Source organism: Doryrhamphus excisus, chromosome 12, assembly GCF_030265055.1.
Source record: "Doryrhamphus excisus isolate RoL2022-K1 chromosome 12, RoL_Dexc_1.0, whole genome shotgun sequence".
Taxonomy (NCBI): domain Eukaryota; kingdom Metazoa; phylum Chordata; class Actinopteri; order Syngnathiformes; family Syngnathidae; genus Doryrhamphus; species Doryrhamphus excisus.
In genome coordinates this window covers 15987462-16450091 of record NC_080477.1, presented here as the reverse complement: position 1 = coordinate 16450091, position 462630 = coordinate 15987462, and the positions used below count along the sequence as shown (strand labels likewise).

The following is a 462630-nucleotide window of genomic DNA, read 5'->3' as shown; positions in this document are numbered from 1 at the left end:
TAGATAGCTAATATATAATGCCAACGTCATAGTGCATATATTGTGTCCCTCCTTGGATACAGTTAAGTGTGAGTCATCATGCTCATATAAACATTATGTAAACAGGCATTATTATATATCACTATTATCAAATTATTTATAGCAACATTTCCTGTACAGAGTCATTGTGCTCTTGATGCACACTCACACAATATCTAGTATTTATTGTACATCCTCGAGGAGGACTGTGCACAGTTTGAATTATTGTCAGGCACGCCCACAAAGTACAATCAAGCCTCTATTCAAAGAGCTTGCCATTCAGCGTGGACATTTAGATAAAAAGCACCTTAATCTAATGCAGTCGAGTTAAAGCCTCCTACCAAGAAAATGACATTGACTCTAATGTGGCTTATCATGTCTTTATGGAATATTCTTGGAGACATTTGAACTGAGGGAAATGGAGCTGCATTAGTGTGATTGCAGTTATTGATAAGCAGACCCTAAACAATGTATACAATTTACCATTGACAAGACGTAATCTATTCCGGAATGTCTGTCGCCGTGCTGCCGCCTGTCTACTGTTTGTTGCAATGTACTGCGGGTCGAGCCCCCAGTGCCGACCTGCAATCAATTACTCACCTGGCTCAAAGACGCATTTGGTGCCAGATTGTAGCTCAGACTTCACCTGCTCTCCAAACATAGCCTGTTTCGTGTTGTAACTTGTTTTGTGAAGTAACTTTCTGGTCACCTGCATTAACTGTATAGTGAGAAATTCTTTCCAGCAGGGCACATATAGACAAACAACCATTCACACTCACATTCATACCTATGGACAATTTGGAGTCGCCAATTAACCTAGCATGTTTTTGGAATGTGGGAGGAAACCGGAGTACCCGGAGAAAACCCACACATGCAAACTCCACACAGAGATGGCTGAAGGTGGAATTGAACCCTGGTCTTCCAGCTGTGAGGTCTGCGCACTAACCACTCGACCGCCGTGCAGCCCCACATTTTCTGACAATTAAAATTTAAAAAGGATACAGGGGACCGCAATTATGACTACCTAATGACTAAATACACCTCTGGTGAAGACTAAATACATCTTACTGTGTGGCATGTATTCCATTATTGATTTATTGTCACCATGCCACTAGGCATATTGTACTGAGCAGCCAGGACAGAGATTTCTCTACAACTTACATTCACTTTTATGGTTATCGTCACACTTTTTAACTATTTTCCGTCACAAAAACAGTCAAAAACAGCGTGTAAAAATCAAGTATATAAGCCTCTTTTGATTTCCAGTACATGGACAATTTCTATTGATATTATGCTATATTTAGCTTATGTTCATAGTGTCTCTTATCAATAAAAATATCCCTCTTCCTCACAAAACTGTCTGAGCATGATGAAGTCGGTAGCAACACAATCCATCATGGTTTATATTTGTGCGGAAGTAACTAAGAGCCATCACTAGAACAATACAGCAAAACACTCGATATTTGATTTTATTTAGGGCCGCCATCACAGCCACACAGACTGTAATGTGATATGAGGAGCTTAGTTAAGGCTTTTTCTCTGGCACCAAGGTCTGTAATTGATGTTCCATCAGTGTAATTCAATAAGTGTATATCAGCACCTACAGTGGCTCCATCCCACACAGAAGCAGATAAATGGACAGGAGTGATGCACTTGAGACGGTAAATAACTCCATTGAACGTGTGTGAAGAGTTGACGGTAAATGAAACATCCTATTTGAAGAGCTGAGTAGCCATGGACCGAGATGGTTGGAGCTAACATCAGGATGACACCTTGATAATGAACTGCTCGGGCTGCTCTGACTGAAGAAAGTGATAATTTGAAGTATTCCCTTCATGTCCTTGAATGCATCACTAGCCATCCATTCATCCATTATCCGCATTGCTTGTCTTCATTAGGTTTGCCAGTAAGTTGGAGTTTATCCCAACTGACTTCAGGTGAGAGGCGTTGTACACCAATCACAGAGCTCATATAGACAAACAAACCATTCACATTCATATTCACACCTACGGACAATTACCCAAACATGAACGTTTTAGGGATGTGGGAGGAATCCGGAGCATCCACACACAGGGAGACTATGCAAACTCCACACAGATTTCCCAATTGAAGCCAACATGCTAACTAGTAGGCCACTGCATCACTATCACACATCAATATTTTCACTATTTTCAGTTTTTGCACGGAGAACGAGTGGTTAGGCCACACAGCTAGGAGACCCGGGTTTGATTCCCCACTCAGGAATCTCTGTGTGGCATTTCCATGTTCTCCCCGTGCATGCATGGGTTTTCTCCACAAAACATGCTAGGTTAATTGGCGACTCCAAATTGTCCATAGGTATGAATGTGAGTGCCCAAAGACAGCTGGGATAGGCTCCAGCATATAGAAAATGTATGCATGATGTCAGCAGTGCTTTCAGCTTGCTTCTCTACTGCAGCAATTTATGTATATTTTTTTTCCCATTGGTGAACTTCACGATGATGACACATGAGGTGTTGTTTATTCCTGCAATGCTTGTATCAATGTTGTTGACATCCACATCCACCCACTTTGATTGCAGAACGTTGGCCACCTGTTGCTCTGTTGAAGCAACATCGTCTTAATGTCCTCCTGTTGTCAGCTGCACTGGCACTGTATTTTTCCACTTGCTTGGCATTGCATCTTTTACCTTATTGCACCCTATAACTATGGGGTCACACATATATATGTGTATATATACATATATATATATATATACAGAAGTCAGGTTTGACTCCCTGTCAGATTCATTCATTCATTTTCTACCACTTATCCTCACGAGGGTCATGGGGGTGCTGGAGCCTATCCCAGCTGTCTTCGGGCGAGAGGCGGGGTACAACCTGGACTGGTCGCCAGCCAATCACAGGGCACATATACGTAGACAAACAACCATTCACACTCACATTCATACCTATGGACAATTTGGAGTCGCCAATTAACCTAGCATGTTTTTGGAATGTGGGAGGAAACGGTGAAAACCCACTCAAGCACGGGGAGATCATGCAAACGGGATGGTGGGATTGAACTCCGGTCTCCTGGCTGTGAGGCCTGCATGCTAACCACTCGTCCGCCGTGCAGCTAAAATATCAATACAGGACCTGTCATTACGTCGGTGTTGGGCTGTTTGACAAAGCTACAGAAGTCAAAAGTACAGTCAATTATGAATTGTTTTCATCAAGTTATTAATATGTGAAATATGTGTATTGATCTAACAGGGAATATTTATTACCCTATATAAGTATACAAATGTGTATCCGTGTGTAAGAAAAACATGTTCTTGCTGTCGATGAGTACACCAGCTGGTCCACCTCTCCACCCGCCAAACACACACACACATTTTAAGTTATACATACACACATGTCCAAGAAAGGGTCATTTTTCACCGGGTAATTGGCGGCGAGGCACATCGCCCTTGGGATTCGATAATTCATAACCCACTCCCTTCCGATATCGGATAGTGGGTAGAAATGGGCTTAGACAACGGGGTGAGGAAGAGAAGGAAGGGAGGGGGCGGGGGGTGGCTGCATCATTAGAGAGAAGAGGTAATGGCTCTTATTGATCTCCATCCCTTTCCTTCTTTCCATCACCATTTCATGTTTAAAACAACACTGATCCTCATTACCTCCACAGCCGCTGACATCCCGATAAGCAAGAGAGGGAAAAGGAGGAGCGTGAAGCAGGAGGAATAGATAGAAAGCATCAAAAAGAAGAGAGAAATACATTTTTGTTGTCTTAATGACTTGGACTTTAGTCATTACTGTCATGGTGTAATGTGTGTTTTTGGATAAAAAATGTGTCCCTCCATAAAGTCACAAACAATTTTAAATCGGTCCTATAATTTTTGGTGCAGTTATCTTCCTTTTGTGGTTGACTTATTTTTGTGCACAGGACAAATCTTTTTGCTTTTTGAGTGTTTATTAAAAGGCGATAACGTGCCAGCTTGGATTGCTCTGCACTCTGCTGAGAAAATATGCGATTGTTGGTGTTCTAGTGCTAAATTGTTTATAAGGATGAGCCTTTATTATGTGCACGACTGTAGCCAAATGCTTTTTGGCAGGGTACTCATTTCGGCTGCTTCACTTTTCTTAAAAATGTTTGAATCAAATGACATCGTTTAACACTCCAACCCTGTTGCCGCACTGTCAGCAAGGACGCTGTCAAACGTCATCTCCTCACTTTGCTTAAGTGCAACAAGTGAGTCATGTGATACTTTTGAGCGTCGGTTCACATCACATCAGTGGAATTCAAAGTGATGTATTTGAGGCCTGTCTGTCTGGACCGCTGGTTTTCTCTTTACCGCTTTTATAAAAATTAAATTAAATTAAATTAAATTAAATTAAATTAAATTAAATTAAATTAAATTAAATTAAATTAAATTAAATTAAATTAATAAAACCATTTCTGATTCTGATTATAGTTTCGACTTCATTGGTGAGTTCAAGTTCAGTTGTTCATTAGTTATTGACATTTTTGGGGATTTCCAACCAAGAATATTTTTTATTAATGTGATTTTATGCAGGTTGCACGGTGACCTAGTGTAGGCATGTTGGCCTCACAGTCAAGAAATTGAAGGGATATCTTCATGAACCGGAATACAATGGTGACAATAACAAGGTGCTAATGGCCGCCACAAATTAGCACTGGAACAGCAGAACTCTTCAAAACATCTCATCCTCGGCTTTCGGCGTGTTGGAACGTAATCTGCTTTACCTTAAAGCTGCTTCAACGTAGCCGCCTTTGGTTCCCACATTACAGCCAATGGCATTTCATTCTCGTAGGCAAATATTTACATAACTGTCCTCAGCAACTAGCTGGAACTACTTTCCGCAGCACCAAATCTGACCAGAACTCGGCTCAGTCAAGTCTCGCTGTCGACGGACTTGACCGCTTATGAGGGCGTCATGTCAAAAAAATCCAAACTATCCCTTTAACCTCACACTTGCCGCCTCTGATGCCCCCTTTTTTTCCCTGTCTAAGCAGGCGCGATAAAGCCATCGGAGGGGGGGGGAAGTGTCCACACAGCTGGGATATGCCCACAGGAAATCATCAGCGGAGAAGAAATGTCAGTCCTCGTCTTCTGACCCCGTAGATAGCAAAAAAAAAAAAAAAAAACGGGCTTTCGCAACTCAGTTATGGCCCAAGAATCTATCATACCCCCCATTTATGAGGCTCCTACATCAAAAGCTATGTGTGAATCTCAGTCATTAATTATTTATGATTTGCCACAAAGACTGTCTCGAGGTCTCTGCGTTCCTCTTAGAAGTACAGCCCACATGACTCCCGATGTGTGTGTGTGTGTGTTCATGCACATGCCCATGCATGTGTGCTGTTTGTAGCGGAGACACACTTTGCTCTACTGATGGTAGTTGTGTCAATGGTAGCCTTCCTAACACACACATAAGAAACTAAGATACTGGTCCAAAGTAGGTTGGAAATGCCTCTTGTGTATCTTCATGAGAGGTATTGTCATATTTTCCATCCAGGGTGGCATGGCTGGTTGTCTCTGGTTCCATCCTCTGTCTTGCCATGACCATCCTGAAGTATCCATGGGAAAGATGCTCCTGTTGCGGTGTTATTTAAATCCACATTTCCTTTTGCATATCCTATATCCTATGAAAACATATGCATTTCTACTGTGTTATCATACAGTATTTATATAGTACTCTATTAAGATTTTACCAAAATATCGTATTTTCCGGACTATAAGTCACACTTTTATTCATAGGTTGGCTGTTCCTGCGACTTATACTCCAGAGCGACTTATAGAAAATATATGAAAACACATATTTTTATTGTTATTGTTATGTTTATTTTTAGTGTAGCTGAATAACCATTGCGTTAGCATATCTTACGCCTATTCAGCCTGTTCTCTATTCTTTTATTCATGTTAGAACTTCGAAGAGGACGTAATGTATGCTTTGGTCAAGTAGTTTGGAAAATAAATTACCCACAAAAAATGTGACTTATGTATGTTTTTTTTCTACCTAAATATGCATTTTTGGCCTTGTAGGACTTATAGTCCGGAGCGACTTATAGTCCAGAAAATACGGTACATTAATTCATAAATTTTTAATATTAAATATAAATGCAAATGTTACAAATGTTTTGCCTGAATTAAGCATTTCCAAGCATAAAAATAGCAAAAATTAACTAAAATACAAATACAAGGCTTTAAAAAGACAAATTCAAAAATGTTGATGAAATGTCGTATTCTAAACTGGTCACTAGGTGTCAGTAATGTTACTGTAATGTTCGGTAAGAACATCTAAAAAATTAGACTTCATTGCCGGAACAACATGCTTTTAATGTAGATTGGAATTATCTCACTATCATCACTAATTGAAAAGCCCTAATAAAACCACAGGATACTGTTGCTGAAACTGCACTCTAAACTCCCAACATCACTTCCTGTCCACCTCTCTTCCAGGTCCACATTTACAGTGACACACGTGAGCTTGAGTCTTATTTATGTCTTAAATTACTAATTTAGTGTTATTATGTCTACTATACTGTATAATACAAGTGTAAAGGTGACTATAGGGGTGTTATCTCATGTCTAGAGGGCTCTAGTAACTATGATGACAAATGTGAATTTCACTTGGATGTCACTGAACAGCGACTGAGTGGTTAGCGCGCAGGCCTCACAGCTAAGAGACCCGAGTTCGATCCCACCGTCTGCGATCTCTGTGTGGAGTTTGCATGTTTTCCCCGTTCATGCGTGGGTTTTCTCCGGGTACTCCGGTTTCCTCCCACATTCCAAAAACATGCTAGGTTAATTGGTGACTCCAAATTGTCCATAAGTATGAATGTGAGTGTGAATGGTTGTTTGTCTATATGTGCCCTGTGATTGGCTGGCGAGCAGTCTAGGGTGTACCCCGCTTCTCGCCGGAAGACAGCTGGGATAGGCTCCAGCACCCCCGCCACCCCTGTGAGGATAAGCGGTAGAAAATGAATGATTATTGACTATTAATGATTAATGACTATTATGTTGACATCTAAAAAACACATTTAGAAAGGTTTTCTAAATGGTTTTCTATGGTGTAACTATGAAAATATTCCATTTATAAATAAAAAAAATCTTACTTTGTACCCCAAATATGATGATAAAGTTCAAACATATCTTTCACACAAAACTTAAATAAGAGTATAACCCCCCTAAACAAGCAAAGTAGGTCCCCTTTGAGTATTTTTATTTGCTTTGTGGCTTTTCTCTGCTTAGTTTATTAGTGTAGACACGAAGGCCATGGTTTTACTTGTGCGGCGAGGAAAAAAAAATCAATCTCTTCTAATAACACAGGATGAAAAAGTGTTATTTGTACAGAAATTCGATCGAGCATACCAAATAAAGAGAATACCTGGTTAGACAGGGGAAGGATGCATCCCATCTAAAAGAACCCAGGGGATTGCAGCTAGCACGTGCTAATTGAGTGTTACATTACACAGGGTCTGATGAAAGCGTCCATGGAAACGGCCATGAGACAGTGATGACAATTGACTCGGCGTCTTCATTTCCAATAGCAATCTCAGCACCAACATCTCTGAGGCCAATTAAGACTTTAGTGAAGACGAGATGAATCCAGCGGGAGAGCGAGTAGCTTTGAATAACTTGTTGTGCTCTTTAATAGACTATTTCTCCAAAATAATGCAGAGATGCAGTTCTTCGAAATTCCTTCCTTGTCGAAGTGTTGTCGAGTTTTTCACCACACTCAGTGTTCAATTGAGATATCGCTATGGTTTGCTATTGTCAATTTGGCTTCACAGAGAGATGTAGTGTATTTTGTTAGAGAATCTGATTCATATGTCCTTCTATTTCCCCAAACAAGAAATCCAATACACACTGGATCACCAGTCGAACAGTGGCTGGTACTTATAGGTTATGATCTTATTATCACATACTATTTAATCATGACCTTATTACCACGTACTATTTAATCAAAAGACCATTTTGTTTCCAGAAAATGTTCAGTTTATTACATGTATTATATCTAAACAGTGTAAACACAGTATTTGCAAAAAATATTTCAACAATAATATTTTATCAACAGTCTTATCTTATCAATGTCTGACAATTAAAGTTCCATTAACGTGCCAGAGAGTTGAATTTTGATTTGAGAGAATCAGAATCGTATTCGTCCCCATTTTCTTTTCTGATTGATAAAATAAACATTGACACGTATATGTCTAACTCAGGCGGGGGAACACTTTCTACCAGTCTTCGTTCGTTCTTGCAGTTGAGCCATTCAGAAAAAAGCTTGAGGTCGCCCTTGGTTTTTCCGACTTGTATTTGCATTTTTAGTTTTTTCCATCATTTCAAGAGTGTCCTCCTCATTAATGGTGATAAAACGTTCCATTTCTAATATTCTGTTTGCTATTTTCCCTATTTGTCTTTCACCGGGAGTGTCAACCGCTGACATGTTGACAGAGCACAGACTACGGGGGCTGATACTGGACATGGTTAAACTCTATATTTTATCAGCATCACTGCCCTGGGCTTTGACACAGTATCATTTCGGCCTTTTCCCGTATCATTCGTGGGCGGTTTCTAGGGTACAGGGCCAATTAATACTGTAGTATGTGATAATAACAGTCTTGTATAAAAAGCTACATATCTTCACCCATATCATGAAATACACTTGTCTCAACTCATCTTATCATGGTTAGAATCTATACCGGTTCATACAAAATATCATCCAACCCTAACATATATATATATATATATTGGATTGTTTGAAACCTAACCTCAGTCCGGATAGACGTCTCAATTATGTCCACAGAAATTCTAGAAGCATGCACAAATCATTAACCATGGCTGTCTGTAATATATCAAGAATTAGCAATTAAACACTATGCGGTAGCTCTACATTGAATTTATGGTTCGCATCTTGTGCAGAGGTGATGGTGCCGGGTGTCATGGAGGAGATTTTATCATTGCCCGGGTAATAGAATCCTGGCGTGAGGTGGGCGGGGCAGCTGAGATTGTGTTGTCAGTACTTCCTGACAGATGAGCAGCACAGCTTTTCCGTCAATCTGATCCTTCCAGTCGTTATGCTGATCAATTAAATGGGCTTTATTGCAGTGGAAGTTCCCAAACAATAATGCAAAGGCTATTATTTGATGCCTGAATGTGATCACAGTGGCTCAATATCTAAGGACTTGGTGAGGTCGTAGATTTCACTACAGAGCAATATACAATTATTGCACTTATTTGATTAGTGGTCCTTGCGGCATCTGATTATAACATCGTCAGAAGATGTTTCATATAAATTAATGTGTCTTTGTGCTCATTACACAGAATAATTATTTCCTCACGATTTACATTAGGGCTTTCTGTGAACGTGCAGGAACGTTTACATTAATTCTGTATATAAAGAGATGTTTACATTTTGTGTGTATATGGACAGACAAATATTTACAGCATGTATATGTGAATGGACAGCAAGATGTTTAAATTTTAATTTACGTATGTATGTATGTGTGTATGTGTGTGTGTGTGCGTGCGTGCGTGCGTGCGTGCGTGCGTGCGTGCGTGCGTGCGTGCGTGCGTGCGTGCGTGCGTGCGTGCGTGCGTGCGTACGTACGTACGTACGTACGTATGTATGTATGTATGTATGTGAATGGACAGATATGAACAGAGATAGAAGTAAAATAGTGCCTATGTGAGTGGATTGACTGATGACATTTACATTTACATTGTTTACATTAGATCTGTTTATATTCTGTGTATGTTTGTGTTTGTATGTGTGAATGAACAGATGTTGTTTTTGGGGTTTTTTGTGTACAGTGGAACCTTGGTTAGCATCATACATTTCTTGCAGAAGGTCTGACTTTAACTGAAAAAGACTCAAACCGAGGCAATATTGCAACATAAATATTTGACTGAAAAAAACGAAGTTCCACTGTACAGGTAAATGTACTGATAGATGTTTGAATTAGGTGTATATGTGAATAGACTGACTGATGTTTAAATTGTGAAATGACAGAAAAATGTTATACTTATATTTAAAATATTAAAATATTTACACTGTGTGTATACTGTATGTGAATAGACAGATATTTATGTCCCTATGTGAATGGAGAGACAAAGATGGACTCTCAGATGTATTGATTAAGTGTGTATGTGAATGGACAGACAGATGTTGAAATTATGTTAGTGTGTGAATGGACAAACATGTTCAAAATTTGAGTGTATGTGAATAATGTGACAAATATTTGCATCATGTGTGTGTCAATAAACAGATGTTGAAATTATGTGTGAATGTTATTTGCATTAACATTTTTTTGTACTTTATGTGAATGGATATACAGCAGAGACGTGACAAACAACAGCTACATAAAAAGTAGGTTTAGCAAGTATGATACAGTACATGTAAGTCACTTTAACTACAATAACTTCAATAATAAAGATGTTGGTGAAGGGATATCAGTCAATATGAATCAAAAGTGAGCATTGTGTTTGTTAGAACATTATTGTGTATCACCCTGCAATGCGTGTAACACAAACCCCATACTGAATCCATCCACAGATCTTCATTGCGGCCTGTTCACTGCTTTATCTTGATCCCTTCAAGTAAATCATCCAGAAGCTGAAGCAAGACCTGTTATCTTCTTTTTCTTCCGTCTTAAAGGTCAGATGAAACAAACGTGCTCAGTTGACAGTAATGGCTGCTATGCTGGGATTTGATCTTCCAAAGTGCTAATTTTCTCTTCAACATGACCAATTGTCACCAGTGGGCCTGATATAAAGTGGTTTGTGGTGGGTAGAATGGTAATGAATGTATCGTAGCTGTGTGATGGGGGATATGGATATTTAAGAATTATTCATACTGATATGTGCGGGATTGAGAAAGAGTATGCATGCTAAGAAGGTTCCATGATTATGAAGACGATGTATGAGCATCTGGAATGTGCTGATTCCATATTTCATGCACGCTCATAGTTTACTGGAACTATTATGAAACACCATAATTTGCATTCAAAATAAATAATTAATTCAAAACCAAAAAGGGTTTTATTGCTTTGATTCCTGAGTGGTCGAAAGTTGTGGCTAGTAACAACTTGGGATATTACCTTTTACAAGCATCAGGAGACATTACGGTACGTTATTATCTATGTGGTCTCATGTTTCCCGAATCAAAGTGCAGGGAACACAATCTGAGGCTAAGTGGTTGTAATGCGTCAGCTATCACACACACATACACACATATGTGCTGAAAAAGTGATGATTACACAGGCAACACAACATAACACCCGCTCTTACTGGAAAATAGCCTAGTATATGACTGTTACAAACTGACTTACAATGTAAGCCTTTTATGTTGTTTGCAAAAAAAAAAAATATGGCAGCCGAAGCATCTTACAATCAGTCTTCTAGAAAGATTTTCTACACATTTTTGGAGTGTGTCTATGGGAGAATTTTGCCCATGTTTTGGGTCTCCAGGCTCACAATGTGACCTTGACAAGGATCTACATGTTTAACAGCTGAGGATGATGTACCATAGACTCCAACATCTTGTCCACATGTTGCCTCCAGTGAGCCAAAGCGCCTCCAGCCATGTGTCACACGCCTTGTTGCCATCCAATAAGCGGTGATGTGTTTCATCCACAGCATCAAGATGTGATCAAGACAACACAACAACACAACAGAGTGGAAACACCAATAGCAAAGAAGCCTAAGGGCCACCAGACTCATACACAAACATATAGTAGTATGATGTCAGAACATAAGAGAGCAAGGAAATCCCAAAATTGAATGTGAACTTAAGTATATACCATCCATGCCAATCATGAGCTAAAAAAAAAAAAGTTCACAACAAGCTTGTCATTGGAATTTGCAGGCGGTCATTAGTCAACATAACAGTGTGACTCATGGTGTCTCATCTTACAAAGGACACTAAACTCATCACACAGACACCTAACACTCAAAAGGTATACCAGCTATATACAAACACGTACCAATATGACTTTAAAAGGAAAAAAAATATTCAAAAGGTTTCCCAATATGCATTTAATCTGAACTAAGCATAGAAAATGGATACTGTCTTTGTTCACCGGGGAGAGCCACAGGAGCCCAGAGGCCTGAGAGAGGCTGATGTCATTGCAGCACCGTGTCAGGCACCAATTAATGCGTTGCATGATGGGAAAACATTAAAAAAGTTATTTTACTTTTAAACTTGTATTGGTACATGTTTTTCAGTGTTAATTTGCAGTGTGTTCTTTGTATGATGAGATTATTATACTGTTATATATAATACCAATGGCTATAATTACCAGAGTCTGTATTCACTTCTGTTTTCATTTTGTACTTTCAATGCGATGTTGCTGGAAGCTGCTTTTCTGAGACTTTTGTTCAGTGTGAGATGCAAAATGTATTGTGCAGCCCTGAAGGCTTGTGAAGGCTTGAAGTGTGTTGGTCGTCGTCCTCCTTCCACAGCAACAGTGGTTATCTTAATAAGATCCTTGCTTATGTACAGCATTGTGCTTTTCTTTTTTTCTTTTATGAAACACATAGAGAAATCGCAATAAAATTCATTTAGACCTTCCGCAAAAAAAATAAAAATTCTCAAAGATCCACTACATGACAAGACCAATCAAAAATGTTGGTAAAAAAATCCACTACAGTATGACAGAAGCACACTGCTGTTTTCAAGTATCTGACACAAAAAACACTTGTCAAAGATCCTTTATATGACAGGAGCTGTTTTTAAACCGATCTACAGTATGTACAGTCATCAGAGGTCCTCCATATAAAAGAACCACTCTGCTGGTTTTAGAACCAGGTGAAGAAATGTTAGCCGCTCAAGTTCCAATCTGAAGTGAGGGCTACCAGTTGAATAGCACGGGTCTACTGCAAGGTCAGAGTGAAGACGCATAAAAGGAATAAAGTCTAAAAAAAAACAACTTTAGATTTAAACTGTCATGACAGAGAGCAAACATCCAACTTGCCAACTTCCTGCAGTTGCACCCCAGTTTGTGTAAAAAAGGAGCAGGATTTGTGATTTACACTGGTACTGGGAGTCCTCCAAGTCGTCTTTTGATCAGGTCCATGTTTTCCCCCGTTCCTTTTTTTTTTTTTTCTCTCCCACCGCCACATGAGTTAATGTGGCCCAACCCACCCAAGACTCATTGCTGCTGTCAGAAGACTCTTTAGTTTAAATTCTCCATTAGCAAACACAGGCACAGGCACATAGAAACATATTGGTTAAGTAGATGTTAGCGCCTTTATAGCTGCTCCCTCTGCGAGCAGTAAACACATGCTGACATCACCGTAATGAATTGGCCAGGATGCAACAGACAGCACACAGCCACACACACATGCAGAGAAGTGCCTTTTAAAAAGTGATGTTATTAGTATAAAGTATAAAATTATCTCTAACATTGCACTGCAAAATGATACAAAACTATGTATCTCAATACGAATTCTCCAATTGTTCAATTCAAAAAAATGTTTTCCCACCCATAGCTAATTAAGAGAAACGTCAGTAATACGCTTTTCTATGTTTTGTATATGTACAAAAAGTCTAAGAGGCAGCAATGGATCAGGCATTAAAAATGACTCCAAGAGAAACTGTCTAATCTTGTTTTATTCTCAGTAAAAGAAAATCAGGATGAAAGAAAACCATGGTAACATCCAAAAAAATAACAATTTGTATGTGTTCTTTATCCCTCGATAATAAGTACTGTATAACGTATTACAACAGAATTACACAGCTCTACACTTAAGTGTAAGTCAATCTGAAAAGGCAAAAAAGAAAAAAGGTTAAATAAATGATTTCTTTACAATTAAACTCTTGTTCGATTCTCTACAATTAACATTTGGAAATTGTTCCTCTTTTTTTTACTTTCCACTCAGGAGGATTTATTTAGTCACTGCTCACTTCATCTTAGAGAGGAGAGGGACCAAAGAGGGTGACTAACTGAAAATTAGCAATCAATTAGAACAGAACGTGTGTGTCGTCATGATTAGCAAACATTGGCAAATGTCAAGGATCGGTTAAGTACCTGGAGGAGGAAAGGAAACCCAAGATTTACCTTTAAAAAGATGGATTACAAAAACCGAGGTCACAACCCAACGTACATTTTTTTGGCCGTGCGATTTTTGGCATTCCCAAATCTTTTTTTTTGAGAACTTACCATATTTTCCGTACTATAAGTCTCACTTTTTTTCATAGGTTGGCTGTTCCTGCGACTTATACTCCAGAGCAACTTCTAAATGAAAAAAAGTGTTTATATTACATAAATACTGGACACATATTCTGTTCATGTTTATTTTTTGTGGAGCTGAATAACCATTGTGTTAGCATATCTTACACCTATTCAGCCTGTTCTCTATTTTTTTTTGTTAGAACTTGCCTTCCAAGAAGACTTAATGTCTGTTTTGGTCAAGTAGTTTGTAAAATAAATTACCCGCAAAAAATGTGACTTATACTCCAGTGTGACTTATGTATGTTTTTTCCACCGAATTATGCATTTTTGGCCTTGTGCAACTTATACTCCAGAGCGACTTATAGTCCAGAAAATACGGTAGCTGTGGTGCCCATGATGGAGTAAGATCGCGACGCACATGGAGTAGCACCCGTAGAGTTGATTTGACAAGACAAAGAACCTCTGTGGCCAGTCTACGACTCAAAAATCAGCACGTCACATGTGCACTCTCTGTGCATTTCTTGTGTTTTATTTGCACACCGTAGGAGCCTGTACGAACGGTTATGACCTAGGCTTAGCTTAAAAAAAAAAAAGAAAATCCAAACAACCCTCAACCCACCACCAGCCGCTGAATGGAAAAATCTCAACTTTAGTCCATGTAGCGGCAATGTGTATTTACAAAAGTATCAATATGTTATGTGATGAGTACAATGCAAACTGTCATGAAACAAAAATATATATATAATCTACCTATGATGAAAAAGGGTGACGGGGAAAATGCAAAAATGAAGATTTCTCGTCACTATCCAATGAAAAATATACATTTCCTCATGTTTTTGTTTTGAATTCAAACAGAAAACAAAAAAATGTATACAGTGGTTCAACGCATGTTCATTCACATTCCCGCAATCTAGCGAAAATATTTTCTCACCCACCCAAACGTGCTCTTTCTGTCCGAAAATAGGTGTTTTGTTCACAGAAAACACATCCCATTCATCCTATGCCGGTAATAATTTGTGCAAATGATACTATATAGTCAACTTTACACTTGGAATTAAGACATCAATAAGACTCGTGCTTGTGTATGTTGTGACATTGGGGGTTCAGAGTTGAATTTTAGCTTATAATTTTAATGCAGCAAGTCTCTATCAAAGTGCCAATTATAGACATTTTTTATAATTTGTAATTATTTGCAATTCGCAGGTGGTGTCAGAAGGCAACTCCGACAAACAGCGAGGATCTACTGTAATGCTTTTCATTGGACAGAGACGATAACCTTAAGGAAAAACATGTATCGTCTTATATTTAGTCTTTTTGCACAAACAAAAAAAAAACTCACAAAAATTGGTGATAGATCTTTTGTATGAAACAACGACGTTGATGTTGAGTGTTTGTCAGTCAAAATCCCCAAGGTTGACTCTCTCAATTTTTTTCTTTATCCTCAGCGGGAAAATTCCTGGATGGAAAAACAGAGGGCCAGATAGGGCTTCCTTATCCTGAGGTGGATGATGAACTAGTTGGTGAATATTATTAGAGGATAAGACACTGAGTTTGCTTGTCTCGCTTCCGGCTGTGGATGGTTATTTCTTGAGGTAACGAGGCTTAAAACGGTGACACCACCCTCCTCCTCTTCATCATATTGTCTTTTTTTTTTTTTTTTTTACTTGAGGTATCATCTGAAACTGGCTTCCTGGAGGAACATTTGTATAAAGCTTGTGTGCCCTCCCAATCCATCTGCTCATCTGTTAGTCCACTCACATGTAAAGTCTTGGGGGGGTGGGAAGGAAGTCACAGTGTCCTTCTTGCTCTCTCCGGAGCTCTTGTTTGTGGATTGGGGTTTTCCAAAAGCATGTCAGCAGCAGGGATACAATCAAGCCAACAGTAGCACAATGCGTCTGGGACAAATAGGATTTAAAAAGAGCAAGCAGGCATCCTTTTGAATGAAAACCTGTACAAAAGAAAGAAAAAAAAATCCCTGCGAGGGTTTATGAGTGGAGGTTTAGATGAGAGGCAGGGGGTACTCAGGAGCATTCTTCTCCAATGCGCTGGCAGGAGCGGCCCACCTTGCGGTCCAGCTTGACCATTTTGAGGACGGCCTCCTGGCGGCCACGGCCCAGGTGATCAAACAGACAGTCGTGTTGCTCCGGGAGTCGATGAAGCATACAAAAGACATAACCTGGACATGGCGGGGTAAGGGATGGGGGGGGGGTTGGGGTTGTGCATAAGAGGAAAATGTTTACAACGTTTACTTAATTTACTATCCAAAAAGTATTGTGTCCATCAGAGTAACCATTATAAAAGTATGTACATCCCTCACATCTTTACAAGGGACAATACTATAGAAATTAAATTTGAGCATACCATAAATTCTGGGTAATTCCTTAAACTTTGAATCGTGCAGCTCTTACAGCAATGCAGTTAATTTATGGCTGAATTCTAATCTTGTGATATCTCCTTTACTTCAGAACTACGACTAACTGTAGTAAATACTGTGCCACTCGGGAGTTAGTGAGGAAACAATAGTTCTGACTATTATAACACAAACAGCCTGACTCACTTTACTAACAGCGCTAAATTCATCACACAGCAACATTTAAAAAGGCGTACCTCACTAATATACAAACATGTCCCAATATGACTTCAAAACGAGAAAAAACTCTCTTCATTGAGACAGTGAAGAATTCCTAATGTTATGGAATCATACTGGCTGGAGCACCTTCAACAAATGCCCCCCTGCCATCACTGCAAGTAGCATGCTTTCTACAAGAAATCTCATTGGCTGTCATCATCTTATAGTCATTCATTAATACATATAACTACTGCTGGGATTCAATGAGCTGTGATTAAAAATCCCAGTTTGACAGCTGTTTGATATGCAAATAGGACGCACAGCCACATCAAGGGAGTGGAGGGGAGAGTTGTACAATATAATTTAGAGCGACTCAGACTCTAATGGGAATGATTGTTAAATATTTCCCTCAAAACTGAAGAGCAGCAAAATGTATTAACTACATGTGTGTAGTACATAAGCGTAAGATCGAACATGGACAGTGTTTTAACGCCACACCTTATTTTACAATGTGAAGTCAAAACCTCATCTTGTCAGAGACAAGGTTAACATATCTTAGTGCACCGCTGCAAATGCAAAAAAGAAAAATGCACTGATTTAGATGACCACAATGTATCCCACAAGGCATAATTCAATTATTTATGATACTCCATGAGGGAAAAACGCTATAACTTCCCACTTGGTGTTTTCAACCCTTACTTGTCTGGTTGACATGCTCACTGCTAAGGCATACGCATTTGAGTGAGCCTCCCCCGGTGTGCTTGTGAGCTAAGGCAATGCTACATGTTTTGTATTCAGTATGTGTGTTCATGCAGTTGTGTCAGCGTACCACAGCGACAGGATCCCAGCTCTTGTTGCACCAGCTCCAGTTTGGTTTGGCAGCGATGGCAACGTTTGCGGTTCCGTTGTTTGGAGCTACTACGAGACAACGATGCCAAGGATGATGATGATGAGGACGCAGAACAAGTTGATGACGATGACGACAATGACGACGACTCCTCAGCCCCCGGCACTTCACCCACTCTTGCTCGCTTCTCAGGGGAACTGTCACTTTCTGACTCTGAGGCTGCGGACACACACATCACACGCACATTACAATAAAATACTGGCAAATTGAATTGAATGTCATCCATAGTGGAAAACAATGTTTCAACACTGGCATGTTAATTTGGTTAGACATGAAATTATGAATTATGTCAAGGGAGCATTGCCTGATTAACTCATCAACCTAAAGCCTAAAAGGAACAATCGTTAATAAATTGAATTAAATAAGCTGAGCTTCCTCCTACTCCTCTTCAGACAAGTTGAATTGTGCAAATGTAAACATGTGATGTTTTGTACTGGAGTGGCAGTGGGCAAAATGTTCTTATTTTCAAAAGCAGATGTAAACAGGCAGTTTAAAAACTGTCACTGAATGCAACACGACGCATCGTGGAGAATAAGCTGCTATACATTTCCACACCGACCATAAAAGTAATTAGGAATTGAAAAAAAGACAATGACGAAAGAAACAAAGAAATGTATAGATACCTGATACTGTAGTTGAGTAAATAAACGCCCTTGGGCAAATACATGTGATACAGTAAAAATCCTTTCTTAGCACATTAATGTCCCGTTCTGGCCTCAAGTTTTATTAGCAGCACACAGGAAGAGCATATACTGTAACTGTGGTCAGTTTAACCGGTCAACTTGACTTTTCTCATCCATCCTGTAGACTTTTTCCTCTAGCTCGGCCGAATGCAGATCAGCGCTCAATAAATCTCTGGGAACTAGGCCAAGCTGAGCCGCCAGATTCTGCCGCTCCCTACCATCAATCCCAATATGACTGTGAGGACACTGGTGAGGATGTGTGTGTGTGTGTGTGTGTGTGTGTTTTGTTGTGAGTGCATGACCACTCTCCCACTTCCCACCTTTCATCTATCCTGGCAAAGCTCAGTGGCTGATTTAAAGCAATTGTAAGTTACCTGAAGGCAACAAAGGATAAACTATTAGTTTGATTATTTGTTTCTTTTTTTCTCCTATCAACAGATTAAACCTGCTAATACAGTTTATGGGCTTTACATGTGCATATATGTGCTGTGTGCAACCAACTACAATATGCCTAAGATTATTAAAAAGGTGAAAGCAAAATAAACTTAATGTTTTAGTTTGCTACTTATACCAAAACATATGGCAATTTGAGACTATTTTATGTGTTAGCTTTCATAGTTTACAGCCAACTGACAGTCAGTCTTGTGCAGCCTGTTGCATGCATCCTAATCTGTGTCAAGATCAGATCAATTATCCACTCAATACAAATCCATTGTAGTCAATGCAAGCACACAATGAGTACTGTGAAATGCTGTGGGAATGAACTTTTCAGATGAGACCTACCTGATTCAAAGGAGCGTTTTGTTGGAGTGGAGCGCGAGGATAAGGCTGTGTCTGTGCTGCATACTTCTGCAAAACAACGGCAGTTAAATGCATTTGTGGGAAAGAGGTGCATCATGCTGCTTGGTTCTGTTAACCCTGACTGACTTCAATAGAGTAGAAAATGTTCTTGAAAAACTCTGCCACATGCATTGTAAGCTGACTTTTATTCACATTACACATTAACATATGTACATAGTATAGTTTGGAATGTGGGAGAAAACCCACGCACGCACAGGAAGAACATGCAAACTCCACAAAGAGATGCCCATATCTTCCCAATTTCCTGACTGTGTGGCCAAAATGCTAACGACTCATCCACCATGCGGCTGTTTCTAGATCAAAATAAGGGAAACATTTTGATGAATTAACTTCTGCAATGCAATTTTAGCTTTAAATCTCTCTCTGAATGTTCTGAGCTACTGTTTCCATTCCAGATGTCTTCTTGGATGTAGCTCAATTTATAATGTAGCTCAACATTATAAGTAAACTTGGACAAAACTAACCAGAAATCATTTACGGAGTGTTTTCAATAATAAAACAATAATCATGTGGCTTGAGTAAATGACTACAAAATAATTAACAAGGAAGTAGGGTAGAGTGGAAATATTTGCTGTTTGAAATATCCTTTTTGTCATCCCGTCCTGCTCAGGCCTCGGCATTGACCTTGCCTCTGTACAGTGGTGACGGATGCCTTGGCAATTGCAGGTGTCCTCTTTAAGCCCTCAGAGTGAATAGATACCCTGTGCTGTGCTTTCATCACCACTATCTGTGCCAAGGAGGACAAATTTAGCCTGGACAGCTGTGCCCTTAGTAGTCTTCAGCAAAAACATGCATTGGACAAAATATGCAGTATATTTGAAGTAATTGTGTGCATGTTGTACCACATACAGTACCTCCTTTATGAACTACGTCACACAGTTCAGAGGGAGACAATTGGAACCAACAAATATGTTATTCAGTATACAGTATGTCGTGTCTTACCGTCCTGAGCAGGTAGAGAGGTCACTGCTGTGTCTCCCGGCATAGGAGCTTCTGAACTGTCTGACATCGATATGATGTTTGGATTTGTTTCACTGCAGAAGACGTCTGCTTGGCTGCTACTACTGCTGCTGCTGCTGCTGTTGCTACTACTGCTGGAGCTTGAAGAGGTTTTTGAGGCACCATCTGGCTGTTTCTTCTGGATATCTTTTGGAAAGAAAACGTCAGAGGATGAAGCAGTTTCACAAAGCATCAGCTCCAGAAGGTAGGTAGTTAGGGATATTATATAGGAATAGGGATATACCGCCAATGAACCAATGTTTCCTGGATATACAGTTATAGAAAACTTGGCCAGTAAATGAATAACATGCCACTGGTGGTACAAAATTAGTCATTCAGTTGTCCACTCTTGGGGCCTGATCTACTAAAGGTTTGCGTGTGTAAAAATATGAGCAGAGCTCACAGGGTGCACCGAGAATTACATCTGTCAATTGAGTAACATAGCCCTGGCAATCCATTCTGTGTTCATGAATATGCTGAATATATATATACGTACGCAGATTATCATCACTTGCAAAATATTGCAAAGAGCAGATGCAACCGTAATCATTTACTACAAAATTGATCGATCAAATCTGAAAACTGTTTGAAGTCAGTAAAGATTATTTTAATAACCGATTAATCGGTTACTTATTTTTTCAATTAATTTAATGTGATTTTTTAAATTTAAAACTCGGTTTTAATTTACGCCTCATAGCAGCAATCCCATACGGCCATACTTTGCATTGAGATGTTCTTACACACACATCTCTGCAGTCGTTTGCCGTGTAGGATATCAGAAAGAGGAAAAAATGTTGATTGCTGTTTTTCCAAAGTCAAAACTGATGTGACTGTCTTGTTTTGCCTAAAACGCAAAGGTAATAGGTCTGCTTTCGTGGATTACTAAGGATTTTTTTTTTTAATAGTAGAGCCATACCATCTATCCAGCAATACCATTTTTGAGCTACTGGAATGACCTAAGGGCTGATTTGGAGCCATTCACAAAAAAGATCCATATATGATACAATGTCTCTGCTGGAGTTCAGTGTGTTTATTGCATCCTCCACCAAGACCTCCTACCTAATGGCTTCAAATCTAATTTTTCCTTTTATAAAACGATTTTATAAAGTACATAGAAGATCATAGAAACTTGAGCACCCCTGTAAGTAAGGTAAGTAATACCACAACTTTGAATAGGTGCTGGTATAAGCAAAACAGTGAGCTATTTTAAAAGTGCCAGAGGATTTCTAGCTAAAGGGTGATTGTGTGGAAAATAAATGTCTTCAAGTAAAAGTAAGAGAAGTTCAGTGGCTGAAGTTTTCCAGAACTATTGATTTAGAAACTCTTGCCATGTTGGTACAAAGAGGTAGCAAAAACAATATCTGCTGAACGGTAGACAGGCACAATAACAAGCATGACAAATTGTGGTGGGAAAAGGGTGAAGTATGCACCCCTAAATTGAGCTGCTTTCCTTAAAACTATTTAATGACTGACTTTACAGGAAACACAGTTTGGGGTGACTGTAAAACTTTCTTTCACAAACATCTTTTCACGTACAGACAAACTCCAAATGGTAGACAAAGGGTCAGTCACTCAGCTGAACACTTACCTGCAAAACATTTGGAGCACAAATTCATAGTTTTGCTCGACCTGGGGAAAACAGCAGAAGAGAACTAAGAATTAGTCACAAGTCACATTGCATGTTGAGTATTACTCATTTGGGATTCTTGCTGCACAAGAACAAACATCAAGTCACTGGTTTATCTCGGTTTTCAGTGGGGAAAGGTCCCATTGTTATCTTAACACCGTTACCGTCTACATTGTCTACTTTAAGCAAAAGGGATGGATGGATCACTGAAGCTCTAGTGATTTCAGCAACACAACTCAAGTCACAGCATAGGTCTCTACTTCTCCTCTGAGGTACAAGTCATTTCCTCCACTGCCTCCCCCTTTGCTGTTTGCGCACTGAGCATGACGGTCACTACTATCAGTCACATTCGATTTATTTGAGGCATTCGGAGCAAACCTTTGTCCCCCTCTCCTAATTGTAAGGTTAAATATGGTCTACCTGATGCCTGTCCTTCACTGAGAAAGGAAGTACTGGTGGAAGATGAAACTCATCATGGGACACAAGAGAAAATTGTAAGCAGAGATAACTGGAAAAAATCTTACAGGTGTTGCACAGGTCTTCAGTTCAATGATTAATTAACATATGTTTGGCTTTTTCTTTGGCTTTTACCAAGCAAGAAGATAGTGGCATCTGATTTTCACTAACCAGACACATCATCAGAGAATTCAACGTGTTAGTGTTTTTCATTTCACTATTAGCAGTGGTTAACTTCCCTAACTATTAAGAAAGTTAAAATGTTACTGAATACATTGCTTGTGAAGTTCCTTCAGGTTGTATGATGGGGACAACTATTTGGACCAGTGTCCTGGAATGGATTGTGAATTGTCCTTGAGTCTTATCAGTCTTAAGGGCAATTAAATTGAATTTCAATTATGAATCAATTCCTACATTGTCTTTTTGAAAAAAGACTGCTGGGATTGAATGAGTTAATTTTAACCAAATCCACATACAACTTTTTGATTATGTCTGTTAAGCCTAGGTCACAATCGGTTATACGGCTGCTGCAGATGGTCTACGTGCAAAAAAAAACATGCAAAAGACGGTAATCAAATCAGATTAATCTCACAGACTTGGAAACATAAGCAGGAAAGAAATGGCTACATGCTTATTAAGACAAAGGAAGTTGGAGCACAACATACTCAATCAGTCTCATGAAAATAAGTGGAACAGACAGCAAGAGGAGTTCTGTCACCTCAACGATTATGTTTGACAAGGATGTTAAGGAGCAAAGCTGAGGGTGGTTTGGGCTTATTACAATGAAGCTGGTGTTTAATGAACACTAAAAGTCTTTCTGAGACAATAAATGTGGCAAAATTACAACAGGCTTAGGAACATTTCAAAATACTGATGAAGCATCAATGGTTGAATGCTTAGTGATTTGAAGGAAGCTACTGAAAAGATGTAAAAAAAAAAAAAACTACCCAGACTGCTGCCCACGTTAACTGTACAGTTACTTTAAAGTAATGTTTTAATATTTTAAATAAAAGGCATAAAAGTCCAAAAAATACTTAATGGTTAATGTAAAAACCTGCATTGCAAAAAGTTAGTGACGTTGAGAAATTATATAGTCACAGTAAACGATCAAAAACAAAAAAAAAATACTATTAAGGTATTATATTATTATTATTGTATAAATGAATGCGAACAAATGAATTAATATTAGGCTAGGTTAGATTGGGTATGCTATGCTACTTGTAAAACACCACGTCTGCGGTGCATTCATAAACAAAATGTCAGAATTTTTGCCCTTCATAGTACAGTAAAACAAAATAAGTCAATAAATGACGCCGGGGAGGGAGAAGTGATACATGAAGGACTTTATAACAATGATGGTCATAGTAGTTTGTGCCAACACTTTACTTTACTACACCGCGCTATTAGTGCTCTCTTACACATTAACTAGATTATCCGCTTTCGCCAGGGGGACGTGAAGGGGTTTGCTAACAGCTAAGCTACAAAACAATGATGAGGGAAAGAGGAGGGGGGGCTCATAACAAGCTCATCCCAGCTTGAGCTGCTATCGCTAACAGCTAAGCGGCTAAGCTAGCCGTCGACAGGGTTGCTTAAAAAAAGCCAAAAATAAAGCATTTTTTAAGTCTTTCGCTCTTACCCCCAGAAGCCACAGGGACAACGCGGGGGTACGACGTTCACGTTACTCGAAGGTTTGCTACCCTCGCTCCCCGTGTCCCCCATGACGGTCTTCCGTGTTGAGGCTGTCGGTGTAGCAGCAGGTGAATGCGGGGATGGAAGATAGGGCCTTTAATTCGCCTCTAAATCCCCGCGTTTGGACAAGACGCAAAGAGCCCGTTTAGATCATCCAAAATACACCAGACGAGGAGCAGTTTGCCGACACGGGCGGCCACAAAGTCCATTGGATTAAAACAGCCTAAAGGGAGAGTGTAACATCGGAGCCGTCAAAGCCGATGACGGACGGAACCACCGGGGATTCCTGGGCCGATCAGCTGGAGAGAGGACTGAACCAAAGCAACAGAAGGGGAGGTACTGGGGGAAATCAGGCTGCCAAATCGCATACGGGTTATATTCATCCTATTTATACGTGAATTTTAAAATACATATCAGTTATAACGTATTGAAAATGATATCCACGTAAACGCCGTAGGATGAGTATTTGATATTTTAGTCACTATGGTATGATCCATGTAAAACCCCTAAGGAGGAAGCCCATCGCTTAAGTCTGTAACAGCTCACTTTACCATAGTGTAAAACAGGGCAAAAGTTGTAGCGCTGACTTAAAAATTGGAGTGAATACATTCACATTACTTATTTTTCAGTGTGAAAATAAAAACAATATAATAGTGTTTTCAAAATACATTTTTTTCTATAAAAGCAATCAAAATTGTGTAAAAGACAGTTGACCTCTGAGCTCAAGATGTGCTACTGATCTAACAAAGCAAATGAGAAACTGCTTTACAACTGTGTTGGACTTAAAACATACGACTGGTAAAAGCAACACACCAACAAACAAACAAAATTAGCAGAAGTAACAAGGAAGCGATACCCACTTCCTTTCCTTGCCTACACTGGCCTACTCACACTGCTCAAAGGCAGCTATGGACTCAAGATGTTCTGCTGAGCTGATAAAACAAACAAACATTCCAAATTAACAGAGCAAATGAAGAGATGCACAATTGGAAGGATGCAGACGAAGCGAGACTTCCTGTAAAATCATATATTCTTCTCAGATTCATAACTTTTAAATTCCTTTCTCAGGTTCTGCTTATGTACTGCATATGTTGTTTAGAATAACAAAATGGTCGCAGTCAGTCAGTACAGCATACCGGGACAGTTAGTTCTAGTTGCAGGCATCAGTTCGAGCCTCCCCGTGTAGAAGTGCTTACTGCGTTTCCCTCCTCACTGCCTGAGTCCAGCCTCGGGCTCCGTGGTCCTCCAGAGACTTTCGCAACCCCACTTCAAAGAGGCAACCCCCTCCCTGTATACGCCACTCTTTCTCTCTCTCTCTCTCTCTCTCTCTCTCTCGCTCTCTACTATCCCATGCAGCAATAAACACTCAACGTTTAGGAATTAATGAGATGTTGGATCAATTACAGGTTAGACATCCTGCTTCTTCAAGATGCTCAGAAATGTAAGTAAAAATCACATTGTAATTTCATTCTGTGTATGGATTAAAAATCCAGGGGCATACATCTTTATCAATGATTCAGTTGGTGATGGAATACTTCATTGTAATTCTCCACCTCAGCAGACATTTTTTAGAGAATTCCCAGCTTTGTGGGAACAATGAGGTGAACACTATTTGATGGAGTTGGTGTGGAAGAACCTGAGAACCTTGACCTTAGGTATCTATGGCATAATCAAAAATCGCAATTTTGAGTACGATCGGGAAATCCAGTCTAAGTTAGGTGGGTTTATAAATAGGTTGAGTTTCCATTGGACATTCAAACTGGGGGGTGGCATGGCGGTCTAGTGGTTAGCGCGCAGACCTCACAGCTAGGAGACCACGGTTCAATTCCACCCTCGGCCATCTCTGTGTGGAGTCTGACACAGCAACCTTTTGTTCTTTTCCTACAAGGGCATCCTCCACATTTCTTTAGCTTGGATCCTATCAAAGTCCTTGCATGTTCTCCCCGTGCATGCGTGGGTTTTCTCCGGGTACTCCGGTTTCCTCCCACATTCCAAAAACATGCTAGGTTAATTGGCGACTCCAAATTGTCCATAGGTATGAATGTGAGTGTGAATGGTTGTTTGTCTATATGTGCCCTGTGATTGGCTGATTGGCCAGTCCAGGGTGTACCCCGCCTTTCGCCCAAAGACAGCTGGGATAGGCTCCAGACCCCCCCCCCCGCGACCTTCGTGAGGAAAAGCGGTAGAAAATGAATGAATAATCATTCAAACTGGCACCATCTTGGCTGTGATGTCATGACCAGAATATATTCTTAAATGCTAAAAAACAGGTCTGGAAAAATCTATTTTGGGGTCAATAGTGTTCCAAATTCTTTGGACACAGATTGTGATGAAGGCTTGGTATCCTACCTTGGCACCTCTATCATCACATGGTCAAACATGCTGTATTTTGTGCTCTTCTCCTCACTTTAAGGACACGTGTTTAATTTTGCTTTCCCCTGACACAGCAACCTTTTGTTCTTTTCCTACAAGGGCATCCTCCACATTTCTTTAGCTTGGATCCTATCAAAGTCCTGATCAAGTACGCTATCTCGAAATCCTCTTCATGTTATATGTGAAAAGGAGAAAGAGCAAGAGTAGCTGTGTGCAGCGCATCCAATGTGGTCCTGTCGATATCCGATGTGTTTACTCACAGTGCAGCCACTGTGGAATGTGTATTTTGTACAGTACAGTACGTCTCAGCCCCGTCGAGTAAATACTGATTACCCGGTGACACATGGATTAGTTCATGTGTCGATACAAAGTGTTGATTCACAGTTTCTAATGTGAGAGGGAGCCACCCCGGAAACATGCTCCAAATGTATTCTATCGGAAATCTATGTCAGCACATATGTCCATAAATGAGTCTTTCTTATCTTTTAATGCCATCTGCTGATAGGCTGCCTGTTTGTTATTGACTGGAGGACAAGCCACATGTCACTGTTTGGATATTCGCTCTGAGAGCGTTTATCAGAAAAAAACGGGATTACCTTGATGTCTGATAACTGGGGGAAAACTGCAGTGTGGGTTTAAACGAGCACAGTGTATGGGCGTCGGGTGCTTACTATGGATATAAAGATTTGTTGCTAAAAGGGGATTCGTATGTCTTTTTAAATTAAAAAAACAGGATTTAGGGGTTTAAATTGACCTCTATGCGGTAGTGAATACAAATAAAATAGTAGTGATAGTAGTAGTATTATATTTTATTGTTGACCTTTCTACATTATAAACACCAGCAGCCACAAGAGTGTATTTTGTTTAATAATGTATTATTCCTTAAATAATAATACAACATTATGTATTTGTAATTATTAAGAAGGCTGCACGGTGGTCACGTGGTTGGCACGCAGGCCTCACAGCTAGTAAACCAGGGTTCAATCCCATCCTCGGCCATGTCTGTGTGGAGTTTGCATGTTCTCCCCGTGCACGCGTGGGTTTTCTCCGGGTACTCCGGTTTCCTCCCACATTCCAAAAACATGCTAGGTTAATTGGTGACTCCAAATTGTCCATAGGTATGAATGTGAATGTGAATGGTTGTTTGTCTATATGTGCCCTGTGATTGGCTGGCGACCAGAAAATGAATGAATGAATTATTAAGAATTAGACGAGAGATATTTTAACATTACTTTTGAAGAAACTACAATTGAACTCTTCTTTTGCCCACTTGCAATCACTATGATTTAAGCCTGCATATTAATTTGATATCAAACTGAGAGGGATAATTTAACACAGAGTACAAAAATACATACAAACAGCAATAAAGCCTTATTTTCAGGGGATCCTCACTCTCTTACTCTGACACACATTGACAGGTTTTCACAGTGCGGTGATCGGAACAGCAATATGAATTAAATGTTCAAGATTAAACACTCTTAATGCACAATATAATCTTTCAACTTATTTATGTAACTCATACACAATGAATGAGCAATGAAGAACTTCATGCTGTCTCTTCTTTCTTCTTCATGCTTTGACTGTGCACTCTGTGCAGTGAGGCATTCAGGCGCACTCGTAATTGTGAATGCTAGACGCTAAATGGTTTTCATTTTCATTCATGTGCCCCCATGACGACTGGCGTACCCCACTTTGGGAACCTAGGCACTAAAAGAACAACGGTTCCCATAATGCTTAGGGTGAATATCACATGGTTGATATACTGTAAGTCTTGTGCAGTGATTGTGTTTTGATGTGATAAATCTTAAGTAACTTTAACTACATTTCTTTTGGCGGTCGAGTGGTTAGCGCGCAGACCTCACAGCTAGGAGGACCAGGGTTCGACTCCACCCTCGGGCATCTCTGTGTGGAGTTTGCAAGTTCTCCCCGTGCATGCGTGGGTTTTCTCCGGGTACTCCGGTTTCCTCCCACATTCCAAAAACATGCTAGGTTAAATGGTGACTCCAAACTGTCCATAAGTATGAATGTGAGTGTGAATGGTTGTTTGTCTATATGTGCCCTGTGATTGGCTGGCGACCAGTCCAGGGTGTACCCCGCCTCTCGCCCGAAGACAGCTGGGATAGGCTCCAGCACCCCCCGTGACCCTTGTGAGGAAAAGCGGTAGAAAATGAATGAATGAATGACATTTACGTATTTTGCTTGGACATTAACATAGCAGCAGCTGTTCAACTCTGATGGAAAAAAAATGCAGGGAGCCAGTGACACTAGGAACACTGATGTAAGTTGAATTGCAAGGTTTATAGCGCACATAAAGCTCTTTATGTGAGTTTATGTGAGTCCAATCCTGGCTTGGCGACTTCCACTTCTATATTATGTGTATTATATTTCATAGTAGCAATGCCACCCCTCATTATTATAATTATTGTTTTCTTCATACCACTTTTTTTCCAAGTGCAGTGAAACTCCCAAGTAAAGTATCCCGAAAGTGCAAATAGAAAAACGGTCCTGCCTTCCTGAGGATATTGTAGTACCCATTTGTACACGGAACGTTATAATTTGTTGTTAAGTATTACTTTAAATGTAAAAACATTGCCTGTACAGTGGTGTCTGGAACAGATTTATCCGAGTTTCCATCGTTTTCTATGTACTGTACATCTACGTTGCGAGTTGAGCATTCATCTGTAATGTTATCTGGGTCTTTTCCTCATGCTCCATTCTTGATGAATGAAAAGCAAATTATTGCTTTTAACATGCGCCGATTGAACTCAGCCAAACGGTGCTTTGCTGACTTCTCATCAGTATGGAGTTGTGCTGTTTGACAGATGAAGAGAAATGTCTGACAATGAGCTGCGAGAGCATAACCAGCCTGTGAAGCGCTGTAGGCTCGAGGCGATGTTTAGAAGTGCGCACAGATGGGATAAACATCAGAGAGAATGCTGCCAGACACACACTAAAAGCTGTTTGCACTGCTCCATTCAAGACAAAATACCCCCCAAAACAACATCATCATCTTTTTGTTCCTTCATTCTTATCTCATTCTTTCCATGTCTTTTTTTTTATGTATCTGTGCACCACCTCTTTTGCACACAAGGCTGGCACAATACTGCAATGTGCACGGTGTAGTGGAATGTAGTGAAAGACAACATGCATCAAGCAATATCTCACCATTTCCTGATCAAAGAGCAACTAAACACACACAAAGTACAGCAGCGGGGGCACGAGCCAAGCAGGCGCAGCAGCACAATTAGCCAGCAACACTTATGGATGCCACGAATTCCACCCCCCATTTTTTATTCATACTTGAAAATGCACACATACTGTGCATACAGATTTGCTAAGCACATAAAAAACGCAGTTTTGTTGCGTGTGTGTAGCTTTAACAGGATATGTGAACGTGCAGTAATAGGTAGCAAAACAGTAGTGTGATATGTGAATTAAGATAAGCATAATTTATCAGATTTTGTTGCGGTTTTATGGTAAAACTTTGTGTGTTCAACACCTGTCAGCTTGTTGTCATCTTATCCATACCTGCAGCCAACAGTACTGCATTTTTAAGATTAGCGAGTGTGTGTGTGTGTGTGCCAGAGTGAGGAGGAAAGAAAATGAAAGCAACAGCATTGCCAAAAAGCCTTCCTGTAAGTAAGTGCCTTTGAGTAGAAGGGCTCTCCATTGTGTTCTCAATGGAGTTTAGTAGGAAATGGTTCCAAAATGTGATCAAGGCATAATAATGCTACATTTTTGCCACAAATGCATAACATGCCGTATGTTTAGGTAAGGCAAGGCAAAGCAAGTTTGTTTACAGAGCATCATTTGTTCATTCATTCATTCATTTTCTACCGTTTTTCCTCACGAGGGTCGCGGGGGTGCAGGAGCCTATCCCAGCTGTCTTCGGGCGAGAGGCGGGGTACACCCTGGACTGGTCGTCAGCCAATCACAGGGCACATATAGACAAACAACCATTCACACTCACATTCATACCTATGGACAATTTGGAGTCGCTAATTAACCTAGCATGTTTTTGGAATGTGGGAGGAAACTGGAGAAAATCCACGCATGCATGGGGAGTAAATGTCAATTTATCTTCAATTACCATAGGGGGTATGTGAATAAAAATTAAAAACAATTAGCGCCTAACACTCAAAATTACGAGCGAGGCTGAATGACTCACAGTGCCAAGGGACCTCAGTTAACAATTATGAACTAACAAATAAGAAAGTTTGAATGATTAGTTCGTGCATTAAGAGTGTTTCATCTTGAAGATTTTGTTTATATTGGTGTTCCAATTAATCCTCGCAGCAGTGAAAACCTGGCACAACCTGGAGAGTCAAAAATTAGGCTTTATTGGACACCATGGACAGATTCCAGTCAGATTACAGACACTGCATACTCAACATGCATGATCAAAACTAGCAAACTGCTCCAGCTTTTTCTGGCATTCAGGGGCATTCAGGTACATCACGCTAGTCATGGGACACAAGTTGCTGCCGCATTCAGGGACACTTGTAAATCACAGCAAACACATCCACAGATGCACAGGCAGCCCAAAGTCGGTGATATTTTAAAAAGCGACCGTGTGTTGCTCATACAACAATATGACAATGTTACAAAACGTTCTACTTATAACAGACATGAATGTCAATCAAAAACAAACCTTTGGACAGATACTGTTTTATCACGATTGTTAAACATTTTCCTTCAATTTGCTACAAAATGAATATGCAGACTTAAAGTGTCCATTCTAATGAAATCGAGGGAATCGGGGGAATCAAGGGATGGTACACGAACGGCGACAACAATTTTGCGTACATTTTCTACGCTAATTGAGGTTCCACTGTATTTGCGTTTTTTTACGTGTTGTATTGCATATTATATACTGTATTTAAAGCATATACTGTATATAAAGTGCATCTGTAACATTGGTTCATGTGAGAGTCCTTTTATTTTGAGGTTTTTGGAAAGGTCGCGGAACTGATTGCAAGGTTCTAATCCAAAATGATAATTCAGCGTCTGATTGGCAAATCTCAGTAATGTGATATGGGGAAAAGTCCTCATCACAGCTATCCATTGTAGCCATTAATGAGAACGTCTATGAGTGTCTTTTGTGCCTGCGTGTGTGTTGGGAGTGCTGTGCGGTTTCATCAGCATAGTTAGCATATTCCCTCTCAATCAGTCTACATTGATTAGGACGCTCTCTGGTCTAGTCAATAACTAATAGAAGCAACTGCACTTGATTACAGTGATCACAGCAGGGGTCTCTTCTTTTAGGAATCATTTCCATCTAACACCTTTTATTTGAAGTATTATTGCCAAAATTCCATTACAGAACACCACAACCAAATGTTTGTCAGACAGTCTAGTCCAGTGGTTCTCAACTGGTTTGGCTGTGGGACCCACCATCACCATGCTTTGGAGGACTTCCGGTGTTGCCGCTAGCTGCCGAACCAAATTTCATAGGAGTTGATAATAAATGTCAATTTCATTCATTCATTTTCTACCGCTTTTCCTCACAAGGGTCGCGGGGGTGCTGGAGCCTATCCCAGCTGTCTTCGGGCGTGAGGTGGTGTACACCCTGGACTGGTCGCCAGCCAATCACAGGACACATATAGACAAACAACCATTCACACTCACATTCATACCTATGGACAATTTGGAGTCGCTAATTAACCTAGCATGTTTTTGGAATGTGGGAGGAAACCGGAGTACCCGGAGAAAGCCCATGCATGCACGGGGAGTAAATGTCAATTTATCTTTTTAAAATTTTGCTTTTGCTTCAGCCTACTCCTTTTGGACTTGTGATCAGATAGTTGAATACAAATGTAAATAATGGAAAGTTATATTTTGATTGATGTAAGAAATGCACTCTAATGTTTCATATATTTGCCCAAATAAAATAAAAAAAAAAATGTCTGCTGTTAATATACAGACATATGTGTTGGATCCCGAATTTGAGACTGGAAGTAGAGACTGGACAGTCCGAAGTTCTCAAGAAAAGAGGTTACTTCTGTGTACTGACCACATTACATGTATTTTGAGTGACTACCAGTGTTTAAAAAAACTCGGGTAGACTCACTGATTATGGTGGGAAATGGCTGTTATCAACTCCAGACTCGCTGAGCTTGTAATTTGCACCCCAATCCCTGTGGGTTCACTCTATACTGCTACAACCGAAAAGACGACCGCTTTTGTTCCATAACTGACACAAAATAAACACAATGAGGACACTGATAAATTGTTAATTAATTACCAAGTAACGTTGGAAAGGCATTGGGCTTAACAAAACAAATGTAGCTTCGGCTAAACAAATGTAGCTTTCCCTTACACCCGAAGAAACACTTCCTGGGAGATATTGCTAACACCGTGAACAGAGAAGCAGAGCTTGGGGGAAGGCAGAGAGCATATCTGGCCTACCGAAACACCCATATAAGGAAGCCTGCCTATCTGTGACATCACAAATCGCCAGTGTTAGAACGCCCTCTAAATCAGAGCTTTCAGAGCCATCCCAAACTGAAACTTTGTCATTATTAAATACAAAAATACAACATTATATCTACATTTATATGTCGTAAATGTGGAAATAAGTCCCATTTAATAAACAAAAGGTGAAGAACGTCAAAATATTTCTCTATATGCAGCCCTCAGTGTAAAATGATGGACATAATAGATCTAATAGAATTTACTTCCTTGTGGTTTTTACCTCATTTATTAAATATCTACACTTGACTTCCTGCAGCACAGTAACCTTCATTTTTTTTCCAATCTTGGATCCACGGGTGATGAAACAAAATGTAACTGTGTATTTTCACCCTAAAATGTAAAATGTGACCATCAAAAAGCATCAAGTTAATCAGTATATTTAGTTAAAATAATTCTTGCGTTCTTGCTCCACATCTGAAGTAGCCCATCTTTGACCCAGCCTCTGACAGGGAACCTCTCAACATTGTCAACATTTGCAAAGTCTTTATGTGGGCTTTGTGTACGACACGAGCACGCAAGTTTGACAATACAATACGGTTCACGGCCAAACACAACAGCTTGGAGCGCTTCTTTTTGACAGTTCCGCCACAATTTGGCAGCACACTGGAGGGGCAGCGTCTCTACAATCATCCAGCACAGCCAATGCAGATTTACAGTACTGACAGTTTGGAAAGAGACGAGCACAATGAGAACGTAATGCAACAAGAGAGGATATCCAAAACAAAAAAATGCATTCTTTTGCTATGACTTATGAAAATGACACTTTTCCCACAAATCATTCAAATTGGCCTATACACAAAACAAATAAATTCCACATTAACACAAGGTTAATAGGGCACTATGCCTTATATGGACCAATGTGCTACTGACATCTAGTGGGAATTTCTTTAAACTGCTTGCTCCATCACCTTTTCACCAGTTATTTTCAATTGTTTACACACAATTGTGAAAATAGGGCTGTTTATTCATTCATTTGCAAAACACCTAGGTTGTTTAATAAATGACACACTTCAGTCAAAACATATCCCCATACAGTATTTTAAAAACATCCATCCACTTTCTATGCCGCTTATCCACACCAGGGTCACGGGTATGCTGGAGCCTATCACAGCTGTCCCCGGGTAAGAGGCGCGGTACACCTCAGACCGGTCGCCAGCCAGTCGCAGGGCACATATAGACAAACAACCATTCACACTCACATTCATACGTATGGACAATTTGGAGACGCCAATTAACCTAAAACATATTCATATTTTTCATCTTACCAACAGTCGTCAAATGATCAGACACAATTGCAGCCAGTTAGAGACATAGTTATAGGGATAATTTAGATCACAAAAATATATTGACAGACCCACAATTCAAATCAAGATTAATTTGAGGTATACAGAAACAGTAATACACAAATTGCCATTTGCGGCAGGAATCTTGTTTTTTTATTGAACCGTGGAACATTGTAGGATTTATGAAAAATTTAGCAAAAATGACAATGCAATGAGAAGAAGCTCAATGAAGAATGTTCTGTGAAACTCTACGCTGCATTGGCGCCATCTTCTGGTGAGTGTGATCATCCACCAATGGCTTCAGCATGAATCCCACTCAAATTCAACACAAGTACACAAGCTTGTGTACTTGTAACAGAAAAAGGTCAATGAGTACAAAAACAGAGAAGGAGAAAGAAGAAGGAGAGAGCATTTAGACAGAGACATGGAGATTGTCTGAGAGGGAAGAACTAAATTTGAAACACTTATATGCTAGGACTACGTTAAAAAGCCATAGCATTTCAGTATGTGGAATCAAACTATGGAATGGATTGAGTAAGACCCTCAAACAATGCACAACGATGGGCCAATTCAAGAAACAATACAAGCAGTTGATGTTTGCTAAATACAAGGATGAAGAGTCTTGAACCAGTCATGATGTGCTATACATATCACTATATTGACAGTTACTATGGTACCCATTATGTCATTGTATGGTCATATCACCTCGTACTTTGGTACGTGACAAAAAAAATAATAATAAAAAAAACTTAAACTATATTAGGAAAGCAGGAAGTGAACAAATGTAGTAACAGTTACTGATTGTAAAAGTACCAGATGGAGGGGTAGGATTTAATAAGCTTTGCTTCTTCCTACTCCTTTTGGACATGTGGAACTGTGAATTGATTATGGGATGCACTCAATTGTAATCTGATGCATGTTCAAATGAAATAAAACCATTACCATTACCAAAATGAAGACCTTCTGACATGACAAAGTGTGCCGACATTACAAGCGCATTCGAATTGTTGTCATTCAGCCACATTGGAGGGTTTTCCAACATGAAGCACCTTTTTAAGGTCATGCCACAGCATCTCCATAGGATTCAGGTCAGGTCAGGGATTAGGTCACTCCAAAGTCTTCATTTTGTTTTTCTCCAGCCATTCAGAAGTGGACTTGCTGGTGTGTTTTGCATCATTGTCCAGTTGGTTTCAGCTTGAGGTCAGAAACAAATGGCCGGACATTCTCCTTCAGGACATTTTGTAGACAGCAGTTCCATTTATCACAGATCCTGAAAACAGCTCCAGACCATTACACCACCACCACCATATTTTACCATTGAGATAATGTTATTTTTTTCCTTACTTTTACGCCAAATCTTATGGGACACACATCTTCCAAAAGGTTCAAGTATTTTCCCAAAGGTTTTCGGGATCACCAAGATGTCTTCTGGCAAAATGGAGACAAATCTTAATGTTGTTGTTTTTTGTCATGGAACTCTGCCATGCAGGCTCTTTTTGATCAGCGTCATGTCAGAATCACAAACACTGACCTTAAGTGAGGCCTGCAGTTCTTCGAATGTTGTTGTAGGATCTTTTGTGACCTCTTGGATGAGTCGTCCCTGTGCTCTTGGGGTCATTTTGGTTAGCCGGACACTCCCGGGAAGGTTCACCACTGTTCCATGTTTTCACCATTTGTGGTTAATGGCTGTCACTCTGGTTCACCCCTGCTATAAACGTACCGAGCACTGTACAACATTGATGCTGCTGGCCCAAAATATTTATTTCTCAGTTACAGCAACATAATCAATCAACAATGAAAATCACAATAATAAAAATGTTTATCCAATTGGTTAATTAGTGTAGTCATTGGCAAGCCAGCGTTTTGTGATGAGAAGGAGATATAACCTAACAATCCATATCGATGTCCAAGGTGTGAAAATTCATGTGCAATGTTTTGCAAAAACTGTCAAGCTAAATCTGTGCTTGTTGTGGAACTCTGGACATTTGTTTTGCTTCTTGAGTGTAAAGAGCTGTTAATTGTGTAAACAACTGTAAAAAAAAAATAAAAAAAATTCTGGTACACCAAATTGACGTTAGCCTGGTTCTGCCTTTTCTCACTCGCATTTCTCAGGAGGAACGACTTCCAACAGGAGTTGGAGATGCATGGTGATGGGCCCTATAAGGGGCCAGAGCATCAATACATAAGAATAATAACACAGAGAAAAGTTATTGTTCATTCAATCATTCATTATTGACAACTAATGTTGGCCGTCACGGTTAAAGCTGGAGCCTATCCCAAGTGACTTCACACGAGAGGCGGGGTGCACCCTGGATTGGTCAACAGTCACACTCACATTCACAGCTATGGACAATTTAGATGCATGTTCTTGGACTGTGGGAGGAGGAAACTCTTTACTTACTCATGAGTCTGCGGGACCACTTGACCTTCAGGTGAACAAAGGGGTAGTAAAGCAGGAGCCCGCCAAGAATGAAGAGAGTACAATACAGATACACCATGGTGGGACTGTCAATGATGGGGGCCAGAACCAAGTAGCAGGACACCAGGACCATTAGGACTGCTATTATTATGGGAACCTTTGGATGGATATTGACAGGAATATAAGACTAGAATTTTTCTCTAGAAAAGAAGAAGTGTGAAAAAGATGAGTTATACTGAGTTATATCCTTATACAGTATTCTTGGTCTAGAGCAGTGATTCCCAAAATGTGGGCCGCGGTCTCCTGGTGGGCCGTAGTGGTACTGTAGGTGGGCCATGAGAGGTCATTAAAAATATGGTTCCGTTTTCCAAATATTATTTTTAAAATTATTTTACTGTAAAATATTTATTGCATGATTAAAAACAAATATTTATAGGCCTAATTAATAACCTATTGGGTGTTATTGACCTGTCACAATATTTTAGGAAACATATACAGTGTATGATTGGAACGTAGCTCTCTGGTCATCATGCCAGTCTTGGATGCGTATGAGAATTATGAGAATTAATTAGATTAAAATTTTGGGCTTCCTTAATCCCCCTTCTTTCATTTCAATCCTGAATCTTTATAATAATAATAATAATAATAATAATAATAATTATTATTATTATTATTATTATTATTATTATTATTATTAGTAGTAGTAGTAGTAGTAGTAGTAGTAGTAGTAGTAGTAGTAGTAGTAGTAGTAGTAGTGGTGGTGGTGGTAGTAGTAGTAGTAGTAGTAGTAGTAGTAGTAGTAGTAGTATTATTGTGATAATAATAATAATTATTATTATTATAAAAATGGTAATAATAATAATAATCATTATTATATTACTGATAACAATAATAATAATAATAATAGTGTTATTATTATTATTACAATATATTTTTCATATTACTATTATTGTGATAATAATAATTATTATTATGATTATTATATGTTAAGTGCTTTGAGAATGCAGCATTTCGTCTATGTACTGTTTATAGGACAAAGGTGACATTTTTTAGATTTTCAAGTGGGCCCTGAGTTGGTAAAGTTTTGGAACCTCTGGTCTAGAGATTTATTCCAAAAGCTGCTCCAAAAAATTGTCTTGAAATTAAGTAATTTATATTTGGAGTCGTTTTATATTTGAGTCATCAAACAAACTTAAATATGACATCATTTTTATTGCTACCAATTGATATTTCACTGATATTGAATCAGGGCCGTCTTATGCTGCACAGCACAGAAAGTTTGCTACATGATAGCACATCATCATCAACAGCATACACCATGAACACCTCACCTTCACTGGTCTTTTCAGCTCCTTCCTGGTGAAACGCATGATGATAAGAGCCAAAAACGTCAGGCCGTAGAAAAACCACTGAGCAAAGCTGAAGTAGTTAATGAGGGAGTTGATATCAGCTGGGATCATATATAAAATAGACAAAAAGCCCTGAAAAAGAAAGATTATCTTTATAACAGGAAACACTACTTTACGGTGATCAAGAAGACACTCACGTCCAACATGATAGCCGGGGATGGGGTGAAGCGCCTGAGATTGATAAAAGACAAAATTTCTACCATGTGACCTTCTCGGCCACACACATAGGACAGTCTGAGGACCAAAACAAAACATGAAGAACATGTGGAGTGTTTTGTTACCACTTTACAAAAATGTCAGCCACTCCATTACCTGCCGGCAGTGAAGCAGCTTCCATTGGCTGAGCCAAATGTCGAGAAGACAACAAAAAGTGGAACGATCCAAGACATGGGGTAAAGAACTTTGTTTCCAAAAGTCTAAAAAATAAATGCAAGCAAGAAACATAGTCATGTCAGATGTCATAGTGTTGCTAGTACTTGTACATGTACAAGTACTTGCTGCTCTGTATGATATAGAAAGAACTTAAATGAACATTAATTCGTTCAAGAATATGAGACTCTAACTGATACAGATGTTAACCGAATCCATTTTTCACATGAGAAATAATGTAAATTAAATTAAAAGGTTACTTTGACCTTCATTGAAGATGTCCCCAAAGTCACAATATGGCAGCAAGATCAACCACCACCACATTCATGTTTTGAGTTTGAATTCAATCGTGTTTCTCACCTCAATATGAATAACACAGTCAAAGAAAGTTGCTAGTGCCAGCATTTTGATAAAGAATTTGAGTAAGGAGATCCGAGTTCGAGTCCACCTTTGGCCAAATTTGTGCGGAGTTTGCATGTTCTCCCCGTGCATGCGTGGGTTTTCTCCGGGTACTCCGGTTTCCTCCCACATTCCAAAAACATGCTAGGTTAATTGGCGACTCCAAATTGTCCATAGGTATGAATGTGAGTGTGAATGGTTGTTTGTCTATATGTGCCCTGTGATTGGCTGGCGACCAGTTCAGAGACAGCTGGGATAGGCTCCAGCACCACCACCACCCTTGTGAGGATAAGTGGTAGAAAATGAATGAGTGAATTTGAGAAAAGAAATCAAGAAATGACTCATGACAAAACAGGAAGATCGTGTCCATCGTGTCTTGCTGCCACACATGTGTCTTTGGTAACAGTAGTCTTCAGTAAAGTTAAAAGTAACCTTAAATATTCATTTAGCTCTTTTATTCATCATTCCCGGTGAAAGTGGAGGAGGTAGAAGGGGACCGGGAATCTGGGTTTCCCTACTGAAACCGCTGCCCCTACAACCCAGACCCAGATAAGCGAAAGAAAATGTATAGATGACTGTTAGCACTGTAGCTCTAGCAGCTATGCTAGCGTTGCTAATGTTTGTTTACTGTCCGATGTTACTCTGTTCTATTGAATATATGGCATCTATTACATGTAGAGTTAGAGTGTGTGTTTTGTAAAAAGTGGATACATTGTATAATAGCGCTTTTTAGAGCTCCGCACCGTTTATTAGCATTAAAGCTACAGACACACGAAACAGCGTGTTCCCAGTAAGGCTTTAAAACCATGTATATGTCAACATCAAGGCTAAAGCATTATTGTGGGACCTCTGAGATTGTATTTACCACGGCTACAGCTGGAGACCACAGTATTTCATTGGTGGTCAAGACAGTGAAATAAGAAATGTTGACCATCACATAGCAGATGGACACCAAAGGGATCCCAATGATGATGGCTAAGGGCAGGTTTCTGCAGCAAAATGAAAGACAGTTTCATATAAGACAAGTTTTATAAGACAAGTTTTCATATAAAATCCCACTAGAGGGCATCAAACACCAACAACAATAGATTGTATTTTTTTAAATTGAATATAAATTACATAAAGTTATATGACTTGATCATTTTCCCGCTTACCTGAATGGGTTTTTCAGCTCTTCTGTGATGAAATTAAGTTGAGTCCTGAGAATTTAATGTATTGTAAACAAATAATGCAATCACACTTTATGAAGGCGTTGTCATATGATGGGTGTCATATTTGTTTACTAAATAACAATTTAATGGATTATTGCTTATTGTGAAAAGATGCTTACCATCCATCAAAGGCCCAGAGTCCATTATAAAAGGCAAGTCCGATTGCTCCAATGGATGTTGGCTTGCTGTCAAATGCGTTGGACAAGGTCTCTGTTTTTCCTGCATGTGAAGATATGAACATCAATACATAAAGCAAGCTCATATTCGTGTTATTATCAAAAAGGCATCGTCTAAAAATCTATGACCACTGACCTTGTGCCAACAGAACGATACCAGCTACCACTATGATGACGATGATGAGCAATTTGGCTGCGGTGAAGATTTTCTGCACATTGCTCGCCACTTTGACACTCATACAGTTGATGGTGACAATGAAAACTGACAAAAGAAATGGGAATGTCCTTGCGGGAAGCACAAATCCAAGACAATGTGTTTCTTTCAGCTCATGCCTCATATTAACTCACTAGCAAGATCTCAGTGTATAGACTGGTCATATATCTCATCTGGTTTCATATTATCTAACATATCTTAATCTTAATCTCAATCTTAATATCAATATTATATATTTTTATTAATATTAATATTTATTATTATATATGTATTATTATATATTTATATTAATATTAAGATTAATATAAATATATAATAATAAATACATAATATTAAGATTAAGATTTCAGCTGTAGCAACTCCAAAATCAGGAAAAATATTATCTTTAATAATATTTAATATTAATATTAATATATATAACTTTTAATGTTCACTCTTAATATTCTTAATATTAATACACATATTAATATTAATATTCATGTTCATAAAAATGTTATTAAAGATAATATCTTTCCTGATTTTGGAGTTGCAACAGCTGAAATAGGTGCAGATTCTGGACGATCTAGAAAGTTTTGTGTGTAGCTGCTACCTGTACCTACTACATGTCCAGTAAAGTTGGACACCAGCAGATGAAAATTGCTAAACGTAAGTGTGTTTTTTTGCTTGACTTGTTTGACATTGTTCTGTCCTTGACCTTTGATTCAGGCCTCCATGCTTTTACGGTACATGCTCTCAACTCCGGAAACCAAGGCATCAACATGATGAATCTCAAGATAAGAAAGGACAAACTGATAAAGCAGCAGTTACCTGTGACGGCAACAGAGAGACACTTGGTGACAACGATAGGAGGGCTGCAGTCCCCGTAGAAAGGAGCTGAGGCATACTCGGCAAAGCTCAGTGCAATGATAGCAAAGGAAGAAGGCTTCAACACCATCATCATAGTCCATGCGTAAAGGTAGGCCACCGGGGATCCGTAGGCCTCCTTTAGATAAGAATACTCTCCCCCGGATTTGGGGATCATGGTGCCCAGCTCAGCATAGCACAGCGCTCCTGTCCAGCACAACACAAGCAAGATAAGACATAATTAAACAGGACGTTTTTGATAATAATAGCAAGCTATATCATATATTTTTTATCAATATTAATATAAACAGTACATGCATTCATCCATTTTCTTCCACTTATCTGGGTCTACACCCTGGACAGGTCGCCAGCCAATCACAGGGCACATACATAGACAAACAACCATTCACACTCACATTCATACCTATGGACAATTTGGAGTCGCCAATTAACCTAGCATGTTTTTGGAATGGGGCTGCACAGCGGACGTGTGGTTAGCGCGCATACCTCACAGCTAGGAGACCGGGGTTCAATTCCACCCTCGGCCATCTCTGTGTGGAGTTTGCATGTTCTCCCCGTGCATGCGTGGGTTTTCTCCGGGTACTCCGGTTTCCTCCCACATTCCAAAAACATGCTAGGTTAATTGGCCACTCCAAATTGTCCATAGGTATGAATGTGAGTGTGAATGGTTGTTTGTCTATATGTGCCCTGTGATTGGCTAGCGACCAGTCCAGGGTGTATGTACCCCGTCTCTCGCCCGAAGACAGCTGGGATAGGCTCCAGCACCTCCATGACCCTCGTGAGGATAAGCGGTAGAAAATGAATGAATGAATGTTTTTGGAATGTGGGAGGAAAACGGAGTATACCCGCACGCATGGGGAGAACATGCCAACCCAGGTCTTCCCTATGGCCAACGTGCAAACCACTCATGCACTGCGTGGCCATATTGATAAAAATATTACAAATTGTATATATTTTAATAACAAATAATTAAATTAATAAATACATGTTTTTTTTCCAATGCCACAATGGTGTGAAATATAAAACTAAAAAGCCACTTTGTTGTTAAATCCTTTATTATCCACTCATTATTATTAATGTTTTTAGGGTTATATTATAAAAACAGTCAATAAAACTTTATTTACTGATTCACATTTATTTTAAAGGGCCAAAGTTTCAGATAATTAGGTTTGCACATTTGGAAGTGAGCCCTGAAAGAAGTTTGGGATGGCTCAAAACACTCAGTTTCAGAAGGCGTGGTAAAACTGCCCCTTTGTGATGTCACAGAGGAGCGGACTTCATTATATGGGCGTGGCTGTAAGCCAGATAAGCTCTCTGCCCTCCTCTCAAGCTCTCCTTCTCTGTTTACGTTGCTAGAAGGGACTCTAGCTGGCTCGTAAGGGAAAGCCACATTTGTTTACAATTCCAAAAGAACTAGAAAGATGGTTATCATGTGTAGCTGTGTTGGTATTTCACCCACCCATAATGGCACATATTCCACAGGCAGTCCAGATGAGGAGGCAGGGGCCCACACCTCCCGAGTACAAGAGGACTGCTTTGGGAGAGATGAAGATGCCTGAGCCGATTATTGTGCCCACAATAAAAGAGATGGCACTCAGCAGGCCCAACTGTATGAGCAGAAGAGAAGATGGAGTTGTGGGAATTTGTCTGTAGGTTGGAGGTCACTCATGGTGTCATCTTACAAAGAAAAATATAGAAATTTATTAAAATTAAAATAAAAAATTTAATAAATTTGATAATTCTAATAAATTTAATACTTTTAATAATTTTAATATGTTTAATACCTTTAATATTTTAATAATTTTAATAATTTTAATAATTTTAATAATTTTAATAATTTTAATAATTTTAATAATTTTAATAATTTTAATAATTTTAATAATTTTAATAATTTTAATAATAATTATAATAATTATAATAAATAATAATACATAATATAGACTATGAGACAAACACCAAATATGAGTTTAAATAACAAACAAAATCCATTTTAACTTCACAATGCATTTGTCCTGCATTTGTGCAAATTTTACTTTGTAATGATCCTACTTAAGTACCGTAAATGTTACAGAAGTATTTTACTTTAATTAACGTACATAACTAAAAATATATACAATATATGTACAATATATACATATAGAATATATATAATGTACTGCTTACTACTCAGTATGCATATTCATATTACAAAGACTTTATTTAATAAATATATTACCTACGGTTTTCTCACATAGTTTACATGTGTAAGTTCATGTATAACTAAAGTAGCATTTACTGTGACAAAAAAATCAGTGTGTATTGCCATAATCATGCCAATTTAAGCTGTCAATTGTCTATTCGAGTCTCCAATAGTCACTGTAAAGCAAATACCCGACAGGAGCCCCTAGTTAGCGCCAGGTCAAAAACATTTGTATTACTAGCCGTGGCTGTAGGCAACCTCCTGATGTAAGATTTTATTATTTTCCGCATCTTACATGGATTACAGCCAGAACAGTAGCCCATGTTTTTATTAGAGATTATCGCGTCTGTTATGAAAAAAAATACATAACATTTGCTTAAATCTGCATATGTTTTGACTAACAATAGGCTGTATTCAAACACAAAACAGCAAGATTTATTCATTAATATATTTCTCACAAACCGTGATATGAGTGAAGCCAAGAATTCAGAGCACCAAGTAGCAAGGGACGACTGTATTAGTTTTAAAATTTTTGAAATAACAGCCTCTCTTTAATTATTATTTGGTTCTGTCCTCTGTATGGGTTGGGTAAACAGTGTGAAGTATGAAGTCTCTTTACCTTTTATTCTTTACATTACATAAAATATATATTTTTTTGATATATTTCCATATATCTTGATCCGAATAGATTGTGATAATGACGCTCACCTCCTTGTGAAGCACAGTTGCCTTCACCTGTCGCTTGTCCATGTCAAGCCCGGACTCCTTTCTCTTACTTGAACTGCATCCTTCCATGTTAATCTGCTAAGCGCGTTTAGGAAACACACACTATGCACGTCTCAGGGCCACAAATAAAGTTACAGTTTAACTTCGGAAGACAAAGATCATTGCAAGAACATTATATTGCATAGTTAAGTTTATAAGCAAAACATGTGTGGAGGTATCTGATGATCTTGATAAGGTGGAACACTGCCAATGTAACCAAGTTGTTAATGGTGTTCGGGTCCATATTCATGTTCATATGGCTACATGAAGCTACTTTGTGTGTGTTTTATATTGCTTTCTTCTATAAAAGTGTCCCCGTGTTCTGATCATGTTATGTACGGTATATTATGGGACACTTATTGGAATACGTAATAAATACATCGATTTTCTATTCCGCTTATTAGGGTCACAAGGGTACAAACACATATACACATTTTTTTCATATTTGCAAGAGAATTTACATTTTATTTAATTTCTATTCAATAAATGATCTGTATTTAATGAAATGTGTGTGCTCACATTTAAATTTATTGTCATGAGTATAAAAATATTCAATTAATTAGTATATTCAAAGATAATGTATATATAAAACATCAATATTAAATTTCAGTGAAAATGTTCATTCATTCATTCATTTTCTACCGCTTTTCCTCACGAGGGTCATGGGCGGTGCTGGAGCCTATCCCAGCTGTCTTCGGGCGAGAGGCGGGGTACACCCTGGACTGGTCGCCAGCCAATCACAGGGAACATATAGACAAACAACCATTCACACTCACATTCATACCTATGGACAATTTGGAGTCGCCACTAAATTTAAATGTATTTAGTTATAAAATATACCTTGCTACAGTATAGTTGTGTTTATGTGTTATGTTTAAAACTCAACTGTAGTTCAGTCTTCCAGTTTCTAGGTGGCAGTATTGAGTCATCCAGTCCTGTAATGTGTCCGAAGGAGCGCCGAGTACTTCCGGTTCCCGCTACCAAAACAACTTTGATAGTGACTTTCAGGTTATTTGTGTACGCTTTAACAAAAGACAGTTTAATGTTTTAACATGAACAGCGGATTGAAGCACTGGAAAGAGGCGGCCACTCTCATTTTAGCAGCGGGTCGTGCGGACCGTTTATCGTCACCGCACCGCTTTGACTACAATGTTTTATTGCTTAAACGAAGCCCGAAAAGCGGATTCATGCCCAATGCTTATGTGTTCCCTGGAGGTATGGCGGATTCTTCCGACTTCTCTAGTGAATGGCTGGACATTTTTAAAGCCTTTAGCAGCTCTCCTAACTTCGGTTTAAGGAATGTCCAGCAACCCCCCGAGACAAGACCGCCAATATTTGCCACCGACAGACTGAAATTAGGCTCTCCTATCCCGGGAGAGGTCGCCTTCCGGATCTGCGCCTTAAGGGAGACATTCGAGGAGTCAGGAGTGTTGCTGTTTGTGTCCAAAGATGAAGAGATGAGTTTGCTGAAGAGCCTGGAGGACAGGCGTACTACAGATGAAGTTAAACATTATAAAATGAACCAAGTGTGCAGCAGTGAGCTGAGCAAGTGGAGGACTCTAGTCAACCAGAACCCGTCTAACTTCATCACAATGTGCAGGGAGCTGGAGTTGCTGCCCAACATCTGGGCTTTACACGAGTGGGCTAACTGGCTGACCCCCGTTGGTCAATACGGCGTGACGAGGTTCGATACGGCTTTCTTCATGTGCTGCCTAGAGGAGACTCCACACGCCCTGCAGGACCACAAGGAAATTGAATGCTCGCAGGTGAAGAACTGTGGTAACTAAACTGGCTCAGCAATAGCGCTCTCTGCTGGTTGCAGCCGCACAGTGCATAATCTTTTGTGAATTTTACCATAGGACTCCTTAGAGCAGGGGTCTCAATTTACTTGGGGGCCACTGGAGCTAGGGTCTGGGCGAGACTGGGCCGCATCAGGTTTTCCAAAAAAAAAAACAAAAAAAAACCGCATTTATTAAAAACAGAAAAATGAATAGAAAAGAAACCACATATAGTTGGTGGGTAGACAAATCATTTTTTTCAGATTAAAATGAACAAAGCATTATTAGAGCCCTGTAGACATGACAAAACACGACTATAGTCACATTTATACTCTTTATTTACAACATATTGCGCAACTGCAGGGTCTTGAGACACATGCTAACTTGCAAACTAAGAGAGCTAGCGACCTAAACGGTAGCCTTCAAGTTATTTCCTTTAAATTTAAATAGCCAAAAACTTACCACTTCCACATGGATAGGGAGGATAACTATTAACAGTTATTTAACCTTTAACATGAACATTAATCAAACATAATTTTTTCTGGGTACATGATACCATACAGCATCCATATCAAACTTGCACGGGCCGCACTAACATTAAACTTTCTCAAACTAGTGTGTTTGAGACCCCTGCCTTAGAGACTAGTAATTTCTGCTAAAACTACTGAAACTTGGACATGTGTATTCAAACGTTTAGAGAGTTCACCTTTAAAGGATGTTGTGTATATTAGGTTCATCCTGAATTTTCACCCAAAAGCCAAATACTCGTTTTTGTGAGTAATGCATATATCATAGGAAAAAAATTCAAAGTACATCACCAAATTGCTTTATACCAAATTGCTTTATGCTTATAATTGCTTTATGAATGGCAATGTTTTTCTTGTATTTCTGGCCTAGTAGCATAGCATTCAGTTGTTCTGTGTGGCCCAGAGAACATAATTCAGTTGGGGCCTCCCTCACCCCTTGTGGGAATGTGGGAACTAAACCAAATCACTTCTGTCAACCGCATCTGTCCATGTGATACCCAGTGGTCAACGCCTTCTGACATCTTGCGAAGCTACCAGGCACGGGAACTGTGGATGGCCCCCCCTCAGTTCTACGAACTGAGTCGCATGTGCCGCTTCCCTTCGCTGAGCGACCTCCAGAGTTTTGCCAGGCGGCGCTCCACAGACGGCTGTGAGCAGTGGCTGCCTGTCGTCATCTTACAGGAAGATGGCTACATATTAGTGCTGCCAGGTGCTCGGCTCCGTCACCGTTAAGTATCTTTTTCCAGACTGTTGCAGTGATCATAACAAATGTCTTTTACTGTACTCTGTAGGAGATCAACTGTACCCATCAAACTCTTCTGAAGCAACAACAGTGGACATGACCGTGGGTAGAGACGGCTCAGAGACTGCACTGCATCGTTTCCTGATCTCGGACCGCTATAGTAACCGCCTGCAGGTCAACATCACACCCAAGTACAACCACCTTGTGCCTCTTGTTGGCCCCTTTGACTCTGACACTAAAAATCACAATGCCACTATAATAACTAAATAAAATAGTAAGTATTGGTAAGATAAATTGTAAACAAATGAAAAACTACAGTAACTGTAAACACAAATTGAACGAAACAAAAAGAAAATGTGTAAAATGCATGGTTATTTGGTTGAAATACATTTTTTAATTAAAAAAGGAAATAAGTTATACAGTGCAATAGAATCTGATGCTTGAAAACTACAAATATCTCAGAAAATATTTTATATTTTTAAAATAATAATAATTAAATAATAAATTATTTTCTATTTATTATATATTTGTATATATTCATTCATTCATTTTCTACCGCTTTTCCTCATGAGGGTCGCGGGGGTGCTGGAGCCTATCCCAGCTGTCTGGTCGCCAGTCAATCACAGGGCACATATAGACAAACAACCATTCACACTCACATTCATACCTATGGACAATTTGGAGTCGCCAATTAACCTAGCATGTTTTTGGAATGTGGGAGGAAACCGGAGTACCCGGAGAAAACCCACACACAGAGATGGCCGAGGGTGGAATTGAACCCTGGTCTCCTAGCTGTGAGGTCTGTGCGCTAACCACTTGACCACCGTGCCACCCATTTGTATATTCATTCATTCATTCATTTTCTACCGCTTTTCCTCACGAGGGTCGCGGGGGGTGCTGGAGCCTATCCCAGCTGTCTTCGGGCGAGAGGCGGGGTACACCCTGGACTGGTCGCCAGCCAATCACAGGGCACATATAGACAAACAACCATTCACACTCACATTCATACCTATGGACAATTTGGAGTGGCCAATTAACCTAGCATGTTTTTGGAATGTGGGAGGAAACCGGAGTACCCGGAGAAAACCCACACATGCACGGGGAGAACATGCAAACTCCACACAGAGATGGCCGAGGGTGGGAATTGAACCCTGGTCTCCTAGCTGTGAGGTCTGCGCACTAACCACCAGACCGCCGTGCGCCCCCCATTTGTATATATTATTTAATAATAATAAAAACAATGTAATGACCATAAAAACATAAAAAAAAATAATGCCTGTAAAAAGCCTTAAGGAAAGCAGTGATACTGGTAGGTTACATTTTATAAACATTATATAGTAATAATATATAATAAACAATATATAATATAAAAGCTAATTAACCTGAGATTTTAAGCAGAACCGTCAGATATGGTGTATGTGAGCAAATTTTAATTTATTGTATTTAAATCTTGTGAGTGGTGCCATATAGAGTCAGTATTTTCTTTTATCTGAATTTTCACCTATTAAAATGTTGGACTGCAAAAGTGTACATGAGTCAAGTTGCACAATAAATTAACAATTTATGGAATGAGGTCTCGTATTTGAAGCGTCCTCTGAAAGAAACGCAAGAAAAATGACCAAATGAGATCGCACCAACACAAATAAACACAACTTTGGCTAATGGCATGCATGTAATGGACGTAATGTGTGATGATGGCCCTCCCCATGTTCTATGTGTGTCTGTGATTGTGTGAGAGGGACCAAGTTGAAATAACAGCGCTCAACCTTCGTGCTGTTTGCCTTGGAGAGTCAATTGAGGGTTACCATGGCAACTCCACAGCCTTGGAAACCTGCTATCTTTGTCCAAATGAAGTGATGATGCAGTGTTGTGTGTTCTCGCGTCAAAGACTCACCTTTAATGGTGGTCATCTTCTATATGTTAAATGTAGTTTTTCCTGAGGAACTGCTTGAATATCACAGCTTTGTAAAAAAAATATATATATATTATATATATTAGGGATGTCCGCGAATTATCGGTACCCATAATTATGGGTACAGTTTGGTTTGGAAAAACCCTTGCCTGATATCAGCATATAATGCTTCAGTGACAGCGATGAAGTCCTCTCAACCACGTCCTTTTTTTGCCATATTTAATTATTCATCTTGTGCACAACTCAGTTTTGATGTTTGTGTCCAACAATTTCCATTCATGATTTATGTTGTTAGCATGCGCTATACATTCAGTGACAGCTTACGTGAGTCACTAAACCTGGCCAAATTGCTATTATTAGCCGACAACAACAATAACTAATGTGCACGCGTGCGTTATGCAGTGCATACTTTACATACTCAAAGCAGGAAGTAGGTCTTCCCAAAGCAGGAAGAGGGCATGATATGTTTGCCGAACATTCAAATGTTGGCATAATCACATACAAGGTAGGTTAACTGATGTTTTGATTGATTTTATAGTGAATAATGCTGTTTGAAATGTAAAAAAAATTGGCATAGAATCACAATAGGTGATTTTTACCATGCATGTGCACACTAAAAGTACACCTAAAGTATTTTGCTACCGCTTGGACCTGGCGTTATTGCTTGTACAGAAGCATCCATCCATTTTCTATGCTGATTATCCTCACTGCAGACTATCCCAGCTGTTTTAGAGCGAGAGGCAGGGTACATCCTGGAGTTGTCATCAGCCAATCACAGGGCACATATAGACAAACAACCATTCACACTCACATTCATACCTATGGACAATTTGGAGTCGCCAATTAACCTAGCATGTTTTTGGAATGTGGGAGGAAACCATAGTACCCCACGCCCTTGGAGAATCAGCGTCCTAAAATTAATCCTATAATTAATATTTTCTGCTCCTCCTCCTGACAGCATTCAGTACAACTGCCACCTTGCATACCACAAACAAAAAGAGAAAGACTTGAAATAATGTACAATGTCTAAGAGTCCTTGCCCACATGCATGAGCACCGTAATGTCCTGTATAATCAGTGTGATTGGTCCGCCTTGTAGTTATCATTGATAGCCACCACCTTTTAAGTCAACTGAAAGACACAATTCATCCACAATGTCAGCGCACACAGACACGCTTCCTCCCCAACATAGACATGGATTTTTCCTTGCGGCAGTTATTAAATGGGACCCATTATGGTTGTCCACTTTTCCACTGACCTATTAATGTAGTTAGAATGTTGTATTCTTGTGTTAAAGGATGTCAAACCTTCAGATAATGAGGTTTGCATTTGGAAGTGAGCCCTGACTTCCTTATATGGGTGTGGGACCAATCACAGTGAAGTGGGTGTGCCCGGAGGCGGGGCATGGGTGGAATAAATTGAAAATTAAGACGATTTTGGAAATCCAAGGAAATACATTGGAATAGGTGCAGATTCTGGAAGATCAACAAAGATGTCTATGCGGGTTATCATGTGTAGCTGCTCTATAGGAGTCTACAACTCAATACACAAGCCATAAATGAGCATAATAGGTCCCTTTATATGATAACTGCCACCTTTGCGAAACAAAAATAAACAGAATTGAAACCAAAATGTGAACACTTAAGAACAGCTATCAATGATCACCGCCACCTCGTGTAACAGAAGTAAACGGACAAGTCTCGAAATACAGTATAGTAGTAGGCAATCATGTCATAAGATAATTGGGACCAACCAGTTATTAAATACCGTAATTATAGTTATAATGAATAACATAAACAACCACGGCGGTCAAGTGGTTAGCGCGCAGACCTCACAGCTAGGAGACCAGGGGTTCAATTCCACCCTCGGCCATCTCTGTGTGGAGTTTGCATGTTCTCCCCGTGCATGCGTGGGTTTTCTCCGGGTTCCTCCCACATTACAAAAACATGCTAGGTTAATTGGCGACTACAAATTGTCCATAGGTATGAATGTGAGTGTGAATGGTTGTTTGTCTATATGTGCCCTGTGATTGGCTGGCGACCAGTCCAGGGTGTACCCCGCCTCTCGCCCAAAAGACAGCTGGGATAGGCTCCAGCACCCCCGCGACCCTCGTGAGAAAAAAGCGGTAGAAAATGAATGAATGAATGAATAAACAACCATCTTGCACAACAGAAATACACACAAAGACTCCAAAAAAACCACCAAGTCACGCAAATTGCAGTAACACATTATGAGAATTATGAGGCGATAATGCCAGAATGGGTTCAAAACAGGGTGTGTGCGGGGCAGCGGAGGGAGGGATGACGTGCTGACGCACAGTACGATAAAACCGGTCTTGTGTGAGTGTGTCCTTAATTCACTCTTGCAAGGTTAGCATTTCTAAAAGGCCAAGAGAAACCACTTGTTATTCCGCTTCTAAGAAACATCTTGTCTCCGGCCTTGTATTAATTCTTTAGTGTGCCAGTGAACTACTTCATTGGTGTTGGCACCCCCCCCCCCCCCCTCCAGCCCCCCCTTTCCCTTTCGGGGAAGCCTCAGAGGCTTTATCTGTCAGCCTTAACATCTCCTGCGCTATTCCAGGAATACTCAAATACTCTTAGAAGTAAAACCATTAGCCAGGCAGGCTGACAGATAAAGAGCCTCCAATTGAAAATTGAACACCATTTAAACTTAAGGTGGTTACGTCCAAGTTAATAATCGTCATATGCTTAAAATACCTACGAGAAGCCACCAGCTTTGCAGTGATTACAAAGTTAAGGCTTGACTTTTGGCACTTTTAAAACCAGAAAGATTATTTTGAAAAAAAACCTCTGAATCCATGTATCTCCAAACAGCTCTTTGTGCATTTCATTGTTTTATTATAATAAATATACTTGATTGTATGTACATTATCTGACACAAGAAGACTGTCTGTACAAAACATCTATTCATACATTTTGCAATGTATACATTCAACACTGTTTTTACAAGAAAACCCTGATATTGGAGCAAAGCATTCAGTGAACTTACAGCTCTTAGAATCACATTGTGATTTGATGCACTGGAATCTACAAATATCTGATTTTATTGTGGATTACGTAACGTGTTATGGCGAGAATGTGCGGAATAGTGCAGATTCAAAAACAAAGAACTTTATCAGATGGCCGCATTTGCTATTTGTTCATGTAAGGAATCTTTTAGCCTGTCAATGGGAATACTTAACAGTAGGCTATGTTTCTGCATGAGCTCCCCTGCTAATCCACTTGGATTACGTGTTGTTTGCATAAATCCTGATGGCCACACACTGCCTTGTAGTTTTTTTTTTCTTTGCTTTCTGCCCCTGTTTCCAAAAATAAACAAACCCCTAAACCCTAGAAGCAGGCCTGCTTTATCTCACAACGTACCTGATGCCCGTTATCTCCACCTTCTAAATGTTTTAAATCTAGTGCAAATGTTTTCACAAATCATCATATTTACTCCACAGTTTTTGTCCTCTGATACATTAGGGCAGAGAACAGCAGATTTCTTTTTAGTAATGATTCACTTGCGAAATAAAGTAAAATAAAACTGTTATCATTACTATGCTGATGTTTATGTAGTAGTTTTGTTAGTAGGCATGGCTGGTATGTGCCAGTTTTAACAAAAAGTTCTGCCTAGCAACATGTTGGTCCATAAACAGGAAAACGAATCAGAGCAATTTTGGTGACATTGCGTCAAAAGAGTGTAAGGAAAACAAAATATTACGAAAACAAAGTGACAACCATGAAAATGTAAATATCCCAAAAAATACGAGAATGACATTGTAATGTTATGCGGGTGGAAGTCCACATTTTCTATGAATAACGCTGCAATAGAATCGCAACATCTTTACTTAAAAAGTTGTCATTTTACAAGCATAATGTCAATATTATTAGCATGAACGTGCAGATTTAGTATAAATAGAAGAAACTACAACACGGTAGTTTTGGCACAACCTGAGAACTACAACCTTATTCTCGTGACATTACGACTTTAGTACGGTAACACTAGGCCTTTACGACATGAGTCTCGTAGCGTTATGACTTTAATGTGCCTATCCCTTTAAGAATATTACTTATAACAATGCAACTTTATTCTCGGAAATGTCACCGTTTTCTTATTGTAATAGCAAAAACTTGGAAGAGTACGATGTTAGTCTTGTCACACAGTGACTTGCATGATATTGACACTTTATTCTCGTAAAATTACAACTTTTTTGAGTGATAGTAGACTTTTCGGGGGTTTAGTCCTAATAACATAATTAATAACAAGTTTGGCATCTTCACGTAATGTTATTAAATCATTATGATTTTTTTTTGTAATATATGACTATATGCTTTACTCTCATAATGTTATGACTTACCCGCTGATAACTGTAGAAATTTATTCTCGTAATGTTACCATGTTTTCGTATAATACTTGATTTGTGTCGTAAATATCCTACTTGTTTTTTTTTTCAGGGTGACGGAAATTGTTGTTTGTGCACTTTTGCAAGGGAAATATAAATATGAAAATAGGACACCACTCAGTGTGCTGACATTGTAACCTACCCACCACGTTTTTTGTCATTTGTGGGTAGGCCTACTGACGTTCAGGACATGTTGATAACCAGATAGCCTAGAACCACAGCCACAGTGACGATGACAAAGAAGACCACCACGGCGCAGATGGACGCAAAGCCGGCGTCCCCGCCGCCTCCTCCTCCTCCCTCCTCATCCTTGGGTTCCTCCTCGCAGATAGAGATGACGCCCACGGAGGAATTTCCTACGCTCATGTTGGACTTGAGCTCGGCGCCCGCCTCCTGTTTGGCTTCCACGGCCCACGGCGCCACCTGCACCTTCATCTCCATCTCCTCCATCATCTGGCTCACCTGGCAGATCTCGGCTTGCAGGTCCCGCAGGTCGGCGGTGTCGATGTTGCTGTCGGCCTCGTACTTCATGTTCTGCACGCTCATGGCGCGGGCTGCCACGGTGCTGGTGCTTCCCGTCATGCCCGTCTGAATGAAATGCCTAGTAGGCACCTTGAGCGGGAAGTCCTGGCCTATCTCCAGCGACCGCTTCATGTCCACCTCCAGGAGGTCCATGCTGCTGGAGAAGAGCACCCATAGACGCTCGTACTCGGCGCGGTCCTCCTTGCTGATGCTCTTGTCTTTGAGCAGGGACGTGAGTTTAGTCCGGTTGGCCACGGCCAGCTCCTGCGCCTTCTTGCGGGTCCTTTTCAGCTCCTCGCGTAAGTTCTGCGAGTCCGAGGTGCTGCCCAGAGCGATGACCAGGTGTCTGTAGCAGGCCGTCACTTTATTCAGAGCGTCCAGCATAGTTTTACACTCCTCTTTGCCCATGGCTGCTCACCGACGCTCTCCTCCTCTTCCTCTTCTTCCTCCGCAGGAATATGACAAACGAGAGAGAAATGGCGAGCTCCCGGGATGGACCACTTGTCTCCTAGGTGAGTGCAAATTCCTTTCTATCCATGCTGCTCTACCGGCAGCCTTGAATGGATTTAACCTTTCCCCTCTCCTTTTACGCACGGATGCGCAATAATCCAACAGTGTGTTTTTGCAAAGTAATATCCACACTCAGCTACAGGTGGAGAAGCAAAACAATTACAATAACAAGTCCATATATTCAAAGATAATGCACTGAAAAAAACGAGTGGCGTCATGCAATGTTAGAAAGAGAAAAAAGGTCTCCCCCCTCGACATGGAGATCCATTCGCCTTTTTCGTGTTGCCTGCGTCCACTTCGGTCCAGTGGATGATGTTTAAATGCCCCCAAAGCGCCTTCACGGCTCGTGTGTGCGCGTAAAAGTGATGTGCCCTGTGACAGGCTGCAATGGAGAGGGGGTGGACGGATCGGGGGCGGGTCCAACATCGCTGATTGGCTCTCGCAGATGCTCATCGTGATCAAATCCCAAAGCCTTAAAGGGGAACTGCACTTTTTGGGGAATGTTGCCCGTCATTCACAATCCTTATATGAAACATGAACACTTATTTATTTCCCTTTTCTGTGCATTCTAGCCGAGTTAATATTAGCTAGCTAACAATGAACATCACTGGAAATACGTATTTTGAGGCAATTTATCAGATGCTCATTGTGATCAAATCCCAAAGCCTTAAAGGGGAACTGCACTTTTGGGGAATGTTGCCCGTCATTCACAACCCTTATATGAAACATGAACACTTATTGATTTCCCTTTTCTGTGAATTCTAGCGTGAGAAGACGAGTTAATATGAGCTAGCTAACAATGAACATCACAGGAAATACATATTTTGAGGCAATTTATCAGATGCTCATCGTGATCAAATCCCAAAGCCTTAAAGGGGAACTGCACTTTTGGGGAATGTTGCCTGTCATTCACAATCCTTATATGAAACATGAACACTTATTTATTTCCCTTTTCTGTGCATTCTAGCGTGAGAAGACAAGTTAATATGACCTAGCTAACAATGAACATCACCGGAAATACGTATTTTGAGGAAATTTATTCAAAATACAACAAAAATTAAAAACATGGCATACTCAAATTTCAAAGTTTTCATTCATCATTTTGATACACAGTGTTGTTATAGTCTATATTAGAAAAGTGCCTACAGCATAGCCAAACAGCAAGTAAAGGCAATACACTTTGTTGCCCATCACAGACACACATTGCATTGCTGGGATAAATACATTGTTTGCCTGTGCGGCTATACCTGCTGTGTTGAGAGGTGGCAGGCTGTGCAGCTTCTGCAGCATTGCTTTGCTCTTTTTGCATTATTGAAGCGGATGGTGCCTAATGATCCGGTGACAGCAGTGAAACTCTAATGGACTTAAGCACACAGAGGAAGTGAGAAAGCCTGAGGAAGTGATGGAACGGGGAGCTTAGGGTCTATGTCATGTGTAGTATTTTGTTTTGGATGCATGTTAAAAACTAAGCATCGGCGTATGTAGAGTCGTATTAGATGATGCAGGTGTCCAAGATGACTTTGCTCGTGAGTAATAGTACCTGAGTCAGATTTTTTTGGTTCATTTTGGCTCTTGGAAACAGATTTCCTTTTGAAGTTGTCTCCATGGCAACTTGTAACTTCTTGCTGATGTGGCTCCAGTTATGTTTCCTTCGGGATTCAACACAGTGTAGTAGATTAATACTGTATCTACTTAAGGACAGATTTGACACAATACTGATTATAATATAATATATTATGTCCACCAGTCCAGGGTATACACCACCTCTCATCCAAAGTCAACTGGGGTAGGCTCCAGCATGCTCCCGCAACTCTAGTGAGGACAATTTGTATAGAAAATGGATGGATATTATTATGTTTAGTCATGTGTCCCAGCCATTCATTCATTTTCTACCGCTTTTTCCTCACAAGGATTGCGGGGGTGCTGATGCCTATCCCAGCTGTCTTCGGGCGAGAGGCGGGGTACACCCTGGACTGGTCGCCATCCAATCACAGGGCACATATAGACAAACAACCATGTCCCAGACAACTGAAGGCAATTATTAGTGTCAATAAGATGAGCTAGCGTGTTAGATTGAAGTGCAGACAATGACTCAGATGCCCCGTAGGTCGATTGCTCTCAGACTGATCGCATCGGCGTGATTTCCCGTGCAGAGCCTCGTTATGGTTTGCTCTTACATGGACAGGAAGTGCAGGATGTTGTGCAATGCTGTTGTTATTGTTGACTCTTGGGATGTAAAAGGGCAAATGCGGTTGGAACAAGGTGGCCATATGTCCCATTCACTTGGACAGCCATGAAATAGAAGATGACAGGTGTAGGTACATTACATGCCAATGTCATGGCAATGCTTGATGTGGCGTGAAGTTTGAGGCGGGCCTCATCATGTCTTCAGGGGAAGAGCAACAGCTTGAGAAAAATAAAGAAAAAAAATATTTTTTTGAACCTTTTAAGCCATGGGTCTTAAACACGCGGCCCACGGGCCAAATGTGGCCCGCAGGACACTAGTTTGAGGCCCCCGCCTTGGTATGAAAGTTTAATGTTAGTGCGGCCCGCACAAGTTTGATATGGATGCTGTATGGTATCATGTACCCAGAAAAAATTATTACGTTTGATTAATGTTCATGTTAAAGGTTAAATAACTGTTAATAGTTATCCTCCCCATCCATGTGGAAGTGGTAAGTTTTTGGCTGTTTAAGTTTAAAGGAAATAACTTGAAGGCTACCGTTTAGGTCGCTAGCTCTCTAGTTTGCGAGTTAGCATGTGTCTCAAGACCCTGCAGTTGCGCAATATGTTGTAAATAAAAAGAGTATAAATGTGACTATAGTCGTGTTTTGTCATGTCTGCAGGGCTCTAATAATGCTTTGTTCATTTTAATCTGAAAAAAATAATTAGTCTACCCACCAACTATATGTGGTTTCTTAAGTTTTTATTATTTGCCGTTTTATTATTATTATTATATTTATTTATTTGTTGCTGATTGATTGATTTTCTTTATTATTGATTTGTTTATTTATTTTTTAGCTTATTTTGTGTAGAAAAATAAAAAGTAAGATATTTGAGAACAGTGGAATGTTTTATCAGAGCTTTTCTTGTAGAAAATTGGAACCAAAGTCAAGTTTTTTTAATTTTTTTGTTTTTAATAAATGCGTTTTTTTTTTTTTTTAAACCTGATGCGGCCCAGTCTCACCCAGACCCGAGCTCCAATGGCCCCCAAGTAAATTGAGTTTGAGACCCCTGTTTTAAGCCAACATAAGCTATGCCAAAGGCAAAATTAATTAAGTTTAGTTCCTGCAGTGAGTGACTACACAGAAAATTGTCAGAGGGGAGGCTCATCGTGCGTCTGTGAAAAAGCTTTTTCAGCTATTTTTGGCAAACAAGTAAAAAGCATTGCGTGTGTGTGTGTGCGTGTGTGTGTGTGTGCGTGTGTGTGTGCACCTGCATGTGTATGTGAGACTCATGAGAAGCTGCTGTGATGGAGAGTTTCAGTGGGGGTTCATATGTGATTGATCCTTCTAGTAACCCCAGAGGCTCCCATGTTATCAGCCCCCATTAGTGACATATGCAGATGACCTTCCAATCATGGAGCTCCTGATGGGATCCATGCTGTTACTTACTCTGTAGAGGGCCTTGGAATCTGATTTGTCAACAATGACATTAAGTGCACCTGCACCATCCAATGAAAATCTGTCTTTTGCTTTGCTTTCTTGGTGCTTTTTTGTGATATCACCACAGGACAGTAGGGATACTGGTGATGATAAACATAGAACAGGAAATGGAATGTATGACGACATATGTATGTGTTATTGACGTCTCTGTCATGGCTAAAGCAACACTTTGCTGTGTGACATGTGTCTACTACACACTTTTAAAGCAGCCCATTTTGTGTGCGAACTTTAAAAATGTCACCAGATTTGTTAAAAAAAAAAAAAAAAAACTTCCATGCACGCACTGCATTTTAAAGCTGATTAGGATGTCAGTTCAGTGCATGTTTGTTTGTTTGTTTACATCCTGAGCTCATCTTGAAACCTGTTTTGTGGAATATTTAGATGGTTCATATGACATAGTTGTATGTCTGAATCAAATGACGTAAACGAAACAAAATCCTGTCCAACACCACCAAAAACTGAAGAGGTCAAGATAAAAACTGAAGCAAAAGACGTATAAAAAGAACTTGCCGATGCTGTAAATGATCAGTCAACCGTAATCCAGATTAGCAGGGCGGGTAAAGATCCTGGGATTAGCAATATAATGCCCGCTAATGCATCTTTTGATGGAAGCCGTCGTCTCTCGCTCTCTTCCTTATCGTATGGAATCGGTGCTTTAAGCAGGAAATGGTGCCCGCTCCATTTATAGTTCACTTTATGTGAGACGTGCTGGTCAGAAGAGGACAAAATATAAACGCATGTTCAAGAAGCATGTTAATAAATTCTCAAACACGCTTCTCGTAATCCTTGTTGGAACTGACATGCAACTAACACTTCATGTTTAATTCAGAGTAATGCAGTCATCAGAGAATCTTAGGATTTTTTAAGAATCAGAATCAGCTTTATTTGCCATGTTTAGACTCTTAGATCATACATATTTACATCACGATAATTCTAATTACAGTATTTACAGTGTTACCGGTTATAAATGCACTGTTCCAGATCAGTATGTAGTGCAAATTGTTGACGCACATTGCTCTGTATCGCCTATCAGAGGGGAGGAATTGGAACAGTTTGTAGAGGGGGTGTGAGAGGTCCACAGAGTACTTGCTTGCCCTCTTCTTGGCTCTCGAACGGTAAGTTGCTCTATGGAAGGCAGGCTGGTCCCAATTGTCCAGTTCGGCCAAACAGTGATGGCGTGCAAAGAACAGACTGTATTAGTGCATTGTCGAAAATGTTGTTGGCAGTTCCTTAGGCAGTCTGAAGAAGTACATCCTCAGGTACACCTTTTTCCGAATTGTGTCTGTATGGGAGGACCACTGTAAGTCCCGGGAGATGGTGGAGCCCAGGAACTTGAAGGATGAGGCCAATGACAGTGGTGTCATCTGCAAATTTTAGCAGTTTCACTACTGGGTCACCTAAAATGCCGTCATTTGCCTCCTGTCAGTCATGAAGCTGTTTATTCACTGGGTCAGATTTCGGATGAGGATGTCAGGGTCTATCGTGTTAAAGCCAGCACTGAAGTCCACCACCTGGCATATGTCTCTGCAGAGTCGGGGTGTTTCAGGATGTAGTGTATCCCCATGTTTGCATGTTCGATCCAGCAGTGGGCCTGTAATGAACCATCACCAATCCCTCGTAAGATTTCATGACCAGAGACGTGAGGTCCACCGGTTTGTAGTCATTCAGAGTCCTGTAATGGAGGGTTTTTTGGGGGACCGGGACAATGGTGGACAGTTTCAGGCAAGAAGGGACTTTGCACAGCTCTAGTGATTTGTTGAAGATCTGAGTGAAGATGGGTATCAGCTGTTCATTGTGAGATTTTTCCACTATGGAAGCCCTTTTTAAAAAACATGGCATCCAGAATGGTGTTTCTGTGTGGATGACAGGCTGACATGATAAAAAAAAAACTTTGCAGTTTTGACTTGAATACATTTTAATGTAGACAAAGCTATCCACAAAAGACTAGCGACCCACTGAAAACAGCTCCGTAACCCAAAAGTGGGTCTCCACCATGTCATTTTTGAAGTAGGTACTGTCTTTATGTCTCTCTCTTCCCCAGCAGATAGCTGTGTTTGTGTATCGGGCCTCCGGTAAATAGCGTAAAAAAGCATCTGAGAAGGTGTTATGGAAGGAGCGTAGCAGCGGCGGTTATGGAGAAAGAGCAAGTCTGTCTTTGTTGAAATATTGATAGAGCTCTTCCTCTGTGTGGTCTCTTACATGGCGCAGCATGAAACAGCCGCTTGAACTGTGAGTTCACCCCCAAGAAGGATTTCACACACAGACACACACACGCACACACAGCCCTCAGCTCTAAAGCCATGCTATACTGACCTTAAAAGCCCTCATACGTATGCTGCTAACTTCCTGTTGATTGCTGCAAATGGCGAAGCCATCATACGATGTATGCAGCCACAAATGGACAGAAATAGTTGGATGCCAGATTGTGAAACAAGCAGGAAGTGAAGATGGGAGAATATTATTTTGTGTGATTGGATACCCGGCCCAAACCAAGGTTGTTACTGTCCTTGTTTCATTCAGTACCACAAAATTCCCTGTTTGGAATTTGCATGAGAGAACCAAACATGGGACATTGAGAGGTGGAAGTAAGTTAACTTTTTTTAATTGACGGCCACATTTCGTTTGGCAAAATAGCCATAGCCAAGGTAGAACATTTTAAGAAAAAAACACAGTCGGCATGCAAAAGGGCACTCTTGCATCCTTTCCATGCTCCAGTACTGAAGGATCTGTGGCATCTGCTGGTTCAAGACTTAGCATTAATCCTTTCTCCTTGAGGTAAACTCGAGGAAAGCGTCTGGAGCAGGGGTCTCAAACACGCGGCCTGCGGGCCAAATGTGGCCTGCAGGACACTAGTTTTTAGGCCCCCTGCCTTGATATGTTAGTGCGGCCCGCGCAAGTTTGATATGGATGCTGTATGGTATCATGTACCCAGAAAAAAATATTACGTTTGATTAATGTTCATGTTAAAGGTTAAATAACTGTTAATAGTTATCCTCCCTATCCATGTGGAAGTGGTACGTTTTTGGCTTTTTAAGTTTAAAGGAAATGACTTGGAGGCTACCATTTAGGTCGCTAGCTCTCTAGTTTGCGAGTTAGCATGTGTCTCAAGAACCTGCAGTTGCGCAATATGTTGTAAATAAAAAGAGTATAAATGTGACTATAGTCGTGTTTTGTCATGTCTACAGGGCTCTAATAATGCTTTGTTCATTTTAATCTGAAAAAAAAATGTGTCTACCCACCAACTATATGTGGTTTATTATTTGCCGTTTTATTATTATTTATTATTATATTTATTTATTTATTACTGATTAATTTTCTTTATTCTTGATTTGTTTATTTATTTTTCATCTTATTTTGTGTAGAAAAATAAAAAGTAAGATATTTGAGAACAGTGGAATGTTTTATCAGAGCTTTTATTGTAGAAAATCGAAACCAAAGCAAGGTTTATTAATTTTTCTGTTTTTAATAAATGCGTTTTTTTTTTTTTTTTTTTGAAAACCTGATGCGGCCCAGTCTCACCCAGACCCTAGCTCCAGTGGCCCCCAAGTAAATTGAGTTTGAGACCCCTGGTCTGGAGTGAAAGGGGATATGGTCCGGCGTGTTTCTGATCTTTTTTGGTCACATCTCCTCCCAGTAATCCTGCAGCTCTGCGCCTATTGTGTCTTATCGTATCTCCTATGTGTGCTTTTACTGTAAAACCTTAATGTCGTCCATTCTTGCTTTTCATTTCCGCAGGAAACATAAAGCAGGGCAGTGAAAGTGGTAAACAACGAATGCATTAAGTCCTTCAACAGGCTGTCAAAGCACATTTGCTTCACTACTGGAGCCGTGTGGCTCTTTTTCTTTTTCTTCTAAGCTTATTGTGCATCAGCCAAGAGTGTTGCGTCTAAACATGCGTGGCGGCAGGAGATGATGGTGATGGTCTGGAGGGCTGAAAGGTCTTTGGCCTCCGACGCTGTTTGCCTCCCGCACTTTTAGCAAAGCAAGCAGATTGAGTCAGAAAATCCTCTCTAAAAGGCTTCTAGCTTTGGATTTGTGCGGGCCAGGCAAAGGTGGAAGCAGCTCAGATAAGCCTGTGGCAGGTCAGAGGTCGCTCCATCATGGTGTGGGGCTGTGTCGTCGTCCATCCTGTCACTTCCTGTGTGCAAGAGAAGGAAAATAGTCACAATTGTGCTCATCTCATGGGAAGGAGTTACAGGATTAGATGGATGTCACAGCAGTGCTACTGGTTATATTGTGTCAAATATCATTCAATATTGATCATTTAGATTTTTTAAAAATATATAATAAAATTGTTGTCTCTTTTAAAATGCATATCTCCATTTAATCATTTTTTTCATTTTATTTGTGTAATAAAGAAAACAATTATCATGAAAAGAAAGCTGCAGAATCTCAAATAGCAAATTTTCCATCCATCTTTTTCCTCTCATCCAAGGTCACTTCATGGGGGCAGCAGCCTAAGCAGGGAATCCCAGACTTCATTCTCCCCTAGCTCTTCCCGGCAGATCCCATGGCGTTCCCAGGCCAGTTGAGAGACACAGTCTCTCCATTGTCTTCCCCGAGGTTTTCTACTAATCGGACGTGCCCTGAACATCCCTCAGGGAGGCATACCCCAGCCCCCATCATCTTGGTCCTTTCAATGCGGAGAAGCAGTGGTTCTCCTCAGTGTTGCTCTTTGCGAAGAGTCAAAAAACTGGATCCACATCTTGTTTAAACATGTGGAGAACTTGGAGCAGCATATCTTGGTGTCCCCATAGGAGCTTTCCTGCAGTGCAAGTAGTGAGCATCCTGCTTGTCTTTCATGTAGGACAAGATCAGGTTGCCAAAGAAAGGATTTTATTTGAACCGCTCCATCGGCATTATGGCTGAAACTCAATTCAGCCTCTTGTACAATTTTTGTATACTTTTGATCACTACCCAAAGCTAGGAATGTAGATCAGCTGATTCTCATCCATCCATGAGCGTTTAAGATCATGGCCCAATGAAGCCAGCAGGAACACATCATCTGCAAAAAGCAGAGACCCAATCCTGCAGCCACCAAAACCATATCCCCTCAATGCCCTGGCTGCGCCTAGGAATTCTGTCCATAAGACTAATGAACAGACTCGGTGACAAAGGCAGCCCTGGTGGAGTCCAACCCTCAATGGATATGAATGACTTGTTACCTGCAATGCGGTCCAAGCTCTGACACCGTTCATCCCGGTCATTAAAGATCACATAATGGGTAAATATGAACATGGTACAGTATCTACAGTATGTAATACCGTATTTTTGTATTGTGATGTAGCAGTAATGGGCTGCACGGTGTACGAGTGGTTAGCACACAGGCCTCACAGCAAGGAGACGCAAGTTCAATTCCACCCTCGGCTATGCTGGTGTGGAGTTTGCATGTTCTCCCCGGTTTCCTCCCACATTTCAAAAACATGCTAAGTTAATTGGTGACTCCAAATTGTCCATAGGTATGAATGTGAGTGTGAATGGTTGTTTGTCTATATGTGCCCTGTGATTGGCTGGCAACCAGTTCAGGGTGTACCCTGCCTCTTGCCCGAAGACAGCTGGGATAGGCTCCAGCACACACACTCCTCCCCCGCAACCCTTGTAATGACAAGTGGTAGGAAATTAATGAATGAATGAATGTAGCAGTAATAATACTGTCCCATGTGTTTTTACGTATACAGGTATATGAATTGTCCTGGTTAACAACAGATGTGTTTGTGTCCTAATGCACTCCAAGCACCCCCCCCCCCCCCCCCCCCCCCCCCAGTTATTTCTGTGTTACCACACCAAAAATGATGCCGGGTTTAAAAATCTGCAGGCAGCTATGACTCTTTAAAAATAAATGAAGACCACTCCGCTTTCCCTTGTTTATTTTTTAACGAGACATTCCCCTCGAGTTGCACGCCTCGGCACAGGCTTTTGGAAATGCAATGTGGGTGCTGTGGTTATGTTTGTGTGTATCATAGAAAAGGGCTTGTAAGGCGAGGTTGAACATGTACTTAAACTTGAATGTTATTGTTTGTTTCCAAACATTTAAGAATGCTTTATTTTCTGTCTTTTAAAATGCCGTAACTAATTATCTGTTAGAAGTACGCAGAAACCATCTTTGCCTACACGCTTGCTCATTCCCGAAATGACCCTTTGCCTCTTCCTCGTCCTCTCTTGCTTTCTGATGATGTAACTCCACTTTTTGTTTTTTTTTCGCAGTAGCACACCAATGTGAGGTGAGCCCGTCACGCCACTCCACTCCATTCCACTCCCCTTTGCTTTCACTTCATTACACTCCATAAGCCAGAATGTCAACAAAAGGTCCGCCAAAATAGTCATGCATGCATGCACCGGTCCCGTGGGTGCATGGGCCATTTTTATTTGTTGCGGGAGCACTTAGCATTTATTATTTAATCACATTCAAAGCTACTGATTGCAGCAAGACTTCATGTCCAAATACAATGCTTTCCACTGACTCTAATGAACACTCTGCGATACAGCTCTTGTATTGGACCTTATTAGCATGGAGGAGGATTAGCGTATGCACCACTCATGCAGTTTCACAAGAAGAACGTCGTTGAATTCCAAGAATTCATTTTCTGCCGCTTATCCTCACAAGGGTCGCGGGCGTGCTGGAGCCTATCCCAGCTGTCTTCGGGCGAGAGGCGGGGTACACCCTGGACTGGTCGCCAGCCAATCACAGGGCACATATAGACAAACAACCATTCACACTCACATTCATACCTATGGACAATTTGGAGTCGCCAATTAACCTAGCATGTTTTTGGAATGTGGGAGGAAACCGGAGTACCCGGAGAAAACCCACACATGCACGGGGAGAACATGCAAACTCCATACAGAGATGGCCGAGGTTGGAATTTAACTTGAGTCTCCTAGCTGTGAGGCCTGCGTGATAACCACTCAGTCGCTGTGCAGCCCAATTAAGAAGTTATTCATTCATTCATTTTCTACCGCTTTTCCTCACGAGGGTCCTGTCTTCGGGCGAGAGGCGGGGTACACCCTGGACTGGTCGCCATCCAATCACAGGGCACATATAGACAAACAACCATTCACACTCACATTCATACCTATGGACAATTTGGAGTCACCAATTAACCTAGCATGTTTTGGAAATGTGGGAGGAAACCGGAGTACCTGGAGAAAACCCACGCACGCAAGGGGAGAACATGCAAACCCAAGCGGAACATTCAAACCCAGGTCTTCCTGATCTCCTGACTGTGTGGCTTGAACAGGAACCGAAAGAAGGAACTCTCAGTGTTAACGTGAGTGCATATCATGTCTTATATGTCTTCAGTTTTGGGCAATACGATTGTAAAGATGACTATAGGGGTGTTATTTCATGTCTTGAGGGCTCTAATCATGTTAAAAACCATATATAAACAGGTTTTCTATGCACTACTGTGAAAATATTATAAATAGTCCTACTCTGCATAAATTCACTTCCACCACGGTGTTTGTGTGTGTTTAATTATTTATGTTGTTTTATATGAACAACAACACCACCGATATTATCACACTATTATCACCATCACACAATTATCCACATTTGGATTGATTCATGCACCTAAATAGTGTAAGATGGTGTAAAGTTGGCAATGTGGTGATAGTAGCCTGTGATGCCCGGTCACATCTTCATTTAGCCATAATGGAAAGAGAGCGAAGCAGTCCTGGAAATGGAAAGCGCTTCAGTCCCCTGATTCAGCCTTTAATCTGCTTTAGAGGATTGCTGGGGTATTTTTCTCTCCCTCATTCTAAAACAAGACAGCTGATGTTGGCTGTGGAAGAGGCTGCGTAGACTGCGCAGCTGCAGACAAGCCTGGGAGGGGACAAGCTGCTATGCCCTTGCTTTGTCGTAATCCACTGCTGGGAGACACGTAACAGCTAGGGACGCCTGCAGTCAGGAATGTCCTGCTGCTCCCTACTGGGGAGGAGCAGCTGCACCACATCTGTCCCCTAAATGCATGACCATGAATTCATGCACAGCCGGGGTCAAGTCATTCACAGTGGGCCATCACTTACTGGACCACTGGAACTGTTGGGAATGCTACGCTGACTTTTAATACTTCCTCATTGACGCAAAGCTCAAATCAGCAGTTGCTTTTAAAATAAATATTTTTAAAATAAATCCTAAAATGCATGGGCAGCCAGTACCTAAAATAAAATATGCCTTTAATTATTTATTAAAAATAATTTCTCTACCAACTGTATGTGGTTTCTTACGTTTTTCTTATTTGCTGTTTTATTATTATTTTACTTATTTATTACTGATTATTGATTTATTGTCTTTATTCTTACTTTGTTTATTTTTTTTTTTATCTTTTTTTGTGTATAGAAATATAAAAATTAAGATATTTGAGAACAGTGGAATGTTTTATCAGATATTTTGGTGTGGAAAATCGGAACCAAAGTACTGAAAAAGTGTAAAGTATTTAATAAATGCGTTTTGGTTTTTGTTTTTTTGAAAACCTGATGCCCGGCTTCACCCAGAACCTAGCTCCGGTGGCCCCCAGGTAAATTGAGTTTGAGACCCCAGTTATAGAGTCTTAACACCTGCACCTTCACACATTGTGGATGTATCATCCCGTCACTAATGGAGCCCCTTCGTGCAGTGAGTGTGTTTTGGAGGGGATGGGAGTCATTGCCCATCATGGAGAACAGCTTGGCTTTCATCCTCTTCTTCCCCACCCCCTCCACCAGTTCCAGAGGACATCTTAGGACAGAGCAGACCATCTTGATAGGTTTGTGCAACCTTTGTCAACTGCTGTGATGCTACCCCCCCCCCCCCCCCCCCAACAGGCCATGCCATAGAACATAGCAAAGGCCACAGCAGAGTAATAGAAGGTCTTCACGTGTGCCCCCTGCATGCCAAAGATGAAGCTAAAAAGAGGGAAGTGTGCTCATATATGTACAGGTGCCAGATAAAAGACACGCAGTAGCGTTTTGCACCAACTGAAGACACCCAATGGACAGCTCACTAACTCCCAGGTAAAGTGCATTACAGTAATCCATCCGAAAGGTGACAAAAGCGGGGATTACGCTGTCAAAGTACTTGTGCAAAATAATTGGCTTCATTTGGGCCAGCTGCCTCAATTGGAAGAAGCTTGATTTTACAGCAGCCCTAATCTGGCTGTCCAACTTCAAATCTGACTCCATTTGAACTCCCAGATTTGTGATGATTGGCTTTATATACGGGGCTAAAGGCAGTGGTGCCACTACAAACCATCACTTCGGTCTATTTTAGTTAAACATTAAAAAGGATCTGAATCACTCCACTGCTATAGCTCTGATTCTACTTGTGTTTCACATAACATTACGGCCTTATTCATATAATAATGCATCTTTATTCTAATATTAGCTGTGACTACTTCTCATTAATCTTGCAATTGTTGAACTTGTTTTTCTCCTAACATTGCAACATTACTTCGGTAATCTTGCAACATTATTCTGATAAAATTGTGACTTTTTATTTGTAATGTTGCAACTTTATTTTTGCAATATTTTACCTTTTTTCTTTGAATGATGCTAATTTATCGTTGTAATATTACAATTTTTTTCTGATGTATTGTGACTATAACTTCATTCGTGCAAGTCTACTGCTTTATTAGGTTTTTTGGTAGTAGTTTAGTAGTATTTAGTAATAATGAGTTGTAATATTGCGAGAAGAAAAACATAATTTACAGTATGAATAAATGTACTTATATGAGATAAGAGGTTATTTTTCCCAAAAGAAAAAGTAATAATTTTGTGCGTTGGAATATTGTAATAAAAAGTCATGATACTATGAGTAAAAACTAAAAAATATTATTATTATTATTACAATTATGTTGTAATTTTATGAAAGTGCCAGAACGTTGCAAGAAAGCGCGTTGGGTGTATCACATTGTTATTAGCCAATGGCGCTCTCTGGCGGGGGCTGATTTACTGAAATGCTCTCACATCCCTTGGGGTGGCGCTGTTGAGCCAAACATCCTCCGCCCTCTCAGACACTCACGAAGAGGAACTCAATCCCGGAAGCAGTGACAATAATGCTAGATGGGATGTGTCGCTACCTCTTTTGTGGTCTCAGAGTTGGAGCTTACCTTTTGTAAAACACTCAAAATGAATTTAGAAGACGTCCCTAAGCGGCTATATGGGGAATATTGAGGTAGGTTGATTGCCTGTCATCAGAAAATCTCTCGTACATTTTCCTCGGAGGCGTACAATAGTGTTATGCTGGCTACCGAGCCTGTTAGCAAGCAGCCGGGTAGCATTATGCACATGCGAATATACGGTCTTTTGGTGGATTGATTTGGTGTGGTGTTGTTGACGACCTGAACACTTGAACACATCTTGACATGTAAATAATCCCAGCATGGCGGGAGAGTCAACACCTGCTTCTTCTTCTTTTAGATGGTCAGTTACACTGATGACAAATGAGAAGGTCGATGAATGGACGCTCTCCAATCTCAGTTTTGCTTTGCTATTTAATGTGTGGTGGAGGTGTTTTAATTTGCGCTGTTGTCGTCGAAAAATCAACATAAATATGCAAGTTGGAAGTATAACCATTTTTTAACAAAATTACACTTCATTCACTAAGCATACTGCTAAAAAAAAATAAGTTGGGAGATTAAATGTTGTAGTGAATGTTATATATCCCAAATATGTCGCAGATATTGAAATTCAACAATTCGTCAAATTTATTGTCAAACTGTGAAAATCATTTTTTATTTTAAGACAAAGTATCTGTATGCACACACAAACTTTAAGCTTCTATGTGTTGCCGTATCAATTTAATCTGCCAGGGCCTTCAGAATCAGGAGTGCTGGCCCCTGTCACATACAGACTATTGCCAATGGGGCTGTTTTACGTTGTTCCTTTTTTAAGCAAATCATACGTCTGATTGGTTGATTCGAGCATAACTCTTCAATAAGCTCATTTACGCTCACAATGGCTGACAGAGGAGGAAAGTTGACATCTCTGGTGAATGTTTTATTTAAATGTTATGGGGTTTTGCTGTTTTATTAGATAAATATTGATTGTGAGCTGTGCCATATGGAGGGCAGATGTTTGGCATTGTCTTTAACTCTGTCACCAAAGTGATTTATTGATGCTTGTTAGATTTGGCTGACCAGCAACTTTACAAGAAAATGAGTTATTAATGCTCCAACTTCATAGCAGAAGTGAAAGTCATATTTATCGATGTCTTGCTTTGTTAATTATGGTACTATGGCATCAGACACAGCGTGTAGACAATTCAGAGAGAATAGAGAGTGTAGACAATTTAACAACAACGTTGCTGTATTTAGCAAGTAGGGTTGCACATTCAAAGTAAAACACAGGATGTGATTCTTGCATTGTCCATTTATTGGGTAATTAATACAAGTAATCAATAAAGGCGACGTATCCGCTATGCAGGCGAGCAAGATGTACCGCTGTGCAATGCCGCTCTGAACGGTGTAAAAACCTCTACTATGGAATCCGACCCCTGATCAGCTAGACAAGAATACAGAATTTGGACATGCTCCTCCATCGCCTAGCAACACATCGCTTTTTTGAATGAAACAGACATGGGTGTCCAAAGTGTGGATTGTGGTAGAACTTGCACATATTAACTAAGTTTGTTTTCTAAATGGCTGATTGGCGTTATGGGTAACAACATCAGCACTTGGCACAGTGATATGTGTTATGAATTAATGGCAATATATAAAATTATCATATTTATTAACAATACTGGCCCTTTTCTTGCTCGTCAAGTCGCCACTGAAGGCCCAGGTACCAAATACACTGCCCACCACTGACGTCATTGTTGTGTTTTAGTGCAGCACTGCAACAATTAATCAAAGGCTAATTGATTACCCAATTAAAACAACACGGCCACATTTCTTAAGAAAAGAATGAGTGATAATGAGGTCTGCATGTAACGTCTGTGATATTGTGATGGTGATGTCTACTGTAAAATAATGAAAAGAATTCAATTTATGTATGAAATCAAACCTTTTTTTCATTTCAGATGCTTTTTCCGCCTTCATGTCTATCTACATATCTATCTACTACCAAATGCTGGTGCTGAAGTTCCACATCACAGAATGTTCTTGTGAAGAGGGAACATATTAGGTAGGTACAGTATCTATTTCATTTCTATCACTTAGTTGTCAGCTTTTTTTCACCTTTTTAAAAGCTGGAAGAGCAGCATTCCTACCTTGACAAAGGGGAGGAGCCCCATAATCACAAAAAAACAAATGAGCGTTTCCTGAAGCTTGTATTTATTTTTTCAGTTTTTTCTACTTACTCTAGACTACATGTGTCAATAGAGGGCTGAAGTGGCAGGTTTTCTTTCCAACCAGCTTCTCCAGCGTGGGATTGAATTGACGAGCTCCTTCACTCAAACCGAAGAGGGCTAATCACCTGCTTTGTAAAAAAAACCTGTAGTGTCTCGGCCCTCCGTGGCATGAGTTTGACACCCATACACCGGGCCTACTTAGTTAGCGGGCCGCTGGCCACATGCGGCCCAATGACATTTAACATGTCATTGAACACAATAACAGATTAGCCTTTGTTCTTATTGGACCTTTCAATTTGAGGTTCCAAAAAGACAAAGAAAACAGGATTGAGTGTCGACGCCCCTGACTGTTCATTGGTCCATTAACTAAGTCTTGCGTTGTGCCTTCTGACTGGGAACAGTGAACAGTTGGAGGAGCTGCTGCTGCTGCTGTTACTCTAATGGACCACCTCCTTTTATTGAGCACAGGAAGAATCAATACAGCATGAAGTGACCGGGGAGTGTATTCGGTCTGTATTCCGTATTCTTGTCTATCTTTAATGGGGTGCCCTGAATTTTTTTTTTTTTTTTTTTAAACCACACGGATATTGCAGCCTTGAATACTGGCCGATACTGATATTGATCAAGACCCCCAAGAGTTGAATAAAAAATGTTGCCTTTACAAAAGTATGATTAGTAGTATTAGTTTTAAAATGGAGTTTGGAGTTTAAAGCGGTAGAGTTGTTGTGCATCTTACCGAGACACTGTTTTAGTTTCTGTTAGAGTGTTACATAGCATAATTGCAGCAGGTATAAAATGTTATTGCCACCTCTCAAAGCACTAAGTCGTTTAGTTCATCCCTAAATACACTGGCTAATGGCATTGATACATGAAATGTAGACAGAATCCAAAATTGAGCAAGTCATGTTTTGTAATGATGAAATAAATCGTAAAATCCCACTTCTTACGTTTGTTGTGCATTTGACTGTGCACCAGACTCCCAGACACTGAACAGCAAATACAATAACATTTCCAAAGCACATAATAAGTGTCTGAAATGGTATCATGTTGTATCGATATATGCTCCTCTGCTGCGGGATCAGTTTCCAAGAGACACATTGATTGATCCTGAAGCTGCCAACATAGTCTGTATGCACTTAGACCAGAATGTTCTCTTGTAACCTTGACATTATTGGAGGAGAAGGAAAAAGAAACCTTCCAGTGCCTTTTGGGGCTTTGAAGAATTGAGATGTGAGGTTGTGACGGATTGTTGTGCAACTCTTGTAGTTTGGGTGGGGGCAATGCTTGGTTATTTATCCACATTTTAGCAAAGACATCTGTCTTAGCCCACACTTGAGTGATGGATTGCGTATTGTTTGTCATCCATCATCGCACCTGAGAACGACAATGTGTGGAGACTTTCTTGCCAAGGCCTGTACACACACTCACACGCGTCTGTGTCACACTCTGTTTTGATTTCAAATTCATCACAGTCATAAGTTTGGCTCCCTCTCACTCACCTTCCCTCCCAGTGGTACCTCACAGGCAGACAAGCAAACAGGACACGACAAGAGCATTAATGGGTTTGTTTTGAAAACCATAGGGACGTTCCAAGACTGCTGTTGAAAGTATGTGATCAGAGAAAATGAGGCTTGCTTGTATTTTCTTTGACAAGGTAAAGACAGGTTTGACCATTTTGATTCTCTTGATGGATAAGGTTGAACTTGTATGCTGTGTATTTTAACATTGATCACCATTAGCATAAATTTAGCACCAGAACGTCATCTGTGTTGTGGCTAACTTGACTCACTTGACTTTTGCAATGGGTCTCTACTCAGGTCTTGCATAATGTTCTTTGTAGTCCCAATCAACCAATCATACTTGCTTTGTTTGGGCCTTGTCATACATACACAATGTACCAGGAAGTGTTTTTTTGTACAGTAATTGATGAAACACAATCATGACTTTTCCCCTTTGATCTCACCCCAGTCCTGTATTGGTGTTCCATTGAGATACTTCCTTGCGCGACAGAGGAATTTGGTTCTTATTGTGCTGTCATCCGTTGAGGTATTTCTATGTTCCTTTTCATGTCATTATCTCATCCGCTATAGGGTAGGATGCACTCTTCAAACCACCGACTGCGTGAAATGGAGCAGCACCATCCCCTGCTGTCGGCAGGTGGCGACGTCGAGTCGGGTAGTCTGGCAGCAGGAGTGATGGTTGGTGGCGGCCACGCAGACCATTCCGCCGGGAACCGTACTGTGTGGTTTATCCAGGACAGCTGTGGTATGGTGTGCGCTGGCATGACCTGGTTCCTGGTGCTCTACGCCCAGTTTGTTGTGAACTTTGTCATGCTGATGCCCGCCAAGAGCTTCTGGTATTCTCTGCTGAACGGAGCCACCTTCAACTCCCTAGCTGTGCTGGCCCTGGCTTCACATCTCCGCACCATGTTGTCAGATCCGGTAAGCGTGTCATGCGGGTCACAGTGTACCAGAAGCCAGTTCATGATTTTATTGATAAAAATTGCAATAATTGATTACATTTTGAATCTTCAGGGGGCGGTTCCCAAAGGAAATGCAACCAAGGAATACATGGAGAGGTTGCAGCTGAAACCTGGTGAGGTTATCTACAAGTGCCCAAAGTGCTGCAGCATCAAGCCTGAGAGAGCACACCACTGCAGGTCGGTGCGGTGAACAAACTGAACTGGATAGTGACACTAAACTGGAATATCACACATACATATTTTCTCTGTCTGGCATGCAGTATTTGTAAACGGTGCATCCGGAAGATGGATCACCACTGTCCCTGGGTCAATAACTGCGTGGGAGAAAAGAACCAGAGATTTTTTGTCCTTTTCACTGTAAGTACACTGTTATTTTACTATTATTTTTAGTTAGTTACTTTATTATCTTAAAGCTTAAAATGATGTTTTCCACAAATTAATCCACTACTATGATCAGTGATATTCATATGAAGGTTTGTCTCTCCTCAGATGTACATAGCATTAATATCTGCTCATGCACTGGGCCTGAGTGGCATGCACTTCTTCACGTGTATTAAAGTACAGTGGAACGGTAAGTTCCCACCCCCTCACTGTCATTCAATTAGAAAAAACATTCAGCCCAGATGATATAGGAAAGATAACGCTGCCATATCTATGATATTATATTATACGGTATATAATGGTCATAATACCGAAGTCTATTTTAGGACCAGATCTGGTCTTTGTCTGTTGTAGAACACAATAATAATCGTTTTAAGGCTTACATTATTTGTCAGTGACTTTGCAGCCAATCTATTTTTTAAAGCCTTGAGGACTCCTTATTAGCAGCATAAAAACCTTGAATTTCTGTCTCATTTTTTTGGTGGGGCCAGAGTGCAGTGACTTCTCTCCCGGTGTATCCGTGCTACTGCTGATCTTCCTCTGTCTCGAAGCCATCCTATTCCTCACTTTCACGGCTGTCATGTTTGGTACGCAGATACACTCCATCTGCAATGACGAGACGGTCAGTATCCAACGTACTTCTCATGAACCTGTGTGTGTCTCTGTAATGCTAAAGCCTCGTGTCTGTACTGACTCAGTTCAGAGTTACCTAATACCCGGATCAATATGATATATTATTTATTTAAAGGGAAGCAGGAGTCTCTGAATGTTCTGAACTCCATGTCGCTCAACTTCCGAGAGCTATGGGTCATGCTGTTCTTTTTTAACCAACTTTTCAAGAAGTGTTTGATTTACAACCTGAGTGAACGTCTTACAGGAGATCGAACGTCTGAAAAACGAGAAGCCCACCTGGGAGCGTCGCACCCGATGGGATGGAATGAAAGCCGTATTTGGCGGCCCGCCCTCCCTGCTGTGGTGTAACCCATTCACGGGGCTGCGTCTGCACCGCCTCACGTTCTTAAACCAATCTCGCCGTCCTGGGTCTGAGTTTTCCATCTGAGAGCCACCTCTAATGAGACTCTTGAGGAAGGTGATGGGATGGACATCGGCTCACATGGTACTGGCCTTCCTGTGTGGGTTACAGGGTGCTCCGGTGGGGCTGCACAACTTCAGCAACCTCCACTCAATGTCCATCCTTTCTCACAGGGTTTCAAACATAAGGCGTTTTTTGGTTTGTATGGTGGTGACGCATGCAGTGTATAACTCAAGCGAATCATTTACCTCCCCTTCTCCTGTCGCAATTGGCTTCTCTCATTTTTTTTTTTAATCATTACTTTTTTGCCATGCTGATGAGATTCAAAGTAAATATTTGACATGGAGGATGAGAGGGGCCAAGCAGCATTATTTCAGATGACCCAGACAAAGGACGCACACTACTTCTGCAACACTTGAGTCTAGCACAGCAGACAGAGGACATGTGCTGCTTTGATTTGCATGTGTAACACTGCAATCAGTCGGCCGCGCCAGGCTGATGAGACTGTGAACAACAAGCTTCTTTCTTCTGTGCAGCGCTGAGTGGCTTTTGCAATGTTTTCATCTCCTGCATTATCAATATTACCCTATTCCTGGCTTCACTCTTTTTCAGCCAGTACAAAACATGTTCTTTTTTATGAATAGCTGTTGCAGCAAGCAATCTACCTATGACTCCATCCATCCATTTTCTATGCCGCTTTTTCTCATTAGGCTGGAGCCTATCCCAGCTGACTTTGGGCGGGCCAATCGCAGGGCACAATCATTCGCACACACATTCATACTTATACAATTTGGAGTCGGCAACCTGCGGGAGGAAACCGGAGTACCCACACACGCACGGGCAGAACATGCGAACTAACCGAGAATCGAACCCAGGTCTTCCCGATCTCTTGACTGTGTGGCCAACTTGCTAACCACTCCCCACCGTACGGCCTACCCATGACTCATTGTAGATAAATGAATCTCTTGAGTATCCTTGCCTGCTTTGGTGGCTCAGTCTTGGAGGTTACTTTTGTAGACCATTTGGGCTTGACAAGCTGCCTGCAGTAAGTTTTTAGACCCTGCAGTGGCTTTGCATGCTGCTTGGCTATCATGACACAAGCACAACATCCTTTTGTGCTTGAACTTTATGCTCATTCTAAGCTGGTGAATTACAGATTTTGCATTGGACTTTGGTGGTGGCTTTTTCTACCACTTAAGCCTGTAACAAGCAGACCTTCACAATGTTTTGAGAACACATAATGCCTTTTATCAACATCCAGTCAATCCATCCATTAGCCATCATTTCCACATGGTGTCATGTTGTGATTAGCTAATAGGGCTTTTTTTTTTTACACTGGATGAATGTGGCATTAATAGATATATAGACCCGGAGTTCAGATTTAATGATCAAGCATTGTCACTTTTCCCTCTATGCGTTGGATGGTGTACTGGTTTTTGTTCTCATCTGTGGTTGTCAGGGAAGGGACTATTTCTTCCTCAGTGTTTACACGATGAAAGGTTGGTATACAGGTATACTAATGTGATGAATGTAAAACAAGTTGACACTGTTTCTAAACAGTTTCCAGGAGAGTTTTATTAATGCAGTCCTTGTGGTTTTTTTCCTCTTCTTACTCTGTCGGGCAGGCAAAAATTTGCAGCCCCTCTTGTTGCTGATTAATGAAATCTTAACATCCTCATTCAGGAAATTCATTCAAACAAGACCAGTGTATTGATGAAGAGTGTGGCAAGACGGGTGATGTGAATAGGAACAGAAGTGGAGTTTACTGCTAGGATGTGCTTTATTCCATATCTTCTATCTATAGAGAGACGATTCATTAAAGGTCAAGAAGAGAGTTCATAATCAACAAATGGCTGTAAAGAATAGGACATTGCTGTAAACTAATAAAATCATGATTCCTGGGTTTCAGGAAACGGGGTTAACAGCTATGAGGCATGTTTTGTATATCTGATTGTATTTTAAATCCCTGCATTACATCATGATATCAACGGGTTGTGTGGTGATGCTGTCAACCGCACCGAGAAGAGTTTTCTCTTTCTGAGAGACTGTCCCGTGTGATCAAGTCTTGCAGCTTTTATTACAGAGTATAAAGGTTATTATGATCATTGTATAAATGGAACCGTTTGTTTTGTTTCATGTTTTTTAAATACTATACGTGTCATGTTGTCATTTTAAATAATAAACCTAATTAAATTAAAACTACCTCCAATGAGCTGTGAGTTTCTTTTCCAGGTTTTATGTGATATTTATCAGGAAAATGTCGCTGTAGTTTCACAGATGAAGGACTAAATGGATAATGTTTTGCTGGCTTCCTCCCACAGTTCAAACACATTCTGGTTCACTGGAGACTGAAATTGTCGTGGGTGTAAATTAAATCCAAGTGTTTACTTTTATTCTCATTGAACACGTTCATTATTATACTTACGTTATTATGAAGGAAGCAGTGAGCTTGGCTCTCCAGGTCAGTGGGGGCGCTCCACAGTTAGCCACATTCCCACTGTCGATGCAACCCTGACTTTTGTCTTTAAGGCATCCCGTAGTACTGACAGTGTTTGCAACTTTACCTGAATCCCGACAATTGTATGGAACTTGAATACACCAATGTATTTAAGAATATATGTTGACGAATAATCCTACTCTTTGTTGTAATATTGCGGTTTAAACCACTTTAGTATGACCTAAGAAATCGTCGTCTGGGGATACAAAGGCAAAAAAGCTTTTCCCGCTCCGGCTATGAAACGACACATAACAATATGGCGGATGAGAACGTCGGCGTCAACCACAGTACAGACACCGAATCCATCGTTAACCGTTGGACTTTCGACTATTACTTTTCTTTGGCGTTTGAGCTATTTAAAACAGACCAATACGAGGGCTTTTGTGAAATTAGAGATGTTCTTGAAAGTAAGTAACCGACGTCCTCAATGAGTATGTCAGCCAAACCACAATTTGATGAGCTCGCCAGCCTGGGGTCTGACTTGTTTGTTGTAAACTGTGACACACATTTAGCATGCCGTTGCTTATTTACTTATTATTATTTATTTACTTGTCCGCTGTTTTAAGAGAAAACGTATACAAAACGTACACGTCAAGTGTGTCCTGGTGGGTGTGTTGCTAAAGTTGAGACTTGGTTTTGTGTCTAATTTAATGGCACGACTTCAAACAAAAAAGCATAGTGACTCATTTTTCAAATATGTTTATTTTTCGCAAATGCTGTTACAGTATTGTTACCACAATACTCTTCCCATCTGATTCCGGGTGGTGTTCATTTAGAACGCCTGTGTGTTAAGACTATTACTGTCGCTCAATCGGCTTCCTGTTACATTTTTCAGTTGAACATTCATGATTCTTTTTCTAACACTGTGCAGGTATTTTGCGCCGTCCTCTGTCATCCAACGATGTCATTCATGCAAAAATTCTCGTATTACAGTTACTCTCCCGGATTAATGAGGGCGAAAACCTTGGTGAGGTTGCCATCTGTTCTTTTAAATTGGAAGCACCGCCATGAATCTGTACTACAGCATTTTTGTGTCTGTCTTTTTCAGATCTGGTGTTTGAAACCGATAGCTCAATGACGCCACTGGAGTCAGCCCTGAGCCTGCTTGGAAATATGAGCGAGAGGAGTGATGTCCCACCAGAGGACTTGGAAAGCGTTTGCGCGTCAGTTAAGGAGATGGTAGGTGCCTTTCCTATAGGATGCACGGTTTGGAACATATGTTATGTGCACTTGACAAAAGCACAGATCATGCAGGCAGTGCAGTGGAGTGTTTAACTCCTGCCATGAACATCCGAGATACTGTAGGTTTTTTACTAGTTCTTCCTGCAGGTGATTTAATTGAGGAGCTCCATCCCTCAAGAAAGAAAACCTGCAGTGTCCCGGCCCTCCATGGCACAAGTTTGACACTTTGACAGAGGTTGGATGAAATGTGTTTTAATGCTGATTGGCAATGATACATAGCAGTCCATAAACTATGGAGAAGAAAGACTTTTCACAATATTTAACAGATTTTCCCAGCATCACAGGAGTTGACACTTCTAGCTAGTAGCTACCTGGTTGCCCTCACAAGGAGTTAAAATACTACATAAGTAGGGGGCACATATTCGCATAAAAGCAGTCTCAGAAAGGTGATTAACAAGTCATGTTGCAGCCATGGGCTATACATTCAATGATTAGCTAATTGCCATCATTAGTTGATAACATACCCGCACGTGTTACGTCGGTGTACTCACACCGGCGAGATATGTTACCCTGTAGGCAGCTGGGGAACTGGCGACATACAATCCCTTTTAACACCCCTTGAGGTTGAGAATGGTGCTTTATAAAGCTAAAAGTATGCAAAGATGATCAAAGTTATAATGGTTATTTTTTTCTCTCTGTCTGCAGATGGTGAAGGTTTTCATTAAGAACAGACAGTTTGGCAAAGCAAAGGAGGTGCTTAACAAACATTTTAGCAAATCAGCGGATGCAAAGGTCAGTTCTGAGTTCTCCCAACTGAAAACTTGAAAATTCACTTGAATTTAAATTTTGCCACTAGGTTTTTAAGTATATTCTGTACACGTACATGTACATATATTTACCCTGCACCTGTTTTAATAGAGAAGACAAAGCCACGTACTAGCATGTGTTCTTACAATTGGGAAGTTCTGAAAAACATTCGCATTGAACTTTGTTTTTGTCACATAGAAAACTTTATTCATGGATCTCATCAGTCGGAGAAGCAACAAGCATAAAGTCATTGAAGAAATGGACCTGAGAGAATTAAAGAATGAAGTGTTGACTTTTTCCCTGAATCTCTTCACATTCACTGTTCCTTTTTTTCACAAGGTAGGTGTAGTAAGCAGCAGTGATCCTTTTTGTCCTCTATGAGTCTATCAGTTAAAAGGAACCCTCGCTGTTCAGATACTTTTGCATTGTATGAGAGAAAACACAAAATAACTTCTGTCTAATAACTAAGCACTCACTTGTCGTCTTGATTTTTTGGCATTTGTTTTTGTCCTTACAAAATACCAGGCTGCAAAGCGGCTTATCGAAGAGCGTGAAAGGCAGGGTGATGACAGTATGGCGATAGATGAACCGGACGTTTCGCCTACTACAACTCAGCCAAATAAAAGCAACTTGCTCAGGTGATAATCACCTACGTTTTTTTTCTTTTTTTAAATCTACATTGTATTTATTTGCTTTTCCTGTTCCATCTAGTGACCATTCCCTTATCCAGAAGAGCAGATTGGCGTTGGCCTACCAGACTTTGGCTAAATGTGGACTTGCAATTGCTTTTTCTCAACTGGAGGATATAGTGGAAAACGAGATGTCTGAAACAAAGTGTCTGGCTTCTGACAAGGTGGATACAAGTAAAGACTCTGAGCACGACGAGCTGTTTCAGAGACATTCTGGCAGCCCCGTGGAGGCTGCCCTGGCGGGCCCACATACTCAGACTGATGCCCCTCCTCAGTCAAAGACAGGTTCACCACAAGTCACCACCACAAGGAAGAAACGGCAGCTTTACACTGTGTCAAAATTTGTGATTGAGCCGGACAGTCAACCAACCCTGTTGCTCACAGCTTCTGAGGAGCAAGAGGTTCCAGTCACAGTGGAAGAGCCAAGAGAGTCAGAGACTGGGCACAAAGCAGATGAGGACGTTGTCACCACAAAGCGACACAGACGAGCCACAAATACTTTTAAAAAGAGGTAAGGTGCACACATCGTGTTATGGTCTTGTTACCTACATGAAGTAAAGGGAGTTTGGTTGATTGTGTAGAACTGTTGGCCGTGTTGAGGTCTAGTTTGCTGTCTGAAGAAGTATGACTATACATTATGGCATAATAGAGAACATAGCACTAACTGACAGTGATCATCAGTGTATACTCAACAGTAACATTTTACCTTGCAGATTTTCTGCCAGTATGGCTGCAGAGTCTGCACAAAGTGAGGAACAATCTAATGCCGCAGCAAACAAGCAAGTACCTCAAGAAAATCATCACCACCAAACTTCACCTAACAAGTAAGTGTAAATTATTTTAGAGCAAACTTTTTTCTTTCTTTTCTCTCAACGTTCCATTTCTGATTTAATCTACTTTTTTTTTTTTAAATCTCCTGCATTGAAGACAACTTGGAAGTCTGATATATCTCACTTGGAGCTTACTTACTGGGTCTCTAACCTTATAGCATTTCAGAATGTTGACAAAAACTCCCAACACAAGCCAAAACCTAAGAAATAATAGACGAAATAATAAGAAATAATAGACAAGTAGAAATGTGTGCAAGTTACTAACTGTAGGTTTGTTCCTGTTGGTCATATTTTCAGAAATGTGTTCTCCTCCTTTAATGAGTCACACTCCTACTCCTAACCTATACCCCAAATGCATAAAATAAGAGTGGAAAAAAGACCACGGTCATCTTGCCTTGTTAAATTAATTTCTCACTTGCCTTAATTCTACTGTATTTCTGCAGAAGGTCCACGCCAAGTGACTCAGATGAATTGTCACTAAACAGTGAAGATGTGGTGCAGGACTCTCCAGTTAACTACAACACAACTACTCCCAAAAAACCTGCCCATCATCTTCAGAAACACGTGCAAAGAAATACAGGAACAAGAAATACGGATGAAGTCTTGATCACAGACACGCTAGACAGTTCACCCCCTGCCAGTGACAGCCCTCAGCAAAGTTCTACTCCTAACAACAGGGAGGCCAAGGACACCGGGTCTTCTTACTCAAAATGGTTGGTGGTGATGACCAAGTCGCCTTTAGCAAATAACATTTTATGTATGCTTATGCAGCTTCCCACACGGAGAGTGTCATTCGGAGGGAGTAACAGCAAACCTCTTTTCTCTGCAGGAACAACTTGTATAGCAAAGCCAAGGAGAGTAAGGTCGTGTGGACTTATGAAGATGACCTTAGCAACGGTATTTTTACTTGACCGTTTGACTTTACGTGTTTGTGAAAGTGTTTTGTCAATTTTGTGTTTTGTTTTTCTTTACTCCTAGAATCACCCGACAAAAGCTCATCTTTGGGACAAAAGAAGAGGGTAAGCAAAGCTTATTTAATCCTACCCCACATCCTATGTCCGTTTCACAGCTATTGCAGTACATTAAAAAAATAAAAACATTCCCTTATTGTTGTAGAAATGGACGGAAGAGGAAACACAGAAACTGAAGGAAGGAGTAAAGAAGTTTGGAGAAGGCAACTGGAGCAAGATAAAGTCTTATTACTCATTCAGTGACAGGACAAACGTTCACCTTAAGGACCGCTGGAGAACAATGAAGAAGTTAAACATGGTGTGAGTGCTTTTTAAAATATTTGGATTCCAGTGTACCACCTCCCAACAGCTCATTAACTTTGTGCTCATTTACTGTATGTATCACGCATTGAATTTGTTTTGCTTATTTTATTTGACCCTCTTTTCTTGGAGGAATCAGTGTTTGCTCTTGTCGGCGCGCACAATGAACTGCTCATTTTCAATGTTTTCTTTTTATTTTACGTTTTGAAACATTCAACTTTTTTTTTAACTTAATCTTTGCTTCTGCAGAGGCTAGATGTGTTTACAGTACAGTCCTGTCATGATATAAACAATATTATTGTCATTATATTGAGACCATTTTGTCATCAATGTAATGATTATATGTGGCATAATAATGCAAGTAAACCATATCAAAAGCACTGAACTATTTTGTTAAGTGTATTTAACATTGTAATTAGGATGTCTAAGAGCTATTGAAACATACCGTAAACTAACCAAGACAAGGCCTGCCAATGAAAATTGTATCTTTTAGCAAAAATAAAGGTAACAATATTTTTTATTCATTTTATTAATCTGTGTCACTTTTGTTGTCTGAATAGCTACAAAAAAAACACCCAGACATAATCATTGTGTGTCAATGTAGACATCCTAGCTAAACTTTTAGCAACACTGTGTGGAGTATACAGTTTGAGGTGTAACGTTAGTTGGACTTTGGTCAAAATACTTGTTTGAGATGCAGCAAAATGTGTTGTGGTGTTACACTTTGGGAATCACAGCAGCTGAAACTTAAGTTCTGTTTATTCGCCTTTGTCACAAACCTTTACATCAGTGTGCAAATGGGCATTGACATAATTTTTTTATCCACATTTAGTAAGAATTTCGGTTTCCCCTGTTTATTGAATGTTACAGTATATTTTCACATGACTATGGCTTCAAATCACTGTAGTAGGCACATCATGACCCTTGAAGTACCTGCACTGTTGCTGGGATTTGCATTTCCTTGTTACGGCTTACTACAGTCTGTGTGTGCACTTGCTAGCGCCCCACCTCCCCTCACTGGGCCAAAGACTGAATGACTGACAGGAGGGTTCACTCACTGTTCATTTCGCTATAGCGCCAATGCACCCAGGAGTTGAGACAGAGTGAACACTCTTGTCATCCAGCCTGTTTAGTAGAGTGGAAGAAAACATGCATGACATGAGTCAATACACAAAGGATGGCAAAATTGTTGAATTTGTTTGTATTTAGATTTATTGTGACAGAAATGCCTAATACAGTATTTATACTGTACCTCAAATGTTCAGGGTTAATTTTGTAAGCTTGTTTTAAAAATCAAATATATGAACACAATGGTTTATTACAAAGAATGTCAGGTATGGAAAACAAAAAAATCCTGCCTTTGAACAGGGCAATGTAGCAACCATCAAAACAGCAGCTGCACTGAGTGAAGCGAAGATCCAGTGATTTGAATTAATCTGGATTTAAGTTAAAGTGTCTTCATTCCGAATGAACTCTCCCACATCAGCCTGGTGGAACACAACAATCGACATGGGGTCCACTCGTCTACACTCCTGCGTAGTCTTGGCTGCCACCCCAAAACCCTGAAAATAAAACATCACAATAACTCCCAATTGATGTCCGCATACACATTACATAATGCACATGGCAACACGACTGCTCATGCCAACCTACCAGAGGCACATCCGCCATGGAGTAGACCACCACGCCCTGGTACTGCATTGTGTTCTCTGTGATCCTCCCCAAGCCGGATTTCAGGATGTGGTTCCCGTAGAGGAAAGACTGCTCTGCTCCGGGTTTCACCCACACCTTGAACTTCACAAAGATGTGAACAAATAAATAAGCATCGGGAAATAGTATTGTATATTATGGCTATTCAATTGGTGGTCTGGCCTGTGAATGACACCACATCAGTCTGCAAGTTCACTTCAAAACTTTGGAGCAACTAGTGTTTTTGTAGTAGGCCCTTGCAAATGGCAGGGGGCTCCTGTGGTACAGCGTTCCCGCTTTTGGGTCATGAGCCACTAATAGAGAATCACTAATAGACAGGTACAGTAATCCCTCCTTTAAGATTTTCATTAAAAACAATACAGCTGTCATATAGAGGATCTTTGAATAGGATTTTTACCTATCATATGCAACATCTTTGACAAGGATTAACATACAGATTATATTCTAATTCATGACTTATGACTGCAGAGGCTTACATTGATATGACTGTAAACACTCACTGCCCACATTACTCCTACACAAACTAATATATTTTCCAATGATAAACAGAATCAAGTAAACATAACAATAGCAGTGGATGCACAAAGTCACCTTTGCATAAGGTGCCAGAAAATCCAAAGCGGTGATGTGTAGCCGAAACTTCTTTGCTTTTGTAAACTTCCCAAAACAAGTTCCTACTGACACCAGTTTTGCCCGGGAAATATTTGTGGATAGTTTAAGGATCCTCTCGCTGCAGACACAAGACAGGGAATCATGTTAAAAAAAATCATGGACAAAATAAAACGTCAATGTGTTGGTAATAAAATACCTCATGTAATATACGCGATCATTATGAAGCCTGAAGCAGAATGTGCCGTCCGGTCTGTCCACAAGGAGCTTAATGTTTTCACCAATGCTGTTGTCAAGAGAAATACACGTTGAGAGATCACATGCATTTGCTAGCATAGCATGCTAACAACAAGTACAACATGCGTCAGTATGTCCTCCCAACTTGACTTACTATTTGGACAACTTCTCAAATAATGTTTTCGTCTCTTCCTCAGTTAGTGGTCGCATCTTTAGGCTTAATTTAAACCACAATATTGGATTAACTATATCCCCCCCCAAGAAAAAAACGCGTGAGCGTGGGGTCGAGAACACCAGAAGTGGTCACGCTTTAAAACGGAAGTTTGGTTAATTTCCCAAGATCGTACTTCCTGGTGTGTTTTTTTTTCTGTTTCCCTTTCAATCGCTTGTACGGTTTGGGCAAACAAGGCAACCTCTGGTAAGCTTCTTTTTTTTTTAATCATAACATATTTGAAACGAACAGCTTCCAATTCATATAAACTACCAACAACGTATGGGACTATAGTTTTAAATCATGTTTTGGCTGCTAGTTTTGGAAATGGACTAAGTTAGCATGTTAGCTATCTAGCCAGCTGTCAGTGGGGAAAGACTGCAAGCGAGGGAACGGCAGCTAACAAGCTAACCCTGTTAGCACCTGCTGGTGTTAACACAGGTTCACACAGAAATCGTGAAATACAATATAATAATAAAACATACTACACAATTGATTAATCACGTCTTTTTTTAATATATATGTTGGGAGTCTACGCGTTAAGGTTTTTTTTTAAGTGATCCGCAACCGTGATGCGGGGTTACATAACGCTAATTTGTTTGTAAATACGAATTACGATCTTGTGCGGTAATCCAAGATCACAGGCGCAGTAAATAATCCCCGCGTTAGAGCTGCAATAAATTGATTTATCGACTTGTCAATCGTTAGCAAATAAACCGGGCGGTCTGTTTTCAATGTCATTTAGTGTGGAGGTATTGGCCTGTGGACTTTCTGATGAGACCCACTGTCACTTTTCATTGATGGTGCCGTTATTGGAATTAAATACGACGCGAAACAACTTGATAACGTACTGAAAAACCCATCCTGTTGAGATTGTGCTGTGTTGTATGCACAGAAAGTTTATAGTCAACATTACAAATCAGTTTTGTATGAGGTTGATCCAGTATTCACCTCCTGTGTGGCTACAAAATGTCCCCTTTGCTGCCAACTAAGTGTTGAAATAATTCGGCTATTGTTTTAAGACATGACACATCCCTCGGGACGGCTTTAAATTCAATTTATTTGCCTCCAAACATAGCCTGCCCTTCACATTCCTCATTAGTCTTTTGTCCCAGCCACATTCCCATGGATAAAGAGGGAATGACTCAATGTCACATTAATGTGTAAAATAAAATATACATCTAATGAAGTATTGTCTCATTCTGATATTAATCCCCAAAGAAAATGTAGCTGATTGACTTCTTGTCTATAGTAGGTCACTGCACAGGCGCATCCGCTTTGGATACTGACCCAATTTCTATTTTATGGCCTCCTGCTATTGCAAGCACGTCTGTGCTCCTTCATATGACACATTTTTTTCTGTCATGGTTACTCGCCACAGGCGCTAAGGCAGAAAAACAGATCATTCCAAACACGTGAATGTGTTGTACAAGTCTTTGAACTTCTAGAGGTGTAGCTTTGACCTCATTATTTGCCTATGATCTACAATGGTACTTTATATTTTAACATTATAGGGGTGTTCTTTACATCGGTCCAACACTTCTTTCCCTTTGGAGAGGCCGCCGTCCCGTTTTCGCTGTGAGTCTGCGGCTTTGCTGACATCAGACAGGAAGACACACAGTCTAGTTACGGCTGAACAGAGACAGGAAACTGCTGCGGCTTCGTCACCGGCCTGAGGATGACTGAATTCTGGGTTTGTTTCAGCTGCTGCATCGCTGAGCAGCCACAGCCTGTGAGTATCACACCATTACCGCACAACACGGTCAGTTTTGTTCCTATCGTAAAATAATAAATGCGGGCATATGGAAGGTCCTCATCAGCCACACACACGAACTACTTCAACCGTGCATGTTGCCTCATACGATGTTTATTTAACAAAATGTCTCCATTAATGTTTTTTTGTGTGAAATCTAGCTACAAGTTCTTTCATATGTTTGCGCTTTGCATCTACCAAGTGATAAAAGTAGTCACAAGTGTCGACTTTTGTCTCAGTTTTAGCTGCAAAGCATGTACAATGACATGTACAATGACATGTACAACGACGTCTGTTCATATTTCACATAAGGATTGTTGATGATGGGCATTTTTTTTGTTTTTAAGGCTGTGATTGGTTGACTTGTGCACTTTTTTCCTGTCGTTCAGATGGCAGACAGCCCATCTCCTCTAACGCATTCTCCTCCAGTTTCGTATTTAATGACCGTTTTCATCCATTATTTCCAGTCCAGCTGCAATATTTTCCAAAACATACAAGTCCCACTCCAGGTGCTAAAAAATGTCCATCCATTGTTTAAAACAATCAGTCTACATAAAATGCATTCATTTTGGCCAATCAGAAGCCTGAAAGTCAACCACAGCTGACTATGGGTCTGCATTTTACGCATCTGTTCATCAATACAGTGAGATGTTAATGTATACATAATTTCTTCTAGGTTGGCAGGTCTGTCAATGCCATAGCAACACTAGATCGCCTACTTTATTGATGTCTAATAATGGAGAACCGACCAAGACACCTCTTGGTGTGTTATTGTCTACATAATGCCATAATACAGATGATTGCTATTTGTGTTGGCAGTATATTTTTCATAGTTTCTGATAATGTTTTTGTTGCATATTTATGATTGCCACAGTGACCAGAAAGTACATTAAAGTCATCAGAAAGTCTTTAAAGCTTCCCTCATTTTCAGAAACGGCGGCGACGAATCGACCGATCCATGATTGGCGAACCAACAAACTTTGTTCACACCACACACGTCGGCTCGGGCGACATGGGCCTGGGATTGGCCTCGGTGGGTTTTTGGATCTCTTTCCCCTCAGATAAAGCTACGCTATTATAGTTTTACTGACTGATCAGTGTCTACTGAATGCTTCCAGGTGGACCTGGTTCAGGCCCAGATGAAGTCCAAAGGTGGCTACGCACACGGCGGCTCTGAAGGGTCACAATTATAACAAGGTGAGAGATTAGATCTTCCTCTGTGGTACCTCGACAACCATTTCCAATCACAGGGTATAGTGGAAGCTCTGAAATATGGATTAACGAAAAAAGAAATAATAATTTTCAGGGTAAAAATGTCACCATCATAAAACCTTCCAAGTGTCCAGGTATTTTTGTAACATTTTAACATTCTTTATAAGCAAAGAAGTGTCAATCTATTGCACTCAAATCAGGAAAACAGCCCTGGCGTTAAAACGTAGTGATGAAATGAAGATTCACACATTTTTGGCATAAATTAAGCACATAGGAGGAAATCAAATTACTTACAACATACGTATATGCTAACTGAACCCTTCTGTAGGATTGACGGGAGTGTTCAGCATCCAAAGACTGGCGTATCAAACTCCAGCAGTAGCCTGCTATCATAGTGACATTCCATCTTCCCTTGATATCTTTTTTCCATCACCAAGACTGCCAAGAGAAGTGAAGCTCAGCAAGATAGTATTCCACTCCTGCTTCGAGTGAAATGAGCCAGTGAACCAATTCAAATTGAGCAGTTTCAGCAAGAATCTGTCTTACCGAGCTGCAAATCTATCCTACGGAAGGCAGATTAGAAATTGGTTTGTATGGGGAGTGAGCATAATATAATAAAAGAAGGTGGGTACAAAAAAAAACTGACATCAGTGGCCCAAAATTAGCAAATGATCTTGGTTTCAAACATTGTGTAGAAGAGTGTAAATGTATTTGTATCGCATAATTTTTCTCTCGGTGCCAACTGACAGAAGTCATTAAAATTTGTACATGTCAGCTCCCATTAAGTATACATGTGAAATAATACACTCCCCATTAGTCATGTTGACACTGCTAGTCTAATCACCTTGTTCTGTTATGATTCATTCATGATGAAATGACAACAAGCGCGTTATTTCCTATTTCTGCACACTGGCACAAAAGGAACTTGTCACCCAGCACAGCATCTGCTTTAATTTCAGCAAACATGACTATGACAACTATGACGGGGAAAGGCTTCTTTTATGCTCACGCGCCTCTCATTTGCCTTGTGACTGTGACTCAGCTAAATAATGTGATGGATTGTATATGTCAGTTAACAATTCTAACCACAGTGGTTTCATGAGTGACCGTCACCTTCTTCCAGCACTAATATAGATGAGATTCGCTGGACACTTCAATAGGTATACCTGGAAAAAGTCCAATGTAAGAGCTTTATTACAACTTGCGGTATTAATGCTCACTTTTGGTTGCCACTGTCGGAGGTATTAATTGTTTGGGATGAATATATGTTTGCGTTGTCCTGTGCTAACATACACATTGTTATTTAGCAGTTTGAACATAGTGTCCTCTCTCTAGTGTGTTTTTTCACAAAGTAAATTTATGATTGCTGTTTTGTGGCGTACTACTAGTATTTTAAAAATGGCCAAATTACTTCAAATATAAATACAAGGCAGAAGAAGCATTCTAATTGTAGTATTCTCCATTGGCCACCAGATGTCGGTTTTCATTCATTCATTCATTTTCTATGCTTATCATCACGAGGGTCGCAGGGGGGTGCTGGAGCCTATCCCAGCTGTCTTCAGGCGAAAGGCGGGGTACACGCCAGTCAATCACAGGGCACATATAGACAAACAACCATTCACACTCACATTCATACCTGTGGACAATTTGGATTCGCCAATGAACCTAGCATGTTTTCTGTGAACTCGTTTCTGATGCTCATGCTAACACGTGACTTCTCCCCCCTCACAGCCCTTCATTGTGGTGGAAACTACTGTTTATATGAGGAAGCAGTTGAGTCCTTCATGGACACAGGACCAAAAGATAAAACTACTGCTTTTTCCCATAATGTTGTATATAGAATTTTTATTTTTCATTCCTTTTTTTTTTTATGAAAGCACTGCTATCCATTTGCTGCCATGCTGTTGCACTGTAAAGAGTACCAGTTAATAGAGAGGAGGAAGAGGAGGCTTTAGTACGCTCATCATCTCAGTAAGTCAGATGTATGCTTGTGTGTATGCATGAGGATCGACTATTTTTGCTCTCGTAGCCGTCTCGACGTTGGATGCCTGTATTTATTATCGCATTTGCAAACGGACCTCATGGTGGCTGGGCCACGCTGCAGAGTATGAACCTTTCTGATTCCGTCTTTTATTCTCGGGAGGTTTAACAAAGGACAGGTGGAGGGGGGTGGGCAAGATGAGTTTATTTTTTGTTTTCATTCAGAGAAATCTCACGATCCTCTGAGTTGCCTTCAGGGTCTAATATTGCTGTTTTCTAATAATAAACTTGAATTGAGTAGAGTACACTGGACCATACGATCGATGTACGCTCACGCCTGCTTAGGAGTTACGCTTTTTTTTATATTCATTTAGATTAAGTCATGTAGAATTTTAATAAACTCTCCACTTCCTTATCTGTCCTTGTCATATTTTTTTTTGGCCAATGATGGAGCTTATTAGAGTCATATTTTCAAATGCTTGCTTTTATTTTGAAGGCAACATGCCAGCCAGGAACTAAAACACAGTAACATGGATGCCAGTGTTCTCCCCCTTTATGGACCTAGTGAATGTCCACCTTCACATGCTTGTTTTTGTTTATTTTCTTATCAGCAGGCTTACACCAAAATGTCTTTGGGGGGTGGGGCGGGGATTGGGTATGAGTTTAATATAGAATTCAAGCACATACAGGAGGAGGGTGGACCATTCGGTGCTCATCCTAATTAGGATTGTTTGGCCTTGACCAATGTATGCTCTCTACTGCGTGCCAGGATACCGTATCTCCCTCAAATAGTATATTTACTCCCATATGCCGTATCCGCCATGCGTGGAACCACACAGGCTAACCCCTTTACCGCTTTAAGAAGAAATTCAGCCAACTTTCGGCGACATTTATCGCCATTTCTACCTGTTTGGGTTGGGAGGGGATTGTTCAATATTTATTATGATTTGTCGAGTAAATACTTCCACACACAAGCCTATCCTCCATTCAAGCAAAGGCCACTATTTGGGTGAAATACGGTAATTTAGCATGCCAGGCCTCTAATTTGTTTTTATTTTTTAAGCAGTTGGATTCATTTCGTTCTTAATTTTGCCATTGGACCTCAAATCACATCCAGCTCCATGTTGATTGTTGTAACATTGCTTCAGGAATTGCTTCTAAGTTAGAAAAGAAAGGCCTTAAAGAGAGCAAAATATAGTATGAATGTTAACTATTACACTCAGTTGGGAGGGAAGCGGTGTGCACATTCTGTCCTCCATTGCTCAAAGCAGGATGTTTCAATGGTAATAGTCTTTGAATTCAATGCATGCGATGTGTGTTTCTCTCATGTGCATCCTGTGGTGTGTACAACAGAATGTAACTGTATCATAAAGCCAGCAAACATGTTGTCAATTATCGTGTTAAGTGTCTGTACCAGGCAAGATATATAAAAGAAAAAAAAAGAATATACAAGCCAGAGTCTTTGTATTTAAAGAAACCGGTTTGTTCTAAGAGCACCTCAGAAAAATCCTGGTGACAAGTATTTCCCATATTTTCCCATTTTTTAGTAATGTAGGTTATTTTCCTGTTCAATGTTTTTCTTGTATGGAAAGTGGTTCCTATTTTTGTCGCAATACAACATGTGAACAACAGGTTGTGCTAGAGGACTAGTTTAATGTGACTTTTAAGAGAATAAAAGTCACATTTATTGTTTCATGATGTAAACCAACAATTAAAAAAAGTAATGATCCATATTTTTTTATATATTTTCAGGTCAATGTGTGTTTTTAGTTAATGTATGCATTACAAAGTTAAGGCAGCAGGGTTTTTTCTCTCTCTAAACACTGCATGATATGTTGCTTATTAAGAAAGTCCCATCTTTTTTGTGCAATGGGGAAATAAATGTCATGTGTTGTTTTACCAACTGTGTCGTTTCTCTTTAAACATTTACTACTTTTCTGAAACGCAAAAAATGTAAATCTCAACATGTTTTAATGTATGTTTATGCAGGTACATGTTTATCATTAAGCATCTGTTATGCAACATAACATATAAAGTGTTAAGTCTTAATTACAGCATTGAGATTGTGAATATTGTAACTGTCCAGTTTAAGCCATGTATCTCAAATTTGTGGTATTTTAATTTCAATCTTTCTGGAATAAAACAGCCTCCAAGTAGTAGATGATGAATATTATTTAATAAAAAAAAATGCACCAATTTTCTTGAATGTTAATCTTCTGCTGAATAGTAATCTATTAAAAACATGGACAAAGAAGGTGTTCAGGTCTTGAAAACGTGAATAGTGAATAATAATAACGTGAATAATAATGTAGCTGTCCAGTGAAAACAAGCCTTTCTGCAGTAGACAACAAATGAATATTATTTAAAAGAAAAAACAAAATGCAGTCGTCCGTCGCCACTGCGGTTCAAATTTTGCAGCTTCACTCCATCACGGTTTCACCTAATTATATTCAATAATAAATCTTTTTTTAAAAAATAATAAATCCTATTGTTCAGTGGTTGAGTGAAAATATGAACTTTGAAGCAAATTTAATGTGTTTTTTGAGTCAGCATTTTCATGCATGAAAATGGCTACATGAACTAAAATGCAAATGTACGTAAAAGACTCATTCAAAGATGCTGGTCCAAAACTGAACTGAATATAACTGTCCATGCAATTTATACTTATAACCGAACTCTCAATGGTAGTAAATGATTTATAATTGTAAAAATAAATTTTCACAAATGCCTTTCTCAACATGAACTTGAACCTAGCAGGTGTTAATGCAATATATTGTACTGTCTTTGCAGTCATGCTGAAGTCAATCTTTTTCTATGGTGCTGCAAGCTACGAGTCATTTAAGTAAGTGTGACGCAAAATGAGCTAATGCTTGGCTTGGAACAAGATCATGTCCTGTCTTCTATTTCAGCAGCACTTAAGAGTGGCAAAAAATCAGGTATGTGACATACACACACACACACACGCAGTGTTGTTTTATTGAGCTTTGTGCCATTAGAGCGTTAATGTCTGCTGATGTATGGACCAGTCTGACACCTCTTTACTGCAGTTTGGAGACCAAAGGTCACTGTAGGTGTCTGCGTGCAGAGAGAAGAGGTTATCTTCACCTGGACCTGAAAAGACACATAGAATGTCTTCACACTCGCTTTCCCACTTATGGACAATTCATACGCTCACCATAACAACACAGCTTTGTGTACATAGTGTGTGCCTACACTGCCAGTGGTCCCACAGCGGCTGTGACCTCCATCCTCTTTGAGTCCATGTCTGGCTGCTGTTTGGATCAGTGCTACTAAAGTGCTCCATTAACTGCAGAAAAAAACAATATTAATGTTAATTTTACTGCTTTAAAATGCTGCCATTATTACAGTACCTCGCATCCAGCCTGTTCCGGCTCCTGCAAGTCCTCCCACGTGTCTGCACAAGATGATAAACCTCATCATCAATCATCAATACAAAAACTATACGCACTAGAGAAGTAAAATAACCTCTAACCTTGTGTAGGAATACTCGAAGAAGCATCATCTGTGGATGAAGTGGTGCTCGGAGGTGGCCACTGTTGCTGCTGCACGGTGCTGCTATCTGCCTGCTGACACACAAGCCCTGACAGGACAGCACAGGCCACATGGGGCAGAAGGTCAGGCACCGCCATTATTGCCAACATTTATTGGAAGGATTATTCATTCATTCATTTTCTACCGCTTTTCCTCACGAGGGTCGCGGGGGGTTGCTGGAGCCTATCCCAGCTGTCTTCGGGCGAGAGGCGGGGTACACCCTGGACTGGTTGCCAGCCAATCACAGGGCACATATAGACAAACAACCATTCACACTCATACCTATGGACAATTTGGAGTCGCCAATTAACCTAGCATGTTTTTGGAATGTGGGAGGAAACCGGAGTACCTACGCATGCACGGGGAGAACATGCAAACTCCACACAGAGATGACCGAGGGTGGAGTCAAACCCTGGTCCTCCTAGCTGTGAGGTCTGCGCGCTAACCACTAGACCGCCGTGCCACCCGGAAGTATTATTATTAAGATGATTTGGAGGTGTGTGGAACGAACAATACATCAGTGGCGTTTACGGCCTTGGCGGAGGTTTTAGGTCCGCTTTGCATAGTCACCTCTTTTGCGTGCGTGCGTTCTGGGAAGCATCTTATAGACTCGGTAGGCGTCTCTGCCGCTCTTCCTGCTGTGCTCACGCAGCTCACACACGTCAGGCAGAGAGTTCAAAGCACAGCGGAAGTTGGCCTTCCACGTCTTTGGATCGGCTTGCTGTTTGTCTGGATGGTATCGCCCTGCAGTTAAATGATACCAATCAAAAGTCAGCATTATCTGACGTGTAAAGGCAACATTTTTAATGGTGCCGCTCCAGTAGAAGGGCAGTGAAATATGACTTCTTGCATTTATAGCGACCAAAGCTTTGCCATTAGCAAAGCGTGACCAGTGGGATCGTTTTCCTTACTGCTCACAACATGCATGCAGTCGTTATGTTATACAAGGATGCATTTTCCAGTACCCCCCCCCCCCCCCCCCCCCAAAAAAAAGAGAGGATTTTACATTACAATATATGACCATTTCTAATGTTTTATTTTATGTGACTAAATCAGCCCATTAAGTGATTTGGACAAAATGTTGAATAAAAGCAGTACTAGTGTGCTAGAAATAGTGAATGCACACAAAAATGTGCAACATTCTAGCAATAAACTCCTAAAATTAAGTTGAAGTCCAACGAAAGTGTCAATTCCTAGAATATTGAAACATTGCTGCACACGTGATCATACACAGTCAAAAGTATTGGGACAGTGTGAAGTGAAGGTGAATATTGAGTTGAGGTCATCACAGCATACCTGCAGCTGAGATGCGAGTGACACAGTTTTCTTTCTCATTGCTTCTCTCTAATATACACCGCCCTCAAATGTAGTGTGGAAGTGGTATCAGTGTCATAAATCTTGGAATCAGATAGATATGACTACCCATGACTAGTCGGAGGTCACTGATGTTGGAGAAAGGGTCTACTGCAGGGGTGGGCAAATATATTGACTCGGGGGGGCAGAACATCTATTTAACACACACACACACTATTTTATGCTTATATTTTTCCTTGAATTATTTGCCTATTATTATTTGTCACTTTTATCTGTAAAAGTGTTATACTACCTTTTTTCAGGAGCACTTAAAACATCAGACCACATCATTCGTTTATTTTATTTTTTTTACTGAATAAGATATCTGGCTTGCAAGTCATGTTGCCAGTTTGTATGTTAAAAGTTGAAATACTTAGAAAGCAACTGGCGGGCTGGATTCAAACGCTTGCTGGGCCGCATGTGTCCCCCGGACCGTAGTTTGCCGACCCCTGGTCTACTGGCTGACCATCTCTGTTCTAGTTCATCCCAAAGCTCTTCCACACCAAACTCATCCAAACTATGGACCTTGCTTAGTGCATTCCCCAAACTGTGGCAACAGTATAGAATTGTCCACTTAAATGGTTTCTCCATGCTTATTCACGCAGTGTAGTTATGCTCAGTGTTTACTTTACATTACTGTCATAAAAACAGTCAATATCATGAAAAACATCATTACCTGTGTGCATGGCCCAGCTCCTGAAGAGAGTGGCGTCTCGGTCGATACTCCAGCCGTGACGAGCTGCGTGTTTCCATGGGATTTGGAAAACTTTCTCTGACTGGAGACGGAAATGACCAAATTATTATTATTATTATTATACTGTATAAAACAATTTCTCAGTGTCTTTACCACAGCAGAACTAAAAAAATATAGGCGGGTGGTACAAATCCAAATAAAAGTGCGGATACAGTAAGTATGTTTACAAAGTAATAATGAAGCTCATTGATTGACACAGCCATTCATTTATGCTGCATGACAGGTCACAGCTGTCAGTAAGATGCAGTTGCAACAATTGTGACCATTATTATGCTTGTCTTCGATACAGCTTCTGTACCGGATTCAACTGTTCAGCTACTCCTATTCATGTTATGATCCGTGAACGTCTACCTTGTCAAGCCAGCAGACTCCTGGATACTTCCCAGACTCGATCTGTTCCTCCAGCCACGTCTTCAGCCTGAGGCGGCCTGCTGGTCGCATGCTTCAGTCCAAGTCTTCAGGTGTGTTGTGTGTCCGTGTGTGCATCGAGGTGTCAGCAATGGTGTCAATTTTTAAGATTAAAAAGAAAGCTTTGCTCCTCCTCTAATCAGACAGACATAGAGAGGCCTTTGCCGCCTCTTGCAAGCATCCTCACCACTTCACTGTCTCCTCTAGTTACAGGAAGTCATACATGAACAACCTTTTAAACAAACTTGTGATTCATCTCTTGTATCGGATGTCCAATGAATGTTTATTGTCACTTAAATTCATGACATCATGAATAGAAACACAGGACTGATTAATTAGTTTGAATTACACCTGTCTCTGTTATGAATACATGGATTTATATTGACATGTTTCATAGAAGTAGCGAGTGAGGAAGTACATTGCACAATGGCGACCTGTTGCTGACTCTTTACTTGGTTGTGACGTGAAAGGAGTCTTTCAGGAGTCACACTTCCCGGGCTGAAGCCGAGGATTCATTTTCAAGCTACTGTACTTAGTAAGCAGTGTTGGGTTACACAATAACAACGGCACTGATTTCCATAAAATGAGTGGATAAATCAGGGGTGAGCAAACTTTTTGACTCACGACCAAATATTTGGCAGAGGGGCAGTCGATTAATATATGTGGCATCAAACAGAACGACATACTTGTTGATGGTGAAAACGAAAAGAAAACACAAAACAAGTTCAAGCAGCACATATAAATCAACAACTATGGGCGAAATATAACACTAAACTTAAAACTCTTAGTTCCACTTGCCCACAAGGCATGCTGGGTAGTCCAGCTGCAACAACAATATGAACTATGAACAATAAGACATTGGCTATCAAGAGCATGTTAACTCCTCTTTGTTTACTTCTGTGACGACCTCCTCAAGATATTTTGCAATCTAGCAAAAATCCCGCAGGCTGCAGTTTTCCCACCACTGAGTGAGATACTACATTACGGTACATAACATATTTGTGCTAGTAGGAATAAAAATGTTTTTCTGTGGCCATCTATTGTCCTAAATGTCACTGTAAGGCCTACATATGTAATTGAAAGGATCACATAAAGTACTTCAAGTAGTTACAAACAAACATAATCACAATGTACTCAAAGCAGCTCACACTACACAATTTTGTATCCCGGAATGGCTTGGTAGTGGATATTTACTGGAAGACTGTGACCCTTGTCACCTTTATTGGCATATTCTAATTGTTTTTCTGAAGACTTCTCCCAGTTTTCTACTTTCTTGCTACTTTTGGGGTCAGCAAATGTAATATCAGAGTGCCTCCTTAAACTTTGAAATGTGTGGTAGTTGCAACTGACCAGAAGACTGCCATCATCAGCACCCACAAATATCTCCTTGTAGCTCCCCGGAGTCTCCCCAGAGTCTCGTGGGCCCTGCTGGTGAGATGTGTCAGTCAAAATGTAAGACGTGACCACGGTTGGTAAGACTGGCTTGGTACTCTGAAAGGCTTGATAGCGGGGATCCACTGGAAGGCTGTCTAGTGAACTTGCAAGCATGAAGCTTCCAAGACCCTCATCACCTTTACTTGCATTTTCTAATCTTTTGTCAAGAATCTTATTTAAATGATCTGTTTTCTCAACACAATTCTGGTCCGCAACCTTAATACCAGGCAGATTCACTGGACTCAGAAATGGTCTATAGGCGCCATCCACTGGAAGACTGTCTTGTGGTCTTGGGAGCATGAACCTGTGAACCTCATCACCTTTACTTGTATTTTCTAATCTTTTGTCAAGAATCTTATTTAAATCCTCTGTTTTCTCAACACAATTCTGGTCTGCAACGTTAATACCAGGCAGCTTCACTGGACTCGGAAATGGTCTGTAGGCATCATCCACTGGAAGACTGTCTTGTGGTCTTGGAAGCATGAAGCCTTGAGCTTCAACTTTCCTTGCATCATCTATTGGTTTTTCTCCAAAATTCTTCAAGTTATCGTCTTTTTCATGACTTTTCCAGTCAGCAAACGCAATGTCAGAGTGCCTCCTTAAACTCTGAAACGTTTGGTAGTTGCAACTGACTGGAAGACTGCCATCATCAGAACCAACAAACATCTCCTTACAGTTCTCCTGTCCTTCTCCCGTTCTGGATTCAACATCTCCATTCAGGCTTGTTTTGCTGCAGCTGAGGGACGCGTCATAGTTTGAAAATCTCCCAGAGTCTCGGCTGCCCTGTTGGTGAGATGTGTCAGTCAACATGTAAGACGAGACCACGGTCGGTAACACGGTGTCTTCGCAAGCTGATGCCTGCCTGTCGGGGCAGGCAGACGCACTGCCTGTTTCTTTGTAGTCAGAATGGCACAGAATTCCAGACTGGGACTGTTCGGTCTTTATCTGTGTGGGGTCGCTGGGCCTGATGAAGGAGTACTTTGTTTTATTTTCACACCTGCATGTTCCTGAAAATTGCTCGCCACAACAGGGACCGAGGCGAGTGGACGGTAGACTACTGGTTAGGGGCCGGTCGGTTGATGGTGACATGGGGTTGATAGTCACCAGGGCTTTTCTGAGCGCCTCCTGGACACTCAAGATGATGTCAGCAGTCTCCGTGTGAGTGTAACTGAGAGAAGAGGGGCTGTTGCCGATTCCACTGCTTTGATGAAGGCTCTCGATGCTGCTGTTAAGTAGGGATCCTTTTGACCTGCAAGAAAAACGAGGGTCTTCAGGGTTCTGGTTTCTAGTCAGGGAATTAAGTGGGATTTTTTTTCCTTTGGTCACTATACTAACCATGATTTAGTGTCATCTGGGGTGGGGGGCTCAACATAGATAGATGAGATGATAGGCGGCGTAGGCTTTAAAACCTACAACAACAACAAATCTGCATCAACCTTTTACCCATTCAAGTACTCAAAGAGTCAAATCAACCTTAAGGTCGTAAGGTCAACAACAATTAATTTCTCACCTCATGCTCACTCGGATTTAAATCGAGTAGTTTGGACTTTTGATGATCGATGACCGAGTCCCAGTACTTGGCTCTACACCTAAAATACGACACATAAGGAGACACATACACTCTAAAAAGTAATTCAGAGTATCTATTAACACCACTTGAATTAATACAATGTAAATGCAATGTAAAAAATGTAATTAATTGATTTAGATAAACTTTCTAAGTTGCTAACTTTATTATTTAAGTTATGTCCAAATAATAATGTTGGCTATGGACTCAAATTTTATTGTTGGTAAGCTTAAAACAAAATTCAAGTTGCCATGACTTAATAAAATTAGCTTGGTAACATAATATACACATACACACACACACACATATATATATATAGTATATATATATATATATATATATATTAAGTTACTGCTACTTAAAAAGCTATGTGCATTGTTAAGTATAATTAAGTAGACAACAAATGAAACTACTTTGAATAAAATGATTAAGTCAGTTGACTTAACATATTTTTTTGAGTCACGAACATAAAAACTTGTCCCTATGACAACAATTATTCAGTAAGCATTACTTAAAATAAGCTTTGAGTGAAGAGGAAACGCTAATTTGTGCAATGCAATATTGTTTGTTGGTTCAAAGCCATTTCAAATTAAGTTGTCATAACTAAGAAAGACTAATGGAAACTGTTGCGTTGATTTTTTTTTGTTGAGGCTAAACATTTATTTTTTGAGTGTATGAACACACACACACAAGCTCTGCAGAACCTATTAAGAAAGAGGAGGGAATACTTACTTTACGTAACAGCCGTAAGCCCCACTGGTGGCAATGACCGCCACCAGACTGAGGCTAACAATGACTGCCACAAGTAGGCGCTCACGTGCTGGCGCTGTGGAGTTAGTATATAATAAGTTTCAAGCATGTAGTCGTGATGTTGAAACATTATAATTAAGTCAGCTTAGCAGGTTTGAAAAAGAGGGTTTTCTTTATGTTACTCAAAGCGCCTGACATTTTGAAAACTTGCTGGTCTTTCAGTGACATTTTTCATGCGGATGAAGACTCACAGGTCGTAAATTCGAACTCCTTGCTGAGGTCACTGTGCGGGCTGCCCCACGTCAGGATGTTCTGCGCGGTGAACACGTACGTTGTGCTCGGCTCCAAGTGTTCACTAAGTATTTCAAGATAACTCAGCCCATCTGCAGTTACTACAGACTTCTCCGACACCTGGTAAGAGGAAGGAAAATACAATTCATCTTTTGAAGCTGAATGTAAAGTGATGCAGGCATTCGTTTTACCTCTTTTGTGTATCCTTTTTTGCGATATGTCACAATTGTCCTCATTTGTTCTCTTATGTGAGCTTTTTCAATGTTTGGCCTCCACGCCACCCGAAGATTCCCATTTGATTCCTTCACCGAGACAATGGTTGGGGCGTTGGGTTTTACTGGAACATGACAAGACTTCTACGTCACTTGAGTGTTTATGGGCAAATGAGTGAGTGTGATGTGTTGTGAACTCACAGCTGAATTTAATGCTGATGTTTTTGGACTCCACATATTTATCTCCTCTACGTACAGATGCCGTGTGAGTCTCGTATAATATCAGATACATATTAATGGAGCAGCAACATTTTCCACTTGTACACTGCACAGGAAGACAGTACTTCTCACTGCGGAGCACAAAACAGAATCAGTCATCATAATCTCATTACTAGCACTGACGGATGCTTCCAGTTGTTAATGAGATACTGAGTCTGTTTTAAAGGCATCCATGAAAGTTATTGTGCATTGCATGTTGCATGGCTGCCACAATCAATTCATAAATGGAAATAAACTGGCTTTGCAAACTCACCCATAACCGTCAAGGCTCCGCAGAGTCACGTTGTAGTCGGTGCAATTTGGAGCGTCAAAGTGACAAGACATCAAACGGTCATAGTTGTTGGTGCAATCAAGATTCACTCCTGTTAAGGTAGATTCATGTTACTGCATGCTGCAATCATGCTAGAATCTACTGTACACACGTCACACTACATTAACTTTCTTTCAAAGTACCAGTACCAGTGTTGAGAGTAAAAAATAGACATAAGGTGAGAAACACTGGCTCAGGCATCTGGTCTGGATGCTTCCCGGAAGCCTCCTTTGGGACGCGTTCATGGCATGTCCGACCTGTACGAGGCCTCTGGGAAGACGCAGACGCACGTTGGAGAGACTATGTCTCTAAACTGGCCTGTGAAAGCCTCAGAATCCACCAGGAGGCGCTGGACGATGTAGCCAGAGTTAGGGAAGTGTAGGCTTCCCTGCTTAGGCCGCTGCACCCCCCCCCCCCCCCCCTCGACCCGATGTTAGATTTGATAAAGTAACTAGCAATGTCACCCTGCATTGTATAAAAATGTCAGTATATTACAGTATATGTTAAATTCTATCAACATGTATAAGAGTAAACATTACAAGAATCTAACCTACATGTTTTAATGTATGTAACACAATACAGTCTACAATCTACATGTCAATTTTAGTGTTACAGTATATCAACATGTTATAGTACATGTTAAACTTCATCTGTATGTTACTTTAAATCAGGGGTCTCAAACACACGGCCCGCGGGCCAAATGTGGCCCGCATGACACTAGTTTGAGGCCCCCGCCTTGATATGAAAGTTTAATGTTAGTGCGGCCCACGCAAGTTTGATATGGATGCTGTATGGTATCATGTGCCCAGAAAAAATTATTACGTTTGATTAATGTTCATGTTAAAGGTTAAATAACTGTTAATAGTTATCCTCCCTATCCGTGTGGAAGTGGTAAGTTTTTGGCTATTTAAGTTTAAAGGAAATAACTTGAAGGCTACCGTTTAGGTTGCTAGCTCTCTAGTTTGCGAGTTAGCATGTGTCTCAAGACCCTGCAGTTGCGCAATATGTTGTAAATAAAAAAAGTATAAATGTGACTATAGTCGTGTTTTGTCATGTCTGCAGGGCTCTAATAATGCTATGTTCATTTTAATCTGAAAAAAATAATTTGTCTACCCACCAACTATATGTGGTTTCTTAACCCTTGTATTATGTTACGGGTCAATTTGACCCGTTTCAGTTTTTGAGTTGACCAAAGTACTGGTTATCCTTTCTTTTTCTTCATGAAATTTTGTGACTTTTCCTCATCTAGGGTCATGAACTGGTGTGTAAAATTTGGACACTCTGAGGTGTCGTGGTATGTCTGTGCTGAGTTTGTATACAAAGATGATGTTGCGGGTCATTTTGACCCGGACACTTTTATGTGGGTATATAGCTGTTCAGATCCAGAAAAAAACATGTCTCTTTGATGTAGTTTATTTTGACTGCCCAATTATTTGTATTTTGATTGCCTTTGAAGAGCCATTCAGACCCAGGTGTGTGTAGAGGAGGAACTTTCTCTCCCTTGTCCTTGTCACTGTTCTCATGTCATCTCTTTGAGATGCACACCAAAAATGAGCTCCAGAAGGTTTACAGCTGAAGAAACTTTATCACAGATATTGAACTGTGATAGTGATGCAGAGGAAGAAATTTCAGAGACAGAGGATCTTCCAGAGACTGAGGACAATGTTATTGATGATCCAGATTGTACAAAATCTAGCTATGCATGGAATATGCAAGTATACGCAGGAAAGCTACCTGGAAGAGCATCTGAGAAGAATCAGAAGATGCATGTGGTGCTGGAGATGAGTGAAGGGCTGCAAGGTCATAACATCACATGTGACAACTTCTTTACATCCTACCACCTCGAAGATGAACTTCTAAAGAGAAAGCTGACTATGTTGGGAACAGTCGGAAGAAATAAGCCAGAACTTCCCAGTGAAATTCTGAAGATGCAGGGCAGACCTCTGCATTCCTCAATATTTGCTTTCCCTGAGAAAGCAACAGTTGTTTCATACTGCCCAAAGAGAAACAAGAATGTTCTTGTCATGAGCACGATGCACACAGATGCATCTCTGAGCACAAGAGAAGACATGAAGCCACAAATGATCCTGGACTACAACTCCACCAAAGGAGGAGTTGACAATCTGGACAAAGTCACAGCAACATACAGTTGCCAGTGCAAGACTGCTTGTTGGCCCTTGGTGATTTTCTACAACATTGTGGACGTGTCTGCTTACAATGCCTATGTCCTGTGGACTGAAATCAACCAGCAGTGGAATGCCGGCAAATTGTACCCACGTCGACTTTTGCTGGAAGAACTCGGCAAAGCACTCGTCACTCCCAAGATCCAGAGGTGAGCCAGGCCACCTCAATCCCCAGCAGCTGTAGCTGTCGTTGAAAAGGTCAGGATCAAGTGGATACAGGTGTAAAGAAACGGAAAAGATGCCAGGTCTGTCCCTTCCGAGAGGACAGTAAAACAGTACCTTTTGTGTGAAATGCAAGAATTACATCTGCAGTATAGTTACATTCTGTCCATCATGTGGAGAACACTGAAACTGTTGAACATTGAAAATCTGAGAAAATGGGGCAAGTTAAATGGAAAAAAGTGTTTGTGAAGAGGGAAAAACTTCTACTAAAAACTTCAACTAAATAGTTCTTAAACATAGTGTTGGTATTAAAAATGTATTGTATGTCTCTTTTCTAAATGCTTATATGATCTAAAATAACGTTGTTATTGGTTCACCTGATTTTTTGACTGTTTTGAGTGGATTTACACAGTATGGGTCAAAATGACCCGCAACATAATCAATGTAATTTTTTTTCAACATAATACAAGGGTTAAGTTTTTATTATTTGCCGTTTTATTGTTATTATTATATTTATTTATTTATTCATCCATGTCAACATCTGAAAACACGTGACATTTTCCCGGTTACTTAAATGTTATGGCTACACTTTACAATCCGTGTACAGTACGTTATATTTATATATCTGTTTACATTGCAGTACGTATTCCGACTTACCGGAGAGAGCTGCTGAGGTTGCTATATTTCCAACATGAAGGAAAAGAAGGGCAAACATCCTGAATAAATCAACAGTGTCTTTTTCCTCTCTTTTAATCCGAGCAGACGCTTGAGTACAGTTGAGCTCCAACTCGGATATGCGTTGCACTGTGAGCACACTTCCTCATTTGGGAAAGTCTTACTGCAATTGTGAGCAACGATTCCAGAGAAGCGTCACTCCCATTTTCTCTGAACTTGGTTGAGTATTCACACAAAGCAAGGATAAAGGATGTACTCTGATAATGCATTGCATTTTCAAATAAATAGAGAAATCAGTGTCATCAAGAAATATGTTTGTTATTGTGGTTTTAGTATTTAAAGTATCTGGTTAAAAGTATTTAAAGTAAGTATTTCCATCAAATTATAAATACAACCTGTGTAAATATTGTACATTTTGGGGTAATTAATATGCTTTCAAGATGTAAGTTTAACGAATTAACCAAACTGGACGGAAAAAGGCGGAACTACGTGATGACGTCTTACGCAAAAATGATGTCATCACGTAGCGACCGTACATCGTGCGTACGTAAACATTTGTCTGTCAGATCGCGCGGGTTTATATAAACGTGGCTGTCATGGCGTCCAGGTTGGAGCGGTTTGTAAGCCCGGGCAAAGGTAACGGCCTGCGGTCGACTACAGGCATTAAAGGTGGCCAGTTGATCTTCTCCTGCGAACCCCTGGCAAGCTGCGTGTCCAACAAAGTGGCCAAAAATGTCTGTCATCGCTGTTTTGCACGGTAAGAGACGCTCCTTGCTTGTCTTCTGCGTTAGCAATCTGCCCATTCTAAGCACTACAAAAGTTAGCTACTGTGGTTGTGTGGTAGCCAGCGTGGTTTTGTATAGTAGAAGACTTCCTGTTTATGTGCTTTATGGACAGTAGATGGCGGCATTTGCGCACTCACGAGAAGGCTGCTGGGTTTCTATACAGAATCCACTATGTGTCAAATGCAAAAAATTCCAGATGTTTAAAACGTCCTGTGGAGACGACAACCCAATCTATCCATTGATAGCATGTTTTTTAAATTTATTCAGCTATTCTGTTTTTTTTAAAAGCTACACACTGTTGTGTTGACAATGTAAATCTTTCCATGTGCCCTGTGATTGGCTGGCGACCAGTCCAGGGTGTACCCCGCCTCTCGCCGAAGACAGCTGGGATAGGCTCCAGCACCCCCGCGACCCTTGAGAGGAAAAAGCGGTAGAAAATGAATGAATGAATGTAAATCTTTCCATTTTCCTCTGTGGTACATAACATTCTACTGTTTCCTACATAAAATGATGCAAATGGTTGAGATAGATAGATATTTTGTTGACTTCACATAATGCATTAAGAGGAAATGTAGAAACGTGAAGAAAATGTGTGTGTAACCAAAAAGAAAAACTGACCCTTACAGTAACATAGCATGAAACTTACAAAAAATGTCAAAATCAAGAAAATTTCAAGCAATGCTTTTAAACACTTTCATTCATTCATTCAATTCTTCCGCTTTTCGTCACAATGGTGGGGGGTGGGGGGGCTGGAGCCTATCCCAGCTGTCTTCGGGCGAGAAGCGGGGTACACCCTGGACTGGTCGCCAGCCAATCACAGGGCACATATAGACAAACAACCATTCACACTCACATTCATACATATGGACAATTTGGAGTCGCCAATTAACCTAGCATGTTTTTGGAATGTGGTAGGAAACCGGAGTACCTGGAGAAAACCCACGCATGCATGGGGAGAACATGCAAACCCCACACAGAGATGGCTGAGGGTGGAATTGAATCCTGGTCTGCGCGCTAACCACTCGATCGCTGTGCCGCCCGCTTTTTCAAAAATATAAATATTGCAATTTTTATTTTTCTGACTTGTGGCAATATTTCATAAATACATTTGCTTAATCATCATTGGATTATTGTTTTTATTATTTTATTATTGTTTTAAGTCAGTCACTGCAGTAGTAGTAGTAGTTTACACAACAACAACAACAACAACAACAAACAAGCACATATAAATGTTTTTCTCCGCCGCCCCCATTCACGCTGTTAGAAGCAATATATAGATGCAGAAGAAGAGACACATTGTAGCATTTAACACCTTCAGGTTAGCTGTTGTGGCTAACACGTAAAATACATTTAAATACCACGCTAACACACACACTGCAGACTACAAGCCTTAACATTAGATCTTGGCGTTTAATCAATACATTAAATAACAAAGTCCCCCTCCTCACACTTGAAGATGGAGTAAAAACAAGAAAAATCAATAATAGTTTGTACCTTTGCTGAATTCCATTATACGTGCATGTGTGTGTGTTGGTCAGGAGACATGTTAATGTTGTGCTCATGTTATTGAGATACTGAATAAGCACATCTGCCATACTGTACACACCTGTCAACTCTGAGTCTTTCATTGATTTAATATTAGTGAGAGATGTGTAAAGTTGAACTGGTGTCATCAAACAGCTGTAGAACACACACACACACACACACACACACACACAGAGCCTGAGAGATGTGAGGTTTTTCACTAAACCCTGTTTGTCTCACAGCATGATGGCTTGATGTGAGTGCGTATTTGTGTTGTGTAACTGTGGTCCTGTCTACAAAGGAACACTCTTGAGATTTTTGTTCTTTGTTTTGACAAGTTTATAACCTGCAAAATGTTTTGCGGCTCCAGACTTTTTTTTTTTTTTTTACTGGAAGAGGAGGCAAAATGGCTCTTTTCATGCTAAAGGCTCCTGACCCCTGGCTTAGATGGAAGTAATGACTGATATACTGAGAAAGTACACACAAACACACACACTACCAGCATTGAAAGAGTCTGCGGTCAACAAATAGCAATGAAATGTAAGAACAGGTAAGCGAGGAGGGATCATCACGGATATAAAGACAGAATTAAATGCAGGAAAATGTCTGATCGTAAATGATCGTAATTGCAAAGTTCATTCATTCATTCATTTTCTACCCGCTTTTCCTCACGAGGGTCGCGGGGGGTGCTGGAGCCTATCCCAGCTGTCTTCGGGCGAGAGGCGGGGTACACCCTGGACTGGTCGCCAGCCAATCACAGGGCACATATAGACAAACAACCATTCACACTCACATTCATACCTATGGACAATTTGGAGTCGCCAATTAACCTAGCATGTTTTTGGAATGTGGGAGGAAACCGTGCAAACATGCAAACTCCACACAGAGATGGCCAAGGGTGGAATTGAACCCTAGTCTCCCAGCTGTGAGGTCTGCGCGCTAACCACTCGACCGCCGTGCCGCCTCTAATTGCAGCATTTGAACATTAATGAACTGACTGATTTACAGCCTTTATTTGGAACCTTTTGAAGTTGAACAAAATCCATTCAGGAATGCTAATTTTTGTCTCCCAGGAAGTGTTTCTTCGGGTGTAAGGGAAAGCTACATTTGTTCACAATTCCTAACGACACATCAGACACAATAGTGTGAGTTCCTGATTGCCTACCAGCCAAATAAAAACATTTAAATCTGCGCTTGGGAGTGTGAGCAACAGTGGAGTGGGCGAAAGAAATACAGCTGGAATAGGTGCAGATTCTGGAAGATCCGGTTATTGTGTGTAGATGTGTGTAGGAGTCCACAACTCAAACAAAGGGCTGAAAGATTAGCATAATAGGTCCCCTTTAAGAAGTCAATCCAGTCACTGCCAGCCTTTAAGGTGAGAAAAACATCCACATATTTGCATTTCAACCATACACTTTTGCATTGTGTTTACCAAAACAAAGACATTAATGCAGTATGCCACCTTCTTTCTTGCACCCCGCAGTGATAAGAATGTGTATGTGGTGCTATATGAAGCATACAGATTGCTACTTTAGATGCACATACTGTAGACTCGCATACAGGAAAAGATAAGAGGGAAATCACCTCGCGTCCCTTGTTGCTTCGTCTCAATTTATGCTCCCATCTGCTTCTTCTAGCTCCTCTCACGCCTTATCTGTTTTTTTTTCTCCTCATTCCTCCTACTCATCTGCCCATCATTCACACGGATAGCACTTTTTTTTTTATTTCACACACTGCTAGTTGTTGATGTAGTCTGTCGTCTTTCTGCTCGCTCTGCCCGACTTTTCTGGACTCCTACGGATGTGCGTTTCCATGCATGTCCTCACGTCATCATGATAAAACACAACCTCATGCGCATCCCCTCAGGTGTTAGTGAATCATGCTCCAAACAACCATTAAGAACTCAGCAAGGGTTCTGAGATGGCTCTCAATGCTACACAGCTGGCATCTTTTTCTTCACCACACACACACACACACAATCTCTCACACACACACCCAGCACACCTCCAACACTAGATGGCATTTGGGCTGGGTAATTGTCTCAGTGGTCTGTTTGTCATCTGACGTCTGAAGTCTATAAATGACTGAGCTTTTTCAATGAGTTCCATCCTGCCAAGCTGTTTTTGGGTCTACTGCTTCTGGTCTACTGCTCGGTCAAGTCCAGAACTCAGGACAGAATGCACATATCAATGTCCCTCTTTCATTCACAGACAATTACAGTGGAATCTGCAATTTCGAACACTCTAAAGTTTGTACAATTTGTTCAAAGTACAGCAAGTGACAGCTGGGCAATAAACAAAGTGGAAAGAAGTGATCAAACACTCTGGCATCAATTGGCGTAGCCTGTAGCAACTTCAATACCAGATGCGTCATTTTTTGGCAGCCCTACGTGACACAACAGACATGTAGGATTTACCGCCCCATTGCGGATCGGTTCTCATGATCGGTTTTAAAAGACGTTTATTGGCAGACGCCGACCATGTTTTTGTTTTACAGGAATTGTGTGATATTTCTCGGCAGTTGATTGAAAAACGAATATCCCGAATTGGTAGAGCAGCAAGCAGCATAAGATGCACTCTCACTTTTTTTTAAAATTGAAGGTCATACAGTTTGGAAATTGAACCTATTCTGGTAAAATGTGCCTCACCCTACAGCTTTGAAAGTATATCTTGTGAGATTTTAGTTCTTTTTTGCACTGTAAAGAATGGAAATATTGGCTGATCCGTCTTGGCATAAAACTGAGATATCGCTGTGCCGATAATAATATTGACAATACGGCAAAAAGCTTGCATGCTCACTATGTCCGTGTCTGGAATTATTTCCAAGCTTTGCATTTGGATTGTAAATCTGCAATTTCCAAAGACTGCAATGCTGCGTTGAGTAAGGTTTCTATCACACCTTGGGGAAAAAAAGTCTCGGTTAGCATGCCGGCAGCAAAATAAGAAATAACAGGTGCTGAAGGATCGAAGTTTCGAATTTCACTGTGCAAAGTTTCATCCTTTGCAATTTACTTTGTTCTTTAGCTTTTGGAATTGTATCAATTGTATCACTTCATTGGAGTCTTATTTGTTGATAGTAGGAGAACACCTAATTTGACTTGATCATGATTTTTTTTTCACTTTTGTTGAGGCAAAATGTTTACAATGTTTTCTATAGTGTACATTGTATCTTGCGGTATTTGTCTTATTTTACAAAAACAGTGTTTACTTGTGAAATGCATCACATTAGACAAAGCATAATGTGTTAATTCGCCAATATTAGTTTGAGGGAAAAGCCGCTGCCAATATCGGTAACGGTAATGAAGGCGAATATCAAGCATCTCTACCTAGAACCAATTAAATGTCTACAAAAGGAAACATGATGGGTTTATAGTGGGTCTGCCTCTTTTAAAGGATGTGGAAATCCAACAATTGATGGATGTTTGTTTCTAATTTACATGCATTATATTGCTATGATGTGAGGGGGAAAGCTGTAGCACGGGGTGTTAGCCACTCAACCTGCAGATAAAAAAATCCACTCAGGCATGACCGGACTGTGCAACAGAAAACAAGACCTCACAAAATGAATAATATAAAACACAACCAGGCATAGAAGTAACTTTTGATCTAACAGCACGGTAGTAGTCTTTACTCTCGGGAAATTAATTACTGTGCAAGACACACACACACACACATGCACAGACATGCTGAGGTAGGCCTAATTAGGCGTTTGATAGGAGGGGCTTTAAAAAAGTACTCTCATTAAGTGCATGCTTTCAGGCACTTGCATATTCAAGTTGAAACTCTGTGTCCATCACATTTGGTATTCTTGTGATTCCATTCAATTATTTTTCGTCTTTCTAATACACCCCCCCCCACCCCACACACACACAAATTTTACATTTTGCAGAGTTACATTTTGCATGAAATGGCTGCATGGTGACCAAGTGGTTTGCGCACAGGCCTCACAGCTAGAAGAACAGAGTTCAATACCACCCTCGGCCATCTCTGTGTGGAGTTTGCATGTTCTCCCCGTGCATGCGTGGGTTTTCTCCGGGTACTCCGGTTTCCTCCCACATTCCAAAAACATGCTAGGTTAATTGGCGACTCCAAATTGTCCATAGGTATGAATGTGAGTGTGAATGGTTGTTTGTCTATATGTGCCCTGTGATTGGCTGGCGACCAGTCCAGGGTGTACCCCGCCTCTCGCCCGAAGACAACTGGGATAGGCTCCAGCGGTAGAAAATGAATGAATGAATTTTGTATGAAATACACAGAGATTGAATGTATTGTTAAGAGGAAGACAACACAATAGTGTCATAATTTACCAAGTCTACCTGTTCCTAATGAAAACCATGTAATGATATTCATGAGTTTTCATAGCGTGCCTGCGTTCCAACACCGGACCTGTCATTCTTGAGACGTCACTTTACAAAGCATCCGAAAGGGCAACTTCAGCGGGGTGAGTGGAAGGTTGGGAAAGAAGGGAAAGAAGATTAAAAGAGAAGATGATGAGAGGGAATTACTGCATTGGAAAGATGATATTAGTCTCTGGATAAAAATGTGAAGTCACTTTTCTGTGCCCATTGTCAAGCTTAAGTACTCAGCCCGTTCGATACAGGGGTCATGGTGCGGTACGCATGTGTATCGAAGAATATGTGCACTTCCAGTTGCCAACTTATCACATACCGCTGGTATGATCATCGAACTGTTTGCTCGAGCTACAGCGATTGAAACTACTGCACAGATTCCATTGCTGTTTGTTTTAGTAACCATACACTCAACGCTGAGTCAAACTTTTGTTTAAAAACAAATATACTGTCGATTGGCACCATTCGCAAGGCTGCACAAAAAGCATGTTTTCATTATGAATTGACAAAATACCATAAAACAAAGCCTTGATTCTGGCTTAGTTGCTTTCTATCTCTCTTTAATCATGTTTAACACCGGAGAGTAATTGATTTTCCTCCTCATTAAATATCTGTCGTGACACCTCCTTGGCTTTGGTTCCCACTGGCGTGTCGATTCTTGCTGATATTGCACTTTTACCTCAGTGCAACATGGCTGTCATTTGGGTCAGACTATTCTCAAAGGGAGGGAGAGGTGGCTTTCGTGTAGTTTTCAATCCATTATTCCGTAAGTGTGTTGCTGGTGTCAGCAGAACTCCTCAAGTGGTTAATGACCTTGAGAGGCAACATTGCCTAATTTAGAAGAACTCAAAGTAGGGTTGTGGTCAGTATCAGTCTTCCTGTTTGAGTTGACTTCACAGCTGGCGGCGTGTGATGGGACCAAAGTATCTGACTGAAGCTCACCCAGCGGTTCTGCTAAATCTGAGCAGAGCCCGGCTGTGTTTGGGTCTGGCTCGGTACTATCTGTTGTTATTGCCCTGTGTCTCACCGTGGGTGGCTTTTCACGTTCCTGTTCCTTCTCTGCATGACAGGAATAGCTATGTTTTCACAAACCTTTACCCCAGCGTAGGACTATAAATTTAAAATTGGAAAGGGAGGACAAGAGGAGATGGATGTAGGAGATGTTGATAAATTACACTCAAAGGGGGCGGAAAAATATGGCTATTTTGAATCTTTGGGGGGGCCTTGAGCCAAATACAGCAAGTTGTGTCCCACACTGATATGCCCACATCGGAAATGCTAAAGTTGTGTGGATAATGTTGATATCCAAGTATGTTTTCATTTTATAGCACCTCTGCTTCTTATAACATTGTATGACCCATATGGTCTATAAGCTAATTACTTACATTTATCATAAAACCTTTTAATTATACAGAAAATCCTTTTAACATTCTTAACTTCCATACAATTTATGTAACTGTAATTTATACCTGTATTATTAATCAAATGTGTTTTGTGTTAACATTTTTGACATCATAAATAGATGACTTCCAGCGCCATTTTGTAAGCTAGCTAAAATGCTAACAAGGACATTTTGTAATAAAAATACATTAAAAATACAGATAGAGTCACGCAGTGTATCAATGACAAAATAAGACGCATGCCATATTGTACGCTAACCGTAAAATGCACACAAACCAAGGCAAAATTGTGGCGTAAATGTAACAAAATATCATGCTAACTGTGGCAGACGCTAACCGAGGTTTCACTGTAATATATGATTCATGCTGATATCGGATTGACATCGGGACCGTCAAATTCAAGGCTGTATTATTAGTGTCGAATTGGAAGCAAAAAGGTTCGGAACACCCTTACTAGTCACGGTTGAACAGTTTATCATTTAAAAAGGTTATTATGCTAGGTTAGCCTATTCACTAAAGAAAATGAATGAATAAAACCACAGCTCCCATGTCTGTCACTGGCTTATAGATCATAGCGATAGAGATCCAGGCATTATTTTAAGATGTGCAGTGAAGCCTTTTTTTTTTTAAATAAAGGAGTATGTATGCCCATGGAAGTCTTTCATGAGTACTGGTACTCATGACATCAAAAGCGATCAAAAGCCTTCAAAAGAGACCATTTCAGCCCCTTCTCTCAAAAGTGGATAAAACTAGACACGGCCATATTTAGTGCTCATAAGCAGCCTCAAGGGACACATATAGCTCACATTAAAAATTCAGTTTTGCATTAGAGGAGATTTTTATGTAGCCATATTGTACTGAGCAGCCCGGACAAAGGTGTGTTTCCCAAAAAAAAAAACAGTCCAGTGGATAATACAACAAATACACCAAGACTTGGAATTGAACGGAATTATCGGACTGTAATTTTCACTGTAACATATTTTATAAGCATTATGCTGTATGAGTTTGTCCAGAACACACACACGCCAAACTACACATACGAGTAAAAACTATCCCTCAGAATTAATGTGACTGTGTGTGTTCTAGTGCTGCTGTTCTTAGTGCCTGTAATTGGCCCCAGGGAGGACACACACACACACACACACACATATACTGCAATACTCGGGCTTGTTATCATACTGACAAGCACTGAGGAAAGGGCAGCAACACACCTCGAAGGCAGGCAATAACCATCAACATAAACTGAGTGATGGGGGAAGGAATATCTCACGGGTCATTCTTGTAGATGACAATATGGATAAGGATCGGTTAATTTGACATGGGTACTTTTTGACAAATCGTACATAAGGTTTGTGTATATAAAAACAAAGATCCCTGGCATACAACTTGTATCGAAAGTCGTTATTTTGCGGTAGTGTTAAGGAGTTTTTTGTGTCCGAATGGTAAACGATGGGTTTTATAGTTTGTTTTGTTTTGTGTGTTTTATACCCGGGATCTCCATCGGGCCTAATAGAGTATCCCCATTTTCATGAATGCAATTCACTACTACTAACTACCAGTAAGGGGTTGTGCTTTTAACCACTTACCTGTATACATTGATTGCATGCAATCCAGGTGCCTTGAGGGGTACAGGTCATTGTGGTTATACATTTGTATTTTTTTTCATAGATTTAATAAAAACATTTTTCCCACAAATATCGGTCCATTTATTTTTATACAAAATTCCTATGCAAATTCTAGAGGCAAACTATTTGTTGTGGTTTTAGTAATTTCCAATTGTTTATGTTGACTATTTTATACTCTCATTTCAATTTATTTAATGAACTGGCCTTTTTAGTTATGCCATTTTTTGTTGTCTGTGTTTGTTTCTTCTGTCCAGGCATGAGACTTTGCTGAGGTGCTCTCAGTGCAAGATGGCGCGATATTGCAACATCACTTGCCAGGTATAATATAATGAGTAATGCATTGTATGTGTTCTTTATGTTTTGTATGTGTTTGTTAATATGCCTTTCCCTGGCAGAAACAAGCATGGTCTGACCATAAAAGGGAGTGCAAATCTCTGCAACATCTCCTTCCCAGAATTCCCACCGACTCTGTCCGATTGGCCGCAAGGGTCATTTTCGCCCTGGTAATGTTCATCATATACTGAAACTGGATTTTGGTGGCCATTTTAACTGACTTTGAATCAAACAGATGGACAACACCCATTTTATTTGTTTGCTTGTGCATCTCAGCTGTGTTGAAAGCTTTTTATCAGTCATGTTTGCACATCAACAGAAGATGGAAATGCTCCATCTGTTTAAATAAGCCTCTTGGGTGCATGAAAGATTGGGATATTTTGATGCTGCAAAATAAAGCAGTTTATTTTAACCATACCTCTTATATCGTACAGTTAACTCCAGTAAAGAGCAGCAATGAGGAGTTCTACACTTTAGATGAACACGAATCACGTAAGTCTCTGTTGAAAACCTCGCAAAAATCCGAGCCAGCATGTTACGGCCATGAGACACTGATTTGTTTTCTTCTACTCAGATCTGACCTCCATGTCTGAGCAGAAGAAACAAGGCTTATCTCAGCTTGCATCCATGCTGGAGTTGTACCTGCAACAGGAAGTGCCTGACCTTGCACAGGAAATGACATCGACCCTACCGCAGTCCTGCCGACAACCTCTGGACTTGATTGCAAAGGTGAGCTGATGTCACTCAAACACAATGATTTGTTTTACTCCCTGGTGTACATGTGATGGCACGACTCCAATCAGACCCACACAAGCAACTGTTTATTGTGTTTAGCAACCCCCGCTGTGCTTGGCTTATACCCAGACATATGTCCAAGATTGTCTCAGCATCTGTGTTAGTTTGCGTGCGTGTGTGTGTGTGTTAATTCCGAGCACAACCTGGGGTCTGTCTTCACTAGAACTCAAACCACATTTTGTCTGGATTTCATCTTTACCAGTCATCTACGAGCATGCCTGGCTCCTCTGAGATTTTAGGACTGCAAGTCATTGTAATCACAACAAGGCCTTGTGTGTTTTACCGGGTCCCACACAATAGTTGCATGCATGCATCATGATTGAAAGCAGCCAGCTGAATTAACGCCATTAAACATGAAAGTGGTAAAATAGACAACAGGCTGCCGCAAGCTACATGATGCTGCAGCACTGCACCTGAAACAATAAGCCATCTATTTTAGCTCATCTAATTGTTGCATTACGTTACTCACGCATGTGTAATTATTTGTTAATAACTTTAATGTGGTGCAAACTTAAGCTCACAGAGCATGCTGACAGCAGATTCTCACCATGTTGAGATGAATTGTCTTAACATAATGTTGCAGCGCTGATTTTTTTTTCCCACGTCTTTACATAATTGATTAAATATCATGGAGCCTGAGAGCAAACTCATCCTTGATGAGATTTGGAAAGTAAATGTGAGTGTGGTTGGGGGGTGGGAGTGGACTTGGTTGTGACGATGGGAAAAGCTGCTGATTAAATACCCTTCTTCAAGATTCCGATGGGAACTGCGGCACGTTTGGAGGGGGGGGGCTGAACGAAACTGTTTAGATTAAAGAGAGAGGTTGGAAAAATGTGAACAGAGATCAGAAAGAGGCGCAATTAGGAGAGCAGCAAACCACATGTCACAACACAAATCTTAAATGGAATATATAAATTAAAAAGTTTGAAGTTAAATATGTGTAGTTGATATGTATGTGGATTTTTTTTTACAAAATAAAGGCATTAGTAAGGGAGCTTGTCTCAAAGAAAGATTTCCTGGGAGCCATAGCTAACGACTGTAAACAAAGCGAAGCAGAGCTGTGGGGAGGGCAGTCCTACAGGGCATGCCCATATATGGAAGCCCGACTACCTATGACATCACAAGGTGCCAGTGTTGGGGAAAAAGCATTCAGAACTTCCGAATGCGCAACCTCATTATCTGAAAATTTAGCATTGTTTAACAGGAGAATACAACATTTATTGGTCAGAAAAGTGTAAATAGCATAATAGGTTCCTTTTTACAAATGGTAGACTTTCATCCCTTCCTATATGTTCTTTAAGTGCACACTAACAGTTTTATAGGCTTTTCAGATAGATGAAGGAAATCCACTTCACTTCATCCAGGTTGGACTGCCAATGACAAGGTCAACAATCAATAAATCAACAAATGCCTTCATGAATAAGATTTTCCTATTAGGTGCAAACACTCAATGATAGGAAGGCCGGAATGGAAGAAAATCAGTTCAAACAAAAACAAAAAGAACCTCTTGAGAGATAAAACAGATATAAGCTTGAATACAGACATCGTTGTGTCTAACTCTACATGTGCACACTGAAGTGGACCACCGCAACTGGGAAAAGTGGGACAATTTACAGTGAACACAATCAATGCATACAGTATCAAACTGAAAAGAACTGCTTAGCGTGGGAGGTTTCAAATTGTGGCCGATTGAGCCTCCTATCAGAGAATAATTCAGTTTAAAATATTTAGTAGAGTATTCTGCTCACCACACTTTTTTTCCCCAGTCAACTAAACAGTACAAAAATTACTCAGAAAGTGCTTCCTGTTGCAAATTGACGAAAATCCAATTAGCATGCATCCGGAAAGATTCACATGCAGTGTAACAGAATATTCCTAATTGTCTGAGTCAGTCATCGAAGGCTGAATGTTCCAAAAAGGACATTTGTTTGTTGTGCAGCTTCTAGAAATGTGCTTCATGAATGAATGTGTATGCTGGGAGGAAAAGCACATAAATTGTGTGTACATATTTATGTGTACCCTTAAGCACAACTATTCCTGCGTGGAAAAACCACCACCCACTGATGTTTGCTGGTCAGCCGTACATACCCCACCAACCCACATACAGTAGCCCCATTGGAGTGTTTATCTCTGAGAGCCTCCACACCGTATAATCCTATTACTGTAGCTGTGACGGTTTTGCTGGTGCTGTAACTTCTGTAAGGCATTCATGACTGTGGTTGCATGTGCACGTCATGGCCATTGTATTTTAAGGCTATTAATAAGATATTTGAAAGCTATTAATTTTGTTGCCCTGACTCTTGTTTTTCATTTCGGTTGCTGAGATAGTATACACTATTGTTATTGTCGGTAACCACACAAATATCATGTAGTATAACCATTTGTTCTGGTCATTTTTATGCCTTTATAGATTCTTGCAATGATAAGAAAATGACTTGCACAGGTATAAATGATAAACGTAAACAAGCCGAGTTGAAGACTGGACGCTGCAGCGGATAGAGAAGATGAATGAAATGCTGTCATTGTGAGGAGAAAATAAACAAAATAATTATAAACACTGAACAATCCCGACCCAAACAGTTTGATAAACGATAAATGCCAGCGAAGGTTCGGCTAAATCTCCTCTTACAGAGAGTGCATGGAAGTTAGTAGGGGTTAGCTTAGTTTTTAACCGGCTTTTGTGGTTTTGTGTGCCAGTTGGGCTCGATGAGTATATTTTCACCACTTTGTGTTTTATGGCTTTAGTGTAAGGAACGTTTTACAATGTCCAATGATGCCGTGCAGGTTGCGAGTGGGGTGAAAAAAATCAGAGGCACGTTTATTAGCCGTAAATACACTTTCTCACAACACACTTCTCTGACCATCCTTCAAAATAAGAGCGCGGGTTGCTTTTTTCTGCGTAAACAAAACAAGAGTGTCATTAAAAAATATCTTGTATATGCAGTTGTAATTGCATGGGTGACTACATCTTCCTTAATGACAAGCACAGGCATTACAGATTGTTGAAGACTTAGTAGCAATGAGTGACAGGAAAGTTAGCCAGTCACCAACAAAATAAATGTGCATTTTATTATATGCGTTAAGGCTTGTAGCTTTTCATAGAAGACTCGCATATCCATATTCCCCAACCCCACCGCTCCCTGACATGTTTTTTATTTTTTTTGCTGTGTCTGACTCACAACAGTACATGTCCCCCATCAATTATAGATGGAAGTGTGTATTTTTCAGCAGTGCACAATGTGCAGCCGTTTTTTCCTGAAGGTTTTCCAAATAGTTAACTGCAGTGGCTTACATACAACACAGCCTTGAGTCGTTAAGTGATGCACACACGCACTCCACTGCAGCTATGAGCTTAATATGCTTCTACACAGGTAGTTTGAAAGAGAATTGCTGTGGGTGTCAAGGATAGGATACATTGTCTGCTTGTATGCGGTTTCCACAGCAACCGGCAGCTAATAGACAATAAGCTCAGGGGCGGTTGCACAAGCTCTTTGCATTGCTTCCAATATAGTCTTTAGTTTCTAGTTGTGCACGTTGGGTTAAAAGGAAGATCAGTAATTCTAAGCGGTGTTTAGCCACCAATAGGGGGCACTGTGATTGCATGCATCTACTGTGTCTGGCCATTGGCGAAAAGGAGTCAAGTCTCTCTTGCTTGAACCTCTGTTTCTGCAGATTGTTGATTTTTGCTCCTCTATGCAGGCATCCTTGTAGTATCCGTAACCACTCTCTCCTCCTTAGTCCTCACGACACGCGCCCCTCTCGCCTCTGCCTTGTAACAAATGAGGAGTTTAACACTGTATACTTGAACTGTTCACTGTGCTTAACCATGCAGGATGTTACTGTGACTAATGTGTGACTGGCAGCGTTTTTGTGCTATAAAATCATTCTTTGTGCTAATGGCTGCTGCCACCACCACGTGCTTACAGTGCAGGCTGCAAACACACTCTGACACATGGAATGAAGTGCATCATTACAGCTCTTTGTAATCCCAGAGGAGTAATAAGGAGGCAGAGAACCATTCCGAGTGTCCATATACACTACATGTACTCTATACCACAGTGTGTGGGTGCTTTGTTTCCATGTGCTCAGATGGGCATATACACATACAGTATGTGCACCAGATTCTGGTTGTGTGATTGCAGCAGGGTTGTGTGTGTGTGTGTGTGTGTGTGTTTGGCCAGACTACAATGGTGCAATAAGAAGTGACAGATGAGATCTGGCTGACGAGCCTTTTATTGCTTCCCTAAAGCAACTTTCCCTTGTGTGCGTATGTACAGTACATACAAAAGCCACTACAGTATGTTTCTGTTCAGCTACATCTGATTTTGTGTATGTATACCTCTGTATCTGTGTTAAAAGTCCAACAATGTGTGTGTTTGTGTGCATGTGTGTGAACGTATTGCTATGCTGCATCAGCCCGTTGCTGCATTGAGAGCGATTCCTCACACGGCTCCCATGGCCCGACATGTCGCCACATAAAATCAGCACACACAAAACAACACCATGTGCTCCAAAGCAGCTCCTCTGTGTCTTGTTCTTTTTTTGCCGCCGCCTGACTATCATTTTTCTAACGTCACCGACATTCTCTCAGCGGGGCCAAGTGTCTTAAACTGCCGCCAGAACACTTTGGTCACGTCTATGACAAAGACCGATAGAGGCGTCACACTAAATCTATTATTAAAAGACCACTCACAGTCTTGCAGTTGTTGTAGGCACCTTTTGTGTACGTTTGTGGTTCACTTATCCATACCACATTCCACCCAATATGTATCATTTTATTCTAGTATAGTAGAATCACCTCTTTTTGTGGGATTTACATTCTGAGCACACCAGCAAATGGCGAAAATTCGTTATACTCGATAAATTGAAATTTGAAAAAGGCTTAATATGTCTAAATATGCCTCACAAATGCATTTAAAATGATTAAATGTAGTAGGTATTCACCACTAATGGATTATAAAGCACCACTAATGGATGATAATCTGTGTTGATGAAGATCTGTGTTGACCCTCAAAGTAGCTCGCCACTCATAGCAGGGGCCAAAGGGGTGATTTGGGGGGCAGCTGAAAGCGGGGACCTTGATGGTGTCCGATCCTCGGCTGCTACGTGGAATGTCACCTCTAATGGGACTGCAGACAGAACCATCGATTTGATTAAAATTTTCATTTTAAACTTGATATACTTTGCATGTTATTAAAATGCTGTCAACATTTTGGTGATTAATAGTCCAAGATGATTTTCTTTGTCTCAAAAAGGACATTGAAGACAGTGTTGTAGCTTTCCCATAACCCCGTGCAAGTGTGAGACTGACCAAAAGCCATCCATCTTGTAATTGTTAGCAGGCAGAAGATTTAAAGATTTCAAAAAGTCATTTAATTACTGAAAACCATTAAATCTTTGAAATGTATTAAACAGAAAATTGAGATCACCGCCTCTTCAGAGGGAGATTCTGCTGACTCACAGACAATCTAACACCATTTTGATATGCTCTGAATACCTTTTAGTATGCATGTCTTTCAGTTTTGAAGGAGCGCCATGTGTCCACCCCCACCAAGACTTCCTGTGGCGGAAATTTAAAAATAGAAGATATCAAATCAGTTTACGCAATGCGACTCTTGAGAAATGTCAGACATTGTTTGCTCTTTTCTTCGTACTTCTAGTGGTTGAGATGTTTATCGTTGATCTTATCACCCAGGACATCCTAATTGGACAAAACACATTCATGGCAGTTTTCTTTAAATGCCAACACAAGCAAAGATAGTGAAACTGCATGCACAGCATAGGTAAGTCATGGTTCACATTTACATGCTGTCATTTTCTCTTGGCTATCTATGCATTAATGTACTCGATCCATTTTAGAAGCTCAGCTAATTCTAAAATGGCATTTAGCTCATGCGTAGTTGTTGATCAAGTGTAGGAGTAATTTATTCTCAAGGCGTTTTTTTTTTAGAATGACTTGCCATCTGTTGAGCTATTAAGTAGAAGGCAGATAAAAACTTGATTACCTTCACAAATGAAAATGGTATCACTCTCCTAGTATGATGCACTCAAGAAATTATATCGTTTGCTGACTTTCCGATCAATTCTAGAAAATCGATTCTTTTTTGAAAGGAATCCACCAATTAAATAACCTGATGGTTGTTGGATGGCCGTGAGAAACAGTTTGCAAAATGGTTGTACAGATGCACTTTTTCCAGTACATGGTACAGAGCAGTGACGTGCCGCTGAGTCTGTGGATGGTGAGACTCTGTTACAGATTGCTCATGTAGGGGATAACAAGAAATTATAAATTATATATCTTTTCATCTTCTGAAGCACTGCAAGTACCTCCCACATGACATGTCTTATGTATTTTATTATCCGATTAAGCAAGAATAATGAGGTCACACTTACATTAAAAACATTACATGGGCTGCAGATGGTCATGGTGTATAGTAAATATTTCTGCAACATTGTATTATTGCCGACATGCTGACAAACAGAAACTGGCAGGCGCAATGATCCAACTCACGCAGACATTAGGCAGTGCACTAAGCCGAGAAGAGACGTCAACCGCAGCTTTGTCTCAGGTTTCTGTCCTGTAATGTGCAAATTTACTGATTATTACTTAAGAAAATGTTTTAAATGATTGCACTAATAAATAATAATAATAATAATACATTTTATTTAAAAGCGCCTTTCAGGACACCCAAGGTCGCTGTACAGAAGATAAAAAAAACATTCCACAGTCAACTGTCACCTTTAATGTAAGAAAGTTGAAGGGTTTGGGAACAACAGCAACTCAGCCACAAAGTGGTACTAGGCCATGCAAACTGATGGAAAGGGGTCCGCGGATGCTGAGGCGTGTAGTGCACAGAGGTCGCCGACTTGCTGCACAGTCAATTGCTACAGAGCTCCAAACCTTCAGATTAGCCCAAGTACAGTACACAGAGAGCTTCATGGAATGGGTTTCCATGGCCGAGCAGCTGCATCCAAGCCATACATCACCAAGTGCAATGCAAAGCAAAGCGCCGGGTGCAGTGGTGTAAAGCACGCCGCCACTGGACTATAGAGCAATGGAGACTCTGGAGTGATGAATCACGCCTTTCCATCTTGCAATCTGATGAGTCTGGGTTTGGAGGTTGCCAGGAGAACAGTACATTTCGGACTGCATTGTGCCGAGTGTGAAATTTGGTGGGGGAGGAATTATGGTGCAGGGTTGTTTTTCAAAAGTTGGGCTTGGCCCCTTAGTCCCAGTAAAAGGAACTTTGAATGCTTCAGGATACCACAACATTTTGGACAATTCCACGCTCCCAACCTTGTGGGAACAGCTTGGAGCAACCGCTTCCTTCTCCAACTATGCACCAGGGCACAATGCAAGGTCCATAAAGACATGGATGACAGAATCTGGTTTGGATGAACTTCACCGGCCTGCACCTGATAGAACACCTTTAGGATGAATTACAGCGGAGACTGAGAGCCAGGCCTTCTCCACCAACATCAGTGTATGACCTCACCAATGTGCTTTTGGAAGAATGGTCAAAAATTCCTATATACACTCCTCAACCTTGTGGACAGCCTTCCCAGAAGAGCTGAAGCCATGCTAGCTGCAAAAGGTGGACATCATATTGTGAACCCTATGGGGTCCGAATGGGATGGCACTTAAATTCACATGTGAGTCACAGCAGGGGAGCAAATACTTTTGGTCATTTTGGTGTATGTCCCAGTGTCTATATGCTTATCTGTGTTGTGTCGACGTCATTACAGTAATCCTTGTGTGAATGTTTCAGTATGTTTGTCCTTATCTGGCTAACATTTCCCATGCTCTGCCCTGTGTAGCTGGCAGTGGCATGGGCCTAATTAGCTTTGGCATTACGTAGTCAAACACACTCACAGCCACACATACAGCTTAGTGTAAGTACATCATAAATGAAAGGAAAGAGAATTAAAAATAATTTGCTTAATTGAGTCTTTATTATGCTACAGCATCACGGCTCCTACTCCCCCTACAAACCCTCCAACTGAGCTTGACGCGCACCAAGCAAAAAGTCTAACCTTTGTGTCAGAGCTGTGATTGGTTTAATTTTCGGTTTCTCCCTCTTGTGAAACCGTCAAAGTCTATTGACTCCTACTCCACAGGAAACTAAAAAGCTAGTCAACAAGAGTTGAGATTTCTCATTCTCGGGAAGACACTTTTCCTAGCATTTTGGCCCGCGAAATGCTATAACAGGATCAAGACAGCCTCATAAGGGCCGGCGCAGTACTAGTGACCATTCTGTAATACTTTGAGACTTCAGGCTAGTTGTGTGTAATGGTAATGGTAATGGTTTTATTTCATTTGAACATACATCAGATAACAATTGAGTGCATCACATAATCAGTTCACAGTTCCACATGTCCAAAAGGAGTAGGAAGAAGCAAAGCTTATTAAATCCTACCCCTCCATCTGGTACTTTTACAATCAGTAACTGTTACATTTGTTCACTTCCTGCTTTCCATAATACAGTTAAAGGTTTTTTTTGTTTTTTTTTTAATAATGCACCTCGTATCGAAGTACGAGGTGGTATGACCATACAATGACATAATGGGTACCATAGTAAGTGTCAATATAGTGATGTGTATAACACATCATGACCGGTTCAAGACTCTTCATCCTTGTATTTAGCAAACATCAACTGCTTGTATTGTTTCTTGAATTGGCTCATCGTTGTGCATTGTTTGAGTTCCTTACTCAATCCATTCCACAGTTTGATTCCACATACTGAAATGCTATGGCTTTTTAACGTAGTCCTAGCATATAAGTGTTTCAAATGTAGTTCTTCCCTGAGATCATATTTCTCCTTTCTTGTAGAGAAGTATTGGATGACATTTTTAGGTAATTGGTTGTTTTTTAGCCTTATGCATTATTTTAGCTGTTTGGAAATTAACTATATCAGCAAGTTTAAGTATTTGTGATTTTAGAAATAAGGAGTTAGTATGTTCTCTGTAGGCGGCATTGTGAATTATCCTTACTGACCTTTTTTGCAGTACATTTAGCGAGTGAAGATTGCTTTTATAGTTATTACCCCATATTTCCACACAAAAAGTAAGATATAGTAGAACCAGAGAGCAATAAAGAGTGTGGAGTGATTTCTGATTGAGAACAAGTTTTGCTTTGTGTGTGGCTCACGTATGGTGGTGAGGAGGAGCGAAGGATGAGGAATGTTTCAAAAGTCTGAGTGTCAGGAAGGGTGACTTTGGGAAGATGGGTAACACTAAATTAGAATTCTACATGCAAATCTGGATGTCGTTTCTAATTCCACAACGTCATTTTCATCAGCAATATGCTGGGCATGATTATGCTGCAGTGTTTGTTTATGTGTGTGTTTTTGGGGGCGGGGATTACTTAAATGACAGCTTTTGGCTCCAGCTGCGACAGCCACTATCTCGCTCGTCTCTTTTATCTTCCCTTATGCTTTCTCCGCACTCCCTTCTGCCGCTGCAACATTTACAGTAATTACTGTTCTGCCGTGTTTTAGACGGATGGAAACAGGGACGGAGCCTGATCCAATACCAGAGTGTGCATGTTTGTTATTATGTCTAATTTCCTGAATGTCCTCCAGAGGGTTGTGCCAGAAAAAGCGATTCCTAAGACAGTATGTTTTAATAGCTATTCCCCATTCCTATTAACTAGAGAAACAAAATAATGAAAGGCACAGTTTAAGAATGAAGAAACACTATAGCCTGCTGGGTGTTACGACGTATACAGTGGTTCCTTGTTTGCCGTTGTATTCCGTTCCAGAAGGTCCGACTCAGGAGTCATCCATGTCGAGGGTCCATTGACTGTACATTGATTGTCCATTGACCAATTTGTTGTCTTACATGTATGTGCCTTACAGGCTGCCGTCGTAGCGTGAAATAAGTAAAGCAAGATTTCGTCTTGGTCTGTGAGCCAAGGTGGGTGCGTAAATAAACACAAATACAACAGTTTGTTACGCGTGCCATATTGTATGGTAACCAAGCGGACAAACACAAACCAAGGCAAAATATTAGCACACTAACTGGGGCAGACATTAACCGAGGCACCACTGTATGTAGTTCATAAATGTATTTCAAGTTTACGTTTTTTGTTAATATTTTTGTGTAACTTCTCAAAATAAGAGCTACAATCTGGCATCATTGTTTGGCCTTTCTGATGTTTGTTTTGACCCGTGTTTCCCATTACCCAAGTTGCCAGGCAACCATCAGTCATCATAGTGCTAGTGCTAACTTAATCATGGTAACCTTTTTTTTAATCTAAGAATTTAACCTGATCACCAGTGTTGATGTGAATACAATAGCGTCTAATTTTCTGTTAATGGGCAAAGACATTCTTCTTAACGCATGCATCATATCCAAGGTCTTTCATTTTCAATTTTTATGGTTTAAAATACATTTGGAATTGCCATGGACACCTCAGAGCTGATGAACCACACTCATTCAATCAAATAGCATGAGGGCATTTTTTTATATTTTCATAACTGAGTGACCCAGAGTGGGGGAAAAACACTCCAGATGGCTTGCTGTTTTTTTTTTTTTTTTGCTTCTTTACTTCTTCTTTTGGTAATGGAGTCGATTAGCTTTTTTTTTGAGAATTCATACAGGTGAGGGTGAACACTGCAAGCCATCTTATCTATATGGTGTAGCCTTATATATATTCATATATCTACTTCTCTTTGAGATAATATATGTAAAAATAGAGATTTGTCAAGCAGTTGGTGGCATGGGCTGTGTCAGCATACTTCAAGCACCCGGCATATTCTAAGGCAGGGTCCTTATGAGAGTCCTCCAGGCTCGGCTACAACGATGGTTGTGTCACGCATTCTCAAATGCACGCTTCTTGCAATATGCCATCAAGTCCGCAAAGTCGAGAAAAAAAAGATGGACAGACTCAATAAAATATGAAATAATGGAGCCAAAGCTTTATTTAGGGATTATGTGTTGCTGGAAAGAGAATAGCAGCCATCTGTCAGCAGATTTATCTCAAGTTCAGAAAGAAACTTGTATTTGTAAACATAATAATATTACTTTATTACTTCTACCTAGTTAGCCCATTTGCACAGCACTTTGGTCAACTGTTTTTTTATTTTTAAATGACCTTTTTATATATACATTTTAGCATTATAGGTTGTTTGGATATCAAGTTATGTTTTTTTTTAATACATCATTATTATAGTTTTCATTTACATCTTGTACTTGTACACAAGTCATCATGGTCCTTGTTGGAGTCCATGCATTAAGACCACATACTCCTATTCAGATAATGCATACCTTTTTTTAAAAAAAATACTGTACATTGTAATCTGTAAATATTTGTTTTCTATAAATGGAGAAAAAATAAATGTGTAATGTGAAATCAATGCACATAGCAAATATGTTTCATCTTGTTACAGCAAGAAATATTACATTTTATCATCAATGTGCTCATCATTGCATGATCACAGCATGGATAGCAAATGATAAAACATTGTTAGAGTGTTTTTTTGAGGTCTTCATAGTGGAAGTAGGTGTGTCCCAATGATGTGCATTGTTAGCTAGCTCATATTAACTAATTTTCTGCCATTTATAATGCACAAAAAAAGGAAATAAATATGTGTACATGTTTCACATGAAGATTGTGAATGATGGGCAAAATTCCCTAAAAAGTGTCTCCTCTACTGGGAACAGGATCTCATCCCCGACACAGAGATTGCACTCCACGAGAACCATGAACTCGGACTTGGAGGTGCTGATTCCCATCTAAGCCGCTTCATACTCGGCTATAAAAAAAAAAGACTCCTCTTTTTCAGCAATTTTTAACATTATTCATCCAACTGTTTAATTTTTAACACCAAAAAAATATTTTATTTTGTTCAGTAGGTCTTAGGCTGCCCAGCTGCTGTTGGTTAGTCTTGCTACTGTTATTGAAAGGTGCTCACCCATCCGCTATCATCTAATTTATCCCTGCTGGTGGTTAGAGTTGGCGAAAAACATCAATGATTGCTTTCTTGTTCAACAAAGACTCGTAAGGCTTGGAAAGTATCCAGTCGTAGAACGCTCTAGCCGTCTCTTCTTTTTATTTCCCTCTTGCATATAAATCAGATTCCGCAGGGTTCGTTCCTTCTCATCTCTCATCTCTTTTAGCTTGCAAAACCACACTGAAGCATTAATCCGTCTACTACAACGACACTATTCAGGGACATCATTTTGAGAATCCCACTTAAATCCTACTGTGTTCCCTCTACCGCATTTAAAATTCTTCTCTGGTGTGTCATTGTGGTTTTGTGCAATGAATTTATTTCCCACCTGTGGTGGGTAAAGACATTTGAGCTCAGTTACAGTTTGTGCTTTGTCTTTTCTCCATTCGGTATTCAAGCTGTGTTCTGTCTTGTTAAAAATCAGCAGCTCATCACAAACGCAAGTAAGTCTTTGTGTGTGAGCAGGCACCCCCAAGCATCCATCCTTCCAATCCACAGAAGCATTGATTACTTTTTCTGACCAAGTCACATATTTTACTAAACAATGTTTCCAATAACTGTTTGAATTTGCATATTCAAAATTGTAACACCTTGTCTGTAACTATTTGAATATTCATTCCTGTTGACATATTCCTGCTAATATTGGCGGTATTTAGCAACTGCCAGGCTCTGTCCAACTGGAACAGCTCTGGATCATGCCAGAATTGATATGATTTGTGTGATCAGTATCAGAATGAAAATCAAAGCATGTAAACAGCAAGCTCTGGTTGTATGTGGGCGTTATTTGGCATTTTTTTATTTTGGCAGATTGCCTAGCAACCACGGTGTGATGACAAAGACGTTTTGCGACCAATTTATTACACGCTCATATGCATGCTTTTAGATGTGCTGCTAATTGGCTTTATTTTAATGTGAGGTTAGCGCCAGACCAGCTGTCTCCATGTTCTTGCTCTATATAGCAGCTCTATACGGAGCTCTGCACTGAAAGTGTGATATTGTCCTTGAATCAGACTTGGTAGAACCCATTCATTCTATAAAATACAAACCGCAAAGACGTTGTAGTGTAGAACCTGCAGATTACCTACTTTCTGTAATGCCAAACTATTAATCATCCTAATGGTACATACTGTATCCCAGTCTCATGACCAGCTCTGGAATAGTTCTGAAGTGCAAAGTCAGCCATTGGGAATTCGCTAATTTAGCATTGAATCAGAAAAGAAATCACTGGTAGATGAGAGCATATGCATGAGTGACTGCAAAATGACTGCTCTGAAGCACATGAGATGTTGCGAGACCAGAATGCGACCAAAAAATTGGCTGCATCACCGTATAAACCGCAGGGTTCAAACCGTGAGGAACAAAAGTAGCTGCTTACTCACATTGTGTGTGTGTGTGTGTGTGTGTGTGTGTGTGTGTGGAAGACCCTGTCTTGCCTCTATTGATCCAATCTTGTGGACCAGCTTTGGTGCAGTCAGCAGTTTTTCTTCCAACCCAATGCCAGCAGGACAAGATAAAGCAGGAGATGAATGGAGTATTGCACAGATGGATGGAGAGGAACATATGAGCCTGTGTGTGTGTGTGTGTTTTTGTGTGTGTGTTACAGTCTCACACACACACAAAAAAATTACTTGGAAGTTTTTCCCTCTCTACCATTTTTGCAGCAATGTTCCCTTCCCATTTGCAAAGATCCCAGTACTGCAGCAATCTGTGTTCCACTTCTTCAGTTCGAGAGACCACAAGGTAGATTAAAGGCTAATGAACCCCTCCCTGAATGCTCCCTCAGGTGGAGATGAAGGTAGACTAAACTCATAGGTGGGGAGGATGACAGGAGGAAGGACAAACACACTAACACCGGTGTCCCTGTTGGCCAGCATATCTAACATAGTGTAATTACAACGGGGAGCTCTTCTAATTGACTCCTACCGTGAAGCCCCTGAGTCTGCACTGTTTGTGTGAGAGAGCGAGATAATCCCTCTTGAGATGCTTTAATAAACAACTGCTGGTTCAGTAAAAATCTGTTTTGTGAAGCCACATTAATGCATCTCCGTTAAAATGTGATCTGTTTTTTAATGGGGATGAATGTTGCATGCCAATGGATGTATGCATGGCCCATCAGTCTTAATACACTTTGGGTCAGTGAGTACTTTCTTTTGGATTATTCGACTTGATCCACCCTTCCCTTGCGCAAAGGTTAATCAATTCTTTGATGTATTCATTTGGTATTATAGCCAGTCTGTCTTGCTTTCACATTGGAAACGAATGACCTCCACTAAGTGCAACAGCTCAAAGCCGAGAGGTATTCGTCTTGTTTGATTCTGTTTGTTAGTGAGGAAAAACTGCATAGTCGATTTCCACAAAACTATGAGGAGGGTACGACCTTGTCCTGATTACGAACCTGTCATGTTTCATTGCATTTGAATACAAGTGAGGAATTTTCCATGAACAAAGAAGTTAATGACAGCCTAACAATCAGAGGAGAAAAACACAAATACGGCACTCCACAATTGTTACTGTTGTTAGAGAACGTTTTTTTTTCCTTCTTTTGCTGTCACAATGAAGCCATTCCCCCTTACAACAATAAAAAAAAATGGTACAGTTCCATCTGACCATTCAGAGAAGAGTACCTCTTATGGGTGATTTCTATTGTATTCTTACATTATCCAACATTAGATTAAATTAGATTAGATTCAACTTTATTGTTATTGCTCATGTCACTGGTACAGGGCAACAAAATGCAGTTAGCATCCAACCAGAAGTGCAATTTTATAAGTACCTTAGTAGTAAGTAAATGTAGAAAAATGGACAGATCTATGTACAAACTATAACAGGCTCTGACTATAATACAGTGAGGATATGTACAAGGATATAAATGACGATAATATGGCTATTGCAGATTATACAGATTATAAACAGTACGCACAGTATGGATGTGACAATATATAATAACAGTGATATGTACAGTATTGCAATGACGTGACTATGATACAGTGATAATACATTTTCTTAGGGATTTATCCCATGAAGAAGGTTGTTTGTTCGAAGGGTACTTAGTTTATGGATGATGAATATATTCTTGTAGTGTTTTGGTGAAGTTCCCATGCAACATTTCTGCATGGATATGCTGCTTCTCAGTCTCCGGATAAGATGATCAATTGTCAGCCCCCCCCCATTGCCTCCCAGCCAGCGTGTTGGTGTGTATGAGCCGGTCGTGACTATTCAAGTGCATCATCTGTGGTGTAAATGTCATCAGCCGTAGGCTAGTGGAAAACCAGTTTTCAACTTCATCATAATGGCGATTAGACAGAGACAGAGATTGACAGACTGCACGTGAGTGGCATGACAGATGGAGAGACAGGTGCTGCTACGCTATGTGTGTCATGTACTAGTTTTTCATGGCATGTACATTAATACACAGTGGAGGGCTGTCCTTGGGAGTCAAGGGCAGGGAGGAACGTGCTATTTCTGCCAGAGACCGCTTGGAGAAAGGTGACTGGAAGGAGGAGAACCAGCAGAGAGGAGACGTACCATCAAATTTGAATGACCAGTAATTCAATAATATTACATTACCGCTATAAGACAATCCAATGGTCTGTAATAATAGCTTGTTCATGGTAATCAGACACCACATACTTTAAAACACAATAATAATGATTTTGTTAAGTTAATGCTTCTCTGACAGTATGAGTCAAAATATAATTCTTAGGTATATATTTTTTCAGTTCTGTTATTGGATCAAATAGAATTGCACTGATGTACCAACTGTAATGGCGTGGCCACTCAGTATCGATGATAAAATATTACTGGTCAATCAAGGTCATTTGTGATGACAGACAATGATGAATCATCATCAAATGGAATATAAAAAACTGAACCCAACTCAACCTCATTAAAGCTTTTTTTTTTTTTTTAAACCAGGTCTATAAATTAAAAGCCCTCTATCCATGTCGGCGTGGGTGGTTCCCCCACTCAGCCGGTTAGCTGATATCTCACAAGATCACTTTGTGTGTGATCGTTTATTCCACATCACAATCTGTGCTCACCATGCCCACCCACCCCCAAGCTCCCCTGGTTCCAGCCCGCCTCCTCATCCTTTCATCATGTCATAGTTAGACCATGGCAGGGTGCTTATTGAAGGCCTCCACCTCTCTAACGGAATCTACAATGAACTGATGAAGAGAACAGGAAGGGGGAAGAGAGAGAGAGAGAGAGGTGAGGTAGAGTAGATGAAAGTGCAGTTAAGCTCTATTCGCTTATTGATGCTTTTCCATTGGAAAAAATAGCTACAACCGGTACTATTTTTGAGCATGCTTGTGTGCCAACCCAATATTATATGGGTGACATAACATGCTCACATGTGTGCTTTAGTTCTGGACACTGCAGTATCATACACCACACTCTCCACTTGAATGCAAATGTTGGTATCTTGGTGCCCTCAATCTCCATTTCAGTAAAAGTTGTCCTATTGCTGTCCACATGAGACGTAAACACACATAGCCTTCATTCAACCGTGCCGTGTGGCATCGTTTTCAGTTTGCCTTGGTAATATTTTGAAGTAGACAAATTGATGAGCCAAATCCTCTTCAATGGAACAGACATAGACTTAGACATAGACTTTCTTTATTGTCATTGCACAATAACACAGAAGTGAAATTGCCAACAAAATGTCGTTGCCTGGCTCCCGTGTAATAATAAATAATAATGTGGAGAATAAATTGATGACATCAAATATGAACAATGTACAGCATAAACGGTAATTTGTACAAATAATTTAAATAATTTAGAATAAATAACAATAATTGGTATAGAACAGCTATACTATACTAATACTATATAATACTATATATATATATATATATATATATATATATATATATATATATAATACTATACTAATAGCAGCAATCTGATGTGTCAACCAGTTTGCGGTCGAAAGAAGAAGAACATTATCGATTTCATTTCTAATATCGTACCTTTTCCCCGTAATCCGTGGGTCTCAAAACTATTTCCATATATGGCTGCATACAAAGACATACAAGGATGCGGGGGTCACTTCTTATACTTTATTATTCACCTTTTGTACTTACTGACATGCTAAAACAAATGTCATGTACTGTTAAGAAAAGAAAGGACAACCATTTCCCTGATCAAACACATTATTATTATTAATTATTATACAGGAGCCAGGCAACGACATTTCATTGGCAATTTCACTGCTGTGTTATTGTGCAATGACAATAAAGGAAGTCTATCTATCTGAACAAGGAAATGCCCATATACCATATATGTCTTTTTACTCTCTTTCACCTGACTTTTCATTTTTTTCCTGAAAATGCTCAACCCTGGCCCATTTCTCTGTTGAGGTCACCATTAAAATTCTTTTCCTTAAGGGGATCTATGAATCAATAACTCAGTAAGGACACACATCCACACACATGCACAAACACACAGTTTCTGTTCAGTGTCAAGCTACACTTCAAAAAGGACTTTGATATTTTTCCTCTTAACTCATCGTGTTCCTTCTTCTTGCTTTCAATAAGGTTCCATCCTCATTCTTGCTTCATCTAGTCAGTTCCTCGGGCAACTTAAAAAAAAAAAAAGTGAATTACAATCCATCCAGGCAAACTGGAGCATGTACAGATATTGTCGAAACGTTCATGGCCACTTACCCGACATTCCCAGTGATGACGGGATTAACCTGCCTGTACAGCTGGTGAGTGTGAGTGTGTTTGTGTGCGAGCTCCAGTGAGCAGGAAAGAAAAGGATCTTCTCGGATGAGGTCCAACTTGTGTGTGTGTGTGCACACTCCTGCACACACATACATATACATACACACCGGTTGCACCGATGTGGCCTCATGTTTTATTTCTAAGAGCTCTGCATTGGGGGGCTCTAAGGTTTGACAGGCAATGGAATTATGTTGAGAAAGACACGAGATGTTGCGGGAGAAACAGAGGTTTCTTTATTTTCCAGTGGAGGATTGAGAACTGAGGCTGTGAGACTGAGGGATTATTCTTTTCACCACTATGAGCGAAAGGTATAAGCCCTCCCTGCAGGTGTGTGTGTGTTTGTGCGTCATACATCCAGTGCTGGTAGCCTGAAGCAAACTTTTTGTCATGTACTTTGTTTTGTTTTTCCATATTGTTTTATCCTTGCTTTGATTTGTTCCCTTTGTAATAAATATCCCCAGGAGCCTGATGTCCGAAATCAGTCTTTGTGGAGACTATTGATGCAGGAGCAGTGGGGGGGTGAAGTCGAGTATCTTTGCCTTAGAATAACATACATACGTACATACAAGAACTATTTGTTCCGGGGGACACATTTTCAGAGAGCTAATGTCCGGGGGACCAGACTGCATCACCAACAAAGGAAGTTGCTTTTAATTTTAGCAGACAATATTCCGGCGAAATGGGCGGCACGGCGGTCGAGTGGTTAGCGCGCAGACCTCACAGCTAGGAGACCAGGGTTCAATTCCACCCTCGGCCATCTCTGTGTGGAGTTTGCATGTTCTCCCCGTGCATGCGTGGGTTTTCTCCGGGTACTCCGGTTTCCTCCCACATTCCAAAAACATGCTAGGTTAATTAGCGACTCCAAATTGTCCATAGGTATGAATGTGAGTGTGAATGGTTGTTTGTCTATATGTGCCCTGTGAAAGGGGGATAACTACATGAAGATAAGAGATGAGCACTACACAATAACCTTAACACCAACAGATAAATCGATACACACACGCAGCAACTACCAATACTACATGGAATGACAAACAAGCAGTAACATTAAACATATCATATCAGTCCAGCAAAGCATGCTGGAAAGCAGAACATGCTCCCAGTGATGCTACACAGCATCCACCTAGCAGGTTAGCTATCTTTAGCAACTTCAGTGTTCACGACAAAGTCCTGCTAGTGGTGTGAATGTCGCTGCTGCCATCAAAGCTCCTTTACTGGCCTCCTGGCCAGCTCAGGTGCTGTCCGACTGTCAGGACTCCAGCTCTCCAGACAGCCTAGCGCCCACTCAAGGTGCCCCAGTGGCAGGAATCCCGCAGAATGTCAGGCGAATGTCAAACGGTTGTGAGGCGGCGCCAGTGGCAGCAATCGCTGTCAAATTTCCTCATTCTGACAGGAATGCTCTGCTCATTTTGCAAAGATGTGCTGCAAAAACGTTAGACAAAAATCCTCAATAGCTGGGATAGGCTCCAGCATGCTCCAGACCCTTGTGAGGATAAACGGTATAGAAAATGGATGGATGGATGTCTGTGTTTTAGGAAAACAGCTGTCGCTCCCAAGATTTGAACTGAACTTGTGGGCTTTTCCGATATCATTCATGGACTTAATTGTGGCAAATAGCACTTACTATTTAAAATAATTTCCAATACTCAGACATGACGAATTGAATATTACCACAAGCTGTACATTGACAAAAGAAAAAGCATGCAGGAGATGTGCTGCTAATGTTCATTACAGGTCAAAAAAGAAGAGAGTGAATTTATTTCCCAAGTTTAACTACAGTTTATTCATTTCTTTGTCCTTTCCTATATGCATCTCTCATTCTTGATCCAGCTCTTGTTCATCCTGGCCTGCATCTGTTTTCTCTCTCTAGCCAATCTCCTCTCTGCCCACGGGGCTCACCGTTTGTTCCTGTGACAAAAATATCAGCCGTGACTTTCCACTAATTAACTGCTGTGTGTGTGTGTGTCCCAGGGTAACAATCACTGAGAGCTTAGTTCTATTTGTTGCATTTGTTCTGCAGAGTTTAATATGCCAAATTTGAATAGATAAATGAATTATTGAGTATCATGAATTTTGAATGCGATAGCTTCAGTGCAGACCAAACTAAAGGAGTGATGAATAATGCACCGTTGCTTATTTACTTAGTTATGCAATAGAAAATGCCTTTGAAGTCAAATAAAATAAAAGCACAGATAATTCTATTGACCTTGAAGTCATTGGTTCATTGCTTTTGTAGTGTAAATATAGTGTTACAGTTGTCCTCTTATCCTTCATCATTGGCTCCTATTGTTCACACAAGGAGATGGATGACAGTAATTTCCATTGTGTTGGCCTCTATTTTATCACTGTAGTGTACGCACACATATTGTTCATACCACACATTGCCCAAAGCAATCCTTGTTTTCATGATAAAAAGCTATGCCAGAACCATATTACTTTATTGGTCTGTCTTGTCCATGTCATACTTCCAGTGATCGAGTACACATGAATTGACATCACAAATAGTGGCAAATCATATGCACACAGTCACTACAGTTGTGAGGCCCCATTGAGAGGTTTTGTCAGGCCGGTGGACTGAACTTTGAAATGTAATATTGGGCATATTTTTAGTCATATTAGTCACAGTTAAGCTTATTCCCTGATTGCATGTATCCATGCTAATGAGTGCAATTGCAGTTCAATTGGGAGTCACTCTTGTGCGAAGGGCACTTTGTGGAGTGTTGTTTTATGAGGGCATGGCAGGCAGAGAGCAAATTTAAGATGCATGCATAGATGGGACGCGATGAATACAATTGACACCGATAGGAACAGGAAATTGGAGAATTATTATAGGAAATACAGCTGGAATAGGTGCAGATTCTGGAAGATCTAAAACGTTTTCTGTGCGTGTTATTGTGTGTAGCTGCTCTATAGGAGTCTGCAACGAAAAATAAGCATATTTAGGTCCCCTTTAACTGTTAACCGACATTTCCGTCTTTGCAGGAGCACGGGTGTCCAACAAATTGGCCATAAGTGCTCAATTAGACAATTTGTCTAATGATTATGAAACTTTGAGAATATTTGGATTACATGTATGCTACCATGTCTTTCAGAGTATTTTGAACGCTACCCATCGTGTTACCTGTAGATAATTGTAATTTAATTTTACGAGACAGTTCACGAAATGATACACATGATTCGAGACTGTTTGTATTTTTTCTAAACAGCCTTCCAGAAAAGTCATCCATCGCTGTCCTCATCCTTCTCCTGGGAACAAAAACCTCAAAAGTTGTCTTCTTCACTCTCAGAACCAAACAGCTCCACAATTCCCTTGCCACATACCCTGCTAGTATCTCTCTTTTGTTGTCGTTCCCATTGCCACCCCCGAGCCTGTGCTGTCGTTCCCAGTACACAGCCCCTCGAAACCCACCGGTGACAGTGGACCTCATAACACTGCTCCACGCTTAAAGCCGCTAGATCGATCGCCTTCAACCTGAAATCCACATCACATACACCTCTCCACGCATTCTCCATGATGAAGGTGCATGCACAGAGCGTAAAATGACTGCTTTGAAGCACACGAGATGTCACAAGACCAGAACGCGACCACGCAATTTGCCACATCGTTGTATAAGCAGTAGAATCCAAAGCGTAAGAAAAACATAGTGGCTTATTTTCAGGCTACACCTGAAATGATGGTAATAAATTCAGTTCCTCATTCCACAAAGTCATTACACTATAACACAAATCCACATGATGAGCAGTGGGGAAAAGTATCTGTGGCGTAAAAAACACCATTATTGCCAAGGAACATTATTGCCCTTTAGAACATGCAGGAACACGCACATCGCATATAAATTTGGAAGCCCTCGTTTGTGTTGTTGTAATGTCTAAGCATTTAAACATGCACCAACACACCCCTAATGGGTATACAACAAATAATTAGATTAATCTTTTGACCTATAACCTAATGGTCATCCTGTAATGGGAGATAATTGTCATTTTACAACCTCAGGGATGAGGGGTGTGTGTGTGTGTGTGTGAGGTAAGCACACAAATCTCAGCTCTGCAAAAGGTGTGTTGTATGTAGTAAGGTTAATTATGTCATATTTGTCTAATGATAATGTATCTACAGGTGGGATCAGACATAAATTTTGATTGTCATAAAACATTTGACAGAATAAAGTCTACATGTAATCAGTCTGAAGTACATTGTTGGTGTACTGTTGCAGAAGCCAGGTCATGTAGGGACTACCAAGCAAGGAGCTGCAGCAATATGTTGATGAAGTATCATTTGTATAAAATCCAATATAAAGTAAAGCGTCAGCTATGCTGTGTTCTTAAAAGCTGAATATTCTCAAACATGGCTTGAGGGGGAGCTTAGCATTTTCTGATAGATCCTGGTTCTTTGTAAAGCCTCCTTATTAAAATTAGGAAAAGAGATCCAATCCAATCCAATCGCACACTGGAGCTTAAGATGTTCTGGATGAGTAGTAGCAATACGATTGTGTTGGTTCTCACTCCAGGTGATAACTGTGTGTGACATGCAAGTTATGACTGAGTTACTGAAAGAGCTTTGCATTCAGACGACTTCAGTGCAGTCATGAAGAACACTCATATTATAGGTGGTCCTTGGTCTCGGTCTGAGTTCCATTCCTATAGGATGGTGTTGTAAGTGGGGTTTTAATGTAAGATGGAACTTATACCAACATTTTAGATCAATTAACACAGTGAGTGTTATTCACACTGTACACGGAACACATAAAATACATTAATAAAAAGATGAAACACAATAATTGAATGAAATTGTAATTCAGGGGTTTTGCAAGGGAGGGAGAGACAGACTAAGTCTCAATAATGAGACCACACACTGCTTAGTTATGACTCTCCGTTTTATAGGAGCTGATCCTCCCACATGGTCACAGATACCATCTCTATCCTTGATGATGGTCATGTGACATCCTTCCTCACACACACACACACGTAACCAGTCATTTTTTTTCTTTATGCACAGTATAAGAACACTTGCTTTAGAAAAAATAACCTGGTCACTTTATTGTCAGTGGTTTTAATCTTCCCTCAGATTGTGTGATTGTGTGTGTGACTCAGGCTGTGCATACAAACTCCAGAATTCTCAAACATATTTTCTTCACACTAAATATGTCTCTTGATACCAGCTGGCCTTGTTAGCAGGCATATAAAGCAACAGTAGCCATTACAATCTATAAAGACATTTTACCCAGTCAGAAAGAGGCGATACCGTACATGGTTTTCACAAGACACTGACAACATACAGAGTTGACATCATTTTTAAACCAATTATCTTGAAAACTGCTGCGTCTAGCTCAATGAAACTGAACAGTTAAGGCTTTGAACATCTTGAGTTTATGATGGGACCAATTTCATACGTGTTCAATATGTGCACCGCCTATGTAGTATACATACTGGGGCAGAAACGCGGTTCCTAATGGACATGATTGTGAGTGATGCATAGCTTGTAGGATGTGTAAAAAATACATCATCTTTCTTTTCTTCTTTTTTTTCCAGAGATGATTGGGTATGAGTAGGGACATGAGTCATTTAAAAGCAAGGCAAGGAATTTTTGCATCCGATTGTACACACCCTGAGGCAAGTGATGATGAGTGATATGTTTCACGACGCCATTCATGCATGCAAACTGTTTGCTTATATAAAACCCATGTTTAGTCATTCATATACTGTATGTCGTGTTCAATGAACTGTACAGGTTGGCATTGAATCACATTTAGTAACAAGATTTGCAGATGTGCTCAAATATTCTGGGTTAGGATTGTTGTGTTACGCACATATAAAAAGAAGTTAACCACTGTGAAATGTAAAAAAAAAAATACAATTTGTCAAGAAGTGACTTGTATGGTCACACTGGTATTGTAAATATTGGGAATATTGCATTTTTCATATTTCTGATTCATATGTGTCTTGGTTGCTCTCATAACAGTTTGTTGAAGCTGGTCCTGTCACGGAAAAACAGTTTTTTAAATATAGCATTTTTAAATTGTATCGTAACCCATTTAGTATCTAGACGCATATTCTTATCACAAAGCGATTTACACCCCTTGTACCTAACAAACTGCTGAGTGTAATTATTGTACCATGACCATCGCTCTAATTTGTAGCCTTGACTATGGTCTATTTCAGTATTACGTTGACATATAAACAAGTGCCACTATTTCAAGAACAAACACAGCTCTGAAATATTTATAGAGACAGGAACAAAGACTGTACTTTGAACATGGGTTTATTTTGGAAGCCGCGGCCCAATTAGAGTGACAGGAAAATAAAGACAACTGATAGCGGACACAGAAAAAGACATTAAAGATAATTAAAACTTAAAGCTTTGTTGTGGTGTAGACACACATGCAACAGTGTAGAAGATGACTGGAAGATGGTTCTCACTTTGCTGTTTTTGGGAATGTTTGTCCTTTGAGGGATGAGAAAGCAATGATTAAATCATTAATACTTTATCAAAGTAATAATAGAGCACTCTATCTCTCTCTTTCTCACACACACACACACACACACACACACAACCTTTAAATGTATCTAATGGCCTTTGTAGTATTTGCCAGACTGACAGGAAGTATTTTTGCTTCTCAGTTCTAGCCCCATTAAAGACATAAACCATGCACTCACAACTTCTTTGAAATGACATGACAGAAACGACAAAGCAGCCCATTATGAGATGTCTCTCATATTGCTTTACACCGCCACAGCCCCCCCCCCCCCCCACATCCAGCTACTCACACGCGTAAAAAATAATTCTCTAATCTATGAATACTTAATGCAACCCTCACATTCACAGTGTATCTAATTGGAGCAAACAGGCTAATGTCTTGTCTTAGCTTACATTAACTTATTGTCGAAAATATTTTTGTCATATATTTATGTTATAGACAATTTTTTTTCTGCATAATACAAATAATGGAAATCTTAACTTCTTAATTATAACATTATCAACATATTCTTCACAAGCATTGTGGTCAAATTCAGATTTGCATGACTTCAGGAGTTTAGACATTTCACCATCGTATAATTCTATGCCCCAGTAAAATATAAAAGATATGCCAGTGCTGCTTCCAAAACGGTTGACTGTTTTCACGACCTGCTGACTGAGGTAAAAATGTATCAAAGGCGTTTAATATCTTCTATCCCCTCTGTGCTTGACATTTTGGAGGCAGGCTGTTTTTTTTTCTCCATTTTCCACATCATAGTCATGCTCACCACACCCTTCAGTCAGTACGTCAGTCCCTTCTATCTCACATTTATCTTCAGGTTTCATTTTAATAATACAAAGAACAGATACATACTAGTGTGTACTGTGGGAATGGGTGTCAGACTCAACTATAAATGGGGAAAAGCAATGAGCTGATGTGAGATTTAAAGCACCCCCCCCCGAGACAAAATGATGGTGTAGGGACTGGGTAATGGTATCTTTTGTGAAGAGAAGCTCAAATTCTATCATGGCAGTAATGCGCAATAAAAATCTGCTGCGATGAACGTGTGCTTTATTGTTTACTGCGGGATCCTCTTATTTCATTGTGTTAAATTAGAATTCATTGACTCAAGATGGATCGAAATAAGCCTGCCAGATGCTTCCTTTTCCCTCCACCACTTTACCAACATGTCTACGATGTAACACTCACAGCTGGCGTATGTCCTTTATTAGACTGGCATTATAAATAAAGCGGTCAGCAGCGGCAGGTGCGTCGTAGACTCGCTGTAAGAAAATATAAATTGTCACCTGGCATTTGAAAATAGACAACTTGACATTTGAAAATACAGATGACCAGAAGGCTCGTTTTTGATTAACTGTAATAATTGTTAAAATGTTTTTATTGTGGTCTAGAATTGAACTTTTTAGGTTATTATTACAAAATATTAACATTACAGATGCAGTATAACATAATTAAGGTAACCACCATACCTCCGGTATGAGCCACTTGACAGTTGTAATTGCCTTTGATGATACACACCAGGCGGGCGGCACGGCGGTCGTGTGGTTAGCGCGCAGACCTCACAGCTAGGAGACCGGGGTTCAATTCCACCCTCGGAGTTTAGTTTGCATGCGTGGGTTTTCTCCGGGTACTCCGGTTTCCTCCCAGATTCCAAAAACATGCTAGGTTAATTGTTGACTCCAAATTGTCCATAGGTATGAATGTGAGTGTGAATGGTTGTTTGTCTATATGTGCCCTGTGATTGGCTGGCGACCAGTCCAGGGTGTACCCTGCCTCTCGCCCAAAGATGGCTGGGATAGGCCCCAGCACCCCCGGCGACCCTCGTGAGGAAAAAGCGGTAGAAAATGAATGATACACACCAGGCATGGCATCTGTAAAGCTGAGGATTTTGGTGGAGTTCAGAGAGACAGTGCTGCTGTATGTATGCATGAAATATAGAAATGTATACTAAATATTTCAAAACATTCTAAAATTGACAGTGTAGTGGATGGTTGGTACTCTCTGCAGTTGAGTATATAAAAGGCTCACTGTATATAAGGAAATGTTTTGTAAATTTTCCTGTTAAAACAAATCCCACCTAGTTTTCCTTGCCTTTTAGATTAAACTAATCCTAATTTATGGCCATTGTTAGTTGATTAATCAGCCACCTCCTTTATTTTGATTCTGAATAAAGCATTTTTTTCACTATTGGTTTAAAGGTTTTATGTCTGTGCAATCAATACGTGAATAAAATGTGGTACTGTTATATTATCATATGTATACTACAGTTGCTTGGAATGAAAATCATGCTAACTAAGTCACACTGTCAAAGTCCTTTGCATACATTTCCTAGATATACTGTCGGACGATATTAGATATCTAGCAAAGCCAATTTGAAAATGACTGATAAAGTATTGTTGCTTCTCTGAAACAATTTCGCTCTTGTTTTGTCCCTATAGCTCATGTCTGTACTTTTCAACCTTTCTTTGTCCTTCAGCTGACGTGTAATTGTTTCACCATCAGTGACGGAGAGCTGCAAGAGATTGGAGTTGGTCTGTATCCGAGGTAACACACACACATGTATACACCAGCACACATAAAGCGTCTTATGTGTAGAATACACTTGCAAATAGCATCACTTCCAATCTAGCCCCTATTTTTGTGATATGCTAATTCGAATCAAATTCAAAATTTAAATGTAATGCACAGTCTACCAAATCACTGCAAATCACCCCAGCCTGTACGTTACCCACTCGCTCGCAGACAACCCCTCGCCTCAACTGTCGCTGTTTGACAGTTCTTTGAAGTACACACAAATGAAGAGAGGATTTTTTTTCTTTCTTTTATTTTTGAGAAGGAAAGTTGCCAACTCATATAAACAGATTATGTGAGATGTTTGGGAGGTGGAGAACTCCTGGAGGAAACCTAATGTATGACTATCTCCAAGGCACAGCACATACAGGATTCCTTGTATCAAACACATCACCCCCCCCCCCCCAACACACACATACTCGCACTCCAGGTACCCCGGCCAGCTTATCTGACCCGTGTTGAGATGTCAGATGGTCACAGTTTTTTTACAACATCTCAGCCAAACCATGTGTGTCAGTGTGTGTGTGTGTGTCAGTGTGTGTGTGTGTGCTGCCCATTAAAGATTGGCCTGTTCGCAGGGCGGTCCCTTGCCTATCCGTATTTTGGGTTGCCTAGCAACCCTGGTTTTGCCGCCAAAAAGAGGGGGATTACATGGTTGAGACTTTTTCTCTCCCTACAGTATGCCAAAAAAACTCACCAAAACTCCATCAATTTTTTTCCAAGTCATATTGAACCCCTGTATAGTGCCTTTTGCCCTTTAAATGGGACCTATTATGCTCATTTTCAGCCCTTGAGTTGTGGACTCCTATAGAGCAGGTTCACACGATAACTGGCTCAGAAAGCGTTCTTGATCTTCCAGAATCTCCACCTATTCCAGTTGTGTTTCCTTGAATTTCCTGCTTCCCGACAAAACGGTCTGTTTTAATTTATTCCAACCCCAGCCCACCTCCAGGCACCTCCCATTCCAATGTGATTGGTCACACTCCGAAGGGCTCCCAAGAACTTCCGGACAGTTGCCAAACCCCATTTCCTAAATTTGTTGGTATAGGAGTTGATCAGAAATGTGGTCATTACACGTTTTCTGTTTGACTACCTGTGTTTAAACTCTTTCATTGCTCACTTCCAAATGCACAGACTGAAACTTTTTAGCATCATGACGATGATCAACATGAGAATACAAAAATGTAACAACATTTATAGATCAGAAAACTGGAAAAAGTATAATAGGTCCCCTTTAAGGTACTCAACGCGCTATGCCGCCCCCAAATTACATAAAGCATTACAGAATAATGTCTTCAATGACTCTCTGGGTGCTCAATATTTTTTTATTAGTCTTAAATTTCAAATTTCAAATTTCCCCACTGAGGGACGAATAAAGGCATATCTTAATCTTAATCTTAAAATAAGTATGTGAAATACCTGTGTAGTCCTGGTAGAATAAGTGTTCTGTCAAAGTTGGCTTATTTGAGAATATATTGTTAAAATAATAAGCATCACATGACTGTACATGACCGTACGTATGTTCATTAAAGAGCCACAATTCTTATGACGATTATGTACAGTTGTGATGCTCATTTGTAACAATATATTCTGAAATAAAACTGACAATCCTGGCAGATCAGTTCATTGGCCGACTGCTGCCATGGATGTATATTTTTCCTAGCTACTTTTTGAGTGTTAGGTTGCTGTGTGATGAACTTCCCGTCAGACTGTTATATTGAGTAATGACCTCTTACAATTTGCAACCGGTGAACAAACTCGTCGTGAGTTCACTTATGGCTTGTGATTGGCTTCTGCCAAAGAAAGAGCTACTTACCATCACATACATGGAGGATATTGTTCTGACATGAAGGTTGTCGATGCAGAAATTTTATGAGATATCAGTGTGTTTCTAGTTGTTTAATGTCTACATGCCCCATAGCCATGTAAAATCACATTGAAGGTTACTGCATGTCGAAAAAGAGTCACCACATTTAACTTCTGGAATCTTTAACCTTTAAATATCAGGCAAACCCTCTGGTAAACACCCAGTGACATTTAACATGCTGTTGTGTACTGCATGCTACGGTAAAGTACTTATTTAAAAAGACTATTCAGGAAGCTCATGTGGTGTTTAGCTCTCTAACCTGCATGTTAAGCAACAGTTAGCCTCACTGAGTGCCAGCACATATCAGTTGCAGTTTAGTTCATTCATCTAATTAATATGCTAATGGGATGCCTCTCCATCAGATAAAAGCATTGTTTGGAGGACTTGATTTCTAGTTGATATTCAACCTGCAACTTCTGCACTATAGAACAAAGCCAGGGGGCTGCAGATGGCTTTACAAAGACATATTCACAGATAGCCTTCATCTTGCCTAGCCTTTGTTTTGCTTATTGAATATAATAATAAGAGCTGTAATGGAAGGGATCATGCACACAAGGAAAGGTCTTCAATTTTTTTTCGGCCATGTGTTATAAGTTACATTAAATATATTTTCATTAAAGCAGTTGGAACTTAAAATATTAGCTTTTGTTTTTATTTTATTTTTTTACATAATATCCTAACTACGATCTCTTTCCAAAAGGGGTTGTTGCTGACTGAAAAATCAAAGCAAGTGTGTGGCCATTTTAATGTTACATTTTGTAAAACGGGCTAAAACCAATCCAATATGCTAAGACGTTATTATGTATTTACCAAAAAAGGATCATGCACCCTCATGCATGTTACCTTTGTGTTGTTGCTATCAACATTTCATCTGATTCTATTCATTTTTATACACCCCTGCTGTAGTCTATTTTACATTTTATATCCACCATACAGAGAGCACTTTTGTCTTTCGACTTTTTCTTTTTACACATCACCACAGTGATGCAATCCATGATTTGAGTTTGCTTTACTTCTTTTTTTTTAATACTGGTTGTTACCTTTGTTGCTACATCTGGTGTAGGACCAGTGCTGGACATCTCCAATGGCTGGGTATTTGCTCTATAGCTGGGAATCGAATCCACATTGTTTTGACAAAATTGTTGTCAGCATCTAATAAAGTAAATATATACTCTAAGTGAATAAAATATATGCTTGAATAGTATTCCATTCCCTGTTTTAATAACATGAATAAATAATCAGCCGCCTAAAATCTCTGAACAATGTCAATCAAGTATATTTTTTGTTGACACTGTTTTTGAATGTACATTTGGGAAATGAGCCTTTGTTTTGACAGAAGGAGTACATCGTCTCCTGACTTGGTTGTTTCTGCAATCATGTGATAGACAGACCACAAATAAAAAGTGACATTTGTTACGGTAAAAGCGCAGCACTCATCTTGTCCCATTGCGTCCGGAAACCTCTATTTGTGTGCTTTGCACCAACTTGTTTATTGACTTTTCGGCTAATTTCAGCATTCAGCATTCTATCATCAATTAGAATTATAGACCAAGAAGTGCATATAACCAACACATAAATGCCTGAAAACATGAAATATGGTTATTTTCTTGTTGAAAACAATTAAAACAGGATGAGAATTACCATAACTCAGTTAACATTGCCTAGATGACTTGCAGCCCGACTTTTTATTACTTCAAAGTCTCCTCCGGTACAGTAAATTTAGCAGAAATATGGCTCCATTCAGAGGGACATGGCTAATAAAACAGGAATAGCTTCTCACAGAAGTGGAAATAGATAGCTTACATTAAAGGTCAGTCCACTTTTATTGAGACTGACCCTTAAACCGGACATTTATCCTCTCAATAAAAACACTAAACTATACACTGCAACTATGTACAGTACCTTTGTAGATGCACACCGTCCTGCTTTTTTTTAATGTGTTTGACAAACATGCATAACACAGAGTACCATCCTTGTAACAGTGCAAGGTTATAGTGGTACTGGAGTCCATTGTTCCTCTAAGCTACGGCTCTATAAAATTAATTTACTGACTTTTCTTTCTCCTCCTTTCCTCATTCCCTCATGGCTTATCATCTCTTACCTTCCCTCTGAAACACTCCTCTTTCTCACTCTGTGTCCCCCACTCACAACCCGGGGCACTTCCCTCATCGTGTCATCCCAGTTTATCGCTCCTGAACCACGACTGCAGGCCAAACTGTGTGATGGTGTTTGAAGGAGCAAAGCTTCACCTCAGAGCCGTTCAGGATATCAAACCTGGAGAAGAGGTTTGTGCAAGCCCACAGAAACACTCACACTTATATACTGTATCGCACCTTGAATTAAACATATCCTGTCTGTGTTTAGCTAACTATCAGCTATATAGGGACGTTGTCATTGACTGAAGAACGTCAGAAACAGATGGAGGACCAGTACCATTTCACGTGCCACTGCCAGAAATGTGACTCTCGAGACACGGTAAGACATAAAAACACACACAGTCCATAATCATCTCCCAATGTGTCGACAAACGGTGGGACAAAACATCGATATTGTTATCTAGCACAGTGCAGAGTCGATACACCAGCTTTAAATATCGATGTTGTAACTGTCACTTGTGACAACCAAGGGAACACACTCTCAAGCGTAGTGAAGATGTAGATTTTATATGATGATATGGACCTTGGTATTATGTATTATCCTGTACGTGAATATACTTCAGACTAGCCAGTGTACAGTTTTATGCAGCAAAATTGAAAATGACTCCATACACAGCCATTATTGTCAAAATAACATACTGTAAGTGAATACCAAGATAATTGTCATCAAGCTGCATGAGTGTTACAGCCACAGGGGGACCTCCGGTTCAATGAGAGAAAACACAAGTGCCAATATGTACTGTAATATTGTGAAGCAGAGCATGATAAAACCCTCCCCATGACAGTTTTCCAACATGATGAGCCAGAGCACACCTCCAAGATGACAGAGTGCTGGAACTCCTTGAGGATTCCATGCTTCCATCTTTGCAGGAACCTTTTGGGGAAAGGCCTTTTTCTGTTCCAATGCACAAAGCAAGGTCCATAAAGACATGCTTGGATAGTTTTGTTGTGGATGAAAACACACATGCTGTTTTACCGTTATCTGAGTGTATCAGAGCATAACATGTCCACCCTCTCATTCTATCTTGTCTCCTCCTCACTTGCTCTCTGTCACTCTTTACTCACCACCTTCCTCCTCTTCTGAGTGACCACCCCCTGAAAAATGAGGATATTGGTCTTTTCTTTAGTGGAAACCTGTATTTCTTTTCCATCCATCTCAATCCACTCCATTGTCATGATGCACTTTTTTTGTGTCTACAAGTTTCCCGTGTTGGCCACTTGTGCTATTATGTATGTAAAAGTATATTTCAAATGCCTGCTTGTGATGACAAAGTAAAATAGCACCCCCAGCTTTAATTTTATTCAGTCCTCCTTTGTTCTGCCTGCACTCGCCAAGCTTTTTGTCGTTCCGCCGCTGTCTTTAATCTTCCCCGTGATGATGGCAGGCTGCTTGGTCATGACCCAGAGTTGACATCAAACCTTGTGTTTATACGTTCTTGGTGCTTTCTGTTTGTGCATGTGTGCACATAAAATACAGTAAGCCACAGGGCTTGTAAAATAGCTTTTTGCAGTTTTACGATATTACTGCAGGCTTTCAGTGTTTCCATTGAGTGGAACCTCGATTTTCCTGAACCTCCACCCACAGATCAATATTGGTGTTTTTAAAAATAAATTGGAGTAATATACGTATGTGAATGATGATGCATATTATCATTGTCTTGTATATTTTGTTGCGATATCGAACACTTTGTCATTATACTGTATTGCTAATACACAGTAGTGTTCATTCCCCATGCATTTTGTTCTCAATTGTGGGATTAGTTTTACCTATCTCTCACGTCTTTTGGCTTGAAGTACATTAACTGTCGTTTTATTGAATTTGCTTATACACAGACCCTCTCTTTACATGAGCCTCTTCTATTTTCCAGGACTGCCTCATGTTGGCAGGTGAGAAGGAAAGATGGCACCAGTTGAAAGAGGCATTACCTAAACTGGAAGAACTAAAGACAGTCTCAGGTATCTCTTACCTCAGAAATGGAATGTATTCCTTACAAATACATTTCAGGCTCAGACTATTGGATATTTAAATTCATTAAGGATTTTAATGACACTACACTGAGTATCACTGTGTGTGTGAGTGACCAGAAGAAAAGCTCTGACTTGTTTGGAATATCAAGATATTTAAATATAAGTTTTTTTCATAGTTTTTACAAGGGATTTTTTTCTTATTTTTGGGGCAATACATTAAATGTATTGTCATTTGTGCTTGTTGGACTTTTTAAAGTTTTTTTTCTCCCCCTCAAATAAACCTCCCTCACAGATTGGCAAACCCTCCTAGACAGTTGTACACATTTGTTATCAACTGTTGGTGCTGATGTGCCTGATGAAAACGTCTACAAACTCCAGTTGACCGACATGGCCCTAGATTCCTCCATTCACCTCGGCCACTGGGAGGTGGCTGTTAGATACGGGGAGAGGACACTTCCAATTTACAGGTGAGTGGTCTCGCTTTGGGTGATTTTTTTTTCTTTATTACTAACAAAATTGCTTCCCCTCATAAAGTGTCATACATCTACATTTGTAAGTTGTTTAGTGTGTTGAACTGTTGAAATTATACATACAGTGAAGAAAATAAGTATTTGAACACCCTGCTATTTTGCTATTTCTCCCACTTAGAAATCATGGAGGGGTCTGAAATTTTCATCGTAGGTGCATGTCCACTGTGAGAGAGATAAACTAAAAAGAAAAATCCAGAAATCACAATGCATGATTTTTTAACAATTTATTTGTGTGATACAGCTGCTAATAAGTATTTGAACACCTGAGAAAATGAATGTTAATATTTGGTACAGTAGCCTTTGTTTGCTATTACAGAGGTCAAACGTTTCCTGTAGTTTTTCACCAGGTTTGCACACACTGCAGGAGGGATCTTGGCCCACTCCTCCACACAGATCTTCTCTAGATCAGTCAGGTTTCTGGGCTGTCGCTGAGAAACACGGAGTTTGAGCTCCCTCCAAAGATTTTCGATTGGGTTCAGGTCTGGAGACTGGCTGGGCCATGCTAGAACCTTGATATGCTTCTTACGGAGCCACTCCTTGGTTTTCCTGGCTGTGTGCTTCGGGTCGTTGTCGTGTTGGAAGACCCAGCCACGACCCATCTTCAATGCTCTGACAGAGGGAAGGAGGTTGTTCCCCAAAATCTCACAATACACGGCCCCAGTCATCCTCTCTTTAATGCAGTGCACTCGTCCTGTCCCATGTGCAGAAAAACACCCCCAAAGCATGATGCTACCACCCCCATGCTTCACAGTAGGGATGGTGTTCTTCGGATTGTACTCTTCATTCTTCTTCCTCCAAACACGCTTATTGGAATTATGACCAAAAAGTTCTATTTTGGTCTCATCTGACCATAAAACTTTCTCCCATGACTCCTCTGTATCATCCAAATGGTCATATGCAAACTTAAGACGGGCCTTGACATGTGCTGGTTTAAGCAGGGGAACCTTTCGTGCCATGCATGATTTCACATCATGACGTCTTAGTGTATTACCTACAGTAACCTTGGAAACGGTGGTCCCAGCTCTTTTCAGGTCATTGACCAAGTCCTGTCGTGTAGTTCTGGGCTGATTCCTCACCTTTCTTAGAATCATTGAGACCCCACGAGGTGATATCTTGCATGGGGCTCCACTCCGATTGAGATTGACCGTCATGTTTAGCTTCTTCCATTTTCTAATGATAGCTCCAACAGTGGACCTTTTTTCACCAAGCTGCTTGGTAATTGCTCCGTAGCCCTTTCCAGCCTTGTGGAGGTGTACAATTTTGTCTCTGGTGTCTTTGGACAGCTCTTTGGTCTTCGCCATGTTACAAGTTAAAGTCTTACTGATTGTATGGGGTGGACAGGTGTCTTTATGCAGCTAACGACCTCAAACAGGTGCATCTGATTCAGGATGATACATGGAGTGCAGGTGGACTTCTAATGGGCAGACTAACAGGTCTTTCAGGGTCAGAATTCTAGATGATACACAGGTGTTCAAATACTTATTTGCAGCTGTATCACACAAATAAATTGTTAAAAAATCATGCATTGTGATTTCTGGATTTTTCTTTTTAGTTTATCTTTCTCACAGTGGACATGCACCTACGATGAAAATTTCAGACCCCTCCATGATTTCTAAGTGGGAGAAATAGCAAAATAGCAGGGTGTTCAAATACTTATTTTCTTCACTGTACGTACATACTACATACCTATGGGCATGTTGGCATTACACACACATCTCATATAAGGAATCAATGAATGGTATAATTTAAAGTATAATTTGCATACATGGGGTGATGGAGGGAAGTGATACAAAGGGTGTGGTGAGGATCATTACTATTCGCGCCATTTGCTGTTCAGATGGCTGCAGGAGTTCAGCATCTTTTTCCATCTTCCATCCGTCCTTCATTCTCTATTCCTGGCGTCTTTCACTTTGCATTTTTCTCCCATTTCAGTTTAGCTTGTATTGCTGAGCACAAGCATTTCCTGAATATCTCTACACTGCTAAAGTGGGTATAGCCATAGAAAAAAAAATCATAAATGCTTGCTGGCTTTTATTCATATTTTACATGCATCGAGTCATTTATCGGTGCATCCAGATTATGAGATATATATTCTTGAAATTCAACATTTGTGCAAATAGGCATTGCAACTGAGAGACGTGATTGTCATGCAAATGTATTCCATGTAATGTACTTAAGTTTCACATTTAAATTAAAACCACAGTCATTATAGCTTTGGCCAGAATACAAAATACAATTAGGGAGACTATAACTAATCTTTCCTCCGTGTTTGCATTCAGTAAGATAATCCTTGCTTTCCCCTCGCAAACAGCAAGCTGTGAATTTCTTTTTACAAACAAGAGACGCTTTCTTTCCGCTGGATTTCCCTGGAAATCCGAGCCTCTTTCCACAAGTGTTAACGTCTCCTCTGTGCCCTCTCGCTCTCGTAGCCCAGAGCTGTGGCTCTCTAACAAGCCGCCTTCGATGAGACCATATTTGTTCTTGGCGGAGGAAACAATTTATGAGGAGAGCATGTTAATGAAATTATTTTAATCACTGCAAACGTGTGCATGCAAAGATGGAACATAATTGGAGTTTCTTCCTGCGTTTATTTGCCCGACGTGGCCGTATGCCTCTCCAGCGCTAATTAAATCAATATTGTAACTTGTTATTATTCATTCAATGCCAACACCGATTTAGTCTTTCAGCTCACTATTTAATGATGAAATTCCTAACAAGAACAGGAGCACCTATTTAATTGCTTGGCAGCTACAAATTGCAGTTTGTTAGCCTTGAAGGCAAAAACAATGGGCCGGTTAGTGAAAATTGCTGATTTGTTTTCAAATTAGGATTTGTATTCAATTACATTAAATGCAACTGATTCAGATGAAAGTTATCAAACAAATCACACATTCAGTGTGTTGATTTGTTGTCTTCAAGCGATGGACACCAAAATGGACCTTTTATATAAAGTTGTCTTTATGCAAATTTGTGTTTACAGGAGAAATTGTCAAATGGAAATATTCATTCATTCATTCATTTTCTACCGCTTATCTTCACGAGGGTCGCGGGGGTATGCTGGAGCCTATCCCAGCTGTCTTCGGGCGAGAATCGGGGTACACCCTGGACTGGTCATTCATTCCTATGGACAATGTGGAGTCGCCAATTGAATGTGGGAGGAAACTGGAGTTCCCGGAGAAAACCCACGCATGAACGGGGAGAACATGCAAACTCCATACAGAGATGGCCAAGGGTGGAATTGAACTCCGGTCTCCTAGCTGTGTGACTGCGTGCTAACCACTTGGCCTGCCGTAAGCCCCTCAAATGGAAATATATACCCCAAAAGTTAACATTGTTGTTTAAGTACAGACAACATTGAAATTTCCTTGCATAGACAATCATGTAATGTTGCAAATGTCCAATTCAGATTCTTGTAAATTCCCTTGGATTCATATTATTTCCCAAACATTACCTTAAAACTTTTAAAAATTGACTTTTGGAAGCCTGGTGTGAATAAGATGTAAGGTTTTGTTTTTGTCCCCCATTGTTACATATGTTACTTTAAGCCAAACCATATTACTGAATTTGGAAACTGCCGTTAAGAGAATATTTAATTGGCACATTATTAATTAATAAGACTTGACAACACATGTTGGAATGAACCGCAGCTTACCCGTGCCAGCAACGCTACTACCGCCATGCTTGGCACAGTTGCGTATCTTGCTACTACTTAGATTGTTTATTATTTTTTACTATAACTGGTTCTGGCTCTTTGCTGCTGTGCAATGTAAATGTCCCCACTGAGGGATATCTAATCTAATATAATCTAATCTACTCACGTGTGTGAGAATAATGGCTCTGTTAGCTCATTTTCAGTTTATAGCCACTGGACATAACACATGAAGTATGTGTCTAATGGACGCTGTGTAGCTATTTTGATTGACATACCTCAGGTGATATACACGGCTCTTGAGGAATTATGTGGAATTATCTTTATTGCCATATTGAATTATTGAAGGGCCGCATGGTGGCCGGGGTGCTTAGCGTGTAGGCCACACAGTCAGGAGATCGGGAAGACCTTGGGCATCTCTGTGTGGAATTTGCATGTTCTCTCCGTGCATGCGTGGGTTTTCCCCGGGTACTCCAGTTTCCTCCCACATTCCAAAAACATGCATTTAAAAGTAGCTCACAGGCTGAAAAAGTGTGAGAACCCCTGGTACTGCATTCATCCAGTATACGCATAAACATCAGGAAGTAATATGTATAAAGTGATTCTGTTTATTAGTGCTCACTCTCACATTAGGTCACCAACCTCCTCAACCATGTCCATGACCTGACCTATTATTGTCCAGGGGCTTCTCTGGACCCCTCAGAAATCTCTTCACACCCACTTTATTGTGGCCGCAATGTTTTGTTCAGCCTAATGATCTCTTGGGTTAGCTCACTCACATGAAATCACTCCAATTTAGGCTTGCACCAGCAGAAGCAGAGACTGATCCAACCCTGGAGAGGGGTTTTAGTCTCACTCCGCTTCATCTGGAGCATTTTGTTGCGGCTTTACCGAGGTTGCATCAAATCATTTTGCATTCATAATGAAGACTGTCTAGGGTGTGGGGGAGAGAGGAGGAAACAGAAAGGGAAGACTTAAGAGGGAGGACTGAAGGAAGAATGGAGAGCATCTCCCACTTTAATCCCCGCAACTAGCGAGCCAAAGAGTACAGATATAAACAAGAAAGAGTGAGACCATGATAATAGGAGAAGAAAAAAATGGAAGCGATTAGACAGGATGGGTTGACTCTGGTAAATGAGTGTTTCAAGAACCGAGCTGTTTACCTCCCTCCAAAAAAATAAAAACCCTAGTGTGTGTTTATCACAATTGCTTGCTTTTAAAGACCTATATTTTTTTTTCTACGATGTAGTGCACCCTGTACGCTATAGGCTCTGTTTATGACAGCATAAAACATTCATATTCATTTGCAGGCAAGCTGTAAATATAACAATGTTTGCAAAAACACTGCAATGTCTATGTACGTGTGCTTTCACGTTTGCAAATGAATACTAATGACATGTACAGTTGCAGTAAGTTCATGAATAAATCCACTTGAGCATTGTGTACACTGTGTACACAGGAGCACCTGGAATGTGAGTTTGTACAGTGAATTCTTTCTACTTTAATGGGTTGATATTTGTTTGTGTATGTGTATAGACAGTGCTGGATATATTTTGAACTTAGACACCGCCTCTCCTTTTTGTGCATGAGGAAAAACAGTATTCCTATGCAAAGTATCTTACAGGGTAATAACTATAAAAGCAATCTTCACTCGCTAAATGTACTGCAAAAAAGGTCAGTGAGGATAATTCATAATGCCGCCTACAGAAAACATACTAACTCTTTATTTCTAAATACTTAAACTTGCTGATATAGTTAATCTTCACACAGCTAAAATAATGCACAAGGCTAAAAACAACCAATTACCTAAAAATGTCATCCAATACTTCTCTACAAGAGAGGAATATGATCTTAGGGAAGAACTAAATTTGAAACAATTATATGCTAGGACTACATTAAAAAGTCATAGCATTTCAGTATGTGGAATCAAACTATGGAATGGATTGAGTAAGACCCTCAAACAATGCACAACGATGAGCCAATTCAAGAAACAATACAAGCAGTTGATGTTTGCTAAATACAAGGATGAAGAGTCTTGAACCAGTCATGATGTGCTATACATATCACTATATTGACACTTACTATGGTACCCATTATGTCATTGTATGTCATATCACATTGTACTTTGGTACGGGACAAAAAATTACAAAATTAAAAAAAAAACTGTACTACGGAAAGCAGGAAGTGAACAAATGTAACAGTTACTGATTGTAAAAGTACCAGATGGAGGGGAAGGATTTAATAAGCTTTGCTTCTTCCTATTCCTTTTGCACATGTGGAACTGTGAACTGATTATGGGATGCACTTAATTGTAATCTGATGCATGTTCAAATGAAATAAAACCATTACCATTACAAGAGTGAATGTTTACATAGCAAACGTATATCGTTACACATTCTGACTGCCATTCATTCATTAAACATTTCCTACCATGTTCTTTACAGGATGTGTGGATGCAAAACTAATTAACTGGTCGTGTCTTTTGCCCATGTTGTGTCATGTTTACTTCATCTCTTCTAAAGACAATACTACACTGATCCCCATCCTGTACACGGAGTCCAGCTGATGAGAGTAGCAAAGCTGCAACATTATTTGGAGCGCATTAAGGATGCTTTGGAAACATTCAAACAGGTGTGTATGAGAACTGTATGTACATTTGTGCAAATATGGATTACATTTTGTTTACGTTTTAGTTTGTATTTGCTTTGCTGATCACACGTCTCATTGCGTGTTGACTCTCGTTGTGTAGTTTTTTTTTTTCCCAGATGGCAAATCTGGGTTGGGTGGATATGTTTGAGGGTGGCAAGTTTGTTTTGTTGCCACCACTTTCAAACTAATTTGGCATACTGGCTCATGCGTGTTGAAGGGCTCTGAGCTCATTTCCAAGCTGTGGAATTTGGCTTTGCAATCAATTATTTCCCTCTTAATTTATACTTTAAATAAAAACGAATTTCAGTGCCTTACATTGCTCCTTAAGCGGTCCACTCTTTTGCTATGGGCATGCAGCATGCTAGCTAGACAAAGTGACAATATGACTGACCAATGAAGTCCATTTTGAAAACAATATATAACAATATATGGAAGCCGGGAAAATTATCCAGTTCATATTCATTTGTGAATTATTTTATTGTCATGAGACGTTTGTTTTTTTTTAACTAGAAATCTCATGTTTTGATCTGAAGATGTTGACACCCCTACTGTTATACTATAATTTGTGTAACAAGTATCGGAAAACTAGAAAAGCAGGTAACAATGTGTATTTGTTGGCAGTACATTTTGCTATGTTTGCTTTTAACATGTCAATCATATTAAAGCTTGTCTATTTGTCCACCAGGCCTTTGCAATCCTACAGATCACCCACGGTATTGATCACCCTTTGGTGGCTGACTTGTTGGTCAAGATGGAAGAATGTCGCTTTGAGATGGATCGGTAACGTTGATGCGACAACAGAGACAATAAAATTCCAACATAACGTGAAAAGTGGTGATTTAAAGCAGGGTTTTCCAAATGGTGGGAACGTGGGATCCACATTTTCAAAGGACCCACTTTTATTTCACTCAAATTAAGCAAATGCAAGTGTTTTAAATAAATTCACTATTTCATCTTATTAGACATAACTGCATACATACAAATATTAAAAGATATTTCACTTATGAATGTGCAAAGAGTACTGTATGTATATGTATATGGAAGTGGTAGATGACTTCAATATTGCTCTTTTACTTTAAAAAAAAAACAATCTAGATAGAACTCAGTTGTATGTATAAAATGACTTAGTGATAAAATGAAGAATTACTTTTAATGTACCATCATTTTTTTTACCCACACAGAATGGATCTGCAACCCACTTGTGGGTCCCGAATTGAGAATCACGGATTTAAAGCACCTATTTTGGTGTGATATCATACGGACAATACACTTCCTTCTGTGTGTGTGTGTTTTAAGGATCATGTCTGCTTTAGATACCATTGCGGTGAATGTATCCAGTGTGTGTGTGTGTGTTTGTTTGTGTTGCAAATCTTCCATCTCTCACACACACACACTTCCCATGTTAATCCCTGTTTTTGTGGCTTCTTCTGTCAGTGTGTGTTAAGCCTGTAGATTGTCTGTGATGGAGTGCGGTAATACTTCTGTCACACACACACACACACACACACACACTTGGACACCTCTTTGTAAGAAAGGGATGACAACATTTCCTCTGGGAGGGAAAATTGTGTGTTTATAGGTTATGTGAGGATTACGCTGACATCATGTTTGTTTTAACATTACAAATAAAAGGTTTTGCTTGTCTGGCACTTCCTCACTACACATGTTCTCTACATGTAAAGAAAAAAAATCAGATGTGAATACATGTTACTTCAACATGGTTATTTGTCTTGTGTACCAGTGTTCCCCAACCTTTTATGTCTTGTGTACCCACATAATGTTTTTGTGATACGACAGTACCCCCTCATTGTTGATAATGCAAAGGGGATTGGATTGCAACTGTTATGATTTTGGCACAGCTCTGCCACAGGTTATTATCTCCCTGGGAAAGCCAGTTGTAGCACACACATTACATTTAATTGTCTGGCATAATTTGAAAAGATTTAATTTTGAAAAAAATTAAAAAGAACATTATACCTGGTTTGGGTATCACTGTTGTATAGTACCGTAAATGCTGTATTTATAACCGGCACCTTTACCCAGTGGCAGAGCTACGGGGTGGCCACGCCACCTTTGGTCAATCTCCAGCCACCCCAGTGGCCACCACCACGGCTGTGGAGCAATTTTGACAAACGCAGCTCTGTGGTGCAGAACATGAGTTCAGTCTAACCACCGTTTCTGCTTGGATGCATTACACTGCAGCACACAACAGAAGAGAACTGCCTATTTAGTGGTGGAACTGTCAATAAAACCTAATTTTGCATGAACTGCAAGCGGGAGGTAAGTTTTCCATGATTACTTTGGTCAATTCTGAAGTTTTCTCACGATGTTGACTTTGACTTAAATTCTGAAGCATGATTCAAAACGTAAATCTGTTAATATTGGAAGCTCTTTGTTGCAGCACAAGTGGGCATATAAACCAAGGAGTCTATAGTTGAAACAGGAGCGGCGATCGGCATATACTAAATGCCCTGCGTGGGTTTGCCCCCCATGATGATCCAATAGACGGTCCAAAAGCATTGGCTAAGCAACAGGGTGGCCATCCCCTTGTCACTTTCCGGCCACCCAATTCAGGTATCAACTTATTGCCATGTTGTATGTTTCGCATTCAGTGTGTTATACTTTTCCACTTTTTTAACATTATTATAAAATGTACAGAACTTTCAGTATTTTTATAAAATGCATGACAAACTGTTTATGATTGTGGTTGTAGTTTTCAGTGTATCCAGTATATGTAGTTGTGGTATATTCCTGCTCAAGCTGTATTATACATACAATAACTAACAGTTTTTGAATGTATGAAATGCATAGTGAAACTGAAAGCAAAGCTGGAATAGATACATCACAGTACAACTGCCTCTCACGCCATGCCTCTTTTCAGTGTTTTTTCCTCTTTCTATTTAGTATGGCAGTCTTTCTCCCATCACCTCATACAGACCATTAACTATGATTTACTGCCATCGCTCTCGTTTTCTCTCGCCGCCTGTCACCTTCTGTCTCTCACTTGCCAGAATACTTCAAATTAGATTCAAGACCTCTCTTTTTTTCCCCCATCATTTTCGATAGAATTCCAGGCTCCATCAAAAAATGGGCACAGAATGATTTAAACCCGTTATACCATCAGAAAGGATGTCGTTTGTACAAGAGAGAGGCACCTCAGCACCATGGCTCGAGTGGTACGGTGGCAAGATCACAGGTTTGAGTCCCTGTTCTTCCGTGCATTGCGTCATTGTGTGCGTTATTATGCAAACATGACTTTGTCATAATGTTCAAACAGCAGTGTTGTGCAGTCGGGTGAGGCAGAGCTTTGCCAGTCATGATGAGAAATGTACAAATGAGTACTGATAACAAAAGTAATATTTGTCCTAAGAACTCTATGTATATAATGGATTTTTTGTATCCAATCGTTTTTAACATTTTCAAGTGACGCTGGGGCGGCACTTCGGTCGAGTGGTTGGCGCGCACAGCTAGGATACCAGGGTTCAATTCCACCCCCGGCCATCTCTGTGCGGAGTTTGCATGTTCTCCCCGTGCATGTGTGGGTTTTCTCCGGGTACTCCGGTTTCCTCCCACATTCCAAAAACATGCTAGGTTAATTGGCGACTCCAAATTGTCCATAGGTATGAATGTGAGTGTGAATGGTTGTTTGTCTATATGTGCCCTGTGATTGGCTGGCCACCAGTCCAGGGACCCCGCCTCTCGCCCAAAGACAGCTGGGATAGGCTCCAACATTTTGACAACACATATACAATATGCTGTTGTGGGACCTTTTGTGACTTAACCTGACTGCAACAATGGTATTGTGAGTACTGTTTGTAAAGAAAGCACATGTCAAATAAGTTGAATACATTCCTTTATTTACACCGCACCCCCCCCCCCCCCCCCACGCTCCTCCAGCAACACGCTGTGTCAAAGACGTTCCAGCCTTGAATCATGCACAGAGAATATCACACATCACATACTTGTTTTTCCACACTGAGCGAGCGCAGATCTCCACTCATTCTTTCCGCAGAACAGATTGGCACTTACAACTGACAAACTTTAAAAAAAACAAACAAACAAAAAAAAAATGGACTACTAGAAATGATCACAAGTCAATTACTTTTTTTGTGTCATTTGGGAAAATGTGGTCATTATTCAGGGATGACCTTGCATTTCTCTACCCACACTTAAGATGCTGTGTGTCAGCTTTACATACAACACATAAATACCTTGTGATGAATCACTTTTTATATAAAGCATCATTCCTGAAAGTTGACATCAGAGAGTTGAAAAGGTATTGCCGACTCGTGAAATAAATCTCACACATAGCATCTTCACACTGGAAATGTGCATGCTCCACTAACCCACCTGGCTAATAATCAATAATGTTAAATACTGTATAAAAAAAGCAACATTAGTCACTAAGTAAACCAAAGGGAGTAAAATACTTTATATAAATGATATGTGTTCAGTATATATTGTACAGTTGAGCCCCAAAATATTTATTCCCTTTGCCAAATTTTGGGTAAAAGTGAATATTTATTTGACTCTTTTGGTTGGAAATGACACGAGAGACTGACAAGTTGATGAAACACGTCTGTGAATATTCTCATCCATTTAGGCCAGGGGTGGGCAAATAATTTGGCTTGTGGGCCGCATTCAGTTAAAATTCCGGGGGTCCAGAACATATATTTAACACACACACACACTTGTTTATGCTTATAATTTTCCTTGAATTATTTGTCTAATTTTATCTGTAAAAGTGTTATACTATCAGCTGTATAAGGAGCACTTTAAACATCAGACCACCTCAAACTATTTCATTTTACTGTTTTGTTGTTTTTGGGTTTTTTTATGAAATAAGACATCCGACGAGCAAGTCATGTTGCCATTTTGTATGTTAATAATTGAAATACTTAAAAAGCAACTGGCGGGCCGGATTCAAACACTTGGTGGGCCACATGTGGCCCCCGGGCCGTAGTTTGCCCACCCCTGATCTAGTCCATTGCATTGGTCTCATTCGTACCTATCATCTTGGAGCATGGACTTGTGACTCTGATGAGAGGCCCAACTCTTTCTAAGACATATTCACAAACATATTCACCATTTTCATTGTTTTCTACATATTGAAAAATGTTGGATTTTTTTTCACACAAAAAAAATGTCAGTAAACACCACCTTTTGCACCTTTCTGAAGGATAACTTCATGCATAATATGCATAAAGGGATTCTCAAGACACAAAAGTAGGTTGCAGAATTATGCAGAACGGAAAAAAATGATAAACAGCTCGCGTGTGAGTGGTTTACTTTATTTTTAAATAAAACTATTTGAAAAGGCATCTTCCTCTTTGGTATCTGGTGACTAATATAATATGTCATTTTGTCGTCTTTTCTTCATTCCCTATTTCGTATGTATTTATGTGCATCCTCATTTCCTTAATAATGTACCGTGAAATGCACTTTGCACGTGTAATTATGTGTCATTTTTGCTTAAAAATATGACATGGGACAAAATGTCAGCCCCAGGTTAAGAACCCCTTATTTTACAACATTCTAATTAACTTTATATTGAAATGCATGTATTGAGAGGAGGAATAAAGAGTCATTTTCCTCATTCTGGTGTCATTTCCAGTTAAAGGCTAAAATAAGACTATAATACACCAGCTAAAAAAATGGCCAGGGTATGAATAATGTTGGTCTTAACTGTACTTAGTATATGCAATGGGCTCTGCAACATATATATACATATTCATTTCAATGCATAGTAACTTTTTAAATGATATTTAAATAAATACACCTGTCCTGCTGAGCTGAAATAAATAGACTCTTATCCACTGAGAGATAAAATAGGAAACATTGAGCTGTTGCACCTTCTCTTTATAAACACACATGACAGAGCCAGGTTATCAAACATACGTGTAGTTTTGACGCAAGATGACTTTGCCATGCCATAAATGACTTTCACTTAGCCAGCCGGCCATGAAAAGGTCCAAACCATACTTGACCTCCAATCTGGAATACATTAAACACCTAAAGGAACAACTATGATGATGGCCATGTAGAAGAAGCAATTTAAAGGTTATTTCTCCTGTTTTTAAACTTTCACTCATTCAAATATTTACATTTGTACAAACATTTAGAGCATAAACATCTCAAGCACCAAGAAGGATAATATAAAATGGTCTTAAAAAGACATGGAACACCACAGAAATCACTGCTTCTTAATTTAGCTGTTATTTTTTCTTTTGTTTACGTATATATTAATATATATGTCTTTTTTTTTCCTAAACACAATATCTCCATTTGTGGTTTGCATAATTTGACCTTCTGCAAACTATTGCCTTTTGCCGAAATTTCCAGACTCATTTTGCAACTTTGTCCCGGTAATACAAGCAAAGTAAGTAAACCAAAAGGAGTAAAATACTTTATATAAATGATATGTGTTCAGTATATATTGTACAGTTGAGACCCAAAATATTTATTCCCTTTGCCAAATTTTGGGTTAAAGTGAATATTTATTTGACTCTTTTGGTTGGAAATGACCAATGTCTTAAAAAGACATGGAACACCACAGAAATCACTGCTTCTTAATTTAGCTGTTATTTTTCTTTTGTTTACGTATATATTAATATATATGTCTTTTTTTCTAAACACAATATCTCAATTTGTGGTTTGCATAATTTGACCTTCTGCAAACTATTGCCTTTTGCCGAAATTTCCAGACTCAATTTGCAACTTTGTCCCGCTAATACAAGCAATATATACGTAAGCAATCATTGTTAAGAAATCTTTAAATAACTGACGTCTACTTTCATGTATCATTTTTAGAGCCTTCTAAGGCATACTCCATTGTGAAAATGTACGGAATAAAAGGCGACTTCATTTGCTGATGTTTTGCAGAGCCACAACCTCACATCGGTGGGGGGGTGTAATGTCAGCAACTTTGCCAAGAAACAGCTCATCTCCACGGAATGTGGCCCAAGAAGAGGTAATAACACAGCTATAATCCTGACAAACACGGTTTCATCTGCTTTCAACTCAGACAGGAAGGAAACCCTAATATAAAATACACACAAATCAAATCATGCCCTTTCTTTTCAAATCGAGCACAACAACACAGATACAAATACTGTACCAGACAAGCATCCATCCACGGATGTATTAACACTGCAAAGATTGTAAACATGGTAAAAGACATCACGTTTGTTTGAGGGGCTTGGTATAAGGATGTATAAGGTATATATACGTACAGTACACTATATCTATATATACTGTATAGTGTATATATAAGTGAGCCCTGCAGGATTTTGGTCCAAATGTGCTGTTTTTAGACTTAAAAAAAACAACATCAACACTGCAATAAACAAGATTAAGGCTGTGCTCACACTTGTCACATTCACTTTGGTCCCAGACCGACTCAAACGTGAACGCTGCACAGACCAATGGTAAAATGACAAATGCATCAAAAGCGCTGTCTCTCTGTTGCTTCTAAAAATCTATTTTAGAAGCTTTGCATGACAGCTCACCTGGTACAAAAATAGCAGAAGTGCGCTTTTGGTTGTATTGACTCCAATGTATTACAGCCCCGAGAAGAAAGTCTAAAAAGACACATTGTCTTTTATACAGGGGGGGGCAAGAGATTTATATGTGCGAAACAGCAGATGGCGCCATAAGACTTTTCCAAGCTTTTCTTCCTGTCACTCACACCAGTGACCTGGAGAGATGCAGTCGTGACAAAAAAGACACGCTGGAAAAAAAGTGTTTCAAAGTTTGTTAGTAACAGAAGAGGATGCTAACTGTTTAGCAGCTAAGATACTTGACGTGGGTGTCCAAAGTGCAGCCTGGGGGCCATTTGTGGCCTGTGGTTGTTTTTTTAATTGGCTAGAAATGAAATGAAGCACAAAAAATAGAGCAAAAAGGCACAATATAAAAAGACAAAGATTGAATGTTGATACTAATAATAACACAGCTTTGTCTTTGACTAAATGGAATAAATACAGTATTACAGTACATTAGTGTGTAAAAGGTATGGACACCCTAAAGTCCTTTTTTAAATTACCTGTTATTTAAATTTGTCTTTTTGAAGATTTAAAAACAAAATAAAAACCAATACATGCGCACCATGTATTTTAGTGTTTTTTAAATTACAGTATTATTTTGTTATGGACCAGCAGTGTATTGACCGACAAGCATGAACACAGCCTAACTTGTACATGTACCTGTTCAAACACTGTGCTGTAGTTTCTCCATAGTAAAACTTCAAAAACAGATTTTTGGTCCCTTTCTAAGTTTTGTAAAAAATAATAAAAAAAAAATGTTCACACTCTGGAAAATTCAAACTGTTGGCCTTTTTTTTTTAGCCTCACGGCCGATGTCCTGCACTTATACTGTATAAGTACGTTTTACCATTCAGTATATGGAAACAGTAATACATGACATTAAGAAATGGCAATGAATTCAAAGACACTACTGTAATCTTTTGGCTATTTCACTATGCTAGCACCATACTATACAGTATGTAGATAACGGTATTGTTGAAATGTTAACAAGGCACTTTTTTTTTTATCATCGCGTGTATTTGTCTTTTTAATAACTGCACAATATCAGACTCTTATTTTGTCCATTTTAAAAAGTGCTCAGTCACACTTAAAAAAGATGGCAGTATGGTGGTACATACATTCCTCATGTAAAGTTGGTTATTTGAAGGCTTCCTCTGCTTTACAGCCCAGTTAGATATGTCGAATAGTCATACTTCCCTTCCTCCATGGGTGTGTCCTGCTTCCTTACAAGGTGAATTCATCATTCAAAGTCATCCCCACCTGGCAGTTCCTCCATCCATCCGTCCATCCATCCATCTACCGATGTCTGGATGACACATCAAAGCACGTGATCATCATGAGATGAGCTTTGCAGAAGTTCACTCTGGTCTCCAGTTTGTCCGTTACTGTTTCCAGAGCTTCCAGATACTCCAGAGAGTCCACATCGTAGACCTGCTGCAGCTCAACTGGACCACCAGAGAAGAAAGGAAGAGCACGTACGTAAGAATTGAAAGAATGAACCCTTTCTACATGATGATGTGACGTGCAGAGGAGTGCAGCTCAAAATGTCACAGAGGTGTTTAATTATCTCGACATCTGATGAGTGTCAGATCAGTCACATGTTTTTTTTCCCTTTGTGATCAAAGCAACCAGTGAGCCTCCATGAATGTTTGATCACATGACTGTGCGGCATTGATTTACAATGACTCCAGTCAGTGCTTATGTTTTTTTCTCTAGCACTTTGTCTTCGTAATGAGACTTTAACCCTTCTGTAATGTCTCTCTTTATGGGACCGTGCTGACAATGTTCTCTGGGAGTCACATCACGTCCTACAGTCTCGTCTGTCCTTATTCATTGGAGGAAAAGTGGCGCATCAAGCACATCCTCATTTTGACCCCTGTCGTTGTTGCCCCCAGAGTGAACCCTCCAACTAAGTCACACAGACATGTTCCTGCTATGACTAAATATTTGCCACAATCTGACCCACAAGTGTATGAAAAATTAAGACAATTTTCTTTATAATCTATATTATTTCTACTTGAACAAAGGAGTGCGAAGAATTGAGTAGACTCCAGACTCAGCTGAAAGGATTAAGATTAATTGGTTCCATAGGTATGAATGTGAGTGTGAATGGTTGTTTGTCTATATGTGCCCTGTGATTGGCTGGCGACCAGTCCAGGGTGTACCCCGCCTCTCGCCCAAAGACAGCTGGGATAGGCTCCAGCACCCCCGCGACCCTTGTGAGGATAAGCGGTGGAAAATGAATGAATGAATGAATGAATGAATAGTTCCAGACTACTGTGATAAGTGAATTAGGATTCCTTATTTATACATTTAATATTTTCATAGTTAGAGCATACATAACCAGTTTATGACCTTTTAAATATGTTAAACATTATTAGAGCATTCTTACCATGGAATAACATCCCTATAGTCACATTTACACTCATATTACCCAATATAGCAGACATGATAAGGGTAAATAAGGCATTTAAGACATAAATAAGACTTGTGAGTTGCTATAAATGTGTTCCCTAGGGGAGAAGAGTGAGTGGCGGACAGGATGTGACATAGGCGGTTAAGAGCTGAGTTCTCGTTTTGTAGTCTGTTATAGTCGCAAAAGTAGCCCATTTTTTTATTAGGGCTTTTTATGAAGAATTATGCCTATGGTTGTCAATGTAACCTTGTAACTGCATACTGTATGTGGATGTGGATACTGTACTCCATTGTTGTGTAAACAAACAGTAAAAACAACACAGTTTTCATCCAGTTTAAGTTAAAAGCTAGAGTTTACACCTACATTCTGTAGTCCATGTGTGCGGCTCCAGCATCAGGTACTGTTTGGTTTGTTCCAGCTCTTTCTTCAACCACTGGTACTTTGCTCGGACTTCGCTGATACGCTGCTGACGGTTCTCCAACAGGCGGAGTTTACCGACGTACACCATCTCCTAATACACACAGACATACAAAGTGAGTAGACATTAATCCACCAACGATTGGACAAAGAGTAGAATAAATGACATACACATTCACAGATTGCCTCCAATTATTTTTTACTTTGGTGTTATTGTCCTCACCTTAGCCCCGCCTTTGTCCCTCCTCTTCTGCAGGCGTTCAACATCGTCAATCTCGTACACCTTGATCTCAAAGGTCTCCGTTGTGGCCGCTGTACCTCGGAGGTTTGTGGAAGCAGGTGGCCCCAGAGGGCCATCTACCCAGCATGCACCTGGGCTCGAGGAGGAGGAAGACGAGGACGTCATGGCCTGTTTGGTGGTGCGATGAGGAGACGTGGAGGAAGAGGATGAGGAGTCCAAGGTCAGTGCCGGGATAAGCCGACGACGCTGAAGACCTGAAAGTATCATAATTGTGAAACATATAGCATGAACATGGCTCTAGTTTGTCATGGGATGGGAACATACTTATTTAACTTAGCGCTTTTGTATTTTATCCCCTTTAGAACTATTTTATGCAGAGAAATTCGAGGCTAGATTCCAGCAACACAGGAGTTATTTTAATCATCTTTCTATTCTCGGCGCGGCACTGAAAGGTCAAGCAGTCATTTGTATTTCATTATGTCGTAAGAAGCAGCCACACAGCGACAATTACACTCTGCAGGTGGAAACGGTACATGTAGAAAGGAAGCAGGGAGGTAATGTGCAGGACGAGACTGGAATTAAAAATGAACAGGACCAGTCAATCCAATTGAAACTAAATGACAGAAAGGTGATGAACGTTTGCCACCACATCTTCTTGTCCATCTTTTGACTAAACATTAGTGACATTGCAAACACTTATTGACAATGATAAAAGCAGTTGTCATAAAGTTCAAGAAAAATGAGAGTAAAACTTTGCAAACGTGAACCCCCAAAAAGGTTAGTCTAATAGAAATCAATAATGAGAGGCTGAGCTGCTTTTTTATGCACATATCCATTGTCATGCTGAAGCAGTGGAGCATGATTTGGCAGGCACATTCAGGCTCCTGTGTAATGTTCTGGTGAATGTAGATTCATTATAGCCAACAGCGGCGGTGCCCTGCTACCATTTCACACATGGATGGACGAGGTCACCTTTCCTATACCTGCAAACACAGCTTTCTCACTGCACAGCAGACTGTCTTTTTATTTCTACTTTCTCCTAAAGACACTTTGTCACAATGTGGACTTTTACAGCTTACAATCGATCATCTGTTCAGTGGGGCGGAAGCTGTTGGAAATGCTGAGTGAGCGTGTTTGAAAAAAAAAAGTGCAAAAACCTCAGTCACGTTGAAAATAACCAAAAAAAAATCACAATTGTGAGAAAAAGGCAGAATTTTATGGGAATATTTTTTTTCGAATAAATGTGTGTAATGTGGGCTGCACGGCGCTGGAGTGATTAGCATGCAGGCCACACAGCTAGGAGACCTGAGTTCAATTCCACCCTTGGCAATCTGTGTTTGCGGAGTTTGCATGTTGTCCGGGTACTCCGGTTTCCTCCCACATTCCAAAAACATGCTAGGTTAATTAGCGACTTCAAATTGTCCATAGGTATGAATGTGAGTGTGAATGGTTGTTTGTCTATATGTGCCCTGTGATTGGCTGGCGACCAGTCCAGGGTGTACCCTGCCTCTGGCCAGAAGACAGCTGGGATAGGCTCCAGCATCTCTGCAACCCTCGTGAGCATAAGCGGTAGAAAATGAATGAATGAACGAGGGTCCGCCGGAGTTTGTGCCCATCGTTCCTGCCTTGCTGCGATTTAAAACATCAGAGGTACGCAGAGGGTGCCTTTGCATTCGGTAAAAACACAAATAATATTTTTTTGAGTTGTAAATTAAAAATAAACCGTAGGGCGATAAACCTCAGACGAGCTCAACACTGCATTCTTACCTCCCACGTGTCCAGCGTTGCCCCTGCTCTTCTTGCTGCTCTTGGAGCTGCGTCTGGAGGAGGTGGTGGCTGAGCTGTGCTCACTGACGGAATCTTGGGCCGAGGAAGTACTTCCTGTGTTCTCGCTGCTGTCTCTCAGCATGCTTTCGTAGCCGCTACTGCCTCCACTGTGGTAGAACAAAGCCGTCTTCCCCATGGCCGGGGGCAGCTCGCCACTCAGGACGCTACTGTTAGGCGTGAAAAATAAGAATTCAATGAAGTTGGCCACACTGTTGGATCCAAGGCAACCGAGAAGATGTCCAGGAGAATCAACTGTCCAAATACCTGTTGTCGCTGGCATGGCCACTGCTGCAACGATGTGGTTTTCGTGGAGCGGTGATCTTACTGTAAGGAGAAGGAAGGGTTTGGACAGCTGCAGCCCTGTCCTCCCCCAGACCGCCTCCAGCAAGACCTCCTGTAATAGCGACCCCTCCACTGAGAGCAAACAGTAAGTGTCAACAATGAAAAAACTTTGAGAGGTAAAACTTGAGAGGAGCTCACCCTGCTCCTCCAATCCCTTTCTCCTCTCCTGGATCTGCGCCTCCTCCCTGGGAGTGATTCCTTGAACGTGAGCCTGCGCTTCCTTGGAGAAGCTCTGAGATACGACCATTGACAGCCCGCAGTGGCAGCTTAGCAGCCAAGCTGCCTCCTCGATTGCGGCTCAGAGACTGTGTAGACCAAGATGCAGGAGATGGTCCCTGCTGTTGCACCGGACCCTGGATGGTGGTCTGGGGCGGAGGAAGAAGACGGCAAGCTCAGGTTTGGAAGTTTATTGTTATGGCCTGGATGCAAATGAAGCGTTACCTTTCCATTCGGAGGCAGACTTGAGCTTCGACTCGAGGCCTGGTTCAGAGACTTGGTAGAAAAGCTCAGCGTCTTTGTGCTCGATGCAGACAGACTCCTGGTTTTAGGACTGCTGGTCATTAAGAGCTTACTGACAGCAGAGATTTTTGACTGGCCGCTGGATTTTGCCGGCGACTGCGGAGCGCTGCTCGGACAAGGACTGGCTCCGAAGCTGTTTCCAGAAGGAGAAGACACCGATCCCGCACGGGTGAGGCTGCGTCCTGTACGAGGCACGCTGCTGTCAACTTTGGATCCACTCCCTCTGAGGCTATCTCCTCTTTCTAAGGAGAAGCAGTCATAGTGGTGGGAACCACTGTGGGCTCGACCCAGAGAGTTAGTTCTGCAAGCAAGTTGCTCCAACTTGGCACTGAAGAGTCTACTGCTGTCTGTGCTGCAGCCTCGTTGTCTGCTGCCACATCCAGACCCCACCACGTCATCTGAAGAGCTTCCCAGCATGGGGCCCCCATGAAGAGGTTGTTGAAGTGGACTGGCTGCCCTGTTCCGCAGCTCGAGGCTGGACTTGCGTACAGGAGGCAAAGGTGGGATGCCTCCCTTCTTGTGGGAGAAAAAGCCCTGTTTTCCAGTTGATCCCCGTCGGTCAAGTGTGGCGCGAGGACTACAAGGAGTTGAACAAGTGGCACTGATATTCTTCTTGTAGTCCGCTGTGTTCTCTAAGCTGTCGTGGCGGTTCAGACGATGCCAGCCACGAGGAAGACTGGCAGTTCGATGGATTTCTGGGTTGTAGTTATCAGTCAAAGTCTCTCCTTGGGCTAATATGCTAGCGACCGTCTCACAACCATCCACCACTCTCTTGAAGGAATCTGGGGATGATGCCACCTCCCCGCCTGAACTAGAGCCTCCATGATCTTCAATTGCTGATAACAGAATGGACAATCAGGTTGGAAGATCTTAATCAACATCCAAAGGACAATGCAGATACATTATTGAAGACACATTAGCATGCAGTCAACCAAGAACTAGTGAAGAAACATGTATGGGCCACCCCTCTACAAAGGAATGTAGTTTCAGCCTACTTTCTTACCATCTCTGCAGAAATTCTGAAGGTTCCCACTCCCAGGTCCTTCAGTTGTCTCTCCCGAATGGCTCTTCGAATGTCTCTCCTCCAAACCCCGCTTCAGCCAGGGGTCCTCAAAGTTCATTTCACTAGAAATAGAAGCTAATGGTAGTGTGTTTATCACGGAGGAGCTTATACTAGCTACACAGGGGTGAGCACTGATCAGGGTTTTGAAGGTAGAGAGGTTCCCAAGTGCCGTCAAAGACTGGATGGTGGTTTTAGCCATGGATGGAGGCAGTTTTCTCAGCCTATCCTTGGTTGGAGTTTCCCTCTCTTTCTCTGACAGATCTCCTTCAAGACTCCCTCTGCTTAAACTGCTTTCATTATTGCCTGAAGCCTCCAGTCTACAAGAAGGGTTCACTTCAGCCAAGGCCTCCCCTTGCTGACTTTGGGACTGGCTGAAGCTATGGAGGGACTGATCAGCCTCACTGCACATGCTCAGATCACTCATCCAGGAGGAGATGGGAGACATGGTGGACGCTAAAGCCTCCCCGTCCATGCGCAGCCTGGCCATTGCCACCTGTAGGGGATTAAAAATGAAAATGGATTCCATCGATTATTATGCTAATAAGTTCATTTTGTCCTCGACAGTTTAATCAGCATAATTTGGACTGAAGGCATCTTTGGATGAGAGTCCCACAATAACACTCTTGTTATCTTCCCAGAAGAGTGGAAGCTGTTTTAGCTGTAACTGTGACTTATCCACACCAAAGCACAAATAAAACGTTGTGTGTTTCAGTCACACTAACCTCGGCCTTGGCAACCACCTCGGTAACCCCACAGCTAGTTGCAGTCACATGATAGCTGTCTCCATCCTTAACAGAGCCCCCAAGAAGTGCAGAGGCCTGTGAGTCTGAAGCAAGGGCGTCCACGGAGCAGCCGTCGCTGTTGAAGCTGATGATGCTCGTCGGACGACAGGCCAGACCCTGTGTCGCCATGAGAGCTTCTATATGGACGTCCTCTTCTCCACTTAGAGTCCCTGTGTAAACTAGTACATCCTCACACAGCAGGTGAGGTCCAACTGCCATGGACGCTACTGTGGACAGGACAGGTCTTTATATTGACTTTATTTGTAACAGTTAAGTTCAATTCCGTATCAGAAAAGTACTCACCATCCTTGTGGGTGTCCAAGGGTATAGGGGGCACATCATCGTCACAGAGTGTTTCAGCTGAGCCCAAGCTGGCAGACAGGGACGGAATCAGATCTTTGACTTGGGGGCTCATACCCACAGGAGAAGTTCTAGACAGTGGGGACTCAGTGGAGGAGCGGCCACTGTCTGCAGCCAAACTGTCTGTATTGTCGGAAACATATTTGATGAATACAAATGGCAACTAAAGGATATTGCTATCAACTGAAAGGAAACCATTACTGTCAGAGGTCAAAGCGTCTGTGGTTTGTCCATCCTGAGCCAAAGTCTGTGAAGGTAGAGGAGGTGTCGCTGGCATCACACACTTCTGGGTGTACACTTTACACCGCTGTGACGGTGACAACGGAGGCCTGCGGACAATGCAGATATTTATATTGGGATGTTTGATGAAATAAATGCAAAATAAATATCCCTAATCAACATTATTGATGAACTTATACCTATATTCTGAGGTTTTAGTCAGACTGGCGATGCCGAGGCGCGGTGATCCAATTGGACGTGTCTTTGCTTCAGTGTTGCCTCCCATGGTCAGACTCTCATGACTGTCCAGACAAGGATACATTTTTAATTATCCATCCATTTTCTATGCTGCTTATACTCACGAGGGTTGCAAGTATGCTGGAGCCTATCCCAGCTGTCATGGGCGAGAGGTGGGGTACACCCTGGTCTGGTCGCCAGCCAATCACAGGGCACATATAGACAAACAACCATTCACACTCACATTCATACCTATGGACAATTTGGAGTCGCCAATTAACCTAGCATGTTTTTGGAATGGAATGTGTGCCAACATGCTAACCACTTGAGTTAAATTATTTTATTTTAAATTATTTTAATGAGAAAGTACGCTCATAAATGTCATTTTTTTCAGTACCGTAATTGCCGTATACATTGGTGTAAACTGTTTCTAGTTTGTTTTTGTCTCACCTGTCATGCAGGTGCGAGGCCTTAGTCCTGTGCAGAGGATGAGAGGCGATGCTTCCTGTGACATTCCTGTCCCCGGTAATGAGGGCCGTAGTACTGGAACTCTGAGCCAGACTGTGGATCATAGTATGGGCCAGCTCAGCCTCCTCCACCACCTCCTTGATGTTCTGCAGCTGCTGGTCATTGGTCTTCCTCCTTGATGTGGTGGCTGAGGGGGAAGACTGCTGGAGTGCACTTCCAGGATTAGGTGGAGACCCTATGGGAAGTACAGCTTGTTAAAATGGAAACAACTTTGAGTTGACCCTGATATACAAAACATATATGAATTTGGTTAAGTGAGTGTTAGGGGTATCTGAGATAGGAATCTACCTGTTTTGGCTTCTGTATCAAATGGAGCAGCAGCGTTAGGCTCAGCAGGAGCAGCCGAGCCCGGAGAAGGGAAGCATGGCTCTTTGGATCCTTGTTTGCTGGCTGGAACTTCCTCAAAGGGAAACTTGGTCACCTTAACAGAATGGATGACAAAGAATATTTAACAGTTGATGAGGAAACAATGCAACATACTTATGAACACACTGATTAATTAATCTGGCATAACCAAGCATTCTAACCTTGCAGGAACAGTTTGGGGAAGGACCCTTTCTGTTCAATGTAAAGTCAAACTAATGTGTGTGTGTGGTGTTTAAAGCAAACCAATGCCTTTGAAATTCACTAAAACACATTTAGTGATCTCACAAGGTTGTCTTTAGAAAATATTTAAAAAAGAGTGGAAGCAGTTCTAGTTTCTTCCCAGGAGTCTTAATACTTGGGTGAATACGCCAGTGCTCTGTACCTCTTCACTGCCATCTATGCAGTCCAGTCTCTCCTGCAGCTCAGCAAAGGTGTTGCACTTCAGGCACTCGGCCCCCTCCTCAGGCACAGGGGCTAATGGCTGCCCGAGTAGCGATTGAGCAGGCTGGATCTGAGATGGACCTTCATGCTGCTCTTGGCTCTCTGGCTCGGGCTGCACCTGCCGGAGCAGAATTATTTGTTGTTTATTCATTCTTTTTCTGCCGCTTTTCCTCACGAAGGTCGCGGGGGGTGCTGGAGCCTATCCCAGCTGTCTTCGGATGTGAGGCGGGGTACACCCTGGACTGGTCACCAGACAATCACAGGGCACATATAGACAAACAACCATTCACACTCACATTCATACCGATGGACAATTTGGAGTCACCAATTAACCTAGCATGTTTTTGGAATGTGGGAGGAAACCGGAGTACCCGGAGAAAACCCACCCATGCACAGGGAGAACATGCAAACTCCACACAGAGATGGCCGAGGGTGGAATTGAACCCTGGTCTCCTAGCTACGTGCTAACCACTCGACCGCCGTGCCGCCTGATGTCTTTTATGTGGTCATCTATATCTTTGGAGATCACCTGATTCTGATACTGTACCTCTGATGTTTTAGATCGCAGCAAGGCAGGAACGATGGGCACAAACTCCGGCGGACCCTCGTTGTCTGTCAGCTCCCTATCTGATACAGCGGCACCGTTGGGACCCACGTAGATGACCGTGTCACATGACTGCTCGCTGCTGGAGTACTCGTCCGGGTCGCTGGACAGGCGCAGCAGCGGGACATCCGAACCGGGGTCACCGCGATGGTGAAAAGCTCGCAGATGGGTGGGGCGGCGCATGCGACCTTCTTCACAGGAGCTCTCTCCTCCAGAGGAGCTGGAGGTGTACTGCTGGGGACGAATGACGGTGACAGAAAATACTTTTTATACAAGACAACATGGAGAACATGTTGGTGACAAAAAAAATCCTATTAACAGTATTAGACTAAAACATATGTGATTATTGTAGATTATTGTGCTCAATTGTAGCATTTGCATGGCAACCTGTTGCTAGGCAGAATTAATGCACTCGCTGACCTGACATCATTTTTACTCCCATGTGCAATAAGAAGTAAAATTGGCATTGGAGCCATGCCATTTCCTTGGCAACCAGGTAAAAACAGAGGACAAGGAAACACAGTATAACTCTAAAAACAGTGCTAACAATTATAGATACATTCATACCACAATGAATTCACTATCCTAGTGTGCTGTAGTAATAAGCTTTTTTTCCCCACAGTGCCACATGCTGTCCACTGTGGGATAAAGGTATCTACCACAGGCTATGAATCAAATCAATGTACTAAAACTCACCACGGTGACTTTAGTTTTTTTCTTTTTCATCCGGAGGACGCGAGATGCGAGCTGAATGGTGGAGAGACTTTCCGAGAAGTCTCCAGGAGAGGCCGAGATGTGAGCGATCATGGTGGTGCGGCAGTTGATGTTGCCTAGCGACTCCCTTAGCAACATGGTCAGCTTGCTATCCCTTGAGAGCACAAAGACGAGACAAATCAGATGTGACGTGAGTGTTATGGAAAAAAAAAACCCTCCAAATGTATTCAGATAGTTTCAAAGATGAACAAGAGAGAAACAAACAGATTAGAGAGGCAAATGGAACACTAATCATATACCTAGGTTACCAACCTGGGTTAGCATCATTAATTCATTCCAGAAGATCCGACTCAAACCGAAACGTTCACTAAATGAATAATTTTTTCCCTTAATGAGACACCATACAGACACCACCTTCCTGTTTTGCCATGAGTTATTTCTTCAATTTAATTGTGGTTTTCTGCTGTGGCGACTCCGTAATCAGGAAAAACCGAAAGAAACAAACCTCAATAACCTAAACTGGATCCACCAAAAATTTCAAGTGGCGGAATATGGTGTCATATGGTGTCAATATCGCTGCCACATAATGTCTTTGGGAACGCCCACATTAAGGTAAACATCACCTATGTTAATTTATTCCCTTCTTTTATAGTGTATTTGTATTTAGAATAGTTTTATACATGAAAAACTATGAAAACGTGTTTTTTGTGAACATTTTTAAGTGTCAACCACTGATCGATGATGTCTGGTTCCGGTTGCCATTTGCTTCTTTCTTAGAAACTAAGAATGTTTTGTGACTAAAAAAAAAAACAACATACGTATATTAAAAACACAGTTGGAATCACGCAGTGTAGTAATAACACAAGACATGCATCGTATATTTTGTACATTAACTGAAAAACATGCTAACCGGGACGGACGCTAAGCAAGGTTTCACGGTATTATGTGTATGGATGGATGTAAAAAGAGGCCTTCCACAGACTTTAATTTTACAACATGGAAGATCGTTTTCCCAAAGCAGACTACAGACTAAAAGTACCCTGTAGAGTCTACTCATTCATGTTTAGGTGCATGTGTGTACGTTCTGAGTCCTGTGCCCACAGATCTCATGCTGCTGTCCCCTTTATTTAAAAAAAAAAAAAAAAACACATAGCCTCTGGGCATATCTCTTGAAACACACACTTCTTCAGTCTTGACCTCCTCTTTTTACTCGATATGTTACTCTCTCTATTGTCCTCACTGTTTGCTGCCGCAGGCTTCAACAAAACCTCGCCCATATCTCTTCATACACTCCCTGAGAATAACGTGGCTAAATGAGACTCCCAATGTACTCATTAACATGAACTTAGCATACATACTAATTTATGTTAGTTTGTGCTTAATAGATGCTATGTACAGTATACCAAAAAACACCCCGCAGGGACATGTATTTGTTTGTGTAAGTGTGTTTGTGTAACTCTTCTACTGCACACAGCACACAGCACACAAAAGGGTGAAAATTTGGGAAAACATGCACCCTCCTGTGTTGCTTATGGTATGCCGTGCTCTGCTACTGCGCTATTATTAAAACCCAAGGACTGATGCATGTGTGGGTTTTCTCCGGGTACTCCGGATTCCTCCCACATTCCAAAAACATGCTAGGTTAATTGGCGCCTCCAAATTGTCCATAGGTATGAATGTGAGTGTGAATGGTTGTTTGTCTATATGTGCCCTGTGATTGGCTGGCGACCAGTCCAGGGTGTACCGCCTCTCGCTCAAAGTCAGCTGGGATAGGCTCCAGCATACCCCCTCAACCCTAATGAGGATAAGCATAATAGAGAATGTATGGATGGATGCTTAAAGGACTTAAATTTGAGCAAGATGGTTGAAAAACATGGCCGCCATTTAAAACCCTCATAATCAGCATTGGTGAGCTTGTTTTCCTCATGTAAATGCAAGCACTGGTGATTTAATGAACCCAGTGTGGTGCACACGGTCATGTAGCCCTAAGAAGAAGAACATTTACATATTGTTCACTGCATGTACATGCATACTGAAGATTTTTCCGTTTTGTCCTTTGCCTTTTGTCTGCCTCTCTCTTACTCTGCTTGTCTTTCCAGCTCCTTTTAGCACTCATCACCAAAGTACAGAAATGAATGTGATGAATATGCAACAGCAGGTGTTGTTTATGACATTGAGTCCCTAAAACCTAGAGGGGGGAAAAAAAACAACTCTCGGTTTCTTTATTCTACTGCAGCTTTCAAACTCCATTCTCCATTTAACCCTTTGTAAGGCACTCTTTGAAATACTACAATTATTGGAGACTTGAGTACATAAAGAAATAATAGCGACCTCCGCATTTCTTCCATCAAATGGTGGAACTAGGTACTATTTATTTTTTATTAAAGCACCTTCCTATCCTCATACACAGACTGGAGCTTACTTGTATGGGATGTGTTTGCTCCCGTTGACCAGGGCCAGGATGACGTTGCCAAGGGCTGACAGAGAAAGACACAAAGGCGCGGAGCCGGGTGAAGAGTTTTCTCTGCCTTTGCCACTCGTTCCGCCTGTGAGTACGCCGACGTCACAGCTGCCAAGGTCCAGCAGATGGAGCCGACTGCGACCTCCTGACACTGACAAGGTAGGAACGATGAGGAAGGACAAAGTAAAACAGTCTGCATGAGACTGAGGGGCTGTCCACACGGAATCATTTTCAGTATTTTATCATTTCAGCCTCTCATCCACATTCTGGCGTTCTGTGGGGCCTGAAACAGGATGTGGGAAAATCTGAAAACGGCAGCTTTGACAAGCCAATATTTGAATATTTCGAGTACAGTACCTCAACCATAATTACATCATAATGAACACCTATCTGATTAGAATTTTTGACAACTGTCTTAGGGTACAGTTAGATTGGGTTGTTGTAGTAATGCTATAAGGACAGTATATCCCTCAAAAGAAGTACCTTTATCCTTATCCTCACCAAAATTGAATTGGTTCTTTCATCGTTTTGTCTGCTAAATGTATTTGCCCTACTTTTTATAATGTGAACACTATCATTAAAATAACAGGCCTCGTGCTGGTACAGACCTTTTCATAGTACGACTGTAGTATACTGTATGTTGTGGTTGAACGACATGGTCTATTTATACATTTTATAACATAAGAAGCACTCACTTCCACCCTTGCCTGCCTTCTCCATGCGGTACTGGTAAATGTGTAATGTAAACAGCATGTGGGAGTTCCTGTGGTCTTCTTCTGTGGCGTTGCTGGGACGTTGGCTGCTGTTGCGAGCCGCGATCGCCGCATCCAGGAACCAGGCTGCTTTCTCCGGTGTGGGAGCACGGAGTTCCGACTGGTTTTGGAGCTGCAGGAAAGACGGATGATTAGCCAGAAGGACAAAGCCACAAGAGGAAGAGGTTAGTGTGTTGATGTACGTAGCTTTGCACAGCTCCCAGCATGCATGCAGGGGAATGATTGGCATATTCAATTAACACGTATTCAATATGCCTGCTGGTGTGAAAGGATGCGGTGTGTGTGTGTCTGCCCATACGTGTTTTAATGCTGGGGGTATCATTCCTGATGAGATTATGTAAGATTAGTGAGGGATTACACAGATGTGCTTGTATCACACCCCCTAATCCTATAACCACAGTAAATGCAGACACACACATTTGTAGTCTGAATGATCAGGATAATCACGATAAAGCACACACACTCATGATTTATTCAATTATGTGATATTTCCTGTATATGTTGTATGTTCATGTATGTACCTGCATGCCGCAGATGGGGTCCTCACACAGGTAGACTCCAGGTGACTGTCCATCCTGCAGGCTTCCTGTGGCCACCTCTGACAGTAAGTCGTTAAGGTTCTCCTCTTTGCCCCAAACCTTCACAAGGACAGGAATGACATGACTTAAAACTGTCGTCTTGCAATGTCCAGCCATTGGGGCAAATAGTGTTGTTGATATAGGTGTCATTATATGCTAAACAGATTTTTAATTATTTTTATAATATGGCACAGGCCAACAAAGATGGAGCTGTGGGCCGCAAAGTTGAACATGTATGTCCTATTCTGTGTTTTCCTTCAATAGACTTGCAGCAATCTTAGCAGCATTTACCTCAACTGCAGACACACGAACAGAGAAGCGCGCCCCTGTCTTCTCCCTCCTCTCATTGATGAGCTTAAAGAGCCAGGAGATGGCACAGGGGATTATACCCAGTGTCTGAAGGGAGTCATGGCGGCCGATCATGGTGTAGGATTTGCCTGGTTTACACACACACACACACACACACAGACAGACAGGAAGGAAACGTCTTCAAAAACAACAGAAAAAAACCTGCAGGCGAAGTGTACAGATTCTCCCTTGGGCCACAAAGTCACCACACACACAGAGAGAGCTATTCACACACCTGCTGTGGCTGTCAAGAAGGTAGGGATCAGACTACACAAAAACATGTACAGCCTGTGATATGAAACGTGTCTGATTTGTTCGTAGTCACAATGGAGGAGTGCTTGTCAGTGTTCTCCCTCCCACCCGTCATTTCTTAAGAGTGTCTAGACTTACTGTCACTGCATAAATAATAATAATAACCATAATAAGTATGAGATTATATGTCGGGTAATACATGGTTTATTATGAGCAAAGTATCTTCAAGGGGCCTATTTTTCCACTTTTCTGACCTATAAATATAGGTAGAATGTTGTATTCTCATATAAAAACGATGCCAAAGTTTCAGATAATTAGGTTTGCACATTTAGAAGTGAGCCCGTAAAGAAGTTTGGGATGGCTCAAAACACTTGGTTTCAAAAGGCGTGGTAAAAAGTACCCCTTTGTGATGTCACAGAGGGGTGGACTTCCTTATATGGTTCATAGTTAGGAAGTATGTGACTAATTACAGCGGAGTGGCAGGAAGCACAAATCAAAGGAAATACAGCTGGAATAGGTGCAGATCTAAAAAAGTTTTTTGTGTTGGTTATTGTGTGTAGCTGCTCTATAGGAGACCACAACTCAATACAAAGGGCGGAAAAATGAGCATAATAGGTTTACTTTTAAAAGGATAATGATTAAATGATTCAAAAAGGAATTTTCCTGAAGGTCCTCCACATGTAATAATTAGTCTGTGGTCTTTGAAAGTACTGTTTTGATTCCTTGTAAGAGCGTACCAATGATAGCATACTGTGTCTGTGAGTCAGTGTGTGTCTACAGCCAACAGCTACAGAACCCAAGATAAATGCTCAGTGCGTCACTTTCCTTATTTTAATTAGCAACAAAAAGGTAATAGGCCCTTCTAATGTGGCCTCATTACCATCCATGGCCAAAGGGGGGCTATATCACTGGGAATAATCTCATAAGTGGAACTAGTGAGGGTGGCACAGAGCAATAAGAGTCGGAATATTGATTGAAAGAGCAAAGCCTACTGCTGTTTGATGGATTCCTCCATGATGGGAAAAGTCTCTGTTTCCATTTATTAAGTACAATTGAGTACTGACAAGCACAAGTCTGAACCAAGGTTGTCCCAACATGCGTGTTTATAGCTCGGCTTTGCTTGGTGCACATGCATGGGTTCAGTGGGGGGTCCGGAACCTTTTTAAAGACAGCCACTCAAAAAAAAAAAAAAAAACAGCTTAGGAAGACAGGAACGGATTAGGGAGACAGAAACATCGCAGGCAGAGAACGACGCACTAATCCATGAAGGCCAGCTGAGTCACACACACACACACACATACTAACTCTTAATGTGTGTGTGTGTCTTACCTAGCTTGGGGTGTCCAAAGCAGAAGACACATCCATCTGCTCCATTCACCACCGACTGAATCACCTCAGCAACCGTCCCTGCACACACTTCCGCCTAGCAACAGGTAAGATAAGAACAGATATTGACATTGATATTACCCTCCTTTTAACCTTGCATTGGGCTAGCATTAAAATACTTCCATATAAAAATGCATAATGGTAATAAGCTATGTACTGCAGGTACTACAACTAGCTAAGAAGTTAGACAGTTGTTGACGTTGTCTACCTGCGATGCATCAGGAGGGAAGGCGGCATCGAAGGTAAACATCTTCGGAGGCACCTGACTGGTCCCTGCTTTTTTCTGGGGGGTGGTGCCAGGCATCTGATTGGCCGACGGGTCCATGATGATTATTTGTTTCTTCCTGGGGTCCACTTTGAGGAAAGAACTGGACGCCGTAGCGTCCGACTGAGACACCGGACACACACGAACCATCACTTTCACCTGAGGGAGACAAAGAGAAACCATTTGATGTAAGTAATAGTAAAGGTTGCATTGCTAACAACCATTCACACTCACATTCATACCTATGGACAATTTGGAGTCGCCAATTAACATAGCATGTTTTTGGAATGTGGGAGGAAACCGGAGTACCTGGGAGTACCGGAGTACCGGGATCATAATTGGAAAAATCTATTTATTGGTATATAAAAAATATCGCCCAACCCTAAATCGGTGATTCTTCCTCATCCTTTCCCATTTACCTCTTCATCTCCCTCGCATCACAAGCCTCCTTTAGCTACTTTACCGTTCCTCCCACCCCTGTCAAAAATTCTTATCCGCCTCAATTTATTTATATGACAGCTGCTGCTTTGCTTGTTGTTGAGGGCTGAACATGCAGCATCATCACATCCGAGTCCTCCGGAACATGAAAACATAAAACACACACTAACCAAATGTCTTTATGATAGCTGACAGGAGACACTTTTTTTCTTGCTGAATCCTCACAATTATTTAGACATGTCAAAAAAAATAATACAGTAATAATGCTGTATGGGTTTTCTTCTTCTTCTTCTTGGTTTTGTCAGGAAATTATAAATATGCATGTGATGTGATTACAGAATCTGTAATTTATTTCTTAACATTTTATGTCCAACCAATTTCCCAATATGATTAAAGCGGTAAATCATGAAGTTTGGTTGAATCTAATATCCTCTCTAGTGTCTATTAATACAAAATGTATGTCACTAATGGGAAAATTATTGTTCTATTCATTTTAGATGACAAAAACCAATGAAGAAAATGTGTCAAATTCCGCGTTATAAACTAATAGATTAAATCAGTAATAGTGCCCCCGCTGGTTGCAGCCATGTATTGCACTCCATTTTGCTACAAGCTACAAATAAAGTATTAAAATTCCACACAATTAACAGAATTCTTAACGATGAATTGATTATTTCACCCACTCTTACTTTGGAGTAATTAATATTTTCGAACAAATGACCTAGGAGCAAAAATGAGAAGGTCACACTGCACTGAATAAACTCATCTTAACTGACTAGTACTTTATGAAGTATAAAAGCCACTCTGGTGCTTGGTAAGTAATATAATGTTGTAATATGTATGACGACAAGGAGATATAAAATCCAAAGAGCTCTTAACACACGTGCACGCGCGCGCTCAACGTTGCTGTTTATGTGCACATTTATCTTTGGTTCACTCACTCACATCTAATAACATATTAACAGGCTTGCCTTTGGTTGCATCATTAAATGACCATGGGCCATTTAAGAGAGTTGCTTCAATAAACTGTGTCTGTCTATATGTGTGTATGTGTGTGTGTGTGTGTGTGTGTGTGTGTGTGTGTTCATGGGATTGTTTTTCCCCACATGAAGATAATGTTCAATTTTAAACATGATGCCTGTCAACAATAAATATGCAACCTTAGTGACCCCAAGTGCAGCTTGGTGCCAGGTCAACACTTTGCATGTCTCACACACACACATTCACACACTGCCTTGGATTCCACATGATGCCCTCTGGTGACCCCAATAAAGGAGCCCATCACATCAGTAGGAGCCTGAGGGAAGGATTTTACTGTTGCACGCTTTACAGGGCGTAACTCATAAAATCTTCCTCTCCTCTTGAGAGCCTTTTTCCTCTTCTTGTCCATAGAGTGAGTGAGTAAGTGGTGTATAGTGTACCGTACTACATGAGGCCAGAACACTGTTGTCAATTAGTTTTCCCTCGCCACATCGCGGTTCGAACTTCACGGCTTTACACTATCACATTTTTTTTAATAAGGCGGTGTGTGGTTAAATATGGCGTATGAACGCACAATAATACCTAATAAAAATTCATTCATTCATTGCTGGAGCCTATCCCAGCTGTCTTCAGGCGAGAGGCAGGGTACACCCTGGACTGGTCGCCAGCCAATCACAGGGCACATATAGACAAACAACCATTCACACTCACATTCATACCTATGGATAATTTGGAGTCGCCAATTAACCTAGCATGTTTTTGGAATGTGGGAGGAAACCGGAGTACCTGGAGAAAACCTACGCATGCACGGGGAGAACATGCAAACTCCACACAGAAATGGCCGATGGTGGAATTGAACTCGGGTCTCCTAGCTGTGAGGTCTACGCACTACCACTCGCCCGCTGTGCAGCCTCCCTAATAAAAATCTGGAATAAAAACCCATGCCAAGCAAAAAGTCAACTCTGAACCCCCAGGGAAAACATTTATAGCAACACACACGAGCACAAGTCTTTTTTTATGTCATAAATGTTTTAGTTTCTCTTATCATGTCTGCTATATTGGGTAATACCAGTGTAAAGGTGACTATAGGGGTGTTATTTAATGACTAGAGGGCTCTAATAATGTTTAAAAAAACATATTTAGAATGTCATAAACAGGTTTTCTAAACTCTGTAACTATAAAAAACTTCTCAAGCAAGTCAGAGCTTTTCTTCATGTCGCTCACACTCGCACGTTGTGAGACAGAGTCCCCCCAAGGTTGTTAGCAAGTTAGAAAACAACGTGAGTAGCAACATAACCGTGTCTTGCCTCCAGTCGAGCATGGTGGAATGGTGGTTATCTGGGATGCAATTGGATTGTGTGTGTTTAAAAGGCTATATTGCAATGGGAATGAATGAACCCAAATTGATTAAAAAACTATATAGATAAATGGAAGAGCTCATAAGTTTAAACCTGGTCCTTTTTTCTCATTTGTGTGCTTTCAAACCTACAGTATTCTCGGAGGGTCCTTGGCCTACTTCCACAGTGCACCGGATCGATAAGCGAGGCCAAGCGCCACCTCCACTTTCAGGCAGACACACTTTGTTGATGAGAATGCAGCAAGCTAATGGACTCTTTGTTGTGGTTGGTGAAAAGAAGAAGAAACATGGTGACACACCACTAATATCTCCCTATCTGCCTGCTACTCATCTCTTCATCCTTCATATGCTTTTTTTTTTCCTGTACACTTTCTTAAAGTGTTTTTTTTTTTCCCTCACATCCACTTGGGCCTTGTCCTCCATTCGACCCTTGTGTCTTCTCCCTTCCATTTACTGTGGCTTGAACGTATGCTAAGACAAATGCACCAATGCAATTTGCTGTGGCGCCTAGTGTCCCCAATAAGGTGCCTAGTGGCATGCAGTGGCTCAAACTGCCTCCCAACTGGCTTGTAGTGGCCCGTAATGGCGCCAAAAATTGAGTTTGGTGGCAAGAAAATTTCACTTGCATTTCGTCACTTGCATCAAGCAATTGGCACAAAGTGTCCACCAAGTGGAACCAAATGTCACAAACCATCCGCCTATTTGAATCCACTGGAATGTAATGGCACGAGCCAATGCCAGTTCGTACCAAAGATTATGTGATTGGCAAGTAGTGACTCGCAGTGGCGCCGAATAACGGCAACATGGCAACATGCCGAGCAAACATTAATTTGGTGCCACAGCAAGCCACTACGCGCCAATCAAATAATCTTTGGCACCAACTGGCATCGGCCCAGTGGACTCCTAGCATTAGACCCTTATCCATTTTATATATTTATCTTATACCTAGAAATGACTAAACTATCAGAACACTGACCTACATTTTCAGTAATTGTTCAGTGTATCTATAATCAATTCATCTCACAGAGCCAGCTAGCAGGCCCACAATAAGGTCAGCATTTTTCTGTTCTGTTTGATTACAAACTTGTGTGTGACAAAATATGTCATTTTATGACGTGGACATATGCGGGTTTTCGTCCGTTGCTGCTTATATATGCACAAATCTGTTTTTCCACTGTTTATACACCAGAATTTACGATACTAGCAAAAATCTGAGTGAAACATACTGGTGACGATGTATTAGAAGATGAAGGCTAATTGTAGACTCTAACTTGTCCATAGGAGTGAATGTGAATGGTGGTTGGTCTTATGTGCCCTGTGATTGGATGGCCCCCCAGGCCAGACTCCCTCTTTCCAACTTCCCCATGCGCATACATTCTTTGTGGTGTCTTTCAGCTACTTGAGGCAAACAACCTCAGCTGAACACAACAAACAACCCTTAGCAGAAAAATCAAACAGTTGTCTGACAGCTCTTCACCACCGTGTGCTACTATTATTGGCTAGAAAATCAATAGAAGGACTGACACTGTGTCCTAATTGGCTCCCAGGTACTGCAGTAATACACATTCACAGTATGACACTGCACAGATGGACACAAACATCATTTTAAGCTCATATTTAGGCAATTCATTCCGGTTCCGGTTAAGATCGATTCTTTATTTTGTATTTTGTCATTTTTATAAATGATGTAATTTTGGCTGCCACATGACCATCGCCTCAAAGGTCTTACTTAATCATACATCTGATAATACATTTAAACAGGAAGTCATTCGTAGTGAAAATAGATCCCTACAAATGCAGCCGAGAATGAAAATAGAAAAATATATTTTTTTAAAAACACAAAATTCATACACACACATACTTTGACAGACATAATACAGTAGGGAGGTGTGTGTGTGTGTGTGTGTGTGTGTGTGTGTGTGTGTGTGTGTGTGTGTGTGTGTGTGTGTGTCAATAACGTGCACTAGCCAACACTGAGTACATGAATATTTCATCTACGAGGTGCAACACAGTAGTCTCATAACACACTCACACATTCATTTAGATGCACCACATACACACACATCCATAGGAAAATACACACACACTTACACACAGTTTGTGGCCAGAGAGGGATCACCACCGTTATTAAAAATTGATTAGCTGTCATGGTATCATCTTCCCCCCCAAGGTCAAGTCGCTAGCTGTGTGTGTATGTGTATGTGTGTGTGTGTGTGTGTGTGTATGCAAAAAGATGAGTGCATAGATAAGAGAGTCGTCCAGTCATTCAGAAGAATGTGAAAGTAATGGAGATGAGATGAAAGAATAGAGATGAAGCTCATACAGTAGATATGAGATACACAGCAACTTTAACCGTTGAACGTCCTCCTGTACAACTAATAATTCTGGTAATGGTAATGCTAATGGTAATGGTTTTATTTCATATGAACATGCATCAGATTACAATTGAGTGCATCCCATAATCAGTTCACAGTTCCACATGTCCAAAAGTAGGAAGAAGCAAAGCTTATTAAATCCTACCCCTCCATCTGGTACTTTTACAATCAGTAACTGTTACATTTGTTCACTTCCTGCTTTCCTAATATAGTTTAAGTTTATTTATTTTATTTTATTTTTTAATTTTTTGTCACGCTCTGAAGTACCAGGTTATATGACCATGCAATGACATAATGGGTACCATAGTAACTGTCAATATAGTGATATGTATAGCACATCATGACTGGTTCAAGACTCTTCATCCTTGTATTTAGCAAACATCAACTGCTTGTATTGTTTCTTGAATTGGCTCATCGTTGTGCATTGTTTGAGGGTCTTACTCAATCCATTCCATAGTTTGATTCCACATACTGAAATGCTCTCTCTATAGTGCTACTACCTTGCTATGCGAGAGACGACAGACGAGGAAAACACACATATACACATGGCAATATACTGAGGCCGGCAAAATGAACGAGTTAATTTTCATTGATTGTGTCATTATTCATTCATTCATTTTCTACCGCTTATCCTCACGAGGGGCGCTGGAGCCTATCCCAGCTGTCTTCAGGCGAGAGGCGGGGTACACCCTGGACTGGTCGCCAGCCAATCACAGGGCACATATAGACAAACAACCATTCACACTCACATTCATACCTATGGACAATTTGGAGTCGCAAAAATTAACCTAGCATGTTTTTGGAAAACATTAGAAAACCCATGCATGCACGGGGAGAACATGCAAAATCCACATGGAGATGGAAGAGGGTGGAATTGAACTCGGGTCTCCTAGCTGTGAGGCCTGCGTTCTAACCACTCACACACCGTGCAGCCTATTGTGTGATTAATTAATTAATTATTATTGCCTCAGTACCCACGATGTAATATGAGTTTTCTTTCACTCCTACCTTTATCATAAGACTCTACTGTGCTAAGGGGTTAGCATACATGGTTCTTTCTGGTCGGATTACTAAATTATGTATTCAATAACTACAGTCGTGGTATTTCTCCATAACGTGACAGTTACTTTACCTTTATCATAAGACTCTACTGTGCTAAGGGGTTAGCATACATGGTTCTTTGCCTATGGGGGTTGTTGTGTCTGGTCGGATTACTAAATTATGTATTCAATAACTGCAGTAGTGGTATTTCTCCCTAACATGACAGTTACTTTGCTGATACTTGACTGATACTGTACACGCATGCTCCCAAACGCCGACTCTCAGCTGTTTGATTGAATTAGCATAAAGTGAGCCGCCACCTCCAACTTATTGGAGAGCATGGAGAATAATGATACCACAGGGGGAGGGGGAGATACACACGCCACTCAGGAAATATCCTCACAGGGATACAGTTTTAATTTGACATCCCTGGACAGAACCCGTCTGGAGCTCCTCCCACACACACACACACACACACACATACACGACCTGTGCAGGTTGATTTCCCCAGGCTTTAACTGTGACGTCTCAATCTGTTTTCTGCCGTATTAACATCAGGGCTGAAAACTAGCCGCCAACCAGGCCGTGTTGTGCAGGATGTATCTCATACTCGTCCACCGGGGGGATTTGCTGCTCATTTGACATCTTTCATTGTACAATGTAATCCTATAAAATGTGGCCCTGCAAGGTGGAGGGCCGGGCGGGGGGCAGTGCATGCGTGCATGTGTGCAAATGTCATTGCGGCAGGAGGACGCCGACCCCCACTGCTAGTGACATTTTTACTGGAGAAATGTCACCCCTATGTGCATGTGTGTATTTGATGAGGTCGTGCTGAGATCTGATAGATCTTTATAACAGAAGCTTGTTATGTTGGAAATACAACAACGTAGAATATCGCTCTTCATCTCGCTCTTTTGCCAATTTCCTCTCCATATCCCAGCGGTAGGGCCTTATCACCATGACACTGCTTATACGGGAAATTTGAGAATTAGCACGAGAAAACCAACATTGACTCTAAATGTGATTGTGCTGCACTTTATGTCTTATCAGGAACAAGGAGGGCTGACCACAACAGCAACTAAGGATGCACTTCGCCAACAGCAATCTGGTAAATGTAATGGTTTAGTAGATTTTGAACAAAGTACTTCACATCACTTTCACAATATAACATGCCCAAGAACAAGTAGGAAGAAGGAGAGACTTTTTAATTCTATACCTTTCACTTCCATAGTTCAGTATGTGCCAGTGAGGGGGTGAAGGTGTTCTATGGTGTTAGGAACAGGAACATGGTAGGACGGATGGTGGTAGATTTCATATGAAGTGGAAATGGTCGTGACTATGACGTGACTATCACGAAAATGGATATATCGATAATTATGAGCCCTCGATAAATTGACATAAGCGTATGCACATCTGCTCCATCTTTCTGTGATACACTGGTTGGATGGGAAGAGGGTTCACTCTGCTTCATTCATTTATTATCTACCGCTTATTCCTCACAAGGGTCGCGGGGGTGCTGGAGCCTATCCGAGCTTTCTGCGGGCGAGAGGCGGGATACACCCTGGACTGGTCGCCAGCCAATCACAGGGCACATATAGACAAACAACCATTCACACTCACATTCATACCTATGGACAATTTGGAGTCGCCAATTAACCTAGCATGTTTTTGGAATGTGGGAGGAAACCGGAGTACCCGGAGAAAACCCACGCATGCACGGGGAGAACACGCAAACTGGTCTCCGAGCTGTGAGGTCTGCGCGCTAACCACTCGACCGCCGTGCCGCCCATGGCTATTCCAATCATTAATAATAGAAGGCAAATAAGTAATGCTTGTTTCAGAGGTGATGTCTCACTCCTCTAGGTCTCCGTCCCACATAAGACAACTGTTGTTTGATTTCTTCCTCTATACCCATTCGCTTTCCTACACAGACACGCTCCGACGCACAGTCAGTCAGCCTGACAATGTGCAGGAGGGGGTGCCACTAAAAACTCATTACATGGACAATCGATATTGCACACACTTTAGAAGCATGAAGCCCCCCCCCCCCACCTCATACACATCTACACACATTTCATCAACCACGGGCACGGGTGACAGATGACTTTTGTCAGGCTGAGATGTGTTACCATGGTAACCATTAGGCATATTTTCGGTATGGCGGGACAAGGGTTACACACACATCAGAGAAAATCATCCAGTGATGGTCAACATTTTGAAATATTTGTGATACAGTGACTTGAACTCAAAATCGCTTAAGTTTCTTATAAATCACAATGAAAGCAAATACATTTGTGGATCAAACTTCGTCCATACAACAAAAAAGTGTACTGTATAAGGGCAATGAATGTCGCCCAAAGACGGCATCAAGCATCGATGGGAACCGTTTCGGACATTATGATTCTCACGGAATATGGTGGCCAATTCATATATCCAGCTAACGTAATGCTGTGTACCTGACGTTAATGCTAGCTTTAGCTACAATTAACAAGACTAGACTATCTGCACGGTGGGAGTGGTTAGCGCACAGTCCTTACAGCTAAGCGACGCGAGTTCAATTCCACCCTCTGTGTGGAGTTTGCATGTTCTCCCTGTGCATGGGTGGGTTTTGACTTATTTCTCAAAATAAAATACAATATATATGATATTTCACTTACCTTTCCGAGACCAGGTGTGTCTTTGATCTTATTGGCTGCACGGAGAAGGCAGGGCGGAGCTGGGGGTGGGGCGATCAAAAGGGCGGAGCTAAAATTAGTTGGGAAAAGATGGGAGTCGCACGTTGGTGAGGATGTTGTCACAGGCACCGGCACTGTGGCGGCCTTCAGCTTCTTCTTCTTAGATGTTAAATTCAGTTTTTGTGCGGCTCTGACAGAAAAGCAGAAGAGAGGAAGAAAGTTATTAATTATACCAAAACATAATAATTGATAGAAAACAAAATGTATATATATTTGTGCTGTATCTATTGCTAATTCAGATGCTCTTTCTTTGTTCCATTCATTCATTCATTTTCTACCGCTTAGTGGTGGGGGTGCTGGAGCCTATTCCAGCTGTCAACCCGGAGAAAACCCATGCATGCATGGGGAGAACATGCAAACTCCACACAGAGATGGAAGAGTGTGGAATCAAACTCTGGTATCCTAGCTGTGAGGCCTGCACACTAACCACTCATTCACCGTGCAGCCATCTTTGTTCCATTGTTTTAAATATTTTAATGGACACTGAACACACAGGCAGAGTAAAACATTGCAATAATTAGTAAATGAAATTACATGAACATTATTGTAGAAAAATGAAGCGCTTACGTCGTCTAAATCCTGCAGTTGTCCATGTTCAGATATATTAGAGCGAGACAGAAGACCCGCTGCCCTCATGAACACTCGGTCAAAGAGCTATATTCTCACACCATTGGCTTTCAATTAAGTGCAGCAGGTTACAGAGATGAAAGCGAGGTAGGGGGTCGGGGGGGTTGGCTCGAGTGAGAGACTGTGGAGATGGCGAGGCTGGAGTGCAAAAAGGAAGAGTCATGTGGACTGGAATCATAATGGTGCAGAATTATAGAATAGAATCACGATCTATTTTAGCAACCTATCATACTGGTGGACCAGCCAGGAATTCCCAGTCTGTGTCAAGATGTGTGCTAATGTTGCTTCTTAAACTTCACATTAATTACTGATAAGTGCAAGATGAATTTCAGACGCCCGAAAGAGACCAAAAGGTGAAGTACTGGGCAGATTTATAGATGCAGTCACAGAAAAACACAACTAATTGGCAGGGTTTCATGACAAGTGTCATGGGATTTGGATGAGTGGATTTTTCCCCGCCCCAATCTTAGTCTAAAGTGAGGGGCACTTGTTTTCTATCCATCATCACCTCCTCTGTCACCCTCCATCCATATATGTCCTCCATTGTCTTTGTTCATTCCTCCACTCATCTCCAGCCTTGACGTGTTCTGCCGTCACGTTCCGGCTTCAGTCCGTGGCATAATCAGCCCACCAGATCTTCCCCTGCATTTTAAATCCTTTCTCCTCAATTATTTTTTATCCTCTTGCACCGCTCTTCCTTTCACCTCCCCATGCTGCCTTTCTCACCCAACCAGTCCACACAATATATTCAACTACATTCCCAATTTGGATTTATAATAACATTCAGTCAATAACCAAAAAAAACAATTAACAAGACTAGACTGATACATCACAGCGTATCATATCAATCCACCTGTCATTTTGAAGGTGTGTTTGGGTTTGCTAAGGAAGATGATGCTCTGCTTCACAATGTCACAGCACATGTTGGAATCCATATTTCCACTCAATGACCCGTAGTTCCGCGGTGTCAGCAGCACTCATGCAGTCCATGATGCGTGATACTACCACCACCATGTTTGATGCCCGTATAGGTAAGATAGAATTATCTTGCTCCTCATTTGTGTTGCCGGCTACGTAGACAATAAAGGCTATGTGTTTTCAGTGGATAGTAAATGTATAGTCCAGGGGTCTCAAACTCAATTTACTTGGGGGCCACTGGAGCTAGGGTCTGTGTGAGACAAAACACGACTATAGTCACATTTATACTCTTTTTATTTACAACATATTGCGCAACTGCAGGGTCTTGAGACACATGCTAAATCGCAAACTAGAGATCTAGCGACCTAAACGGTAGCCTTCAAGTTATTTCCTTTAAACTTAAAAAAGCCAAAAACTTACCACTTCCACATGGATAGGGAGGATAACTATTAACAGTTATTTAACCTTTAACATGAACATTAATCAAACGTAATAATTTTTTCTGGGTACATGATACCATACCATCCATATCAAACTTGCGCGGGCCGCACTAACATTAAACTTTGATATCAAGGCGGGGGCCTCAAACTAGTCTCCTGCGGGCCACATTTGGCCCACGGGCCGCGTGTTTGAGACCCCTGGTATAGTCCTATACAAGCTGTACATTGACTACTCCAAAGTAGAATTTCTATAGTCTTGCCCCTTGAAGAGATGCACAAGACACTGGTTAGCTGTTATTTGGGTAACTAATTCCTTATTTTACATACTGGGTGTTGTCACGGTAACAGTAATGACATGCAGTTAGGGAACAAATGTCACTCTCTGGTAAAACGGTAGGATAAAAAAGAGCCTCCCACGTAACTAATAGCCGTCCTCTATCCAAAATAACACCACTTTTCCAATTCTGCAATTCACTTGGGACCAATTCATTTACTCTGGTACTCACACATACACACACACACATACACACACACACACACATACACACACATACACACCACATATCACAAATCCCCAAAGATCCAATCGGCAGAGCATGCCAAACGAAAAAAATCCTGCACTGATAGAAACTCCCTTCCCCCTTGTGTAGGAGAACACACACACACCTAGCAAATACAGCTTGTCTCCATCCTTTAGCCCGCCGTCCCTAGAGAGCCACTGCAGGACGACAAGTGGGGGGGTGCACCACCGTATGAGAGTGACATATTCACAGAGCAATTGTCACTAATGAAAGATATTAGTCATACACACATTAGCAAGAACAGGAAGGTCAGTGTGGAGCCAGGAGGATTGGAGGCAGGAGTTTCAGGATGGCTCGGAAAAAAGAGAAATGAAAGAAGTAGGGGCATAGGCATTGAACGGGGGGAAATGGACACAGGGATTTTAGCGCATGTGAGTGTGTGTCTAATAGGAGTGTCTGCATGCAATCCACGTGTGAGAGTAAATAGCATGGCAGCCGTGGGATTTAGCGGTCGGGCATGGCTGCATCCAACATAAACCTATACATACAGTCAGCAAAGTGGACAATAGTTTTGTCTTGGCAATTAGTCTCATCTCACACACACACACACACACACACACACACACACACACACACACAGGTGTCGGATGTGTGAAGGTCACATTTGGAACAAAGGGATCATTTTGTCCCTTTAGATGTCTTTAAGAGGACACGTCACAAGCTATCCAATCCAATTACCCAAAAAGAAAGATAGGAGTGACACCTGCAGCACTAACAATATGTTCTTTCACTTTTGGGGGCTTGAGAAGCAGTCCAAAGACAGCTGGAATGTCAGCCAAATCCGTGTTTGTTGGTGTAAAATGGCCTTGCCGCCTCACTGGTCAAAGGTCACAGAAGAAAAAACCTCCCAAAACAGCATGATCACACGTGTTTGTGTGAGTTAGACGAGAGTAGACCTAGTTGATGTTTGCTAAATACAAGGATGAAGAGTCTTGAACCAGTCATGATGTGCTATACATATCACTATATTGACACTTACTATGGTACCCATTATGTCATTGGATGGTCATATCACCTCATACTTTGGTACGTGACAAACATTAAAAAACTTCAAATTTGAGCAAACTTTACAGGAAAACCAGTACAGTGGCACCACAGTATTTCGGTTTACATTGAAAATGTACGCAAAAAAAGTCTTGAACCAGTCATGATGTGCTATATATATCACTATATTGACACTTACTATGGTACCCATTATGTCATTGTATGGTCATATCACCTCGTACTTTGGTACGTGACAAAAAAAAACAAAAAAAAAAACTTAAACTATATTAGGAAAGCAGGAAGTGAACAAATGTAAGAGTTACTGATTGTAAAAGTACCAGATGGAGTGGTAGGATTTAATAAGCTTTGCTTCTTCCTACTCCTTTTAGACAAGTGGAACTGTGAACTGATTATGGGATGCACTCAATTGTAATCTGATGCATGTTCAAATGAAATAAAACCATTACCATTACTTTTACTATACAGGCTGGCCATGCATTAACATTGCAATGCACACACATCGAGCATCGTCATTGGAATTTAAGAATTAGCAAGGAAAGAGGAGGGATTTGAAACAAGAAAGAGTGACCTTTGAATCCATGTTTTGAAGTATAAAACTGTTAGTACTGCTATGTGAATTTCAACAGCGCCTCAGCTACTTTTGACACAAAGATAGCCTTTGATAGCATCAATTATTTATGGTTCATTTTCAGCTTCCCATCCATAGTCATCAATAATTTATCCACAACGGCCATGTCATTTTGGCCTCGTGTCTGTAGATGTGGTAGCTACATCTTTACAAGGGTAGGCTTAAATAAGCTCTGCTTCTTCCTACTTCTTTTTGGGGAAGACATGCCAAACCACCGAACAATTCAATTTAGATCCACTTCAGTTGGTGTGTTCAGTCCAGGTAGATGTCAACAGTAGGCGCGTCAAGATCGTGCGGGATTAAAATGTGATATAATGACTTGTAGACACTAGGCCTGGGATGATAATTAATTAATTAACTGCAGACTCCAAATTGTCCATAGGTATGAATGTGAGTGTGAATGGTTGTTTGTCTATATGTGCCCTGTGATGTACACAGGGTGTACACCGCCTCTCACCCGAAGACAGCTGGGATAGGCTCCAGCACCCCCGCAACCCTCGTGAGGATATGCGGTAGAAAATTAATTAATTAGTTAATTAATTACTTACACAATAAATGAAAATTAACTTGATCATTTTGCCGGCTTCAATAGATTGCCATGTGCATATGTTTCTGTTTACCTAGAAAATGAATACAGCATTTTACTCTGACAATCAGTAACCCAATAAAAATTAACCTCGCACCCATTTTGGGTTCCAAGTGTAAGTCTAACCCTTGTTTTTTGACAAAACTCCAGATATTCAAGCACATGTTCAACGGTGACCAAGTACATCTTACCTGGCAAAGAAAGAGGCAGCAGTGGAGCTGGTGGTCTGTGCCGTGGTGGTGGTGGTGGTGGTGGTCGCCAGACTGTGTGAAGGTGAGTTTGTGTGTGAAGGTGAGTTTGTGTTGTAGCGGTTCAGGGCAGCCTCGCTCAAACCTTCCCTGGACGCCTCCGTGACCATCTGAGATATCTGATCAAAAGACAGAAAGAGAAGGAAGCTATTAAGAATGATCCATGATGAGTTTTATTGACTTGTGTTTTGATGTTTGGATGGAAAACTGGATGTGACACCAACCACAACAGTACTAGAGAAACTGCACTGAAAACAACAAAGACTCCATGTGAGGGGTTCCAATTAGTATACTACTCTTCTTATCCCCTTCCACTATACATTTAAGATTCCCTGTAAAGTAGGATGAACAGTTCAGTTTGGTTCATATCAGTGAAAGTCTCTTTCAGTGTATTTACAAAAGGAATAACTACATCAATGTACTCATTTCCTTCACTTTTAGGCCCTTCTTGGCTCCACTTACAGTACGCTATTGATCTAGGCCCCAAAGAACGGGAAACTCTGGTCTGTAGGACTTTTAGTAAAACTTCACAACTGAAATAAATTTACTCCTGCAAAGCCATTTACCTAAATTGTCCATAGGTATGAATGTGATTATGAATGGTTGTTTGTCTATATGTGCCCTGTGATTGGCTGGTGACCAGTCCAGGGTGTACCCCGCCTCTCGCCTGAAGTGAGCTGGGATAGGCTCCAGCATACCCCTGCGGCAATTGTGAGGATAAGCTGCTAAAGTGAACCATTCTCGTTTTTAAATACATATAGAAAAAGTCAAATATAATCTTTTCATAACAAACCTTTAGCTATGCTAAAATCCCCGGCTAATAACAAAAGAACAAAATATGAAGGAGTGCCTGGTTTAAGAGGACATTTTAAAATGTCAGCAACTCCAAAATACTTTAAATTAAACATGGAGATACAGTGCAAATCAAGTCGATATCGATATCAACGATATGGTTGGTATTGAGATTGTAATTATTGATATTTTACAAGTATCAATATATATCACCCAGCTCTAATGTTTATTCTGATGTTTCCTTGACAACTCGGTGCTAAAGAGGCGAAGTCATCCGCTGCGTCACACAGCAGACAAAGGACAAGGAGAGATGGCAAAGACACAATAAATCTCTACAGATTATAATTCAATAGCTTCCAAATCATGAGTTTATCAACAACTGCTGAAGGAAGATAGAATAAGTATGTGTACGTATGAGAAGAGAAAGAGGGTAGTGAGCCATTACTGAGACACATATGGATTATTGATTATAGTTCTTTATGTTCTTCCACTGCTCCAATAAAAGACCTAATAGCTTACCTTAAAGTAATTCTGCAAGCACGCGCACGTATGTATGTAAGTATGCTTTTGTGTAGCTTTGCGGCTGTGTATTGTAGTCCGCGGCTGTGTGTGTGCGTGTGTGCATATTTACTGCTAAAGGGTTCACAGGGTCCACCCATGCAGCAGCCTGCTGCCTTGATAAATCACCGATACTAAATGAGATGCCTGTATAGTTTATACCACACTCCTCTTTGCAATGACGCCCATTTCCCAGATCCTAACTGAGCTCTCCAGTGCTGCATTATTAAAGCTGTGGTGACCGCTTACAACACAGGTCCACTAGGCTATTTGGAAAGCCTGCGCATTGTGCACATTGCGTATTCTTTTCATCAAAGATCATTATACCATATAACCATATATCCTCTAATAATGCACTGTCTGCTCTAGATGGAATTAGTCACTAAGTGCATTCTGGCAATTGCAACTTTCTTTGCATCCATTATGGGTTATTGTGTAGCTGTGATCAATCAGAAAAGTAGCGATTGGGGGTAACTGTTAGTTAGCAAATAACTACATGGTCAACTGGTGATGATGTCATAGATGGGCGACAGAGCTGAGCTGGGGGGGCAATCATTTCTAGTTTCGGCGTTCATTTTGAGTATGCTAACATTTTGCACAACCGCAAGTGGATAATAACACAACTAACCGGGACATGTACTTGAACCGAGGCAACATTTTTGGTAATGGTTTTATTTCAGTTGAACATGCATCAGATTACAATTGAGTGCATCCCATAATCAGTTCACAGTTCTACATGTCCAAAAGGAGTAGGAAGAAGCAAAGCTTATTAAATCCTACCCCTCCATCTGGTACTTTGACAATCAGTAACTGTTACATTTGTTCACTTCCTGCTTTCCTAATATAGTTGAAGTTTTTTTTTGTTTGTTTGTTGTTTTTGTCACGTACCGAAGTACGAGGTGATATGACCATACAATGACAGAATGGGCACCATAGTAACTGTCAATATAGTACATATATATATAGTATAGTATATAGCACATCATGACTGGTTCAAGACTCTTTTTTTTGCGTACATTTTCAATGTAAACCGAAATACTGTGGTGCCACTGTACTGGTTTTCCTGTAAAGTTTGCTCAGATTTGAAATGGTTCGTATGACCGTTTTCCAAGTGGTCCAACGTTTAGCATCGGCAATACCAATGTGCAATTGAAAACCACCTAAATGATAAACAGAAAACAAAACATGCCGTAATCAAGACAGCGGTCTTGCTCTACTCTCTTGTAAAAAAAAAAAAAAAAAAAAAACCTAAAAGTTTTCTAATCCGTTTTATTACGATCCAAAGTCTATTTCCCAAACGTTCACCTCCCTCATCTGTCTCTCTTAGATGTATTATATTCTTCCATCTGTTTCCAACCACAGGCCACACTAGTGTCAAACAACAGATTGTGGTCTGAAGTTTTGTACCGGTATAAGGATGAAGAGCAATAGTGTGTGTGTGTGTGTGTGTGTGTGTGTGTGTGTGTGTGTGTGTGTGTGTGTGTGTGTGTATGTGTGTGGTCTGGTTTGCTTTTATCAGGGGGAAAACACATGCAATCTATTAAACAATCTAACGTCTTTACTGCAGTGGAGTAGAAGCAGAGAGACAGTACGGAGGAAGGTGCATTGAAAAATAAGTGGGATAACCAAACGGGATGTTTGTTGTACATTGGAGGTGTACCAGAAATTTTAATAGTTCCGGAGGTGAATTACTACCTGTAGGAACCCCCGAGCACTACAAGGTCTTCCCAAAAAAGGCAACAGTGAGATTAGTCATACTTTATTGTACTATTACTATACACTGACCATATTTTTTTTTATTAATCTTCTCCCAAAAATCAGTGAAAGTCCTCATCATCTGCAATTTCGCCATCAAACATGCTGGGTTCCCTCTCACCATTGTCAGGTGGCCGTTCAGCAATGATGCTGGCTTTCGCCAAAGCTTGGATAACAGTTAAAGTTAGCGGCCTCCGTGTTCACAACATATGTGCTGTACGTATTGCATAATGTCCTCTTAAAAGCGGACATTTGAAAAAAGATAAATCGCCGTTTATTATCATTATATTATTATATATACACATTATATTCCTATAAAGTTGAATTGGCAGCTAGCAACAAGTCTTCCTAAGCACTTGGGAGTGTGACCAACCACAGCGGACAGGGTGTGCTTGCAGGCGGCCATGGGTGGATTAAATTAATACGAACCGTTTTCAAAGAAATACAGCTGGGATAGGTGCAGATTCTGGAAGATCTAAACAGCTTTCTGTGCTGTAATAGGGCCCCTTTTAAAAATATTGAAATTCTACAGCATTTTTGAGTAAACTTTGAGTGTCTTTCTTAAACTTTGAATATCTCATTGCTGGGCCGACTGTCCAGGTTTTCGGTAATCAAAATATGGTCACCTTAGTAAGATATCGTGTCTAGAAATACACTAATACAACAAGAGTGGTGTCCTGGCTGGTACAACAATATTATCATGGCAGGGAAATAGGTTGTCATAGCAATAACCTATTTTATAAAACATTATATTTCCCTTATGATAAGTTAGTGTACCACCCCAATAATTTTTTAAGTTGGTAAAGTTATTTCATACATTTCGACATACACGTCCTTAAACCTTCTTATTCCTAACTTTAGATTCTGACACCTGGAAGACTGATATTAGTCAGTGAGGAATATGCCTTATTGTTATGTTCCCTCCTGCCTTGTTAGAAATCCATCATGTACTATATCTTCCTCTACTACTCTCCACTATTGTACCTTTTCCTCATATTCCACTCTAAAAACCATCTTTCGATCATCTCTTGGGCAGCCCCTCCCCTCCCCCCCTTTAGCTTCCCGTCTCTCATGGGTGAGTCTAAACACGGGTGATTTATTATTCTGCTCTATTTCTCCTCTGCCACCAACCCACCATTACTGTCAAAATTTACAGCAAGAAACATTGACATAGCACACCTCCCAGCAGCAGAGACACAATCTCTGACAAAGACGTGCGCACTTGCAGGAAACACATGCTTACTGAATGGACTGGATAAAAAACATCGTACACGCACCGGATGCTTCATTAGGTAAACCTGCACAATCTAATGAGATAAGAACTGTGTGGAAAATTATGACTTTAAGGTAATACTGTTTAAATTAAAAATGAAATGCTGAACGTTTGTGGGCGGATTTAAGAGCTAAAATAGTAATACAAAAATATGCTTTCTGACTGTATTGTTTTAAATACTTAAATACTTATTATAGATAAAAACTTATTTCCATCTGCAATTAAATACGATTAATTGTGAGTTAACTATGAAAAAAATGTGATTAATTGTGATCAAATATTTTAATTGATTGACAGCCCTAATATATATATATATATGTACCGTATTTCCTGGACTATAAGTCGCACAAGGCCAAAAATGCATAATTAGGTAGAAAAAAAACATACATAAGTCGCACTGGAGTTTGTGGGTAATTTATTTTAACTACTTGACTAAAACAGACATTACGTCCTCTTGGAAGGCAATTTCTAACATGAATAAAAGAATAGAGAACAGGCTGAATAGGTGTAAGATATGCTAACACAATGGTTATTCAGCTACACTAAAAATAAACATGAAAAGAATAAGTGTCCAGTGTTTATGTAATATAAACTGTTTTTTCATTTATAAGTCGCTCTGGAGTAGAAAATATAGCAGAGCAGAAAATATGGTATATTCACGATTGTTGACAGCTTTGGCTCGGCCCGTGTCAAAATAATCTCATTGAAAATCCTGCACTGAATAGCAACTGGACATCTATTGAATGCTGCAGCAGCAATGATATAATTAATATGAAGCAGACAAAGTTTGAGGAAGACAAGATAAATAGGCATAAGAAATAAGTGAAGTGAGAAAGCCAGCGTGTGAGAGAAAGAGAGAGAGAGAGTGTGTGTGTGTGTAAAACAAGATGGTACCGGGGGTGTTTGACATAGAGTCCCTAGAGTTCTAATTATCACGGTATGAATTATTACATCTGTAGAACACGTTTGCATGTCCACACTCACACGCACGCGCACGTGCACACACTCACCTCAGGATCTCCCCTGTAGTCTCTCTACCATACTACCTCTGTAGCACTCATCACTGCAGGCATTCTCCCCTTCTTCCTCCTCCTCCTCCCTTGCCTATTCCTGTTCCCTCTCTTCCTGTCTCCTCTAAAACGCTTTTGCCTCTTTACAGCAAAAAACTTTAAATAGCGGTTCTTATAAGGTGTTCAGGCTCCCTGTTCCAATACAGCACACCATAATATTGTATTATAATGTCAGTTTTGGATATGAATGACATGAAATGTACCTCTTAATATTGTTATATTGTGTACTTAAAGGGGAACTGCATTTTGACCATCATTCACAATGTGAAATGCATTTCAGCGTGAGAAAATAAGTTAATATAAGCCAGCTAACAATGGACGTCATGGTGAAGTACCTATTTTGACGCTAAAACCCCTTGCACACAAAAAAAAACCCTCAAGAAAACTCCAACAGTGTACCATTTGCATAATGGATTTCTATATAAACCAAGCTAACATGAAAAACTGTAATTATCTGGTGGGCTAACACAACGCCTCGCTAGCTGCTAGTCTCAGCGTCACTCACAGACAGGAGAGTGGATACCTATCTTTCAATTTCGCTACCAAGACTAAACAAGATGCTCGTTTACTGTCAGCATTTTTTACCTAAAGACTGTAGCACACGTCTTGTGCTGGAAGACACAGCCATCTCAATGAGAGCGGACATTGTAAGTGTTGTCGCTGTATCTATGCTGCTGTTGTTGACAGAAGTAGCGTAAGCTATATGAGCGACGTGAAATCAATGTGCCGAGGAAAGACGTTTGGGTCTTGTTTTAAATGGATTAAGAGAAGACACTTCTAACGGATGACAAACACGTTATCCTCTCTTGTCAGTTAATGAGTTCCTACTGCAGCAGTTAAGTAATCCTCGATGCAAACACATTAGCCGTTGTTCTTCTTCACTTGCATGTCATACCTAAGTATTCAAGTTAAATGACCTTAACTACTATTAGCACTGACTGCAATCCTCTGAAACTGATGGAACGGATGTAGGTCGAATTGACGCCTTGAGTGCCCTATAATCAGCAGGCGTGTGGTTTACAACCGGGTCCAAAAACATGGCTGTAGACAACCTCCTGATGTATGTGCATTTCAAGCGTCATGCATCAGCTTTATCTACATCTGCATTGCTTTGAGATGTTGGTTGTGCTCCTCAGCAGTTGGTGTGATACTAATGCTGTACTGGGGCGGCACAACGGTCTAGTGGTTAGCGTGGAGATCTCACAGTTTGGAGACCAGGGTTCAATTCCACCCTCGGCCATCTCTGCATGTTCTCCCCGTGCATGCATGGGTTTTCCCCGGGTACTCCGGTTTCCTCCCACATTCCAAAAACATGCTAGGCTAATTGGCGACTTCAAATTGTCCATAGGTATGAATGTGAGTGTGAATGGTTGTTTGTCTATATGGCACTGACACCTTGAGTGCCCTATATGTGCCCTGTGATTGGCTGGCCACCAGTCCAGGGTGTACCCCACCTCTCACCCGAAGCTGGGATAGGCTCCAGCAACCCCCGCGACCCTCGTGAGGAAAAGCGGTTGAATGGTTGAATCTTCCACTTCAACAACTAAAGTCCCTCAGGATCCACCCTTACATAAGCATTGGTAGTTAAAGGCCTTCTCTAAAATAAATGCCTGTATTCCTGACCACTATTTGAGAAAATGGAAATGCAAAATCAGCCTACCTGGTATGGATAGAGTGTGACTCCGCCATTAGTTCTACTTAGCTGCTGTAGACCTGATGTGTTGTTGCTACTGTTTGCACTGTTATTCCCAGAACTGTTCACTGCACTCACTTGAGCCACAGCTGCTTTTCCAGAGCCGGGTGACCCGTTCCGTCTTTCCACCCCACCTCCAAGCCCCAGCGAGCTGGGTTTGGACCCGAGTCTGATCCCTGCAGTATGAGTCTGTTGGCTTGTAGGACTCCCGTGACTTGTCGCAGATGGTCCGTGATTGGGGCTGGGAGTCGGGGTCTGGCCTGGACTCGGAGAAGGCGACGGGGACGAGGAGCGAGAAGGGTGCGATATGGCAGAAGCAGCAACTGAGGAGGAAGAAGACGGTAGGAACGGGGACGGCCACTCCCGTGTGCCGGATGCTCCTAAAGGTCCCTGGGAGGTGTAGCGTCCAAAGAGGGCAGGAGGGGACGAGGAGGGAGACAAGTCCCACTGGTCCAGGGTGAGTACCATGCGCACAGCTTCCTGTTTGAGCTGAGTGAGGTGAGTAGCGCACACATCGCAGCGACTGTCACGTTCATTCCATGCCCGCCGGGAACTGTTGGGGACCTGCAGCTTATCATGGAGGAGGAGGGGGAAGGACGGGTCCTGGGGGAGGAAGAGAGGAACAAAGAGTTTAGGCTTGGTTGTCGGGATGCAAAACAACACTTTTTTTTCATTCAAATTTAGCCTCATATCATATCCCAGCTGTCTTTGGGTGAGAGGCGGGGTACACCCTGGACTAGTCGCCAGCCAATCACAGGGCACATATAGACAAACAACCATTCACACTCACATTCTTACCGATGGACAATTTGGAGTCGGCAATTAACCTAGCATGTTTTTGGAATGTGGGAGGAAACCGAAGTACCCGGAAAAAAACCCATGCATGCACGAGGAGAACATCCAAACTCCACACAAAGATGGCAGAAGGTGGAATTGAACCCTGGTTACAGTGTTGTCTTGCTAAATCACAGTTTACATTTCACGGATTTGCTGCTTCCGGCCTTTTTTTAAGTGCAATTTAGCATTTTATGTTAAACAGCGTATGAATGTGCATTGTGTTCTACATGCTTGTGGTGTATTAGAGCACTCTATTGGTGCTCTGTTGTATTTACTGTATGTATTCTTTATTGACTGTGTAAATAAAATGTATTTAAAATTTGAACCCTGGACTGGTCACCAGCCAATCACAGGGCACATATAGACAAACAACCATTCACACTCACATTCATACCTATGGACAATTTGGAGTCGCCAATTAACCTAGCATGTTTTTGGAATGTGGGAGGAAACCGGAGTACCCGGATAAAACCGAGGAGAACATGCAAACTCCACACAGAGATGGCCGACGGTGGAATCGAACTTGTGTCTTCGAGCTGTGTGGCCTGCACGCTAACCACTCGACCTCTGTACAGCCGTCTATGAAAATCTGGATGCTTAAATTGTGTGTACAGCATAATTGGAGCCATTCTCATTCTTCCTCTAAATGTCAGAATTAACAAGCTAACAGCCTACACGGGAGCCAAGGCTTTCTCATGGGGGTTTTATTAAGTTCGTACTAAAAATGTGCTCTAATTACTAGAAAACAGACCTATTTGGGGGGCTGATGCATGTGCATGAAACTTAGTTAACAAAAAAGTCAAAAGTAAATGTAATATAATGACACTTTTTTGTGAAATTCCTAGTACTAAAAACCTTGTGAAGTGATTTATTTAGTTTTAATAGTCTCTAAATTGCCATGAAAAGCCCTCTATAAATATAGTTTAAGAGTAATATCCCCATTTTAAAAAGTCAGCCTTTACACAAGGCTACAGAAACTGCTGGTGTGGTAAAAAAAAATGAGCTAATCGAGTGCGTGTGTGTAACATATGCAGTCGGTGGCATCAGCTTGTTGGATGACTGTAATTAGCTTGCAGCTTTCTAAGCAGACCACCTGCATTTTCAACACTGAAACCACGTTAGGCCTGATAAGCCATGCAAAAGCTCCACACTTCAATGTGTTAACGGAACTTTTAGCATCACTTATAGCATCACTTGTTGCTGCAAACTAAATAGCCCGAACATGTCAGTGCTTCATCATCATAGAAGAAGAGCTCAGCAGGGAGACAATTAATCAAAGTGATGTGCCTCACTTGAAGCCGGATCAATAAGTGACGGATTGAGATTCACTTCTATGCACGTGTGTCAGCATCTTGTCAAGAGTGGTATAATCTGCACAGATCACGGAACATCAATCAAAGAGATGGATGATGAAACAGTAAAGCAAGCAGAAAAACCCAAGACAAGGTCATCCATCCATTGTCGGGGGATATGCTGGAACCCAGCTGACTTTGGGCGAAATGCATGTTTTCCCCGTGCATGGTTTTCTCCGGGTACTCCGGTTTCCTCCCACATTCCAAAAACATGCTAGGTTAATTGGCGACTCCAAATTGTCCATAGGTATGAATGTGAGTGTGAATGGTTGTTTGTCTATATGTGTCCTGTGATTGGCTGGCGAGCAGTCAAGGGTGTACCCCTGAAAGCTGGGATAGGCTCCAGCACCCCCTGCAACCGTCGTGAGGATAAGCGGTAGAAAATGAATGAATTAATAATTAGATTCCACTGTGTTTCATTGCACTTTTCTTTTCTTAGATAATAATAACTTTAAATTATCAAATAATGTCCCTTATCCTGCGCAGACCTCACAGCTAGAAGCCCAGGGTTCAATTCCACCCTCGGCCATCTCTGTGTGGAGTTTGCATGTTCTCCCCGTGCATGCATGGGTTTTCTCCGGGTACTCCGGTTTCCTCCCACATTTCAAAAACATGCTAGGTTAATTGGCGACTCCAAATTGTCCATAGGCATGAATGTGAGTGTGAATGGTTGTTTGTCTATATGTGCACTGTGATTGGCTGGCGACCAGTCCAGGGTGTACCCCGCCTCTCGCCCAAAGACAGCTGGGATAGGCTCCAGCACCCCCCGCAACCCTCGTGAGGATAAGCGGTAGAAAATGAATGAATGAATGTCCCTTATCCTATAAAAAGTTATACAATCATTCTTCAATGGTACCTTGGCCGAACTGCTTTAGCAACCAATTTTCCTATATTTTACAGTCAGTTATCAGTACGTCTTTCCAGACTGCCGCTCCAAATCTGCATCCTTCACCATCTCGAGTGTGAGACTGTTTATGTTCTTTCCTATGCGGACTAACTCCTGGTGGCCTTTTAATACGTCAACGTGAAACACAGTCTGACACAAACACACAAGTATGCCTCTATTAATATACGGCCTGATACATTTCCTCGATCAATACACCTCCTGTGCGTGCACACAAAGCAACATTTCATCTGATAGTAAAAATGTAGTCTCTCAACCTGAGCGCGGCTTGTGTCAACAAACCACAGGTACACACACACACACAAGATGTGTGTTGAGATAAAAAGTAGCTTGTTACGTTTCGGGTTGAGAGGCATGACGTCTGTACAGACAAGTATCCAAACATCAACATAATCCTGACTGGCATGAAACAACCACATGCGCTCATCCAGCATCCACTTGCAGCTACAGCTGAGTGGAACACTGCATGTTTGGTACACTGGAATTGGTCCTTTTTCAGGGGCGTAAAACCTCATGCTAGCATACATGTAATACAATATCCTCTTTTTTATTTATTTTTATAACCACTAGACAAATGATCAATGAATTACACAGTCACCTTAAAGTTGTGCTGCGTGAGAAATTTCATTCATTCATTCATTTTCTACCACTTATCCTCATGAGGGTCGCGGGGGTGCCCGAGCCTATCCCAGCTGTCTTCGGGCGAGAGGCCTGGTACACCCTGGACTGTGTCACAAACCACAGGTACTGTGGTCGCCAGCCAATCACAGGGCACATATAGACAAACAACCATTCACACTCACATTCATACCTATGGACAATTTGGAGTCGCCAATTAACCTAGCATGTTTTTGGAATGTGGGAGGAAACCGGAGTACCCGGAGAACACCCACGCATGCACGGGGAGAACATGCAAACTGGCCAAGGGTGGGATTGAACTCAGGTCTCCTAGCTGTGATGTCTGCACGCTAACCACTCAACCTCTGTGCAGCTGAGAAATTTCAAGTCAGTTAAATTTATAGGATGAAAATAATTGCAACGCGGTACTTATGACTGTATTGTCTTATTGCTAAAATAACCGATCTAAAGGTTACTCTACGCTACTGTGTATGCTTTATTTTCCTCATTGTCCTTCCATCTGCCTTTAGTAATATTACACAAAATACAAAATACTCTGAAATGCTTTTGTGATTTAATTACTGTAAACAAGGCCAAAAATACCAAACTCTATTCCCGTTTTTCCCTAATTGTGAGGAATTTTCAGTTTGTCAGATGCTTGTCAAACATTTGGTGAAAAAGGCACATTTAATCGCTTTTGACTTCTTTCCCTCGCTTTAGTCTGCCTGTTACACACACGTACGCAAACACACACACAAAGACTAGACAGGCGACTGAAGATTGGAGCAATAAAGCAATAAAGTGGACACGGTGTTCAGTCCTTGAGACGAGGGCCTTATTGTACCAAATTAGCAGAGATTTGGGGAGCAGCCAAGCTCCCTCATTGAAAAGATGAAAAGAAGAGCTGTGATTTCAAAAAAAGGGGGGGAGGCATGTTTGCCCAAATAAAGATACATTGTAGAGATTTTCTCTTAATACCTTCGCTTATGAATTTCCATATCTCTCCGCCCACTCACATCCTATTGAGTCACTTTGAGCCTATCTTTTTAAACAGCAGTAACTTTTTAGGTTTCGCCTCCATTCCACTACGGTCCAAATACCATCGTTAGCCTACTATTATGTTATAAAATGTCTTCACTTAAAGGAATGTTATTTTCCAAGAATATATTTAAAAATGGGCGGCACGGCGGTCGAGTGGTTAGGGCGCAGACCTCACAGCTAGAAGACCAGGGTTCAATTCCACCCTTGGCCATCTCTGTGTGGAGTTTGCATGTTCTCCCCGTGCATGCGTGGGTTTTTCCTCCCACATTCCAAAAACATGCTAGGTTAATTGGCGACTCCAAATTGTACATTGGTATGAATGTGAGTATGAATGGTTGTTTGTCTATATGTGCCCTGTGATTGGCTGGCGACCAGTCCAGGGTGTACCCCGCCTCTCGCCCAAAGACAGCTGGGATAGGCTCCAGCACCCCCGCGACCCTCGTGAGGAAAAGCGGTAGAAAGTGAATGAATGAATATTTAAAAATGTTTATCAGCCTCGTTACCAGTATTAACAAGGCAGTGACTATAGATAAGAATATGAGTGCGCTGCCTGTTCCCTTCATCCCTAGTCGGTATTGTAGGCATCTCGTTGCCTTCTGACTTCATCAGTATTCCAAGAAAGACGCAGTCTCAGCACCAAGATGGCTGAGATGTGTGTGTGATTCATTTCCTCCGACAAGGACGGACAAACACGGTGCATGCAGGACATGAGAGAGTGACACAAAGAATGTTGTGAGACGGAGACGCCGTCCGGGCTGACGATCACTGACCTTTGCAACTCTTTTGCTGACAATGTGGCTGTGTGTGTGTGCGCATGTGTGTGTTTGTTGTCATGAGGGGACACTATTACTGACATTTGATGGGAGACGTCAAGTCCACCGCTTGATACCCTCAATATTTTTTCTGCAAGTGTGCACACTGAATGTACATCGTTGGAGTGCATGGGCTGTCAATCAAAACAAGACCCTACACATACAACACACAGCGACCTTCAATATGGCCTTGAGCAGGTGTACAAAGAACCACTCCAGCTGCTTCTACTTCTATCACATCAAAATAGAATAAACTTTTCTAATAGAATGCACTCTTATGTTGTTCAGTGACTTCTACATGGTCATGGAAGGACTAAGGATTGAACCAGCAACCTGCAGATTTATCGCCATTTTTAATTAATTAGTTAATCCATTGATAATAATAATAATCACTGTTTTGCAGTTGACTATGGCCTATTGCATGTGGAAGTGGTACATTTTTGGCTGCTTATTCTTTCCTTCATCCTCACTCAGTTTCATACAAATGCTTACCTCGAATTCACACCAGATGCGTAATGTTGTACGGACATAGCAGCACGTCATATGCTTTCAAGTTGCTTTAGATAGACTTCAATTTTTGATGCGTTTACCCATAAATTCAGCAGCATACTACATAGTATAGGGAGAAACACCGGAAAACAGCTATTGGTGTCAAAATAAACTTCAAAGACAATTTGTTATTTAACCAGAGCTCATTGCAACAGAGACGATGGATGACAATCAATTAATCTTTTATATGACCCAAAACACAATTTATACAAGGACAACGTATGAAAAGAAAAGGCATCAACAACTTTAGATATTGATGGTAAATTACACAGAATCACATATCCTTTTGTTTTGCCAGTTATATATATATATTAAATGTCCTAACTTTTACCCCTTCACATAACCACATATTGCTTTATTAGTACACTGCAAATTATCTTTTCTGATATGTCTTCTAATTTGTTATTCTGTTAAAGCTAAGATGGTTTCATTGTTTTTTTTATGTCCCAATATTAGGTGGGTAACTTATTGTATGATGGATAAAGTTGCAAAAGTTTTCCTCCATGAGTTTGCTTGTTTCAAGAGGGTCTCAAAATGGTTAATTGGATTTGTGTGTCTAGCTATGTCATAAGGTGTGATGTTTATAATAGAAGTGTGTGTACAGCCCTCCTACATTAAGTTTCGCTTGTCTTTTCTTCTTTTCACCTCAAAGAAAGAATGTAAGATGGAAATTCTAATTTATAAAGTGAACAGCATGAATGTGTGTGTGTGTGTGTGTGTGTGTTGGGGTGTGTTTGTGTGTGTGTGTATGTAATCAGTTCCAGAAGAGCGACCATGGAAAGCAAACCTCTCAGTCTCCCTTCCAATACCTATTTAGCTCCCTTCATCTACTTGCTCTCATATGCTGTATAAAATTCACACATGAAGCCGCATTCCCAGCAGGTCTGGGATCAGTGAATTGATGCGGAAGAGACACAGACGGTCCCCTGCACACGCATGCATGACAGAAGGCAGGAGAATGAAGTCACGCTAAAGGGATGAACTGGGAGTAGAAATGGAAACAGACAGAAAAGAGTGTGAAAATGCTATAAATTTCATCTGTGCTAGTCCATATATTTAATATGATATCATGATGGAGAATGACAGTGTGTTTATGTGCGTCCCTGTGAAGGATGGAGTGTGCAGTCTACAGTACGTGGAGAATCAAGGTCAATGACACCAGTTATAAATGGCTTCAGATGCACATGAAACACATGGGTGCGCACACACGCACACACACACACACCCAAAGCACATTCTCGCCTTTTGTCTGTCTCTTTTGTCATCTTTTACCATGAAAGAAACCAAATTTAATGTTTTAACCACTAAATGTTTTGGATAGTAATTGTTTTCAATTGTACTCATTAACAAACAACTGGATCACGATAAGTGTGGAAGTGGTACATTTTTGACTTATGTAAAAGTGGCTATATGGGTGTTATTTCATGTCCAGAGAGCACCAATGATGTTAAGGTCCATATTTAGAAGGTCGGAAACTGGTTTTCTATGCTCTAATTAGGAAAACACTTAGTGGAAATACTCTTAGCGATAAATGAATGACTACATTATATCTCTTTTTCATTACCATCAGTAACTCTCTTTACTGATTTGCTGAGATAGATCAAATGGTTCTTCTACCTTTCAGTGAAGCCCGTGGTGTCCATCTAGATGTGAACAAAGTGAACAAATGTTGTTCCTTGAAATATGAACGGCTATAGACAAAACTGTGGAAGACAATTATAAGAAAAAGTGTAATCTGTGAGGAACCACACCAAATCCGCTTGGCAAATAATCTGGGCAACAATTCCAAGAATAACAATCTTGCCAGAAGCTGCAGTGGTCAGTGGCCAAGCACAATGGAACACAGCATTTGACGATATAATGAACCCGGTAAAATAATTAGTTCATTTTCATGTATTGTGTGATTAATTAATTAACTTACTGTCCCAGTTTTGCCCACGAGACAGTTTTGTACTTGTCAGATTTTAATCTTGCAAGACCTTGTGACACTATTCTAGATTTTTTTTTTTAAGTCTCTGTGATTAATTAAAATTAATTACAAGTTAATTATGGACAACATGCGAATAATTGCGCTTAAATACAGCATAAAATCTATAGATGTATTATCAATGTAGTATTTAGTTTTTATGTAGTATCAAAAATAAGAACTGATCTACATTTACTTCATGAAATATGTTTCCAACCCCTTCTATTCCTCTTCAAAAATAAGAACAGATCTACTAATTTATACTCACTGCTCATTAATAACGAGCTCCATCATGAGAAGACGCTAGCTTTGGTTTTATGGACTCCACGGTGCTCCCTAGCCTCTAACCCAAGCCACTGGTCCAGATTCCCCTGGGTCCGGTGTCGCATCTACACACAGCATCTCGATATTACAACAAGAAAGCTGCAGTCATGTTTGAGTTGCCATAGCAATGGGAAAATTAATTAGCATGCAAAGCTAACTAGCTGCAGGGGAATGTAAATAACCCGCTGCATTCTCTTTCACTTCAGATGGTTGCTGTGTTAGCGTTGCCATGTTCGCATTTTGGATTTTTGCAGACCACATGTTGCTCCTATTTGATTATTTTGGTCATCTCAACTTGCCTTCAAACATCAACTTAACTAAAGAGCAGTGTGAAGCTAATTACAGTTTGCTCGTTATAACAAGACCAAAACCTTCAGAAGGCAGCATGGCGGACATCTGACAGACTGCAAAATGTGTGATGTGGATCCAGACTCGGCCTATAAATCACTGGAAGTGTTTTCTACAATGCATCAACGTCCTCAAAAACACACACGCACCACCCGCACCTTTGCCAGCTCTTGAATTATGAGGGCTGTCTGGTCATTCGTAATGCATGCACGTCCTTCCTCGGTCCAACAGCACTGCAAGCTCCATTTCTGGTTTTGATGCGTCATCAAAGATGGTTGACTTGTCTTTAAATGGCTGTGGGCAAAAAGCAGGGTCGACTGGATGGTCTTCAGAGAGCCTTTTGAAGCACCTCTGAAGATGGCTGATGACGGGCTCGGCCCTGCAGAGGCTGCATTCACGCAATGATTGACAGCCATAATGAAACTATATTAGGGATTAACCTGGGTGAAGTGCCTACCACAAAACTGGGTTGAGCACATTCACATGCTTGTGCAAATATAGGATGGCATGACCAGTGAGTGTTTGTAGTGGGATGACCTCTGTCTCAGTCAGTGCAAAATACTGAAAACAGATGCGCCATGAAGGAAGATCACATCATCTCTTCGTAGCGGTGCCTGACTTTAATTAACTCTCTCTTCATTCCCATCTGTAGGCTTTGACCACCAACAGTCACGATGACCATAAATGATCCCAAACAGTGTGTGAGGCCTCTCTAATAAGCTATAAGGTAAGTGATGTGTCGGATTACTCCGGTTTCCTCCCACATTCCAAAAACATGCTAGGTTAATTGGCGACTCCAAATTGTCCATAGGTATGAATGTGAGTGTGAATGGTTGTTTGTCTATATGTGCCTTGTGATTGGCTGGCAACCAGTCCAGGGTTCAGAGGGTTCAAATTTAAAGTACATTTTATTTACACAGTCAATAAAGAATACATACAGAATATACAACAGAGCACCAATAGAGTGCTCTAATACACCACAAGGATGTAGAACACAATGCACATTCATACGCTGTTTAACATAAAATGCTGAATTGCACTTTAAAAAAGGCCGGAAGCAGTCGAGTGGTTAGCGCGCAGACCTCACAGCCAGGAGACAAGGGTTCAATTCCACCCTTGGCCATCTCTGTGTGGAGTTTGCATGTTCTCCCTGTGCATGTGTGGGTTTTCTCCGGGTACTCCGGTTTCCTCCCACATTCCAAAAAAATGCTAGGTTAATTGGCGACTCCAAATTGTCCATAGGTATGAATGTGAGTGTGAATGGTCGTTTGTCTATATGTGCCCTGTGGTTTACCCCGCCTATCCCCCGAAAACAGCTGGGATAGGCTCCAGCACCCCCGCGACCCTCGTGAGGAAAAGCGGTAGAAAATGAATGAATGAATGTGCTTGTTAGAGGGCTGCATGGTGGAAAATGTGTTTAGCACACAGGCCTCACAGCTAGGAGACCTGAGTTCAATTCCACTCTGTGCCATCTCGTACTCCGATTTCCTCCCACATTCCAAAAACATGCTAGGTTAATGTGGACCATGCTAGGACCAGTCCAGGGTGTACCCTGCCTCTCGCCCAAAGACAACTGGGATAGGCTCCAGCACCCCCGTGAGGATAAGCAGTAGAAAATGAATGAATGTGGTTGTCAGAGCTCAAGCTGCATTTTGCCGTATTGTGAGACTTTGTGTGCGGTGCTTCAGTAGTGTCAGAGTTACACAACTGGGTCTGCTAAATGTTTCACCACTGCATGCGGTAGACCCAAAGGGAAAACTTTCTACTTAAACACTACTTCTATTGTTTTATTACTGCAGTTTAGCGCCAATTATTGCCCTCCATCTTTTTATTTACATATTCCCCTTGAGCCCCCCATTCTTGCACCACACACCCTCCTTGTTTCCCTCTGCTCTCTCTCTTTCTTTCTCTTTCCTTACCTCTCTCTGACAATGATGAATTGTTTGTCGGATCAGGTAATCTATCTTGCCACGTCCCACACCTGAACACACAGCTGCACTACCTCCTCTACTTTCTTCCTTTCTCTTTCTCCTACAGAGATGTTGCTCCTTGTGGTATCCTTCCACCCAAGGTTAGTGAGAGAGGCTAAAGATCTTCCTGACAGCTAAGAAATAGAGGATTTTTAAAAATACCTTCTACCAGTTATTATTTCATTGATATTGAAAACATGAAAAACTTGAAAAACCTGAACATGAAAAAGAGGTGTTGTGTTATATTCAGGTCAATATGGGACTACAGTCATTTACCGAGGGTTAATTGGTTCTCAACCTGACCCTGATGAATGAATTTCTACAAAGTTGGATTCATTCATTCATTTATTTTCTACTGCTTATCCTCACAAGGGTCGCGGGGGTGCTGGAGCCTATCCCAGCTGTCTTCGAGCGAGAGGCAGGGTACACCCTGGACTGGTCGGCAGCCAATCACAGGGCACATATAGACAAACAACCATTCAAGGTGGGATTCAGTATTAATAAACAAAATAGAAAATAGAGCATAGAACATTTATTTGACTTTCTAAATACAAGCTTTAACATGATTAGCGCTCTGTAGACCCGGTTACATCACATTGTGAAGGCTACGGTATCAGCTGCAGAGCTAACTAGTTAGCCCCTCCAATATACATTGTACTTATTCTAAACTTAAGAAAGTTTTTCAAACGGTGCGGGGAAGAAGGACAAAGAAGCCAAAGCTTACCACTTCCACACAGAATGAGAGGACAATTTTTTTTTCCCGCTTGATCTCAACCATGGCATGTCGGCTTGGTTTTACTATCTCATAGTCTACCATTTATTAATTATTTTTGGAAAAAACACAAAATAGAGGGAGGAATACAACTGTATTAATTTATTTGCCCAGACATTCTGTTGTTTGCAGTTGTTCTGCACACAAATAGCAAGCTTCCAATGGGTCAGTTGATGCTTTTATAGTCTTGTACCGTGCCCCAAACATTACCAGAACACATTAAGCATTGAGTGGCTATGCTTAAAGCAATTTTAATGAAAAGTATGTGGAAAATGGATTAGTCCGGTAGAAAAAACATTAAACAAACATCCTGCCTCTGAGCGTGGACTAACTTAAAAGCCTGTTTAAACTAATATGCCCACCAAAAGGTCCCAGCCACTGCCTTCAGGCGTCACACTCCCACAGTAGCATCCATTCATATGTGCGGGACCTCCTTGGAGCTATACCACAGTGCACCACTGTTCGTGTTGCTCCTCCCTGTGATACTCTCAGCCAGGCATACGCAAATAACAGCTCGAGAATTATGGGTGGACATATTGGTAACTGATTAACTGATCGTTAAGACTTTGGTTGTGACTATATGGAATTGATGCTTAAATAATTGCAAGCAGTTACGACAGGTACTGTTGATTCAGTCTCAGGTAGTATGTGGTCTTAAGAACAACATATACAATATACAGTAGTTTACATATTTTTGCCTAAATTAATCATTTTCAAACATAAAAATTGCTAAATGAACTAAAATACAATATAAGGTTTCAGATGGTGGAGGTGTGGTTGGCATGTTGGCCACACAGTCAAGAGATCGTAAAGACTTGGGTTCGATTCTCCGCTTGGGCGTCTCTGTGTGGAGTTTCCATGTTCTCCCCGTGCATGCGTGGGTTTTCTCCGGGTACTCCGGTTTCCTCCCACATTCCAAAAACATGCTAGGTTAATTGGCGACTCCAAATTGTCCATAGGTATGAATGTGAGTGTGAATGGTTGTTTGTCTATATGTGCCCTGTGATTGGCTGGTGACCAGTCCAGGGTGTACCGCGCCTCTTGCTTAAAGTCAGCTGGGATAGGCTCCAGCATTCCCTCGCAACCCTACTGAGGATAAACGGCATAGAAAATGGATGGATATATGTAATTAATCTAATATTTCATAGTATGTTTATTATATATATCTGTGACCTGGTTATTAATGTAAAACACATATACAGTACAGTTACTAATTTTAGCAACATATTACTAAATAACTACGATTGAATGGATTAGTATAGAAATATAAGAGCAAGCTAGTTTTATTTATATATATATATATATATATATATATATATATATATATATATATATATATATATATTATACAAAAATTCAAATGAGGTTTGAATGAATGAGAATTCATTCCTGGAAGCTGTTGATTTATCTTGGTGGTTTGGATCAAAACCATTGCATCTCTTGCAAAGTCCCACAATGCATCTTGAGTTGATAAGTTTGCATTTAAATTAAACTTACATTAACCTAAATTAAACATGTTTTAACTTTGTATTAACAAATGAATGTTGTATTTTGGTGTGTCTTCTACTCTGTTTACTTGCTTTATTCAACTCCATTCTTCTGTAAAGTGTCTTTGAGTATTTTGAAAAGCCCTATATAAATAAAAATGTATTATTAAATGTTTATCTGTAAAGGAGACAAAGCAGTATCCTTTAAGCATAAACATTTGTAAGTTTTCCCAACTCAAGATGCCGTGCCAAGTCTTTACAGCCCACATCCAATTGTGTGTCAGGCCATATTTAGCCTGTAGGCGCCGAGTTTGACATGTGCATTAGCGACTCGACCCCGGCAGCTCAGGAAGCTCCAGTCAGTCAGGTATTGTCGTGATTTTGATCGGGATGTTGAGTACAATGTCGGGTGAGGAGGAAGAGGGCGCTAGAGGCGTAGATAGGGAAACATAACTCTATCTCTGACGTACGGTCAATAACAGATAACAGTAGACAACAACTATTTGGAGTCTTTAAATTGAGTGGCGCTCCATCTGCTCGAGGTAATTGAAAAGTTGAACTGCTAGAGGCTACTCAGTTTTCTGATTGAAGCGCATGCGTGGACGAAATAGCCAATTTAATTCCCCCCCTGCACACACATACACTTTTCTCCTGCTGAGCTTTATCTTTTCTGCACTTTCTCTCTTTTGTAGCCTTGACTTCACGCTGCTGATAAGCAGGGAGGAGGAACGGTGTGAGGATGGATGTGAAGTTGGAGTGCACAGATGCAAGATAAACATACAAAGACATTGCATCAGGTAGAAGTGCACAATATGAACATGATTATGCCTTGAAGAAGATAATATTACTTAATTCTGATTGAAATATTCATTTTACCGTGTGTTTCTATGTGGTTTGCAGTGCACTGAATGCATTGCATGTTTTTAACATTTTGCCCCCTAAACAAGGCTTCCAGATTTTTGCAGGTTTGTTGTCTAGATAGCGAGGGTGTATAATATTAAATATACTTGATTCCATTATTATTTACTGAGTAGTATATTGTATCTAGTGTGTGGCCAACTGGCTGTATGGTGTTCGAGTGGTTAGCGCGCAGGCCATGCAGCTAGGGGACCCGGGTTCAATTTCTCTGTGTGGGTTTACTCCGGTTTCCTCCCACATTCCAAAAACATGCTAGGTTATTTGGCGACTCCAAATTGTTCATAGGTATGAATGTGAGTGTGAATGGTTGTTTGTCTATATGTGCCCTGTGATTGGCTGGCGACCAGTCCAGGGTGTACCCCGCTTCTTGCATGAAGACATCTGGGATAGGTTCCAGCATACCCACGACCCTTGTGAGGATAAGCGGTAGAAAATGAATGAATGTGGCCATTTAGATGCATAGAGGGAACAATATTCATTCATTCATTTTCTACCGCTTATCCTCACAAGGGCCCCACAAGGGTGCTGGAGCCTATCCCAGCTGTCTTCAGACGAGAAGCGGGGTACACCCTGGACTGGTCGCCAGCCAATCACAGGGCAAATATAGGCAAACAACCAGCGGAACAATGCTATATTATTAAAATAATTCTCAAACTGTAGCATTGTTCTCAGTATAGTAAATGCATCATTTTGGATCCAACTCTTGTATCGGATCTCATGAATGTGGTTGATGAGTGTCTTGGCACAACAAAGGATCAACATGGAGATCAACCATTTCTTTATTAGAACCAGATTTACTGAGTTACGGTAATGTAAACTTTATACTGCTACTCTGCTACTCTAGACTGATATAAATAAATCTGAAACACCCCCCACACCCCCATAGAACAGTCAATAAATCCACAACTGCAGAGAAGACTCTCATAGTGGTGGTCTGGAAACAACTTCTGAAATCCTTTGCTCTTATTCTGCTGTCCGCCCTTTACACAGTCCACTTAAGTCCATTTGGACTTAAAAGTTGAAAATTCTAATGATGAAGAAACACACACATCCATCATCCCTGTCTCCCACGCCTCCCTATGACATCTTGTGCAAAACACTAAAATAGTTCTCATCCGGACTCATGACAACCCGAGACCGTGTGTATGCGTAGCTTATACCACATGGCTCATGTTTGAAGTGTGGTTAACAGGTCTTCAAATAAACCAATCAACGAGTTAGACTTCACAGTGTCAGGGGTGCAGAGTCTGGCACCTGATGCTAGAGGAACACTACGCTTGGACTGCCTCAACTTCTCGTATTGGCTCTGGAAACTGAAATCTTTAACTTAAACGCAAACTACAAAACGAACAGCGGCCCCAAAAAAGGAGACAGACTGATGAAAAAAAACCATGCACAGATGGAATATCGAAAACATCTCAATTCATGTTTCACACTTGCAGGTTGTGTGAAAATGTGGACATAAGGGGGCCAGGAGACTGACTGCTGAATGATGGAGAGGCAGTTGCCATGGTAGCAGTGGACTTCAAGGCATCAGGTGCTTTAACTGCCGTAACTACCACCCTTCAGTGTACAGCAGTGTGTTCTAATCATACACACACACACACACACACACTGTGAATAAAACCACTGGGGTGCATTTTCATATAAATCTAATATTACCGTGGTCTTTCACTTTGGGAGAGCAGAATTGTTATAAATGTAAAATGGTTTGATTGGAATTTTCATTGCATAATTGGCCTGCTGCTTTATAATGTACTGCTCCATTAGTTTCTTCATTGGAAGGGAATTGACAGACAAAATAAGAATGGCGACGAGGTCTTTATCTGGAATTGAGGACACTAAACCACCGGGGTCCCTTGCAGCTCAATGCTTTTTTTTTGGTGCGCTTTACGAGGCTATTCCATTAGAAGACTTTCTGTATTAAATGGGGTGAAAATAACAACATGACCAAAGAACACACACTGAATTACTCATCCTTTCAACGTTTACTCTAGGGATACAAGTGACTAAAAATTGTGTTAAACTAGGGTTGTTTTTTTTTAATCTAAGCTTAAAATTGCATCTCTATAAAATGTTTTAGTTAGAACTGTATGTATATTTCCTTAACACAGGTGACTAAGGCGGGCGGCACGGTCGTCGAGTGGTTAGCGCGCTGACCTCACAGCTAGGAGACCAGGGTTCAATTCCACCCTCGGCCATCTCTGTGTGGAGTTTGCATGTTCTCCCCGTGCATGCGTGGGTTTTCTCCGGGTACTCCGGTTTCCTCCCACATTCCAAAAACATGCTAGGTTAATTGGCGACTCCAAATTGTCCATAGGTATGAATGTGAGTGTGAATGGTTGTTTGTCTATATGTGCCCTGTGATTAGCTGGTGTCTCGCCCGAAGACAGCTGGGATAGGCTCCAGCACCCTCCCGCGACCCTCGTGAGGAAAAGCGGTAGAAAATGAATTAAAGAATGAATGTGCTTGTTAGCTGGCTGCATGGCGGAAAATGTGTTTAGCATGCAGGCCTCACAGCTAGGAGACCTGAGTTCAATTCCACTGTCGGCCATCTCTGTGTGGAGTTTGCATGTTCTCCCCGTGCATGCGTGGGTTTTCTCCGGGTACTCCGGTTTCCTCCCACATTCCAAAAACATGCTAGGTTAATGTGGACCATGCTAGGACCAGTCCAATTAACATGCTAGGTTAATTGGCGACTCCAAATTGTCCATAGGTATGAATGTGAGTGTGAATGGTTGTTTGTCTATATGTGCCCTGTGATTGGCCGGCCAGGGTGTACCCCGCCTCTCGCCGGAAGACAGCTGGGATAGGCTCCAGCACCCCCCGCGAACCTCGTGAGGAAAAGCAGCAGAAAATGAATGAATGAATGAAAGGTGACTAAGGCATCCAACTCAGTCGTGTATGCTACCATTAATACCAATCAATCAATCAGCTGCAATGTTAATGGTAATATTTGTGTGTGTAAAGCCAATGAGAACCTCTTTACTTCATATCAGTATCCCTCTCCATCCACTCGCCTCACATTTTACTGTAGCGCACCTGCAAGGCATGAAGAGGGCATGATCCCACTCAATTTCTCGTCACGTGCATTAGATATATGTCTGCCCGGTCTCTCACCAACAAGAGCACCACAAGCAGCCCATTAATGCTGATGGAGATATGTATGCGGCTCACATCTGTCACATGTCGCTGCCGTGGCAACACCAGCTGCCGTCATTACAGGAGGCCAGCCTCTGTAGTCTTTAGGGATTTGGCTATTACAGAGTAGCTCGCTACCTGCATGCATGGAAAAGCGCATTGTTACAACTGAGAGCTGAGCATGCATACTGCAGCTACCGGTGTTGTTTTATGTGATAAACAGCGTGATGATAGATAATTGATGGGGGCGTTGGCTCTTTAATGCTGGGACTGGTTCGGCTGATTGAACTGCAAGTGGTTTGACCCCTCTTGTGTTTGATAAGTACTCATCGAGTCAAGACAAACCCATGTTTTACATTCATCTCAAGGTCACATTTGCTCATGATTGACTCGTTGTTAAAATGATATAGTTGAGTTAGACGTTAATGGCTTCAAGGACAATTCAACCTCTACTAACTAATGAGATGGAGTGTAGTGCAGTCGGGGGGGGCAGGTAAGTCAGACCTTCGCCACATGTTGTCAATAATATAATGTTGTAGAATCATTTCTTATACAACACGACTTTCTACAGCTCATGTGATATTTTTTAATGTAAGTTTAACATAATTATTCTTGCTAATCAGACAATAAAATACATAGAAATATTGTAAGGGAGGCACTTGCAGTATCGCCGCATCCTTGGAAGGCACTTTGGTCCTTCCATGGAGAAGGACGGCGGCTCTAGCTGGCAAAAAGTAAACAGCATTCAACATATTTTTATATAATTTCATTATGCTGAATGAATGAACGAATTTGATAGTCGAGATGGAGGATTATATACCCAAACTCACCTGGAGTTGATCGTGATTAGTATCAGTATCAGGCATTTTCGTAGAGAAGAAAAGGCTGCATGCACTCCATATACAAATAACTATTTTCTTCTTTTTCTTAATACCGTCTTTATGAGCAACCTGTATTAACATAAAAAAAACATCCAAAAGAGTCAGTACCTCACAACCCATGCACCTCACTGCACATCATTGTGTACACCCTCTGGGTAAACAATCAATTACTGGGGAACGAGTCATACAAGCTATTCATTTAGATTTAATGCTGGATTTAACAATAACAACACCAAAACTCCACCTAACTGCCATTAATGCTGCAATTAACACCTCCAGTCAGCTAACTGCTAACGCGTGCACATGACAGTATACTTATCAAGTTCATTTTCTTTCATTGTGTACTTTATTATCATAAAGACGCACTGCCAATGGTACATTTTTTTCTGAACAAGAAATCTTATTTTTTTTAATCTTGCAAAATCGAGTGGTTCAATTCCACCCTCGGCCATCTCTGTGTGGAGTTTGCACGTTCTCCCCGTGCATGTGTGGGTTTTCTCTGGGTACTCCGGTTTCCTCCCACATTCCAAAGACATGCTAGGTTAATTGGTGACTCCAAATTGTCCATAGGTATGAATGTGAGTGTGAATGGTTGTCTGCCCTTTGAAGCTGTATCATAGCTGTAAGAGAGGCAGGATCGTATTCAGCAGGTATTGAGGACAAGCTACTCGCCATACTCACTCTTCCTCTTGTTGAGTTGAAAGCAACTGTCATATTTCATACTAAGATATACCCATAGTTGACGTTTTTCTGATACCAAACTACAGCCAAGTAGTGCATGACATTTTGCCAATTCCACAATACTGGTTATTATGCTCATCTCCACCAGTACTGTGCTATTGAGTGTTAAAACCCCACACACCTGCAAGTATCCAAATATTCCAAGTCACTACAATTACGTAATGGAAGCGGACATCACGCTCAGTAACTGACAGGGTAGTGAATATCATGTTTCTGTGTTTGTGTCCAAAAGTAGAAGCGTATACAGCACTAGTATGTTCCAATCTATATAAACAAGAGGTTATTTTGACTTTTTACAAGACCTCCAACAGACACTGTCCTTGTACAACACACACAGAGCGACCCAGTTTCCTGAGCTGAACTCCATCCACCACACACACAGATGAGTTTTTATGACTGGGGTGTGGATATGAGGAGTGATTACACACACATGCAGCAGACAGACACACACCAGTAGAGAGAGAAGCATGGACGTGAGTCCTAAGTGAGCACAGCTGTGCCGCCAGATGTGTTCCAGAGTCCTGTGGTCACAAGTGTTGTGCATTTTGATGCATCTGAAAGTGAAAACACACAGTGTTCAATTTAATCCCTCCCCTCGTAATGTCGTCTGGTGCCGAACATTGTATTGCTAAGACAAATGCTACTACTGTTAAAACACTAAAGTCAAGCACTGGTCAACCTTGTATTTGTTCATATTTAATAACACATTTCCCTTAGAGAAAAATAAGCAAAAAGATTAGAGAAGAATTGTCTGTTAATCTGTCCTGGAGTCATGCTGTCACCAATGTTCCCTCCAAAATTACACATAAGAAATATGCCCATTTGTAGTATCACACCTGTCCAAAACCTAAAAAAATTAAAGGTAATGTAACTTCCATTCTGTGTTATTTTGTGTATGAAAAGGGTCCAAAAGTCAGCGAGAAATATTTCACAATGTAGCTTTCTTTTCTTGTCCACTTCAGACAAAACAAGTCGTAGAACTGTTTCATCCAATTTCCATTTATTTTTTGTTTGCCATTTATTGAGGTAATTATGTATACTTTTATCTTCTTCCTGTTGTGCAGCAGCCTGCTGCCACGTTCCCCTTCGGCATCATTCAGGCAGAAATACACTTCCTGTATACAGTAAGTAAATAAATAATGGTACGATAATGCTACACATTCAGTCCATGCTTTTCACTCAGAAAACTGCCTTGCTACTTTGGTTTTGCACCATGCTTTTCAGAGCAGCCTTTTCTCATTTGAAAAAAAAAAAACAGATTCAACCCAGATTTAACTCTTGTTCTTCTGTTCCAGAGGACAGCCATTCCTTCTGATGGACAGCCAGTCCACCTTAAAAGACCTTTAATTACTTTCATTTGGTGACTGGATGTGGTATTATGGCGTTCGCGTCGCCATAATACGGGGTTAGCAAGCAACATTTAACTCCGCTGCACCAGTTGTTGTCGCCTGTCATTCACAGAGTTGCATTGCTAAATTGTACAGAATAGATTATGTTTATTTTATTTCCAATTCAGGTTGGATTTTACTTTGTAGGCTCCAGCATACCCGCGACCCGAGTGAGGATAAGTGGCATAGAAAAAGGATGGATGGATGGATGGATGAATGGATGGAATTGTGCATACGGTGACACTGGAGTCTTTCCTTACTTTTACCACAATACGTGTACCACAATCATCCCACCCACGTCCACACCTGCTGACAAACTGCAACACAAATGATATATTCAACCTAACAAGCACAACTGCTCATACACACACACACACACATATACACACATAAACACATATACAGCAGACATCCCAAATGCAAAATATTCAGCGGTAGACTGTTGAAGGTCATCATTAGCATACTATTAGCAGCCCTGTGTGTGTGTGTGTGTGTGTGTGTGTGTGTGTGTGTGTGTGTGTGTGTCAAGCATGATACATCTAGGTGTGAATTAGAGACAGGCCTACAAGGGGGGTTGTGTTATTCTGACAACGGGGAGTCATGTATGTGTTAGTGTCCAGTGGGAATAAAACCAAGTCTCAGGCCGACAGTACAAACGCATACACCCTACCTTGACACTGCACTGCTGAACTGGCATTTTAGAGTGTGAATCCTGCTTTTCACTGACCCGTAACACCTTCAACGTTCAATTCCATTTAAGAAAAAAGGCTCAAAGCCACACAAACACAGAAGGGCACATGGTCGCCCCTTTAGCTTTGATATTATACTGCCATGCAAGCCTTTTTTCCAAGAGAGGGAGAGCCTCATACTGTACTTAAACGGAACCTATTATGCTCATTTTATGAACTTTGTATTGAGTTGTGGACTCGTATAGAGCAGCTACACACAATAACCCACACAGAAAACTTACTAGCTCCTCCAGAATATGCACCTATTCCAGCTGTATTCCCTTGGATTTGTGCTTCCCGCCAAAATGGTCAGTTTTCACGCCCACTACACTGTGATTGGTCACACACTCAAAGTGCTTCCTAGCTACCAATAAAACCCACCTTCGTGGCTTCGCTATAGTGGGTATAGGAGTTGACAATAAATGAAAAAAGTCTTCAGACAGCTAATTGAAAAGTGTTTCGGAGCTACTGACTGGAGACCCCTGACTTACCGTGTATGAACTACAAGAATAGGCACCCCTGGTGCTCCTCCAACCTCGCCCCAGGAGGAGCACTCATTGTCGGACACACTTTGCCGGAAGCACCGATTGTGCCGTGGAGCTCAGAAGAAGCAGGACCCGAGGGCGCTGCGTCCACCTCGCCTGCCCGAGGAGGAGCACTCATTGTCAGACGCAGACATTGTCAGAGGCACTGCTGGTGCCGTGGAGCTCGGAAGCCGGACGTGGGGGCGCCGTGTTTACTTACTCTTGGCACAACATCGACAGTGGCGATGCAGTCATTACATGTTTTTTTTTACAGGCCAGTGAGCACTGTGGTTCTCTCCACCTCCATGGACACACAGCATGTCCAATATTACACCGTTGGTGTACCTAATAAAGTGTGCAATGAATCTAATGATGCCCCTATAAAGATCCTACACCAATTACAACGACCACAACGAGGAAGAGATTGTAATGTAATTACAAATATCATTCCAATTAGTGGTCATGTTGTTCCGGTTTCCGACTATCATGTTCACGATGTCTTAACAAGACCCCACATTGTTTTCACCTCTACCTCTTATTTACTGACTCTTACTTCCTCGCTGTCTGCCCATTTCTTTCCTTTATAGGGCTCATAATGGTGCATAAAAAATGCCTAATGTTGCCAATTAGCTAAAACCCTGACGTGTGACCCTGACTTAAACAAAACAGCCACAGCAGACCTAGAGGCAAAAATGATGCCACTGGAATCATTGTAGGTGCACTGCACGAGCACCATGTGTAATAAATGGATTTTACACACTGTGGTATGCAGTGACACATAACTAATGTGGATATCTGGCTGGTTGGTTGGTAGCTGCAGAGGTTGTTCCACGCTTCCTTGGCCACTTGTCATCTTAGAGGTGTGTTTGGGCTCATTATCGTGTTGGATAAATGCCAATGTGGCCCAATTTTCCAGTGGAGGGGATGATGCTGTGCTTCACGGTGTCACGGGACATGTTGGAATTAATGTTTCCTCTAATTAACCACAGCTTCCCAGTGCCGGCAGCATTCATGCAGCCCCAGACTATGACATTATGTCATTATCTCACTAACTTGTGTTGCTAGCTTTGTAAACAGTAATGTGGGAATAATTTCAGTGGATGGTAATTCTATATGTGCTAAGTTATACTATATTATCTGTACACTTTACACTATATTAGCTCACTTCCTGTGAGATACTGTAGATTACGCCTCCGGGCAGCATTATTCTGTTTTGTATCACACTTGTGTTCTGTTGTATGGAAACAAGGTTATAATATTCTGACAGAGACTCTCACACTCTATTGGAAAAAAAATAAATACATACATTTGGTTGATAATATTCCTTATAATCAATCAAAATAACCAAGCAAGAAACACAAGTAGTAATTTTGTAAACATTGTAACCATTCAATTTGATTCACTTACACACCAAATTTGTTCATTTGGGCTCATTTTGCTTGTTGACAAAATGTGAGAAAAGTCAACAGGCCAGGTGATCAATGTCCGCAGTGTATGATTCAACCTCTATCATCAATCCGCTCCCAGCCTTCATGATGTGCCTATTGAGAGTCACTACACCCATGGATTTCAAATTGATTGCACGGATGGGAAGAAAGGGAAAAAAAATAAATCACCTGTCAAAGAAAATTGAAAAAGGCAGCAAATCCATGAGAATTAATATTAGCTCTAAGTGCTCTGCGTCTTGAAGTTGTCCGTCATGTTAATTCCCACAAGAAGAGAAAGCAATATACAATAAAGGGAGCTAATCGATTTATAGGAGGTGATGTGATCAATGAGGTAAAATGGGGACATTTCTGCAGAAAAAAAAAATCCTCATGTCCGTGTTTGTGATGGATACACCCTCCTCTTAGTAACAATAATAATAATAATCCAAAAGGGCGGACAGCTAGCACAGCTAGGAGACCAGGGTTCAATTCCACCCTCGGCCATCTCTGTGTGGAGTTTGCATGTTCTCCCCGTGCATGCGTGGGTTTTCTCCGGGTACTCCGGTTTCCTCCCACATTCCAAAAACATGCTAGGTTAATTGATGACTCCAAATTGTCCATAGGTATGAATGTGAGTGTGAATGGTTGTTTGTCTATATGTGCCCTGTGATTGGCTGGCGACCAGTCCAGGGTGTACCCCTCCTGTCACCTGAAGACAGCTGGGATAGGCTCCAGCACCCCCCGCGACCCTCGTGAGGAAAAGCGGTAGAAAATGAATGAATGAATGAATAATCCAAAAGTAAATTCTCCTCCGAACAGGACAGATGGTCAGTGAGCGTTGGACAAATTAAGCGCATCCTTATGATTTATGACAACAATAAACCAGATTACAGTGCGACACCTAAGGCAAGACATTGATGGCCAATCTAATTTTTCATGGGTAACCAAATGAATAAATAAGCAAATTTGACAGTTAATGAATAAGCAAGTTATTTTTAGGGTGCTGGACAGCATTCATACCTTGCTGGAGTAAGGTCCCGGGATTAGGAGCTTTAACGCTTGTCTTTTCAGCTCCGTCAGCCTCGTGTTGCAGTTCTCACACCAAATCCCTCTTTCACTCCCAGGGGAACTTCCGCTGCCTGAGGCCGGGGAGCCCGTCCCAAAACCTGGAGAGCCGCCGAGAGACCCGGGAGAACCCGTGCCAATCCCTGGTGAAATGTTCCCCGGTGATCCAGAGAGGGAGCCTGGTGATGAGATCCCTGAGCCAGGGGATGGGGTGCCCGTGGAGCTGGGCATGGAGCCAGCACCCTCTGGGGCGGGACGAGAGTTGGACCGGGTGGTTTCCTCATATGTCTTACGGTACCAAGTGTCCGGGAAAAAGGAGGCGGATTTAGTGGGGGATGTGTCGGGCATCTGTGGGACATTTAAAAGAGAAGACTTTAACATAAAGTGGTGTGGACCCCCCCCCCCCCCACCCCCCCCCATGGTGTTACAGGGTGAACATTTACCAATCCCTGCTGTGTTGTCCGTGCTGACAAATACTTCACATGGTGGCGCTGTTATTAACACCCAAAATTTTACCCTGAAATTTCAGTGAACACACCAGACCCTGCTTGTTGATGTGGGTTAATATTAGTCCTTAACTCAGTCTAGTCCTCATTCTCATGGGAACATCAAACAGGCCACAAAGAGTTGGGGTAAATCCAGTCAAGCCATTGATGTGGTGGCAAAGCGGCTTCTGAAATCTTTCGTTAGAGGCTATAATAAGTAGCAGAAGAGAGTTGGGAATGATGATATTGGAATATTCTCAAAGGAAAGAGATATAGTTGAACCACTTGTGTGATATATGTACAATAACATTGTTCCTCATAAGCATAAATCAGAGTTTAAACTAATACAATGTTAAATGTTGGCCATAATCCTTAGCCTTGATGATTTAAAATACTTTATGTCAACCCTACTGGCAATTTTGTGTGTCTGTAGCTTTAATGCAGATCAGCTGTGTTTGCAAGCCACTAAGCACTTTCTCCACTTTTTATATACACACTGTACACTGGAGGACCCAAACATTAGCAATACTAGCATAGCTATATGAGTTACACTGCTAACAATACAGTCACATTTTAACAGCGACACCATGCTAGGTTAACGGAAGAAAAACAGCACGATCAAACTTATAGCTCCTGCTTTGTACAAAACTGAGAAAGGGATTTTTTTTCTTCATGAAAATGAAAACCCAGAACAGTTTTTTCTCACATTTGGTGCAAATAAACTGCATTAATGGAGCCATATTACTTTTACAGCATCATTTAAAAAGTCATCTAGTGACTGGTTTGGTGAAAATACTTGTGGTGCAACTGTAAAAAAAATATATTAATCCATGTTAGGGTTGCAGGGGGTATGCTGGAGCCTATCCCAGCTGACGTAGGGCGAGAGGCAACGTACAATCACTGGGTACGTATAGACAAACAACCATTCACACTCACATTCATACCTATGGATAATGTTTTGGAATGTTGGAGTACCCAGAGAAACAGTCCAAACGGAGATTCGAACCTCCCAATCTCCTGACTGTATGGTCCACGTGCTAACCACTTGCACACCGTGCAGCACTGTAAAAACAGTCATTACAATAAACTGACACAATTGTTGTCTGTTTCTGTCCCTGTCCTTTGGGGGACATTCTACATTACCGGTGCAATTGTAGCACAAATATTGATATAATTTGTACAATTTCCACGGCTATAAAATGCAATAGGCTAACCGTCTACTGCCAAAACTTAATCTGGGGTTGGCCCCTTTCCCCTTAATCCTTCATTTTACCAAGCCAGTTTGGACAATTGGACAGAACGAACCCCCCCAATCCCAAATCCCTAATAGACACACTACAAGATTGTGTAGTAATTCTTCCCAGGAGAGCGCTGCAAATCAAGTAATATTTCCAATATTTGTTTCCAATTATTTTGCATATTCAATTATTATTATCTGAATGATAATAGCTGTAACCCCTATGATAAAATGAAAATGCACTGTATGTACTTTTCCATTTCTAAAAAATGTGTATGAAGATACATTGCAAGTAGAAAATGAACTGGATCAATCAAGCAATAATCAATAAAGTGAGATGTGACTGCCTCTTACCGTGTATTTCCTGCCCCGTCCGGCCACAGATCTCTCCTTGGACCCAGACAGTGAAGTCATGTTGGAGGTGAGCACAGGAAAGAAGATGAGGAGGAAGCTCTTTGGCTGCTGCTTCTTCACATCCAAAAAGATGATTTCAATTGCTTCGCCATAATTTATGGATCAAGTTGGCCAGGTACATGCAAAGCACCCCTGATGGACGATTATTATTTTTGTAGAAACGAGTAGATCCTGTCATTGGTGTCTCTCTCCAGCCTCCTGTTGAGTGACTCTTCGGAGCTCCACGCTCTGCAGACCGCGGACGATCACTGGCTAGACGCCGGTGGGCAGCACATCTGGATGGGGGCGGGGTCCACATCACCGTGGGGGCGTGGTCACAGTGGTCCTCCCTGTCCACGGTTCAAACACATTCCACGAAAGTGAGTTTTGCTGGTGAATACTTAAAAATGAATAGCCTGTATGTATGGTGGTGTTATGTTATTTCTTTAACCAGATGGTGCGTTCACTGTCATTTTGTATGTGAATATAATGTTGCATATTGACGTATGATTACGTTTGATTTAAAAATGAAATCAAAATTGAAAGCTAGTAGATTTGGCACGTGAGATGAATGGGTTTGAGCCTGCATCCCGTCATTTCAGAGCTTATACTATATTTGTAACGGTTTAACACTGCCCTCTTCAGTTGATAGAATGTTACTGTGTCCAGCCCAGCAGCTTCTTTGAAATAAAATGTTGAAATTACATTTAGAACAATGTACAAATCGTATACAACTAAGGAGTTTTTTTTGGCAAAATATAAATACATATACAGCCAAATAATTATTAACATATAAAATTACTAATGTGACTTTTTTATTATCCAGTAATTCGTTCATTTGTGAACGTGCCGAAAAAGAAAACGAATATTAAATAAATTAAAACAACATTACATAATCAGTAAATAAATACGTTGAGCATTTAATAAGTGGGTGTGTGGTCTAACTATAGTTTTTCTAAACCGCTAGGGGGCAATAGAGCAAGTAGACACTTGTATGCCACTGTCGAACGTTGTGCAAACAGCGAACAAGTGATACCCAATACCAAGGACACTAGACTTTAAGAAACACATTAACTATTCACTATCGTAGTATACCTATGCCGCCATGATGGTGAGCAGAATCCAGAAACGTTGCATTGTAAATATATTCTCGGCACACTGCTCAGCCATTAATTGCTCGACAGTGGCCAAGACTTAAAGTGTATATTGTGTGGGACTCCCACACAATATAGCTTAAAGCTAATTTGTTTTTGGGGAGTAAATAGTTTGATTTGTACATTGTACATGGTAATGCACTTAGCGCCCTCTCCCCACCTCCATTGATCACCATCATGGCGAACTGTCTGCTCCATTGGTGTACTACATTCTGCTCCATGCATTTACGGTCAATGCGCGGTCCTTTCAAGTCTAGTGTCCTTGCTGAAAATATAAGGCCATAGCGCACATTACTCGAGTGCGAAGTTGTAAATATTTGCACACTTCCGCTTTTGAGTCACAATCGTAGTTGCAACTGAAATCGGACATTGTTATAGCATTGAAGTCCGGCTTACAAGCTGACTATGGTTCGTCATCGCACATTTTAGTAGTGAGTTGCCGTTTATATTTTGCATGATTTGCGGTTACTACGTGTTTTGCCACCGATATAGTGAGGCTGTTTGGCTATTGCTGATGCATTTACATTGCGAGTGTTTGTAACAGACCCTGTTGGCGTCACAGATGATGTGACGTACATGTTTGTTTGGTAGTGAAAATACACTTGACGACCACATCTATGGACGAAATCCTTGGGTCGGTCCGTGTGAAATAAATGCACGGGTGTTGCCCACGCAGTTTGGTGGGATCGAAATCTGTATTTGTTTACGTCTTCCCTGAAAGCGATCCAGTTTGTCTATCTGTATCTGCAGGTAAACGGAATTAGCCAAACAGTAGATGTGGATGTCAGTTGACCCCTGTTAGCCTCAAGTCAGTTATTCACAAAAATGAAAGGTAAAGCTGTCATCTTCTGTCATTATACTCTAGACACGTAATTTCCATGAAACTCAACCAACCATGTTGTGATCTCTCAGGGAAACGAATGCAAACCATTAAAAGGCAGCTTAAAAAGACATCAAGACAGACAAGGAACTCCACAACTATACGTCCAGTGAAAAGTGATGTTCACACTGATGACACCTCCACAACAGTGTGTTCTTTGCCATGCACCCTGCAAAGACGCAGGGGACCACCAAGAAAAACACAAGAGGCCTTCCACACAGCTACCCCTTTGCAAAGTTTATCCAGGGTGCAGCCATCCGACATGAGCTCAGATGCAAAGGATGTCAAGGGCATGGTATGTCACCATTTTTCTATTAGCAGTCATTTTTTCATTGTTGATGGTCAATATATTGCACAACACAGCCGACACAGAACCAATGTTGTAATGCCGGTACGGAGGAAACTGGTCAGTCAGCATTAATCCAGCTAATTAATAAACAATGTTGCCCTTTTTTACTATGTAGCCTTTCTTGTTTTGTCTTGTCACAATGTCTACTTGGATTGCTACTGAGCTTTCTGTGTTTACTTTGTCCCACACCCCATACAGATCTCAGCGGTAGGATCACATTGCTATACGTTGAGGTCTCGCAGCAGGAAGAGAATTGCAGAGACTGCACAGCCCAGACAACTTAAAAAAAGACCAATCACAAACACACAAAGCACTTATCCTGCAGCCAAACGCCAGTGTTCCAGAAAACAGAAAAAAGATACAATGAATTTACAAATGGATGACACCGCATGTCAGTTGCCTGAACCCTCAGGTCCAAGATTTGACTTAAAGCAAGGTAATACACTTTTAGACTTTCACATTAAGCTCTTTTTAATGTCAATTTGATCTTTTCTGGTGTTTTCTACACACTTCCCACAAGATGAACCTTTGCTGTCGTCAGATCTGTCTATTGAGCCGAGCGATCACAAGGAGGAATTGCCTCAACTTTCATTCCAGGAGGAGACCGGCGATGAAGAGGAGCTGCCGAGCTTCTTGATGCAGACGCCAAAAAGTGAGACTGATTTTCACAATTGACTATTAGTGGATGTCAGAGTTTGTATTGTAAATGAGTGTCATCCATTTTGTCTATCAGAGGCGTCATCTATCAAAGAGGGAGTGTTTGTGTGGTGCAAGTATAGGCATTTTCCTACATGGCCTGCATTGGTGAGTAAAATCATTTGCCTACTGTATTTCCTCTTAGGAGGCACACAACATTGTTTATTCAATCTCAACTAGTTTGTGATGTGTAGTTGTCATTATTAAATAACATGAAGCGGTCATAGGATTTGATTGGGTTAATTTAGAACGGTGGTACTCCATCTAGTTTGGCTGCAGGATCCACCATCACACTTCAATGACAAGCGGCAACCCAAAGTGCGTACATTTTCAACTAAAATCTCATATATCTAATAAAGACAGTGCTGTTTGAAGTGGTAGTGCAAAAATAGCTAAGATTAAGATATGCCTAGATTAAGATATGCCTTTATTCGTCCCTCAGTGGGGGAATTTGTAGCTAGCACAAGTTTAATCAACATTACAGGAACAGGTTTTTATCCATGAACTCAAAATGATTTTAACAAAAAGTGTCTAAGGTAACTACAGATAACGGGTTTACTGTAAATACTCCAGTTAAGTTCCATTTCAGAAGCACTGCAAAATTGAACATACAAACAAAAGCATGTCTAATTTACATGGAAAATTCCATATATGTGCTAGCAATTACTCCAAATATGACAATTGAATAGACAACAAAGATGTACATTCCACTTAAACGGCTAATATATCCATCCATGGTGCTCTCACAATATTTGGATGGATTTTCATTTTCAGTTCACTTTAAAGCAGGAGCAGCTAAAAATGAACATAGTTGTTTTTTCCGGCATCTTTTCAGACAACCACTGTTAATCAGGAAAATGTGTGGCTACATGTTTGTCCGGGATGCTGACTGGAAGGGGGAATATTCTCCCGAAGTGGGTTGTTGTAGAAAAAGATCAAATTCCTGTCTATCTTTTTTTTTTTAATTATAATTTCTGGTTTTGCAGGTCAAACGAGTAAACCACAAGACGAAAAAAGCCACCATACTCTACATAGATGAGCTGTCGATTCAAAAAAAGAGGGGGTAAGAAGTTGTCTTTGTTTCTTACGCTAATGCCCAATATTCATTCCCTGCGTTGTTTTTGAAATGCCAAGGATGCTTGGATGTGTGTTATTTAAGGTTTACTGTCAGCCTGAAATCTCTGAAGCCTTTTGACTGTGAAGGAGCGAATGAGAATATGGTAAGAACAAAATGATAATAAATAACACACATTATTTATTTGCATTCATACGGTTGTACAGCATTTATTGTGCTCACTTTGTCCTAGAGTAAATACCAAGAAAAGTATGTGGGTGCGCTTGAGTGGTCATTGGAGCTAATAACAGACTACATAATACGCATTGGTAAGTATTTCACTAAAAATGTACCACATTTAGCTTTATCAGCGGCGTTAAGAACATTTTCTCTTTGCAGCTTGTGGTTCATTTTCTGGCTCCTTCCTCGAGTACTACGCACATGACATGAGTAAGTTTACCATGACACCAGGAAATACACAGTTACTGTACATCAGGCCATAATACAAATGGTGACTTTACAAAAATATGATACAGCTATTATACGGTGCGTTACTTCAGCTGTATTTCTGACAAGTCATCCTCATCCAGGCTACCCGGTGAGGAGGAAGTACCCGCAATCCACATCCATCAGCAGCGATCCAATGACAAACAGTCAGTGGGGGGATCAGAGTGAGGATGGCGTTAATGGTGTGAGTGGTCAGGAGGAAGAGGAGGCCAGCAAGTGTGCCAAGAGGCTGCTGCCTGACCGCACCCATGCTGCACACAATCGCGCCAATGAGAAGCTTGTGCATTTCATCGTCAAGCAGCGAATGGTTGAGGATCGGCTGCTGGTATGCTTGATTTGAGACTGATGTAATGTAATACAGTTGTTAGCAAATCTACAATATCTCACAAAGTCGGTACGCTCCGTACATTTCAGCAATCATTTTATTATATCTTCTATAGGAATGACACATATAGCACTTTGAATTGACTATCTACTGAAAATGACTCAATACACATTAGGTTCCACTAACCGTTTTGGTGAATCCCATGCCCAAGAGTGGTCGGTAACGTGCTCACACTAAATATTGACACTGAACTGTACTCACATATGATGCCAGCTATTTAGACAATAAAAGTTGTGTTGACTCATTTTCAGTGCACCACAAATCTATACTGCTATACAAACTGTAAAATTAATACAGTATATCAAAGCTTCATTTGAATAGCATTGTGAAGATATATTCAAGGAGGGGTATACTCCTTTTTTGGTCGGTAATCCATGCTTGGCGGAGGTCGTAACAAGTTTGCTTTCCCAGGCTGTCATTCGAGGGCAGGCGCCGTCCAGGTGGCTCCGCTACTTTCAGACCTCTCATCGGCGACGTGTGGTGAACATTTACCTTGAAGATGAACAGCAGTTAGACCAGGTGTACAGTTACCTGAACGAACTGTACGGGACAGCTGTGGCCACGGTACCTTACCAAGATGAGGTCAAATTCATGGAGCGTGTCCCCTTTGTCCTGGATGTGCTTCTTCCTGAAGTAAGTTGATGGATTCATCAGCTCTCATCTTATGTTGATGGAAATCCATTTTATTGTATTGTTTCATTTCAGGCCATCACTTATGCGATCGCTGGTGTGGACAATGTCTCCATAGAAAAGGCAGAAGAAAAGTACCTAAAAGGACGCTGTATAAGTCACAGGTAGTTAATCGACTTAAAAGGAAAAAAGTGCATACTATAGTACTGACTACAATCAATTTCTGTTCTTTATTGTAGGGAAACACAGGAGTTCAACTTGATGATTGAGCATCTCATTTCTCTAAAATCCCAAAGGACATTTTCCATTCCACCAGATGACTGAGTGGACTTTATTGGACTGAGGATAAATCTTGACATAATAAATCATGGACTTTTTAATGCTTTGATTCATGTGAAGACATCAAACATGAAATCACAACTTCACATACAGTACCTTATAAAGTAATCACCGCTGTGTATTATGTTAATTCATCAATGCATAATAAAAAATGCTTTTTGTGTACACAATACTTCAGCTCTATATTTCTGACCACACTTGCATCAGTCTGGATGAAGGAATACAGTTCATTTTATTTGAATGTTCCATGTTTGCAAAAATGAAAACAACAATGAAATGAAATATGAACTGATCATTAATATAATCCACCTTTAGAGAATATATAAGTAGTTGTATTCATCATTATGTCTCATTTAAAGCATTAAATTGCAAGGACCCATTGATACACATTTTAACCGTTGTTTTACCTTGTAATTCATTCTGCCCAACCGAAGGGTGGCGCTAGTGAGCAAATTACATCGTCTACATCCACACAAGCCAGCGAAGAAAGAAAATCTTCATAGCAATTCTCTTTCACTCACAGTGAAAATGGCGCTATACGAAGCCGAAACTTGAAGTTCTTTGGAAGCTTATGAGCTTGTCACTTAACGCAAGCAACCCAGCGACTTGAGTGCGGGATTCGCGCCGAGCCGGTTATGACGAGCGATCATCTAGACATTCGCCAAGGATAACGAAACCTTCGTGGGTTCATTTTAAAGCCGTCTACAAGCAAAGCAGGTAACGTTATGACAGCGGTAGCAGCTAGCGGCACGTTGCATCACGTTTTCAACTACTGTCGATAAGCTAGCTGGAAGATCCGAGCTTTTTAAACGTACCTCTCTTGCCTAGTACGCGCATTCAACGTGGAAACATCTATAGTGGCTGGTAAATAAAGACAATAACATATAAATAAACGCACCGCAATGCTGCTAGTGGATAAGGTGCGTGCGTGTGAGCTGTGTAGCTAGGTGAAACTGGGCGAGTTTTATAATAGGCACGATTGTCTTACATTTAGCCTATACCAAGTTAAGAGTTTGTCTTATTGTTTGGCAGTGTTGCCACATTACATTGACATCATCGAAGGTTTGTAAAAGTTGCACCATATAACTGGCCATCATGGCTCAACACATGATCCGCAAATACGTCCCCGTTATTTGAAAAAGATTTATCTAAAAAAAATCATACGATATACTCTAAATATTATATTCGTGTTCTACCATACCTTCAATGTAACCAGCTAGGTTCTGGGAAAATTGTATGCTATCAATGGTGACCTTGCAAGATAGCCTGCTCAGTTAGCCAAAGTGAATGCAAGGCACCTATAGTATTTATTTATCATTATGTAGCAAAGTAACACTCTATATCATCGCGGTGTGGAACGTCGTCATGTATGACATCGACCTGTAACACAGTGGAGAGGAATAACTGTTTGTTTACATGCTAGCCAAGCTAACTGCACCGTGCTAGTTGATGATGCTAATTTTTGCCCTGCCATGCTAGCCACAAAGCTAACATTTCAATGGCGTGATATTTTGATGACACTTATAATTCCACGTTTGTTGGACCTTTTTGGCCGTTTTGTGTCTTTGTTGTGAGAGACAACAACTTATTTTGACGGTTTTACAATGTCCATGTGTATAATGTGACGTTTTTAGAGGCAACTTAAGTTAATCCGCAATAATCAGAGGAACTGTTTATTAAAATATTTGTCCCTCTTAAATGATAACTTTTCTTGGATGTAGACATTTACACTCATCTGTGGTAGAAATGTATCCGTGCTTCACCATATGGTTAACGTGGGCTGACTGACAGCCTCGTTTGTTGCGCGGGAGTTCACTTGAATTCCTTGTTATTACCTCGGGACACCTTTAGGGGGGGCTGTTTCTGTCACTATCATAAAAATAAAATAAAATACTGTAACAATCCCGCCGGTTCTTCCTTTTTAGATACCACGTTATGAAGATGTGGAAAACCCTAATATATTGTGTATATGTACAAATGCATACACAATTTTCTTGCAAGAAATACCACTACTACCATACTGCAAACAAATGCACCTCAGTTTTTGTTGTTGGCACCATTTGTCATTTTGCTGAGTGCACATTTTTTGAAAATCACAGCATTGCTTTAAAAATAGTTTCTTTTGTTGATTTTTTTTTTACTGCTCAGTTACTAAGTTATCTAGACTTCTTATAGGATAAAATATGAGGGCTGTTTCTAACAAAGATCTGGTATTGTTGTTACAGCGAGCGATGTACGAACTGACAGCACAGGTCACCAGGAGCCTGCTTCCTTTCCCCGCGGTGACTCTTGAGGCTCTGGGAGAGGATGAGATCACTCTGGATTCTGTGCTTCATGGCAGGTTAACGACTGGTGAGTTAAATGGCATGGAGCAAGGGGTACATTGCCACTGAATCCTGGAACTATCAAAATACACACAAAACAATGCAGGTGCATTTTGACATTTTTATTATCCCAGGAAATTGATGGTAAATGATACATTTTACATGTATCAATTTTTTAGATCAAATAAACCACTGTTATGATGGTCTAATAATAGTAATATATGACAATAATGCAATATTTTCTTTAATATGTTATCTCTCACTCTGTAAGGTTGTGGAATTGCTGTTTGTGACATATTTTCTCACAGGAAATTCATACTGTTTAACTTTGCAGTATTTCTTAAACTGCCGGCTTTTCAGCTGTATTAAAGAACTTGTGCTCAGGCAATGAACTCTCTCCCCGCCTGTTTGGAGGTGTCAAACATGTGTGCACATGGCAATTGTCTGGTTAATTACAGTAATTTATTTATTAATGTGAGAAAGCTTTTTTTTCTGAACGAGACATGTCACATTTTCATTTCATGGCTGTGTGTGAAGGCCGTGGAGGACATGCGTGGCTTGCCTGTGGCCCCCACCTGGAATTTGTCCATTCGCTGACTGGAGAGCGTTTGTCTGCATACTGCTTTAGCGGTGGGGGGGAGCACCCGCCCAGTATCCTCGCAGTGAGGGACTTCAGCTGGCTCAAAAGGTCAGAGGCGCACTGACTTACTTTCTTGACACTTTCCTTGTTGTAATCATGCTCTTGTAAATTGTTTATTGCTTTGTAATGTGCATTACCACCAAAAACAATCTAATAGTAAATATACATTTCCTATTGCAAGGTCGGGATTGCTGGTGGGCTTGGAAGAAACTGAAGGCAGTGTATTATGTCTGTACGACTTGGGACTGTCAAAGGTGGTCAAAGCAATGATCATACCAGGGAGGGTGAGTCCCCTATGCTTGTTATTGGAAAACATTCCAGCAAATACCAGAACTATTCAAGTTTTACATTAGAAGTGTCTGCGGTTTACAGATTACAGGAATTGAACCGTTAGTGAGTTATGGTGGCGCAAGCACTTCGACACAGCACCTCCACCAGAGTCTTCGCTGGTTCTTTGGCATTGCCGCTGTAGTAACAGATCTGGGACATGTTCTGCTGGTGGACCTCTGTTTGGATGATCTGTCCTGCAACCAGAGTGAGCTGGAAGCCTCAGGTAAGGAGTGTCCATGTGCATGGATGTAGTGACTATTGGCTGTGTACTTTCACAGACGGAAAACAGAAAATATGTATTTTTGTTAGCTTTTCACACTAATTTTTAACCAATCACTCTTCTTTTGGCATTCCCAGATTTGCAAGTAGTGACCAAATCTCCAGGAGCAATACCCAGACTCAGAGAAGTGAGCAGCAGAGAGGGAAGACATATTTGCCTCCAGCTCAGTGGGCCCAGTGGTGTTGCAGCCACAGCTCTGCAATACATCCCCAGAACAAACCAACTGGCAGTGGGCTTCTCAGATGGCTATTTGCAGCTTTGGAACTTGAAGTCTCTCAGAAAAGAGTATGTCTCTGGAAATAACGAGTTACAGTTGCCATATGAATACATTTTTATTGTGTGAATGGGGACTTTCTAATTAAATGTTACCATCTGCGTGCATATAGCTATACTAATCCCTATGTTGCCTGTTAAGATACCACTCTCAGTTGGATGGTGGCAGGGTGCCTGTGCATGCCTTCACCTTTCAGGAGCCTGAAAATGACCCAAGGAACTGCTGCTACCTCTGGGCTGTCCAGTCTACTCAGGATCAGTAAGTTTCACATTAGACTATTCTTTTTTTAATAATTCTTAAGTGTTTAATAAGTGTTCTTTCAAGGCAAAGTACTCATCTCTATTTGCCTGCACAGAGAGGGAGATATGGTCACTCTCCGACTGCTTCAGCTGGCCTTCAGTGAGCGGAAGTGTCTAGCCTCAGGGAAGATCCATTATGAGGTGTGTAGAATATGGCTTTTCAAATGTAATTGCTGCTCTTTGTTGATCACCTTTTATGTTTATAATACTGCTCAGGGTCTAGAGTACTGCGAGGAGCGTTACAGTCAGGAGCTAAGTGGTGCAGCTTTCCCTCTCGGGGTGCAGACCACCAACACCCGCCTGCTGAGCTGCCAGACAATCGAGAAATTCCGACCCCACCCAGACCGGGATGACAGCATGAATGAAGGTCAGACTTTTGAGGTTACTGGTAACACTAATGGGATCTACAGTACATTGTAGTGATGTATGGAATGTGGGGTCTATTCTTCCTTTGCCGCGATAAAACCTTCCACTCCTTTCGGACTTTCTCCAAAACTTTGGAGTGTCTCAATTAGTTTTTTTCCTTTGATCCAGAACAGCATTTGTCAAATCAGGGGTGACTGATGATGCACCAAACGCTTTTCTCCTAGTCAAGTTCTTCTGCACCAAATTCATTCCTAGCATGCCTTTATGGACCTTGCTTTGATAGATGCTTTGATTGATTGACTAGTACAAAATAAATATTTCTGTTTTCGTCATATTGAATCACCTCCCATTTTCAGCTGCATCCCCAGATACCAGCGTTTCTATCTTCAGCTGGCAAGTCAAGACCTATGGCCAAGGAATGCCATCCACCTACATTGGGGTTTTTGACATCAACCGATGGTACCATGCACAGATGCCAGACTCATTGAGGTACAGCCCAGAGGCGATTTGGATTCCTAATTGACATATAAAGTAGTTGAAAGGCGGCTACAAAACAGCAAATGTATGATGCCCAATTTGGAAGTTTTGTTAAAACGCATCTTCACATTACAAGAAGTGATGTGGCATCACAATCGTTGCCTCGTGTTTACAGCCCCGTTTTGTTGCAATTTCAAGGATTTTGTGCAATGGGAGTCAGCAGTTTCTTAGCCACATTTTATATAAGAGATTAGGAAATAAGGCGGAGAGGGGCATCATTTTGTGATGTGGCAGTTCATGGAGAACTTGCTGTGCTTCTGTTCCAAGGCGCGCGTAGGTGGATGTCAAAGCCAGGAGTGGTGAAACATTGACATGAGCCGCTTCACTAACACTTTTCAAAGATTGTTTTCAGGCATCAACAAGTTTTGTCTACATCTGAGTACCTTTTATCAAAGTCATAACACGGCTTTGGATGACTTATACTGTAGGTTGGATACATGCAACCTGACTGTTCAGACTGCAGTAGGATTTATATCTATATACGAATGAGGCTTGAGTCGTATTTTGAAAAAAACATAGTTGACCTGCTGATGCTGAAATACAAAAAAATAGATCCAGGTCACATGCGAGCAAAAAATTGGAATTGACCTGCAGTGTGAAACTACCTTATCACAATTTGGTTTCACCCAAACAGTCCCACCCAAAAGCTATATCACTATAGTTACAACATTGTTGTTTTTTTTCCTTCTATTTTTCAAAAGAACGGGTGAGTCTCTGCAGAACTGTCCCTACTTTGCGGTGTGGTGTCTGGACCAAGTGATGCAAATGGCTTCTCCACGCACCCTGCTGGATGTGATGATACAGGATCACAGTCTCAGCCGAAGCCTGCCCTTAACTTTTCCACCACCAGAACAGTACTTTAATCCAACCGCATATAACTTTGGTAAGTGCCAAAGGAAGTGATATATACAATTTTGCTGCTAATTGTTAAAGACTTATTTTATCTTCTCTTTTTTTGTTGTTACAGATGCTATTTGCTTATTCAACTCTGGAATTGTGCATTCAACCTGTTCTGGATACCAGAAAGAGGTTAGTCACTATTGGGGGATGTCCCAATCTGATTTTCAGAATCTGGATCGGCATCCGCTGTTTTTGAAGTTCAGATAATATCGGCCACCACCACTAGATCGAGCCAATCCGGTTGCCGTACAACATTGTTGGTAGCTACAGTGATAGTTCCCCCTTGCTGTGCCCGGACTGCTGTGTCATTTGGGTTGGGCGCTCATATGGGAAGTGCTGTTATAGCCGCTGGTTGTTTATACTAGGGACCATCAAATTACGGTTGCCTTTGTTGAGTTTGTTAAAAAAAAAAAGTAATTGAAGTACTGTATTCTAAATCACAACACAAATTGATCTGTAACCATGTAAAATGATTCGTGCTACTCAAAGTATTTTCATAACCATATTAAATTCCACACAAATTGGTTGTAACAAAAGCAAAAAAATTGGAGTGTTAAGCATTTGCACCTTAAGGCTCTAATACTTTAAATTTAGACCCGCATCTTTAGAATTACAAAACCTTGCAAATTTAGCTTGAATGGAAGTGCTTTTGATTGAGATTGATCTCTCCCCGAGCAGACCTTGAGCTTTTTGAAGAAAGCGGTTCCTTGTTCCAGTGACGCCATCTCCAGCTGCTACTTGCGTTGCCTCATGTCTGGCCTTTTGTCGTCTCGCCTGGCTGACGCACACAACTCCAGCCCCTCTCAGGTAGACACACACAATAAAATGTCTAAGCCGTGTTGGTGTATGCCAGAGTTGTCTCATCTCACACATTGGAGAACGTCTGACGTTGAAGTAATGTTGCATTTTGTAATAACATTTTTTAATACACTTTATAATAAATTGTAATAACCTTTTAATATGCAACAAGTTATTTCTTACAAAATGACAAACTATTGCAAAATGCAGCGGTATTACACAGTGATGTGTAAATTATGACATTATTGCATATTGCACCATTGTTGCATAACGTGGCTTTACATGGCGTAACGTTAGTTGGAAATGTATAAATGTTGATGCTAAGAAAAAAAATGGACACTTATTTTCTTAAAATGTACATCAAATAACATTAACAAAGTAAAAATATCAAAATGTACCCCAGCATTCTCAGATTTTTCAGTATGCAGCCCTCAGTATGGGATTTATATGCATTTGGTAGTTTTCACTGACTATAAAATGTGACTGTAACGTGGCCAATAGGAGGACCAGCTGGATGCTATCCTGTCAACTGCCGTAGAGACCACGTCTTTGGGACTGATCACTGGTTGTATCAAACAATGGACTGCGGAGGGTGAGAACCAGTCTGCACAAGGCCTGAAATATTGTCATTATGTGACCCAGTGTTATACATATTGTGTAACCTTTCCCACCAGAACAACCAGGCTCTGCATTAAATCTGCGCTACATCTTGGATTGGGCTTGGAACAAAGTGATCCAGACCAAGGAGGAACTGGATGGCATCTGTATGTGCCTAGTTGTTGGAACATTAATAGAGCATTCGATTGATGAGTTCAGGAGTTCATGAGCCTGTCACTCACTGGTGTGGTTGTTCACTAGGTGCACCGCTCTTTGACAGCTCATCCAACTTCACAGACCCTCAGACCATGCAGCTGCTGCAGCACAGCCACAGACTGCTGGCGAACCTCAGTACCATCTTCCACTGTCTGCTCACTGAGGCCCAGGAGCTCACTGAGAAAGGTGCTGCAGGGGCGCAATCTCTTGTATTTGGTTTGTGTTATACAAGCAACTGCATTGCTTTTCATCCACTTGCATTTTGCAATGCATAAGTCATTGTCTGCCGGTTTACTTAGTGATCATTTTATTTCAGCCTACATGGTACGGTACGTCTTGTTGCACATGGAACATTGTTACTGACAATTTCTATGACAGTAATGCCATATAGTTAATCTACCATTCTTTTACCGTTGGATTTATGGTTGTCCTTTGTTTGTTTGTCCAGGTCTAGTTGGTCTTATCAACAAAAACATGGTGTCCAGTCTGATTTCCAAGTATGCCCAAGTCGTCCTCTGGTTCTGTCGCACTGGTCTGCTGCCCGAAGGATCAGGTATATACATATGATCAGGCAGCACTTTAAATTTGATGTGATGATGCTTTATATGTTTCTTCACTATGGATTGTAACTCATGTCTGTAGATGTGGATGCCATGAAGATCTCCAGGCCTTTCTACAGTCACTCAGTCATCAACAACTACTACTCTGTTCGCAGGGAGGAGCTCACCACAATGGCAAAGTGAATAGTCATGGCAAAGTATTGTTAAAAGAATGACATAACTTGGTGGTGCAACTGGATTCACTGCTTTTTTTGCCTATACTCCTGTCTCAGGGGCAAGTGGTGTGCAGATTGCCTGATGATTGACAGTTTGGTCGACCAATGTGGAGAAGGTTTAATCAGCCTGTGGAAAAGAGATGATGGTGGAACAGGACAGTACCCACCGCCCACCCTTCATGTCAGTTTGTCTTAAATTCAACACACTCACACACAATGAATAACACAATGAATAACTTAACCACGTGTTTTTATTGCAGGCTTTGCTAGATATGTATCTTCTGGAAAACGTTGATGAAGCTTCAAAACATGCAATTGTATCCTTCAGACCCACTATTTCCTGTCTGATAAATCGGCAGCTTTTTGTTTAAAAAAATGATATTACTAGTGTTTTATTTTCTTGCACTAACACTAAAAGACATTTCAACCACATTTTTGAAAATGATGGCCCTCTCTTCTACAGACACCATGACTCAATTAACCACTGGGCGTGTAGTCCACTTGAATAAATACACACTGCACTTCAGATAGATGCAGTACCTCATATCCTCTTTGCAAAGTTTTACAGATGTTTGTTACTGCTAATGGATAGCTGGTACTTTCTGCAGTTAAGTAAAATGAAGGCTATGATGAAATACCACATTTTATACACTGTTCAAATTATTATATAAATCTGTCCCAGACATGTTGTATCCTTTTATGTATAAGCCTTAACATGCTCTTAGGTGATCTACTTGTTGCTAGATGTTATGTACTCCTTCCCCAATAAGGAGGGAGCTTCAGTGAAGTCTTTCCCCAGTGCTTTTGCCATCCCCATTGGACTGGTCAAACTGGTCCAAGGCCTCTGGCTGTTGGATCATCGTGACCATCAGGTGTGTACATTAATTTACGAATTTTTAAAAAGCTGACACACTGAAATACATCTTGTAAAGATGTGTAAATCACCGTTTAATACCTCTTTGGAACAGAGTTCATTTGAGCTGCTCCTCCACCCAGCCGCCTCTCAGTGTCACTTTAAGTGGCAGCATGAGCGTGTCCTGCAAGCCTTGATGTGCCAGGGCCAGCACTCACTGGCATTGCGTTACTTTCATGTCGCAAAACCGCCGATATCCTCCACCTCCCATGCCAGGCTGTGCCTCTCTGTACTGCTACACAACAGGTAGGAAGAGAAAAGACTCTTACCCATAGGCCTGTCACGATAATGGATATATTGATTTATCAAACAATTAAAAAAAACAAAAACAGGCCGGTAATTATGAGCCCTTGATAAATTCACCAATGAGTATCGGTTGATAATTAATAGCACGATTATCGACCAGCAAAAAATGATATTGCGACAGGCCTACTCACCCATAATGTTAGACAGTGAAGACTGTTAATCCATTTTGTGAACCTACCGGCACTGGATTTTTGTTTAAATTTTTTGTAATGCTCAATTTCCCAGGTGTCTCACTGAGGCGAGGTCATTGCTACAGCAACACTCAAATCATCTCAATGCATCCGAGCTGCTGGGATTCATGTACGAGAGGTGCCAGGAGCTGGGCCTCATTAAAGATCTGCTCAAGCTGCCTTTGGGCCACACTGAACAGGTGACTTTCATGACATATTACTTGCCTTTTGCCAGTCATTCTGTGAAGAGGATGGTGGTGTATGTGTAATGTCCCAGTGAAACAAGAAATATTTAAAGGGGAACTATTATGCTTTTTCCACTTTTCTGACCTATAAATGTTGTTAGAATCGTGTATTATCGTGTTAAACCATGTCTAAGTTTCAGATAATGAAGTCACGCAAGTGAGCCCTGAAAGAAGTTTGGGATGGCTATGAATGCTCAGTTTCAGAGGGTGTTCTCACAATGCTGTTTTGCTATGTCACAGGCTTCCTTATATGGACTTGTGCTGTAGGCCAGATATGTTCTTTACCCCCCAGGAAAATCCAGTAAATACAGCTGGAATAGGTGCAGATTCCGGAAGATCTAGAAAGCTTTCTGTGCTGGTTATCATGTGTAGCTGCTCTATATGAGTCCACAACTCAATACAAAGGGCCCAAAAATGGTCCCCTTTAAACATGTGCAGATGTAATAATGCAGAGCTACCATTTGGAGATGCTTGCAGAGTCATGCTACTACACATAGTTTATCTTTTGCGGTTTTGTTTTTAGGAAACTTTGGAGAAGTTTCTTCAAACCACAGGTGGTCTGGACAACAGAGAAATACTCATGGTTCATTACCTTCAGCAGTCCAACTACATACCTGCCCTGCGACTCAACCACAGCCTCAAAATGCACCCAGTGGTATGACACACACATGCTCAAGCATTATTAAGAATGGTGGAACTTTAAATGTTGAACACACTCCATTGTCGTGCTCCAGACCGTTTGTTTGCATTTGGAAATATCTTTTTCCCATGAGGTATAGGTCACCATCACAAATCCTATATTAAGTTCAACATTTACAGTAACAGGGTGTAGAAAATATGGGGTAATATTTAAAGGTATAGTTCAGATTTTTTGACCTGAACTTGTATGAATGACACCCCCATAAACAGTGAAGTCCGTCAACAGCGACTCACTCCATGACTTCTCGTCTCCTGAGCTGAGGTCTGGTCAGATTTTGGTGCTGAGGAAAGTACTTCCAGTTAGTTGCTGGGACAGTTATGTAAAGAGTTTGGCTTCTTAATCTTTTTTCAGCTAATTTTTGCTGAACTGAGGTCTTGCCCAATATGCTGTCCTCGCATGTGACTAGAGGGATATTTTTCCAGAAAATCTTGGTAGAATTTAAAATTGTTTGACATCAGTGGCATTCAACATTTGGAGTTCCAATGTATTTAAACATTTAAAATTACAGTACTATACCTCACATATTGCTGTCTGATTCTCACAAAATAAGTTGCATGCCTGTTCTGTTTTACTCAGAATGAGCGAGACCCAAAAATTAAAGAGCGTTCCAACATCCGCAACTGTATTTTGGATCAGTATGGCAAAGTTCTTCCCACAGTGCAGAGGAAACTGGCAATGGAGAGAGCCAAACCCTACCAACATCCTAGCATCACCCACAAAGAAGGTAGAGTGGAAGAGAGGAATGATTGAAAGCTTTCCTATCTTTCTGAGTGCATAACATAATTTCCCATTGTGGTGCAGTGACTCGTCCACAGCCTCTGTCAGCCATCACCAAGCGTTCCGCTAATGAGAAGGTGATGTCGAGGGCAGGCTTTATCTACAGTGTTCTCAACAAGATTGAAGAGGTGTGGTTGGGCAAAGGAGATACGCCGCAGTCCTCCCCCACTATGAGGTGAGCCAACAGCAAACTCTCAAAGTTTTTTTTTTTGTTTAATTCCTTACTAACTTTTGTAAAATCGTGCCTGTTAGTCCAAGGACAGCTGGATTCTCGAGTCCTGGGCTCCAGGCTGCATCCCTGACCCAACCAGAGCCATTCCTGGGAACACCAATTACAATGAGCTCTAAACGAAAGTCAAGGTAATTTAATGGAAGCCAGTCTCATATTTTTGTTTATGTGGCAGTACAATTAGACACCATGAATGAAAGTTGACAATCATAGAGGATTCAGTTTTAGCAGTGTCTTTTGCACCCCCGTCCCCTCTCTCAAATGTGATGCAGGCTAATAGACGCCTGGCAAATGACTCAGCCTCTACTAAGTCCAGCCAGACCGTCGAGCATCTGTGTCTTTCCAAAAAGCACCACGAAAGCCCCTGAATTCAGCCTGTTACAAACGCCGCAGGTTGTCAAGGTGAAACCCAGTATTATTTCACAATATATTTATTGATGCCTTTCAAAGAATTTGATCATTTTTATATGGAAATGTGCCTGTAACGTTATGACGTTAACGACCGTGTAGACATATTTACAATGTTTTTTTTTTTTTGTGTGTGTTTGTGTGTCATCAGCGAGCTCGTGCCTTGGCTGCTTCCGGGTCTGTTTTCACAGCCTTTACCCCTCAGTCCATCCTACGTAGCAGCCTGAGGCCGACTCCTGTGGCCACGCCCTCTGCGTCTCCCAGGCGTTCCATCACACCTCCACTCCGCATCAAAGAGAGTCGCATCACCTTTAGTGAATTGGCAGAATCTCCTGAAGTCCAAACAGACATCCACTTGACCAATGGGGTAAGACCAGTCCCTGATACCAATCCTTTTCTTTGTAGTGATCCAATGATGGTGGCGTGAATGCCGTCACCCTTGGTACAATGGATGCCACAAGCGTACATGATGTAGTTTGTTAAATACACTAAAGAAGAGACCCACTCCGTAAGTGTACTACATCATGTCACCCTTTTAGGTTCCATATTACTGCAGTAATATAATAATCATGTTATTGTGATGGTCCTCAGTACTTTGACAACAGCAAGTCAAAAATGACATTCTGTAATAAAGTGTGCAAAACTCTAAAGCTTGGTGGAAACATACACTATTGTAAGTCCAATTAATCTGGAACCTTTTTTTCCTCCTAGGTGGCAGCAGATGGTGAGATTAGCTTACTAACAACTGAAGCCAGGCCATCCAATACACGTAAAACCCGGTCCTCGCAACTTGCTGATGAGGAAGCTGAGCAGCTCCACGTAAAGTTTATGCCTCCCGAAGGTGGCATTCCATCACCACAGTTGAGATGCTCTGCGAGGCAGTCCTTCTTTACAGAAGCAACCAAGCCATCAAACATGACTCAACTTATTTTGAGCTTTGACACTAGCCAGACATCCTTTCGGTCGACAGACACCACTCTGGAGTACTATGATGCTCCTCTCGCAGACGATCAACAAGAAGAAAAAGATAATATATTTACAGAGAAGGCAGATGATGTGACCATGAACATCAAGTTCCCAACTGATGAAGCAGAACCACAGCAGAACTCTTTACCAACCTCTGAGCCTGCCCCTATCCTGGTGTCAAATGATGCCGAGTGTGAAGACCAGGAGCTGATGGAAGATCAGACATTTGACGAAGCAGCACAGTATAAAACAAACAAACCAGATGATGAATCAAGCTGCAAGCAAGAATATGCTGCACTTATTGACCAAGAGGAAACATCCAGTCATGGTAATTGTCTGTTTGCTGGTTTATTACATCAACCACTCAAGAGTCACTCGTGTTTTTTGCCAATAGGTGATCATCTGTCCCCAGAGAAACAATCTCTGTCACTAATCACTGAGGAGAACCCAGTCCAGTCAGAGGTCATGGAATCCACAGCCCACATTACAAAGAGAAACACATACGGAGACGCTGATTCCACAGCGTCCACACATCACCTGAACGCATGTGAAGACACTGAAGCTGCCAACTTCATTGAGCACATGAATGCATGTGGGGACACTGAATCCCCAACCACATTCACTGAGAATGTGAACGTATGTGGTGACATAGAGTCCAAACTTGTACCAGCTGAGAACATAGAGCAATCTCCAGGTGTGTCCCTTGGATGAAAGAAAGAAAAATCTCAATTTACAGTTAGCTTTTTTTGTGATTTTTGATATACTATTCTTTTGTCTGCAATCAGATCTGACCGAGTTTGTGCAGCGACATTTGTTTGGCAGCGACCTCTGGTCCAGAGTCCATGACTTATCACCACCAACACCCAGCACGTATGTTTTATTTCACACAGTAATTCAGATTCACATTGAGTCAAGAAGTTAGATGTGCATGTAGATTGTTAGTATGTTTTCCCCCTCCAAATAATTAAAAAAAAAGTAAAAGTAAAATATTGCTTGTCCCAGTGACGTGCCAGGTGATATCGAAGAGGGCGATGAGACTGCGCCTGAAGGTCCATGTGAGCTCACCAGCCAAAAATCTACGGTCTCAGTCACATTATCAGGACCAACTGGCACGCACTCCCACGGTGAAGAAGGTACGTGCATGTTGTATCGATGCAAGTTTCCAATAAGTTATTTCTGCTTGTGATTTTTTTTTTTTACTGTATATCTTTTTTTGTTTCTTTTTGTGCATTAGATCTGACTGACTTTGTACAGCGACATTTGTTTGGTGCCGACCAATCTCCTCCTCTGACCCGCTCTGGAATTCATCACACACCCCAAACAACCCTCAGCATGTATGTTTTGTTTTGTTTGCTTGTATTTTTTTTTTTTTCAACCAATCTACAAATTACGAATACTGAGGATGGGCATTTGATATTTCATTGATATACCCCAGGGTGCGTTAGCGTCATCATTTACATTAGTTTTTCATTGGCAGAAGAAGAGTGTCTTTCACAGATACTTTTTATGAAATATCACCTGCATGGATGTAGTTGAACTCTTCTAACTACACCGATGATTAAATATGTAACAACAATACGGCACGCGCAAATGTATCATGCACCTCAGTGTTTGTTTAGGAAGTCCTGCACTTTGAAAACATCGTTTTTATGCCGTTACATACCGGTTTATTTATTTTTTTTATGGTAATATTGACTCTGCTCTTTCTCAGTGAAGTGCAAGGTGATGTCGAAACGGATGATGAATCTGCTGTTGCAGCTCCACCCTTGTTCACCAGCCAAAAATCCACCAGCTCTGTGACGTCCTCGGAGCCAACTGGCACAGACTCACACTGTGAGGAAGACCTACACAGTTCTTCCTTTCCATTTATTGACATGCTCACATCCTTTACACGTTATCTTTTCCTTTAGCTGTTATGAGTGTGAACGAGGACAGCGAAGAAATTTCCATCTCAGAGTCTGAAGAGGAGGAGGAGGAAGAAGATGGGGTGGAAGAGGAATCTGATGAGGGTAATGAGGAGGAGAACTCGGGCAGTGAGGTGGAAATCATTGAGGAGGTCCAGGGTAACGGAAGCCTCCCAGCCAGCTCGGTCTTAGTACAGCAGGAACACGATCACTTCTTACCAGCTTTATCAGAGCAGGATGATGCAGCGTTTTCTCTCATAACACCAGGAGTGGAAATGAAGGTAAACAAATGACCTCCTGTAATCATCCATATCTGAGTTTAGTTTAATCAGCCAATTCATGTTTGCAGGTGGTCGGAGAGGAGATGGGAGGCGAGGTGTTGATGGTGAGACTCGGTGCTAATACCGGAGCGATGGAAGCGCTGGAGGATGAAGGTCAGGGGTCATCTTACATGGATCTTAAACCTTCAACCACTCTCCTGGTTCCTCTTGAGCTCATGGACGGACAACAGGACGCGGTCGACAGCGTCCCATTTGGACTGCCTGAGATTCATCAAACCGCTGTGACGGATGACCAAACTCACAGCGATTTCTCGCTAATGTTGGATGTGGAAGAGGACCAGGTTAAAGACACACCTCTGTCGCCAATGGACGACAATCAGCGGTCATCAAAACCGTCTTCTCCTGAGTCCATATTGGCTTCTGATGGCCTTGTGACAGAAGCAGAGATTGTGAACCAGGAGACTATCAGGTTTGATAATGGAACACAAGAAGATGACGGAATGGAAATTGAACCTTTGGTTGACAATGAAATCAATGGACAAACGGACCTACTGAACAGTCACATCGATGAAGAGCACAACATGGAAGAGCCTCAAGAACAAATAGAAGATCTTGAACCTACTACATTGCCAGACTCTGGGTCTCCTTTAGAGAAGGAACCTACAGAAGCTTTGGAGACAAAGGATAATGAAGATTCTGTTGCCGCAAAAGACGCAGAGGAGATGGAGGAAAATGAGGGCAAAGCTGAAACCGTGCAGGAAGACCTTCATACTACAAGTCATGTAGATACCCCTAACTCTTTGGAGGAACAGCAGCAGGTAGTTGACCACACATCTTTAGAAACTGAACCGGATATCAGGCCTGAAAGTCCAAGCGAGACCACAACTACTAGTGAAACCAGAGTTGAAGATGTGCAGCAAAATACAAGTTCAACCACCAAACCTGAAGAACAGCTTAGAGTCCCAGAAACACGAAATTATCGGAAGAACAAGACAACCGAGTTCACCCCAACACGGATGTCAACACGAGCGAGAAGAACTGTCACCTTCATCTCCCCCCTCCCAGAGGAACCAGAGACAGACGAGAACAAAGTAGCTGTCCCTGCATCGCCCAGTCGTACACCTAGAAAAACTAAAGGAACCAAAGTCCGAGCCGACACACCTCGGAGAAGCACACGCAAAGCTTCAACTGAAATTCCTGAAGTCCATGAGGAAAGTCCTGAGGTCAATCAGGAGAAAGATGTGGATGATGCCACTGTAGCGTCAAGTACCTCCTCTGCCGTTTCTCCTTCCAGACGACGGGCTTCTCAAAGAGACGCTCCTTCAAGAATCAAACAAATGAATGAAAGCAAAGAACCTGACACCATAAAGGAGGCGGAACAAGCAGAAGAAGTCATGGATGAAACACTTGCTCCGGGACCAACCACCAGGCATTCTACCCCGGCCAAACGCAGGACCGCTCAGGCATCCACTCCAAGGAGGTCTAGCCGCAGAAACCTGAACAAAAGTGAGGTGGCGCCACCGACTTTAGAGGTTTTAAAAGAGGAGGAGAAAGAGGAGGAAGTTTCTTCCCCGAGTATCAAACACAGCACCAGAAAGACCAAAGTAAAAGCGTCGAAAGAGTACGACAACAGAAATTCAAGCTCAAGTCGAACGACACGTCAATCAAGCCGCACGACTCTGAATGCGTATCCACAGGTAAGGATTCTTGGTCCTGGGATTTGTCACCACTCTCTTCACACACACATTTTCCACATCAATGCCGTAACAAAAGCTCCATGTTTTGTATTCAAACGTTCCAAAGTAAAACGGGTCGCTGTGTTTCTACTTCAGAGTGCAACAAAGATGGAAGCGAGCATCAGCGGAAACGTTGATGATGTGCACGAGCCCACGATGAACAGCACCGTGGCTCACACAAGCCTGCGACGGACAACCAGGGGGCAACTGTGGGACCACCCGGAAGAAGACCTCTTCCTACTGGCTTCGCCTCTAGAGGTGGATTCCGAAACTCCCATAGCAGACGCTCTGATCAAGAGGCTCCGGGATGAGGAGGAGAAGCGGGAAGGTAGCGTCTAGACGGCTGGTCTTTTCATTCACATTCCAGCGTGTTCAAGCACCGCATGTTCATGTTACCAGGAGGGGTTGTCAGAAGGATGTTGAGGACAAGAAGTACCAAATCAACAGAGTTGGCGGCAGAACCTGCAGACGACATCGGCCCAGGAGAGCTTTACTACTCCCCCTCACGGAGGAGAACGAGAGGTATGTTTGTATTGGTACAAAACAGCCATGGAAAGCTATTGTAATGTCTACCAATGCATGCGTGTTAGCCAGCAGAGCAGAGTCTCCAGGCCCCAGTGAAGAGTTTCCAGTGGCCGCCTCTCGCAACAGGGGAAGAAATGCCAAAAGTGTCTCAAAGGTCAGTTTTTGCCATTGTTTTGTACATTCAAGATGGCCACAAACCCACTCTTCTATAGTTTTGGGCTTGCATCCACATACATGTCACTGAAAACTCCTTTTTTAAATAAAAAATTCTTATAATGCATTTTTTATATTAAAAAAAAAACTAATGTACATGTTTTTCAAATACAATTTATACTAGGGGGGACTTTTGTCTTTTTTTTTCTTTTTTTTTTTGCAATTTAATTTGCTTACTTTGCCATTGTTACTGTATTGTTTCCAGAAGTACATTTTATATATGATGTATAGACATTTTTTATTATACGCATATGGATATAGCCTTAATGTTCAACCCTCATGTAAAAAAAAAAAGATTTAATCTGATTTGATTTTTTAACTCATCTTTTATCAAAAACAAATACATATTTGATGTAAATTATTTTTCTTTTCTTTTTTTTTTTAGGATGAATTAACTTCAGAAGAAGAGGGGAAATCAGCCACTAACACTAGAAGAACTGGAAAACGAACGGCTAAGTATGAATTTTTTTTATGCTAATGGAAAGAATTGCTTCAAGTTGTCAATACTCAATTTTACACAACAATAATACAGGCAATAAAAATATTTTTTTATATACACAGTACCAGTAAGGAGTTTGAAGACAGATTCTGATTTAATAGTGTCCAAACTTGTGACTGCCACTGTGAGTGTTTGCGCCGTGCCAAGCTGACGGACAAGTGTCGGCATTTTGTCTCCTCTCCGGGATGCCGAGGGCACAGAAGAGGGGGGGGGGGTCGGCTGCATCTGTGGCTCAGAAGGCAGCAGATGTGGCTGAGGGGGCCCAGCAGAGGCTGGCAAACATGCTTTTCATTCAGGTTTTCAGTTAATAATGTGAGAAGGCAAAAATAAATGCATCGTGTTGTTGTGGAGGCCAGCATCTTGTTAATGTTCCGGTAAGATAAAGCCAATATAGCCAGTAGTACATTTAAACATTTATACTCATATGTGATCGGTATCGGCACCATAAAACCCTGATTGGAACATCTCAATGTTTATTCTTTTAGATGTATTTGAAAAAACATGATAGAGCGAAGCTGCGAAACATGAACGGCAGGCAATGTGGCGAGGGATGACTATATTCATAAACTGGTTGTGTTCATGCTTGTTGTTTTTCTCTCAACGCTTCATCTTCAGATCCAAAAATGTCTTGCAGCCGGCCCCCGTATTCACAGCTGAAGTGATCTCACCGCTGCCCAGTCCGGCAGATCAAGTCCCACGAGCACAGAAGAGGATCAAGGAAGCGGACGCTCCAACCTCAAGCATAAACCTCCGACGTAAACGCATAATGGAAAGGGTCTTCACCAAGCCTGTCACCAGGAGGAAGAACATCTGATTGGATGGAAGTGGAATACCAGAGCTCGTTCTCTGGTGGATCAGCAGAACAAAAATTTTAGAGGCTCCCTTAAAAGAACCAGAGAAGAAAGTAATCTTGCTTCTTAGTACAGAGGCTTTATTTACATTCTCTTTTTAAGTTTGTGTGTTCCTAATTTTAACATTTTGGAAAAGCGATGATTAAGCAACTAATATTTCTAACAAAGTGTAAATAATTATTTTTTGTTTCTTTGTTTCAAATAAATAAATTCATTTAGAGGTTTTGTGGCTCATGCTGATCACTGCTCTGGTCTTAAAGGTTTTGATGGATTGGGGGGGGGCACATGATGATGTTGACCAGTGTCAAGATGTTTACTCTAAATATTGTACAGGAAAAACACACTTTGGATTTGTTTGACTTGTTTTGGAACACATGAAGCGTGTTGGTGATATGGCTGAATACATAGGCTATTTTCTGATGAATGTCTTATTTTTTGATGACTGCTCTTTGATAAATACAGTAAAGATTGAATCATAGTGCTGCTGCTGCTGTCTTTTGTTCGTATTGTGTTTGTGGTTATGGTATGGAGTGCAAAGGTCGTTCATGATGCCTTCACGTATCAATATTATACAAACAGTTCCTAAGGTTTAATTGTGAAGCGGTAAATGATACTGTGTGCTTTTGAATAATTCATGGCACTGAAAGTGAAACGCCATGTAACAGGACACAAGTGTGTGTGTGTGTGTGTTTCCTCTGCACTTGTTGGCCATTTTGAAGTCTAAAAAATCAAACATGCAAAGCAGAGACTGTGTCAAAGTGGCCGTCAGAGTCCGACCATTCAACAAGGTAAACTTGTTTTAGTTGACGTTTCTTGATCTTCCTGGATCTATGGGTAAGGGTTGGGGGTTCTGTTTTTCTATTTAGTTGAGTTGATTTTTAAACATGTAACTCCTGTACTTAAAACAGCGAGAACGGGATGCGGGGAGCCACTGTGTTGTCTCCATGGCAGCCAGCTCCATCACCATCCATGATCCTCGACATTCCCAATGCCGTCGCTCATTCTGTTTCGACTATACCTACTGGTCACACAGTGGCTTCATCCAAGACCATACCGGTCTCTACTTGCCTGAGGAGGTCGGGGGGCGATACGCTGACCAGGTCAGGTCTGAGTCACCCAAGTGGTAGAATCCATTAAAAAAACCCGCATGGACTCATCAAGGACTCAAATGCTGTCATTGCTCCACAGGATTGTGTTTTTCAGGACCTTGGAGAGGGAATACTGGAGAATGCCCTGCAGGTGTTACTTTTCGTTCTAATTGAACAATTGAAATCATGTGTGACAAATGGGTTCAATTCTCAGTTTTGGCCTCTCTGTGGAGTTTGCATGCGTGGGTTTTCTCCGGGTACTCCGGTTTCCTCCCACATTCCAAAAACATGCTAGGTTAATTAGCGACTCCAAATTGTCCATAGGTATGAATGTGAGTGTGAATGGTTGTTTGTCTATATGTGCACTGTGATTTTTTTTTGTGCAATTCTTATGCTGTTGGCACTGGAGACAGCTGCTAGCTAGCGAGCTAACCAAATGTATTTGTAAGAAGAAATGTAAGAAGCCAAAAACTTACCACTTCCTCATGGAATGGGAGGAGAACTTTTTTCACTCTATCATGTCGGACATACCAAGGTTGACTTCATGACTTCAGGCAATGTAATGTAAGGTAATGTCACTTGTATTTCGATATACATTGACTAATAACAGACCGTTGTCTACCACATTATACAGTAGCTGTAATGTACTAAATTTTGAAAAAACGTGATACAGCGAGGGAACGATAATCAAATCCCGATATTGCGAGGGACGACGGTATATCCAATGTGTGACAAATACATTGCATTGTTGGATTAACTAAAGTTCAAACTTAAAAGTCCAATTTGAACAGTGAAAAAAATCCCACAACACTAAAGACCTTTTGAGTCATTCACTTAGGAGCCAATTGCCAATTAACGTGTGTGGCTGAGATAGTGTTCTTGTCTAAAGGAGAACAATGTCTGCAGGGTTACAATGCCACCCTTCTGGCCTATGGGCAAACAGGTTCCGGGAAGAGTTACTCCATGGTTGGCTACAGACCCAATAAAGGTCTGGTCCCCAAACTGTGTGAGCGACTCTTTGAGACCATTAAAGGAAAGCAAGACTCCAGACAATGCCAGGTAGGTATACAATATGTACATATTGAGGTGTGTGTGTGTTTTCTAAATGTCTTCATGTTCGTCACCCTCACAGGTCTTCTTCAGCATGTTGGAAATCTACAACGAGCAGGTAACAATTTGAAGTAGTTTCCAATTTTGCTAGTTTCCATTTTGAGTCTGTGCAGTCCAGATAACTAAATAAATATTATCACTTTTTCAATGGTGCATCAAAAACACATAGAAAATCATTGAGAACCACTGGTAGAAGCCATTAAGACCACAACATTTGAATGTAGTATCATACTTTGGTCACTAGGTGTCAGTAATTGTTCAATAAGACCACCACTGAAGCACCAGATTGAACTATCAGCTTTTATTGCAGGTTTATAATTTCTCATAACAGGTACAACAATAATAATCATAGTAGTAATACGGGTGGGCTGCACGGTTAAAGAGTGGTTAGCGGGCAGGCCTCACAGCTAGGAGACTCGAGTTCAATTCCACCCTCGGCCATCTCTGTGTGGAGTTTGCATGTTCTCCCCGTTCATGTGTGGGTTTTCTCCGGGTACTCCGGTTTCCTCCCACATTCCAAAAACATGCTAGGTTAATTGGTGACTCCAAATTGTCCATAGGTATGAATGTGAGTGTGAATGGTTGTTTGTCTATATGTGCCCTGTGATTGGCTGGCGACCAGTCCAGGGTGTACCCCACCTCTCAACTGAAGACAGCTGGGATAGGCTCCAGCACCCCCGCCACCCTTGAGGATAAGCGGTAGAAAATGAATGAATGAATGAACACGGGTGGCCAAGCTAAAACTCAACCCCTGACATCACTTCCTGTCCCCCATTGATTCTGCTCCCCTACAAGGCCATGTACTATATTGGGTAATACCAATGTAAAGGTGAATATATTGGTGTTATTTCATATCTAGATGGCTCTAACAACGTATTTAGAAGATTGTAACCAGGTTTTATTTGCCACAACGATTATAAAGAAGGATCCTACTTCACAACCAACTACGGGTTGGGAATTACATGACGGTATATCCTTGTTATGTCACCAGGTGGTGGACTTGTTGTCTCGTGGCACTCGGCCCCCAGGTGGGCTCCGGGTCAGAGAGGAGCAGCACAGAGGTTTCTATGTTGAGGGTCTACGTACCGTCCCCTGTGATAGTGCAGCACAGGTGGGTGAACTGAGAACATGAACTGAGAGACCAGACTTTAGACTTTATTCTACTGTATGTTCATCGTGGTCCCCCCCAAAAACTGCAGGTGGAACAGTTGATGGAACAGGGCACCAGAACCCGGACCACCGCGGCCACTCACATGAACGCCAACAGCAGTCGCTCACACATGCTCATTGTGCTGCAGCTCAAACAGGTTTGTTGCTAGGCAGAATATACATATATGGTTGTCCAATAGTCCGGAAAATGATAGCTCGGTAGAGCTTGGCGCTAATGTAAGACTTCTCAGATCTTCTCCAAAGAGAGCATCAGCAAACAGTCCAACATCAACCTGGTGGACCTGGCAGGAAGTGAGCGTCAAAGGTCATCGGGGCCAGAAGCTGACCGCCTGAAGGAAGGCACGGCCATCAATCTGAGCCTCACCACTTTGGGCAACGTCATCAGGTAAACATGGCGGCTCATGTCATGAATGTTCTTGTCCGGGTTTCATTGACTGGTTCCTGGCAGCGCCCTGGCTGACATGGCAGTGGGGAAGAAAGCGGTCCACGTCCCGTACAGGGATTCGGTCCTCACCAAGCTGCTGCAGTCCGCTTTGGGAGGGAACAGCCGTACGGTCATGGTGATACCGAGACTTCCAGTACTTAAAAAATAAAGATAAAAATAAAATCCCCTCCTTTTTCTAAATTTTTCTATGTTTCAGATCGCCACGTTGAGCCCTGCTGACATCTGCTACGAGGAGTCTTTGTCAACGCTTCGCTATGCTGAGAGGTGGAACCACTTTCTAAATTATTATCACTATTCTCAAACATTTTTATTCCAAAACACAAATATCTACAAAGCTTTTCTATGAACTATACTTTCATATGACAACAACGCCATGGAAACTACTACTGTTAACTTTTAACATAACCACCATATTTGTAGTTCACTTTACTTCATGTTGGTTTGGATTGAGCCTGGAGGCTGTTAGGTGGGTGTTTGGCTGAAAGTGATGTCAAATGACAAATGATGTCTTATTAGAACATAACAAACACACACTGCGACCCACACCGACCCCCTCTCTCCACACCCGTTCTCTGCCAGGGCAAAGCACATCCAGAACCGGCCTGTGGTGAATGAAAGCCCCACTGAGCGTCTGGTCAAAGAACTCAAAGCTGAGAATGCCAGACTGCTGCAGAGACTGAGCCGGCTGGGCCAGGAGGGACGGGGCGCCAATGATGAGACCAGTAAGACCGCTGGCAAGGGCCACTGGATCAGGACGCTGTTCTAGAAGTGTGTGTGTGTGTGTGTGTACTCAGAGGAGCTCCGTCAGCTGCTGGCACACAATGAGCTCCAGATCAGAGCCATTCACACTCTGTGGGAGCAACATCTGCAGGAGGCACTCAAGGACTGGGAGCAACAGTATGCCCACATCACACAGGTGTACACACACACACACACACACACACACACACATTAGCAACCACAAGGCATGTTGTACCACAATGGCTCCAGCATCATTCTCCTCTCTTCAGGAGAGGAGAATGATGCAGATGCATCCTTACATCCTGAACATCAACGAGGACGCTCAGCTGTCTGGTGTGGTCAAGCTCTTCATCCAAGAGGGTTGGTGTGTTTAATACAACTTCATCATTAAAAACTATTCTACCACCAAAGTATGAAGGAGGAATGGCTCCTGGTGGTGTAGGTGGAATGTTTATTATGTAGTCACATGGAACGCTGCCTTTGATGCAAGGTGGGGTTGCATTCAAACAGTGGACAGTATAAAGGTTGTAGTACATTCATTCATTTTCTACCGCTTATCCTCACGAGGGTTGCGGGGGTGCTGGAGCCTATCCCAGCTGTCTTCGGTCGAGAGGTGGGGTACACCCTGGACTGGTCGCCAGCCAATCACAGGGCACATATAGACAAACAACCATTCACACTCACATTCATACCTATGGACAATTTGGAGTCGCCAATTAACCTAGCATGTTTTTGGAATGTGGGAGGAAACCGGAGTACCCGGAGAAAACCACATGCACAGGGAGAACAGAGGATGGACGAAGGTGGAATTGAACCTTGTCTCCTAGATGTGGCCTGTGTGCTAACCACTTGAAGGCCGTGCAGCCCGGTTGTAGTACAGTTATTGAAAATAAAGAACGGCAGAGTTTGGCTTATATTGGTTTGGCTGTTTAGGTACAATACATATAAATACAATACAATACAATACCCTGCACAGCGGATGAGTGGTTAGCACGCAGACCTCACAGCTACGAGACCCGAGTGCATGTGTGGGTTTTCTCCGGGTACTCCGGTTTCCTCCCACATTCCAAAAACATGCTAGGTTAATTGGCGACTCCAAATTGTCCATAGGTATGAATGTGAGTGTGAATGGTTGTTTGTCTATATGTGCCCTGTGATTGGCTGGCCTCTCGCCTGAAGACAGCTGGGATAGGCTCCAGCACCCCCGCGACCCTTGTGAGGATAAGCAGTAGAAAATGAATGTATGAATGAACAATACTACAATAAGGAAGTGTTAATGCATGGTGCATATGTAATATGAAGGTTGGACATTGATTGAAAATGCTATAAACTGATGGCTGAAGTGGATGATTTATGCAACAACAAAAAAACATGTTTTTTTTTAATATATATGATATATTCCTTGGAAATTGAACATGACCATCCAATATTCTGCTGTGTACTTGTCTTATCCTGCCCTCCCAGGTGAATGGGACATCGGCCTCTGTGACAACATGCCCACATCCATCACCATCAAGGGTTTAGGGTACATAAACACACTGTACACAGTCCAGATAGCCAAGTACATGTAGTACTTACGGAAGTACCGTATGCTTGTTTATCAGCATCCAGCAGCGTCATGCTGTGATGAGGAATGAACAGCGCCAGGTTACGCTAACCCCCTTGATGGGGTCAAAGGTGACCATCAATGGCAGAGCTGTTTGTGAGACAACTAAGCTCCATCATCTGGTGAGCATCACACACACACCTGAATAAATACACACAAGTTGTGTGTAACTTTTATCAGTTGTCATTACTCGTCTCACACATTGAATCCACCCAGGACAGACTCATTCTGGGCTCCAACTGCACATACCTTTACATCGGTTTCCCGTCCGAGAGGGGCGCCGATGACTGGAGTCGCTACGACTACGACTACTTCCTGTCAGAACTGGCTGCTGCTGAGGGCATCCACCTTGGTGACTGCAGACCATAAGTAAATATTTAGCATTAAAAATAATCAATGTATTGATTTTTCCCAGGTGAAACCAGTGCGGAATGTTGTGAGACGGATCCAAGTCTCCTGGCCGTCTTTTATGACTACATCAAACTGATGCCGCTGGTGGCTGAAGCCAACCAGATGAGCCAGGAGTTAAACAAGGTAACACTTTATTTACATGAAGGGGGGCCCTCTGACCTGGACCAATCAGGCTGGTGATAAACATTTAGACCAGTGGTCTCAAACACGCGGCACGTGGGCCAAATGTGGCCCGCAGGACACTAGTTTGAGGCCCCCGCCTTGATATGAAAGTTTAATGTTAGTGCGGCCCGCGCAAGTTTGATATGGATGCTGTATGGTATCATGTACCCAGAAAAAATTATTACGTTTGATTAATGTTCATGTTAAAGGTTAAATAACTAAGTTATCCTCCCTATCCGTGTGGAAGTGGTAAGTTTTTGGCTATTTAAGTTTAAAGGAAATAACTTGGAGGCTACCGTTTAGGTCGCTAGCTCTCTAGTTTGCGAGTTAGCATGTGTCTCAAGACCCTGCAGTTGCGCAATATGTTGTAAATAAAGAGTATAAATGTGACTATAGTCGTGTTTTGTCATGTCTACAGGGCTCTAATAATGCTTTGTTCATTTTAATCTGAAAAAAATAATTTGTCTACCCACCAACTATATGTGGTTTCTTAAGTTTTTATTATTTGCCGTTTTATTATTATTATTATATTTATTTATTGCTGATTGATTGATTTTCTTTATTCTTGATTATTTATTTTTCATCTTATTTGTGCAGAAAAATTAAAAGTAAGATATTTGAGAACAGTGGAATGTTTTATCAGAGCTTTTATTGTAGAAAATCGGAACCAAAGCACTGAAAAAGTTTGTATATTTTTCTGTTTTTAATAAATGCGTTTTTTTTTTTTTTTGTTTTGTTTTTTTTTTTTTTTAAACCTGATGCGGCCCAGCCTTGCCCAGACCCTAGCTCCAGTGGCCCCCAGGTAAATTGAGTTTGATACCCCTGCTCTAATGTATTTATGTCTCCAGGGGGTGGAGTTTCAGTTGGAGATTAAGAATCTGGCGCTCTCAGATTGGAAAGGCCATGACCTGGAGAAAGACATCGTTTGCAGAGTCACCTCGAAGCCAAGCAAACAGGTTCCATTACTCACCTTGAATATTGGAATGTACCATAAAAGCAGACACAGGCTGTTATATAACAAATAATCTGCAGTGAATGACAAATTGGAGATTGATCACATGCAGGTTTATTATGAAGTATACAGCAGTTTGCATGCATGGGTTTTGTCCATAGGTATGAATGTGAGTGTGAATGGTTGTTTGTCTATATGTGCCCTGTGATTGGCTGGCCACCAGTCCAGGCTGTACTCCGCCTCTTGCCGGAAGACAGCTGGGACCGCTTAGGGTCGCTGCGACCCTAAGCGGTAGAAAATGAATGAATATGATATCCACGTTTTGGTGAAAGGGTTTTCCTCCCCAGGTATGGATGTGGTCCAAGGCCAAGTTTGTTAACCGGAAATTCCTGATGGAAGAAATCTACCAGCAGCATCTGGCTGAGCTGAATGGAGATCATGTAATTTAAAAGTAGTCTGCAATTCTCAAACACTCCTGCTATGCTCTTTAAAAAAAAAAAAAAAAATCTTGTAAATCTTTGGTTGGTGTTGTCAGAGAGAAGAGGGCCTCTCCACGGCAACCTTGCCCAGAGATAAGGACCCTTTTTGGGATCCGGTAGAGCCGCTACTCCTGGGCACTGCTCACCTCTGGCTCCAGTCTTTGGCCTTCCGTATTCCTCTGGATGAACAACTAGAGGTACTACATATACAACATGGGTGATGGTTTCCAATGAGGTGATACTAAGTGTGTTTGTATTAGATTCTGGGGTCAGAGGGCAGCGAGGAGGGCATTATACACGCTAAGCTGCTTCCTTGCACCGCTACTGGCATGTATGACACACACGAGCACATCACATCTGGAATACAACAAGAACACTTGGAAGGCTTTGGGCTTTCCCGTTATGCAGGCCTCTGGGTGAAGATGACATCCTCATCGACCCGTCTGAGCTTCTGGGTAGACGACTTGACGTCCAACTAGTCCTGGAACAGTGTTTTGGACTACGCTGGATCAAAGAGGATCGGAGTAGAGGCATCCAAATTGGGTCAGGTTTGGTTTAGAATTTGAGTGGACTTTGTGACCAAGTGGCCAACTATCATCATGTTAGGATCATCTTGTGTGTTTCTCTCAGTTTCAGGCTGCTGGACAGCTCCGTGCTGCTCTACACGCCCGCTGTCTGGCACAGCGTCATCCCTGTGCTGCATCACCAAGTCCACTTCGCCTCCCTCCAAGTGTCCCAGCAGCTACTCGACGATCTTCAGAGCAGCGCTGTACTTCTGGAACTATGGGGGCTTCAAGGTGAGGATGGGGGATTATTTAAAGCACATGCTTACTAATACAATTTGTGAGAAATCTAAAATGTGTGTTCTCAGAGGGTTGCATTAGCTTGGTATCACCGCTGGAGGGCGCCATGGTGACCACGGAGGGCATCTTCATCATTGATGGCTATGGTACAGCTGATAATATCGTGAGTGAAAGTCTTCCTTCATTCATTTTCTACCGCTTATCCTCACGAGGGTCGCGGGGGTGCTGGAGCCTATCATAGCTGTGTTCGGGCGAGAGGCGGGGTACACCCTGGACTGGTCGCCAGCCAATCACAGGGCACATATAGACAAACAACCATTCACACTCACATTCATACCTATGGACAATTTGGAGTCACCAATTAACCTAGCATGTTTTTGGAATGTGGGAGGAAACCGGAGTACCCGGAGAAAACCCACACCGAGGGTGGAATTGAACTCAGGTTTCCTAGCAGTGAGGCCTCTGTGCTCACCACTCGTCCTCCATGCAGAGAGTGAAAGTCTTGATTTTGTAATATATTTGTTGATTTTTTTGTCTTGAGGTCCAAATTAAAAACACCAATCAGCCTTTGTGTGCAATACGCTCATTTGTGTTGCAGGCTGCTGATTCTGCAGCACTGAACACTTCACTAAAGATGCTTCAGAAAGACTTGGAGGAACTGAAAAGTGTAAACAAGTCACTGATGGAAGAAAATCAAAGTTTAAGAGGACAGCTCAACATGGCGAGGAATGGTACAGCAGAAACACACATCCAGAGTTTGTTACGTACGTACCATCACATCCTGTGGTCTTCCTGTAGGTACCAACAGTGCACGAAGTCGCTCGGTTCGGCCCAGTTGTGATGCAGAGTTTGCTCGCTCGCTGAAGGTTTTCTATCACAGCATGACCTCTGTTAGGACTCAGTTGCAGAGTCTGTGCAGACATAGGCCCAGCGTATGTACGCATATGTGGCATTTATCTAAACATTATGTGGACCGTGTTAATACTCTAAGCAAATCCACATACTGGTGCTTAACATGTGTTATATATTTTCTAGGAGTCATGTGATCTGTTGGCTCTACAACTTTTTGTGGATGAGCAGAGTGGTCTCTTGAAGGACTTCTCGGATCACCTGGAGACAACCGTGTCAGCCCTCAAACACGACGTGGCCGCCATCGTCCGACGCAAGCGAGAACGATGGGGAACTTGGTCTTGACGCTTTTGTTAATATCCTGCTAATTAAGTTTTGACGTGTGCTGCATAAAAAACTAAAGTGCAGCTTGTAAGACAAGAGGGAACAGTACAAGGATTATTAAAGTCCATAAAAAATTTATTAGACTGTATGTAAAAGTAGTTATTGCAGTTCCAAACTGCAAATAAATTAAAACACAAAACACAATTCAGGTTTTTACAATATGATGACCCATTTGCCTGACGTAAGTGTGAGATGAGATGAATTACTGTAGGGGTTATTCGTCTGTGTTGTGCTTCCAAATACGATATACAGTATAAAAGCAGTAAGAAGACAAGACGCTTGCTGGAGGTCCAACAAGAGGCAGGAGAGGCAGAAGGCAGGATTAGTTATTGGAAAGGATGGACAACACTTACTGTACCGCAATGGGAGCCAGCAGTTACTGTATGTGAAGACAAAAAGATGCTTGATGAATCATACAGGTGAGGTAGGTTCACATGAATATTGTCATATTTACAGGACAAATGGCAGAGAAAATATCAAGTAGTGGTAGCGGGTACTGTATATTACCAAGTATGGCTGTGAAAGTCACAGGTCATGAACTAGCTGTTTGCCCTTTATAAATGACAATGCTAACTGGATTCGGAGTATGCAAACCAATGAGTGCTAAACTGTATTGGGCCACCGTTGTTTTCTGTTTACAATAGAAGTCATATCTCTCAGCCAATCAACGCTCACACCATTCACAGTACAAAAATAGTTTGACTAAAACACAAACAGGTCCACTGTTTCACATTAGGTCCATGTATTGTACAGATAAGGCTCCAGTCTAGCTTGTGATGTTTTAGGTTAACGTGTTAGCAGACAAGCCAATTAGATTGTTACCAGCAGGAATGTTCACGTTCTTGATGGTGGGACTGGTTAAACCAGAGTCCAGTGTGGAGTTTAACGTCATCCTTGAAAGTATTCACACTAACTTGCAGTTCTCAGGCGCTGGTGCCCTCATTTTCCGCAACCCGGCCTCCACTTGCCGTGGATCCATGCGTGATGAGTGTAGGCGGGGCCTCGCTCACGTCCCTCTGGCTGCCGTGAGTGGATGGCGGGTGGTTGAGACGTGGCATGCTACCATGGAAACTGCGCTCCTCTGTGCCTCGGTAGACCACGGGCTCGCTCCTGAGACGCAGGGAGAAAAGAGGAGTGACCGAATAAGTACAGGCTCAATAGTAAGCCACTTCCTGCTTGAGTACCTGTCATCGCGAGAGCGGCGCAGGCTGCCATGGTAGCTGGCTTTGCTGTGGACGCTGCTTGCTTTGCTCCTGGTGGAGGTGGGCTGGAGATGGAGGGGCTCATCCAGGTCGTCAAGCACAGCAAGGTGAGTAGAGGAGGCGTGGGTGGAGGTACCCTAAATGAGGAGGACAGATCCGATCATTACAAATGGAATAATGGAATGTTGTACACAAAGGGGTGAAACAGGTAGAAGTTGGTCCACTTCAATTCTGTCTGGAGTCGAGTCAAAGCACATTAGATTTGTCTCTGCTAACTTACCTGAGTGGAAGTTCCTCTGGACTTCCTGATGATGGGAGTGTTGGGTTCCCGCAGCAGAGACTGAGCCAGGTCTGGCTGCTCCTGTAGCACCTGGCGAGACTCATTAACGCCACTGCTGCATGGAGACGTTGGAGGAGGTTGAATATTGTAGGAGCGAAGAATGATCACAAGCTAAAGAGTCGTCTTACTCTTTGCGCCTACGTCCATGCAGGAAGCTGGACCACTCAAAGCACGTCTTCTTGCTGGCCACCCAGAAGGCAGAGGGGATCCCCACCACCAGCATCATTAGGTATTTCATCAGGAATAAGGCCACGGCTGGTCGGCTGCTCTGCTCCACCTGGCGGTGAAACCCGTTTGAACAAAGAATACATTAACATGCCAAAGATGGGTAAAACAACTTAATTTCACCACACATATAGACACAAGGGGGCAGCAGTTCACAATGCAATGCCCAAATATGGGCATACTCTATCAGTGGTCCCCAACCATTGAAATATGATCCAAAAAGGTTGGCGGCCATTGTTGTAGTACATCAGCGGTTCCCATCTTTTCAGCCATCCCAGTACACCTCCAGAAAAAAAATGTTTAAAAACATGAACCTTTTTTAATATACATTAACTTGGAAATTGACCATGATTAACTGGTTAATTAATGTAATAGTAAGAATAAAGGGAAATGTTAAACATGATAGAGCAGTATGCAAAGTACAACTAACTCACAATTATGAGTAATCAATACTCATAATTGTGTTAGGCGCAGGCTGCACGGCGAACGAGTGATTAGCACACTGGCCTCACAGCTAGGAGAGCCGAGTTCAATTCCACCCTCGGCCATCTCTGTGTGGAGTTTGCATGTTCTCCCCGTGCATGCGTGGGTTTTCTCCGGGTACTCCGGTTTCCTCCCACATTCCAAAAACATGCTAGGTTAATTGGCGACTCCAAATTGTCCATAGGTATGAATGTGAGTGTGAATTGTTGTTTGTCTATATGTGCCCTGTGATTGGCTGGCGACCAGTCCAGGGTGTACCCCGCCTCTCGGCCGAAGACAGCTGGGATAGGCTCCAGCAACCCTCAAAATGAATGAAAGAATGTGTTAGGCGCCAACACAATTGGTGTATCCCACTTTGGGAAGCCAGCCTCTATATCTACTATACTGTGTAATGTGAAGGTGACTGTATGGGTGTAATGTCATGTCTAGATCGCTGTAATAATTTTAGTATAGACAGGCACCCTTAAATTACATTTTTAGGGAAAACGAGATAAAGGTACTTGAAGTGAAATAGTGATTGGTAACTCTAAGCTGAATATCAAATAACATATACTGGATTACTGACCATACTGAAATTCCAGATCTGTAATGGGACTTAAGTGGGGTCCCACTCAGATGCACACAAGTAACATTAGCACTTGCACCTGCTTCCATGATGTCCAGTTACAGTAGACACATGATTGTGTCTGCATGAAAATAATTAGCACTTGTCAATAGTGGGTGGAGCTGAATGGAACGTTTGGTGCGGATGCATGGAGTGTCTGCAGAGTGCACAATGATTAGTTTTAAAAAGTAGGGAGTGAGTCTAAAGACACCACTCTTCATAACAGAACAAAGAGCTTTTAGAGTTGGAGAAGCAGAGCATGACAGTCGGTGTGTGAGTGGGAGTGGAGGAGGAGGTGAAAGATGGAGTGTGGGAACCAGAAGACAGATGAGAGACCGCAACAACACAAATGCTGCTGTTGTGGACTTGGTCTCGAGCACATTAGCTTGGCTAATGATGCATCCTGTCCACTCCTCAAATACCTGCTCACTGGGCTAGCTGGACGCACCTTGTAAGGGCAGGGGATGTGATAGTGGCGGCAGTTCTCCTCCATCCAGGTGGTCTCCCACACGCTGCGGTAGGTGTGCTCGTACACGTAGCAGCCGATGACGGTCAGCAAGGGGACGAGGTAGAGCACGGAGAAAACACCCATTCTGATCATGAACTTGACTAGTTTGGTCTGGTTCTCTTTCTCCAGCGGGATCTCCATACGCACACGGTTCAGAGCCACAATGCCCACCAAGAGAAGCGAGATGCCCACCTGGGAAGAAAGGGGGAGGGACAAGTGACACAATGAATAGAAGTAACATGCATCCACCTATCCATTTCCCAATCAATCATGCCATGCTAGGCTACTAGCCTCACATGGATTACTTCACCCACTCAGCCATGAATCACACGTTCATCCTACTCATCCTCGCTTTCATCCGCCCATACACTCCATCTCACCGCCACGTTCAGGCAAAGCGGTGCCAGAACAAACCACCGCAGGGCGTCTATGTCGTACAGCCCGATGAAACACACTCCACTGATCCCGTCGCCTTCTATTTTGTTGAGGGCCAAAAGGGTGATGGTCAGGGCCCCTGGAAGCCCCCAGGCCACAGCGTGAAAGATAAGGGCTTTCTTCTCGATGGCCTCGCTGCCCCATTTAGGCACAGCTGCCAGGAACCAAGTAATTGTTAGGATGACCCACCACATGCTGCCGGCCATGGTGAAGAAATAGAGGACCATGAAAAACAGGGTGCACGCCTGCAGGAGGGACGGAGGAAGGAAGACAGGTTGATCAATCAATCCCTCCTGGGGGATTCCATCAACCATTCACTGCTTGTGTTATGTAAGCGTGCAGCTCTTTCGGGCAAAATTTGTTTACATTCCATCAATGTAGCAGAACTTCTGACGTTGAAATGTTAGAATTCAAACATTTTCAAGAAAAATGTTGCACTAAACACTGGTTTGAGGTTGACTTGTTTTTTGCCTTTGTGACAATTCCAACTGTTACAATATTTTATATTCGATAAATTTATTACATGAACCATTACGCCACACATTACTTCCGTTATTTGTCATTAGAGTTCAAATTGAGTTATTTGCAGTTATTGTCTTCTTTTCACACTTGTAGGACTGTGTGTTAAAATTACCTACACAGCCATGAAGGATCTTCTAATCTATTTGCATTATTTCCTATGGTAAACATGTACTGAAAATGTAAACAAATAAGAGGTTGATCAGCACCCTGGAATAGATTTACTCAACCTGTATATTTTCTTAACATTGATTAAGATTAGCCCTAAAGGACAATACAGGTATATATGATATAATTTAATATGCTAATTAGCCATCTGCATTTATAGAGCGTGCTTCTAAAGCAGCTCCATATGAAACTTGCCTTATTGTGTGAGCCCTGTGTTATTGTTGAAGCTTTGAACTGTGCGTGGTTGACTGCGTTACACGCCACACTGTCTCCCAGCAGGAACCCCAGAAAGAACACCAGGGACACCATGACGTAACAAACAGCATAAAAGATGATGGGGCGCTCAGGGTATCGGAACCTATTGGGGAACACATAAAAATATATTTGATAAGTCGTCATGATAATAAATGGAGGGGACCACACTCAATTTATCATACACACCTGGTGACATCAATAAGAAAGGTCAGGAAGGTGAACAACGTTGCGGAAAGACAGACGACAGACATGGCTCCGATGACGTAACGGATGAAGGTGACTTCTTGTTGGTTGAAGAACATGGAAGGACAGGGAGGAGAGCAGTCCTTCCTGCCTATGAATGAGTAGCCCAAGTCTGGATCCATCTTCAGCTCTCTGGGGCACCAGAAGCCGTAGTCTCTCTGGACAGTCATGGACGACTCATCACCGGGCTCAGAGTCTTTCTCCAGGTCCTCTCGACGAGGATATGGCTCGTCGCAGTCTGGAAACCTGCAGGCAAATGTCAAGACAGATGCATCCTGTTGACGTTGGTTTGGAGAAAACATTTGAATATGCAGAACAACCTGCTGCAGTCCATGTCGTCCGGCCAGGTCAGTCCAAATATTTCCATCAGTTTCTGACAGTCGTCCTTGGCCCGCTGGCAGAGAGCACGGCATGGCATGGACACCTGGCCGTACACAACGCATACGGGTGCATAGAGAGCGCACAGGAACATCCTCAAGTCGGGGCTGCACACCAGGTTTACTATGGGATGGAACGGCTGTGACAGACACAAAAATGGAAACAATTTTGGTGACATTTATACCTGTAGTTGAATGTCGGCTGCACTCATGCAGCCCCAAGACCACAACGCTACCACAACAACCAGGTTAGGCAAGCAAAGATGAACAGTGTCAAATCATAATTTGGCTTTACAGTCAGCCTGACAAAGTTTTCTGTCAAGTAGATGTATTAAAGCAAAGTGAAAATGAAACTGCATAAAAGGGACAAGTACTGTATGAGGGAGGGCTTAAGACTTGCATGCTGCATCTCAACACTTCTCAGTATTCTATCCACATTCAAAAGCTCATGAAAAATGTACAGCAGCACTCCGATAAGCAAACATCTCCTTGATGAGGGATGCAGCAAAGAGTGCTTAAGCCATTGGGGTGCCGTGTATGCACAAACAGCATCCATCGACACAGAAAATACCATCAGCTCATGAAAAGAAGTCAAATGCATTTGTATTTTATCACTGAACTCAGTTAGGTGAAGGCAACAAAACCCAATAGCTGACGAGATTCAACACTGCTGTGTATGTACCTGAAGTCTATTTGATAAAAACAGTGCACTTTCATTGACAGACAACAAAAGCCACTGCACACGCTTACAGTGTACGGGTGCACTTCTGCAAAGACCCATTCATCTGCGATTGTGTGTGTCTTTTGTGCGTGTTTGTGTGCACGCTCAGGCTTTGTGTGCATGTTTTGATCGTTCTCAATTGCCGTGTTCCAGATCCGCACATGTTCCACCAGCAAATGGGGTGCAGCGGTGCGTGGTCGGCGTGACACAGTTTTTACGATGGTGCACACGACTGCATGTGAGCATGGCGTAAACTCGTCTTTACTCTGGAATTCACAGACACTACCATGTTGGAAGGATCATTTCATTGTCCTGTTTTGACATCAAACATCCACAAGGAATAAGTGGAACGAAAGAAAAACCTGCAGGCTTCACTGCACATCTTAAAATAAAGCCTGGTCAAAGTCAACTGTTTGTCGCTACAGATGGAAGTGCTGCAAGTTGTTTTTTTTCTTCACAAATAGGCTACTCTAGCATGATGTTGGCTTTAAAAAGTGACAGTAATGTCAATACTGTAGTGAACATAGGTTGCTAACTTTGTGTTCTTCAGTCCCACCCTTTAATTTTATGTTGTTGTATGTGACATTCGGCATCTAATGTGTTAGTCACGTGCACAGTGTACAAAGTGGATAAAGTGCATAATAGCGCTTCTTGGAGCCACACATGCTGTCAGGGACAGGCGTGGACAAACACAGTTCATTGGTATTAAAGCTACAAACACTCCAAGTTGGGACTACTATAAAGTGTCTACACTGCAACATCAAGGTTAGAATTTGGTCAATATACTCATGTGGCACTAATAAAAATAGTACACTAAATGGATGGGAGCATTTCTAAATGTTTTCGCCTCCTGCCATAATATTCATCAGTGAGATGTGTCTTCCGTGTTCATGCATGTTCACCCTCAGGCAACACTTAACAGAGTGGAGGCCGCTTGCATTTGTACGTCAGTCTCGCTGACCAAAAGGAGGACCCTTTGTTCATGTCTGCTCATCGTAACTCAAGCAGTGAAAATGTGTGTGACTCCCATTTTATGGGTGTCCCCGTTTTGCCCCTAAACATTACTTCTGTACTGTTATTGCTCTTGTGATGGCATTTAAGTCTTTCTAGTGTGCAAGACTTGCGTGCATACACATGTCCTTGCGTGACAGTCTGGGCAATGACCTCCTAATTGGTGGTGGTGGGATCAGGTATAGTATTTGTAAGTCGAGAGAAACAGAGCCTGAGGGAGAGGAAACACCAACTAAGATGACAGGATGTGACATCAAGGCTTTATTTTCAATTTGTTTTAGCTTTTTGAGAGTATCAAGCAAGATGAAGGCTGAAGATGTTTGCAATTGTATTAGGACTGTTAACCCATAATTTTTTTGATTGTGATTAATCGCACTTTGGTCCAGAGTTAACTTAGAAAGAATCACACATTTAATCGCAGATAGAAAAGTTTCTATCGATCTTGATAACTTTTTAAAATCTCTCTCGATAATTTTTTATCATGATTAATCACATTTTGGGCCAGAGTTAACTCAGAATTAATCACACATTTAATCACAGATAGATGAAAACTTATTTCTATCTTTATCTTTTATCTATCTTGTCATTTAGTCAAGAGTAGCCATAATATATACATATCATATATATAGAGAGAGAAAAAAAACTCCCGGTTTTTGATGAACTGTCATTGATAATAGTACAAAGTCAGCTGGACACAGTGAAGCTTGACTCAGTCAAATTGTAAGAAAGAACCTTTACAAAGAACGAGTGACTACACTGGTTGGTTGTGTTCTAAAAAATGTAAGAACATAAACAACAATACATGCATATTGTATGTGTATTGGTGTGTGTGTGTGTGTGTGAGTGGGTGAGGGGCAATAGTTAGCGTTTGGAATGAGAAGCAGGTTGGGTTTTTTGACACAGAAGGTAAATGAGAAAAAAGCCCCTGACTGGTTCAACTCCTATTCAATGGAAGGATTAAGTTTCTTTTTCTTTACTCCCGTTCTCCACAAAATTCGGGGGGAGTAACCCCCCGCTCCCCCGCAGGAGGAAGGAAAAAAAACCTAAGTAAAAAAATCAACAAAGAAAGAAAGCCAGAGACAGACATTGGGACATAATTAAAAGTCCAATAGTGCAAATGAGGGAACGATGCCAGTTAAATAATGTGATGCTGGCAGAAAAAAAGTACACCATTTTTAACCATTAAGCATAAAACTTGTTCCAGGAACGCATGATCCTGCACCCGCACAGTTTTTATGATCACTTTATGTACTGCAGCAGTCCGTTAGGCCTGAGGCTACCATACTAAGTGTTAGGTTAGTGCTTATAGCAGCTGTCAAAATCCTGTTTGTCAGCTGGGCAGAAACTCAGCACACATTGTCAAGTGGAAAGAGGGAAAAGAATTAAGGACAGAGAGGGCAGTGCGGCTAAACTGGCCCCAAAATTGAAGTGGAATCGTGAAAAGAAAGTAGAGGTTTCCCAGTGGATTAGGGAGTCAAATGGATTGGAAGAGGTGTGAGAACTACGCACTCACACACACACACACACACACACACACACACACACACACACACAAACACACTTCCTGAAAACTGCTCTGTGTTGTGGTCCTATCAAGAAAACCTAGCAGTCATCCAAAGTCATCTGATCTTCACATGCAGAAAACAAATGAATGAGTTTTGGCTTTAATGTTTGGGGGAGTTTATTAAGAACTATTAAAATGTTGGTCCAGTACATGAAAAGAGCTTAACTTTTCCTACATGGACTTTGCCAAGTGGGCTATCAGCTTATCCATTCTGCTTTACAAGTAGTCTGTGAGTGTTATTCATTTTTTATGGTGCATTTATGTGCCTGTTCCTGTTACAAAACAAATCAGCAACTTAATCCCTTAAATCTGCACATTAAAACAATGTGTTGATATTTTAATGCGCTTGCATGAAAAGTGACACATGAAGATATTTATGTGAAATCTATTTGCTGCAGAGACCATTAACCTCACACCCTCTTTTTTTTGTTTTTTGCCCCCTCTCCTAACATCGCTGGCTGACAATACAACTGTCACCCAGTGAGTGGGTTAAGGAATCAGTCAGCGAAGCCCTGCAGCACAAATTCTGCCACAGCGCACCTCAGTTAGCATGACTGCATGATTCTTGCTGACGCCTCACTTGCTTTTAGCACCTCAGTTGTCTGTTTGGTTGGGATAAAAATACTCCCCTGACATTCAGGACCTCGATTTCTCCTCCCACGCAACCATTACTGACATCCATCTTGAATGCATCAGTGTATGTACATTGTAGTAGACGACCTGAGGAGTGTATTCTGTATTTCACACTCATGTAACCATTTGTACTGCTTTCCTCTTCACATTTTCCAGTATACTTCATATCCATAGTCATAAGGATGCACAAGATGGCAGTCAGCAGACTTGGGTTGGTGTGGCATATAAAACAGACCTTGTGATACTTGTACCTACTTGGTATTGGAGCATGCGCACAGATGCTGGCTATGGTTAGGGTTATTGTTAGTACAGCCTTAAAAATCACATGGGAAGCCAAAAAATGTGCATCAGGACATCCCTAGTGAACACATCACTCAGTGATGCTGTCCTCGCTAATCAGTGAAAAGAGTGTTAGGAAAGAAGCACCCTCCTCTCACACTTCTCTGCTTTTCATCCATTTGTTGCCTTCCCCGTGTCCATCCAGCCTTCAGTAAGGAGCATCGAACAAAGCTGATAATGACATTCCCCCTCACGTTCATTTCCCCTCCTCCTCTTCTAGCCTGATCTTTTTCTTCCTTTATTCATCTCGTCTTTTGCTTCCCTCCCATTTAGCCCTGCAATTATACTGGATATGCACTTGTCCACCTCCTCCACGTCTCCTCTCTTTTAGTCCGTTAACATCAGCATTCATTCATTTCCTCTCTCTTTGTGTACCGTCTTGTTTGGCACAGCAGCGAGTCTTCTTCTAATGTCATCATTTTGTTCTCCGTGGCTCAAGAGCTCAATAATTATGAATTCTCAGTCATCACAACAATAGCCTCTTTCACACAGAGATCCTGCAGAAATCAGAGTCTAACGGTAGATACTAGAAATGTCCTGATCCTGGGATCAGGACAATTATTATTTTAGATTAAATTGATCTGAGATAGAGTGTAAAATGACAATTTCAAGGGATGGTGCTAGAAGAGCTGCATTTGATACCACAGATTTAATTCATCATCTGAGGACCAAACATAAAACAGAGTACGATCATGACACTACAACTAACTTTAATGAAATAAGCTTTACAGTCGTCCCTCATTAACCGACTGTGATAAGTGAATTTCCGCGAAGGAAGGATTCAATATTAATACATTTAATATTTGAAATATAGTTTTTACCATTATTAAAGCCCCCTACAGTCACCTTTATACAGTATTACCTACCATAGTAGAGATGATAAGGTATACCAAGTAGGAGTGTCCCAATCCGATATTGATATGCGGGAAAAAAAGTCTGGGGAAAAAAAAAAGTTTAGATCTAAATCTAAAACCTGTAATATTGGCTGTCTGATACCAACAGTCCATTCCAGACTTTGCTTTCCCCCCAGTCCATGTCCGTGCCCTTATACACAAGGGCTCTGGCTTTTTAAGTTTGGTTTCCCTTACTTGTACTTATCTATTTTTCTTAGTATATCAAGATATACAAGATTAAGATTATATATTTCTTATATATTTCTTATATATTTCTATTTTTTTTTGTAAATCAAGAATGAGCTTGGTTTTTGTACTATATGATAACACCAGACAAATAGTAATTTCTTATAGAATATACGTCAATCAACGGGTACTTTTAAACACAGTGTAGTTGGTCTCTTTCATTTACCTCAACCTCAGCCTTTTTGCCATCCACAACATGCAGTCATCATCAACACCTCCCCTCTCCTTCCCTCCCCCTCCCCGCATGTGTGCCGTCTTCCATTCCTGCCCTTCCCTCTCTGCCTATTTAACTGCCATGGCAACAGGTGATGTGTGGGCTCCAGCAGGCCCTTGTCTCTCGGAGGATAACTGGGGAAAAGACGTGCACACACGCACACAGCCACAAGACTCCTTTAAAAAGGCTTAAAGCATCCAAAAGTATATCAAACAAGCACAGACAATAGGCTGCATTGTGCTGTGGGGAGAAAGTGAGAGATGCGTAGGAGAGGAGAGAGAAATGATAGAAATGTAGAAAATGAAAGTGGAAGCTTTAGTGAGGCCATCTGCTGATTCATATACATTGCGTCTGAGTGTGAGGCAAAGACAGAATGTGTAAGGGTGATGCATACAGAAACAGGAATGCACAGATTTTGCAGCATTATGTTGGAGAATGGCATTTCTTAAGATTTGATGTGAGAATGTTGTAACGGTAAGAATATGGAGAATAGGTATCTGAATGACTTGGTATGGTCGTTTGAGGTTGGGCTTAGCTGTCATGGGGTTAAATATCTCTCACCAACAGGCGCGCACAGACAAATACACAGTTATTCTCCAGACCGGGTCACGGGTTCAGATTAAGTCCATAAGACACAGGGATAAGCTATATTTATGTGTTTAACCACATTTGAACTGTTGGGACACCACATAAACTGGAACAGCAACACACAGCCAAGATTGTGGAATGGGTGCTCATATTCCTGCCATGTTTAAGTCATAAAGACGAAGATGACCATACTCTCTGAACAACAACATTGCTCTTTACCCAGTAAAAATGCTTACCATTATCTGTTGGTAGGTTCTCAATTTAAACAACTTAGGGTCTCAAGTCAAATTTAAGACCAGGATTTTTTTTACAGACCATAATAAATACAATTTTAGACCCATTTCACATCCATACTGGTAACAAAGTATAAAAGGCATGAAGAGAAATTAAGGGAAGTTGACATTTTAAGGCGGTTCTCGCCCGAAGTCAGTTGGGATAGGCTCCAGCACACCCCCACGACCCTGGGTCAAATTAGAGTAATAAAAATTCATTCATTCATTTTCTACCACTTATCCTCACGAGGGTCGTGTGGGGTGCTGGAGTCTATCCCAGCTGTCTTCCGGCAAGAGGCGGGGTACACCCTGGACTGGTCGCTAGCCAATCACAGGGCACATATAGACAAACAACCATTCACACTCACATTCATACCTATGGACAATTTGGAGTCGCCAATTAAGCTAGCATGTTTTTGGAATGTGGGATTAAAACCCACGCATGCACGGGGAGAACATGCAAACTCCACACAGAGATGGCCGAGGGTGGAATTAAACTCCCGTCCAGATAAATGATTGACTTGACATAAAGTTGCCTGTTGCGTATATGCAAGTGTACCTAGTATATTGATAAATACCAAACTACTTGAATAAGTATAGTGAATATAGTCTTACAAAGTGTACCAGACAATGTAAATGGGTAATTGACAGTACGCCGTGGTGGGCCATATAACGGTGTTGCATCCATGAAAAAGCTCAACAATGTCTGCCTAAATCTGGCTTTACTTTCCATTGTGAGTGTGGATAAGCAGCAATGGCAGCTATGCCGATGGGAACAGTCTGCCAAAAAGCAGCACCAGGCAGCGCCTTTGTTCTCTTCATAAATAAATGATTGCTTCATTTGGACTGGCAGCTTCAATAGACTCCATCAGAATAAGCATGATAATCAAGAGTTCAACGGAAATAAACAGGGACATTTAAACGGGACGAGGACCTGTCTGTCCCTGCCGCAGTGAATAGGCCGCCTCTTCAGATGTGCCCGACACACACCAATGTGCACAGACACACACACACACACACACCACAAAACAATACCCTATAACAAAAAGACACTTTTAAAAACTCAATGCTGTCTTTTCTTCCAAACCACAAAGGAGAGCGAGACCACACGTCAGCACAACATGTGGTGAACTTTTTCACACAATCTCTCTCTGTTGCCGGGACCTGGTGGCCTCACGGTGGCCCTTCTTAAGCGGGGCAAGTTTCATTTTGAAGGACAGCCTCCCATGCTGAGAGAAACACAAACACCGGAGACAGTAGGCTCTGAAGACTTTACACAACCTGCCACTCTGCCTCCATTTTCTCGGGTTTTGTCCTTAAATTCCCTTTCAGTTACTACTCTATTGTCTCTGTTTGGGTTTTATAAGGTCTCTGTTGTCTTTTACATTTCACCATAGTTTGAAAAACTTTAAAGAAGAAATCAGGACACAGCATCATTGTGACTTGTGAATAACTCAAAGTATTAGTTAAAAAAAACTGATCCTTTGAGCGCTTTTGTCTTTAGATAGGCAGAGTTAAAGAACATGGGTGGTCTCGTGGGATAAGAAAAGCTTTTAAGTGTCTTTTAACACTGATTTACTACCCAACTGCCTGCCTGTCAATCACAGCCAATTCATTGGTTTTTCTTTTTCCTCATTCAGTTGAAATCTGTCAATTTAAAGTGCAACAGAATTCAAGTCAATACTTGTAATGGGGCAAAGCCCATTAGCATGCCGTTCCTGGCAAATACTTCAGTATAATATAACCACAATACTCCTGAATGTTCATTTTCAATGTTCATGTGCCTTTGAGTTCCTAGGTTGGTTTTCCACAAGTAGCATACGTATAATAAAAACTGTGAAAACCGAGAGTGTCATTTGTTTACACACAACCATCATTGTTAAAGCAGCATTAAGAAATGAAAAAAGCAGAACCAATATTTACATGACTAGCATTCAGTGAAAGTTGTGAAATACTCCAATAGTACAGTCAAACCTTGGTTTTCATAGGCCCCGGTTTTTGTACGAATTGGATTTTGTCAATATTTCACACTAAAATATGGCCTTGTTTTCGTACACTCTTAGTTTTCATACAGTAGTACCGCCTTGTATTGTATGGTTGTAGAAAATCAGGTGCCCAAAGCACCTAATTGAATGTGACTGAGAAACAACCTGCCACGGGGCCAAAGAAAGTTGCAAGTACCAGCAATTTGATAAAGAAGGTGTGAAACACGGTTAAATTATCAGGATGTTCGGGAAGTATGCATTAACAATTCTTCAATAAGTTCCATCATAAAGTATTCTGTCTGTCTATCCATTTATAATTATGTGGCATTTTTCCCCCGCATGTAAAAGAACAATTGTTGTCTATTAAGGCTGTCAAAAGAATTGATCCTTCGATGTCAACACATAAACTATACATCAATTCCTGCATTTTTAGGTATAGTCAGTATCAACAATACAAGCTGAATCGACTCGGACATGGGCAGCTAGGCGTATGAGCGGTGAGACGATTGAGTCTGCTTTTTATAAACCACTTTGGGCTTGTTTTTCCTAAAGTAACTTGCAAATTCCCAGGTTCCCTGTTGTTTTGGACTTGTTTTCAGAGCGCTAGTCGCTTGTTATATTTGATTCCTATTTAACAAAATGATTGGGGAAAAAAATCTGACAAAATGACATGATAAAAGCCAACAAAAAACAAACGCATCCTCCCATGTTTTATTAAAACATCATCATGTCTTTTCTTGTTTAAGTAAATTCTACTCCATCATTATAGAAATGCCATCCATCTAAATCTCCGAGTCCAAATACTGCCGCAACCAATGGCATGTCCCCTGGGAGCCTTAAAATACCACGGCAGATGGATGGAGTAGTAAATGATGACGTATTCTTCAAGACAGAATCCCCCCATTGGCACAGTCAGCCGCCATTCTAAAGGCACTTAACCACTCGGGTGGAAGTCTCTTGCACCTTTTAGTTGAGGTTTTATAGACTATTGTGGCAGATGGGGTGGTGGAAATCAATGTCTTCATTGTGAAAGTGCAGGAGGGAGAGAAACATTAGTAGCTAGTTACGGCAGCTGGCTCCATCGACTGTCACAACCACAGGAAGTACTGGTGTCCAGTTAGGAAACCAGTTAGCGCTTGAGACAGCCCCAACACAGACTGCTGCACTGGAAAACTAATTGCATAAGCGATGCTAAATAAGAGTGGAAAACCATACATTTCCAAAGACTCCACATGTTACTAAAATGAGAAAAGGAGCGTGTTTGAAATGCTGAAGAGCTGAACCCAAATATAATACATTTATTATTTTGCACCAGGAATAAATCATGAAAGTTTTGCATCAAGGCAGAGCAATTGTGCATCATGAGAAGTTCACACTTCACAGAGAGGTGTTATCACAGCTATTGTTCCATAAAATGCACCTACAATGCAGTGCCACTGGTTGTTTACTTGATATTTTCCTCCAAGAAGTGGAGTTTCCAACATACTATGCATGTGAGAGAGCCTCAATTCTTGGTCAAGTGTTTTAGCAGCTGCAATGTCTTAATGAAAGCCATCCTTTCTTCTCTGGTACGTTTGAAGAAGGCATTTGTTCCAGTCGGCTGATTTTATTGAAAATAAGAGCGAATAAACAAAGATTTACTGGATAATACGACTAAACTAAAACACACATTTACACACTCTGCCCTCTTTCATCTCACTTAGCGAGCCACTAAGTTAAAATGATCTAATTTTGGACATCAGTTCCAGACCCTCATGACATGCATGGGTCTAGACCAGGGGTGGGCAAATATTTTGACTCGCGGACTGCATTGAGTTAACAAAATTGGGGGGGCAGAACATATATTTAACACACACACTATTTTATGCTTATAATTTTCCTTGAATTATTTGTCTAATTTTATCTATAAAAGTGTTATACTATCAGCTGTATGTTCTCATTTTTTCCCCTTTTTTCAGGAGCACTTTAAACATCAGACCACATCAAACTATGTCATTTAATTTTACTTTTTTTTTTTACTGAATAAGACATCAAACTTTTAACATACAAACTGGCAACATGACTTGCAAGTCAAAATACTTAGAAAGCAACTGGCAGGACGGATTCAAACGCTTAGTGGGCCGCATGTGGCCCCCAGGCCGTAGTTTGCCCACCCCTGGTCTAGACAACCATAATGTATCCCAGTAGGCATCCTTCAGTTGTTATTATTACTGTCTTTTGAAAGACACTGAATCTATGAGGAAAAAAACACCATATTTATAATAGAACTAAAGAAAGAGATAGCATTTTTGGACATTTGCTAACACAACACACTGATTGTTGGGCAGCTCATGTCCTCTGAGAGCTATTTTTCCTGCAGTGACTCCCAACAGGACAGGAGGGTCTGGCTGGAGCGGAGCAGGAATGCAAGCAGGGTTCATTTTCAGATAGCTGTCTCTTTCCATGGCCAGAGGGCCGCACAGTGTCGGTTACAAGGCTACTTCGTCATGTGGGTCAAAGCGAGTTCAAAAACAGATGCTCCTCGCAGACAGCTAGTCAGCCAGCCATGTTTTGACATGCCACGGGGGGAATTAGCTTCATTTTTCACATTAGCTCAGCCTTCATTGGCTCGGGGAAGCCTTTGAACAAACTCAATGCGTGCATCAGAGCTTCGGATTATGACTCCAAACGTCAAGTGGAGACAAAATCGTCTCCAGATCAAAAGTAGAACGTGCACAGCCAAGACTGGCCTGGTCCAAATGTCATTCAATACGGAAACGCTGACCAGCTGGAGGGTGATTTATTTCAATAGGCTGCCTTTGTTATCTGACTGTGTTCTTCAGACTATCAACCCCTGCTGCAAGGTAGCCAAAACATCATGAGCAGTGGGACCGGCAGACATTTGGGGAGGGAAAGAGTCTCGTGAGAACCCGATTCCAGATGCAAGACATTCACATTTAAACAATCTCGTGTGTATGTAAAATAAAAACCCACTATTAATGCTTTATAGGGAGAACAAATACTTCCTGTACAAATGGGAATTAGCGCCTAATAGTCCACCACACCTTGATCTACACCTTCTGTCTCCGGGGACTAACAAAAGGATTAGAAAGAAGCGTAATGTGATATTGACGGATAACGTGCATCCACGATCGCACGCACCGTCTGCTTGTTCTGTACTGCTGAGCCCGTGCTCTCTCGGCATGGAACATTTTGTCGCTCATCTGGCACGAGCGTAGTAGACCGCCTACCTCTATGCTTCTCATTTAAAAGTGATTGTTAGATGTTCAGCGACTGCACGTACGCATCTGTGTGTGTCTCCGATGGTGGAAACGTGGAGCTGGAAGACAGCTGTAACGTGAGGAGGTCAGATCATCTGCTCCTCTGGACTCTTTGATACTGAATGCCCGACTGCAAGAACCTGGACAGCATGCGTGCCTTCCTGTATCCAGTTGCCCTCACGTTATACTAACAGTAGCTATTTGGGGGTGGGGGTGGGGGTGGGGGGGTATGTACAGCATGTTAGCAAGCTCATTATCTTGAGCAGCACACAGGAAACAACAGAAGTGTGTTCCGCCATTGTTATTCTCACTGCGACATCATTGCGCAAACATTTCTCAGTGTTTAGATGGGAATGGTGAAGTGATCATTATCAAAAGGTGTGCCTTTTCATTCTACAAAATGTTCCAAATTAACTGCTTAACAACTTGGTTTTAATGTTGGCTGGCCTATTTTTTTTTTTTGGAGTAGCTATGTCACTGTATGTTATGCTATCGCATGCAAAACAGTTTCCTGTTTTATTTATTACGTCTCCTTATTCCCGCATATTGAAGTGTGAAAGCCAGTAGTGTTAGTGTGCCTTTTCAGCAGGGGTTTTAAAATGATGTTTGGTTATTTTTTGGTTGAGACAAATATTCAAAAATCATCATTACCTATTCATTTTAACCGTTTTAACTGTTTTAATCATTTGTGTGGATGACAAACTAGCAGGTTTTATTTTTGTTTTGCAGCAATTAATCAATGGTTAATCGATTACCCAATTAATCGTCAACTATTTGGGTAATTGATTTTTTTTTTTAATTTAAATATCCTCTGATTTTAGCCTCTCAAGTGTGTTTTTTTTTCTTTTCGTCATCTATGAAAGCAGAGCTATTTTCTTTGTGTTTAAGCCAAAAAAAGGATATCCGCACATATCAGCTTTGAGTTGGGAAAACAGTGATATGTTGGGTATTTGCTTGATATTAATTTGGTCCATCCATGGCCTAACCGATTACTCCATTCATTGAAACAACAAGCTTCAGATTAATTGACTAAGAAAATGATTTGTGTACATTTATCGTTTTCCTGAAGCTATTTACAGATTTCTTTTATTATTTAACATAATTTTAACAGAATATTTGAGCAGCAAACTGGTATTTGTGCACTTATTTGCCCTGTCAGTAAAGGGATGGAAATTAAAAATGATCCATAATCCATTAATAAAAAAATAAAACAAAAACATTTATCGGTTTTAAAATAATTGTTAGTTGCAGCCAAAATTAACTTATATATGTCTTTTTCAGAAGAATTCTTTTCCAAAGCCAAAAAAGACAATATTCAGTTAGCATACTTGAAAGCAGGCAGCTTCAGTCACTTCTGGCTGTGTGCTGTAAGGATGAAGGATGGACGATTTAATTGTGTTTGCAGAGGACGTTACACCGCTTCATGACAAGGATCAATACCGTCATCCGAACCCAGGATGAAAATGCAACACTGCCTTCCTCGGCTTCCCAATTATGGTGGTAGGTGCATTGTTGTGAGATTTGAGGATTTTTTTTTTCCTTCACGTAATCACATCTGAGCTTTTGAGCTCCTTTTGTTTCCCTTCAGCAGGTGCGTGACACAACAATGCGAAACATTGCAGGCTGTTGCTTTACAGTTGCCCGTTTGCTGTAATTACACCTCACCACCCCCTTCCAATTCCCTGCAGCGGCTATCCAATTTCGCAGCACGCTGTGACAAAAACATCCAATGCAAATGTCATGCAGGCGGCTTACCTCCATGGCAAGCGCGGCCGTCTGCTGGTCGTAGTGGTTCAGCACATTGGGCATGAAGGTGGTGTTGTAAGGCAGATCCTGGCACATTCTCAGTCGGATGGGCTCACAGCTGAACTCGCTGTGGCTCTCCATGGCCTCCATTTGAATGGACCCCGCCGGAGGAGCCATGAATAAGAGGAGAAGGAAGAGCGGAATGGGGAAACGGGGAAAATGGGCAGTCCGTCTGCAAGAGGTTGGGGTAGTCTTGGAGTCGATCGTACATTCTCTTCCAAATGAGCCTTGCATTTTAATACAGGAGAGGCCAGATATCAACTGTAGCCTTGAGGGTCGCCAATAATTCTTTTAAGGCTGCTTTGCATTGGAGGCGACCGGCAGTGAAGATTTCAAAATAAGAACCCCACCTCTAAATAAGAGGCACATTATGTAGGCATCCTTGGCTGCAAGGAGGTGGAGGCCCAAATGATTGGAGCAGCATGAAAGAAGCCGCCTCTTGCTCTCAGCTATTTACTTTCACTACCGATTGTTAGTCGCTTGCAAAGCATCCTGCAGCATATTCCACCTCCTGGTTCATTCCGTTGTTGGAGATGAATTCCAAAGCAGGTGCTTCTCTGGGTTGTTGTTGGTCCCTCTTTTGTCTTCCTCACTCTCTCTTCCAGCAAAACTTGAGCAAATCCACAATATCCATCTTGTCCCAAGTCTTCGGAAGCTTTCACATTCTAGCTTCTTCCAGCAGGTCCTGCAGGTTTAAAAGCACACACACAGAGAAGAGATAAAGGAAGGCTCAGTGATCAAACAAGCTGAATGGGCTTTGTGTCGGGTTGCATTGCTTGGTAAGGCAACCCCTTGTCAACATATACTTGCAGATTTAAAACACTTTAGGAAATCTAGAAGCTAACCAGAAACATTATGTTTAAAATATTTTACAAATATTTTAAAAAGCCAGACATATACCCATCTAATGTGTTTTTCGGGTGTTTAATCCTTTTTGGCCAGTCTATTTACATAAATTGCATAAAAAAAACAAAAACACACATCCACGTCACACACAATAAAAGGTGCTGCATGCTTTGAATGGGGAAAAATAGCGCTGTCTGGTGGACAAATTTAAACACTTACATTTTGCTAGTTGTCCAAATTTACAGTATATTTAACCATAAATGATTATATTAGTTGATGTAAAAATACACACAGGATGAAAAATGTGATTTTTACTCATGGCTTTCGAATAAAAACAGACAAAAAAAGCTGAATGTCACAAAATGTCTCAGGGATGTCTTCATTGTGAAGGTTTAGTGCAATTTAGGAGTCCCCCGTTGGACACCTACGTGTGTGGTGTTTGTGTGAAGTTGGCAGGGCAACACTAACGCCCCCCTGTGATGTTTCACACTTTAGAACCATTATATATTTAACCATCGAAAAAAAAAAAAATATGACGAGCAATAGCGTTAATGTATCATGTGGCTACAGTTGTACTTGGCTTGACACCTGTGCCAAACAGGCTTCCGTAGACGCGAGGTAACTTATAGTTAGCCCCCTTATGCTAATAACGTCAGGAAACGTTACCGAGCGAATTAAATAAGCAGTTTGTGTATTTTAGTGGATGCTGTGAGGTTCCTGTTCTGGTCCTGTACGCTAGTTTGACACGCCATGGTGTCTCCGTGCGGGAAGAAGCACGTCAATCATGTCATCGCTGCGCACGAGATCATTTCAAAGAAAAAGGTGCATATTGGACGTCAAATTAATCCACAAGGGACTCCACGGAAGGAAATAAGAGCCATTAAGCGCACTTTACCTGTCACTGGAGGCTTCGAGACGAGTCTTGATGCTCCAGCGGTTTCGTTGACTGCAGTGCAACAACACTGTCTCTCTCAGTCGTTGTTCTACGGTCCACAGCTGCGTCCCTGCAGCGCGTGCAGCGAGGTCGCGCAATCAACGTGAGCGCGCACGGCGGTGATCACATTGACCCGCACGTTGGACTGGACACAAGATGTTGGGGTGTATCTTTGTCAGGAAATTATATACATTAATACATCATTTTTAGCATAGGAAAAACGTGAAGCACCAACCAATTACAGCAGGTGTGTCCAAAGTGTAGTCCAGGGGCCACTTTCAGCTCACCGTCTGCTTGTTCTAATGTATAAAATGTACCTTCAATGGTAAAAGTTTGGAAAGGTGCACTCAAAATTAAATAAAAATAAACTAAATTAAAATAGAGTGGAAAATCTAGTTCAATTCATTAAAAAAATGTAACCATTTGTGAGCCTGTTACATAGTTGGCTATAGTGGTTAGCATCACAGTCAGTAGAGCTAAAGATTATTCTAACCCCGACATGCTAACTACTATTCCACCATTCTGATGTGAATATTTCCACTATAAAAAGAAAGCACGTACTCACTAGGCACAAGTGCACAAGCTAATTGCATTTAAAAACAAGTTATCTATTTGATAATGCCACAAAAAAAAAGTATTTAATAAACTATTTATTATGATGATTGCAGTGCAGAGAGCCGTTACTAATATGTGCATCCTCTCATGGCTAAGCAAACCCAATAATAGAAACAGTTGCACTTCTACCCCACTGTAATCACGATATAAACATAGTATTCATTTGAAAAAATAAAATATACATCTTCAGCTTCACTGGATCTCTGCAAATACCATTTATTAAAATGAGCAGCAGTAATCATTCAAAAAGCATCGATTTGTCCTTTGAGCTTGTCAACAACTTCAGTCAAAACTTCTAAATAAATGCAGTTCTTAGCCAAATGTATCACACTGATGGTAAGGATGTACATTTCTAACCATTATTTTAAGACAATATACCATAAAACAGATGATGATCTTAAACCTACAAAAATAGCTAATTTCATGTAGTGGTTCCAGTAGCGGGATGTCAAAGTGAGCGTGATGGTGTGATTGTATCAGGCAGCACAATGTCAATATTTATGCCTCACACAGTTAGGATTAGTGCTGCGTGCTATGATTCCCTTCTGCACCATTGAGCACAGTGCTAGATTAACCGTTTCATGGCTGATCTGATGTGATCCTCTCTGTCACTGTGTACGTATGTGTATGTGTATGTGTGTGTGAGAGAGCGAAAAAGAGAGCGGGGGGTCTGTGAAAGCTAAGGCTGTTGGCCCACATACTGGTTGAACCTCTTAATGAGAGCAGTATTCAGCGAGTACACTAATGCACGCACATCATGACACTGTATTTGAGTCATCTCCATCCGATTATATTCAACTCGTTTTTTGTCTTTGTTGGTTCATTTGAATTTGAAGCAATGGAGGCAACTAGTTTGGGATCCAACGTTTGTCGAACAAGGTAGTTCATCAGTAGTTCAGGTTCTATGGAATCATTCATTCATTCTCTACCACTTATCCTCACGAGGGTTGTGAGGGGTGCTGGGGCCTATCACAGCTGACAAGAGGCGGGGTACACCCTGGACTGGTCGCCAGCCAATCACAGGGCACATATAGACAAACAACCATTCACACTCACATTCATACCTATGGACAATTTCGAGTCGCCAATTAACCTAGCATGTTTTTGTAATGTGGGAGGAAACTGGAGTACCCGGAGAAAACCCACAATGCACGGGGAGAACATGCAAACTCCACACAGAGATGCCCAAGGGTGGAATTGAATGCGGGTCTCCTAGCTGTGAGGCCAGCACGCAAACCACTCCCCCACCGTGCAGCTGACTGTAATTATTGTCATAAAAAAAAACACATTTCTAAAAATGAAACTTACTCTGTCATGAGTAGCTGTTTAACACAGCTCTTAAAGGGGCCATGTCCAAATGTAATATACCAATGTATTTTAAAGTAAAAACAATATCTGCCCATATTACAAAATATGACCTGACATATCTTAATGATATCAGGTTTCTTGACTGCAGCGCTAAAAGCAAAGGAGTGGTCAAAAATTGACATGTGAAAAATACTTAAAAAAACAGTAAGAGCTAAGTATAAATATATTTTTTTCTAAAAGAGAGTTGAAAAATTAAATATTTCAAGTTGACATAAAAATATGCCTTCTTTAAAAAGCTCATCATGCAAAACGTGAGGATTAAACTCAAAAGAAAGCCTACTGTGGCTATACAATATAAACACATTGAGCACACACATGATGAATTACTGCATGACTGAGTGGTTAAGCAATCAGAGATATTATCTCAATTAAAAAAAAAACATTACATAAAAAAACACAATGTATGGAGTGTACTTCCAGCACTTTGTTCAGTCAGGCATCAGGATTCACCACATTTTGGCCAATCAGGCGTGTGTTCTGAGGTGAGCACCCAGCCTCTTCCTCCATCTGTGTGAGAGAGAAACGATATGGGGTGTGGGAAAATAAATCCCGTACAATCATTTACACACTCGCACGGACCTGTTCTTTGAAGTAATTGCCTCCACAGGTCAGCAGGCCTCTGAGAGTCAGTCCTAAGACGAAGCACCACACAGACAGGCCACACTCTGCTGCAGCCATCACAGCGCTGGGGAACCACAGGGCCAAGGTGGTGTCCTAACACGTACATACATGCCAAACAATGGAGTGCAATACTGGGTGACAACCAGCAGAGGTGCTATTGAGTCAGTCTTAACTAGTTTACTCCCTAAAGGACAACATGGAAGGTGAGCTACTTCCATGCAAACCTCCTCAATGGCAGAATTATTCCTCTCAGTGTGACACAGGCATGGAAACAGGGGTTCAGAACATTCAGAGAGAGATTCTCTAAAATTCTACATAGTCGATCAAGGAAGTAAAATTCCAAACCCTACTTTCGTTAACCCTACTTTTGATATTTTCTTCTGGTTACGGTTGCCATTTTGTTAGCAAGCTAAGAATGCCAACAGGACATTTTGTAAAAAACAACAAAATACATGAAGTTCACATAGTGTATTAATAACATTTGACCAGTTTGAAACTGGAACAGCTTATTTCTATTTCCATGATTTCTTATGGGAAAACCATTTCTTTTAAAAGGAACCACTAACAGTGTAAACATGTTGTAAAGGTTGCACAGCTGAGACTCACATAAATGCGTGTGGTGTCAAACGGGCAGCGTGCGCTGACAGGCGAGCGAGCGTTAGCCGGCACCTCAGTGTCGTTACATCCTCGCATCAGGCCCTGACCGTTGTGAGCGATCGTCACACTGATGGCCACCAGCAGGCCCACGCAGCAAGCTGCTGAGAGCAGGGCGTTGAGGAAGGAGCCTATCAGAAGTCCTACTTGCTGCACACACACATAAAGGCAACATCTTGTGCAACTGATGGGGGGGGGGTAACTAATAATTAAGAAGCCAACATCCTACCATCTTAACCATGCGGAGGTTCCTTGACACCACAATGGCGATAATCCCAGTAGCAATACTCTGAAAAAGACAAAACTTAGTCTCGGCTTCATCGATGATCGCAGCGACTGAATGAATGAACTCACCAGCAGACCTGAAGTGACGGAAATGATGTTAGCTGCTGTGTATTCTGTGGTGATTTGTTGGCTGGGTTTGGAAATGTGGCGCAGGACATTGCCGTGGACAATAGCACCAAGGATGAAGTTGATATGGCCCACCAGGATGAGAGCCAAGCCCTTCTTCATCAGCCTCCTCGGCCCTTTGTCCTTATCTGGAAGACATCATGTATTTACTTTAACTGACTCATACAAAACCTGCACCGAAACTATTTGTTTGACAGTTTATCTCTATTATTTCATGCATTTTGAAGGATACACTGTATGCTCATGGTCCACAACTTTAGGTACACATGTCCAATCTAATGCGAGAGCTGTCATTGATATAATAATAGCAGTATAGACATTAGATCAGGGGTCTCAAACTCAATTTACTTGGGGGACACTGGAGCTCGGGTCTGGGTGAGACAGGGCCGCATCAGGTTTTCCAAAAAAATAAAAACGCATTTATTAAAAAAACTTCGCTTTGGTTCCAATTTTCTACAAGAAAAGCTCTGATAAAACATTCCACTGTTCTCAAATATCTTACTTTTTATTTTTCTACACAAAATAAGATGAAAAATAAATAAACAAATCAAGAATAAAGAAAATCAATCAATCAGTAATAAATAAATAAATATAATAATAATAATAAAACTGCAAATAATAAAAACTTAAGAAACCACATATAGTTGGTGGGTAGACAAATTATTTTTTCAGATTTAAATTAACAAAGCATTATTAGAGCCCTGTAGACATGACAAAACACGACTATAGTCACATTTATACTCTTTTTATTTACAACATATTGTGCAACTGCAGGGTCTTGAGACACATGCTAACTCGCAAACTAGAGAGCTAGCGACCTAAACGGTAATAACGAAAGTTATTTCCTTTAAACTTAAATAGCCAAAAACTTACCACTTCCACACGGATAGGGAGGATAACTATTAACAGTTATTTAACCTTTAACATGAACATTTATCAAACGTAATAATTTTTTCTGGGTACATGATACCATACAGCATCCGTATCAAACTTGCGCGGGCCGCACTAACCTTAAACTTTCATATCAAGGCGGGGGCCTCAAACTAGTGTCCTGCGGGCCACATTTGGCATGCGGGCCGCGTGTTTGAGGCCCCTGCATTAGATAATGATATGGTACACTGATCAGCCACTAATGTACAACTGGCCCATCCAATACCAGAGCTGTATGAAAACCCTACAGTTATAATCATGTTTGAATAAATAAAAACACATACAATTAAATACACTACATGTGAATAGCTCCATCACTTTAAAAGTAGTTACATTTAGTTGTGAATGCGTTACATTTAACAAAACAAATGAAAACCTGTGTAGTAAAGTATAGTGTGACTTAGTACATGGGCGTTTTTTTAAAGATACATTCCATGTATTTCGTGGGAGTAGCTCATTCATGAATGAATATTGCAAAATACGCTATAAAAGCAGCTATGTAAGTATATGTAAGTGTGTCATTTCCTCATACAAAGGCCTGCTCGGTAACGGCGACAATTTCAGTTAGTACTGTTCACCAAACGTTCCACAAACATAGCTTTATGATCAATTACTTACCAAAGGTGCACATCGCTGTTCGGCTATATGTTTCCGTATGAACAATAAAAGAAATAGATTTTTTTCCAACTTGACTTTTGCAGCCACCCCGCTAGCCGCCAGTGACCGTCCACTTCCGGTATGACGTCACTGAACCCACCTGTCCTTTACCTGACGCAGAGTGGCGCACAAAACAAAATACATGACCACAAAAATTAAATACAGTCGCACACTCTAATTGAGTGAGATCCGGTACAACTGCATCACAAATAACAATCACGCTGAAGATATTAGAAATAGCTCTACACAGGTGGTATAATTACTTTATTTGTACTACAAAGTACAATAATAAATACTATAAATACAGCCAGAGACAATCCACTAGATATATTTTGAATTTCGATGCTATAAATCATTGGCGGGAAATGCATGCATTTGGTACCTTCGTCGTCATTAGGGATTTCAACAAACCCAATGCACCTCATACAAACCATTAATAACACACAAAAATGCAATATAACAATCCATGGCTTTACTGAATTGGAAATTAATGCCATTAATACTAAAGCGGGAAACTCAGTAAAGCCTTTATCTTTCTATACATTGTCTCTAAAGTCATGGTATAGAAAATTAATGGAACAAATCAGTTAAACACTGCGCTGATCATGTGACGAGTCGTTCAAGTGCACTGCGTAACGCTAGGTGTTGGCTTTCAGACATTAACGAGAGGAATGCTGACGTTACTGTACGCCTGCTAGCTCAACAGCCATGTTGCTAATGTGTTATGTTGTGACATGAGGCAGGACTACTGATTCTGAAGGCCCTGGGCATGTTAGATGGCCTAGCAACAGAGAAGATGAACTCTGACTCATACACGCACTGGAAGCAGTGCAGCCAAGAGACATGCTACTAAATGAAGATTAAATAAAAATAATTTCATAGAGTGGAATTTATGTTGTAAATGTAGGTCAGGGCTGATAGTGTTTAGGCCTGCAGAAAAGGCCTTGTGGGACGCCACAGTATAAACCCAATGAATGGGTTTATACGTCTTTATTGACAGTGTCAATCTTGAGCAGTTGGCCAAAGACAGCATAACACGCGGCTGTTTTTTTGTTCTACAGAAAAAGGGGATTTTTCACACATTTATTTGAAAGAGCAGTTGCAAATTTGAGCAAAAAAATACATAATTCATGACATTCATGTCATATACAGAACCCGAATACAGCCTCTGAGAAAAATCCCCCACTATAATACACAACCATTGTCCACACCACCGATACACACAGCTAACCTTTTCATAAAATTGATTGTGATTCAGTTAGCGTCTCATGGTTAATTATATAATGGATTGTTGGATTGGACATTTGTGATCAACACACAGCACCTTGCTGTCAAATACCATTTACTCTGTGATCATGAAGGTCTCAGGCACAATGTCCAAGGCAACACCTGGATCTTACTAAAACTACTTAAAAACACTACCTGGTGATGCAGAACGTTGTATCCAAGTGGATCTGTCAATGAAGTGAATGCAACAGCAAAAGTAGTAACGTTTGCAAAGTGGCTCAGATACTTACCATGATGGTGTGAAAAAAAAAACATACAGTATTGGTAACATAAATAAAACACTTGTACGGATAGATGGTTGATGGGGTAGAAGCCAATTTCAGTTCAGTGTAAAAAAAAAGAAAATAAAAAAAGGCACACCATAATAATAGCCAATTTAGGTGAAAGCAAAAACAAGTGAACTGAGATGAGATGATTTAAAGTGGACAAACATGTAAAAAAACAAACAGTAAACACTAAGTTCACAGTCCCTCTAAAGTAACATTTCCACGGATACTCGGCAAGATTGTCACTACACTATTTGTGCTCTTGTTTCTAAGGCTTTCATAACATACGAACCATGGCTATGTTATGTTCTACTACACTTGTGAGAATAATAATACTTACAACATCGAACCTGACAGGGTGCTGGGAATGTGCCATCATGTAGACAGCTAAGAGTCCATCAAATATGTGGAATCATGCATAAAAAGGCACAGTAGCACTATTTATTATTTATATTATTTGGTCTCTCCTCCCAATGAATGGTAGTTCCTGAATGGAGTTCACAACAGAATTAAATCTCATTTGTACTCTTTTCTAAATGCACTTGTGAAGTTTTCATCCCTGATGTAACAGTCTGATTTTGGTTACATTCAATGTAAGACCCTGTTTAAAAAAAAAAAAAAGAATAAAAAGACCAAAAAAGAAATCCAGCATGTTGAGTGCTTCAAGGGAAAATGTAACAGACGTGTTTTTTTGGAGTATTTGGTGCTAGTTAAAAGCCTGGCTGAAGTTTTCTTGAAGGAGAGAGGCTATTTTGTTTTGGTCCATCTGCAGAGAGAACACACAAATGTAGCCATCAAAAATAAAAAAGGTATAGACGCACCGGAAAACCAATCATTCCTACTATGGGGCTTTGCTCACTTCCAATAATACAGCACAAAAAATACAACATCACAAAAATAAAGTCATATTACTAGAATAAAGCTGTAATTCTAGGCAATGTTGTCAAGTCACAATTTAAAACTGGCTGTATGGAACTAGGTCCACATTACATTTTCAAATTAATTTCCTTTATTTTTAAATGAATTGGCTATCTTTTTATTAAATAGCTTTTCTGTGTAGGGTGGCTGGGCTCTCCCTTAGAGGTAAGGTGAAAAGCTTACACTGGTTAGCATTTGTGACACAGTCCAAATAATAAACATGTAAAATAATGAATTATAATACAGTTAAATTAGCTGATTAAAATCAAAGCATGCTAAGGTGAAAAACATCTGCGTAGCAATTTTTTGGTTTGCTGTGATTATTATTTATCTTTACCATTCCAATTTTCAAACAGTGTAGGAAAAATATATATTCGATAGAATGTAAGGAAACAGAACTGTACAGCTTTATAAAAACATGCAGTTGATCCACTCTCGCCCACAGTGAAGTGCATTGCCCATACATTAGTGTGGGTGGATGGTGAGTGGGCCTGAGAGTACAAAGGGAATGTGTGACTGTGCTAGAAGGCATACAGCAGAGTCAGGAGTCATACTTCCTCCAAGTGTCACCACCCCGCACACAATGAGAGTCTATTACGTACACACCTCACAGATGAAGCCCAGTTGCACCAACTCTCCAGCCAACTCTTGAACATTTTCATCTGCAACACAAACAGGCTCTTAGTGCACACGGACGGAACTTCCCACTCACACAGCCAGTAAAAGCCTACGCAGGCGCTGATTTAAAATAGCCGAAATATCTGATGTCTTCCTTAATAAGGAGCCATACATAATAAATCCAATAAAAGCCCTTTCAGATGTGAATTTCAAGCTTTTGCAGCCGTTTTCAATATTTGATATTTACAGCTTTGAAAAATTATTTTAATTTTAATATGAATATATGCACATTAAAATTTGAAGCGGTGAATATATTTATGTACAGATCCATGTATGTTTTGGCCACAGCAAGTCTATGGCATGAATGGCTTAGCTTTTACAATAAATGTCATTCCTGATGCAACCCTGGCTGAAAAATTGAGCCATGCTGTCAAGAAAGGCAGAAGCGTGAACGATTACACCACCGGGGACAAATCTTTAATATGTAATTATTGATCATTGTTAATATAAAACCAATAATGACTTAAATATTGATATTCTTTATGATCTTGTTTGAATGTTGGAAGGGACACTTTTGAATAACATTGTGCCAAGTGGTGTAGAAAATGTATAAACGTATGGCCTCTACTATGAAGGAAAAAAAGGCCACTTTACAAAAAGGCACAGTTGACTTTGTTAGAGGAAGGTGATGGTTAAAAAAATGGTGTGGAGCTCACTGCAACGCAAGGATGTGCAATTTGAGAAAGTAAGACGAGGAGATGAAGTGTCCGAGTCTGTCAGTGGCACACAGGAAGCCGCAAGCCATGAAGAGAAAGACAGATTTTGACACAAGAGGTGACAGCTGTCAGCTGCAGCCTGTCACGGGCCGAGTGTGCCACACGCCTGCAACGTGTCACATGTACCTGTGTGTGCATGTACCTCTACATGCACTTATTATTCTGACCACTGACACTGCCAGGTTGTAGATTATTCTCTCATTTCCATTTCAGTGCCTAAAAGGAAAATCCTTATTTCTCCGAAGCATACCGTTTGAAACAGATGTACTAAATTTGGGCTTTTAAAAGATTACAAAGACGTTGGATGAAGAAAATCATAATTCCTGGGTGCATTGGGCTGAAAAGTAAAGTGCATGGTTTTATGAGGGAGTCCCTGCTGAAAATAGTCACACGTTCTGTCGGCATCCCAGTTGCACTGTCACACACGCCTCAGTGCACACGTATGGAGACATCCTGAATATTAACACTGGGGAAAGCGCAGCTGAATTAGCAATGCTGTTATTTCACACTGTACCACCTCTTGCCAATAACACTCCATTCAACTCTTCTAGGTTATACAGTATATACTGGATATCAATTTCCACCATTTCCTCACTCTCGCTCTAGATATATAAATATATAATGTGTTGATCTTACGAGGTAACATGTCACAGCTTAGATGTCTGTTCAGCTTGTCCTCCAGCTTCAGGAGCAATGTCAGCTATAGAAATACAAGCACACATATTTGATAACTGGATGGTCAATGGCGTTAATGTCCATAAATACTGATGAAATAGCGTATGTCGACTTACATGATATTTGGTTCCGTCCTCATTGAGTTCTACGTTACACTGCATCTGAATGACCTGGAGGAGAAATATTTTATTTGCGTGGAATGTGCCCTTGTTTCAGACATTTTTGTGTTGAACTATATTATACTCACCCGCCGTGTCTCCAGCTCTGCAGGTTCAGGTGTGGGGGACTTTACCAAAGGAATGACAACTGGGGACTGAACATTCACCTGTTTGGGCCGCTTCGGAGAGGGAAGCCCGAAGGCTGTCATGGGATAAATACCGTTTCTGAATGAGGGAGACGGGGAGAAAGGCAAAATGAGGAAAATATGGCCAATGATCAATGATGAAAAACAACATCCACTAGTAATAAGCAGCAGAAATGAAGTGACCAGGTCATTGCTGCCCCCGTGTGGACAAGAAGCACAATTTCATTTTTCAAAACGCTGAAAAACATACAGCCTCCTACAACGATGACATTTTCTTACCGCACATCTTCCAGGAACTTATCAAGCTCTAAGGCAGGGAACTGTGACAGCCTACAGAAAAAAACAAACAAGAAAATATATTATACTATGAAATATGATGTATTTTTGTATACTCTGGAACAATGATGGAAAAAGAGGGCGAGGTGGTGCTACGCACTTGAGTTGGACATCATCTTTCTTGTCGGCGATAACCAGGTTGGGGTCCAAGTTTTTTGTAATCTCTTCCAAGGCGTTTTCAGGAATCATGTCTGGACAATTGACTATAATCAACAATCTGCAAGAGGACTACTGAACTGACTTGACATTGTGGCTAATATACATATACTCAAGTAAAAATAATAAAAAAGGCTAATATCCATCATTGGTTTATGTCTTAATATGAACAGTGATTGCACACAGCTTTAATGGAGTGTTACTGTTAGTGTATGAGAGATGCTCACATTGATGGCTGACAATACAGTGAGCAGCCAGTAGCTTCAGTAGTGGCACTTCAAACAGAGCCTGGTTAAACAGCAGCTCTCGGGCAGTGGGCCTCGTACATGGATCACTCTCCAGGCATTTCTGAATTAGCTCCTAATCTCACACACACGCGTGCAAGCAGACACACACACACACGTGCAAAGCCAAACAATATTTTGACTTGCAATTCATTAGAGTTTGAACAGTCAGTCAGTGTGTTTTAAAGAGCAATTACATTTGTTTGAGTTCTGTGTTCTTTGTCTTGGGCTTACCCTCTGCAGTGGATCCTCCAGAAGCTGTATAGCAGTGTTGACGGCCTCCTCAGAAACATACGAAGACTCCCCACTTCCCTGGATCTCCAAAAGAGCCATCTGCAACACAAACTTTCTGTATTAACATGTTGTTTTGGCATTTAGAACAACTCATTCTTTATTATGTTGTGGATTACTTCTCACCTCGAGGGCACACATGCCGAACGAGTAGATGTCTACAGCTGTGGTGACATCAGTGACGGCTTCAATAATAGAGAATAACAAAAATAAGGGACACAAAATGGTGAGTGACTGACTCTTTTGGAGCCTGATTTACACCTCTTCAGGTGCATTAGATTACTGTCTGCCTATACTGTCTGATTGGCAAGACTCGTGATGTAACATACAGTACTTACAAGGTGTTTAATCTTTATACAAACATACTGGCCATGCAACCGATAAAATGTAGCACTGGTGGTGATGCTGTCATGATCTACTTCACTTCAAATGATGCATCAACAGCCACTGAAAAGCCAGCCAATGGCTACACAAAAATGCGGGACTGAAACTAGTTCCAGAGAAGGGAGTCATATGTGCCAATTGACTTAATGTAATCCTGCAAGATTTTAAACTCCAAGCGAGTTAAATTGCATTGCAAGTCTGTAACAGGTGTAATACAAAATGCTACTAAATAAAAAGAGCCTTATATTCCATAGTTACTGTAAACTGATCTTTACCTGCATGCTCTGGGGCAAAGAAATGCAAGTTCTTCTGTTCTTCATGGCACGTCTTCACATGGTTGTTGATGGTGTCTGGAGCCACTACAGGCAAGACGGACAAACATCGAATAAACAACCAAATGTGTACAAACTGGATAATAGTAATAGGTATTGTGTTTGGTGTGTAAGATTTTCTAAAATACTGAGCTCCACTTCAGAGCACACATTATAAAGACGGTATTTTCTTTTGATTTACCTGATCCTATCTTGATCAGGCCATTGTGCTGGATGAAGATGGTGTCACAGGTTAAGTTGCCGTGGATAATGGGTGGGTCACATGAATGGAGATAACTGCAGGACAGAGAAACATAAAAGAAAAAAAAAAATCTAAACATTATTTGCATTCATGCGACACTGAGAATGGATACGCATGAGACCAACCTGAGAGCTGACAGGATCTGTGTGCACCATCTCTTCCAAGCCTGCAGGGAGACCACACCATACAAAAAAGCTGGGTCATAAGTAAATAAACACTAGCACTGCAGCATACGGTCTTGTACTAAGGCTAACATGTACATGGTTTCTGATGGTTATTTACCTGCATTAATAGCAACTCTTATATGAAAAAAAATCACTGCTTCAGTGCTTTATAGCCTGAGTCAGGCTATAAAGCACTTAATGACGCCAAATATGTCTCTACTTGCACTGAGACCCCTCAGGTAACGCAGCACACAAACAGTGTTCCTGCATCCAAACCGGTTTTTATTCCAGTCTTTGTGTAGTGTTCCCACTCACACTGGATGCCTAGAGTGCACAAGAGTGTGTACTGCAAACATATATACTAACTTAGCCTTTCCCAAATGTTCAACAAACTATCCTCCATCTCCAATAATGCTAAGTGCATGCTTTGGCTATTAGTTTTGAAGTTAATACTTTTTCATTCATGGCCTTGTGATTCTTTTTGGTCTTTTTCAGGAACTGCTTCAAACTTCCTGATGACATGTACTCTGTAATGAAAATCACCTGAGGGAGAAGAGGAGGACATTTTCAATAAAACCACAAGTACGCATGTTCAATTTAACTATTATTGTAATCCACAACTCACCCGGGCCCGGTTCTCTTTAGTGTCAATCCAGTACTTGTGGAACTTGACGATATTTGCATGCTCCAAATGGATAAGGTTATCAAATACGGCTTTCACCTCCTCCTGAACATGCCATGCAGATATAACATCATTAGGATAAACACATATTACTGATGCAGTGTGCGCTCCTGAAGGAGATCAGAACAAACCTCCAACAGTTTGAAGTTCTTCCTCTCTGAGAACATGACTTCATTCCACACCACCTCTACCCCTTCCTCTGTGTCCATGGCCAAGTACGCTGTGTCCATCCCAGGTACATTACGTTGATTCACCTACAGCAAACACAAACATCACAAGATCACAAATTGTAAGTGCATAGAATGACAATGATAACATTGTGGACTACATGTGCTTTCTTTACAGCTGACTAGCTTAATTGATTATGTAATTGAAATGATTTAATATAGCTGGCACTGATTTCTCCTCACAAGTATTATTTTAGAATACTATATCAGCATGAAAAATGTGCTCTCAAAAACACAAACATAACTAACCTCCTCTCTGCGCTTCTGCCAACGTCCACACGGACTCTCCTCCAGGATGTCTGACTCATCTTCACTTTCATCGTCTTCCTCAGTAGTAGTGGAGGCAGGGGGCTGTAAGGCAGCCCCAGGCAAGGATGACACCGATGCCCCACTTTGTACCTGCTGGTTGTTACAAAAAGACATGTGTGCTGCTGTCGACTCTGCAGCTGGAGGTCCTTTCCCCTCTGCATCTGCAATCATGACAACTTTTTAAGGCTGCACTGTGTCCTCTCAGCTTTTGTGAGTGAAGGGGAGGCCTCTTTTCTGAGTTTCTGTGCCTTTCAGCAACTCACACGTCCATCTTCTCAGAAGGGCTGCTTTTATTTGACTGGAGGCTGTAAACACATAACAAGTTTAGCCTGAAGACCCACACACACGGACACGCACGTGCACACTCAATCACACACAAACACAGGCAGTCTTGACATGTAGACACAGTGGGTCTTTTAAGCTACTTTTCAGTAGTTTTTTTTTCTTTGTAAACTGTTGGAAGTTACTGAATAGATATTAAGTCTCCAACTTAACGTTGTCTCACACGTTTTCGCTACCTTACTTGGCTAACAAGCTAATTAAATGTAAATAAACAGTTAGCTAGCATGCCATTTGGACCCCGTTTACAAAACACTTTACCGTGTAGCAGAGTCGACGCCACATGAAGCCGTCTCGTGTTACATGTTGACGGGAAATGTATAAAAAGTGCAAGTAAAGCGACAAGAAAGAGACATTTAAGATGCTACTTCGACATTAAATATATTTTTGGTTGCTTTTCGAGTCTTCTGTGGCAGGCAGAAAGTGGGAGGGGCGGGGCACCACTTGAGGAGCGCCTCTTTGCGCATATGCAACGCAATGGTGACGTCACTCGCCTCCACCAATGCAGAAAATGTCACATCCATTTAGACTTCTCCAAACAAACTATAATTGATGGGATTAAACACACGTGATAGCGAGTGGTCATGGAACGTAGTTTTGTTGTTTGTTTGATTGCCAGGGCATCGCTAACACTAAAAACAAAGGCAGAAATTGTATTTTGGAGAATACATATGTGTTATCGAAGACTCGTTGACAATTGTGGACATTCTTGTTTATGTAAACAAAATACAAAAAGAAGCGTTCATTAATTCCCTTCCCTAATAGCCACTTGTTTGTTCTTAATGTACTTACTTGCAACATTAACGGTCTTTACTCATTATTAAGTAACGTACGGTGCCTTGTAAACATTTGCGACATGCTCTGATGATATTTAAAAATGATATCTCTCTTTCTTGTAGGATTAATAAAAAGTTAGCATAATAGTTGTTTTAACTGTCGTGTTATGATCAGATCGCATTCCATTGTGTAAGTGTACCAAAAGCGTGTACATTAATTGCATACACGTATTTCTACAAAATATAAAAACACGCACTCCCATGCGGAAGTGGAATATAACCAAAGCGGAAGTGGTTCGGATGTATTTCTCTCACTTTGCGTATCTTCTTGACACAGCTGGTTCACGTTGCTGCGTAAGATGTTATTTACGATCAACATGGGAGTCACTAGTGGACAATACGAGAGATCTTAGGCTGTTACAATTTAGCTTTATAAAAAGAACCACTGTGTGTGTGTCGATAAAAACAAGGGATCTCCACATTTTGGTCGCACATTTACGGCAATTTCATGGAGCAAGGGACGCGGGAGAGGTTGTCAGGCTGCGGGGTCTGGACATCAGCAGCGGAGCCCCGGAGACGAGCGCGATGTTAGCATGTTAGCTGTGAGGATGAAGCTCTGACCTGTAACTACATTTTGTAGTCCTGCTCGTTTCGCTCATCATGGCGACTAACGGGGGCGACCTCACGACAGGGATGGGAGAAATCATCCAGCTGAACGTAGGTGGGACACGGTAAGCTTGGCCAGTGGGGGTTATGGACACCGTGGGGGTAATTTGAGTCACGAAATTGTAAGATGAGATGCGTGTGGAGGCTGTTGCCGGTTTAATGCATGTCGTCTTTATTACTTTGCTTGCAAGCAGAGCTGTCACCTGGCATTAGCGTCATTGCATGCTTATTACTACTACTACTAATACTGTACTGCCATTATGTGTCGTTTTTTGAAGGTTCAGCACCTCCAGGCAGACCCTCACATGGATCCCTGACTCTTTCTTCTCAAGGTAACATCTTCTATTTTTCAATTTGGAAATGAGAAGATTGTGGACATTGTGGGTCATCTCAGGACAAGCTGTACAGAATACAGATGACGTCATCACGGTCCTAAAACTGTGTCAGCTCAGTTCAGCACTTACATTATTTATTGAAGTCATGTGTGTATAGATGTTCCAGTAGGTCTGATGGGAAGATGATGCAAAAACGAGTCATCTCATGCATTCATACATGCAGTGCAAAGAACAGTTACTAAGTATACGTAGCTGTAAAGGGAGTGTCTGTGTATTTATTGGAATTTCCAATAGCAAAATGCAACATTTTGAGTAACAATTTTGACTGGCATACAAGTGTGAGAAAGAAGATAAAGCTGACAATGTGCAAATAGATACATATTTGTGTTGATGGATGTGTGTGTGTGTGTGTGTGTTCCAGTCTGCTTAGTGGAAGGATATCCACTCTTCGGGATGAAACTGGAGCTGTAAGTACAGCCTTTGGATACTTTTATCCAAAATAAGCAGCACAGTTGTTTTAAGAATACAAATGCAAGCTTATTTTTTTGTATATTATTATATATTTATATTATTATATATTTTATATTATATATACTCACAGCTAGGAGACCGGAGTTCAATTCCACCCTCGGCCATCTCTGTGTGGAGTTTGCATGTTCTCCCCGTGCATGTGTGGGTTTTCTCCGGGTACTCCGGTTTCCTCCCACATTCCAAAAACATGCTAGGTTAATTGGCGACTCCAAATTGTCCATAGGTATGAATGTGAGTGTGAATGGTTGTTTGTCTATATGTGCCCTGTGATTGGCTGGTGACCAGTCCAGGGTGTACCCCGCCTCTCGCCCAAAGACAGCTGGGATAGGCTCCAGCACCCCCTCGACCCTTGTGAGGAAAAGCGGTAGAAAATGAATGAATGAATATTATATATAAATTATATATTTTTTATATGAATATTTTTATTCAAAAATGTAATATCTATTATTACATGTATTATGTAGTATAATTTTTAAAATTCATTTATTTCAGTTAGTGGTATATTTAGATAGAATATGATAAATATGAATGTTTACCATGATACATACTGCACATCATTCTAAGTCAATGTTTTCTATCACTTTTTGTCGTCATTTAGATATTTATTGACAGAGATCCTACAGCTTTTGCACCAATTCTAAATTTTCTCCGAACCAAAGAACTGGACCTGCGGTAAGAAGTCATTCAGACGTCACGCTCGCTTGTCACCAGTGTCTTGCAGAATAAACCTATTAATTGTTTTTGTTATGTGTCTCTGTAGTGGCGTCAACATCAGCGTTCTGCGACACGAAGCAGAATTCTACGGCATAACTCCCTTAGGTATATGTCTTATATAGGTGCACAACATCTGCCATGTAATTAGATTTTTTAATGAGTGAAGTCATCACTCTCTGAGGAACTGTTGTATTGTTTTACTTCCTACTTCGTGGTTGGAACTTCCCTTCATTGTGTTTGGATTTGAAAGCGAGAGGTTACCTTTGTGATGGCTGATCAAGGAGCGTGTTCCATTCCTTTCCATTCTCCACCGTTTATCTGGGTCCGGGTCGCGGGGGCAGCAGTCTCGGTAGGGAAGCCCAGACTTCCAGGTCCATGGCCACCTCCTCCACTAAGGTGTTCCCAGGCCAACTGTGAGATATAATTCCTCAAGCGTGTCCCAGGTCTTCCCCAGGGCTTTCTCCCGGCTGGGCATGCCTGGAACTCTGCCTCAGCAGAGAAGATGTTCGGGACTAGATGCCGCAGCCACCTCAACTGGCTCCTCTCCATGTGAAGGAGAAGTGGCTCTACTCTGAGCCCCTCCCGGATGACTGAGCTCCTCACCCTATCTCTCGATCTTGTTCTTTCGGTCACGACCCAAAGTTCATGACGATAGGTGAGGGTGGGAATAGATCGATCGGTAAAATGAAAGCTTTGCCTTCTTGCTCAGCTCTCCGCATTAGTGCAGATGCTGCACCGATCCCCCCCATAGACCCACCACCTGCGGGGGCAAGAATAAAGGTCCAGTGGATTGCGCTTTGGGTGGCGGTCGAGGGCGGGCACCTGGGCAACCTGGTCTTGCACACACAAATTACATATGTAAAATAATAAGGAAATATTGTATACTGAAAAAAGTGAAGTAGATCTCAATAAAGGTCCAGTTAGGGGTGGTCAATAATTCTCTATATTGTGTTGAATCTATTGATGGCATTTTAAAAAAGTCATCCCTCTCGGTACCGGCCATGCTGGAGCCTATCCCGGCTGTCTTCTGGTTAGAGGCGGAGTCCACCCTGGACTGGTTCTGTGTAATGCACTACATCAATAATCAATTCCACACAGTTGGCAGAATTCTCAATAAAGCAATTAATGTACACTTCCCTAAATGTGCTGTTTGTTTCTAGTGCGGCGCCTTCTGCTGTGTGAAGAACTGGATCGCTCATCGTGTGGTAGCGTCCTCTTCCATGGTTACCTTCAACCCCCCGGTAAAGAAATAGTGTATTTATGAGAACACGAACAACAGACAGAATGTGACATATACTCAATATTACAATATATTAATTAATAATACATTTAACTAATATTCTTAAACTTTTCTTATGTTTTTATCTTTTTAGTCCTATTTTATGCTTTTAGTCTTCAGCTTTTAACTTCAGTGTTTTGTTTTTATCTTTTTAGTCCTATTTTTGCTCTTAGTCTTCAGCTTTTAACTCCAGTATTTCCTCACGGGGGGTCCTCCACACTGGGGGTTGTGTCGGGTCTGCTGAGGGGGTGCCATCCTTGGGTCCCTTCGACCCGGCCGGCTGGGAGTTGCTCCCTTTAATGTGGGGGTCCGCCCGTCTGTCGGAGTCAGGGGGCCCGGGTGCTGGTCCCCCGATGGCACGGTCTGCGGCTCCTCCCAGTGTGGACGGCCCCAAAGGTGGCGTTTCCTTGATCCTCAGTGCCATGCCATGTCTCCCTACTGTGTGTGATTGTGTGTGTGTGGGTGTGTGTGTGTGTGTGTGTCTAGTATGGAGGGTGGGAAAGAGGGGCTTTCTTTTGTTTCTTTGTTTTTTCCTTTTAATTGTGGTAATTGTTTTAATTCTGTAAAGCACTTTGTGTTGCATGTCTTTGCAGGAAAAGTGCTATACAAATAAAGTTGATTTGATTTGATTTACTCCATCAGTCATCCCCGGTCCCAAGTCAAGCACCACCCCCTCCTGTGACGAGCATCCAGGCCCCAGTGGAGCGGAGGGGTTCACCCACGCTGGCCCCCCTCTAAATGCTCCGGTCGCACCTGGACTAGATGACACGCACAAACTCGGTAGGTGACCTGAAGAAGAGTGAAGTGAGCTTTGACGATGGTGCTTTCGTCCTCAGGACCTGACCCCCGCAAGGTGCTCATCATAGCAGGACACCACAACTGGATTGTAGCCGCGTATGCACACTTTGTCATCTGCTACAGGTGCGTGTGATGTAACATAAGTCATATTGTAGATGCTGACGTACTGATTAAACGTTTCCTACAGGATAAAGGAATCTACTGGATGGCAGCAAGTGTTCTCCTCTCCTTACCTTGACTGGACCATTGAACGCATTGCGCTTAATGCCAAGGTGGTGGGTGGCCCCCACGGAGACAAGGACAAGATGGTGGCGGCCGCCTCAGAAAGCAGCATCATCTTGTGGAGCATCCAAGATGGAGGCAGCGGCAATGAGATCGGTAGATGATTTATAGAAGCTAGCATAAGCATAAGCGGACATGTTCTTCATCACTTCTTCATCACCAGGTGTGTTCAGCCTCGGTGTGCCCGTGGATGATCTCTTCTTCATTGGAAACCAGCTGGTGGCTACAAGTCACACTGGGAAGGTCGGAGTGTGGAATGCTGTAACGCAGCACTGGCAGGTATCGTGTGTATCTTTGTTTGCGTGGATCCTGGGCGGCCACACGTAATTGTCAACTCACGTTCAGGTTCAAGATGTTGTACCCATCACAAGCTGCGACACGGCAGGATCCTTCCTCTTACTGGGCTGCAACAATGGCTCCATCTACTACATAGGTACACACACACACACTACTTAGTGTATTACACAAAGCACCTATATTACACCCTCATTTTCTTTCCTTTTCTTCTTCTTCAGACATGCAGAAGTTTCCACTGAGGATGAAAGATAACGACCTCTTGGTGACCGAGTTATATCATGACCCCTCCAACGATGCCATCACTGCACTGTCTGTCTACCTCACGCCAAAAACCAGTCAGTAATCAAAGATAATACTAATGAGTAATGAATAATAAGAAAAGTGTGGTCCTGAAAAGTGCAGCTTCAACAGTGCAGCTAAGAAGTGCGCCTACATGAATGAACACTTCAAGTGCAAAGGTAGAAATAATGTGCAATGAAAAAAAAAACCAAACAAATTCTTTCCAGAGGGGGCCACTAAAACAACTAACTAAAACAAATGCATATTGCTCTTTGTTTCCTATTTTTGCTGGGTTTTTTTTACATTTTCTTACTATTTTTACTTTCTTCATAAACAATCTTTGAAAAGGTTTTCATAATACTTTGACTTTATTCCCATAACATAACTTCTCCGCAACTTACCAAAGACGACCACTTGATTTTCTGTTTGTTTCTCACGAAATGATGACTTTTTTCTTCAATATTTCACTTTTATGCGAAGAAAATGACATAATCTTCCCCATAATTATTCTCGTAAATTGACAATTTTTTTCTCGTACTATTTTGACATTATTCTCATAAAATTGCAGCAGTTTTGTTTTATTTTAAATTTACTTTTGCTAATTACGACTCCATTCCCGTAATATTTTGACTTTATTCTCATAACATTCAAACTGTTTCTGCAACCGAATTTTTCAGAAATTATGTTTAGAAATAATGTGCAATGAATGTGAGACTTAAGACCGGGGAGGGGGGCTTTTCTGTGGTTGGCCCCAAACTATGGAACTCTCTCCCCTCCCAAGTAAAAAAAGGCCCCCAACATCGAAAGCTTTAAGTCTCGTCTTAAAACCCACTTTTATTCTCTGGCTTTTAACTCGGAGTGAGTCGTATGGTCCTGTGTCTTTTAGTTCTTCGTTTTTATTGGAATTTGTTTTTATTTTTTATAGCTTTGTTTCTTGTTTTTAATATTTTAATATCTATTTTACTATTTTATTTCTTAAATGATCTTTTAGTTTTGGATTATTACTTTTTATTTTTACCAGTCTGTGCAGCACTTTGTTTATAAAATGTGCCATATAAATAAAGTGGATTGGATTGGATTGAAAGAAGAGGGTGAATGTGCAAAGTAATGCACAGCAACAGAAGTGTGCACTCACAAAAAGTGCAACATTGAATTATAATCCAAAGATGAGGCGTGTGCAACCATAGAAGAAGTGCAAAAAGACAGAACCTGCAGTGACAGAGAAGCCGAACTGAGAGTGTAAATGTGCAGTCACAGGCTAAATGTTGAATAAGGAATAAGCCAGCACACATTTTAAAAGAGTTGTTCGCCGTGTGACTTCCTGTCTCCCGCTCGTTTCAGGTGTGAGCGGCAACTGGATTGAGATCGCCTACGGGACCAGCAGTGGCGCTGTGAGAGTTATCGTGCAGCACCCAGAGACGGTGGGTTCAGGTCCTCAGCTCTTCCAGACATTCACTGTACACAGGAGCCCCGTGACCAAGATCATGTTGTCTGAGAAACACTTGGTCTCAGGTGAGGTCATGACGGTCCTTAAAAAAAACAACACAATTTCTTGGAACGCTGCGGACATTGAAGCATTTAAGGAATCACAAACTCTCTTGTTCCGTTCTTAAGTGTGCGCTGACAACAACCATGTTAGAACTTGGACGGTGACGCGCTTCCGGGGGATGATCTCCACCCAGCCAGGATCCACCCCCTTGGCCTCCTTCAAAATACTCTCTTTGGAAGAAACGGAGAGCCATGGCAGCTACTGCTCAGGAAACGATATTGGTGAGAGATCATTGATTGATTATAACGTAGATGTTCTTGCTGAAGGACACTCTGGTGTCGTTTATTGCATGGATTGTTCTCTTAGGTCCATTTGGAGAGCGAGATGATCAACAAGTATTCATCCAGAAGGTCATCCCCATCACTAACAAGCTATTTGTGAGGCTCTCGTCCACTGGAAAAAGGTACAGCTTTCTTTGGGAATGTTTAGTACGAGTTTTCCATCTCTGAGGTTTTGTTTACGGATTTAGAATCTGTGAAGTCCAGTCTGTGGATGGGACCACCATCTCTTGCTTTATGGTTCGGGAGTGCGAAGGTTCCAGCCGGATGGGGTCGAGGCCCCGACGCTATTTGTTCACTGGCCACGGCAACGGTAGCATCCAGTTGTGGGACCTGACCACGGCTATGGACACGGCCAACAGAGGAGAGGAGAAGAGGAAAGAAGGTGAGCGATAAACGCTGAAGAGAAGATGAACTCTGCATGTTCTGAAGCTGTCTATGTCGTCTAGATGTTGGCGGACCCACTGAAGAGGAATTGTTACAACTGTTGGACCAGTGTGACCTGAGCACCTCTCGCTGTGCCACGCCAAATATTAGCCCCGCCCCCTCGGTGCTGCATCACACGCGCCTCAGAGAATCTTGCTCGAGGTAAGAGAGAGCATGAAGAAGAAATTGACAGCCTTGGACATTTATAGGTCAACCACCTGTGTGTCCTCCACCAGTCTGCAGTTACACACGCAGGAAACCATCCCAGAGAACCAGCCCACCTACGGAGCTGTACGACCCTACAGAGAGAGCCCACTGCTGGCCCGTGCCAGACGAACTGAGTCCTTCCACAGCAACCGGTGAGAAACATGTCAATTCATTTCAAGGCTTTGTTCAGAACATTCGTGGTGGGATTCATTGGGGTCAGAAAAGTTCCAGGACAGGTGTTTTCTCCTTTGGAGGAATCCCCCCTGGAGTCTAACTTTTCCCAGCCTTCTCTATCACACCTTCATGCACGCATGGAAGGATTCTTTCAGGATCCTCTACTGCTCCATCATCACAGCCACCTTGACATAGTCCACATCTTGAAAAATCACACAGAGCTAGTTTGGATGAGTTGGGAGGTTTCTCCAAGCACGGCGATCTCGGCCAGGAACTGTTTAATGCTCAGTGCATTGTGAGAAAGTGTGTTGTCATGGTGATACATCCGTGACTTTTCATACCACAACTGTCACTTCTTCTCATGCACTAAACAAAACAAGTGCTGCGGGATTTCTTTGGAGATTTGCTGGTTGATCGTCTGGCTCGATGGCAAGAATCACATGGAGTATTGCAACGGAGGAAATACTTGAAATGATGCAACCCCCTTGTTGCATAATTCTAAGTTTATAAACTTGCTATACAAAACAAAACATAAACACATATTTTGAATGGTTTAGAGTGCAACTGTAAAACATTTGAAAAGCATGAAAAAAATCTAAAATGTGACCTTCATGTTTCTCTCCAGAGACTTCCAGAACTTCAGCCTGACTCGAGGTATCCTGGACTGCACCGACCAGACCACCAGTCAGTCTGCTGACGCTCGCCGGTCACTTTGCGACTTCGGTCCTGAGGAAAGCGAGAGAAGGCTGTCGATCATGGACTTGTGGAGCTGCCGCAGCGCCAACACCGCTGCTTCCACCATTTCCAGCAGGACCAAGGTAGATGGAGGGAGTCAGGAATCTCCACGGCAACCGCCTGACAGCCCGATTCCAGGTGGAGGTGATGTCAGGCGTAAGGTACAATCACAGCCAGAGGAGGGTGACGTCGTGGGGGATGTGACGAAGGCGGAGCCAGGTGCGAAGAAGAGGGGGGTGCTGGATGTGGGCTTTCTGGGGAGAAAGAGGGCGCCGCCGGTGCCTCTTCTGTCGTCTGGATCTGAAGGTGGAGGCAGCGACTCCTCGGCTAACGCTTCTCCATCGCCAACCAAACTGGGCTCCTCCACCTCGCCTCGACACAGGAAGCTGACCATGGAGTCATCCAGTCAGGACAGCAGCCTCTGAGTCCGCAAGCAGTCCTGTCTATCCTGTCTTAGACCTCCGCTTCCTTGTTGCTGGAAACACTAACATCACAGAAGTTACAGCTTGTTTGCTTTTAGTCCAATGGTACAAACAACGTTCAAGTGCAGCATTAAAAACAGTGACGGGTGTGTCGGTTATGCAAGAGTTAAGATGTATATCAGCAGTGCACACAAAGATTACAAGATGGACGCAAAGCAACAAGATACACAAGACGCCTGTGTCTGCTTCCTGCCCTTTACGTAATAATGTGAAACATTATTATTCTCATGCTTTATTTATTACCGTGAGAGGCACTGACATTCAAGTTCAAAGCATGCAGTTTTTTTCCCTGTGGGGGATCAAATTAGCCAGAAATAATAAAAGTGTATTGTGACATGTAAATGTTAAGCTTCTATAAGTACTGAAAAAAAAAATACTAATCCTGGTATACACCCATTATTTTTCACTTTGTCACTTCTTCGTTCACAGTGGTGCCTCTGCCTGTGCAAGATTTACGACACAAATTCTTATTTATTTTTGTATAGTTTCACAATGATCCTACACTACATCACTTTATCTCTTCTTGTTGTGTGTGTGTGTGACGGTGTGTGCCTTATTCAGCGTGTTTATCAAACTGTTTGTGTGCTCTAAATAGAAATGAAGGCGTCACATGACAAACAGACTCCAGGCTCAGTGATCAATTGGATGTTGTAAACAGCAGACTGGAACTGGAGTTTGTGCAGGAATCCTCCAATTAGCTGCACGTGGGTAGTTGACATAAATCCCCCTTCTAGAAAACACACAAACTCAAGGAAGAACTACCTAAAGATGTCGTGTGCAACATATTTGTCATGCGTTTATAGTACTTTTTTTTTTTGTGATGTTTGTCCCTGTACAGAGATGTTCACATACAACTGAACAAATGAAAATATTCCAAGTGATGGATTCATGTACTGTATGTGATGCTTTGTTGTCCTTTGTGTATTGTTAGGAATCATATATTATTACATATATATACATATATGCTATTGGACCTGACTGCATTTGCACTATAAAGACTCATTTTATTTTATTGACGATTGAAGATCCAAATATATCAATGTATTAACATGATGTTGTGTTTACATGCTGGGGAGAAAGACAGCGTACATACTAGTATATACAATATATACAGTATGACATAATGATGATAATAACACTTCCATCGTTGCTTTTAGTTTTTACTTGTATGCTTGAAATGTTCTATTGGAATATGATTGATTACCGAAAACCTATTCAAACTGGACACTCCAATAAATACTACAGTAAAACAAGTAGTTTGGTCATTTTGCTCAAAGATGTGTTCAAGGTGGCTGGGATTTGCTAATCACATCCCTATTTCTGAAGAAGAACATTTTAACAGTACAGTATTTGAAACAAATAGGGCAGGGGTCTCAAACTCACTTTACTTGGGGGCTACTGGAGCTAGGGTCTGGGTGAGACTGGGCCGCATCAGGTTTTCCCAAAAAAAATGCATTTATTAAAAACAATTTTTTTTTTAAAACTTCGCTTTGGTTCCAATTTTCTACAAGAAAAGCTCTGATAAAACATTCCACTGTTCTCATCTTACTTTTTATTTTTCTACACAAAATAAGATGAAAAATAAACAAATCAAGAATGAAGAAAATCAATCAGTAATAAATAAATAAATAAAATAATAATAATAAAACGGCAAATAACAAAAACTTAAGAAACCACATATAGTTGGTGGGTAGACATTATTTTTTCCAGATTAAAATTAACAAAGCATTATTAGAGCCCTGTAGACATGACAAAACACGACTATAGTCACATTTATACTTTTTTATTTACAACATATTGCGCAACTGTAGGGTCTTGAGACACATGCTAACTCGCAAACTAGAGAGCTAGCGACCTAAACGGTAGCCTTCAAGTTATTTCCTTTAAACTTAAATAGCCAAAAACTTACCACTTCCACACGGAGAGGGAGGATAACTATTAACAGTTATTTAATCTTTAACATGAACATTAATCAAACGTAATAATATTTTCTGGGTACATGATACCATACAGCATCCATATCAAACTTGCGCGGGCCGCACTAACATTAAACTTTCATATCAAGGCGGGGGCCTCAAACTAGTGTCCTGCGGGCCACATTTGGCCCGCGTGTTTGAAACCCCTGAAATAAGGGGAAGGTGGAGGTGAGAAGGGCATGCTAATTCTGTTTGTGCTCAACTGCGAAAAAAAAATAGAAGCGTGTCTAAATCAAGTGGAACGTTTTTTTTCCTTCCTGATGACACCAATATAAATCAAATCTTCAAGATTAAAAACTCTTAACGCATAAATAATAACCAAACTTAGTTACTTATTCGTATAACTCACAGAGAGCAATAAACACGCTCACTCGCCTTTCTGCTGTGAGACATTCAGGTGTACTCGTAATTGAGGGTACATCTCACAAATGCAAACCCCCCTACTGTTCGGCACTTTCGGTTCATACAAGAACTATATTGATTTGAAAGTATAATACATTAAAATAAACACATTGAAATGTTAATATTAAAAACTCCACCTGAACGTTTGTGTGTCTGCATGACTCGCCAGAGTGAACATAGTCGTCGTGTTCATTTCACTAACCTCCTATTTCAGACAGTCTCCTCTCTGAGATGGCGCATGTCCTCAGTATGATTTATGACTTTAATAAAACTGTGTGTGTGTGTGTGTGTGTGTGTGTGGCTCAGGGCCACACTGTCCTTTACAATCAGTCCACACGCTCTCATTTCACCACCTCCTCTCCCTCCTCCCTCTGTGGCCGACACAAGCTGCGAACATGCCAACGCACGTGCGTGTACGTGTGTTTAGGTGTGCATGTGACCTTGAGCGAGGTCGCCATCGTTCTCACTGCCACTGATTCTTCACCTCTAACTTCTCTTGGTTGCTCCTTGAAGGGACGCAGGGGCAAAAGCTAAATGAGCGGTGAAACTGTGTGGACGTGTATAACGTGTGTAAGGTACTGTGTCACTTGATAAAGTTTAAAATGTATGTAACTTAAATGTATAGTATTAATGTTGAACAACTTAAGTACATAAGCAGTGTTTTAAAGACAAGATATTATTATTATTATAAGAGAGCAAGTTTGTTAAGTGATACTTAAGTTGGCACATACCCCATCAACGTGACAGCCATCGTAGCTTCCATGTGGGACAAAAACAAGCTCCAAACAAACCACATTACTTGTTTGTTTTAAAGACAAAATGTCACAAAAAAAGTAACATTTGAAGTACGTGGATAACTATAGTGACCTAGCTGCTGCCAGAGACAGTGAAGCCAGGCAAAATTCATTCATTCATTCATTCATTCATTTTCTACCGCTTATCCTCACGAGGGTCGTGGGGGTGCTGGAGCCAATCCCAGCTGTCTTCGGGCGAGAGGCAGGGTACAGGGGGTAACCACTAGACCGCCGTGCAGCCCCGCCAGGCAACATGTGTAAACAAAATGATTAAATAGTCAAATTTCAATGCGAGTCAACTGCGAGTGATCACACACACTGGGCTCAGTCCACTTACACTGTGACAAACCGTCGTCAATTGACCAGACATTTCACAGACTACAGTTCATCCCTTGTCAACTCAATTCGGGGCACGTACTTTTATCCGGTCTTACATGTGCGAGTGGATGAAAAACTGACTCGCAATGTCTCATATTTTTGTCAGGAGCCCTGATAAAATAAATATAAATCTCCTGAACATAAATAAATAATATAATGTGTAATAAAAATGCAATCCTAATTAAAGTAGTAATTAGGCAAGGTCATTAAAAAAAAACACTCAAACTCAAAGAAAGTCACATAAAGAATGTGTTGGCCATCGCTTATATTTGACTTACATAGCATCATCTATACATAAGCATTATTTTACAGCAAAAATAAATAATACTGCCAGCATAAAAAAAAGTCAAAATACATTTTTGTACAGAAAAAACAACAATAAATAACTAAGGGGTGTCCAAAGAGCGGCTTTGTGCCATTTGTGGCCCGCAGCAAAAGTTGAAAAAAAGCAAATGACAACAAGTTGAAATGTTATTACTAATAATTAATACTAATGAAATTAATATGCTTGGTCTCTTAAAACAAAGCAGGCTGATTTTCTTTTTATTAACTTTTTAGCATACAATGACAAGTAGCAAAACGGACTCTACACGCTTTCATTTTTTAAATGTATGCGGCCCTTGGCGGAAAAAGTTTGGACACCCCTCAATCAAACTAGTTTGTCTGAAGAACTCCATTCATAATAATACATTTAATTTATAAGCGCCTTCTAAAAACCCTAAGGACACATGATTGAGATTAAAAACCAGATGAACAAGTCACAGTGAGTATACAGTCTTGAACGTATGCATTTTTGACAACATACAGCACATAAGTTATCTGAAATATGTAACAGCGACAGGAATAACTTTTCCGCAAACGTTACAGTAGAAACGGCACATCAGTGATTCTCAGACACATTTAAGACAATTGGAAAAGAAGTTGGCATTTTTTTTTATATATCGTGCTAACAAAGAGAACGGCCATCCAGGAAGTTATGTTGCATTTACAGGATGACATCCGTTTAATAGTAAAGCTCCACACACGATACTGCTATTTTCTAAAAATAAAATCTATGTTTAAACTGTATATATGCTTCACTCACTTCAGTGGACTTAATGACATGAGATATAATGGATCTGAGATACTAAGCTAATGTGCATTTTAACTGTGATACCTGTTTGGCCGCTGCAATCCACCCATCTTAAAGTTGTGTGTCAGTGAAGGTGGCGTGCTCCTTCTTCACACAGCTTAGAGCCTTGATAGCATCTGCAAAGTCTTCCTCCACATACTGAAAGAACAACGGCATTACTTCCATCTGTCTGTGTGTATATGTATTTATCTATAGCTTACCAGTCCAGGGTTGTCCCAGCAGCCGTCGTCCATCAGAGCCTTCTTGTCAATGAGCTGACTGAGGCTGTGGTGTAAGGGATGATGGGAGTAGGCCTGCGTCAGGTCACTTTGGCTGGGGACTCTCAGGACAGACATGGGGCTAAATGGAGAGCCACCACCCACTATCTTGGTGTCGGAAAGGCCCTGAAATGCACGTCTGACTTTAGATTGTGTTATTGTTACTGTTATTATTATTCATGTAACAGTTCTAACATAATAGAAAAAGTAACAACAAATGTACGACACACACTTACCAACCACAGCATGAACTCATTCAATAACAAAGACCCAAGCGGCCAATCCCAACAACATAAGAGGCAAAAAGAGGTGATGACGCAACTACCCACTAATGCAGTGGTTCACAACCTTTTTTTGGAGATGACCTTATTTTATGAAAAGTGGATGAGACATTTTTAATGAGCTTGTTGGGTATTGTGGAGGCAAGAGAAATCTGACCATTTCTTGGTTGGTGACGTCATAATTGAAGCATCCGTTGTGAAGATGACTTGCAGATGTGAGTACAAACCTTGAAGTCAGGTCTCCTGTATGAGTCTGGACTGTCGGTTCTTGTTGACACTCACACAAAAGCATGCACACGTACACAAATACGGCAAACATGCTCCGTGCACAGTACCTCAGTGTACACAGTGTAGCTTTTAAGCGTAACGTTGTTGATTTCGACACAGTCTGCGACTGTGTCAAACTGCAGGGAGGGGGGAAACAATGACACTTAGAAAAGGGGGAGCATGGTAGTGGGAGGAATCTTACTGTGAGACGATCGCGATGGAGCACAGAGCCAGAATGATGTTTAGAACACAAGTCAGGACAAGGCCTCTGAGAGACACACAGAGGAGGAGAAGATGAATCATGAAGCAGGGAGGAGGAGAAGGGTGGAGGAGAAGAATAAAGTCACAAAATTGGAATTACAGCCAATGAATAAACATAAATTACGAGTCGGACAGTGAGGAAACAATGCTAAAAATGCTGCTGTGTTGTGTGTGTGTACAAAGTAATCACTGAAGGCACACCGTTATGTTATTTCTCTGTCAGTAAGTACACTAATGAACTAAATGAACATTGTTTAGTATATATTTTTAGTCTTTTAATATATTTATTCAACCATGGAACACGGATGGAATTAAGTTACTAAGTGGTATTATTTAAAGATATTTTACAGAGCTTTCTTTAGGGTTCTTTGGCGGTATGCAGTGTATAAATTGTAAAAATATAGAATATAGAAATATAAATTGTACATAAACATTATTATTATTATTATTATTTTAATAAATCCATCCATCCATATACTGTGCTGCTTATCCTCATTCAGGTCATGGGAGTATGATGGAGCCTATCCCACCCTGGACCCATATAGACAAACAACCATTCACACTCACATTCATACCTATGGACAATTTGGAGTCGCCAATTAACCTAGCATGTTTTTGGAATGTGGGAAGAAACCGGAGTATCTGGAGAAAACCCACGCATGCACAGGCAAATGAAATGTAAATGAATTACTTACATACATTTAATACATTTATCCTCATAAATTGTATTTATATTAATATAATATACACTCATGGAAAAAAATGATTGGACCAGCCTTGTTTTTTTCAATTTCGTGTTAATTGTAATGGCTGATACCACTACAATATGCTACCTGAAGAATACAATGAACACGACAACATGGAATGCCTAAAAGCACGGTTTTTGCAGTAAAATGCCATCACTATTGATGTAAGAACTTAAGTGATTTTGGTTATTATCAAGGAACCTAGGATATTATTAGATGTATGCTCTTAAATTAAAAACAAAGTTATGTCAGGCATTAAAGTGAAAAATTTAATGAAGAAACAAGGCTGTTTTTTCCATGACTGTATATTTTAAGAATGTGTGTACATAAAGAATTGTTTCATGACAAACAGGAACCTAATGTATTTATCTTACCGAGTACGTCTCACCACCAGCCTTCCTGCTCTTCTGAAGCATGACCAGTGGAGGGCGCTCTCTGGCTGATGGATTCTTCCTCAACGCTCTGGAATCCATGAATTCAAAAAATATTTTCCACAGTATTGTTCAACTTGGTAGGAAGTGTACTTACTAAAACAAATATTATAGACGATACTTCCATGCTGTACATCATATTTAGCTATATTAGGATGCCATGAAAATACCTTTGCAGCAGGAGTCCCAACATGATGGCTAACAGGAAGAGACCCAGCAGCGCCAGCAGCAGAATGAACCACAGCTCAGTGTAAATTGGTGCTGCCGACATGCTCACTCCTTCTTTGCCCATCTCCTCTGGATGAGTAGGACCTGTAGGTGCAACATCACATGGATTATAAGAGGTCCCGTTATACTTTTGTTCATAGAGTTATTATTTATTTTCTTTTAGACTTTCTTAGACTTTTACCTAGACCCACAGCAGGGCTGTATCTGACAGTGGGAGTGATGGCACTGCCACTGTCTGTGGTACACATCACCTGAAATGATAGCACTAAGGAGGACGGAGAGAGAATCACATTGAAAGTAGCTGTGTGTATCAGTGTGGTGAATGCTCATGCTTGTGGTGAGCAGAATTATGAGTGTGTGTGCGCTCACTTTTCTGTGACGTGCGTACAACATGAAGGTAACTGTAGAAGCCACTATAGATCCTGAGCTGGCTCTCAGTAACAGTATACTCCTTCAGGTAGCCATTTAGGGAGAAGGACCCGGTCCAGTCCAGCCATATGACCGTCAGGTTGCTGCCCACAGATACGGGTGAGACGTACTGTGGTGCTATGAGAACAAAACACATATATATTTAAACAAAATGTGGACATGAACAGAGATGGTGAAGTAAGATGATGCAGGGATGGAGCTGACCTTCAGCGAGCGTGACGACAGCAGTCCAGTTGGAGGCGGTGCTTCCCATGTTGTTGAAGCAGGCCACTCTCAGCTCATAGGTGGAATAAGGCTGCAGACCTACACCGTGGCGGTTTACTCACATTAAAAACACAATACTCAAGGCCTGCTAAAAGGTGTCTCTAATATTTTGCCCCAATTTGGAGCAAATTACCGATAAAAGCCTTATTGCACCCAAACTGAGCATTCTTAGTGATGCAACACCCGAAGTGTAAATAATATGTTGTCAGGCGAGTGTATGAACTGTCCAGCACTTTTTGTACTACTTCTACTTATACTACTATTACTACTACTTCAATAGACTTCTACACCACTATGTACATCTGTGTAATACTTTGTTTTTATACTCAGTATAGTTACTCCAGACCCCCATTCACTGTGCAATATTAAGGGCTCTAAATGCAATATACTAAGTTCTATGTGAAGTATTTCCATAATGCCTCATATTAACTCTCTAACTAAAGATCTCAGTGTATAGACTGGTCATATATCTCATCTGGTTTCATATTATCTACATACTGTATTGTATATAACTCTGGGAAAAACTGTTGATTTTGTTAATACTTGGGTTGTTTATACTGTTTATTTTTCTATATTGTGTATTTTGTACTGCTTAACTGACTCTGTACTCTTGCTGCTGTGCAATACAAATTTCGTCTCACTGAGGGACGAATAAAGGCATATCTTAATCTTATCATGTCAACTTGAAGCCGTGTATGAATATGACTGCATATACTGCATCAGTCATTGCATTATGCTCATATAAGTGCCAGTAATTAAGGCTTTGATGCTAGCAATATTGTTTTATTTATATAAAAATGACTTCCCAGTACTTTCTCTGGATGTTAGTTACCGAGCATTTACCTTCACATAAAAGCATGACAGTAACCAGTCATGATATGATATTTAGTATTTGGTAACTCTAACTGCATTGTGTATGTCCTAATATAAAGTAACCTGTCACATTGTAGCTCCGCCTTTTGCCGAAGAATCTAATTTCCGCTGGTCCAGTAACACAAGGGTGGTGCACAGGCTGCGGGGGCTGCGGGCAGGCTGTTCTGAGATGGAGCTCACAGCTGGACACAGGTGAGGTGAGGTGAGGTGAGGAGGGGGGGAGACGGTGAGATGACATCATTGATGAAAGTTGAGTGTAAACGCTTTACCTTTGTTTAAATGTGCACGTATAGGTTTTATTCCCCTCACCTCTCGATGATCCCATTGGGCTCCAGGGGCTCCATCCACGCCAGCTGGGCTGAGCGAGAGGTTCGCGTGATGGCACGAGGCGGCGACTGTCGTGATGGTGAGGCAGCCAGTGTGTGCAGCACGACTAGTGGTCCCTGGCTACAACACTGTCACACATTACTTCAATATGGTGTTCGAAACTGAAAGGTAATTATTGCCAATATTGGTGTCTATATCTGCAGTATATGTAAGCTGTCTTACATGTACTTAACTTGAAGTTATTAGTTATTCATTCATTCATTTTCTACCGCTTTTTCCTCACGAGGGTTGCAGGGGGTGCTGGAGCCTATCCCAGCTGTCTTCGGGCAAGAGGCAGGGTGCACCCTGGACTGGTCACCAGCCAATCACAGGGCACATATAGACAAACAACCATTCACACTCACATTCATACCTATGGACAATTTGGAGTGTTATACATTTAATTAAATGTATAATAACACCTTGGAGTCTGAGCGTATATCGACTCTGGCTGGAGTTTTGCGTCATGGCCAATTATGTAAGTTATACAATGAGGTCACGTAGGTTGTGTAAGTGTACCTAATGTCATGGCCAAAGGGATGTTTGGCTCAAGTTAGGAAAGTTAGGAGAGTAAAAGGCTATATTTGGGTATGTTTTAAGGCCTACTCCCTGGTTGCATGTTATTACCTGATAACAGGTGCAGGCCTCCACTCCAACCCTGTACCGCGTGTAAGGCTGTAAACCATGAAGTGTCTGCTGATGAGATGTGCCCTCTGAGAGCTACCAAAAAGCAGTACAGAGTTTGTGTTAATTCCACTTTGGGGGCTTCACACTACTAAGAAAGTAAAAGTGGAAAAGTGGAAAAGAGCGAGAGTTTCTTTACCAGAGTGACGTCGTCGTTGCGGTCAAGAGAGAAGATGCGGTAAAGGCTGACAATGCCATTGGGTCGGGCCGGAGAGTGCATTTCCACCACCGCCGTGGTTGCGGAGACACGCAGGAAAGTGGGCGGAGCGACACCATCGGGTGGAGCGGGTCCAGTTGTCCCGCTAACCCACTGGCTCGGAGAGCGGCCGGCTGAGTTCACGGCCCACAGCTGATAGTCATGATTGGACATGCAGAACATATAGCATTAGGATTTCACACGCATGTTATAAGCTGTTAATGAAAGTGTCTCTTCATTAGCGGGCCTACAACAGGATATAAGTCGATTTATTGGATCATCCATCAAAACTAGCATCGGGCATGAGAGCGAAACCTTTTCACCATGCAAAGCAACACTAACATATCTGCATGACAATTACTTTTCACCTTCATCAAGGAGTTACTCACACAGTAATCTTATTTGTGTGCTTGTGGTGGCTGTAATTAAAGGGTGTACACAGCGCAGGGTCACGCAGGGTGTAGATTTGCATGTGTAAGTCATCTGTAGCCTGTCACAAGTAGTCCACCGGGCAGATGGATGGGTCTGAACTGTGTGTGTGTCTGTGTGTGCGCTGTTTGCAGGCCCAAAATGGTGAGGCTGGAGCGCGTATGCATGCGTGTGCATCATGTTAAGAGTTGAATTAACCTCAATAATAGTCAATTAGGATGTGATCAATCAGAGTGATTGATCTAAGTGACAGCACAGATGGACTGAGGAGGTGAAATAGAAGATGGAGAGACCGAGAATGAGGAGGACAAGAGGAAAAATGGCCGAATAGAAAGGCGGGGCACTAAGAGTAGCTGCACATGTAGAATTATGTGCTATAGATAAGATATTGGTGCTGAACAATATAATAATTCTATATATATAATAAGACAAATACTCTGTCAATAAATAAAAAAGTAGTACCCTCTTTATAAAGGTGCAACAACGGCATTAATTCATTCATTTTCTAACGCTTATCCTCACAAGGGTGTGCTGGAGCCTATCCCAGCTGTCTTCGGGCGAGAGGCGGGGTACACCCTGGACTGGTCGCCAGCCAATCACAGGGCACATATAGACAAACAACCATTCACACTCACATTCATACCTATGGACAATTTGGAGTCGCCAATTAACCTAGCATGTTTTTGGAATGTGGGAGGAAATCGGAGTACCCGAACAAAAACCCTGGTCCCTAGCTGTGAGGTCTGCATGCTAACCACTCAACCGCCGTGCAACCTAAATGAGAGAATACTGTACATTAATTGATTTAGTTTTATTGAATTATTGGAATGTGGGAGGAAACCGGAGTGCCTGGAGAAAACCCACGCATGCACAGGGAAAACATGCAAACTCCACACAGAGATGGCCGAGGGTGGAATTGAACTCGGGTCTCCTAGCTGTGAGGCAACAACAGCATTATAACAAAAATAAAACCTTTTGTCTAAATATATACGCTTCAAATCATTGACAACAGCGATCCACAAGTGCAATAAAAGCGCCTGTAGTTGTTACACCAAGGTAGATAATATAATTGCAGATAGGCATTAACCTTGAAATCTGAAATAAATTCAAAATGGGGCACGTTTGGCTATGAAAGCCCAGTCGGGACGTCATATAATAAAAAGGTTATAAAATATAAACTGGGATCTCCAGCGTGGTGTGATACTGCTTCCAGTTTCTCCACAAAGAAGTCAACCTAGCCATGAAAATGTCTGCTTCTTTTTAAAAGGGGATGACATAAGCTGATGTGATGTCCATTACTGAGGCCCTCATTTGACTCATTCAGTCGACAACGCACTTTTTGTACTACTATTACTACTACTTCAATAGAATATTATCATGTCAACTTGAAGCCGTGTATGAATATGACTGCAAATACTGCATCAGGCATTGCATTATGCTCATATTAATGCCAGTAATTAAGGCTTTGATGCTAGCAATATTGTTTTATTTATAAAAATGACTTCCCAGTACTTTCCCTGCATGTTAGTTACCGAGCATTTACCTTTCCAGAACTGTCATCACATAAAAGCACATTTCAATTCTTTGCCCAGCAACCATAATGCTCTCTGCACAAGACAGTGGAACAGTCAAAAAGTGATAAAAGTTTATGTCACATAGACGTAAGAAAGAGAAAAAGTTGCAAAGACAGAGATCACCTTCACCTTGATCCATTTGTCATCCTTAAATCATACACAGGCTCTTTACTGCTTTCACTGCTCTCTTGTTCTCTCTCCTCCTATTGGGCCGCCATTTGGCTTGTTAGACACAAAATAAAAATACACCACGTTTGCAGCCATGGCAACAAACGACTTCAAGGAACTTCCTGGGTGAAATTGAGTGTTTCTATTGGACCACGGGACCACGGACGCCGTGGAGGTGCTCTGATAGGCGGACAGAACCACTTGGCGGGTGCATCTACTTGGGGTGAAGGGGCTAAGTTGTGTGAAAGTGTGCCGTAATTAAAAGCAGGCATAAAGCTGTCAATAGGAGCTTATGACCCAGTGTAATTAGCCTAATATGATTTCTCTCTCTGGCTGAGCTAAACTAAGCTGATGTATTGCCCTTGTGTATGCCTGAAACGCCAAGACAGAGACAGCAAGAGCCTGTAAACACAGCAGAACAAGATGAATACCCCGACACGGAGGGAAGTAGATTAAACTTGCCATTTACTTGTCAATTGTGAAAGAAATGATAGCTGAGTGAGTGACAATGAAGATGTGACAAAAAAGAGATTTGCAGAATATAACCTGATGTTGTGACGTACACGTGGAACTCACGTGGTGGACCCTTGTCAGTCCATGTGATCATGAACAACACAAACATGGCAACATGCCCCACATCCCCCCCCCCCTGTTGGAAAATCCCTAGGGGACATGTAGCGGTCACCATTAAAAGGTCTTTCCAATACAAGTGCTGTTACCAAGGGGACTAACGGCTAATTCGATTGGCTGGCCGGTAATCAGGAAGTGGGGTGCTCTGAGTGCGCCGTGATTAATGGCGCCGTTGCCCGCCCGTCATCTCCCAAAGCTCCTCCCTTCCCCTCCTTCCTCCTGTCATAAATTAGGACCCTCGTAAATAAAAACGGCACCACAATCAGGCAAACTCAATCAATTACACAGGTTCTCTGGCCTCGGCTCGTACGTCTGACAGGCAGGGATGCTAATGTTATTGTTGCTTCCAAAGGGCTCGCCTGTCAATTAACGCATCAACACAACAGGACGAATATGGAGCCTTCTATTTACCACCTGTCTGATTACTTGGCTCCGGCATTAGTGTGTGGATGACTCTATCAGTAGATTTGTGTGGGAGGATGTGATTAGACTTCAGTTTAAAGTCAAAAAATGTTATATCTATCTAAAAAATGAAGTTTATTTATTAGTATTATCATTCAAAAAAAGCACACAAAATAATACTATACCTGGTACTGATATGCAGTAAAAGGCAGGAGTCCCTCATCCTTGCAACTTGTGGATGAGTTACTGTACACAAGTGCTGCTGCATCACTTCTGTGCGTATCGACTGTGAGCTCCAGTCTGCGGTACACCTCATAATGTAGCTTCCAGCCATTTGGTTGAGCTGGAGGGGACCAGGTCAGCAGGAAGGTTGTCTGGTGGCCTGTGTAGGTATCTGGCTGCAGGTCCAACAGTGGTGCTGCCTGTCCAGCAGGTGGAGCCTCCGGCGTGAGAATGGACGACCAGTCGCTGGAGGAGCAACCCAGCGCTGTGCAAGCCTCTAACCTCACCTCATACCTGCACACAGTTTTATATGGAGTGATCACTGATGTTCGGACGTTATCACGTGTGTGATGACACCACTTCATGGTGATATGCATTTAATGTAGTCACTATGTGCACCTACACATGCTCCAAATGCTCAGTTTTCATGGACACTGTCATAAACTTTTAATGGGGTTTTTCTGCTGTCAAAGTAGGTAGTATGTGCCCTGCTGTCAAAGTTGTCAAAGTAGGTTATGTTTTGCAGAAAGAGCTGTCAATATGATACAGTACAGTAGATGGTAGCAGTTTGGGTAGTTGGGCCGATGGGCCTAATGTTGTGGTTGGTGAATGTATACTGCAACATTAAAAGCAAAACTTCAAAAGTAAAACATAATTAACATTCAACAAAACTAATAGTAATTAAAACTGCAAGCAGTGATGAGCGGGCTCGAGCACCTTGACGCGCTCGGGGGTATGTGCGAGTCAGGGGTACGCGCGCGAGCGGATGGCCGTGCGGACACGTCGTACAAAAAAACGGGGTGATCGAATAAGTCGTAAGGGAGTTACGGGACTTACAAATTTCTACCAGGAGGGGGCGACACCGGTGACAAGGCGGGTATGCGGTCACGTCCCGTCTGACGCCCCAAACCTCCATAAAAAAAATTTGCGACGATCGGACTGTGCGGAAGGTACTCGTGGCGCCTACTTCTGGCCCGAAAATCGCAGACGCCATTAAAAATGGCCGACTTCCTGTTGGTTTTGCAATATGGGTTCTTGAGACTTTTTGGTGCGTCCTGTCATGATAGACGTCTCCACCAAGTTTCGTGACGATCGGTGAAACTGGTGGCGGGGGCAAATTTTTTTTTTTATTTCAAAGTGGCGCTAAAGAGTCAATTTTGGAACATTATATTTGAAACCCATAAAATATCACATTTTTCGCCAGACCTGATGCGCTCGCCAAATTTGGTGAGTTTTCGGGCATGTTAAGGCCCTCAAAATCACAATCATTTTGGGAGAATAATAATAATAATAATAAACATTATGTGCTCGAGCCCTAATTAACAACAGTTCAACAGCTGTCTGATTCAAGGCAAAGACCCCTAGATCCCATCATGGCTCTGAATATACGTATGTGGTCATCCAGCTCTTTCCTTTTTTTTGTATGTTTTTTTGAAAATGTAAAAATAATGTAAAAAAAAAAAAAAAAGTTAATAAGAACCTGCGGTATGGAGCGAGCCCACGCAGCGTGATGCGTCTCTCTGAGAAGACACTGTCCTCTGGCGTGTACACAGTGCTGCTCACACTGAGCTGGACGGGATCTCGGTGATATACTGTGTAACTAATAATGTCTCCATTAGGACGGGCGGGGATGTTCCACTCCACTTTCACCTAGATGGGACATTGAAAACACCATTCATTCTAAGAATGACCTTTAAACCTAAAAGGATACATACGCTAAGAGCCAATATGCGAACATTTACAAATACGTTAAATAGAACCATAATTGCACACTAAAAGCAACTTTAAGTGGTATAATTTTGAATATACACTAGTGTAGATCTCTTTAGATTGTTAGGTGTACCTAGTATGTAAAACAGTGGATGGGTGTATATCTTAATGTAGTGTTTACGTCTTCAAAAGTCCAACCTGACTAGGTCCCAGAGGTGACAACATGGGGGGGCCGACACCAGAAGGAGCCGCTGGGTGAGTCTTTGCTGTGGCTGAGGCGCTGCTCGCTGCCCCTCTGCTGTTGTTAGCCCAGACAAAGTAGCTGTACTCCACATTGGGCAAAAGAGTGAAGTCATGGTAGCGTGTCTCGGGGCCCACGTAGATTACTTCGCCATCTCTGCGGAGTTCATATGCTGTGATGACGCCGTTGGGGCTCTGTGGTGGTCCCCAGTTAACTTCTACTGACTCTGCACCAGTGACCTGGAGCAAATAGGTAATTGACAAGTTAGATTGCTGGGTGAAGTGCTGTGTTAACATGCTAATATACCTTCAGAGTGGGGATAGGCATATCCGTAGGAGGAGCCTCCTCTGTCACAGTGGCTGTGGCCGCGCTGGCAGTGCAGCCACCACTGGTGCAAGCTAACAGTACTAGCTGGTAGGACGTGTGAGGATTCAGGTGTAGCAGCATTGTCTTCACATCTGTCCCACGATAAGCCTCTTGGCTGTTCACTTTTAGAATATATTCAGTTACCTCCCCATTTTGGGTCGCTGGTTTAGCCCAGGAAATGTTCATACTGTTGGATGTGATGGAGTCCACAGTGGGAACCTCTACAGTGGCAGGGGGAGCCTCTAAGGTGGTAATGTTAGAATCAGGGCTTGTGATGCATCCCTCAGATGTGCACGCCGTGATGGAATAGCTGTAGGAAACAGAAAAATAATCATTTTTATTCACACATATACAGTATACTGTGTAGTCATATGTATATAAAGTACATACAGTATATAGATGTTACTGTATGAGAGTAGGCCTCACCTATAGCTTGAAAAAGGAAGGAGATCTTTGTCAGTGTAGTTGAGGACTGTTGAGTCAAAACTAAAGGAGAAGCTCACATTGTTTCTCTGGATCCTGTAAGACTGGAGCAACCCATTGGGTTCTACAGGTGGAGTCCAGGATACCAACACTTCACTTGGTTGATCCTGAAGGTGGCTCACTGTTGGTGGGGCCAGGCCAAGAGGCGGGGCCTGTTTGGTTGTCACTGTTAGCCAGGGGCTGTGGGTGTGGCCAGCAGGGTTATGGGAACGTATGGCAAAGTTGTACTGAGTCCAGGGGCGCAATCCAGTCACCGTGTAGAAGAAAGTGTCATTTGTTTGTGGAGATGATTGTTTGAACAGCACCTGTTTGTGACAGTATTGTTGGTTCAGTGACCGTAAATGGGAAGTCAAAGAAAGAATAACAGAACTTTCACAAACTTTTTCCCTTGCGGCATCTTGCTTGTTGCTTCTTCCACTCCACATCTGACTTCTTCCCAGTAAATAGTACTCCTCAATGGGCCCATTTGGATGAGCGGGGCATCCCCAGGAAAGCAACACATGGTCTGAACCAATGGAAAGAGGTGTGGGAGAAGGCTGCAAGTCAGGTGGAGCAGCATCAGTGGTGACATGATGAGGTGGACCCCGTGTGCATCCTACTGATGTGCAAGCTTCAAGAGTAAGAGTGTATGTGGTCCATGGGTCCAAGCGTCGGAAAAGGAAGTGACGTGACAGACCACTGAACTCCAGGTTTCCCTCGCTGTACAAATTATACATCTGATGAGAAGGAGAACAGGAAAGCATGTGGACATTATAAATCAAAATGGGTGTTTTCAGCTGCTTCATCTAAGTCAAACGTCATATGACTTTGAGTATTTACTTATGAAGATGTTCAGTAAGGAAGGAAGACAGCCTGTTTAACTTGCATTGTATTATGTTAGATGTTCTGTTATTACTGTGTATACCGTGATGGCTCCATTTGGAGAACTTGGTGGATCCCAGCTGAGCAGTAAGGACCTGCCCTGCTCTTTCTGCTCTACACTGAAGTTAGCCAGTCCAGCAGGAGAAGCCTCCATGGTCCTTATGCTGACCAATGGGCTGGACACACCGCCTGCATGGATGAGAGAAAAAAAAAAGAAGCATTTTACAGTCTGTGAAGGTTTGTATTTGTTATAAAGGCAATGTTTGTAATCAAACCTGCTTCATTTCTGGCTTCCACTAGTAGATCGTACTGACTGTAGGGCTCAAGGCCAAAGACTGTTGCTTCTCGGACTGAACCCTGAGAAAGTTAGATTAGAATTAAGAAAATGAAAACAGGAACTAACTAAATACAATGGAACGCTTAATGTTGAAAAACATGCCATGCCAATTGCAAACCTGCAAATTAGCCACACAAAATATATAACAGGGAAACATAAAAAGTTTGTATAAATAATGTAAATAATAATAATGTAAATAATAATAATAATAACAACAATAATAATAATAATAATAATGTAAATAATGTAACATGGGATTGGTGGTATCAACATGACAACTAAGAAGTGGCAGCTCCAGACTGGCACATAGCCGTCCCTTAAGGCTGCGGAGTGTTTATGTTACACATGCACATTCATTCCCAGCACAATAAACATACACACACTTCTCTCATACAAACAGAGAGGAGACAGTGTGCCTGCCAGTAGCTTCAGGCATTGGGACACAGACCAAAAAAGCTGGCACTCACCAAGACAGTGTGTGTACTGTGCATGCAACATCATTTACTAATTGATAAGAGACGCACTGTTGTTTGAAAAGGGATGACACGGTTGTCAGGGATGGAGGATGCCTTGCGGTTTTTAAATTAACATGTGAGCATGTATCTATGAACATTTATGAGAACAAATTACACTGTAGTATTTTTTTTTTTTAGTTGAGTCTGCATTTTTAAAATTCAGAAGTAAACATATGTAAAGAGATTAGCGGGTTGGGATCCAAATGGCTCAAATTCAAACCGGAATCAAAGGAAAAAAGCCAGACAAATCAGCGTGGCGTGGCACCAAGGATGAACTGCTTGAACAATAAGCCAAATGCATGTCTTGACTGTGTACATGTCTGCGAGCCAACGTGTTTGTCATACACACTAAAATAGGATTAATAAGTCCCTGGATACCTAGACACCAGCTAAATCCTCCTGCAAATCACACAACTTTGTCGTGAAGAGAAGGAAAGAGGGCCAAGACTTGAAATAAAAAACCCAAAGCGTACAAGTAATGATAGAGAGTGCAGAGAATTTAGGTAGAGTGATGCAAAAGGTGAGTAGGTACAAAACAGGTGAAGCAGATAAAAAGAGGACTGGCATAAGGAGGAAGGGAGAGAGACACTGAAAGACTGAGCTGATCAGAGGTGAGGAAAGAAGAGATAGATGTTGCAAAAGGGAGAGACGGATTAAGTGAGCGCGAATGAGAGATCTCTCTACCTTAAAAGCCAGTGAAATATGTGAGGCATGTGGCCTATAAAGCGCTTAACATATGCACATTGTCAATAGCAGCATCTGGCACTGGCAGCTTTTATAGGAGCGCCGAGACTCTGCTACACGCCTCTAGATGGCAATACATTCAAACACTTTATCGCTGGAACGCACCACAGTAACAGCCCCCTCGCTGCACACACACACACACGCATGCACACAAGCGCTATGAAAATGAGCACATCAGCCTGCTAACTGCACACACACACACACAGGCTGTAATCAAACGCTCAAGCATGGAAGCACTCTACTATTACATTCTATTAACAGCCCCCTTAATAACACTTTCTTCCTAATACACAAGGAAAAAAAGAAACTAACAAGATGAGGCAACACACAGTTATAGCACCAGAATAAATTGATGACACATTAATCTCTGCTGTGAAGGACAACACAAAGGTGGTCCCATCCGATCCGAAATGTATTACAGTACCTCATGTACACAATACTATGGAAACTCTAAATTCAAAATCCTGTGAACTTAAAGTCCATCGAGGATCTCAAGTGACTTTTTTGCTCTTTATTTGGCTTTTTTTTGTGACGCCACCACGTAAGGGCACCAGTGATGGCAAAGCATATCATGACAACCGAAGCATTAATGCTATGCTCCCTCCATAAGCTACAACTGGTTCAGAACTCTGCTGCCCGGAACACCCTCATCCCACCACATCACCCCCATCCTGCAGCAACTTCTGTACACCTACAAGTCCATCCATAACCTTGCCCCCCTCCCTTACCTCTCTGACCTTGTCCACATTCTCAAGCCATCCCGTTCCCTCAGATCTTCCTCGTCCCTCCATCTCACTGTACCCTCTGCACGTCTTAGCACTACGGGGAGCAGAGCTTTCAGCCGCTCTGCTCCCCAACTCTGGAACTCATTGCCACCAGACCTCCGTAACTCTGCCACCCTTCCCATCTTTAAATCCAAACTCAAAACTCATCTGTTCAAACTTGCATATTCTCTGGTGATGGTGATGATTTGACCCTGTAACATATTATTTATATGTATTGAATTCTATGGGAGAAAGTGTTTCAAAATATGAATAAATCAGAGGTTGTGATTTTGTCCTGTCTGATCTGCAAATGTGTTATACTTTCAATAATTATAAAAAAAAGAAAAGAAAATAGATCTGGCTTCCTTTTGTGATATGAACAGAAATGTTAGTGTTAACCTCAATTCAATCTGCATGAGTACGTTTATGTGGGAATGATCACGTCCCCCAGTTAATCATGACAAAGGCGGGGGAAGGGGAAGGGACTGAGAGACCGGCAGTGGGACGGAGGAAGTGGAGAAAGTGTAAACAAGGGAGAATGCATGACGTTGATGGAGAATGACGAGACGTCCATTGCGTCTTCCGTTTGATGCATAAAACAGAGGGACCTCATGTCCAAACTCATACAGGAGGGTCAAAGGTCTTCCTAAATGTGGGTGTGCATGTGCAGCCTAACATCTGCATGCATCTTGTTTTTGTATTAGTTTCCAGAAGAGTGTACAAGTGTACGTATCTGTGTGTGTGTGTGCATGATATTCAGGTGGAGAGGCATGGTGCAGCCGGGGGGAACAGTGTGTGATACTAATTAAGAGTAACCATGTGTATTTGTCAAAAGAATTATGCTGATTATCTCACAAAGGCCCCAGCACCGGGCCCTGCAGAGACACGGGGACAGAGCAGCATTAGCATATGGCCTCAACTCACACATGTACTTCTTTGTCTCTCTCACACACATACATACACACACATGCACAGGTAGCGGAAAAGTGAGTGATCATACATGAGAGAACCGTGTCCAGTGACTGGTGTGCCTCAGGTTTGTCTATCTCCACATGCCACCTCTGCCCTCCCTGCTCCCTAATATTAAGTCCTGGAGAGATAACAAAGCGCCATGCTGGCGCGCCTCCTCGTGTGTGGTGTGCGGTGAAACACGCTATGATCATATTCTATTCAAGCAAAGTTCACTGCAGTTCAAGTCACTTCAGTCCTGCAGTCGGGTCTATTAGTGCAAGCTGTGGCCTGAGCGGTGCTGAGAGAGCTCTAATTGTTTTTGGAGCTTTCTGAGGTGAGCCAGAGCACCACACGCTGCTCTTTCGTGCCCCATGCCAAGCTGGCAAGCCTTCTTCATTTGTATGTGTGCACGTGTGTGTGTGTGTGTGTATGTTTATTTGCCTAATTCAATGCTGCCGGAACAATTGTCCTGTGCCTGTTTGTAAATGCCCTGCGTGGGTGTTCCTGCTAGTCAGTGTGCGTTAGACAAACTCTGACACACAGACTTTCATGCGACACACACACACACACACCGCTGGGCCCAAAGAGTGCCATTAGGCATGTGTTATGCGGGTGGCCAGCACAGAAGTAGAGAGGGACTGCAGGGGTCTGGGAAGAGGCACGGCCACTTCACACCGACAGCCATGATTAGCTTTGGCGGCTCCCAACCTCGAGAACAAAATATTTAGTGTGTACATTCTCATGTGACCGTGGCACTTGTTTATGCCATGCGGCTAAAGAGCAGTCTGTTGACAAGAGAAGGATGGCATGATTCTAGCCATACACTAACATAATACAATGGAAACTCATATGGCAATTTACCATAACAACAGAAAGAGTAACAATCAAACTGTTGCCATCTTTGATAACTTGATAAGAAAAAAAGTTTGATGAGAAGCGAGAAAAACATGCAAACACACCCCATCCTGGATCCTGGACAAGGAGTGGGCAAAACAAATAAATTCCTTACATGTAGTAACTCTGATCAATTCTGTATGCAAACCACAAAAAACCAGAGTGCCTCCATGCCTGCATCAGACAAGGAGAACTACTCCAGACCAGACGACGCTCAAAAGTAGCAGCCACTTTAGAAAAAACAAACACACACAGACTCTCATGTATTCACTCTCACACTCAACATTTCTTTTGAAGTGATGACCATCCTATCGCTGCTGCAGGACTCAACGGCCATTAGGACAAGTGGAGGGGGCAGCACGCTTGAATGGCGGAGCCGCTTCACACTAGACACACAATAATACACAACCTGTCATTACTGAGAGATAGGGAGAAAAGTCTAAAAACTCACTTGAGAAATTATCGCTTGCAAGAGTGTGAGGGAGATGGAAGGGGAGAAAGACGTAAACACTGTTATTTGGCACTGAGGTATAGAAAACCCAGATGTAGCTTTAGAGATAGAGCTTTAGAGGGAGGAGTTGTGAAAACATGAGGAAATTCTAGTGGGGAGGAGAGTGAACTCGGCAGTCTGATTATTTGGCTGTTTATGCAAAATGTTGAGAGCCCTCCAATCAGAGATGGAGACCTCTAACGAAGAGGTTTGATAGGCCGGAGGGCCTAATGAACTCTGAAACCGACTCCTCTTATCTCGTCTTCCTCTCTTCACCTGGCTGTCCTCATCATCATTCTCCCCTCTTGTGTTGCTACCTATTCCCTTCAGTCCTTTGTGTCCCTGGCTTGTCGAAATACAAGCAAGGGCAAAAACTAGCCATTCTTGTTCCTGGAGCGAGCCTTGATCCTTGCCTGCCTCTGTGGCTCAGAAAAGCAAAGGCAGCAGCACAGACTTAGAGGGTTAAATGCAACATGTGAATGGAAGGCAATGCTGTTAAAAGGGTTTCACTCTTCTGTATTCTGGACATTGAACTCTTAGCTGGGTGGGGAGTTGCATCAAAAGAATAGGATATAATATAACTCTTACAGATTTGAAACACATTTTACATTTTGCACACGAGGAAACAATTACAGGCATACAGTAAACAGAATTATTTCAATTTGCAATTATTTCCTGATGGAAAATGTTGAGAGAATTAACTCAAGACGATGCCCTCTCCTGGATTCATAGTTCTTTGCCTACTGCAGATAGAGCCGTAAGACCTCCTTCTATTTCAGTAACCATAAAAAATGAATTATATTAAATTTGAAGCAGATTAAATAAATCCCTGAATATGTGGGGGCAATACATGGGCCATTCCACTACAGTCCTATAGGTGGCGGTAATGTGCATTGCAGTGTGGCCAGTTACCATACAAAGTAAGCTTTTTTTCACTTGGGGATCTGCTGTGTCACAACCCTACCTGAACCTAAGACAACTAGTAAGACAACAAATCTTGTGAAGTAGTAGTTTTTGCCACATTTTTGGCTAAGGGTGTACAAAAAAAGTACAAAACTTGAACTCTTCCACTTTAAAATTGACACAGTCAGTAGGATGCCACATAAAGTTACAAATAGTCATTCTTATGTTTTCTTTTTGGTGGATTTGCATGAAAAAGGCAACATGCATTCTGTATGCTATGCTAAGCTAACTGGCTGCAACATATACTGCACACACACACACACACACGCAGCCTATTGAAGTCAATCCATATGACAAAGTCCATGTCGTTTGACATGAAGTACTGCCACACTTTGTATTCATGTAGCACTTCAAGCCACGCTTATTTGTTTAACTACTAATAAAAGGCTGATACATCTTCCAAGTGTGTATGATTAAATACACACGTGCCATGTCTGAAAGCTCCCGTTGGCTTGAAACACAGTTGGCTGGCTGGCCCTCGCTCTCTGATGGGCCCTTAATGGTAAACTAACAGATTGTAAACATGCTGCTTGCTCTCTCTCTGACTCTGCTCCCCCCATCAATCTCTTCCTATTTTTTTTCCTAATTCTTCTCTTCCATTTCCTGCTTTCTTCCACCTCTTCCTTCCCCCTTCCCTCGATCGCCATTTCCCTGTTTCCCTCCTTGCCATCCCTCCTTTTCTCTCCCCTGCCTTTCCTGGGGTGTTTTTTAAACAATGTGTCCTTCATGTACGGTTGGTTACAGGGCGTACAGAAGGACATCATTAGCGCTGGTGGTTAAGCTGTAATTTACACCATTACCGAGGTAGGGGCCATTTTTATTGCCTAGTAAATTTCAGCTCTGAAATATTTAGACCATATGGCTCAATTTGTGTAATAACCTTAATTTCCAAGCACCCTTCAGCTCCCTTCCGCACCGGCTGTTGTTGGCGGATGATGTGTGTGCATGCTTGCATGTGTGTGTGTGCATGGGGAACACACACACACATGCGCGCACACACACACGCTGAGCCAGGTGCGTGGTGAAAACGTAAGCGCATACTCTTGCACTTAATCTCTAACATACACATTAAACAATGTCTTCCACACACTCATTCGTTCACATGGGGACACGCACACACACACGTATGTATGCATGCCGCAAGCAGATTAATAGGGTGTCAGCTTGTGTTTGGGTGAGGGAGCGTCAGGCGTCGGCCAGATGGTTCTCAGGGATGATGACTGTCAGGGGTCCTGCTCTGATCAATGGGATGTATTAATACGGCACACATAGAGTGAGAGACACACACACACACCCTGATGCACAAACACATGAAAACAAAAATGGTACCTGTACACACTGGAGTATAGAAAAGTGTGTGCATATTCATATATGGGTGATTCTTCTGAAAGGGATGCCAGAGAAGGTACTGTCACTTCAGGGGCATGACGAACCGACTACAGTGATTTGCAGCCCTAACCAAATACAATATACTGCAAACACATTGAATGGACATGGTAAACGTTGTGAAATAGACTATATGCAAATGACCTGACCGCCGCCTTGACACCCAATGTGAACTTCAGAGTACATGTGTGTTATTTCTCAGTTTGTCGTAAAAAAAATGAAAATAAAATAAGTGACATTGAGTAAATAAAAAAAAGTTCTCCCATTCCATGTGGAAGTGGTAATTTTTGGCCTCTTACTTTGTCCTTCTCCCCCACTCCATTTCACTGTATTTGGTAGTTTGCTATATGCTATAAGCGGCGGCCGTCTCTTATGTCCCTGCAGTGTCCTGTAGCCTGAACATCCGTGTTGCACAATGTAGTGTAAACAAATAATAACTGTAAATGTTACAACATGTGTGTTATGTCATGTCTTTATTTATTTAGGTCATTTTTATGTTGATTTTATTTACTCATTCAATGTGCAAATAAAGCATTCATCAAAAAGTAAATAGATCAGAGCATTTTTATGTCAATGTTATAACTGAGATATCAGTAAAGAGTGCCCCGCTGCCATGAAATATATGTATATACATTTTCTCCATACACTGACACAGAACAAGGGATACCTCATTTTAATATGTTTTAATTGTTCAGAAAATAACTTGAATTTTTCGCTTGCTGTTACGCTTTTGGTACCCCTTTCAGGAGAATGACCCATATACATGCATGTGGTCTCTTTTGTCCGGGGGTCCCTAAGGGCCACAGAGAAACATCTGGAAGAACCAAAGGACGAGACGAGACAGTAAAAGGGAGAAATGATAACGTGGAAAAGAGCAATGAAACTAGACAGAAAAAGATTGCGGCATGATAGGCAGATTGAAATGAGAAATGAAGGCATAATGCACAGGAATGAAGGTTCTAAGTAAAATGGTATAGTGAAGTCTGGAGCAAGTTTCACAAAGAAAAGGTGTAGCTTTTGTCCTCTAAAGTCTCCACTCAGAATGTGGTGATCAAGCAAAAATAAACCTGAGTAATGAGAATTAGTCTAGTGTGGAAATTAACTATAAAAGACGCAGGGCGAGAATGAATAGGAAGCATCAAAATGGTATGCAGTAGAGCACAGACCTCCACCAAGGCTGAACACTCCAGTGCAGTCAGTTTGCCGCTTCATATCATAATTCACTGCGCTAGCTAGGCAGGCGTTAAATTTGCGTACAAATAGAAGTGCTATGATGGTGCCACGTGATTACACTGTGATAGTGAAGATGACAGTCGGGCTGGCTGTCATTATGTAACATTACCTGCTTGACATGTGGACAGGAGAGCAGTGATAAGTAAGTTTACCATAGGTCATGTCATGATGCATGATATGCCGTTATTCCTCAGAGATGAAAAAGGACATTTGTTCAGAAAACACGTTCTAACTGTAAGTCAATTGAGCTCAAGAGAAAAGACATTTAATTTACTGTAAGTGGTTTTCTCACAAGTGCCTTTGTTCTCTTATTTATGTGTTTCATGAAACAAGATTTGCTTTTTTGTGTATTTTTGCACCACTTCCTGTTCCCTGCTCTTTGTGTGGAGTCTTATCACAACCTCAACCCCCATTTCTTTCTAAACAGATATTCACAACATAACATTGTGTTCAGGGTGGCACGGCGGTCTAGTGGTTAGTGCGCAGACCTCACAGCTAGGAGACCAGGGTTCAATTCCACCCTCAACCATCTCTGTGTGGAGTTTGCATGTTCTCCCCGTGGATGCATGGGTTTTCTCCGGGTACTCCGGTTTCCAAAACATGCTAGGTTAATTGGCGACTCCAAATTGTCCATAGGTATTAATGTGAGTGTGAATGGTTGTTTGTCTATATGTGCCCTGTGATTGGCTGTCGACCAGTCCAGGGTGTACCCCGCCTCTCGCCCGAAGACAGCTGGGATAGGCTCCAGCACCCCCCGCGACCCTCGTGAGGAAAAAGCGGTAGAAAATGAATGAATGAATCAACATTGTGCATTATTCGATAACAAAGTAGAACATGTGCATGACAAACTCTGCTAAATAAGACATAACTTCCTTGGTGGAGGTAAAAAACAGCAGATAAAATGGATTTATAAGAGTGGTGGTCCAAAAATAGAGCCAGAACACAAGAAAGTAAGCCTTGACAGCCTTGTCTGAATGACTAACACGTCTGTCACTGAGTTGCAAGGCATGGAGAGGGGAAATGTGTGTTGTGAGGTTGTATGTGTATATGAGAGATCGGAGGTGTGTGTGTGTGTGCATTTGTGTGTTTGTGCCAAGCAGCATGTAGGGGTCCAGTGAAGCAGGCCGCCTGTGCTTCGTACCCTCATTCCGTCCGATTGCCATGACGACCCCATTAATCAGCCAGGCTGGCACAGAGCAGGGTTCCCAACCCAGCCTGAGATCAATACACACACACACGTACACACATAGCCAATGGACACACACACACACTGAACTGAGGAATGTGAATTTAAAAAAAGTGAAAAAAAAATGTGGTCATGATTAGAATGTTCAATGTTACTTCAAGCTTCAAGTCCTTTTGATGTAAAAGTCATAATTATGTGTAATATATTTCTCCTGCATTCCCAAAACAACTCTCTCACTGTCGGAGTCAAGATTGATTCAGTTTTTTTTAGGTTAACTTGCTTTAAAAAGTGTTTTCTTTATTTTTCTCAAGCCGCTGTGCATCCCCTAACGTCTGGTGCCTCCCACTTTGAAAAATGCGACTATAAATCCTATTTATTGGTGTTTGTACTGTTTAAACGCTACTATAGCCTCGTCATATGAAGTCCAATTTTCTATTCACAAACACAAATATTATCTAATGTTATTAGTCATTAGTATGTCCCACAGACTTGAATGTAGCATTATAGTATACAGTATTCTGTTGCACTGTAGTTTACTGAACTTATGTGCAACAATAGAGCGCCTGTGACAAATGACCGTCACCAAAATAAGTCTATGCCATGTCAATGAGCCTGTCGCACACACCCACTCAGACACCCGCCCACACACAAACACGGAGTGCTCCATATCAATGAGAAGGTGAAAGGTCTCCATTTACATCTTGTATTAATTATGAGTGACTTGGCAAAGGTCACAGAGGGAGAAGAAGCCACGCGTTTGGACAGAATATAGATCTATACTTGTACCTCTTCTCCTCCATTCACTCTCCTTGCCTTTGATCTATCACGCTGTCTCTCCCTGCCTCCATTTGTACTTATACACTATAGTGACATTTAGTACTACACATACTAAAAAAAGACTTTGCAGCTGAGTGCAACACTTGTCATGCACAGAAGCGGCCAAGTTTAATATGACCAAACTCATGGAGTATTTGAAGAAACTCCCACAGGATGCCAAGAAGTCATTAGCTATAACAGAAAAGATGACAAGCTCCGGTCGTGGGTGAAGACAGTTGGGTTTAAATGCTTAATTGAGCTCCTTGAACGTCGCTATATTATGCCTAGCTGTCAATGCAGTGAGTTGTTTTTTTTCTACTGTTATTGATTATTGTTAATATATATTATTATTGTATATCACTTGATCAAGCCCTTTCTAACATTCCACATGACAAAATAACTAAGAAAAGTATCAATGACTTGTGCTGATATCAGTATCGGCCGACATTCAAGGTTGCAGTATCGGATCGGAAGTGAAGAAACTGCATACGGTTTAAACTACAACCACAAAAATAAACATATTGTTAAATTAATATGTCTAAATGAAACATTATTACCTTTGTATCCAGCCTGTGTGTGTCTTAGCTGTATATTGACCATATACTGAGTGTACACAAAAGCATTAGAGAGAATGCATGCGTGTATGCGTGGACTCTTACCTCCACAGTGAGTGCTATCACTGCAGTTGAGTTGAGTGTTGGGTCCAGCTGGAGCTTCTTGTAGATGAGTTTATAATTTGAAATGAGACCATTGGGCTCTCTTGGTTCACTCCATTTCAGATGGATAGAGTATGCGCCTGTGTAGAACATGCAGAATTATTACTAATTACATTCAAAGCAATTATTTTCAAGTGACGCACCTGTAGGCGTGACAGTGGGAGGAGCCATATCGTTTGGTACGGCTGACAGAGTCCGGGCCAGCGTCCTGTCACTCAGAGCTGAGCCTTTAGAGTTGTAAGCTTGAACCCTATACCAGTAGGAGGTGAAGGGCTGCAAGGAAGGGCTTGCATCAAAAAACTCTAGTGGTCCACTAGACCAGATGAAAACCAGAAGTTCCTCCTCTGTTTCCACTGGGGACCTTAGGAAATAAATCACTAAATTAATGACACAATGACATAAGTGTAATATTCTTATTTTTTTTACTGCGCTGTATCGAGCCATATTATACGAGGATGTTGTTGATTGTAGTGAGTGACTTCGATTTGTGGATGCAAATGTATAATTTACATGTTCCATGTTACAGACAGGACATTGGACCTGGTATTCCTTGTTTTCACAATGATTTCCTGTTTGTCTTCTATTCTGTAGCTTCATTTCCTGTTTTATTCGTAAGCATCACCTTTATTTTCTGTTCAGAGCACTAGCAGCACCTGAATTTATGTCCTCCTGCTAGTTTCTGAATCATTGTCTTTTTCAAGTCTTCACACTTGTTGGATGTTTGTTTTGCAAGGGCTTTACTATCTGCATGTTACATTCTGTCTGTATTGTGGCAAGCAGTAGTCTGAGCGCACTCGCTCCTTATTCATTCATTCATTTTCTACCGTTTACCAGGGTCGCGGGCGGTGCTGGAACCTATCCCAGCTGTTGTCAAGCAAGAGGCGGGGACTGGACTGGACAGCCAATCACAGGGCACATATAGACAAACAACCATTCACACTCACATTCATACCTATGGACAATTTGGATTCGCCAATTAACCTAGATTTTTGGAATGTGGGAGGAAGCCGGCGTCCCCAGAGAAAACCCAAGCATGCACAAGGAGAACATGCAAAGTCCACACAGAGATGGCCGAGGGTGGAATTGAACTCGGGTCTCCTAACTGCGAGGTCTGTGTGCTAACCACTAGCTACCATGCAGCTTTAGCTCCTTTTTCTTTACTTTTTTACTGCTAGGTGTCTGCATCCTGAGGTAACACCACTCGCTATGATAGCAATTCATGACATTACAACTATAAACAAAGTAGATAAACGATCCTTGTATAAACTGCACTAAAATACAAGTCTGTAGGTAAACTCAGGTGGCCACATGAGTGCATGTGAGAGAAAAATATTGCTACTATTGCTAGTCCCTGTTTGCCTGAGTCTCGTCATGCCAGGTGTGTCACAGTGTGTATGTATACTTCTATGCTAATGTGTGTTTCCTGAGGACTTAAAGGGCTTAGTCCCGTCTGACCCTGCATACAAATCACACACACTTTGGTCAACAAGCAGCCCCCGACCTTCAGCGTGACTTAAAACACGCAGGAGTAGCACATGCACGTATATAAGTGGCTGCTCTGCGTTTACCTAAAACTTTCAGCTAATCTGCACTACATGCATGCATTTGTGGAGTAGACGCTTGTGTAATGGTACCACTAAACCCCCAACAACTTGGAGCAGAGATATAAACAAGATAATGCAAGTATTGATTTGGGTACGTTACCTGTATATATGGTAGGAGGTGATGAGGCCATTTGTTTTTTCAGGGGGAGACCAGTGGATCTCTAAGACACCGGGACCAGCTGCTGTTACTGAGGGTGGTGGTAGACCTTTTGGTGCGGCTTCTAAAGTCTGAACATAAATACCCTTTCCTATGCCACACCCCCCTACATGGGACAAAACAAGAGACTGGTCACATTTTGTAGTCATACCAGACATCTAAATACATTTTCATAGGGTCCTAACTGACTTATAAATGGCACAATACATATATTTTTTCTTACATGAGGCTTACATGACTAGCGTCCCAGACTTACCAGTCTGACAGGCCTGCACTCGGACATGGTAGGTGGTGAAAGGCTGCAGACCTTTCACAGTCAGGTTCAGGTCTTGGCCTGTGGGATGCACTGCGGCACTGTCACTTCCTGGATTCAACAAAATGTTGTAATGTACAAGCTGGCTGATGTTGAACTGGGCTGTGGGAAAAGCAAGGTGCAAGAGGATTATTAGTCAGGAGTAGATTTTAGGAGTTCCAGAAGTTTTTGGACAATGACAGAAGTGAAATATTGAGATGTTTTTAGATGATTATTCTCCAGCATTAATTCGGTATTTATCTCGTTTCATATTATCTACATACTGCATTGTATATAACTCTGGGAAAAACTGTTGATTTTGTTAATACTTGGGTTGTTTATATTGTTTATTTTTCTATATTGTGTATTTTTACTGCTTAACTGACTCAGTACTCTTGCTGTTGTGCAATACAAATTTCCCCACTTAATCTTTACAAAGTAACACACCAATTGATGTAGTAGTCCACACTGTATGTAGATCCCAGAAAGTCTTTCCAGAAAGTTTTTTAAATTTGATCACACAAAAGTATAATATTTTGACCTCAAAACGGGGGGAAAAAACACACAACTACATAAACACACTGACCCTGCCCAGATACACACACACCTGGAGTGTTAATATTCTCGGTGGAGATTTTTCCATAATTCAGGCCAACTGTATTGTGATGGGTTATTCAACATTCATGAACTGTGGATATCTTGTGAACGAACTGATTACTGGACAAATGAAAGACTTCAATTATTCACCCCCCCAACTTACATATGCACACACACCCAAATGTACACAGCACCCTCACTTGTGACTATGGAAAAGTGGACTTTTAATATCACACACGCTGAGGGATATTTATGAGTAAGCCACCTCCTCCCTTCCCCTCATAAGTTTGACTGACATTGTGATTTTCAAGTTGTGTTATGTACTTTCCCGTCAAAAAAACATAACCATACACCTCTTTCTTGACGTTTGTACACAAAGCAGCACCACTACAATGAATGAATTTATTCTAAAGGTACTGTCAATGTCATTTTAATAGCCATACATCAATATAGGCATATGAAGAAGCAAACAGATGTGTATGTATGTATGTACGCACAGACAGGCACATTGTCAGTGAGAGACACACACATACACACACACTCATACACCAGTCAGAGACACTCCAGACTCTGGGCTCAGGGAGTTAACCAAGCGTGAGAACCCAGACGATATTTCCTCACCTTTAAAATCAACCCATAATGACAATAGAATAGACCTGCCTATGGAAATATCTCCACACTGATGTGCCCCCACACACACACACAGCCACACAAGAAATATACCCAAGCGAAACATCACACAAACCCATGCATGCAACAAAGCAAAGTGTCTTTGTTGGTTGGCCCTATAAGCAGTTTCCGAGATAGGAAATCATGCTAATGAGAGCGTAATAGTCGGCGATAGATGGGTTAGGGCAGACAATCACTGGCCCATAAGCATGAAACTCAGTCCTGAGTGTTTGCTACAGAGTGTGTGTGTGTGTGTGTGTATGTGTATGTGTATGTTTGTGCTTGCATGCACAAGTCCAGAGAGGCCAGAAGGTGACTGGTAAACTACTTTCGGGATTTTGTTTGGATTTGACCCCAGTGAGAAGTGATTCAACGGGAGAAGATTGTGTGCTTGGTTCACTGCAGTCCATCTGTGCTACAGGGTTATAAATATCTAGTTCATCTTTTAAAAACTGTCATTAAAAGACAAATATTAATGTCACAATTCATTATATCATTAGACACACCATGACAATGATGACTAATCTGCATGTCATTTTGATGAAGACGCTGTAAAAATGACCATCCATCTGTTTGCACTGCTACTCACCAGGAGCGGACCAGACCAAGGAGATGGAGTGGGGGCCTGTGATTGTCACATTGTGTGGAGCTGGGATCCCAGTGGGGCACGAGGCTGGTGTTTTTATTATGTATTTGTCACTCAGACCAACCCCGCCGCCTGTGCTGGCCTCCAGTTCATAAACATACCTAAAGAGATGGTTATACAGGGTTTATTAACACTGACCAAAAAAAGCATACACATAAACACACTCTATACGTAAAGGGCATGGCACATCATCATATGACATGTTTTGTTATTTTATACTGACTTCATCATGTGAGTAAAAATGTTGAGTTCCTCACATTTGTGTACTTGAACCACTTCATTATGCTCAACTGTTCAATCACATTGGGATATTGATTATGCTCAGAGTGGATTCTTTGATACAATGGATCATTTCAGTTAACTCCAGTGGAACTTCAACATTAGAATGCCTTAACGGTGGTAATTTTGTATTTTTGTTGCTAAAACTGTCACACACATTGAGGTAAAATCCTCACATCATGCAAGACTTCAGCTCAAGTCAGCGTCCAAAGGATTAACTTGACAAATGTGTGTGCTTTTTCTTTGGCTTTTAGTAGCGTTGTCATGACATCTTGATTCAGATTCAAACGTGATATTTTTTGTCTCTCAACATGTGGGCTTGTTTAACAGTGGTACATGTATGCCGTATTTTTTTTACCTGCATTGTAAATTATGACCTACTTAAGGTGAATTTGATGATTTCTTCAAAAAAATGCCTATTTAATGAAAATATAATCAGCCACGGATTTACATCATGCTTTGGCAGTAATGACATACATAACCTTACTCCTGGACTTCTAAGTTACTGATCCCATTTATGGACCAATCCTAAAATCTCTGCTGGTTATCAATAATTCCTCAAGGTGTCACAAAATCTCACCAGACTTGACCAAATTTCTCATTCACAAAATGGAATGATAATAAATAAATGAATCGCACAATAAATGAAAATTAACTTGTTCATTTTGCCGGTCTCAATATATTGCCATGTGCATGCATGTTTGTTTGTTTTCTTCATATCCCGCCTCCAGCAAGGCAGGAAGAGAATTCACTGTATGTTACACAGAACAACTGCATGAATGGAGTGAGCCTTTGAGTCTGGTTTTGTCAGTCATGCAGTCTCTACACAGTGCAGAAGAGTAGTAGAAATGATATTAGATTGAATATATTTTTTTCACTGTACTTTTCTTTTCGATACGCTATATTAAAAATCTTGTTACGTCTCGTTCTCGTCTTATCTTGTGAACGAAGTGTGTCATGACACCTCCAATAATTGAAAAAAAAATTTGTTTCACACTCTATCAGTTAACGCCTGTTTGGAATTTCACTATGAAGCCTCTAGTGACTTCCTTTGAAAAAAAGCAACATCAATAAAGATATACTTTCTACTGGAATTATCATGTATTTCATCATTTATCATTTATTTCTCTACACTTTTCCATCTGTCCCGCCCGCCTCTCCAGACACGCTCGCTCCCCCTCTTGGCCATGACATCATAAGATAGATTCTCCTTTTAAGAGCGTGTGGCTGGTTGGTGCTAAAGCCTACATTAGCTGTGTAAGTGGCCCGCTATTTAACATTAAAAGCCTTTAATTTGCTATAAACTCGGCCACACGTGCATTAATAGGTGGTGGTCCTAGGTTATTGTTCCTGGGCTGAGCATTTTAAACAGGAGGCCATTAGCACCTTGACGGTGGGTTACAAGACAGTCGAGAAAAAAGGTTTGAAAGGCACTTGCATGTACATAAAAACGTAAAAAAAATACACTTACTAGGGGGGAAGGAGAGGGAAAGAAAGAGAGATGAAGTAATGAAGAGTAGGATTAAATGGTACACTTTATCATAGAGAGACATTTGCTTAAACTTAAACTCCACCATGGGGTGTCCAAATAAAATGATGATGATGTGTGTGAATGCGTGTGAATGGGCGATTTGCATCCCTGCGGCAGTGCATGTGTGTCCTATGGGTCCAGCCACAGGGAATAGGTTAATTCTCTCGTCATCTTAGACACTTCCTGGAGTGCCGAAGCAAAGTGACAGCTAATCAACATTGTCATAAATAATCAATGGCCACTTGGAGCTGTCTCGAGTGTACACACACACACACACACACACACACAAAGTCATGCCTGGACACACTCCCCCACACACATAGGAGGTAAAAACACACGGCATATAGATAATGGGACCAGTGCTCCCTGTGTAATTCTCACTTGCAGGGCTAAATTGCGAAAAGAAGGAGAACGGGAATGAGGTGAGAGGGTGAGGATGGCAGGGGAGGAGGTATTTTAAAAAGGGGGAGAGAAGCAAAGGGGGTCGGGACAGGGATGCCTTCTGGCAGACAGTAAGGAATTAAGGAAAATTAAATGTCACACAGATACTAAGATAGCCCTTACATCAGGGGTCTCAAACACGTGGCCCGCGGGCCACATGTGGCCCGCAGGACACTAGTTTGAGGCCCCCGCCTTGATATGAAAGTTTAATGTTAGTGTGGCCCGCGCAAGTTTGATATGGATGCTGTATGGTATCATGTACCCAGAAAAAATTATTATGTTTGATTAATGTTCATGTTAAAGGCTAAATAACTGTTAATAGTTATCCTCCCTATCCGTGTGGAAGTGGTAAGTTTTTGGCTTTTTAAGTTTAAAGGAAATAACTGGGAGGCTACAGTTTAGGTCGCTAGCTCTCCAGTTTGCGAGTTAGCATGTGTCTCAAGACCCTGCAGTTGCGCAATATGTTGTAAATAAAAAGAGTATAAATGTGACTATAGTCGTGTTTTGTCATGTCTACAGGGCTCTAATAATGCTTTGTTCATTTTAATCTGAAAAAAATAATTTGTCTACCCACCAACTATATGTGGTTTCTTAAGTTTTTATTATTTGCCTTTTTATTATTATTATATTTATTTATTACTGATTGATTGATTTTCTTTATTCTTGATTTGTTTATTTTTCATCTTATTTTGTGCAGAAAAATAAAAATTAAGATATTTGAGAACAATGGAATGTTTTATCAGAGCTTTTATTGTAGAAAATCGGAACCAAAGCACTGAAAAAGTTTGTATATTTTTCTGTTTTTAATAAATGCGTTTCTTTTGGGGGGGGGGAAACCTGATGCGGCCCAGTTTCACCCAGACCCTAGCTCCAGTGGCCCCCAAGTAAATTGAGTTTGAGACCCCTGCCTTACATTCTTTATCTATATGTTAAGGTTTTGATTTTGCACACTTCATACGCTTTCTGTCTATTTAGCTATCATTTTTCACTCCCCCTACAATTAAAAGGGCAAATCAAACTCTGAAAAAAGGCATAGATTAATAAAGGTTAAATGAAAATGAACAAATACATCAAATCTACGCTCTGCTGCTGTCTGCAAGCAAGATTCAGATCAGATTTGTGATTTCACTACATGGGAATGTGCATCATTGGCATGTCAAATATTTGCTCATCGAATGGCACAAACAGACATATCGTGAGCGCAGTCCTCAGAGGGAGACATGCATGGGCAGATAGCGGAGCCTTTAAAGCGGGGGTCACCCCCATACAGCACATACACATGTGGAATTAAATTAATTACAGGGCGACGAGTGCAGTGTGATATTGCAGGTCTGTTTGCGTACCTGCGGTTTGGCGAGAGTCTAGTGTCGGTGTAATTCTGCTCACGGGAGTCGCCGGTAAAAATAACGTGACCGTCTCTGCGCAGTCGGTACCGGGAGACCTGTCCGTTAGGCCTGGCTGGCTGATCCCAGAACAGCTCCACCGCAGATGTGTTGACGGCCACGTGTCTGGGTCTTGGCCACACACCTACAGGTGGAGAAGATAAACAGTTATGTCTCAGTTAATTAGTCTGTGTAAATTATTATTTCCTTATACATGTAATTATAAATGTTTTAAAGATTTTTTTTTAAACTGAGTACTGACTCAAGTGGTTGGTGTTTGATATTATTGACTGTGGCATTCAATTATGTATGAAGTGCTGCTTATAAAATAACAGAGGTAATAATGAATTATGTCCACGAGAGAAGAAAATAGGAACAAATTGAGAAAGTAAATCAATTCTGTTATTGAAGGGCATCCACACTTTTCAATTATGATATACTGTATATATCTTCCAATTTAAATGTTTTTTTTTTATAACCAAGCATCATGTCTCAGATAGATAATATGCTATTGTAAATTACACAATTTAATTAATTTAAGTTGATGTGATTGATTTATGCGGTGGCGCCGTCATTGAAGTGAAGACACGTCAGTAAATGGAAGGGGTGGGGGGGGCAAATGGGAGGGGCTTAAGGGGGAAATGCGGGACTAAAGAGGTTAAATGTAGCACAAAAACAACATGGAGATATAGAACAGGGCTGGCACATAGAGTTGGAAAGCTCCATGCTGAATAAAATAAATAATATAAATAAAAAATAAATCAATAATATTGTTCTTGAACATAATATAACACAATATAAAAATGAGAGATAGTGTTTATTAAACCATTTAAAGTGTAGTGGCATGTCCAATTGGAGTAAACCAACAAAACAAGTATGTGTGTTTGTACCAGTGGGAGCAGCTTGGAGGGTGCGTCCTGTAGAAGGTGAACTGGTGCCACATCCCACAGCTGTGCAGGTCACCAGCACAAAAGTGTAGTCTGTGAATGGCTGCAAACCTATATAACACAGACAGAAAATGATAATTTACGTATATGCACACAAACATCCATTTAATGGATAAATAAACAATAAAAAATGGAACAATAAACATTCTATTTTTCTCCTTCTTACAGACCATAGTTGACCCTAGAACAGTGATGAAAAGGGATGAAAATGAGTGTCCACATGTCCAAGAGGGACAAATAATGGGACATCTTTCCCAACATGCATCCCATGCTCTCTTTCAGATCTTGCATTCCTCCCTCCCTCCTCCATTCTTGCCACTCTCAATGGATGGATCCATATCTGTCGGCGCTAAATTATGCATGCCATAACTCAATAATGAACCAACGTAAAGACGGGCAGCAGTGGAGCTGACACGGGATGGGAGCGGTCCGACAATGTAATGTCATCAGGTTTTGATCTATGATAATTATGATACCTTTGTATGCGTTTAGGCTACGGCGTCCTGACATGATTTATTTATAGGCACCCTTGCTATGCAGTTTTAAAGAAATCACATAACCACTTGAGTGGATTTTTAAGTGGAAGGAATTTTTGTTTTTGTGAAGAAATGCATTAAATTCATAGAAAATATATTTGAAATAACTTATTTATGCATTTAGGTACTGCCCTGTTTTTAGGTGCAAGGTGGCTGACCTAAACAGCCCAATGCAAATGCAAAAAGATGTCAAGGGAGTTGACTGAATGTGTTACGGTCATTCACTTAGCAGCTGACTGCATATAACGGCTTGCAAATCAAATTCATGACAAAACGAAAAGGGTAAAACAACTTTAGTTCAAATAATGACTCCAATAATAGACTGTGGCACTGCATGGTATGGGCCACAGACTTATGTATATTGAGCATATATTCTGCATAATTCCATGCCATGCAATAAATAACATTGATTTAATAATTTACTTGTTGAACAAATGTATTTATCTACACTTTTAGGATCAAGCAATAAAATGCATTTAAATGTGTTTTATTCAGAAGTAAAATGTCTTATTGTCTAATAGCCAGTATGCATTTTCATAGTATTATAATGGAAGACACCACTTAATAATCTTATTGACACAATTTAGCCAGTAATCTAACTCATCTGTTCCCGCCCACTGTGCATGTTTGGATGCTCGTGGGGACGAAGAAGGAGACCCAACTGTGCGTCTCAGCTGTGAGTCCGCCATTATGGACCACATGTGACACACACACACACACACACCTCACACTTGTTTTATGCACAACGGAGAGCTTCACCACAGTTTCCTCACGTCGCTCGCTACTGCTTAACATGCCTTGTGGGGCCCCTGTACTTAACACTACCACTGATCAATGTGTATGTTAGTGAGTGTGTGTGTGTGTTCTCACTACCGTCCTGTGGGTGGGGTAAATAAAGAAAGTCTGTCAGTGAGGGTTCAATAGTAAAGGCTATGTCACACCATTTAACCTGTGCTATAAAGCACACATGTGTAACATAGTAAATGTGATCAATACTGGTCATGTGTTTGGTGCAACACTGAATTAACACATTTGATATACAGGCCATTTAGTCAACCTAATAAAATGAGAATATGAAGTGTGCATGATGAATAATAACTCAAGAATCCCAAATAATTTTCTTTGACTACTGTCTTTAACTTTATGAACTTCTCACTCCACACACACACACACACACACACATGGATGACCTTTACCACTCATCCTAAAGAGGGCAGTGTTGTTCTGTTGCAGAAGCGAGGGTACTGCATCTCCACTAGTGTGTGTGTGTGTACTTATGGGAGCGCACTCTCATACATTCAGCCGTGTGCTTATATGGCTGATTATGGAACAAGAGAAGAAGCTTCAATCATTTAAACAGTGATCACCAAGAAGTGAAAAAACGGGTGGAGGACATTGTGATGTCTGTGACTGTGATTGCAAGAGCAGGAAAAACCTTGACATATATGTGGAAACACACACACAGAGACTGCTATAGGTCCACATTTTGTGTGTGTGTGTGTGTGTTGTGGCAGTCCATAAAAATAACTGACCCAAAATGGAATTTTATTGACAGTTTGCCGTTGCTTGTTGGCATCAGAGAACTTGATAAGATGATGTGTCTCGCCTGAACTGTCGCCCGATACACAACACAAAGAGCCACGGACAGTCGACGTGAGGGTGAAGGAGGCGATATAGTGAGCTGCAGGAGGTACCCGGGAGACAAATAGAACACAGTCAAACCTGGTACGTTCAAGTTTGTGCATGATTTAGTTAAGTCAGTTTGTGTTACTCCTTCTTTTGGACTAGTAACAAACGACTCCATTTGAAGTATCGTTCTGCAAAGTCAAGTGCCCAAACAAAGCGCCCTACATGTTGCCGACTTCCTGTCCGTGCCTTGATAAAGAACGTGAGAAACACAATTGAACTCGATCTCACCAGGAAGTGAAGAGAAGTCTGCAACAACAAGGTTCCAAAGTTCATGTACAACAATAATTATTTTATATAAAATCTACTTTTGTTAATATTTTTGGGAGTCTGTAACGGATTAATTGAATTTACATTTTATCTTATGGGAACAGTTCTCTTGGTTTTTGTACATTTCATGAATTACGAACAAAAAAACAAAAACAAAACAAATTTTACCAGGGTTAATAAAAACATATAGCAAAATGCAACAAAGCAAGAACACAATAAGATTTATGCATACAAATGATTCAACAAAGTATGATCAGGAACAAGAAGGGAGGAAGAAAGCAGAACAAGGAGGGTGCGAGCTTTGATAACACCTCTTCTAAATAATTAAGAGTTTGACTTCCTGTCTGTGGCTCTCTGATGCGTCCAGAATAGAACACCGAGATCAAATTTACAAATACATACACGCACAACCCAACCTACCGATAAAAAACAAACAAACCCAGACACTGATAATCTAATCTAATTTAAGTAAGTATATTAGTATGAAATCTTAATGGGAATTACTGTGAATATGAAGCTGCAACAATTAATTGATTAATCCATGGTTAATCAATGACCCAATGAATGGACAACTATTTCAATATGTAAACATCCCGTGTCCATCACGAAAGCAGACCCAACCACTAACTGTAGGTGTTTGCTTCATATTGATTTGGGCCAACTGTGGCCTAACCGACTATTTCATTAACTGAAACAAGCTTCAGATTAATCGAAAATCTTCATGATTGTATTTTTGTGTACATTATTGTTAAACTATTTGACAAACATTTAGATTTTTTTCATCCCTTATTAAAATAATTGTTAGCTACGCCCTATTTGGAAGTACATTGAAGATGTTAATTTCTTATAAATTCAGTGAGTCGGGTACGTGTAGGTGACGTGTGGATCATATGTCTACGTTGCCACCATATTGGATGTGGCAAGAGAGAACATGGGAAGATGCCTTACATGGAATTGTACCAACTGGTTAACAGTTCAAACAAGATCTCACATGATTATATTCCACAGGTAAGGCTGATAAAAATACTTTTGACTGTATTTGGCCATTATAACATTACTTTACAATCACAATTTACAGTATCACACTTACTGTATATGCTGTGAACATGAGAGAGGGAAGGAAACCTGGCAAACATCTGCCGCATCTCATTTTTCTTTCTTTTAGTAGCTCATAGTATCAGGAAGTTACCGTGTTTTTTTTTTTTTTTTTAAACACTGATGAGACAGGATGGCTACATGAAAAGAAAAGTACCCGTCTAACTTCTTTTCACCGTGTCTACACGCTTGACACCTTTGCTGGAGCACAGACCAATCAGAAGGCACACTCCAGCCAGTGTAAAAAAAAAAAAAAGATAGAAATCATGAATAAATAAAAGAACATACTCTATTCCCTGCCGTTGTGAATTAATAATGAGCCTACAAAAGGCCAATTAAACACATGATTAATGCCATAATCTATATAATTGCAGGCAATCATTCATCGTGAGCTAATGACGGCAATGTTTAATATCGATTCACATGGGGTACCTTTGAACAGCAGTGCTTAATTCTTTCTATGAAGTGTCATAATTGCAAACAGCTAAAAATGCTATTAATAACAACCCTATTTGTTGCCTTTCCTGAAGGAAATCATTGATCAACTGTAAGCAGAAACACACTTGGGCGTGGTAAGCAATTATTCTGATATCATAAAGGATATGTATATAATAAAGAATATACTGTGTATATAAATATATATTTTGCCCTACTTACAAACGGTGTAATTGAGTTTACAAAGAAATTAGGCAGTTTAGTATAAGAGAGTGGTCATCAACACAATGAAACAATGTATGCAATGGTTTGAACTTTAGAACTTAGATGAAGAACATGAGTTTAAACAGTAGCAATAATTGCATACAGTATTTCTATTTCTCCTTGACGCTATTTAAAATGTCTCATTTCGTCTCAAATTTCTCATTTTTTGTCTTGTTTGCACTGGCACCACTCAAGGCCTTTTTGCAATAACAATTGAATATTTATTTACTGAAAGCTGGTCGATTTCCGAGCATTGTTGATCTCTTTGCTTTACAGGTGCATCAAAGCAAAAACAAGCAGACTGAGAAACAGCTTCTTCCCAAGTGCCATCACCACCCTGAACTCAGACATACGACGTACCCGGTCATTAGCATAATGCAAATGTGCAATATTTCCATCACTGTCTCTGTTACTACCTCAATCATATTTATTTATTTAACAACCCAATACAATACACTCATATGTGACTTTACTCACCAGTATACACCAGTCATTATTTGCACTATGACCCATTTATCATTGCACTAAAATTAATATATCTGCAATATGTCTGCTCCTGCATATGCTCCTGTGCAATACTATGTGTATATTCTGGATACCTTGTATATATCTTGTTAAATTTTCTTTTTTACTCTACTTTTATATACTTTTTAAAAAAAAAACTTGACTACTGCACTGAAAGGAGAAGCTCTCCAATCTCGTTGTACATCTTGTATAATGACAATAAAGGCCATTCCAAAATGTCGGACAACAGATAAAAGGAGTTCAAAGAGCGCAAAAACAGTGTTGGCTATGCAGGGTTTTCCCTCAGGATGGAGTGTGTGTGTAAGTGGCGTTACACGAGCATGCTGGCACAACTGCTGGTACAGTATTACTGCTCATTACTATTTCTGTTTGGCATTGTTTTGCTTTGTGCACATACACTAACCACGGGGACCATGGGGATAGATAGGCAACCCGTGCTGTGCTTGGGCACACTTGACACCCACTGTCTGGTTCTTTTGACTAGGGTAAGTGGTTACCTGGCCCCAGTGTATGTCTGCTACATACGTGTTATATAATTCATGCACTCGTTCCTTTTGTCGCTGCCACCTTGCGTCCTCGTGTCGTGCAAAGGATATTCAAATTATAAAGTCTGGGAAGGCTCCTCCAAATGGAGTCTACAAATATGTCCTACTTCCCTATTGAATGGAGGTCTGCATTCAGACCATCCTTTGTGGCTCATCATGTCCCATGATTCTTTGTGTGCTGCCGTCAAGCCCTTAAAAAAATGTCAACACTATGGTGCAAAGTGGGGAGAAACACAAGTATTGATTTATTAATAAGTATTGATATGCTGGTATTGATTTATTTGCGCAAGTAGACAGTTTGATGTGTGGAGCCTTAAATCTTTCTATGACGTAGAAAGGTTGACTTTAGTCGCTAACACATTTACGTTTACCCTCATCATCAAGACAAGTTAAAACAATTACTGAAGGATAGGCCAATCCAGAGTAATTTACACTTTTTTACATGTTTTTGACGTGTAATTTACGTGTTTTGAAGGCGACCTGTCTTCATCTCCATATATTGCAAGGCTTAGGTCCATGTTCTGAAAGTTCTCTATTTCATCTCTGAATGTTTTTTCTCCACAAAATCTATTGACGCATCCCCAAATCTTCGCTACAATCACTGAAATCATCCTCTGTCTCGTACCTGCCATGTTTGTGTAGCTGAGTGATATTACTCGGATGATGTCACTTCCGGAAATGAGGCTGAATCGTGAGAGCTACTTTGAACTATATGAATCATGTCAGGGACCTTTTACGTCATTGTTTTCATGTTTGTGTTATGACCGATGGTATAGGGCCACAAGCTGTAGTATCTCTGTATGAACAAAATATGCAAACCTTCACACGTACAGTATAGTACTTGACATGAGAACATTTGGAATGGGATGGTGGAGTGTGTTCTGTTACTTTTGAGTTTCACCATATGCGCAAATTCTGCATGTGTGTCTGAGCACACGAAGGGCTGGGCATAAGAGACTGCAGTGGAAATCAGATGTACGTATATTCAGTCATTAGATGGCTTCCACAAAGCAGCATACATAAATACATAAATGCATGGCAGAATAAATGAGGGAGGGTGGACAGAGGAGGAGTTGACAGACAAGGAGATGGTTTAAAGATGACAAAGTAAGGAAGGGAAGATGGAATATAGTACAAGGGGTGTGAAAAGATGAGATGAGAACAAAAAGAAAGGGTAAGAAAAACTGATAAAAAGTAAAAGGGGTGGGGGGAAGAAGTAAGATAGAAAAGACGGATGGTCAATGAGAAGAAAATGGCACAAACGGTGCCTTACCAGTCACGGTATAATTCCCGGGTGCATCGGTGTAAGTAAACAGGGTGCCCACACCAGTCTGGTTCAGGTGATACCACAGCACTCTTCCATTGGGACGTGCAGGTTGGATCCAGCTCACGAGAAGAGATGAGGGGCTCAAGGCTCTTATCGTTGGAGACTGCACCCCCTCGGGGACTCCTTGAACTGTTAGTGCCACCATCTAAACACACACAGGCATACAGACACGGAGACAGAAAAATATTCCATTTTGATACCAAAATACTATTTTACTTTCTTATAGAACCTTAATCATTAATTCAAAAAATGTGCTCATTTACAGTCATATAAAATAACAAACAAACCTTGACTCACTGAAAAAAATCAACATTGTTTACATCAGGGGTCTCAAACTCAATTTACCTGGGTGCCACCGGAGCTAGGTTCTGGGTGAAGCCGGGCCGCATCAGGTTTTAAAAAAAAACCCAAAGCGCATTTATTAAAAACTGGAAAAAATATAAATAAAAAAACTATCTTCAATGCTTTTGCCTCTGCTCTACCCTACACTTTTTCAGTACTTTGGTTCCGGTTTTCCACACCAAAATATCTGATAAAACATTCCACTGTTCTCAAATATCTTAATTTTTATTTTTTTATACACAAAATAAGATAAAATAAATAAATAAACAAATTAAGAATAAAGACAATAAATCAGTAATAAATAAGTAAAATAATAATAAAACAGCAAATAAGAAAAACGTGAGAAACCACATACAGTTGGTAGAGAAATTATTTTTTTCAGATTCAAATGTACAGTATTTAACCTTTAACATGAACATTAATGAAACTTAATAATTTTACCCAATTAGCAAGTTAGCATCGTACTCAGTTCCATCTGGGAGCAGCGTCGTAACTTTAACAACATGTTTGATGAGATGCTTTATCTTGACGTGTATTTTCCGTTTTAATTCCAAATCATTTTCTGCATTTATTTGTACCCAGCGTCATAAGCCTTTAGCTTCATCGCTAATCCAAAGCAAAACAGGGCGGGGTAACACGGTAGGGTAACAGTATGGGCGGGGCAAAATCATGTTAATTGTGTCTGGTGTGCACACAGCTTTAAGCTGTCATTTCAACATTAAACTTTGGTATCAAGGTGGGGGCCTCAAACTAGCGTCATTTGGCCCGCGGGCCACAAGTTTGAGACCCCTGGTTTACATCATTTATTTATATAGCATTTCTACATTTGAAAGTAGTTGCACCACTGTACAGCTTAAATCCTAACTTGTAACAATGGCCAGGAATACAGAACGTCTACAGAGGACCCCATTATTGTGAATTCTAGGTGTGATATCAGTAGGTGACCGACGGATGAAAGAGAGACCATAGAATCACTGGGCAATCTGCTGCTAATGGCAACAGGGATATCCTGCCTTAATAGACTGTCACAGACACTTCCCCTACCTGTCCGGCACAGTGCTATGCAATTAGAACAATGCTACTACAGCTAAAGAGACACACAAACACACAGGTACGTGGTGGTGGTATATACACATGGAGACAAACTGCCAGCAAAGGTTCAACACCTGGATCTTATTTATTAACCAGGAAAAAAGGCTATATAACCATTTATGACAAATGGAAATGCTGGAAATGGATTCTACTTAATGAACTGTAACCACAACAACACAATGACGCACTAATACCATCCAAGTAGCATTGTTAACTGCCTGACAGGGATGAAACAAAAGAAAATGCATTTGTAAAAGTTATTAAATTAGGGCTGTCAAATGATAATAATTTTTAAACTATACTAATCATGGTTTTGAAATTAATCCATATTCATATCACTATGAGATAGACGAACACAGTGATAGATGAGAATGGAAATGAAGTTTATAGAATTTACAGAAAGTTGTCAATAATTATTTAAACAAAAGTAGGCACGTGCTTCGATTAGGGTAGCCCAACAAAAAAAATGACATCAATATTTAGTAGATAAATAAACGCTTCCTATAGCTTCCAATGAGGGTCTGGATTCTGCTTGAAGGTATATTTGTATATTTATATTTTCCATACTACTGTATAACACAACTCAGCAGCAACAACCAATTTTGTAAAAGGGGTAAGAAAACTGCTCAGCTTGTATGTTTTTTTAGTAGCTAGTATTAATACACACACTGAGTTTATCGTAAACAACAGTATGGCGGGTGTAAAACACATGCGTTTCACACCAACAGCTGAGTTGTAAAACCTGTATTTTAAAGCGCATGCAGAGGTATGCAAAGCATGCTGACCACTCAGGATACTACTGTCATGTTGAGTTAATTAAAAAAAAAAACTACAGCAGGCACTGTCTATGTTTTTTGACCCAGTGTTAATTAGCAACACTGGTTGTGATTTGCTTTTTTTTCGACCACGCACCGGTGGTCTTGGACTTGGCAGTGAACTGAGTAGAGCATTTATACTATTATTTAACTTACTGATAAACATACTGGTTTCTGTGTGTTAATCCTCTGTATACAATTAATACAGGTTCCTAAGCAAAGGGTTGATGAGTGTATTCTTCTCAGAAGAAGGATGAAAGTATGCAGTAAAACTATGGATTCTTAGCCCTCAACTCTATGTGATTACATAGAAGTAGAAACTTTGTAAAAGAATGATAAGAAAAACGATCATCAAACATAAAAAGCTGATGATGGAAGAGAAAATGTAAGCGCAAGCATCGGAGACAATGGGAGTGAAGAAGAAGTCAAAATGAGGACAACAGCTGAGGCAGGGCGGCAATCCTATCACAGGAATGACAGCAGACAAATAGCGGAGGCAACAGGACAGGAGCATTTGAAGACAAAGCAGGAACCAATCGGTCTTCCAACCTCTCTAAGTGACCAAGCGTATTAGATCAGCACCTTCTGTTGTCACGGCAGGTGTGCGCTTGTGTGTGTCCACCGGCGCCCCCGGGGCTTGTGTATGTGGACGGGGAGGTACGGATGCCAGGTAATTGCAGTGGTGTATTAGGTTAGGCCACGTCATCCCATAATTGGGAGTGTTTGGCCAATTTTCACTGGTGTACAAACTAATTCAAGTCACTCCCCTTTCACCCTCTACTGGGACTGGGTGCAGTGGGTCTGTACACTTTATGTGTATGTGTGTGTGTGTGTGTGTGTGTGAGAGATTGAGATTGTTGCTTTTCAACCCCCAAAAATATAAGAACACCATCACTGGCCAGCATATGTTACCAAGTGTTATCAGTTTCAGAGAACAGATACAAGTAGCAGCTTCCTGGATCAATAAGAATGAGTCATGAATCCATCAATTAATTAATTGTGGACACATTGGGTATCTTGAAAGAAGCAATCGGCTGACGGTGCGTCTCTTAAACAAAACAAGAGCCTGGGCTGTGGTGAAAGGATTGCGCCTTACCTTGTCTTGACTGAAAACCGTTTTTAAAATATATCGTTTTTAAATTGTATTTAACTTACATTCCTACCAGCAACCGCTCCAAAGTTCAACAAAAAGTTCCACAGGACACGTGTTATCTTCCATTGACGCATTGGCCTATTTACGTAACTTTTCAGCAAATAATATTAATACGTTTTCAATCAGCTATAAAAGCAAGACAGACACTTTTCAACAGGAGCTTTCATCTGTGCTAAGCCGGCGAAATTAATTGTTGTGGTGATATCAGCTCAGCTACAGCTAGAGAGATAGCGGAGGGGAGTTACTGTGTGAAGCTATTATGGATGCTATCACAAACATCAGGTGGACTCAGCAAATCCACAGCCTTCCATACTGGAGGGAGAGCACATGCAGCTTGTTCTGACACGGAAACAGCAAAACATCCACACAGTGGGAAAATATGAAGAAAGAACAGTACATAATAGTTGCAGAGAGTAGGATAAAACACACGGTTCAAGAGGCGTTTATGGATCTCAGCCTGAAAGACAACAAGTTTAAAGCAGAGGTAATAAAAACTTGTGTAAAACTACTAGTTTTCGTCTTCCTGAGTTTCTAGGACTTTTTCTTTGTTTACATATTGGTCAATTCAATGACTGCTACCACTAATAAGAAGTTCATAGGGTTGGCCTTGTTATACCTTGTACCATACACATATCATTCAACCATCATTGATCATTGAAGATGTCCGTTGTACGATTCCACTCAACTCATTCCACTCTTTTGCACAGAACACCATAGATGGAAAGACAAAGACAGTCTTACCTTTGTACTATCAGTGCAACCAGCTCGGTTGCAGGCCCGTAGCTGGTAGCTGAATTCCTGGAAAGGCTTTATCCCGCCCATGTCTGTGAATGTATATTCATCACCACGGTAACGTTCTTGTCCATCACGCAGTATAACATAATGGGTTATGACTCCTGACAAAATGGAAAACAATAATTCAAAAAAAGTTTGTTTTAACTGTAAATTAGTGACCTCATCAACAACAGACGATGGATTGTTTTTCAGATGCACATAACCCACTGTGAATGATGAATAAACACACCATTAGGCCTAGCGGGTGGTTGCCACTGCCACTGGAGGACATCACTTCGTTCACCCAGGCGTTTCCACCGAGGGGGGGCCACTCCCCACGGTTCATCTTCACTGGTGGTCACCGTGGTAACATCACTTGAACCCCTGCCAAAGCTGTTCCAGCTCCTTACTCTGTACTGGTAAGTGGTGAAGGGCTCTAGGTCGGAATCTACCGGAAGTGGAATAAATAGTATAATAATGAGCAGATCCTAAACATTATGTGTTTAGAGTAACAGCAGTTCAATTTGTGTAAACCGGAGCACAGAATTGCCAATGGCGGCAGATGTTACATGAACATATAACAAATAAATGCAGCGGTCGCTGCTCGTCAAGCTGTGAATGTGATGCAGTGACTGGTGCCTTGTACTACCCCTTCTGCTGGCCTACATGTACAGGAGTGTATTTAAATACCCGTGTACTTGCTCACACGCATATGCACATCCCTTTTAAGAGAGCTAAGGGACCACTGCTGTAAATGAAAGCATGTTTTTACCACCAGACTGGGACTATTGTCTTTACTACTGTGAAAACGGAGGCTGCAAAAACACGCATGCAGTGGCATGCACATGCAAATGAAACACACCGTAAACAAAACACATGCCTGAAAAGTGTTTATGTATTTGATTAAGAAGTGATTCTGTAAGTATCACCATGTGTGTGGCCCATACATATTTATAGCACTCCTTGCATGTGTGTGATATAGTTCAGGCTTCTACCTAAGGGAAGTATAGCATGATACCCAATGTGTGTATGGCCAACATCTGGTGTATGGTGTGTGGTGACAGCTTTATGTGCCTCTGCCCAGATGGTGTCACAGCATTGCCTAGAAACTTATCGGAACCACCTCGTGGACACATGCACAAACACACAAAACAATAGAAGCACATAGAGAAACACATGCACTTCAACTAACTAAATTACACAAAATAAATTTGTGTATAACGTAAATTCCGGACTATAAGCCGCTACTTTTTTCCCCAAACTTTCAACCCTGCGGCTTATTCAGTGATGCGGCCAATTTATGTGATTTTTCTAACGGCCGCCAGGGGCTTTCAAGTAGAAAAGGTAAGATTAAGACCGGTGGAATATATGCGTCGAGAAAGACTGCAACTTCTTGTCTTGTGCATAAATTAAATTAGCGTGAACATACCCTCATCATGGAAAATGCAAAAAGAAAGGCATATGACGCAGCTTTCAAGCTAAAAGCAATCGAGCTGTCTGATAAAGAAGGAAACAGAGCTGCTGCACGTAAACTTGGCATAAACGAATCGATGGTGAGAACTGGAGCAATGTAAAAAGACGTGTATTGTGTTGCTAGCGTGTTGTTACCATGTTGCTACCGTTTTACTGCCGCGTCACAGGCACCGTTTGTGAAGAAAGTTATATTATTATTATTGTTAAGTTATATTATTAAAACTTTGAAAACTCTCTCTGTGTACCGTCTTTCTTTGTAAATATGTTTACATGTTTTAATGTGGGCACATGCGGCTTATATACAGGTGCGGCTTGTGTATGTACAAAATCGGTTTTCCTCTAAAAATGTAGTGGGTGAGGCTTATAATCAGGTGCGCTCTATAGTCCGGAAATTACGGTAATCAAAGACACCTAAATATCAATATGAATATAGTTAACATAACAGAGTCATGTTTATACATTTGAATATAAACTCCTATTCAATTCAACACACAATCTAGAATAAATTACCTGTGTAGCTATATCGCTTGGCATCCCCGCTGTACACTACCTCCTCCTGGGACGGACACAAGCTCCCCTCGTGTCGCAGTACGCTACTTGTGTTGCCATGCGGGCGGAGGCCCGCGATGAGTCCCTCGGATGTGGTGTTGACTGCGTGGTTAAGGTGAGGTAGTGCCGACAGGACCCACGTGCAGGCCGTCATAGAGGGGTCGATGTCACAGGAGCCGCAGTAGGCTGTGGAGGCTGCAGCCACTGGGCACACAGCACCTTGCAAACAGCCACTCTGAAAAAGAAGGTCGGAGACATATTGTATCAAGGTCACACTCCAAAAATCTTGTTCAAAGTCTTCCCTGAAGCTGATACAGTTGCAACAGGGGGACCAGCTACACATTTTCTACCATTTTTAACTTTCTGTAGGTGTAATGCCCAAAATGTCCTAATACTAATAATGTATGTATAATGTAAGAGGTAAGGTGTGTATTTGTGTGAGCTATGTCCATGCAATGACCTTAATGGCATCATTAGAGCTAATGGGTTCCTACCCTTTGTACCCCTGTGCAATCATCTCAGTGTGTGTGTATGTGCTTGTGTCATGCTGACACCACATGACCCAGGATGATGAATGGAAGATGGACCAGTCACCATCCCTGATGTGACAATGTGTGTGTATGGTACAAGAAAGTCGATAGCCAACATCCACATGAAGTGTGGGTTTCATATGCATCTTGTAATAACAGTAATAAGGCACAGTAAACATTTCCATTAGGTTGGTTCACTTGGTGTTCCAAGTTAAACCTTTAAATAGGAGCAAAATGTACGTTAATATGTCATAACATATCAAAGTCCTGCAGGGGCCATTAGCAGCACACAGACAACACCATCAATCTGACTGGACAGTTCTTGTGGAGTAACAGTCCAGCATTTTGTAAGCATGTGGCTTTTGCATATTTTGGTTAAGAATAACATGATTAAAATACCATAATGATCTTAATACAAAGACAATATTATATTTTCGCTAGAAAAAAATGTGACTTTTATTCAAGGTCTCAAGATTTTATGCACACAAATCATTAGGTGCTGTCAAATGACTTCTCCCATGCAAGTCAGAGCTTTTCTTCCTGTCACTCACACACACCAGCTTCATGGACACAGAGGCCTGCTCATGTATGTCTCAAAGGTTGGGCTAGTGAGCAAACAACAGAGGAGTTATAATGCAAATTTTAGGATAATGGTGATCAATAAAGCAGACGCATCAACCGTAGACAAAAATATATATAATTTTTTAAAATGCAAACTATCAGTCACCAAAATCTGACCAGAACTCAGCTCACGACATGAAGTAGGGAGTGAGTTGCTGTTGACGGACTTCACTGCTTATGGTGGTGTCATACAATTATCCCTTTAAAAATGTGAATTGAAAAAAAAAGTAATTTTGTAGCACAAATCATTTCATAAATGTACTGCACCTCCATTAAAAGTTTTGGTGTAGGCCTGTTGGCGCACACATGGCGCTGTGGGTCATAGCCAGTTCCACTACAGCATTCCTGTTCTTGAAGTATGACCTTTGACCCGCAGCACTGCAGTCTGACTGTGGCATTCCCAGAAGGGTGAATCGTGGGAACTCCCTCAGTGCCCATGCAGCAGAGAGAGGTAGAAGAGTTGATGTACTCTTGACCACAGCAGGAAAAACCTAAGCAAGAAAAGAAATGTAAATGAATGAATGTTGTTGTGGGAGAATCAGTTTGATAATCTAACTTTAAAGTTAATGCCTCTAATCCAAAGTTTTAGATGAGCTATTTTCTTTCTACTTTCATCTTTCTTATTCGGGCTGTGACTTTGGGGGGAGGAAGAGTGTTGTGTTCAGAGAGCCGCCATGGCTGGCAGCGATAAGTAATGCCTGTCGGCCACTAATTCACCTCCAGTATCAAGGTGACATTTAAAATATATATGCTCAATATCACATTATTTCCCTACAACTGCTCAGTGGCAAATGTATGGCATGGATTATTACTGCAGCTTTGAGGGAACCTCGCGTCTAATCTGCATGTTTCCTTACTTTTGCACAACATAATACGTACCTGCTGTATAGATAGAACATACAAATACACAAACAATAAAATCATCATTGGGGACGAGTATGTGACAAACTGTAGACATGGCTGACATTGGTGTGTGCCTTAGAAAGGTGAGGTCGCGGATGTGAGGGTGAAACAAAAGTGAGAGGGAGCTGAAGACTGTAAAGCGTCTCTCCTGTGGCCCCTCGTAATTACCCAGGTTGAAGCAATCAGGTTACTGAGACATCAACACAGCTTAGCTGAAGGGATTGTCATGCTTTGGCCTTCCAGTGGATTAGGGCCATAATATTGTCCTGCGAGAAGACTGAGTCAGCAAGAAACCCGCTGTGAGGATGCATTGGAAATTGAAATGAGCAAAGCATGGCAAGGTAGACTAAAATATTCCTTATGTACATATGGTAAAAAAAAAAAAAAAGACAAATTGCATTTGAACCAATCAAAGCTTCTCATTTTGATTGATTGATTCATTTTCTACCGCTTTTTCCTCACGAGGGTCGCAGGGGGGGGGGGTGCTGGAGCCTATCCCAGCTGTCTTCGGGCGAGAGGCGGGGTACACCCTGGACTGGTCACCAGCCAATCACAGGGCACATATAGACAAACAACCATTCACACTCACATTCATACCTATGGACAATTTGGAGTCGCCAATTAACCTAGCATGTTTTTGGAATGTGGGAGGAAACCGGAGTACCCGGAGAAAACCCACGCATGCACGAGGAGAACATGCAAACTCCACACAGAGATGCCCGAGGGTGGAATTGAACCCTGGTCTCCTAGCTGTGAGGTCTACCCACTAGACCGCTGTGCCGCCCACTTCTCATTTACAAAAGTACAAAAAATAATCATGTCTACTTTCTGGTCTGGTGATTAATCAGTTTATGATAAAAATAATGCAACTTTTATGAGGTATTTAGTAAATGTATCCCAAGAGTTGATGACATGCTGATCCGTGGCACCACCCGCCTCCAGCTGTGCTGCTCATTTTATTTGACAGCCGACATTAAACACCAAGTCATTGCTTGGTGTCATGGCCTTGTCCTTTAATGGGGCTGCAGCTAGTTGCGGCGTGGAAGTAAGTGTTCAGTGTTCATGCAAATGTTGTGTAGTTGCTGTGAAATGACACAATCAGTGGGAGAATCTGTATGACGGGCGCCGTGTGACAGTGAAAACGCACGGGTTTGTGATTGTATGACATAAAGGCAGTGTGACGGCGAGTAACTCACTTAGCGGCGGCAGCTGTTGCGGAGCAGAGGCTCGCTGGCCCAATTCCCTCAGCGCCTTACTTCAGCTTCAATGACGAGCAAATAAACAGCTCAACACTTTTCCAAATTGCTTTTCTACACTCGTCTTCTCACCATCATAACCTTTACTCCTTCCTTTTATCTGGGTTCTGTGAGCCCCCCCCCCCCATACATGTATACATGTAGGTATCAACGTAGGAGCAGACTAAGACACTGATGGCCAGAGATAAGTAAATATGTACCCCACTGGGCCTCACAGATCATAATTAGGAAGGGTTGGAAAAATTGTTTTTGTCTGTATTTTTCTCAAAATAGTAGACCTTCACTGAGGTCTTCTGATGCCTCACGCCTGCACAAAATCCCTGATTTATGTTGCTATACTGTATGTGTACGGTAAACATAAAGTGAAGGCTAATCTCAAATGAAACTAGGCAGTCTAGTGGTTAGTGCGCAGACCTCACAGCTAGGAGACCAGGGTTCAATTCCACCCTCAGGTATCTCTGTGTAGAGTTTGCATGTTCTCCCCGTGCATGCGTGGGTTTTCTCCGGGTACTCCGGTTTCCTCCCACATTCCAAAAACATGCTAGGTTAATTGATGACTCCAAATTGTCCATAGGTGTGAATGTGAGTGTGAATGGTTGTTTGTCTATATGTGCCCTGTGATTGGCTGGCGACCAGTCCAGGGTGTACCCCGCCTGTCGCCCGAAGACAGCTGGGATAGGCTCCAGCACCCCCGCGACCTTCGTGAGGAAAAAGCGGTAGACAATGAATGAATGAATCTTGAAGAAGACATTCAGGTTTTTTGGTCCAGGATGAGATCAAAAATACCAACTTAAAGGGGGGTCCACTTTTCTGACCTATAAATGTAGTTACAATGTTGTATTGTTGTGTTAAACAATGGCAAAGTTTCAGATAATGAGGTTTGCCCATTTGGAAGTGAACCCTGAAAGAACTTTGGTATGACTCTGAACGCTCGGTTTCTGTTTTTTTTCTAACATGAGCTCTTTGTGATGTCACGGTGTGCCGAAAGTGAGGACAAGCTGTAGCTGCTTTATCCTGCCCTTGTCTGTCCTGTGCTGTGCTATATTCACATTGCACTGAGCATGTTTACAAACACTTCAGGTGTCAATCATGCCCATGTATGAGTCTCGTCTACCTTAAAACTTTTTATAGGTAACTTTTTTCATCATTAATCCGAAAGCTGTACATCTTAATTGACAATGTTGTGCATATGTTAAAGGAAAAAAAACTAACTTAACTGACTTCCTACATACTGTATGTGTGCATCAACTGTTTACCATTCTGCTTCTAAACGTTATGTTTTCATTATCGCGCCAACAGCAGATATCCAACCCCAGTCTTAGTATGCGTTATCTGTGTGATAGCGTGCTACGCTGGTATAGTATAGGTTTTGAAACAGGCATCCTGTGTTTTCTCTGCCCCTCATTGTAGCGTATTTGTGTTGACAACGATTTATCGCACACCTCTTGTTTTCTCTCTAGCATCGCTGAACGCTCGGGCCCTAATCTTCAGATTTATGTCGGATTTGCATACATTCATTAACAGCGTCGGGAGCGCTGCATCAACACAAGGTGCTTAGACAACGTGAATTATTATTAGGGTTTCAGTCATTCCACTTAATGATAAGTCAATATTTAGCCCTGCCAATGAACTACTGATAAAAATGTGTGCTGTGGATTAGGGTTATCCGGCCTCTCTTGGAGGCTAAAACCACTCTCCAACTTTAAATAAATCAAAACAACACTTTTAAATAGCTGAATATATTACAACAGCTTTGGTCTGAAGAGTGGAAATACAGGCAATTTGTGACATACGAACTAAAAAGGTCATACGGCCGGCTTACATCATCATTTCCTGTTTATTGTCTACTTTTTAAACACGCCATCAAAACATGATGTACAGTTTTCAGTTTGAGTGACAGCTTGACTTTCTTACCCGACACATGCACGCACATATACCTGCACACAGAAAGGCGGGCCTACAAGGACACATGCATACAGTACATGTCAACACATTTACCACTTGACCACTCTTCATTATGAGGTTGTTTATTATAGGTTATTTATGTTGTTTATTAATCTGCAAATAATGGTGCATCAATTGTCAATTTAACATGAAAAAAACAAAACTAAATAGATACATGTAATTAATGAATGCACTAAATTAACTGAGTACAGAAAAAAGTGGTTTCAAACATTTTGGTAGAATAATTTGGTAGTATTAATTTAATATTGTGGATCGGAACTTTTAAATAAATGTAAATAATTTCAAAGCACTAAAATACAGTTGTTGAGCACCAAAAAAGGTGTCAAACATTTTGATCATTGTAATTTAGGTATAACTGTGAAAATGAAGTGAAGAATGTGAAATATTATAGTAATGCAACAAATAAAAATAAGTCTGTATTTATTTGTATTTAATGACAATTAATTTAATGAAAAAATAACAAATAAAAAATATATATGACAATATTTTCAATTAATTAAAGCACTGAAATAATTGTTAACATTGGAAATTAAAAAAACAACATTTCTCCTCAGGCTGACTGCCCTCAACTCTGTGCTGCTGACAACCTGGATTTATTCTTGGCAGTCATTAAACTCGATGTAATAGCAAATTCATCATCATAAGTATATTAACAGAGAGAGAAATGTCTCCCCGTGTTCATGGAGCACTTTATCTTAAAAAAGTCAGCCAGACGCTGCCGTTTGGAATCCACTACTATTGGCCGTTTGCTACCCATCATTGATGAGGAGATTTTGGCAGTGATTTACATGGACACAGGCTTACACACACACACACACACACACACACACACACACACACACACACACACACACACACACACACACGCGCGCAGACGTGCGTGCACACATGCATACACACCCACACAAACACATGCACAAAGACTGATATATTCATTTGTTTTAGCAGGAAACCATGTAAATACATTCAGTAGTATGCAAAAAGAGCTTAAAAACAGAGGGAAGCATACTTGCATCAAGTAGGAAAAAAAACCCAAATAAGCCGTTCACACTTGCACACACACACACACACACACACACACACACACACGCATCCACTCTCTCAACTCCACTCGGCTCAGACTGAGCAAGCTTAACTACAAGGATAATTTCCCCCCAGCAAATGGTCACTGTGCCCTTGAAAAACATATTTGATTATTACTTTTTCTCCCCCTCCTCTTTTTTTTTTCTTTTAGCATCATCACAGCCATTTTCATCACGCGCTCTGATGATGGCACGGCAAGGCGCGTTAAGATAACACCCCGCCACCGCCAGGCTTTTAACACTTAAACGGTGAAAAGGGATATTCAGATTTGTCCTTGAACGTTTGGATGGGGCCTGCTGGGTTGGGACGGAGGGAGCCAGTCAGTGAAGGAGTTAAAGAAACGCTGACTTTTTTTTTGAAGATTGGCTCCTGAGGAAAAGTGAACTAGGGAGGGCATTTAGAGTGGCACGTACACATTGGGAAATGGGCTAAGGTGAGGTCTGAAGGGTCAGTGAAAGAGTTAAATAAGTGTGCACTATAAAGTGTAAGTGTGAAGGGGAAATGATTAGTGGAGCTCACACTGCTAGGGGACTTAAGGGGGAGTCAGGGAGCAATGGGAGGCCAAAGACACCACACACGTCCCTTTAAATACCATCTAATCTCACCATAATCTTAGCTCACCATTTTACATGCAAACTCTGAGGCAAAGAGAGGGAAAAAGAGGGGAAAAAGAAGACCTTAAAAGTTGCAACACATGAGGGAATACAAAGACAAACTAGGTCAATGTTTCCCTAAACTTACTTAGCAACTTTAGGAAGGTGGTAAGGAAATGAGGGATGGATTACAAATCATATTTAGAAGTGTGGCAGAAAAAAAAAATCAAATACTTAAAAAAATCAAATAGAATTGGAACTTATGGCAATGTAGGAAAGCTGCAGACATACTGCTGTCCCGGGTGCTCAGTGCAATATGACTAACTTAACAATATTCATTCATTCATTTCCTGCCGTCTACCGGGTTGCGGGGGTGCTGGAGCCCATCCCAGTTGTCTTCGGACGAGAGGCAGGGTACACCCTGGACTGGTCGCCAGCCAATCACAGGGCACATATAGACAAACAACCATTCACACTCACATTCATACCTATGGACAATTTGGAGTCGCCAATTAACCTAGCATGTTTTTGGAATGTGGGAGGAAACCGGAGTCCGCAGAGAAAACCCACACATGCACGGGGAGAACATGCAAACTCCACACAGAAATGGACGATGTTGGAATTGAACTCGGGTCTCCTAGCTGTGAGGCCTGCACACTAACCACTCGGTCGCCGTGCAGCCTAACTTAACAATAATACTGATTAAAAAAAAACAATGCCAACAATTCTTCTTTGGCATTTTTAATGATAAACTATTACTTTACAAAGTGGACGTAGAGCTCATAAAGGTTAATAATAAGGTTAATAATAAGGCTAATAAAGGCGTTCCCAGGCCAGTTGGAAGACACAGTCTCTTCCAACGTGTCCTGGGTCTTCCTTGAGGCCTTCTACCGGTTGGACATGCCCTGAACACCTCCCCAGGGAGGCGTCCGAACCCCTTCATCTGGCTCCTTTCAATGCGAGGAGTAGCGGGTTCCACTGTGAGTCTCCCTTTCTCCCCTTCTCTCTAAGAGAGAGCCCAGCCACCCTTATTTCGGCCACTTGTACCCGTGGACTTCGGTCACTACCCAAAGGTGTTATATATTGTTATATTACTTTATATAATATTTCAAACTCAATAGGATTCCACATTACCTGTAATGTTTGAAAATACTTTGACCCTAAATACCACAGCCATCATATCCTACACACTGTTTCAAGATGTATTCTTGCTTTGACAATGTTGTTGAAATAGAACAACCAGTGCAACTGCTAAAGTGTTGACAGGAACCTTGTACGGATGTGTTGCATTCAGTGGATGGTGACAATTCTGACCCTGATGCTATTTGCTGTAATTTAGTTTGGTTGCATTTTTACCCAATATCAGTTAATTCCAAAAAAGCACACATGAATGCTGGCATCGTGTTGGCTGGACATAATATATATAATTATTTTTATTGTGCGTGTGTGTATGTGTGTGAGCATCTCTACGTGCACACATGTGCATGCAACCCAGCGTATCTGTTGCCAGACGGCTGTCTCCTGGCATTGGCGTTCCCCCGCAGTGCGTGTGTATGGTTGTTGACAGTGTGGACGGTAATGTGTGATAGATCGCACTTCAGGGACCCCGTAATCACATCAGCCTAACCTAGTCTATCAGCTGGGCACAATGGGATACCCTTCACTCCTCCTTTAATCTGCTCCATCTAGTTCTTCTCTTACAGACTTCTTTTCAACCTGGGATTTGAGTTAACATGCATACGTTTCATAGCATTTTCAAAATGTTTTTGAATGACTTATTTTAATAGACAAAATTAATCTATCCATTTTTTATTAGAGTCACAGATTATTTTTACAGGCCACCCTGGACTGGTCGCCAGCCAATCACAGGGCACATATAGACAAACAACCATTCACACTCACATTCACACCTATAGACAATTTACACCATCCAATTAAACTAACATGTATGTTTTTTAAGCTATAGGGGGAAAATGCAAGCACAGGGAGAACATGGAACCTGTTCAGACCGAGATACAAACCCACATCGCACACGCGCTAACCACCCCCCCCCACCGTGCTACAATTATTTCTAATAATGTAAAATTTCTTTTCAAACTGTAAAGGTATCTCATCACTTATGTGTCTCTCATTAAAGCAACAGAACCCTCAATATGGTGCAAGGAAGTATCGTGAGTGACCTGTGCCAAGGTTAAGCAGACTATCCCATTATAATAGGTGAGCATGTTGTTGTGGGGAGGGTCTTGAAACAGACGTGTGGGGTCGAGGTTGCATAGCATGGCCCCAGGGCTCCCCCACTCCGCAGCGCACCCGGCAAATGGCCCTTAGCCTTGCTAGTGCCGCTAGCCCTACGATCCATCAAACCATATGCTCTCAATGGGGAAGCTAACGCTAATGACTGATGAGTGGCTGTGGACAGGGGGAGAGGGAGGAGGAGAGGGAGGGGGAATGGAAGGAGGCGGACGAGGAGAGGAAGAAAGGGTGGCAGCATGAGGCCAGAAGATGAAGCAAGGAGGTTAAAGAGAGTTTTTAAATGGGACCTGTTATGCTTTTTCCACTTTTCTGACCTATAAATGTAGTTAGAATATTGTATTCTCGTGTTGAACAATGCTAAAGTTTCAGATAATGAGGTTTGCACATTTGGGAGCGAGCCCTGAAAGAAGTTTGGGATGGCTGAAAATGCTCAGTTTCAAAAGGCGTGGTAAAACTGCCCCTCTGTGATGTCACTGAGGGGCGGACTTCCTTATATGGCCCTGGCTCTGCCCCCCTTAGCTTAATTGCTAGCAATGGCTCGTACGGGAGTTCCTGATTCCCCACAAGCAAAAGAAATTCATATTAATCTGACTTTTTTGTGTCAGCTGATAAACTTTCCAATGTTATTTGGTCGTGTGGTCGCTGTATGTTGAAAGCCGACAAGATACATCGGCATTGATCATCAACTCCTAAACCGTTCGCAGGTAGCTGTGAGTGTAACCAATCACAGCGGACTGGGCAGGCCTACAGGCGGGCCGTGAGTGAACTAAATTAAAACAGACGTAAGAAATACAGCTGATTAGGTGCAGATTCTGGAAGAACTGTAAAGCTTTGTGTGCTGGTTATTGTGTGTAGCTACTCTATAGGAGTCCACAACTCAATACCCAAAAAATGAGCATAATAATTTAAACAAGTTAAAATAGCCTTAATATATGTAGGTGAAGAATACCATAATATTTAATGGTTAAGTTTGAAAACATAGTCACCAACTACTTTATAATGGACGTATGTTGGGATGTTTGCAGGCTGATGGATAACTACAGGCTTGTCCAATGGGACCATTATTTATCTGTGATGAATCAAGTCCACGTGTCTACCTCTAGCACGCAACACTAAGTGAACCCCGCAGAGCACACCCTGTTGACTCTATATGTGCATGTGCATGTGCATGTGTGTGTTTGTGTATGTCTATGCACGTTGTGAAGAGGAGCAAGAATTTGTGCGTTATTTGTCCTGCTGTGTGCTTGGCAGTGCCCTCAACTGAGCCATCCAGAGTGTGTTTCATCATCATCTGCCATGACAAAGATGTCTAATGACACACACATTCACCTATATGCACACAACACGCACACACAGTCCCATCTGTGCCATGGTATCTGGGTGCTTGGGGACACTGCAGGGGGAAGAAAAGGGAAACGACCCCACGTTCTTGCACCATGTGTCTTCCTGTTCCCCCAATGCTTAATTCTTCTTTGTCATTTTTTTCTTTCTTTTCAACCCCCTTAGTCAAAGATTTAAGTATTATGGCAAGATTAAAAATGTGGGTGAGAATCAAGCACCACATTTTACACACAACTTATGCGGATGCCTTTGTTTTGACAATACAATCCATTCATTAGCCAATACAAAAATGAAGTACTGTCAATAAAAGAAGGATTCCAAGCATATTTCCTGTAACCTAAACACCCTTAAAATGCAACCTCACCTGGAATGTATGTATGCACTTGTCCCTTCCTGGCATTGCCACAGCAAACCAGTGCATCATTGACAACGTGGCCCCCGCAACACTGGACCCCATAGCCATCATGGAGGCTCCCACCGCAACACAGCTGGCCACCTTTGGTGGAGTAGGGAACACCCCCACAGCAGCTGTCCCCCAGCCCCACTGAGACTCGGCCCTGCGAGTGGTCGGGGCAGCAGTATTCATCTACAAACACAAGGTCAGATGAAGGGAATGCTGTAAAGTCAAACAAAGTAGAAAACACTTGTGGAAACTCACTGGTTTTGACTTGAACATAGTACGTTCCGCAGCACTGGTGGTCTGGAAGAGGTGGCAACAGTTTGCCATTGCAGCAGACTGGACTGGAGGAATTACTGAAGCTGAGATAACGTCCGTCACAACAGTAATGTTGTGGCATTTTACTGAACAATATTCCAGTACAGCAAACCTGGTTGAAACATGAGAAAATGCAGTCATAAAAAGTCCACACAACACCATCACACATTAGCACTAAAAAGGACTTGTTGAAAAAATAACTTTTACCAAGGTCAGAGCTTGTAGTACAAAATATATACTCAAAAAGTATAGATGTTCTGCACACAAAAGATTTTGCTGTCGGATGCAGCAGATGAGCCACTATGAATGAAATACAGTACATCCCAGACTTTGACATCAACCTTGTAAATTACATACATTTATAATGGAGATGTTGAATTGAAATGAAGATTGATGCTAAATCGACCTCACAGCTAGGAGTTCGATTCCACCCTCGGCCATCTCTGTGTGGAGTTTGCATGTTCTCCCCGTGCATGCGTGGGTTTTCTCCGGGTACTCCGGTTCCCTCTCACATTCCAAAAACATGCTAGATTAATTGGCGACTCCAAATTGTCCATAGGTATGAATGTGAGTGTGAATGGTTGTTTGTCTATATGTGCCCTGTGATTGGCTGGCGACCAGTCCAGGGTGTAGCCCGCCTCTCGCCCGAAGACAGCTGGGATAGGCTCCAGCACCCCGCGACCCTCGTGAGGATAAAGCGGTAGAAAATGAATGAATGAATTGATGCTAAATCCACAGTACATTATCACATTATTTATGTCTACAAATGTGTGTATAATGAAGTCAGTTTTTCAGAACAAGTAAAGAAAAGCAGTAAGCAGAAACAAGGAAGCTAATCACCTGTACATCAGGGTGGAAACACGACGTCTCACAAACACTATAAGTGGCTGGACACTGCAGGTAGGAGCACCTGAGCTTTATGCCTCTTGAATCTTTCCCCAAAGAAGACATGCCCCCTGCTGATGTTGAGCCACATAACCCGAAGGACCGTCTTAGGACTTCGTAGCCCAAAATGATTCCACTTGGTCTTCCCGGAGGGGACCAGTCCAATTTGACACGCCTGAGAGAGAAAATGCCAAAAATACGAATGCAATCAGTGATGCATGGATGTACCGTACGCCATGATCAGATCCACTATTCAAAAACACAACAAATATCACCTTGGACCCAGTAGTTGTACAAGTGGTGTGGCCATGGCAGCAGGTAGGTCCTCCACAGTAATTGTTTGAGTAACATTACTCCGAACACATGCATAAACAGTACACACCTCCACCTGAAACACACAGTACTCTCATATACTTTTGTACGGATAAAGATAAGTCTTTCTAAATGTGTGTACCTGTATATTGTAAACGGTAAAAGGCAGCAAGTTGCCCAGCAGGTAAGACCCAGAGCTGTTGTCTACGCTGCCATGGAGGCGGTCGTCCACGTAAACTCGGTAAGCGGTAATAGCTCCGTTTGCTTTCAGAGGAGGAAACCAGAGCACACGAACGGTGCTGCTGTTAACTGGAACTACTTCGGGGGCCAAAATCCCATCTGGCTCTGAGGATTGGTGCACAGACACAAAACTTTCATTCAGATTACAGTTGGAAAATGTAATCATCAACACACATATTGTACTGTATGTGTTCTAGATATGGATGTGGAAATGTCAGAACAATGCAAGATGGTTCATTCTACACTGGTTTGATAGAAACGTTTGCACAAAATCCACAACACAAACACTTTTAAATACAATAAAATGACTGACTTAGTGATATTACATAAAATAAATCAATAAATAAATACAATTGTATCATTTATACAAGTAGTAGTTGTGTGTTTATGTGTGTGCAAGAAATTTAAAGGCAAACTTGCTGCTATACCCTTCATTTACTGCAACAGGAGGACATTATCAGTACAACAATAGACAATAGAGGAGTCGGTCATGATAAAACGGTTGGTGGGATGAGACTGCATGAGTTCAAATATATTTGGCCAATGAAGTGAGTGTGTACGACGTCTTATGGCTGTAAAATAATGAAATTACCTTAAAGCTAAGTAAAGTTAAACGAGCCATGCTTTGCTTTTAGCACCTAATGGTTTTCTCATGTTTTTAATGCACTTTTTAGTACACTGCACAGGTTTGAGATGAAAAGAAGAGCTTTCGTGTGTGATTATAATTTAGAAGACATAGCAGGGAAAGAGATGGAGAGCTGTATCTGCATTTACACACATAATAACAATCATTTTCAGTTGGCATTACCAGATAGGTATTACTGTTATTCAACATGGTCTTAATTATTGTGTTCAACTAAACTCCCCATTGCATCACTTTGACAGCTCTTTGTAACATTTCCTTTTTTAGCAACATGAAAGTCAAAATCTTGAGAAACAGCTCTCAGACATGACACAACTCTGATCCACTACAAACTACAACTCCAAATATGTACATAATGAGATGATGTTTCCTAGAAAGCTTAAATAATAATAGCTGTGTTATATGTTGTAATAGCGTTTCTTAGACACGTAAGTGGCCATGCTAGCTGTCTGGCCCTGGACCGTTTGTGTGTGTGTGTGTATTGCCGACAAGCTTTTTTTCTTTTTTTTACAACACCTTAAATCTGCCTGGCATGCACAGTCTGTATTGATTTCATGCCTCACTACATGTATTTAACATCTCCTGTGAAGTGCAGAGACACAGTGAAATGCACATTAACACAGACACTTAGCAAAAGTGTATTGAATTTACACACTCAATGCCATACTGTCACCCACATTTACACTGGTAAACAATAGAACTTTAACACACACACACACACAGCCAAATTAATTATCAATTCCCCAAAGCTTTTCGGCCATTTTTATTATCAATAAGCAGGCATTAATTCACATACCTCCATCCTCTGTGGTGACGTTAACTATTGACTTGGTTGTATTATGTGCTCCATTAGACACGTGTAATGACAACATGTAGGTGGTCATGGGCCAAAGGTCAGTCACCACTGTAGAGAGGCTTTCTGGGGGAAAAGCCAACTTTTGTCTCGAGTTGGCAGAGATGACTGTAAGGAAGTACATCTCTACTTCACCCTGCAGGTCGTGTAAAGCTGGGGAAGAAGTGAGTGCACGGTTAATATGGTGTACACATTTATCAGTTTTATCAGTGACATCGGCCTTAGGTTATTATTATGAGTATGCACAGTTCATTAAGTACACCTACACAATCTAACAATGCTCAAAATTGTGCCTTACAAACAAACAAAATTGCATGATGACATCATTATTCAATTGTATAAAACTGCGACTGTATAAAAAGCAATCAGACTCTCTAATAAAGTCGGCTCCAATGAAACATTAAATCTATGACAAAATGTCACGTATGTCCGCAGTAGTCTTACAAGGTGCTGTCCAGTTGGCACGAACAGCCGTGTGATTGACAGCGTGTGCAAACAGCGATGGAGGACGGAGAGGAATCCCAGCCATGGTGACGGCTGTGATGATTTCTCCTGAAGAAAAGCCCACGTCATTGTGGACCACTAACTGATACTGGTAGCGTGTGAATCTGTTGAGAGACAATGGCAGTGTGATTATAATGTAGGTTACGTTACTAAATCACAACAATGTTTGGAGGCGGGCTGTGGGTGGAATACATTAAAACAGACCCAAAGAAATACAGCAGAATAGGTGCAGATTCTGGAGGAACTATAAGGCTTTGTGTGCTGGTTATCGTTTGAAGCTGCTCTGTAGAATGTAGGAGTGTACAAATCAATACAAAGGGCCGAAATATAAGCACAAAAGGTCTCCTTGAAATGATCAGTTAACTATTATCAGAATCAGAATCAGAAAAGGGTTTATTGCCAGGTATGATCAAACACATACTAGGAATTTGTTTTGGTATAGTAGGTGCAGACACATCTATTAAAAAAGAATGAAAAATACAAAATATACAGAATAACAGTATAAATATATGTACACAGTCTGTTTTTTGTTTGTTATTCCGGAAGTGCAGTCTGGTTGTTTTTCCTAAAAGTCCAAACTGGGCGTTAATGTAACGCATATAGTGAAAGTCATGATATTGTGAATTATTTCCTCCAGCACTTATTTCGGTCTCTCAAACATCAGTAAAACAACTAACCAACACAATTAAAAGTGCTGACTGGTTCAAAAGTATGTCATTTGATGACTTGAAGCACAAAAGAGATAGTAAGTAAAAAAAAAGTACACCCAGAGTGGTTTATAGCAAGCGAAAAGATTTGTTTTAAAAAACACATCAGCTTCCACCAAGTGCCAAACTGAGATTAGTGGGGGGACGCTGTGTGAAAAACAATTTAATTCTTTGGAATATTTGCTTAATGTATCTTTGAGCGGTATTAAAAAGATCTGCATCAGCAGCAACTCGCCGATCGGCTCTGCACACATGGCTGGCTGCGGCGCCGGCGTTTGCTCTAGAGCTCATTTCAGTAATCTCACCTGCTTAGGCCTTTATCTTGGTAGAACAATTTGGTGCCGGAGTAAACATGGAGCCAGCGATGGAGATCTTCAGAAGGGTTGGCGGATGGGGCTGTTACTATGGGGACTGTGGTGACGGCAAGCGGCTGGTGGGTTTTACGTCGCAGCAACTCATATCTGAAGGGGAAATTTGAATAAAAGAAACACACACATGCACACACACACACACACAACATAGGGTACTGGGTATTCAGGAATGTGTTAACTCACAACACTTGTACAGCTTTGTGTGCACGTTTGAGCGCACAGACACATCTAAATGACTATACGCACACACAAAAACTTGCACACAATTTTCAGCTGAGTCCTTATCGCTAATTTCCTCCTCTTCTGCCTGTTTTCCATGTTCTCTATTTGCTTATGTTCCCTGCATCCCGCCCCTCCCTTCCTCTTTTGTGTTTTTCTGCAGGGTTTGTGTTTTCCTCTCCCCACAGTGATGCTAATTTCTGCTGTAATCAGAAAAGAAGGGCTTAATGCCACCTTTTAACCAACCCACTTAAACAAACACGCCGAGCTGAGCTGTGCAGAACACAGAGATGTGCTCATGCATTTTAATTGCCTGTAATGAACAACAGACTTTTTATATACAGAACTTGTTGCCACAAGACACAGGTCAGAAGAGACAAGGTATAGCATACGTGGAAAAGGTCCATCACCTGTGGCTCAATATGCAATAATAGACCCATGGAATCAGATTCTTCAGTGTATGACCCCAACATGACAACGATTACATCACTTGTCTCTGTGCTTACCTGATGTTGGGTCCGTTGGGCTTGCGCGGAGGTTGCCAAGACACAGCAAGGAAAGACTCACTGACAGCTACCGCTGACAGGGCTCCGAGGCCTTGGGGGCTTGAGGCAAATGTTGTCGCTGGAGTCGGCAGACTTTCCGTGCATCCTCCGACATATCCACCTCCCTTGGAGCACACAACCACGGTGACACTGTAGTTTGTGTAGGGAATCAAATCTGTCACCCTGACACTCAGCTCGGTTGTGTTGCTGCCATTGTGGAAGATGCGGGGGTGTGGGAGACGGAGCTCATAACCCTGGATCTCCCCATTGGGAATTAAAGGTGGAGACCATGTGACCTGCAACAGAACGGGGAGAGCGTGAACAGGGTGTTGTACACGTAAAATGCAGTAGTTACATAAAGAGTACAACTTTCATGAAGAACATACTGCAACCCGGTGGTTGGGGACCCCTGCTGTACAGCATGCTTCTTTTACACATTTGAAACCAATGAAAGGATGCCACAGTATATTTATGTTTTATATCAACCATGCATTTGTTTAACAGTTAAGAATGTTAAAATTGTAATCACATTTAATTTAAAATAAAAAAATAGCTTTTAAAGTGGCAACAGCTTAACTTTAAAACAGACTATTTTCGTTTCCATGACATCCCATGGGAAAAATTGTTTCCCAAAGTGAACAAATCAAAGGTTGTGCAGCGTCCTTTTCACTGCTTGCTGACGACAGCAGAAAGCTTTTAGATGGATGAACTACAGGAAGTCATGACAGTGTGAGTGTGTGTGTGTGTGTGTGTTCATGGAGTATCTGCATCAGAGTGTGGACATCGTGTTGCTGGAGTCCTACAAAGTGTTGTCATGTGGGTGGCATCCCAGTGTGCATGTGTCATCACATGCCTCTGCAATCAAATCTCTCATGGGAGAGATAACCTGACTTTGACTTGAGCAGACGATTCCTTTCATCACATTTAAAAACGTGGCGTGCACACACGTACGCATATACACGTAGATACACACACACAAGCATGCACCGACGCCATGCTAAAATAATGAAAGGCGGCTGGTAATGGAATTGCCGCATGCAAAAACAAAAGCTTGCAGTTGCGGAGCGCTGCATCTGATTTGGAAGCTGTTCAGGTTGTCAGCGTTTTAGGGGTAAGGATGAATTTAAGTGGCACACACAAATGTCAAAATGCACCAACTCACCTGCATCTTAAATATGTTGAGTGACTACAGTACATCGACATCAATGATTCATTCAAATACAAATGACAACAAAAGCATGCACGGCTTATCCACTTCATGTTAGCAGAATGCGGGTGCCAACACGCTTATGCACACAAACTGTCATGTACAATAAGTCATCAGTTCAGAGAGGCTCGAGACTTATGAGTGTAGGTGATTAGGTGGTCAAATGCTGATGAGAGTATTATGAATGAATGTCAGGAATAATTATTTCTCATGCAACCTTGATATTCATTTAACAAGTGACACTGGGAGGTGATGCAGGACACACACGCATGCAGCTGCATATGGACAGGGTCATGCTGAGTTAGGTAGCTCATTTCCCAAAGTGCGTGTAGGGTGTGCTTTATGCTCGCAGTCATTTACAGATTGAATAGCCCGATGTAATCTGGAGATGGTGAAGACAGTGGAGACCCTCGGCTGACACACACCACGGGGGCTAAGGCCAGTACAGTCTCAGTACTCTGTATGTGTGTGTGTGTGTTTTTTGTGGATTTGAGCGAGAGAGCGTCAAATGATAATGTTGCCAGTGAGAGAGAGAACGTACGTACAGTATGTGTGTTTGTGTGAGCATCAAAAACAAGAGAGTGCTTTTCAGCTGACGGTACAATTCTGTCCTATCAACATAGAGAGTAAGTGCTAGCAGAGTGACACGAGTATGCAGGTCAATACATGTTGACATTCTTTGCTTCCCAACCTTGTTATAATATACATAAATCCTGTATATGTAAATGACCGCTTGGGGCTAATTGATATGTGGAAAACAGACAGGAAAATTTGTGTTTTCATCATTTTTTTCGGTGGCAAATGTTAAACAGACCTTACAGTTGGTCACTGGTGTGTGTGAGTGGCAGGAAGAAAAGCTCTTATTTGGCAACACTTTGATTGTATACATCTCTTAACACCAAATATGAGATGGCGGTAACATTTAGGGCAATATGGTATTCTTCCCATTGTCACATAGCGATGTAGCTTGATACAAGAATAGCCGCCTTATGATTCTATTTTCTGTTCTATTCTGTCAATGGGGACATCATTTTATGATATGAGCTGCAGAAGAGACCATTGAGAGAATTAAGGAGATGAGTGTACTCAAAATCCTCTCTGTTGTCAAGGTCAATTGGTAACCAGGAAGCGACCAGCCTGCCTGTCCAATTAGCATCAAGCAGGAAGAACATTTTCCATCTTGGATGTGTGACCCCTAAAGCTGTGCAGCTGTAGAGATGACAGGGGTGGTTCTGGAATAATGACAAGCATTAGCATTTTTTGGCTGTTAGCATTAGTGCAGGGCTACATGTGAAAGTGTGTGCATGTGTGTGTGCAAGCATAATAAAGTGTCTGTGTGTTTCCTTGATGGGCCTTGATGTGGGATTAGCCAGAGCTGGAATTTAACGCTGGCCCCTCCTTCAAAATGGCCGACAGGAAGGAAGCCGCCTTCGACAGGGTCACAGTCCCACCCATTTTCTGAAGGGGACCTTGAGTTGAATGTTTTTTTGCTTTCTCATTAAATCCCGAGAAGGAAGGAAAGAGGAATGAGTGTGACATTGCTTTGACTTTTCAACACCGTCAAACTCTAGACAAAGACTAGACAAATCCACAATTACACTGTACTGTCTGGTTGTGTGTATTTTACATTTAAAGAGACCACACGCATCATTGAAGGTCAAATCAAAATAAACAGTATCACCTGTATTGACTCTGGTCCCAACACTTTAACCCTTGGAGGAGTCACACCAGCTGGTCGAGAAGGTCTGGTGGAGATACTGGCCCATGGTCCTGCAAGTATGGATCAAAACCTTGAGTTTGACAAGGGGGGTGCGTTCATGTTTTTAGGATTGCGGTGTGAAGAAGTACTATTACCTGTGGCATTGCCAGCTTGATTATGGAGCACAAGTCTATAGTGGTAAGTTGTCCACGGACTAAGTGCTGATGAGGAGTCCAAGAAGGAAAGAGGGGGAGGTTCTGGCAGAAGGTGTCCTACGGTGGAGATTTGTTCTGTACCGGCAACTCTGCGTTCAATTTGCCACCTTTGCCAAGATACAGTACAGGTAAAAGGAGAGGCAGGGTTACAATACCTAAAGCATCTACTTTGCATTGGCAAATTAGGATGACAAGGAGGTTTGGATTCACTAGCGATGTATAACTCCTGGTACCCATTTGTAAACAATGTCTCACCTCTCTAAAGGTCCGTTTGGGCTCTCTGGTGCACCCCAGGACAGGAGAACAGAGGTGGGTGTGTCAGAGTAGAGGTGAGGTGTAGGGAGTCCTTCAGGAGGTGCTGGCAGGGTCCGAAAGCGCATCGTTTCCGACATTGAACAACCCACGCTGGTGCATGCTTCCAGCTGGATGATAGGGCAATGATTGATGCATTAAGTACAAAGTACATTAAAGCTCTACCAAAGATCTAAAGGAGAAAAGTATACTTGGGTTTTGTAGGAGTTGTATGGAAGGAGGTCAAGGAAGGTGTAGCTTGTGGTGTTCCCTGGAACAATCACTGATGGTGGGGAGAGACTTAAAGTTGATGAACTGTTGTCGTGGAGGACATCTTGCTCACTTTCGGGTCTGGTTGAAGTGTATACTTTGTGTGGCACGGGAGGGTTTGTGGGCACCCTTGAGAAGGCAATGGGTCCAGAAGAATCTAATGACTTGGTTCCTACATTAGGTGACATTGGAGTCTGGTTACTCTTTACGAGGTGTCGATATGAGCCAGATGTGGTAACATTTGGTTGACTTGGGTAAGGGTCTGAATCAAAGATTGAGTTGGGTTTCAAACTGGTGCCAGGTTTGGGATGGAAAGTAGAGGTAGCATCGGGGTGAAAATAAAGGCTGAAATTGGTGATGATGCCATTAGGTTGGGAGGGAGGTGCCCATGCGACTGTCACATTTCGAGGATGGAGCGTGAGAACAGTCAGGGGGTCTAGGGGACCTGGACCTGTTGGGACAAAATAAAAGAATACTCAGGAAGAATACAGACACATCTAGACATAATACTTTATGTAATGTATCCTGAAAAGACTAGCTCCTCGAGGGTACATTTCTGGTCATTTGGTCAGGAAGCCTGCATAAACAAACACATGATGACCAAAAAAAGAAGATGACATTTCTGTAAATGGTATTAACTGATGAGATCCAATACAAAGATGTGTACCAAAAAAGATACTAATGTTCAGTTTTGACACTGTCAGAAATATAACAATATTCTTACTATTGTAGTTCCAGTTTGTATTAATATAGGTGTCCACAGCAAACTGAAACATAGTGACAAAATATATTATGGACTTGTACCTAATCAACAATGTGCTGAGTACACCACACCCAAGCCCCGCCTCCTTCCGTGCCTTGTATTTACATCCCAGTGTACAGCTTCATAATGGACACGGAGATACATGTATATACATGTAGACACTTCATATACCGTAACACACACATGAATGTTTCCAACCACAGTGATGTAGGAGAGCAGTAATGGAGGGCTGTGAAGGGCAAGCAGATCAAGGTGACTGAGCGGACTGAGGGAGCGTGCTGCGCCGCTAAGTGCTACCGCTAACTGCTAACGGCTTTCCCAGATGGAGATGTGTATATGTGTGGTACTCTGTGTGTGTGTGTGTGTGTGTGTGTGTGTGAGTGCATGGAAAGGAAGAGGGAAACCTAGTGAAGATGTCAAAGAAAATGCGTGGTTTAGAATACACCTGTACAACTGTACTGTATAAGGGCACAAGTGTGCAAGCGTGCATGTGGACGGACATGACAGAGTGTACATTACATGTTTTGTACTCGGCCCCAATGAGGAACCATATGCATTCATTTGAATTGATGATGCTGTTTATCAGTGTGTCGTTATTAGCAATTAACAATTGTTTTTGCTTAGTCGTTATTTGTCATGTGTCGTGAGATGTGTGCATGATTTTGTGCTACTTTAGAAGTATTTTCCCTTCAAAAAATAGTACTCAGATTTTACATCAACAAAGCCGTGCTCACACAGCTATTAATAAGTTATTAAATCTCTCCATATTGACCATCCACGACCATACATATTATGAATATGCAAGTGAAAATGCCAGTTTCATGTGACTAGTGACTACTTTTCATGTGTTAGTTGTTGTTGGTGATAATCTTTCAGTAACCCCTTTCGTTCCTTCCTGACTCCTCTCCTCCCTACAATGAGCCACAGCCACTCCGTCTCTCTCTCTTTTTCTGCTCTCCCTGCTAAATAAACAATGCAGCGAGTTGACCTTTTGGGTTAACAGGTTTTTATGCTAGCTCTACTCAGCACTCACACTGATTCAATTACCACCAAAGGTCCAGTGAACCCCTGGAATAAGCGAGGAGCCTGTCTTGCTGTCTGTCTACAGCAGCAAGTCCAGGTGCCTCATTTCCAGCTTGCAAAGCTGCTCTTTCTCTGGGTGACTAAACATTCCATGATATAGAGTTGGTGTACGCACGTGTATACGGACTTTGTTTGGGGAGGCCCCAGAAGAACGCCCCCTTTGGATAATTACAATCAGCTGCAGGAGATGACGGTTTGCTTCCCGGCTTTGCCCTTTGGCAAGGCACCAAATCCTCATCCGTAATATCCCGTAGAATGTAGTAATGTGTATTAAAGTGGGGGTTTATACTGCATGCATCAGTGATGTGCTGTGAGATTTATGGCTGGTGAGAGACTCCATTGCTGTTCCATTTATATATTTTTATTAACTAACTCCTTCTCCAGAAAAAAAAGTTCTTATACTTGGTTGTAAAAGTCTGATCAACTCTTGGTGAGCTTGGTTATATAGTTCTCCATCTTGGCAGTCCAATTTATGCATGCAATCATTCATTCATTTTCTGTACCGCGTATCTTCACTAGGGTTGCAGGGGTGCTGGAGCCTATCCCAGCTGTCTTCGGGCGAGAGGCAGGGTACACCCTGGACTGGTTGCCAACCAATCACAGGACACATATACACAAACAACCATTCACACTCACATTGTGGGAGTATTTTTGCCGAGTGCAAAACTTGTCATGCACACGTTTCTCGTGGTGGCACGGAGCCGGGGAAGCTTAATACCACCAAATCTTGTGCATTTAAAAACAGCATGATTTTCGCAAGACCAGTACTCCCTCAAGCATCCGACGCTGCTCGAAAAATTTGCAAATTAGGACAGCAAAAAAAAAGCAATTGTCTATTGTCTAATGTTTAAATGCTTCATTGAGCACCTCGGTCCTCCCTGCAAAAATTAACATACATGTAAAATTCTATGCTGATATCGCATCAATGTTCAATGTTCTAATTCAAGCTGAAAACACTTCAACTGTGCATATGACAACTGAAAGTATTTATGGAATTTTATGTAATGATTGTATTGTGATTTTACCCACATCTTATCTTGTGTATGACTTGTGCTCTACAAATAAACTTGCCTTGGCATGCCTTACCATGCCCAGGAGTGACAAAAAACTGCACTCCCCTGACTGCACGTTACTGATATGCATGTACATTTAATAATAAATGGTAAAACTCAATTATTCTTCTTAATTTTGAGCCTAGCAAAGCACCAAGCATAAGGCAGTCACCTTGATCAAGCCCACCTCACCGACACCAAGTAACCCTTGTGTCACCCACACCCCCTTCCACCTCCCCCTCCAAGTGTTGAGTGTTATTTAAGCTTTACTGGCGCGTGTAAAATTCTGCAATTTGAAGGGCTGTTAAGTTTTTCAATTGAAATTTTCATTTAAGATGCAGGTGATGCTTTTTCCTTTTTTATTTTACTGACACTTTACTGCTCTCCGGATAGGAAGGAAAGGGGGCGTTGAAAGAATGCGTTGCCTTCCTCATCTCAAACGCTTTTGTATTTCCTCGTCTGTCGTTCCGAGTGTCTCTGTCGTCGTACCTCGACAACCCTGCGTCTTTCAGCCTTTCCTCCCCCTCTCTCTCTTACGCCTCCTCTCTTCAGTAAAACATGGTAGCAGAAGGCTAAAGTGAGAGTGTGGGGGCCGCCAAGCCTTAAATCACATTTATAAGGATTTGGTTAGCATAGTAATAACACAATCAAGTGACAAGGGGCTAGGGAAGAGGGAGGGAGGAAAGATGGTGGGTTCGCAAATGTGTGTGCGTGCATACTTATTTAGTATCCCGTTGTGCAAATCAGGTTGCGCACATTTAAATGTATATCAACATCAAAAGAGTAGCAATATTTGGCCTTATGTACCTTCTTGAGGAGTGTGTGTGACAGGAGATTCTGAAGGTGAGTTGTGCTCCTAGAAGTCAGAATGGAAGCGCAGCTTAAGTGTTATCGCCACGCTTACGGTGCGGTGTCAAACCATGACAAGCAATAGTGTGAGAATTTACATTGCATTTCATATCTTTACTTCCTAATGTCGTCTCTGCTGCTTGAGGAGACGCCAAGAGGAGCAAGTGAGAAGGTGCTGTCAAGGTCATGAGCTCGATTTGTATCCCTCACATCACGAGTACGCGTAATGTGCATTATATCCTTTGAGTAACCACGACCGCCGAACTAACTCGGAATTGTCAGTCATTCAAATTTGTTGCAATGGTACTTCCAAGAGCTGACATTTGGGAGGGATTTGTATAATTCCCGCTAACCTTCAGACCGATCTATGGGATATAAAAGAGGAACAGTGAAACGTTAGCAAATAATACATTGCATTGGAATCAAATATGTTTCTTAGTCCAGGCATAAAATCATTGAAATCAGCCTAGTTGTGCTTAAGCATTCACACTTTGTAATAACCACTGATTATTCTTATGCCACCATTTTTTTGTCCTCCTTAATTTTTCAACCGATTCAAGCCAACCTAGCAACAAATCGTTCAGCTCATTTGGGAATTGTTTTCTATTTAATCAGATATTTAAAAAAATCCCTGATATTCCAAAATTGTAACAACATTTTCATCCCATTGAAAAAGAATGGGCCATTTTTCAAACTTCCACTATTCGCACACTCCTCAACCGTTTCCAATCATTCCCCTTTTAAACCATTTCATTCATTAAGGACTTTCACACTGACCACACATTCCAAAAACGTGTTTTTTGTACTACTACTTCCTCTTCTTCTACGATTTATTTCAACATTTCAAGATTTCAAGAACAAGATTTCTTTCATCCATCATCCATCCATTTTCGTCTGCTTATCTGCGTCCGCGTTGCGAGAGCAGCAATCTCAGTAGGGAAGCCCAGACTTGGTCCCCAGACACCTCCCCCACTTCCACTGGGACGGCACCAAGGCGTTCCCAGGCCAGCTGTGAGACATAATCCCTCCAGCGTGTCCTAGGTCTGCCCCAGGGCCTTCTCCTAGCTGGGCATGCCCGGATCACCTCACCAGGGAAGTGTCCAGAAGGCATCCGGACTAGATGCCCGAGCCACCTCAACTGGCTGGCTTCAACTGTGAAGGAGCAGCGGCCCCTCCTGTATGACTGAGGTCCTCACGCCTCGCCCCCTTAGGGTGAGTCCAACCACCCAACATAGGAAACTCCTTTCAAGATTTCTCAATTCATTCAAGCCATTCCAAAATCAGGTTCAGGATACTTAGGCATACCGTAACATAGATTCTTTGTGTCTGTCATTACCTCTCACCTCATATCTCTCAGTCCTTTTTGAAAATGTTCACATAGTTTTACACACGTATACACAAATACACACTGTCAAGACTGCTGGGCTAAGAACATTTTGTCAAAAGTGTGCTTTTAATCATAGTCTCTTGAACATGCTAAAACACACACACACACACACACCCTTCCAACAGAGACACACTCACTTAGATCACTTAGCTGGTGTGAACATGGGAGTAGACAGAGGAAAGGGAGCTGTCCAACACGGCCAGAGTTTATGTTCACAGGAGCCGTCTGTCTGTTCTGCAGCGGCAAGAATTCATAGGGACCAAATTACATTAAAAAGATGGATATAAAACTTTAATGGAATGATAAAAAGGAAAGGAGGAAACGTGGGTCTCTCGATTTCTCTGTTCTGTCATTAGCACTCTCCTTACTTTCCTCCCATTCCTCATCCTATACCTTAGAGTCCTGTATTTTCCACTCCAATTTTCTCTTTATTTCTTATCTTACTTTTTCTATTCTGTCTATCCCCTGCTCGTAAATACTTAAAGTGCTCGTCAGTCAAATAGAAGAGGTGAAAGCCACTGTTCAAATGCAAAAAAGGCAGAATGAGGAGATGAAGAGGTGAGGAACGTTGAGATAGAAGAGCAAACCTATGCTACATAGTTTATAAGAATACTTACAAATTCAATATAGGGTGTGCCTAACTGTACAGTGTAGTATAGTATATACTATAACAAATGGGCACAAGGTCACATCTCAGTCGATTGGGTGAATGGTGACTGTACATTCTAACAAAATAAACACTGTACCGCATGCATATTTGAATGTATGTGCCATAATAGGCTCTAATTATTTTAGAATGAGTCCGCCCTATAATTAGTATACATAATATTGTATGATTTGGCATAATTGTTGAGCAGATAGTGACACAAATAGAGTTGTGTGTGTGTTTTGAATTGAATTCTGCATAATAAGTAGAGGGAAGCGTTACCATAATCTAATACATCCTAAATGTGTGTGTCTGAAAGTAGCGGTGTGTGAGGAGGCATTGGTGTTGTATACATCAACAAGGCAGAACATTTCTTGTGGTGTGTACATGCACACATATCAAACGTATGCAAATCTCAGCTGCTTAATGATTATGTATGCTGCAATGATGTGGTGCTAATTAATATATAACTTTGCAGTGAAGAGGCAGCACCAGTGGCTAATATGATTCTATTAACACAATTAGCCCACAATGACACTGGCTAGGTCACTCACACCCAGAAACACAGACACAGACACACACACACACACACACACATACACGCAGTGTACAGTATGTAAGGCTCACTGTCGCTCACTGTTGTTTCAGTTTGCTCAAATAAGTGTTTGCTTTTTTTACTTATTGCTAGGTTTGTTGTTGTTGTTATGTTTCAGTTAAAATCATTCTGCTTTTCACTGGACAGAGATATGAACTTGTAACAGCACACAGAATCCATGACCCCCTGTAGCATTCATTAGCATTCAATAATCTTTAAGCTACTCCCCCTGGACATTGTATAATGTTCATTTCCACTTCTATGGTGATGGCTTCCCTATTGATTGGTGCACTTTTCTATTCATTTTACACTTGTGTGACAAATAATTTGTCAAGTTCTGACAAGGAGTTATACTGTTAAGCTAAAAAAGGGGTTCACTTATTTTTACACCTGTAAAAAGTTACTTAAAACATCGCCTAAACCGTTTTGATTATTTGAGACTTCAGCATCATTGGCTGTGTTTTACCTTGGAAAAGCCATTGTAAAATACATTCATTCATTTTCTACCGCTTATCCTCATGAGGGTTGCGGGGGTGCTGGAGCCTATCACAGCTGTCTTCGGTTGAGAGGCGGGGTACACCCTGGACTGGTCGCCAGCCAATCACAGGGCACATATAGACAAACAACCATTCACACTCACATTCATACTTATGGACAATTTGGAGTCGCTAATTAACCTAGCATGTTTTTGGAATGTGGGAGGAAACCGCAGTACCCGGAGAAAACCCACGCATGCACGGGGAGAACATGCAAACTCCACACAGAGATGGCCGAGGATGGAATTGAACCCTGGTCTCCTAGCTGTGAGGTCTGCGTGCTCATTGTAAAATACATGAAATAAAAAATATATATGTAGAGAATGAAAACTTACTGTCTTCTGCTGTACAAAGAGTTTCCCAGGGCCCTGTTGTCTGTCCATGTGAGTGTGAGACCACCAGTCGGAATAGGTACTGGGTGTATGGAGACAGGCCAGACATGTGATAGGAAAAAGTGTCTGTTGTATTTTCCAGGAGCCTAAAAGTGGATTGGCACCAAGAAACAGCATTAATGCCACAAATATCTGTATCTGCGCCCTGACTTTTTAGTTTATGAATCATTATTTTGGGACATTTATCTACAGAGCATCAGACTCTGGGCACAATGTTGTATTGAAAAAAACAAACCCAAATTATGGCCAAGTCAAGAATGTTCATTACATCAACAGATCAGTTGCCAGTAGGTGAGTTACAGTATATAGATTGATTAATTGTGTGGGTTATTCCCACTCTTTTTAATTACACTGCCTCATAGCACCTGGTTGGGTCTCATATAATCATCATATGTGATGAAAGGTAAGAGAATATTGTCATAAATGAGGGGCCACTGGCCATTTAGCATCAGATGTGCAGAAGGGATGAATGAATGAATAAATCAGGGAACAATGAGATTTCCAAAGCAGAAGAAGAGGAGGGCATGCTTGTCTGATATATAATACATGTACCTAGTCATTTATTTATTACCGCAGAATGAGAGCCTCCTCTTCTTGGATTAAATTGCAATTTGTTGTCAGGAAGCATGTAATGAATACATATCAGATGCACAGCCTCATGTTCCATACCTGTCTGTCTCCTTCTGCCGTCTTTGATTTTTTTTTTTTTGTGTGTGGCTTTTTGTCTTATCCTCATCTTTTCAGCTCATTCCCCCTTGCTTGTTGCAATGGTCTGTCATTTTGATGTGACATATTCCGCTGCTCTGTATAATGTATCTATGTGCATGTACGTGTGCATGTTTATTTGTCTTCACCCTTGTTCTGACATACACAGTGTGACAATTTATTTTGGTATTATTAGTTTTTTCCTCTCATTTATACATGCTTTGTGTGTGTGCGCAATGGACGACTTGCCTTATCACAGGTCTCTGGGGTGATGTCCTCATTTGTAGACTGTAGTGAAGCAGGCCCGGGGCATTGGAGTGGGCTGGTTCGGACCAAGACACATTTAGACTGGTGCTCGTGGCATGAGTGAGTCTCACGGCGGACAACCCATCTGGCGCTGTAGAAAGAGAAAAGCGGTGATGTGAGCCTCTTCCAACTATGTATTAGTTAAGGTACGATGTAGAGTCAGCGCTAGGCAGGTTTGAGACCCACAAGGGACCTAACGCAAACCCAAAATATGGAAACAGTGATTGCTCAGTGGAGATGGTAGTTCCCTTCCTTGAGCAAGGCATAGAGCCAACTGTTCCAGGCCCTGTCACCACACCCCCTTTTCATCCATTCTATATAGCCACTGATGCATGCGGTGCAATAGACCCACAAGTACGTGTGCAGTGTATTAGCTCACACAGATGCCTGCATTGTGTCACTAGGGGTCATGTATCATTCACAAAGAAATTAGAGATAGACTTATCAACAAAAAAACAGCAAAGGTAAGACAAGATTTGTAACAATTGCTTCATACTTTGGCTTATGGTTCAGGGAGAGAGGAATAATACAGTGCATTGTTTGGAGTGGTGTGTTTGTGAAGCCAAATGTGTTTTAATAAACTGTTCGAACTGTCTTTTTTGAGATTTTAGCCGATTGGCATATTTGGCAAAACTGGCTTGTTTAAAACACAGAGGTTCATGTTTGCGGAATGCTATTTTTGAAGGTTATAAAAGCATTCAACATGTAATTAATTATAAACATAATGTCCAGCCCTTCGGCCCTTACATTTATAACAGTGGAACAGTGGCCCTCTTCCTTATCTTGTTTAGTCATCCTGATTGTTGTCATGTCCTATTGAATGTGTTTTTTTTTTTATCTAAGGTATCCTAAGCCTGGGTCTGCTGGGCTAAAATTAACAGTTACAGTGTTAGTGTTGGTTTCTTGGCCATTTTACTCCAAAATTTTAACAAAAAAAGTTTACCCCAGAGTCCATGCCTCAAAAACCAAGAATGCAGGCAATAATTAGATATCTATTAATATGTGTCATGATAAGACAAAATCTTCCATCAGCCTTTCTCAAACAAAAACACACCCAGGGACACCCGGAGACACAACACTCTTCAGTAGTTATCCTCTTCTCCAGTTGATAGACCAGTATTTGTGCTTTGAAAGGCATCTTGAGTCGGTATGATGACCACCCTCTTGGTAGAAATGGATGGAATGCAGATATGTTAAGGATGACAAAAGAAGGAGAAAATGAGGGCGCCCGTTGTTTTGACTGTGTAACATAAGAGAAACCCCTTGGACATGGAGAAGTGACCCTTCAATCAAACACCCTGGTTCTATTCTTCTGATTGCAGAAGTCGTCTTATCATTATCGTCATCAAGAATGGCTATTAGACACACACTCACACACATGCAAGCATGTACACACATCCTAGTGGTGAGCCTGTGTCTCTCTCATGCTGTGTTAGCAGGTACAATATCAGAGGTGTCACTAATCATTTTAAACTATGCACTTTTATGTTCACTTCTCTGGGCCTGCTCTCCTCCTCCTCTTCTCTCGTGTCTCCTGCTCGGCTATCTCCCCTCTGTTCTTTCAGGGAACAAGGACGCATCAAGACAGTTTGCCTTAAAGATGTCTAAAGAGATGCCAGAGGCGCAGAGGTAGAAAGCAGGTTGGAAAGAGAGGAAACGTCTGCTATTTAAAATTTATACTTTCTCATGTCTTTGTTTTGAACTTGAACAGTGGAACTTTCCCGAATGTGTCTTTTGTTGTTTGAGGAATGGGCGCGGTATGTATTCAGCCCTTTGGTTAAGATTAACTAAAGGGCTGAGGTCTGTTTATACTGTATGTGTGTTGTTACCTTGGTCTCCACTCTGCACTGATCAGCTCTTACTACGGAAGTATGCAGGGGGTCTCTACAACGTACCCCCTTATGTACACAGAATGGCACTGTGTTATTAGTTTCCTAATCAGTTAATAAGAATAGTTTTCATGTAACTATATGTAGTTTATGGGCTGCACTGTAGTCAAGTGGTTAGCACGCAGGCCTCACAGCTAGGAGACCCTAGTTCAATTCCACCCTCGGCCATCTCTGTGTGGAATTTGCATATTCTCTATATGTGCCCTGTGATTGGATGGCGACCAGTCCAGGGTGAACCCCGCCTCTCGACCGAAGACAGCTGGGATAGGCTCCAGCACGGCCGTGACACTTGTGAGGATAAGCGGTATAGAAAAAGAATTAATGAATTAATGAATGCATGCATAAATTGGACTGCCAAGATGGAGAAGCTCACCAGGAGGTGATCAGACCTTTACAACCAAGTATAAGAACTCCAGCACGGCCGCGACCCTCGTGAGGATAAGCGGTAGAAAATGAATGAATGAATGCATATAGTTTATGTCATGTGCATACATTTTGTAGAAAATCCCCCTTAATTCGCCTACGATTGGGCTTGTTGGTTGCTGAAGGAGGTTGGGGCATTTTTTAGTACCTGCTGTAGATGTAGTGACATTAAGCACCATGCTCTTCACACAGCCCCGTGTATTGCAAGCTCTGACCCAGAAGCTGTAGTTGGTGTACGGCTGCAGGTCCGTCAAAGTCAACCACGTGCCGGCTGCCGTGCCTCCATCCAGCACCACATCGCCACCTGAGCGAAGAGAATAAAGCCTGAATATGGTGCATACACTGAAGAAAATGATTGTCATAGTACTTTTTTTTCATTAGCATTATCAATGCGATAGCCAAAATCTGATTAATAAAACATACACACATGTGGAATGGGGAAATGGAGGCGGGAGAGAGAGAGTTGAAGAGAGAGGACTACTAACTGGGAATGATCAAAAGAGAGAGGTTCCCATACCGAGGCTATGCAAGGATAGTCAAAGAAAAGGGATCAGAAAATCCCACAATGCAAGCCAGTCTAATATATTTAGATGGACAGATGCACACAAACACATATCAGGCCTGTGTGAACTGATGAAGGCACTGTGTATCAAAGCGACACTGGCTGATGGGGAACTAGAGCGAGACACCATCTCTTTCTAGTGCACCTCCTCTATTCCTCCCTCCACTCCTTCCTGTGTGAGGCGCACATCAAACAGCCCGTCTCGGAGTGTGTGCATGTGTGTGTGTGTGTGTGACTTGATGAATTTGTACAAGTTAAAGAACCACTGTGCAAGTTTGTGTTCAGTCATTCTGTTCTCATTTTGTTCAATTTTCTACCCCCCCCCCCCCCCCCCCTTTTTCTGTCTACTTTCACCGATCCTTTTCTTGTTTGTGTTGGCTGGCTTTCACTGTTCTGTTGTTTGTCATGTGTTCCCTTGCAATCTTTTCCAGTACATCTATGGACGCATGGGCCTCTCATCCTGTTGTTCTACTGCAACTTGACTTTGTTCTCAAGTCAATCTCCACACTTTGCTTTGGTCTCCTGAATCCTCTTCTCGGTACGCAGGTGAAATCATGTCTCCACTTTTCTAAACCAGCACAACAATTTGATTATTTTTGTTAGCCGTATGTTTTTTTTGCCTGACTTTCACACAAAGTTGTGTTTGTGTGCAGTGTTTTGCTTAGCATCTATGAAGTCATTGTAAAAGTTGGAAGGAGGAATTTATAACAATGAAGCTAGTGCCCTTGATGAACCACAATAAATACAGCATGTATGTGTTTGTGTAAGCTAACTTTCCTGAAGCACTGCATACTACCCCGACTACGTATGTACAGTTAGTGGATGTTATTAAATCACAAAGTTTGATCCCATTAGTCAGATGGGCTTGAAATTTCTCACGAATGCTGCCTACAATACACCCACTATATATAGTGTAGGATGTTTTGGTGAATCAGTCAACAAAATCTGAACAAGTTGAAAAACATGGTCGCCATCAACTACGTCTCAAAAGGGGCAGAGGTGGGACTTTTCAACAAAGTGCCTATAGATCATTGACCATTTGTTTCATGGTCATAAAACTCTGACCACATCTGATAACTATAAAGAAGTTGGTACGTATCCGTGAACGTTACAGTATACACTTGTGCCTTCCTAGTGGGGCAAAAACAAGCTCCAAACTAACCTGCTTGTTTGTTTAAAAAACGTCACTGTGGTAAAATGTCACAATTGTCGTCCAAAGACAAGAAGCTAGCTAGCTGCCGCCAATGCAGCCAGAGACAGTTAGGCAAAGTGTGTAAACGAAAATGCAAGAGTAGTCGATTGAAGATTTGGTAAGGTAGTGATCAAACACTCTGGCATCGATTGGCATAGCTTGTGGCAGACACGATACGAGATGCGTCATTTTTTTGGCAACCCTAAGTGATACGTCCGTTTTTTTTTTTTTACAGAAATCAGACGATTTTGACCGGTAGCACCCTTAGTATTAATTAATTGCACCTAAAACCTGACAAAGTATTAAACACCAACTAGGACAGTTTGGGCTAAGTGATGACTTACCTTGACTGTGATGGTATAGTGTGTATCTCATGTTGCCATTGGGTCTTGGTGGAGCAGTCCATCGGGCTCTTAGAGATCTAGAACTCTGGTTGGTCAATTCTAGCATCATTGGACCTTCTGGAGCCATTTCCAAAGTGTGCGTTTCCACCTGATTTTAAAAACAAAGAATAATAATCCATATGCAATTAATATGAATAAATATACAACACTGTAGTACTTAGTACATGTTCTCTACATCCCTTATTTCCCATATTTTCCATTCACCTAGTGTTCTCTTCATTCTCCCTTTCAGGCTGTCCCTACTTCACGTCGCCTGTCCTCCTGCGTCAGCTGTTTTAGCCAACTAAATATGGCGTCCGTATTGGAAAAATGCCCCAAAATACGGCCTGTCGTCAGAGGCATCGTTGAGCAAGGAGTGACATTTCCCACCAAATGTCACCGTCATCACGCCAACCCTCGTTATTGAGCTGAGAGAATCGATCACCTTTATGACACCCGGTGGCACGTGCGTGCTCACACACATACACCCACACATTGTATAATGGATAGAGTAAAAAAAAGTGTAGTATATTATTGCTTCAGTGTCTACAATAATAAACATGGAGTGTAGATCCTGAGTAAATGAAAAACAATGTGACTACATTGTGTCTGAAAGCCTAAGACAGAACAAAACGCTTGAAGGCCTCATCATATGAGGAGTACATGCACAGCGCAGCGAGTAAAGTGCAGAAGAAAGGAGACAGAAAGGAAGTTGTTGGTTGTTCTGTGTTCATCATATGAACAAATAAGTATATTTGTAAACAATAAATAAATACATTCTGAAATTGTTAAAATCTAATTTATATACACTGCTGATCGAAACTTTAAGACCAGAAGAAAATGTGCAAGAATTTACATTTTGCACTGTTATGGTTGCAAATGGGTGCGAAAGGGGGTACATGGGTTCATGTCTAATGTCTGAAGGGGTACGGGTCTATGAAGTTTGGGACCCACTCGTCACCAAGCATCATAGCCTTGACCACATGAATAAAAACATACAGGATGAGTGAATGGTTGTACACCACATCACATCTCACTGACCATGGGTCCCTTGCCGCAGCCACGCGCTGTGCAGGCCTGAAGCCTGAGTACATGTCTGCTCCATGGAGACAGTTCCTTCACCACCAAGAAGCTCTGAGAGGAACTTGTGTTTGATATGATAACGCCATCCATCCAAAGGCCATAGCTGGTTATGATACCTGCCAAAAAAACATCACACACATGGTTTTGGAAAGTAGGAGAAACATACAGCACATAGATGGTTGCATTTTGGTATTTCTACATTTCTTCATCCTTGTGGAATGATGGCAGGCTCAGAATTTATTTGCTTTACTTTACATTTTCACAGTAGCGGAGAGATAGGTGCAATATTTTGCAGCCCCAGAGGCGTGGCGGACGTTAAGCGTATGTACTGTACATATTACGTCATTCTCTGATTGGTTTATCACTGCCATCATGCTATTACGTGTTATAATGTTACATTTTTACAGCACCAGATTATAAGGCACCTCGGCCATTTTTTTTTTTTAGAAAATTAAGGCTTTTATGTCCGCCTTACAGAGACGAAAATACGTCTTGCTGTCTCTATCCTGCATCCGTCAGTGTTTCCACTGCGCGGAATTCCACTGGTAGAGTAATGGTTGTGACTTTAGACACAGCCTGAGGCCTATGGATTGACATGTAAATGGAAAGTGAAACTGGGCCTTCAGACCTGTGTATGTTTTAGTGGGATTTGGTGATGAAGACATCACTAATGTTACCTAAGGCATTACAGGGATAAAAACCCTGAGAGGGTGCACACACACACATACACACACACACACACAGAGACACAGGTACTCTGCATATAAACACAGATAGATGCAAGATACAAGGCCATGAATACACATACATGCCAGCCCAATAATTACCTCCACCTAATAAAAAAGGAAACGCCAAATGTACTTTGCCTTAATAAAAATGCATACTGGGGGGCTCAAAAGATCAGTGCTAAGAACTAAGAGTCTATTCTGCTTTAATCATGTGTGGGTTTTATTATTTCACCAATACAGATACACACACCTATCAGGGAAATGAAGACACAAAAACCCTGTGGACACCAGTTACATCAGGGGAGCTCTTAATGTGGCCAATCACATGCATGTGAGGGTGCGCGTGTGTGTTTATGTGTGCGTACGCGTGTGTGCGTGAATAAGCCCATATCAGTATAGGCTGTAATAAAGACAGGTTGGGAAATGAAGCAGCGAATGCATAACAGGCTTATTTCCCCTCTTTGTCTGCGTGTTGCCCCGACCTAATCCCCGAGAGGATTATCCCCCACAAATCCCTGCGGAATTGGGGAGAAGGCGGGGGGAGAGGAAGAGACAGGACGAAAGAGAGAAAATAACACAAAATCTCACTCCTCTGTAACCCATCACCATTGTCATTGTCATTTTTTGACAAAAGAAAGTAAAAAAAAAGTGCAATGCTTCTCCGCCTTTTTAAGAAAAAAAAAGAGCAAGAGGCAATCAGGTAATCATGATTAAGTGTCTCCCTTGTTATACATTTCTGTCATCAGATGGGGGGAAAGCTTTAAGTAATTTACCCTGGCTAATATGCGCACACATCACAGGGTTTATGGAGCGAAATGCACTCATGTGGCATTAAGCGTAAAACACACACAATTCACACTGCGCACACACGCATTATGGAATTACACATACTTTAACGAGCATGGCAATAACATCCGATAATATGTGGCAGTGCGTTTGTATGTTGGGGACTGTGAAATGGGCTGGCAAATCCTCACATGGCCTTTTTTCCTCACTCAATTCATTTTGTTGTCAGACTGTAGTCACTTCATCATTAACATGTCAGTGTATTGTGTGCTAAGTGGTGTTAGCTCAACCTGCAGTACATCTTTATGAATAGCACTGTATAATATGCATACATTTCCGGGAGGTGGAGTCAGCATACAGTATGTGCAGTTACATAATGACTAGAATGGAACTCAATGCCAAGGTTGACCAATCAATGAACCATGTTCATTTTGGATCACATCTTCATGGCATTACTTCCTTTGGAAACCATGTCTCTCCACATTGTGTGTGACTGGTCTTTTTATTCTAGTTGGGTTGTTTTTAGGAATAAAACAGCAACAGATACCCACCAGCTACATACAGTATGCATCAATTCTGTCAAGTAGATTCATGTATTATTCAATGAGGAATTAAAGGTAACTGATTAAAAAAAGCTCATCTCGTAGGACTCTCTCTGAATCCACACCAAAAAATTTCAGGAATCTTTCTTGGCCCAGTCCCCAACGCTCCATAAAGTTTCATGGAACTCATTTAAGTAGTTTATTGCATAATCCTGCACAACAAAAACACAAAAGGAAATAAATTAAAAAAAAAAAAAGAGTCTGGTGGAGGTTAGAAATAAGCGGCTCATATAATTCATAATCATGTGCTTAAAGCCTGGTGTGAAGTGTGCTTGAGTACAGTATGTACTGTATCTTGGAGGATTTATTTTGCATTGACAAAACTGTCATTATCATCTTAAAATTTTCTTAAACGTTTCTACAGTTTCTGATTGCCAAGTATTTGAAAATGAAAAATAAGTTCACATGAACATGAAGGACTTAATTGTCTAGTAAATTAGAAAACATATGTCCTGAAGACACATGGTGCAAGGATGCAACACTGGAGTCGAACCCACATGTGGAATATAAGACATCTTCATAAGATGCAGTTAAAAAATTCAAAGTGAAACAGTGGAAGAGAGGGAGAAAAGGCTTCCAGCCTGCAGTACTCTTTTCGGTCAAAAGGGAGCACTTTTCCTCCACTTAAAGGAGCACAGGGGCGCACTGGTCCCAATGTATGTCCTCCTCTACTTTATCTATTTGTGTCACAATCCTTCCTGCAACCCGTCTTGGCTTCTCTCCCCCCTTTACTTCAACCCTATTGCACATTCATATGATTCAAATTTAACATAAGGGCATTGTTCTTCAGTGTTGTGGTTCACCTGAACAACACAGAGGTCTTTCCTGGAATCATGGCTGTACTGACAATGTTTTTCATTCAATGCTTTTTAAGTCTCGTAATGTTGTTGACGTCATGACTTTTGCTGATCTTTTCTTATTTTCACACATAGATTAAGATAAGATAAGGCAACTTCCAGGGGTATGTATAATACAATACTAGAATTAAGTGAAATAAAGTACATTTGTATGTATTTGGAGTGCATGCAGGGTAAATATGCCATGCAGGTGTGCTTTTCCTCACCATTGGGCTTATCAGGAGCTGTCCAGCTGATGTTAAGTGCATTTGGGGACAAAGGGGTGACTATTGGTGCCGGCACATTCTCCGGGGTGCTCTCCTCAGTCTCGGCCACAGCGGGGGGGCTTCTTGTACAGCCACCACCTGTGCAAGCCTATGATGCACACAAACACAAGTGTACTTGTAAGTGTTGGTGAAACTAATGACTTGAAATGACTTCAAAAGAGTAAAGGAAGGACTCACAGCCACACTGATGGTGTAGGCTGTGCCAGGAGATAGGTTGCGGAGTGTGTGGTCTTCGACATGTTTTGAACTGTTGTAGACTAGGGTGGGCTCCGAAGCACCTTGTGACAGGAAGATGGAATAGAACTCCAGAACGCCATTGACCTGAGAAGGTCGCGACCACCTAGCAACAAATGAGGAAACAAATACATATTTTAAACCACAGCTCGGCTTATTTTATTCAGTTTTAATCAGGACAATTCTGGGTTAGTAGTTTAATTTCCCCACTGAGGGACGAATAAAGGCATATCTTAAAGGCATATCTTAGTTAGGAGTATTAAAGATTGCAACTTACTGTAATTCTAAACATGTAGAGCATCGGTTAACCTCACAAAAAGTAATTTTTTTGATCATGTTGTTATGGAGGAGTACACTGTTACTGATTAAAAACACTACAAATGGTATTGTTAATTCTAGTTAAACAGGTAAATGATTTCCTACCTGTTTAGTGTATCTGTGTGTAGTCATTTTGGTGAGATTTTAGCCTTACTAACATCATTATAAGCTTTAAAATAGACTATTATGGCAAAGCCTGCCATTTATTAATACAGATGTATTAAAAAGAATATATTTGATTTCAGCCAAAAGCCAAATAATTGTGAGGAGGACACAGTAAGTAAATAGTCAGTGTACAATATAAATACTTCATGTAACAGCCCAGAGTAGGCCAACTCCTATTAGTGTGCTAGCATGGGGGGGCGGCAATTTAAAAACGTGATAAATTCCTTTCTTGGTTCCTCCCTTTAAACAGCGGTTTGTGAATGACTGATGAGCGTGTGTTAGCACACAATTAGCCGCTCTTGACTAATCTATCACATTCTTTATAAGATTTATATGCTGTCAATTGGCCCTGTGATGTATGAGCACTTCTGAAAAGCTCAATCAAAGGCAAGTTGGAACAATTTTGCAGTGTAATTTATTGTACAAATGGTTTTGGGGGAAGAAAAAAAACACAATGTGGACACTTTTGAGAAGACTATACAATTTTGAGTGTGAATTTGTGTTTATGCATCCAGATGAGGTGAAATTCTTTAACAATGTTTGTAAACACATCACACTGTACATGACTGTACAGGTCTCGTATCGTGCGTGTATGAATGTATTTGTGTCAGATATAGTGTGAGTCGAGAGGTAGAGGATAAATCTGCTGATATAGCTGCATTCCCATCCAGCATCCTCCCTCAACCTTTCTCACAGTCTCTCACCCTCACTTCCTTACATTTCTTGCATTTGCATCCACCCCCCCCACCCTCTGTCAAGCTTTCAAATTCATCACTTACACCTTTCTCGCTCTTCATTCTTCTCACAGATGTTGCACATTTTTGTCTTCCTCAGCCTTTCTCACAGACACAATAGGGATGTATTGACCACGCGTGATCTCTCAACCTTTGCCTGTTGCCAATGTGCTAACGAGGCAATACCCAGTCCTTCCCACAGCAGGTGAATTTATAGCTGAAAATGGTTTTAAATACTCATGGCACAATACTTTACCCTGCTGTACAGATGGCAGTAATGTCAAGGATGAAATATTACAACATGGAATTTGTTTCCCCAGCTGTCACCCCTTTATAGACAAAAGACACGGGCACTTAACTCTCTTGGTTTAATAAGTAAAAACTTTTTACAGTTCACATTTCAATTTGTGCTACTATGTTTATTTGTTTTCAGTAAAATGTTACATTTATTAAATATTGGAGTTTGACAAAGGTGCAGATCAATTTTTCCTTACTTTTGTTACAATGGAGACAAAAGGTTAATCTTTCAATTCTACTAACCCAATTCAGACATTTGCCCAAGGTGGGGGTCTATGAGGGTGAAAAATTTGGTGCTTTCAGTGCACACTGAAAGTAAATGTCATTCCAGCAACATGTTGGCTGGAACTGAAAACAAACATATTTCCCAAAATACCCCATAACTACGTCCCGATTTGCATTACATAATTACATTGCATATGTGAAATGTGGATAAAGTGTACAATAGCGCTTCTTAGAACCGCACAAACACACACCATTAGCATCTAAGCTACAGACACATAAAAGGGGCTATCAGGAAGTGTCCACATGCTCTCAAATGTGTACTGAGGTGGTACTCATCCCAAAAGTACAGCAGGTTCGGACCAGGGCTTTACATCCGCTGCCTGAAGGATGATCACATCGCGAGCCTCAAACTCACCGCACACTGCCAAGTAATCGCTCAAATACCGCACCAATCTAAAGCTTTTCAAAGCGCCAATCCGGTGAGACAATTTTGATGCACGTTTTGCAAGGTGCAAAACTTATATCACACAGTAGCAGTGGGGCCGGAGCTGATCGGCTTTTTAAAGCAATTATCGGCCGATATCAATCGGTGGGCAATCTATCAGAGCACCTAAATAATGTAAGACCTGTAATATAAAGATGCAAGCATGCAGCATGCTTCTGTATCTTTTCTTCAAAAAAATAATACATAAAAAAAATATATACACATATATATATATTTGCATGTGTGTGTATTTTTTAAGTCTTTGTATGCAGCAATCACACACCAACAGTGACACAATGTCCAGCGACATTTTCAAATGAACAGGATGGTAAAAAGTGTACAAGATTTATCTTCCTCAGGCATGTAAAGAGGAAAGGTCAAGCGCAGTGTATCAAATGAATATTGTGCATGGTAAACACAGCTCCAGAAGGTCACCAGAGCTCTGCTACCATTTCTCTTATACAGCATATGATTGCACTGTATGTGCAATGTAGAATGATCAGAGTGTGCTTACTCCACCAGAATGGTCCGCGAGTCCAGCAAGGTCAGAGTTGGTGCTCGTAGTGGCCCGGGAGGAAGCTGAGAGGTCAACATTGTGACCTGTGAACTGTTGGTGCATCCAACGGCGGTGCATGCAGACAACACCAGGATGTGAGCGGTATAGACGCCGAGATCTGTAATGTACATCAAGGAAGAACGTAGAGAACATAGACAGATGTAGAGAATGTATGTAATGCTGTATCAAAATATTATATTATATTATATTGAAACAGTTACTATTACTAACGGTTAATATTGTGGTTGTTTGCTGTAGTAAGAGTTGTACCGCACCTTGTTTAGCTCCATGTTTATTAGAATAGTTGCATTGATGTACACCAGTAATACTGAATACTGTACACCAGTTAATGGATGGATAAAAAATAACATTAATGTCAGAGGCAATAATAAACAGAATTGTAAATACTTCAACACTAAGCATTGTTAAAGTCTCCTATTATTGTTTGTCTTTGTGCATCACAGCCTCTGCCCCTCTGCGACACACTCCCGCTCTGCAACACTGTCTGTTTGAGTGCATACTGTATAATTATTATGCTCATAATCCTTCCAATCATCTTGAACATCAGAGACATTATTAAAGCAGCATGGATGATATGTCTCTTGCCTTTATTCACCCAAAAAAGACACACACAAGCACGCACTGTGTGATGAAGCATGAGAATGTACACATTAAAATTCTAAATGTACTCTACTCATTAAATAATTTATACCAAGATTACTGCGTGCATGTCTTTATGTAAATTGCATGTAATTGTATAGCGTGTATGTTATTGTATACCTATGAGAGCTTTTGTCTTCTTTGAATACATCTCACCGTGTCTTTATTTGCATCTTGAATCTCAGTGGTGTTCCTTTCCCTCTTAAGACTCTTTAGTGAACAATTTCAAGGCAAATTGTGTTGACAATCTTTTTCTTTCTCAGTGTATATGTTTAGTGATGTAGTCCCATGGTAAGGACATAGATGCTCGTCCTACTCTTTCAAATGCAAATATCATTTTCCATTTTTCTTTTTATTCCCACCAAGGCCATGTCCCGAGGCTGCCTGAGACACACACACACACACACACACACACACAAGCATTATCGCTCTCTGCTTACCAGTAATGTTGTAGCGTCTCTCATCCCCGCTGTAGACCATTTGGTCGTTTTGATAGACGCGGTACTCTGTAATGACTCCATTGGGCCTATGAGCGGCATAAAAAGTGAGACGGGGGCTCCATAAGTATGTTATACTGTAGTATTGGATTTTACATACCGTGAGTTTATGCTGCATACATTTGGGGAAAATGAGCCACAGGTGATATATTACACTCTCACCAACATTCTGCCATCAAGTTATGTTATGTCGCTGTTAGTTGGTGTGTTTTATGCTAAGATTACATGACGAACAAGATATAAAAATGCATGATAAAGTCAAGTGCTGGATCTAAGTAAGTGATGTTTAATGTAATGTGATTTACCTTGCTGGAGCTTCCCAGGTGACATAAAGAGCTGAGGGTGATGGGAGTGCAGATGGAGGAGAAACAGCATCAGGAGCTGACAAGAGAAGATCAATGTTACTGAGCAAATGTAACAACTTTTTGATCTTGCTTCCATTAATCTTGTATGTAGAATAGTAACCGACATTGGTTTAATATGTTATGTGACAAAACAGGGCTGCACGGCGCCCGAGTGGTTAGCGCGCAGGCCACACAGCTAAGAGACCTGAGTTCAATTCTATCCTCAGGCATCTCTGTGTGGAGTTTGCATGTTCTCCCTGTGCATGCGTGGGTTTTCTCCGGGTACTCCGATTTCCTCCCACATTCCAAAAACATGCTAGGTTAATTGGCGACTCCAAATTGTCCATAGGTATGAATGTGAGTGTGAATGGTTGTTTGTCTATATGTGCCCTGTGATTGGCTGGTGACCAGTCCAGGGTGTACCCCGCCTCTCGCCCGAAGACAGCTGGAATAGGCTCCAGCACCCCCGTGAGGATAAGCGTTAGAAAATAAATGAATGAATGAATAAATATGACAAAACAGTAGTAACTGCATCCAACCTTATATGAAAGCAAACAACATATTTTTCAAATATACTCCCACTGTAGGAGAAAAAAATCCAAATACTGCCCATTACTTACCATTTACTTAAATAATGTCCCCTGAGAGTCAGGGGAAGTGGGTTAAAATGTTTCTGTGATGGTGGCAAAAAGGATATGTTCATTCTCTTCCTAACACGGTACAGTATCTTAACTCAAGGCTCAGAATGAGAATCAATAGTAATCTTTTTTTTTTCTTTTACTTCAAATTGATTTTTGCTGTGTCTGCGCTGACCTCGGCTGTCACATTATCTCCCCAACAAGGCAAGTTAGTCCCACACAGATTAATGTAGAGGCTAACATATGAAGAAAAAACTCTTTTTTTTTTACTCCAGATCTCACTCAGATAAGTGACATGACTCTCCTCCGCACAATGTGTCCTTTGCTCACTTAGAACGTGTCGCCATTTGTCCTTATTTTCCTGCTACTATTTATTTCATTCTGATCTGTCACTTGTTCTTGTCTGGGTGCTCTTTTCCTTTCCACTTACAAGTACAAATCTCTCGACTGAAACTTTAGTCTGTGTGTGTGTGTGTGTGTGTGTGTGGTTCAGAAGAGGAACGCTATTGTGTAAAAAGGATGGGGAAAGAAATGTTTGTGCATCATGGTTTTACCTTCCTGTGGGGTTGTGAGGATGGATGTCATATTAGCAGCATGGAGACTGCTGTGAAGACTTTCAGTGCAGCCAGTTGCAATACAAGCACTTACAGTCACCAAGTACTGAGTGGACGGGGTGAGACCGGAAAGAACACCTGAATAAAACAGAATTCCAGAATTTTCAGGTTAAATGTAGAAATCCTAAGCTTTAGTCAGAAGTTTATTTTTATATCTATATATATCTTTATGTCTAATAGCTTATCTAAAACCAGAACATTGAACTGTTTTCAGCAAACGCTTTGATTTTGCTAGTTACCACTTTGCTCTGATAGATACTTTATTGATGTTTGCAGGAAATTAACATATTCGAACATTGCAGGACAAATAATAAGTATTAAGGTAGTAAAAAATAAATGAAATAAACAACCTACTATATTTATATATTAGACTACTTGCATATCGATATCAGTATTTGTATAACCTCATACAATGTCAACAAATAAACTTTGCAACACAAATAGAAACCAACCAAATACCTCATAAAATCACATTTAACACCATTAAATACCTTTTAGCCTTGATTTGTAATCATTATTTTTAAAGGCTATTGTCTTGTGGTGAGATATTATTTTTTGTAAATAAAGGCATTCAAATTTATAGCAATTTTGAAATAAAATCATTAATAAAGTAATCATTATGTTATTATAAATATATAGTCATCAACTCTTTATGTGCCTTCATGAGATTAATATTGTAGCTTCAGATATTAATTTGTTGTACGTTTTCTGCAGTGTTTAGGACTGTTATGCATAAATACAAAGATCCCCATAGTGCTGAAGCATGTGTGGTCAAAAAGATTAAGAACCCACATACCAGGGGTGCTGAAAGCTTGCTTTTCACCACCGTTTGGTAAGCATGTACTTCACAACTAGATGTGTAAAAAAGAATAAGCCACCGGCCATAGCAACACAGACAATTGCATTCAGTCAACAACCAATCAAGACTGGCAAAAATAACGATTCCCTTGTGTGCGCGTCCTGTTACTGAGGCTGATTTCAACAAGTACTTTCGTTGTCAAATCTCTATGACGCTGTTGCTAAGTAGAAGTACCGCGCTTGGCAAGGGAAGTGTCCTTTTTATTGTTCTTTTTTGTCCCCTCTCCACTTTTTCACTGTTATGTCCATCCCTCCTCATCCTCGGTTGCCCTCCACTTGTCTGACTGAGCCACACTCCCCCCCCTCCTCTCTCTCTCTTTGTCACCCATGTCTTTTAATTCAATTAGAGGCCAGGGCCCCACTCCACTGCCATTACACCCTCATTTGCGTTCTGTGTTTTTGAGCAGTTGGTGTAATTCTACAGTCAGGTGTCAAGCCCATCATAAATTAACAAGAAGCCTTATCACGGCTGGACATAATGTCTGGCAGAGAGACAGGGAGGGGATGGAGGAGCTGAGCGGGAGACACCGAGAACGACGGGGACGGGCGAGCTCATCTTCATATTTGCCTGGAGACATGGCGGCGTGGAAGAGGTGGGGGACGAATAGCAGCGGTGGACGCCGACATCATCGTCAGCACTGAAGATGAAGCGAGGAAAGATCGAAAAATGAGAGAGAGAGAGTTGGAAGGAGCGATGCCAAGGTATGACATCATTGGGATAGTCTTGAGTGTCTTGCTCCAAATGAGGACAGTCTGCAAACGCTGGGGACTCGCCAAGGAGACATTAACGGGCTTGCATGGACGATGAGTGTGTGCGCGTGTTAGTAAGGAAGACATTGAAAAGAATACTGGCCAAAAAGGCCAAGAAGCAATAACTCATCAAGAACATCCCAATCTGAAGTGGGTTAATTCTCTTTTTTTAAACCACTATTAGGGTAACCACCATTAGGGTAACTGGAGTTACTGGGGGACTGTCTGCATTCAAAATAATTTCAACAACAAAAAGGTTTTTACCTGTGAAATTTCCGTTAGCCAGGTATACGACTTTGATAGGCGCCACCTCTGGCTGGTCTCTATTGTAGGCTCTCAACTCATACCTGTCAATCACGCCTCTGAGATCACCTGTGGGTGGTGCCCAGCTCACCTTGGCACTGAAGCCATTCACAATCTGTAGCATGGAGGGAGGCGGGACGGTGCTCGGTACTGGGAAGGAAGAGAAGTCAAATTATTCAGTGCGTGGGAAAACAAAGTATATGATACACAGACAGAAGTATTGGGACACATGGCACCATGACACCTACAGAAAGTTTGCAGATGAGTGACAACCGGTGTGTCTCAAATCTTGTGTTCATTCAGTGAAAAATACATTACAGCAATACATTGCAGAGAATGCAATGTAAACATCAAGACAAAAAAAAAACTATCAAAGAGAGGCAACAGGTTGGGAGTACAAGAGGTTAAAGAAAAAGTACCCCCCCATTTTATGTTTTAATAGGATGAGTAAATCATGCCTCACCATTAGCATAAATAGTATTTATGAGAGTAGTAACTTTTTCAGCGCTGATTTAATACAGCAGGCCATTCATTCTGGGGCTATATTTCACTATAATCAACCTCCTTCCATTTAAATGGTACTCTTTCCTTTCCTTTCGCAACAAGACATCGTTGGAGGATGGACCAATGGACGTCAAACCTCCCTTATCTGCACCATCCTCTTCACCATTCGGGGGTCCAAGGCAAACCCATCCAGACCCTCTACATCCTTGTACTGCACTGACAAAAGTTAATTCATTCATTCATTTTCTACCGCTTTTCCTCACGAGGGTTGCGGGGGTGCTGGAGCCTATACCAGCTGTCTTCGGGCGAGAGGCAAAGACAAAAGTTTTTTACATTTATTTTAATTTCCATTTTTACAAAAGGTATGTAATTTAGGCCACATTTTGACTGCCTTTGACATCTTTATATGTTTCATAGCCATGTTTAAATACTCCCGTGTGGGGGACCCTGGAAATCTTAGGGCCCCAAGCAATTGTCTGGGTTTTCCTAACGGAAGTCCCCTCCTGCTCTTCACTTCCTGTATCCATCCAACACAACTCAATACTTAACATAGTATGTAGAGGATATTAGTCAAGAAGATAATGTATCTCATTATCAACAATTATTTAAGCACTGTCAAGTAATTCCCCCACCATCCCTTTTTACACTTGAACTCATCCCACGATTACCTAATCATTTTGCAGCTTTTTCCTCCATTTTCATACACGGTCTCCTCCCTTCCACATGCACTCACCTTTGCCTCTCAATCCTCTATCCTCTATCCTCCCTTCTTCGCCTTGGTTCTTATTGTATTTATTAGCACTTGCTTCCTCCCTCCCTTCCATTCCTCTCTGTGGTCACAGCACACCAGACCTGCCAGTGTATCGTTCACTACTAATGAGCAGCTTTATATTACACAGGGGAGCACATGGGCCATTCTGGGTTAACAGCCTTTTACTGGGATGCCCTTTATAGTGGCTTTATCAATCTCTCATAGCGTCAGGCACGTGTAATATCACTAGGCCCGGATGAGCCTTACATATTGCAAGATGTAGTGCGTTTTCTTTTCAAAACCTATGGTGGCCGGAGGGGCACTCCAGCAGGTGGGATTCCTTCCTACTTGCTGTCAGCCAAAAGACATCTTTGTTGTGAGTGTAAATGTAAATAAATGAAGGGACACACACACACACACCGAGTGAGATGTCTTCTTACCTCTGCCCCGGCTGCGTCCTCTCTGCCAAGGAGAGGCTGCCCACCCTCCTGCACCTAAAGCTATAAACCTGTACAGGTATTCTTATAGCAGGATGTGTTTAGGATTGGGATGGAGAAAAAGCAAAAATAAGTACAATATTAGGTAAAACTTACTTATTATGTAAAACAGAACATTGTCATGAATGTACTAGATGATGTATTAGTATCACTCAAGAGCAAGAAAGTCCAGGTTCTAGAATCACATTGTTTAAGTTGTAAGTATCTACACTGTGCGTATGTGAATCCATGCGTGTGGACACCAAACCTACACCATGACACTCATCAATTTAGCTTGTTAGCTTCCTTCGTCGAGAGTGAACCATGTCAGTTACAGAGAAACATGGTGTTCACAGTCACTTTACTGCAAATGCTGATCCGAAATCAGAGAAGAGGAAGACTGCAAATGTGAACGAGTCATATAAACACAGGAAATAATGTACTTTAAGTCGACAGCCCTTATAGTCAAGTTATTCAATTTAGTTCAGGCTCTTGGCCCAGCCAGCCAGCCAGCCACGAGTTTCCCATGTGACCCTTTTGGGATAACTAACTGCCCGCCTATGTTGTACAGTAATATACTCTCTACTCACATGTGATCACTACTCACAGTGATGAGGGAGGCCACGGTTTATTTACAGGGATTTTTTTTTCTGATTAAAGCGAGGAGCAGACAATTTATAAAAACCTGACTTTTTTACAGGTTTTATCCAGTCTACGTGTGTTTCTATTTTACACATAATAATGTCACGACTGAGACTGCTTTTAAGGTGCACAGCCGAAAGCCTTCAACAATAATGCACTTTACAAGACAGGAAAAAAAGGTTTTCGATGCTTAATAGATACTTGGAAGATGACAAGTGAAATAAAAAAAGGTTTATACGAGCTATGCCAATCTGATACCACTACGCAGTGATGCAACCCTTTGATTTATGTCAAGATTGCTATTAACGACAGATAATGTAAAAAGTGCACCATATGCAAATGCACTAAGTGTGTTCCTTTAAAGCCTCTTTGGTCCTCTTTGTGTCGCATGGCTGGACGGAATTCAGCAGCCGCATTCAGTGACCTCAACTTTTCCTACACGCATTAAAATTAGCTTTTTAAATCTGAAAACATAGCACAGCCCACACACAAAGTCAAGTGTAATTTTGGAGCATGTGTGTGGACACGTCTGTGAAAACCACGTGAATCTCCACTCCAGTAATGTTTATGGAGCAATGTCATTCTGAAAAAGACTGATCTCGAGATGTGTTTTCTCGTGGACCACCGAAGCCTGGCTAACCCATAAAGCTATAGCATTTATCCGGAGTGGCTTTGTGCATTCCTTGTATTTAGTTTATTTGTTTTGATGTAAAATGTGTATGAGATAAAACCAAAAGAGTTGTTGACCTTGAGATATGCATACAACATATCTTACATGTACTGTGTAGTAATTCACATTCAGCTAAGGGGATTCTATGACAATCGTGGGCAATGGTGACATCATCTTAGGTCAAGAAAAAGTTGATGAAAAAGATGATTTGCAATTCTTACCAGTGAATGGCGGCAGACTGTAATCAAAGGCGTGCGTCTCTCTCCCAGTGAAGATCAACACTGTGTCATTTCCCCTGCAGTTGTAACGGCTTTCACTAGTAGGACAGCCGTCGAGGAAGATTCTAACAGAACGCCGGGAGGCAACAGAGAGATTCACACTTTGACTGACAGGAGGGCTTGTTGTTTCATCACTTTGAATGGTGAGGCCCCTTATGCAACCTCCGAAGCCTGCAAGGGAGGAAAGGAAAGAAGGGCAAAAGTATCAAACCATGAAAGAAAATTAAGTTTTTGTCTTGTAAATTAAGTCTCGCATTAATCTAGAATTCTGCTTTGCGTAACATGCATTTGTAAATGAATGCCTGTCATAGCATTATTATGCCCGAACAGGAAATGTTTTGACACAGCACTTGTATTGAGTAGCTATGTAGATAATAAAGTGTCAGGTCACTGCATCTGTCTTATCCTTTGACACAAACACAGATCTTACCCTGTCTGTGACTGTGGAAGTGCAAAGCAGGATGGGTGAGCTGAGTGGGCACCCCGCCCAAATATAATGGTGAGTCAACATGAAGCCCCCCTGCTGCTCCAGCTCCCCTCATCTCCTCTGCCCAGTCATCGACAGCCGCAGAGATGAGGGAGACACGCTTTGCTAGGGAGAGCTGCTTCCAGTCGCCATCGCAGTAGCTCAGACCCACCCACATACTAAGCTCAGTCACATGACCTCTACTGGAGAGAACGAACAAAAGGAGGCCACCCTTCAGCTCCACCTAAAAAAAAAAGAAACATTAAAAGAAGCAATATCACAAGATTTCTAAATGAGATACAACGTACCAGCATATAGTCATCAGTCTGTGTGTTGTATGAAAAAAGCAGAAGTGCATTCAACTGGTCTGTTCTAAACTCCATGGAGATGTCAAAGTCCTTTCCTCCACGGAACAGATCTTTGCTCAACTCCAAGTAACCTGAATGCAACAGGGAATAAGCATGGCAACATAAGCAGCCACTGGAGATATACATATAATAATCACTTCATGACTTGTGCAATAAATAATCACCCGCATACACTCCCATCATAAACAATCAACATTTGCCCTACCGTGACCCAGAAAATGAGCCCCATCTCCAATATGAAGTGGGCATCCCTCCCAGCTTTCATATGCTGACATTTTATTTGTGGCTTTTGTCCAGTCCAGGGGACTCCACTTCTCTGAGGGTCTGTCAGTCATCTTAAAACGCACGTCTCTCAAGCAACCGGAGAAACCCCGCCGCATCAGCCGGGCGGGCCCTGATGGCACAGACAAGAATAAAAACCATTAACTGTCACTCTTAAAATGTTTTTTTTACATTGTGGTTTCCTATAGTCTCAAAGTTTAACATCTACAGGGCAGAAGCGAGAATGACACATAAATACTACTGAAATACCACAAATTATATTTTTACTAATATCTACAGGAAGAGTAGAAATGCACGAACCTAGGTCTTTCCTCCGTAGAGTTAAATCTCCTGGCAGTCCTCCGATGAACACTCCTGTATTCTCACCAATTACAGTGCTGCCACTGGAGGCTGAAGCACTACCTGGTGTGGTACAGAGTGAGAGAGTGCATGTTTGGGGGATTGACAAGAAGGTAAAAGGGAGAAAGGTTACTTAAACCTCAGCCACCACATTTAGATACACTTTCCAGTGGATAGTGACGTGCATGGACGAGTGAAGTGGAAGCTAATATTTAATAAAGTTTTGAAGTCCGATGCAGAGACTTCTGGCACATCTTAAGTAAGTCTGATTACTACAGCTTCTGTTTGGACTGCTCGGACCGCCCAACTGTCCACTAGGTTTCGAAAGGCTGGACTACTATAATAATAATAATAATACATTTTATTTGTATAGTGCTTTTCAAAATACTCAAAGACACTTTACAGAAGAATGAAGTTGAATAAAGCAAGTAAACAGAATAGAAGACACACCAAAATACAACATTCATTGGTTAATACACAGTTAAAACATGAGTAAAAGCGGGGCGGGGCACAGCAGTCAGATATAAAAAGTTAGACATTAAAAACAGATTTAAAGAGGTACTGTTTGATACCTCAAGCTATGTAAATAGCTAAACTACCCCGAGACAAAAGTGACTCCAAGAGTGATAACAAAATAGAGAGAGACTAAAAACATGTGTGACGAAGGACTTATAAGGCTGTTCAATTGTGACGCTCAAAAAGATGACTTTAGTGGTTTTAATTCCCAGGAGGAGGAGGAAGACAAAGATGAATGATTTTTCCGTGTAACATCTCTCTGTGTATTAAATATCCCATGCTTTGAAATGAACACCTGTAGTTTATATACTGGTGCACCCTATATTTTTTTTATTTACACTTACGGTTTGTATACAGTCTGGAAATTACGGTAATTTAATCAATAAAACCATCATATCACAGAAGACATACAGCCACAACATTAGGTACACCTTCAATGAGACTACAGTAATTATGAAACAAACCTGCTGTTTATTCTATTCTAATTTGGTTCTTACATTGCATTGTATCAACCTAGATGCTACACGTAAGGTGAACTTAATGTTGTGAATGGTGAATGCATGACCAGCTACGGCACTAAGAGACATAAGTGAGTTTGTGTGGGTTAAATCTCTAGTTTCCTCACCGGATTCCTCAAAGAGCAGCTAGGATTAACCTGGCTAATGCCTCAACAACTGGGAAATTTACACACAAAGCAGCGGATATGCACAATTACTTCTACATCCTACACTGTTTGCTTTCACAGACTGTATAACCATATAGAGCACATAGAGCATTAACATTTATTTACACACCCACACAAACAGGTGATACATGCAGCGGTCAGTGTGAATAAGATACCTCTGTATTGATTGTTTACAACGATTGTTCCCACAGCTCCTTGCCTCGTTGCTGTGATGTGGTGCCACTGCCCGTCGTTGTAGAGGCGCTCTCCATCCCCCTGTGCACTCACGGCCACCACTGAGCCCTTCGCAAAGCAGCAAAGAAGAAACATTTGAAGGAACTGGATAAAACAACTTAAATTGGATGTGCAAAAAAATAAAAACAAAAAAAAAGATTAACTGTCTTTGCAGGCATATTTTGGCAGGTATGAGGAGGAATACTTGCAGTGAATGCAGTGAAACCTCTAAAACTAAATGTCCCAGTAGCCCTACATTTCAGAATACGAGAAATACCGTATTGACCTGAACTAAATATATATATTTTTTCTCCACAAGCCAGTCAAAGCTTCTTGTCACTCGGCCTGGAGAGATGCAATTGAGATGGTGAAAATAACATAGCACCACTCATTAATTAAGCATCAGCATTAATGTACCTTTCTTATGTAACGTTAGCTGCGTGCAATGCTAGATTTTGCTTAATTATAAATACCTTCGATTGTGTGGCCATTCATTCATTCATTCATTCATTCATTTTCTACCGCTTTTCATCACAAGGGTCGCGGGGGTGCTGGAGCCTATCCCAGCTGTCTCCGGGCGAGAGGCAGATTGTGTGGCCAGTTTATTATAATGGTTATTAATGAAGCAACATGACTTCATACAGGGTTTATTTTATTTCATTTTTTCATGTTTTTTTTTGTACTTATTTTTTATTTGAAAACCTACCACGTCCCCTCCTGCTACCGTAAACATGATTAAGCATTCACGTAATCACTTTGTAATAATATCCACAAATTTGTTTATTCAGCTGTTTTTGTACTGTCAAGAGACTTTATGGACACCCTGTATTAATTAAAAATCACATGTATAATAAATAAAGGTTTAATATATTATTGTCATTTTTTGCTATTCAAATTGATCACATTAGATATTATCCAGCATTCTGGAGCTACTGCACCTGAATACAAATGGTTTTTTTTCAGTCAGGAATGTGAAGGTTATTGCACATGGCAAACATGAACATGCATGTAAACTCCCCAGAAACACAAGCCGGTCCGAACAAAGCTCTACTGACCACCTATTAAGTCTGACATCATTGTTGTGATCAGCTTTTAGCAAGTTAGAGACAAATCAGGTAGTAAAACACGAGCACCGGATCGGTGAAGGCCTACAAAAAACGCACTGACAGCACAGAGCCACACACAAACAGTGATGAAGATTTAATGATGGGATCAATAAATGTATGAATGCCAAAGTATATCAGCCTCTGGCACCTTTACAGCCAGCGCTAGGCGGCTCTTCTTGACAAGACAGCAGGGGGGGAAGTGTTCTGTCCCTTTTACAGGGACACACACCCAGATCAAATTCATGCCAGTTAAATACTCAACAACTTCCAAACAACTATCCCTGGGTGTGCCCTTGAGCAAGTCATTACAAGCGTTACAAGCATTACTACTCAAGGGGCTTTGTAGAACTGCTGGTAGTAAATTCTCCACACCCACTGTATGAAAACACACAGCAAAATGGTCGATGGTGTCAATCACACAGCATGTTTGTAACGGAACCAACAGCTGATGCACAGGCGGTGAGCAGGTTTCTCATACTTGTGTCACCTTATGAGAGAGTTGCTGGTGTCGTGCTAAATTACACCCTGTGCACTAGTAATCCCATCAGACTACCTCAACAGGCTAACAGAGAGAATGGATGGATGTATCGAAGTGGGGGGAACACAGTGGGGGTAATTATCCCAAACTAGCCTAAACAAAAGAGTCGGCCCCAGTTGGAGAAGACACACTTAATTACGCATCCATCAGAATTGAACAAATTGTTACGCTTTTATGAATACATGTGGATTACTGCATGGTTACTGCATATTATCACATACTACAGTATTAATTGGCCCTGTACGCTAGAAACCGCTCAAGAATGATACGGGAAAAGGCCGAAATGATACTGTGTCAAAGCCCAGGGCAGTGATACTGATAAAATATAGAGTTTAACCATGTCCAGTATCAGCCCCCGTAGCTGTCCACTCAGAGCGCGCTGCTCTGGTAAACAACCAATCAGAGAACAGCGCACAAGCGTGACCACACACTATAAATATTCCTAGTGCTTCTCCAGTCAGCAAAAAAACAAACTTGATTAATGAAACTTTAATTGTCAGACACTGATAAGATAAGACTGTTGATAAAATATTATTGTTGAAATATTTTTGCAATTATTGTGCTTACACTGTTTAGATATAATACATGTAATAAACTGAAATTTTTCTGGAAACAAAATGGTCTTTTGATTAAATAGTACGTGATAATAAACTCATGACCTTCGGTCTCGGGCTGATACTGACACTTGGGGGGCATGATACCTGGCCTGATACCAGACAAACCATGTGATAAACTATAAGTATGTTTTATCCATGTTTTATTTTGTTTGGGAACCTCATGAAGTTATGTGAAATGATCTGCTATCATTGCTTTCATCATCCAAGTCATTGACTCCTCAGCCGCGCTACATGTGTCTGTAAGGATGGATAAGGGATGTGTGGAAGACTGTGTATGCAAGGGTGCGAAGCTTAATTAGCTTCCAATTGGTATTCATGCGTGGTGACTGCAGGGAACGAGTTAATTGCAGTCCAATTCAAACGTTGACACACTTTTAAAGTTTTTTTTTCTTCCACCCCCTCTTGCTCCACCTCCCTGACATAAAGCAAAGAGTGAGGTACACACATTTAAAGTATAAGATGAGAGCGTGTGAGTGACAAAAAGGAAGAAAGAGACGGAGTGGAGGACCAAAACCGTTGAAGGTGAGCACTATGTCAAGTGAGAGGAATTAGATTTTAACCTAGGAAACAACGTTCTTAAATGCATCGTCAATGACTAGTGGTTTAGTTTGAATAACAGGGCTCTCATTTCATAGAGCAGGCGCACCCATAAGCCACATTAAAAAGGGCATACCTGTGGATCAAACAAGAAGTAAGGACGGCCATTTTTGATCTGAATAGCAATGAATTCTTCCTGATTTCCAGGAGAAAGGGCACAGAGCAGCATGCCATCTGGAGAGTGAGTCTTGAAACTCAACTCAATACCTGAAACAAAGATGAAGAGATTGTAAGAAAACAGGACAAGATCTTCATGACAAAGTTGGGAAAACACCTTTAGACTTTATATATCCATAGTTCTTGTTACATCTCCATCAAGTTCATGATCTCCCGACTGCACCAAACCTCTAAGCTGACTTCATTTTCGCTAAAGCCAACTGTCGAGGATAATCTTACCACAAAGACACTTTGGGAAAACATGAACATCAGAGGACGAGTCTCGGTGGACTCACTTGATTCCACTACTTTTAAAAGATCTTACTTGTAATCTCTAGCTTTTATCTCTAAAACCGAAATCTTCCAAAGATATTGTGGCTCCTCCTCCCCGCATAACAGCATAACAGCTTTTCCTTTTCTATACTTCTCTTTAAGTGCTCGCACAGGAAGTGAAAACCAGCACAAGGTTAGAACTAACTTTATCCATTTGGGATTTCAACTCAACCTGTACCTGCAGTTCCTCAAAAGAAAAAAAAAACACACAACCAGTGACACAGGTTATATCAATAGTCTGTGTGAAAAGAGAAGGCCTTCACAAGGTTTTGAGCAATAAAATAATAGAAGAACTAATGTCATTCAATATGCCCATAAGTATATATTCACTTTTATATGGACAGGAAATAGGAAGAGAAAGTGGTCATGGAATCAACAGTGCCTCTGCTCAAATCAAATCAACTTTATTTGTACAGCGCTTTTCCTGCAAAGACATGCAACACAAAGTGCTTTACAGAATTAAAGCAATTACCACAATTAAAATGAAAAACAATTACTAAGAAAGCCCCTCCCTCCCACCCTCCATACTAGACACACACACACACACACAAAATCACACACAGTAGGGAGACATGGCATGGCACTGAGGATCAAGGAAACGCCCCCTTTGGGGCCGTCCACACTAGTAGGAGCTGCAGGCCGTGCCGTCGGGGGACCAGCACCCAGGCCCCCGACTCCGACAGACGGACGGAACCCCCCAATAAAGGGAGGAACCCCCAGCCGGCCGGGTCGAAGGGACCCAAGGATGGCACCCCCTCAGCAGGTTCTGCTGGTTCCAACCAAGCACATCACACTCAGATATGCCAATATGAATCTTCTGTGATCTATGATCTAGTGCATATGTATGAATTACTAAGAAATATGTGATTGTCACACACACACTACCCTAAAGGGGACCTATTATGCGTTTTCCACTTTTCTGGCCTCTAAATGTAGTTAGAATGTTGTATTCTCGTATTAAACGATGCCAAAGTTTCAGATAATGAGGTTTGCGCATTTGAGCCCAGAAAAAGTTTGGGATGACTCAAAACGCTCAGTTTCAAAAGGTGTGGTAAAACTGCCCCTTTGTGATGTCACAGACGGGTGGACTTCCTTACATCGGCACGTGTAAGATAAGCTAAGTGTAAGATAAGTGCTCTGCCAGCACCCCAAGCTCTGCTTCTCTGTTTAATTGTTAGCAAGCCACATTTGCGGGAACCACAAAATCCAAAGAAATACAGCTGAATAGGTGCAAAAGTCTGGAACAACTATAAAGCTTTGTGTGCTGGTTATTGTTTGTAGCTGCTCTATAGGAGTCCACAACTCATAAGCATAATAGGACCCCTTTAAGATTTGTACCCAAAAGCCTCAAGCAGAAATGTATGTTCTCACACACACACACACACACACACACACACATGCTATCATGTTCCAACGGAGCCGAGATTGAATCTTAATCCGCTAGCAGATCTACAGTTGCATGAGTGCGTCTGTGGATGCGTGTGTATGTCTCTTCAGGGAACAGAAGTGTGGGAAGATCCGGAGGGTTGAATGCACGAAGTTCAGGGTTCATCAGGAGCCAGTGTTGGCAAAAATAATTAAGGGTGAATTCACTTAACATGCAGGGAAGTCAAACAGTTACATGGACAGTTCAAGATGAATACAGATGAACCATTTCCAGATAAATCCCTTTCACACTATTCTGAATAGGAACATCCTCTCACTGGGCACAATCTTTTTAGTACGCATTGCAATACTGTTAAATGTGGCACCTTTCTGACAGTGTCAATCAAAAAAATCATATTTTTCTATATAGCTTTTTCAGGATATTTTAAGGTTTTAATTATACATTCATTCATTCATTTTCTACCTCTTATCCTCACAAGGGTCACGGGGGTGCTGGAGCCTACCCCAGCTGTCTTCGGGTGAGAGGCGGGGTACACCCTGGACTGGTCGCCAGCCAATCACAGAGCACATATAGACAAACAACCATTCACACTCACATTCACTCACCAATTAACCTAGCATGTTTTTGGAATGTGGGAGGAAACCGGAGTACCCGGAGAAAACCCACGCATGCACGGGGAGAACATGCAAACTCCACACAGAGATGGCCGAGGGTGGCCTTTTAATTATATTTTAGCAATAAATTGGCATAAAGTAGGACTGGGTCATATGGATCAATATACAATATATAGCCCGATATGCTTTCCACAAAGTGAGTTAAGACAAAAATTAAAAAAATAGCCACTAAAACAAAAATAGTTAATTCTCTTTCTGTATAAAGTACAGAAATAAATACAATAAAATAAATACAGAAAATATACAATATAATAGCTAGCTAGCTATGCTCAAAACCTAATCCTAATACCAAAACCACAAAAGAAATTTCTAAATATCAGCAGTCACTCAGCAGACACTTTACTTTGAACAGTATTATTTGGTTTTGGAAAGCAGAACCTCATAGGAGAGACAAAAAGTGAGTGAAAACACCTTAATATTATATTTACAACTACAAATATGCTTGATTCTTAGTTTGTTAATTTTAAATTGGCCATCATTTTAATATTTTATCTTGGCTATCACCTCTCAAAGTTTAGTGTAATAATTACAACGCCTTCTGCCTCCACCTTTTATCCTATAGTAAGGAATATATATATAGTCCAAAAAACACAGCCAACCAAGGTGTGCCTTCTTGGGTGCTATTTATATTTGAGTCTAAAATGCACTTATCTTCATGCAGTTGATGTGATACATCCTCAGACTTTCACAGAAAGCCAGACTTTTAGGCCACTCTTGAATGATTTATAACCACATGTATATAAAGCAGACACTGCATAGGAGACAACATCACATATTCTTTGCATTGTGTGCATGTGTTGTGTACATCTAGCAGGCATGTGTCATTTACATTTGTGACCTTGTCACTGCAAAGAAGAGTGAAGTCATGACAGATACCTGACATTACATTACCCTCCTTTAACCTTCTCTGTGACACTCTCCTGATCGGGTCCCTTTGCTTTTAACCTTCCCCCATTCCCCCTCTGACCTTTTTTTTTTTTTTTTTGCCTGACATTTATATTGATATTTTTCATTTAGCATATCGATTTCCATCACTTTTACCACAGCAGCTATCAACATCAAGGTTTTTTTTGGAACCAAAAAATACAATGCCGCCGCCTTTTAATAATAAAAAAAATGATTGAACACACACACAAATATATATTTTTTTCCAAAATTACAAATGTATCTGCATAAACATTGCCATAAATTTTTATCAGCACACATAAAATAACTGCCACTCATTGCTGTTACTCACAGCCAGTATTTGCGTACATGTTATAGCAAGTATACACACACTAAAGGAGTCTCCAAGAGGGAATCAACAATTTGCAGCCATGTTAAAGGGACATGAAGTTGGATGGCACCACCATCAGCAGTGTAGTACATTGTGACTGACCCTCCACTTCATTCTGTGAGCAGAGTTCTGGTCAGATTTTGGTGATGAGGAACATAGTTCCGGTTAGTTGGTGGGCCCAAAAGAGTGATACATTTGCATCACAAAAATGCGTCAGACATCCCAATCACTCTCTCTTACTTTCTCATATCACTGCACAATGTCACCTGTACATTGTTGAGTATGTTTCCCACAGTGTTTACAAGCATGGATGATCCGCTGTGGATGTCAAACTTGTGGACTGCGCTGGATCAAATTGAGGGGTAGATAATATAATGATGTTGGGAAAATGTTGCATATTTGTGTCTGCAAGACACGGAGGGACAGACTGTCAACACATGCTCAGGAAGGTGTTTGGTCCAAATGTACAGCAGCTAAGTGACACTCTGCTCGTGCTCAGCATTACTTCCTTGGGATTCCCCCTCAGGACTTGTGCTACTTCACGCTGACAACCACTTTGGAGCCATCAACAAACAGACCTGAGCACGCATCATGACAGGAGTCCCAGCTTCACACAGACCCACATACTGTATGCAGCCCAACACACACACACACACAATCATCAAGTATTCTCTACAGGGATTTGGTCTAATTGGAAAAGACTAATCACAGCAGTGTCACCCTTCTGCTTGGACACTTGAATGAAAAGTATCTTAAGTGTTGTGTTTAAACATGCTTTCCCAGTTGGCTGGACGAAGAATATAAACAAGGAAGACGGTTTAGTGACTGGTGTGTGAAACATCACAAAGGCTCCTCCTTCACACATTTAAAAGACGATGCACTGCAATCAGATGATCTTCGACCCACATATGTACACTGGTGGGAAAAAGTGGTGTCTCCCTTCCTGATTTCTTGATGTTCCTGATGTCTGTCACACTTAAATGTTTCAGATCATCAAACATATTAGTCACTGACAACACAACTGAACACAAAATTCAGTTTTTAAATGAAACCTTTTATTATTAATGGAGAAAAAAAAACCTGCTCCAAAAACATTTGTCATTTGGAGCAGATTTTTTCACCACAATGTACTGATGGGATCTTGGATTGGTTGGTTTGGTCTGCACTGGAGTTTGGTGACTGTTCTCCGAACTGACCCAAGGAACAACACCCATGGGGAAAGAACCATGTTTGACTTTTGATCATGTTATCAAATTAATACACCTATGCTGTTTAGCAGTTTAATTTAGCTGCACTGCAATCTGCGCACTCACTGTTCCATTAAATTATCACCCCAACATCTCATCAGCATCATGCCAGAAAAAAATACTTTATTATAGATAACATCTTATACTTAATAAACAGCAATATCCCATTAAAATAAATCATAAAAGGGAGGTTTATTTATTTTCCAGTATTGTTTCCAATGCTGTTAAATGTTTCTGCTCTCTCTGTCTCAGTAAAGGGAGGAGGTTGTGTGTAATCATCTAGCCAACATAACCTGAATAACTCCAGTCATGTTAGCTCTCTGCTGGCATTAATCAGAGCTTGGCGTATTAATGAGAGCGCGGCAGCTAGCTAATTACACCCATAGATTCTGCTGCAGCCCATTAAATATACAAATGACAGAATTAAAGAGCCCAGCCTCTTCTGATTAATCTTTAAATGGGGAAAAACTAATGATGTCTGTGCAAACTTTCCTTTCACACATATCCCCCCTCCTTCTCCTCTCAACATCAGTGCCTGGCAATCAATCATATTAATTAGGGAGAAATAATTTGTATCATTTAACATTTCCCTCTTTTCCTGCTCAGTTACTGCAATGGTGCTGTAGCGCTGTACTGTATTAAACATGAACGCATGTTATCCAAGTCTATTTGTTTCAGCATTCCATCTTTTTGGGGGATGTTTCATCTCTCTTCATTAAATGGAAGCTAAAGAAATACATCTGGATTAGCTGAAATACTGTGTGAGGGGGTATGATCAGCCCCTTTCAGAAACAAATATCGTAGAAATACAAATGAGGAGGGAAGGACTGCATAATGTGTCTTAGAGCCTGTGTCCATTTAAATCCATTATTTCTTTGAGTGTAATGTATTCCAGTCTTTATGCACATGTTCCTTCAGCGATAAAAGTACTAGTATAAAGTAACATTATGGTGCATCATAGAAAAGATGAATGGACATACTTGCATTTATGGAAACAAGCACTTAGCGAGTATCCACATCAGTGCGCTAATTGCATATACTTAGAACCCTGTTTTAGCGCGGTATATACTGACCTAAAGTACCTCACGTTCATTTAGGATTAAGAAGCATCGTTAATCACAATTGAACAGACTCATTTTATGGAAACATGCACTCCTATCACAATAATAGCATATGAAAAATAACCTGACAAGACCCCTTTGGTGGAGGTCATAGGCCATATATGTATGCAATAAATAATTAGGATTTGATATGCAAAGTTTGAACGTCATGTGGCTTTGCGTATAGAAGCCCTCTATCCCCAAAAGACTACAAATTGAGAATCCAAATCTGACAGTTGTCATTGCACAGAGTTCCTCTGTTTCCTTGAGGCATCAACGATTGACGACTCCCTCCTCTGTGATCAATTGACTCTCGAGGGGGCATTACACTGCATTACATTCATAATCCAATTTGGCTTTGATTTGTTCGCTGTTCCGTGCGCTTCGATGGGAATAATTGTCTGTAGATGATGCTATTAGTATTGATGGTTGTAAGAGGGCGATGGTTTGAGGACTGCTGACACATTGATGGTCCACAATAGATCCGGTCTGAAAGTGACTGCCTTATTCGTTACCTTTTATGAAGAAGGAGAGTGGCATATGCAGCGTGAGAAGGTTTTATTCAAAGATGGAGCAAGTTTTCATTGTAATCAAAAACATTTGTTGATCTGCAACACTTTTTTATTGTGTTCAGCAGAAAGAGATGAGCAGGAGCGAGGTCAGCGACGGTTCTGTCTGTTTCATACGTATGATGTAACACGCATGGTTCAGCCTGTTGGCTAAACATGTTCCACAGAATGAGAGTCGTGAGTGCTAGCCGTTGAGATAAAAGGCAGGACTGTCATCTCAATGTCTAGTGCAGCTCTGAAGGTGTCAAGGAGTGAGGCTCATTCATTCATTTTCTACCATTTATCCTCACGAGGGTCGTGGGGGTGCTGGAGCCTATCCCAGCTGTCTTCAGGCAACAGGCGGGGTACACCCTGGACTGGTCGCCAGCCAATCACAGGGCACATATAGACAAACAACCATTCACACTCATTCATATCTTTGGACAATTTAGAGTCGCCAATTAACCTAGCATGTTTTTGGAACATGCAAACTCCACACAGAGATGGCTGAGGGTCTCCTAGCTGTGGGTCCTGCGTGCTAACCACTCAACTGTCGTGCAGCAAGGAGTGAGGCTCACCACCGTAAATGTGCACAGCTGTACCACGGCACCCGTATTGGGTCGTCATGGGCTCGAATCAAGGTATGCAAGCACAGGTCCAGGGAGTGAGGTTTATCTACGTAAATTCACACAGCCACAATGGCTGACATCCGTTACACGTGGAACATGATTGGTGCAAACTGTATTTGCAGAAGTGAGCAGTCCAAAAACATGCACATTACAGATGAATCGATTACTCTGTATTCTGTAGTCCATAGATGTGAATATGAGTGTGAATGGTTGTTTGTTGACATGTGCCCCATTCCAGGATGCACCCTGTCTCTCAACCAAACTCAGCTGGGATAGGCTCCAGCTCACCCGTGACCCCAATGAGGACAAGTGCTTTAGAACAATTAATGAATTATTGAGTTTCTGTATAAGTATAAAACAAAGAGCCAACTTGTGATACACTAATAGAGAACAGTGAATGAGCTTCAAGTGGCGCAGCAGAAGAGCTTTTGCCGCTCAAATCTAGCTGATTAGTATCAGCAGTCATTAATTATGAGCGTCAGACTGGCTGATGTTCTCAGATGAAGCAGAACATGTTTGGCTGAGCAGCTCAACCCTCTAATGATGCTGGTAAACAGAAAGATAATTGTCCTTTAAGTTGACTGCAGAAGTCATTCTAAAAGGATTGTCACAAGAAGACGGAGATAATGCAGAGTAATTAACAAAAAAACATCAACAAAAAAACAAAACAACACTAAAGCCAGCATATATGATGACATGTGTGACATATGCATATGTTTTCTTACCGGTGAAGTCAGTGTTAACAGGCAGGGTGTCACTTGGAAACTGGTAGTGGCTATTCCCAGAGAACCACGTGCCTCTGATGAAAGAAGCTTGGGGGTCAGAAAGAGAGATGTCTGTCCTCTCCACCTGAAAAAAAAAACAGAAGAATGACATTAAAATTTCAACTATAATACAACTTTTTCAATTTTAATAGACACTAGTCATAATCAGTTCATGAATTATTGTGCTATGGACAGGAGCATGTTTCATAAGGTCACTATGACCTTAACCTTTGATGACCATTCGAAACACTTCATGCTTGACTTTAAGTGGATGTTTGCGCTGGATGGATTGGAATTCCCTCAAGACCTTCCCGGGACATCGTCATACAAGGGAAGAGGACAAACACGCCGTCCTTCTTGCCATGTACCAGATCAACACTGATGCAAACTGGGTTGTACATCACCAAAAACAAACTCTTAAACCTTTGACATACCTGGTACAGTGGGTGTGGTCCATTTAATTGAGCCGGGACATCCCAGTCTATCTGAATGGTTGTGTCATTGACCGGATGCAGTCGAGGTAAGGACAATCCTGTTGGAGCTGATACAAATAAATGAAAAAAAAAACAGCAGAGAAAAAGGAGACTGTATCAGCAAATAAAAACAGTACCTTCACAAAAAGCAGTACACCCCTCAAATGTCTGTCATCTTATCTTTTCATTATATATCATTATAAATACAGTTAAAACTGTCTTTTTTGTGTGTAAATGTGTGAATTAAACAAATGAAGTAGCTGTTGAAGTTATATAGAATTATGTATGTTGCAGTTTTAGTGTCATAATAATTATGTTTTCATTCATGTTATTTATAAAATTCACTTTTCCCCCCCTCACAACTCAGTATTTCCTGACATTGAGCCTTGGCTATTACCACTTTTTTCCATTTAGCAGAGGGTCAATTTAATTTCCTTCTTTCACTTTTGAAGTTAAATGAAATGTCCCTATTAAATACACTGGGTGCTATTGCAACCATAACTTCAATATGTATTAGAAATAAATCAAGCCAAGACTGGTTGATATGGTGAGTGATGATATCCAGTATGTGCAATAAGAATGGAAAAGGGGAAACATAGCATGTGACGGAATAGTTTACAGATGTGTGTGCATTAAGTGTCATCCCATTCTTGCGTTTCTTGGTGTGTGTGTGTGTGTGTGTGTGTGTGTCTCCCTCTAATGGTCCAAATGGTTTTCGGTGGGCGTAAATTAGTTCTCAGTGACACGCGTGCGACCATCATCAGTGCGACTTCTAATAGAGCTCTTAAAAGGGGGAGTGGACGACATCTCATCTTGGCACATCAAACCATAAATTACTGCCAATCAATAGCGTACCAGTCTATTGAAATTGAGCTATGGTGACATTAAGAACATTGTCTGCACTGCAGCATGCTCACACTGCACAGCATATATACACATATCCTATTTTAGACATAGCAGGCATTATGTGTCTACAAAATAAAATGTTAGCCGTACATAGTAAATGTTGTGTATTGTTTTTGTTATGGACATTTGAATAATGATACTTTAGTAACATTTACTTAAGTAGGATCAGTAGATCACTTTTTACGACAAAGTTCATATGGTGACGTCAGAGGCACTTATGAGCTTCCTGTGGTGGCCCACCAGGCATGGCTGCTGGGCACTCATTGCTGCCATTGGCCGATGACTCGTATTTAGTACTCATCTTGTAGCCCATATTATTAGTTGAGTATTAATTTGCTGTGTGATGATTTTAGCGTTCTTTGTAATATGACACCATGAGTCAGATTGTTATATTGATTAATGAACTCCTGTGATTTCCAATAGTTTGACAAACTCACTGAGAGCTCCCGCAGTATTTAAATGATTAGTCGCAGTTTTTAAGTATTGGAGACATCACAAGATTAAACATGATCATAAACTATAGCTACACCACGAGGTGGAAAGTTTAAGAACAATATACTTTTTTATATATTTTGAGGCTTACGCCATCTCCAAATTATAGAAAACTAATTATAGAAAATTCTGACCCCAAAAAACAGCTCCATGTTAAAAGAACACATAAAGACACTGTACATAAAATATGCTTTGAAACGTGATTAATTGATCACCCGTGTGACTTTTCAATCAGACCTGAGCTTTTCCTGAGGGGTTATGTGCTGCCGTCGGGTGTTGTGCTTGTTAATTCACTCAAGTGTGTGTTTCATACAATGGCACGTCCAGTTACACTTACCAGTGTGTGCTCAAACACACATCCATACACTCACAAGGTTAACAGTCCAGCAGAAAGGTTAATTTTAGCTGCCGAGATTGTAATGAAGCAGCTAAATCACATAGCGTCTCCCGCGAGCCAAAGTGCACATTGGAGTTTTCTGGTTTTGCAGCACCTGACATGTCCTAACAGGCTCTTAAGTGTACAGTTACAGCACGCACACAAGCACACAACTTATTGACATGGCCATTTCTTGCCATGCATATTTTTCCTCTCAAGAACGGCCTTAGGCCAATTATGCGTAAATCAATAAAGTCCCTGTTCTGTTGAGTGGTGCTAGTGTGAGTGTGTTCGTGTGTGTGTGTGTGTGCAAGTCCTGTGTGTGTGTCTTGTAGAACAAGTCTTTATGGATGTAGAATACATAAAACATCACCATCAGCCCCTGATTAGCCACTCACTTTACGTCGTGATCGATAGCTTTCTGGGGAGACGCACACATGGAAACAATTGCAAATGCTTCAACACATATGGACAGTTTGCATCTGTTCTCCGCGTGCACACTAATGTTTGGTCATGTGCTTCGGTGTAGCTCCGCTGATTTTGCAGATGCTGCCTGCTCACTTACAACAGATGGTAGCAGTGCTCTAATGGCCCGCTTGTATGTATGCTAGATTTATTAGTACATCAGTAACATACTCAAGTGCACCTTACTGGGCTGACCACTTAACGTACCACTTAATGTGGTTTGTGCTATTTCTACAGACAGTTTCATCATCCTCATTCGGGTGGCGGGTGTGCTGAAGCCTATCCCAGCTGACTTCGGGCGAGGGGTGGGGTCTGCACCAGTCGCCAGCCAATTACAGGGCACTGTACTGTAGACTAACAACCATAGCTATGCATGTTTTTTGGAATGTGGGAGGAAGCCAGAGTAGTCGGAGGAAAAACCATGCACTCAAGGGGAGAACATGTAAACCCCCCCACAGAGATACCCAATGAAGGTTTGAACCCCAAATCTCCTGACTGTGTGGCCAACATGCTAAGCACTTCAATTTGTTTTACTTAACTAAAACTTTGCAGAATGTTCAACATGGGGTCACATCCAGCATTTCCTGCCTACAAAAATATTGAGTCAAGTTGATGCCTAACAGCTCAATTGTGGTTTTATCTGACCACATCTCATTCTCCCAAACCTTTCTGGAATCATCCAGGTGTTCTTTGGCAAACGTGAGACCAGTCTGTACATGTGCCTTCTGGCACTGCAGGATCTCAATCTATTACAGTGGCTTACCAGTTTTTCTTGGCGACTTTGGTACCAGGATCCTTGAGATCCCTTACAAGCTCCTGCCTTGTAATTCTGGGCTCACTTTTCTCAGAATCATTCCAACTAATAGAGTGATGGCGGTTGACTGATCTTGTACTTCTTCCAATTATCATGCCAACAGTGGTCTTGCTGAAGGGACAGGACTAAGTTGTGTGCTTCATTGGTATGTAAACCGGTGTGTGGGGGACAGAATTCTAGCTGGATAGTAGGGGGTCAAATACTGTACTTATTTCACTAAACTAATACAAATTCATGTATAATTCTGTGTTCAAATGAACCCACCAAATATAACATTTGAAAAACAACAATGGAGGGAAGACGTTGTATATTAGGGTGTGAAAAAAAGCATGCTCAGTGTATAAAATGGAATGTAAACATTAGCACACGGGCACGACAAACACATACAACAACAGTGCATTGCTTTTAGAACTTAAGCAAAAATAGCATCATCTCAATACTTACATAACATAAAAAATATATAATGTTGCATTTCTGGTGATGATTGCAGTTTTAAACTACTTAGAAACAAGTGAAAAATCGTCAAATAAATGCTATGCAAATTGTTGTGAGATGAAAAAATAAATAACTAAATAAAAAACCTTGCCAAACGGCATATGTTGCTATCATTTCTTAGAGTTGAAACAAGGGACATCTTTGGCGTTGGATGAAACACAATGGTGGCAACAGATGTGGCTGTTAAAAATACATTCAAAAAGTCAACTGGGTACAATAAGCCATATTGTATTGTACTGTATTACAGTCAAGAGAAGTCTTTGGAATCACTTAAAACAAACATTGTGGCTGTGTCAACAGATGTAGCCATTAAAAATACATTTAAAAAGTCCACCGATTACAATATGGGGGATCATTCATCACCGTAAGCACAAGAAGGACTTTTTAAGAATCGAACGCAATGAAAACAGTCGCTATGTCGACAGATGTAGCTGTTAAGACTACGTTCAAAAGATGAAATCCCTGAGCAAGTATTTAAAGATGAAAAGCTGTCTTTTCCCTATCAACCACCCATTGTATGTGCACCTAAAACCATAAACAAAACAAGAAAAAAAGAGCTGTAAGAATAAAATACAATCTCAAGTGAACAGATGGAAAAGTATGTAGAAGGATCAAGTGTGAAGAATGATTCATGTTTCTCTGCTGTCATGTTCTATTTTTTTTCTAAACTGAACAAGACTGAAATGGATTTTAGGCAAATACAAAAAAAAGACAGACTATTAGAAAACACAGAGAACATAATGGCAATTAATTTAAAAAATACTCTTTAACAATGATTCTGTATGCATGTTTGTACACTGTTTACCACCCAGACTGCCAGACAACATTTGACAGACAATACAGATTGCTTGTGAAAAAATACATGTCGCAAACGTCAATTGCTTGACTTTACAATAGTGAAAGATTATATATTTAAAAAATATATTGCATTATTATTATTTATTATGATTATTTGAATTATTATTATTATATTTATTTATATATCCTAACAATGACAACCATAATATCATTTAGCATCAATTTGTGGGAGAATAAACATTCTAAAATGCACCTTTGTGGTTTTGTGACTCGGTTAAATGAAACGATTGTTTGTCCTGTCATATTTTTTCATAGTACTTTTCTTAAAATTAATGTCAAAACCTCATCTTGTGGACCCTGTGCATCGTCTCGTCTCATGAGTTGTGGGTGTCTCGTGACATCCCTAGTTAATATACTGTATACATGTACAGGCACAGTGTTTATACAACATATATACCGTATGTGTAGTACAGGGAAAATCATCCAAAAATGATGAGATGTGAGTAGAAACGGATGGATAGATTTGGAAAGTGACACATCACAATTTCTTCCATTTTCACTGGTAGTTGTAATTATTAAGTGTTTGTCCACATAATCTAACTTTTTAAAATGAAAACATCAACCAAATAAAAATGTTGGTATTACCTGCAGATAGAGTCCGACCCGAGCTTTTTAAACTTGTAATGCAGCCATTCTTTGTGCAGAGTGTCACAGTGAAGTTGTACAGGTGGTAAGGCTTCAACCCTTTCACTATATAAACAGGTTGGTCAGAGGGTCCAAAATGCTGCAGAATCTAAGAAAGAGATATTAAAATAATATGAGTCACATGAACTGTGTGTTTCTTTTATAATGATAACATTTAACACTAACACTCCGGTTTCCTCCCACATTCCAAAAACATGTTAGGTTAATGAATGTGACTATGCATGGTTGTTTGTCTATATGTGCCCTGTGATTGGCTGGTGACCAGTCCAGGGTGTACCCCGCCTCTCGCCCGAAGACATTTGGGACAGGCTCGATGTACCTGCGACCATAATGAGCATAAACAACATAAAAAAGGGATGGATGGACACTAACCTGACTGAAGACAGGAGGAGCATAGGTGTTGTTGGTTTGTTCAGTCAGCAAATTGACACGAAATTCAGTGACCTGCCCTCTGGCAATGACCCCGTCACGTTCAGTAGTACACCAAGTGACCTGAAGGCTGGTGGAAGTCAGGGCAGACACTTCTGGAGGAGGCATTAACTCTGGAACTTAAAAAAAAAAAGGAAACAGATTAGATAAAAACATATTGGACTGTACCACTGATGGCATCTGGGTGTAAAATAGACTATGACTGTTATGTTTTCTAGCACAGCATGTATACACATGTCTGCACATAATCAATGACACACACTCACACATTTTAAATGATGTTATCCTATGCTTATTACCCAGACACATAGCTTAGAGTGATGTTGGGGGCAATCGCTTAGTCTTAATGAGCCATATCATCTCTTTGAAATTCAAATACCTTAATGAGTCCCCTCTAAGAAAGCACACACACGTACTTCATTTCCTCCCTCATTTCCCCTCGTTCCTGCTCACATTATGTCTAACAGTCTGTTGTGTTACTTTTAAATAAAAATCACATTTTATTCCATTGTCAAAAGGTAGGACATTTTTCAGAAATGTTTCATTTTATTACAGGTTTGTTGGATTCAAAATGTTGTATGACATAATTACTGGAAGATAGATGATAACACACTACACTAAGTTTAAAAAAAGTCATAATATCAAATCAAAATATCAAATCAACTTTATTTTTATAGCACTTTTCCTGCAAAGACATGCAACAGAAAGTGCTTTACAGAATTAAAAACAATTACCACAATTAAAATGAAAAACAATTACTAAGAAAGCCCCTCCCTCCCACCCTCCATACTAGACACACACACACACACAAAATCACACACAGGAAGGAGACATGGCATGGCATTGAGGATCAAGGAAACGGCACCTTTGGGGCCGTCCACACTGGGAGGAGCCGCAGGTCGTGCCATCAGGGGACCCGCACCCAGCCCCCCCGACTCCGACAGACGGGCGGACCCCCACATTAAAGGGATGAACCCCCAGCCGTCCGGGTCGAAGGGACCGAAGGATGGCACCCCCTCAGCAGACCCGACACAGCCCCCAGTGTGGAGGACCCCCCCTGAGAAAATACTGGAGTTAAAAGCTAAAAACTAAAAGCATAAAATAGGGCTAAAAAGGGCAAAAAGGTTTTATTTGTCTGTGCTGTCTCAGTCATCCAGGTCATGATAATCTGTCAAAGTTGAATAGAGGCAACTAGATTCTTCTTGTCACATTGTAACCTAACATGCATGTTTTTGGAATGATAAAGAAAGATGCACAGGGTTAAGGATAAGCTGTACAAACCTCCTTCCATTGTTCGTGCGGTAGTCCAACCTGATGAGACACTCCCTGCCATATTGACACTAACGACTCTCATCTGATAGCTGGAGAAGGCCTGCAGACTTGCCACAATAGTGCTGCTCTCAGGGGGGGAGGCTCTGACGCTATTGTTGAGCTTTGCTTGCGAGGGGATGCTTGGATCAAACCACCCCGTGCTGACAAAGACTCTTTTTTCTCCAGACAGACTTGACAGGTTTCGTGATTCCACCGGACCCCGTAAAAAGACCTCATACCTTGTGATAACTCCTGCAGGAAAAGCAGTTAAAAAGTTATGTGTAGTATATTAAAAGTGACACATCGTGTAGTAGCTGTGACTATAGTCACAGGAATACTTTCTGGTTTCTTCATGTCCTCAAGGAACCTACCGATACATGCACAATACTGACACCTGCATCCAAATACAAATGCATGGTCATAAATGACCGCAATCTATCCAACTGGACATCCTCCAATTGTTAGTAAAACTCACACACAACTTTATTACCACAATCTAAGCATTAAGTATACATGAAAATACTGTATAAATAAAGATAATGCTTAGTTTTGTTGTATGGCAGTAGAAGCATAACCCATAACAATGAAGTTATGTATCCTATAATTGGTATATGTATATCAAATGTTCACGTCCTAAAGATTCAGGTGCTGCCGTGTGCTGTGACCAGTTGGAACCTATACTGATGTCAGACCTGGCTTGAAGCTGTAACAAGTCTTTAACAATCCAGGCCAGATGTGAAGTAGGTGGGGAGCATGTTGGGAGTAACGTTGCATGAACGTGAACTTTATTTCTCTTCAAAAGCAGCCTGTGGATAACTGCAGCGCACCCTGAACCTGTCTAGACACTTTATTGCTGAATACTTAACCATCCCTGACAGAATGCATTTTTCCCTTTTGGCCAGGGCTGTATGCTGCTACGTCTAACACCCACTGCACTCACTGACACACGACCAAGCTGCTAGATAATGACTCCCGGGGTAATAATACTCATTAGTCCAACCACTCTTTCCAAATAGTGTATATTTAGATTACATTTTCTGAATGGACCACAAAATTTCCCTTGCTCTATTGCCAATTCAGCATACTTATTAAAAAGAATAAAAGGACAAATTTTATTATGAAGTCCTACTTGATACTCATTGCATTTACCTAGACTTTTTTAAACAAATGCTGATGTGTTTTTAAGGATAGTCAAAGGCCACAATAGAGGGAAAGTGATGGATAATAATTGGCACAGTTGCGTCTGGTACTAAGTTCATCTTTGCTCTCTAAAGGGTAAGCAGATGACTTTTCTGTCTTTAAAAGCTGAGCTGATGACAGCTACAATGAAGGCAGGGAGGCGAGGAGAGTCCATGTTACTTAATGTGCTATATGACAGAGATTAACATTTTGGCAGAAAACACATAGGGCCCTATAAATTCCGCGTTCACGGAATCGCGGACGGAATCGCGGAATTGGACAATAAAAACGGAAATTATTTTGAATGCGGAATATCGCGGAAATGCTGTTTTCATGAGAAAGAGGAACATAAACCTGGGGAATCGTTCCCGGAGGTCGGTAATCAATGTGACACAATACCTGCCTACCGCCCTTTTTCAAACATGGCACTCCCCCCGTCTGCGAAGAAGTTGCGCAATACCACGCTAACGCCGAAATACAGAGCCGAGCAGTACCCAGGTGACTTCTATGTATCTGGTGACATGTTATTTTGTACTTTCTGTCAACACTCAGTTGACTGGAAGCGAAAAAACACATGTGATGACCACTTGTTATCCAAAAGTCATCTAAAAAAAAAAAGAAACGCATAGCGCTAACGCTAGCAGGGAGCCCGGACAGACATGCGTTACTGCCTCGTTCAAGTCAGCGGACTTAAGAAAAGACTTCGTCGAGGATTTTGCCTTGTTTTGATGCACTTTATGTACTGTGGAAAAGATTGTTTTAATATGTTCTATGTTAAAAAATTGACTGTGTTTTGTATAAAGTAAAGTATATTTTCGCTTGAAGAGAAAAGGCTGGTTGAGCACTTTGATATTTTTTAATATGTTATTTGAAGTACCTAGTGCAATGTTGTGTTACATGATGCAGTAGTAAAGTATTGAGGAAAAGTGCAATATTGTGTCGCCTCAATGAATGTAAGTTCATTTCTAATTAATTAGTGTGCATTTTATTCATAAACATTATTAAAACGCACTCTTTTGTGGTAAAATGAGTAAAAGGTAAAACAAAAATGGAATTCCAAAAAATTAAAACGGAAAAAACGGAATTTGGGAAAAAATAAAACGGAATTTGGGAAAAAATAAAACGGAATTTATAGGGCCCTAAACACACAGGCACAAACGGTGTGAGAAACCTGACTTGAGCCTTAGAGCCATTACAAAGCCTTTTGGATTTAGCAAAGGCACTTCCACTTCTGTGTGTGTGGCTGTGAAAGGAGGGTGCTTCATGTAGTACGTAACAATTCTTGACTGACATAAAACTGCACGTCATGCTATTAGACAGGTTTGCTTCAGTGTGTGGTGGGTAGCCTGCAATATGCCAAGATAGATATAGTGGAACCTTGGTTAGCATCATTAATTTGTCCTACTCTCACCAAAATGTACATTAACCAAATCTATTTTGTCCATAAGAAATATTGTATATCAATTTACTCCGTTTAAATGATGAATGAAAGGGATAAATGAATACTTCAGGTTACTTTTACCTTCATTCAAGACATGATTTTTGACGTGGCTGACAACAGAAAGGAGGTGGTGGATCTTGCTGCCACATCGTGTCTTTGGGAACAGTCACATCTTCAATGAATGTAAAAGTAACCTTAAATGTTCGTTTATCCCTTTCATTTGTAGTTTATATTCATTTACAATTACAACCACTGATGACATCATAGATTGATGACATAACATAGCTGACTTCTAGTTGTGGTTGCCATTTTGTTTGGCTAGCTATGCTAACAAGGAGGGACATATTGTGATACAAATACATTAAGAGCAAATTTGGACTCACTACAAGATGCGTGCCATATTTGTTGCTATTCTGTAGTGGGTTTATATGGTAAAGCAATATTTCAATTAAAAAAAAAATTTGTTCTTGTTAAAAATGGTCCTGGCTGCACAGTGGACGAGTGGTTGGAACGCAGGCTACACAGCTATGAGCGCCGAATTCGATTAATTGATGAAGTGATATTAATTGAAGTGAATGAAATTCATAATGCCCTCATTGCTTCAAAGCAACTATGCAATATAACCTTTTTGATGTGAATGGTAGATGAACAGTACCTCAATAAAGTTAGCGGCCATGCTCTGCTTCAGATTGTCACAGTACATGTTGGAATTCATACTTTGCTCAATTAACCGCAGCTCCCCCATGTCGGCAGCACTCGTGCAGCCCCAGACCACAGCGATGCCAGCATTGTGCTTGCGTGTAGGCAAGACAATTACCTAGCAACTCAAGTGTTATTTAAACAATAACGGCTGTGTGTTAAGGTACTGTCAGTGGATAGTGAATCTATGCTATACTAGTTCTACACTGGTTTCATTTCTATAGTTTTGTCCTTTGAGAAGATGCACTATAATAAAAATGGTTGCTGAAATGTGAGGGGTGAATTCATTTTTGTGAGATACTTATTATTTCAAATGATTGATTATGTCCATCCCTAGTCCCTACCTTAATGATGAAGTACTTAAAATGTGCCTGTGTGTTTATGGACAGACTTCATCACAGAGATAGCATCACAACTGTACAAGTGGCAGTCGTGAAACTTTATAGTTGTGTAGTTTAGCGCAAAATGACCCACCGTTTGGCTGAGCGGGAGGCTCCCATGACGCAAACAGGGTGTGGGGTCCAGTGGCGGTGACCTTGGGAGGGGATTGGTTTTGTGGGGGGGTAGCAGCTGTCAGCAGTGACAAAGGTAAAGTGGAGGTGCAGCCTCCAGATGAGCATGCCTTTTAAGAGAGGAAGAAACATTTCATTTTGTGCTAAACTGCGATATATATTTTTAACAGCCGTTCTCTGGCCTACCTGCAGTGTGACAGTGTATTGGGTGAAGGCCTTCAGGCCACTTGCCACTGCCTCAGTAGATAAACCTGTGTAGTGGATGACAGACTCTGCTTCACTAGAAGATTCTGTGGAGGACAACACAAACCTGTGGGAGACAAAAACAACGTTCGCTTCGTATTTCATGACACACTTTCATGAAGTTCCCCCACAGAAACTCAGAAGAAGTTAATATGCCTCCTTACCTCTCCACTGGCCCTGTATCATTAGATGGTACACTCCAGTTGAAGCTGGCGGTGGTTGGACCAGGTTGCCCAACGAGACTTAACTGTAGCTGGCCCTGTTCAGGTGGTGCGGCTAAAGTTTGGCAGGAAGCAGTTGCACTAGTTGTCACACCAGCGACATTAGTTGTAATCAGCCAGTAAGAATAGTTTGTGTATGGAGACAGATGGATATCTTTGAATAATTCAGGCCCTAAAAAGAAAGACAGCAAGAGAAATTAGCAAGAATACTCATCTTGACAAGAGTAAAAAAAAAAAAAGACCGGTCTTTGTAGACTTACTGAAAGGATAGCTACGCTGGATGCTGTGCACAGGTTGTCCATTCCTGATGAGAGTGTAGTTGAGTATGTTTGAGTTTGGGGAGTCAGGCTGATGCCAAGTCAGATTAATGGAAGAATAGCTGAGCGCCAAAGCTACTGGGGCAGGTTGTTGAGAGGGAGCTGCAAGGACACAAAAAGAGCATGGGATCAAATTTAATAGACAAGAGAACAACCAGTGAATGTGACAAACTGAGTCTGAAATCTGTGTGTGTGTGTGTGTATGTACAGTGTATGTGTGTGTGTGTTATAGAAAGCAAACCTTTACTGCAGCCATAGATATTCTCTGTATGCAAATGGCTTGCTCCATGTTGACATGCATCACATTTATCCCCAGTAACCAGCAGCTTACACTCACACACTCCTGAGTCTGGGTTACAAGAACCACTGACACTGCCCGCCGGGTCACATGCACATGGTTGGCATCTGAACAAGCAATGGGGAGAAGGGTGAAAACAATGGCCATAAAACTTAGGGAGGGAAGGGGGGGTCAACGCATAAATATTATTACATTACTATTGGAGTGGTCTAGCGAAGGTCCTGACCTGAATCCTATTGAGAAGCTGTGGTATGACCTTAAAAAGGCAATTCATGCTCGGTTCATGTGGCTGATTTATAAAAATTCTGCATAGATGAATGTGCCAAAATTCCTCTGCAGAAACTCATTGCAAGTTATTGCAGCCACTTGATTGCAGTTGTTGCTTCTAAGAGGTGACCCAACCAGTTATTAGGTTTAAGGGGCAAGGGCAATCACTTTCAATCACACACAAGGCCATGGAGGTTTGGAATTTAAAAATGTTTTAAAAATGATATTTAAATGTGTTTGATGATGTGAAACATTTAAGTGACAAACATGCAAAAGAGGAAAGAAATCATGCCACTGTGTATTTGATAAACCAGCTATGTATGTACTGAAAGTGACTGAAAAGTGTTGGGTCTTTACTTTAACCACATCCTGTAGCTGTGAAAGTGGTTTCATAAAAACTGTGTGCATGTGCAACTGACAGTATATAATACGTGTCTAGGTCACCAGCGTGGTGTTAGTCTCACTGGGGAAGGCAGTGGGCCATCACTGGGCCAACTACCTCACACTTTGTCACTCATATACACATACAAATTTGCTAGTTGAAAGTGGTTTGTTCACACTCGCGTATAAACAGCCCACCATCAGAGAGAACACTATATTGCATGTTTTTAGCATATCAGCAATCAGTCAAAACCCCAAATAAGAATGTGTTTTTTAATCTACCTGCCCAAGCCAGGGTTGAATCCAAAAAAGGTTTCCCGACAGTGGTTGCATCTTCGTCCTCCCACCGAAGGATGGGCACACACACACTGGCCAGTCTGGCTTTCACACTTACGCTGCATGGCCCCCATGGGATGGCAGTCACACTCCACACATATTCTCAGATCTGCAGAAAGGTAAAAACCTGAAAAGAGACATAAAACAATTAAGAATGGTTTAAATCAAACATACAGCTGAAGCCATTTTATCCCAAACACACCCACCAGGCCGGCATGTGGTACAGTCTTTTCTGAAGCGTGCTGGTGTACACACACATTGACCTGTAGTGCTGTCACACACTGACCCAGCCACTGTTCCTCTTGGGTCACATGTACATGGAACACAGCCATCGAATGCTCCTTTTGATATAGAACACAACAGCATACTGTTAAATGGAAAAAAGGTAATTATTCAATTCTGGAAGCAGATCCATTTTTCTTACTTTGGGCATCTGAAGTTGCGTTATAGTAGTTGGGGGCACAGTTGGTGCACCGCACCCCCTGGACTCCATGTCTGCATGGGCACTGTCCTGTCCACTTATCGCATACACCATCCGGCACAGTGCCGCTGATGTCACACACGCACGGCAGACAGCCTAGGGAGTTTCTGAGCTCCAAAGTGTGGTAACCGCGACGACAAGTGTCACAGAGACGGCCTTCCACATGTTCCTAAAGAATAAAAGAAGAGAACCAAGAAGAAAGATGGAATCCAATGCAAACATGGTAGCGACGTGTCAAACTGTGGCACCCATAACACAAGGATAAGCCTGTTTATTGTCTTATCTGCTATCCTGCTGACTGTGAAGCTCTTTCAAGCCGTTTGTCATGTTGTGGCTGATTAAATACCAACTGAGACCTAATAAATCCAGCTGTAAGCAAAAGCATTTTGTGTCTCGTATTTCATGATTTCTCAAGATGAAACTTCACTTCAGTTCACAATGTTTGAATATGAACATCCTTAATAACAATCGTGTTAACTTGCCTTGCACACACATTGGCCCGTGTGACGATTGCAGTCTGTCTCGGGTACAGTCCCCTCTTTTGAGCAATTGCAGGGGGTGCAAGTTCCATCCAGCCTTAAACCAGACAAACCCCGGCCACAGGAATCACAGCGCTGGCCCCCAACTCCAGCCTTACACTCACACTGCCCCCCCTCAGGCTCACAGAATGGGCTGACTGATCCCACGGGGTCGCAGTCGCAGGGGATGCAGCCGTCTGGGTGGGACAGATTCCAATAACCGAATTCACAACGATCGCAAGACAGACCTGTGAGGAGAGAAGAAGAAAAAAAGCAATGTGATACATAACAGGGCTAAATGTGAGGAAATGTACATTATTATATATTCTAAGTAGGGAAAAGAGTGTCAAGGGGCTCTCTGTTTTGAACTCCTTGTGTGTATGAGAGCAAGAGAAATGGTGGTTGAGTGTATAAAACTGCCATCATTAGGGCCAGGCCCTCTACATATGATGGATCACTCACCTAAGGCCAAACACTTAATTTCACTGAGCAGGAAAATAAATAAATTAAGTAACTATAGAACGGAAGGTAGGAGGGGGGAGGCAAGGTAATGGAGGAGGAACACAGAGACGGATGGAAGAACCTAAAAATATTCTCAATTACCAATGACTACCAACAAAAAGAGGGGCAATCCTTTTGATGTCGCAAGAGGCAATATTGCATCTGTCTTTATAATAAAAATATTTTGGAAGTCATTAAAGTGGTATTCTCTTCGAATTAAGTGCACTAAATACTTCACATGGTTGCATTGTCGTTCAAAGTTTGACCACATAAATCAGAGTGATTTCTACTTTGTCACACAGTTCAACGTACTCGGGTGTTTAGGAGTCACTATGAAATTTGACGGACAAGCATGCTTCTATACCATTTGAGCAAGATTGGTTGGTGAACATGTCCTTCATCAAGTCAAATGTCTTTGCAGGGGGACAGGCGGGACTTAGCAACTGATTACCTATATGTCATTGAGCATTTGTCTAATGACAAATGACTGCAATAACTATTTTTTTTAATAGGAGCACAGTGGTCCATAACTTAAAACTTTATACATTTAATTTAAATCCTAAAATTTAGGGGTGCACACTGAAATCGACTTGCAAGGTAGTTTCCTTTCACATTTCCTCTCATTGTCACTGTAGATGAAAACTTTACTTGCGATGTCTCATATTTTAGTCACAAAATGGAACCATTTAGTTGCAGTCTGGAGCCCTGAAAGACTATAAACATTGAAAATCTAGTTAGTTCTAGAGTAGTCTGTCTTCCAAAGCATTTTGAGTACAACCCATAGGGGGCGGCACACGTGTAATTTACAATCATGTGAAAATACTGTAATACCACAATGCAATTATTGCAAGAATTCCATGTACACATATGACTGTAATTGGATATCAAAAGAGAATATTCAAAAAGCAGAATATTCAATCAAATGGATTTGACGATACATGCTTTCCATTGGACAGTGAAAATTGGCAACCTGTAATACATACACCGTAAACGATATAACATGTATAGTTGAACACACCTTTATCTTTGCGTCCTTAAGACATTCAAATTGTATCGACAGCTCATACCGGAGGTTATAGTGTAGCAGTACTACTGGGCTAGTTAGGGTGTTATATGTGTCAGTGAGTGAGCAGGACTCATTTGAATATGCCATACGTATTCCATGACAGGCAATCTGTCCCTAAATGGATGCCTGGGGGCAACACAGTCCCCACAGCCGTTTATGAAGGAGCCCGTGTTCATATGTGGCGGGTATGAATGTGTGAGCGTAAGTTGGTGCTATTGCACAGAGCAGCGTGCGTGTGTGTGCGTGTGTCCTGTTCTGCTAAGTGTGTGGCAGACACTTGGCATTACCCCCAGCGCTGCCACTTTAATGAATTTATAGATATGAGTATTTCTCTCCATAGATCATATTTCAGAGTAGGGCAGGCACGGTAAACATTTGCGACAACGGGTATGTGTGGTAATGTAGAGGAATTTATTGTGATATATAGTACTGTACCTACTGTACCTATTGTACAAATTACATTATAATTACAGAATTAAAGACGATATAAACTTACATCATCAAGCCATTAGGTTGGAATCAATGGAACCTGTTTTTGCTTTTTGAGGCATTTTTCCAAAGGGGGCAAATAAACATAAAAGTGAAAGGACAAAGATGGTGGAGTACACTGTAAGTAAATCATATAAAAGAAGATCGGGAAATAAAGGAAATCATTTTGAGTTTTGTGTGAAAATGTGTGTGTGTGCTTACATGACATGACCCAGCCCTTTTATCAGTAGCCAGCTGGTTAACAGGCTCATGCATCACCATTTCAAACACTATTATGTACACTCTGCACCCTGGCACCTCGCTCCAAGTGTGTGTGTGTGTGTGTGTGTGTGTGCGTTTGCGTGCATGCCCATGTGCACACATTCCAGTGGCCTCCCTCTGAAGCGTGCCTGCCATCGCTCTGCTCAAAGTATCAGCTTGGCGGTAATAAATTGCCATAATCAAATCTCATTTCGGAAAAATACCTGTGGGAGCGAGCAAACAAACAAGGACAGAAGAAAGCAAAGGCGAGGTCTTGTAAGAGGGAGAGGGGGAGAGAAATACAAGGGGCAGCAGCAGTTTGTTTTAATCAACTTGGCAATGAATTAGAGAATTAAATGGCAGCTTAGTCCATCATGGAATACACACACACACACACACACACAGGCACGCGCACAAGAAACTCTTGGATACACATACACACAGGCCGTCCCTTTCACATATACTTTAACGGACATTACACACATTAACACGTCTGCACACGCACGTGCACACACACACACACACACACACACACACACAAACGAGGGGCCCTTGATAGCAAGGCTTAGCAATAACCACGATGCGTTGAGTTGAGGAGCGTTGGCTGGTTTTGCATTTCATACGAGCTCGCTCTTCAAAGACACACAGGGGAGCGAGTGAAACCATTTATCACAAAGAGACGCACAACGGCTGGAAGCACCGCCAGCAGAAAAGCCTGTTTATTTTGGCTGGCATAACACTTTGGGGTATGGATGCATGTGTTTATGAAAGGGGTGTATGCAGATGCCTATTTTGAGAGCGCACACATTTTATCTACTTTCAGCAATGCGTGGTTGAGTTGATGTATTGACATTTCATTACTTGGTAATTATACAAAAAAACTGTGAGAAAATGTTCTGTTAAAATACACGTCTGAAGGTGTGAAGAACATAAAGGGGACCTACTATGCTTTTTCCACTTTTCTGACCTATAAATGTTATATTCTCGTGTTGTTAAACGATGCCAAAGTTTCAGATAATTAGGTTTGTGCATTTGGAAGTGAGCCCTGAAAGACGTTTGGGATGGCTTTGAACGCTGAGTTTCAAAAGGCGTGGTAAAACTCCCCCTTGTGATGTCACAGAGGAGCGGATTTCCTTATATGGCCGTGGATGTAAGCCAGATTAACAAGTTATTGGGAAGTACAAATACAAAGAAATACATCTGGAATAGGTGCAGATTCTGGAAGATTTAGAAAGTTTTCTCTGCTGGTTATTGTGTGTCACTGCTCTATAGGGGTCCACAATTCAATACAAAGTGTCTGAAAATGAGCATAATAGGTCCCCTTTAACACAAACAGCAAAGTGAGCAGTACGTACAGTATAAGCAGTAATTACTCTCTATGTAATTTATTGTTTTAATATTTGCTTTTTTACATATATGCTTAATTTTAGACTTGTATGCCATTTAAGAATTATAAAATGTTTGACTCTGTAGTTAATAAAAGCTTATGATGGTGACATTTAAAAAATTATTATTTGCAATATTTCTTATGGGGGAGATTTTTTTGGAATACAGAAGAATTCCTTACCTGTCACGTGGGCTTTACACTGGCACTGTCCGGAGTGCTGATTGCAGCTTGGACCACTTCCTGCAGAGGAGTTAACAATGCCCAAATCACTGCAGTTACAGCGGAGGCAGCCCTCTGCATTGGAGGCTTGAAGGCTGTGCCAGCCAGGTGAACAGTCTGCACAACGGCGCCCTCTTACAGCAGCCTTGCACTGGCATTGGCCTCCAACCTGGAGGTGTGAAGCGCAGGAATGTTGGCAGCAAGGCCCAAAGAGGGGGGAAATTTCAATATTGAAATATCACATGTAAATGTAAATATTGTTCATTTGAATTTCTAAATGATATTTCCCACGAAAATGACATGGTCTCACTTGTCAAATAAAGGTGTTACCTGAAAACAGTCAGTGCTGCCATTGACAGTTCCAGCAGTGTGACAGTCACAAGGCTGGCACACATAAGCTGAAGCAGGATCAGAATGCTCCAACCTGAAAAACCCTCTTATGCACAGCTCGCAGTTCCTACCTAATCAAGAGAGGGGAAAAATGGTTAAAAATGCAGAGCCAGAAATCAAGGGGCAAGCTAGAAAAAAGCATTTAGAGATTAAGAGAGTCGCCCAAGCTATAAAACATTTAGCCTTCAACTTTATTTGTCCCAGTGGTAAAAGTTTCTGCTGGAAATAAGACGCAGGGCTGACTGGCAAGTACAAAATCCCAGTCTGTTAGCAGGTTGAAGAGAGGACGCCACCCTCGCAGCTTCAACAAGCACTCTCACATTAGAAACTACGTACATTAGAATGATTCCATTTAAATTCTTGGATTAAATGGTGTACAATACAGTACCGGTTGTGTTGTGCATGCAGTTGTCACAGACTCCTCCTCCTCCCAGGTATTGTTCTGTTGGTTGGTCATCCATCTGGGCGTCATAGTGACAGGAGTCGGCGTGTCCATGACACTGGCAAGGCCGGCAGTTCATTGGCTGGAGCTGATCACCTAGCCGGAAGGGTTTGTCGTTGTAGAGGGGTGCACAGTGCTGGCACTGAAAACAATACACACACAATAAATTACATGAATGCATTTAACTAGTCATCAAATCAAGATGTGCTTGAAGTATACACACATCAATATGGCATTTGTTGTGTTTTCTCAAAGCCAACTTTAGGCCACAGCCAGGTTCACAACTTTGCACCCACATTTTGGATTGTTATTATTTATTTTTATATTTTCAGAACACAAGTGATTGTTTGACGCTGACAGAACATGTCCCAATTATCCAGGTTCAAAACAAGGATTTAGTATGGTCAGATTTTAAGAAAATGTCAAAATCTGACAATACACAACTTTAATCTCGGCTCCACTGTATTGGAACATACCAATATAATGCACCAGGCAGCTGTTGTTTGCGTTATTAGACTCAGACAAAACGTTTGTGTGATTGGTTGAGCCAGAAAAAAATGTCTATGTGGTTGTTTTGGTGTGGTTATTCGTTCAGGTTGCAAGTTGGCCACACAGTTAGGACATGTGGAAAATCTGTGTTCCTATCTATGTTTGGGGATCTTTGTGTGGTGTTTGCATGGATGTACTCTGCTTCTCAGCCAAAATCAGCTAGGATAGGCTCCAGTTTACCTAGTGAGGATAAGCAGCAGAGAGAGTGAATAAATGAATGTGACTGAGCACCACTTCGTCATTCTCTGGGTAAAAGCTACAATATTTTGTATCAACCATCCCTGAGGGTAATGAGCCGAAGAATAGGTGGATTATGAGTCTCCCAGCATGCTTTGACGATCATGTTGTCCATCTTGGGCCTCTTTAAGATGTTATTTTGGACAGACAGGTTGTAATAGTTTTAAAGTGGTGTCGTTTGTAGTCATGTGTAGTTAAACTATTGTTACTTTGAGTACGAATGAGGTACTTTTAGTAACAATGGTTGTGGAATTGGCCTGACTTGGCCACAACAAATGATGTGGTGGGCCACATTTGGCCCTTGGGTTTTGAGTTTGACAAATGTGGTCTATACATAAAAACAGCCACATGTATATAATTCATTCCAAATACAAAAGGCAATGAATGAGAGTGGGTGAAAGAAAGTGAAAAGATCCTGTGTTAATCAAAATCCAAAGAGAGTGAGAAGAAAAGACAAGTGAATAGCAAACACTGAGATACTACATACATTATAATAGGAAGCCTGTACATCCATACACAAACGGATGCTTTCACACGGCATAGGGAAATCAGACAGCTAATGAGGAATGACGTGCAACAGCCAGTGCTCTCACAGGCCCACTTTCATGTCAAAATAAGCAAGGTGTGTGTGTGTGTGTGTGTTGGAGGGTGGGGGGACAAGAAGAGGGGAGGAGGCTGATATGAAATAAAAAATGCATTTTTCTGTAGCAAAGTGCAGCAGCAGAGGAGAGTACGCGGCCTTTGATTTTGTTCAGCAGTCAGTACAAATTATTGTGGACAAGGGGGGCATCAAATGGGGGAGGATTAAAAATGTATTAAAAAACACAGGAGTTCCTCCCTTATGTGACACATGCAGACCTGCACTGGGCCTATTAGGTATGACACACAGAGCATGGGTATGGGGGGTAGAGAGGAGATGGAAATTGGGGGTAGTGTGGGATTGGCTCCTATGTTGTAAATTAGTGAGGAAGTAGAGGGAAATTGGAGGAACAGAAATGAGGAAAATACCCGAGTTGTTCTAAGTACTGGTTAGTAGGGAAACCATGATTTACATGGGCAACTTGAGACACACCTTTTATTGTACTGTATATATTTTATAATTGATTAATTCATTCTGCAGTTGGGTGTTGTTGTTGTTGCCCCTGCATATTGAATCTTAGCAAGACATTTTAGCCTCCAACTTTGTTACAACAGTTTATGGAAGGGTTGTTCCTGTCCACAGTAAACAAAGAATATGCCATAAAGTTATGTTTGAACGAATTTGGAGTGGAAGAACTTGGTTTAACATCAATGTCCTCAGACCCTACTAATGGACAGAATTCCCACTAACACACTCCAGAAGCTTGCAGAAAAAGCTGTAGGCCTCAGCAAAAACAATACCAACTTATCTTGTTCCAAATGTTTGAGGTCAACAAATAATATGTACAATTTATTCACTCCATGTTGGTGCGGAAATGACGAAAGCGAGCCAATGTGAGCCCCACTGCCGAGACAAAAAGCATACATCATCATAATTCAGGCACCCACCATATGACAACAGCTGCAATTTTAAAAAAACAATATAATGTCTCTCCCTGAGAAGAAACAAGAGCTAATAGGTTTGCCTGTCTGAGAAGGTCCTTCCCTCGGGGGTGATTATTACCAAAATCATATAAGGCAGCAGGATATTCTCTGGGGACATGCCGCATATACACTCACACATGAATGCACTTCAGTGGGGGGAAACATCCTGCACATCAATTTGAATGTTTGAATGTCTACTGTACATGTCTCTTTTTTTATTATTCATGCCATTCCCCCCCCCCAAATCTATTCAGTTTTACCCATGTTGGTGCAGCTCAGTGTCCTAAAACAATTCCCATATCAAAGTCAATCCAAGTACTTTCTTTGCACTTTGAATAGACGGCTCTTGTTGTCTTCTCTGTTTTCATCCACTGGGGATGAGTTCAAGAGCAAGACGGCCTAGTCGGTTTACCAGTCGCTCCAATATACATCCCTCCCTTATCATGTCTCTTCTGTCTCTTCAACCTTAATAGTACCTCCATCTTCCCACCCTTCCTTCTGTTCTCTCATTTTCCCACCTCCCTCTTTTTGCACAGACTTCCCCCTCGTCTCTCTAGTGTCCCCCAACAACTTGTTCTCATAGCCACATGGAGTATGTGAGCAGGAAATATTACCATAGCAAATGAAAAGGGGGAGGATTTCTTTCCCCTTTCTTTTCTTTTTATTCAACGTTGCATTATGCTCCCTCTCTCCCAGCCTTCTAATTAGTCAAGGGATTGGTGTTGGGGAGTTAAGAGTGCACATGTTCATTATCTTCCTCATAAAAAAAGGTTTTGATGGCACTCCATCTTCTGAAAACCATATAAGCGGCAAAAAACAATATGGTTTTCGGTCCTACCAATCATCCTTAGGCATTGGGTAAGCTCCATTTTATATGACATACACTCAAATTACACTTTAAACATGCAGTAATACTTATAATTGACTAAATATAAATGACAATCGAATTTACAGGAAAAGAAAATAAATCACAACTTCATTGAAACTGAAGAAAGAGATACTATTTTTAGCCCAAGTTAAAAGCTCATGTACTCCTAAAAACACACAAAATTTGATCATGGTCCCAACTAAACTGTAGTCTGTGTTCCCGTCACAAAACTATGACAATATACTGTAGAACCCCCCCCGTTGGATATAATATTTAATAACAATACAACCAAGAGCAATCAAATCTAATTATCTGAAAAGATGGTCTCGGCATATCAAAAATGACAGTCAGGCAAAGATGTTGTTGAGTAAAAGATAACATCTTGTTTTGAAAAAAAAAATCTGCTGAGTGAGGAGGCTGCTCTAATGGATGTGTGGACATTCAGATGGCTTGTCACAAGCATCTGTCTGTTTGTGTGTGTGTGTGTGTGTGTGGCATTGGTGTGTGCGATAATCTGCTGGGGCAACTCATCTTATCCTAAAAGCCATGACCAATTTCACGCTCTCACTGGAAAGGTCATGCCCCTGGTGTGTGTGTGTGTGTTTGTGTGTACACAGTCGTCTTGTGTGTGTGTGTGTGTGTGTGTCTAAAGTTAACCCGGTTAACCCCTACCTAGGTGTAAATCTGCTGCACAGGCAGATGTTTGCAACAGAGACCCTGGGCAGGCCTTCTTAACGTCACAGCCTATTAATATCTATCACCCACAGATGCAAACTCCTCCAGAAAAATATCAGTCGCCAGGCTAAACACAGTATATTTTTTCAAAACCATTAAAAAAGAAGAAAACCAACGACTAGCATATGATGTGGTTTAAAAGAACAGACTGAACATAATACATGTCTATATTTCCCATTTCAAAGTAATAAAAAAACGGAATGAAATGACTCATATTAATGACTTTCACTCACCGATGTCCGATAAATGCGTACATATCAGCAGCACGGGCATGTACCGCACAGCATACTGAATATACATTCAATGATAGCTATAACGTTAGTAGCTCAACTATGCTAAATTGCTATTATTAACTGACATAACTGCGTAAGTGTTATGTGGGGTGTGGCTTGGAAAGTCAGAGAACATTAGAAAGTTAGTACCCCCCATGCAGTACCCAACCAAGGTAGACAAGACCTTTAAGTGATTTCATTTTGTTGTCTTTAGACTGCAAACTAGTTGACTGGTCGCAGCTAAGCAGCGACTACATTTTGGATCAAATGCTTCAATAATGATGCAATTCTTAATGATCAAATAATGATCAATTAATAAAACATTGTGCACCTAAAAGGATACATTATAGAGCATACTATTCTGTAGTGTATGCTGTGATGTGAAACAATATATGATATAGCTTTCAGACATGGCTGAATTCATCAGCTGCAGTGGGACGGAGTGACAAAGTGAGAGATCAAGTGTGACACAGAGTGCACATAAGAAAGCATCAAAAGACAGAGTGAGAAGGGTGTGTGTGTGTGCACCGGTTGTAAGTGTGTGTCTTCCCAGGCCCCCGTTGATCATCTTGACACATGTCTGAGCATTTCTGTCACTTTAATGTCACTGTGGAAATTCTGCAGATTAGTACAACATCCGTCATGGTGCGCCGGCGATTCAAGTCAACAGAACACATGCAATATTAAACGCTAATATTCCCCATAGCCTTTTATTACTGAGGTAGAAGAAAGGTCTTGAATATTCACTGTGAGGGATGACGCGCTGGGGCTTTGGAAGAAACACACACACACACAAGCATATCCTGTGCACATACCAATGTCTCTCATCAAAACCTCCTGTGAGATAGCTATTTATATTAACACATACAACCACCTTTGCAAGATAGAAAAAGAGTGGCTAACCACAGAAGATGGATAACAGATGGACTCGATTGCTTTCTGGAATTTTGTTGATCAAGTAAAATCTTATCAATATAACTATCAACAAATCAATGTAAAAAAGGAATCCCAGGCAGAATCCCAGTTTCACCATTTAGCCCTTCCCCTACTCACCGATGTCTGAAGTTGCTAATAGCCTTTTTCAACCACATTCAGTGGGTCTACTCAAGTTTTTTTTAAACATGGGTCATCCTGCTAAAAACGTGTAAAGACCATATTTCCACCACATATATCATAAACTCATATACAGACAAAATCAAAAAGTGGGGTTCAATAGCTGTCCAACCTTTGGGAGGTTCCCAATCACATCAGAGTGGGCGTGCCTGAAGGCGGGCCGTGGGTGAAATAGATTAAAACAGACCGTTTTGCAGGTGAAGCAGGAAATCAAACGAAACACAGCTGGAATAGGTGCCAATTCTGGAAGACCTAGAAAGCTTTCTGTACTGGTTTATTGTGTGTAGCTGCTGTATCAGAGTCCACAACTCCCCTTTAAAGGTCCCCTTTAAGAGTTACAGTGGTATCTCGGTTGGCGAGTTCAATTTATTGAGTTTTTGTCACCTACTTTATCAGGCTGCTGGCACTTTCTTTGGCCCCATGGTGGATTATTTAGCCGTCACATGCAAAAAATGCACAGCTTTGTTTGGGCACGCAATTTCAAGGAATGAAACAGCACAGGGCAAACAGACAAGTTTTTTTACATGCAATAATGTATGAAAAAAAGGTACAACTTTGGCCAAATGTTCAATTTGTTCAATCATACAAAAACAGGGGTATGTGAAAACCCACGTTGTGAAAGTAATTGAACACATCTTTTGATAACTTCCATTCAGGGGAATTTCTTCCCATCCTAACTTGCAACAACAGAATCGCGGATTAAAAGCGAGTTTACACACAAGAGCCAGCAATGAATGAAATGCTCATAAAGCCAGGCAAAAAGGAATGAGGGCTGCCACAGAAAAGAGCGCAGTGAAATAGAGCAAAAGACAAACAGAGAGAAAGACATCTGATTAGAGATGCATGCTGAGGGAATGTCATTGTTCTAGTCGATTTAAGACATTATTTCAACTAAGACCCAGGAGAGAGAGTATGAGACGGAGAGCAGTCGACAAAAGAAAGAGGATAGAAACAAGAGTGGTGAAAGAGAGATAACAAGGTTGTAAAAGAGGAAGAGAAGTACAGATCTTTCATGTGTTTTAGTCAGGATGACAAACTGTAATTGACAATGTCCTATTAAGTGTGTGCTTTACATGACAAATGCAATTCTTGTTGCTAGAATCAAGCACAGGGTTTGAGATTAAATTAGCAATATAAGTCATGCTGGTTGACAGCTGTATGTCTGCACCCAGGAAGCCAGCTGACTAAAATACACATAGTGTGTGAATAACAAATAAGTGGGTAATAATTCAGGTTGCCATTGCAGAGTGGTGGAGCAGCTGTACTGAACTTTTCAATGATGACCAGCTAATTTATTGAGGAGCGGGTGTGACATCCACTACTAGCAATGTAACTGGAAAGAAACATCAAGTTTGTGTATCATTTCATTGTATCAAGAGGCTGCTAACGGACGATACAACAACAACATTAAACTCTGAGATGAGAGTGAATTTGTGGCCAAAATTGACCTTTTTGAGAGCTTTTAGAAGCTACTTACTAACGCATGTATCACACATCGTTAATGTTCTATGCATACATGCAGTGAATGTAAATGCATCAAAAGACCTGCACAACTGAGTGGCTCTGGCAGCATGACATGTTTGAGAATTACTGTTCTTCTACCCGTGCTTTTCAACATTAGTGATTTTCTCTATGTTTTAAGTGGGAGAATACTTAAGGATATACTTACCTGGGGTTTTCCTCGATACTTGGTGTATGTGCAGGCCTGCCCACTTAGGTGTAATATATGTGAATGTTTAAGACACTATCTGAAGACAGTCATTATGCTATAGTATAATCAGATTGCATTTATTTGAGAGAAATGATCTTAAAAGAGTGTGCTAATGAAAATGAAGAGACTAGTACACTGACCATTTGTTGTTGTTGAAATGCACGTTGGTTACTTACATTGTTTCCCTCAGTGTGGCTTTCAGGCAGACACAGGCAGCGGTAGGGAGTGAGGCTGGTGTCGCAATGATCTGCATGGCCATGACACTCACACCTGGTGATGTGGGTGAAAATGAAAAAAAGTATGAAGCAGATTCTCCACATCTTTGCAAAAACGTCACCAATATAATAATTCTAAGAATAAGAGAAGAAGAAAATAAGCTACTTAAAAGTTTCTGCTTTGACCCGTGGCTTGCCTTCCTCGTGGATTGATCGAAGGGCCATTAGGAAGGTCCCAACATTTATAAATGCCATGATGAAAATAATCATAGCACCATAACATACAGTCCTCGCTCTTTTATATATATACACACACACAAATCAGACAGCCATTTAATTATTCATTCAGACATTCAGATGATTGTCTTTCCTTTGTGTACCCTTTCACCTCCTGCCCCCTTTTGTGACATTTTTTTCCTGTTCTCCAGTGGCAAGATTAATGAAATCTGATGCACATATGCACTGAGGGTTTTTTCCATTCATAATTAACAAGTGTTTTCTAAAAGTTGCATTGTTTTGATCATTCTGGTCATTGCTAACAGAATGGTGGTTGTGTTCTGTGCCAACCTAAATTGTAATGAACGAAAGCAGCTAACTAAACAGTTAACTCGACACATTAGCAAGCACACCTGCCACTGATGGTGATTTCTTTGATGGCATAGTGTCGGTGCCGCTGGTCCACCTCGGCTGCTCTGGTGTGGTATTGTCCTCTAAGATGTATCCTGACCTGGGTGGCATGTACCATCCTCTGAAGAGCAGGGGTGTTGTAGAAATCATTGTAGCCTGGTCTCAGGTTTGGCTCTGGGCTCAGCAGGCTGACTGTGATGTTACCTCCAGAGTAGGGCACCTCGCTAGAATTTAAGCAAACAAAAAGACTGGCATAACCATTTGATTTACAAGATATGCTTTAGAGGAACTACACATCTGTATTGTGTCATAAAATAATACATTTTATCTTGATACTTGTATATTCCTGGAGCAGAGCACTACCTGATGATCAGAAAACACTTGAAACAAACAATCCAGTGAACTCACAGGGCACAAAGTCCCCTGTAGGATTAAATAAATCTCACAAGATAAGAAGCATAAATCTTTCAGGATCAAAGAAAGGCTCTCTTATTGATATGATTATCAACCACTAAAGGTTAGAAAGTGTTTTATTTTGTTGCCAATGTGACATTCAACTGCTCATATGCCAAATTAACTGATACATGTAAGTCCACCAGGCATGGTTGTATGTGATATCATCTGTCAGTCAAGCGAAAAATGAGCAATGACTACATAATCTCTGATCTCATGCAGGTAGGTAACCCTACCCGTTCTATCTTGTGCCAACACAGACCTTGATACCTACAGCCCTGCCAAAATTTACTGCGAGTCTGTGTGTGTGTGCTAGATGGTGTTCCAAGTCCAGCTCTGTGGTACCAAAGGAGGGCCTGTCACCAGTAATGTGCCAAGGTGACTGTGGGTGGTTACCTTTTTAAATCTGGTTCGTTAGAGAGCCAGAAAAAAAGTGTGCTGATTTTAGTATTTGTAACTTATACACAGTGAAAGAAGCAAGACGAGCAATCAATTATTTCTTGCTCTTTTTTGTTGCTCTTATCTTGCTCTTTCCCCACTTTTTGAACATTTAAACAACCTGTAAATGCAATATAACAGAAAACAGAAAAATACAGAATATATTTTCAAGAAAGCTCTTTTAAATATCTGTATATATGATGGAATACACTAGTAGTAGTTGTGCACTACCTGGGCAGTTGGAGGCAGTTGACTGAGTCCGGTGCTAGCAAAGGCCCATTATTCTGCATCTCAAACACACTGCATGCTTTAGCCACATACTGCCAGTCTAACCAGGATTCCTCTGTGTGCATACTGTTCTGTTGATGCGGGAGTCTTTGTCTTTGGATCAGAAGTGACTCTGGCAAGAGGCTACCAAACTGAATTATGACATAAAACACCTGAAGCACAAGGGGGCAAAAAACAACTATAAGAAGACAGATCATATCCATAAGTATTACATATCAGATCATATGTATATCATTATTAATACAGAGGAATATGACCAAAACTATGTGCCCTTCAGCGTAATACAAACACATTGCATACTGAATATTGGAACATCCTCAACAAGGGGTGTCAGAGTTAAGTAATACAGTGTTAAATGATACAGCAATTTACTATAACATATATATTTTTATAAAATTAGATGTGTGTTTGAGGTCAAGCTTGAGCAGGTTTTACGTATGTTGGTGTCTTACCTGGTATTGTCCATTTTCCAAATCTACGGTAATAGTGAGCCCCTCGTCCAGTTCCTGAGTGGTAAAGATCTTAGAACGCCACGTGGTACCCATGTCCTGATCATTGATGTAAGCAAGTGGATATGCATTGAGGTTTAGCCGTAAGACTCTGTCATTGGTGGTGTCCTCAACAGCATTGGGGATACAGTATCTGTTCAAATTGACAGTAAATGGCATTTAACTGCATTTTCGCAAGTATCATTTATGTGAGAGGAAATTGCCCTATTTAAAACACACACTGGAAACTCAACAGATGAATATAAAATCCATTTATGATACAAAATGTTCAGCAATAAAATCTCACTATTGTAAAGTAGCCAAAGTTGCACTGTACCGTTCTACTAAAGGGTGGACCCTGGGATGAGTGGGAGGGCAGCGACATTCAGACTGGGAATGGAGCTGTGGCAGGGCACCTGAATAAATTTCAACTATTTCCCTGTAAAAATAAAAACATATAAAACTAAATGCAAGCGTAGTCAAATGTGAGAGATGCTGACAGTGTAAAAAAGTGATGATCAAATGACACTAATTGTCAACCTAAACTGTAGTTGAATCAATGATGCCAGTTCAATGCAATGTTCAGCACAATGCAAATTGTCTCAATGATGACCACAAATATCTTATTAGATAAAATCTTATCTGACAGAAAGGGATCATTTATCTCTCCTCAATCGTAAGCAAAGAAAGGTTTACTATGCGTATGACATCCCTTTCAAAATAAACACTAATTGCCTCGTATTGAATTTCTAAAGAAAATCCTGTGGAAGCACTATGGATTTAAAGATACAAGGATATCTGTCACCATCCTATCCACATTGTAGGTCATTTTCACTGTCAAGGATCCTACTCCGAGTCATTCACAAAACCACCCACGTCTTTCCACCTCACCTGTTGGTCAGAGTAGAAGGATAAAATCTAAAGTCCTGCATCCACCCCATGAACTGATTGGACCCTGGAGAGAAAGAACAAGTGTTAATGGGTTTGTACTCAAAGTACAGCGTGAGAGGATTTCACAGTATTTAGTAGATTATCTTATTGGTTTCTTGATAATGACTATGTGAAGCTGCCTATACCTGCTCAGATTAGTTACTTTCAGAATCCAAAGCTGACAAAGTCTCCATTTGGTGACACTCAAGAGCACGCAAAGGAATTTTGTATGGTCCTTCACTTTTTACACTGGAAACGTTTGTTTTTTAAGGAGACATTTAAGGAGAAGGATTTATCTCGGCCTTATTATATTTTACACAACCATCCTGCACAATCATTACCTTGAATGTCCAGAATCTTGATGTCAATTATATGCTATATAGATATACAATATACGGCTGTATATGATAGGGGTGTCAGATTAAAACATGGCAAGTCTTGCGATAATAAATAAATTATTCACACAATAACACCGGCCTTGATATATTCTGATATGGATGTGTGTCAGTTTTCCTCTTCTCTTGCCTCCAAACGGACACAAAGAGTATTCACTATGTGCTTGTTTCCAGTCCCTGGGTACGATTGCTTCATAAAACAACGGCTTGAATGAAGTGAGCCCTCTTGTCAGTCATACAGTCTCTTTGTCTGTGTGAGGAGGCGGGGCCGCTAGCATACACACAGCAGAAAAGTGTTTCTCAACCAACTTTGGTAGAGTCTGCAATGTTGATTCTGGCACCTCCAGTCCATATTTGGTATAAATGGTTGTGATGCTCCATGTATGTATGCCCTACCTGCCAGTTTTTTACACTGGTGTAACTGGTCTCCTGTCTGATGTGGTAAAGGCCAGCCTCTGTTGATCTTGTGTTTATAGCCTGTTCTTGTGCTGCCATGATGAGTGCCTCTGTGCCATCTTTCAGTTCAGCCTTTACCAGCCATTGCTATGTTTTCCCAATGTCAGCCACTTGTGTCGATGGCACATGCCATGCAGGGGCTTGTCTTTCCATGACGGCCCATATGGCTTCTCCTCCTTGCTGGGCTTCTGTTGTCTGAGGCATTCACTTAACAGTTACTTTATGCAAAGTTTCATCTTCAAAAAAGTGATAGTAGAATATAAGAAGTTTCATAAAGCCTAGAGTAACGCTTGAAATTAACAGCTCTAAACCGAAATTGTTCTTTTACTGTAAAAAAAAAAAAAAAAAAAAGGAAACATGGAGATATTTGGCACATACGAAAACCTGTGATGAAGCGTGCCGACTGATGCTACGGAAAAAGGATGTGTAAGGGAATTACTGGACTGTGCACAAAAGACACCATCAAACCCATAAGTGAACACACACAAGCCTCCAAATTTGACAATGCTGGATAAAACATGAAAGACTTAAATACACAAGGCAATGATGTTGGTCCAAAGAGAGTGTTTTAGTATCCAACAAAGTTCTGTCTAGTTTGACAACGACTCTTAGAAAAGGGATAACGTCTCTAAGCATTGACAGAACCCCTGCCATGTCTAGATTTGTCAAAGAGTGTGTGTGTTTAGGAGCTTTTCTGTGTGTATTCCAACAAACTCCCAACGTGAGCATATGCATGTGCATGCCTGTGTGTGCACATTTGCATTTGAGGAAGGCTTTGCCGCGTTTGGCTCCAGTACATTTTACGAATGTGAGTGTGTGTGTGTGTGTGTGTGTGTGTGCGTATTGAAGGTGTTTGTGTGTGTATAAAACTGAATGAGAGTGCAAGAGTGTTATGCGATCTAAGTCTGTTCGAACAGTGTGTGGTTGTGCAGCCTGAGGCTTTGGCGGAGGATTTCTTTAGCGTGTGGAAATGGGATTATGGCTTCCTCTGTAAAGTACTCTCCCTATTGTTACTGGGATGATGCAAGGTATAAGCCTTAATTCTCTCTACTGTGTGTAGGTCTCTGTCTTCCAATCTCTACTTCACTCATCCATTGCATTGCTAAGTTGCATATTTGTTTTTTTACATTGTTGGAACTGTTGACAACTGATTGCAGAAAATATGCATGTACTCTTTGTGTGATTTGTATACATTCTACTTTGATAATCCCACTGTTACATTCAAGTAAGAACCCTTGTCAGTTTCATTTTGACACATTTGGTTACCTGTATCAACAACTATTGGTCTTTAATATACAATTAAAAATAAACAAATAAATACAAGTATTTTTAAAAGTAACATAAACATTTAAAACTTTAGGCCATACCCACAACTTTACAACTAGTTGTTGAAATAACATTGCTTAGGTTCCGTAGTTCCTTTTTACTCATCAGATAGAGCATTCTCCCACCAACAACAAAACATGGTTGTTAATCAATACATCTGATCAGCATTTGCACAATCAATTCACTGATCAGAATTCCAGACACAGCCCCCAAGGGTTTGGAGATCACGAAGCAACACATACATACACACACACACGCACGCACGTGCACATGCACGCAAACACGCACACACACTCCTTCAAGCCAATCACTTGTATTGATCACAAGCTCTGATGTGATCTTCAGCTTATCAGATGCTACCTGCAGTGAACCAGGGATCAATGTCTGATAAACGAGAAGAAAAACACTCGTTTATCACTCTGGAGATGAACGGATATCATTTTTCTCTCAATTTCTCTCCTATTGACTCTGAGATGGCTCTCAGGCACCACCAATCAATCACAAATGTGTCGTTGAAAGAGGAGGGGGCAAAAAGGTGGTGTAATCATTGACACCATATTAACAAACACTGACAAGACAAACTAAGACGTGTATTTTTTTTTGTAGCTGCAGATAAATAAAACTGCAATGGTCCATTCTAAGGATGTGAATATGGCTCCTTATTGGGCTCTTGCACAGTTCCTGCACACTTGAATGATTGATAACAAATTTGTAGACGAACACTATTAAGCGTAATAGCAATGTATATAATGTATAATGTATATAAGCGTAATGAGTAATGTATAGTTGTCACTGTTGGTCTGTAAAACAACCGTCCTTACCTTTGGAGCAGAGTCCCACCCTCATGGTACTGTCCTCATCGCTGTCATGCAGTCTGGTGGCCAGTGATTGTGTCTCAAAAGGTGTCCCGTCCTCCTCCAGCCCATTTAGGAACAGACTGATGTGTCTGTCATGGACCTACAGTAAAAGTCAGACGGGGTGAGGCATGTCCAGCAAGAATGTCTTCATGCATTATGTCACAAGTTTTATAGTGACAGCATCTTACACAAGCAAGGTGGTGACAGTACAAGTAAAAGTACTGTAATCAAGCTCCACTACAAACTGCAAATAACATTCATCCACATGTTTGTCCATTTGTTTCATTATAATGACTGGATAGCATCCCAAGTACAAAGATTGGACCAAAAGAAACTTTTAGCAGATCGGGATATGAATAGTGGCATCATTTCTGCTTGCATTCTACACATGTATCTATCACTAAAGGTGTGCACACATTTTTGCATATCTTTGTATGACCCTGCGTGTGCATGCGTGTGTGTGTAAATTATACATTTCCCTAGTAGCAGGAAAGCCTCGGGCTACACTGCCTCAGCACAAATTAGCTTTCTGTTTGACCAAAAATCTCTGCGCTCCATGCCTCTGTGCTCTCTCGATTGGCAGTATGAATATGGAAAACGCCAGAGCCGACAACATTGTCAAAGCAGCGGCAGCTCCCTTTTACATCAAACTCAGGGAAAAAAGAAAGACACCTCCATAAGAGCGGCCCCAAAACTTTAATGTGCCACTTTTTCCCTTTTAGGCAATCTCCAAATCCTGTTTTTGGGAACCACACTGTGGGGATAGTGATAATCCTAATTCTTCTGACCCCTCCTACTGTGCCTTCTCCTTCTTCTTGCTTCCTGTGCTTGTGTCTTTTTTTCCTCTGTCCATTGCAGCAATTTGATTTCTTCACCCATGGTATTGTTTTTTTTTTTAATTTTCTCAAGCAGTTTATTAATATTCCTTCCCAATTTATCCACAATGTGTTACCTCTCTCTGTCCACAACCTCTCCCACTCATGCCTCCTTGTGTTTATCTTGCCCTGTCGCTCTCATCTGTTGTCAGCTCTTTAGGGAAGTTGAAAAGGTGTGAGGAGGGAAATAAGTCCAAGTAAAAGAAATGCGCCTTTAGGGGATGAAGGCAGTCCCAGACAAGTGTCTGCCTCTCAGATGATGGTTAAGACGCCCAGACAGACACTTTCATGATGGCTGATTGAAGACTGGCAAGCACATGAGAGCTCAGGAGAGAATGGGAGTAAGAAAAAAAAAGATGGGCTGGGGGGGGTGCAGTGAGGAGTGAGGAGAAGAAGAGATGGGAGGGAGGAAAGGGAAAGTCAGAGAGGGAACCAGAAGAAGGGCCCACTTTAAGAATCTTTAAGCTTGAGCAGTGTGGCTCTTGGGGAGATGTGAGGCAGTTGTCAGGACTGATGTAAATGAATACTGAAGCGCTTCATCCTCCTTAGCCGCCACGCGCCCTTCTGAAACACAGCCAAGTCCTCTTTGTTAACTCTCATAAACACTTCTTTTTCCTTTTCTCCGTCACACTTCTTTCCTTTACCTCTCCATCTGAGTAAATTCCCAACTCTTTGAAAATGAAGGGAGTCTGTGCATTTATAACTCATTTGGACTGTTGCCACTGAGTCTAGTGACAAGAAAGCATGAATACCTAGTTTCTCTTAACTGTAAAAGGTGCAGTTAAGTCATGTGCTACCTCCGTTCCCACAGTTTACAAAAAAAGGCAACTCGACAATAAATCATGTTTGCATTTATAGCCCTAAACACATATTTCTCTTCTTGAGGTAACTGATGCAACATGCAGTGCACTACAGGTTGCACCCTGCACAGATTCAGTCTCAATGAGTGGTCGAAAAAAACACAAAATTCTGCTCAATACAACACTGCCATGGAAAGAGGAGTTCAGAACATTTAGAGCAGGTTCTCCGATCTCTTTATTTCCACTTTACGCACTCACTGAAAGTGAAGAGGCACGTCAGTACCTCAGCATAACTTCTGCTCTATGTACATTTGCTAGACGAGTGAAGTAGTACGCTGTAGGTACAGATTCACTTATATTTTTGTTCAGTGATTGAGTATTTTGTTCAGTTTTGTTCCGAAAGGTTGTTTGCTCTCAGGCAGGTTAAAGCATCCTTTCTTTGTGTAAAAAAAAAAACATCCCCCCCAAGAGGCACCTAAGCCCCTCCAAAAGTGAGGGAAAGCAAACCGTGAGTGGAAAGCTTTTAGTGATCTGTAGAGTAGCATTTTGACTCAAGCTCTTCTCCATTTTCACACTCCTGCCAAGCCATGGCTCAGTACACAGTGTAGACCACACTGTTTCCCTCTAAGCTCAGTTGATAGCGGTGAGCTACAAAAATAAGAAGTGGAGGGGAATACTCACATACAAAGCAGGCCAGGTTCGCTGTGTGGAGGAAACCACACACGAACCAAAGTGTAGAGGAAAAAAAAAAAAAACAGTGACCTGTGTGCAATTGAATTTTATGTCACATTTCATAGCTCTTCACTCGTGAAATCATGCCTGGCTTGCATGAACAAGCACAATATTAGGCAAATATAAGAAAATTCAATACCAGATGCTTAAAAAAAAACTGCCTGCAGCCAGCAGAGGTACACAAATCACTGTATGCAACAAAAACACTTTATTACTTTTATGCCTTGTGTATTTTTCCTCCCTACTACCTCAAACTGTATTCACTTTCTATTCAGCCGTCTGAGGCTGTGCTACCCAGGGACTGAATGACTGACAAGCCACTCACAGATAAGACAAATACTACCATTGCCAGGGAAGCTGTCAATAAGAGGAGGCAGAAAAGGAGCAAGTGAGTGAGATAAAGGAGGAGAATCAGGGATGTTGGAATGAAAGGTCTAGTAAAAGAAAGGATTTGAGTGTTGACAAAAGGAAGAAACACAGATAGAGAGAGTTTGGAGTGTTCAAGGATAGATAAGTGTTACGGCAAGACAACTGTTGATATCAAAGACTACACAGTCATAGTGTACGTCCATTGCGAAATGACTTACACCATGGCCAAAACAGAAGTTAAGAATGAATCGCATTTTTATTTATTGAATGGTAATTTCCCAGACTAAGACTTGTGTTACTGATATCAATGCAATCTTTGACATTTTAACGTATTTTTTTGTAAGCTGTGGGGTGCTTAAGTGATGTTAAGTAACTGGTTTTGGTCTTTGATTGGTCCTGGTCGCTGGCCTCAAAAGACATTATCCATTCGTATTATAAGACATATTATGCGACAGAGGCCCTGAAGACCAAAGTGTAATTTCATAACAGCACACAATGGTCTCACCTTAATGACATTAAAACTCAACCACTCATCTTTACAAACTTAACATAATTTGGGGAAGATATCAGTTATCCACACGAGACTTTAAGAGGGTGCAATTAAAAGCGCACTGTGATTAGAACCATCCCTGCCTCTCCACTTTGGAATCTCCAGGCACATTGTCACCTTTCTTGCTCCTCTTCCCTCACCCTCCCTCTCCTTTGATTGTGCTTCCCTCTCTTGTTTTTCCACTCCCCCCCACTTCTCTCCCCCACTATGAACAGTTAGCAGCTCTGATGTACAGCCAGTATTCAATGTATTCTATCAGGATGGTTGCAGCGTGCAAGGCGAGAGATAGAAAGCGGAGGTGTGGAGCAAAAGGAATAAAAAGAGAAAAAGAAAGAGAGGTGGGGACACATTTGTTCTACTCATCTCAGTGCTAAAAGATACAATTACCTCTCACAGCATATTATCCATGTTTTATACCAGCCCAGGGCCCCGTGCCTTTACCTCGCTGCGCTCGGCCAGTGTAAGGCCCATATTTTAACACTAGCTATGACAGTTTATTTAAGAAAAGAAAATTGTCCCCAGGGAGATGGAGAGAGGGAAGAGAGAGAGAGAGATAGAGGGACTGGGTGGTAGCGTAAAGAAAATGGGAGGGAGAGGGGGAAGGACAAAGAAGGTGGCGGCAAAGAGACAATGAAGGGGTGGTCTATGGCGGGGTGGGGGGCTTTGAAGAGATAGATGAGGCAAGGAAAAAGAAAAGGAGAGAACCAGAGAAGGAAAAAAAGAGAGGGGGGCATATATAAGGTGCAATGCCAACCTTTTAATAAAGACCATTAGTCTGGAAGACTTTTCTTTTAAGCAATGGGGGGGGGGGGGGCTCTCTTAAAAAAACAGTAGGATGGCAAGCGCGTAATTTGCACAAGGAGATGGGGGGGTCATGATTTAATAATAATTAATAATAATAATTGTAAACAGAGAACTTGAGGGAGGGTGGGAGAAGCAGAGCTTGGGGGAGGGCAAAGAGCATATCTGGCCTACAGCGCACGCCCATATAAGGAAGCGCGGCTATCTTTGACATCACACATCATCAGTGTTAAAACGCCCTCTGAAACCCAGCGTTTAGAGCCATCCCAAACTTCTTTTAGGGCTGAATTCCAAATGCGCAAACCTCATTATCTGAACCTTTGGCATTGTTTAACACCATAATACAATATTACTACATTTATAGGTCAGAAAAGTGGAAGAAACATAATATTAGGTGCCCTTTAAGTTGGGTGATGATTTGCGACTGGAGTTGGCAAGCTAGTTGTTAGATTGCCAGTGTCCTGTGAGGTGAAGCCAGAGGGTGTCAGGGATGTACCGTGTAGGACCAATGTCAGTTTTGCTTACTTTGCTCCAATATACAGTGTTGGCTAGCCACATTTCTCAATTGGGGCACTGGATAAAAATGTGTCTCAAAAATTATGAAAGTTACCAAACAACATTAAGACTTATTAAAGAAGCAGAGTCATCAAACTGTTGAGCACGTAAAAAATATCATTCCTTTATTGTAAACTGCCAGGTGTTACTCCACTGATTTTAAAAAAGATGGATTCAGTTTTTTTGTCAAAATAAATATTTTTCCAAAAACAGATCTTCAAAAAGACAGGTCATGTTATATTCAGGTCAGTGTGGTATGCAGTATTTCATACGTATCACTACCTTAGCAGAAACAAAATAAACCAAATAGCTTTTGAAAAATAAATTACATTATACGTATGTACACATGCCTCTACCTTAGTACAATGTTTAAATGAGCCACAGATTAGAGGCTTTGAAGTGTACTATCACTACACTGCTCTTCCGACATCCCCCCTTCCTCTCTCAGTCCCCTCCCGGCTACCTTTTCCTCAGCTACTCTGTACATTGTTATCATAATCAGATGAGACAACTACCTTGGGAGCAGCAGCCTCCCTGCAGCACCTTGCTCCTGGCCCCGTGTGCGCACATGCGATTGTGTGTGTGTAAGTGCGCGTGAATTGCTCCCGGCACTTGGAAACCCCGATTCCTTTCGACTGTCTTTTTGGTGTTTTGATCGTTTCAAACAGACAGATGACTGGTGCATGCGCGTGTATGGGAATGTTTCTAAATGACTCATCTCCTTCATAGGGAAATATACTGTATGTATCATAGTTGACACACCGCTACAAATGATCACTGAACTGCGAGTTGCTGTTGTGTGTGTGTGTGTGTGTGTGCGCATGTGCGTGTGCATGTGCTAGTCATGAGAATGGCAGTATGCGAATGGTGTTTGAATGTCAAGGATGATTATGTTACTCTTCGGAATGGTCAAAGCAGATCACATCACCACACCATTAAACAAAAGGCAGACTGATTCACAGGAATACACACGCACCATTTTCAAACACCTCCAAGACATAACATCCTCGCCGCAAATTGGCTACAAGGGCTACACCATCACAACGCCTTATATACTTTCACAACACATGCACAGACACTAAAGATAAACAGAAACTTGAGGCCCTCCGGGTTTATGAAAACACACGTGTGATTAAGCACTACATTTATCTGGCAGACATTGGACAAAATATTAGTATTATAATAACGCTAAACAAAATGAACTGTGAGTTGACTTTACATAGGAAGGGATAACAAGTCTTGCTATGGTATCCATGTTTTCTCCCACCTTGATCTTATTCAGAGATGATGAAAGAGTAAGATTGTCCAACAGAGCAATCTGTAAAACGATACTCGAACAGAGTCATTTACAGCCTCATAAAGCTCTCCTCCTTCACTGGCTGCCATTTGAGAATGGTCAGAGCTCAAGAAAGACTTTTTGTTCTTCTCATTTCCTTTTACAAACTCCTGATGGCGTCGATATTTCTTGCCGTTGTATCCACTTAACATGCATGTCAGTAGAGCAGGACTGAACGATGACAAACACAATATTTAAGTATTTATTTTCAGGGGCAACCATCTGTGCTTTCTTCAAAGAGATATCTGGAAAAGAGTGTATAATTGAATGTTGTGAACTCCTGTTTACACGGAAATGTAGAATGCAGAGTGCAGAATACGAGAGAGTTGTCGTAGCAGAGGTTTGCACAGATATACTGTGTCTTTCCTCAGCTGACATCATGTTTTCTTCTTCTTTAGACAGCAATCTAGTTGAGACTGAATCAACAGTAACTCTGCTTATTCTTCTACAACAGTCTTGCCTTCCACACTATTCAGAATGAACAGTTTCACCTTTCATATTTCACAAAAGGGTGTACGTATATCAAAACCACACACTGATTCAAAACCATAGCAGAATAGAAGGACATCCCCCAAAAAATTATATTATAATTGTGTGTGAGTGTGTGTGTGCACTCATGTGCTTGTGTGTGCATTACCTGTAAAACAAGGTGTGTCCACCTGCCCAAAACAAGTCGCCCGTGTGTTCTGAAGGTGATCGTCAGAGGGGTTAAACTTCTGGACTCAATGTACTGCAAACTGACAATCTGTTCAGACACTGTCAGTGAAAAAACTAATCGCTCTCTTGAGCTCTTCTCCAGCAGCATCCTGAGAAAACAGAAAAAGACCAACACCACTCAGGAATGTCAACAAAATGACACGTAGCCAGCATTTGTGCTGAAAGGCCAATCTAGAAGGAGGCTTGAATCCAAAAGCTCATGCAGTCCACCACCACACTAGATGCAGTCTCTCATTCTGACATTTATACATGCAATATTAATATTTTACACGGCTGCTAGGTTTCTGGAGCTACACAGGTTGCAGACTTGCACAGTCGAACACCCTCCACGTGTCATATTAACCAGCATCAGTGACATTTTATGGGAAATTATTGCTTTTATGAACCCAGAGACGCCCTCCATATAAATCAGTGATGGATGAATGAGAGAAAAGCATCTGTGTGAAACATACGACATGTATGTCTTTGTAAAGGAAGTAACCACAACAGCCAAGTCAACAATACTCAGGCAAAGGGGATTTATTTGCTGTTTAAATTATATGGTGTACTATGTTATTAAAACTGGCACAACTTACAGTATTACACTTAGTCTTGCATCTTTCTGTGGCATTAGATCATAATAGACAAACAGACTGTTTCAGGTGCACAAAAAAGGTTAATAAAGGCCTGATTGAATGATTGTGGAGTAACTAAAAAGCATCAATGATTAGAATAGTGAGTGAACTGATCACATGCCACCTTCATGAAAGTTAGCAACGTGACCCACTGCACTACCTACAGTCCTCCATTTTCACTTCATGTATGTGTTAAAGCCAGGTGTCCCTGTACCTGCCCATATACTGTAGTGGACAGGATGAGGTCCTTCTACTGTAAAAACAATGATTAGTAAGAACAGGTGTCTGGTCCTGTTCATTGTTTGGATGAGGAGGGGGGTGGGGGTGTGTGAAATCATAGTGATCGAGAGACAAAAAAGGGGAGAGGAGATGGATGAGGGTGAGGATAGAGACCTCTTTTCATCTAGATTCTTTGATGGCCATGGGTGACTACAAAAGAACGATGGCTGACGACAGCATCAGAGCGAGAGATCGAGAGGGAAAGGGAGAGAGCAAGGTGCAGGTGCCATGTATGATAGACCACTGTGACAACAACACTTGTCTGTCATTAAAATCTCCAGGCAGGCAACTTCACATGCAGTCACAGCGAGAAACATGAACGGGCTGCCGCAATTAGTTGACTTTGTCAACGTAATCAATCATGAAAATCAGTCAACTGTTATGTTTTGTTTTTTTAGTCTGCATGTTGTTTTACTGTTGACCATCTATTTTGATGGTCTCATGTATCAAATGGGTCATTGTAATTCACCTCCACACCAGTCTATGTGCTGTTCTGCACCTGGCTGGTTGATCTGCTGTGTTCTTTCTCCCCACTCTCAACTCAGCTGTCACTGTTTTGATATGAAAAACGGCAAAAACTTTTTGGAGTTTTCTTTCAGGCTTGATTAGCGGAATAGGTGATTCTCATTCCGACCATTTTTAGCTGCATCTTTTTTTATCTGTTTTCATATCCTTAGAACACACAGAAAAGACGTGTGTTCATGTCTCACATAAAGATTGTCAAAAAAGTGCAGTTTTCCTTTAAGTGTCACTGTACAAGAAAAGAGAAGAGCCACCTTACCTCTGAGAGTGAGGTTGTGTGTCTGTGTGTGTCACTCATGTGTGATTGAAAACTGATCGCAGTGTGTGTAACTTTGCACCGACCAGCTTGAAACATACAAGCCCACTCTGATCCCTGCCTGTCACACACAACATGTTAACGTAGGACAGGACAAGACCTGAATTGTGGGCTTTACGCAAGGTGAGCAAAACACAGTTGCTACCTATTGCCATTTATGAATACATATGTATAACATGTACAATCACACAAACACACGGTAGATAAGATCAGACTCACATATCTCCAGGAGAGCTTGGTTTAATCCATAATGCCAGTGTGAGGGATCCAGAAGCTCCCAGTTTCTGTGAGGGGGGTGAGACTAGGCATCCCTGTTGGCCTGGTGGAAACATAACACTACCAGATCCATGGGAAAGCCCATTTGACTTAGTGGTGCTTTTGCTCTCAAATGTTGACGTCTGATGGCGAAATGGAAGGGTGTCAGTTGTGTCTTCGATCACACATGAACCCCTGGTGGGAAAAAAAAAAAGCGTAAATCGGTGAATATTGTGTCAAGAATTTACTTCATATACATTCACAACACCTCTCAGCATATTATTAACTTGGTAAAGGCTGACATTTTGATATAGCTCATTTATTGGAGCTCCAAAGTTGTGTCGGTGTACCTAAAGTAGTTTGGTAAATTAAGAATAGATCTCCATGATAGTTTTACACCTTGTCAAAGTTCAATAGATATGCATTGTATCATTGAAGGGTTTTCAAAATGTAGCTTGGGTAAAATAAAGAAACATATTTTATAAGAAATCAGTTGCATCAAAGGCAAAATTATTCATTGGAGTCAGAGACTAAATAAAGTCTGTGGTGAGCAGAAAAATCTGCAAATGCCCAAGAAAGTTTTTCAGGATGTGGGTGACATTATAATTCTCTGAGTGGAGGCCCACTGTGCTACACTTTGAAAACCCAAACTGTAATGATCTGATTACCTGTACACAGGTAGTAATAGCGGGGCATAAGGTGGCGTGGAGGATCTATAGGGACACTCCTGGTCACAGGAGGCCTGATGGCACGTGAGCAGCTCAGTCTGCAAAGAAGCCGGCTGGCAGTAGACGCTCCGATCTGGAACCCCACAGGTGGAACGAGCTGGAGAGGTGGACACGGGTTTGAAGGCAGCAATGTTCTCCATTGGCGGAAAATGTCCCTATAATAATGACAAGAGCTTGAGCAAGTGTGACCATTCCATTTAATCTGGACCTCATGTACTTCTTATTCTTATCAGCAGTAACCCGTATCCAGATACGGAAATGACAATTGTGTTCAGTGCCACGTAATTTAACGGCCTGTGCCTTAACTAATGTATGCAGAACTCATCTGGTTGATGGCCTGTCTTAAAAATCACACAAACTAATTGCCTACACACACTGAATGGAATGTATTGTGTTGTGAATGTGCTGTATGAAATGTGAATACTAGAAATGCTACTATAGTTGTATTATATTTCTACTTGACTGTGTAGATGTATGTACTTCAATAGCGGAATGCATGTGTATTCTGCTAATGTATATGTTTTGCATACTGTGAAATCTTGCACATTTTTTTGCACATACATTTTGCACACATATTGCATTCACGTTGCTGGGATAATTATGACATATTTGTAAATGTACTACTTAGATATTATATTATGAATATTATTAAATTATATGAAATATCATGAATATTGGAATATATACATACTATTAAAATTTGATACACAATATATAACATCATGAATATTATTACATTACTATTCTGTTCAACTTGCGTCTCACAAAATTAAGTAAAAATAAAAAGGCATGATCTTTTTAACAACATTTATATGTTTTCCATTTTTAAGTTAAGGGGTCAGGCACTACTGGCACCGTTTCAAAACATGTCTGTGTAAACATGTCACAAAACAACGCAGGTGCACTTTGAAATGGTTGCAATTTTAACTTTTGCAGCATTTCTAAAACTATTTTGCTGTATGTGTATGCTAGTGCCTCGACTGTTATGACTGAGAAGAGGTCTTACTCTATTCACCGTTGCTCTATGAAGCATCTGGGTGCTGAACCAATGTACAGAGTGAATCCTTTTCATACCTCTCTCCCAAAGGAGTCAACATGCGTCTGCAGCATCTGCAGTGCGCAAGTTAGCCAGGGTTCCAGCACCAGCAAAGCAAAGAACACTACAAATTTGTGGCAACACAATACCCCAATATCGGCGTGGGTGCCATAAAGAGCAAAACTCAGCTATTGACCAACAGAGCCAAGTTATTAGAATTTGGACACAATCTTTGGTCGCCTTCCTGACAAAACGGGCATGAAAATATACATACAAATTAGTTTTTTTTCTTTTATCATCTTACCTGTGCATAAGCAGGTTGTGGACTGATGCACAAGAGACAGAGCCATAGGAATATGTGATGCCACCTCATCACCAACATTACTTTATGGCTCTTGTTGTTTTCTTTCTGCTGGTGTCCATCTTCCAGGAATGGAATTCCGCTTGCTTCTCTTTCCGTTTGCATCTGCTCCGTCCATTGTCCTCCAACTTCTTCCTCAACATTTCCAACTTCCCAGTAAAGCCGTAATTGATGTCCACTGTCCATCCTCTCTTCAGTTTGGCTCAATGTTTGTTTAGTCATAATTATTCTCTTATCTGCTTTTTGTGGCCTCATATTTACCCTAAAATATGACAGAATCTAAGATTCAACAACGTGGTATGAAATTTTGAAATATTCTGGAGGCCAGAGAGATGTACCAGGAGTTGGAGATGCCTCGGAAACCTTCCAGCACCGCTTGAATAAGTGATGACTGGCATGGTTTCATGGTTGCAGGGTTACGGGAACATTTTTAACAGGCCGATGCCCCCAGGGGTGAAGGTGCAAAGCTTCGGTCTCGGTTAACTCCGCACACACACAGCACAAACCACAGCCAAAGCCTTGCATGATAGGTAGGATTTCACAACCTGGGGAAGGAGAGAGAGTGGGAGAGCGATATGGTCAGACCAAAATCCAAAATGAGACAAATCTGAGGCAAGTGAAATGCCATGCAGGCTATTCCCTGGCCAAAGCCGACACTATCATGTACAGCTTGATGGAGGCACGGCTCAACTGATACTGCTACATCACTTTCCCCCCCTTTTCTTCATTCCCCATTGAATTAAACATGCCCTGTTTCCTCCTGGCATCTGGCCTCCGGGTTCTCATACAACTCAACAGCTTTTTTCGCATTGGTTTGCTGGAAATTGAGGCTTAGGCCAAATCTCTCTTCATTGCAATGCTTATCAGCTTCAATTTCACATTTTGACAACACACACAAAAAAGGGAGGCCAGCGGAGCAGTCAGGCTCAAGTGTTGAATTACTTCGACCGAGCTCACAATAATGTGCCTTGGAGAGGACGGACACGGTGTATGTAATAATGTTGCTATATTCTGTCACAAATTTATTACAAATAGACAGATATGGTTAGAAAATAGCAGGTAGTTGCTGGTAGCTCACCTGTTGCTGCTGGCTCCTGGCATAACAAAGCTCCATTCAGGTTAAATCCATAAAAGTCCAACTTGCTGATATCGTTGCTAAGTTAGCACGTTAACTGAACCTGTTAGCTAAACACCTGATAAGCTACACGGCGAAAATATTCCTTCATCCACTTGCTACGCTTCCCGTCGCTCAACTTGTGACTTTTTAGATAGAACAAAACACGGAATGACAGCAACCCAGTTGTCTGGGCTCCCCTCCTCCTTCTCTTCTCTCATTGAGGAGAAGCAGCGACACACTGGCCAGCGCCTCTAAGTAGATTAGCACCGGCCACCATCTGGTAAATGGCGCGAGACTGCAGTCTAAAGTAACTTAGACGTCGCGTTAAGTTACGTTACATTACATTACAACGAGGCAGGTAACGGAATCCGGTGTGTGGCGGATTCGAGCAACGCTAAGAAGACAACGCTAAAGACAACTAAGCGTAATATATTCACTAATCACCCACAAGAGGTGCTCTAAGTACACCCCTTACCTCCTGTGTGGAATGAGGCTGTCTGATAAGTGCTTCTCAAAAGCGAGGAGGACGCTACTTCCGTTACTAGGCAACCATCATGGCCACTCATTACGTCACTGGAGTAAAAATGAGAAGGCAATGTATTTTTGTCCTCTGTCGTCTTACAGTAAATGAGGCTGCCAATGCAAAAACACTCTACGTGGAATAACATGTTTGTTTGTTTTTTGTAAAAATGAATCCAGGAATTGTGTTTTTGGGCGGCAGTCACTTTTAGGATACAGAAAACACATTTTATCCAGTGTCCTCTGTGGTGGACGTGGATACTAACTACTTTACTGGTAATCTGATTAATGATACATGTAATGTTGATTGGCTAAGAGTAGAGTACAATTTCATTGTAAGCCAATCAGTGCCAGAGTTGAGGTAGGTTGTTGTTGCTGTTATAAATCTCAAAATACCATAGCCACACAAGTGGACTTGATGCGACAATGGCTAGTTCGAAGCAGCCTACTGAGTTAAAACTGCCAATTTGATGTAAAAGACAAGAACATAGTACATGTGAAGCGTGCATTATGTACCAGAGTGTCCATTGGTACTACGGTTTCCTCCCACATTCCAAAAACATGCATGTCCACAGGTATGAATGTGAGTGTGAATGGTTGTTTGTCTATAAGTGCCGTGCGATTTGCTTGCGACCAGTCCAGGGTGTACCCCACCTCTCGCCCAAAGACGGCTGGGATAGTCTTCAGCATACCAGCAACCCTAAAGAGGATAAACTGCATAGAAGATGGATAGATGGGTGGTGTTTTGAAACACCATCTTCAACGTTTCAAGCCCCAGCAATTGTGTCCCATTTAATTCACATTGTAAAAAAAAACATAAGCATAATATGATAAAGCTGAACATCCAACAGGAAACCATAAACAATCCCAAAATAAACAGTAAACCTCAAGCTTCTGATGTACAGTATGCATGTGAATTATGTAAACATTTCTATTTAAAAAAGAAACATTTTCTCTTATATTTTGCCCCGCTAACAAGTTTTTATGTTATCATACTAATCACATTTGAACAGCTGCAATTTGCTTTGCTTGAACAAAGGCATTCTAACTAGGTTTTAATTAAGTGTTCCTAATGACCTTAAGGAGATTAGAGGTTCTCCTTCTAATCAATAGCAGGCAGAGAGGAGCAAAGGGAGGGGAGCAGGAAAGAAGGGAGGAGACTAGGGGCTAGGATAGATCTAGTGGTGAGGAGAGAGGTGGAGTAAATAAGGGAGGAAGCAGGCAGATGGGGGAGGAGAGGAGACAAAGTTGGAGTGA

General features: G+C 41.3%; 20 protein-coding genes and 2 long non-coding RNA genes across 40 annotated transcripts; 11 read left to right on the top strand and 11 right to left on the bottom strand.

The window, feature by feature from the left end:
• Positions 1-13598: 13598 nt before the first annotated feature.
• LOC131139769 (AN1-type zinc finger protein 3-like) lies at positions 13599-24289 on the bottom strand. The gene is made up of 6 exons (XM_058089651.1): positions 23917-24289; positions 21786-21826; positions 20141-20344; positions 19121-19186; positions 17577-17813; positions 13599-16354 (listed from the first exon to the last, which is right to left on the bottom strand). Exons 1-6 carry the CDS (start codon positions 23997-23999, stop codon positions 16200-16202), a joined length of 786 nt encoding a protein of 261 aa, XP_057945634.1. The 5' UTR covers positions 24000-24289; the 3' UTR covers positions 13599-16199.
• Positions 24290-36101: 11812 nt separating this feature from the next.
• slc7a9 (solute carrier family 7 member 9) lies at positions 36102-44089 on the bottom strand. The gene is made up of 12 exons (XM_058089127.1): positions 44048-44089; positions 42620-42767; positions 41104-41346; positions 40219-40344; positions 40026-40125; positions 39850-39894; positions 39561-39684; positions 38240-38343; positions 38065-38161; positions 37850-37999; positions 36501-36675; positions 36102-36256 (listed from the first exon to the last, which is right to left on the bottom strand). The coding sequence occupies exons 1-12, from the start codon at positions 44087-44089 to the stop codon at positions 36195-36197; spliced, it is 1416 nt and encodes a 471-aa protein (XP_057945110.1). The 3' UTR covers positions 36102-36194.
• On the top strand, positions 39164-42877 carry LOC131139474 (uncharacterized). The gene is made up of 3 exons (XR_009132247.1): positions 39164-39260; positions 41002-41251; positions 42643-42877. It is a non-coding gene; the product is annotated as an uncharacterized LOC131139474 (long non-coding RNA).
• A 995-nt stretch (positions 44090-45084) lies between the features above and the next one.
• On the top strand, positions 45085-50908 carry nudt19 (nudix (nucleoside diphosphate linked moiety X)-type motif 19). Its single transcript, XM_058089724.1, has 3 exons — positions 45085-45870; positions 46911-47118; positions 47201-50908. Exons 1-3 carry the CDS (start codon positions 45157-45159, stop codon positions 47419-47421), a joined length of 1143 nt encoding a protein of 380 aa, XP_057945707.1. The 5' UTR covers positions 45085-45156; the 3' UTR covers positions 47422-50908.
• Positions 50909-51887: 979 nt separating this feature from the next.
• si:ch73-167i17.6 (regulator of G-protein signaling 9-binding protein) lies at positions 51888-54844 on the bottom strand. The gene has a single exon (XM_058089024.1). It carries the CDS (start codon positions 54395-54397, stop codon positions 53651-53653), a length of 747 nt encoding a protein of 248 aa, XP_057945007.1. The 5' UTR covers positions 54398-54844; the 3' UTR covers positions 51888-53650.
• Positions 54845-68137: 13293 nt separating this feature from the next.
• Positions 68138-76531, top strand: zdhhc7 (zinc finger DHHC-type palmitoyltransferase 7). 2 transcript variants are annotated; one of them, XM_058089693.1, is made up of 8 exons: positions 68138-68314; positions 70160-70263; positions 72520-72870; positions 72964-73088; positions 73172-73268; positions 73401-73482; positions 73784-73914; positions 74170-76530. In XM_058089693.1, the coding sequence occupies exons 3-8, from the start codon at positions 72526-72528 to the stop codon at positions 74350-74352; spliced, it is 963 nt and encodes a 320-aa protein (XP_057945676.1). In that variant the 5' UTR covers positions 68138-68314; positions 70160-70263; positions 72520-72525; the 3' UTR covers positions 74353-76530. The 2 variants fall into 2 exon arrangements, with proteins under 2 accessions (XP_057945676.1, XP_057945675.1); XM_058089692.1 differs by having other exon boundaries at positions 72520-73088; positions 74170-76531.
• Positions 76532-76884: 353 nt separating this feature from the next.
• terfa (telomeric repeat binding factor a) lies at positions 76885-82125 on the top strand. The gene is made up of 12 exons (XM_058089071.1): positions 76885-77229; positions 77694-77789; positions 77871-78001; positions 78710-78796; positions 79010-79150; positions 79337-79449; positions 79523-80011; positions 80214-80324; positions 80774-81043; positions 81160-81227; positions 81309-81349; positions 81447-82125. The coding sequence occupies exons 1-12, from the start codon at positions 77079-77081 to the stop codon at positions 81603-81605; spliced, it is 1857 nt and encodes a 618-aa protein (XP_057945054.1). The 5' UTR covers positions 76885-77078; the 3' UTR covers positions 81606-82125.
• A 659-nt stretch (positions 82126-82784) lies between these two features.
• Positions 82785-84485, bottom strand: nip7 (NIP7 nucleolar pre-rRNA processing protein). The gene is made up of 5 exons (XM_058089645.1): positions 84312-84485; positions 84120-84206; positions 83903-84041; positions 83255-83395; positions 82785-83163 (listed from the first exon to the last, which is right to left on the bottom strand). Exons 1-5 carry the CDS (start codon positions 84365-84367, stop codon positions 83044-83046), a joined length of 543 nt encoding a protein of 180 aa, XP_057945628.1. The 5' UTR covers positions 84368-84485; the 3' UTR covers positions 82785-83043.
• cdc42se2 (CDC42 small effector 2) lies at positions 84426-91212 on the top strand. The gene is made up of 5 exons (XM_058089646.1): positions 84426-84575; positions 85883-86100; positions 87053-87154; positions 87240-87318; positions 89065-91212. The coding sequence occupies exons 2-4, from the start codon at positions 86047-86049 to the stop codon at positions 87312-87314; spliced, it is 231 nt and encodes a 76-aa protein (XP_057945629.1). The 5' UTR covers positions 84426-84575; positions 85883-86046; the 3' UTR covers positions 87315-87318; positions 89065-91212.
• A 1093-nt stretch (positions 91213-92305) lies between these two features.
• On the bottom strand, positions 92306-95451 carry LOC131139859 (interferon regulatory factor 1-like). Its single transcript, XM_058089786.1, has 7 exons — positions 95324-95451; positions 94895-94994; positions 93436-93609; positions 92807-92914; positions 92685-92728; positions 92527-92620; positions 92306-92424 (listed from the first exon to the last, which is right to left on the bottom strand). The coding sequence occupies exons 1-7, from the start codon at positions 95411-95413 to the stop codon at positions 92306-92308; spliced, it is 729 nt and encodes a 242-aa protein (XP_057945769.1). The 5' UTR covers positions 95414-95451.
• A 203-nt stretch (positions 95452-95654) lies between these two features.
• LOC131139518 (uncharacterized) lies at positions 95655-104000 on the bottom strand. Its single transcript, XM_058089206.1, has 9 exons — positions 103226-104000; positions 100167-100275; positions 99836-99984; positions 99614-99759; positions 99383-99542; positions 99114-99207; positions 98325-98403; positions 98150-98223; positions 95655-98063 (listed from the first exon to the last, which is right to left on the bottom strand). Exons 1-9 carry the CDS (start codon positions 103281-103283, stop codon positions 96530-96532), a joined length of 2403 nt encoding a protein of 800 aa, XP_057945189.1. The 5' UTR covers positions 103284-104000; the 3' UTR covers positions 95655-96529.
• Positions 103747-155536, top strand: smyd3 (SET and MYND domain containing 3). The gene is made up of 12 exons (XM_058089207.1): positions 103747-104000; positions 113180-113243; positions 113321-113428; positions 113693-113750; positions 113833-113987; positions 140683-140750; positions 144827-144929; positions 145009-145119; positions 146669-146756; positions 147061-147235; positions 153470-153578; positions 154282-155536. The coding sequence occupies exons 1-12, from the start codon at positions 103840-103842 to the stop codon at positions 154378-154380; spliced, it is 1299 nt and encodes a 432-aa protein (XP_057945190.1). The 5' UTR covers positions 103747-103839; the 3' UTR covers positions 154381-155536.
• A 1959-nt stretch (positions 155537-157495) lies between these two features.
• On the bottom strand, positions 157496-225648 carry kif26ba (kinesin family member 26Ba). The gene is made up of 28 exons (XM_058089312.1): positions 225247-225648; positions 223126-223518; positions 199345-199980; positions 192180-192355; positions 187126-187333; positions 178220-178435; positions 177955-178048; positions 176317-176462; positions 175969-176085; positions 175370-175559; positions 174636-174825; positions 172196-172367; positions 171443-171733; positions 170837-171013; positions 170377-170509; positions 170011-170263; positions 169524-169625; positions 169306-169433; positions 169048-169227; positions 168685-168971; positions 167903-168455; positions 166822-167735; positions 166519-166745; positions 166303-166452; positions 165979-166205; positions 164194-164465; positions 163917-164064; positions 157496-162582 (listed from the first exon to the last, which is right to left on the bottom strand). Exons 1-28 carry the CDS (start codon positions 225304-225306, stop codon positions 162434-162436), a joined length of 6789 nt encoding a protein of 2262 aa, XP_057945295.1. The 5' UTR covers positions 225307-225648; the 3' UTR covers positions 157496-162433.
• Positions 160318-223558, top strand: LOC131139585 (uncharacterized). 9 transcript variants are annotated; one of them, XR_009132267.1, is made up of 20 exons: positions 160318-160566; positions 162303-162612; positions 163972-164086; positions 164227-164431; positions 170022-171749; positions 172122-172150; positions 172232-172403; positions 174668-174833; positions 175425-175611; positions 175982-176051; positions 176290-176628; positions 177959-178058; positions 178312-178464; positions 181187-181342; positions 185519-185576; positions 192139-192261; positions 208781-208855; positions 213050-213154; positions 214718-214812; positions 223230-223558. It is a non-coding gene; the product is annotated as an uncharacterized LOC131139585 (long non-coding RNA). The 9 variants fall into 9 exon arrangements; XR_009132271.1 differs by having other exon boundaries at positions 174926-175611; XR_009132268.1 differs by having other exon boundaries at positions 162369-162612; positions 174668-175611.
• A 1055-nt stretch (positions 225649-226703) lies between the features above and the next one.
• On the top strand, positions 226704-231451 carry LOC131139582 (PWWP domain-containing DNA repair factor 3A-like). Of its 3 annotated transcripts, none has more exons than XM_058089319.1 (14): positions 226704-226870; positions 227190-227271; positions 227352-227614; positions 227867-228104; positions 228210-228320; positions 228402-228472; positions 229351-229427; positions 229524-229584; positions 229672-229747; positions 229818-229868; positions 230009-230250; positions 230722-230943; positions 231016-231104; positions 231180-231451. In XM_058089319.1, the coding sequence occupies exons 2-14, from the start codon at positions 227265-227267 to the stop codon at positions 231262-231264; spliced, it is 1593 nt and encodes a 530-aa protein (XP_057945302.1). In that variant the 5' UTR covers positions 226704-226870; positions 227190-227264; the 3' UTR covers positions 231265-231451. The 3 variants fall into 3 exon arrangements, with proteins under 3 accessions (XP_057945302.1, XP_057945300.1, XP_057945301.1); XM_058089317.1 differs by having other exon boundaries at positions 228189-228320; XM_058089318.1 differs by having other exon boundaries at positions 226761-226847; positions 228189-228320.
• A 321-nt stretch (positions 231452-231772) lies between these two features.
• Positions 231773-250816, top strand: ahctf1 (AT hook containing transcription factor 1). The gene is made up of 42 exons (XM_058089311.1): positions 231773-231996; positions 233505-233631; positions 234141-234291; positions 234425-234527; positions 234616-234796; positions 234931-235138; positions 235269-235385; positions 235483-235567; positions 235643-235793; positions 236149-236281; positions 237031-237212; positions 237297-237358; positions 237908-238036; positions 238529-238619; positions 238702-238791; positions 238886-239026; positions 239289-239393; positions 239483-239579; positions 239673-239796; positions 239876-239932; positions 240341-240487; positions 240584-240774; positions 241060-241204; positions 241773-241904; positions 242526-242673; positions 242751-242901; positions 242979-243086; positions 243228-243357; positions 243515-243730; positions 244075-244657; positions 244724-245023; positions 245115-245199; positions 245332-245462; positions 245564-245663; positions 246041-246162; positions 246240-246514; positions 246583-248211; positions 248347-248578; positions 248650-248772; positions 248841-248929; positions 249374-249444; positions 250103-250816. The coding sequence occupies exons 2-42, from the start codon at positions 233511-233513 to the stop codon at positions 250299-250301; spliced, it is 7635 nt and encodes a 2544-aa protein (XP_057945294.1). The 5' UTR covers positions 231773-231996; positions 233505-233510; the 3' UTR covers positions 250302-250816.
• A 256-nt stretch (positions 250817-251072) lies between these two features.
• kif28 (kinesin family member 28) lies at positions 251073-260707 on the top strand. The gene is made up of 26 exons (XM_058089785.1): positions 251073-251126; positions 251247-251438; positions 252333-252485; positions 252559-252594; positions 253528-253647; positions 253736-253843; positions 253937-254091; positions 254155-254266; positions 254348-254415; positions 254731-254873; positions 254946-255067; positions 255162-255252; positions 256357-256417; positions 256497-256620; positions 256715-256850; positions 256914-257032; positions 257920-258027; positions 258371-258463; positions 258559-258699; positions 258763-258833; positions 258911-259045; positions 259133-259299; positions 259374-259468; positions 259904-260036; positions 260104-260237; positions 260341-260707. Exons 1-26 carry the CDS (start codon positions 251073-251075, stop codon positions 260497-260499), a joined length of 3030 nt encoding a protein of 1009 aa, XP_057945768.1. The 3' UTR covers positions 260500-260707.
• Positions 258242-281322, bottom strand: LOC131139581 (frizzled-3-like). Of its 2 annotated transcripts, none has more exons than XM_058089316.1 (11): positions 281171-281322; positions 279379-280114; positions 265841-266037; positions 265464-265766; positions 265218-265380; positions 264281-264580; positions 263841-264092; positions 262209-262357; positions 262021-262132; positions 261723-261877; positions 258242-261648 (listed from the first exon to the last, which is right to left on the bottom strand). In XM_058089316.1, exons 2-11 carry the CDS (start codon positions 279661-279663, stop codon positions 261462-261464), a joined length of 2103 nt encoding a protein of 700 aa, XP_057945299.1. In that variant the 5' UTR covers positions 279664-280114; positions 281171-281322; the 3' UTR covers positions 258242-261461. The 2 variants fall into 2 exon arrangements, with proteins under 2 accessions (XP_057945299.1, XP_057945297.1); XM_058089314.1 differs by having other exon boundaries at positions 258244-261648; positions 262021-262135.
• A 704-nt stretch (positions 281323-282026) lies between these two features.
• LOC131139584 (keratinocyte-associated protein 3) lies at positions 282027-286576 on the bottom strand. The gene is made up of 6 exons (XM_058089321.1): positions 286427-286576; positions 284822-285006; positions 284697-284756; positions 284420-284617; positions 283772-283906; positions 282027-283699 (listed from the first exon to the last, which is right to left on the bottom strand). The coding sequence occupies exons 1-6, from the start codon at positions 286437-286439 to the stop codon at positions 283625-283627; spliced, it is 666 nt and encodes a 221-aa protein (XP_057945304.1). The 5' UTR covers positions 286440-286576; the 3' UTR covers positions 282027-283624.
• A 176-nt stretch (positions 286577-286752) lies between these two features.
• On the bottom strand, positions 286753-295502 carry LOC131139583 (nuclear receptor-binding protein-like). Its single transcript, XM_058089320.1, has 18 exons — positions 295316-295502; positions 294656-295020; positions 294311-294433; positions 294123-294224; positions 293951-294040; positions 293459-293499; positions 293274-293368; positions 293036-293119; positions 292503-292561; positions 292320-292418; positions 292029-292161; positions 291746-291836; positions 291589-291639; positions 291253-291388; positions 291122-291175; positions 290967-291030; positions 289543-289598; positions 286753-288784 (listed from the first exon to the last, which is right to left on the bottom strand). Exons 2-18 carry the CDS (start codon positions 294884-294886, stop codon positions 288725-288727), a joined length of 1569 nt encoding a protein of 522 aa, XP_057945303.1. The 5' UTR covers positions 294887-295020; positions 295316-295502; the 3' UTR covers positions 286753-288724.
• A 627-nt stretch (positions 295503-296129) lies between these two features.
• Positions 296130-306096, top strand: kctd3 (potassium channel tetramerization domain containing 3). Its single transcript, XM_058089313.1, has 19 exons — positions 296130-296561; positions 296775-296828; positions 297253-297298; positions 297961-298034; positions 298123-298181; positions 299237-299317; positions 299998-300135; positions 300192-300276; positions 300341-300531; positions 300599-300714; positions 300781-300868; positions 300951-301067; positions 302353-302523; positions 302626-302781; positions 302867-302963; positions 303030-303223; positions 303288-303426; positions 303501-303623; positions 304271-306096. Exons 1-19 carry the CDS (start codon positions 296491-296493, stop codon positions 304803-304805), a joined length of 2535 nt encoding a protein of 844 aa, XP_057945296.1. The 5' UTR covers positions 296130-296490; the 3' UTR covers positions 304806-306096.
• A 798-nt stretch (positions 306097-306894) lies between these two features.
• Positions 306895-461313, bottom strand: ush2a (Usher syndrome 2A (autosomal recessive, mild)). 7 transcript variants are annotated; one of them, XM_058088964.1, is made up of 95 exons: positions 460816-461313; positions 460076-460282; positions 459681-459999; positions 458281-458495; positions 457577-457807; positions 455547-455715; positions 448856-448991; positions 445819-445882; positions 445265-445366; positions 444892-445081; positions 444383-444591; positions 443263-443484; positions 442595-442688; positions 435317-435512; positions 434869-434999; positions 434500-434707; positions 430601-430884; positions 430062-430287; positions 429844-429978; positions 429584-429764; positions 428597-428760; positions 428299-428457; positions 427982-428210; positions 427761-427884; positions 427537-427684; positions 423714-423995; positions 422376-422551; positions 421944-422091; positions 416914-417020; positions 416441-416564; positions 408442-408572; positions 405450-405576; positions 404055-404156; positions 403678-403866; positions 403413-403543; positions 403069-403348; positions 402582-402809; positions 401013-401093; positions 399279-399467; positions 397347-397484; positions 396116-396191; positions 395754-395839; positions 394612-394771; positions 391818-391980; positions 391581-391728; positions 388360-388517; positions 387280-387427; positions 385330-385485; positions 382813-382960; positions 381802-381944; positions 374498-375006; positions 374250-374416; positions 373935-374101; positions 373762-373850; positions 370835-371169; positions 370044-370199; positions 368972-369135; positions 368471-368680; positions 366934-367136; positions 366755-366867; positions 366435-366654; positions 365538-365706; positions 365244-365465; positions 355753-355976; positions 354296-354569; positions 352563-352760; positions 352280-352434; positions 348083-348281; positions 341397-341504; positions 340468-340651; positions 336817-336974; positions 334926-335084; positions 334613-334775; positions 333052-333269; positions 332852-332988; positions 322189-322270; positions 321957-322102; positions 320996-321768; positions 320510-320879; positions 320161-320442; positions 319733-319902; positions 318216-318546; positions 314771-314980; positions 314575-314667; positions 313891-314036; positions 313645-313763; positions 312649-312747; positions 312385-312561; positions 312197-312280; positions 311958-312099; positions 311731-311818; positions 310552-310617; positions 309745-309927; positions 309569-309682; positions 306895-308257 (listed from the first exon to the last, which is right to left on the bottom strand). In XM_058088964.1, the coding sequence occupies exons 2-94, from the start codon at positions 460141-460143 to the stop codon at positions 309596-309598; spliced, it is 16572 nt and encodes a 5523-aa protein (XP_057944947.1). In that variant the 5' UTR covers positions 460144-460282; positions 460816-461313; the 3' UTR covers positions 306895-308257; positions 309569-309595. The 7 variants fall into 7 exon arrangements, with proteins under 7 accessions (XP_057944947.1, XP_057944952.1, XP_057944951.1 ...); XM_058088968.1 differs by lacking the exon at positions 306895-308257 and having other exon boundaries at positions 308649-309682; positions 320996-321357; positions 321433-321768; positions 460816-461312; XM_058088966.1 differs by lacking the exon at positions 306895-308257 and having other exon boundaries at positions 308649-309682; positions 320996-321357; positions 321433-321768; positions 365244-365706.
• Between the last annotated feature and the right edge of the window lie 1317 nt (positions 461314-462630).

Excerpts from the sequence above, each read along its gene's own strand:
- slc7a9 (XM_058089127.1), bottom strand. The coding sequence starts at position 44,089 with ATGGACAAGCGACAGGTGAAGGCAACTGTGCTTCACAAGGAG. Across the intron at positions 42,768-44,047 it reads CAACTGTGCTTCACAAGGAG|TTGGGCCTGCTGAGTGCCAT; the intron begins GTGAGCGTCATT and ends CTGCTCATACAG. Across the intron at positions 38,344-39,560 it reads GGTCTCCAGCTGTAGCCGTG|ACTTTTGGAAACAAAGTTCT; the intron begins GTAAATACAATC and ends TTTATTTTTTAG.
- ahctf1 (XM_058089311.1), top strand. The coding sequence starts at position 233,511 with ATGTACGAACTGACAGCACAGGTCACCAGGAGCCTGCTTCCTTTCCCC. Across the intron at positions 243,358-243,514 it reads AAACGCCGCAGGTTGTCAAG|CGAGCTCGTGCCTTGGCTGC; the intron begins GTGAAACCCAGT and ends GTGTGTCATCAG. Across the intron at positions 248,930-249,373 it reads ATGCCAAAAGTGTCTCAAAG|GATGAATTAACTTCAGAAGA; the intron begins GTCAGTTTTTGC and ends TTTTTTTTTTAG.
- si:ch73-167i17.6 (XM_058089024.1), bottom strand. The coding sequence starts at position 54,397 with ATGGGCAAAGAGGAGTGTAAAACTATGCTGGACGCTCTGAATAAAGTG.
- kctd3 (XM_058089313.1), top strand. The coding sequence starts at position 296,491 with ATGGCGACTAACGGGGGCGACCTCACGACAGGGATGGGAGAAATCATC. Across the intron at positions 300,277-300,340 it reads CACTTTGTCATCTGCTACAG|GATAAAGGAATCTACTGGAT; the intron begins GTGCGTGTGATG and ends CGTTTCCTACAG. Across the intron at positions 303,224-303,287 it reads AGAGGAGAAGAGGAAAGAAG|ATGTTGGCGGACCCACTGAA; the intron begins GTGAGCGATAAA and ends TATGTCGTCTAG.
- terfa (XM_058089071.1), top strand. The coding sequence starts at position 77,079 with ATGGCGGATGAGAACGTCGGCGTCAACCACAGTACAGACACCGAATCC. Across the intron at positions 77,230-77,693 it reads AATTAGAGATGTTCTTGAAA|GTATTTTGCGCCGTCCTCTG; the intron begins GTAAGTAACCGA and ends AACACTGTGCAG. Across the intron at positions 79,450-79,522 it reads AATAAAAGCAACTTGCTCAG|TGACCATTCCCTTATCCAGA; the intron begins GTGATAATCACC and ends TGTTCCATCTAG.
- nip7 (XM_058089645.1), bottom strand. The coding sequence starts at position 84,367 with ATGCGACCACTAACTGAGGAAGAGACGAAAACATTATTTGAGAAGTTG. Across the intron at positions 84,207-84,311 it reads TTTGAGAAGTTGTCCAAATA|CATTGGTGAAAACATTAAGC; the intron begins GTAAGTCAAGTT and ends TCTTGACAACAG. Across the intron at positions 83,396-83,902 it reads TTCTGGCACCTTATGCAAAG|TTCAAGGTGTGGGTGAAACC; the intron begins GTGACTTTGTGC and ends ATCTTTGTGAAG.
- LOC131139518 (XM_058089206.1), bottom strand. The coding sequence starts at position 103,283 with ATGTTTGCCCTTCTTTTCCTTCATGTTGGAAATATAGCAACCTCAGCA. Across the intron at positions 98,404-99,113 it reads GCTTACGGCTGTTACGTAAA|GTGTAGAGCCAAGTACTGGG; the intron begins GTAAGTATTCCC and ends GTCGTATTTTAG. Across the intron at positions 98,224-98,324 it reads TAAATCCGAGTGAGCATGAG|GTTTTAAAGCCTACGCCGCC; the intron begins GTGAGAAATTAA and ends TTGTTGTTGTAG.
- LOC131139581 (XM_058089314.1), bottom strand. The coding sequence starts at position 279,663 with ATGCAAGGCTCATTTGGAAGAGAATGTACGATCGACTCCAAGACTACC. Across the intron at positions 266,038-279,378 it reads CGGCCGCGCTTGCCATGGAG|CCGTTCCATCCCATAGTAAA; the intron begins GTAAGCCGCCTG and ends TGTCTGTCACAG. Across the intron at positions 262,358-263,840 it reads ACATCCCCTGCCCTTACAAG|GTGGAGCAGAGCAGCCGACC; the intron begins GTGCGTCCAGCT and ends TTTCACCGCCAG.
- LOC131139769 (XM_058089651.1), bottom strand. The coding sequence starts at position 23,999 with ATGGGGGACACGGGGAGCGAGGGTAGCAAACCTTCGAGTAACGTGAAC. Across the intron at positions 21,827-23,916 it reads TGTCCCTGTGGCTTCTGGGG|GTCGAGCAAAACTATGAATT; the intron begins GTAAGAGCGAAA and ends TGTTTTCCCCAG. Across the intron at positions 20,345-21,785 it reads GTGCTCCAAATGTTTTGCAG|ATATCCAGAAGAAACAGCCA; the intron begins GTAAGTGTTCAG and ends TCTTTCCAAAAG.
- LOC131139582 (XM_058089317.1), top strand. Across the intron at positions 229,748-229,817 it reads AGACTACATAATACGCATTG|CTTGTGGTTCATTTTCTGGC; the intron begins GTAAGTATTTCA and ends TTCTCTTTGCAG. Across the intron at positions 230,251-230,721 it reads TGGTTGAGGATCGGCTGCTG|GCTGTCATTCGAGGGCAGGC; the intron begins GTATGCTTGATT and ends TTGCTTTCCCAG.
- smyd3 (XM_058089207.1), top strand. The coding sequence starts at position 103,840 with ATGGCGTCCAGGTTGGAGCGGTTTGTAAGCCCGGGCAAAGGTAACGGC. Across the intron at positions 113,429-113,692 it reads CAAGGGTCATTTTCGCCCTG|TTAACTCCAGTAAAGAGCAG; the intron begins GTAATGTTCATC and ends TATATCGTACAG. Across the intron at positions 144,930-145,008 it reads ATATCAAACCTGGAGAAGAG|CTAACTATCAGCTATATAGG; the intron begins GTTTGTGCAAGC and ends GTCTGTGTTTAG.
- ush2a (XM_058088964.1), bottom strand. The coding sequence starts at position 460,143 with ATGAAACCATGCCAGTCATCACTTATTCAAGCGGTGCTGGAAGGTTTC. Across the intron at positions 387,428-388,359 it reads GCTGCGGCAAGGGACCCATG|GTGGAAACGCACACTTTGGA; the intron begins GTCAGTGAGATG and ends TTTTAAAATCAG. Across the intron at positions 366,868-366,933 it reads TTACCGTTTACAATATACAG|GTGGAGGTGTGTACTGTTTA; the intron begins GTACACACATTT and ends TGTGTGTTTCAG.
- nudt19 (XM_058089724.1), top strand. The coding sequence starts at position 45,157 with ATGAACAGCGGATTGAAGCACTGGAAAGAGGCGGCCACTCTCATTTTA. Across the intron at positions 45,871-46,910 it reads AGGAAATTGAATGCTCGCAG|TGGTCAACGCCTTCTGACAT; the intron begins GTGAAGAACTGT and ends TGTGATACCCAG. Across the intron at positions 47,119-47,200 it reads CTACATATTAGTGCTGCCAG|GAGATCAACTGTACCCATCA; the intron begins GTGCTCGGCTCC and ends TGTACTCTGTAG.
- zdhhc7 (XM_058089692.1), top strand. The coding sequence starts at position 72,526 with ATGCACTCTTCAAACCACCGACTGCGTGAAATGGAGCAGCACCATCCC. Across the intron at positions 73,089-73,171 it reads GAGAGAGCACACCACTGCAG|TATTTGTAAACGGTGCATCC; the intron begins GTCGGTGCGGTG and ends TCTGGCATGCAG. Across the intron at positions 73,269-73,400 it reads GATTTTTTGTCCTTTTCACT|ATGTACATAGCATTAATATC; the intron begins GTAAGTACACTG and ends GTCTCTCCTCAG.
- LOC131139859 (XM_058089786.1), bottom strand. The coding sequence starts at position 95,413 with ATGCGACCAGCAGGCCGCCTCAGGCTGAAGACGTGGCTGGAGGAACAG. Across the intron at positions 92,729-92,806 it reads TTCGAGTATTCCTACACAAG|ACACGTGGGAGGACTTGCAG; the intron begins GTTAGAGGTTAT and ends CATCTTGTGCAG. Across the intron at positions 92,621-92,684 it reads CGGAACAGGCTGGATGCGAG|TTAATGGAGCACTTTAGTAG; the intron begins GTACTGTAATAA and ends TTTTTTCTGCAG.
- kif28 (XM_058089785.1), top strand. The coding sequence starts at position 251,073 with ATGCAAAGCAGAGACTGTGTCAAAGTGGCCGTCAGAGTCCGACCATTC. Across the intron at positions 254,874-254,945 it reads GGGCGCCAATGATGAGACCA|AGGAGCTCCGTCAGCTGCTG; the intron begins GTAAGACCGCTG and ends GTGTGTACTCAG. Across the intron at positions 256,418-256,496 it reads ATCACCATCAAGGGTTTAGG|CATCCAGCAGCGTCATGCTG; the intron begins GTACATAAACAC and ends CTTGTTTATCAG.
- kif26ba (XM_058089312.1), bottom strand. The coding sequence starts at position 225,306 with ATGACTTCACTGTCTGGGTCCAAGGAGAGATCTGTGGCCGGACGGGGC. Across the intron at positions 170,264-170,376 it reads TGATACAGAAGCCAAAACAG|GGTCTCCACCTAATCCTGGA; the intron begins GTAGATTCCTAT and ends TACTTCCCATAG. Across the intron at positions 169,434-169,523 it reads ACTAAAACCTCAGAATATAG|GCCTCCGTTGTCACCGTCAC; the intron begins GTATAAGTTCAT and ends CATTGTCCGCAG.
- LOC131139583 (XM_058089320.1), bottom strand. The coding sequence starts at position 294,886 with ATGATTGCAGATGCAGAGGGGAAAGGACCTCCAGCTGCAGAGTCGACA. Across the intron at positions 291,031-291,121 it reads AGGACGGAACCAAATATCAT|CTGACATTGCTCCTGAAGCT; the intron begins GTAAGTCGACAT and ends GTATTTCTATAG. Across the intron at positions 288,785-289,542 it reads AACTGGGCTTCATCTGTGAG|ATGGACCAAAACAAAATAGC; the intron begins GTGTGTACGTAA and ends TTCTCTCTGCAG.
- LOC131139584 (XM_058089321.1), bottom strand. Across the intron at positions 284,618-284,696 it reads ACCTCCGCATGGTTAAGATG|CAAGTAGGACTTCTGATAGG; the intron begins GTAGGATGTTGG and ends GTGTGTGTGCAG. Across the intron at positions 283,907-284,419 it reads TTGACACCACACGCATTTAT|GACACCACCTTGGCCCTGTG; the intron begins GTGAGTCTCAGC and ends TGTACGTGTTAG.
- cdc42se2 (XM_058089646.1), top strand. The coding sequence starts at position 86,047 with ATGACTGAATTCTGGGTTTGTTTCAGCTGCTGCATCGCTGAGCAGCCA. Across the intron at positions 86,101-87,052 it reads TCGCTGAGCAGCCACAGCCT|AAACGGCGGCGACGAATCGA; the intron begins GTGAGTATCACA and ends CCTCATTTTCAG. Across the intron at positions 87,155-87,239 it reads TGGGCCTGGGATTGGCCTCG|GTGGACCTGGTTCAGGCCCA; the intron begins GTGGGTTTTTGG and ends GAATGCTTCCAG.